We start from the raw sequence: 478,803 nt of genomic DNA on the forward strand, positions 1-478,803 counted from the left end.
TGAATCTTTTTTAAATCCCTTCTCTTATACCTCCACGTGTTCGTGGGCAGCTAACGGGCCAATTAATGTGTTTAGCTCCAGCTGTATTGAGATAGCATGACCTATTTTTGTGTTAGATCAGTGCTCTGCAACTTTACATCTTTGGTTCACTTGATATATTAAACAACAAACCTTTTGCCTGTTTCATTTTTGCTTTGGTTCATCATTTTTTTTTTTTGTGCTCCAAAAAAACCCAAAACACTTCATAAATGTGGATTAGAGGAGAATAACTTTAGCAGGTAAAAACAACAAACAGAGTAAAAGCTAATATTTATTGGTTAGAGAATAAAATCAGAAATTATGGAAATGGATTAAGTTCAGTTGGACAAAATATACAACATAGAAAGAGACTGGTCGGCTGATTTAGATGCACAGACTTTATTTAAGGCAGAGTTCACCGATTTCCCAAATAATTGAGGTTAAAACTTTGCAAAGACAATCACAGAAGCATAATAACAAGCTGAAAACCAGTTTGGTATTGTTGTCCAGGGGTTATATAGTTGTGTTAATGTTTCAACCATCCAACCCAAACTGTCCCTCTGAGATGAAAGGAAGTGAGACGTCACTTCCCGGGTCCAAAAGGGTCTTTGGAAGCTCCTCCTGCGTCTTCATCTCCTCCAGACTGAAGGTTTTCAGAAAGCCTTGCTAAAGTGCATAAGCTTAGTTGGCATCTTCGAACCGGTGATGATCTTTGGAAAGAACAACACAACAATCATTACTGTGCTCTGAAATACTGGGTAATGCAAGAATTATAGGAATAATCCGCAAATAATATCAGATGAATTATTTAAAAAAAAGTTTAGCTTTGAGTTTGAGGTTTTATCCAGCAGCCCAACAAAGCCAAACAAAGTTTTTGATTAGGAAACATGCAAATTGAAGCAGAAGAACGTGTCCCCCCTTTGGAATGGGGGTCGTTTGGCTTCTTTGTTAGCCTGCAATGCCCCATACATGTCTGGCAGTGGCGACTGGCCCATAGGGGGCGCTGGGGCACCGCCCTCCCTGATGAGAAAAGAGAAACGTAAAATATATTTTTAGAAATTAACTCATAAATGTCAGTTTTACTCTCTAGACTGTGTACCTATAAGCAAAACAAATTATATAAACTACATTTCCCTTCCTACTGTCATTAATTTGTGGATTTCCACAGACAGACTCCTACCGTCTCTGTTCTGGGGGCTGTGATCAGACTGACCCACATTTGCAGAGAATCTGTCAATCATGTACTATTGCTAGGTGAATTTAATGGCCAATCAGCGTCTCGGAACTTTATGGTCTTGGGGCGCTGAAAATACTGCGCTTTAACAGGCTTCTGAACCCAAGCGCAGGTGCAGACAATTAGAGGGAAGATGGCGAATGTAACGACCGAGATGCAGCTTCCACCAAATTCGGTGAGATCCTTATTTATCTACCCGTTTGCCAGAAGAACATCCCTGTTGTAGGATATGAACATTTCATGTCATGGTTATTGTGACTGTGACGAATCCACCTCGTCGCTTAAAACAACCTCTCTAACTTTGCGCGCCACACACACATTCCTGTTATACTGTGTTTGTGAGGACCAATACACTCGCGCTGAGCCCAGTAGCTCCATGAACTTAAAACACACAAGCTGTTCCTGGTTACCTGCTGGCGTATTGAGGGTGCACACTTAATATTTCAGTGAGGTTAGCCGTGTGTGTGTGTGTGTGTGTGTGTGTGTGTGTGTGGGTGTGTGGGTGTGTGTGTGTGTGTGTGTGTGTGTGTGTGTGTGTGTATGCCACGGGGACGTGTCATCTTCAGTAGTGATGGGCTGTCTGAAGCCCCGCTTCGAGGCCTGTGTTGTCTTGTTGAGAGAACCACGTGACTGGCAACAAACGAGGCCTCGCATTGCATTGGTCACGTGACTGCTTCATTTTGCGTGTCGGTTTTCAAAATAAAAGCGCGATGAATCCTGTTGCTTCGTGGGGTGTAGTAGGTGGTTTGGTATCAGCAGAACAGTTTTCATCAGCAGTGGTTGTAATGGAGCCGTCAAAAAAGAGAAAAACCTCTCATATGTGGGAGTATTATGAGATGACAGATCACAATCACAACCTGAAACAGTGAAAAAAGTCCTATTCCTAAATAAAAACAATTAAACCTAAAATCCAGAAATTTCTATATTTTCTTTTGTTTAATCAGGAGATGCATCAGAATCACACATCAAAACCAGACTAAAAGCCATTAGAAGAGGCAAACTCTATGTGTAACTTAATATTAAGAATCAGAACTAGAACTCCTAGGAAGAGATGATTTTAAACAAATTCTGTCTTTAAGGAAGCAAGTTTCAAGCTCAAAGTATACAGAGTCTGCAGCAACAGTCACTCAGTTCTCAATACATTAAAGTAACACATCTTCATTGTCTTATAAGTCCATGACATAAAAGAAAACCTAACACCACCACTGATGGTCAAGGATTAGATTGGCTACAAATCATTTTAATCATTAAAACATGATAATTAAATAGGATTCTCCTCTTACTAAACATGAGTTTGATGAAAACTTTGTGACAATATTGCATTTCCTAATATTTGGAAGTATGATCCAACTGAGTAACAAGGCTGTTACAGTTTCACCAGCAGATGTCACTAGTGAGTGATGAATGAAGCATCGAGTAATGAACTTTTTTCAACACTTTGCGTTGGAAAGCTTCATTGCTTCATGAGGCTTCACTTGCCCATCACTAATCTTCAGTCTGGCGGCGTCTTTGCTGAGTTCAAACCCGAGGCAACGCTCAGTAAGCGGTTAAAACACAACAGTTGTTGGAGTGCGGAAGTGACGTCACCAACACGTGACTCGCTAAATGTTTGTCGGATTATATATTTTTTTTATTTTATGTTTAAAAGTCTGGTGTGATTGAATAAGTCAACGAATCTGTGTAAAATAATTAAGTTGTAAAAATTATTTGTTTTTGTACATCAATTGTTTGTGGAGGTAATATATGGACAAAACTGATTAATGAGAAGAAATCAGAAATAAGAGAGCCTGAGGGGAGGGGCTTAAACTATTTAATGAGGGCTGTGGGAAGAAAAGCGGCCATTTCTGTTTTCTGTTTCTTTGTTCCATTGCTGGTAACTGGAGGGAGGCTGAGGCCCAGAGGATCTTGTATGTTTAGTTTCTTTTGCACCCTGTTTTGAGTTTTTGAGCTCAATAAATCACCAACACCCGTAACCCGAATGAGCCTGGATTCTTGGAGGCCAAAGAACTAAAATCATCACTGTTACTGTTATTATATAGTAAATTAAATCATTACTGTTAAATTGTATTTATTGTCCAATTGTTTATTTGAATTCTTATTCTGGATTAGTTGGAGACATACACTAGGCTATATCAGCCCCACCAAAAATATTTTCCACCAGCCGCCACTGGTGTCTATGTCTCTGAAAGGAGGGGAATTAAGGGAATTGCTGGCCTTGCTGAACAGGCAGGGTCTTCTGTTCCCTTTTAAGGGGGTGGGGGCTGCGATGATAGCAGGAAGGAATCAACTCAATCGCTAAATTGTAGGTTTTTGAAAGCAGAAATCGGAGTCCACCCCCTCTGTTTAAGGTTGGTTTTTCTTTTCTTAACATAGATGGCTTCCTTCACACTCCTCGGAAACCACCTATTTTCTTTATGCAAAACGTGATCATTCTGGTCCTCAAAAGAATGTCCTTTGTCCATAAGCCATTTACCAAGCCTTAGTTGGACTACTGCATAAAGCCCCGAACTAAACGCTATTTCTGACATTTTGAATTTAAAAAGCTTCCTGGATGGAAAGTGAAACGTCTTTAAACTTAAAAACTAAGTGCAGTGGATTGCTTTTTTTTATGTTTTACTTTTTTAGAATGACTGTGATCTGGATGGCTGAGAATCTTCATCAGCATCAGATAAATTATTGAATTCAGGAGACAGAAGATCCAGTCGATATATTATGTTATTATTCTGATCAGTAAACAAGTGCTGGCTTTGTGAACCATGAAAAACAATAACATCGTTTGCAGCAGAAACATAATCCTAATTGTGGATCCTTTAAAAAAAAAAAAAGAGCAGGAATAAACAGTCCAAAACATGTCAAGTTTCCAAATATGCATTTAAGGGGGATTGTTACAGTGTGTGTGTGTGTGTGTTCCTGTCTAGCCATCAGAATGAGGACTAGTTTTCTAATCTAACAATCAAATTAAGGACCAGTTGTTGCAAAGTGAGGACATTTTTCCAGTCCTCACATTCTATTTTGCTAATGGTTATGCTAAGGTGTCAATAGGCTCTATGCACAACTCCACCACTTCCTGAACTTCAGGAGGCTCCTTTGCTTCCTGTCTTTCATGATTGGATGCACTGATTAATCCAAGTGTGTATGACCCAAGTAACTGGCCAGACACACCTGGATTAATCAGTTCGTCCAGTAATGAAAGACAGGAAACAAAGGAGCTACCTTAAATTCAGGAAGTAGTGGAGCTGTGCATAGAGCCCATTGGGTTAGGGTGAGGTATGCATTGGTAATGGTTAGGTTTATGGTTAGGTTTAGGGTTAGTTTCAGGGTTAGTTTTAGGGTTAGGGGATTGAAAGGGTTGAAAATGACTGCAAATGAATGGAAGTCAATGGGAGTCAGTATATGGTGTGTGGGGGTGGGGGGGTCTTGACTACGTCATTAAGGAGTTTATTTAAGCTATTCTGGCCTTTAGCTGACAGTGACAGGAAGTGAGTGAAGATGGGGGATGGCTAACAGCAAAGGTCTCCGGGTCGAGTTATACTGACCCAGAAAGAGACACAAAGCTGAGAAGAATCTAATTTTTTTGCATTTAATTTATTTCCAAAGGCAGCGTTGGTAGCTTTCTCTAAAATGGGAAGATTGGAAGGGAGTTTGTTTTTGTTTAACCAGACTGCAGCCCTTCCTGTACCTGCATCTAAAATAAGCAGCAGGAAAGAGGCTGGACCAGGTTTGTAAATAAGCTTGTAGTAACAGCAAAGTGGCTCCAAGCTCAATCTATAACTTGTTGGATGTCTTCATGTGAAATTTATAAACTCATTGGAAAATTCCAGCGTTGCTGTTTTTCATTTCAAAACGGAATACCGCACGATTTTACAACAAATCAATCATCCGGTGCTTGTAAAGCGTTTCCAAAGAGTCAACCTTAAACTGAAATTTTGCAATAAATATTACTAAACCTGCCTGATTGGTTGGGCTCCTCCTTGTTTTTTTCTTTGTGTGAGACCTATGCAGCATTTTAAGATCAAACTAAAGGCCCTACATTTATTACAAATATATCAAGTCCTCAGAAACACCAAATAACAGATTGTAAACAGTAACTGTTATCAGGTAGAAGCCGTTGGCTGCCTGTTTTTTATTCTTTTTATTTTTAAGAAATCCGGAATTTTTAACTGCTATATTTTTTTCTTACTTTCTGTAAGAACGAGCTGCAGATCTAAGTTTAAGGATATTGATTTTTCTCTCAGGCGTTTTACTTTTTAAAGTCACGTTACTTTAATATCTTAAGAAGTAGAATTTGATAAAATGCATGTTGCTCCACACTGATGTTTTTCTTCTATATTTTTTTTAGCCCATTTAGATGTTTCAGTTATTTAAACACATTTCAATATAGAGGATCTCTAACAAATAAAATAAAATAAAAACTTTTAAATGATATGTCACATATAAAGGGAAAAGGCTTCCAAACTGATAATGAATGAATTATTTCACTTTTTGTAATAATACAAATGTACTAATTGGGTTAACTACAGATTTATACATTTCTATTAATTTCACTCTGATTAAAACCAGACCTGCAGAACTAAGAAATGTCTTCAATGGAACCTGTTTGACGGCATGAAGTAGGCTAAATGATGGACTGAATTAAACCTATTTATAAAAGAGTTGGTCTAATTACCAACTTGCTTTTTTCTTTTCTTCGTTTTAATATCTGTAAAAACTGCTGATCTACAGATCTATAAATAGATTTCTATGAATTTTTTCTGCATAATTCTGAGGCACTCAGAGGGAGAACCGACACGTGTTTTATTCCCCTTAAAGCACTGGTAGGAAGGTACATATTTTTGGCTGTTTTGACGTCCATACATGGCCTCATTCCAACTGTCAAGCACGGTGGTGGAGGGATTGTGGCTGTGGCACATTCTGCAGTCAGCCTGGAGAGGACTTTGTAGGTAACCGTGTATTCAGTTAACCATCTGAAGGCCAAAGGACAATGAATACCTTTGGGTCTCTTCTCATCCTTCCTTCATTCTGTCGTTAACCTGGTTGGTAAACTTCAGAACTAATATTATTAGTTCTTTTAATTTATTTTACTTATTATTATTCTTAGTTCTAAGAGTAACAGACTCAAAGCTGTTTCTTCACCTACTTACAATTCATTTCTTCCTATCAGATTATCAGACAGAGCTCGCAGCTTAAAGTGAAACGTACCCCGGATGAGTTTGTCTGAAACACACAGAGACAAACATCTGATTTTAGAAGAAACCGTGAATATCTGAATGTTTGATGTGAGAAAGAAAAGACTTACTGGGGGTTCCCCTGAGGGAGAAGCAACCTGGAAGACAAACACAGAGCAGTTTGAATGCAGATGGATGTAAAGCTGCTGGAGTTTAGGAATAAAGCAGAGTTTACTTACATGAAGGTATCTCTGCTCGATGTTATGTTCCTGTAAAACAAGGAGCTCGTTCAGCGTCTCAATCTGTTCCTTACATGAACACTTTCCCACTTACTTCTGCAGAACTCTTCTCTACATTCTATTCATAAACTCCTTTGTGCATCAGGCTGTGCGTAAATCAGCTTACCTGGTATCCTGGGTCTCATTTATGTTCTGATGAAAGTCAAACCTAAACAATGAAAGCAGAACCACAGCAGGCAATGAAACTCAGCACAGATTAGCAGTTTTAGTATATTTTAAGTGTTCATAAGGTCATACAATAATCCATTACAAAATACTATTGTAGCTGTAAACTGCAGTTATAATGATAGAAAACTGAATTTACTGTTATGGCTCCCCCCCTTGTGGACTTTTATTTATGTGATTTATAGCTGTTGGTGTTCAGGTTTGGTTTGTTTCTGGTTTATTTGGTCTGGCTGGTGGTGTTTAGTTTAGGTTGACACACTGACCTGTGTTTTGTTCTGCTACTGGTACGTTTTTAAACAGTTTAGTGACTCAGTCAGTCAGAAGCAGCTCCTGTATCGCTCACATGACTTTCATTGAAATGACAGGCGCACAGATACAGTGTTGTCCTCTATGGGCTCCACGCACCGACGCATCAGTGTTGCTGGAACCAGCGCTACTTTTTGGTATTTTCTTCTTGGATTTTGTTTCTGTTACACTTTTTATTAAATCAGCAAAACTGATCTCTGGCTCCTCCTCTCTGCGTTTGGGTCCTCAACCAACCTACACCCTTCATCAGATACTAAACTTTATAAAAAAAAAAATGATAATGTGGCAAAAAGAAGAAAATATAAAACATATAAAAGTTGTAAGAAAAAAGGAAGCTAGTCAAATCTACAATAGAATAAGATTATAAATGTATAAAAAAATAAAGATCAAAATGAAAAAAACTTAAACAAAAAAGGAACTGAAACTAGTTTAAATGCAGCAAAATATGATGAAACATATTAAAGTGCAATTTCAAGGGACATCTCTATTACTATGATTTTCTTTTTAGGAGAGGGATTAAAAACTGATAAAAGTATCTAAAGTTAAACTTTTTTATGTACATAACTATAAACCACAGGAAGCTTCAATAGGAAATCCTCCAGTTTTCAATCCTTATAATTTCCCTGACTGATTACATTTTAATAATGTAATATGTGACATTTAATTATACAGGTCTGAGTTCATAATTCATAATCATTCAGTTCATAATTAAAAGGAACGAGCTCAGAGTTCAGTTCACACAGATGGAAATGAACTACTTCACGTTCATAGTTCACTTTTTCATAAATGAACTAAGTTCACAAACCTGGAAATGAACAAATTCAAGTTCAAGTTTGTTCAATAAATGAACTTGAATGAACTTCAGTAAATGAAGCCACAGTCGTGCACAATAGAAACTCTTGTTTCTATTGTGGGGCCACCCCACACCCAATGACTCTAATTATGACATAAAAAAAAAAATAAATAAATAAATATATATATTATAATTTTATTTTAAATTAAAATGTAAAATATTTCAGAATATATCAATATATATATTTTTTTGAAGTGCAAGATAAAAATTTTAACTTTAATGACTAGTAAATCGTCTTTTTTTTCAATCCAAAACTTTATTGAAAAGTTGCAAATTACAAAACATTGACAAAAAATGTCACCAGATATAGAACAGTATCTCCAAAATAAGTGTTCAATGATGGGGTACAATTAGAATGAAGTTAAAACATACCTAAACTTAAATAGATAACGGAAGAGATTTAAATAACAAAAAAAAAAGCAACATACGTTAACAGTGTGTCTACATTTTTTATGTTGATTCTTTGGATACAATTGAAGTAATTTTTTTAATCATTTTCAAACACAGGGAAGAAAGGTGGACCTTTGGAAAATTTGGTTTAGTGTTTGTGGAATTTTGCTATTAGAATATTCAGGTTAACCAAGGGTTCCATTTTCCTATCATTATTAGTTAGGGTTAGGGTTAGGTTAGTGTAAGATAATATCTTTGGCTTATAATTTAAGTGGTGTGTTGAAGTGCGATATGATGTAAACCTCAACTTCTTTCCAGAGTATCTGTGAAAATTTACATTAAAAAAAATAGGTGCTTAATTGTTTCCTCCTCAGTATTACAGAATACACAGTTGACATCAATCAATATTGATAAATTTTGCTAAGCGTTAGTATGTTATGTATAACTTTATATTGGATTTCTTTTATTTTGTTAGAAATAGCAAATTTGTTTGGGAGGAGCCGTGTTATTTTCCAGTTAATATCAGAGAAAGGAGGACCATACAAATTTCCCTCTCTGACTAATTTCCCTTAAATAGTTCCGTTTATGTTTATTGTTACATGACTAGTAAATCGTCATTCAATTTTTTGGCCGATTGGTGATGTATTTTCAGCCCTGGGGCGCAAAAATCTTTGCCCCATTGACTCTTGTTCAAAGTTGTTCATGTGCAGTAGCTCCGCCATAAAACAAAGGTACAGGAGAACTTGGGAGGTGACAGGAAGTGTATTTGCTCACCACCAGTGATGGGATTAATGGCGCTGAAAGTAACGCCGTTACCTTGTTTTAGTAACAAGTAATCTAACTAATTACTTTGACTGTAACTATATTGCAGTTACCATTGCAGCGCCCCGTTACTGCGCGTTACTCAGGTCGCACAATGAACCTTTTTTCATGACAGGACTCGTGCGCGCCTTGTCATGAGAGAGGGGAGGATGAGAATGGCCGATGTATAGTGAGATTCCATCTGTCAGTTGGGTAGGTGGGTGTTTCCGCTGGCGGGTGTTAACGTACAGCACACACAGAGAGATGGAGAGTGAGGAGGACTCCTGCAGCAAAACAGCGTTTTCCACATGGAAATACCGGTGTTACGTCGAGCTGCGTTTCCCCATCAGATACGGTTTCCCCTCGATCTCCGCACAGCGCAGGCGGCACGATTCACCGCGCAAGCGACAGGAAACGCGCATGCTAGCTAAAGGCGCGCAACAGTCGCCCTGTTGTCGCGCCACAGGAGAACTATGGAGAGCGTGAACGATCATTAGCCTATATGGAGAAAGGGAGAAAGATGGATGGATGGATGGATGGATGGATGGATGGATACTCTGCCTTTTCAACCTACCCAGAAACGCAAAAGTAACGCAATAGTTACTTTTACTAGTAACTAGTTACTTTTATTGTGGAGTAACTCAGTTAGTAACTCAGTTACTTTTTGGGAGAAGTAACTAGTAACTATAACTAATTACTTTTTCAAAGTAACGTGCCCAACACTGCTCACCACTTCCCGCCACAGCGCAGACGTTTTGCGGGTGATTGACAGGTCGAGAGAGAAATGGTGCAAAAAAAAAAAGTTATTTTCCAGGACCTGGTTCAGCTCTGAGGCTTGGCTAACTGCATGCAGCGAGGCTAAGGCTTTATCCTGCTTCCTGCCTCCTTTTTCAAACAATAGGAACTGATCCAGCATGGATAAAGGCAGCTAGGACTGATTTAAAGCACTTTATAGAAAAGGCAAAGAAGAATGAATAATCTAAGATTCACATGGAAAATAATAAAATATAGTCTAAATAAACACATTATCAGAAAATGTATTGTTTTTTTTATATTTAAAAAAATATAAAGTTGACTAACAGCTTCTCCATTATTAAACTGATACATTTTTTTTTAGGTTTGTGAAACAATAATAGACCATGCAAAATACAGATTTACCTTCATGAAGCCTCAGAACGACAAGATTTATGTGCAAAAAGTAAACCTGGACATGAAATTATGTGTTCTTTTTACAAAGTGTTTTCATAATGTTTTTTTGTTGTCGGCATTCATATAAATATACCAGCAGAGGCGTAGCCAGAGAGTTTTTATAAGGGTGGCCAGGCAATAACCACTGTAGACTGAGTGGGGGCCGAAAGCGGATTGGCACCAGAACCTCAGGGTCGATCTACACTGTTCCAACAGGAAACACGACCGTGCAAAACATCCATATTTTCTAAATAAAGACAAACTATACTTTCCTACAGCCTTCGCTAACAAGTAGATGATATTTCTAGATAAAAGGTATAGTGAATAAATCTCAGTTTTGAGTTCTGGGGCGTAAATTAATCATCACTCTCATTACTTTGTATCAATAAACATTCAGCATAAAGTTGATATTTACAAGCACAAATATCTACATAAATTGATTGTTTGATATGTTTTTATTTAAAAAAATTCATTGAAGACTCCCAAATGACTTGCAGAGACACATATTTTTCTCTTTACCCCATAAAACACTAAATCTATTTCTGAAGAGCCTGAATTCTGTACTTATCATCTTTGATGTTAGTATATTGATGTATAGATTTAACCACAAAAAAAAAATGTTTTAAATATTCCACTTGAGAGTATTACTGCTGTATTAGAGGGAAATAAATGGTAGGGGTGGCCAATGATTGGCTAAGGGTGGCCATGGCCACCCCTGGCCCCCCATCTAGCGCCGCCCCTGTATACTAGTGTGATAACTTAGTATACGTTTGATTGGTTTTGGTTTGAATTTATAGCCCCCCCCTGGAGAAAGCTCCACCTGCCGCCACTGTTTAAATGTGTGATAATAATATATAGAAAGAAATGGAAAATACTGGATGCAGTCAATGTTTCCTGGATGTGCAGTAAAGCCTTTATTACGGCAAATTACACAGAATTTCAGAAACATATTCATGAACTCCTTTGTGGATCAGGCTGTGCTTAAAGTTTAGGTCAGCTTACCTGGTATCCTGGGTCTCATTTATGTTCTGATGAAAGTCAAACCTAAACAATGAAAGCAGAACCACAGCAGGCAATGAAACTCAGCACAGATTAGCAGTTTAATCAATCTGCATCACATATTCGTTTAATCTTTAAGTTTTCTGAGAGTTCTTTTGAAAAGATCTGGATCAAAATGATTTCTTAGGTTCCTCATTCAGCAGCAGATATTCCCACAGATAGCTGCTGAAACCTTCAACATGACCCACCTGCTAAAGTTTGTTTTATCTAAACTGCAGACATTTGTTTAAATTCAGAGATCAGTTCTTACCCCGAGCGTTGAGGTGGAAGAGGACCAGCAGAGATTAAAGTAGCCATCATCATCATCAGCAGCAGCAGCATGGTGGTTGGAAGCAAAGCAGAAACTATATTCTGATCCAGATCAGACCGACTGAAACCATTTATAGCTCCCCCGTCTGATCTGAGATCAGCCTCGTCCTGTTTGTTCTCCAGCATCACTGCCGTCCGTCCGTCCGTCCTTCGCTGAGGGTCGGGTCATGTTTGGCTGAACGTCAGCTGAAGGACAGCGGTCAGTGATAAAGCTGAGATGATGTTTTCTGTTTTTATCTGATCTTTTTCATTCATTACTCAGCAAAGGTGAGGAGGGGGTTTGGGGGCTGTTCAGCTTTACAGCAAAATGATGATCGCAGGAAAATTAGAAGAAAAGATTGAAGAGGAATTTTCAGTAAGAAGAGAAGAAGGTCTTTTCTCCCTAAAAATTAGGAAAAACCAAACCACCTCATTCCAACTGTCAGCCCACAGGGGACTCTGTAGGTAATCAAATCAAATCAAATGCTGATATAAATTTGGTAAAGAAAAAAATTACAGTAGTGGGTCTTAAAGTATCTGTACATAAAAAAATCTGCAAACTTTAACAATCTGAAGCAACGTTGGAAGAAAATGGTGTAAAATGATTATTATCCCAACTACTGCATCAAAGGGTGTTATTTTAAACAGGCCGCCTGCGTCTCAGGTTGAATGAGGTTTTATAAAGTGTGTTAGGTCATGTCTCCATCATTTGGGTTTAAGCCTTAATCAAAACAAACATGTTTGAGTAAAAGTTTGAGAATCGCCCCCCCCCCCCTCCTAACTGTGACTTATCGAATGTGAAGGGATGAAAAACACACAATCAATCCAGCTTGACAATCACAAATATCTTTTTAATTTCAACATCTGTTACAATTTTTTAATTTAACACATCTGCACAAACACTGAGGGGAAGAGAACGGCTGCTTGGATCCGAGGGGAAACCAAAAACAACAAGAGGACTCTGTCACAAGAAAAATGAGCATCCACTTCCTGGAAAGCAGCGGCTCATCTCAGAGGACACGCAGTGTAAATAACCAGCGGATCAACGCGTTATTCAGCCGTTTATCGGAAGTCCTCAGCGGAGAACATGCCCTTGGCTCGGCGCAGGATGGAGTCCTTGGACGCATCGTACGGATGCTCTTTGGACGGGATCTCCAGCACTGCTGGGATGGACTGCATGTGGGCGTCGATGGCGTGCCGGATCATCTCAGCTATGAACTGGTTGATCAGAATGATGGCGATGTCGTTCCGCGCCAAGAAGCTCCTGCAGAGGGGAGAAGAGTTCAGCTCATCTTTGAAATGTGGAGATAAATCAAGCAGGAAACACATACAGGAAGATCAGAATATATAGATTTAAATCATTTTACTGAAATGAGTGACCGTAGTTAAAATAAAGAAGTTTTTCAAAAATCATTTGATAATATAACTAAGATCATTTTATAGTTGAAAATATGTTTAATAATCTATCAAAAGTAAAATATTTGTTTAAAATGATCAAATCTGTTTCTACAAATTTTTCTTACATTTTTTATCAATTCCTTTTTATTTTATTTTACTCTTCAACAATATTTGCATGTTTTAAACGACATAAAACAGCAACATATGAACAGAACATTTAATATAACACGAGCACATTTATTAATGTAGTTTTAACTGAATATAAAGGTGCTGAAAACGACAAACAATCAATTAACCTTAAAATGGTTTGATTTTGAATGGAGTCTGGTACAGATGCAAAATGTGTTAACATTTCTGCCAGTTTTTTATTTATAGTTATAAATAATTGTTATTTTATTACACCTCCCTTTAGACATATATATACAATATAGTACAAAATTACATTCAAATTTTATTTAAAGAGGATTTTCTGTCTAAAAAAATCCAATACGCACCAGACTCCATTCAGATTTTGACTAAATTAATGTTCGGGCATATTATTTGGTCTGTTTGTTTTTTCTTTTCATCTGAGGTTTATTCTCATGTAGCAGAAATGATCAAATAATCTGTTTATTTACGGTTCCTGTTTGTGTAAATCGGTATCGGGCCTCACTTGAACGTCTCCTCGATCTCCGTGATGCTCGTGTCCTTCTCCACCACCAAGAAGTTCGGCTTCCGGTTCTTGTTCAGCTCCCCGATCCCACCGAGCAGGAAGCCCGTCACCGTGTCCTCATCCCCGATCACCGCGATCAGTTTGCCTCGGCCCGCCATAGCCTGCTGCTTCGGTCCTGTTCTGCTCGGGAGACACGGTGCGGATCAGCAGCTTTGATCATGTGAGCCGCTGCGTCATAAGTCACGTGAGGGTGACGCAGGAGCAGGAGGCGGAAGTGAAGCTTCAGGCCAAAAACAAACAGCAGCTGAGATGGTGAGGCTTTATTTGATCTATTTTACCTGCATCGTTTTATTTTTATCTTATATATTTATTGGACCATGATTCCGGAATAAAGTCTGTTTATCTGTCGATCAATAAATCTGATTGGTTGGTTTGTTTTCCAGACGACGGCGGCTCTGACTGCGGGTCTGGAGCGGATCCCGGATCAGCTCGGGTATCTGGTCATCAGTGAGGACGGGGTTCTAGCTGTAAGTTTAAAGAAAAACTACAAAAAGTTGCATTTCCTGCGAAAATGCAGTGAATGCTGTAGGCTAAACTATAAGCGTTATAGTTAAAATGGTAGAAACAAGCTGAAATTAAAGCAAAAAAAAAAAAAAAAACTGCTGAAATGGTAGAAAACAAAAACGCTTAATGACTTTGCTAAAACTAGTGGAAACCAACAGCAGAAACATGGAACACATGTTATGAATTAACAGTAAAGAGCAAAGATTCCATGTTCCAGAAAGGGCGAAGGTCTATGGAAGGCCAAATGTGCCACATTTCTCTGTTTTTCTGCTTAAATAAGGTTAAGAATCTGGCAGTTCTCTCTGAAAGGTCAATAAGTTCAAAGTTTAAATCATTTGCTTTATTCTTTAAACCTATTGATGAGTTCAAAGATTATTTTTTTCAGAAAGTAAAACCCAAAGGTTACTCATGGGCGTTTTTAGACAGGGGCCAGTGGGGCCAGTTCCCCTGTAGAACTAATACTGGCCCCGGAACCAAAGAGATAATTCTATTCAGTTTATTTCTATAGCTCCAATTCACATCATGTCATCTCAGGTCACTTTATAGATCCAGTTCAACCAGATCATCCAGTCAGATTGATTCAAAGTTTTCTATCTAAGGAAAACCAGCTGATTGCATCGACTCATTGACTCTTCAGCAATCCCTCACACTAAGCATGCTTGTAGCGACAGTGGAGAGGAAAAACTCCCTTTGAACAGGAAGAAACCTCCAGCAGAACCAGGCTCAGTGTGAGCGGCCATCTGCTGAGGCCCACTGGGGTTCAAGGAGACAGAAGCAGCAGCAGCAGCACAGCTGATATTTCTCTCCAGGATGGAGTCACAGCCAAACAGGAACAGACCAGATGAAGCTACTATGAGAAAAAGCAGAGAGAGCAGAACGTTAGAGATTGAACTAACAGATTCTGCAGAGTGGGAGAATAGAGATAGAATGATGAAACTGATTGATTGGACCCAATTTATTTCATTTCATTTCAATTCTGTTTTAATTATGATTTTAAAAATAAGATGATCCCTTCAGTGGCATTGAGACAGGAAACTCAAAAAATTCTACTTTTTACAGCAGAATTTTTTTTCAGTATAGCTTAATTTCTGATTTGATCAAAAATAAATAAATTCTGAAATTTAAATGTAAATTGACCTAATATATCAAAGATTAGCTTGATATCCTGTTTTAGTAAATGTTTATTCAGCAACTAATTATTTCAGGTGCTTTTTTTCTCTTGCATTCATTATAAATGTATTCAAATATTTACAAATTTAATTAAACCAAATTAAATGACTTTACACAAATTAGAATGTAGAGAAAATACGTTTGTTGTTTAAGGTCTGGAATCCAAGCATTATCATAGAAAGTTAGGTGGAAGGATAAAGTGTGGTGGGAAGTTCTGCACCAGCAATAAGGAGAAGCGCAGCTTTCAGAGGATGCAGCTAAATTTAATTAGATTTAAGGGAGCAGAATGAGTGAATTCAGGCTGCTGTGGTCCAACGTTATCATCTATCAGGACCTGAAGTGTTTCTGCTGACATGATTTATGAGGATACTGATTAGAAATTCTACTTTCTGAAGGTCCTAAAATAGTTCTTTAAGTTCCATATTAATAATGATTTTATAAGCATAGATTTTTAATTCGATTATGACTCCTATAGAGGAGGGGATATAAAACAGGCCCTGCTGGCAGTCAGTAAAATATAATAACTAGAAATTGTCTTAAATGAACCCCTCCTGCATTAGAAGACTGGTTTAGTATCGTTTTAGATATTTAAATCGGAAAAGTTGACGTTTTCTTTAAGAACCCCAGGGGACATTTTTTGATATTTGTGATGAATGGATCAGGTTTGTGTTCCGCTTCCAAAATGATTTTTTATTTATTGTTTCCTTATTGAGGCTCAACCTTTTGAAAAAAGACTAAAAACTTGTTTTTCCTTAAACACATAAAATTAGTTTCTGTTTCTCATTTTTCTGGCTTTGCTTTTGTTTTAATTTTCTTTTTTTGTTTTATAAATGTGAAACCAAAAGCATAATGCATTTACCGTGTAAAAATAACTGTGATTTAATGATTTTCAATAAAAAAAATGAATGGAAAAACCAAAACAAATTCTAGTTAAACCCATATATGGTAACAGTGACTAACGCTGCCAGGTACCAGAAGCAGCAAATTAAGCAGGTCTCTGTGGACCAGAACCATAGAATCTATGAAGAACCAACAATGCAAATATGAGCAGAAGGCTGCTGATGGATCAAGCTGGGCTTCCAGAACCTCTCAGCAGAACCACAGGCTAAAAGAAGCCCCGCCCACACAGCGAGGAAGTGAACATGCTTTTCAGAATCCAGACATCTCTGCTTAGAATATCATTTAATTCAGTTTGGTTTTCCATATGAATCACTACAGGAAATAGAAGCTTAATAAAAGCTTTTATTTGTTAAAATGACTCACAAAGACTTTGGAATTATTTATAATATTACATTTTTTTAGTCGTACCCGTATGACACCTTTTAAAATTATCTATATGAACTACAATTTTTCCAACCAACCTTTTGAAGTGTTCAGAAATCAGCGGATTCATAATTAGATCCCCTCTCACAGGCGACATTAAGGTCGTCGGTTTTACTTGTGGTTTATTTTTGAGACCCTGCTTTGTGTTGATCTGCCTAAAGGTGGTTTCTGACATTAAGAAGTGAAGGAATTCTTTCTGTTATTCAGTCTGCAGGAGAGCTGGAGAACGACGAGCACACTGCAGGTGCCATAATGCAGATGGTTCGGACGGCTTGTCGCTTCAGGTTGTCCGGATCAACAGAAGCTCCGTTCAAACGCATGTCGGGTAATAAAAGCAAACATTTCCTGGAGAAACCAGGCCTCATCCTTCAGGTTACTTCAGACTCCAATACTAACCTTCCAGTTGTTTGTTTCCCTGCAGTGATTCTGGAGGACTTTGTGTACGTGGTTACAATTTCAGGTCAGAAAGTGTTTGTGGTTAAACGTCAGAACAACCAGCATGAGCCCGTCAACGCGTAGCGGTGCCGGGTGGAGCCAGCGGGATGAAGATGGCGTCTTTTTGGAACTGTTTTCTATGTTTAAGATGTCTGTATAATAAACTGTTTGGACGTTTCTGCTTGTTTGAACATTTCTGCTTCCTCCAGAAAAATGATCCTGCAGGATTTAGATGCATCCCTTCAACACGTTTATGTAAATAAAATCATGTCGGAAACAGCACAGTTGTCATGTGGGGTACCTCAGGGGTCTGTCTTTGGACCCATCCTCTTCCTTTTGTAAATATTTCTACTAGGTCAGATAATCAGTCAATTCAGTGTCATATCTTACATATCTTGTATGCAGACGATTTTCAACTATATCGCGCTTTCAAGGACACTGAGTTTAATGAATTGTGTTCCTTAACTGACAATTTTCTACTTCTGAACTCTAAAACTGTAACACTAATTATCGCATCTGAAAGTAAAATCCCTCAGATAAAGCAACCTATTGCTGACTTAGGCTCGTCTGTTTAGCCAAACCTCAAGAGCTTAGCTGTAGTGTTCAATACAGCAATGTCCTTGCACAACCACTCTAAACAGTTAGGAACTGTTATTTCTATTCAGTTTATTTCTATAGCGCCAATTCCCATCATGTCATCTCAGGTCACTTTCCAGTTCACCAGATCATCCAGTCAGATTGATTCAAAGTTTTCTATCTAAGCATGCTTGTAGCGACAGTGGAGAGGAAAAACTCCCTTTGAACAGGAAGAAACCTCCAGCAGAACCAGGCTCAGTGTGAGCGGCCATCTGCTGAGGCCCACTGGGGTTCAAGGAGACAGAAGCAGACATAGAAAAAGAAGCATAGATACAAAAGGCAACTGTCAACCAGCTCCACAGGCGGCCCCGTCCAGGAAACACACAGCCAGGCAGACGAGCTCCGAGCCAGCTCCCATGTCAGAGGATGAAGAGAGCACATCCAGTTAGTCACAGTCAGAGAAACAGGACTACACTGGAAAACAGGCCAAGCTCCAACATCTAGAAACAAAGGTGTTGATGGCAGCAGCACAGCTGATATTTCTCTCCAGGATGGAGTCACAGCCAAACAGGAACACGGTTTGGCTGTGTTGCAATAGTCTTACCTCATGGTTAGACTATTGCAACAGTCTTTTTACCTGTGTGAGTGAGGAGGGGCTTTACCGTCTCCAGGTTGTCCAGAATTCTGCTGCAAAGCTTTTAACTCACATTAGAACCCAGTTCACTACTTTTAGTGTCCTGAACGATCTAGTTCCTCCCTACATCTCTGGGCTGATAGAGCTCCATACTTTGTCCCATAGTCTGAGGTCAACGGGCCAAACATTGTTAGCGGTTCCACACTCGTTTATTTGCCTCCTTTTTTATGCCGTATTAATTCTGTTAATTCCTTTAAAAAGCAACTGAAGACGCTGCTGTTCAAGCAGGCTTTTTAATTAGATGTGTGGTTTTTATGGCTTTGTTTCCTAAAATGTTGATACGCACAGATAGAAATCACAAAGATGAATAAATTACTGACTTATAAAACTGAATCATTGAACTTGTTCGCTACCAGGCCTCATCAGAGCTGAATCAATGCTGAGTGGATTCAGTGTTGAAGGGATGAAACTTAAAGTTTATGGATAAACTATCAGGGATGCAGCTCCTCATTTATATTTCCTCTCTATTTATCCACACTTTGATCAGACTAATGATTTTTACAAAGTTGGAACAGATTCTTAAAACCTGAAAAATGACCCAAATCTGCACCAATTCAATGCGCTGAAAGGGCTACAGTGTAGGATTCAGAAAAAGATGTTGAAATGTCTAAAAGGTCGGACACAGGCGAGAGCGTATCGGGAGACGGAGACCAACCAGACCTACCACATCCTTGGCCCTATCTCAGAGGATTTATAGAAATTGAGCTTTCAGTTCATATAGCGGCATCTGGCTGGTTTCGTTAAAGATTACTTTCATACTTTCAGTAGTTTCTGGAGCGCATACTTTTTCACTTTTACTGGAGTAAAGAGGTCAAGTTGATCCTTCAACTTTTACCAGAGTGTTTTTAAACTGCAGCATCTATACTTCTACTGAAGTATTTAATGTGTGAACCTTTGACGCCACTGATCAATCCACGTTACTGAATCTGATCCGGTAACTTCTACGCCATTCTGGTTATTTATTGTGCATTGAATCAAATTTATCAACATTCAGCCTTTGCAGTCAGATCATGCTGTGCACCCCTGAAATTTAGAGTGAGTCAGCAGAACCTTAACTTGTGGTTTCATCCATTATATTGCAAACTTCAGTTGAAATACTTAACTTTTTATTCTTTTTCTATTCATTAAATGCATCCAAATAAGAATTTCCACTAATTTTCATCCATGGATGTGGTAACAAACAGCTTGTACAATAACCAGGAGTCGGTACCAGTAAAGAAAATCTGATCTGTGCATCAACAGTGAAAGACTGAAAACAGACCTGAGAAGAAAAAAAAATTTATTGCATCATTGTTGCCTCTGCTTTGTTTCTTCTTCACATTGATAAGGAATGATGAGGCTGTGGGGTCCGGCTCTGTGGAATGAGTCATCACATGACCAGGCAATGTGTCACCTGTCGTAAGCCCCGCCCACTCCTCCCCTCTCCCTTACAACACCCGGTCACGTAATCTGGAGTTAAAACGAGCAGATTAAAAGAAAACAAACAGATCTAACAAACTGAAGAAGAAGAGGATGATGGGAAACCAGGTGAGCTCAGAGTTCACGACATCACTTCCTCCTGCAGATACATTTATAACTTAAAAAAGAAACAAAAACCCAGAAACAGTCCTGTGAAATGCTCCTCATCTTCCTCCTCCTCTGTTTGTACACGGTGACATCAGTCGGTGACATCAGCCTGCTGCTTCCTGTCGAGGCTCTAACGTTTCGATAGCTCATTGGACAGCCAGTCCAGGCCCTCGTAGAGACCCGTCCCCTGAGTGGCACAGGTGGCCTGGACGTGCCACTGAAACACAAACGGAAACAAAAAAGGATCAGACCAAAAACTGAAGTAATACTGAGCAATGGTCATAAAAATGACTAACAGGATAAAGGAGGCCAGTAAATGCAAATAAAGTCGTCTCTTTCTTGCAAAAATCTTGAACGCAAGTGTTTGACGTAATCCATCTGGTTAAAGGAAGTTTTCAAATCCAGCCCAGTTCTGACCCAATAGGAAGGAAAGGGTTTGAAATCTTAGTTGCATCAATGCTGCAAAGGAGGGGGGGGAGGTAGTTGCCCTTGTTTTGTTATTTTTGCACAACCATTATCTGACTCTGCCGTAGGGAATATAACCAGCTGCTACATTTTAACGTCTTTAACACCTGAGAAATCCACTGATTTAACAGCTCATTTAATCCTTGATGGGTTTTTAAAACCACCAGGTCTGTAATGCAGAATGCAACCACAAGGAGGCAGCAACTGCCAGGCAGCAGCTAAAAAAAAAGGCAGGGATAGTAAAACAAAAAAGAAAACTAAACCCATCGTAAAATACATTAAAGTTGAGATGAATGCCTTCTTCAGAAATAATTAGTTTTGAATCATATATTAGAAATGATGAGGACTTCTATTTAGTTCAAGTTAGAGTAGAAACCTGTGGGATCTATCACCCCCCCTTAAAAACAGCGTATCAGAGCTCAGCCCTTCTAAATTCCCCAAAGTTCTGCTAAACAAGCCTGATCTTTAAATGGATCCTTACGGTTCTGCTGCGCAGGCTGTGCAGGCCCAGTTTGTCGGTGAGTTCGCTGACCCCCATGGCGTTGGGAAGATCCTGTTTGTTTGCAAACACCAGAAGGACGGCGTCCTTCAGCTCGTCTTCCTGGATCTGAGGGGATACAAGAGTCAGGTTGACGTCACCGTCGACCCACCGAGACCCCGGCAGAATCCTTGATCGCTCACCATCTTGGAGAGCTCCTCTGCCGACTCTGCCACTCTCTCTCTGTCGTTGCTGTCCACCACGAAGATCAGACCCTGCAGAAGAAATGGTCACTGATCAAAGCAGTCTGCTGTCTGAGACGCTAATAAACAACATCAGCGAATATCATTGGTTGGTGAGACACAAACCAAATCAAACCATCCGTGATTCTAACTTATTAAAAGTTAATTTCTCCACTGTGAGATCAGCAAAGTCAATCAATCAATCAATAAACATACCTGTGTGTTCTGGAAGTAGTGTCTCCACAGAGGTCGGATCTTGTCCTGACCGCCGACATCCCAAACTGTGAAGCAGATGTTCTTGTACTCCACTGTCTCCACGTTAAAGCCTAAAACATGCATACGCAGCAGATGATGTTAGAGCCGAGGCGGCTACATACTGAGCGCGTGCAGTAAGATACTTTCTGTCTAAAGAATTAGTAAAATACTGAGGAAAGAACAAACTTTCCATTTACGCAGATAACATTCGTTTTATACGTTCAGATAAGGCCTCAGCTCTTCTTCTGGATATTGAATCTTTAAATGGAGCAAATGTTCCTGATTTTTCACAACAGTAAGTTTGAAAGTTGTTTGGTCCTAATAAAAAATAATAATTTACTGCAGCTAGCTCTAGTTACAGCCTCTGCAAATTCAGCAGTCGGGCTTCTGCTTTCCTGATAAATGGGCAAAAGATTCACAGTATCTTGTTAGGTTGGTAGTGCAACAAGATAAATTAAATCTGCTCTGATGGGATAAAAACAAAACCTTAAACTACAAAAACAAACCAAAAAAGCCTCCCAATAATTTAATCTCATCAACCATCATGTTGAGCTTTGATTTTTTTAGCTTCCTGAACCATGATCCGTGTGCGATAAGACGATTTTTACTGCTTTGATTCGGCTCCTGCTGGGAAACATTTCCACCCAGGTATGATTGATTACTTACCGATAGTTGGGATGGTGGTGACGATCTCTCCGAGTTTAAGTTTGTACAGGATTGTTGTTTTTCCAGCTGCATCTAAACCCACTGAGAGAACAGATAAAATAGTCTAATTAATATGTAAATTAAATATGTTTTTATTTTGATATTTCTTTTAAACTTTGAAAGATCGTTTTCTGTAAAACAATTTTGGACCAAATACTGGCCCCTAGAGGACGCTGAAAATAATGCAGTTTTCTTTTTCTTTTTTTAATCAGCTTCGCTGCATCTTATGTAACATTTCTCTTCTGAAACATTGAAGATTTTTAAGCCGTTTGCATATTTGAACAAATTATTCACTCTTATTTTCTATAAATCCAGTTTTAGGAACAACAAAGTTTGGATTTTGACAAACTCACTGCTTTTTATCAACAGATTCTCAGATAAGCCGTTTGAGAAAACATGGAACTAAGAAGGTCAGTAAGTTTTCAGTTAATCTAGAAAGTTCTTTCAACTCTTTGCAGAAATTAAGGTTGTCATTCTAAAAATAAAAAAAAAATATCCAGAATTAGATCCATATAAATGGAACTTGACCCAGACAACAGATCCAGACTAAGAGAAAATGATTCAGAGTCACGCCTCTGTATCCAAAAATATTTCCAAACAGACGAAGCATTCAGAAAACTACAACAAATCATCTGGATTCAAAACAAAAAGAATTTAAAAAAGACTGAAATCCATCTATCTTTAAAAACTGTTAATCCTGGTTGGTGGAGGAAGATGCAAACCTAATGCAATAAAAGCCCAGACCTGGATTCAGACCCAGGACCTCCTCACTGCAGAAGTTTAATAAAAAAAAAAAGGAAAAAAATATGTCAGAAAAATAAATAGAATAGAAATAAATAGAAGTGTACAGAGACATAAAGCATAGATTCTGAATACCAAACAGAAATCCGTGAAAATATCTACTCCTGTAAATGGATTACAAAGTAGACTTGGATACGAGACAAAAACTAAAATAAACCTAAACATAGATTCAATTCAGTTTTTTTTTTATATAGAGCCAATTCTCTACTTATGTAATCTCAAGGCACTTTATAGAGACAATTCAACCAGATCATACTTGCAAATTGATTCAGAAAGTTTTCTATCTATGGAAAACCAGCTAATTGCATCGACTCAATTAAGGGTACTTGTTTTTAATATTCACAATGATGCCCATTCTGCTTAAATCTGGGAATCTTGGTTAACAAGAACCACATGGATGTGGGTATAAAAGACCATGACAGTCAATTTAAATATTTAAAATTGACCAGTAGCATTTAAATAAATGGCACCTGGTATATATTGCATGAATTATATCTTTGCTATTATAAATTACATGAACAACTCTAAAATAATCCAGATTAGATTAACTAGACGCAAACCTGATCTAGAACAGAAGAGGTTCACTGATAAAATATGAAACTCAGATCCAGATAGAAAAAAATAACCATGACACCAAATCGAGACAAGGCAGATCTAGACGTGCTTAGTGACTCTATAAAAGCTCCAGAAACACAAAAAACAAAAATGTACACAGACCTTTATCTAGATTAAAGTGCTAAATAATATTTATTCAATTGGGTCTGTGGAACCTGGTTGACTAAAAAACATCTAGAAAAAACAAACAAAAAGAAAAACAATAGTGATCTTTATAACAATGATTGACAACTGGATACACAAAGACTGGATCATTAAAATATGCAAAATGGAAAAGAACCAGACCTACATTATGAATCAAAGAATAACCTCCACAGGTGTGACTCCAGATTGCACAATTAGATAAAAGGAACATTAACAAAGATCTTGACCAAGTATCAACAAATTGCTTTTAAAAAAATCAGAGGATCTAAGGAAACAGAACAGAAATCAGAATTGGTACCAGTCAAAAACAAGTGGATCCAGATTGACCCAACTGGCTCATTAAAACACCCAAACTGGATCCGAATAAAAGAGGATTGGATCCAGGCGGAACCGGATCCAGAGAATAAATAGATTTAATAAAACTAATCTGGACTCATAATGACGAAAAAGGAGAATCAGAGAGCAGGAAAAGACTATTAAAAAATTATATATATATAAAAAAAAATCGATGGCGGTAGATAGGCATCTATAAAAACAGAAAATATTAAAAAATGAAAAAAGTTTCTGTATCAGTGAAAGCTGGTTGACTCTGATTCATTCAACAGGATTGGGCATTGAATTAAAAAGAAAGAACAATCAGATTATGTCCATTTTAATACATCTAACAGTCCTTCCGTTTAGCCCTGGCTGTTAGCATCTGCTAACTCCGTTAGCTGGATTTTTCAGTAAGGCTCACAGTAATGATGTAACCAGACTAAAACTTTAACCGAATAACAATATAAAGCCCCCCTGGTCTAAAGCAGCAGTCCTGCCGCAGAACACGCTTTGAGTCAGCCCCCGGTACCGGCCCGGTCAACTCGGAGCTAGTTAGCCTAGCCACAACGCTCACCCATCAGTATCCTCATCTGCTTCTTGCCGAACAGCCTGGAGAACAGCGACGAGATGGTCAGACCCATTTTTTAATAAACAAAGTGTCCAAGAGAGGCAGCCGGTAGAGGTGACAAGACGAGGACGGGAGCTGGAAGGCGGTAAGCCCGCTGAGGCTGCTGTCAGAACCGAATAACAGGTACAGAACAACCGGATCCGAGAGAACTGTGGGCGCTGCTCCTCCTTGGTGCCACGTCCAGGCCAACGCGGAATAAATGACGTCATGACTTTGAAAAAACTTTATTAGCAGCCCCAGAGGATGGGCGCGTTTGGGTTCACAGGAAAATGAAAATCAATTGAAATCCTCTGCTTGAGAAAATGAATTGTTTGAGTACAGATACATCATTCCGTGGAATACGCGAATCTAGTAGGTTTATTTCTAACAACTTTAATATAAAATGACAGCGACGATAAAAACCGTGGCTAAAGCGAAATAGTTTTTTAGCGTTTTCTGTTTAACCTGAACGCATCCTTAAATTCCCGCCTCCTTCTCTGCTGTCAGTTCCGCCATGGCAGAACATGGCGGCTGTTGACAGCTGGAGCGACGATTTAGGAAAAAACTTGAATTATTTGTTGTTTGTTTTGTTTTATTTTGACATAAAATTATAATTTGTTTAATTTTCTTTTTATTCCAACGCTTTAAAAACAACTCTTTTGTATTGGAGAGCTTATTATCAGGTAAGAACCGGATTTAACCGGCAGGTTTGTGGACGTTAAAGTTTCGCGTTTTTTTGACGCCATAAACTCGGACAATTACGCTGAAGATATCCTCAGTTAAACACATAGGATAGGCAAACAGAGCAAGATAACGCAACAAAACAAATATTAATGTCAAACAGTCAGCACATTTTCTTCGTTTTTGCAACATTTTCTTTCTTTAATGTGGAATCTTAGAGTTCTAAACTTACAGTTTTATTAATTTAATCAAGAATTGAAACCAACATACTTTACCATTGCACTGAATTAGAGATTATAAACGAACTGTCCCTTTAACCCTGTAAAGATTTATATCTACATGTCTGCCTTGCTGCATCAGGAAGTTAAGATCCAGGCTAAAAAATAATCTAGATTGAGACTAACAGAAAGAGATCCAGAGTAACTGTATTGAATCCAGCTAAACAGAAGTGGGTTTTCGAAAACTATCCAGAATTTGATACATAATAACTTTTAAACCATGTTTATCGAAATGATCAACAAAGACTCTAAATCCACAGCTAGATTAGAGCTGAACTCATTATTTCTATAGAACTGGATCTACATGGGAATAAAATCTGGAATTGGACCCAGACTATCTTAACCTAATCTAGAATTGGAATAATCCCAGACAAACTTACCTTGATTTTTAGAAAACTCCAGATTAACAGAACAATGCAACACTGGATTAAAATCTATTAAGATAATTCTAGATCTAAATACTGGAAACAGTTTGATCCTGATGGTTGATCTGAACAGTCAAACTGCTTTTTAATCTATTTATTTATTGACCCAATAGAAGGGTGTAAGCAGATGTTTGATTAAGTATTTCTTCCTTTTAGTTTTCCGATGAGTCTCGGATGAATTCTGTCTGATCATGGGACCAGTCTGACCTGGACTGAGTTGGACAGGAAGGACATGGAGAAGTTTGGGATGAGCTTTGGTGGCGGTCCCAGCAGGAAGGAGCTGCTGGATACCGTCGAGTCTCAGAAGAAGCAGCTGGTCCAGTACCAGACCCGCTTTAAGGATGTTGTCCGGGCCTACAAGAGTCTCCTGAAGGAGAAGGAGGCTCTGGAAGCCAGTCTGAAGGTTCTGAGCGTGACTCAGGACCTGGACCTCAAGCAGCAGGAGCAGGATACCGCCAGGCGCCTGGACATGCTGGATGATGGCTGCTCTCTGCACAGCGAGGACAGTGTGGACACAGCAGCATCGGTGGATGCAGCCAGTGAAACCGCAAGGGGAGAACAAAGCGAGGAGGACCAAGGCGAACCGAGCCAGAGGCCCTGCTCTACGGTATGTGGACAACATGTGTTAGAGTCGCTGCATCACTGCTTAGTCTAACATGGTTTTTGCTTCTACAGGCTGATGCTGACAGCAGCAGCATGGAGGCGGAACAACAGCAAACACCCACCGCCCCCAATGTGGAGATGGACCGCCGCATTGCCCAGCTGAAGAGTCAACTGAGCACGCTCACTGCATCGCTGGCCACTGTGACGCAGGAGAAATCTCGGATGGAGGCAAGCTTCCAGGCTGACAAGCGTCAGCTGAAACAGGAAGTTCAGGAGCTGCAGGGGCGTCTGGCTGCCACAACGGCGGAGCAGGAGGCAGAGCTGCAAGCTCTACAGCAACAGGTCGCAGAGACCCGTGCTCGCATCATCACACAGCAGCACGAAAGGGAGCAGGAGCAGGGAGACCACGCCCAGCAGCTGAGGGAGCTGCAGAGACTCCTGCAGCAGGAGCGAGACCTGCGGCAGGACGCCGAGCTGCGTCTGCACGACGCCAACGCCGCCCTCCTCTCTACCTCACAGGCGGTGGACCGAGGGATGGAGTCAGAGGCCCACCTGAACCAGGTGAGGGAGGAGAGAGACGAGCTGCGCAGGAGGCTGCAGGCTGCGGAGGAGGAGCAGAAGAAACCAGATCCCAGAGTGGAGGAGCTGCAGAAGGAACTGCAAGAGCTGAAGAACTCCTTCCAGCAGCAGATCCAGAACGAGACAAAGAAGGTGAGATTAGGTTCGGTTTACAGAAAGCCAGCAGACACACCTGACTTAGAAAAAAAAGGTGATTCAAAGGCAGTGTATGCTGAGGAGGGAATGCAGGATTCAGATGTGATTAAGAACAGACCAGAGTCCTCCACGGGTCTGATTTTTTTTCAAAACAGTATCCACCCGCAGGCGTAGAGACCCGACCCGTTACCCGCAATTATCCCCATTTAAAACCCAGGAGTAATAAAGTGCGACCCAATCTGTGATCACCAAGTGCACAGACAGCCATTTATAATAATAAAAGCAGTAGGGGTGTGCAAAAGAATCGTCATGACGATGCATCGCGATTCTAATTTTTGTGATCTACTGCATCGATACTTGGCGTCAAGAATCGGCCAAGTATAGATTCTTAATTTAAAAAAATGAACAAATAAAACACATGAATGGTTGGTGCACATCAGCCAAATCAAGTGGAATACAACTTCCAGTCCAGCAGATGTCGCTGCAGATGTGTTGACGCCTGCTGCCCTGTGTCACAAGCGTGTCCGGCTGCAGGATGCTGTGATTAGTCATTCGTAAATAAAACATGGACACTGAGAAAAGTCGCCCCGCGGTTCCGTCATATTTCAAGTCAGATGCTTGGATGCATTTTGGCTTTAAAGCTGCAGTCTGTAACATTGAGGAGAGAGCAGACTTCGACTGAAAGTTTGAAGAACAACAGGTTTCACGCCACTCCCCCACCCTCTCTGCTTCACTCATGTCCCACCTCCAAGCTCCACCCCTCTCACAGCATCTGCGCGGCTACTGCATGCGACCAGAAGGGGGGGGGCGGGATTCAGCGTGTGTGAGCTGTGATTGACAGGCCATCAGACGCTCCTCTGGCTATGATTGGTTGTTTTGTCTCGTCCCGAATTATTCTTTCCAGATTGAAATACAGGCAGTAGGCGGGACCAATTGAAGCAGTTTTTTTCACAGGTTACATATCACATGTACTGCTGTCTGGGCATAGGGACAGTTTTAGCCAATATGACAAAAAAGTGATTTTTAAAAACTTACAGACTTCAGCTTTAAAAACAAAGAAGGTAAAAAAGAAATTGATATAAAGCACGTAATTTGCAAAAGGACCACTGAGGCCATGTAAACGGCACTGATTATCCTTATTTTGTTATTTTAAGTTTGATGAATCCTAAGATCTTTTTGTCAGTGTGTCCACTCCAGTAATAGTAATATTTCTGTCCAGTATTTGTTTCCATGGCAACACCTCCAAAAGTCATTTCAATAAATCGAGCTATGTATGAATTCAGTTGCTTTCAGTTCTGTATCAATTGAAGACACGATCCAGATCACACTCAGCCAGTCAGCCACTGGTAAGGGCTGCATCTTTTTCTTACAGTGTTCAGTGAAAATATCGCAATATTTCAAGTATCATGATGCTTCGTGATAGAATTGCACCGTGACTTCTTTGCCAGTACCCACCCCTAAAAGGCAGTAAAGAATATCGCCTCACGCTCACATCCAGCACTCTGTGCTCACATATTAACAGCTGTAAATTAGCAGAACTTAGTTGCTTTGGCTTGTTGCTTAAATAAATACTGTATGTTTAATACTGGTACCTGCCGGACCCCCGACCCGGTGCATAGATATAAATGCATTAAAATCTGGTCCAGACTTTTCTGTTGCTTTGTTGAAATAAAGCGATTGTAATCAGTCAGAGATGCAGTTCTGGATGACCTTATTACAGGTCATCCAGGACCTTATTATAAGGTGTGTCACCACTAGGTTATACTGGTTGCTTCTGAAGAAGGTCCATTAATATTTGATTGCAAGATTTGATCTTTTCTTTTTTTAAATTCCAAGCAAGTTTCTTTCTGACTAATTTTTAATTAAAAGCATTTGAGACTAAAATACCACTGAGTTTTCCAGACTGAAACTAGACTAGGAAATAAGTACTTAACAAAAGTTTCACTAAAATCATTTACATTTCTGTTTATTTATTTATTTTTCCTAAATTATCTCTGATTTAATATAACTATTTATTTGGATCCATCTCTAGAAATAATCTGTGATGAAAAACGTGATAATTTATGCATTCGGTCTTTAATCTCATTCTGCGATCCCCTTTCCCTGTTTTTGATTGACGGTATCAGTCGTTCCCTTTAATTTTTCAGCTTCCAAGAATAAAATCCCATCACACCTTCACGTTCTGCCTGTGATCGACTGCCTGCTTAGTTTAACCGGTTTTTAATTGGTTACGTTAAGAGCGAAGCGTCCTTTTGGTGAAACCCAACCAACCACAGCTCGCTAAGTTGAGTCAGAATTGAGCGTCTCATCCTGACATTTTGAGCAATCTTTTTAAGCTATATTAATTTCCACAGCTAAAAACAAACCTGGCAGACGGAGGCGCATCACAAGGGGAGCAGTATGTAGATTTTAGAGCCTCTAGAGATAAAAATCAGGACGAACAAAGAACCATCTGCCTTAAAGAACCCGTTTAATTCAGTTCAGTTTGATGCGTTTTAACTGTTTTTGTTGTTTTTTGTAGGTTTCTGAGGCAGAGGAGCGCGCTCGTGAAAGAGCGCAGGCCGCTGAGCTTCGGGTGGCGGGTTTGGAGCAGCGCGTGTCGGAGCTGTCGGAGCTGCTGGGATCCTGCGAGAAGGCGAAGCAACGAGACCAGCAGACGGCTCAGAGACTGAGAGACCGCATCCTGCAGCTGGACACCGAAAACAAGACGCTGGCCATCGCCGCCTCCAGCAGGTCGAGCACAGACCTCAGCCTGGACGAGTCGCAGCTGGACATGGCCGTTCTGAAGGACAAACTGCAGACGGTGAAGAAGCTGCTGCTGATGGCGGCTCAGAGGAACCCAGATCAGAACATCCAGGATCTGGCCAACACCGAGGAGGAGTCAGGCGTGGACAAAACCACAGCTCTGGTTTATCAGCAGGAGCTGCAGCAGCTGAGGGACGAGTTTGAACGCTACAAGCTGCGTGCCCAGGTGGTGCTAAAGAACAAGACGGCTAAAGATGGCTGCCAGGCCAAAGAGCTGGAGGAGGTCCGGGACCAACTGTCGGAGCTACGGGAGAAGTACATCACCCTGCGGATCCAGAGCGATGAGGCGGAGGCGCGGCACCGCCAGCAGCTGGAGGAGCGGCAGCAGCAGGCGGCGGGGCTGCAGCACGCCCACAAACAGGAGCTGGAGCGGCTGGAGGTGCAGCACCGTGACGAGCTGCAGCGGCTGGAGGCGGAGCTCCACAAACACCGGGAGAGGACCATGGCGCTGCTGGAAGAAAAGGATCTGGAGCTGGAGAGGCTGAGAAGCACCGTTCTCAGCAGCAGCCGAGACGCCAGCAAAATCAACAACATGGCCGACAGTGTGCAGGAGGCCGGCTCAGACTGCGAAGGCGATGCGGTCAGCCTGGCCCTGCGGCAGGCCACGCCCAATGAGTCCACCATGCTGCTTTATGCTGAGCAGCTGGCACGCAAAGACGTGGAGGTGGGCGGCCTGCGGCGACAGAAAAACCGCCTGGAGGAGGACCTGCACCAGCTGCAGGCCAGGCTCATCGCCAACGCCGAGCGGCACGAAGAGGAGACGGCCGAGCTGAGGGGCCGGCTCGACAAGCTGATCCGGGATCAGAACCGAGAGGGCGCAAACCTGGAGTACCTGAAGAACGTCATCTACAAGTTCCTGACGCTGCAGGACGCCAGCGGGCGGCTGCAGACACTAAACGCCATCCTGACCATCCTGCATTTCAGCCCGCAGGAGAAAGATGACGTCTCCAAGCTGCAGGGGCCAGCCTGGTGGGGCCCCATACGGAGGTGAACGCCTGCAGCAAAGAAAATAACAGGCCCGTTTCCCTGAGAGACTCAGACCCGCACACTCATTAATAATTCCACATGTATGACCACGACTGACTCACTGTGACGCCATTAAAGAGCTAATCCATCAGATTATCTTTATATTGAGGATTCTATCTTTAAATAAACTATTTTTTGTGTGTGTCAGATCGAGTCTTCATGCTTTCTGGGCTTTAAAAAGCAGAACTAATGAATCCTAACGAGTTAATCAGTGTTTTATATTGGCTCAAATTTAATCAACCAGACAGAAATGTATCCCTAAAATTTAGAGAATTTCTAACAAAACCTAATTGACACCGAGTTGAGTCCAGAATGGCGTTAGAGGAACTTAATCCAGATATCGATCAGATTAACAGAGCTTAAAATATTAGCAACTTTTATTTTTGCTTTTTTGTGTGTGTTGCGATAAAATATTGTTTTTTTCCAAATTTACCTTTGGAAAGATTTTAAAAACTGCTAAATGTACTGTTTTAATTGTTTTTAGAGGAAATTATAGAATTTAATCATTACTGATGATTAAGCAGGAAGTTGGACTTATTTAATTTCTCTAGTAAAGATTTTATCAGAATAAATCTCCAGGATTATGCACATTAAAAAGAAATATATATTTATTGACTAGTCAGAGAGTTTTATTCTTAAAACTAGTCCAGAACTGCTTCTAAATTTCCAGAACCAGAAAACTGCAATCCAGATAAACAGATAAAGGTTTTAGAAATCTCCATAACAGATATAATCAGATCAACAGCTTAATCCAGAGCTGTATTCAGAACCGTACCCAAAGTAAAAGAACGGAACCTGATTCTGGATCCAGAACCGATTCCAGACTAACAGAATTTAACCCAGAACTGGCTCTAATAGAAGTGATCTAATCCAGAAAAATTTACCCAGAATGGTTCCTGAACAACAGCTGGATTTCTGAAAGTAACTCAACAGAACTTAGTGGCAGAGTTTCACCCAGAACTGGACCAAGAATAGGAGAACTGCATTCTGGAAACAAAACTGAATGAAGGTTGATAAAACTTTCAGAAAAGGTATCTGGACTAAGAGAACTACATGAATTACAGGATTGTTAAAAAACAAAACAACAATATTCAGCCAGAGATAAATGCCGACACTCATTTGGGTTCCATAAAAAAACTTTAAAGAATCATATCTAAACTACCAGGTTTTAGTGTTAAATTGAGAAACAAGGAAACGTTTTTCAAGTTTTATTTTCAAGCACAAACATCAGAGAGCAGCATGTGGGTCTGTCTGTCGAGCCTCAGGTTATAAAAATAATGGCTGCATGTTCTCCTGCAGACTGGTTCTCCTGCAGACTGGTTCTCCTGCAGACTGGTTCTCCTGCAGACTGGTTCTCCTGCAGACTGGTTCTCCTGCAGACTGGTTCTCCTGCAGACTCGTTCTCCTGCAGACTCGTTCTCCTGCAGACTCCGGTTTCCTGTTTTTTCCAGATAAATTCATCAGATCTGAGCTTCGATATGAAACAGAAAAACTGGCCATAAAAAAAAAAGTAGTAGAGTCTGTAGTAGAAAGTTTTATTAACGGGTCGGTGTTTGATGGTCTCAGCGTGCGTTCAGGACGGACTGCAGGTCTTCAGGCAGTGACTCCACTATGGAGCTTAAGAAAGCCTCCAGTTTGTCTAAAACTCCATCTTTAACTTGTAGATGCTGCCGGCGAGCTCTGACCTGGAGAAACGGGCGTGGAAACCACGTTTACAGGCAGATACACCCAATTCAAAACTCCAGATCCGATTCCCTCACCAGTTTTTCTCTGAGCTTCAGGATCAAGTCCACGATCTCCACCTCGGACTTGTCTTTGGTCCAACCCAGCAGGTCCTGCTCAAGACACGGCGTGGCGGTTACAGGATGGAAACATATCAGAAGGACTCGGATAGCCAAGGGGAGGAAAGCCACTCACTGCTTCACAGATGGTCTCCAGGTGGAGGCTCTCTAGCTTCTGCGTCATCTCTCTGTGGCGTTGACGGTACCAACCGTCAAAGTTGGGGGACCTAAAAAACTTCCTGCCAGAAAAAACAAAACAAAATCATGCGATTTCCTTACTTATTCTTCCACTTTAAATTGAGCAACTAACTGAATTTTTTGTGGAGCGGCATCATGTCAGGAATGCTCCACACATGGACCAACAACTGAACCACCCACCTGCCCACCTACAGCTTGGTTCCAGTGTGACTCACCTGTACAGGCCCATCCAGTCACCGCGCAGCATGGAGGTGAGCTGAGGGCCGGTGTGATCCAGCGTGGAAAGGAACTCCTCCTGACTGAAGGGACGGACCTGCGGAGGAGTCTGAACAAAACAGCCGAGTCAAGTCGATCGTTTGACCGTTAGAGATGTGAGCTGAGAAGGAACCCACCTTCCAGGGCGTGACGGATCTCTGCAGAGGCATCAGGCTCACCATGTAACGCTCCTGTCGCACAAAACTCTGGGATTATTTACAGTTTTCCCAGCAGGATTCCTCTCCTCTGTGTCCTTTTCCTTACCAGAGGAATGATGAAGCTCTGTGTGAGTTCCAGCAGGTGTCTCCTCAGGATGGCGCTCTGAGCCTCTGATGGTCTCTTCCTCTGGATTCCCTGCAGACATGGATAAAAATAAAAAACCAACACTGAGCTGTTGGTTCTTAATCCGCCCTCAGGTCAAAGTGGACGATGCTCACCTTCAGCAGCCTCTTAATAAGAATTTTGTCTTTGTGTAGAAACGGTGTATACGCCGTGTAGATCCCTGCAGACGCAAACAGGTAGAGCAAGCTGGAGGTATTAGCAGCCGCTGCAGAAGGACCAGCTAGGTCACCTTACCTGGTTTGGTGTCGAGGGTTTTTAGTTTGGACAGCTTCTTGACCTTCACCTGCTTGGGAAGGTCGCCTGAACACGAGCAGATATGCAAATTTAACAACAGCGAAAACAGGACAGGTTGAAGCTATTACTCCATTTATACTACCGGTCCACGCCGAGACCGTTCCAAGCTCGGATCAGTTAACCAGGCCCAGCTCGGTTCTGACGACCGTTTACACATCACGCTATCTCAGTTCCTCCACTCCTCGCCTCCTAGTGACGATCTGCGGTATTACTGCCAGTATTAAAGGAGGAAATCAAGCAGTTGGTGGCGGTTATGCACCAAAAGGTGTTTGCCAACCGCCATAAAACACAAGAAGGGGAAGACGAAGAAGGAGGGAATCAAGCAAATCAAAATGGCGGCGCCCGTCACATTCAGAAAGTTATGCTTAATTATTATTGCTGTACTTTGGTGTTATTGTTTAAAATGTTGTGTGGAGAAGATTTCAATTGTTGTTTATAATTGAAGAAGTTGTTCTTCTGTTTCTGTAGGGGCATTACCGCCACCTACTGGAATGGAGCGTGAATCGCGATGTGCAGCCAGACGGAGATGACGCGTTCTGCTCATGCGCTCTTGTTATCAGAGAACCGAGCCGAGCCCACCTCTGGAACTGGTCTGCAGTTAGCTCGGTCCGGTTGTGTCTAGCTCGGTCCGGTTGTGGCTAGCTCGGTCCGGTTGTGGCTAGCTCGGTCCGGTTGTGGCTAGCTCGGTCCGGTTGTGTCTAGCTCGGTCCGGTTGTGTCTAGCTCGGTCCGGTTGCGGCTAGCTCGGTCCGGTTGCGGCTAGCTCGGCCGGTTGCGTCTAGCTCGGCCCGGTTGCGGCTAGCTCGGCCCGGTTGCGGCTAGCTCGGGTCGGTTGCGGCTAGCTCGGGTCGGTTGCGTCTAGCTCGGCCCGGTTGCGTCTAGCTCGGCCCGGTTGCGTCTAGCTCGGCCCGGTTGCGGCTAGCTCGGCCCGGTTGCGGCTAGCTCGGTCCGGTTGCGGCTAGCTCGGCCGGTTGCGTCTAGCTCGGCCCGGTTGCGGCTAGCTCGGCCCGGTTGCGGCTAGCTCGGGTCGGTTGCGGCTAGCTCGGGTCGGTTGCGGCTAGCTCGGTCCGGTTGCGTCTAGCTCGGCCCGGTTGCGTCTAGCTCGGCCCGGTTGCGTCTAGCTCGGCCCGGTTGCGGCTAGCTCGGCCCGGTTACGGCTAGCTCGGCCCGGTTGCGGCTAGCTCGGCCCGGTTGCGGCTAGCTCAGCCCGGTTGCGTCTAGCTCAGCCCGGTTGCGGCTAGCTCGGCCCGGTTGCGGCTAGCTCGGTCCGGTTGCGGCTAGCTCGGCCGGTTGCGTCTAGCTCGGCCCGGTTGCGTCTAGCTCAGCCCGGTTGCGGCTAGCTCGGCCCGGTTGCGGCTAGCTCGGCCCGGTTGCGGCTAGCTCGGTTCAGTTCAGTTTGCTTTCCATTTACACACGATAAGTTATCTCAGTTACCGAGCTCGGACCGGTCTTGGCACGGTTTTTCAAGGGTAGTGTAAATGGGGTAAATGAGAAACAGATCCAGCTGGACGTCACAGAGGAGCATAGCCTACCTGCCATCTTAATTTCGCCCAACCGGACGATGTGAGGCCAGTTCTGAAAAGCCTTGATGAAGAACGGGTTGGTGACCCCCAGAACCACGTTTGGACTGAAGAGGAAAGAGACAAAGGATACTGTAGATACAGACGATCCGAATCAGTTTCTGGGCGTTTGATTGTTTAGACTTACGGAGCCTGTGTCCTGGTGGTGTACTCTCTGAACTCGCAGTCATGGATGGTGAAATACGGTCGAAAGTCACAGCAGAACTTCAGAGGGCTTATAGCGCTGGACGTATAATAAAAAATAAATCTGTTACCATGACGATATAAACCGGCTCAGCGATTATCCTCCAGGCTGAACTACCTGATCAGAGCCAGTACGGTCTCGGAGCAGACCGTCGGAGACGGTGCCATGATGACCAGTGGCTCCCCCAGCAGCGCCAGCTCCCACAGCATCTGCAGGTGAATCAGAACCAACTGGAAACACCTGAGAAGGATACAGGGGAGGATGAGCAGCCCTTACTGCTGAGAACGACTCGTTTCTCCACAGGGAAGCAGCACTAACCTAAAGAGGTCCAGTTCGTGGAGGGTTGGCAGCAGCGTTGGAGCTGGCAGGAGGTTCTAAAAGGAAAAGCTCTATATGACTAACAGAAGCTGGGGGGAGGGATCAAAGAGAGAAACGAACTCTGACCTCCTTAGTCATCTGCCTGACCGGACTTCCTCCTGGTTTGTCACTTTTTGAAGGAATTCTTATCTAAAACACAAACAAATATCTTTTTCTGAAGGGTAGATCGCCTCCATTTTGTTAGCCACCCCCTCGTTCTGCTCACCTGCACACCAAACCCTTCCCCCACTGACCTACCTGTAAGACCGTGCCCACGATGGGCAGGTTGGGAGTCTGTCCAGGTGAGGGAGGGGGCCACTGGTCAATCTCATTGCACACTGAAGATAAATAAAAAGAAAAAACTGGGGTTTGACCTCCTGAGAACCTGAAAGTCTAACTTTACCGATCTTAGCTGCATCACCTGCTTCCAGGAACGGTTCCAGCTTTTCAAAGAACTCTGGTGCAATAATCTGCAGCATGGAGTGGAAAAGGTGCGTGAACGGCAGCCTAGACACCAACACTAAGGACTGAAAGGCAAAGACAGACGACAATCTGTAACCACATCAAATCAAAGGTGAGTTATGGCGGAGAACAGGTGAGTTACCTTCTGGAAATACCCTCTCTTAATGGAGACATCCTTCACCTGGCGGAAGTAGACATATCCGAAGAAATGTGCCGTTTCCCTCTGAGGAGACAGAACCGTTTTATTACCAGTTTACCAGCGGACTGCAGGCGTCTGGCTCAGGACTCTCACCTGCAGCGTAACGGGGGCGTCTCTGTTGTAGACGTCATCTTTGAACCCTTGGCGGCCAACTGATTGCCGTAACCTGAAGGTGAACTGAGTGTCCCCTAAGCATCCTGGGAAAAAAAAAACACAGCTGACATCATATGGCCTCTGATCTTTCATCTTTGCATACGACTGCAGGTAGGGTTGCCACCTTGCTGTCCTTTGCCCTCAGCAGCCCAACTTCCACCGGTTTTTCTCCTTAATGAAGAACAAATGGACCGATGTGCAGAACAAATGATCCACTGAATTAACTAAAGCTGAGCTCATTGTCAGCCTCAATTATGAACCGTCTTGCTCAGAGTTTTGCTCTGCAGCACTGAAAGAAAACCAACTCCTACAATACAAGAGGAAAAACTAGGCTATCGCCACAATATGTGGCATTGAGCTAATGATTTTTTTTTCTGTTTTACAACAGTAGCCTACCGTCATTGTTTTTAAGGCACAAATATGTCTGCATGTTTGCCGTTGCATCTAAAATTGGCACTATTTAATTAGTTTTATACTCATTTTTATAATTTGAAATTAAGCAGGACAGGTTTATGTTTAAGATGCTAATTTTATTAAGCAAATTTAATTTTGTATTACAGTGAATTGCAGAATAATAATTTGTTTTCCATGTGTTCATGTCGCTCACAAATATGCATCCAATTCAGTGCAGATTTGAGTCAAATAGTTTTAAAAAATCATTTCACACACAAAGGGGGGCTAAAAAATAATCACCAGGCCAGGAGGGGTGAGGGCAATCAGGTCAGCTGGGACGCACATGAGGGGTCCCTTCTTTTTTTTTTTCCCAGGGAGTTGCCATCCCTCTCTATAGCTCTGTATCTGTTTGGGGAAGTCATGTTAATTTACTTGCCCTGAACTTACCTGAGTAGGAGTCTGGGAAGGACAGGTAACAGATGCTGGTTTTCTAACAAAAAATAAAAAAAATGAAACCAGCACAATCAGTCAGTGACGTTAAAATAACAAATAACTGGGTATAACTCTGATTCACAAAAGACTATATATATATATATATATATATATATACATATATTATTTTTTTATATATATGTATATATAATTACCTCTTTCTCTGTAAGTTTCACATCCTGAGGATAAACAAGCTGAAAGCAGAGAAAACATCTTAAAAAAATAAATCTAATTTACCAACCCCTTGCCTTTTGAACTCAAATTTGAGAAAAAAATAAAATAAAATGACAAACTAACTCCAAAAAGAAATTATATTTGAACTATTACATATGCCGAATTAAGGAATAGAAGTTACACATTAGATAATTTAAACATTTATTGTCTCACAGCAGCTATTTTCTCTAAAAAAACGCTAAAATGTAAAAATGATAAATTTTCTGACTTTAGATTGGTGTTAGCGATGCTAAGCTAGCCCACCTCGATGGCTTGTCCCAGCTCCAGATCGAAGGTAACCACACACACGCACTCCAGCCAGGAGGAGAAGCGGCTCCAGGCGGACCTGCTGTCCGCCGCAGCGGCTTCCCTTCCCGGAGAACCGAACCCGTCCAGTGGGTCCATCACTGCAGGTGTTGTGCCAAATTCTGCTCCCCTATAATAAGCAGCAGGGACCAGGCACCACAGCTGGAGGGGCGGGTCCAAGCGACCACACTCCCTGCGACAATAATAACACATCTCAAATGGTGAAAAGTGCAAATTATTAGTCGCTAATTTCAGGAAGTAAAACTCCATACACATAATGGGATCATTCGAGCTTTTATTTATTGTAATTCTGATTATAGAAAACCCAAATTCAGTGTCTACAACAATAACCCTTCATAGGGCCCTCAGTGAAATACCTTGAAAATCAAATTTCAAGCCAATAGTGTAATTGGAAACCAGGACAAGACCTTATTACCTTACCTACCTTACATTAAAAATACGGACATTTTGATGGCAAAAAATTAATGTCAATGTAATAAGAAAAAATGCCAACTTACCCAAATATATCAAGAAAAATAACAAAAGTGCTTCTATAAGAAATTCATGAAAAACATTTCAGTAAAAAAAACATCTTTTTTTTTTGGTCCAACATAACCTTAGAGGCATTAATGCTGATACTGGCCCTTATATTTTTAGTTTATAAATCTAAATATAGCCGTTAACTAGGCTTTTTACCTTTTTTTCTTGACTTTTTAACTTTTTTTTTGTTACAACTTAATTTCCAGAAGGTAATATATCATTGAAGGGCTCATCTGATTGATCAAATACCAAAAAAGGTGTACAGCCATGTAACAGAATCTTTGCTGCATGGCTGGATATAGATCCTGCGGTATGCAAGTGATCAAAAACGCTAACCTGCCCTATAAAGGGTTAAGGAATAATAAAATAAGAAAGTAGGCCTAAAAATATCCATCAATAGAAACCATGTTGGAAAAGGAGAAAAAAGAGACAAAAAGTTTGGATGGATAATTAATCAAAAGTCAAAAGTATTGCAATAACCAGCCTGATAATTAATCCTACCAGCAATAACACCCTGACTTTAACCAGAGGCAGAAGTATATGTTAAAGAAAAACGAGAAAAGATATATTTTCATTTCAACTACAGCATAGATGTACATATAAACAAGAAATATAATCATACTCAGATTTTACACGTATGCAACAAAAAATGTCTCTGCAGAACTAATAGCACCTACTGTACCGGAAATTCAGATTAAACAAGGAACATTAATTACAAATGGGCTTTCAGTATACACAGCGAAAACATTAACATTAAAATTAGTTGAATGGATAGAAGAAATCAGATTTTTAAAAACAATTATTTGTCGTACTTCAGATCAGTTTTAATCAGTTTAGAATACAGCCATTCATAATGTAAACCAGATTTTTAAGTAGAGATAAAACAAGCAGATGTTGGGATTAGTTGTTATATTTATCTGGGTTCCAGCTCATATTGTCACACACACACATACACACACACACACATACATTATTACTGGGTTGGTTTGATACATGACATGGTAAATAAACTCTAAGTATTAAAGTGAAAGAAATACTTTTCCAGATATTATGACTCTTTAGTGAAGTGATATTCTGCTAGAAGGTGATACGTCTATTAGGCACCTTTCTAATATCCCGTAACAACAGACCAGTGATTCTGTCTGAAGCCGATTTCAGTTTTATAAATTCCCTTGATGGTGGTGGTGTAAGGATTATTTTGTAAATGGGCCAAGAGGATGTAAAGAATTTGGAATTGCCAAAGTTCAGAAGTTTTAATCGTCTAAAATCAAACAGTGCAAGAGTTTACTTATAATAACTCTAGTTCTTTGTTAGACTTTACCAGATACATTCTCATTTTCCGACGGTTTTGTCTGTTGTACGGTATGTTTATTGCAATTAACCAATAACGCATTTGTGGTGTTATGGCGCCCTCCAGTGGATTTCCATGGTACTACAGGCAATTTTCATCCTGCATCTTTATGTACCAGTTTTGCCTGCCTGGCTATAAACATGTATTTTTATTGTTTATTCTGTTTCAGATAACCACACATCCACATACCTAAGAAACTAAATATAAACCTTATCATCATCTGTACCATCATCTCCAATCTACCTGCTTCTATTCCTTTAATAAACCTTCTGAGCTGCACCGATGGAGTTTACATATTCCTTCTGACCGAGGAAGATTTAATTGATGACAAATCTGGAATTAGCACATATTAAACGTACACAGTCTTCTACAAATTATGTATGTCTATTCTATAAATTTTTTTTTAAAACCTTTATTTAATCAGGGGGATAATCCCATTGAGATGAAAAACCTCTTTTTCAAGGGAGTCCTGGCCAAGACGCAGCAAAGTTACATAAGAAACAGATACATTAAAATAAATTACAGGTACATAATATATATATATATATATATATATATATATATATATATATATATATATATATATATATATATATATAATATATAATATATATATATATATTATGTACCTGTAATTTATTTTAATGTATCTATGTTTCTTATAGGTACATAATAGGTTCCTATAGGTACATAATATATATATATATATATATATATATATATATATATATATATATATATATATATATATATATATATATATATATATATATATATATATATATATATATATATATATAATTTAAACATTTCTCTCTGTTGCCTTGCAATAGTTAAGTTTATATTATATGTTGTCTTCTGTTTTTTGTTTTAAGTAAAAAAGAAAAGTGGTGATTCCTACTTAAAAAAAAAAAAAAACCAATGCCACTCCCAATATGGCGGACCGCGGTCAGCTGATTGGGACTTCCGTCGCTGGGCGGTAGCACCTGTCACGTGACCGGTAAACGGGGAAGGGTTTCATGTCAGTGGAGCAGGAGGGATGTGAACTGTTAGTTTTATCCTCTGGACACATTTTCCTTCTTTTCTCAGTCGCGACTCTTTCCCTTCAGGCGACCAGCTTCGGCATTTTCCGGCTCATTTCGGAAAATGGCGTCAAACGGCTGTTTTTTTAGGAGCTTGTTGAGTTTGTTCATCTGCGTCACTCTGCGGAGCGAGCAAAGCAGCGGCTTGTTTGGAGAATCCAACCGGAGACCAAACATCGTTTTAATCCTCACCGATGACCTGGACATCGCTATGGGCGGCTTGGTCGGTGCTTTCCCGTTAATATCAAGCGATATTTGATGTTTAACATTAATATCAACCGATTTATGCCTGATCTGAACTGATCATAATGAAGCTCACATTCCTGCTTTAAGTCATCATTTAGGGTCTAATTAGGGAGCAGAGGGCAGTGTCTGTGATGAGGGGAAATTCAACATTTAGGAGAAAAATAATGACTTTTAGAACAAAATATCAGTCCTTAATGTGTTTGATGTAATTTCAAAGAATTACAAAGAACTTCATTCTGTTTAATGTTTCTCCAAATTATACACACGTTTTAATATAGAAATTATTAGTGCCAAATTATAATTTTCTACACATAACTGAAAACTTATTTCAGCCTTAACTGCAGGAAGTCAAAAAGGCTTAATCAACTGATTTATTTCACAGCGATTCCGTTTTCCAAGCAATTACAGTTGAAATTCCCCAAAAAGTAAAAAAAAAAAACAAAACAAAAAAAAAACAATCCACTGCAGGGGCGGAGATAGATGGGGGGCCAGGGGTGGCCGTGGCCACCCTTATCCAACCATTGGCCACGCCTACCATTTTTCCCCCTCTAAAGGGCTGGTTATCCTCCCACAGCAGTGTGTCGCAGGTATAATGCAGACATTTTTGATTTATGCTAAATATTGAATTATTGTTATTCCCATCCAGGAAGCTTTTTCAATTCAATATCGCCTATTCAGCCACCCAGCAATTCCCTCTAACGACCCCCTTTCAGAGACCTGGACAGGTATGGGGCATCGCAGGCTAACAAAAGAAGCCAAATGACCCCCATTCCAAAGGGGCCCCTTCGTCTGTTCCAATTAGCATGTTTTCTAAACTAAAACCAGGCTTTGTTGGGCTGCTGTATAAAACTCAACACTATTTTCTGACATTTTGAATTGAAAAAGCTTCCTGGATGGAAGAGAAACATCTTCAATGTTGGAAACAAAGTCCAGTGGATTGTTTTTAACCTGGTTTTGGAACGACTATGACCTGGATGGCTGAGAATCTTCAGCATATTACAGTTGAAAGGACGGAGTCTGTTTTTGCTGTGTTAAAGTTCTATAGTTTTTTCGTGCGTAACATGCAGGTCTGCAGTGGCCTGATGAGGAACCATTATTGCTTTCAGGTATGTTGGACGTCTGAAAGTAGGATGGTAGCTCTCAAGGACTGGACTTTAAATTAAAAGATTAAAAGGTTAACATTTATTCCCAACTATAGACTTTAATGTATAAAGAAATAGCGGAAACTTCTCAGATCAACACTGATCAGTTTTCTTTAACTAAAACCATGATGCGGTTCGTTCTTATATAAAAGAAGACGGTCCAGTTAGGTTCTTACAAAGCATTTCCACTGGATTGCTAATCCAAATGTTTACTAAATCAAGTTTAACTTTATCATTATTTGTGGTTCCCCATCCTGTGGTTCCTCTCTGGTTCCCAGATCTGTATTTTTGAAGGTAATTTAATTAAGAGGGGCCGACATCTGCTCTGTTATTTTAAACTGTTCAGTTCATTGTTGCTACATGGGGCTAATATCTGTCCCTTCATTTATCTTAAAGGGTTTATGTTTTTGATCAAAGTTCTCTGCTTCCTGTTTTTTTCGAATGTGTTTACAAAATTCTTTATTTCTTTGTAAAATTATTTTCCCTCTCTTAGAAAAATGTAAGATTTTTTTTGTCTTTTTAGAATCCACTGAGCAAGACCAAAAAACTAATTGGTGAGGCGGGGATATCCTTCACAAACGCAGTGAGTTGACTAAGTGTTGAAGTGTGCAGCTCTACTTCTCCTTCTGTCCATTTTGTTACTTTATTTTTGCCATAAACAACATGTTTTGAAAACCGAGCTTTGGAAAAAAACAAATTTTGTAAACTGAATTTAGAAAAAAAAAAAGCGATTTAGGAATGAATTTGAAAATGCAATGGTTGGAACAGCTGCTTCCCTACAACTTTAAATATTTTATATTTTTAATTTTCCTTTTCTAAATTGTTTTTCAGATTAAATTTTGTGAATTTCATTCTTTCCAAATTGTGTTGCAGATTACATTCTCTTCCCCTCTAGCCCAGTACAAACTTTCAGTCTTGACCAAAAATAAAGGTTGTTGCTAACGTTCAGCAGACCAATAGAAACGCGTTGTTGCTCCTCTCTCCAGAGGAAAGCCAGAAGTGATGGAATATGATCATTGAAAAGAACTGAATTTGTAAAACTCAATCTGAAAAATTGAATAAAAAACATACTATTTAAAAAATGAAAATATGAAAAATTTGAAAATAAACCAGCAAAGTTACTCTTAGAATCTTTTTTTATTATGATTAAAAAACGTTCCTCCTGTTTCTCAGTTTGTCGCCAGTCCGCTCTGCTGCCCGAGTCGGGCCAGCATCCTGACTGGGAAATATCCCCACAACCACCACGTCATCAACAACACGCTGGAGGGGAACTGCAGCAGCACGGCGTGGCAGAAGAGCCAGGAGCCCCACACCTTCCCTGCTCTGCTGAATACCCATGGAGGCTACCAGACCTTCTTCGCAGGGAAGTACCTCAACCAGGTAACCAGGTCTAAATGACTGACTGGTTTAAACGGTGTTCGTGAAAATGGTAAAAAGTTTGGGTTTTGTGGTTTTCAAAGGTGTTCTGCCATCATTCAGCACCGCTATTAGAGAAATGTAAAAATCCTTTATTGCAGCATCCAGACATGGGCAATGTGGAGTCAACAAGTCATCTCCATGTCACCCAGCCACTGAAGCAGGTGAGTCCAATCTGCACCGTGAATTAACCTGTGCAGATTGGACTCACCTGGTTAATTGGCTGGGTAGATTAAATACATGACATGGAGATGACTTGTTGACTCCACATTGCCCATGTCTGGCAGCATCAGAAATCTTTAAACTGTATAAAGATTTAAGCTTATATAATTTGAGCACATTCAATGGTTGAAAGACCAACATCCCCACATCACTACACATCCTCCTCCATACATAACATTAAACATGAGGAACGTTTCTACATTCAAGTCTTTGTTTTACTCAACTTGGAGCGTTTGTTGCAGAGAAACTAATTTTGTGTCTCCTGACCAAAACTGACGGCTTTTGAAGCTCCAGTAGAGTTTAGAAAATTCCTCGTTTATGTTTGTGATAGTAGAAGATTAAGTCCTCTCTTCAAACATTTGATGAGATTTCAAGTATAAAAAGGTCTTTTAAGCATTTCAAGATGTTTTTAACTCATACAAGGTTCTGACATCTGGCAAAAAAGAGGCCCTCAGTATCATAGATACTCCACTTTACCTAACAATGAGCATCAGGATCTTTCCTCCATACACAACATCAACAGTCCCACTGCTGTTCTGTATAGGTCTGAACCCCCTCAGCCAAATAATCAACAAGACTGGCTACGGGTACCGACTCAGGAACAGGGCCACCATCAGTCACCTGCTCTACATGGATGACATCAAGCTGTAGTGAGACATGGACTCACTGATCCATACATCCTACAGGGGATGTACCACCAAAACATAGCCGAAGTGGTGGATATAATATGTTAGGTAAAAGTGAAAAAAAGAACATGAGAAACTATAGAAATACCAGGAGCTCAGAGAAGAGCTGGAGGAAACTGGGAAGGTTGGGTGATACCCGTGGTCATAGAGGCACCCCTGGGGCAGTGACCCCCAAATATATCAGACATTTGGTCCAGAAGAGTTCAGTTCTACGAACAGCAAAGATACTGGCAGAACCCTTAAGCTGTTTTAGGGAAACATTAAAATAAAATGTGGAACTATATATTTAATATCAGTATTATGAACAATACTCTGACAGACTGTCTCTGTTTTTAGGTGTTGTGTCTGGCTGCAATGTTGTAAATATTTAAAGATGATATCAAAAAGACTCAATAGTAGAGCTGATTATTAATCCTAAACAATTTTTTAAAAATTGTAATATTGTAAAAAAAAAAAAAAAAAAAAGTATGTTTTTCTACATTTTTCAGAAAGTGAAACCTGAATAGCAAATGACATTCATATGAGTAAATCACCTCTCCTTCCACACTTTTTCCTTCCACTAAATGTTTTATTTTCCTTGGATCCAGCTTTCTGTGACCTTTAGTGATCTTCTAGACGTCGGTCCAGAGGGCAATAATGTTTATTAGGATTGTTCGGCCTCCTGACCCAGACTGGGAGACCAATCGGAGACTCAGGAAACCTTCAGAGGTGTTTTCAGTTAATATCTAGTTATTCTGGGACATTCCATATTTCCAATTTTGAACTTCTTCACTATTTAAACCATAATCATTTATATGGATTGATTCATTATATAAAAGAGGTAAAGACTGTAAATATTTCATTCTGTCCACATGTGCTATTTAGGCAAATTATCCTTAATTGGTTCGTAAGTCAATCCACACATTCAGCGACACAGAAGCTCTTTCAAACTGGGCACCATTTCAGTCACAAGTCACTGATATTGGTTCATTGATCATTTCAATCTGATTTAATCTACATTCCTTCAATGTCTTTTCCTTTTTTTAACGACCTGGAAGAACCCAAACACGTCTGTTTGCTTTATGTCTTCCAGTATGGACACTCTGGTGCTGGTGGAGTGGAGCATGTTCCTCCAGGCTGGAGCTACTGGGTGGCACTGGTAAGACTGGGAGTTCAGCCTCAGAGGAAGAGGTCATCCAAATATATTTAAAGGGATCTGTTTTTTTTGCAGGAGAAGAACTCTAAATATTATAACTACACTCTGTCTGTGAATGGGAAGGCTCAGAAGCATGGAGCAGACTACAGCAGAGACTACCTGACAGATGTGCTGGTGAGACGCCTCATCAGCAGCACCCTTTAAATAATGTTTCCAGTTTAACAATGTGATTAATTTACCAGTTTCTGAAGTTTCTTTCTCTCCAAGGCCAACAGATCTTTAGACTTCCTCCAGTATAGATCCAGCTACCAGCCGTTCTTCATGATGGTGTCCACGCCAGCCCCCCACTCCCCCTGGACCGCAGCTCCTCAGTACCAGAACCGCTTCAACGACACCAAGGCCCCCAGAGACCCCAGCTTTGATGTCCATGGGAAGGTGACTTTTAATGCTCAGCTGAAACCAAACGTTTTCATATACCGTAGAAAGTAGGTATGGAAAGCCAAATGTGACACATTAAATAGTGGAAATAACACAGTTAAAAATGAAAAAAGATTTCAGTGTGACCTGAAATGCATGCATCCAATTAAGTAAGCTATCTTTAATTTAATTGTAGAACAAACTTTTTTTTTTTCATCTCTGCCACACAGACTGTTTCTATTGCTACAAGAAAGTCGGTCATGATGTCTTAGACTGTAAACTGATCTGCAGCCGACGTTTTAAAAGTGCTTTAGAAGTTGAAAATTTTAAATGTATTTAAAAACATACATTTTAATCATGACTGAACAATATTTTATTGGAAATGTTGTTAGATTCCCTGTTGATTGGTTAATTAATACTTAAGTTTAGATTTATATTTCTAATTTAGGTTAAATCATGACGATGAATAAATAAATAAATAGGGTTTTTTATTTTGGTGGGGAGTCACAAAATATGAACTTATGAACAGTTTCTTAGAGAGAGGGGGAGGAGCTCAGTCATCCAGGAGGGACTCAGAGTAGAGCCGCTGCTCCTCCACGTCGAGAGGAGCCAGTTGAGGGGGCTCAGGCATCTGGTTAGGATGCCTCCTGGACGCCTCCCTGGTGAGGTGTTCCAGGCACGTCCCACCGGGAGGAGGCCCAGGGGGAGACCCAGGACAGTGGAGGGACTATGATTCTCTGCTGGCCTGGGAACGCCTTTGGATTCCCCCGGAGGAGCTGGACCAAGTGGCTGGGAGGGGGACGTCTGGGCCTCCCTACTGAAGCTGCTACCCCCACGATCCAACCCTGGATAAGAGGAAGATGATGGATGGATGGATGGATGTTGACCTAATTTTCTCTGTTCAGGACAAACACTGGTTGATCCGACAGGCTAAAACCCCCATGACCAACTCCTCTGTTCAGTTCCTGGATGATGCCTTCAGGAAACGGTTTGTAGTTTCATTTTTGGTCTTTTATATCCATCTTTGTCGCTCTGTTCAATGATCAAATGTTGCTCCAGATGGAGAACTCTCCTGTCAGTGGACGACCTGGTGGAGAAAATCGTGAAGAAGCTGGAGGAGAGAGGTGAACTAGAGAACACCTACATCTTCTTTACATCCGATAATGGCTACCACACAGGTGGGTCGGTACCTTAGACATGATCGTTTCCACTTTTCTTCTCCTGGTGACATAGATTAACCTGTTTGGCTCTGAATCAGGTCAGTTCTCTCTGCCGCTGGACAAACGGCAGCTCTATGAGTTCGACATCAGAGTTCCTCTCATGGTCAGAGGACCGAGCATCAAACCCAACCAGACCAGCCAGGTACCCATGTTCCCACCGTCTCACCTCTGTTTTTAAGTTTGGAGAAATTCTATCTGTCAAGTTCATAGTTTATCTTTATTTATTGGACAAATAATAAGAGCAAATGTTCAGTTTGTAGTTGAAATGAATTTAGTAGCGACTTTTTCATTTAAAATGAAGTTTAAAAAAAAATAATGAAGCCAATTGCAAGCAAAGATTTTTGCTTTAATCTGTTTCATCTCTGCTTCTGGAGGTCATATGTGTGTTTGTTGCAGCCTAAAGGCCTGGTTATCCTCCCCCAGCAGTTTGTCGCAGATAGCTTGTCCCAGATGGGCTCGTGCAAGAGCGTGCACGAGCCCATTTCTCCTTGTGCACGCTCATACAAGCTTAGTGTGTCCGAACCTCTCCCCTAACCCCTAAATCCTATAACCCCTAAATCACTATATAGAGCAGGGACTATGTAGCGGACTTTATAGTGATATCAGTTAACTGACCGATCGGACAGATGATCACTTCATTGTTGGTCACATAAAGGCCTGGTTATCATCCCGCAGCAGTGTTTCGCAGAGAGCTTTTCGCAGATATTTTTGATTTATGCTCAATTTTGAAGCGTTGTCTGCACTGTTATTCCACGCCACAACGCCAGAGGGCCAATCAGGAACTAGCTGTGGGTCTAGATACGGCCGAGGCGGTGAGGAAGTGGGGGCAAGTCTGTCCGACAACGGAGGGTCCCAGCGTTCTGGCGCACCTCGCTCTGCTAGCTGCTCCATCTTCACCAGTCGTTTTCCACAATGGCGGTCAGACAAACAAAACACGTCGGTAGAATACCAAACAGGAAATGTGCATAGAGTAGAGCGGATGCAGATTTGGCCAATCAGAGGCCCCCTGTCTGCAGCACTGTCTACAATCACCTACAATTTTACAGAGGTATCTGCGCCAGGGGCGGGGCATATTTGCGTTCAATGCGACACAAGCAGACGACCTGGTTTCCCAGTATTAACCAGCCTTAACTCTACATTTAACCTAATAGTTCTCCACAGAACACCTGCTACTGTTCAAAGTAAACTATTATTATTGATAACAGCTGATCGCGCCTTGATTGTTTGGCTGCCAGAAGAAAAAAAGCTGCCTGTTTATTCTTTTCACAGGGTTCTAAGATTGTCAGATAAGAATAAATGACTTTCTTTGACGTGATGATACCTCGGGGGGGGGGGAATGTCTGTTTCTACTTTGAGGAACGATGGTGGTACCATCATAATGTGGGGATGTTTTTTTTCTGGCAGGTATTTATCTGTCCCCATATGGAAAACCTAGAGGAAAAAAAGCAGATTGCTCTTTTTTTCCTGTCCATTTTGTTTGCAATTATAAAACATCCAATAATCCATCTCATCCCTTCCTGTTGTATTTTCTACCTTTTTCTAGTGGCTTGTTTTTTAGACAGAAGACTGAAAGGTAAGGGGGGGATATGAGATGGGTGGGTGGGGGCTGGGACGGCATGTGGCAAAATGATGCAGTGGGAAAAAGTATTCGCCCCAGTTAAATAAACAGAGATTGATGGATTTCACTCAGTCGGCACTTTATTTCTATATCTTTGCAAAGAGAGAACAGTTCGTCGTTCAGCTCTTTTTGCTCGGTAATCAGCCCTGATCTGATCTACACAGTTTGTCTCCTTTACTTATAATAAGGAAACAGCAGTGAAGGTTGTGTCAGAGTCTAAAGAAATCACCCACACTTTGGTTTAACAGTAGCAATTCTTGAAAACAACTTGGCTCGTTATGGAATAGGTATTCCTTGTTTGCAAAATACTTCTCACTCGGACACTTTGTGGCCTTGCAGGTGAAACAGACTGAGTAAAAACATTTTTCACTGGATAGGAGGGCTGGGTGTTTCCGCCAAAGTCCGGAATCGATTCGATTTTGATTCAATCGGTTCTAAATCGATTAATTCCGATTCGATCTGTTTTTACTATAATGAAAGTGGTTCAACTGCATTTCAAAATGCTCATGTATTTTATTTTTTTCTGTCACATTAAACACAAAGTGCAAAATTGTAAATCAGACAGTTTAAACATGAGACGTGAACAAAACTGTCTCATAAGTGCAAACTTGTTTGTGCAAAGTGAAAAAGTGAATCCTCCGTCGAGCGAGCAGACGTGACACAGCAGACATGTGTGAGCTGCAGTATCTTCACTGAACAAACCGTATTTGCAGCATTTTCTGCATCAACTTCAGGGTGATTGCTGCTCAGCCTCCATTTGTTAACATCTTTAGTCGACCTGTTGGCCATATTTGCAGCTGTCTGGCTTGAACTCATCTTTAGTGCATCTTTCCTGCTCATTTGAATGTGAACGTCACGCAGGTCACTATAAAATGAATCGATCTCATTCCCTACACATCGATTTTGCAAAAATGTTAAGGAATTGATTTTTTTACCCGGCCCTACTGGACAGATATCATAACTAAATAAATGAAACAACAGAAATCTAAATTTTCCAACCACAGTGATCAGTAACATTGATAAAAGTGAGTAAATATAGATATATAACAGATAATGAATTTAACAGCTAAAGATCTATAAAATGCTCATGGCCTCCTGAATGACAGCCAGAGTTAGAACAAACGGCAAAGCTTATAAATCTGGTTTACTAGAAGTACGATGCTCAGTCAGCTGCTCAGTTCTGCAGCTCATACGTCCCTTAATGTCTCCAGAAAACAGAATTATCTTTTTACTCGCTTCACGTCCGTCTCTCAGTATCATCGCTGCTCAATCAGTCGCCACATGTATCATTGTGACACTGAAGGCCCAGATTCTCCTATAGGTTTTTCTGATTCTAACTACCTAACTGTAAATGTGTCTGAAGTGTTTTGTCGTGCAAACAGGAGTTATATTTTATTATCTGCATATGTTTTATTTTCTATACTTGCCTCTTTTCAGTAATGTGTTTTGTTTTTCCTGTTTTCATTCTGGCGTTTAGGATCAGCTTCTTTTCTTTGCTGAATTAATCTTCTGATTTCCTGCACAATGAAATTATAATTATGTATTTTTAACGATCTGTTCTCAGATGCCAGTGGCAAACGTTGACCTCGGTCCGACCATCCTGGACATCGCCGGCTACAATGTCAACAGGACTCAAATGGACGGCATGTCCTTCCTGCCAGTAATGGTGAGACAACCTGGTGTTTTTTTCATTTCTTTATGAGAAATTCTATTTATTTTATTCTAATTAATGTTGAAACTATATATTTCCCCTATTCACCGTAAGAATGCATAAGATTATTTGTTTTTGTTAAAATCCTTATTAAACAGATTTCATCAATAGCTGTAAACATTTTTAGAAGTTGGCACCTTTTCTTGTGATTGGAAAGAATCTGAATTTCTTTATTCAAATGTTTTGTTTCTTCTGCATCTTTTGCATTTATTTCTGGGATTTAGCAAATAAAAAGTTATTCAGGAAATCCCGTTGAGTCTGTTAATTAAGTAAAAATAGCTTATTTTTATATACAGTTTGTGTAAAAATCAGATTTCTAATTTATGTGCAAAACATTTTTCTTTTCTTTGTTGATATTAGGAATTAATTTTTTCAGTAATTTTCATTGCTATTTATCACCATGATTTATTTGTCAGCATAAAATATAATATTTGTACCTTTTTACTAAATTCTATTAGTTTAAATGTCACATTTTATTTATTAAAAACTATTAAACAATAATTGGAATCCTATTATGAATTTTAATTTGTTTATAAATGGTTTAAATTTGGTCTTTTAGTTATTAACTTGAGCTGCTTTCTGAATAAACAACAATTTTTAAAACCTAAATAGGGTTAACATTTTTAAATTTAAAATGTTTAGGTTTTCCCTAATCCATTGCACTCTGGAGCTCATCCTGGTGTTGCGACTTAATGAAAGCAGCAAACGGTTCAAACTTGAAGACAAACATGTTTCTAAGTAGGTATGAGGCCGAAAATGATGGAAAAGTGCACATTTCTGCTGATAGACATTTAACTAATATAAAACCTACGATGTCACGACAAACAGCACAGCCAGCAAGGGGTGGGGGGGTGGATTGTAAGCCAAGCAGCACAGCCATCATGCAGAAACATTGCCCAGCGTGCAAAGGACTAAAAAATGGTTGGAGTAGAGTAAACAGACAAGTTTTGAGTCAAGTGGTGTGAATTCAAACGTTGCAAGTGTGCAATAGAATCTAAATGTACCCATCACCATTCTGATTAAGAGAACTGTGCAACACAGAGAAGGAATCTGACACCAAACATGCAAACTCAGTCTGTTTGAAAAGCCAGGAAAGTTTCCTAGTGTCTCCTTGGTTTTAGTCGGGGTTGGTACACACCATAGCCAGAAATGCCATGCTTCTTTTGATTTTCAGCATTGGTTCCCTTATTTTTTGTCTTCGGTTTCGGACAAAAATGTTCATTTTGGTGCATCCCAACTCTTTTCCCCCCCCCTATTTTAATCTTTTTTGAGGCGATGCTTAAAACCACCTGATCTAAAGCAACTTCTTCCAAATCTGTCAAAAAAACTGTTCTGATTCCCAGCCTGAAATGTCCTGCATCTAGGAGTGACTTCAAGATACATGTAATTAGATCTTAGCAGGGTATGTGAATCGATTTAAGCTAGCATATCATGTTCAGACCCTGACTCGTTGAGAGAAATATTATAATCCTCAGGTTTTTTTAGTGAGTTGAAAGAAAACTTAGTGGCTATAAAACGTGTTTTAAATGTGTTTGTTATTTGGCCAGCAAGGGAAGGTGAACGCCAGCAGCTGGAGAACAGACATCCTGGTGGAGTATGAGGGAGAAGGAAGGAACGTTTCGGATCCAGCCTGCCCGTTGTTGGGACCCGGAGTGTCTGTATGCAAAGCTGGGATCAAATTCACCTTCTGTCTGTTAAACTAACATATGGAGCTTAAGTTTAATTTATTTATTTATTCTTTCTGCAGGAATGTTTTCCAGACTGTGTGTGCGAGGACTCATTCAACAACACTTATGCTTGTGTGCGCACTGTTGCCCCCACTGCTAACCTGCAGTACTGCGAGTTCGATGACAACGAGGTAATAATAATAACAATGAATTTTATTTATAACGCACTTTACATTTGACTTTGACAGGTTCTGATTTCCCTTTTATCTAAAATCCCTTTTTTAGCTAAACACACAGACTGTTCTCCTTCTTCTGAGCTGGTGTTGTCTGCATTCCATTTCTGAGCAGTTAGCTTGCATATCTTTTTACAAATTAAACAAATGATAGAATATGACCTGTAAGTAGGGGTAGCTCTCTCAGAATAGCTCAGCTGCAATCAGTTTAGCCTCACTACTGTGCTACCTTAATAAACACACTGTAAGCATGAGGGCAGTGATGTTTGACAACCTTTTTGAGCGTAGCTGCAACCCCTCAGACTTTGGTGACACCTGGTGGCTGGATCTGTAACACTGAACATTTGTCTGTCCTCCAGGTGTTTGTGGAGGTTTACAATGTGACAGCAGACCCCTACCAGCTAAAAAACATCGCAAAGACCATCGAGCAGGAAGTGCTGGAAAAAATGAACCATCGGCTGATGATGCTGCAGTCCTGCTCCGGGCAGACGTGTCGAACACCCGGGGTTTACCATCCAAGGTGTGTTCAAAGTGTTAAAACGTTTTTCACACAAACTGACTCCAATTTACTGACCTCAAAAGTTGAAATGAAATGTCTGAAATGTCGCATAGAAGAGTATGACCTCAACAATGAGCTAAAACAAGTCATAGAATACTATGACCACAAAAAAAGAGCTAAAATAACACATAGCATTGTGTGACCTCAGTAATTAGTTCATAGTATGAGGTCAAAAATGGGCTAAAACTACTCATTTTAAAGTATAGCCTCGGCAATTAGGCTTAAACGAGTCATAGCATAGTTTGACCTCAAATAATGAGATAAATTCACACATAGTATTTTTATATCTTAAATAATATATTAAATTTATTCACTCTGCAAAGAGAGAACGAGACATCAGCAGCCCTTATTGCTCGGTAATCAGCCCTGTTCTGATCTGTCCCTGTTTTTTACCATAATGGAAAGTAGTTATAGTTAAAACTAATTACTTTGGTTAAACAGTAACGTCTTACGAATAAACCTCGTTATGGGAATAAGTATTTATTGTTTACTATATACCTACATAAATATATGTGAAAGGGAATTAATTAACCACAGACCTCATTAATTGGTTAAAACGACATTTATTATGTTATATTCTACTCTTTAAGCATAATATCTTCTTTTTGATATAAAACATTAAATTGTTTTATTATCCAAGCAATATGCATTATGTGTTAATGCACTTAATGTGACAAATTTTACATCAAAAAGCGTCAGTAAGAGGGATAAAATACAACTTGTTTACCATTTAACATCGCAGAATGATAAATTTGATCCATAATATCCGTCAATGACTTTTATATCTGTAGGTCAGCTTTCCTCATCTTACATGGTTTAGTTTTTGGTATTAATCTTCTGTATTGGTTGGCGTGCAGCAATGACAGTTAATGAAACAGACCTTAGACATCAAGTTGAAACTGTACAACAGACACAGGCTGAGATTTTCAGTACAGATCTTCCCTTTAAACCATTATCAGGTACAGAAATCATTACCAAACAAGTTACAATAAAAAAAACATCCATATTCAAAATTCTGACATCATTTATGTGTTTATTTTTCTCCTGTTAGGTTTGAGTTTAACCCCCGGCAGCTTTTCTCAAGCCACAGCTCCAGACTCTGAGGGGAGTGGATGAGCATCAAAGAAGGCCTTTTCCTTTGGACCCTCCTGAGCTGCCGTCTGTTAGAGCTGGAAAGAAAAGGATCAGGTGGGCTGAAGTCTCCGGGAGCCAGACTCACCTTTAGGCCTCTGGTTTGGAAGACTGAATACAAATGTCTCGTTGTCGGCGCAGCTTTGCACGTCTGTTCCTCTTTGCTGAACTGTTTGTTCCCCAACAAATCGTTTGGGTTGAAAGATAAGTGTTACTCTGACTGCATTTAAATGTTTACTATAGGAATAATTAGACTGAGATTCACTGAATTAAAACCTTTTTGTGCAACTTTATTGTTGGTTTGTTAAGGAGGTTAAAGCTTCTATATAAGCAGTACCTGGATTACATTAGATAATTCCTTTGGGGTATTTATTTGATGTTAATCCAATTAATTTGGCTGAAGTTTACAGTTTGAAAAGGATCAAACCAAAGTGGACCTTTACTGAATTCAGATTATTTAATACTTAGTTTGTGAAGTGTTTAAACTGACTCTAAATTTATGATTTACTAAATGAAGTCATGTGAAGAACTGCTAAAGAGTAACTTCTCTAAACCTTTAGGAACAAAACAAGAAAAAAACATCAGTTCCTTTTCAGGGGTTCGTTTCACGAAGCAGGTTTACTAAAAAACTATGTTTTCTAAAGCAGAAAAATGGGAAAACTGAGTTTTCTGCTTCACAAAGAGAATTTACTCAGCCTCTGTTTCAGTCGCCGTAGTAACATCCTCCCCGGAGCTAACCTGGCCGGTAGCAGGTTTTCCTCAGTAAACACGGAGTATGGTCAATCACGATGTTTTTTCTCCTGATTTAGTAAGATTTTTGTCGTAGTTTTGTGCTTAAAAAAAAAAACCTTCACTAGGTCTAAACACATTAAGAAAAAAAAAAAACCTTGTATGTCCATTGGACGAGGATCTTATTAAAGCTTGATCGACAGTTTTTCACAGAGAATTAAATATTTATAGGGAGAGGATTCTAAAACTCAGTTGAAAATATATTAGATTTATTTGTTTATGGTTTGTTTAATATAAGCGATATGCAAAGCATTTCATTTTTCTTTATTTTTAAAGTACATGAAGAACGACTGAAATTATTTTCAGATTAGACATAAATCGATTAATTAATTCTGCTGGGGAAAAGGAACTTACTTGAGGTTAGGATTTGTTCAGTGATAATAACCTTCTGATCCTCCTGATCCTCGAAAGATTGGATGCCATTAACTGGAGTGAAGGGACTCTAAAATCTGCCTTTCTCTGACAGAGACCCATTTAGAGCAGTAATTATAGCAAAACTGTAATAGAAAATATATATATAACATTTGTTAATATGCTCTCTCCGGAACTCAAGTGAAAAGAAATTAGTTTCACCTGATTTAATTTTGTAAAAAAAAAATCTTCTTTAAGAAATCTTTTGCTATCCAATTATTAATTGAAGAAACAATTGACAGATTAAGAGATATGCAAAATAATCGTTGTTTTAAATGTTGCAGCCCTAGGAAATATATTGTAGTTCAATCTAGGGATCTGATTTTGATTCTGCAGAATCTTATTTTAGTGATCTACAAATGAAACAACAGACAGGAGAGTTCTTTTAATAAGTGTAAAAACGACCTGCTAAAGCCCCTTTATATAAACCTACACATTAACTTGAGCAGCAATCTTCTCTCCATCTTCCTCTCCTTCGCAGTCGGTTCTCTGTCTTTTAAACACGGGGCTCCACTGATTTTCATACCTGTTATGCACGTGTTCAAGTCTGAGAGGACCGAAAACTCAACCTTAGGCCAGATCAATTTGAGTTATGGATTTGAATCAGTTTGTTAAACCTGCTTCTTGAAATGGACCTAAGGAGGATCTTTGATCACGTTGATATTCTTTATATCATATGTTGTCGAAACAGCAGAGGGACATTTTGAGACTAGCAGCCTTGTAGACAAGATTAGCTCCACCAACTAATCTGGACTTGTTCTAAATGAGGTGATCTTAAAGTCAGTGACTATGCTGTCGAGTTTTAATATTTTAAGAAGGATGGGGCAAGAGTGTTATGAGCGTGATGTTAATTTTTCTTTTTAAATGTTAAAGTCCTTCAAAAATGCGTCTATTAAAATTCCTGTTGTAAAAAGGGGAAAAGATGAAACCCTCTATTATATCCAGAAAAGCTTGACCAGCTGCTACTGATGTTTTTTCCAGACTGTTGTGAACATGTTAAATGTTTTTTTTTTTTTCAAGCCGAGTAAAAAATGGCACTTTTACATGTCAAGAGATTTCTGTATTTTTCTCTAGTTTTTGTTCGAATAAAGAAACCCTCACAGTAAAAAAATTGTTTTCATTTCCTTCCAAGTTATTTACAGCTGCAGATCATAAAGTCCCTTTAAGAGACGTGAAATTCATTTAAACCATAACAGCATCCAATCTTTTAGCTAAAGATGTTTATGTTCTCTCCTAATAGTCAAATTTGGGCTTTTATTTATTTATTTAAACTAAAAATGTTTATTTGAGGCAAAGCTCTACACTTCACATTATCCAAAAAGCAGCAATTTAGCTAAATTAACAGTTAATTGGCAAGTTTTGGGTTTTTAGAGAAACACTTTTCACAAATACAATCCTCTATGAAGATTTGTTGATCTGACTCCTTTTAGGACAACATTTGATTTAGAGTATTTAAAAGACTAAGTATTGGATCTAAAGGTATTTCTAGCAGCGATGCTTCATCAGTAAATAGGTTTACAGGATCCTGGTTTGAAGCACCTGATGTTAAATATGATGGTGGTGGTGGTGGTTACAGACATCCCAAGTCTCCTGGAAGTTCCAGGAGTCTCCCTGATATCGATAGTTGTTCATGGATGACCGCGAGTCGGATAAATTATCCCGGATTTTAGACTCTGGGAGGTGGTGTTTTTTAATGCCAGTGAGAGCGAGCGGCAGTACAATGATTCATGCATCATGTTCAGATTAGAACTACTGTGATTGCTGCTGAAACCTGTGCAGCGTTTCTGTCCAAAGCGATGCTCTGATCAACCAGCGTTCCAGGCGACTGGTTGATCAGAGACCTGATTGGATCAGTCAGAAAAATAAGCCAATAAGTGTCAGTTTACTTTTTTACAGTCACCTGATTTTACAGCAGAATATACTAAAGTGTCTCCATGTCTAGTGAGAGTGAAGAATGATGGACTGCATGAATGGGGCACGGTGCGGCCACGGGCGTCAGCTGACCCAGTACTATACAGGGGCACAATAGGGCACCAAATAAAATGCGAGCGCACAGAGCACGTGAGCAAAACAAATTTTGGGCAATTATTTATTTTATAAAAACATGGGCACAGATCATTAATGCAAGCACACAAGCAAATATTTTATGGCACATATTTATTATTATAAAGCATCATAAATAAATTGTACAATAAGATTGTTATTTTCTGCATTATGAAATATCTACCTAAACCAAACTGAATTGGCTCTTTTGTGAACTTCACTGTATATCTCTAATCCACTACTGATGAAGGCACAATTTATCTTCATTAAGCGTCTCCCTGAAATCAGTTTTTTGAACTTGGGATGTCTGGTTGTAGTGGAGGCGACGGCGAACCGAGCAGTGAACATGATGTCAGTGCGGCTGAGGAGAGACATGGCGAGAGAGATGAGAGCAGAGAGCAGGAGGAAATAGATTACTTTGCCCGTCCTGATCCTTGTCTTTTACAAAACTTTTTGAATCACCACCCACAACAGAGCACAAAAAATACATTTGTGCAAAAGGTATTCACCACTAAAAATGCAACCAACAGGAGGTGGCTCACATATTGTGAGAAACGTCATGCTTTATTTTGTTTTTCATGTATTGCATTTAGAAAGACTACTGACACAAGCTCATTTATTACTGGGATGCCTGATTGGAGGCATGTGCACCAGCGCACAGAAGAGCATGAGAAGAGTAGCGTAATTTGTGTGGTTGACTCTCTCTCTCTCTTCATCCCTCCCTCTCTCCCTGATCTTAGAATTGTTGCTGTGCTTTGGTGGAGTTTACATTTTACAGTGTTAATAAATTAAGTTTTTGGAAGTATTTTAAGTGTCCACTCTCACTAATTTCCATGAACCTGGCCTCAAGTTATTGCACAGTTGGTATACACATTCAGTACACCAAAGAAAATGTGGTGGGCCAGTCTAGTACAAAATGCCAGGGTCGATTTTTTGTCCCAGTCCACCCCTGGCTACCCGGTCTGCCGGCTTCCGTAGCGTTGTGAGCGCGCATGTGCGCGCTTTCAGGAAATCCTATACACTACTGTTTATGCTCTAAAAACATTCTAAATGACTTCGTTTCGAGTAAATTCTGGATGCTACCCACTCAGGACACTTGGAATACATTGGACGAGCAGTATGGAGGAATATTGACACGTTTTTTGTGGACTTCTATGGACCTTTCTGTCTCGGTCACCATAGACCTCCATTATTTGAATGTCAGCAGACAGCAAGAAGCCTCCCAGATCTCCAGATGCATTTGAGATATCAAAAAAGTACTCCAGAGTGTTGTTCAGCATGGGGGTGAGTAGAAAATGAAGGCTAATCATGTTTTGGGTGTACTATTCCTTTAACCTGTAGATTTTAATCCCTCTGCTGCCATCTAGTGGTCAAACCATGTTATGAAATAAATATTCACGTCAACATCAGAGCAGAAATATTTAGTTTCCTTTTTTCTGTTCAAATTATTTCCCTCTTTGTGATTATGCATTAGTTAGGATCTTTCTCAGTGGTTTGGATTAAAGAAACCAGTCCTTGATAAGCCAGGAGTTTTCCTTATCTGAGGCTGGATTACCTTCATTATCTTCTACAATATAGACTGAAATTAATCTCTGATAAACAGTAATAACATGTAGACAATTAATTTTGGCTTCAAAAGTCCTAAATAGACAAGTGAGCATTGACTGTTTTATACTTCTTATTGATATCTTCCATTCTTCAAGTATAAGCATTTAAATCCCATATCAAAGAGGTTTCTAGAATTTCCTTCTTTCATCTTAGGAATATTGCAAAAATTAGAAATCTCCTGTCCAGGGGTGATGCTGAGAAACTAGTCCATGCATTTGTTACTTCAAGGCTGGACTATTGTAATTCTTTACTATCAGGAAGTCCACAAACTGTAGTTAAAAGCCTTCAGCTGATCCAAAATGCTGCAGCCAGAGTTCTGATGAAAATTAAAAAGAGAGATCATATCTCTCCTATCCTGGCTTCTCTTCATTGGCTTCCTGTTAAATCCAGAATAGAATTTAAAATCCTCCTTCTCACATATAAAGCCTTAAATGGCCAAACTCCATCTGATATCAGAGATCTGATTGTTCCTTATGTTCCTAACAGAGCACTTCGCTCTCAGTCTGCAGGTTTACTAGTGGTTCCTAGAATTTATAAAAATAGAATGGGAGGCAGATCTTTTAGTTATCAGGCTCCTCTCCTGTGGAACCAACTACCAGTTTTAGACTGAGGCAGACATCCTGTCTACTTTTAAGGCTAGGCTTAAAACTTTCCTTTTTGATAAAGTTTATAGTTAGAGTGGCTCAGGTTATCCTGAGCTATCTCTATAGTTATGCTGCTATAGGCTTAGACTGCTGGAGGACATAGGGACCCCCATTTCATTATTCTGCTTCATTCTCTCTCTGTTCTCCTATTCTGCAGAATCTGTTAGTTCAATCTCTAACGTTCTGCTCTCTCTGCTTTTCCTCAGAGTAGCCTTGTCTCGTCTGTTCCTGTTTGGCTGTGACTCCATCCTGGAGAGAAATATCAGCTGTGCTGCTGCCATCAACACCTTTGTTTATAGATGCTGGAGATTGGCCTGTTTTTCAGTGTAGTCCTGTTTCTCTGACTGTGATTTGCTGGATGTGCTCTCTTCATCCTCTGACATGGGAGTTGGCTCGGAGCTCGTCTGCCTGGCTGTGTGTTTCCTGGATAGGGCCACCTTTTACAGCTGCTTTCTGCATCTCTGCTTCTGTCTCCTTGAACCCCAGTCGGCCTCAGCAGATGGCCGCTCACACTGAGCCTTGTTCTGCTGGAGGTTTCTTACTGTTAAAAGGGAGTTTTTCCTCTCCACTGTCACTACAAGCATGCTTAGTGTGAGAAACTACACTGAAAAACAAGAGATGCATATTTTAGTGGGATCATAATCCTGATTAACTGGCTGCAGAGTTGATGTTTTGAGGTAGACATTCTTGCTTAAAAATGTGATGAAAGTATTAAGACCTAAGGCTGGGGTCTTTCCGCATAGACTTTAATGTTCTCCCTGAGCATGCGTGGGTTCTCTCCGGGTACTCCACCTTCGTCCCACAGTCCAAAAACATGACTGTTAGGTTATATGGCTTCTCTCAATTCTCCTTTGTTGTGTGCACCAGCACCCCTTGCGACACCGCTTGTGACGAAAAATGGATGGATGGATGGATGGATGGATGGACGGACGGACGGACGGACGGACGGACGGACGGACGGACGGATGGATGGATGGATGTTTTGAGACCCAGCCTTGGCTTTTGAAAGTTGCTATACTACTTAACCAGTATTTTGTTTAAAGTGACCAATTTGTATTGGTTTGACCTTTAACCATAGACATGATAAAAACACTACCAAATTGGATTGTTAGTTTTAACCAAAAGATCGGTTGGACACCTAACTTCCAATCAGATGAAAACCAAACATTTTTTTATTAAAATGACTAACACAATATTTCATTCTGCTCATCAATGGTTAAACAAGTTAAACTAGATAAACAAGCACTCTCACTGTCTGCTTGAGCTTATGTCACTAAAATAAGAGAAAACAAACATACCTTAAAATATTGCAGTTCTCTAAGACAATTTACAAAACAAAACCTTACAAAGTATTTTATTATCCACATTAATACATTTCAAAGGGACTTAAATGAATAAAAAAAATGAGGAAACAGTTGCAAACATCACAGATTACAGTATTTTGTTAAATGTAGTTATGCACTCTGCCAGTAGGTGGTGACATTCTCACATGAGTTCATGAAATGAGTGATTCATTGACTATTGAGATTGATCACTCTCAGTTTTCACAAATACGCATATTTGATTCATACATGCACTGGACAAGATCCACACAGGCAGAGAACGATTCATGCAAGCACACAAGATTCACACATGCACAGAAGAAGTCTCACCAAAGTATTTCTGGTCCATAAGCAATTATAAATTATATTTCAAATAAACAGTGGTCTTTAAACTTCAATCCATTTTATTTAAATAGGGAATGGTTTGCTATAGATAACAAAGATTCCTTGTATAGGTCAATCACAAGAAAGTACTCCGCGTGGGATTACTTATCCACATATAAATCTCTTGTGTATTTGTGAAAATTGAGACCGATCTACCTCAATATTTGACACAAAGGTTCAATGCCTCATGAGGCTTCATCTCACCATCAAACGTTTTGATGGTTGTTTTCTAATTTATTTCTCTTGTATATACTTGGTTTAATTGTTGTTCCAGTTGGTGATTATTTCTATATTTTTTTGTATTTGTCTTCCATCATGTGTTTCACTGTTCATCCCATTTTAAACATTGGTCCCTCAGTCCCAGCTTTCACTGATTAGCAGATTCAGTTCCCCTATTTCCTGCATTACGTATACCTGTTCTCCTCTATTAAAGCTGCCAGTCTCAGATTTCCAGCTACCTCTTCATTGTCGACCTGCCTGCTCCATGGTCCATGCAGCTGCAGGTCATCTGCTCTCTGTGCCTTTTGGCTCTGCATATGAGGAATGCTGCCTAATGAAACCTGCTCCCACGGCTTTCCCTCCTACTTAGTGAAACTCATTTCTGCAGTTTCTTGTTTTGGAGACTTTGATACAAAATCTAACCTTTATTTGTTCATAAATACATAGATACACACATGCATATACATATATACATACATACACACACACATATATATACAGTGGTGTGAAAAAGTGTTTTGCCCCCTTCCTCATTTCCTGTTTTTTTGCGTGTTTGTCACACTTAAGTATTTCAGAACATCAAACCAATTTAAACAATAGTCAAGGACAACACAAGGTAACACAAAATGCAATTTGTAAATGAAGGTGTTTCTTATAAAAGGAGAAAAAAAATCCAAACCATCATGGCCCTGTGTGAAAAAGTGATTGCCCCCTCATTAAAATATACTATAACTGTGTTTTTTAACACCTGAGTTCAATTTCTCTAGCCACAACCAGGCCTGATTATTGCAACACCTGTTTTCAATCAAGACATCACTTAAATAGGAGCTGCCTGACACAGTAAAGTCCACCAAAAGATCCTTAAAAGCTTCCCATCATGCCGAGATCCAAAGAAATTCAGGAACAATTGAGAAAGAAAGTAATTAAGATCTATCAGTCTGGAAAGGGTTATAAAACCATTTTCAAAGCTTTGGGAATCCAGTGAACCACAGAGAGAGCCATTATCCACTAAAGGTGAAGCCATGGAACAGTTGTGCACCTTTCCAGGAGTGGCCGGCCGCCCAAAATTACCCCAAGAGCGCAGCGACGACTCATCCAAGAGGTCACAAAAGACCCCACAGCAATGTCCAAAGAACTGCAGGCCTTACTTACCTCAGTTAAGGTCAGCGTTCATGCCTCCACCATCAGAAAAAGACTGGGCAGAAATGGCCTGCATGGCAGAGTTCCAAGAAGAAAACCACTGCTGAGCAAAAAGAACATTAAAGCTCCTCACAATTTTTCCAAACCACATCTTGATGATCCCCAAGACTTTTGGGAAAACATTCTGTGGACCGATGAGACAAAAGTGGAACTCTTTGGAAGGTTACATTACATCTGGCGTAAAAGGAACACTGCATTTCAGAAAAAGAACATTATACCAACAGTGAAATATGGTGGTGGTATTGTGATGGTCTGGGACTGTTTTGCTGCGTCAGGACCTGGAAGACTTGCTGTTGGGATCTGGAGCTGTACCACCTTCCTCCAGCAGAGTGCGCCGTGGGTCTCCTGGAGCTGGAGTCTTCCAGCACACCTGAGACGCATCTACTCATCAGGAGACCTCTCCTTTATAACCAGCTGCCAGACCTTGCTTCGACGCCGCAGTGTTGACCTTAGTTTGGTTAGCAACCTGAGCCTTGAAACTGAAGAATCTTAGTTGTCTCTTGAGAGAGATCAGATTCTAACTTTCCTCTGTTTTTGCCTCACAGGAAACCTGACTCTAACCTGAAGCTCTGGATGAGCTTAACCTGCCAAATCTGCCCTGGTGAGCCAACCTGAAGATTCCTATGTGGATTTCCCTGCTGCTCTTAGGGAAGAGCTGGAAACTCTGATCAAGGTCTGCCATTCAAAGTCAGAAGCTAGACGCTGCAGCTGCTCTTGAACTCTGCTGAACAAACAGCCTCTGGACCCAACGGTTCCCTTCTCTCTCAAAGAGAAGCCCGGTCTCAGTCAAGGTATAATCCTGAATTATCAAAGACTCATTACTCATCTGCCTGCCTTACTAATCAAACTATCATCTCTGCAGACTTCATTGAACCAGCCCGGACCAGTTCCTGACCCAGTACATTATCTTGTGTTTTTGTGAAACCCTCAATAAACTCTGTTAAACTTTTACCCAGCCTCCGTTGTGTTCTGCATGTGGGCTAAGAACATTAAACCCATCATGACACTTGCTGTGATAAATGGAACTATGAATCCTGCTGTCTACCAAATGATCCTGAAAGAGAATGTCCGACCATCTGTTTGTGAACTCAAGCTGAAACGAACTTGGGTTCTGAAGCAGGACAAAGATCCTAAACACACCAGCAATTCCACCACTGAATGGCTGAAGAAAAACAAAATGAAGACTTTGGAGTGGCCTAGCCAAAGTCCTGACCTGAATCCTATTTAGATGTTGTGGTATGACCTTAAAAAGGCTGTTCATGCTCCTAACTGGATTAGAAGAATTCTGCAAAGATGAGTGGGCCAAAATTCCTCCAGATTGCTGTAAAAGACTCATTGCAAGTCATCACAACCCCTTGGTTGCAGTTGTTGCTGCTAAGGGTGGCCCAACCAGTTATTAGGTTTAGGGGGCAATCACTTTTTCACACGGGGCCATGATGGTTTGGATTTTTTTTCTCCTTTAGTAATAAACACCTTCATTTACAAATTGCATTTTGTGTTTACTTGTGTTGTACTTGAGTATTGTTTAAATTCGTTTGATGATCCGAAACACTTAAGTGTGACAAACGTGCAAAAAAACAGGAAATGAGAAAGGTGGCAAACAATTTTTCACACCACTGTAGATATATATACACACATGCATACATGTATACATCTACACAGTAGAGACACAAGTGGACACAATGGAAGACTTATTTTAGTTTGTAAAGCTGCTTCAGCAACTGCCAGATAACCTCATTCTGTCCTCTGCTTACTGCTCCAGACAAATTCATTTCCTTTACCGTTTCTTCCCAGGTGATCAGAATATTCCTATTTGGTTTTTGAACTCTTTATGTGAAAGAAGGCAATGGTCACACTGAATGCGTCAATCCTCTTATTTAAAAGCAGAGACATAGATAATGATCGGGCATGCCAGCGGTGTCCACAGGGCCAGTAGGCTCGCAGCGGATCATCAGAGGGCGATTGGACGAGGGGTTAATTTTCGGTTAAGCTTCATTTATTAGATTGGTTTGTATGTTTTATGATTAAAGTGTAAAGCAGCTGATTGGATGCAAGATCAAAATAACAAATAGGAGCAATCGTAGCTGTTCCTTCACTTCCACCCAACTAGGCCAACCAGTCGCTGTCCTGTCTGTCCTAATGCTTTTCTCTCTTCTCTTTGTCTTCATTAAAGCTGAATGGCATTCAGAGAGGAAGTTTATGAAAATACAGCAGCCAACCCACATGTCAAAAACAAAACAAAAAACAATTTAACTTCAATTGTCATTGTTGTTGGATATCAGTTGCTTATTGGACAGTGAATTTGATATGAGATATCATGTGCATCACATTCAAATCCTTATCTCAACTTTTGATTCACTGTGTATTTGGATAAATTATTATTAAAGTCGTAGGGAAGTCCTATTTAAATGTCAAATCATTCTGGCTTAAACATGTATATAAATGCACTCTGTATCAGACCATGTCGTCCCAAAATCTAGAAAATTTCTATAAAAAAAAAAAAATCCTGTCTTAAAATCTGTGGGGTTTTTTTTCGTTATCTTTTGCAGGCCGGTTAGTTATACGTCAGCTTGTACACCTAAATTCGGCCAATCATATATCAACGGTCATCTGTCAATCAAATTTTTTCAGTCATAGCATCTTGATTCATATGTCGCAGCTAATATACGTAACGGTAAAAATAAGAAATAAGATTCATTTCCTTTCCCATTGAGTTCCGTCCCAGTGTTCACAGGGATGGACGTCTGTGTCTTCAGCAGGCGTAGAGCTAACAGAACTGCCAGCGTTGCGAGGCAAGGGCTCAAACATGTACGGCTGTAAGCCTTCTACACCAAACCAACAACATCTTTATCCCCGCTTTCCTCCTCTAAATAAAAAAAATGTGTGATGGAGGAGACTCATCCACGACCTCCGACACTAAACTCTCCTCCTCTTGCATGTTTCCGCTGTCCATAGCGTTCCTTGACAGTGTCGTTTCTAAGTCACCAATTTAGTGCTACTTGGTCCCAATGGAATTTCCCATTGGGAACCTGCTAGCACTAAGTTGCTAACTGGTTAGCAAGATGCTTCTGACAAACCGGCCACAACCAAACTTGCTTGTGAACCTTCCTCCACAACAATCCCGCTCTTTTGATAATCGACCAATCACATTCACTTTATTCACTCATGTAAAGTCGTGCACCACTTGGGAGAATTCGGAAATGCAATTGTTGGAACAGCCGCTTCCCTACGACTTTAAGTAAGAAAATGATCCCAAGCAAACCCCCTTATTTTTCTTGTTGCGATCTGTTGTAAGTATTGATCAATAGGAAAAGTTGGATTGCTGCAACACTTCTTTCCATTTGACCCTGTCCCTTATAGATGGTTTGGATCTGACAAAAAAAAATTTAATCAATTGAAAAGTTTTTTTTTTTGACCTCTGAAATATCTATCCTGCTCCCTATTTCCTCTTTTTTGTTTGGTGCACCTTAGGGCTGACTTTCTGGTTCTTCCTCTTTAGCAATCAGTCATCAGACGACAGCATTCCAGTGAAAACAACCCCTCCTTCATAACGTCTTCACCCTCGCATTCTCACAGAAACACATACAGAGTGAATTATTGCTGCATGCAAAGAACGTGTTTTATAAATGGCAATTTGAACAACATGAAATTAAATTTTACAAAAATGTTTTGATTTAAAAAAGGTTTTCAGAGAAACTTTGTTGTTTTCCTCTGATTTTTTTTTCTTAAAATTTATAAAAAACATTTGCATTTTTTACGTTGAATTTGTTTTGCAGGTTATCGTTTTTTTTCCTTTTTTCTTTCAAATTGCTGTTCAATCTCAATCTCAATCTGAAAAACGTAAATTTGAAAGAACAAATTGGAAAATATTACATCTAACGTCTAACAACAGTTCCAAAGAAGACTCAACAGAGTCTTTAGTGGCTATAGACCTGTTGCCCTGACATCCCACATTATGAAGGTCCTAGAGAGACTTCTGTTGGTTCAACATGCAGCTACTTGGACCCCCTGCAGTTTTCTTATTGTTGTGGGGTTGGTATCGATGATGCCATCATACACCTGCTTCAACAAACCCACTGTCATTTAGATAAGGCAGACAGCACTGTGATGATGATGTTCTTTGATTTCAGCCTGACTGACTTTGTGAGAAATTAGAGAAGACTCAAGTGGAGGAAACAGCAATTGCCTGGATCAAAGAATACTTGACAAACAGACCACAGTTCGTTAGGCTGACAGCTGTCTAATTAAGGGGGGGGGGGGGGGGGGCAGTTTTCTCTCCATTTCTTTTTACTCTGTACGTTTGACTTCCAGTGCCAGACAGAGTCCTTTCGTCAGCAGAAATACTGAAGATTGGGTGAATCAAAGATGGACAAGAAGCTGAGTACAAAGAGCTGGTGAACTGCTTTGTTGCATGGTGCGGAAACAATCATCTGATCCTTAATTTCAACAAAACAAGGGAGATGATTGTAGAAGAAACAGGAACAAGTTGAAACCTATTAACATCATGGGAGAAGAAGTGGAGGTGGCTGAGGAGTTAAAACCTTGGTGTTCACTTGGACAACAAGCTAGAATGGAGATGCAACTGTGATCTATAAAAAGGGACAGAGCAGACTGGACTTCCTATGGAAGCTTAGGTCCGTCTGTGTTTGCAGCAAGATTCTACATATCTTCTTTAATTCTGTTTTAATGGTAGTATTATTCTATCCTCTGCTGGGGTAACAGCATCAGAGCTAATGACTTAAGCTCAGCAAGCTAATTAAGACAAACGGTGTAGGTGCCAGATCTGCTCGGGGTCCTGCCCCTTCTTATGACGTCAATATATGGCAACTCCACTCGGACAAACTGTAGTGCACCCGTTTGTTAACCCTTTATAGGGAAAGTTTCCATATTTGATCACTTGCATACCCCTTACAAATGAAGTCCCCCCCGTGTCCATCAGTGAGGTCTAGAAGCAAAAGATCTATATCTAGCCATTCAGCAAAGATACTGCTGTAAATTAAGTTGTAAAAAAAAGTCAACAAGTCAAGTATAAAGGTAAAAAGCTAGTTGAAAAGTTCAAAAGTTAAGTTAAAAAGTTAATAAGCCTAGATAACAATTATATTATCAGAATCAGAAATACTTCAATAATCCCAGAGGGAAATTGCTTTTGTTAGATTTATTAGGTTTATAAACTAAAAAAAAGTAAGTGCTGGTATCAGTATTAATGCCTCTAAGGTTATGTTGGATCAAACATTTGCTTTTTTTGAGTGTTTTTCATTAATTTCCTATAAGAAGTTATTTTTCTCAATATATCCGGGCTAGTTGGTCTTTCTTGTTATTAGATCATTTTTGCCATCAAAATATCCATATTTTTTATGTTACAAAGGTAATAAGGTCTTTTCCTGGATTCTAATAACACTATTTGCTTGAAATTTTGATTTTCAAAGTATTTCACTGAGTGCCCTATAAAGGGTTAACACTGGAAGTCCCAGAGATTTTCAGTTTTCCTGCAAGCCCCCTTCCCCTTTGCAAGTTTGTGTATTCACTCTACCTTGCTAAGTGTCCTTGTTGTAATGCAAATAACTTGTGATATGACCAACCCTTCTACATGAGACTGGATAAAGGCTGAAACAAACTGGCGTCAAGACCTTGTTCCAAGCACTTTTCAGTACCTGGCCCTGCAACATCATACCTTTTTGCAGGAATATATTTATAAGTCATATCTAGATCTTTTATTTAGGCAAACCTATTGAACAACCAGATATCATACGGGTCCTAGTTACTGAGCTGAGAACAGGTCATAAACATGCTTTTCCAACAAGGCAAGGCAGAGCCTATTTCTATTGTCCATTCACCAACAGACTCATTTATATTGCAAAGCTCACTATATGAAAGAAAGAATAATTGTATTTTGCCTTGTCTCGCCTTTTTATGTCAGTCAAAATTTTATCTTAGAGAATGACAAACAGTATGCCTTTAGTATTGGAGTAACATTTATGTCACACAAGGAACAGCCCTAGTCTCTTCATCTCACAATGCTGTCTCATGTGTTCTTCCTTTATTGCCTTTTCTTGCGTAAAAATGTTACAATGTTCATTTGCAAGTAGCAGAATTTACTTTGGTGGACTCTCTTTGGTCCCTGTGCACGGCTTGTACAACACATGCTCGTCTGTTGCAGCCAAGTTTGTAGGCCAAGCCAAGCTTGAAATCTCAATAACTCTGAGTCGATCTGTTGTGCCTATTTATTCTGGGAGCTAGACTTCCCACCCACAACCTTTACATTTCCCCCTGCCGCCAGATTGGAATTTGAGCTGGAAACCGGTTTCCAGCGCAAAACCGGCTTTCCGCTGGAAATCGCGAGCGGATGATGTTTGCTTGTTTGCCCTATAGTAAATAGGGCAGATGGTCGTTGTATAAATATTCTTGTCAGCTGATGGAGATATTTTCATTGTACAGATCAGTTATCGTCTGATCACTGCGCTGGTGGCCCCGTTGTCTGAAATCATTCCGGTGTTGGCGGTAAAACACTCCTCAACAGAGAGGCTTGAACTAAAACCAAACTGAAGGGGGTGGAATGGTTCTCCAACGACAGCGCCAATGGGGCATTTACATCTGAAAAGGGATTCATTAGTTGTGAAGTACTGTTGGGGAGACTGGAGCCGAATACCACCCCAAACAGCTCAATTTTGAAAAACAACAGACAGAAGGTATAATTTCAGAAAGTTTTTTTTTATTTCAGATAAAGAAAAGCAGTCTGCATATGGATAAAGCACTAAATATAAAGTGGAAAACAGAAAAGTCTCCAACTTTCCAGTGGGACCAAACAGTGCCATCTTTCGCCTTCTCTGTGGATCCAGGCATTGTGCCAACATCAGCAGTTTTTTGTTTTTTTGCAAGGAGGGGGGTGGCCGCGCACTGTGTCTTCCTCTTCATCTGATGTAGCCTCAGTGTTTGAACTGTCCCGCTCAATCATATAATTGACCACTCGGCCCCTGGTGCGTCTTTGGAGGGGAGGATTAGCTGGTGCAAAAGCAGTCGCATTCTCATCGGAAACATCCTCTTCTTGAAGAATCGGTTGCGCTGTTTTCATTCTGAAATGCTAAGTCTCCAACTGATCCACCATCAGATTCGTAGTCTGACATGCTCTGAAGCATGGCTAAAGCCTCCTGAGCGTTCATCCTTCTTGGTCGCCTTGGCTGTGCCATGGTGAATTCCGGGTGAATTCTGAGTCTGTGTGCTGTGCCTGCTCTATTTATCCCCACAGAAATTCTGTAAATTATTCAACTCCTTGGAAAAGCTCCTTTACAACACAAAGGGAGGCATCTCAAACAAGGAAACCCCAGCACACCAGCTGAAGTCACCAAACCACATTCTTACATTTGCATTTGATTTACAAATGGCGCACACTCCACCAGAGGAGAGCCGTTAACACCTTTGGGGGGGGGGTACTCTATACAAACTAGGTGCAGACTAAAGTCTGCCCTTTGGGACTTTGAGTGGATCGAATCTCTTTTTGATTTTCAGCATATTATTACCTATATTTGCTAGTATTTTACATTTCATTGGCGATCTAAAGCAGCCGAATCATTCTAAATCTTGAAGGAAGTACTGCCCTCTAAGACAGACTGAGCTCTGCCATTTGCCGAGGTGACACAAAAAGTCTCAGTTGATTTTTATTCTTTTTATTAAGATCTGAGAGCAGGGAAGGACAAATGGAACATCTTAAAAAACGACTTTTGTAAAGATTTTTGACAAAACTGTTATCCATCCATTATCTGACACGCTTGTCCCTATTGGGGTCGCGAGGGGTGCTGATGCCTATCTCCAGCTGTCAATGGGCGAGAGGCAGGATACACCCTGGACAGGTCACCAGTCCATCGCAGGGCAACGCAGAGACAAACAGGACAAACAACCATTTATGCACAGATTCACACCTAAGGAGAATTTAGAGAAAACAATTAACCTAACATTCCTGTTTTTGGACTGTGGGAGGAAGCCAGAGTACCCAGAGTGAACCCATGCAGGCTCAGGTAGAACATGCAAACTCTGCGCCGAATAACCCCGGGGCCAGGAATCGAACCCAGAACCTTCTTGCTGCAAGGCAGCAGTGCTACCCACTGCTCCACTGAGCAGCCCAAAACAAATTTATAAGTAGTGTAGCTTAATATGGCTAACAGATCGGGCTAAAAGAAGCTAACCTGTTAGCTACTGAGCACAGCTAGCCACAGCGCTACCCAGCTCCCTCTTTATATCATAGACTTACATTTACTTTGTTCACCAGAAACAGATTTTTTTCTGTTTTGTTATCGATCAGGTAAAACTTCATCAGTCATTAGACGCGCTAACGTTACAGATGCTCCCGACTCTGACGCACACTGACGCTGCGAGGTGTTATTATCATTGTCTGGGCAACCACAATGTTTTACATCATGTGGCAATGTTCAGCCAATCAGGCAGCGTATCGTTGCTGGCATGAAGCAGATCTGGTACCTATACCGGCTCTGTTCTAGGAACTCCTCTAGTAACTCTGGAGATTAACTAACAAAGAAGAATTCTTCCTAAAAATAAAGAAACTTATGGACAACAGTAGGCATCCTTTTCAGAAGATCTTTAAACAACAGCAGAGTGTCTTCAGTCAGAGGCTTCTCCAGATCCAGTGCAAGACAGACAGCTACAGAAGATCCATCCTGCCCACAGCTATCAACACCCGTTAAAAAAAAATAACATATGAGTTACTGGCTTTAATTTCCCTTTGAAAATGAAGTATAATTGAATTTTAATTGAATAAATTAGACTTTAAAAATCTTCATATTTGGAATGCATTTTTTATTCTAATTTACTAAATGTGATTTTTTTTCAAAGGCTGACTATATACGGTTGTCCGACCTGCAAAGCAGCAGCATTAGAAGCTCCTGTAGTTTCAGGTGATTGAACTGCAGCTTGGTTTGTTTATTTACATGCAGTTTCTATTTCCATGATAAACTCTTGATTGTTTACTTGACAGGCAGCAAACAAAAGCAGAATTCAGGGTGAGGCATCAGGAACCTCTAAATGGGGCCTTCTCTGTAAAAACTGTCTGCCAGGAAACACTGAGGGGTTTTTGCTTTGCAAATGAGCAGCGGTGCAGCTGTGCAGTCACCACCGTCAGAAGCGCCACATGATTCATATTTTCTGTTGCTCTTCCTCTTCCGCCCTCCCAGCTGGGACGCCGCCGGTGAAAGGGAGGGCAGAGATATGAAGGCAGCGTAGGAGGAAGTCACCTTTAATCTGCAGTTTCAGGCTGGCAGACACACACAGGTGAGTCCTGCAGGTAACTTTGTTCATTCTCTACACCTTATCTGGAGCTCTATGGAGACTGCAAAAATGATCTGAATGGAAACTCTGACCTGCTGAACTTGGTCTGAGTTCAGTGCATGTTAAATGTTCTGGGATTTATTAAAAGTTTAGGATTATTTACTTTTGATAACGTGGAACATTAAAAGGGATTTAGATTTGTTGCGGCAGCGTTCTGCTTTTCATCATGCCCTGCTGTGGTTTCACACCTGGAAGTACGCTGGAAACACCTTTTCCTTTCCTGCACTCTTCTGCTCTCATGTGGTTTAGTGGTTTCTTCAATAGTTTGAAGGCTTTCGTGGTGTGATCGAAGAAAGGTTTGGTTTAGTTTTTAGCAGATGGGATTAAATACCCTCTGAGATCAGACTTGATGCTATTTAGAGTCATCCCGGCTGGTTTCAGGTACATCCAACGTTCCTTGGACATGTTGCCTGGATGGTTTCTTTGGGTTTTAACATACAGAAGATGAAGCAGAAGATCAGAGTGTTTGGGGTCCAGAAACGTTTCAGATATTCTGATCAGTAGATCAGATCCAAATCTTCAAAGCAGACAATAGAGAAGTGGGAGCAGCTTTCTATTTGGTATCGTGAGGCCATGTTCTGCTTTCTATGAAGTTCTGCTCCTGTGGTTGTGGTTCCATGTGGCCCAATTTGTTTCCATCAGTATTAGTTCATGGGTTGGAACATGATGCCCACCTGACTCATTAAATCGTTATTTAGGAAGACTCCGTGGTGGTCTGCATAGGAATCTCTTTTTATTGATCCATTTGATGCCGAACTTATGCAGAGGATTTTGTTCCATTATTGCTGGAGGCAAAGAAATTGTTTTGCAAAAGGAAATGTGAGAAAAATGAAATCAAGAAATGAAATTTGAAAAACTTCCAAACCAAAAAAAGGTTTTCAGATTAACTCTGCTGTTTTGGCAAATCTTTTTTTAAATAATTGTATTATTTCTTTTTCATATTTTATTCTTTCAACTGTTAATTCATCTCATTTCTCTTTTTCAGCTTGAGTTTTACAAATTGTTTGATTCAGTTCACTTCTCAAGCTTTCCTCCAGAGTGAGGAGTAAAAACGCTTTTCTATTGGTCGACATGGACCTTAGCAACAACATTTTTACTGGTTAATGTGCGCGTCAGAAGCGTGTGCTTGTCTTGGGTTTGAATTGAAGTTAATGCAATTTGAAAAGAATGCAATTCATTAAAATCAATCTGAAAAAAATACAATTTCAAAAGTTAAAAACTGTAAAAAAAAACTTGAAAAATTTAATCTGAAAAAAGGCAAAGTTACTCCAAAAAGCTTTTTTGTTAAATATTTTCATTTTTCGACATTATTTTATAATTTACAAAACATGTTTACTTGCAACAATAATGGAACAAACTTCACTCTATATTCATTTAAAAAGCTTAATATGATGCATTATCTATTATTTATATCCTGTCTGACATTAAACCAGATGAAACCTTTCCTGTTTTGGGTCAATTGGGGATTATTTCTGAATTCCTACTAAGCAAAAGAAACAACAGAGAGGAATTTTTAGGATCTTTTTCACTTCCTCCAAATTCAGAAGTTTTCAGCTTCAGCATTCGGTGGAATTGATATTTAAGCTTTTTGAATGAGTTTAAAACATTTAAATGTTTGCTTCTGGTAGAGAAAATGAAGTTTGGGTCATTGCTCTGCAGTGTTTTTGTTGGAACTAAACATGAAACCTTCAGCATTTGAAAATATCCCTATGAAATGTTGGCTACTTCTTTTTTTTTTTCATTTTGGGAAGTAAGTTGTTTGAGGCGTTGCCTTCAAACACATCCTGGGACTTCAGAAATTGTGTAAAGGCTGTTAATATTAGAAAATATGAACTTTGGATTATAAGAAAAAATTATTAGGTATTTAAAAAAATAGAAATAATCCCTCTAATGCCACAAACCTAAAGCAGGAACACTGATATTGAATTTTAAACAGTGACAAAACAATATTTACTCTTCTGTAAAATGTACCAATCATGGTTTCAATCTGAAAAACTCACACGAAGAGAAAAGACAATTAGGAGAAATTCATTGATTCAATAACTTTGTCTTTGGCGCTCAGTCCTCGGCAGGAAACATAAACTTAATTTTGATAGATATGCATGAACAGGAGCAAAGAATAGGGCTGTTTCCCCCCCCAGGCCTGAAACTGGAGGTGGAGTGGAGATAGATGAATTTGGTCAGTCTGTAGACTGCTGGCTAGAGAGACGGTATGCTGAGCTTTATGGAGAGATCCGGTGGACTGCGTGAGCTGATATTAGAGCTTCCCCAAGGAACTTGGAAGTCCAGTTTAACACAGGTTGAGAGAACCTGTCCATGATGAGCAAGCATTAAGCGACAGTGGAAAGGAAAAACTCCCCGTTGGGGCAGAACATGCTCCACATGGTGGTCTTCTGCCGGACCGGTTGAGCTGAGACAGGGGCGTCATCTGAATGAAGTCACAGCGCATCCGCCGCCTGCGCACAGGACTAGACTAGAGTGGATTGGAGGCCTTTTAAGATGAACGTTGGATGCCAATTGGCTTTCATGGAGGCGTGGTTCAAAGCTGATTGGCTGTGTCGCAGGTGGATGAAGGAAAGGAATGAGTTTCTTCAGTTGAACTTCCGCCTAGGCTCCATACCAAAACAACGTTAACTTTAACAATAAACATAGAAGGCATGAAGGCATAAAAACAATAAAAAGTTAAACTAAATAAAACCAGTTACAATAACAAATATACTCAAAGTCTTTCTCATGTTGAAAGGATAATCAGAAAAGTAGTTTTAAAGCACAATTTAGTAATTAGTCAATAAAGCAGTTTATCTAATGAGAAGAGAAAGCTCTGCTCCCTCTGACCTTCCTCTGACCTCGGTTGAAGGGGACAGAAACAGAAACGCTTTAAACACTTAAAGACAAACCTCTGAAATTTAAAAGTAACTTCAAAATGCATGAGAATCAGGCACAGAGGTGATGTGCTCTGTTTTTAGAGTGGCTGAGCTACAGTCTTATAAACCCTCTGCAGACGAGTCGGCAAAGACACCAACATGGAGTACATAACAAAAATCTAAGATGGATGTAATAAATGCATGGGTTATGGTTTCAGTCGCCTGGACAATTTGACTGTACGATCAGGTGAACTGTAAAGTGCCTTGAGGTGACTTGTGTTTTGAATTGGCACTATAGAAATAAACTGAATTGAATTGAAATTGAATTGAAAATTGAATTGGACAGGAAAAATCCCCATTTAACTTTAAACCTATATTACTGTCATGGGCGTGCTTCGGTGGCGCAGTTGTTAGCACGCACAACCCATGTTTGGAGGCCTCAGTCCTCGATGCGCCCGACCCGGTTCGAGTCTGACCTGTGGTCCTTTGATGCATGTCTCTCCCCCTCTTTCATACCCCCTTTCCTGTCAATCTACTGTCAGGAAGACCAGTCACTAGTGCTGTTAAAAAAATATATATATATATCTTAATGGTCTCAAATCACATTGTTAACTCACAGGACCCACTTAGCTCAAACAACAATACTTCTGTTTTCACATCATTATATTCAAGAGGTTTTGAACCAACCAAGCATTCATTAAGCCGTCCTTCTTTCTAGAAAAAATATTTTCTTAGGCCCCGTCCACACGAAGTCAAAACGAACACGAAACGCTGATATTTTCCAAAACGTTTGCCGTAAAGACGGAGACGTAAAATAAATGTGAGCATCCACACGAATGCATGAAAACGCTGCAAAATGTATGCAGGGCCTGTAAGTGGCGCTGTGGTGCCAAAGCAAAAATAAGCGACAAAATGTGTGTCTCTCCTCCAACCATGTAGCTACTCTGTACGCAGTAAAATGCGACCGCAAATCTGATGTCTCAAAGCAACAGATCCGATAATGTCATCGCCTTCACGACTATAAGGCGCACTTAAACGTCTTTTTTTTCCCTCAAAATGTGCGGTGCGCCCTATGGTGCGGTGCGCCCTATGTGTGTTGTAACTGCGACTTTTGAGACCACCTCATTGAGGAGATGATGAAAGAGTGGCTGAATGTAAGGAGACCAGGTGTTTTTTTTTCCACTCATCACCATCGCTGTTAATATGTGACTCCATGCGTGCCCATCTCACAGCTGATGTGAAAAACATGATGAAACAAATTAAGGTTGTGCTCGCTGTTCAACCGCTCGACATCGGTGTGAACCGGACCCAGCAGGTGCAGCAGAAGCAGCGTGTTTACATGCAAAGTCAATGGTTGACGCGCGTATAGGTACAGCAAAAGGTCCCGCAGCGCGTTTTGAGCCGCAGGTGCAGCACGTCGCGCTGCTGCTGCTCAAGATGGAAAAATGGAAGTTTTGCTGCTGGACGCGCCGCATCAACCAATCAGAGAAGCTGATCTGGGAGCTGACAGCGAGACAGACACAGCGCTCTGATGACATATGATATTAACGCAAATGAAAAAGGCTGGATGGATGAGGAGATGATGCAGGCAGGTGTATGTGAGGAGACCAGGTGCTTTTTTCCACGCATCACCATTGCTGCGTGCCCATCTCACAGCCGATGTGAAAAAAAGGTGAATCAAATGAACGCTGTGCTCGCCGTTATCCCGGGGGGTCTGACAAAGGAACTTCAACCGCTCGACATCGGTGTTAAGCGGCCGTTCAAAGTAAGGCTGCGAGCAGCGTGGGAGCGATGGATGACAGACGGAGACCACAGTTTCAGGATAAGTGGAAGGCAGCGCCGGGCAAGTTACACCACCGTTTGCGGATGGATTGTAGATGCTCTCACAGCGAAGAAGGGGAAATTGGCATGTCTGATTTAGCGCAGCTGTTTAATTCAGAAACAGAGGATGATGACTTTGATGGGTTCGATTAATACTTTGTAATAAATACATGAATAAAGCACAATCATACTCAGTTTTGCTCCCGCTCTATTTTTCTACCTGAAAACTTAATTCAACAGCCGCCTCTGGGCGCGTCTCCTCCTCTTCACCGCGGCGGCTGGCAGGTGTTTTTTCATCTAAATAATCTAAATCTTGCAGCTATATTTGCTGTGATCAGTGGGAATAAAGTAGTTTTAATATGTTTTTTAAGTGTGAAAGTCCACCTGAAAACTTAATAATTGCAGTCAGTTCATCCAGATTATCTATTTCTGTCGGAGGCGCTCAGACCCCCACATACCAGCGTTGCACCGACAGTAAATCCCTTCAACAGCAGCCTCACCGCGGCGGCTGGCAGGTGTTTTTCATCTAAATAATTTTAACTGCAGGCACCAGGATACCGGCAATAAAAGCGAACATATTCCGTCGGCAGGTTTCAGGATTTTAAGTTAATTTAGGAGTAATCACAGCGCTGTGTCATCTGCGATGTGTCTGTCTCACGGCCAGCACCCAGGTTTGATTAATACTTTGTAATAAATACATGAATAAAGCACAGTCATACTCAGTTTTGCCCCCGCTGTATTTTTAAATACGCAGTAGAGCTATTTAAAGGTAGTAGAGGACATGTACCTGTATATAAAAAACGCGCCCTATAGTCCGGTGCGCCTTATGTGTGTGTTAAATACAGAAATGGGACACATAACTGAGAGTGCGCCTTTTAGTACGGTGCGCCTTATGGTCGTGAAAATACGGTAGTGTGAGCAGATAGATCGCATCAGTGCTTCGTGCTGCACAGTGTGAGAATACCAATCGTGCACATGAATTGCTCACAATGCGGTTTCGTCGTACAGTGTGAGCTGTAGCTGCATGCAACGATTGAAAAAATCCCACAGTGTAGGCCCTGCTTTAGTCATCCACTTTTGGCACGTACCTTTGTAAAGTTCTAGAAAGGGTGGAAAAACTTGTTCATATCCAGTCACCAAACCTAAGCCAAACTCTGTTGGGCTTTCTAAAGATCCTGCCAGCTTGTGATGGAGATGTTGATCAATGTTAGGTAGCTGGACCTGGTTCAAGGTTAGAATCCGACAGTCGTGGAGCAACATCAGTTTTAAAGTCTATCATTGACAATTTTCTTTGTCGGATCCGTTGAGAAGCCCCACTGATGGGGAAAACCCATTACAGACGTCAGTGGAGCAAAAGAACCAAAGGCGGTAGTTCTCATGCTAGCCAAAAACCTACCAGAAATCCCTCTTTATTTTTATATAGTCAAGTGTAATGGTCTACTTGTTGTTCCGGGCTGCTTATACATTCAAGCCATTTTCAGACAGAACATTTTATCTCTGCATCTCTAGTTATGACAGAGCCTCTGGTTGCAATCAAATAACCTTTTTTTGGCCTCTTTTACCTCACTCTCCTTTGACAAAACTCAACTTTCAGGAAACCTTAACTCTCATTTAAGCTAATCTTGATAGGTCTAAAGAAAAAAAGAAAAAAAAAGCAGAATTTCCTGTAAGGTTTTTCAACTGAGTAAAAATATTTGGCCCTTCTGTCTGATATTATAACATGCTATAATATATTTTTTAAAGCACTATGGCGCATATGCTGAATGATTATTTTATCTGCTGTTCTGAAGAACTAATTATGTAAAAAGTTATTGTTTGAAACCAGAACAAAAACTGAAGATTAAACTGCCAAACATGTATCCATTTTCCCACATAAAGCTTTAACCAAACCTGTTTTCATGCACAGAGACTCGCATGTAGACATTTTCTTTTGACAGTTTTAAAACCTGAGCAGAACTTTTTCCTTATGTTTGTTTGAAACTATCCCTCATATATCTGTTTTTTTTTTCTTTCTGACATGACTGCAGATGTTAGATAAAAAGATAAGCGGGTGCTCGCTCTTACAGGACAATGAAGGGTTATTGTTGTCAGCTGTGTTACCACAGTCTTTTCTCAGTGGTTTTCAATGCCATCTAAAATCTGATGACCTAATTTTACATGCTGAAATGGGTTAGTGGCAGGCTTACCATAAATGATAAATAGAAATATATTTTTTTATTGTTGATGTGGTCTGGTAAGATGAGTCAAACTAAAGTAGAGCAAACTTGGCCAACTTAAACTGAGATATGCTGAGCTACGTAAATACAAAGTTAGCTAATGCAATTGAAAAAGCTGATAAAATGTTTTTGTAGGAATAGTTGAGGCTAAACTAGGCTAAACTTTGCTTACTGGAGTCAAATTAACATGCTAAACTAAAGTCTGGTTTATACTCAGAAACCAGGTCGTCTGCATGTGTCGCTGTGAATGCAGATATGCCCCCGCCCCCTCTGCAGATACTCTGGTGCACCAGAGACCAATCAGAGACCAATCAGAGACCCCAGACAGGGGGTCTCTGATTGGTTAAATCTACATCCGCTCTACTCTAGGCATATTTCCTGTTTGGTAACCTACTGACTTGTTTCGTTTGTATGACCGCCATTGTAGAAAACGACTCGTGAAGATGGTCCAGCTAGAAGAGCTAAGTGTGCGAGAATGCTGGGACCCTTTTTCCATCTGGATCCCCGCTCTTTTTCGCTCTCATGTCCCTCTGTTGTTGCCCCCACTTCCTCACCGCCTCACCTCATTGCCTCTGCTGTATCTAGACCCACAGCTAGTTCGTGAAAGGGCACAGAAGAACCACTATGGCAAGCCATTTTAACATAAATTCGGTCGTGCTGCCTTTACATTAAAGATATCTGAAATTGTTTTATGGCTAGACGTTTTAGCGATTTAAGATATCTCTAATTATATTTTGAGTAGTCAAAATACCTATTCGGTATATCTCTAATTACATTCTGACTAGTCGAAATGACGTTAGATTTACCATTAACTTGTATGGAGACGTCAATTTAAGATATCTAGAATGAATTACTGACTATCTGAAATACACATTTCAGATATCTACGAATAAATTACAACTAGTCATAAAGTAATTTCAAGATATCTCCAGTTTAGTTTTGACTAGTCATAATTCTAATTAAAGATATCTCAACTACCACCATAATTCATGATATTTTGAATGTATTTTAGGATAGGAGATAAGATTGATATCTTAAAAGCAAATAATGACAAGACAAAACAAATTTAAAGATATCTTGAATTGTAATTTTGACTATTCGAAATTCCTTTTAGGATATCTCTAAATGAATTAAAGATATCTTGAGTTATTCAGCTTTTCCATTAAAGATATCTTAAATTGACATTCTGACTAGTCAAAATGTGTCATGATCTTTTTAATGGGCTTCCAGGAGGATCGTTCCTAAAAATTTCCTAACTGTCAGTTTAATCCAAAGGAGGAAAAGTTAAATCAGTGTGTGACGCTTTAAATGACAAACTGGTGTCGTGATTTGAGATATCTTGAAAGGAATTTTGACTAGGCAAAACGTAATTTAAGATATCTTGAATTATTATTCTTTCTAATCAGAATGTAAATACCAATATCTTAAATTACCATTCTAGATAGTTAAAATGTGGTTTTGTGTAGTAAAAATGTATTTTAAGAGATCTGTGTTAAAAAGGCTTGCCATAAACTGCTCTCCCCTCCCCTACCCGCGAACATCTGTGGAAGCGCTCAGATCTGTTGATAAACTTCCATTGCATCAAGGACATTGCCTGTGGTCAATGTTCACGGACATATTGAAAGCATTCATCATACACACACAACTAATGTGTGTAATCTGATGTGACCCTCTGCTCAAATGTCTGTCTCAAGTTTTTTTGATATCTCAAGCTGTATCCTGACAAGGATAAGATGTGAAATATGTAACCCCCCCCGCCCCTTCACCAATTTTGCTCAGCGCAGCTAGGCCTGTCACGAAAACAAATTTTGCTGAAAGATTGTCTCAAAATTTTTTGCGATAAACGATAATATTGTTTTAAGACCTTTTTACACTGATTTAATGGAAATGACATAATAATGCATGCATTTTCCTGCCAAAGTTTAACATAGGCTACTTTATTTTCAACAGAACACTGGAACTGGTTAACAAATAAAACGAGAAATAAAAATCAAATGGCCTCTCAATCTCTGTTAACTAAAAATACACTTGAATAAAAACTAAATACAAGATAAAAACAGTGGAAATAAAAACTTATATACAAAATATCACGTTTGTGATATGTATGTTTTCTGGGGAATTCATCCTGTCTATCAAATGTCTGCAACATTTTTCGAAATGCAGCCTTTTCAACAATATTAAATGGGAGCAATCTTTTTAGCAATTAAATGAACTACGCTGTCAATGAGCGCGCGCCACTTTGCGGCGTCCTTTTCATATGCTGCCTGTCGATAAATTGCTTCAGTGATGGTGGACTGTCGCAAACTTGTAGACGCAAGCGGGCCACCGCTTGTACTTTTTGTCCCCAGCTGGAGAAACTTTGCTGAGTGGTTGTGCTTTAGGTGCATGTGTAGGTTGGTTGTATTTCTGCTCTTAGTTGCTACTGTTTTATGACAAATGCGACATACTGGCTCGCATGGGTTAAGCGGTTCACCTCGTTCATTTGGTTTGAATCCGAAATACTCCCACACTGCGGCTGTTGCGCTCGACTTTGAAACCAGTTCCATTTCGAGCTCCCCCCCACCCCCCAACATAAGATGTTTTTTTTTTTTTTTTATTTCGCTAACTCCTCTAACTCCTCTCCGTATTGTCAAAGCTCCACACTGGTGTTATACTATCATCCTTGACCCAGGCAAAAGAAAAATGTGTTCCAATGGTACTGTATGATTTTACAGTGTCATATTACTGTATGAAGCCATTGTAACGTTTAGGGTTAATGAAGGTGAGGACGGTCAAAAACTCACAACAGGTACTGGGAATTCCACAGTGCTGTCTTTTAATAAACACATTCTTCAGCATTATTGCAAAGCCCGGTTGAATAGCCGCTATATCCTCAAATATGAAAAATGCAGAGTCCAAACTACCCGTAATATTACAAAGAAAATAGAAAATTAACACATCCGTCTGAGTGCATGTATCTCTCTACATCACGTCTCCTGCGCTCTTTACTGAGAAGCAGTGCCACGTAGCAATACCAGAATATCTTAAAGAGACACTACACAATTACGACTGTTACACTATGTAGCATCTTGCTATAAAGGCAGAAGCTTTCTAAGCTTCCTTAGAAAGTATAATCTGCTCTTTCACTTTTTGTAGACAGCTTCACAGTTATGTCTCCAGCTGAGTTTGTTGTCCAGGTGAAAATGAAAATATTTATACTCCTCCACTTCTCTGATGATGTTAATAGGATTCAACTTTTTCCTGTTTCTTCTGAAGTCTACAGTAATCTCCCTTGTTTTGTTGACATTCAGGGTCAGATGATCGTTTCCACACCATGCCACAAAGCGGTTCTATTGCTCTCTGTATTCAGCTTCCTTTCCATTTTTGATTCACCCAATGAGTCATCTGAGTATTTCTGTAGGTAACAGGACTCTGTCTGGTACACGTACAGAGTAAAAAGGAATGATGAGAGTATCGTCCCCTGTGGTGCTCCTGTGCTGCTGACTACTTGATTAAACAGTCGACCCTTCAGTCCAGCAAACCGTTGTCTGTTTGTCATTTAGTGTTTGATTCCGGTGATTGTTTATGCTTCCACCTGAGTCTTCTTCAGTTTCTCACATGGTAAGTCAGGCTGAATTGTGTTAAATGCACTGGAGAAATCAAAGGACACCATTCTCACAGTCCTGTCTGCCTTGTCTAAAGAGCAGTGGGTTTTTTTGAAGCAGGTGTAGGATGGCATCATCAATACCAACTCCATGACAAAAAGCAAACTGTAGGGGGTCCTGATGGCTGCATGTTTGTTTGTTGAGGTTAACCAAATGAAGTCTCTCTTGAACCTTCATGATGTGAGTTGTCAGGTCAACAGCGCTATTGTCACTGATGACTGTTGGCTGAATCGCTAAGAAGCATTTCACTGTTCTGGTAGGGATGGTGTTATCTACACAGAAGATTATATATTCAGTCACACACTTAGTGATTGAATTGATGTCATCTTCATGTGGCTGACACGGTGCTTTCCAGTCTGTAACCTCAAAGCAACTTAGCAGGGCTCCTTTAGCTTCTGGTGACCATCTTCTTACAGCTCTTTTTAATCCAGGTTGTCTCTTATAATGAGGCGCATATGTGGTAATGTGGCCTTTTTTTCCCCTTTACTTGAAGTTAACTGCATGTTTTATTTTTCTAATTTGGATTTGCTTTATTTTGAAGTTATTTACTTTCTTGTTAGATTTATTTTTTTGTTGTTGTTTTTTAATTGCACCTCTCGGGTGCCACATATACTCCAAGGAGAGAAAAACAAGATTGTGATCTGATTTACAAACAAAATGTCTTACTTGTTTGTAAATTGCTCTCTATATTCAGATTTCCCCGCATGTTTTATAAACCTAACATACAATAAACTAATATAAGCTTTTTGTATTTTAAAGGCAGCATAACTGACTTTTCTAATTGTCTGCCATAATAATAGTTTATATGTAAAAAAAAAAAGGTTCTAATTGATTAGACCCTAAAATCAGAAACAGCCTGGCATCGACATGTAGTCCAAAACAGGAAAGTATGATCCATGGGATAACTGTCAATCAAAATGTATACATAGGTGTATTAATTTGTAAATGTAAATCAGTATAAATATGTTAGCTTCAAAAAATTGTGAGTTCATATAGGACAAAAAATGAATCTGACACACCAAGGGATTTTCAAACACAACTTCCTGCAGGAGGAGAAAGTCTGCCTGCTCACATTTCAGCACCTTTCTGCCCCCCACCAGAACAGCAGAGTATTTTATTAATAAAACATGACACAATGGGTTGCGTCCTATGACCCTAGAATGACCATCTGGCTGAGAGGCAGGTCATAAAAGTGTATGACCCTGTAAAGGCCTTCTGGCTGAAGGCAAGTCATAAACTAGAATGACCCTCCTGATTGAATCACAGGACAGAATATAGCATCTTATTTCTTCAATGTTTCATATGCACACACATTAACTTTATAATCATCATTTAATAAACCTAACAACATAATTTAAATGTTATTATTTGTATTTGATCCTTACAAACAGGAATTCGTAATTGTACGATTCATATTCATTTCTTTGTTCTTATAAACTTGAGATTGGCATTGTTTGAAAGTTGAAACTGTTGTGTTTGTGATTTTCTAATTTTGTCATCTCAAAGATAAAACAAAAAAATCTGATGTCACATGTAAATAGGAGATAAAAACAAGCAGCAAACAAAAATCTTAAATTTCTCTAATTTCTGAGTTACATTACAAATGTAGACACCTACGCATCTGGTTTTATTGATGTTATCTCGCCCCATACTGGTCACCCTAGTGTAAAAGTACAGACACCTGTGTATAAAATGACTGGTAAAAGTACTTATTAAACTCCTTTTGTTAAGTAAAAAAGAAAAAAAGAAAGGTTCTACATATGTAGGCAACTTAAGTACAAAAGGAAAATGAAGCCTTCACCCCAAATAGTAAAAAATGACTTTTAAAACTGCAATTACTGAATATCAGCCTCCCAGACCACCCAGGTCTTCTAGATGCAGTCTACTCTGTACACCCAGAACTAGAACCAAACATGGAGAAGCAGCATTTAGTTCCTCTGCTCCTCTTCTCTGGAACAAACTCCCTGGGCAGGTTGTGGTTCAACAGGTTTATTTGTTTTACTATCTGCTTTTGTAATGTTTTTTTATCTCGATTTGCTTTTATTCTGCTTTTATTTTTACCTCTATTTTGATTTTTAATTCATGTAAAGCACTATGAGTTGTAGTTGTACTGAACTGTGCTTTACAAATAAACTGTTTACTTTTCCGTTGTTGATCACTTTGTTCAGAGAGAGATTATAGAATATACTGACACGGTTCAAAATTTCACACAGGATAATACAGGTTGTACTGAACAGCAGTCCTGCAAAAGCAGTTGAATTTCTAGAGCTCCACAGCATAGAGTTGTTGTAAAGTTTTACATTAACATGTACATCTAAAATGTAATAAAGGGGGTGTATTGAGACGGTTTTGTGTCTCAAAATCTGATTCCTCTGCCAATCCTCTGGTTGTGCCTATCCACCGTCACGATGCGCTGGTGTCTATCTCTGGCAGTCTATAGGCTGTGGAGTTAGGAAGCTGAGACAGAGGCATTTCTTCCAAGAAAAAAGGTTCACATTTATTTAACATCCTCAGATGGAGAGATAGGGCTCTGACTTTATACCTTAAAAAAATTCCCAACAATCACTCATCCCAGGGGAACCAACCCACCCCCTGCATAAAGAACTTTCTCACACTTGAACATTTGGAGGAAAAACAACTGGAGTTCATTACGCTCACTGTTGGGTTAATATATCTTTCAATGGCCACATGGATCTCCTCAAAACAACAGTCCTCCTCTTCATGCAATGAAGGAGGCTGTGTGACTCATTCTTATCTCTCATGACCTTCGTTTGGACCCTGTGAGACTAAGAACAGACACATTTCAGCATTTTTTACTCCGCAAGGCGAAAGGTGGGGTACACCGTGATGTGGTCACCATTCAGATAATCTGATCTGTAATCTGAAAGGATTTTCAGCCTCAATGTCATTATCAGTCTGTTTCTCTGAACAAACTTTGGTCCAAATGGACTGTTTATGTTTTAACTGCTGATTTTCCCTCTATAAATGCAGCTGTTTACCATCATACATGTATAAATGTAGAAGTAAAAAGCCAGTTTGGAGAAAGTAAGCAGTAAAATGTACAGATATTTGCTTTTAAATGTAGTGATAATATGTAAAGATAACAAAAACTCTACTTAAGTAGTGTCACAAGCATTTATACGTGGGTATCACGTCTGGTCAATTGCATTACATCAATAACTTTGAAGCAATGCTTCCTCTTGAAATAGCGTGTGGTCATTGTGGATAGCCGATTGCATCAAGTTAATAACCTTGCAGTAATTCCTCTTATTTCTCACAGACTTCGTTTTTCGAGCCACTTTGAAGGAACCAGCCCAACCTGGTCATCCACCCTGCCAGAAATGATGAACGGCACTAATTCTGCACTAATGAACAGAACTAATTCCTGTGAACCCGTAAACAATCTGGCTAACACCTTTTTTATAGTACTCTACAGTGTGATGTTTCTGGTAAGTACTTGTTAGCTTAATTTTTATGGCGTGAAAAATGTTGAACCAGTCTGACCCAGTTATTGTCCTCCTCAGGTGGGTTTAGTCCTAAACGGCTTCACATTAAGGGTTTACTTCTGTGTAGCCCAGCATCGTCCATCCAGCAGCGTCACCATCTACCTGAAGAACCTGGCAGCCTCCGACTTCCTCATCAGCCTCTGCCTCCCGCTGCGGATCATGAACTTCGCCAGTAACTCTACCCTCATCCGGCAGGTCTACTGCAACTTTGGAGCCGCTGCCTTCTATCTCAACATGTACGCCAGCATCCTGTTCATGGGCTTCATTGCTGCCAATAGGTAGGACGGAGCTGTCTTTGAAGAATATTTAAATCTAGGATCATAATTGTGATAAACAGCTGCATGGATGATATTTTAAGGTATAGTCACCTAAAAAAAAACATCTTAGAACTTTTTTTCCGTCTGGCAAAATGCATGAGATGCACATTAAGGGAGTGAAAAAAAGCCCTCGTCTGCATCTGATTTCAATGAGTACTTGTCTGTTTTCCCGGCTGCCTGTCTGTCCTTCTTACTGCCTGATACTAAAACAAAAGTCAACCCTGTGATCTACTCTGATCATTTTTCCAATTTTCTTTTTTTAAATTGCTCTGCTTGTCTCCCTTGTAGTCAAAAGAAATTATCTTTGAAACATCATCATTCATTTTACATGTTTGTTGTTGGTAAGGACCATAGGCGGATCTACTGGGGTGGCATAGGGTGGCAACTGCCACCCTAAAAGACAGCCTTGCCACCCCAGTTGGCTGTTGGGGTGGCGAGGCTTATAAATGATGGATAATTTGAGAATTGCGACCGCTAATTTCCAATGTCGGACTGCAGTGAATGCAGCACGAAATGACGCGAGAGCGACTGAGACTGATTAGTTTTGAAAACCGGGTGGAGCAAAGCGAGGGAGCCAGGGGTGATAGGGAGAGGAGACATGGGATGAAACAGGTAAAAACTGTCTATTGAGAAATTAAATCATAATGAAAGCACAATGTTGCTAGCATAGCTGCAATGCTGATTTTGAGATGATAAAAATCAGGTTGCAGAACGTTATTTCTCTAACTATAATGTTAGTTAGGCCTGACATCTCAGGCTCATAAAGACATATTTGCGGTCAACTATGACAGAAAAGAGACTATCAAGTTTGAAAACGCAAAAAGGGATTGGATCTAAATAAAGTTGTGAAGCGTTTTGCTGAGCAACATGGAAATCACTGCATTCAGCTGTTATAGTCATGTCAACTTAATGTTCTGCTCTCTGGTGAGCCTTTACAGAACTGTTACATTTTGTTTTGGCACCTGAGAAAATCTGATATTTCCTTTAATAAAATCAAAAGTGTTAAAAGTAAATTTAAAATTGTGATACTGGTCTAAATTCTGCTTAATATGAAGCAGTGTTGTTGTTTCTTTTTTTTTTGTATATATAGTATGAAAGTATCCAGAAATGACCCGTATGAACCTACTCACAAAATGTTTTGTACTTTTACAGATTGGAAGCAAAATTTATTTTTATGTTGCTTCTTTTCAGATTTGTGGAGATTTTGATGTAACATACAGTACCTGCCTTTTTGTTGATTTGTTGATCCAGCAGCTCTATCTACAGCATATTTACATGCATGAAATGTCCCTTTCATGTCGCCTTAACTGCTGTATGTCAAGTTACTGAGGAACAAATGGGGTAAATGTGTGTTCAGAGTAAACAATACATGAATGTCCGGTACCTTGTTTGGGTGCCTTGACCCATTTATTTCTACTGTGCAGTTATGCTCACTTTAGTCCAGCTCAGTCCGTAGATCTCTGATGGGAAACTTTTTCTTTCTATAGTTTCTTCTTGTGCAAATGCTGCAAAGCTGCCTCTCTGACAGTCAATCTCACACATCTGCGACTCAGCACCTGTGTCTTACCTTAATACCTTTCCTGTGATAATGCCCTCTAGAAGCAGTGTTATCATTCTTCTATCTCCTATTAAGTGAGATCTCATTGTACGATGCATTTCTAATATAAACTGCTTCACATGAAACACTTATTGTACATAATATTCTCACCAAACTGTGATAACTGCGATTAAATTCAGCGTAAACAAATGCCATATGTTGCCACCCCTCAAACATTCCTGCCCCCCTCTTGCCACCCCATAAATATTTTTCTAGATCCGCCCCTCGTAAGGACTCAGTAACATCATCAAGCCATAAATAACAAATGTTTTATTTTTAAATGCAAACCATTGATATCCTATATAATTTAAGAAAACCCATAAGTTAAATGCTTATCATGTTTTGTAGATTTTAAAAAGTTTAACTCCGAAATACTGTCACGATCAGTGACAGTATTTAGGAGTTAAACTGTTTTATATAGTAGTTAAACTTTTTTAGGATCAGTAGGATCCAGAATTTGAGGCAGACGGACAGATTTCTCAAAAAGGTAATACGATAATGAATTTGCAGTGAATAGTGTGGCCGTCCAAGGCAGGAACCTTTCGTCTTAAAGTTAAGTCCGTTTACAGAGGATGAGGCTTGTTCCAGCTGGTTAGCTGCCAATGGGCGCCTAGAGAGTCCCAGACACGGCAGTCCTGGAGAGAACAGGCAGATCAGAACCGAGCAGACGAAGGTAGGATAATCCAGAGGGCGAAGCCAAAGCCGGTGTCGAGGACGTGCTCAGGAATCAGAGCCAGGAGATCAGAGATTCAAAGGGTTACCGGAGAGAAATCCAGGATGGAGACAGGAATCAGTTCCAGGTTTGGTAAACAGGTAGAATCCAGCAGGAGTCCGAGGATAGGTCAGGCAAACAGATCAGAACGGGGACAAGCAGGCTCAGAGGTCCAAAGGCAGAACAGATCAGGATCAGGCAATCAGAAACACCCTGATGACATGTCTGAAGGCTGGTTAAATAGAGGCTGAAGCAGGTGGATGAGATGAGAAGGTAATGAGAAATGGGCAGAGATAGGCAGGTGAATGAAATGAGTAATCAGACCAGACATCAGCACCAAGATCATTGCAAATATCGTTTATTTGGAGTGTTTTAAGTATTTCTGTCTGTTAGGGAAAAATAAGGATGCATAAAACAAACTTGCTTTTCTGAAAGAACAACAAAACCGTGAATCATGAAGTAGATTTTGTCCCCTTATCTGTTAAAATCCTAAAGTATAAAAGGATTTCAATGTGATCCAGTGAAACAAAATTACAAAACAAATGGATTTGCACTTCAGATGAATTCAAAGCATTTCAAATGATTGCAGAAGGGAACAGATTGTTTTATTTTGTCGTTTTATCATCCATTTGGTTCCAAGCTGTAAAATAATACAATCCATGCATTTATACAAAGCTAAAAACATTAACATTTCAAAAACTTTGATGTGGAAGAGCTAATGAGTAAATAAATGACACCTCGTAGTAATGCAGAAACTGACAATAAAGACGAATCCACCTCTAAAACGTAAAAGCTGAAAGCGAAGTGCACTTTATCTCCGGGATTTCCACTGACAGAGAAACCCTTCTCATTTAGCAGGACACACCCTCACTCTCTGTTTTAATTTTTTCATTGATCATTTCTCTTCTGCTTTTTTTCCCTCAGAACATCTCTGTTTTATAGTTTCACTCTTACTGCAAGATGTGGGAATGTTATCACACAGTAATGATGACATTTAAACCTTTTTTCTTGCAAGAAATGCCTCCGTCTCAGCTTCCAAACTCCACATCTTATAGACTGCCAGAGATTGACACCAGCCCATCGTGACCCTGGCAGACAGGCAGAACCAGAGGATTGGCAGAGGAATCAGATTTATGTCCCAATACATCCCCTTTATTTCATTTTAGATGTACATGTTAATGTAAAACTCTACAAGAACTCTATGCTGTGAAGCTCTAGAAATTCAGCTGCTTTTGCTTGACTTCTGTTCAGTTCAACCTGTATTATCCTGTGTGAAATTTTTAACCGTGTCAGTATTATAATAATGCAGTAATGTTGCAGGATTGCAGAAAATAAGAATCCATATAAATATATATCCTTTCTGAGATGAGTAATGTCTCACAGATCCATCTTGAATTATCTAAGGTATCTGTGAAAACACATTTATGACATATAACATACGTAATGTGGAAACTACGTAATCTCCCATAATCTTCTGTATTTACACACATGCAACACATAGTTTACTCATCAGTAGGTCATCTATATAAATAGAGCTGCTATAAAAAGTATTATTTCTTCAAAATAAAATAAAAACACTGAACTAGCATTAAAATAATAACAGCATTCATTATATTCATCTTAATCACTGTTTAACACATAAGTTGACATGATGATTTGAACTCTTTTGATGAGCAAAATAATTTGAAACTGACATTACCCCCTTACCTAATTGACCTGTATTGCTGGAGGTGAAAAACATAAAAAGAAAACAGACATTTAACCAGTAAGGTAGAGAGAATAAAATAATTAATTAAATAAAACAGACAAACTAGATGTTTATTGGATATAAACAGTTGGAAAGTTTTAACTGTACAGCATAAGGAGCTGTTAAATAACTGGGAAACAGTGGGTACATATGGATATTGTACAAGCAGACATATTAAATGACAGAAAGAAGGTATAAAACAGCTAAGATCATGAACACCGATATATAATAAAATCCAGAATACTGACAAACAATGCTCATAAATGGTAAACTCATTATAGTTCAATAGAGCGTGCATTGAGTCCAAGGACAGTCTAAATCTACACACCTAAAATTAGTTGTTTACATTTTTAAATAAATGGTATATAATAAACTACCATAGTACTTTTTTTTAAACAGAACAAACTTTAAGCCTGACTGATCAGAGTCGTTCTCTCTTTACTTTTAAAAAGATTTAAAACCTGAACTCCCTTCGGGTTTTCAGGAAGCTTGGTCTACAGCTGAGGGACGCCCCCCACTTTTTTTAGCTCTCACATTACCAGTCAACCTAAAATGGTTCAGAAATGAGCAGAACTGGTTCTAGAAACCAGGAGTGACGGCTCCTCATCTGTAGTTTTAAACCAGTTTTACTGCTAGATTGCTCCAAAACAGCAGAAAACCCAAATGTGGGTTTCTGTACCTCGGTTCTGTTTCAATGAGGAACTGAGTGGACAAACACTTTGTGCAACATAAAGTGTTGTCATGAGTGTGACATCCAATGCTGTTTCATTCTGACTAGTGCATGAAGTGCTGGGCTGCTGACTGGACCAGACCTGTACTGTACAGGACGATTTTGAAATTCTCCCCGGACATTTTTTAGTTATAAAAAGTAGGACATGTCCAGGAAAAGAGGACGTCTGGTCACCCTACCATATCAACAATTTAATGTTTCAGTGAGTGAGTGCTTGTTGCTATGATGCGTCTTTGCTCAGCAGCTTTGCTTGTTGCAAACCAACCAATCAGAGCACAGCTCATGTAAATATTCATGAGCATACCACAAAAGGAAGAAAACCTGTCGTTTCATTCTAGGGCTTATAACCAGGCTTGCATTAGGGCTCATAGAACAGCAAATATGCCATTTATGGTTGCAAAATTATGGAATGGACTAAACAATGAAATAAAGATGTGTAACTCTATATTAGCTTTCAAATAGACTTTAAAATCTAAAATTATAAAAGGTTACATTGATATTTGACTGAGTTTGATTTTTCAGTTTAAGTTACTATGTGTTTTGTAATTATCTATTAGTTACAGAAGGGGATTAGGGCCAGTCGAAAAAAAAAAGGTTAACTGATTTTTAAATTTTATTTCAGTTTAGTATGGGAAAAAAAGTCAGAATTCTTAATTTTTTCTCTGAATTCTGACTTAAATCTCAGAATTCTGACTGAATTCTGACAATAGCTACGTTTACATGGACACAACTAATCGGATTGAAGGCCTGATCAGATCAAAAATGTTTCATGTAAACATGTCAGACTGAAGATTCTAATCCGATTCGGTCCGATCGGATCTAAATTTAATTCCGAATGAGAGAGGTGGTTTTTGCCGATCGCCATTCCGATTGGCGTCCATGTAAACACCCATTCGGATCTGAAGAGTAAAATAATCTTCACTGCGCATGTGTGCGACGTCAGCGTGACGTTTTTTCCGCCTTGTCAACAACAGGAAACCACCGGTTGCTCTCGCTCTCGCTGTGAACAACATGGCGGGGGGAGTCTAGGAACGCCGACTTATACACTGAAGTTCATTTAAAGCTGCAGGAAGCAGGAATTTATCCTCCTCTTCCTCTTTTCTCTCTCCCCAGCCCACTCGCTCTCCCACGCCGGTTCAATTGCTCATTCTCTACATTTTCTCTCGGACATTTCGCTGCCAAGCGCTTTTTTCCTCCTCTCTCCTTTTTTCTTTCCGCTCGCTCCGAGCGCATCGTTTGTCAGGCCTCCCAAAAACCAGACGCAGACAGAACTGCCAAGTTTGGCAGGAAGTTCTGCGCATGCTTAAAAGATTTAATCTGATCCAACGCTTGGTACATGTATACACACGTCATGATCGGATCATTTCATTTAGTGTCCATGTAAACGGAGATTTTGAATTTCCGATCAACCAAGGTTTGGATCGGATCGGGGAAATTTTGCGCATGTAAACGTAGCTAATAAAAAAAGTTGCTGTCTGATGGATTCTTTTGTAAAAAAATCCTTTTTTTTTGTTTGTTTTTAAACTGAAATAAAGTAATCATTTATTCATTAATGCATTCATTGGTTCATCAGTGGAAAGTTAATTTCACTGACACAGACTGTGTTACACCCTGAGTGGAAAGGTGGATGCATAAAGGGTTTAGTTACTGTAAGAAAAATCTAACCCGGATCTTGTTTTAGGGAAAACGTAACAGCTGGTTTATTAGTCTATTCTGGTGCCCTTTAGCTAAAAACTTTCCTGCCGCCCACCTGAGGTGCAGCGGTGCTTTAGCTAAAAATGTGTCAAAACTTACTGCAAACAGTATTAACAGTGTACAGAGGTTTATGGAGGATACAGTGCTGAGCTCAGACAGCATCTTTGTTGTGCCTGAACAAGTTAAACTGGTCAGACAGCATTATCATTTAGAAGGATCCCAACCTGACCTGGGATACGTTGTTCCACAGAGACCTTATTGATTAACTACAGTACAGGTCATTGACTTAGCCATTCAGCAGATATTAACCCTTTAACGGCCTGGTTAACTTCGAACCTCCTTTTAGAGTTTCATCCAGGCAGTTGAAGGTTTAAAGGGGAGAGATCCAGGGACATTTTTAGTTTCTGTTTTTACAAGTTGATCTGACATCTGATAGCTTCTTAGGAAACGCGATCACAGGAATTCAGAGAATAACAGGAACAAATGAAAACAGAACCTCTGACATGTCTGAACAGATTAACTTGAAAATGCAGCTTCAGAAATTGATTTACAGTTGTTTTGAGGTTTCCATTCGCTTTCTGCATGTTTGTTTTTTTCTTGTTGGATCGGTGGTGCCTTCATTCTTTGCCCCATTCTACCTTTCTATGTCAGATATGCACATTTTTGCATGTGTCTGTCTGGTCAGATTCTCACCCACTTAGATAAGAGATAAGAGGTGCGTTTGTGTGAATGTGGTGGCATTAGATTCTCACAGTAAAAGAGCACTTAAAGGTTTAAGGAAGTGGTTCAGTCAAAGAGATGAAGACTTTTGCTAACTTCCTGTAGATTGATGTCTCAGAAGTCTGTGGCGCTTGAGCTTTAGGCTTGAAACATTTTGCAAGCGGGATGTTTAGTATAAGAAATAGCTCTGTATGAATGTAACCCTTTAGACAAAATTATCGGTCAGCACTCCAACCTTTCAAGTTACAGTGTAGTTTGAAATTTGGCCTTGCACAATCCGGACAAATCACCAGGCTGACGAGTATATTTTTTATAGTGACTAGGGTTGGGAATTGAAAAGATTTTCACGATTCCGATTCCCTTTTCGATTCTATGAAACGATTCGATTCTTTATCGATTGTTTTTTCGATTCCAATTTGGGGGAAAAAGGAGAACAAACAGTTTGATTATCAGAATCAACTTTGTTTACTTAACTATTGCACAATCTTACAAACTCAACAAGATCAAGATGTCCACAGGAAATGTGAAACTGGAGTAACATCTGTGTTTAAATGAAAAATGAATACAAGAACAAACTTAATAACCAACAATGTCTAATAACAAATGATGGGATAATAACCTATTTTAAATAACAAAAAATACTAATTATAAAACAGTAGTAGGGAAAATTAACAGTTCTTTTGCAGAAAGATGAGCATATCTGCTTTTTCTGGAAGGATACAGGATCTTTCAGCGCTTAAGGTGTCTCCAGCCGTGGAGAACACCCTCTCAGGTGGGGTGGAGGAAGCCTGCACACAGAGGTAGTTTTCAGCCAGTCCAGATAGCAAGGGCAGCGTATCTTGCTTGTTCCACCACCACAGTGTGGCGCTATCCCTGCAGGGGATGGAGGGCAAGCTTTTACAGAGCTGGATTTCCTGATCTACCCTCTGGGCTAAGGAAAGACGGGGCTTTGATTCACAAAGTGACCGCAGCTCGTTGTCTTCCTCCTCGAATAGTTCTTCCAACTTGCGTAACTTGCGTAACTTGCGTAAGTTGCGTAACTTACGTAAAACACGTGACGTAAGTCGTGCTCCCCAGAGCCGGCGCTCTTGGCTCTGGTGCTGCGGGAATCGAAAAAAGAATCATTCAAAGAGCTGCCAAACGATGCCATGGAATCGGAAAATACGGAACCGGTTCTTAACAGGAACCGGTTTTCGATTCCCATCCCTAATAGTGACCAAAGACAAAATGTCTCTCATAGGGAGGTATGAAGGTACCAAGTTAGGCTATGTTCACACTGCAGCTTGAAGTGACCCAAATCCGATTTTTTGGCACATATGCGACCTGTATCTGATCTTTTCATGGCTGTCTGAACAACACAGATCCGATTTTTTCCAATGCGACCCAGGCTGCTTGGCTCTGTGGTCCTGAATCCGATACGAATCTGATTTTTTAAAATGCGACCTGTGTCTGAACAGCCAGTTCGCAATCATCCGACCTGAACGCCAATAATACCCAACAAAGATCAAAATTCTGGGTTGTGCTACGAAGAAGCGGCAACAAAACAACAAGCAGACGATGATGCGGAGAGCAGTATTAATGTTTAACCATCTTGAAAAGATTGTGTATTTATGGTTGGGAGAGATCGCTAGATGTGCTCCGGCACTACCATCTATGTTTACTTCCATAAACACAGAGCACGCTGGCCTGTGATGTCATTGCAGCCTCTACTGCGCATGCGGGACTCCTGTGTTGTATGACTGCAGTTCAAACAGGAGATCACATACAAGTCGCTTATATTTGGAAATGTGAACAGCAAAGCAAAAAAATAGGATTTCACAAGAAAATCGGAATTGAGCATCAAGGCCTGCAGTGTGAACATAGGCTTAGAGACCATGAGATCCAATTTTATTCTATGAGTGGACGGGGCCTTTTATTAGCACAGCATGTTTAAAAGACAGGAGCAGAAAAGAGTCCAGATGACATCCATACCGGACCTGATCTCAAACAACTTCTATTGATACAAAGTTAAAGTGAGTCTTGTCCGAACTTCATACTCTGTGTCTAGAATTAGCCCCGTTAGTCCAAAGAGGATCCCAGCTGTTTGTATTTTAAATTTAATAAGCTTGGTCTTTACACACTACCCATGGCTCCATCACATGATTGCAACCTATGGCTGTAGCCAATGACCGTCCTATATGGTTAAAGCCCATAGTCATTACCATGGCTACAGCTAATGGACATTACTATCGCTACAGCCTGTGGTTGCTACGCATGGCTGTAGCCAATGACCGCTCTCTATGGTTAAAGCCCATTGTCATTACCATGGCTACAGCTAATGGACATTACCATCGCTACAGCCTGTGGTTGCTACGCATGGCTGTAGCCAATGACCGCTCTCTATGGTTAAAGCCCATTGTCATTACCATGGCTACAGCTAATGGACATTACCATCGCTACAGCCTGTGGTTGCTACGCATGGCTGTAGCCAGTGACCGCTCTCTATGGTTAAAGCCCATTGTCATTACCATGGCTACAGCTAATGGACATTACCATCGCTACAGCCTGTGGTTGCTACGCATGGCTGTAGCCAATGACCGCTCTCTATGGTTAAAGCCCATTGTCATTACCATGGCTACAGCTAATGGACATTACAATAGCTACACCCTATGGTTGCTACGCATGGCTGTAGCCAGTGACCGCTCTCTATGCTTAAAGCCCATGGTCGATACCATGGCTACAGCCCATGATCAATAGCCATGGCTACAGCCAATGATCACTATCTAATCTTAAAGCCCATGGTCGATACCATGGCTACAGCCCATGACCAATAGCCATGGCTACAGCCAATGATCGCTATCTATGCTTACAGCCCAAGGTCGATACCATGGCTACAGATATTCATATGTTTATAGGAACACACCGAATTAAATCTTTCCACCAGCCTGGTATAACAGCTTACAAGAGGGTCATTTGACCTTTGGACCTCCTGCGGACACTCCTTTTGTTGTGGAAATGTAGCTGTTAGCAGCTCATAGTTGTCACAGAGTCGCTTGAGCCTGTGTGGGGAAGGGAACCCTAAGGCAAGCTTTTAGGCCCCGTCCACACGAAGTCAAAACGAACACGAAACGCTGATATTTTCCCAAACGTTTGCCGTAAAGACGGAGACGTAAAATAAATGTGAGCGTCCACACGAATGCATGAAAACGCTGCAAAATGTATGCCAGGCCTGTAAGTGGCGCTGTGGTGCCAAAGCAAAAATAAGCGACGAAATGTTGGGCATGCGCACTAATATTTATACATGGTTGCCCTGCGGGTCCATTTTCGTGGTTAAGTCAAATTCAGGTGCTGAACTATGTCGTCGATATTGCTCTGTTCTTCCTGGAGATATTCCAGAAGAAGAAGATTCTGTTGTAAGCCCGGCAGCAGGGTGAGTAGCATTAGCAGCAACGGCGCCATTGTTGTTGTGATACTGTGTCGCGCATGCATGTTTAGAGGCGACGCTATGACGCATGCGTGTAAAAAAAAAAATGCGGTTAGAGCGTAAAGATGGAAACGCGAAAACGGCGTTTCGAAATCTTCCCACTCTGAAGGCTGAATAAAAAAAAGATCGTTTACAGACCCCCGAAACACCGGTTTCGTGTGGATGAGAGGCTGGTTTGGTGAAAAATTTGTGCGTTTAGGCCAGGGTCCGTCTTCGTGTGGTCGGGGCCTTAGTATAGTTTTTAGTGGATTTTTCCGGGTCAATTGACCCCTCTCTGGTACTTCAAGGTAGGCAGAAAAATCCTGGTAGTTCTAGTGTTAGGGGAGACAGAACACTTTGTAATAAGTTGTAGAGTTGCTGACACTGGTGTTATTTGTTTTTCATTTGAAAATGGATGTGTTTGTGTCTCTGATACCATAGGTCCTTGTTTTATTTGGCTTATGAACAGTCAGAAATTAGGTTGCCAAAAGCAAGATATATGTTGCCTGTTATTTGTTCTGAAAGTCAAAAGCAAACTCTAAAATGTATGCCACTTAAACCAGAGCTAGAAACTCAGGGTTTCCGGACCTTATTAGAGCAGATGTGACTGCTAATGAAACTCTGTCTGTGGTTATCATTTTAAAACATAATGTTCAGCTCAAAACCAAAGGTTTATGTAGGAAAAAAGAATTGTGTGACTTTATTTGAGTCATTATACTTTCCCTAGCTTATACAAAAAACCTCAAACTTTTTGTAGAACTACCTTGAGTTTTTTAAGCCTTTTTTTTTCTCATGCTCAAATATTGTCATGTGTTCCTTTTAACAGTCTTAGCAGTCGTTTAATGAAGCTGCTGCATTCTAAAAGAGCCACAGAAGAGTCTGTAGAGTATTTCAGATTATTCCAGTTATTTGTGCAGGTCTTTTTTTTTACCCAACCAATATACAGGTGCTGGTCATAAAATTAGAATATCATGAAAAAGTAGATTGATTTCAGTAATTCCATTTAAAAAGTGAAACTTGTATATTATATTCATACATTACATACAAACTCATATATTTCAGATGTTTATTTTGTTTAATTTTGATGATTACAAATGACAACAAATGAAAATCTCAAATTCATCATATCAGAAAATTAGAATATTGTGAAAAGGTTCAAAATTGATGGCCCCTGGTGCCACACTCTAATCAGCTAATTAACTCAAACCACCTGCAAAAGCCTTTAAATGGTCTTTCAGTCTAGTTCTATAGGCTACACAATCATGGGGAAGACTGCTGACTTGACAGTTGTCCAAAAGACGACCATCGACACCTTGCACAAGGAGGGCAAGACACAAAAGGTCATCGCTAAAGAGGCTGGCTGTTCACAGAGCTCAGTGTCCAAGCACATTAATAGAGAAGCGAAGGGAAGGAAAAGATGTGGTCGAAAAAAGTGTACAAGCAAGAGAGATAACCGCACCCTGGAGAGGATTGTGAAACAAAACCCATTCAAAAATGTGGGGGAGATTCACAAAGAGTGGACTGCAGCTGGAGTGAGTGCTTCAAGAACCACCACACACAGACGTATGAAAGACATGGGTTTCTGCTGTCGCATTCCTTGTGTCAAGCCACTCTTGAACCACAGACAGCGTCAGAAGCATCTTGCCTGGGCTAAAGAGAAACAGGACTGGACTGCTGGTGAGTGGTCCAAAGTCATGTTCTCTGATGAAAGTAAATTTTGCATTTCCTTTGGAAATCAAGGTCCCAGAGTCTGGAGGAAAAGAAGAGAGGCACTTCATCCACGTTGCTTGAAGTCCAGTGTAAAGTTTCCACAGTCAGTGATGGTTTGGGGTGCCATGTCATCTGCTGGTGTTGGTCCATTGTGTTTTCTGAGGTCCAGGGTCAACGCAGCCACATACCAGGAAGTTTTAGAGCACTTCATGCTTCCTGCAGCTGACCAACTTTTTGGAGATGCAGATTTCATTTTCCAACAGGACTTGGCACCTGCACACAGTGCCAAAGCTACCAGTACCTGGTTGAAGGACCATGGTGTCCCTGTTCTTAATTGGCCAGCAAACTCTCCTGACCTTAACCCCATAGAAAATCTATGGGGTATTGTGAAGAAGAAGATGCAATACACCAGACCCAACAATTCAGAAGAGCTAAAAGCCACTATTAGAGCAACCTGGGCTATCATAACACCTGAGCAGTGCCACAGACTGATCGACTCCATGCCACGCCGCATTGCTGCAGTAATACAGGCCAAAGGAGGCCCAACTAAATACTGAGTGCTGTACATGCTCATACTTTTCATGTTCATACTTTTCAGTTGGCCAACATTTCTATAAATCCTTTGTTTTTATTGGTCTTCAGTAATATTCTAATTTTCTGATATGATGAATTTGAGATTTTCATTTGTTGTCATTTGTAATCATCAAAATTAAACAAAATAAACATCTGAAATATATGAGTTTGTATGTAATGTATGAATATAATATACAAGTTTCACTTTTTAAATGGAATTACTGAAATCAATCTACTTTTTCATGATATTCTAATTTTATGACCAGCACCTGTAGGTTATGTGTTTGAGTAAATCAATTTTTAAAAGAAACAGTCAGCTTTGCAGAGCTATAATACCTCTACTGCCCTCTAGTAGCGTTTAATGTATTTTAACAAGTAATTAATCGAGCATCTAATTTCTCTCGAAGTTTTGAAATGATTCCCAAGTTGAATAAACTTCATATATATATAGATCCTCTCATGGTGCATCTAATCTATTCTACTTTTAATGGCTGCATAACCTCTTTAATCCAATGAGCATAAGGAGGAGGGTAGGTCTCCTTCCATTTGAACACTATTAACCTCCTTGCTAGTAAGGTAGTGTATGCCACCACATTTGTCTGAGTAGCATGTAGATATGCACTAGCTGGGGAGAAGGTTCTAGGTGGTATTGGAGGATAGTTGCTAGAGCATCAAATAGCCTTTTCCTTTTTGTCTAAATTTGTTGCTTTCTGTTGTTTGGTCTTGAAGTTTCAGATAAAGTTACAATCCTGAATGTGATAACTTATCTTCTATGTGCTGCCTGAATGTTTTTCATCAGGCCGTTTAACCTTAACATGCTTCTTTTTCTCTGAAGGTACATGAAGATCGTCCATCCTTTGGGGAACCATTTCTTCCAGAAGGCTAGAGCTGCTTACATCATCTCTATATCAACCTGGGGTTTGCTCGTGGCAATGACGAGCTCCTATGTCATCCTTTCCCTCCTCACCAAAGGGAATAAGGAAGAGCTGCCCGGTATGGTGAGCTGTGATGTCCTGCACAGTAAGCAGCTGAGTCTGCTCTACAAAATCATCCACAGCTTCTCCGCCATCCTCTTCCTCATCGTCCTCATGGCCCTCATCTTGTTCTACCACAGCACGTCACACAGGCTGTCTCTGGCTCAGAGAACTCAAACAACTTCCAGTAACTCCAAAAAGCTTATTAAATCCCGGCGAAACATGCTGGTCCTGGTCACGGTCTTCTGCGTCTGCTTCGTCCCCTACCACCTGGTTCGCCTTCCCTACGCCTTCAAGAAAAGTTTGTTTTGCTCATGGAGTTGGTTCTTCTACGTGAAGGAACTGACCGTCCTGGTGTCGGTCCTCAACGTCTGCCTGGACCCTCTGATCTACTTCATCTTCTGCAAGGCGTTCCGTGCTCAGATGAGCATGAGGAGGGGGGTTCACACCCAACAGAGTTCAATGCAGGAAGAGCAAACAGACACGAGGAGCAGCGACGGGTGGTTGAACTCCCTCAGAAACCTGAAAAGGCTGTCGGTCATCTCAGTGACCAGGCAAACCAGCGTTCTGTAGACCTTTCTGACTTCAGAACTCATCCATTAAAGGTGAAAAAAATCCAGAACTGAATCCAGACTGGAAGATAAAGAACGTTACTAATCTCCATCTAACATGAGATGGAGAGTTTAAGGTCAGACACAGACTTGATGCATAGTCTTCTTTGGAGGAGGAGCCTGAGTCACCAACAGAAGATAAAACATCAGATGATCGTCATTCTTTATTGTTCATTTACCTTTTCCTGAATGACTCCAGAATTTGATTTCCAGGAAGAATACATGGTTCTTCTCAAACATAGTGATGCTGTCGTCATCACCTCCAGTCCATAAGCATTCATCTTTTTAGACAGTTTAAAAGCACAGATCCAGTCCCAGTTTCCTGCCATTTTCCTTTCAAACTCATCTGAGTTTTTGGTTCATGTTTTAAAGAAGGGATGACCCATGGTTTTCATGATTTTCTGGAGATCTTCCAGATCCAGTTTATTACTGGATTTTTTTTTGTTTTGTTTATAGTTCTACTCTTCCTCAAGTCTAGTATGTCATAAAAAACCATACTCATTTATTACAAAATAATTATCCAAACATTATATAAAATGAGTAATAAAGCGTCTTTGATCATATGCAATGAGCTTTAGCATTTGTTATATTTTCAGAAAAAAAGTTTTGTTTTTTTTTATCCCCTGAAAATAACAGACTTAAGTCCATTATTACTACTGGAGGATGGAAAAGTTAAAAAGCCCTTTAAAATGCCATGGCTGAAAGAAGCCAATTATACTAAAGCTTTTGTGCTTTATTTATATATATATATATATATATATATATATATATATATATATATATATATATATATATATATATATATATATATATATATATATATATATATATATATATATATATATATATATATATATATAAAACAGTGAATGCCAACCTAATATTTCACCAATGTCCTTTTAAATGCATTGTTTAATGAAAATATCTAATAATGATAATAATTGAATTTTTTTGTTCTCACAGAAATTCACCTCTGCATTTAACCCATCCCCTTGGGGAACAGTGGGCTGCCACTTTGCAGCACCCAAGGAGCAGTGTGGGATTAAGGGTCAGGGACCCAGAGTGGGGGCTGTTGAGATCAACCGGGTACTTGCAGCATTCTCAGAGCACAAGTGCGTTGCTCTAACCACTAGGCCAACAATTTAGGCCCCGTCCACACGAAGTCAAACCCTGGCCTAAATTCACTTATTTTTCACCAAACCAGCCTCTTATCCATACAAAGCCGGCGTTTCGGGGTCTGTAACCGATCTTTTTTTTACTAAGCCTTCAGAGTGGGAAGATTTTGAAACACCGTTTTCACGGTTCCATCTTTAAGCTCTGACTGCATTTTTTTTCTTACACGCATGCGTCATAGCGTCGCCTCTAAACACGCATGCGCGACACAGTATCACAACAACAATGGCGCCGTACTGTGTTGAATGGTTGCTGCTAATGCTACTCACCCTGCTGTCGGGCTTACAACAGAATCTTCTTCTTCTGGAATATCTCCAGGAAGAACAGAGCAATATCAATGGCTCTTCTTCTAGGGGTTTTCCGGTTTGGTTGTTGTATAAATATTACTGCGCATGCCCAACATTTCGTTGCCTGTTTTCGCCTATTTTTGCTTTGGCACCACAGCGCCACTTACAGGCCTGGCATACATTTTGCAGCGTTTTCATGCATTTGTGTGGTCGATCACATTTATTTTACATCTCCGTCTTTAAGACAAACGTTCTGGAAAATATTAGCGTTTCGTGTTCGTTTTGACTTCGTGTGGACGGGGCCTTAGTTTTGGGTGTTTTTCTGAAGCCCTGTGGGGCGGTTAACATTGTTATTATTTTTGAGGACATCATTTTAAACTTCTTCTTATAATATCTAAATGTCTTCCCATTACTATAACAGCAGCTCAATGGTTTAAACCACTGAGGTCTGCTGTCAAATTTCTTCTCCATGTCTAATTAGTTTACTTTCCACAGACACGTCTAATATTGGCCAGGGTATTCATTTTCAACTTGATTCAAATAATGATTTTAGCTGTTAAAGCTAATTTATTGGTATGAACCAAAAACAAAAGTGACTTGAGACCACTGTCTAAAGCTGTCCGAATATATATCATGATGTCATCAGCATACAATATATCACCACCCTGGAATGCAGCAGGAAAAGGCAGGTTACTGGTGTAAAAATAACACAGGTCCTAAACAGCAGCCCTGCGGGACTCCACACTACAATACCTTTATATACAACTCCCTTTGGAGGATATTGATTTCTCTGAGAAAGAAAAACTCCCTTCAGTGCTCTAACGTGGTTTTAAGTTAGAGCATTGAAGGGAGTTTTTAGTGTTTAAGTTTTTTTCTAAAAACAAATTATGATCTAAATTAAAGGCAGACTTAAAGTCTAACAGAACAGCTCCATTTAACTCAGTTAATTTAAACAATGATCTTTATTGCATGTGGTTGAGTGACCTTCAGGCTAAGCACATCCATAAGGTGTAAATAGATTTTTACTTGTTCCAGTATTTCACTCAATTTGTACCATTGTAATGTCTGTAAATATGTATATATGTGTGAAATCTATGAAGTTATTTTTTTTACCCTCTGTACATGTTTGTATCTCTGCAATATTTAAAGAGGACTTTACTGAGATGTTTCAGCAGAATGGAAGTAATACACATCAATAAAGGGAAGATTCCACCCAGTTGCTAGTTTGTTACACATTGCATCTTGTTTGCATCATTTTTAATGTTAATAAAATCTTAAACTGTGATGCTTATCAGATGTTTATTTATTACATTTTTTTTCTAGTATAAAACATTTAGTTTGATGCAACTTCTCAATCTGGTCAGAAGGATCTGAAATCCGTGAATCCACTGTTAGGAAAGAAGCATACACTGGAAAAAATCAAAATCTAGACGAGTCATTTTCTTAAAATAAGTCCATTTACTCTTGGATTAAGGTAGTAAAAGAGACATCTTGCCAATGGAACAAGGCAATTTACATTTAGAATAAGAAAACAGAATAGCATTGTTTAATTTCAAGTGCATTTTATCTAATTATCTTATTTATCAGAGTAAAAATACTCATTCCGTTGGCAAACTATCTCATTTACCTACTCAAATTAAGGGGAAATACACTTAATTTAAGACATTTTTACTTATTTCTAGATCGTTTTTCCAGTGTAGAAATGCACCTTCAGAAGATCTTCCAACATGTTGAGGTCTGGTATTCCTAGAAAGTTCACGCTGAGAGCAGATCACAGGAGGCTAAAGGTCTCCAAAACCCACAACTGCTCAGAGAGAGATGGAGTGAGTTTAACTCTAATGGGGGAAACCTTTATTATAGAAAAAGAAAGATTTATGTTTGTAAAAATGGCCTTATGTGAGCCTTAGAATATTCTGATTAATTCAGATGAATTTGGTTGGTTGTTATGGGTGTTTGGTGATTTAGTTTGACTAATTTCCCACCTTTTTCACAGCGTTTACATTAAATTACATAAGGAAAATATTATATGGTAAGGTTGTAATTTAGGTAATATTTGTTTCACATTATTTATATTCCAATAAACGAATCAAAACAATAAAATCCCTGGGATAAAGTAGTTAAAGATAGACTCTCTGTGTCTACACTTTGAAGCTTTCTCTCTCAGTTTTAGAGAGGAACTAATGTTAAAGTTATATTTACCGCTTTGAAAGTGAAACCTGCAATGATATGGCATCATTTAGTATACTGTAGTTTCTTTTTCAATGTGTAGGTATTCAGTGTGGTCAGTGTTGTGCCTGAACGCGTTCATTGAACGAAAGTTCATGAACTCGTTCATATTTTGGGCGAACGTGAACTGAACGTACTGTATTACTGCCTGATGAACGTTATTGTGAACTCGTTCATTCTGGTGTCTGTGAACGGCTCGCTCTCTCAGTTCAACTCCGTTCAATAGGTTGCCTGATTTCTATAGAGCCTTCCAGGCGAAACCCCGGCTAAATCACACCGTAAACAGGCCTTAATATGTAGCGGGGAAAACACCCAATCTGGCAACACCAGCTACCAGTGTCGTAGCCTACAGCCGCGTGCGTCATCAAAACAAAATGCCTTGTGAAAGCCACAGCAGCGTGGAGGCGACCATGGAGGCGAAAAAGCAGCAGTATGATCACTTAAAACAGTTTTATGACCAGGTGGTCGGTGAGGATGATGGCAACAATCTTACATTTCTCTGCAAACTTTGCCCGCCGGCTTTCAGTTAAAAAATCTGCACTTCAGTAACCTTAAATTCCTACCTCAGCCTGGTCCCTCAGTTTGTGCTAGTAAAATGTTCTTGAGGGTTTTACTATTCATGTAACTTGTTTGTTAAACCTGCCTGGTATCATTTTCCAGGATTCCAGGATTCCTTTTTAGTATGTACTGAAATGGAATTTCAAATTGAAAAAATTATTAAAATTAAAAAAACATTTGCACCTCAAAGACTACTTTCCTGTTTTTCTTTTAATAATTCCCCATAAAAAAGACCATTCAAGCAGCACATTTTTCCTGATGTTTTTGAGAATATACTGTAGGGGTGAAAGCTGCAGCTGCTACTAGTGTGAAGTGAATGGACAGCAACAAAGCATTAAAGCAACAATGGGGAAATGCTGTCCCCTCAATGCTAATGTAAACCCTGGTTGGATAAGGATTCAAAACTGGATATGAAGATGAAATCTGACGCACAGTTTCAGTGTTACAACTGATAAAATAATTGCTGTCTGTGGTTCTACAGTCGGCTATGAAGTAATTGAGAAATATATGAAAAAAAAAAAAAGAACTATGAACTAGTTATTTTTTTGGAACTATGAACTGAACTAGTTCATTTTAAAATGTGTGAACTGAACTTTGAACTAGTTCACTTAGAAAGAGAACTTTCCCAACACTGAGTGTGGTTACTTTAAAATCCACTCTAGGGTCATTTTACTTGACTTTTAAACTCTAACCACTCGAAGATCATCTGGAAGTGATGCTAAACTGCAGCTGCTCAGAGTCTACAGATATTATTTTAATTAACAGCTCAGGCTTAACCCCACAGTGGAAAAAAACACAGTTGACAGTAATGGTGGTATCAAACAAGATTAGACTACACTTGGACTTAGACAGATTTATTTTGTCTTTTTGTATACACAAGTGTATACAAAAAGACATTTAGTTTAAAACAGTTCTAGACAATTTGAAAAAAAAAATGTAATATAAACATATGACTGTATATTTACAGTTCTAAGATGATTTTTAATTTTTTAATAAATAAAATAACCCATTCTACAAAACATTCAGCAGTCTAATGGCAGACTGTTACTTGGTTTTCCAGGAGTGGACTTGAACGGATCATGTGGAGGTTTTCCCCTTGCTCAGTGAGACTCAGTAAATCCTTCCAGGGGTAGAAGGTCCAGGCTTATCCAGTAACACAGGAAGTCTTCCTGTCGAAGAACAAAGACAAAAAACAAGTTCAGACTCAGAGAAACAATGCTATGGTTAGACTCTGCTCATCTCAGTTTGGCTAGAGTACCCAATACTGGCAAACACTCTGGCGTCGAGGTGGTGACAGCCTGCTGCTCAAGTACTCCTCTGGTAATGACCCAACGAGCCGCAGGTGTGCAGGAAGGCCCAACGAGGACAGGGCACCGCCTGGTGGTGGAGAGAGGAAAACACAAAAAACAACCCACACAAACTGGACTCATAACACCATTAAAGTGAGAAGAACACATTATTCAGATAGGACTGAACCAAAACCCTTTAATACAGCAGAGTCTTTTACTCTGCAAAAGTAAAACAAAACAAAGAAATTAAAATGCTCAACATGTGTCATCTCAAGGAAAGGAATTGATGAAGAACAGAACAGGAGCAGCTGGGAAAGACACAACCAGGAAGATTATTCATCATTCATTCAAAATGGTCCTTCCCAGTCAAACTCCAGCCGAATGGCAGCCCGCTACCTCCAACTCCCAGTGAAATCCCCTCCAGCTTCCAGCCACTGCAGTGACCCCCTCTCACATATTTTCTACTGACTCCTCCCTTTCACTAGCCTGACGTAGTCCGACTCAATTCTAGTCAGAATATGAGTCTGATACTGCTCCATAGAGCTGTGATTATGGGGCGTGTTTCGAACGAACCAGGAACAAAAAATGCCTCTGCACTCAATTGGATAGACCTACAACCTATAAGAGCAACGGAGTGCGTGACGTATGTTAAGAGAGGCATAGTTGTTGTCCACAAAAATCAAAGCGTGCAGTTGCACGCCTTGAATAAGAAGATGAGCCTTGGTCGCGTTTCTCTGTTCCTCTTTTAAAATTAATTTGCTGTCGATATCTTCTAGAACAGACCTAATAGCAGAATCTACTCACCTAAACTCTCCAGCGGCAGCCATTATTGTTGTCACCCAATGCGCGCTTTGGTCACGTGGTTGATTACGTTACTGTTGATCATCTAATAATAATAATAATAAATCCAATTTTGTACCGCACTTTTCATTAAGAAAAATCTCAAAGTGCTACACAGTGCAAATAAAATCAAAGATAAAAATAAACAACATAAAAATCATGTGGTCAATAAAATCAAAGATAAAAATAAACAACATAAAAATCATGTGGAGGCAGAATAGGCTTGCTTAAATAAAAAAGTCTTCAAGCCTCTTTTAAAATCATTCAATGGTTGTGGAGCTCTCAGATGATCTGGGAGAGAGTTCCAGAGACGGGGGGCAGCGACAGCGAAGGCCCGATCTCCCATGGACCTTAATCTGGAGCGAGGAAGGTGAAGGAAGTTGCAGTCTTGTGATCGAAGAGATCTGGTGGATGAATGTGGAGTGAGAAGGTCCTTCAGATAATCCGGTGAGGATCCGTTTAAACACTGATGGGTGATGAGCGCGATTTTGTATTGAACTCTGCAGGTGATGGGAAGCCAGTGAAGGTCATGCAGAATAGGTGTAATATGGGCAAATTTGCGGGCCCTCAAGAGAATCCTGGCTGCGCTGTTTTGAATGTATTGGAGCTTCTGAAGATGTTTTTTATGGATTCCAACAAACAGAGAGTTGCAGTAGTCTAACCTGGAGGAGACAAATGCATGAACGAGAGTCTCAGCATCAGAAAAAGAAAGGAACGGACGAATTTTGGAGATATTACGAAGATGAAGGAAACAGATTTTAGACAGATGCTTAATGTGATTTTCAAAAGTAAATTGAGAATCCATTCTAACTCCAAGATTTGTAACTATGGTGGAAAATGGGATGTCTTGTCCAGAAAAGGAAACAGTCGTCATAGTTGAAGATTGAACCTGGTGAGGTGTTCCGATCAGCATGGCCTCAGTTTTGGAGCAGTTCAACTGAAGGAAATTCTGAGTCATCCACTTCCTTATCTCCTCCAGGCAGGTAGTGAAAGCATTAAGTGAAGATGGTGATGATGCTCCAGTTCTAATATAGAGTTGTATATCGTCGGCGTAGCAGTGAAAGGAGATGTTATATCGATTTATGATTTGACCCAAAGGCAGCATGTAAAGGGAAAACAGCAGGGGCCCTAATACTGACCCCTGTGGGACACCACAGGAGACAGAGACAGCCTGGGACTTGGCCTTGCCGAGGCTAACACATTCCAGCCGATTGGAGAGAAAAGATTTAAACCAGTCCAGAACGGTGTCACAGAGACCGACCTCCACATGAAGACGGTGTAGTAGGATGTTATGGTCCACAGTGTCAAAGGCTGCAGTTAGATCAAGGAGAACAAGGAGAGATGTAGACCCAGCATCAGCTGCCATGTAGATGTCATTAGTAACTCTCAGCAAAGCGGTCTCAGTGCTGTGAGCAGAACGAAACCCAGACTGAAATTTCTCGTACAGGGAGTTTTGTTCTAGATGAAGCTGCAGCTGAGCGGCAACAGCTTTTTCCAGCACTTTTGACAGAAAAGGAAGATGTGAAATTGGGCGGTAATTTATACGATGATCTGTCCATCATCGTATAAAGCCCGCCCTGACAATTTGATTGGATCGCCAGAGGGTGGGCGATCATACTCGCACTACTATGGAGCAGAGCCAGACCGAACTTCCCGACCTCAAACTTTGTGGGCGGGACTAAGTTCGGAATGGCACCCAGGCTACCCTTTCACTGCATTACAGGGTATAACCACGAGGTGAAGCTTCTGTTCTTCTTAATGTCCACAAATGACGGCAGAAAGAATATCTTATTACAAATATTGATGTTTAAAAAGGAATTGAATGGGGACCAGCCAAGGGTCCATCAAGGAAAGTGGGGAAATTTTGAGGTCTTCTATTTTAGATCAGGAGGCCTGGATAAGGAGCAGAAAATCCAGCCCACTGAGGACCTCTAGTGGCCTCAAGAGGGAAAACAACAAGGGGACAAAAAAGGGTTGAAGTAAAGAAGAGGAGGTGAAGACAACATATTTGTGCTTTTTTGGTAACAATTTCAAAACTTTTCTCTTGTTAGATGAGGAGTAGCTTTGTGTAGGGAGGTTTTCCAGTCAGCACTTTTGGTTTCTGATGAATTTGATCATATATTCGCAGACATCTGAGTAACAAATCTCCTTTTTCTCCCCAGTGACATTTAGATAACAGATTTCAGATCAGCCTGAAACTAATTTCATCATCATGGAAATACCTAAAGTAATGGTGTGTGTAAGTGTGTGTTTTTGAGTGTGTGTGAGTGTAGGGGGGGGGGTTATTGAGATAGGAGGTAGTGATTGCGGTCACAGTGACGACAGCAGCTTGCTGTGAGCAGACAGGAAAACGTCTTCCTTCTGTTTGAGGCTTCCTCAGCTCAGAGCACATGAACTACTGCAGCACACTGAATCCAGCACACCCTGCAGATCTACCAGGCCCACTGGGAACCAGGGCACGTTCCGAGGGGCCCAACGCATGGTCTGAGACCCAATGACTGTACGGTAGAGCCAGCCAAAAAGGTCAGTTTTTAACTTGGTTCTGCCTTGTTTAGAAGGTAGAATCAAGACTCCTAAATTCACTATAGAGAAAATGAAATAGAGACAGTAAACAAAAGAGATTCTGATTGTTATGTTGGGCTTTTAAATTAAAATGTTGGAGGAGGAGTTTATTTTAACAGAGTTTATTTTAGAAGTTTGGTATTTCTGTAGGTTTTTAGACCTGATAAGAAACCTGCTGGAGGATTGGAAGACTCCATTACATACAAGGTATAAAGGAAAGGAAGAAAAAATACTGAATAATCTACAAATAACAAAAAAATTCTTAAATTAAGTTATTTACCCTTAATTTGAGTATGTAAGTGAAATAGTTTGCCAATGGAACGGGTATTTTTACTCTTGAAATAAGATAATTAGATAATATTCACATAAAATAAGACAATGCAATTGTGTTTTCATATTTTAAGTGTAAATTGTCTTGTTCCATTGGCAAAATGTCTCATTTACCTCCTCAATCCAAGAACAAATGTACTTATTTTAAGAAAAAATGACTTATCGAGATTACGATTTTTCCAATGGAGGTAGAAATCAACCAATCAGAGCTGTAAAGCGGGTAATATTTAAGCGTTCCATTTGTGAGTTTACTGGTTTAATCTTGTTAGATGTGAGTCAATAGAAATAGAAAACTTTGAACCAATCTGACTGTATGATCTGGATGAATTGTCTCTGTGAAGTGCCTTGAGGGGACGTGTTGTGAATGAGCACTATATAAATAAACTGAATTGAATGTAGTTGTTTTATCTTTCTCATGAAGGCTGATGAAGATGTTGTGTGAATTTTTGTGAAGGCATTAGAAGATTTAGTCGTCCCACCTGCAGCAGCGGCCCTGTCCTCATTAAATCATCTGTTTATGTGGTGAAATCAGGAGTTTTTCGTATATTCATGGATCCATGACAGCCTCATTCTGGTTTCGGTTTGCCATAGCAAGACCTCATTCTGGTGGGTTTATTGTGTTTCTCAGTCTGCAGCCTGGATGCTCTGCACTGTGAAGCTTTTCGCTCTATTTGCTGACTCTTTGTGCCTTTTCAGCATAAACCTTTTAATCTATTTGCTGCATATTGTTGTTCCGTCACTTACCAAGAAACTTTTGTAGCTAAGCTCTACTTCTTCCAGTAAATCGCCCCACATCAGGAGGAAAAACATAAATTGAAGCCATTGCGTCAAGCTTTTTGGGGAGAGCTAAAATAAAACCTGCAGTTCTGATGATGCATCTCACTTTATTCAACTTCCTCTATCTTAAAAAGGACCTGGTAGCTGGCCATGTGATCCCACGTGTGTGAGAGGAGTTTCTGTGAATTCTCTGAGCTGAAAGAGTGGGACAGTGATGAGAAACTCCAGGCTGTGAACACAGAGCAGTGAAAACACGTCACCCTGTACTGCAGCGGGGGAAAAAAAGACGTTAAAAATATTAAAATTAGAACATGTTTATAAGTGTTACACGAACGACAACTGTTGCATATAAAAAAAAAAATGGTTCTTTGCAAACCCTGACAAGCATATTACCACATAGATTTGATTCACTTCCTGACAGACACTCAGCACACTTCAGCTTCCTCACTCAGTAAAAAGTGAGCATGTTAAAAGTAACGGTTGCACTTTTAACATACTCACCAATGTAACAGATCACTAATATTCCAACACCTCTGGACCTACAAACCTTCAATGCATTCAGTTTTCAATGTTCCTGCATCCTAAAATCAGCACTGGTGAACCCCAAGGCTGTGTACCTGGTCCCTTTCTCTTTCCTCTTAATTGCTTCATGCAGTGAAAGTTAAATTTCATCACAGCTTATATGAAATCTGCATCTAAACTAATCATCCAGTCATCCTGATCTGCCAGCAGTTGTGTTTGTCTGTGCTAAAGGCCAATTAGGATCTGGTTTTGCTAAGCTCACTGCAAAAAAAAGTAATTTTCCTTAAAATAAGTGCATTTTTTCTTGAATTGGGTGGTAAGTACATTGCAAATGGAATAAGACAATTTACATTTACAATGAGAAAGAGCTATTTGCATTGTCTTATTTCAAGTGCATATTGGCGTTTACTTATATAGCGCTTTTTCAAGTCAGGAGACTTGACCAAAGCCCTTTATGCTAGGGTTAGCATGAAGGAAGCAGCAGAGGCAGCAGAAGCAGCTAGTTTCCATGAAAAGTTAATGGCTGACATGCATCACGGCACAGCAAAAGGTCCTGCAGCTCGCTTTGAACAGCACGAGCAGCACGTCATGAGCTTCTGGCAAATGCAACGCACTTAAGAAGCATCAGCTGCTGGAGTTGGAAAAATTAAACTATTGCTGCTCGACGCATCGTATCGACCAATCAGAGAAGCTGATCTGGGAGCTGGCAGGGAGACAGACACAGATGATGCAGATCGCTGTGTTCGCGCCTCTGAAACTGTTTTTTAATGCCTAAATGAACTTAAAATGTTAAAACCTGCCGGCAAAATAAGTTAGATTTTATTATTCTGGTGCCTACAGTTTGGATTACGTGAAAACAAAAAAAGGCGACCAGGCCAGAGGCTGCTATTGAACGGGATTCCCAGTGAGCTTTCTCACTTAAAAACATTTAAAAAATTACTTTTTCCCACTTATAACAGAAAATATAGCTGCCATTATTACAGGCAAAGAAAGGAAGTAGCTCCCCCCCACCCGCATCCAGACCCACTTTCCACCGCACAGCTAGAGCAACAAAGATGCTTCAGCTGCGCGTCAGAACTAAACTTGTACATGTCAGGTTTCTGTTATGTTTTTCTTTTGAGTATTCAGTCTTACTTTACTCCTTGTTTTCTAGTGTTTAGTCTTCTTTTCTCCATGTTTTATAGTCCTAGTAATTTATAATTTTGTTATTTCCAGTCTTCCAGGTTTCTTTGTTGCTTTCTGCTGCCCTCTTATGTTCTCCTTTTTCCCTAGCTCTTTTCCACTCTTGCTCTGTGCACACCTGCTCCTAGTTTCCCCATTAGCCCCCTCTTTGTCTCAGTCTCCCTTAAAAGCCCTCTCTCTTCAGTTCCCCTTTGCTGCGTCCTCATCAAACGCCGTCAAACATGCTCCAACTCCTTCTTTCTGAGCCTTCCTCCTTATGATTGTGATTCCCCTGATGTCTCCATGGTTTCTGGTACGTTTAGACCAGTTTTTTTTTTTTAGACTTGTTTTGATTTTTGGATTTTTGGACTCCTGGTTTCATGTTTGTTTGGACTTTGTTTTCTTTTTGGACAACCTGCCTCTGTTTTCTGTTAACTCATAATTAAATCCACAAGAGATTCACCTCCGCCTCCCTGCCTCTGCTTTTGGGTCAACTAACCATAGCCAAATCGTGACAGTACAAGCATCAAAAACGAAGAAGCACACATGTTTTTGCTGACTCTCCTGCTTGCAGTCTCAACGGAACATGACACCACATTCAGTCATTCACCTATTCACACGCTGATGGTGGCAAATTACGGTTGTAGCCACACATTCCCTGGGACTCACTTACAGAAGCGAGGCTGCCGTACACTAGAAAAACAATCTAGAAATTAGTAAAAATGTCCCTAAATTAAGTGTATTTACCCATAATTATTTTTTTAAATAAGATCATTAGATAATATGCACTTGAGATAAGACAATGCATTTTTGTTTTCTTATTTTAGGTGTAAAATTGTCTTGTTCCATTGCCAAGATGTTAGTCTGACGTAGTCCTACTCGATTCTAGTCAGAATATGAGTCTGATACTGCTCCATAGAGCTGTGATTATGGGGCGTGTTTTGAACGAACCAGGAAAAAAAATGCCTCTGCACTCAATTGGATAGACCTACAACCAATAAGAGCAACGGAGTGCGTGACGTATGTTAAGCCAGGCATAGTTGTTGTCAACAAAAATCAAAGCGTGCAGTTGCACGCCTTGAATAAGAAGATGAGCCTTGATTGCGTTTCTCTGTTCCTCTTTTAAAATTAATTTGCTGTCGATATCTTCTAGAACAGACCTAATAGCAGAATCTACTCACCTCAACTCTCCAGCGGCAGCCATTTTTGTTGTCACCCAATGCACGCTTTGGTCACGTGGTTGATTACGTTACTGTTGATCATCTGTCCATCATCGTATTAAGCCCGCCCTGACAATTTGATTGGCCTGCCAGATATTGTGCTAGCATACTCGCGCTACTACTGAGCAATGCCAGACCGAACTTCCCGACCTCAAACGTTGTGGGCGGGACTAAGTTCGGAATGGCACCCAGGCTAGCAAGATGTCTCTTTTACCTTCTCAATCCATGAACAAATGCACTTATTTTAAGAAAAAAATACATATCTAGTGCTCTGGCTACCATCAATAGGCAATGCAGGGGAAGTGTCCTGCCCAAGGACACAACGACAATGAAAGCTGGAGCCGGTGCTCAAACCGATAACCCTGATTGCAGGGCAAACTCCTGCACCCGATGCCACTGTCGCCCCTTATCTAATTATCTTATTTTAAGAGTAAAAATACTAATTCCATTGGCAAACCAGCTTATTTGCCCACTGATATTAAGGGTATATACACTTAATTTAAGAAATGTAGACTTGTTTGTAGATAATTTTTGTAGCGCAGAGAACAGGATGTTCAGTAAAGGCGCAAACGCTTCAGATGCTAAATCTGTTAATTTTGCTCTGACCAATGTTTTACTCTTCAGCTTGTTATTTTGAGCCACTGTTCATGTGGTTTTGCTTGATGTTTGCAAATAAAACATACAGTAACCCTGAAAAGGTTTGCAATAAGTTCACTGAGAATAATTAGAGCTCTGAGTTCTTAATTAGAGGTGTGACCATTAATCAAAAAAAAAAACCAAGCTGAGAAAAACCAAGAACAATGTTTCAGGAAGTTACTGAGGTGAATTTAAAGGCTTCGGTTTCCTCTTTGCACAGGTGGTGTTATTAAACTATAGTAAGCCCAGGTTCACCAAAACTGAATACAGAGGCTTAAAGAATTTGGACTAAACTGAAAATTTAACCCCACAAAAACGTAAAAAAAAAAAAAAAGAAAAAAAAAAAGATTAAATTAAATCCACTCTGTGAACATATAATCAGTGCAACGTAATAATGAGCTACTGAGGAAGCCCAGCCAATGTCTTTCAGTCGGTAATTCTGCCTCACGTACTAAAACTTGCAGTTGGTTCCACTGTAGAGGAGCCTGATAAAAAGATCTGCCTCCTATTTTTCAAATTCTAAGAACCACTAGAAAACTTGCAGATTTACAGCAAAGCGCTCTGTAAGGAACATAAGGATCAATCATATCTTTGATATAAGATGGAGCTTGGCCAATTAAGGCCTTATATGTTGAAAACAGGATTTAAAATCATATTCTGGATTTAACAGGAAGCCATTAAAACGAAGTTAAAATATGATTAATGTGATTTCTCTTTTTTATTTTAAAGATTAAAGAGATGTTCTGGTCCACTCGTTACTCCAAAGTTGATTCAATGACCTCTGAAGGTTCCACTACAGCAATTGTCTCAGGTTCAGGTCTAGATTTTGAGTTAGCCATTGGATCTCAGTCCTGCTTCTGTTTTGTTAGGTTTAGGTCTCTCCTTCCTGCCCCACACCTGAGCTTTATGAGTGTAAAATTCGCAGGTTTTGCAGTACTTGTTGACTGCTGAGGACGGTCACTGGACTAGACCATACAAGAACTGTTTTGGTTTCCTTTTCCAGCCGTTCTGTTATGGAACTGCTTCTGTTTTCGGGATCATTGTCCTGTTAATGACCCCGTTTGGTCCAAACTTCAGCTCTAGGATATATAGAGTAACATTTGATGCTAAAATAAAGGTCACTGCATCCTAGTGGGTCAGAGAGGCACTGCAGGGGGATTGTGAATTTTTTAACCTCTTACCAACGGCAGAGCTTAAATCATTCAGCCCAAGATTTACTTTGTTTTATCACACACAAATAAAGCAAAGTAAAATCCGCAATGTTTAACTTAAAATAAAAAAACAGCTTTTAGGTGCCACCTTTACACACTTACAAAAAGTTAGTGATTAGAAGTGATACCTTTGGAATTTTCTGATTTATTTTAGTTGTATTTCTCTTCATATTGAAATCATTTCTAAACCCTACCTAGCTTAAGGGGTTAAACCTTCAGGCTAATAAAGATAAATTCGGGGATAAGTCGATGTGAGCCCTGATCCAAACACAATGGTAGAAATTGGGACAAAGACTAAGTCAGGGCCATGGAAGCAGGAATAAGCAACGGGCAAAGGTGGCGTTAAAGCAGTTAAACAATAAGCTCACTTTAGAAAAACCACCAACTCCAAACATTTAGTCTGTTATAATTCCAGTTTAATCTGAAACCTGATTCCTTTACAAGCAGGTTTCACAGTTTGAGTTTTGTTGCCCTTTAAATTAAGGTCAACTTCTATTTTCTAACCTTTCTATTTTTGTAATTCACTGTAATGGAGAGAAATAATTTTTATCCGATTTTGTAGTAGAGTTAATCTGAGATTATATTTTTTATATGCTTTATTGCTCAAAAATGCGTTAATGCAGATTTATTGAATTTTGACAAGCTTAGTGCCTGACCTTATCTTCTGTTGGGTGTTACTCTTTCTGGTCTGTTGCTCAGCTTCTGTCTCCCCCTTACTTTGCTCCCAGCCTCAAACCCTTGATGTCCCTGCATGACATTATGAGACTAGGGTTATAAAGAGTTTAAACAGTTTAAAAAGAGCTTAAATTTTTAAAAAGCAGCATCTGTTGAGATATTTCTTGAAAAAGTTGGGAAAATGGGCAGCAAATGCATCTGCCAATATATTACAATATTACACTATGACCTTGGATAATCTGGCAATGTTTGTAAGCTTATAAACTCAGAAAAACGGGTGGAGAAACCAAGGCATGATGAGGGCGGAAACAATGATCTAAACGTTGAAGGGCAGCTGATTTTTTTCAGAGTTATCTCTGTTCTCTTATCAGCTTTGAATTATGTCAACACAAACCTGTTAGTTTATGAGAATGATTAGTTTCTCATCTCATTAGATTAACGATTGTATAAAGTTTGGTGGAAGAAGAACTGATGGAGTTTTTGAATGTGTCGTGTGTCAGATTGTGATGAATAAGGGCTGGTATTTAGCCTTTAAATGTATAACAGATGAGATCTTTTTCAGCAGACAGCGAAGCTGAATGCGACTGAACAGAAGACCAGCCTGCAGCAGCAGCAGCCTCTGAATTTAGCTGACAGTAAGCAGCAAACACACCTGTAACACGTCTACTTTCACTTCCCCTTTGAGGTCTTTGACGCAAACAGGAACCTCTGTGTGTTCTAGATTCAGACCGAGCTGATCACGATGACTCCCTCCTTTAACATCACCTCAGGAAATGCTTCAGAGGGGAAGGAATGCATCCTCAATGACCAGATGGGCCCCTTTATTGTCCTCTACTGTCTCATCCTCAGCTTAGGTCTGCCTGGGACCCTGCTGTCAGTGTGGGGGTTCATCCTAAGCTGCAGGCCTCAGGTTTGGACTGCAGAACTCATCAGATGCTTAAAAGCTTTAAGCAACTTGTGACAAAATCTCAGGGATTGCGCCAAGAAATACTCACTCTGCAAAGATGATGTCATGAATAATCTTACCAGCAGGACCTCTAGTACCTTTTTATCTTTGTCCACTAATCAGAGCAGGAATGATCGTCCAGTTCAGCAGGTTTTATTCCTCCACAGAAACAGAGATGGTCACATTTTGACCTGCAGGTTTCCCCATACATTTATTTTTTTACATTACATTACAGTGTCACAAGTACAGAGCAACAAAATAAACTCTCTGCATTTAGCCTATCCCCTTGGGGAGCAGTACAGGGGTTAAGGTTCTTTGCTCAGGGACCCAGAGTGGCAGTCTTTAGGAGCGGGACTCAAACTCAGAACCTTAGGATTCCAAGCTCTATGCCCTAACCACTAGGCCATCGCTCTTTAGAAAGATTTACTGTACGCAAACACTATATGGAGCTAAATTGGGGCCATAAACCTTGTAAAAAAATAAATAAATAAATAAACCTGAAAAAAGTGTGTGTTTGGAAAAGAAAATACCTAAAAATAAATTGGTTCAAAAGGAAACATTTTCAACCTGACAAATAAAGGTTTCCCACAAAAGAGGTCCTCAATTACCAAGGTATAGATTGGTTCGGGAAAAAGGTTCTTATAAAACCATCATTTTTAAACATTGTTCTTTTATTAATCGTGACAATAAACCAAATATCATCCATCCATCCATTTCCCGTGACGCTTTATCCCAGATAGGGTAGCGAGGGGTGTTGGTGCCTATCTCCAGCTATTAATGGGCGAGAGGCGGGTTACACCCTGGACAGGTCGCTAGTCCATCCCAGACCAAAAATAAGAAGAAGACAATAAAAGGACAAACACTGAAAATTAGAGTTGTGTGTTTTCCAGATCCACTGCTATGAATCTTATGTTCTTCATTCTGGATGTTGATCACTGAGTGATTACTGGTTGTGTCTCAGCAGATGCGAAGCACCACCGTCTACTTGATCAACCTGCTTCTAGCCGACATCCTGCTTCTCCTCGTGCTCCCATTTAAGATTTTGAAGGACCTCCAGGCAGCACCATGGGAGCTCATGGTGTTCCAATGCCAAGCCAGTAGCGTCACCATGTACATTAGCCTGTACGCATCCATCGCCTTCCTCGCCTTCATCATCGTAGACCACTACCTCAAGGTAGAGCGCTATCTTTGACGATTAAGAGCAGAATCTAAGGATTATGTGCATCCGTGATGGTGGTACTAGGAGTGTCTTCTGTTGCAGGACCGCCACACGGCGCAGTCTCTGCGGCTGCAGGAGGCCGGCTTTGCCTGGCTGCTTTCGCTGGTGGTCTGGATGCTGCTGCTGCTCATCATGGTGCCAAACATGGCTCTTCCCACAAAGGAGGTTGAGGTACTATGATCCTGATCTGTCCAAAGAAACATTTTCTGAAGCACCACAACTAGCACTGATACTGATAAAAAGCCTCCTATAAACCTATAAATCTTAGTTGGAATTGAAAAAAATAAAAATGAAACAAAAAAAATTAGAAACTAAAAAAGCAAACATAAAATAACAAGAATTAAATCTAAATTATTCCTTTAGCTTGAAAAAACTCATAATTGAGTTTAGCATTTAAATTAAACTTTGTCTTTTCATATTTCTTTTGCTTTATTGCAGATTATAAATTTTCAGATTCAAATCTTTCAGTTTCTATTTTTATTTTTAGTTTCAAATTCCTTTTCAGTTTTAGGATTTTTTGTTTTTTTAACACTTTCAAATCAGTTTTTTTGTCACATTCTGATTTTGACCCCAATCTGACAGGAGTGGGCGGGGAAACATGATTGACAGCTTGCAGGAGCAAAGAAAAGAAATAAAAAAGAAAAAGCGTAAATAAAATATTAAACTAAATTTAGATTCAATCCTTATTATTTTATGTTGCTTTTTTAGTTTCTCACATTATAAGGTAAAAATTTTACATTTGACGCCAACTTCTATTTTTTTCATTTTCAACTAAGATTTAAAAGTATACAAACATTTTGACCCCTTTCTGACTCCATAGGTTTCAGATTGATGACTAAAGGCTGTTTCCTTTCTTCCAAACTGTGGAAGGAATTTTCTCATAACAGCCATTAACAAAAAACCACAAACTCTCTTTGCTGATTTTAGCAGTTTGATAGCAGATCTTTCGTTAGGTTTTATGATGTCGTGACCCTTAAACCGTGGATTAAATAGTACCGCCATATTTTTTTTAAGAAGGATTAAGGTTCTTGTTTCAACTCGTTGGTATGGAGGCACTGTTTATTTTTGTTTGACTTTCTATTGAAGTAATTTTGGTCGTTCTAATGTTGACAGTTGAATTCCGCTTTAGTTGAACAGCTCCCTCCCCCTTTACAGTTCCTCTTAAGGTTTCAGAGCTCTCTGTCTTATCTCCGCCATTTCTCCTGCCTGAAACTGTTTGATTTAATCACCGACTTTAAACTTGCCTTAAAACCTTCCAGGTTGTGTTTATGACCAGATTATTTCTGCTTCAACCGTTCAGGTGTCAAAGTACCTCAAATGTATATCATTGAAGACGGACCTTGGGCTCCACTGGCACAATCTGACTGTGTTCCTCAACACGACCCTGTTCCTCAACACCTCTGCAGCCGTGCTCGTCTCCAGCGGCCTTGCCCTAAAGAGATTTCTGCGCAGACGCAGCGACCCTAAACTGTCGCAGGACTCCAGGCGTGTGGTGTTGAGCGTGACCACCATGGCGCTGGCCTACATCCTCAGCTTCGTCCCTTACCACGTGTTGCGGACCCCGTATACGCTGACCCAGAATGATTTCATCAAGAACTGCAATACCAGAAGGCAGCTTTTCCTGGGGAAGGAGTCGACGCTGTTTCTGAGCCTGCTGCATGTCTGCCTCGACCCGTTGCTCTTCTTCAATCTCGATGCTCCGTTCAGAGTACGAGTCAGAAGGCTACTTTCCTGCAGCAGATACCAGGCTGCCATCACAGAGGAGCAGGTTGTGGAGGAGGAGATATCACAGAATGGCGATGGAAAGCAGGATGCAGCGTACAACAACTCTAAATATGAACAGGAATTGACTTAATCTACACAGTTTCCAGACACATGAACTGGATACAGTCGGATTTAATTAGCTACAAAATGTAAATAAGATCAGGAATGTACTGTTAATAAACATTATTTGATTTTTTGACGCCATCTCTTATGTTGATTCAGGGAACACACTCATTTAATGTCGTTTGGACTCTCTAACCATGGTGCTGCTAAAAACTCTTATTGTAAAACATAACAAATGTTTAAAGGTTTTGTCTTATTGTGATTTTTTGCATTAAATAAAATCAACATCTGGAACAGTCTTTAGGTTGTTAGAGCTGAAACCTGTTGTTTGGTGAGGCAGGCAGCAGAGGGCAGTGTTCTTTAGGATGTTTCTTAAAGCTCATTTCTTTGTGAAAGAATTATCTTTGAATTCTTGATGAATTTCAAGTTGCAGCCTTTTTTCTATTCAACAGCAGTTTTAGAGAACTTATAAAGTCTTTCTGAGATACAATTAATAATTTAAGGTGAAACAAAGTAGCATAACACTTATTTAATCATTGAAAAAGACATTAGTTCTGAAATTCACTGAAACTGTCATATACTCACTTGAAATAAACTACAGCAAGTTTTATTTAGTTTCCATCTGGTCAGATGAGGCCAAGGACGAACCCCAGCCTTTAAATAATGTGCATAAACCCAAGCTTAGCTTTTTATTTGGAAAAAAAAAAAATCTAATCTGGGCACAAAAATGACCTTAACAAGATAATCTGATTAGGTCACTTTAAAATGGTCAATTACATTACAGCGGTAAAACCAAGAACTTCAGGAAATCCACAGGAGACACGTGGAGACAATGAAGCTGCTGTGGGAGGATGGCCTCAGTGGAGACACCATGAAACCAGAGCAAAGGTTAAACTGGTGATAATATTACTTTTAATCCACATAAATTATATAAACAAAGTTTATGGTGACTGTAACACAGCTCAGCATGGCGTAATGATCCAAAACACTAGTGTCATGCTTGCTAAAAGCAGCTTAAAGACAACAAGTTAAATGAGGAACATCTAAAGATGGCTCTGAGCCCTGAGCAGATTTCAGATGAGAAACTGATCCGTAGTCAGAGTTGCTTTTATTCATCTCGTAGAAGCTTTCATTGCAAACATTAACAATAGGGAAGTTCAGCAAAAATGGTCCATGAAGTTGACGAACTAAAACAGTGAAACAGCTTAAAGGGGAATTCCGTTTTTTCACATTGGGCCCTTGATTTTACGTTATTACATCATGTTCTACTCACCCATATGAGTTTTGTGTAATTTGGAGCTGTTCTGAAGATATTCCGTTAGGTTATATGTTCCTAACAGAGCACTTCACCCTCAATCTGCAGGTTTACTAGTGGTTCCTAGAATTTCTAAAAGTAGAATGGGAGGCAGATCTTTTAGTTATCAGGCTCCTCTCCTGTGGAACCAACTACCAGTTTTAGTCTTTGAGGCAGACACCCTGTCTATTTTTAAGGCTAGGCTTTAAACTTTCCTTTTTGATAAATCTTATAGTTAGAGGGGTTCAGGTTATCCTGAGCTATCTCTATAGTTATGCTGCTATAGGCTTAGACTGCTGGAGGGCATAGGGACCCCTATTTCATCATTCTGCTTCATTCTATCTCTATTCTCCTACTCTGCAGAATCTGTTAGTTCAATCTCTAATGTTCTGTTCTCTCTGCTGTTTCTCATAGTAGCTTAGCCTCCTCTGTTTCTCTGACCGTGACTGGCTGGATGTGCTCTCTTCATCCTCTGGCATGGGAGCTGGCTCGGAGCTCCTCTGCCTGGCTGTGTGTTTCCTGGACGGGGCCGCCTTTTGCAGTTGCTTTTTGTGTCTCTGCTTCTGTTTCCTTGAACCCCAGTCGGCCTCAGCAGATGGCCGCTCACACTGAGCCTGGTTCTGCTGGAGGTTTCTTCCTGTTAAAAGGGAGTTTTTCCTCTCCACTGTCGCTACAAGCATGCTCAGTGTGAGGGATTGTATTTGATTCAATGAGTCGATGCAATCAACTTATTTTCCTTAGATAGAAAACTGAATATATTTGACTGGATGATCTGGTTGAACTGTAAAGTGCCTTCAGATGACTTGTGTTGTGAATTGGCGCTATAGAAATAAACTGAATTGAAATTGAATTATATCCAGGTAACATCTTCCTATGGTCAATGACTTGAAGGCACAAACTAAACTGTTCATAATTTATTCTTTATGGTACGCCAGCATTCATAACATGTAGGCGCATCACTGTCCCCCAGACATCAACAGTTATATTTTTTATATTTATATCTTTAAAAACAAAGAAGCGCGTGTATAACGTCACCCGTGTGCGCCGGCCACCATTCAATCATCCTGTCCGCTGAACTGCTGCTAGTTTCACTCACATGCCTGGAAGATGTCTAGTGCTAATACCACAGATGATCTCGCTCTCGAGATGGAATTGAACGATTCAGGTTAGCTAGCCGAATGAAAAGAAGGGGTAGAGCATAGCTGCCTGTGCCCCGGGCTGCCTGTCACAAATCCATTCAGAACTCAAAACGGCGTTCCCCTTTAAAGTCGTAGGGAAGAGGCTGTTCCAACTGCTGCATTTCTGAATTCTCCCGAGTGGTGCACGACTTTACACGACTGAATAAAATGAATGTGATCGTTTATCAAGATGGTGGGATTGTTGTAGCGGAAGGTTTGCAAACAAGTTTGATTCTGGTCGGTGACTTAGAAACGACAATGGCAAAGAACACTATGGACAGCGGAAACATGTAAGAGGAGGAGAGTTTGGTGTCAGAGAGGGGAGCTAGGAAGGAGCTAGGACCAGGAAGCAGTATGCTTCCTAGCCCCAATGCAGTTAGCATAAGGACATCCTGATGTCTCTATCCACTGCTAGAAAGCCTTCACATGTATTGAGGTCTATGGGGGAGGCTTCAGTTGTTTGATACATTTGTGTGACCTTGGTTTTTAGTAGCTCTTTTTCGTATGGCTGTAGATCCAATTTGAGAAGGGTCATTCATACGTGTTTTCGCTCCGTTAATCAGCACAACAGTCTGGAACTCCTTTCCTAGCCTGGATAGTGTTCGTACTGTTGACCCCATGATATGTCAAGAGATAGAAGCTCAACGATACAGTTAGAGGTATACAGCTTGAGCCATTGCAATTGAAGTTAGAAACGAGCTCAAATGCAACATGTAGCTGTCTCTTTTAAACTGGTCCACATGCAGACTAGTGAATGGTGCTGGAAATAAATGCTTATGTCTACATTGGCACCTAGACGACAGAGTGGTTACATCTCAGGAACTCTAAACAGGAGATGAAGTGGAAGGGGAGGCTGGTCATCATATGGTATCTCAATCATTACTGGATGCTCCAGAATTTGCCTGATTTATCTCCACTACTTATAAAACTTATGCCTAGTAGAGGTCTGATTGTGGATCAGACTACACCCAAATCGGACCCTTCTACATGTCTTAGATCAACGGTGTGGACACATTTACACAGAACAAGATCCATTTGAAGACTTTGGAACACACAATATCGCCCATGTTCAGAATGTCCAAAACTTCTCTAGAATTTCAAAAACCTTCCAGCTCATCCGGTAAACCTGTGTATTCCAGATTGATGACCCGTTAACCTGCTTTATTTCTCCAGGCTTTTACATCTGTCATTCTGTCCATTTGCCTATTTTCTTTTACAATGAATCTTTGTTTTGTGCATTTTTTTTCTACTCGTAAGGATCAAAGTGTTTTACAGGAATTCATTTAAATCATCTAAAAAAGGAGACGAGAAGATAATCTTGGCTTCTAAAAAAAACGTACCTCTCCTTATAGACCAATGCAGCAGCAAGGGGTTATTTCTGTACTTGACAGAATTTTCATAATGTTTTTGTTATTTTTTTAGCATCTTTTCCAGTTTATTTTGTGGTCTGACCTAAATTTTCTCTGCTGTCTAACACCCCCAAACTTAAAAACAAACAATGCTGCCGGGTATTCTGACCTCTGGTCCATAGATCAGAGCACTCAACCCAAAGTGAAACTATGCAGCCTCAGGCAGCCAACAATACCCCTGCTGTCAATCTGCACCCAGCGCTGCTAAATCTCTGACTGACACTTTCAGGATGCAGCCTTTGTGTTTGCGGTGAAGGGCTGTGAACCGTCTGACTTTCAGGTCCTCCGGAAAGATAATCTACTAATCTAGATTTGAGATTTACACTGTATAGGTAAGGACTCTAGTACTGATATTCGCTTGATGCTTAACATCTTCTGGGTCTTTGAATTTGAACAGGTGATATACAGAAGCCCTTCAGTTTACTTATATTAATACACCTGAGCATACCTGTAATGGGGTGTGATCAATAAAATAAATAAATAAACTAATCAGAAATGTATGCTTTCCTTATTAAACTACTTAGAATAACTAACTTATCATAACCAAACTTTAAAAACACACAACTTATATAACACAGTCTTAACACAGTTTAGACAGCATGCATTGCACCAGACTTGGTTAGCATTAGCATGTAGCTCCAACTAGTGATGTTATGAGATGAGCCGAGGCTTCGAGACTTGGGTCGAGTAATGGAGGGGGCGTTTCTCCGAAGCGTGTGTCGAGACGTGATTTATTTAGGGGAGGCGCCAAAATTGATGGCGTCCGAAGCCTCGCTACCATGATACCACGTGACCGCTTAGTGAAGTGGTTCAGAAAGCGCAAGAATTTCGACAGGCAGTTAAACAGCCTCACTACTCAGTCAAGATGTGGGAGTTTATAGGAGAGTTGCTGTCAGTTGAATAGAGTTTGGATAGATTCTAAGAATAGATTGGTTGGAATAACAATCTATCTAGTTGGTTAAAACTATTTTGGTTAGATAAACAATGTAATGGTCAAAATCTGAGTAAGCCACTGGACACAGTTGTGACTTTAGTGTTAATTAGTATTGCTCTCCAAGGAACAGTTAACGATGTTAGGGGCATCATCTGTAAGAAACTGATTTCCACTCTTGAGGTTTATGGTTCAAGACCCACCTTTTCTTTTAAAAAGTGCAATTATACTGAAGTATTTTGGTTAATGTGACTAATTTGTAATGGTTTGCCCTGGTAAAAATATAGATTGGGTAAAAACACTGCCAAAATAGATAGTTTGGTTTAGCCAAAAGATTGGTTGAACACATAACTTCCAACCTGAGTAAAAACAAAAACTGTGGAAAAACTATTATGTTTAGATAAGAATGACTAACAACTTTAATTTTGCTCATTGCCCAATTTTTTTACAAACACTTTGAGTTTATTTCACTAAAATGGCAGAAAAATGTTTTCTTAAATGATTGTTCTCTTCAAAGATATTTAACACTTTAACACAGATTTTATTATACAAACCAATCATTACCAATTTCAAAGGAACTCAAAATGGGGGGGTTCAATTGCAAAAAAAAAATCACATTTTATTACAAACTGTAGTTCTGCACTCCACCAGTAGGTGTCGACATGTTCACATGACGCTTCATGAACTATGGGGATTTTGCCAAACGGTTCAATGCCTCATGAGGCCTCATCTCACCATCACTAGCTCCAACCATCAAACAGCCTCAAACATTACAGAACCAACTACAAATTGTGTCAAACTTAAGTTAAAGATCATGTAGCTACAGCAGCAAAATACAAAACAATTGATCATGTAGCTGTCAGCTACGCAAAAAACTTGAGCTGCTTATGCTGTATAATATGACTGGCTCTGTCAGGCTAAATAAAGTGCTCAACAGTTCTGATCTATAAGGCACACTTACCAATGTTAGCAACCAGAGGTCTTTTACAACCTCAAATTTCAAATAAGCACTTCTCAGTGATTCTACCTACTGCATTTCTACATGCAGCATCAGGAAGGCTTGTTGTGGTATGTAGTAGAGTCTGTGCCCCTCTCCTCCCTGCACCAGAATGTAAAACACTTCATGGCTTTGGATTTGGGGGTCATACTGGGAGGGGGAGGGGGACAGCTGTTTAAAGGCTTGGCAAGGAGGTATGTGAGGATGGATAGGGATATATTCTGACAGCTGGTGGTCAGATCTCAATGGAGGCTCAGAACAGTTGAGTTTTCTTGAGAAAACATTCCGCAGTTTCACTAAGATTATAGATTTTCTTATAAAATGAACACAAAACTTTATTTATGGATTACTGAGCTTTGGTTCCTGCATGTGGCGGCTGGTTATTACTGACTACTGGTGTCTGTGGTTCAGTGCACCCATAGAACAATTTAACTTTAAATTTTTTTAACAACTATTTCAGGGCCATCTTTGTCTTGGTTTATGGATTATAAATAAAAGAACCAGAACCAACTGAATTGAGTTCTGCTGCAGGGCAACTTGGCTCTGCCAATAAGAAAAGGAGAGTCAGTCCATCATCGAGTGCAGAGCTGCTGCTCCTCCGCATCGAAAGGATGCAGCTGATCAGGATCATCCTGACTAATCAACTGGGAGGAGGCTCTGGGCCAGGAACAGTACTCCCTGGAGGGACGAGATACCTCTAGAAAATTAGTGATGATCACAAGTATTGAAACTTCATCAAATCAATGGATGAAATCATATCACAAGTAGATGATTTTGGGTCTGACCAAATCCAGGGAGATTCCAACAAATTTTGTTTTGTACAGCTTTCGTGACATCTTCATTTCTTAAAGTGCAACAGTGATCAAATGTAAACAGTGTGGGAGAAAAAACAGGGTGCAAAAAAACCATTGATATGGAAGTTCAATTTCGCTGCCCAGTGCCCAGCGGCCAGGATGAGAATCAGCTGCTACAAGTTCGAGGTCATGGTTCCCGACTGGAAAAATGTGCCGTGTACCCTTCAGGCTGGAGCAGAGTTCCTTCGGCAAGTGGAGGACTTTCAAGCATCATGGGTACTGTTCACGAATGAGGGAAAAAGGCAGCGGGAGATAAACAAATTGCGTCCACTGCTATAATATGGGCACTTTATAGGGTCTGCTGTGGTGGAGAAAGAGCTAAGAAAAAAAAGCAAACCTCTTGATTTACCAGTTGGTCTAGGTTTCTACTCTCACCTATGGTCATAAACTTTGGCTCATGACTGAAAGATCGAGATTCAAATGGTTGAAATTAACTTTCTCCGCAAGGCTTTTCACTCCACTCTCTGGGCACAGAGATAGGCTGATGTACTTGGTCATCCAGGAGAGTCTCACAGTAGAGCTGCTTATTCTCCACATCAAGAGGAGTCAGCTGTGGTTGCTCGGACATCTTTGATCGATGTCCCTCTGGACAATGTGCTCAGGAGGTTTCAGCACACCTCAGGTCAAATTGAAAAGGTTTGGCTCATTTTTCTTTTGGCTAGTAGGAGGTAGCACAACAGTGTTGAAGATCAAATGTCAATGATGTAACAGGAGTGACTTCCTCCTGACATCACATCAGTGGCACCTCCAGAAATGTTTCTTAGGGGTGGCCAGAAGTGGCCATGAAAAAACTTGGGCTGGCACACTGAAACTAAAAGCCATAATTTCAGGGTTTGAATGTACTATTGTGGTAAACCTGCCTGTAGAAATCGTAAATACTAAACTGATGGTACTACAATTTATTCTGGCGGGTGGGATGGCCAGTGGGATCCACCCCCTGGTGAATCCCTGGCCACCCCATAGTGGAGTGCTCTCCCTTAATTAGTAATTCCTCTCACCTGTCATTTTCCCTCCCTGCCTCAATTATAATTTATTCCTCTCACCTGTTTCCTCTTGGTTATATTCAGTTCAGCCTGAGCATTCAGTGCCAGATCATTACTTGTCTTTCTGTTAGTCTGTCTGTTTAGTTTTTTGTAATGGTTCATGTCCTGGATCCTGGCAGCCAGTGGAGAGAGGGTTTTTGTGTTTGTCTTGTCTCCTGATCGTCCACTGTTCCTCCCCCGCGGAGTCCTCTGGGTTTTTGGTTCTATATGTGGGGAGGTTCAGTTTTTATCCAAGTAAGCCTGGCTCCAGGGAGGAGACCAGTTTAAAGGTCCTGCATCAAGTTCTGGTTCCACATCCTGTCTCGGCTACCCTCTTCCACTGAGCATGCTCATCTGCACCTGATCCTGTCTGCTCCTGTGCGTGACCACCTGGTCATGCTTTCGGACCCTGTCAGACTCTGAACCCTCCTGGGAGCCTGTGGATGCCTGGATCCTGCCACCTGTTTCTGTTCCCGCCTGATCTGGATCATATCCCTGTCTGTTCCTGTCTGTTCTGGATCCCTGACCAGGATCAGCATGTCCTCTGGAACTGCAGCACTTGGGCACATTCTAGGACTGGACTGTTAAACCAGAGTGTCTGTGATTGGGCGGTGCCCCCGCTCCCCATCCTGCAGTGTCCTCAAGCCACAACTCCGCTTTTGTTTTGTGTGTTTATTTAATAAACGTTTTGAATTTTCCTACTGACTGTCTCTCCTTGAATACTGGGTCCATCTGTCCGCGTTTCATGACAAGCCGACTCCTATTTCCTTTTGCCTGTGGCTTCTGGGCCTTGATAAAGGACAAATACACTGACTTTCAGCTAAGGCTATGTACAAAGGCACCAAATTTCCTGCGGAGAACAGTCTGTGCTCGCTGGACTGAGCCAGACGCAAACTGCCTATGATTCAGAAACAGCTTAAAGTAGTGTCTTGTTTTCCTGTTTTTCAAACCTAGATCAACCGAGTTTTTTTTGTGTTCCCCCCTGCTGAAGCAGATGAGAAAGCTGTACAGTTTGGGTCTTCCCACGTTGCCACCTAAGGAAAAGCCTGATTGCTTTCACCGAGGAGTTGCTACAAGCCGCTGACCTGTGCCACACTGGTTCGCCGGACCGTAACTGATTGGTCCGGCTGCTGTTTGGAGCTGTGCTGCTGCCAGTCTAAGCCACTGCTACAAAGCAATGTTTATATCAGAATAATTCAAGTCTCTCCAAAAGCCTCCTGTTGTGTGAGTGGACTGTGTTCCCTGTGTCAAATCGAGCCAGACTTCCTCCCCTCCATTCAAAGTTAGACTGAAAGGCTACTACAGTTGGACAGGCTAACATTGTTAGTTCCAAGCTACATCATTGCCGGCCCTACAGTAGCAGCCATTTCATGAGTTTCCTAACCTTCTTTTGTTCTAGCTGGACAAACATGGAACCACCTGATACCTGCTGATTGAAACCATCCTTTAAAGCATCACTATATGTTAATGCATTCCTAAGACATTATTCATTTTCTACGTAGTAAAACAAAATCCCTGTTTTAATTGCATTAAATATCTCTGACTCAGGGGTTATTCACATTTATCTGCTGCTATTTTAAAGGATAATTTAAATGCATTAAGCCTTAGAACTCGAACATATCTCAGAGATTCTTGAATGGATTCTTAAACTATCTTTCCCCTTTTGTTTTCTTTTACCTCTGCTTATTTTCAGTAGTGTTTAGTGTCTGCATAGTTATTAGATACAATAATACTGTGTGATTATTAGAAAAAAAAAAGGTACCTGTGTATTTTAACTTGTGGTCATTTGTGGTTATTTTTGCAGTAAATGACTTATCACTCAGATCAGATCCACCCTCCTTTCTGTAACATCTGAATGAGCATAGACAAGTTTCTTTGGTTCGTGATAAATAACTCTACTGATAACCATAGTCGAAATTACTAAATTGGTGAAGACAATTGGATCCTAACAGCCAATCCAAGAGTCCAACCTTTGTGAAAAAGACTAAGAACCCTGGTGAATAACAAATGACAGTTATAATCATTCAACTATGAATCTTTAATTGGTTGTATCCTTGATTTCAATGACTAATTCATTCGCTATAATTTCCACTTCTAGTTATTTAATATAATTATAATCTTATGGTAAAATTGCACAACACCTAGGCACATGCCTGGTTGTAGCAGAACCTTATGATCAGTAAGATTCAGCACATGGGGTGCGGTCAGTCCATCTTTTACTGATGTGACTGTGTGAGCAATAACACATTCACTCTTACCTTGGTTAGGTGCCAAATAACCCAGAAAATGAGGAAGTTGGTTAACAAGCCAGGCAGGTGTCAGGGTCACAGGCCCCAGCATTGCGTTGAGGGTAGAAGTGTTACAGGGGAGGCAATGGAAACTTTGCAACACTCTGAAATTAACTATTTGACCCTTAAAAGTGGATCAATAGCACCCTTTAGTTCAAGGTTATGTTGGTCAAAGTCCAAAGGGGCATGATCAGCATGGGAATTGAAAACCGGTTCCTTTTCAGAACCGGTTCCATGTGTTCCTGTTGGGATCTGGAGATTTACCACCTTTCTCCAGCAGAGTGCGCTGTGGGTCTCCTGGGCTGGAGCCTCCAGCACACCTGAAGCTCATCAGCCCATCAGGAGACCTTCCTACATAAGCAGCAGCCAGACCTTCCTTCAACGCCGCAGTGTTGACCAAGTTTGGTTAGCGAACCTGAGCCTCTGTTATCTTGAAAGAATCTTAGATGCCTCCAGAGAGAAACCTGATTCTAACCTGCCTCTGTCTTTTGCTCACAGGAAACCCGTCTTAAGTCTAAAGCTCTGGATGAGCTTTGCATGTAAACCTGCCTGCCTGCCCAAGGAAGCCAAACCTGAAGATTTCAATCTGGACTCCACCTGCTGCTCTCAAGGAAGAGCTGGAAACTCAAATCAAGGTCTGCCACTCACAAGTCAGAAGCTAGACGCTGCTGCTGCTGAGCACTCTGCTGAACCAACAGTATCTGGACCCAACCGGTTCCCTCTCTCACAAAGATCAGTCTGGACCTCTTCAAGGTATATTCTGAATAATCTAAACACAACAAACCATCTGACTGCCTGGCTAATCATACTATCCGTCTCTGCAGACATCAGTGATTCCAACCCCGGACCTGTGCCTGAACCAGTTCATGTTCTCTATGTGAAAACCTTTCAATAAACTCTGTTAAACTTTTACTCTGCTTCCAGTGGTGTTCTGCATGTGGGTTAAGTCTCTTAAGCCAATCATGACAGTTCCAATTCCATGGCACTGTTTGGCAGCTCGCTTAACGATTCTCTTATCGATTTCAGGCAGCACCAGAGCCTAGCTCTGGGCACCACGACTTATGTCACGTTCTTTACGCAAGTTATGCACAGGCAGTGATGGGAGTAACAGAGTTGAAAGTTACGGCGTTACTAATGGCGTTTACTTTTTTGTTTTTATCCTGTTCAAAAACATTTTTTTTAATCATTTTGGTATTATTATATTTTAAACATTTCAATTGAAAACATATACAGTTATACATTTGACAAAATAGTAGTAAAAACAAATTTATATAAAAATATATATAAACATAAGGCTCTTTGTTCTTTCTTCTTTAAACAGTCTGAATAACAAAATGGTTTAATTTGAATTTATACAGCAATATAACACAGAAAGACTGTCGCATGTACAATTTAATAACAGTAGCAGTAATGTGCTATTATTATATTTGAACTACAGGACATTGTCGATCATATGTGATGTACTTTAATGTTTCATGTGTATGTTAAATCCAATAGATGAGGTAAAGGCTACTGCTGAGGGACTAGAGGGCCCAATTTGTTTTGTTTCTTATATAAACACAGTATCTGTAGTTGTTGCTACCTTTAACCAATGATATTCTTTGAGTAGATTTTCTGTCCACAGAAGTCTCACGTGATTCTGTTTGTCTTTAGAATTGCCTAGTCAAGGTCTAAACCTAAACCTCGTCAAAAGGACATGGTAAGACCTAAGGCCACTAAGGCAACAATGAAAAGACAAGACCTAAATTTCTCTGGAATGATTGGAGTTACTGATAAAGACTGACAGAGAAACCTCTGCTGGGAGTTATTGATATATTACGGTTTTGTTTTAAACTTCTTTCCTTTTTTGTCAATTTTCCATCTCCTCTAGTCCATTTTTCTCTCCCCCTGTCCTTTTAAAGTCTTACTGGTCACCAAAATGCCACCAGACGAACCATTTATAGGCAGAGAGAGCTGGAGCTGGAGGTCGTTTGGTGTCGTGGGAACACTGGCTAAAAAAGGTCTACAGACGTCCCCATAACATCACAAACACGCACAAACAGCGCAGCTTTCACTCACATCTCAGTCTAAACAAACTGGTTTTCTCCTCAGTGCAACTTTCTGCCTCTTTGGCTAAATTAGCTCTCTGGAGATTTAATGTTCAGGATGATCTTCTGGAAGACAGGTTCAGGCTCTTATAATCTGACCACTTTCACTGTAAAGTCAGCATTTAGATGGTCCCTTATTGGTCTGTAAACATCTTTTTCTCCACTTACTTTTTTGCAATAACTATTAAACACTCCAGTGCATTCCTGTTTCCCAAGCTTTTTGTTTTCATAATATTAGTACACTTAATATGATTTGTAAAAATAGCGGTGTTGGTCATGAATTTATTTTTAGCTGTCTGCGATGAGGCAACCAGGGCCTCCCCCTCCTGCTGAAGCCTCATCCACCTTCATATCCCAGAGCTGCTCCAGCTGTGGGAGTAAAGAGGGACTGATGATCAATGGAGAGACATCAGCAATGATGCGGGCATTATTCACCAGTGTGAACAACAGTGTGGAGCTGAAACTCTTATGATCTAATGTTCCAAACCTGACTGGCAGTTATTGACTAAGAGCAGTTTCAGATAAAAAAAAAACTCTCTGGCATGGATGGAGGGAGTCTAATGGGCAGATTGAAGATGTCAGAGCAGAGTTCCCACATAAACAACAGCTGTTTTTTGCCTGGAATTTCAGTGTATGGTGCCAGCAGGATCTCATCAAGATGGGCCTCAGAGATGTTCAACAAAAGAGATGAACCTCCATCCATCCATCCATCCGTTCATCCATCCGTCCATCCATCTGTTCATCCACCCGTCCATCCATCCGTTCATCCATCCATCCGTTCATCCATCCATCCATCCATCCATCCATCCATCCGTTCATCCATCCATCCATTCATCCATCCATCCGTTCATCCATCCATCCATCCATCCGTTCATCCATCCATCCATCCATCCGTTCATCCATCCATCCATCCGTTCATCCATCCATCCATCCATCCGTTCATCCATCCATCCATCCATCCATCCGTTCATCCATCCGTTCATCCATCCATCCATCCATCCATCCGTTCATCCATCCGTCCATCCATCCGTTCATCCATCCGTTCATCCATCCATCCATCCATCTGTTCATCCATCCATCCATCCATCCATTAATCCGTCCATCCATCCATCAATCCGTTCATCCATCCATCCATCAGTCCGTCAATCCATCCATCCATCCATCCATCCATCCATCCGTCCGTCAGTCCATCCGTCCGGCCGGCCGTCCGTCCATCCATCCATCCATCCATCCATCCATCTGTGTATCTCTCTGTACATCCATCCATCCATCCATCCGTCGGTCCGTCCATCCATCCATCAATCCGTCAATCCATCCATCCATCCATCCATCCATCCGTCCACCCATCAGTCCTTCCATCCTTCCATCTGTTCATCCATCCGTCCATCCATCTGATCATCCATCCGTCCATCCATCCGTTCATCCATCCGTCCACCCATCCATCAATCCATCCATCCATCCATCCATCTGTTCATCCATCCATCCATCCATCCGTCCACCCATCCATCAATCCATCCATCTGTTCATCCATCCATCCATCCATCCATCCATCCATCAATCCATCCATCCATCCATCCATCCATCAATCCATCCATCCATCCGTTCATCCATCCGTCCATCCATCCATCCATCCATCCATCCATCCGTCCACCCATCAGTCCTTCCATCCCTCCATCTGTTCATCCATCCGTCCATCCATCTGTTCATCCATCCGTCCATCCATCCGTTCATCCATCCGTCCACCCATCCATCAATCCATCCATCCATCCATCCATCTGTTCATCCATCCATCCATTTATCCGTCCATCCATCCGTTCATCCATCCGTCCACCCATCCATCAATCCATCCATCCATCCATCCATCTGTTCATCCATCCGTCCATCCATCCATCAATCCGTCCATCCATCCATCCATCCATCCATTAATCCGTCCATCCATCCATCAGTCCGTCAATCAATCCATCCGTCCGTCCTTCCATCCGTCCGGCCGGCCGTCCATCCATCCATCCGTGTATCTGTCTGTACATCCATCCATCCATCCATTGGTCCGTCCATCCATCCGTCCGTCAATCCATCCATCCGTCAATCCATCCATCCATCCATCCATCCATCCATCAATCCGTCCATCCATCCATCAGTCTGTCAATCCATCCATCCGTCCGTCCGTCCTTCCATCCGTCCGGCCGGCCGTCCATCCCTCCATCCGTGTATCTGTCTGTACATCCATCCATCCATCCATCCATCCGTCCATCCATCCGTCCGTCAATCCATCCGTCAATCCATCCATCCGTCAATCCATCCATCCATCCATCCATCCATCCGTCCGTTCATCCATCCATCCATCCATCCATCCATCCATCCATCCATCCATCCATCCATCAATCCAGCCAGTCATGGTTAGAAGAGGGATTTCTGGGTTTTTCTCCTGATGTTATCTTAATAACCCCATGTGGTTGCCATGGTAACTTGTCGTAATAGAAACCAATAGGGGGTTTTCAGTGACGTCACTGGCCAGCTTCCGGTCCGCCATCTTGGGTGGCATATTATCGTATATCATATATATCATGTCACGAATGGATAAGTACACCAGCATGCTAGAGCCACCAGATCATGGAACATATCTGAGGAAATGTTCCGTGATCGACCATATGGACCCCTATGCCCTCCCCGGTGCCTTGTTTAGCACTAATCCAGATGATTGGCCAAATGTAGAGCATGGCGACATAGTTCATTACCTGGTGTTCAGTGAAAACCCTCTGCACACTCCTAAGGAAATGAGAGCGTACAAGGGTCTAGAGGCTCACAACCAGTTCACATCTGGTTGGGTACGAGATGTCGAAGTAATGTACATGAAGGAAATCGCCATCATACGTGGACGGGTGAGTTTTAATAGGATGGTAAAAATGTAAACAATCCGACGCAGGGCTCGCTATGCTAGGTGGCTAACGGCCGGCGGTGCGCGAACAGTTCCAAAGCTACAAGTCCTTGGAGTCTCATGTGCAGTTTACGAATGGATGAGTTCAGGAGCTGCAGCTCATAAAGCCAGCAAACAGTGCTAACCGTTAGTGCTAACAACCACTCAGGCATGTAATGTACTTTTAACTAGCTGCTATGTGTTTCAAAGGTTTGGTTAGTAACGTTAACTGCCAAACCTCCCTAAACCCTCCGGGTTTCTCACATATTTGAGCCTTTTCCCGCTGGTTGAAATCAAGTTAAGTTGAAATTAATCAAATTAAAACACGGCTGAGAGAGGGATTCCTGTACGCGGTAGTCATAGGCAGTAGTCTGAGTAGCGGCGGCGGAGGCAGTCAACATTGCGGCCACGGAAAGTAATACGTCATGACGCCCAAGCCCTATTATTAATATATTCTTACATGTTTTAAATGCTTGACAGTTAATTACCTGTGACAAAGTGAGCACTGCAGACTCTGGCGTATTCCAGCTTAACACAGTCCAAATCGGACCTGGATATCCGTGTCAGCCATAGGTGACGGCGTTGTTCAGATAGCTGTTTTGTTTTTTCACATTGATTCACGATTACGGCTGGTACGCGATAGAAAGAGCGTTGATCTCCACCTCCACGGGCCGTGCAACCAACAATTACACACGATTTCACCATTTTTCACTGTCTATATTGCCTAAGGCTGCCACCCAATATGGCGGACGCGCTGAGTAGTCACGTGAGCGTAACGTCACCTGAAAACCCCCTATTAACTAGGAAATCATCAAGGCCACAGAGCAAAAGATGGAGCTGAATCCATCAAAGTTAACCCTGATGAGAACGTCTGCATGTGCTTAAGTGTGAGTGTCTGGCCTGAAGTGAACAGACGTACTTATAAAACGTGAGATCATGACTCCTCAGCCTCTGAATTATTCTTTTCATTTCCTGTTGACCCAAACCCATTCACTGCACAACTAAATCCCCCACTGACAGACCTTTCATCAAATCTGTGTCCTAAAACTGTTTACATCATGAGGACTAACTCCTTGTCCCGTTATCTTCAAATGGTTTACGTGTCAGTGTAATAAAAATAAAAGACATCCACGCACCTCTGTCCTGGGGGACGCCACACCGAACCGGCTGACTCAACAGAACCTGATCCATGGAGTCACTCTGTAGCAGTTAACATGCCTGGGTTATAAGAGCATTGCCAGGAAGCAGAAACTGTGCTGACATGTCTGGAAGGAATGTCGACTCTCACACACACTCAACACTTGGTTTAAACTCCAGAAATCTGTTACTGATCTGTCTGCAGAGTGATTATCGCAGATAAATGTTTGAAGACGTGTCTGATGAAAGAGGAAGTTTATCCTTTCCATATCCCAGATAAATCCCATCTTTTCCAAAAACAAAAGCATTGATTTGATCTATTCTTTCTTATTTCTAAGTCTTAATTGTTTTTTCTGATGCTCTGATTTTATCCTCCCAGATGATTTCATGCCACAGCCATCTCTTGGAATCCGTTTGTTACCTTTTCAGCCTTTCCTTTATTGGTTAATCTGTGTGTTTTGGATTTTAGACGTCTCTATCATCATCCTGTCTCCCATGAGCTTCATCTCAATGACTGCAACATTCAAATAAACATAAGACTCTTTTCTAATGCCTGAGTCAGAGTCTGTAGACTGCTTTACTGCTTTACTGTAGGTGGTGCTACAGACGCAAAGATTTAGTGGCAAGTCTAAAGAAGAGGACCACAAGAAGCACAGGTTCTACCTGAATTAATCAGATCAGGAAGGATTCCTAAGTCGAAGCGGAGATGGTCAGCCATTGCCATGTTAAGTGCTATGCTAATTGGGCTGGCTGTTAGCAACGTCCTGAGGTTCCTACTTAGCAATGAGCTATATGGACTCTCACAATCTTTTGCGTGACAGGACGTAATGGCATGGCCCACCTCACAGGCTTTAATAAAATACATTATTTCTTTACGTTTACTCTGTGTGACATGCTAATGTAGAAAATGTGTTTTAGGTTGTATAACAGAGGGTTGGGTTGTTTATTTGTTCTCAGCATTTGGGTAACTTTTATTTTTCTAGTTGTCTTTTGGAAGACTGTACTCCTGGTTTGATTAGCATGATGCCTATAAGGCTGAAGGCTTTCTACATTCGCCATGGCAGCCCAGAGATCCTTTCCCGTCAGTGATTATAATAATAATTGACCTTTATGGATCTCACACTGGAGAATTTTACCTCTGCATTTCACCCATCCCCTTGGGGAGCAGTGGGCTGCCATTCTGTGGGGCCCGGGAAACAGTGTGGGGTTAACCCCTAGATTCTACATACTCCATCCGTGCGGAGGACTTGTTTGTCGAGTTAATCAATGAGAGCTGTTCCACATCCACTGCTACTCCTCCGCACGTCATCGTCCACGTACGTCTTCTCCGTCCATCGCTGTCAAAATACGGAGCCAGGGTATTTTTTGCTCCGCTTCAGTCCGGCCAAGTCAAAATCCGCATTTGCAATCACACCAAACAAGAAACATCGAGAAGATCCGGTTTGTAAAATAAAAAAATGGTAATGACAGATTGGTAACTAAACATTAGAGCATAATTCTTATATATTCCTTAAAACTAAGAGCGTTTAATTAAATGATTGGACTCAGACTATTGGTGCTTCCTCATTCCAGGAAGCAGAATTCTCATCTATATCTATTTATTTTATACCGAGAGGCTTAAAAGTCTAATCGAATCCATTCAAAACTTCTAAGAGCGCCTCTCACAACTTCAAAAGAAACTTCTTATTGCAGGCCTGGATGAAGAGATGCTGAGTTTGGAAGCAGAGAATAAACGGTTCACACAAAACATGTATGATCCTAGTTATCCCTTTTACAAAAATCCACAACAAAGAGAAAATTTTTGGGCAGAAACTGAAGATATGCTGGATGCTGACAGGGACTTTTTTAATATGTCGTATTAAATTAAGCGTTCATTTCTGCATGTTTTGCTGCTTTCAATTTAATGATATAGCGCATGCTCTCCTCATACCGAGGGAATCAGAGTGGAGCAGGACGGGAGGAGCAGCGGAGGCTCTAGGCTTTGCTTTGCTCAGATGGTCTGGAGCTCAGCGGGGTGGAGTGGTGACGGAGGATGAGGGATTTTGGGTTAAGGGTCTTGCTCAGGGACCCAGAGTGGCAGTCCGTGGGATTGGGGCTTGAACCCAGAACGTCTGGATTCCAAGCTCTATGCCCTAACCACTAGGCTAATATAGTGTTCTTGCTGTTGACCCAGGAAAAGGTGAAAGAAGTGGATCTGGAGGTTAAAAACACTTTTATTTGGATTGAGGGCCAGAATCTGTTTAGTTTTAAAGGCTAAAGATCTACAGAGGTGCTTTATCCATGTTGGATGATTTTTGAGAATCTGGATCATTCTAGTTCTATTCTCAATACAGCATTTGTCCTCTACATATGCCACTAATACTGATGGATATTTTACATGTTTCTATTGCAAGTACTTTTGTTGTTGTTCCACATTTCTTGTTGTATATTAAATAAAAAACGTTTTTTCTGTTTGTTTTTTTTGGCCCAAGTTATAGCAAGTCACGGTTAAAGGTCAAAGGTGCACCTGTGGCCTCTTCCAGGGCTTCAGAGCTGTCTCCCAACTACCGCTGTGGTCCTTAGATTAGATTTAGATTAGATTAGATGAGATGAGCTTTATTGATCTCATAGCAGAGATATTCACTGGTCACATATTGGCATAGTAATTAAAGAAGGTGCAAACAAAGAGGAAAAGGTGCATTAGGAATAAAAAAAAAAAAAAAATAAAAATAAGAAATAAGAAAATAAAAATAAAAAATACAAGGGAGTAACAAAGAGATTTGAGGTGTCATATGTACAATCAGGATGGCTTATATACAGGTGGATTGACTTTTACATTAAAGTGTAGTAGGTAAGGAACAATGGTGAGGTAGTGGTATGACTATTATATTCACATATATTGCACAGTCAGCATATTGGACAGAATATTGCACAGTCAATAACCTCTCTTCCTGAGCTAGCTTCCACTTCTACCCTATGGTTCCTTAGCTCCAGAGGGCAGCATAGCTGGCTCGCTCACTGCAATTCTGGAGCTCTCTCAGCCGCTCTTCTCACACTGATTTCCTGCTGCTCCTGCATTAGCTCAGGAACTCTCTCCCCCTTTACCTCTATTGGCCAGGTGATTTGTCCCCCTGTTTTGGGCAATCTGAATAAGAAAATAAATAAATGAATAAAACTCATAAAAAAAACCTGCAGTTTGAAATCGCTCATAAAAACTGGCCGTTTGCCAGTCGAGGCCGTGTAAGGCTAGTTTACATAGATCATTTTATTAATAGTATTTTATTGGTCCGTGTTAAATTATATTTAGGCTTAACTTGCCACAGTCCCAATTAAGCGTAATGGCGATCTCTATAGTCTCTAGTTTGTCAGATGTGCGCTGCTGTAACGCAAAAGATGTCTATCTCCACAAATGGAAATCGAATCCTATGTAATTATACATAGTTTCTAAGGCCCAGTAAACATAAAGACTTTTGGTTCATAGGTGGTAATAAATAACATATATTATATATTATATTTACATCAGTAAATCCGTTTAATTATTACCCATCATACCATTAATTATTGCTCTTCCCGCTGTGAAGACATTTCTGCTTTCACCCAAACTGAGAGAGAGAGCTGCAGATATCATTCAATTGTCTTCACAAAATATAATTTCAATTTTGAATCCTTTAGATTTTTATTCAATAGAACCTTTATAAAAAAATTAAAGATGGTTTAAAGTATGATTCTGCTGGGATAATACCAGCTGTTCAGGCAAAATCTTCAAATTTTCCTTTTGTAAGTTTCTTTTGAAAATGATCCAAACCATGATGCTGCCACCACCATGCCTCACCCTGGAGCTGATTGATTTCATACCTCTTGGCTTTAATTAAAATGCTGACGACACATTACTTCAGTGCTACTGCAAAGTTAAAGTGAAAGCTTTGAATCAACTGGACTTCAACTGTTAGAGCAGAAGCTGTTTGTTTGAAAAGCTTCAGTTCATTCAAAAAGTCTCCACTGTTTGGAGAGAAATCTCTATTTTTGTTCCTCTCGTAGAAGCCAGAAAAAAAAAAAAGCAAAGTAGGTCCAAATCATGATGCTGCCACCACCCAACTTCATTGATAAATTATTATTGAGGAAATCTCCCCCATTATCATCTGATTTTGAGTGACTTTTCCTCATAAACCTTTGTTAGACTGAAGCAGTTGTATGGCTGGTCTATTGTCTGGTTTTATGACCTTATTTCTGATGGAGTTTTTTTCTGGTCGTGTGGAAACCTTCAAAGCTCCTGCAGTAAACTCTGCGCTGCAGCCGATGGAGGCTGAGGTCATTTCCCGTTGTCTTCCTGGTCATTGACATGTCGCAGCGAAGGTCAGAGCTGAAGGTTGGATGGCCCCCGGGACGAGAGGAGCGGATGAAGAGAAAGTAAGTGAAGAAGTTGGCTTCCTGGAGAAGATAAGGAGGTGATGGAAACAGAAGAGAGGCTTCCATCACTGGAAGAAGAGCTGAAGGGGAAAATTTAGAGAAAGAATTACGATGAAACTCCATACCCCTCATAGGTCCATAGAGACTATTTTATTGCATTTACAGTTTGTTTTTTTCTTGTGGATTAAAAACTTATATTTTATTTCCCCTCTTTTTTTAAAGGAAAAAAAATAATAATTAAATAAGTCTTCATTTTAAATTAGGCTCCACTTATGTTCTAACACAGAGTTTGCATCTGATTTATGTAGACAAATGAATAATCTAATCATGAAGATGCAATACTTAAATTCCCTGCTGTAGTTTATAACTTAGATTTAGACAAACTTATTGTCATTTTGTAAACACAGTGTGTATACAAAACTAAATTTAGTTTTACACAGCTTTCAAAGAGTGAATGCAGCTTAGCAGTGTAATTAACATGTCCATTTCAAGTGCAGCAGTGATCAAATGTAAACAGTGTGATTGAAGAACATGGTGCAGAAGGCATTGATGTGGAAGAACAGAGCTGTGCAAAGACAAACAAATATATATATGGTGCAAAAATGAAGTAGAAAATATTTTTTTAGTTGAGTTGTATTTGGTATGCAAAATGACTTGATCTAGAGTTATTTTCAAAAGTTCAGCAGTCTGATGGCAGTGGGGGGGGGAAGTGTTACAGAACCTGCTGGACCTGCATCGGATGCTGCAAAGCCTCTTCCCAAAGAGCAGCAGGGAGAACAGTCCATGGTGGGGGTAGAAAACTGTTCAGTATGCTGACTGCTCAGCATATTGATGACTGATTTAAACTTATAAACCTTGTTAACAGTTTCGCTGTAAATTATCAAAAAACAAAATGAAGGCATATTCTGTTTGTCAACATCTTTTATAATATAATTTATTGTATCTGTTATACTATATCCGTTGGCTGTGCTGTTCTTTTTAAACCTCTTTCCAGGTGATGAAGCAGACAGAAGATCATTGTCTCCCTTTTATCTCCCCTTTCTTTCATCTTTTCTCCTTTTTCTTGTTTTTCCTTTCCTGTTCTACTTTCCCATTGCAGTGTCCATATAATCTCAAATACTTCCTGCATGAATCGTAATAAAGCTATTTACATGCATAAATCAAGCGGAACTCTATGGCGATAGCCGTACTACTCCACTTGTGCAAATAAAATCTGTTGGGCTCTTTTTGGCATCAAGACAATTATTCTTATTGCCAAATTGTCACACAGGACACACAAAAAATTGTTTTCTTTATTTGTATGACTATGAAAATAGAAGATTCACACTGAAGGTATCAAAACTATGAATTAACACATGTGGAATTATATACTTAACCAAAAAGTGTGAAACAACTGCAAATATGTCTTATATTCTAAGTTCTTTGAAGTAGCCACCTAAAAATAATATAAACATATAAAAATAAATACACTATCTTCATCTAGTTAATAATTTATGCAGATTTTTCATAAATTTTGTAATATGCAATAAAAATACTGATTTTTCTGTTTGAACAGTCAAAATGATGCCATATCACTTCACAGCTAATCACTTCCAGCCTTCATTGTTTTTGGTCCTCAAAGGAGCCATTCTAAACAGCAGGGTTCTCATCCATATTTGTTATAAGCTTATGGTGTACATACTGTAGACTATTTTTGTATCAGAACACGTAATATAGACAATGGGTGTATATCGTGTGACATCTCTGGAGTTCATGTGTAGGGCTTTTTTATTGTGTGGAATTAATTATATTCTTATTCAGAAGTCATACTGTTTGTCTTTCATTTTAGGAGAAGATAAAAGAAAGTTGTTGTTTGCTTTGTCATCGTCATTATTCCTGGCCCTAATGCTGGCTTAATTGAGGATTCAATTCACCTGTCATCTCCGCCTTGTTTCCAATCAGCGTCCATCAGATTCACCAGCATACCTAACTACCAGCTCTCAGACCAGTCATAAGTGCCAGATTTTTATGAGCCATCAGTGAGTTTCATCCAGCATTCCGGTTTACATGTCAGTCCGATTCTGAATCGATTCTGCCTCCTGATTCTCTGAGCTTGCCTGACCTCTATCAGACCCGTCGTAGTGTGTTGTTGGATCTCACCTCTTTCCTCTGCCCTGACCTCACCCTGGGATTCTCACCTGGATTATCTCTGGAATCTGGATCATCTGTTTCTAACTCTGCACTGGCTCTCAGATTCCGTACTCTGGTTTGTCCCCTTGATCATTCTGCCTCTGCTCTCACGGATCTGACCCTGTGTTCCAATGATGGACAAACGATTAACTGTCAACAAAGGATTCCTCCAAACCAGCCTGGATGAATTTAGGAATCCTCTGAGTCTCACCAATGATGTCACAGACCAATCGGCATCTTCAGAAACTCCCAAAGTTTGTCCCAAAACAAATTGAAGGTCAGTGAACAATAATCCAACATTAGAAAACATTTTCTGGGGTATGCCGGTGAAGATTCTCAGTCATCCAGATCCTAATCATTCCAAAAAAAGTAAAAAACAATCCACTAGAATTTGTTTCCAAGTTTGAAGATGTTTCGCAAGATGATCATCTCAACCCCCACCTCCATGTAAGTGACAAAATCATCTCCCCTGGTCATCCAGACCAGCAATTGCCCCTAATGACCCCCCTTTCAGAGGCACAGACTAGTATGGGGTATTGCAGGCTAACAATGAACCCAAACGACTACTCATTCCTAAGGGGTGGACCCGTTCTTCTGTTTCAATTTGCATGTTTTCTAAGCCAAAACAAGTTTTGGGCTACTATGTAAAGCTTCGAACTTAATGCTAACTCTGACATTTTTAACGAAAAAGCTTCCTGGATGGGAAGCGAAATGTCTTCAAACTTGGATTGCTTTTAACTTTTATTTTATTTATTTAACTTTTTTGGAATTTTCCTGTTTTTCTGTCCGGTCTCTCATCTGGTTAATCTCCTTCAAGAAGTTTCGGTTGCTGACTCCTGACCTGCAGCAGTTCCACATTTCAATAAACTGTTAAAATATCTCTCATTGTTTCTGGTTGAAGTCTGGCTCTTCCATTTTCTGGTCATTACACTCATTTCACAGCTCATAGTTGATGTTCAGTACAGTTTTCCACAAAAATCTATTAGAAGCAACATAACAATAATAACATTTTGTCTGGCAGATAAGATTTAGCTTCTGCTTGTGTGCAGAGCCAACATGCTAACGGTAGCACCTTAAAGCATCTTAAAGTTATTTTTCTAAATACATTAATTACACATCAAACTAAATAAATGTGAACACCTGCAACGACAGATTAACCTAAACATCATAAACATATATGGGTAATGACAAGAAAACTGTATCAGTAGAGTTTGTAGCTGTCTACTGTTATGCCTAACTGGCATACTTCTTCCCATCTATTAGGGCACAGTCATCTCTTTTAGCAAAGAAATACTGCCCCCATTGGCGTAAAGTAATACACTTTTCCTGATATTGGGCTGTAGGCTATTTTAAACTTACACACTGCACTTAACTACAGCCAAACAAATCAATAAACCATCAGTTACATCTTTTTATTGGTTGAACCAAAAACCAATAGTTTGATGATTTTCTGACCAATTATTGTTTTAACGAACTAGATTATATTGCAATCAATCCATTCTTAGAGTGTAGGTACGTCACAGCATCACCCTAGTTGCTTCTGAAATAACAAGCCAAAACAACTCTTGCTTGCATCTGATAAATATGACGCAGCACTGACAGGAGAGACTCTGACAATGGAGTGAAACAATAAAGCACACATACGCCCAATCCCAAACCGGCCCTTAAACATGAACCCTGAGCATTAACTCTCCGTTTGGTCGTTCCCGCGGAGGTTCCGCCCCGTTAGGTACCACCCCAAACCACGTAGTGGGTAGGGCCAGTGGAACGTTCAGCCCTTAAATAGCGAGTCTGTAAGTTGCAGGCTCGCTGGAATTCAGCAGCAGGTGTAACAGCGACCTGGTGGTTGAGGAAACATGTTCCGCCAAATGTTAATTCTGCTGGTTTGCTGCATTTTCATCACAGTGATAGAAAAATCATAAGTAAGTATATGTTTTGAGAAAGGGGTAAATGTTTAATGTTATGCTAAGCTGCGCCACAGAGCTACAGCCACGCACAGGGGGTATCACTGTGTTGCCACAGTAACGACTGCTTTCCTTTTCCATTGGAGGGAAGAAGCCATCCCATTCTCGGTTAAACCCCCCCCACCTTCAATCAAGGCGCCTTCTACAGCTGCCAGTGAGACTTCATTGGGAGTGCCACTTGATAGTTTAGGGTTAGGGGTTCCAACTCATCTTCAGTGCCGTTAGCCTCGGAGTTCGCAGTTGCTGCGGTCCTCTTAACTTTGGATATATATTTTTTAAATTATACATTAAATCGGTAAATGGACCATATACTGACGCTTAAAAGTATAATATTCTCGCCTCAAATTATCTAAAAATTTACTTTTATTGAACAACAGCAACAGAAAAGAGAACTTTTAACTTTTAATGGAGCGCTCCATTGAAAGCGGCCTGAGGCATTGATGGAGGCTAGACCACTCGCAGGCAAAAATGATTTTGTCCGCTGGCGTGTGGGGGCTAGTTTACTAGGCTAACATACATCACTTTCATTAGGTAAGCACATGTATTTACAGGAACTAATACCATCATGAATACTGATTGCTCTTTTATAGTGCTTTAACAGTTTTTAACCATTTTAAACCATGTTAATTGTATTTTAAATTAAATCCATTTTAAAATGAATTTTTTTTAAAATATTACTAATATATCAGCTTAATGAAATCAAAAGAACATATATTAAATATATTATATATAAATGGGGTTATAAAAAAAAAAGTTGAATGTTGGATCTCTAACTAGTATATGTTGGGATCCTTAGGCTTGCCCACCTGAGGGCGCCGAGGATCCTCTTCTGTTTTATATTGTTTTCTGTTAGGACTGGGGTTACTGTTGGGATCTGGAGAGTTACCATCTGTCTCCAGCAGAGAGCGCTGTGGGTCTCCTGCGCTGGAGCCTCCAGCACACCTGAAGCTCATCAGCCCATCAGGAGACCTTCCTTCATAAGCAGCAGTCAGACCTTCCTTCGACGCCGCAGTGTTGACCAAGTTTGGTTAGCAAACCCTAGCCTCTGTTTATCTAGTGGATTTCAGTAGACTCTTGAGAGAAACTGAATTCCAACCTGCCTCTATCTTCTCTACTCACAGAAAGCCTGACCAAGGTCTGAAGCTCTGGATGAGCCTTACCTGGAAACCTGCCTACCTGCCCAAGGAAGCTAAACCTGAAGATCTCAGTCTGGATTCCTCCCTCAGCTCTCAGGGAAGAGCTAGGAACAAAACCCACGGCTAAGACTCACTAGCCAGAAGCTAGACGCTGCTGCTGCTGACCAACTCCCACAATCTCTGGACCCAACCGGTTCCCCATTCCAAGGATCTGTCTGAACCTCTTCAAGGTACTTTCAGAATTCACTCTCTCGTCAAACCATCTAACTGCCTGGCTAACTAAACTCTCATCTCTCCCGAAATAAGTGAAACCAATCCCGGACCTGCACCAGAACCAGTCCTGAGTTACTCTGTACATTTCCCTAATACACCTTGTTAACTTTTACTCTGTCTCCTGTTGGTGTTCTGCATATGGGTTTAGCTCATTAAACCGATCATGACAGTATACAGTCGTGTGTCTACATTATCACTACTGCTTACCTTTATCACGGCTGCACTTTAAAATAATGAAAATGTCTTGAGAGCTGTACTGAACAACATTTTTTTTTTTGGTATGCACTCTGTGTGTACAAAATGACAAGTCTTTAACCCAAAAATAACAATATGAGGGGTACAAATGTAACCCTCTACAATGGTTGCACTGCTTATAAAAGCACCAAGACTCAGGAGAAGAGGTTGATTAAAACCTGGTTAAAAACAGGAACCTGTAATTGTCATGGACAATTACAGCTTCCATCCCAATAAAACACCACACAAGTTAACATTTGAATTAGAGTGATGAATATCAAATACATCAATTGCAAAAGGAACAGGGAAATGAACGAAGTACAATTTACCTCTGAGATCTCAGGGAACATTAAATTAACTCAGTCCAAAGTCCAAATTGTAAACTACCCTTGAGTGCACTCAAGATGAAAATAGTCCTACTGCCCCTTAATACTCAGTGTCCGAACCAATTTGATAGGAGCCTCTGTGGTGCTGCTAGTAGAGAAGGTGGACCAAGGGGCCAGGCACCCGGGCGACCAAAAGTGCTGAGATGCAGAAACAACCTCCAAGAATCCAAATCAAAAAGGAACCTTTATGAAAAAACAGTCTACACAAAATGCACAGAAATGAACTATTAATATTATTCACTAATGTCCATGTTTTTTTTATACTATTGCCTTTTAGTCCATTCTTTTATAATTCACTTAAATATATAACATGTTGCTACAATAATAAAAAAATACAGCAGAGTACATTGACTTAGATGTGGATATAGTCTTGGAAAACAGCTATCTTCAAAATCAGGTGTATATAAAAAAACAATTGTGAAATGGTCTTCTGGTACCATCACCTTTGGAATGAACAGCATGAAACAAGCTAATAACCCACACAATTATACATAGAAAAAGCAAACACCAGCCAGTAATTTGTGGCTTATGTGCATCTTTCATAGAGTTTAGTAAAACATTTTAAACACTGTGATTAAACACTGTAATTTTTATATTCATCCCAATCGGTTTAAAGCAAACAAAAACGTATGCTCTCCAAACCCGTTTGCTGGCGAAACTCAAACTTTTAACTAATTCCTCAGATTTTAACTGTAGTCTATCAATGGAAAGTGTCTCTATACATTTAAATAAAATGGGGGGGGGGGGGGGGGGTACAATTTTAATGTGCTTATCTCTTTCCTAGTGCCACATTAACAATGCTCTCAACCCAGTTCAACTGAGCTGGATCTGTTTTAGAAAGAAGAAGCCTTCATACGTTCAAAGATCTGCAGCCAAAGGTGTAATGATCAGAACAGATGGAGCCAGAATTGAAACCAGATAACCAGTGTGAAACGAAACTGCTGTAGGTAGTCTTAGCGACTAGGGCAGGAACCTGTGGAAATGGTCAAGAAACAGTTCCAGGTGAGGCGACTGGCAGGTTGGAATAGATCTCATTAATGATCATTAAAATCATATGGCACTGATGTTTGGTTTGAAGGCTTGTTATATACTGAAACTTGGAGGAGCAGGTGGATCAGCTGAAAATGCGGTAGTAATGGAAATGCGGTAGAGCTGAGCAGGTGTGTCTTGTGAAGAACCAGACCAGCATCATTGCTGAGATGATGTCAGCGAGTCCTTCTCTGGGCTCACTGGCCCCTCATGGCAGATAATCGGTGCAGATGGCACCTTAGAATCCCTGTCCTGGATGGTGAATTCCAATGGCTGAAACCAAGGGTGTAACTTTGTGATGAAAGTTAGTGGGTACACACCCAATGTCATGGTTTTGGTTAAGTTGTGCTTTACTTTGCTCCTTGTTTTCTAGTTTTATTGGTTTAGTTCCTATTTTGTTGTAGTTTCTAGATTTATGTTAGTTCTCTGTTTTTTCTGTTTTCCTCTGTTGCCCTCTTGTGTGTGTTCCTTTCCCCTTGGCTCCCTCTTTGCCTCCTCACACCTGCTCCTTGTCAGCTCGTTAGCCCTGCCATTGTCTGTCAGCTACATCTACTCTTCCTCTGCAGTCACTCCTAGTTGATTCCTTGCTGGTCCTGTCGTCGCCGTTGTCCTCTGACCTCGTCTTTCCCTGGCTCCTTGTGCGTGTTTCCCCTTGATGTCTCCATGGTTCTGGTCTGTTACATTTTTTGTTGGATTTTTGGATTCCTGCCTTTGTTAACCATTTTCATCATTAAAAACTACAAGAATTCACCTCAGCCTCTCTGCCTCTGCATTGTGGTCCTCTAAACCACAACCAAAAAGCATTCATAACAAATAAGAGCTGATTCTGACGCCAAAATCGATATATCATGCATCCCTAGAAATACAATTTGGATAAAATATGGATATGCTGCATTTCAAATATAGCATAGCCTATTTTTTCTTGTAAACTTTCTGGCAAACTTTGAGATATATTTTATTGCATGTTGCATATCAACTCAAAACGCCCTGAACAGAGATAGCTGCACCCAACCTCTGTTACTTTTGGCTAAAGTAAATGGGAAAGGGGAAAAAAAGCAGAAACAATGGGTGAACATGTCCCCACCAGGCCAAAGTTGGTGAGGACATGTCCATGCCAGTCCTTCAGAAAGTTACGAATGTGGCTGAAACCCATACACAATGTAAAATGGAGAGAGACCATTGGTGCTGGATGTTCACATAAGATACGCAGTTTAGTCTCTACTTTCTGGTTGTCCCTTTCCATCTTTCCATCGGTCTGTGGGTGGAAACCCAACAGAGATCGCCAGCATGGCACAGAACTCCTTCTAACATTGAGCCATGAACTGGGCGAAAAACCTCTCTGGCCTGATTATGGGCAGGAACCTCTGGAAATGGAGACAGAACATTAGTGACCAGGTTAGCTTTACGATCTGCATCAATCACAAACGTAATGGTCACTATCCTTCTCTTAGTCCTCCGTCTGGGAAAAACCACAAGGTTAGGTTCAAACCAGTTGACAGTAGTGCTGATGTTGCTGTCACTTGTCAAAAGGTCCCAGAGAATAACTCCAGCAGAGTTAGATAAACCGCGGTCAGGCAGAAGGCCAGAACCGTGAAGACAACAGCAGGCAGGAGGAACAGGAGGACAAACTATATACTGATAGGTGCAGGTGGATCAGGTGAGTAGTAATGAGAATGGGGCGGAGCTTAGCAGGTGTGTCTTTTGAGGAATCAGAGCAGCATCCGTGCTGAGATAATGGCAAGTTCAGAGTTCGGACTCAGAAAAGAAATCCAGAATAATTTTGGTCTGCTCCATATTTATGCACTTTGTTTTTGTTTTTTTCTTGAACGAGACCGGATTTATAGCGCCATCTACAGTAGATCATTTCTACCTCAGCAGCTTTTCTGTTTTAGGTCCTTGCATCTTGTTTTATATTTTTCTCTATTTCATTTTTTTTTTTTTTTTGTTCCTTTGTCCCCTTTCCCCCCTTGTTTCCCTCAGAGTGGGTCGCTCGTCTGGTCGAGGTCCAGAAACCACAATGAAACCAACAATTGGGTCACAAACACACACGAGTCAAGCCCCACGCTTTTGTGAGGACGCTCACTGTGAACCAGAGTCCGAGACGAACCGTAGAACCGGTTCTGAGGCCACAAAGAGCACAGAGGACATGTGATCCCACAGCAAAGACCAGACCCAGTGTCCTCATCCTGGAGGTCCTGAAGGAGTCCTCAAAAGTCCACACACAAACACACACACACACCACATACCACAGCTGTAAGTGCTTATTGGCAGAGATGTGGAGAGATTAGGCCAGACTCGAACACACAATGGTGTAGCGTGAGTCTGTAATAAGCAACAGGGCCTGAGAGCTCGGCTCCACTCCGCTAATTAAAGACCATAAAATGATCGGAGCAGAATTCAGATTTTAATGAAGAAAGCCTGTGCTTTTCCAACACAACCGAGCCAAACGCTCCGTAAATACCGCAATTCCCAGCTGCAAACATCTAGCTGAGAGAAACAGGTGAGCTGTTTCAGATACTCCTGTTGGTCTGATTTCTGCAGCCTCACCAGCAGCTTCTAAGCTCACAGAGAAAGAACTGGTTGAACCGAACAGTGGCAGCAGATCCAGAAAAACAAAACTATGGCAAAATTCCACTTTTATCTCAAGTTTGATCTTAATTCCTTTATAAATGAGTAATATGAAACAATTTTGATTACAAAATATGACCCAGTAAATACTGAGATAAGTTGTAGGTGGCGCCGTGTGGGCCTGCAGTAGAATGATGGTGGTCCAAAATGGAGTAATTATGAAAGCAACGATGAAATCTGAAGTTAAAGTGAATGAAAATAAGGATATACTTATAATGTAGAACATGTTGGAATAAAAGAAGAAGGTTCTGGGCTATCTGCTATCTGGAGGTCAATAAAGGTTTTCTGGTGTGAGTGTTTGGACCTCAGAGATATCCATCCATGTGTCATGAGGCGGTGTTTGTATGGAGGACCCAAACGCAGAGACCGGTAGGCAGAGGTGAAATAAAGTCTGTTTATTCAGGTTAACAGATCCAGGGGCAGGAATCAGAGTCCAACAGAAAATTACAGACGTACCAGAACCAGGAGACATCAGGGATTAACCAAAACCAGAAGTCAGGGAGAGTCGAGACAAGGCAAGCAGATGACAGACGGGAAGTACTTTAAGACGAGATGTTTGACGAGGATCCAGCGAACAGGAACTGAAGAGGGAGGGCTTTTAAAGGGGACAGAGACAAAGAGAGAGCTGACGAGGAAATTGGCAACAGGTGCTGGCAGGACAGAGAAACAGAGCAAGGGAGGACACAAGAGGGCAGCAGAGAACAACAAATGGATAACCAAGGAAAACAGGAACAAACAGACCAAGACCCTGACACCATGTCCACACCACCAGGTGAAGGGGGTGGACATCATCAAACTGAGAGAAGAAGCCTTAAGGGCTTGGTTGCAGGTAGCCAAGACTTTGGTGGAAGAACAGTGGCCCCAGACCTCAACCCTGGTCCACAGAACATAAAGAGAAAAAATGGGTAATATTTCTCCATTTTAAGGGTCATAGCTATTAGTTATGGAGCTCAGGCATTTCCAGATCCTAGTAGCTCTGTGTTACATTTCTCAAATTCAAGCCAAAATAACAGAACAAAGTAACAGAAAGATGGTGAACATCGGTTAACCTCTAGAGCCTTGATGTCGACTTAAGGAGGTAAAGGGGCTCAGAAGCCATGCAGTGGTTGTTGCTTTCCTTCTGAAAAAGTTAGCATAGGCAGACCAGGCTGCTGCCTGACAAACAGCATAGGACTAGAGCAGAAAAGTGCACCACTTACTGACTGGGACGAGTTAGACTTGCAGTTATTACCTTTAATTATATTTCAATAAGCCATGAAGCAATTTATCTCTTGAGAGTTTGGAGCTGCAGAGTGCGAACCCCTGATCTAGAAGATCGAACAGTGAGTCTAGCTTCATTTCTAATCTTCAGCTACATTCACACTGCAGGCCTTAATGATCAATTCCAAATTCTTGTGAAATCCGATTTTTTTTGCGTTGCCATTCACATTTCTAAATATATGCAACTTGTATGTGATCTCTGTATGAACTGTATTCATAAAGCTTAAGTGTCCCGCATGTGTGGTAGAGGACTCAATGATGTCACAAGCAAGCGTGCGTGGTGTTTACGGAGGTAAACCTGGATGGTATTGCTGGAGCTCATCTAGCAATCTTTCCCAACCTTAAAAACTCAATCTTTTCAAGATAGTTGAAAAAAAAAGTCTGCTCTCTGCATATCGTCTGCCATGGCTGTTGTTTTTCTTCCCGCGTCTTCTTAGCAAGATGCAGAATACTGACCAGGAGTTGGGTCGGAGCTCGTCTGCCTGGCTGTGTGTTTCCTGGACGGGGCCGCCTTTAACAGTTGCTTTTTGTATCTCTGCTTCTGTCTCCTTAAACCCCAGTCAGCCTCAGCAGATGGCCGCTCACACTGAAACTGGTTCTGCTGGAGGTTTCTTCCTGTTAAAAGGGAGTTTTTCCTCACCACTGTCACTACAAGCATGCTTAATGTAAGGGATTGCCTTCGCGTCAATGAGTCAATGAGTCAATGCAATCAACTGGTTTTCCTTAGATAGAAAACTTTGAATCAATTTGACTGTATGATCTGGTTGAATTGTAAAGTGCCTTGAGATGACATGTTGCTATATAAATAAACTGAACTGAATTGTGTCTGGCCGTTCAGACACAAGTCGCATTTGAAAAGGTCAGACTCGCATCTGATTCAGGACCATATAGCCAAGTGGCCTTTGCCGCATTGGAGAAAATCTGATCTGTGTTGTTCAGACTGCCATCAAAAGATCAGCTACAGGGCAAAAAAAAATCAGATTTGGGTCACTTCAGGCTACTGTGTGAAAGTAGGCTTTGTAAAAGTACAACTGCAAAGGTAAGAAATGAAATTTGTTGAAGCAACCAGTCAATTAAGGTTGATGTGCCAGAGTGTATCATCATAAAAAATTCTATCTTCAGTGGAGGAGCCATAACAGGGTCCAGGACCAATTCTATGGGGGCACTGGCCCCTGTTGACCCCTATCTAGAGCCACGCATGCTGTGAGGTTAACAAGACAGCTCAGTGTACCACCGGCTCCCCACTCCCACACCTAGAGCAGATGCACTCAAGCCTTTTTCTTCAATCAGCCACAAAGGTTGTTAAGAACCCACTAACTTTGTATGTAACTACAACATTCAGGATGAACTTTGATACTTTTCTTCTAGACCAAGAAGTTCTCTAGGATCCATTAGGAGCCATCTGCAGCCTTTTTTCATGATGGGTCTAAAGAGGACACCATCTCACACTTTTTTCCTCACTTCTTCCCACATGAACCTAAACACATGAACGCCGAGACGCTCAGGTCCGTCGAGCCGCCGCCACTTTCTCAGATATCCTTTAATGAGACGGCTCCCGGAGCCAACATGGCCGCTGCCGTGTCATTAGCAGTGGAAATGTGGTTGCCGGCAGGAGATGGAATATCAACAGGGAACGCCGCTGATCTCATGCTGACCAGGAATCCAGGAGACGGCGGAGAGAGAAAAACCTGCTGCTCGATTCTGCAGGTCCAGGCAGAGGTTCTGAACCAGCTGAGGTCTCTTCTATCATGTTTTCATCTAGGCTGGGAGAGATTAAAGCAGTTTCACAATAGCGTGAAGATAAACCCGAGGAGATAAAAATGATGAGTCATCTCCCAAAATAACTTTAACATGATAATTACTTTATCGTGTTCTGGGGATTTATTGTCTCTGGCTGTTAGAGGGATGACGGAATAATGATCCGACATTCAGCTAAACCACAGAACTATGAGACTTTCCTTTGACTTTAACGCTCACCTCTACTGGAGTCAAGAAGAAAATACTCATCTGAACTAAAGAGAGAAACCAGGTGTCTTTAGAAAATAATAAAATTAATCAATTCTTACCACAGTTGCATCCAGAGATTCATGAATATCAAAGCCTTTATTTCAGCAAAAGTTCTCGCTATTTTAAAATAATATATTCTTTGCCTTCATTTGACCAGAATACAACGCTGGAGGACGTCTCCTCCGCAGCCAATTGACTCCAATTATGGGTGGAATAGGGAAGCAAAGAGCAACCTGAGGTTGTCATATTGCAGAATTTAAGGAGGTAGCACACACCTCCAAGTTGCACCTTAGCTTGGGTGTGCTGGTTGCTGGGAGACCAAGGGAAATTGTTTTCTATGCTACAACGAGGATATAAAATATTTATGTACTAAAAAGAAAAATGCTTGATGGAACTGGTACATGGTGTTTGGATCTATCTAGAATTTTGCTATCTTTACATCTGTAGTTATCAGAACCCCTCTGGTTCAGTTAGCTTTAGGAGGAACTGCTTCCCTGATGTAGTTAAAGCTTGGGAAGACTTTGGAAGGGTCTGAAGAATCCAGGCTGTTTGTATGCAGAATGTCAGAGTCTAAAGCTGCTATAGTTGTCCTTTTGTTTCCAGGATGACCTTTTGACCTCTGCTGAAGAGGCAACACAAACACACCCCGACAGTCTGGAGGGTGATTGTTAGGAGGAAAGAAACTTAAGGAATGTCTGAGTTTGGAATAACAAGGAGCGGATGGTGCCAGCCGGCTCTGTTGACCCGCGCTGCTTTTTACGCTGCACGCTTTCTCCATCTCTTTGTGTGTTTCCCTCAGGTTGTGTTTGTCCAGTATAAATCTCAGACTGGGTCACATGGGTAAACTGGTTTACAACAGATGTGCAGAAGAATGCAGCTATTCGGATGTTTTTTTTTTTTCCCCCTTTGCATTTCAAACTGATTTCAGACTGAAATACTTCGTGTTTTGATGCAACCTCCTCACTCATCCTCCAGACTTAGATTAACATGATCCAGCAATTAAAAAAGATAAAAATCAAGCTTGCAAATAAACCTTTAAGGTAGCCTAAATGCATGCAGCTTTTAAATCAGATCAGGCCTGCAGATATGGTAGGAAAATGAGGGGCACCCCTGCAATGGCAACCATTCAGTGCTTGGTTGCAGTGAAAGACTTCCTTCCAGAGGGACTCTAATTATTAGCAAGATGCTGGATGGATCCCATACATGACGAAAGACGTTAGAACAGGAACGCAGGTTTTTGGGGGCTTTATCCAGGGTGATATAGGCTCCTAAAATTTCTGAAAGTAAAATTGGAGATCTTTTAGTTATCAGGCTCCTCTCCGGTGGAACCAACTACCAGTTTTAGTCCGTGAGGCAGACACCCTGTCTACTTTTAAGGGTAGGCTTAAAACATTCCTTTTTGATAAAGCTTATAGTTAGAGGGGCTCAGGTTATCCTGAGCTATCTCTATGGTTATGCTGCTAAAGGCTTAGACTGCTGGAGGGCATATATACCACTATTGTGTCATTCTACTTCATTCTCTCTCTATTCTCTCACTCTGCAGAATCTGTTAGTTCAATCTCTGTTTTGCTCTCTCTGCTTTTTCTCATAGTAGCTTTGCCTCGTCTGTTCTTGTTTGGCTGTGACTCCATCCTGGAGAGAAACATCAGCTGTGCTGCTGCCATCATCACCTTTTTTTAGATGTTAGAGATCGAGCTGTTTTTCAGTGTAGTCCTGTTTCTCTGACTGTGACTGGCTGGATGTGCTCTCTTCATCCTCTGACATGGGAGCTGGTTCGGAGCTCGTCTGCCTGGCTGTGTGTTTCCTGGACTGGTTGACAGTTCTATTTTGCATCTCTGCTTCTGTCTCCTTGAACCCCAGTCGGCCTCAGCAGATGGCCGCTCACACTGAGCCTGGTTCTGATGGAGGTTTCTTCCTGTTAAAAGGGAGTTTTTCCTCTCCACTGTCGCTACAAGCATGCTTAGTGTGAGGGATTGCTTCGAGTCAATGAGTCGATGCAATCAAGTGGTTTTCCTTAGATAGAAAACTTTGAATCAATTTGACTGTATGATCTGGTTGAACTGTAAAGTGCCTTTAGATGACGTGTGTTGTGAATTGGCGCTATAGAAATAAACTGAATTGAACTAGACAGCCCCTCTCTCCCTCATCACCTGCTCTTTTGAGGCACACCTGGTTGCCGTGACAACCCATTCTGTTTACCCCCTTGTTGTGCACTGGTTAAGGTCTGATGCATCCTGCAGCCGCTGTGACTCAGAGGAAAGACTCATAGAACTGGAAGAAGCGGCCGAGAGACAGCAAAGTTTCTGATTACACGTCTCTGTCTTTTTTCTGCAGTTTGGATGACTCCTTTTGGTTTCGGTTCCGGTTCTTGTCTAATTTTCCCTCTTTATGATCGATTCCTGTCTCTTTGAGTTAAACTTTCTCTGTAGTTTCACCTTTTAAATCAGATCTGTTTAGTTTGTCTGCAGCTCCTAAAATCGAAATTAATTTCACCTGAACATGCACTGGAAAAACAATCTAGAAACAAGTTAAAAGTCTTAAATGAAGTGTATTAACCCTTAATTTGAGTAGGTAAATGAGATAGTTTACCAATGGAATGAGTATTTTTACTCTTAAGATAAGATAATTAGATAATATGCACTTGAAATAAGACAATGCAATTGTGTTTTCTCATTTTAAGTGTAAATTTGTCTTATTCCATTGACAAAATGCCTCCTCAATTCGACAACAGATGCACTTATTTCAAGAAAAACTACTGTTCTAGATTTTGATTTTTTTTCCAGTGTGTAAACTCTCTCTAACTCAGTGTTAAACTCTCTCCTCTCTTTCTATCAGGTTTTGGACCTCCCTCTCCTCCTCCTTCCCTTCCTCTCCTCCTCCTCTCCCTCTTTCCTCCCCTCCTGCTCCTAACTCTCCGAACCGCTGCAGCCTTCTGTCAGATCAAGCTCCTGCTCCGTTTTTAATATTTTTTTCCTGACTTTTGGATCCGGCGGGGCTGGAGCTGGATGGATTCCTCCTTTGCTGGGTAGAAGTTGTCCCAGTTGATCGGACGGACTGGGATCTGAGCGCTTCAGGATTGTTTTTATTGTGATGCGACAGGAGCGAACCTGTGGATCAGTGGGTGAACTGAGCCGCAGGGAGGTTCATGTCTGAGGTAAGATCACATCCATCTGCTCTGGTTCTGATGCTTCTGTTCACATGAAAAATGAAGCTGACTCCATGAAAATGAACTTTTCCAACTAATCCTTGTGTTCTCCTGATTTAAAATTCAAATTTGATATTAAAATATGTTCTTAATGATAAAACAATAGTTAAAGTCAGTCTTCAGGTGATCACTGGAACCTCACGCGAAGCTTCTTGCACATTTAAAAAGTTTGATCACCTCATATTTAATTTAATAAAATAAATCAGTCGCGCATTACCGGCGCCTGTAATGCGCATCAGCGCCTCAGGGGGGCGCGGTTATGCGCTTTCTGCTGTTTGAAACCTGACTGAGATGTAGAGGTTTACTTCAGGTGGATGGATGATACCTTTCTTTGGTTTTATGTCTGAGTTTAAGGACCAGCTTTGATAGTTTCAGACAGTTTTCACTTTTCATTTGGGAGAGAACATGAGCACTGGGAGTGAAAATTATTTACTTACTTATTTAATTTGAGTAGGTAAATTAGATATTTTTATTCTTACAATAAGATAATAAGATAAAATGCAGTTAAAATAAGACAATACAATTGTGTTTTCTTATTTTAAATGTAAATTGTCTTGTTCCAGTGGCAAAATGTCTCTTTTACCTCCTCAGTCCAAGAACAAAAGCACTTATTTTAACAAAAAAAAAGACCTTTCTAGATTTAAATTTTTTCCAGTGAGTATCATCTGACCGTCATCCTGTTTGGCATTTCAGGCTCTTCTTTTAAACATAATTAAAAAAACAAAAAGAGTTCCCACACAGAAAAAAAAGTCAGGAATGTCAGAAGGTCAGAGAGAGAGAGAGAGAGGAGGCCAGAGACAAGCATGGGACAAAGCAATGCTCTCTTCCTGCTTTAGGATGAAATAATAAAACAAAATTCTTCTTTCTTACAGTAACAGTTACAAAGATAACAAAACAACATATCAGGCTGCTTAAAAAACAACAAGGAAACCTCTCTCAGACAAACAAGGAAGTTTCAGGAACTAAATCCTCTAAGATAAAATCAAACAAGTCCAAGGTCACCAGAGTGGAACTGATTTCCAGAAGCAGTGGATAAAATAACCGCCTGTTAGTTTATAGCAAAGAATCCTGCTTCTGTTTATCCATAAAAAAAAGAATAGATCCTCAGTCTCATACTTATAGATTTACAGTTTGATGGATTGATCTTTGTATAAAATAAACTATGCTGCAATAAATACATTCAGTTTATTTATAGAGCCCCAATTCAGAACACATCATCTAAACCAACTGCAGAGAGGAGTTAAGGCTGATTTATAATCAGCAAGCAGGTGGTCTGCATGTGTCACATTGAATGCAAATGTCCCCCCGCCCCCTCTGCAGACACACCGCTGCACCTCTCCAAAATTGTAGGTGACCACAGACAGTGCTGCAGCCAGGAGGCCTCTATCTACATCTAAATCTGCTCTATACTATATGTATTTCCTGTTTGGTGCCTTACCGGCTTGTTTCGTTTGTATGACCGCCATTGTGGAAAACGACTCAGGAAGATGGACCAGCTAGCAGAGCGAGGTGTGAGAGAACGCTGGGACCATTTTTCCACCTGGATCCCTCCTCTTTTTCGCCCTCATGTCCCTCCATTGACACACAAACTTGACCCCACTTCCTCACCTCCTCCACAGTATCTAGACCCACAGCTAGTTCCTGATTGTCCCTCTTGTGTTGAGGCGTGGAATAACATAGTGCAGACCACGCTTCAAAATTGGGCATAAATCAAAAATATCTGCAACAAGCTCACTGCGACACATTGCTGCAGGAGCTGGTGCTGTGTGGTGTTGTGGAGGATTTTCTCAAAATATTTGAAAGACCCACCTTCCCCACTTAAAAATAAATAAATGGGCATATCTCCTCGTGCACGTCTTATTTAAAAGTTGCTGTTCTCATAGCTCATACAAGATTACTGCGTCCTAACATCCACGCTAACCCCTAAGTTCTTCAATCAGTATATAAAGCTGGAACTATATAGTGAACTCAGTCAACTTACCATTGCGTAGTGTCAGCTAATGGCGATAGCTGGCTGCTGTGACAGCAAATCCCAGAATGCTTTGTGAGGAGAGCGCAAAGCATTCTGGGATATATCTGCCTCATCTGAGGCCTTTCTTTTCTTCTCATACACCTCGTAGACACTTTTTCTCTTATGACCCTCTGTTAATTTCAAAGAACCGCGGTGAGAAAGGTGAGCTGAAACCGTAGCTCACCACAGATAAACGCCTGAAAGTGTGCATGCGCAGAAAAAGATAGCTAACGGGGGACGAGCATGTAGGCTGGTCGTATGTCACCACAATGATAAGAAACACCACTTATTTAGATGAAATAAAAGATCATCCTCTATAGCTTTAAGCAGACCATCCCACCTTGCTGGTAAAAAGTTTTCATCTGATTGCCTCCAGTGATTGTTCTTCCCGACTTTGATTGTGGAGATATCAGATATTCGCTCTGATTTTGTCATCAACTCTACAGCAATGCCTTAATCAAAGCTAAAATAATTGTAACTTTTCGCTTAGCCAACTATAAAGCAGTGGTTCCAAATGTGGAAGAAACACCCACCAGGGGGCGCTCTGTGGGATTGCAGGAGAGAATTTTATGAACTGAATTAATAATCAGAGATGGCAAAAGTACTCACTTTCCATACTTGAGTAAAAGTACAGATACTTGTGTTAAAAAATACTCTGGTAAAAGTGGAAGTACTGATTAAACTTCTTTACTCAAGTAAAAGTAACAAAGTACAGGCTTGTAAATTTACTTAAAGTATAAAAGTAAAAGTAGAAACCACTTTTTTCATGCCGTTGCCTACATTTTAAATGGATGTCTGCCAATAGGACTAGATCTCCGTTGTGTTCATTTTCAATCATCTCGTCGTCCATACTACTATGCTAACGCCACCGCCACCAAGCTGCAATGATTTGCTGCGAATGAATACCGTCGAATCTGTCGATTCATCTTGTAGTGGTGCGTCAAATGCAACGTAGATTCCCATCCAATTAGATTGAATTTGGTATTGATGACGTGAAAAATAATAACGGTAACTCCATTGAAATGATTCAAAACTAAAGTAACGAACCAATTTTTTTAAATGTAAGGAGTAGAAAGTACAGATATTTGTGTAAAAATGTAAGGAGTAGAAGTAAAAAGTCGCCATAAAAATAAGTAGCAAAGTAAAGTAAAAATATCAGAAAAATCTACTTGAGTACAGTAACGAAGTATTTGTACTTCGTTACTTCCCATCTCTGTTAATAATAGATTTTGAAATGGATAGTTTAAAGTCATAGGGAAATCATATTTAAATGTCAAATCATTCTGCCTTAAACATGTATATAATTGTACTCTTTATCAGGTCATATTGTCCCAAAAGTTAGAAAATGTCTATGTTTAAAAAAAATCAGGTTTTAAAATCTGTGTTTTTTTTCTCGTTATCTTATGCAGGCCAGTTAGTTATACGTCAGCTTGTGCAGCTAAATTCGGCCAATCATATATAAACGGTTATCTGTCAATCAAATTTTTTTGTACATAGCATCTTGATTCATATGTCGCAGCTAATACTAATCTAGTATCTGATCAATGCACCACAGAACCTTCTGCCTGCTTCTATGTTAAGACAGATTATAGATCTATTTTAGAACAAGGTTTGGCTGTTTTCACTCAGTTTATCATTGAATAAAGCCAGAAATGTGATTTAGTTTTTAAGTGGTTATCATGGTAGAGGATAGTGGATCAGGCAGGGATGGTCTGTCAGACATGGAGATCATTCCTCAGTTGATCAGCTCACAGCTTTTGGGGAACTGACTGCATAAATGTTGGGATTTTTCAAAAATACAACCAAAGAAACGGGAAGAGTCCTGTTTGTGTTGGCTGAAGCTGCATGTTTGTGTCCCACTGCTTCCTGGGTTCCAGCCAATGAGACGCTTGGATTAGAACCGACAGAAACCATGATGAGCCCTCGCTGATCTGCTGTGTGTCTCTGTTTTGCTCTATTAAGCAGTCTGCATACAAAAAGAAAGTGAAATATCAAACGATGATGATGCTAAGCTTTCAGTTTAATGGGATGTTTGGTTTTCTTTTCATATTTCTCCTAAAAAGGCCCGATCTTTACCAATCTCTGGGTTCCTTATCACCCTCCCTCATCTCTCAGGGCTGACTTCCCTAGAAGCAACCAAGCTTTCCCAGAACAAACATGAGAAACTTTGACCAACATTTCTTGGTTAGTGGAGTTAAAACCAAGCTGAGGTCTTAAGAGGGCAAATAATGAAGAATGTGTGGAGAACTTTTATGATGACAAACAGGAAGCAGATCTCATCAGTCCAAATAAGCTCCTCAAAGACATTATAATGTATCTGAGACACCCAGAGCTTACAGGTTTAGATTTAGTCCCAGCTGGTTAGAATCATGTTAATCTAGAACTGGAAATGGTGAAAGGCTTCATGCTCACACACTAGTTCTTCCATTTTTAGGAAAATAACCTCCCCTGCCTCATTGTTTGGAGTGCTAATTGTTGCTGGACTTGTTATTTAAGGCTTTATATGTGATACCAATTAAAAAGTTTCTGAAGGGAACCTGTTTTATAAACTTTGTACCTTGATTTTAATATGAGAGTGATTATTTTGACTTCCAATGCTTTGAAGGAAGAAGGATGATCGATGTTTGATCCCTCCAAAGTAAAGCCTTAAGTTTTATCGGACCTTAGGATCTATCTATCTATCTATCTATCTATCTATCTATCTATCTATCTATCTATCTATCTATCTATCTATCTATCTATCTATCTATCTATCTATCTATCTATCTATCTATCTATCTATCTATCTATCTATCTATCTATCTAACTATCTATCTATCTATCTATCTATCTATCTATCTATCTATCTATCTATCTATCTATCTATCTATCTATCTATCTATCTATCTATCTATCTATCTATCTATCTATCTATCTATCTATCTATCTATCTATCTATCTATCTATCTATCTATCTATCTAACTATCTATCTATCTATCTATCTATCTATCTATCTATCTATCTATCTATCTATCTATCTATCTATCTATCTATCTATCTATCTATCTATCTATCTATCTATCTATCTATCTATCTATCTATCTATCTATCTATCTAACTATCTATCTATCTATCTATCTATCTATCTATCTATCTATCTATCTATCTATCTATCTATCTATCTATCTATCTATCTATCTATCTATCTATCTATCTAACTATCTATCTATCTATCTATCTATCTATCTATCTATCTATCTATCTATCTATCTATCTATCTATCTACCTATCTATCTATCTATCTTTCTATATATATATATATATATATATATATATATATATATATATATATATATATATATATACACACTTTACAGTTCACCAGATCATGCAGTCAAATTGATTCAAAGTTTTCGATCTAAGGCAAACCAGTTGATCGCATCGACTAGTTGACTAAAAGGTAATTACTCACACTAAGCATGCTTGTGGCGACAGTGGAGAGGAAAAACACCCTTTTAACAGGAAGAAACCTCCAGCAGAACCAGGCTCAGTGTGAGCGGCCATCTGCTGAGACCGACTGGGGTTCAAGGAGACAGAAGCAGAGATACAAAGAGCAACTGTAAACTCTTGGAAACACAGCCAGGCAGACGAGCTCTGAGCCAGCTTCCATGTCAGAGGATGAAGAGAGCACATCCTGCCAGTCACAGTCAGAGAGACAGGAGCACACTGAAAAACAGGGAGATCTCCAGCATCTATAAACAAAGGGGTTGATGGCAGCAGCACAGCTGATATTTCTCTCCAGGATGCAGTCACAGCCAAACAGCCAGACTGTTATATATATCCATTAGATGTTATTTATTTTGCAGCTATTTTAACTGTTTCTTTTTCCTTGTTAGGGTTTAAGATTATCTTTCAGAAAATAGGGTTGTCAAAAATATGATTCTCTGAAAACCCTAACCCCAATATTGATACTAAGGAAAATATCTATTACCTAACATTTTAGAGAAATTGGGGATTTATAAAATCCATTAAATAAGACATAGAAAAGGGATGTTCCGATACAACCTTTTAATTTCCGATAAATACTGTTATTGCAGCTTTGAGTAGTTCCCCTTACCGAAATTGACCCAATGTGATATCAGCCCAACAATGCTGACTTTTATCACTTATTTTGTAGAGTAAAAGGTGACAAACAGCTTGATCGAGTGATATTACTCAAACAAACAATGTGTAATAAAACAACTCACCCAATGGGTTGCATAAACTTTAAAGTAAAGGGGAGTTTTCCATCAACATGCTAATATCTGAGCTCTTAGACGCAGGCTGATGTATTCTGATATTAGATTTCCGGCTGATATGGACCAATATCTGAAATTAATATTGACATAGTAAGAAAAATGTTTCAATCTCATCATGTTTTTTCAACTTGCAAATAAATGCTAAATAAATAACCCAAATACAAATGATCCAGAAGTACAAATACAATGCTAAAGGAGACATATCCTTAGTATAGATAATAAATTAGTATTGTTTCCACATGCAGCGATTAAGTATTGATGCTTTTCAGAATAGCAATATTTTTGACAGCCCTATTCAGTGTGGTGTCGATATTGGAAAAAGGTGTTTTTTTTCTGGGCCAATAATTAAACTGATGGAAATTAACATTGTTTGGTTAATATCTGCCCAGCTTTAACTAGTGGGTTGATACTATAATATGTTTAACATGACCAATATTCATGTCAATACCAATATAATAGTAATTAAAATGTATTGATCGCACATTGGAGAAATGTATCGCTGCATTTAATCCATCCCCTTGGGGAGCAGTGGGCTGCCATCGTGTGGGTTAAGGGTCTTTGCTCAGGGACCCAGAGTGGAAGCCTGTGAGAGTGGGGCTCAAACTCAGAACCTCAGGATTCCACGCTCTATGCCCTAATCACTAGGCTGCCACTCCCCAATATATTCTACCTTCCAAGATTTTACTACATTTTAGATTCATTGATTATTTGCAAGTTAAAAAAGTAATACCTCAGCCAATTAGGGCTGCAACAAACGATTATTTTGCAAATAGATTCATCTGTGGATTATTAATTATTAAGACAAAGCTGTCTTAAAGAAGACTTTGTACAAAGTGAAACGCAAACTTTTCCACTTGAGTAATTCTTGTTCTTTTTATCTTAAATGCAAAATATTTATATATTTTTTTTACAATCCTGGTATAATTACTGCTCTAAGTGGGTCGCTCTGTCAGCTAAAGGCATGTTTTAGATTCTTTATATTCCAGTTAACGATTAATCAATTACTAAATTAGTTGATGATTATTTCAATAATTGATTAATCTGATTAATTGTTTCAGCCCTACAGACAACCTTAAAATATTATCAGATTGTGTTATATTGACTGATTGATCAATTGATTGACGGATTGATTGTATTGTACAGTAGAGAAATTAACTCGTTACATCGGCTCAATAGTCAAAAAGATTCATTATATTTGGTTTATATATTTAGTCTCTGTGATTCTGTTGAAGAAACATGTTCAGTTATGTTTTCGGAAAAAGCCGATGTGTGTGTGTTTTTTGTCTTGCATCGTATTGTTTGATACGTGCATGCATTGTGCGATTTATTAGCACATTCAGCAACCCAGCCTTGAGATAATTTAAACCAGCCTCACATTTCTGCTCCATCTGTTTCTTTTTTGTTCAGATTAAGTCTCCTGTAACATTTCCTATCATTGTCATTTTTTATCATATAAATGGAGGAAGAGAAATTATTATCGACCGGAACTATCGGCCCCAAAAATCGTCAGCACATATCGGAGCTCAGTTAGATTTAGGGCAAAATAATCTGTATCGGCATTGGTCGTTTGCTCCTGGTAAGTTTTATTAAGCAGCAGCTTTTGGAAAGAGCGTCTCAGAAACATGGAGTTTAGCTTCAGATGCTTTGAATTCAGCTTCAGTATTTCAGGTTTTTTCTGAGTCTTGACCCAGACCGGAGGAGCCGAGCCGAACCCGAACACACCCCAACCATCTCAACTATTTGGAAGCTCTTTTAATATTTAGCCTGTAATTATGGGATGTGGGAGGATAGTTTCCTGGGTAACCACTGTTTGGCGTTTGTGATAATTAGTTCAACAATTTAGCATCCTCTGAGGTTAGACACAGGCTCTGCTGTGACGCACAGTGTGTTAGTGTGTGTGAGTTCGGCGACAGTTGGATACCACAGTGTTTCTGGCCCCAGAGCAAATCAGTAAACAACATAAAAAAACATACACAACACGGAGTAACATGAATGCACAGAAACATGCAGTAAACATATGTGGTTGTTACACACCAACTGAAAAAAAACTTGTTTAGAGACAAAGAAACATTTGTTTTGAACTCGTGTGTGAGTGTTTGACCTGCATGGAGGTCAGAAGGTTGACAGCTTTACTGAAACAGAAACCTGATGATTTTTAGTTTTCTCCTCATATTTCTGTTCAGAGGAATGTCTTTTATGCTCCTTTTCTGACTATTTAACTATTCAGACTAAAAAGGCTCTGAACTGAGGGGATAATGTGGTGTGTTGACATGAAACAGGTGACAACTTGATCTATGATTACATGTTAGCAGAGGTATGCTACAAAGACACTATTAATTCCCACCAGGGTCGGCCTAAGGGGGCCCAACAATAACATGACTGTGTCAGATTTTTTTATGACGATTTGGAACGACACACAATTTCATGACAAAATTACGTATTGCTTTTGACAGACAGGACATGAGTAAACAAACATCACTGAAGAACAAAAAGCATTTTGATATTTTAGTGTTTATCTCATTTGTCTTTTTTGGCACAGTTTAATGTACTATTTTATAAAAAAAACAAAAACAATTCGACTTTTTTTTCTAGTTTAATTGCTACATTTAGTAATTTATATTTTTGGTAGCAATAGAGGGCCCCAAAATCACATTTATTAGGGCCCCATACAGGTTTGGACTGGCCCTGCAGTAAGCTAAATATATGCTATATAGTGGATTAGCAAGTGAAAGTTAGTGCTCTTTTTTATTATCAAAAAGATGCAAAACGGTGATTGAAGATGATATTTGTGAGATAAGGATGAACAACTTTCAAACAAAAACCAGATACAGAATAAAAAGAACTTGTATTATTATTTTAGCTTATTAACATTTAATTAGCTTATCTCAGAATTTCTTAGCTTGTTCCCAAATGGCGGTTAGCAATTATTTTTGCTCTAGCTTAGCCCAGAAGTTCCCAAACAGGGGCACACGCCCTCTAGTGTAGGCCCAGTGTAATTGTGAGGTGGGGCAAGTGGAAATGAAATTAAAAAATAATCAATTTCAATGTGTATTTTTATAAAATGTAATTTTGTCAAACAATAAAATCATCTTTTTTCAAAGGGGAGTGGAGGGGTACTTAGAGGGGGCGTGAAAACTGTGTAGGTGAAAGAGTTCAGTCTATCTTTAGGTGTATTCTATCTGTCCTATCGTTGCTCTACCTTAGCTAACTGTACTTTGCTTTTTTATTGATCAGCCTTGTTAGCATAGCTCAGTACTTATTAGCTTGTTCTATCTTAGCTTAATTTAGCAATCGCTTTTGCCTTAGCTAAGCTTAAATTACTTCAATCAGGCTTTGTTACGGTTGCTTTACTTTACCATGGCTCAATCTACCTAGTTTTTTTGTAGTTTAGCTTATTTAGCTTAGCTTGCCTAAATGAAATAAAGTGGATAACCCTCTGTTCACTTCAAAAGAAGACAGACTCATATATTTATCTTCATTTGCCTTTGGTTAATCTACAGCCAATCCCATGTTCTGTATGGGTTCTTTTTTATTCCTGATGTACACTACTCAAAGAAATTAAAGGAACTCTTTTTAATCAGAGTATACCATCAAATAGCGTTGGGTTTAGGAGTTTGCCCTTAAATCGAAGGGTTGACGGTTCAAGCCCCGACTCCGACTTTCAGTGTTGTTGTGTCCTTGGGCAAGACACTTCACCTGCATTGTCTACTGATGGTGGTCAGAGGGCCTGGTGGCACCAGTGTAGGGCAGCCCCGCTTCTGTCAGTGAGCCCCAGGGCAGCTGTGGCTACAATGTAGCTTACCACCATCAGTGTGTGAGTGTGTGTGTGTGAATCAATACGTGCCATTGCCAGAAGGTTTGCTGTGTCTCCCAGCACAATCTCCAGAGCATGGAGGAGATTCCAGGAGAGAGGCAGTTACTCCAGGAGAGCTGGACAGGGCCGTAGAAGGTCTACAACACGTTGTGCAAGGAGGAGCAGGAGGAGCACTGCCAGAGCCCTACAAAATGACCTCCAGCAGGCCACTGGTGTGAATGTCTCTGACCAAACAATCAGGGCGTGACGTTCTCTAATGGGCCCTGTGTTCACTGCCCGGCACTGTGGAGGTCGATTGGCATTTGCCACAGAACACCAAAATTGGCAAGTCTGCGACTGGCGCCCTGTGCTTTTCACAGATGAGAGCAGGTTCACCCTGAGCACATGTGACAGACATGAAAGGGTCTGGAGAAGACGTGGAGAACGTCTTCTCTAGACGCCTGTAACATCGTTCAGTATGATCGGTTTGGTGGTGGGTCAGTGATGGTCTGGGGAGGCATATCCATCGGGATGAAATCCTTGCACCCATTGTCAGACCCTGTGCTGGTGCAGTGGGTCTTGGGTTCCTCCTGGTGCACGACAATGCCCGGCCTCATGTGGCGAGAGTATGCAGGCAGTTCCTGGAGGACGAAGGAATTGATACCATTGATTGGCTCCCACGCTCGCCCTACCTAAATCCAATAGAATACTTCTGGGACATTGTGTTTTGATCTATCCGACGCCGCCAGGCTGCACCTCAGACTGTCCAGGAGCTCAGTGATGCCATCTTGAGTTGATGCAATGAAATTTCAGCAAAATGGACTAGCCTGCCGCATCATTTTTTCTCTGTAATTTTTGGAGTGTCTTTGAATTCAGCCCTCTGTAGGTTGATAATTTTCTTTTCCATCAAATGATGTGGCATCATTTTGTTCCTAACACATCACCCAGTCCATATCAGTATAAATAAACGGCATGATTTTTTGCCCCATTGAGATCTGATGTGTTTTCAAAGTGTTCCTTTAATTTTTTTTTAGCAGTGTATATAAATGGTATGGATTAAAATTACAAACAGGAGCCATTTTGTGGGGTTTTGGCCTGCATGCCTTATTGATGCTTTCCTAGGACAGTTCTCATATACCCCTTCTCCACTAGCCGAAAAACCCGTTTAAACCCGGGAACAATCGGCTGTTATTGGAAGTGCGAACACCTTACTGACACGTGTCTAACGACTCACGTTAAAAACTCCTCGGCTCTGATCGGCATGCTGTAGGAAAACCAGACCCGCGTTGACCCGCTAATTTACATGATATAGGACAAGATGTCGTGTCTAATCTAACTAGCAGAAACAGCTCTGGTGTGAGGGATTAAGACAAAACATTACATGCGACAAAACAATAAAGCACACTTACTAGCCCTGGCCCTAATTTCTGTCGCACTGGTGACATCATCAACGCTAACCAAGCGTAATGATGTCACCAAACAAAGGCCACAGAGCTTGTCAGCAAGGGGTTAGACCCAGATTTTTTTTTTGGCCAATTGGAAGGGAGCCAAATGCGGATTGTTAGCGGGTCGATCCGTATTTGAAAAACCTTTAACCCGCTATTTTCAGTGGGAAAGAAGCTATACTGGAAGGAAGCCTGAGAGGAGACGTAGAATTTTAGATGTAAATGCTCCCAGTGAAGATGGGGGACATGACTATATCCATTTTGATTTATGGTTCTATAAATCTTAGAAACATCTGTAGGAAACTTCTGTAAAGATCAAGCAGATAACCAGAAGAACCTGAGAGAATCTGAGCTCACCCACTTGTATTAACAACCTAACAGGAGTGAAATTAGCAGCTTCAGGCTGAAACAGTCACTATGAAGATTTATGTTTCAGTCCCTGCAGCCACAGCGGTATCAATACATGTAGAAAAAACTGTATGAGGGCCTCACCCCAAAAACAGGCTCTTACTTGCTAGTGTGATCTAAAATGATGAGAGAAATCACACCGATGCTGTGATGTGTGCATCGTGCTGTGGTTGAAAAAAAAGGGAAAAAAAACAGCTGTGTATGTGTCACTCTGTGTATTACCCTCCCAGTCATGGAGATGAGGGAATTTCCTCAGTCACGCATTGAGTGTGAGCAGCTTTTCCAGCCTGCTGACACATTCATGAAGTCTCATCCTGATGTCCAACTGTCCGCTGAGACAAACTCTTGTTTCCAAGAATTCATTGCAGGACAATAGAGTCAAAGTAAACAGAACCAAAGCAGGCTGAATGCTGCTGGGTCTATTTTTATCTCTGATTGTGTTGAAGTTCTCTGTTTTTACTCCATAAATATCAAAACAATTTTTTTAACTGCTTTTGATTGGTTGGTTAAAATTTTCCATCCCATCTTGCGCTAAAGAAAGTTCTAGATGTCACAGATCTGCCTGATGACTCTGACTAAAGGGTCCAGATTCTGCTGCTAATGATCCGTTGTTTTGAACCAGATGCGTCTTCTCTGCTGCTCTCTTCTGCTCATCTCATAGGGAATATGATTTATAGAAGAAGAACCTTCCACTGGCAGGCCCAGACCCTTCAGAAGAGAAACAGGCCCACAGCATCACAGCTCTTCCACCATACTCAAAAATAGGAATGCTTTTCCACTTATTTGTTTGTCTCATGGTTGCTATGGAGACTTTGAGATGCAGCTCAGATTTGTTTCCTTCCTCTTCATCCCTCTCTGTGTTTTAAGGAACTTTTTTCTCTTTTCTCCACTCAGCTAAGGACATTACATTTCCTGTGCCTCAGTTTTGCCATTTTTAGTTATTTTTGTTCCATCCATCAGCTCCGGTGTGAATAGCTTTGTAGCTTCATGGCCAAAAGGTTTTGTCTAAGACCTGTGGGTGTTCTCTCGTTGCTCCAGAATCTTTGAAACGCCCTCCTTAATGATCAAAATAAGCATTAACAGAAAGCTCACCCCATCTGATCTGACCTTCTTCCAACTCTGGATTCCTCACTTTGGGCCGAGCTCCGACAGTTTCATGTCTCTGAGCCTCAGTGACCTTCGCTCGGTCAAAGAGTTCACAGATCAGGGTTATAAATTCAGTTTCCATCCTGTTTTTACGCGTCAAACAGAACAATCCAGAATCTTGAAAGAAGTGAAAACAAAAAAGTCCTCTGAGGAGCTGTCCAGTGTCAGCAGAGGGAGGTTGAGGTCAGGCTTTATGTTTCCCCTCAGAGGGATGTTTCACAACAGAGTTTCTGAGTCATTGTTCTCCAGGTAGAGGAGCTCAGATCTGAAGGACTTTATGCTTTTTATTTCAAACTAAAGTCTAGTTTAGGACTGTTTCAGCTGCTGAGAAGAAAGTAAAGAATTGAGGTCAGCATGAAATAATCTCTTTGCTAAAAGAAAACAGAAACAGAACCTTAAGGATTTTTTTCAGGTTTTAAAGAACTTGCCAGCTGGTTTCTTATAAGTGAATTTTATTCCTTTATTGTTGCAAGGAAAGAGCATGTTTCGAAAATGTAAGTTAATAAAAAATGGGTTAAGAATAAAAAAGAATAGAACTTGAATGATCTCACAATGGAGAATATACTTGTGACATCGGCTCTTATAGACAACAGGAGGTGCACAAAGGAGAAAATGTGCATGGAGTATATATAGAGCATCCAGACATTTTACCAGCTTTTTTATTTTTTTTATTGCCATTACACTGTCACAAGTACAGAGCAACTAAATTCACTCTCTGCAGGTGCGCAACTACATGTTTTGAAGGTGGATGCGAACACATCATCTGTGCCTTGTTCATGCCCCCGGTGGTTGTCACCTTTCTTCCACTCTGTATTCTCATTAGTGTAGTCTTTGTTCACTTTTCAATAAAAAAAATTTTTTTTTTTTTTTTAAAGAAACAGTTTTGATAATTTCGGTATTCATTCTTTTTCTGCTTTGTGCGTCAACGGATGCTCATGGTTGCTAAGCAACAGAGCATACGGCGGAGAAATCCGTTCGAAAGCCTAGACCTGTTTGAATTCACAGCAAATTTTGACAACATCAAACAATACATCCAACAACTTTCACAGACCTTCAATGTTATTGCCTTATCAGAAACTTGGTTAAATAGTGATAAGGGCATAGACTTTGAAATCAATGGTTATGAAATGGTTTGTAAGAACAGGGAAAACAAAAATGGAGGGGGAGTAGCTTTATATGTTGATAAGCAGATTAATTATAAGTTGATCGAAACAATGTCAACTGTCATGGACAACATGTTTGAATGTGTGACTATAGAAATATTAGTGGAAAAAAAGAAAAATATCTTGGTGAGTTGCATTTATAGAGCCCCTGGATCAAACATAGAAGTACTCAACAACTGGATAGAAGAAAAATTTATAACAATTAATCAAAAAATAATATTTTTTTGTGTGGATTTCAACATTGACCTTCTTAATCCAAATAAACATAGAATGACTGAAGAATTTATTAACACCATGCTCAGCCTAAGTCTGTATCCTAAAATCACCAGACCCAGTCGCATAACATCGCATTGTGCTACCTTAATTGATAATATTTTCACAAATGTGCTGGAAAATAATTTAACTAGTGGAATATTAATGAATGATATTACTGATCACTTACCAGTGTTCATAGTCTACGACTTCAAGGGCATAACAGACGATCAAAAAATAGAGATGTATTACAGACGGGTTACGTCTGAAGAGACATTAAAAGCTCTAGAAGCTGAATTGTTGGCCTACGATTGGAGATTAATATATAGAATGAATGACGTGAATTCAGCATATGAAGAATTTTTAAAAACATTTAAAATACTATATAACAAGCATTGCCCAATCAAACAATATAAAAGGAAAAGTAATCAAAAAAATGAACAGTGGATCACAAAAGGAATACAAAAGGCATGTAAAAAGAAAAACAAACTTTATAGAGAATTTCTAAAATATAGAACGTTAGAATTAGAAAACAAATATAAGAAATATAAAAATAAGTTAACTAATATTATAAAAACATGTAAAAAGGACCATTATCATAAATTACTGGAGAGTAATAAAAACAACATTAATGAAACATGGAACATTTTAAACAGAGTTATTAGGAAATCTTCTAACAATAATAACTATCCACACTATTTTATAGAGAATGAACGGAATATTACTGATTTGAAAAGTGTCGTCAATAAATTCAATAGTTATTTTGTTAATATAGGACCTCAATTAGCAGGAAAAATAACGACTATAACAACTGCAACTCAGCAATATCAAATTGAGAATAATTCCAGCTCCTTCTATCTCAACCCTGTATTAGAAGAAGAAATCATAGACATTGTGAATAAATGTAAAAATAAAACATCCACTGACTGTGAAGATCTGGACATGAAAACTATTAAAATAGTAATCAAAGGAATCGCTAAACCATTAACTTATATCTGCAATCTATCATTTCAAACGGGATCATTTCCCAACAAAATGAAAATAGCTAAGGTCAAACCAATGTATAAAACTGGCAATAAGCACCTCTTCACTAACTACAGGCCTGTCTCTCTTCTCCCACAATTTTCTAAAATCCTGGAAAAACTCTTTAAGAAAAGAGTGGAACAATTTATAGAAAAACATTCGTTACTTAACAGCAATCAATATGGATTCAGAGCAAATCGGTCAACATCGCTGGCCTTAACTGACTTAATAGAAGAAATAACCAATGCAACAGATAGTAAGAAAATGGCAATAGCGATATTTATAGATCTAAAGAAAGCCTTTGATACAATAAATCATGAAATTCTACTTAAAAAATTAGAACGCTATGGAATTAGGGGAGTAATTTTGGACTGTGTGTATTACAGATAACAACTTGGTGTAAGGGTTTGAAAAGACAATACAGCATAAAAAGGGAAATGTTTTAGGTAAATATTAGTAACTGCTGACTGCCACTTTGACTTTCACTTGACTCTGATTTTTTTCTTTTTTTTTTTTTATAACAGTAGGACTGTACGTTTTTATGTGTTTAGGGGGTAGGAGTTAATAAGTTTTCACTTCTTCCTACCCCATTTTTGAGCATGATATGTTAATGGAAACAAATATCTGTATTTTTTTTTCTTCTTCTTTATGCACTTCTTGTTACTGTGCACTATTTAATTTTTTTTTATATTTGTATCATGTTCAAAAAAAAAAAAAAAAAAAAAAAAACAGCGAAAAGTCTTCCTGTCTCCTTATTTTTCACGGACTTGAAAGGATCCAGTCCAGTTAGACGCAGCCCATAAATTGGAACACAGCCATAGTCTAAAATAATAAAAATAAAAATAAAAAATAAATGCGCCTGAGTGCGTTCCCTTAGGGACGTGTGACCAAGCCATCTATGTGGAAGGGAAAGCGATAGGAGGGGAGGTGAAGGATCAGCGGGCCGCAGTATCAGTGCCTTCACTCTGTTATTGATCATTTTATGCTGTTAAATATACAAGATGCCAACTAGAAAAACATTTTTTGTAGAGGGGGTTTTGACGCCCCCTCTAGTGGTTATACAGTGTATGCAACGCATACTATGCATACCAACTTTTTGCACAACTGACTCTCATTTAACCCATCCCCTTGGGGAGCAGTGGGCTGCCATTGCGCGGCACTCGGGGAGCAGTGTGGGGTTAAGGGTCTTGCTCAGGGACCCAGAATGGCAGTCCGTTGGAGTGGGGCTTGAACTCAGAACGGTTCCAGGCACAGTGCCCTAACCACTAGGCCGCCACTCCCCTACCGCAAGATATATACAGTGGATGGTAAAAAATAAAGGGAAGGCTGAAGGTGACTTGAATATATATACAGTCTCTTATGTTCAGTAAAGTGGTGGCAGGTAAAGTGCAGTCTCTGGTTTGTTAAATAGATACATAGTATAAGTTGTTACAGTGTTATTACACTAGGTTATGGTGCAGTGGCATTTTAAATGGATGAATGAAGAACAGAACAGAACAAGCGCTCCTTTTTACACATGGGGTGTATGAGTGTGTTACTAACCGAGCTGCTCAGCTCCTCTACAGTCTGGTGCAGAAGGTGTTCCTCACCATGGATGTGAGGTTGCAAAGCACCCTCCTTGCTGCCACTTCCTCCAACGAGTGTGCAGTGCCCCCAGGATAGAAGTGGCCCTCCTCACCAGCTCATTTCGTAGAGTTGAAAAGAATGAAATCAAACACTGAAAGTTTAAAAAAGCTTATTAGTCAGAAAGGTTTTGAGAGATTTGTTTTTTCCCAGATTTATTTCCAATATTTTTTTTTTCATATTTTTAGATTCCATTGAATAAAAAAAAAAATAGATTTTTTTTTTCCAAATTTCTCCTTTTTCAGAATGAATTTTACGAATTGCATTCCTTTCAAGCAGTGTCTTACAGAACCTCTCAAAGACGCAGTTCTATTGGTCTGCTGGACGTTTTTATTGATCAATGCCTGGAAGTGAATACTATATGATCTGCAAAACACAGTATTACAAGAACACAATCTGTAAAATTTTATCCAAAAAAGAGAAATGTAAAAATCATTTTTATCTGATCTGATAAAACAGCAAAGTTTTTGACTTCAGATTTATTTTCTGGATTACAATAAAAAAAAAAAACATTTACAAAACGTTTTCTTTGTTTTAAACAATTATGGAACAAAATTCACTCCGTAGTTTTTTTTCTGCTGCTCGTATGCAAAGATCAGACGTCATCTTTGGGAGGAAAACATGGTCTGACTGGGTGTGCTGGTGTGTTACTGTGCAGCAGGTATGGACCAGTACGAGGTTCTCACCCCTTGATAACCTTCAGTAAAAACATCAGCCCACTTCCTGCCTGCCAGACGACTCTATGAATAAAACACGCAAAGCTGGTCTGTTTGCAGACTCATCGTCAGTATGCTCATAGGTAAAGAGCAGAGAAGGTTCAAGGTTCTGGAAGCATCAGAATGCCCCAGAACATGCATATGAAGAGAAAGCAAACAGAAGAACAGCAGCGTGGGTCTGAAAGCCCGGTCCTGGTTCTGAGACCACACAAGGTGGCCCGGCCCACGTACTGTTAGGATGTGTTTAGAACAGTGGGCAGAAACCCACACAGCCGCCGTCAGGCTCAGCAAGGGTGTCAGAGAGTGCAGGCTGGTGTTTAGGTTAGATGTGAAATATGAAGGAGTCCGGCAGCGTTTTCACTCTCAGCTTGTTTCTGAGCCCAAACCGCAGACCCGACCAGCAGCTCCAGAACCTCCAAACAAGCTGCTTCCGTTTCCACAGCTTCGCCCCCGGAATTTAGATGGAAAGACAAAGGAGACGGTCTGAAAGCAAGTGGAGGCTGTTTTATTTTGACCTCTGTTTTTACCTTAACCAAACCTGTGAACGGTTTGTGGAACAAATCAAACAGGAACATTCTGCTGCTCTCTGGACCATAAATATATTTAATTGGTTCTGACTTTGAAGCAGAACGTTTAAAAAGATTTTTTGCACAGACTTATTGTTGGTACATGGCTGGCTGTAGGAAAATCCTCCCCATCATCCACCCTCCACCACCATGCCTAGCCCACTGCTCTGGTCTCATCTGTCCCAGAAGTGCAGCTTTAGGCCCCGTCCACACGAAGACGAACCCTGGCCTAAACGCACAAATGTTTCACCAAACCAGCCTCTCATCCACACGAAGCCGGCGTTTCGGGGGTCTGTAAACGATCTTTTTTTTATTCAGCCTTCAGAGTGGGAAGATTTCGAAACGCCGTTTTAGCGTTTCCATCTTTACGCTCTAACCGCATATTTTTTTTTACACGCTTGCGTCATAGCGTCGCCTCTAAACACGCATGCGCGACACATCACAACAACAATGGCGCCGTTGCTGCTAATGCTACTCACCCTGCTGTCGGGCTTACAACAGATTCTTCTTCTTTTGGAATATTTCCAGGAAGAACAGAGCAATATCGACGACATAGTTCAGCACCTGAATTTGACTTAACCACGAAAATGGACCCGCAGGGCAACCATGTATAAATATTAGTGCGCATGCCCAACATTTCGTCGCTTATTTTTACTTTGGCACCACAGCGCCACTTACAGGCCTGGCATACATTTTGCAGCGTTTTCATGCATTCGTGTGGACGCTCACATTTATTTTACGTCTCCGTCTTTACGGCAAACGTTTTGGAAAATATCAGCGTTTCGTGTTCTTTTTGACTTCGTGTGGACGGGGCCTTACTGACCTCAGTCCTGCTGCCATCTTGTTTTTAGAGAGAAGGAGCTTTCTCCTTCCACCCCTTCAGCCACAATGGTTCAAGAGTCATAACCTTTGACCTGTAACCTGCTAAGGACAGCTTGTAGAGTCTAATGTAGAGCTCTTGGGTTTCTGATAATTTCTTTGAGCTTTCTGCTCTGATCCTGGGCTGATCTTGCCCAGACTTTTTTTTCCTGGGAAGTTTAGCCGCAGTCTAAGATGGTTAAATCCCTGCAGGATGACAGACTTCAGGTGGTTTGGGGACGAACGTATGATATTTTCTGAGGTTGATGGGCAGCAGCAGTTGCTTCTATGCTGATTGCTGATTTTTATCAACATGCTTTCCTGATTGGACCCCCAAACCCGACTGGTTCGTAGATCTTTTGCCTCCTGCAGACCAAGAGAAATGCGTCTTTGCCACTCACTTCAGAAGAAAGCCAAACCCAATAATGGAGCAAAATGATCCATAAAATTAGACTCTAAAAAAATGCAGATTAGGAAACATCCCAACCTGTCAACAATGCACGTAAGATGGGAAACGTTAGCCTTTAGATGCAAAACCCCATCGTGCACCGCAACATATTTTTCGCAAAACATTCAAACATGAAATCGCCAAATATAAGAGGTACATCGTAGTTTAGTTTAAAGAAAGCATTTTAGTTTCATGCTAATTCAGTTTGTTGCAAGGAGTTTACAGTTTGAAGAAATAGAAAATTAACCATATGCCAACCGTCACAAGGATGTGCATGACAAGGACGGGCTATATGTACTGGATGCATCATTTAGGTAGTTAACATTGGATTACTTCTTCAGCTCCTTGAGTTATTTACTGTCACAGGTAGAAGCTTCGGCCGGAGAGGAAGTGTTGGGCATCTGCCCACCTGGTATCACAGATTACCAGTCCGAGCCTAAAAGAAATAGAAAGTAGAGAATCCTTTCATAGCTGTAGCTTTGCATATTGAGATCATTCGTTCAAATTTAAAATATCTGTTGCTTCCTAACGATATATAAAGAAGTGCCAAAACTCCCAAGTATGAAAACATCTTTCACCAACAGTTAAAGCTGACTATAAATACAGAGATTATGCTAAAGATTTTTCTTTATATTTTCAGTCAGAAGTTGTGCTCGGTTCTGGAGGAGCCCAGATTCTTTGCTGTCAGCAGGTTTGGGTGATGGATGTTGATCAATGAGATGAGAATAAAACCTAAACCTGAACAATTTAGCAAACATGGAACCTTTACAGCATTTGGTGTTTCCCTGGCTCTGTTTTCTGGTTCTGCTACTTCAGGCATGCAGACTCTAAAGCTCATTACAAAACAAGTTGGACTCCTGATAATCAGCTATTCAGCAGAATTACTGCGATTAATCTCTATTTTCTCCGTTTAACTTTTCCATCCTGACTGTTTGAGTTCAAAGGGAATAACGGAGGAAGAGGAGGGTCTGCTGCTGCTGCTCTCAGAGTTTAACATCTTAAGCAGAGACAAAGTTCTCCATCTAGAAGACTTTATCCAACAGGGCACAGCCCTTCCCTGTGGTGCTGATTTATTTCTGTTTGACTGTAAAATCACCAGGATTTGTAACCTAAACAAAGATTTAAAAAAAAACTTGTTCCTTGTTCTGGATTTAGGTCGGACGTGCAAACAGAGGTCTCATTCCTGATGAAGCAAAAACATACGGAGTGGATGTTGTTCCATTGTTGTTGCAAGCTAAGAACATGCTTATTAAAAGGAGATATAAGAGAATTACCTTGCTTCTTTTTCTTAGATTAGATATGCTGGTGAAGATTCTCAGTCATCCAGGTCACATTAATTCCAAAAAGGTTAAAAACAATCCACTGGACTTGGTTTCCAAGTTTGAGGATGTTTCACTTCCCATCCAGGAAGTTTTCTTAAATTAAATGTCAGGATTAGCGTTGAGTTCAAGGCTTTATAGAGTGGCTTAGAAACATGTAAATTGAATGTGACGAGTGAGCCAGCTCCTTTGGAATGGGGGTTGTTGGTTTCTTTGGTAGCCTGTAATACCCAAAACCTGCCTGTCTCTCAAAGGGGGGTCGTTAAAGGGGGTTGTTCACCTGGCTGAAGAGGCAAGGTCCTCCGTTCCCCTATAAGGGGGTGGGGGCTGCGATGATAGCAGGAAGGAATCAACTCAATTGCTGAATTGTAGGTTTTTGAAAGCTGCAATCTGAGTCCACCCCCTCGGTTTAAGGTTGGTTTCTCCCTCTTAGCATAGATGGCTTCCTTCACGCCCCCAACAAACCACCTATTTTCTTTGTCCAAAATGTGAACATTGTGGTCCCCTTCTTAGATAAACATATTTTTTTGTATACAGTATTTCTTCAAATCATATTTATTTATTTTTTTTTACAAATGTCATTAATGAAAGCAATATCTCTTTCAGATTTAAGAATTTACTTTTTTTAATCTCTACAGTTTTAACATATTCTCATTATCAGTTCGTATGAAATCGTACGAAAAGTTATGTACAGTATTTCGTACATTTTGGACGTTTTTCATCAAAAAAACAGATCAGTGCGCATGCGCAGGCAGACAGACAAAAAAATCAGATCCGCGGACGGACGTAAAAATGGGAAAAACAGTGCAATAATTACTTCTTCATGTCTCTAACTACGTTGCTTGCTGTTTTATACCTTAGGGTTAGGGTTAGAAGTTATTAAATGGTGCGTAAGATGCGCATGCGCATACGACGAAAGAAACATCCAAAACGTACGAAATTACGGTGCATAACTTTTCATATGATTTCATACGAACTCATAATGAGAATACACTGACAGTTTTTCTTTTTAAAATTTTTTTCCCCCACATTTCTTTTGAAGTGAATTATAAGAACTCCGTTCTTTTCAAATTGTGTTTTTAACTTCCTCTTCACATTGAGCCCAAAAGCAAGTGGGTGTTCTTGGTCTTTTGGCCCTTACTTACACTGTAATTTGAGAGAACAAAAAAATAAAAAATCAGGGCAAAAAAATCAGCGCATATATATATATATATATATAAAACACAAAAATAATATTTTATTTAAATTTTTTTTTTTAAAGAAAAATGGAAAAATAGCAAAGTTGTTTTATCAAAAACATTTTCAAAGTTTCATTTTCTGGCTTGCATTTTTTTTTAAACTTCCATTTATTTTCTCATTCGTGCTAAAGTCAGACCAATGTCTGCATTTTACAGATTATAGTGTCCGTGTTCCGCTGGAAAATATCACACACAGACAGACAGGCTATGATGGAGGGAAAATGTTGGTCTAGTTTCTGTTTGATGAGGTGAGGTTGTTATTGACTCTGAAACCACTTTCAACCCATATGGGTTTATTTTATGGTTTAATTTATACACCTTGGCTTTCTAAGATCTAAAACACCTTAAAGGAGATAAAAAGTTCAAATCCAGGTTTATTCACATATTTATTGTCGTTAATATTTATTGCTGCAACCTTTTCCAGAGGAGTCAGTTCTAATATTTTCGTAACCTCTCTCCACACCACCAGCTGCTTAGGTGTTCATGCTATTCTGCCATGTTGGATTCCAGGTGTTAGTCCGTGCCACACTTCTTATAAAATCATCTGGGCAAATGATCAGCATTCATGATTTCTCCTTAGATGGATAAATTATCTCTTATACTCAAGCACATTTAATACACTTAAGGTTCTGTGCAGCCTTTCTTGCAGAAATGGAAAGAGGACTCTGGAACCGATGTGGGTATGAATGCCTCATTAACCGTCCTGTTAGCACACAGGATCATACTGCCACAATAATGCCTCGTCCACCATTACAGCGGTGTTAAATGGTGTCCCAGATCCTTCCAAAGGAAAATTTTCATTTTCAGGTGGTTTTGGTGATTTTGGGACCAGGTAACAGGTTAAGGCCTCTGGTCTACAGGAGGGAGAACTTCTAACCTCTTTACAGTGGACAGATTTAAGGCAATATGTTTCAATTTAGAAGCTCGTTATTGAGCACCGACAGGGTAATGATGTGATTTTCACATTGAAGGTAAACTTATCGTATACCAACAGAGTAACGAGGGTTCACACAGGGTACCTTAAGGGCACCTATGTGGTACTATAGGGTATAAACCAGCAACCTTTAAGAGTACTTATTGGGTATATTGGTACGACCGAGTTTAGGGCCAGGTTAGAGATTTTTTTTGTAATTTTAAGAATAAAGTCGTAACATTAAGAGAATAAAGTTGTAATATTATGAAAATGAAGTCATCATACAACAACCCGTTTCAGAAATAAAGCTTTAAGCTCTGACCAGCAGATGACGGTCGACCAGCTCCACCAAACAGCAACCTGAGTCCACTTTGACCTACTGCCCAATCTGATGCTGGATCTAAGAGAATTTCTTATTGGTCAAACCAGAGCCAAAGTATAACCTCACATGATGCTGGACATTTATCATTTCAGTGAAGAAAGTGCTTATTGTAAGAGTTTTCATAAAATACAACTTGTTTCTCGTAATTTTATTATTTTATTCTCATAATGTTATGACTTTATTCTTGTAATTTTGCAACTTTATTCTCGTAATTTTATTTCTTTATTCTAATGATGTTACAGCTTTATTTTCGTAATTTTATGACTTTAGTCTCGTAATTTTACGACTCTATTCTGAAAATTTTATGAGTTTATTCTCATAATTTATCACTTTATTCTTATAATGTTACGACTTTATTCACGTAATTTTATGACTATTCTCTTTGCAACTTTATTGTCGTAATTTTCCAACTTTATTCTCATAATGTTACGACTTTATGTTACTCTCCCTAATACGCCGTCGTAATATTGGTCTGTTGCTGATGTGGCTACGTTCATACAGCAAGAAGCAGAGGCAGCAGTAGCAGCTAATTTACATGCAAAGTCAATGGTTGATGTGCGTCAAGGTGCAGCAAAAGGTCCCGCAGTGCGTTTTGAGCAGCTGAAGCAGCGCATCATGAGCTTTAGAGCATCTACTGCTTCAGAGGCATTAACTGCTGGAGTTGAAAAAAATTGAACTTTTGCTGCTCGATGCGCCACATCAAGGTGGCAGGGAGACAGACACAGCACTGCTGATGCAGATCGCTATAATCACTCTGCTGAAACAGCTTATTAATACCTAAATTAATTTAAAAGGTTGAAACCTGCTGGCAACATATGTTTCCTTATGTTATTCTGTTGCCTGCAGTTTGGATTACGTGAAAAACGTACGGGGGTCTGAGCGGCTCCAACAGCGAAATAATATTTGAACAGAGGATCGTAATCTGGATGAACTGACTGCACAGATTAAGTTTTCAGGTTGACTATTTCATCTAAAAACATATTCAAATTACTTTGTACCCACTGCTTACAGCAAATATAGCTGCTGTTGTTACAGGCAAAGAAAGGATAGAGTAGCTCCGCCCAATAAGCATCAGACCCACAGAGCAACAAAGCTGCTTCAGCCGTGCGTCAGAACTTAACTTATACAAGCATCAAAGATGAAGCAGCACAGGTGTTTTTGCTGCCTCTGCTGCTTGTGGTCTGAACGTAGCATAAGAGATGCCGTTAGTTTGGTAATTGGCCGTCTGCTGCCTTGGAGAAGGTCTCTGGAAGACTTGAGGTCTTAACGATTCTAGATGTTCTTCTGGAATCGCTTCCAGACATTTGCAAACACAGAAGAGGACATGAGCGTCATAAAGGGCACAGATAGGATCATACCAGGATACAAGCCAATAACGGGAATGAATACTAGCTACACTAGATATTGTTAGGGTTCTCATAAAGGGCATGTTTTAGATGCCTTCAAAACTAAAGATCCTGTAGTCTCTTTCTGTTGGATCTTAATGGTTTACTTTAGATGCTTTTCATTGATTTATGTTTCATCCCACCAGGTAAAAGCAGAAAATAGTTCTCTGATGGCGACCTGAGTCTTTCCTGCTGTAAATGTCCATCAGGGAACAGTTCTTCATGCCCAGGAAATGAAAGGAAAGTTGTAGGTGGGAAAGGTGACGGAAACATGACCGTGTGTTTAACCTCGCTGTAACGCGACCTTTGGTTAACCACAGCGTTGGAGCCGATCCATCACTCTGTGCTCGTTTTCTCTCTGCAGACGCATCGTCTCACAGAAGGAAGATCTGGGAACGTGATATCCAGAGTGAGACTTTATTTGGACATGTAGTGTTCAAACAAAGAAGCTGTTTCTCAGACTGATGATGCAAACTTTAATGGACACTTCCTAAAAGACCGTGGAGCGCTGACAGAGGAGTCTGGCTCTGGTTAGATCTTTGAAACCGGACCAGGACTTCAAACGTTCCCCCCACTGTTCCTCGAGTGCCAAATATGTTCAATTCTTCCACTAAGTTTCGTTCTTCGACCTCTTCTGTGTGGTTTTGTTTCCTTATTAAAGTTCAGTTTGAGTTAAACTGCTGGATGCTGGATCGGACTTCTTTCTGTGGAGCAAACCATCTGTCGGGTCAGGATTAACCCAGAGGATAGACTGATGGGAACCTTAACAGGACTTTTAATCTCACATATTTTGGCTGCTCTGCTCGGTCTTCCAGTCCTAAAATGAGTCAGAAATCTCATTAAGGCTTTATAATCCATCATTTTGAGCTTTCTTAAAAATCCTGATCCGGTCGAGGCAGACAGGTGTTCCCAAAGTTACGTAAGGATTTCACCCAACAACCAGCCGAGCAGCCGTGCATCCTGTTGGTATTCCGGACGCCTAGAGGTCTGTCTCCCCTGTCCTCCCCCTGTTTGACCCATATCCCTGGTCTCTGAGCAGACAGCTGCAGGAACACTTGTTTGTGTCCGGTGGGCTAACTGGGTCAGACTGTAACTGTATCAATGAGTTTGTAGGAGGCCGTTACACGCCGCCACTCATACTCACACACATGCTCAGGGTAATATGAAGAGAGCGAATTCTTGTTCCGCAGCCAAACATTACATTTGTGCTCAGAGTTTTCACACAAAGGGAAAGCGGGCGCTCCATGAAGGTCGTCCTTTCCTCCACTGAACCTTGTCTTGCTGTTGTTTTTTGGTAATTGTTGCTTCTTTCCTGATTTTCTGCAGGTTTCTGCTTCCTTTGATATCCTCGCACCATGCCTGAAGGGTCGCGGCGCGGCAGCCAGAGATCGCCCAGTAACTCAGGTAAACTAGACACTGGGAGCTCACCACTCAGACAGCTATAGTTGTTCACACAGGCGGGAGCTTTGCAAAGCAACAATTGGTTTAAGAGTCAAACAGCCCACAGTATGATGCTACCACTGCCATGCTTAGCTGTTCTTGGCTCTGGAAGCTTCACCTTGCCTCCCCTGTCATCCCTCTTGTTGTTTACCCATCAAACATTCCTTGTTTTAAAGGTTGTAGGTTAGATTCCCATCCCATAGTACTGAGGTACAAAAACTCACAGTTTAGGGGGATTTGAGATTCATCCATCAAATAAATTAGACATATTTTATCCTAAATATCCTAAATAAGTAAATATTTGAAACAAATATTTTTTATGTCATTGGTTATTCTTAACTGCATATTGTTTCTTTATGGCCATGTGCTAAAACATAATGATTTTTTCTTTTATTACTTCACCCAACAAACCAAATTCGTTCTTGATAAAAGCCTGTCTTAAAGGAATAGTACACCCAAAACATGATTAGCCTTCATTTTCTACTCACCCCAATGCTGAACAACACTCTGGAATACTTTTTTGATATCTCAAATGCATCTGGAGATCTGGGAGGCTTTTTGCTGTCTGCTGACATTCAAATAATGGAGGTCCATAGCGCCCGAGGCAGAAAGGTCCATAAAAGTCCACAAAAACGTGTCAATATTCCTCCATACTGCTCGTCCAATGTATTCCAAGTGTCCTGAGTGGGTAGCATCCAGAATTTACTCGAAACAAAGTCATTTAGAATGTTTTAGAGCATAAACAGTAGTGTATAGGATTTCCTAAAAGCGCGCGCATGCGAGTTCACGAGTCTACGGAAACCGCGGCAGACCAAACCAGACGAAAGTGCGCATTCAGCTCGGCAAAGAACTCATGCTCTTCCTCAACAATGAAGTCCTCAGACATTCTTCTTTCGTTGTTTCTTTCTTTGCACAGGTAAACAGCACATTTTTTCTGCTACGCTTGCATTATCGACAGAGCAGACGCTGAATGCGCACTTTCATCTGGTTTGGTCTGCCGGTTTCCGTAGCGTCGTGAACGCGCAGGTGCGCGCTTTCAGGAAATCCTATACACTACTGTTTATGCTCTAAAAACATTCTAAATGACTTTGTTTCGAGTAAATTCTGGACGCTACCCACTCAGGACACTTGGAATACATTGGACGAGCAGTATGGAGGAATATTGACACGTTTTTTGTGGACTTTTATGGACCTTTCTGCTTCGGGCACCATAGACCTCCATTATTTGAATGTCAGCAGACAGCAAGAAGCCTCCCAGATCTCCAGATGCATTTGAGATATCAAAAAAGTACTCCAGAGTGTTGTTCAGCATGGGGGTGAGTAGAAAATGAAGGCTAATCATGTTTTGGGTGTACTATTCCTTTAATAATTTAAGTTTGTAATGTGATCTTGAATTTAATTTAATGATGTCTTTACCAAGGAAATAGAAAAAAATGAATGTACTTTTTAAAGGCACAATTAATTCTAATATCTGATTAAAAAAAAGTAAGTTAAAGTTTTTAATAGAGATAGTTAAATCTGTTTCAGTATGCTTAACATCTTGTAGTTTTTATGGAAATTCAGATAGTTTAGGTTAATTTGAGACAGCTTTTAGTAACATGAAGTGCAGGCATTGGTCGTGGTCTCGGGTTTGGTGGTTTTGACTTCAACACTGTTTCCATGTTCTTGTTTCAACATTTTAAAAGTTTGCTTAGAAATTGCAAGAGCTCAGGATGGAAAAAAAAGAGCTAGAGCCGCCATTGCACCCCTTTATTCCTAACTGGGCCCCAAAGGCTGTTTCTCTTTTTTGCTATAGTCACTTCTGGGGGCGGGGCTTCCTCTACAGTGAGGAGTAACGGCACATTTCTATTGGCCGACTGGATGTTAGCATCAATAATTTTATTGATCAGTTTTATTTGATCATACAATCTGCAAACAGAAAGAATGCTATTCGTAAAACTTACTCATAAAAAACAAAAAAAATCTGGAAAAAATATTTAAATTTGGGTAAAATTTTATTTAAAAAAAAAGTGTAAAACAAAAGAAAAAAGAAAAAGAAAAATTTGAAAAAAAATGGAAAAACTAAATCTTATTAAACAGCAAAGTTAATTCCAAAACCTTTTTTATTATTTCAACAAATTTTTCAAAGTTGCAATTCTGTAATGCATTTCTTTCAAATTTCAAGCTACAAAACCTGTTTTTTGCTTGCGGAAATGAAGAAAAAAAAAAGTCATAAAAAAAACAAAGTAAATCTCATAGATTTCACATGATTCTCTTCTTCCATGTCTTACATGTTCTTTTCAAATTTTGACCACATGTGAAACTTGTGATTGGATATTTCTCAAATGTGCAAAACATGATAATATTTTCTTTTCCACGTCAATGTCTTCAGAATGTGATCTATATAATACTCATTTTAGATTTGTTAAAAAGTATTTGTGTGTATGGTTTCTTGCATGTTGTTATACATGTGAATTTGAAAAGTTTCATGTGAAAAGCACAAAAATGTAAAGTAAAAATGTTAAGCAAATGTGTGCCTTTGTAATGTAGAATAAAAGTACATGTAATTCACATTTTCATCACATGTCGTTCCAATTTAATGCAAATTTGATTCTGATTTAAAGCACATTCGAAGCAAACATGTGTATCACATGTGAAATACTGTTGTACTTCATGTTAAACAGACATGTTGTAGACGAGTTTTGCATGTGATTTTCTCGTGTGAAGATAATTGGATTTTTCTGTAAAGATTCTGTAAACCTAAACTGAAGTAAAAAGGTCAGTAAAGTAAAGTCTTGGCATGACACACTGTGGAAGAGGTTCTTGTTGGAAGGGAAATCTCTCACCATAAAATCTGAGAGGACATTAGAGGAACTCCAAATGTTATAAATATTAGTTGGAAGGATTGAGCTGATTTTGGATTCGTACTTCAGATAGAGGGATCTCTGGGCTGCCCATCCTGGATCTTTATAACCTAAATTCTATGAAACATGGAGAACAGATGGATAAGAAATTCAGGGTCCCATCAGAGAACCTGGAAGTTTTTGTCCTTCTGTTATCAGAACGACATGTTTAAAGCAAGCATCATTTTTTCCCTGAAGCTGCTGCCTGTCTGATGGATTTATTTCAATCTGGACTCAGTTTTCTCTGAGAGCTGTGACTTCCTGTCTGCAATGCAGAGCAGAGAGGCCCTGCAGGAGTGACACACACACAGGGACCCAGTAATGAGGTGTAATTACACACAGCACCATGCTGTTATATTGACTTGCATAGTTAGCATTCACACACACACACACCTTAAAAGCATCTACATTTCTGACCTTACACTGCAATTAACATGAGGGCCAAATGACATGCACACAAGCACAACCCTGACTCTGTGCTCAGAGAAAGTCACAGATGTAAAAGTGAGTGTATGTATGTGCAGGAAGCTGCATGGTTTGTGGCGATAAAGTGTAGCTTCGAACAATGTTACTGCTTCGACAAACACTCTGACCAAGTCGCCATAAAAGGCCCCAGCTGATCTTTTGATTATAACCGTAGAAAAGACGGGGGCAGAAAATATAGAGAGAACGCCCAAGATAAGAGCGAGCTGCACCGAGCTGCCCGGGGCGGGAAGAGAAAGGGAGGTTTGCCAGAGGAATGGGTGAAAGCTAAAGGAATGGTTCCTTTCTGAGTCCTGAATGGCCTCTTAGTCCTCTGAAAAGGAGGACCCCTGCCACGGGGGAACAAGGATGTGTTTTTACTTTTCAAAATCTCGTGAAGAGACGCAATCTACATCAGAATGGGAGTTGAGGTTCTGAAAAATTATACAAACCTCCCCTGCAGTACCTGCACTGACCACTGCATTTCATTTCAGTTTATTTATATAGCGACAATTCACAACACGTCATCTCACGGTGTATTCTCATTATGAGTTCGTATGAAATCGTACGAAAAGTTATGCACCGTAATTTCGTACATTTTGGATGTTTTTTTCGTCGTATGCGCATGCGCATCTTACGCACCATTCAAGAACATAGAATTAAAAATACAATTAGCCCTAACCCTGACCCTAACCCTAAGATATAAAACAGCAAGCAACGTAGTTAGAGACATGAAGAAGTGATTATTGCACTGTTTTTCCCATTTTTACGTCCGTCCGCGGATCTGCTTTTTTTGTCTGTCTGCCTGTGCATGTGCACTGATCTGGTTTTTTGAGGAAAAACGTCCAAAACGTACAAAATAGTGTGCATTTTTTTGCACTTTTCGTACGATTTCATATGAACTGATAATGAGAATATGTTGCATCCCAAGGCACTTTACAGTTCAAACACTGTAAAGTTTTCTATCTATCAAAGTTTTCTAAGGAAAACCAGTCGATTGCATCGACTCCTTGACTCGAATGCAATCCCTCACACTAAGCATGCTTGTAGCGACAGTGGAGAGGAAAAACTCCGTTTTAACAGGAAGAAACCTCCAGCAGAACCAGGCTCAGTGTGAGCAGCCATCTGCTGAGGCCGACTGGGGTTCAAGGAGACAGAAGCAGAGATAGAAAAGGCAGCTGTAAAAGGCGGCCCCGGTCCACAGGACCACTTATTACTACATCGACAGACAATAGATTAGATGAGATGAGCTTTATTGATCTCACAGCGGAGAAATTCACTCGTCACATATTGGCATAGAAGTTACAGAAGGTGCAAACAAGGAGGAAAAAGGTGCATTAAGAATAAGCAATATATATACAGTATATCCAGGTATATACAGTATATCAAGATAAATAGGATTAAGGTACACATACTTAGATAATGGTGCGTTCAGACCGGACGAGGTGTCTTTGGTGTTTTCTGTGAGCAGATAGTTCACCGCTCTGCATTTCAGATGCACAGTGTTTACACCCCAGACTGAGTCATTAAATAGGAGGAGCTTCAGCTGCGTGAAGCTGATGCCGCTTTGACGTGATAAATAGACTGAATGGGTTTTACATAATTGATGCTGGTTTGTCTATTAAAATGTAATTTGTAAAAATAAAAAAAGACCTACATTAATTAAAAAAAGATTGTGTCTTACTGTTGATTCAGTGATATTGAAGATTATTTCTTAGGTCATCCAGAGGTCAACTATCCCCCCCATTAAACTTTGATTGATTTAAAATGATCTTGCCTTCTTTTTCATGGCTTCTTCATTTCTGCAGGTAAAACCATTTTTTGTGCAGGTTTGGCTTTTAAGATAGAATAATTTAAAATTACAGCCGATGACGTCCCAATCAAAGCAGACATTAGTGCAATGTCACTTTTCTTTTCATTTCTGTGCTGGCATTGAATATAACAGTGGGCATTTTACCTTATTTAGTGGCTGGAATGATTGTTTAATAGTTAGTAAATATTTAGTAATCCCAGACCCTTTGCTTTGGACCTTACCCCGTTACCCCTCAGCTTTTCAAAGTAAAAGCACAGGTGAAACTGCTGCTAAATTGTTCTCTATGCACAACTTTTGAGTAGCCTTGGGGGACCAATTTCTTGAAAATTCCATAGTTTACTTTGGTCCATCCAGAGCTACATCTGGATGAAAGGGAGAATAATGAACAGTATTAGAGCTAAATTAAGACTCCAGTTTTAAAGTCATCAATAACTTTTACAGCAGTGATGTGAAATGGATTTCTCCAAATCGCATGAAAGAATCTCCCAAAAACGCTCTGGTCTTGTTTCTCTCTTCTGAGGCCTTTCTTTTCTTCTCATACACTTCGTAGACACTTTTTACTTTTATGACCCTCGGCCATTTTTAAAGAACATCGGTGAGTTTCAATGACTGTCTTAAACAGATATACGCCTGAAAGTGAGCATGCGAAGAAAAAGATAACTAATTGGGGGCGAGAACGTAGGAAGGCCTTACGTAAAAATATCACCAGAATTATTAACAGTTAGGAGGAACACTTATTTTGATGATCAGCCTGGAAAAGAGCATCATAATAATTTTAAGCATCACTGTGGACAATCCACCCAGCTCTGAAGAATTGTTTTAATTTAGACACATTGGAGGCTTTTCTACCAGGAACAACCTGTCTAATGTTATTTCAAAGCAACTCAACTAGATTTAAGAACAGCCTTTGACTAGGCCACTACAGAACCTTTGTTTTTGTTTTGTTTCAGAGCCATTAAGATTTCACTTGCTGCTGGTGTTCTGATCATGATTCTGCCTTAAAACACAAGTAAGCCTGATTTAACACCTGGGTCAGCAGGGGTTCTGGGTTTGGATCACTCCCCTGCAGGTCACTTCTGACTGGTCTGTTTCTTATTGTCGAATCAACAGCTCCAACCTTCACTGAGGCAGTAAGGTTTAGATCAGAGGTTGGAGATTAACGGACCACGGTCCAGAACCGGACCCACCTGCCTTCTGTTCTGGACCCAACCTGATTTAAAACATTTATAAATTACTGCAGGTTGTCTAACGACGGTGTCTAATTTCACTTGCGTCGCTTCTGCTGTTAATAGTCCTAATAGTTAAAGTCTTCCAGAGCGTCCGGCAGCAGGCTACATGTGATACAAATTAGACAATGAGCTGTCAGTCTGGGTTGCTGCTGCTGCCACTTTTAGAAACAGCAGGCAAACCTGTGGCAAGCCCAGCGATGGGAAAGAAGGAGAAGATGATGAGAAAAAGAGAGCAGAGAAAGTGTGGACTGCTGGAAGAACTGTGGTGAATTGGTGACAGAATAGTGAAATGGTGTGCTGAAAGATGACCCTGCACATTTTGAGTATGTTTGGCTCAATCTGCTGCTGTGAAGCAGGATTCTCCACCATGAACAGAATCAAAAATAAATATGGATCCAGGCTCATAATGAGCTCCGTGATATTTGCTTTAGAATGGCTTTGTCTCCATTCAAACCCAGATTTAAAGCCTTGCAGGGCAGCATAAAGCCCACTGCTCTCATTAAGCCAGAAAAAAGAAAAAAACAAACAAACAAATGGTCAGTTCAGATGTTTTATAAAATACACTACCGTTCAAAAGTTTGGGGTCACCCAAACAATTTTCCTGTGTTTTCCTGAAAAGTCACACTTCACCACCATATATTGTGAAATGAATAGAAAATAGAGTCAAGATATTGACAAGGTTAGAAATAATGATTTGTATTTACATATTTACATCAAACTTTGCTTTCGTAGCCGCCTCTTCACTGCAGATGTTGACACTGGTGTTTTGCGGGTAGTATTTAATGAAGATGCCAGTTGGGGACCTGTGAGGCATCTGTTTCTCAAACTAGTCACTCTAATGTACTTATCGTCTTGCTCAGTTGTGCAACGCAGCCTCCCACTTCTTTTTCTACTCTGGTTAGAGCCTGTTTGTGCTGTCCTCTGAAGGGAGTAGTACACACCGTTGTAGGAAATCTTCAATTTCTTTGCAATTTCTCGCATGGAATAGCCTTCATTTCCAGGAACAAGAATAGACTGTCGAGTTTCAGATGAAAGTTCTCTTTTTCTGGCCATTTTGAGCGTTTAATTGACCCCACAAATGTAATGCTCCAGAAACTCAATCTGCTCAAAGGAAGGTCAGTTTTGTAGCTAAACTGTTGTCAGATGTGTGAACATGATTGTACTAGGGTTTTTTAATCATCAATAAGCCTTCTGAGCCAATGAGCAAACACATTGTACCATTAGAACACTGGAGTGATAGTTGCTGGAAATGGGCCTCTATACACCTATGTAGATATTGCACCGAAAACCAGACATTTGCAGCTAGAATAGTCATTTACCACATTAGCAATGTATAGAGTGTATTTCTTTAAAGTTAAGACAAGTTTAAAGTTACCTTTATTGAAAAGTACAGTGCTTTTCCTTCAACAATAAGGACATTTCAATGTGACCCCAAACTTTTGAACGGTCGTGTATGTGATTCAGGAAATTGTTTATATATCAAACTGAACAATTGTTGTTCTCTACTTAAAAAAACAGTTTAGATTTTAAAGTGGAAAAATAAATAAATAAATAAATTTTATTTCAATGTTAAATTCTGTTTAAAGCAACAGATTATAATTAAAAGTGTCTCTGGACCTTTACTGGTTGATGATTTTCTTTATTCGGACCCCGCTGATCTTTTATTTGTTACCCCTGCTTTAAATATTCTGGGTTCCTCTGGGAACTGATAGGTAAGTCGTTAATGAACTCCTGGAGTAATTTTGGAAGGTCAGCCTCTCCTTTGAGGATTCTCCATTGCTGGATGTTTTCTCACTGTTGTTCTCTGGCATCTCTGGTGTTGTTCTCCTCGTAGAAAAGCTTCCAGACTGATAGATGTTGGGGACTTCATCACCTGCTATTATATTTCTTGGATCAGGCTGTTAGCTTGATCTAAGAAAAGAGGCAATGTTTCTGTAGTTGATTTGGAGAGGAAATCAGAGGCAGGAATGTAGAGGTCAGAGGTCAGCTTCACAGACTGTCGAGGGGAGTTCATTTATCACTCCAGGAATGAAGGTAAAAACAAGAAGGCCGTGCGTCTGGGTTCAAAGGTCACGAGGGCTTGCCGTGACATCAGTCTGTAGGATCATAAACGATGATGTGAGAGGGCTGAACTTCCTGTCTTTGTGTGAGCGGACATGTCACTTTCTCTGTGGTGGAGACTGAAAGCCTTTGCTTCAACACTGACACACACACATCCAGAATCCTCACACCCTTCAACTCTTTGCCTGAGGTCATGAAGGTGTGACTGGGCTTATCTTCAGTATGGCCAGAGTGTCTGGAGCCGGCCCTCGTTCTCTTAAAGGAGGAACTGAAAGGGCTTTGGTTTTTCAGAACAGCAGGAGCCTTCTGGATTAGAGCTGAAACCTCTTCCATAAACAAGAGAAGATGAACATTTGCTTCTTAAAGCTACAGTGTGTAATTTTCAGCGACATCTAGCGGTCAGACTGCAGACCGCAGCAACATGAACATCTCCCCCCCACCGCTTCTCCCCCCCAACAGTACGGCGAGCGTTACGGGACAAAATTTCTTCTACGACGTCCACATCACCTACCCTCTCAAGTGATGAGGTTTGTTTACATAGATAATTTTACAGATAGTATTTCATTAGTCTGTGTAGGGTATAGATTTCATGTAGACTTAAGATAATAAATATACCCGTTATTTTTTCTACATCGTTGTGACGTCTTGGTGAGCTGCTTTGCATGGTGATATAAACAGACGAAGTAATTGTAGTCATTAGTTTAACAGCGAGATTGTGTTCGCTGGAAGAATATATATCCCCCGTTTACAGAGTCCAAGTCATTTTGGTGGCACGGGGGTTACAACGCGAGGGAGAGGGAGAGGACGAGGGCGAAGGCAGGGAGGCCGTGCAGCTAGGGCCAGGCGAGAGAGGGGTGCCAGCGGGGTGAGAGCAGAGTAGGAAAGGCTTGAAGATCTCCAAAGGAGCCGGAGAGAAGTAACCGAGGTATATATCCAGAAAATTATTTTACAGAAAATTACTGAATCATTACCTGTGAAACGTCAGGGACGTTGCTGAATAAGTATACTGGAGAGTAACAGCATCATCACGCAGCATGTTATTGTTTTAGACAGGTCTGAGCATCCTGTACTCCAAAAACTGCAGTGATATTAGACAATTGTGTGTGTAGGATTAATTACCTGTCCAAGAGAAAACTGGCAACTTGAGCGTCACTTTGAAAACCTTTTTCCTCCATCAGTGACTTCCATCGTGTAAATGCCGTGCCAATGTTGATCCGTGTTTTTTGCCGTTTCTTGTCACGCTTGCGTTTATTCTCGTCGTGTTTCCGCTTCTTAGATGACGGGGGTTCGGTGTCCGCCGCTTTTCGTTGTGATACAGAGTAGGCATGATCCTCCATTCGTCTGATGTTTGGCCACACAGTGCCAAACAGTTTGCAAAGTCACTCACGCCTGCCGCCTTGTTCACCTTTCTTGTTACTGAGGCGCAGTATACCTGCTTCTTCTTCTTCTTTGGTTTCAGGCAGACTAAACGCTTCTCAGGCATAATACTGCCATCTACTGTTCAGTACCGTCTCAGTTCATCTCTCTCAACTTGCCGTAGTTATTTTCGAGCGTCATGGGAGATCTCGCAATCGCTAGTTTGTTGCCTCTGCGCTTGCCGTAGCGCAAAGATGTCAGCCTCCATGGCTGCGAGACCCGCTCCTATGTAATTATAAATAACGAATTCTAAGGCAACGCAAATATTATGGTTAAAAGGCTGAGCTCATAGGTGATGATAAATAACATAGTTATGTATAATATATTAAATTTCTGACTTTATATGCCTGTAATTATTACACACTGTAGCTTTAAGCAGTTTGGATCCTCAGGACCAAGTTGGGGCAGTCAGGCTTTAAAAAACCTCCAGAAAAAACCCAAAACACATAGATAAATGAATAAATGTTACATCTACTCATTTCAGGCACAATCATTTATTTTAATATAACAATGATGTGAATAATGCACAGCACAGACCAGACAAGTGAAAAACATTTCAGGTCACTACCTCTGGAAGCTCATCAAGAGAATGCCAAGAGTGTGCCAAGCATTAATCAAAGCAAAATGTGGCTACTTTGAAGAACCTAGAATATAAGACATGTTTTCAGTTGTTTCACACTTTTTGGTTAAGTATAAAATTCCATATTTGTTCGTTAATAGTTTTGATGCCTTCATTGTGAATCTTTTTCATAGTCATGAAAATAAAGAAATCTTTTTGAATGAGAAGACTTTTGGTCTGTACTGTATAAGTAAATATAATAATAATAATTGAACTTTATTGATTTAAGGACTGGTTATCCTCCTGCAGCAGAGTGTCACAGTGAGGTTGTCACATATATATCTTTGATTTATGCCCAATATAGAAGCGTATTCTGCACTCACTGGAAAAAATCCAAATCTAGATATGTTGTTTTTTCTTAAAATAAGTGCATTTGTTCTTTTATTGAGGAGGTAAAAGAGACATTTTGCCAATGGATCAAGACAGTTTACACTTAAAATAAGAAAACACAATTGAATTGTCTTATATCAAGTGCATTTTATCTAATTATCTTATTTTAAGAGTAAAAATTCTCATTCCATTGGCAAACTATCTCATTTACCTACTCAGATTACTGGTAAATAAACTTAATTTGAGAAATTTTTATTTATTTCTAGATCGTTTTTCCAGTGCTGTTATTCCACGCCACAACGCCAGAGAGACAATCAGCAACTAGCTATGATTCTAGATATGGCTGAGGCGGTAAGGAAGTGGCGGCAAGTTTATGCGACAATGGAGGGACATGAGGGCGGAAAAGAGGACGCTACGGAAGCCGGCAGACCAAACCAGATGAAAGTGCGCATTCAGCGTCTGCTCTGCCAATAATGCAAGCGTAGAAGAAGAAATGTGCTGTTTACCTGTGCAAAGAAAGAAACAACGAAAGAAAAATATCTGAGGACTTCAGTGTTGAGGAAGAGCATGAGTTCTTTGCCGAGCTGAATGCGCACTTTCGTCTGGTTTGGTCTGCCGCGGTTTCCGTAGACTCATGAACGCGCTTTTAGGAAATCCTATACACTACTGTTTATGCTCTAAAAACATTCTAAATGACTTAGTTTCGAGTAAATTCTGGATGCTACCCACTCAGGACACTTGGAATACATTGGACGAGCAGTATGGAGGAATATTGACACGTTTTTGTGGACTTTTATGGACCTTTCTGCCTCGGGCGCCATAGACCTCCATTATTTGAGTGTCAGCAGACAGCAAGAAGCCTCCCAGGTCTCCAGATGCATTTGAGATATCAAAAAAGTACTCCAGAGTGTTGTTCAGCATGGGGGTGAGTAGAAAATGAAGGCTAATCATGTTTTGGGTGTACTATTCCTTTAAGTCCTCAATTCAATAACAAATGCACTTATTTTAAGAAAAAACGTATCTATCTAGATTTTAATTTTACCTGTACACAATGGCGATCACAAAAACAAAAGAAGCCGGTAAGGTACCAAACAGGAAATAAGCATAGTGTATTACGGATGTGGATTTGACCAATCAGAGAGAGGGGGTGGCATATTTGCGTTAACTGCGACACACTCGCTGACGACCTGGTTTCTGAGCATAAATCAGCCTTTAGTTGAGCACTGGAAGACAATATAGACTGGTTTTGCTTTTTTGGACTAAAATGCATGATTAATTATTGTTTATATATTTAGGCCCTCTATATACCATTAGCGATCACATCACGGTACTTATTAAATAATTGTTAAAATGACTCATGCCATGGAGGATCACTAGGACATATGAAAGCATGAGGACCATGTTGATCAGCCTCTCAAACATTTCACTGCAGAAGCAGAAACTTGTTCACCCGTCAAACACTTGATGACAGTCAGGAGCTGCTCTCTTATTACTGTAATCACACACAGAGGAATCTTCTCCACCTCACAGTGTGTATTTAAAGGGAAATTCCACCTCCTAATGGCATCCACAGCTTGCAGCCTGAGGGCCAAATCCTGTTTTTGGGACTCAAAGACTCCATGCAGATGTATCACTCTGATGCCTAAACTACTGCTCACGTTACCAATGGCTGACTGCTTCTTCTAAAGAGATTTTAATCATTTCCCGCTGTTTGAATTCAAAATTTTTATTCTGGTTTTATTATATATTGTTTTTTTAGTTCTACAGTAAACATATAAATTGATCAGTGTTAGATATCAGTTCTCTGGGAAGCGTAAAGCAGTGAATCTTCTGGAAAGTTTTTTATTTATTATTATAAAAGAACCAGTTGTTCAAACAAGAGCCACTGATTACAAACCTCTAATTGTGCTTCTGTTCAGTGTTTGGTAATAAAGCTCAGTGGGGCTGAAACAATTTTTTATTAAATGTTGAAATATTTGTCAGCTAATTTGGTAATAGAATCTAATCATTACAGAAAATAGTTGTACACAAACTCTAAAACAGACCATTTGCTTTAAAAAAAGCTACTTACTACCCAAATATCTAACATCTTTCATTAAAGTTTAAATGTAGTTAAGAGTGATTTGTGGTCCAGCAGTTGTTCCCTGGTATTTAGCCACCCTGGGATCAGCCAGTGTTTGTGATAAACAAGTCTGTGTCTCCAAAGCTTGCCTGAAGGTAAAGGATAACCCAAGAAATTTAACATGATTCAACTGATTGGCCAATTTATCACCATTGTTCATCCATGTATAGAAAGTGATCATCAACATGAGGCAGCTGAGGCAAAAATATCATCAATGATATTTAGAGTGAATAAAAAAAACATTCAAAATAAATTTTAAGACGGCTAAACTGGTGATGTTTCAGTTAAATGTGCTATTGCCTAACCTGACTCCGCCATATCCGCATATCCATCTGGAAACCTTCTGTTGAAGTAATTTTGGGAAGGGGCGAAAATACTGGTTAGCTGATTGGCCTATGTTGGTGATAGACGGGCCAAATAAACCAATCAGATCAACGAAGCATATGACGTACTAACAGAGCGTCGACGAAAACACAACCACAAGCCAGGCACAAGCCAATTGATAGATCAAACTCTTGCCGAAACCAGTCGGGAGAAGAGCAAAAACATCTTTTCCTCTGAGAAAAGCCTGCAGAGCAGTGTTTTGCTCTTCTTTTAGTGAAGAAATACTCTGTAATTCCGATAAAAGTTGCTCGATAGCCACGCTAACGCTAGTTTCATCGGCTGAAGCCACCATGTTCTTTAGACTGAACTGTCGCGCTTCTCGTTGCGTCACACCTCAACCCGCCTCAAAGCCAACGCTGATTGGACGTTCGTTTGGTGAACGGCTCCAAATTTTCTTTAACGGAGAGTCTCCAGACTGATTTGCGAGTGAAACCTTGAAAGCTCGCGAGATCAGGATGGTCTCACGAGGCTAGCTATTGCCGCCATCAAGCTGAAAATTCATAAATGTTGAAATTAGGGTTAATATGGAATTGTTCCATATTTATAAATAAAAATACCTCTACCGTATTTAGTGTAAAAGGAATGCACTTTGTCCCGTATTACTGTGAGAGTAAAAAAATAGTCAGTAAAAAGCTAATGGAAAATGAAGAACAAGGGCACGTTAGATACAAAACTTACGGTAGAATTGTTCCCTGTCTTGCATTGTGACCAATGAGCTGACAACATATATGTAACGATCCAGAATCCCCTCATCCCATTGGTCAAGCCAAGTGTTGCTCACAGAGAAGATAGTGGGAGACAACAGAGCAGTACGCTTTTGGGGGCGGTGCCCCTTCAACAAATATGTTTACAAGTTTGCTGCTGCACCAAAAATGTGCACTATTTATTTATTGTTTGATATTTATTTTTACAGCTTGAAGTTAAACAGGACAGGCTTATGTTTAACTTCTTTTATTCAGCAAAGTTTGTTATTTTGTATTACAGTAAATTGCTGGATAAAAATTTGTTTTCCGTGTTTTCATGTCACTCACAAATATGCATCTAATTCAACGCAGATGTGAGTCAAATGGTTAAAATATAATTTAACACACAAAGGGGGGCTAAAAAAAAAATCACCATGCAAGGTAAAGGCAATCGGGTCAGCAGGCATGCACATGAGGTGTCCCTATTTTTTCAGGGAGTTGGCGACCCTAGTTGAAATAAGACATGATGATATTCAGCTTATTCAAATAACTTAACAAGGGAAGTTAGGCAATTTCAATTAAGGGCAAAATAAGAGGAAAAATCATAAACTAATAACATTAAGGCTACAAAATGAATAGGCAAGCAAGTCTAAGCCAGGGGCATCAGCTGACCCAATACTATACAGAGTCAATATAGGGCACAAAAAAATAAAGAAAGAAAGAAAAACATTTTTTGGGCAATTATTTATTTTAAAAAGCATGGGCCCAGATAATTAATGCAACGCGAGCAAATATTTTATAGCACTTATTTATTATTATAAAGCATCATAAATATATTAAATAAATAAATAAATTGTACTATCAGATTATTTTCTGCTTCATTAAATATCTACCTGAACCAAACTGAATTGAATTGGCCCACTTGTGAACTTAACTGTATATCTCTAATCCACTAATGATGAAGGCACAATTTATCTTCATTAAATGGTTTTAGTCAAATCAGTCTCCATATTATTATATTAGCTGCGTCAGGGTGATTCTGATATATTAAAATAGGAAAACTTTATCAAAAGTCTAGCTCAGTTGATAAACAAATAGATAATTATGAATGTAAGGTTGAACAGCACTGAAATTAAGATTAATCCTAAACTAATTAGAAGTTAGTTAACATGTTTTCATCTTTGTTGTTAACTGCTTATCCTAAAGGGTAGGAGGTTTCTGAGAAACGTACTCCTGTGCGATGTGCCAGTGTTTGAAACGCCGGAAGCAAAATAAGCGCACTTTAAACCACATCCTGCAGGTTTAAAACACCCAGATTTACTTTTATGACAGAAAGGCCAAACCCCAACCTTGCTAAAACTGGGTGCAGCTGAATCAACCAGCAGTCTTCTTTGGTCTTCACAAGGAAGGGCAGTAAGCACGTTAAACCACATGAGCACGCCCGTAAATCATCAACAGGAAATCAAACGTGCTGAGAGGCAGATGTGCTTGGACTAAACTGACAGATTTGACTGGGATTTTGGTCAGTAATCTGACAGCTGATGCAGAAACACACACCTTAGAAACGCGTCCAGAAACGCGACGGGGGGTGAGTAGAACTTTTCTGAGAGATTTCTGAGATTTCGTGTTCAAGATGGCTTTTCGCTTGAGATGCTCACAAGAAAAAACTGTTTTTAATAAAAAACTTTATTTTTTTGGCCTTTTGAAGAACTTCTTAGACTCTTTCAGAGCATTTGGCATTTTACAATTCATGGTGTATTTAATGTTTAAATGTTTTAAACGAATAAATAAATTCATGGTGGTGTGCACACGGTCTGTTGTAACCTGACCTCAGTGGAGATCGTCCTGTGGTTTCTCTCATCTCGTTATTTCTTAATTGGCTTTAGGGCGTAGGAGTGGGCATTTTTAAACTGTTCTGTTTGTCCTGTGATGGGCTTCCTGGCCCAGTGGACCTGGCGCCGTCTCAGCCACGCCTATCCAAGACCCTGTCAGCACTACCTGGGTAAAGGAAATGGATAGACATTCAGGTTTTCCGTATAACACAGAAAGCTTGTTTTGGTTTTGTTCTTTTGGGTTCTGCTGCTGAAGCTCAGGATCTACAGCCTCACCTTACCTTAGCTTTTAACCAAGTACCTTAGCTTTTAACCAAGTCTTTGATTATAGACATAAATCTGTTTGAAACATCCAGAACCAGCTAGACCCAAGCTTAAAACCGTCTGAGAAGCATCTGACCATGAATCTTAACTCTTCATATTCTTCTCAAAGGCCTTTAAAACCTTCAGTTTTATCAACCTTTATGTGACCAAGCAGCACAGATGAGGAAACATTTCTTGTTTACAGCTGGAGGCCGATTCAAGGTGGCATCTCTACAGAAGCAGCTCTAATAGATTTTACTAAGGTGGTTCATTCAGTCTAGATCCTCCATTTCGAGGATTTATTTGGTCTATTCCACTGCAGGAGACCCCAGACCAGACCCAGACCACTCAGGAGGGAGATATATTGCTTCTCTTCTGGAAAATCTACAGGAAAACCTGGGATAGAGATCCTTTCTTTCATCTTGAAATCGAAGAATTTAACCTAATTGTATTTAAATGTTGAAAGGGTTTAAAATTCAGTTCATAAATTATGCTTCTGATTATGAGGGATCATCTGTTTCTTTATGTCCCTTGAATTATGTGGGGGGAAAAGGCATATGTTCCCTTTGCAGTTCAATCCCAGCGTCTACATCCATATTTGTCTTCGTCTAAAACCTCCTGACACAGATCTGATGGATGATTCTGCAATTTATTACACACTTAAAAGACAAACTGAAACTCTTCTTTTGTTCTCTCTTCTATTCTCCGGTCAACCTTCATGAGTTCAGAAGAAGAAAAGCAGCAATGCGTGCTGGTTATCTGATAACTGCGAGGTGTTACTGATGGTTTCGCTTTCTGCCGATACGACGGTGATGATGTGAGACGGTCAGCACTCACCCATGTCAGCACTGTGTGTGTAACACAGAGGAGATGTAGTCATGGCTGTCTGAAAGCTTAACTGAGCCAGAACAGATAAGCAGCAGAGCAGATAAGAGACACAAAGAGGAAAGAGGAGAATCTTTGTTTGTTTTATACTCTGAACAGAAGTTTTACTTTCATTTTATCTTGTTAAACCGACTTTGGACTGTTGTTGTTGTGCAGGGGGGGAAAGTTAACCACTGGCGGATTGTATGAATGAAGCATTTACTGATAACAGCAGCTGCAGTTCCAGCCTTATTTAGCCATGGCATCCCCTCTGTCAACACTACTGCCTGAGTCAGTCACAGCTGGATGTTTGCTTTAGGCTCAAACTCATCTGGGCCGTTTGTTTCACAGCCTCTCTGACATATTTACCTAATTTGTGGTGAAACCGTTTGGGAGGCAGGTCCTCGTTTATGGCTGTTGTAATGTGATACTTTCACATCAGTTAGATGCAGCATCATCTTTTCGGTGTGCAAGCCTCACCTTTAGGTCTGCAGACTGCCTGGCTGCATGAGGGGAAAGGAAACCAAAGCGACGAGAGCTGCTGCTGCAGGTGATTCTGCTTCCTGCACAGGAAACTTACAGCAGGATGGCAGCAACAGGTTTTCATTTATAAACAAACAAACAAAAAGATAATGAAAGCAATTCCAGTCTTCATAAGCAGCTTTCGGAGCAGCTTTCACTGTAACACCATAACTACCTGCAGTAACACTTCTTTTTACACCCTGCTTGTGAAAAGGAGCGCTATTGCTGGTCATTCATCCCTGCTGCCACCAGACTCTACAATGCGTCACTACAAGGCCAATAAATTGTGCAATGTATAACGGGCAATTACTATTTAATACCCTGTGCAATAACCTGTTTATTTAAATTTCATACACAGTGCAATAGTTATACAGATAAATACCCAAGTAAATACCCTGTGCAATAATCCTATATAATAATCCTGTTTAACCCATTAGGCCCAGAGGGTCTTAGGAGCAAATTCCGCCTGAAATTATATATTTGAATGAAAGCAATTACAGCTCCCAAACTATAAATTAGAAATTTGTATGACATAAAGGCATTGAGGACTATTTTTCATGTGGAACCGCTATTGTAAATGTCACCATGTCTGATTTATAGGTGATTAAACAAAGAACAAATAAAAAATATTTAGCCTTGCCACATTTGTTTCCACAATAAACGCTGCAAAACACCATGACACCCCATTTGAAACTCTGGATGAACCCTCAGACTTTATAGATCCACATCTTGACTATAAGTCAAGCAAATTTGAATAAGTTGAAGCATGTTTGTTCCACAAAGGTTTTAGTGAGCAGTGTGCTAGGCGGAAATGTGATTTTGGCACAATGGCAAAAGTGCAAAAATGCATTTTTTCCTCTCATAATAGGGAATATGTCCAGACAAATATGCTGGTTTACATAATTGGAGACCTTCTGCATAGGAAAAAGCTTTTCTTTCTAAGATTTAGCTGTTGTTTCATTGAAGTTTACCAATAATATCTCCAAACTGAATAGAAAATAAGGTTAACAGAGCAACCTTATGTAACACATGCTGGTTACCTAAAATGGTCGCACAATTACCTCCGACCCCTCCTTGGAAAGGTCTGAGCCTCTGGTTTCCAATCATTAGGGGCTGGAGCTAAAAATGAATACCTGCTGTTGCAGTTCTCCCGTTAGGTGGACTTTTAAATCTAATTTTATTTGTTTACACAGCTATAAAACGAAAAAGATTCGTAAACATGTTTTAGAAATTCTAAAGCCCTATTTGAAAGGCGTTTGGATTAAACACCATGTGACTGTGTTTTGGGCCCTTCAGTTGGGCCCTGTACTGGGCCCGCTGGGCTTTAAAAAATAAGAAAAAGACTTTAGCTGTCATATATATGTACCGTGGTAATATGTGGATTCACTGTATATACTACATATACCCCCATGCACCTTTACTTCCTTTGGCACCTTCTTCCTCTTTTTGACTATTTGAGCAGATTTAATGAGTACGTTTCTCCACTGTGAGATCAATAAAGTAAATCAATGTTATCCTAAAGGGTAGGAACCACCTCAGCTCAATGCTTCTGATGCGGAGGAGCAGCGGTTCTAACCTCAGCCTGTCTAAGGCCAAGCTCAGAACCTCAGTGCGTGAGAAGCTCATTTGATGGACCCGTACATTAAAGAGTTTGGTTTTTCCTCATAATAACCGATGGCAGTAACATTACTGCTGTTGGGTGGCTGCAGGGATCCTCAGTCAGCCGTAGCCTCTTGCCTTTCAAAATACAGTTATTATTTCATAGGCACTGCTCATTGACACAGTTATTAACAGTTATCTTGCAGTGGTAACTGTGGCTTCAGATGGAGATACGATTATGTGTGGTGGTACAGGAAGCCGCAACCTTTGAGTTCCTCTTTAATGACCTGCTAGAAAAATGACTGATAGGTCACATATTTGAATTGCTTTACTTCTAAAAGAGAGCTTTCCATTAGTCTGACAGCAAAATAATATGTAAAATAAAGCAGAACCAATAATTTTATGAGGTTAATCCAAGGTTAGATGTTTAGACATGCATCCTCCCACTTCCTCCTGAGGGGCCAAAAAGCGTGCTTAAAATGGAGACAAGTGGGTACTTTTGCTTAGTTTTTTTAGTTGTCTCTCATTCAAGCTTGGTGAAATTGTGATTAAAAAGTAAACATGTGTAATGAAAACTGATATTAGCAGAAGTATTTAAAACACATAGACATAAACTGCTATCCATGCACGTTTTTTAGCACTTTCATGGTACTATAGATTATCCTCTACTCGCATTTAAACTTAGATAACTTGTATTGTGATTTCTTATACACGGAGCGTATACACAATGAAATTTCATTTTGTACTTCAGTTCCATTAAGTGCAGCAGTGATCAAATGTAAACAGTGCGAGAGAAAGAACATGGTGCAAAAACACGCATTGATATGGAAGTTCAGAGCATTAAATATGTATGGTGCAAACATGCAGAATTTATGATTGGTGTTATCAGTGTGATCTGGAGTCAGTGACATGATTTAGAGTTTTCATAACAGTTCAGCTGTCTGATGGCGGTGGGGAAGAAGCTGTTTCTGTGCGCTGAAGTTGAACTTTTGTCACTTTTAGGATGGAACCAACCTGAGAAAGTAATCTTCCTGTGATCGGCTATTTTTCACTAAATGCCGTTCTCTTCGTGGTTCTGGCTAGTAACGTTAGCAGAGCATCTTTAGGCTAATAGATGTTAATGATCTTGAAAAGTGTTATATGTGTGCACAAAGAATGTTTCAAAATTCATGTGGAGTTTTGTTTACGTGTGTGTTTAATAGAACACATTTTCAGTATTAGTTTTACTGAAATAAGTAGCTTAGTAGTACTTACAGTAGTGCTTCCATCTACTGAAGATGTAAGTATTTAGACTCTTCTTTGTTTCTAAAAACTTCCTCTAAGCTAAACACTGGGGCTAATATTTTATTTTAAAATGTGACTCTGGTAGGAAATTAACCCACAACTTTTAAGTCAGGCATTCTCAAAGTCACTCCTTAAGGGCCGCTGTCCTGCAGGTTTTAGAGGTTTCTCATCTCCAGCACACCTGATTTACATTGATAGTTTATCAACCGCTTTTGCTGAACTGCAATTATCAGAATCAGCTGTGCTAAAGCAGAGAAACCTCTAAACCTGCAGGACAGCGTCCCTCAAGGACCGACTTTGAGGATGCTTGCTTTAAGTCAAACCCTATGTTTCATATTGGCGGTCCAATGCTTTTTCATTGGGGCAAATAACACCATCTTCCACTAAGCCTTTGTGATGCCCTACAGAATAGTAACATGGATCCCTTTAACTAATCAATGCATTTATCCATTCATCTGTTCAAAATAAACAGAATAATAATCAGATTAATTCAGGAGTACCTGATTATTGTGTTTTTTTTAAACTGGTTATCAGATTAACCTTTTAGTTTTAAGTATATCAATTAAGTTTAATAAGTAGCAACAAGCTCTCTTCTGGCTAAGTGTTGTGGTTCCAAACTCAGTGTGGAACAAAGTGTGAAATACTTTAAACCAGTTAAATGGTTGGTTTATAGCCTCTTGGCAGCAGTGACTTATATTCCTGTAAGAACCTGTCGTTTTGTTCTGAACTGGTGCACGTTCCAGTAACAAAGAGTCTGGAAAAATGCTCTCATTAAACATTGTATGGAAATTCCTCCTGCCAGGAAGTCTGGATTAGTTTCTCCGGCTTTGTGTGCAGGAGCTGTGCCTGCAGTCAGGGCAGGTGTAACGATGTCTGAGAGTCGGTGGACCTTTGGACTGTGTTGTTTTAAAAGCACATCCTTCTAGTTTCCAGAGGTGTCATTTAAACTGTATAGTAAAGAAGCACAACATCAACAGTTCTGTTAGCCGGAGGTGATGTGGTGCTCTGCTGCACACGCTTCCTGTTTACAATGACAGATGGCAACTCTGACTTCTTCTTTTCATTGATTGGAAATAGGCTTCTGTCTAACAGGTCTTTGTTGCCTTTTTCCGCTCCCTTTCATCTTCCCCGAGGTTGCCTAGGATACTGGCAGGTAAATAGAGTTGAACCTATTAGAAACAATGTCAGTTGTTGATGAGTTGTTTAGATCCATGACCCAGAGAGTCTGGATGTTCCTCTGTGGGAGTCAGTTGAAGAGTGCTTGGGTGCTTGCAAAAACAATCTTTGCTAGCGCCATTTAGCAGATGCTGTCTGTTTTACTAGACTGTTTAAAAACATCTTAAAGGGGTGACAGAATGGTTATATAGGGTATTTTTTGCTGGTCCTTAATGTCTCTGAATAGGGTGTGTAACCAGGCATATTTGCTGTTCTATGAGCCCTAATGCAAGCCTAGTTAAATGCCCTAGAATCATGGGCGTAGGTTTGCATAGGGACCATAGGGACATGTCCCTACCAAAGTTTTGAACCGTCCTAATTGTCCCGACCAATAATTGGATGTGAGCAACATGTTTATAATTTACAGCAGTGGCTCTTTTCCTCTCGCAGCTCCTCTGCCTGGTCTCTCCTGTCCCTTTCACCTAGCAGCGCATTGAACTGTGCTGCGCTGTTTAACTCCACTCTCATTGGCTGTTCTGCCTTAGGTCCCGCCTTCTCTCTTTCTGATTGGCTGTTTTCTAGTCCGCTGTGCTTGGAGCACAACATTGAAAATTTATTCACACTAGAATGCAGCGGTTACTACAATTAATATTAGACTATGAAACTAGTCCCAATAAAAAAAATGAATATCATGTACACTAAAAAACAAAAACCTTTTTTTTTCTTTTATAAAACGAAATATTCTGAGTCAGCCAGGAGTTCTGAAGACACAAAATGGGCAAATAAAGGCTGTAAGCCATCAACATTTCTGATTCTTAGCCACAGCCACCTAAAAAAGAAAATGTGACGGTTTCCTTTTTACCAATATTTAGTTGCTGTTACTGGTTTCATTTTTTGATGACTCTGAGGAAGTTCAGGTATAATTATTAGCAGGTGTTATTTCTCTTATAGAGGAAAACAACAAGAAATGGCAGCTAAACATCTGCTGTTTATCGTTTAAAAAGCATAATTAGGGTTCCAAATAATAATAATAATTTAATTGACTATTTATACTTCTAGAAATAGGATAAAGAGAAGAACAAACAGATGAAGAATATTAACATTGATTTTATCTTACATAGATTTCCACACAGTCTATAAGTAAATTAGTACAAACATTAATGTCTGGTAAAAATGCTGGAATCTGACTGTTTATTTTGGATATTATTAAATTACAGATAAGATAGTGTTATATTGTCTTTTATAATTGTTAAAAGTGATTTTATATTTTAATACTCTTAGGCTCATTCTCAGTGTTGTGTTTGTAGATGATGCCACTAAAAAGAAAATATACATAAGGAGCTATTTATACAGTCAGACAGTAGCAATATAGGACAATGATAAAAGGTTGTGTTACATTTAATCCTTTACTATTAAAAATGCACTTATACATTATATGATTATAGGAAACACAGATATCCAGTAATAATGGTGCAGGGCAGCTTGTAGGTGAAGCAGCTGCCATTCAGTGCTTCAGGTGATGTCTAAATAAACCAGGTGAAACTAAAATATTTCCACATGAGGAGTTCTGGTTGGAGAATTTTGATTATATATATGTATTGTAGTTTTACAATTTTGGTATAATTACTGATCTAAGTGGGTTGCTCTGTTGGAAAAAGACACATTTTACATTTATATTATGTTTTAGAGTCTTTATACTCCAGTTAATGATGAATCAATTATTAAATTAGTTGACGATTATTGAAATAATCAATTAATGCTTCAAACATTGATAAACAGCATCTAATGAGTGTAGTGTTTTTTTTATTTAATTTTTATTAATGTAGCAAAATTATGCTTTTCTCTTTTAACATTGAATTCCTCTTATCAGTACGGATGCTCACATCGAGCATAAAAAAGGGCGTGCATATTGCATTGCACCAATGACACCCGACCAATCGTGTCCCTACCAAAGTTAAAATCAAACCTAAGCCCTTGCCTAGAATGAAACGACAGGTTTTTCTTCCTTTTATGGTATGCTCATGAATATTTAGATGAGCTGTGCGCTGATTGGTTGGTTTACAAGCTGCTGAGCAAAGACGCATCATAGCAACAAGCACTCACTCACTGAAACATAAAATTTTTCACATGGTAGGGTGACCAGACGTCCTCTTTTTCCCAGACACGTCCTACTTTTTATACCTAAAAAAATGTCTGGGGGGAATTTCAAATCATCCGGGATTTTGGTCGACTACAGTTCAGCATGTATTCGAAGCACACCATATACTCGTACCGAGTACCCATCAACTCAATGCTTCGTTTGGATTCACTAGTTTTATGGTGGAAGTTTAGAATTATGAAATTTGCAGAGAAAGGAGGTGTTGATGGGGTTTGAACTTCTCTGCACGTCCATTTAACCCACTAAACTATCGTCTATGACAATGTAAACTCGGTTTTGCATTCTATGACCCCTTTAAGCATTATAGTGTTAACTATAGGTGTTGAAAATAATGTCCTGGTTTCTAAAAGCTTGTTTCTCAAGGTTTGACTCCCTCACAAAACAATGTTCTTCAAGCTTTAGAAAACTGTCGAATTTCTTTTAGTTTTCAAACAAAGATCCTGTCATAATTGTTTATTGGTTATAATACAAGTTCTCTGGCTATTATTAAGCAGATAATACCATAAAGCTTAACATTTCAAACTCCCTTTTGTTGCCAAATCACTGAAGTGATCCATGAACTAGAATGTCATCAGTCAAAGGTGATGCTTTTAATATTAACTTTTAATGTTAATCCAGCTTTTTTTTTTTTTAACACTGGATTACATTCCAGTTAATGGATTTTTTAACATTGGATTTCTGTTAAATATTTATTAAACAGTCTGAGCTCTTTGGATAAAAAGTGTTCACCATGGTCTAGTATGTGGTTTTATTTCTTTTTGGTTTAGTCAATATGCAGATTTCACATGATGTAGATGATACTGTGATTTATTTTGCTTGCAGGGAGATTCATTTTAGCATCACAACTCTCTTCTTTCTTTTTATATCAAAGAGTTATTATATGGTGCAAGACCATGAGCCATCAATTGACAATTCAAAGAAAACAATTGTAGTTAGATTCAGTATTTTACAGAAAACCTCTGACTTGATTTTGAGAGCGATGAATAACTTAGTAACATTTGGAGATTTTTGGTAGAATTTTAGGTTACATACATATCATATATATCCCATATTTAATCATTTAACTTTTTACACATGGTTAAATCTACTTTTACAAAAAGGTGAAATATTGTACTATTTAAGAATAAGACGTCAGTATTCTTGATGGACTGACTGTTGTCTCTGTGTCTCCACGCAGCCACCAAGCGTCCCTCCTCAGTCTCGTCTCTGAGTGGGATTGTAGGTAGGATGATGTCAGCTGGCGAGCGAGCAGCATCTTCGTCCTCCTGCACGTCTGTCAACACCTTTTGTTCGGACAACGAGCGTCCCGTCTCCCTCTCCTCCTCCACCTCCTCGGTCTCTCTGCAGGATGCGTCCCACTCCTCTTCTTCTTCCTCCTCCTCCTCCTCACTTCCGTATGGTGCGGTTCCAGCCTACAACGCCTCATTATCATCGTCAACATCCTCCACTCCAAAACGCAACGGCTCTGACATCAGCCTGGACCTCACACCACTAGTAACTCTGCACACTGTAGCGCCTCCGACGGGTGGAGGAGGGGTTCCCAAGATGACGGCAACAAGCCCCGCCCCTAATGGACATATAACCAATCCGGTTGCAGCGATGTTGGCAGGGGCCATACCCAGGCAGCTTTCAAGGCTGGAGAGAGTTATTCTGGAGATCGTGGAGACGGAGCAGACCTACGTCAGAGATTTAAAAAGCATCGTGGAGGTAAGAGCCAAACCACTACTTCCAGTGATGAATTAAATTTGAATTTGTCCTGTAAAACATGGGGTTAGGATTATGGGACCCACTTCCTGATGGATTAATATAACAAACTAGAGGATGTTTGTTTAAAGGAAGAACCAGGGCCACAGACCCACAACATGCTAGCAAGATCCCACAGCACCACCAAGATACAGAGACTGGACTTTAAGCCTCAACTAGTAGTCGCTATTTGAATACTAAAGAAATCCTTTAAATAATCTGCTTTCCAACTGAAAACCCAGGTTTTCAAAACCGGGTTGACCCGCTAACCATAGGCTTTTAGCTCTTTTTCCATTTGACCGAAAAACTGAGTCTGACCACCTGTCATGATTTTATTAAAAGATCTGACCCACATGCACATGAAAACCAAACAGAGAGACCAGGGGAAGGTTTAACAAGTTTATTGAGAACTGGTAGAGATGGGTCCAGTGCTGCTCTGAACACTGGTGAACCAGGACTGAAAAATGAAGGGGAAGTTCATGTGGTTAGTTCAGGCTCAGTGGGAAATTTGAGCTTTGATTTGCAAAAGGGAATAAAGGCAAAAGGACTCACTTTTCCAGAAAAGGTGTCTTTCTCTAAATCCAGTCGGTGAGGGTTGTTCCAGTTATTGACTTGCTCGTTGGAGGGTGGACAGGGTTTACCCAGGTTGATGTGTTTCCTTGAGGAACGGAGGAGCTGACTGCCAATTAGATTTCCAATGGTACTTGAACGGTTTCTTGTGGAGGTGAATCCCTTGCTCAGTGAGAAGCTCAAACAATCCCTTGGGGATTCAAACTGGAGGTTTGAATCCCCAGCTCAGTTTGAAGCTCAGTTGATCCTTCCAGGGAGAGAAGGTCCAAAACATCCAGTTTGCAGGATGACTTCATGCCGAGAGGCAAAGACAAAAACAACAAGGTTAAGACTCAGGTTGACAAAAACTCAGTTTGACTCAGCTCTCTTGGCTTGGCTAGAGTACCCAAAACTGGCAAACACTCTTGCGTCGAGGTAATGGCAGTCAGCAGCTTAAGAGTCCTCAGGTAATGAGGCAACCATCCGCAGGTGTGTGTGAGGACCAACGAGAACCACTGCCTGGTGGAGGGAAGACAAACAAAAACACAACCCCCCAAAACTGGATTCTTAACACCCCCTGCTGGCGAGCTACATGGCCACTGTCCCCCTCCCCTGCTTGTCTGATGACAGCATCACGCTGGGTGGGTGTTCTCAATTCGACAGTGTGACAAAAATCAGGGAAGTAGATAATGGAGAGCAACATGGACAGAATCCATGGCTTAGTCAGTATTCTTTATTATTTTTGCTCTTTTATCCGCCTGAATCTCTTTTACTTTTTCAAATGTAAACAGAGTTGATTCAGCTTGTTAATGCAGAAGCGACTGGTGCAGTCTGTTGACGTCCGTATGTTCAATGGTGTCACATAATTTAGCGGATCAACCCGGGTCTGGTGTTCCGAAAGCATGCTGATCAGAGCCGAGGCGATATTGAAACGCGTCGCTTGCCAAGTCGTTTTACCTGGGTAGACACACGTCAGTGAGCTGTTCCCATTAGGAAGAGACATGCTACCAATTAGCACGGTAGATGGATAAGGCTTTTGTCTTTAATGAACTTCAATGAGTCAAGTTTTAACATTCTACTGAGAGCAACCAGAACAAGAACCAACATTTAAAAGCGCTGCTTACAGCATTAATATCTTCCATTGATTGTTGGGTTACGGTGTAGGTACCAGATCTGCTCAGGTGGTCAGACGTCTTATGACGTCACTATATGCCAACGCCACAGGACAAACTGTAATGAACCTATTTCTCAAGAATCAGATCTCTCCTGGAGTCTAAACATATTTGCACATATTTGCTATTATTTTCAGTTTCATCAACGATCTAAAGTAGCCGAAAGTTGAAAACAATCCTTCTCAGTCTTGAAGGAAAGTACTGCCCTCTAAGACAGACATATCTGCCATTTACCAAGGTGACACAAAACATCTCAGTGGTTCCTCTTATTCTTTTTATCAAGATCTGAGGGCAGTGCAGGAAAAATGGAGGACAGATTTAGACAAAGAAAACAACAGTTAGTTCTCTTTTGGGAAACAAACTGTTGTTGTTGACACAAGTTATAAGCAGTGTAGCTCAAGATGGCTAACAGACTGAGCTAAAAGAGGCTGGCCTGTTAGCTACTGAACACAGCTTCTCAGCTTTCATCCCTTTATATCGCCGTCTTGCAATTACACTGTTCAGCATAAACATATTTTTTTAGCTTTGTTATCAATTATCGATCACTAGACATGCTAACGCTACAGATGCTCCCATCTCGGCACACGGACACTGGATTGTTATTATCGTTGTCTGGGCGACCAAAATGTTTTAAGTCATGTGGCGACATTCAGCCAATCATATAGCGTAACATCGCTGGCATGCACAGGGCCCGAGCAGATCTGGTACCTTCAACTGTAAAAACTGAGAGCTGTAGCATAGTTAGCATCAACTTCACTGGAACCAAGTGGGAACCAGTCTGACAGTATGTCACAGCGACATACCCTTTCCTTTAATTATAGGAATACATCTCTTTCTTTCAACAGATTTTCTTTGTCTTTGTTTTTTCAGTAACGTAACATGTTTCTGTTTTCTTATATATTCTAAACAAGTTTTTAAATGTATGATAAAACCTTTATTCAGTCTCTATTTTTTTATCATTATCAATTAATTGTTAAAATATAACAATGTAGTTGTAATACAAATTTGTAAGAAAAATATTTTAAACCTCAATGTTATGGAAAGATCATCTTGATACAAGTAAAATATGGTGTTTTAGAAAATCTATTTTAGGTTAATTCATTAATTGATTATTATTATTGGATTGTTATTGTGGGAGTTTTGGCCTAGTGGTTAGAGCAGTGTAGTGCAAGTACCGGTTCGATCTCCAAAGCCTGCACTCTGGGTCTCTGAGCAAAGACCCTTAACCCCACACTGCTCCCCGGGCGCCGCACAATGGCAGCCCACTGCTCTCTAAAGGGATGGGTTAAATGCAGAGGTGAGTTTCTCCATTGTGAGACATATAAAGTTCTATTAGTGCGTTATTCAGTAAGGCTCGACTTGAGATATCCACTTTCATCCAACATTTTTCTTATTAAATGCTGCATCATCTTTTCTATTTTTAAAAGAATATTAGATATTTTCTTTACATATTTGGTTTTTAAGTCACCTGAGCTGAAATACCTTTAACCCTTTAACTGCGTGGTCAACTAAATGGTTAAACATTTTCCCAGCACAATGCAGGCTGGAGAAGGAAAATGCTGGTAAAGGGTTAAAAGCTTTACCAGCATTTCTGTTGTATAACAGCAGATGAGTTAGTGTTTCACTTTAACTGAGGAATGTTTCAGACTTCTGTAGATGACTTTGAAGTTTCTCAATTGAAAAAAAAGAGTCTGTTGATCCGGTTGCATGATTGAATGCTTGCATTTCATCCTTCGTTGGTCCAGGTGCAGCGGTAGTCGAATGTGTGTGTGTGTCTGTCAGCTGTCCTCTTGGAGTGTGAAACATCCTTTTGAAGTAAAAGAGAAAATTTACAGCTGCTTTCATCCTCTGCCATCCAATGCAGGGACTGAGAGCTTGGCTGTCGTCAGCTTCATCAGCTGTCTGTCAGCTTCTTCTCTTCTCTCCTGCTCTCCTTCTCCTCCTGGCTTTGTAGAGAAGTCCTTCTGAGGTTTTAATTTACTTATTATTACAGGAAATAAATGACGGTGTGTGTGGAATAGAGCTGTGGGATGATACAGTCGTTGCCTCAGTGGAGGGATAATGCTGGATCCCTTGTTAAGAAGCAGATAGTGGATGTATTAAGAAAAACTGTAACTAAGGAGCTGTGCTTACTTAGACATTAGCTTACATTTCTGACTCAGAGATAAAATATGTTATGATACAAAGTTAAATTAAGAAGCTTGATCAGATTTCTTAGTCATATACTTATTAATATTTAAGCAATAAAAATCAAGTGTAACAGGAGGAATGTCTGTGATATTAGTAGTAATCATTGTCTGTTGTTTTGCTTTACTCTTCCTTTCTCCCTTCTTCACATTTTTTCCTCTATCATCACTTTTTTTCTTCCCTCGCTTTAACTCTTCTTTCAGTCTTCTTGTTCTTTTCTCATCTCCCCTCCCATTAATCTCCTATTTTTCTTAAACAAAGACACAAAATACTGAAATTATCCTCAAATAACATTAGTAAGGAAGCCTAGATACTCAGCAGCTTTTTCAGGGTGGTTTTCTAGTTAATTTTCTCATTATCTGTAAAGTGCCTTGAAATGACATGTGTTGTGAATTTGCGCTATATAAATAAACTGAATTGAAATTGAATTGAATTATCTAAATATAACGAAAGCAGTTATCTCATTATAATGAGATGATTGGTGTGTGTTAAAACTGATTACATCCTTCAATGCTACAACATTGGGAGATGATTTATAAATATAGGTCATGGCAGCCTATGTGAAATAATTCTGCAAATAATCCTGTATTGAACATTTAGGTAACGAGACGACGTTGTTACTTTCATTCTTCTGATTCATAAGCCTTCGTCACTCAATTCATAACTTCCTTTTTTATTCAATGAAACTTTCATTTTTCTAAACTAAGTAAACAGACACTTCATCTTAGTCAATTGAAATTACTAATAAATTGCGCAAACTACATATAAGTAACTCTAAAAATACAAATTAAAGACCAGCAGTCAATTTTAAAACATCTATTTGGATATACTAGTGAAGACTCTCAGGCATCCAGGTCATGTTCATTTCAACAAAGTTAAAAAAGTTTTTAAAAAAAACAACCACTGGACTTTGTTTTCCAAGTTTGAAGATGTTTAGCTTCTCATTCAGGAATCTTTCAGAGGTATAGACCAGTATGGGGTTTCACAGGCCAACAAAGACCTCAACGACCTCCCATTACTAAGGGGCGGAGCTTTTCTTCCGGTTCTATTTGCAAGTCTTCTAAGCCATAACAAGGCTTTTGTTTGGGTCACCCTATAAGTCTTGAACTCAATGCTACTCCTGACGTTTTGAACTGAGAAAGCTTCCTGGATGGGAAGCAAAACGTCTTCAAACTTTTAAGACAAAGTCCAGTGGGTTTAAAAAAAAAACTTTTTTATCTTTGTTGGAATCTATTTGGATGATTTCTTGATGACACTGATGGCAGCTCTTCACATTTTTTCTTTTCTAATATCCTGTTATGTTTGTTAGGAATCATTATTGACAATGATGTGTGAGTCTGATAAACCCTGATAATACCTGCCTGTTGCGTGTCAGAACTAATGTTTTCCCAAGTAGTTTATCTAATTAGGACGGTTCCTCTGTTAGGATAACAGCTCATCTTCATTATTTGCATAACAGAGATTGGAGAATGAAATGGAGGCACAGACAGAGTGGATCGTTCTTTACATAGTTCTCTGTGTTTTTATCTGAGATGCTTTGTTACTCTTTGATTATGGCTGGAGCGAGGGATGTGTCCTAATTTATAAACATGTAACAAAGAATGTGTTATATTTCCTGCAGCTGTTTGAATGGACAGACAGGCAGGCAGACAGACAGACAGAGAGGCAGATAGACAGTCAGGCGGACAGACAGATGGACAGGCGGACAGTCAGGCGGACAGACAGATGGACAGGCGGACAGGCAGGCGGACAGACAGTCAGGCGGACAGACAGATGGACAGGCGGACAGGCAGGCGGACAGACAGTCAGGCGGACAGACAGATGGACAAGCGGACAGGCAGACAGGCAGGCGGACAGACAGTCAGCGGACAGACAGACATACAGGCGGACAGACAGACAGGTGGACAGACAGTCAGGCGAGCAGACAGGCGGGCAGGCAGACAGGCGGACAGACAGACAGGCGGAGAGACAGTCAGGCGGACAGACAGTCAGGTGGACAGACAGGCGGACAGACAGTCAGGTGGACAGACAGACGGACAGGCGGACAGACAGTGAGGCGAGCAGACAGGTGGGCAGGCAGGCGGACAGATAGTCAGGCGAACAAACAGACAGACAGGCAGGCGGACAGACAGTCAGGCGGAGAGACAGATGGACAGACATAGAGGCGAACAGACAGACAGGCGGACAGACAGTCAGGCGGAGAGACAGATGGACAGACATAGAGGCGAACAGACAGACAGGCGGACAGACAGTCAGGCGGAGAGACAGATGGACAGACATAGAGGCGAACAGACAGACAGGCGGACAGACAGTCAGGCGGAGAGACAGATGGACAGACATAGAGGCGAACAGACAGACAGGCGGACAGACAGTCAGGCGGAGAGACAGATGGACAGACATAGAGGTGAACAGACAGACAGGTGGACAGACAGTCATTTATCATTAGGATATTAAAAAGTTTTGAAAATGATGAATTTTAGTTTTCTCCTGTGAAAACCTCGTGAATTTTGCTTCTGGGTTCCTGGTCATTTATTGTCTCCTGGTGAATTCCCATGTTGGGGGAGTTCTGACAGATAATCCATGCATGTTTGCCTGTTTGTCTTGTAATGCAAGCCTTGGCTCCTGTCGCTCTCCGCAGTTTGAGGTTGAGCTGAGGTCTGGTTTTGATTGAGGCTACATGATGTCAGGCCTACTTGGAATCTGAACCAATAACCATAATAGGCCTGTGTGTGCGTTGGGCTTTCTGTTTGTGTGTGTTTAGTAACAAAGCAGACATGCAGAAAGAGGAAAAGAACGGCCGGGTGAAAACAGCTCCTCTTCGTCACCGCTGATCCCCTACAGACTCGTTTTTCTTTTGAAGAAGTTCTCATTAAAGTGCAGCTCGACTGCCAGCAAGGCTGACATCACTCCACCTGGTTCGGCTCTTCTCCTCCGCCGTCGGCCTCACGAGAAACTGCTGAACCAAGTTCTTCTGCAGCGAAAACTGACTGTGACTGCAAGGGGATCACACCGCTGACCTGCAGCCAAATGGGACAGGAAACAGAGGGGGGAGAAAAACAGCCAGACAAAGGGGGAAGGGGGCAACAGAGGGGAGAGCTGGGCTGGGATCTGAGAGAGCAAATGGAAACCAGAGGAACAAGAAAGTAGAAAAATGAACGATGAGGAAAAGATCTTTAAATGGCAGAGAAACAACAAAACAAAGAGACCAACAGTTATCCAAGCAAATCCATAAATCACGTAAAATGACCTGTCAAAACCAAGAGCCGTCTAAAAAAAACTCACCCATGAATTAAACAAAGTCTGTTGAGCACATTTCATCCTGAAATATATTAATATCCAATTCAAGATGTTGGGAAGAAATAATTCTAGAAATAAGTCAATATTTCTGGATTATTAATCTATTAGGATTAAAGAACGTAGCTTCAATCAGCTGTTATTTTCATCTAAGGGATGAATAGCAGCTGGGATCCCTGTTAATTCAGACCCTCGGCCTCGACAAGCTGCCATGCATCCTCAAAGCTCGACCTTTTTTCCACAGGAAAACAAAAAGCAGCCTTTGACCAATTCTTAGATTTGAAAAGCAGTTCTGGTGGGAAGTGAACCCACCATCAGGGAGGCTCTCTGTGGATTCTGATCCATTATCGTTGCAAACACAAAAACATGCTTTATAATTCAATTCCATCTAGTTTATTTATATAGCACCAACTCACAACACGTCATCGTGTCTCTGATTCAAAGTTTTTTATCTAAGGAAAACCAGTTGATTGCATCGACTCATTGACTCGAAGGCAATCCCTCACTTTAAGCATGCTTGTAGCGACAGTGGAGAAGAAAAACTCATTTTTAACAGGAATCAGAAAGAAAACTTTCAATGTAGGAATGAAAATAAAAAAAAACATGAAAGCAACTTTGTTCTTTTTATTTTTATAACTCCATATAAAGCTTTGAACTCAACGCTATTTCTGACATTTTTATTCAAAGAAGCTTCCTGGATGGGAAGCGAAACATCTTAAAAATTGGAAACAAAGTCAAGTGGATTTTTTTTTTTAGGTTCTATTTCTGATGAGCCGCAGCAGTGATCTCCCACCTCTAGGGGGACAAACTATGAGCCAGTTGGAGCAGTAATATAGTTTAGGTTCCTGATTTCAGCAGGTTAGAAACTTTCACTTTATTAAAACCTTTTCATCCTAGAAAATCAACGTTTCCCTTGGTTCTGAGATTCTTAGGGCTTATATGTTCCATTATTGGTTTTCTTTGCTTCTTTAGTGCTGCTGTCCAAACTTACACACCACAGCGACTTTAACCCCTGACCTTTGAACTCTGGCCTCTGCTAGTTAGAGGTTCAGGCATGTCTTATGTTCTAGTATTTTCCCTATAACTAAATGTTGTGAAGGCCAGCAGGAGGTTCTTTGGTTCTTCCAGCCTGGAGCCTCCTGACTAAGATTTGAAAGACTCACAGTCAGATTATTATCTCACCATATCTGACCCATCTCTCCTTCCTGTTTGAATCTAATCTGACGTTCTGCAGCGTTGCTAGTTTCCTGTTCACGCTTCTTCTTCAGTCTGAAGGTTTTGTAGGTGCCTGCAGCTCAGAGGTGGACGTCCAGGCAGTGATGTAGAAATGAAACTAAACGTCATCTCCTATTAACACAGGCTGAGATGGGGTTCTGGATTCGCTCTTATTGAGTTTACTGATTTTTCCTGACATTCCTGATTAGTCAAAGTCCAAGCAGCTGCTCCTCCATCATCCAACCCTCAGGGGCATGGATCAGTGTTTTCTCTCAGCTCACCCGTATGTGTGTTTGCAGGACTACCTGGGCTGCATCATCGACTGCGGCGCCCTGCCACTGAAACCAGAGCAGGTCAGCACGCTGTTCTGCAACATCGAGGACATCTACGAGTTCAACAGGTGGGTTACACTCTAAAGGCTGATTTATACTCAGTAACCAGGTCGTCTGTGTGTGGGTCGCAGTGAACGTAATTGTGCCTCCGCCCCCTTCCGCAGACACTCTGCTGCAACTCTCCAAAATTGTAGGTGACCGCAGACAGGAGGCCTCTGATTGGTCAAATTTACATCCGCTATACACTATTTCCTGTTTGGTACCTTACCGGCTTGTTTTGTTTGTATGACCATTGTTGAAAACGACTCATGAAGATGTGAGGTGCACGAGAACGCTGGGATCCTTTTTCCACCTCGATCCCTGTTGTTTTTTGTTGTTTTTTGTTTTGTTTCATGTCCCTCCGTTTTCGCACAATCTTGCGCCCACTTCATCCACGCCTCGGCTGTATCTAGACTCACAGCTAGTTCCTGATTGGCCCTCTTGCGTGGAATAACCACGATTCAATATCGGGCATAAATCACTGTTTCTCTGCTGAAGTCACAGCTTTAATTTCCCAGCAGTGATCCCCATGAATTTATGGGTTAAATGCTTCTGATGACTCACAGCTTTTAACATCTCATTGTCTTCTGTTTAGATGTGAATCAGCTGATTATTTAGCAGACAAAAAATACTGCAAAAAAAGAAGCAACACCTGTTAGTCCTTTAAATACAAACCTGTTTAGGTGCTGAAGCGCTCAGAGCAGTTTGCTGCTACAGAGCAGCATTAATCAGCAGGGCTCCCAACGGTGAAAATCTGAATATTTCCCAGAAACGGTGTCAGTAGAGCTGAAAGGATCCAAACCCAACAGATGTTTGTGCTTCTGTTGGGTTTCTGATCCTTGGGAAGCCAAGGATCAGAAAAATGAAATAAGTAAATGAGTTTTTAATTGTCATGGTGTTATTAGGCAGGCTTGAAGGTTCTCTCAGTAATGTTTAGTATCAACCCCATATGAGAGGATTCAAAAACCTTTTGTGGATGTAAAGGTTGAAACTACTGTACTGTAACCATGGAAGTTTAGTTTTCTTAATCAGGAGTAGAAATAAATGTTTTTTTCTTATGCCATTTTTCAACAAATATATCTGCACCAGTGATAAGTTTTATCACCTAAATGCCACACTGCAAATAGTGTAATATAATTCTTTTTTTTTTAAGTGCATTTTTCCTTGATTTGCATTGAGCAATGAAGAAAATTTACCAATGTAAAAAGACAGTTTACATTTTATTTTAAGTATATCTATTTAACTAAAAGGAAAAAAAAAAATTTACTTTTTCAACATTAGGACAAATACACTAATTTTAGGAAAACCTTAATTTATTTTTAGACATTTCTGTGCAGTCGAGGCTTTTCCTTCTGCCCCCGTAAAGAGCCGGAATATATTAATATTTAAAGCAAATGGAAAAGAGGGGAATGCTGGACTCATAGGAAAAGTTTTTATGATGGAGAATATCAATGATTTTTTTATTTTTAATTAATAATCAAATATTAGTCACCCCTGATTTTATTTCAGTAATATATTTTATTCTTATTCTGGAAAAAAAAAATGTAAAATATAAAAATGTAACTCAACTGTTGTGTGTAATCTTGGTTTCTGTCCAAAGTTGGAACCGTACATACATATATGTAAGCAGAGTGGGAGTAAACCGTATACATTTACATATATGATGCCAGCTCAGAGTCTATGGGTAGTCCTGTAATCAGTGGGCACCCGGTTCAATTTCCTGCTCCATCTGTCTCTATTGTTGTGTCCCTGAGCAAGGCACTTCACCTGACGTGCACTGGAAAAATTATCTATAAATAATTAACTGGAAAAAATTGAAATCTAGACAAGTCATTTTTTCTTGAAATAAGTGCATTTGTTCTTGGATTGAGGAGGTTAAAGAGACATTTTGCCAATGGAACAAGACAATTTGCACTTAAAATAAGAAAACACAATTGATTTGTCTTATTTTAAGTGCATATTATCTAAACATCTTATTTTAAGAGTAAAAATACTCATTCCATTGGCAAACCATATCATTTACCTACTCAAATTGGGAGCAAATACACTTAATTTTAGGCATTTTTACTTATTTCTAGATTGTTTTTCCAGTGTATTTGAATAGGTAAATGAGATAATTTGCCTTCTTATTTTAAATCTAAATTGTCTTGTTCCATTGGCAAAATGCCTCCTTTATCTCCTCACTTCAACAACAAATGCACTTATTTAAAAAAAAAAAAAAAAAAAAAAAAAGAGTTGTCTTGATTTAGATTTTAGCATGGTTTCTATCAGTGTGCCTCGGGGCAGCTGTACACTGCAAAAACAATCCAGAAATAAGTAAAAAATGGCTTAAATTAAGTATATTTAGCCTTAATTTGAGCAGGTAAATAAGATGATTTGCCAATGGAATGAGTATTTTTACTCTTAAAATAAGATAGTTAGATAATATTTACTTGAAATAAGACGATAAAATAGTTGTTTCTTATTTTAAAAGGAAATTGTCTTTTTCCATTGGCAAAGTGTCTTACTTACCTCCTCAAATCCAGGAAAAACCCACTTATTTTAAGAAAAAATAACTTATTGAGATTTCTATTTGTTGCAGTGTAGGTACAGTGTAGCTCATCACCATCGGTTTGTGAATGACTATACATGTAAAGGCCATGAACCAGGAGTATAAAATCACTTTCTACCCTGTATCCAGGTTGAATTAACTGTCCCCCATTTAAAGGCTGATGGTTTATAGATATCAGACTGGGACGGAGAGCTTCCCCACCAGCTGGTCTCCACAAAGATACTACACTAGAAAAATGATCTAGAAATAAGTAAAGATTTCTTAAATTAAGTGTATTTACCATTAATTTGAGTAGGTAAATGAGATATTTTGCCAATGGAATGAGTATTTTTAATCTTAAAATAAGATATTTAGATCATATGCACATGAAATAAGACAATGAAGTTGTGTTTTCTTATTTTAAGTGTAACTTGTGTTATTCCATAAGTAAGATGTCTCTTTTACCTCCTCAATCCAAGAAGAAATGCGCTTATTTTAAGAAACCCTCCTATCGTCCTCAAATATAGTAACAAATTTGGTCCTTGGGGTCAATTTGACCCCAGGGATATTTACCTCCAGAAAATGATTTACAGAATATTGTTGACCAAGTTTTTGTGACAGGCACTTTGTTTATTTGTTGAATACATAAATAACCCCTTGAAAATCAGTGAGTTGACCTTCCCTCTAGCGCCACCATCAGGCCAAACCTTTAAATGAAAATTAGTTTATTTTGATTTTTTTATACAAATCTTCTCAAATTTACAGGTTTTGAGCACATTCATGACTCTCACCAAATGAACCATATTGATTAATGTTGGTGACTCCCCCTTTCCTCTCATAAACATATTTATTTACTTATTTTTATCTATTTTGTTGTAATATATTTGTTGCTAGTTACTGTAGGATCTTACTCACCCCTCCTCTTTTGTTATGGGACCGGCAGTGGCAGAGTTATAGAGTTTTTTTGTTTGTTTTTGTTTTTTTATGATTTTTTTTGGTTGTTTTTTCTGTTTTTTTTTTTTTTATTCATTTGTGTGACAGAAAATGGATAATGAGAACATGCCACGTAGTAGTTAGAACATGGAACAGTTTTTAGAGAGAAACAACATGAAAATCCACCCATTTTGAACAGTGTGATAATGTCAGTAGCTAAAACGTGGAACAGTTCATGCCACAGTAGCCAAGCGTTTAGTCTGCACTACTGTACACAGGATGTGCAGAGTGTGTGTGCATGCTCCTTGCAGACATACTTTTTGCATTTTGAACAGGTCATGCTGGTCTTGCAGTCGTTTCGGGTGGGACAGACCTGACACCTGCCACGTTTCTTGCCTGCAGTTTGTGCCACTGGAGGAGTTGGGGTGTTTTTCTCCCTCTGTATGTCCCTCACAATAGCTGCAGCAACTGGTGATGCTCTTGGAAGGCTCTGTCTTCTCTCAATTTGAGGCCTGACCAGTGCATTGCCAAGCTCCTCCAGGAAAATCCTCCTTCGGCTGAGATTTCCCCTATTCCAGTCTTTGTTTATCTCACACCAAATCACGAACGCATTATATGCACTCACATCAATGATGTGGAAGAAGATGACAAGGGGCCAATGGGCAGTCATGCGTCGACAGCTGTATGTGGCTGTGACCTTGTCTAAATTGTCCACCCCTCCCTTTGTTTCATTGTAGTCCTGCACCATTTGTGGCTTTTTGTCTTCTCTGCTGCTCAGGGCAGCATCTTTGTGCATGGTGCTGAGCAGCAGGACATTTTTCCCTTTCTTGGGACAGTAGGAGACCAGAGTTGCTTTCTCAGTGAAGGCAAACATGGAAGATGTTACCTTCCTGCTCTTGACAGAAAGGAGTTCAGAGGGAAGCTCTGGCTTGTTCTTTCTCACCGTCCCCAACATTGTAACCTGCCTTTTGAGCAGTTCCTCACCCAGGGCGTAAGACGTGAAAAAATTATCACATGTAATATTATGCCCATGCAGTCCTTCAGCCATATCAAGCACAACCCTTGTGCCCTGATTTTTTTCTGGTGCTTCGCCACACGTGTACACCTGCATTTTCCAGGCAAAGCTGGACTGTGCATCACATGCTGCCCATATTTTGATGCCATATTTAGCAGGTTTGCTAGGCATATACTGTCTGAATGGGCAGCGCCCACGAAAAGCAACCAGGCACTCATCGACAGTCACGTGAGCTCCTGGATTATAAAGCAGTGGTAAACGCTGCACCCACTTGTCCCACACATCCCTTACTTCAGCAAGTTTGTCACGTTCTCGACGGCCCTGCCTTGTTTGTTTGTCATCAAAGCGTATGACACGAGACAAAATGTGGAATGCCTTCAGAGACATGGTGGCTGGAAATATTGCCCTTCGAGTCTCAGCATTCCAAAGACTTGCTGTTGCTTCACCTTTTGACTTATAAACTCCTGCCAAAATTAGCAAGCCAATGTAGGCTTCCAAGTCAACTACATCCAAGTCTTTCCAACTGTCCCCATAAACACGCTTTCCCTCTAAATTTGTCATGCCAATCACAATATTTTTGATTGATGGTGTTATGAAGAGCTCGAATGATGACTTGATGTCATCAACATGGCTGACTGCATATCTGGTGGGTCCTGGAACCATTTTGATTATATTACTTGCGCTATGTCTACCCTGCTGTTTCAGTGGGGAAAGGGACCATATTATTTTTCCATTTTTGGAAGAAATTGTGTCTGCTGGTGGTTGAGGGACAACAGGAGGGTCAACACTCTCATTCTCATCAGATGAGAATTCCTCAAAATCAGGGTCCTCCTCAACACAATCCTCAGTCTCAGAGACCGTCTCCTCTAAGTCACTTTCACTGTCAAAGAGCTGCTCTAAAACCTCTTTGACAGTAAACCTTTTTCCAGAAGACATTTTCAAAGAGAGAGTGTGCAGATTGCAGTATACTCAGAGCACAGTGAGGAATGATTTGGATAGAGGACTGTAGTGCAAGCTTATGTTTGCTCCTCCCTGATTTGGCATGAACTACCAATGGCGTTGTAGGAATAACCCGCCCTTCACAAGGCGGGAAAAATCAGTTCTACTTTGGCAGGTGTGAGTTCAGAAGGTCACACAGATCCCCAGACGTCTCAGTTCAAATGTATCAACTAAAATGTATCAACTCTGCACCTGCAGGTGTGGTCATGTTAGGTCACTGACAAGTTTTAGCAGCTAAAACAGCTTGGGGTCAAATTGACCCCAGAGGACAACCAATGCGTGTAATATGTGTTCAGCACATTCAAAAAATAACATCCCAAAAATTTTATGCTCTACCAGTTGTCCCAATCAAATTAGGAAAAGTCATGAAATATGAAGCAAAAAAAAAAAAAAAGTTAACTACTATTTTTTGAATGATAAACATTGAATGGGGTCAAATTGACCCCAAGGACGACAGGAGGGTTAAGAAAAAAAATGCCTTATCTAGATTTGGATTTTCCAACTTTGCAATCATTAGATCCGGGAGAGATTCTCATGTAACAATAACTGTTGGTCGTTTTTAGGAGGGAATAATGTGGTAATAATGATGAGATCATACGGGGTGATGTGTTAATACTCGACCCATTTTCTACTGATTGTGTCTTGTTTGTTTTTTTTGGTGGTGGTGGTGGTGGGTGGGGGGAGATTATGGGTGTGTGTGTGAGAGGGCCTGGGAAGGAAGCTGGTAAAATATGTCACACCACCTCCTTCTCGCGCTGCTTTCACATTTTCTTTGTGTCAACTCCAACACACACACACACACCAACAAAAACGACACCAACAATGTCACTACACACACACAGCAACACTCACAGTTTTCATTCCATTCAGCTTCCTGCCGCCGGTTCTCATGGGAAATATTGTCTGAGAAACACAGAAAGGCTCCTTATTTGACTCTGAGCTGCAGCAGTTATAAAGTTAATACGTTTATGACAACCATTCCTCTCTCTCACCCACACACTGTACCAGATGGGCAGACATTACAGAGCCAGGAAGGCTACCTCATCCAGCATTGCTCAAACATGACACCACTCAGCTCTGGGCTACGGGAAGCCAAAAGTGCCACATTCTTCTGACATAGATGTTCAGCAAGCACACAGATCAGGGACATCAGCTTGTGACTTTAATACACAGTTTTGATGCCAAAATTCTCTGGACTTCATAGGCGTGCCAGGCTTTGGACCAATTGAATTAATAATACATATATTTTTTTAAGTGTGTCACAAACAATCATCTCATGATGTTTTTGGTCCTTTAGTTCAAAGGTTGTGGCCATAGAGGGCATCTAGAACAATCGCCCTGATTTAGATGACATGGAGCAACAGGTTCTCCTGGGACTTTAGTCCCCGCCCACTTATGAAATTCAGTAATTTTAAAAAATGAATCAGATTATAATTCAATTTGATGCAAAAATACTTTATTAATCCCAAAGGGAAATTAAATAGGTAATTTAAAAAATAAGTGATCTATAAAAAAAATTAAAAAGTACTTTTACACTAAACCTGAGCTAGGATATAATAAACATTTCACAATTCTTTTAATAGAAAAGCACATCAGGGGAAAAGGGGGTAATACTCTAAAGTTCTGTTGGGTTAAGGACAGTCTAACTGACATGAACACGATGGCAGTAAGAAGTCTGAGCTTAAACACTGAGGGTAGAGTGGAGAACGACATTTGATGCAGATTAGTTCATTGGGAGATTATGTGGAGCAGCTGAGGAAGGTGGAAAGCAGACAAACTGAGGCGTCTAATCAATAAGAGTCAAAGTGAAGTAAGAAACAGAGATTATTAAACAAAGAGAACACTAACGGAGATCTGAAGAAGAATTTAGAATGTAAAATAAAAGGAAACACAAGAACACTGCAAAAACCATCTAGATTTAAGTCTTAAAAATTCTTAAATTAGGTGTATTTACCCTTAATTTTAGCTGATAAATAAAATTATTTGCCAATGGAATTAGTATTTTTACGCCTAAAAAAAAAGATAATTAGGTAATATGCACTTGAAATAAGACAAAGCTGTTTTTTTTTTCTAATTTTAAATGCAAATGGTCTTGTTCCATTGTTCCATCCAAAGTGTGTCACTTATCCCCTCAATTAAAGAGAAAATGCACTTAATTTAATCAAAAATGACTCATTTAGATTTCCATTTTCTGCAGTGCATAAACTAAGAAACTAAATACAGAGTAAAGAATTAAGAACTAAAGGTAAAAATTATACTGGAATATTTCTGTGATTTATTACAAACATTTTTGAATTGCTGCCAAACATGATATATATACAAATTTGTTAACTCTTAACCTTAAAGGTTGTCCCTCTTTCATGTTTATTTTTATTAACATTTTATAGCACTAGTGGCTTGTTTTTCTGACAGTAGGCTGACAGGAAAAGGGGTATGAGAGAGGGGGAGAGACATGTTGCAAAGGACCACAGGTCGGATTCGAAACAGGATCGGCCGTGTCATGGGTCGTGCGCACTAACCACTGCACCACATGCAGGCCCGCCCCTTGCTACTTTTAAATAAATTATGTATCGTAGGTAGAAATTATAATTCTCATAAAAGTTCAGGAGCAACCATTCAAGAAAATGGTCCTTCCCAGTCAAACGCCAGTCGAATGGCAGCCCACTTCCCTCCAACTCCCAGCGAAATTCCCTCCACTTCCAGCCATTGGAGTGACCCCCCACCTGCATATTTTTTTGCTGACTCCACCCTTTCACTGAATTACAGGGTCAGACCAGGAGATTACGCTTCTCTTTAGATCTTAATGGCTACAAATCATGACAGAAAGAATGTTTTAGTAAAAATATTCATGTTTAAAAATGATTTGTAGTGGACCAACGAAGAACCAGCGAAGGTCCAGCCAAGGGCCCCCTCAAGGAAAGTGGGGACATTCTTTCTACTGTAAGACCTCCTCTTAGGAAATCAGATTACAATCCTGCTCAGAGTAGAAGCCTCCTTGTAAGATTGAATGGGTATTAAAGGGAAAGAAAATGGTCACAGGAAGCTAAAGTAGCCCGCGAGAATGTTTTGAGGCTACAAACGGAGATACACTATGTCCGCCCCATGGAGAGGACATCACTGCAATGACTGATAGTGTGTGACTGATAATATATACCTCTATGTAGATAACACCATCTCCCCGGAAGAGTGCTACACTTCCCCAATAATCCAGGATTACCAGTAATCTGAAGAAACTACTTAACAACAAAATAGAGCCTTCAGGAATGGGAAAACTGCAATTATTGAGGATTATACAGAATCATCTGTAGGTCAATATGAAAGAACCCACGAGGCAAACAGGAAGAGGCTGGATAGCAAGCTCCAGCTGAACAATAACAACAATGTCAGAGATGTGTGGCCAGGGACGAAGAAGATAACACTTAAAGATGTCATCATAAACATGCTTAAACAACACTGTGAGGATCTTGTTTTTTAGGTCTCCATTGCATTTAACATGATTCAGCCAGACACACTTTATCAGAAACTCCAGAGGCCTCAGGCGAAGGCATCAACAATCGCCTGGATTAAAGACTACCTGACAACCAGACCACAGTTTGTTAGACTAAAAGGTCAGCTGTCTAATCAAGGAGTCAGCAAAACAGGAGCACCACAGGGGACAGTTCTCTCTCCATTACTTTTTACTCTTTACACGTCTGACATCCAGTACTAGACCGAGTCCTTTCATCTGCAGAAATACTCAGATACCTCTGCAGTCATTGGGTGAATCAAAGATGGACAAGAAGCTGAGTACAGAGAGCTGGTTTGGAAACAATCATCTCATCCTAAATGTTGAAGACCTCCGTTGTAGAGAATTGATTACTGTATTTTTTTTATTATTTTTTTTGGTTAATTATATTTAGGAAATCCACTTCATACAGTAATATCTCTGCTACCACCCTGTGGTTTAGAGGGGAACTGCGTAATTCTCAGGCGATGAGTCACATCCACACGAAAGCAACAAATAACTTTCTATTTTATTATATTTTACTTTTATTTTGTCGATTTACTTCTGTTGTCTTTATTTATTAGCTATGCTTCTTTGATGTGATTCAATGTACTTTCTCATGTACAGTACTTTGAATTGTCTAAATGGACCTCCACTGCATGGTGGGTTTGGCCAATGGTTGGCTAGGGATGGCCATGGCCACCCCTGTATGCCCCCTAGCGCCGCCCCTGAGCATATAGCACTGGTTCTGTCAGAAAGTCTGTAAGAAAAGCTGTCAGAAGAGAGAGATTCTGCTCTGACCTCAGGGTGCAGCTCTCAGATAAAACAGCCCTATAATTACACCAGAAGATCTTTAACTTTAACCACTTTTTTTCTTTTTTTTTACAGGTGTGTTTATTTTTTTCTTTAAATCTACATGGTGGTCTCCTCTGAAGGGAGATTTAATCTGTGTAATCTTGACTTTAATGACATTCTAGAGTCAGGTGTAAATTCTGTAAAGACTCATCCTCAATTAGATGATGTTGAAGTTACCATAGAGACAATAATAAAAACACGACTTTAAGTCTGGTACATTCAGAGGCAGACTTTATGAAGTGGATTTTGTTCCATTATTGCTGTAAGCCAACCAGGAGTGGAGAGACTGATATGTTAAATGCAATTAGCAAAAAAAAAAAAAGTACTTAATCTAAAAGAGGAATTTGGAAAAATAACATTTGTGATTATTAGATTTCAAAAATAAAAAGTGAAAACATTTAACTTTAACATTTAGCAGAAAGTCTGAAAAAAAAACAGCAAAGTTATTTTTAAAACCATTTTTTTAACAGTTAATTTCTGAATTGCACTTTCTTCTAATTTGCGTTTACAAATCACGTTCTTTCGTCCTTCCTGTCTCTGATGAAGAAAAGCATTCCCTCGTCATGATGCCGCCCCCACCGTGCTTCACTGTAGTGTTATTTTTACCAGTGTCTTTCTTGTGGTCTCTCCTCCATTAGAAGGCAGCTCCAGAGCTTGACCTGCTCTCCTGTCATGAGCATCAGTAATGTTGTTCCAAGGACCTTTAGCGGGGGGGCTGTTGTGAAACCACAGTATTGCTCTAATGCTGTGAAAGTAAACTCAAAAGATACGCGGACCTTTTAACTGCCTGGTACTGGAACAGTCCTGACAGAGAGCCTTCAGAATAAAAACACAGATTAAGTTCAGAAGCGGAGATGTTTACGGCCGCTGTGGGTGGAAGGTCTAAAGTTCAGGGCTTCCTGTGTGATGTTGAGTCAAGAAAAGGTGACATGTGTTTGGAACAAACACATCTTTGGTGCTGAAAGGTGTGAATAAATCTGCAAAAACATGCAGGAGGGAGCTATGAACCTGATTGGATGTCTCCGTGGTCTGGTTGGATGAAATCTGAATTGGTTAAATGAAGATGTTTGGATTTTTCTCTCTGGTTGATTAAACCGGGAGCTCAGTCAGACGTCATAAATCTTCTTCTCTATTTCTTGGTGTTCTTATCGCCGTCCTCTGCTGGGACTCTCCTCCTCTTCCTCCTCCTTCATCAGTTTAGTTAAGCAGCATATCTGAGATGCCACGCAGTCAGCTGCTGTTAATCACTCTGTTAAACAGTCCTCTCTCTCTGTGGGAGGACGAGAACCAGACCGGGCCCCGAGTGTTTGGTTTGGCCCCCAGCCTACGGAGGGGGGTGGTAGTTGGGGTTCAAGGTTTAGGGGTCACCAGGGTCACCAGTTTCTGAGGTGACTGTGTTTTTTTAGCAGCTGAAAGTCCTGAGAAAGAAAAAAAAGAGAGATGATGAAACCTAGTGTAGCAATCAAACATGTCTCGGTCCATCGGTCTGTCCCACGTCCAGCTGCCCCACAGTCCGTGGACGTTTGTTGTTCTTGTGTTTTTATATGAAACGATGTATAAGCTTTAACACGGTCAGCTTGTTACTTTGTTTTTTTATTAATTCAGTTCGTATGAGGCCGTGTCCCAGCGGGGTCTGCCTGGTCAGGATCTCACTAATGAACTTCTGGTAACACTGCTGGAGAACCCTCCAGAGAAACCGTTTGGATCGGGAAAGGAAAATACTTCTCAGGTGTTCCCTGAAAGTCATGTTCCATCTCCAACCCAGTCAGACGTATGAAGAGAGACAGGTCCGTCCTGCGGGACCTGAAGCGTCCTCACGGGACGCCGTGACGGGGAACCGACCGACCGACAGAGACAGCGACTGTCAGCTGTGATCAGGTGTGAGATGGTTTTCACCGGACCTCAGTTTGGTTCCTTCCTACTGATGAAGTCAAGAATGAGTTAAAACAGTGTTAAAAAGAGTTTGCCTTTATTTCAAAACTTTTTTTTCCTTGAAGGTTTACATCTGTCTTTAATTAGCAGCTTTTTCTTTCTGTTGCTGCGTTTGTTCTCTTAACTAATTAGCATCTCTGTTTCTCTACAAGCCTTTCTCTTTTTCCTCTGTGGTCACTATATTAAAAAGAAAACGCCAGAGCTCCCTTCAACCTCCCCACAATCCCCCCACTAATGATGTCCGCCAGCCACAAAACGAGGCCTGACGCCAGAGAAAGGAGCTTGAGGTGGTGAAGACTGAGAGGAGGAAGAGGAGCGTTTGTGTGTGACTGTGTTCAAACATGCATGTTTGTGACAATTTAAAGGGGTTATTTACTGGGAATGCAGTTAGGGAAGCAGAACCTCATACGATGAGGTCTGACCTCTAGTCTCTTCTTCTGTCGTCTTTCTGTCTCCTGTTTATAATTGTCCCATCTTTCTGAGAGTTTAGTGATCCATTGTCCCAGTTCAACATTTTCCCAACAAATGTCAGCTAAAATGATTTTAGTAAAACAAAAGTCTCCTTTAAACTAACTTTACAGTTAAAGTCGTAGGGAAGCGGCTGTTTCAACCGTTTTATTTCCGAATTCTCCACAGTGGTGCCCAACTTTACACGAGTGAATAAAGTGAATGTGGTTTGTCGTTTATCAAGATTGTTGTGGCGGAAGGTTTGCAAGCAAGTTTGGTTGTGGCCGGTTTGTCGGAAGCATTTTGCTAACCAGTTAGCAACTTAGAGCTAGTAGGTTCCCAATGGGAAATTCCATTGGGACCAAGTAGCACTAAATTGGTGACTTAGAAACGACCCTGTCAAGGAGCGCTATGGACAGCAGAAACATGTATGATTACTGCTCTAAGTGGGTCGCTACAAGCATGTTCTACAGTCTTTATACACCAATTATTGATTAATCGATTTCTAAATTAGTTGATGATTATCGGAATAGTCAATTAAGCATGATTAATCTGATTAATTGTTACAGCCCTACTACTATGCCCTACTTGCATAAATTGTTAAAATTACCTTAAAAACTCTTCCAAAAGAATGTTGCACCACCACTTTAGCTTGTTACTTCCAGCCTCTTCTTCTGGCAAAAAATGCAATAGTTTTCAATGGAGAAAAAAAAGAACCCAAAGGGAATTTTGTATGTTCTTTAAAGCAAGTGTCTGATTGAAAGTTTAAAGCCCTTTATTCATTTCTTTATGGTCTTTCTTTTCTTTAAAATCCAGTCTAGTTGGTTAGCCTAAAGCTAACAACAGATCTAACATGGAGCCTCCTTTTTAGAAACCCGTGGGAAAAATGAAACCTGCAAAGTGTTTTTCATAACTGATAAAAATGTAATGCAATCTAAGAAATACCTTAGTTGTTTAAATAAACACCTTTGTTAGGATTTGGGTAATGGCGTTCTTTTATTATCTACCCAGTCAAGGAGATTTATATAATTTACGCGAATGAATGAGTTAGGCTGGATTTGTTATGAAAATGACAACTCCTTACAGTAAAATAAACCCCTAAGCTTTAAAAATAACTCCTCTCAGTTCAAATCATCCCAGCTTTCCTGGACTGTGAGTGATCCATCATTAGCTTTGTGTAAGAAGAACTTAAGGAATAAAAATGGTTGTAATTCCTCTGGGAGTCTGAGTGGTTTTCAAACTGCAGCCTGTTAGAAATAACACCCTCCTTGAGTTGGCTGCGTTCAGAGCAGCTGAACAATAAGCTTTATCATAACTCACTTTGTTTTTTTCGTAGACCCGTTACTATCCAGAGTCTCTCAGGGTTCCAGTGAAATTACAACATTATGAAGCATGTGGTTCCACATAAATTATATGAACACTTAATGAACTGTGGAGTCCACACAGGCAGACTGAGCCAAGCTTATGTTACTTTTTTTTCCCTCCTTACTGACCTCTTTTCAGAAACATGTGTCATGGAACCATCTCAGGTGCTGCAGCCAGTGAAGGAGTCCTCATATTAAACCTCGAGTCAGAAAAGTAGATGTCGACTTAAAAAAAAAGTAGTTTAACCTGAAATTGTTTGACTTCCAATTCAGTTTGATTTTTCCTGGATTGATGAATGGCCCTAAGCTGGAATGAGGGATCATATTTAGCACATAAACCACATAATATTCATGACTGAGCATTAAAATGTCAAACACCATCTCTCTTTATATGAATATTTAATCTACAAGGGCAACAATCAAAACTAGTGTTGCGCTGATGCCATTTTTTGGCCCCGATACCGATACACGATACCTGGCTGTGCAGTATGGACCGATACCGATACCATTTGTTTGATATTGATGTGTGTGTATATGAAGAACTGCATACTACTTGGATGTAAAATAATTGTCATCATGGCTTTGTCAAGCTGCTGCCTACCTTTGTGAAGCAGGAAAAAGATTAATACAAAGGGAATCCAGTAGAACTTTTTATTGCCTACCTGGAATGGGTGACAATAGTTGAATAGACTAACAGTCAACTAAATAAATTTAACTGTATGATCTGGTGAACTGTAAAGTGCCTTGAGATGACATGTGTTGGGAATAGAGACTGACATTTTTTCAGGAATCCCATGGGTCACGGGATACCCGCGAGATTCCCGTGGGATGGGAGTCAGTATTAGTAACGATCACGTGATTGGGACAGGATTAAACATAAACGGGAGCACACGGGAGCGGGAGCTAACCAATAGTAACTAAAAAAAACTAGGATCTATGCCAAAAAATAAAATAAAATAGAAAGAAAAAAAAGTCCAGTGCTGGCGCCGCCATTTTGTAGTTTTTTTCCTTGAAGCCTACACTATAATGCGAGTCCAAAAAACTACACGACCCAAAAACCAACAGTGCTTCAGCTCTGAGTTTTTCACCCGCGCTCAAAAACAACAATGGAGGGACCAACAGTTAGTGGCGAACTCGACTTCGAAAAGTTTGATTGTTTATTCACCTAAGATAAGCATGGTCTGTTTCCTTGTTTGTTACTTTTATTATGTATTTATAATTATTATTCCTTTTACTTTAACTGACCTTTACTACAGTTAGAAACAGGAACTTAACTGACCCTTCATAGAAATTCAGATTCAATGTATTGGCAGAAATCTTATTGAAGAGACCAAGAATGACAGCGGTGCAGGAGCGGGAGTCATTCTGAATGGGAGCGGGATGGGAGTGGGAGTAATTTCACCAGGAGTGGGACGGGACAGGATTTAGATGTCTACCCTGCCCGGGATCGGGACGGGACACAATTGTTTTCTGTGGGAGTGGGACGGGACAGGAGTGAAAATCCACTCCTGTGTCAGTCTCTATTTGTGAATTGGCGCTATATAAATAAATTGAATTGAACTGAAATGAAATGAAACTTTTGGCTCTCAAAATGGTATCGGTGCCCTATTTGTTGGTACTCGCCGATACCACCATTTTAGTATTGGATCAGGGCCCTGGATGATACTGGTATCGGTGCAACACTACTCAAAACACTTTTAAAATAAAGAAGAGGAATGTTGTTATCCATGAGAACATTCCCTGAATCTGTTTTATTGTTCCTCTGCTGTTCCTTCTTTCTCTGATCCAATCAGAAGGTCTGAGCGGTTTATGATGTTGCACATTAATGGCAGTATTCCAGTTTAAACCCAAGCTGGGTGGTGTTTCATGTGTTCCTGATCTTCGGATCTAATCTCGTTCGGAAGTGATGACAGAATATATTAGGTGTCATTGTTCACAGGGCAAGTTTATCCGTTTACACAAGAAAAGCGCATAATATATTCCAGCATCATATAGACAATGAAATAAAGAATTCATGGTCTAAATGTCTGATAGGTTTTCATGTTATTGTCAGTTGATGATATTTTGAGGCTTTTATTGCGTAAACTAAAGAACAAGTTGTTGTAATCCAGATGGAAGTAAAGATTAAATATAGCAATGTTCTGCCACATGTTGAGGAAGGGATGGACAGAGTCTTGGTGTGTGTTTTGGTATTAGAAAGAAGGATTTGGTGATCGACACTCATGTTTTTGTTTGAAATGAAAGAGAGGAACTAATAACATAGTAAACACTGAAAAAATAATGCAACCGTTTTTGGCATTTACTTAATAATATTTAGTTACTTTAGCACAATTGTCTCATGTTAGTAGGGTAGGACGTAAAACACTTGTGTTAACGTAACTAAATATGATTAACTAAAAGCAAAAAGCGGTTGCATTATTTTTTTTTTTTCAGTGTACGACTGCAAACATCACAGGATTGGCAGCGTCCCTCTGCATCCAGAAGAATATCTCTGACATTTCTAAGAGAAGTTGTCAAACGTTTGATATATCCTGCAGTTTACTGATCATTGAGTAGGACTGTAGCAGATTAATAATTTAAATAATATGTTGTATATTCAAATCGATCACAAATTAAATCTGAGTCTGAATCTGTTAATCTATGAGGGAATTCTTTCATCACACATTTAAGAAGCAAAAGGTATGGAGGGGATTGAGTTCAATTCGTAAAAGGAAATTTAAATAAAAAATCCATAAATTAAACTTTGAAAAACGTTGTAATCTCAAAAAACGTTGCTGTTTTATTAGATTTTAGTTTTTTTTCTGATTATTGTTTTTTTTTTTTTTTTTTACTCGTTTGAAACATTGTATATTTTGAAATCTAATTTTACAAATGTATTTCCTTCAGGCTGAGTTTTACTAATGTCATTCTTTTCTAAATTATATTTTGCAGATCGTGTTTTTTTTTCACTTTTGGTTTGGGCTTTCCTTTCCTCTGAGTGACGACTCTTTTCTATTGTTCTGCACGGATGTTATAAAAACATATTTATTGGTTAAGAGTGATCGCTTAACTTGAACTTCAGGTGAAGAGGACGTGATTTGTTAAATTCAACTTGTAAAAAAAAGGCAATCCATAAAACTCAGTCTGAAAGAAAAAAAGAAAAATAAAGCTTGTAAAAAAAAAAAAAAGTAGGATCCAGCAGTCAATTAGCTTAAAAACCTTAAAAACATGGAGAGTGACATTAGATGCAGGGGAGATAATCTGACTGTATAGAGCAGCTGAGGGAGAATGGAAGTAGGGAAACTGAATATGGTCGACTAATTAGCTAAGAAGTTAAAGATAAACTTCAAAATAAGTGGGAAACCCGGTAACAACCAAAGTGAATAAACTACAACATGGAGAAAAATAACAAAGGAATGAACTCAGAAACTACAAACAGAAAAATTATCTAGTACGGCAACACATTAAAGATAATACAGAGATACAGAGTAACAGAATATGGAAAGAACATTTAGAACATAATAGACAAGAAGAAATGGATTAAAACACAAACACAAAGAAAATAATTATACAAACTCAAATATCATGATAAATTCTCATTATTTACATCATAATAATTATTTGTTACTGAGTTATTACTGGCCACTTCTAGTTATACTTCCTAATGATTTAACTCTGTAACAAAAAAGAAAATTAAATCAGCTTTATTTCTGACGCTATTCTAAGACAGCACTGCCATAGGAGAAAGTAAGGTAAGCCTTCAAAAAGAAGTCACTTTCTCAGCTGCTTAAAGGTCTGACTTTTAGCTGAACTTTACTTGGTCTCTCTGGAGTTTAAAGAAAGGCTGATTTGCTGATTTCTATTGGTAACTTCAGAGATAAAAAAAAAAACTTAAGTAACCACATGGAAATCCAATGAATTGAATCAGAAAGTTATTGGTAGAGAATGGAAAACAGTGCCTGCTGTGGGTTGAAGCAAAGCTGCCTACTTTCTGCTTCTGCTTCATTGTTCTACCACATCAGTCCTTCTCCTTGCTGCAGGGACTGGCTCCACCAGTGGTTCTTTCCCCAGTAAAACTAATCTACTTCTTCTGGGTTGTCCTGATGAGGCATGGGTACCAGATCTACTCGGGGTCCTGCCCCTTCTTATGACGTCAACATATGGAAACTCCACTCGGACAAACTCTAGTCCACCTGTTTCTGAAGGACTGAATCTCTTTTGGATTTTCAACATATTTACCTTTATTTGCTATTATTTTACGTTTCATTGACGATCTAAAGTAGCCGAAAGTAAAAAACAATAATCGTCAGTCTTGAAGGAAAGTACTGCCTTCTAAGACAGACAGAGCTCTGCCATTTAACAAGGTGACACCTTAAGTCTCAGTTCATTTTTTAATTCTTTTTATTAAGATCTGAGGGCAGGGAAAGACAAATAGAAAACCCCAAAAAATCACTTTCCTAGATATTTTAGACAAAGAAAAAAACTGTTATTCTACTTAAAGAAAATGAACAGCTGTTGTTGATACAAATTCAAAAGTAGTGTAGCTCAATATGGCTAACTGATTGAGCTAAAACTAAAACCATCATGACAAAAACAGGCTAACCTGTTAGCTACTGAGCACAGCTAGCCACAGCGCTACCCAGCTCCCCCCCTTTATATCAGGTTCTAACAGTTACTTTGTTCACTATAACCAGATTTTTTTCATTGTTGTTATCGATCAGGTAAAACTTCATCGATCATTAGACATGCTAACGGACGCTGTGTGATGTTATCGTTGTCTGGGCAACCACCATGTTTTACATCAAGTGGCAACGTTCAGCCAATCAGGTAGCGTAGCGTCACTGGCATCGAAGGACCCGAGCAGATCTGGAACCTAATGAGGCTTCTTACATCGGACTGAGAACCAGTTCAGCCTGTTGAAGGCAGTGGTGCCACCAGTGGCTGGCCAGGGCATTGCACAGGGTGGCCATGCCCAGTGTAAATTGTAGTACAATCAGTTTAGCATTTCATCCCATTATGCACATCCAGCGTGGTGACATTAAAATCACACAATAAACCAAGATAATAGTAGTTGATTACTTAAATCTTTACAATCTCTACAGGCAGGTTTACCACAATAGTAGATTCAAACCCTGAAATTATGACTTTTAGATTCAGTGTGCCACCCCAAGATTTTTAGTGGCCCCATCTGGCCAGAAATAAAAGAAGGAAAAGTTCTGCTTGCAGGAAAAAAAAAAAATGGGTAAAAGTAAAAAAAAAATTGAGTAATGTCAATGTCATAATTTAAATGAACTAATTCTAGATTATTTTAAAAGCAGATTTATTTTAGCTAATTTGCAATTGTTCATACATGAGATGCTTTAAATATTCTGTATGTTTTAGGTGTTTCCCTGATGGTAAGCTGTGGAGCTAACATGTTTCTATGAATCAGGTGCGCTGGAGTAGAGGGGTTGAGAGACACTGCTTCAACTCATATTAACAGACATTCCGTTCCTTGCTTCTTTTGGAAATAATACGACATAGTCATAAATGCATTAATTTACGAGGTGGCCAGCTGTTAAAAGTTAAGATGTTAAGGGGGATTTTTTCCAGTATCGCAGGTGGAGGTTAATTTGGAGTAAAAGATCAAATCTGGGTGTAGGATTTTTATAGCATCATCAGCATTAAAATGAATTTTGAGACCATTATGGGAAATAAGAGTACTGGTCCGAGTACACAGCTTTGAGGCACACCTCAATCGATCATGTCCACAGTAAGCTGTAAAAAACTGAAATCCAAGTAAGTTTATTTTCCTTAAAATTAAAGCATTTTTTCTTGAATTAAGCAGTTAAGTGATACACTTTGTCAATGGAATAAGACAATTTACATTTAAAATAAGAAAAAAACAACTGCAGTCTCTTATTCAAAGTGCATACTATCTAATTATCTTATACTCATTCCATTGGCATATTATCTTATTTACCTGCTCAAATTAAGGGTAAATACACTTAATTTAAGACATTTTAACTCATTTTTAGATTGTTTTTTGCAGTGTAGACTGGCAGAGTTTGGACTTTGGCTCATTTAAAGCAACACTTTTTTGGTTTGCTGTCATCCACCAGCAGCAGTTCTGTGTTCTCATAATCTAAGATATTATTCCCATATTTGCTAAATCTGATTCATTTAATGAAATGTATAAACTGATATCTTTTTTAATAAAAACCTAAATGAAAGCACACATATGATGAACTATTTTGTGAAATCCATACTCTGATATTTAAGAAAAGTGCCATAGAGGTTCGTATTGTCATATTTAATATATATTTAAACAGATTAAGCATTAAATACGATGTAGAAACCAAAGCCAGCTGCTCTGAAGGGTTTCAACCCAAACTTCCAGTCTCAAACAGAGCCGCTCGGCTGTTTTCCATCGGACTGTTCCTGGGATTAATGACAGTGAGTTTCAGCTCTTGCAGTGGCTCTTTCACACATCTGTGTTTCATAAAGAGAGTGTAACAGATATATGAAGGTCACAGAAGAAACAGGAGAGTTACAAGTCAGAGATAGAGGAGGGGGACTGTGTTTGGACTTGGCAGGTCGGAGCGATGACTGCGAGGACGGACTGTGGGAACAGAGTGTGGTGTTGAAGGTCTGCCAGCTGTTCCCAGGTCAGTTTAGTGTCATGTGGAAACACGGCGACCCTGCTTCGTCAGTTTTCTCCATGGCTGAAATGCACAACCACAACAATGGTCCAAACTTACTGTGGGATGTTTTCTGAGTCTCCAAATAAACCGAAGCGACCTCTCACACAAGTTTAATTTCACCTCTTGGGTTGTTTCCATCTCTAAAGCTGCATTGTTTTATCTTAAAGGGTACAGCTGGTTCACATAAATATATGTGACCCAAAATGAAAATTGGTCAAAGTTAATGGACAGACTTGGAAAACTTTTATTTTTAAGGGTAGAATTTAAAAGGTGAAGGTTGTTTAAGGTTGAATATATCATGGAGCGGGAGATTGACAGGCGGATCGGTGCGGCGTCTGCTGTGAAGCGTGTGCCGTACCGCTCTGTTGTGGTGAAGAGAGAGCTGAGCCAAAAATCAAAGCTCTCGATTTGCCGCTGGATCTACGTTCCTACCCTCATCTATGGTCATGAGCTCTGGGTCATGACCAAAAGAACGAGATCCCGGATACATGTGGCTGAAATGAGTTTTCTCCGTAGTGTGTCTGGCTCTCCCTTAGAGATAGAGTGAGGAGCTCAGTCATTCGGAGTAGAGCTGCTGCTCCTCCACATCGAGAGGAGCCAGTTGAGCTGGCTCAGCATCTGGTTAGGATGCCCCCCGGATGTCTCCCTGGTGAGGTGTTCCAGGCACGTCCCACCGTTAGGAGGACCAGGGGGAGACCAAGGACACGCTGGTGGGACTATGTTTCTCGGCTGGCCTGGGATGGATGGATGGATGGATGGATGGATGGATGGATGGATGGATGGATGGATGGATGGATGGATGGATGGATGGATGGATCATGATACTGAAATGCTTCTTAGTCAGCTTTACTCATATGGTTTTTTTTGTATATGTACATATATATATATATATATATATATATATATATATATATATATATATATATACAATTATTTTGATGTTTAATGATTAATTTGTTAATTCGCAGATTTAGAATAAACAAGGTCTCTGCAGCCAGGCTGTCAGTTTTCTTCCCCTCCATCCAGTATGTAATTCTTCAGCAGGACTTGGATCAACTGTTGAAGCTTTCTTCCTGTCTGTTTCCTCAGTGATCTGTTGGAGGATTTAGAGCGGAGTCCAGATGCGGCGGCCATTGCAGAGTGCTTTGTGGAGCGGGTGAGTGCGGCCCGGTGTCAAACGGTTAAAAAGCAGCAAAGTCCTCAAGGCAACCTGATTCAGTTTGATCTGCTGAATAAAGAGACGTGTTTGTGTTCGAAGCAGGATTTATGCTCCTTTCATGTTAGAGTAAAACTTAAACACAAACATACGGGGGTTTTTTTATCCAGAAAATTTAACTGGCTTTGGATCTGATTTATTAGTTATGATGAGTCGCTAAAACATACAGTTCAACAAAAGCAGACTTTCTATTTAGAACTAAAATATGAAGAAAATCTTTGGAATTATTTGTGTTTCACAGTTTAGAATCCTATCAGATTTTCAGCTAGTTTGTTTGGATTAAAGCTAAAGTGAACTTCCTGTTTGTAACTGGGAACATTGGATTAAAATATGGAGACTTTCAGGGTTATTTTAGGTCCACGGTGGGAATTTCCACTGGGAGACCTCCTGACTGACCGATCCAGTTACCAAACACTGTCATGCTGTTTAAAGCAGTTTTCTAAAAGGTGACATCATCCCACTGAGATGATGTTGGGGGAAAGAAAGAGCTTTTTATTTTTGCAGAGAAACTAAGCATTTGAAGAACCTACTATTTTGCAAGTGCTCCCTCTTAGAAATCGTGGAGGAGTCTGAAATTGTCATCATAGGTGCATTTCCACTGTGAGAGACATAATCCTCCCAAAAAAATCCAGAATTATTTGTGATTTTTTCAAATACTTATTTTCCTCACTTTATGTCTGAGTTTTAATTATCTGTTTTATTTGAATTTCTGCTTTATGTTATCACCTATCATAAATTACTGATTTTTGTTTTATTTGCTTTCAGTGAGCATCTGTTTTTTATGTAGGAAACCCAATATTTCTGCTTGCTTTGCATATAGGTATTATTTAAAATCATTCACAGAAAGAAAATTATTCAAAAATGAAGTAATTTGTGATCCTGAAAGCATTTGGTATTATGGATTATGTTAAAGACACAGCTCTGAGGTGCTCCTTGGTTGATCATATTACTCAGCCACCAGCAGCAGCGGTTCTGTGTTCTCATTATCTAACACATTATTTTCATATTTGCTGACTCCTACTTATTTAATCCAATTAATAAACTGATAACTGTTATATTAATAACATACACTCACCGGCCACTTTATTAGGTACACCTGTCCAACTGCTTGTTAACACTTAATTTCTAAGCAGCCAATCACATGGCGGCAACTCAGTGCATTTAGGCAAGTAGACATGGTCAAGACAATCTCCTGCAGTTCAAACCGAGCATCAGTATGGGGAAGAAAGGTGATTTGAGTGACTTTGAACGTGACATGATTGTTGGTGCCAGAAGGGCTGGTCTGAGTATTTCAGAAACTGCTGATCTACTGGGATTTTCACGCACAACCATCTCTAGGGTTTACAGAGAATGGTCCGAAAAAGAAAAAACATCCAGTGAGCGGCAGTTCTGTGGGCGGAAATGCCTTGTTGATGCCAGAGTTCAGAGGAGAATGGCCAGACTGGTTCGAGCTGATAGAAGGGCAACAGTGACTCAAATAACCACCCGTTACAACCAAGGTGGGCAGAAGAGCATCTCTAAACGCACAGTACGTCCAACTTTGAGGCAGATGGGCTACAGCAGCAGAAGACCACACCGGGTGCCACTCCTTTCAGCTAAGAACAGGAAACTGAGGCTACAATTTGCACAAGCTCATCGAAATTGGACGATAGAAGATTGGAAAAACGTTGCCTGGTCTGATGAGTCTCGATTTCTGCTGCGACATTCGGATGGTAGGGTCAGAATTTGGCATCTACAACATGAAAGCATGGATCAATCCTGCCTTGTATCAACAGTTCAGGCTGGTGGTGGTGGTGTCATGGTGTGGGGAATATTTTCTTGGCACTCTTTGGGCCCCTTGGTACCAACTGAGCATCGTTGCAACACCACAGCCTACCTGAGTATTGTTGCTGACCATGTCCATCCCTTTATGACCACAATGTACCCAACTTCTGATGGCTACTTTCAGCAGGATAATGCGCCATGTCATAAAGCTGGAATCATCTCAGACTGGTTTCTTGAACATGACAATGAGTTCACTGTACTCAAATGGCCTCCACAGTCACCAGATCTCAATCCAATAGAGCATCTTTGGGATGTGGTGGAACGGGAGATTTGCATCATGGATGTGCAGCCGACAAATCTGCGGCAACTGTGTGATGCCATCATGTCAATATGGACCAAACTCCCTGAGGAATGCTTCCAGCACCTTGTTGAATCTATGCCACAAAGAATTGAGGCAGTTCTGAAGGCAAAAGGGGGTCCAACCCGTTACTAGCATAACGGTTACTAGGTACCTAATAAAGTGGCCGGTGAGTGTATATGATGCACTATTTTATAAAATCCAAACTATCTGCAATTCAAACCCAAAAGTAAAAGTCCCTAGATCTTAAAACAGATAAGATAATTAAAGTCATAGGGAAATTATATTTAAAGGTCAAATCATTCTGGTTTAAACATGTTTATAAATGTACTCTTTATCAGACTATATTGTCTATTAAAAAATATCCTGTCTTAAAATCTGTGTTTTTTTGTTCTTTGTTATCTTGTGCAGGTCAATTATACGTCAGCCTGTACGCCTAAATTCAGCCAATCATATATCAACGTTCATCTGTCAATCAGATTTTTTCCGTCATAGCATCTTGATTCATATGTCGCAGCTAATATACGCAAAGGTTGAAATAAGAATCATTAATTCTTCATGTGTTCACGGGGATGGACGTCTGTGTCTTAGCAGGCGTAGAGCTAACAGAACTGGCAGCGTTGTGAGGCAAGGGCTCAAACATGTACGGCTGGAAGCCTTCTACACCAAACCAAGCTTCTGCCACCCTGGTGTCCTCTTCCACAACATCTTCATCCCCGCTTTCCTCCTCTAAATAAAAAACGGATGACGGAGGAGACTCATCCAGGACCTCCAACATGAAACTCTCCTCCTCTTGCACATGTCCTCTGTCCATAGCGTTCCTTGACAGTGTCGTTTCTAAGTCACCAATTTAGTGCTACTTGGTCCCAATGGAATTTCCCATTGGGAAGCTACTAGCACAAAGTTGCTAACTGGTTAGCAAGATGCTTCCAATAAACCTGCCACAACCAAACTTGCTTGCGATTGATTGATTTACTTTAAACTAAGGGTTTAAGATGGCTTCCATTAGATTAAACCCTGATGATAAAGCAGGAGCCCAGTGTTCAGCCTTGTGGTTCTCCTCTAACACATTCATCAAGTTCTTAATTTAGCTGAACAAACTAAAGGTTTTAAGGAGTTTTTGTGGTTTGAATTCATCTTTCCTCATTTCCAGAGTGAAGCCTTCGACATTTACACGCTGTACTGCATGAATTACCCAAAGTAAGTACCTTCCTTGTTTCCTCAAAATATTTCTACCTTTTTTTCTTAACGATGTTGCTTTCATTTTTTCTCTGAACCTCTTCCTCTGTTTGAAATATGATTGAGCGATTTACTAGTTTATGTATTTCCAGCAGTTTGTTTAATCTACCAGAGCTTTTGTTGATCCGTCCTTCAAGGGATGATGTTCTACAAACAGACAAACGTCAGCAGCTTTCTCTGCTTTCCTTTATGTGTTCTCTGCTTTCCTTTATGTGTTCAACACTTTTGCTTTGATTTATGCCTTTATGGGGCTGTTTCATACATCTGGTGTAAATTCATGTAAAAAAACAATTAGAACTAGATTCACTGAGGGGGAAGAAAATGAAAACTGTGCACAGCTCTTGCTTCACCTGCAGAGAGTTCAGGGTGTTTACCCTCTGGGACACCATCTGTGGCCTGGAGGGATCCTATTGAAATGGTCCACCATGGTCAATTAGTCCCATTGGAAAGATAGACTGTTAACAATCATAGACCATGATGCAGCAAGGCTGAAAGAACGAGACTATGAAGCAGGAAGGCGCAGACTGAAGCCCAGTCAGCTCTGAAACGATGGTTGTTCTTTCAGAAGAACGCGCTACGTTTGGACGTCATGGAGGGAACCTTGTTCCATTGCAGAACAGGATCAAGTTTTCTAAATGGAAATTTGAAAAAAAAACTAAAGAAAAAAGAAACGCACTCTCAAAATTAAACTAAAAAAAGTATTAATTAAAAACAAGTTTTAAGTCCAATAAGTTTTTTTCTCAGCTTTTGTTATGTAAATTTCATTTTTCAGATTTATTGTTCATATATCATGTTCATATTATTATTATTTAAAAATTTGTATTTTTTTGTATTTTTTTTTCTAATTAAATTTTTTCCCCAGTTTTTTAAAGCAGAATTCATATTTTCAAATAAATTTTTTTCTAATTTTATGATTTCAGTTTTAGTTTCTTCAGCAAATTATCTTAAAATGTATTTTTCTATTTTCATTTGTTTTCATTTTATTTCCTCCACAATCTAAAAAGTATTTTAAAGTGTATTTTTAAACCATTTTTGTTTCATATTTATCATTTATGTTAAAACCTTTTTTAGTTTATTTTTCTACACATTTTTCTAGCTTAAATTGTGTATTTTGAAATCTTATTTTTTTAATCATTATCTACCTTAATTTTTTTTCACAAAATGTATATTTTGATTTTTTTGTAATTCAATTAGTTTCATTTATCAAATTTTATTTTCCTATATTTTTTTTAGATTCCTTTTTGTTTCTGTTGTTCAGGTGGAGTTTTACGCAGAGTTTAACAGATGGTTTCATTGTTTTCTGATAGTTTTTAAATGGTCACATTCTCTTCACTTCATGCTCCATTTATAATACTAACATTCATGCAGATCAGTATAAACACGTTTTTGCTTCTTTTAAAGGATAGCCCACCCCAAGAAAGTGAAGAGAATGTGATAAGAAGTGCAAGAATGAAAAATTAAATTGGAAAAAATAAATAGAAAATATCTAATCCGTAAAAATTAAATAATAATAAAAATAGATCTGAGAAAAAACAGCAAAGCTTCTCTCAAAACCCCTTTTATCGAATAATTTATCTTTATTTAAACTTTCTTTTCTTGCAACCATAATGGAACAAAATTGACGCCGTAGAAGTTCTGCAGAAGAAGAAGCATAAAATGTGGAGACGTGCTGACTGGGTGAGCTCTGGGTTCACTGGTCTGACAACAGAAAACTTTGGTTTAATAGAGCTTTTCGAGAGCGACAGGCAGTGCGGAGCAAGGTGAAGACTTTCTCTGAAACCCTGCAGCCATGTTTAGATGACCCCCGCCTGTGCACACATGACCTGATCTTAGCTGCAGGAACATGCAGACGGAGACACATCACAGACCGGGCAGCGATCCAATCAGGCCGGCATCTGTTTGTCAGATTGTCGGAGAAAACGTTCCTTTGAGAATTCAACAGCAAACTGTCTGAGTCAAAGGAGGAGGACATGAGATGGTTGATGTGGTCGAAAAGGACGGACTGATCAAGGCCTTTCTCTGTTGGCCTCCAGGTCAGACATTTTTCCATTGTGTAGAAACAGGCCAAACAACAGAACTTCTCCTGGAATCCATATTGAACCCCCTTACACCCGGGCTGAAGGAGATGTAACCCTGAGACTTTGTTCAGCGTAATGCATCATAAAATGGCTGCTATTTAAACAGCAGCCTCCAGAGGTGGATCTATGGGGAGAGCAGACCCAGATGCTGAACTCGTTTATCCTGCTAAACTCCTCTTGGATGGAGAGGCGGAGTTGAGCTCCGAGGATTGATGAGCCGTAGCGTTTGGGAAGCAGGAGGTCGTCTCCCTGAAGCCAAGTTTGAGCAGAACAGGGAACCCTTCCAGAGAATATCCAGGAGGAGCAGAGCAGGTTACTGGGTTTGAGTCCGATCGAACATCAGCGGAGGGTTCTGGTGGAACAGCCCTTTACCTTCTGAGTGGTTTCCGGAAAGGTTCAGACTACCTTCCTCTCAGGGTTTTGCAGTTCGCTCTGCTGTTGGGAAAATCTTTAAACTAACAGATCACTCTCTGAGGAATGTTTGATTCTGCTCACTCCCTGACGAGCCCATAGTGGATCACTTCCACACCTTAAGCTGGGCATACACTTTGCGATATTTTCAATCGATGCACCCAGCTACAGTTCAAACTCTACAACGGTTTAGACGTTTATAGCTCACAATGCATGTTCTCACACTGTGCAGCAGTGAAAAATTCTCGCACGACTGGAAAATCGTCCAGAAAAGGGCAAACATCGTACAGTGTAAGCCCGGCTTTAACTGCTTTCTGTGCCAGAGAGAAAATATGAGATTTTGAAAGAAAATGGTCAAAGAGGTTAAACAGTTGCAAAGTATTCCAGAGTTTGGGACCGGCTAAGGCGAAGGGGCCTGGTTCTACTGACAGGATTAATTGATCTGCTGAGACAAGGAAAGCGGTACATAACGATGTACATCAGCAATATCTGATGGGCACGGACGTAAAAAGTCCAAAAAACAATGTTATGATTCAATACACCAACATCCATCAGGCACTAGGACCAAGCAGACAACCGCAGCTCAAGCTGAAGCCTGTTTCCCTGAGTTTAGAACACCTGCAAGTTCCTGATTGACCCACCATCTTTCTTTGTGTGATTGGCTGTCACTGCTGTCACTCCCGAGAAAGTCACTTTAAAACTACTGATGCGGCTCTGAATCTGGTCTGTGATTGGATGATCAGAGCACTGCTGAAGTCCTACTCTCTACCGTAATTAGAGCTGGATGGTCGCAATTGATCTCTGGTAGCTTTTGGATTTTTGAGATAACCTAAAAGGTCCAGTAGTTACAGCTCTTTTAAACTCAGAAATGAAGTCTTCTGTGATCCCCACCTTGGATGTATTAATTTACACGAATCTTTGAATTAGTGTCGTGTGTGTGTGTTTGGCTATTAGACTCGCAGGCAGGATATGTGAAAAAAAAAGAAAGAGAGACATAAGAGACTTCATTAAAAGTCAAAGCGTAATTTACATTCAAAGAAATGTCAACAGCCTCCTAAAACACTTTCAGTTGCTCCATAAAGCAGCAGATCCACTTTAAGATCGTCCTCCGCATTATAAAGTTCTCAATTTATGTGTAAAATATATAAATTTTATTAGAACTGCTGATAAATCAAATGTATAATTGTTTTATAAATAAAATAAGTCCATAATAATTGTAAAGCTATGTGATTTTAATGTACATTGATTGTTGATCCCAAAATTTCCAACTGTTCATGTCATGCATCTATATATTTAGTCATTAGAGGGATAGCAGAGATGCAAGAGAAAGAGGAGAAAATAAAACTCAGAAGAAAATACTTGCATCCCCCCACTTCCATAATCAATATTTTGTCCATGATGGTGGAGCAAGGCCTTTTAAAGACTTCAGACAAAATAAATCATTTTAAAGTGAATCCTAAAATAACCGGACAGCCAGTGAAGTGAACTTAAAACTGTGGAGATATGATCAAACTTAGTTTAAAGTTGTGCAGCAGCATTTTGAACTATCTGCAGACGGGCAATGAAAGATCCACTAACACCAAAATAAAGTAAATGTTTCATGTCAGGAGACTTGACCAAAGTGCTTTACATTCACACACACATTAATGCTGGCTAGCTAATTTGTAGCCACAGCTTCCCTGGGGCTCACTGACAGAACTAATGCTGCTGTACTCTGGCGCCACCGGGCCCTCTGACCACCATCAGTAAGCAATGCAGGCGAGGGGTCTTGCCCAAGGACGCAACGCCACTGAAAGCCAGAGCTTGAACCATCAACCTTTCGATTTCAGGGCAAACTCCTACACCAGACGCAACTGTCGCCCTGCATTACAGCAATCGAGTGGATAAAGGCGTGGATCTCCATGTCAAAGTGTGCTTGCTAGTGGAATAAGATGGTTATGCTTAAAATAATAATAATAAAAAACATATTTGTTTACTTATTTCCAGTACATAATACCAAATTCTCTTCTTTTATTAAAAGAAAACCCTTTCCATTGACCGAACATTTTATTTACCTGCTGAAATAAAAGTTATTTTAAGATAAGTTTTTAAAGCACAAATGAAAAGAAGGCGATTTTCATACCAGGAATACTGAAATCAATCAAAAATGAAATTGGAAACAAATCAAAATTATACTAAGGTTAAACACATCAATTTGGGATGGAGGCCCAGTCAGGATGAAACCAGGATTAGATTTCCTTTCTCCTTAGATTCTCATTAATGTCTAAAAACCACAGGTGCTACTTTATCAAACATATTTTAGAGCATCAGAGGAGCTGTTAGCTCTGAGTGGATGAGCTGGATGCAGCTGCATTCAGTCTGTCTGAAACGCCTCCTCCGGTCCTCCTCGGTTAGAAAATGTGAAACTGTATCCCAGACAGGGAACCATCATCCTGAGGTGTAGAAGAAGATAAATCAGTTTGCTTTTCATGTTCAGCTGCAGAGCCGAGCACAGAGGAGTTTTTCAGACCATCTCTGGTGAACGTTTTTCAGGAAGACATATGCTTCGCGTTCGTCTTGCAGAGATGACTGTTTATGTGCGGCTCAAGTGCGTTTCTGTCAAATGACGGATTACAGCTCCATCTCTGGGAGCCTGCGGACCATTTTCTGCTGGTTCTGCTCCAAACTTTGGTCGACTGTGAACATTTGGGCTTTTTCCTGCTCATTCCTAAACAGTGAAACCAACTTCACTGCTTCCAGAGGTTAGAGAGTTAGGATGTTAAAGCTTTGGTTGGTCCCTGATCGTCTGAGCTGTAACTGTTTCCAGAACATAAAGCTTGTCGTTCTGGTTCACTGAACCTCATCATGATGAAACTTTGGGCCCAAATGACTCTACAATCATTGCACTCAAAGAATCTGCAAACATCAACATGCAAACCAATCAATAAGGAAATAATAACTGCAAACTGAACTGAAACACTTCCCAATTCAAAACAACTTTGTACATTTATTAAACTTAAATGTAATAGTGTAATGTTTAACTAATCCAAAATCTAGAGTTTAGATGTTCCTTTAACAATCTAAATTCAAAAGAAAATAAACTGTTTTTATTTGCAGTGGTAGCTCTGTCCACTTGAGGTCTGTGCGGGTTTGCGACCGTCCGGCGCGTAGTCAGGATTTTTTTGAGGTGCACGACGGCGGTTGTAGAACCTCTGCGCGGGGGGGCGTGGTCACGCACAGAGACAGATTTGACAGCTGCAGAGGCTATGCGTCAGAAGCATAAATTGGCCTAAAGTCTACGAGTACCTCTGGTTGGACTTAGGAGTTTGCCCTTTAAGTGGAAGGTTGTTGGTTCAAACCTTGGCTGTCAAAGTTGCTCTACTACTTATCAGCATTTTGGTCAAAGTGACCAATTTGTATTGATTTACCGTTTTACCAATAAGCCTTGGTTAAAAAAAGAACCAAATTAGATTAGTTGCTTCAACCAAAGGATTGGATGGACACATAACTATCAAACAAGTTGGTAAAATTCAACCAAATTTTTTGGCTTTTTTGGCTAATCTGATTTTAAAATGGTACTTTGAAGTTGCAGTTATTAACTCGTAACTAGTAACTACAACTAATTACTTAGAGTATTTTAATTTGATTCTTTGGGTTTTGATTGAAATGAAGTTAATACAGATAAAGAATAGATCACATCTAGTAGAATGTAAAGTTGTATAAAATGATTGAACAGAGCAGATGTTAACGGTTCCAGTCCTCCTGCTTTTTCATTAAAGGCTCCTAAAGAACATGGAGAGAAAAACAGAGAGAGATAATTCCTCTGTTTGGTGTCTTGGAAGCAGGAATGTATCTGAAACACTTAGTAAACCGAGCTGTGGATCCCTGCGTTTCAACCTGGTCCGGTGGAGCAGCTCAGATTTGGTAACTGTTATAGATTTATTTCTATAAATAAGGGGGAAGCATCAGGATTCCTTTTCTCAAAGATGATTATTTCCTCTAATCCAAGGAAGTTTCTGCATTTTCTAAGTTAGTTCTTATTAAACACAGATCATTTTTCTGTTTAAAGACAAACTTTTCTATCTTGTAGGATTCAATTTTATTGTTATTTCCTCTTAATAGATTTTCTTCTCATTAGTTCATTTGATGAAACTGTGGATGAATGAAAGTTTACATTTGCTGAAGAGCTGCAGCCTCTCTGCTGATCTCCTGATGCCTGTAAAAGATATTAAAGCAGCTCAGAATCCCTCATGTTCCTTCTTTGATTAACGTCTACGTGGAGGAAAACAACCATGGCTCCCTATTCCCATCGGTACCCTGACCTCCTTCCCCACATCCTTCGCCCCTTCCCTGCCTGCTGCCTTCTTCCTGTCTCTCCACTGGTGTCCAAGGTTTCCTGTTGCCATGGATATTTTTGCAGACATCTCAGGACTCCTCTTTTTGTCGTCTTTATTGCATGTTTTCATTGATGTTGCTGTGATGAATGTTGTTGAAAAGGATCCAGAATGGTTCTACCAATGTCTGGAGTTGACTTAAATCTGCTTAGCATTTCTAACTATTGCATAATTGAGCAAATATATTTGTTAAACAGCTGTGAGCTGCCTCCATCTTCCCTTCATAGCTTCTATCTGCTGTTTTCCCTCCTTCATTCTCTTCTGCTCCATCCCAGTTTCTTACTAAACTCTCCAGCCTTCACATTGAATCTTTAAGCCTTAAACTCTCCTGTCTGATGCCCTGTTGGGTAGGCTGTAATGTCTCCATCGGTGTCCCCCTCCCCTACAGTTCAGTGGCAGTCCTGAGGGAGTGCATGAAGAACGGCAGTTTGGTGCGTTTCTTCCAGGAGAGACAGGCGACCCTGAATCACTCGTTACCCCTGGAAACGTATCTTCTCAAGCCGGTGCAGAGGATCCTCAAATACCACCTGCTGCTACAGGTAAGACGGACGATGTGCTGAAATGAGGGCTGGTAGTTAAGGTTAGGGCTGGCTACTTCATCCCGCTGGACATGTCCATACAAAGCACACAACTGAGCTCAGAGTCTATGAGGTCAGAGGTCAACCAAAAAGGCAAACGCACAATTAATGGTCATCTTAGCACTTTAATTTAAATTAAACATAAACAACTCTCTGCATGTGTTTTAAATGTTTAAGCGCCTGCCCCTTCTCTATACGCTCATGGTGTTCCTTCCCTGTACTGATTGCAATAGTCTGTTTTTAGCTATAAACCATATTTTATCTAAGCTTCTCTTTCTTAATATAAACACAGGGCTGCCAACTTTTCACCCAAACTTGGAGTGAGATTTTGAAATAGTTTGGACAGGCAACTAGTGTTGGACTGATACCAGTATCAGGCGGGGCCCCGATCCAGCACTAAAATGGTGGTACTTGTATCGGCGAGTACCAACAAATAGGGCACTGATTTTGAGAGCCAAAAGTTTATTCAGCTATTGTCACCTATTCCAGGTAGGCAAAAAAAAGTTCTTCTGGATTCACTTTGTATTAGTATTTTTCCTGCTTCACTAAGGTAGGCAGCAGCTTGACAAAGCCATGATGGCAATTATTTTACATCCAAGTAGTATGCAGCTCTTCATATATATACACACACATCAATTTCAAACAGATGGTATCGGTATTGGCTATATATATACTGCACAGCCAGGTATCGAGTATCGGGGCCAAAAAATGGCATCAGCGCAACACTACATACATCCCTTATCAGGGTTCGACTGAAATGCTGTAAGGATGGGTGCAGCTCTATGTTGGAAGTTTTCAGTTGATTTAACTGAAACAAAGTGGCAAAATGTGGAATTTTATAGCACAATAAATTTTAATGAATAACAACAAATGATCTGTAGTTATGAGGAAAAATTCTCACACTACTAAAATACTTGCATCTTAAATATACTGTAAACTAAGAATTTCACAACTGTGTTTATTAGTTATTCTATAAAGCTCAAGCAAAATAAACAATGGGGAACTAATAAGCTATTACTGGATTACTGACGCTAAAACAGGAACCAGTTCAATCAAATCTCATGCAAACTACACTGTGTATGATTATTTGGTAACTTATTATCTTGGTAGTTTTTCTTACAATTTACAAAACAGTTAAAGAACTTAGACCCATGAAGTGTCGACTGCTGTGCGGCAGACTGCAGCAGAGAGCCATGAGCCGCCAGTCCTCAGCCGGAGGAGGGAGGCTGGGGGTCGGTAATGCAGGCAGGGGGAAGAACAGGGACATTGTTTTAGGTATAAAAAGTAGGACATGTCCGGAAAAAGAGGACGTTTGGTCACCTACCATATCAACAATTTCAATGTTTCAGTGAGTGAGTGCTTGTTGCTATGGTGCGTCTTTGCTCAGCAGTTTCGCTCGTTGTAAACCAACCAATCAGCTCACAGCTCATCTAAATATTGATAAGCATACCATAAAAGGAAGAAAACCTGTCGTTTCATTCTAGGGCTTATAACCAGGCTGCATTAGGGCTCATAGAACAGCAAATATGCCATTTTCAGCCCTATTCAGAGACCTTAAGGACCAGCACCAAATACCCTATAGAATCATTCTATGACCCTTTAAATGATAACTGAGAGAAACAGGTTGACACGAGAAAATTAAAACAAATATGAGATCAAAATGGTCGCACACCCCTAAAACCTTTCTTTTTCTTAATATTTCTTGATGAATATGATAAAAGCTGATTAGAGATTTTTTTGGCAAATGCATCAGTTGACAGATACATTTATAAACACCGTTAAGAGCTTCCGTCAGCTCCTGTATCGGTCCCTCTATGAGCTTGATGAATGTGCCGATGCATCCATGTTGGTGGATCCATCACTAGTGAACAGCAGCTCAGCCGCACACCTTAAACAGCTTCTCTGCTGCAGCTTCCAATCAGCAGGAAGGCTGAACATCAGAGCTGCAGCATCAGTCAGTAAGTTGGTCCAGAGGATCGTTTGGAGGCAGACTCTCTGAGACACATTAATGTTTCTCTTTCTCTGCTTTTATCCTCCAGCATCGATGTTTCTAGATAGTTTAGGTTACGCATGCTGACATATTCAAAAATACAAAAACACTTATTTTATTATTGTTCTTTATCTTGCATAAAGTGTGGATAAATTTAAATTGTTTTATTGTATCCTCTACACATAATATTGTTTGTACATTTTCTACTTTTTCTTCTTGATCATTTCATATTTTTCCTACTTCTCATTTATCCTCCATAAATCCACGTTACTAGAGGTGAAACTTTAAACGGCCACTTTAACTCAATAATCCCCTCTAACAGGGATAATAGGTTTATTTTTGTTTTCTCTGAATAATGAAAGGATTTTTCCAGAACTTTCTCAGCTCATTTACTCCAGTTTATGCTTCAATTTCAAAAAATCTTTTTTTCCCCCCCCAAACGACGTCACTATCATCTACTTTTAGTCAGGATTTGTTGTGATGCGAGCCAAGATGCTTAGATTAATAACTCCAGGCTGAACCTTAGTGTGGGATCTCACTTCTTGGCTCTAAGGTTCAAAAAGCCGTGAATTAAACCTCACTGATGTTATCATTTAAAGCTTGTTTGTTTCGTGCCTTTTGAAGAAAGATTTTTAGATCACCTCGTAACCTACTGTGATTCCTTTAGGTAGCTGTAAGGCTCAGTGGTGCAATGGACAGCGCATTGGACTTCTAGATCAATGATGTTGAGGACATTCAAAGGTTGTGGGTTCGAGTCCCACCAGAGTTACTTTTGACATATGTGTTGAATAATTATTAATTAAATCTAATATTAAAAGTGATTATTTCAGTTAAAGAATGTCTTAAAGGTTAGTGAAGATAAAATTAATCCAGCAGTTCCAGTTAAGCATTTACATCTATTTGTCTTAAAACCCATCTGTGCAACAGCATTGAAGGCCACCTCACAGCATCCGCCTGATCTCAAACACCAGCACAGACACTCACACATGCAGCCTTTCCCAGTAAACCATCCTGACTGGTTCTGATCCAAGCCCACCTCTGAGCAGAGCGAGGGATGATGAAACAGAGAGAAATCCTGCTCTTTGTTCCTGGATGTTTGTTCTGTGTGATCCACCTCTGCTGCTGCTGCTGAGCCTCGGCAGCGCGGCGGCCAGTTTAAACATGGCTCCCACATCTGTTTGGATCTGGATCCAGTCTGGGAGAATCCCTGAACCATCAGCTGCGTCTAACACCGACGCCTGTGAGACGTTTCTATCCTGTCTTCTTCTGTTTAATCAGTACCGGCGGTCTTTATTTTAATAAATGAAGACAGGTGTTGAGCATAAACAGAGATCCTGCAACAGGTGGTTTGATACAAACGTCCTTCTGAACCGTTTATCCAAATCTGGTCATTTTAGAGGTTTGATTATTAGGTTCAAACTTTCTGGTAAATAAAATTATGTAAGAACCTGAAAGTTAATCAAAAACAGTATGCAGTCATTAAAGGAGACATTTTATTTGTTGCTATAATCCAGAGATTATCTTTTTTCCAGGGTATCCAAGGTAGAAGGTAAAATCTGTGCAGAAATCAAAACTGATTATTTCTAAAAACACAACAGCAGCCATGAAGGCACAGAGCTCCTCCTACTACAGGTTTCTCATCTCTCTGTCATGTTGTTGTTGTTACAGGAACTTTCCAAGCATGTGGATAAGAACGACCCTGGATATGAGGTGGTGGAGGACGCCATCATCACCATGACGGCGGTGGCCTGGTACATAAACGACATGAAGAGGAAGCAGGAGCACGCAGTGAGGCTGCAGGTAAACCAGTGGATGGATGGATGGATGGATGGATGGATGGATGGATGGATGGATGGATGGATGGATGGATGGATGGATGGATGGATGGATGGATGACTGATAAGTTTGAGCATTTGCAGTAAGAATCTGAAAAGTGTGGCTTGCACCTGTTTTTACTTCCTCTGAGTGAATCACATATAAATCCAGTTCCAGCCATTGTGTCTCCCAGCTTCCGTCAGAGTTACTCTTTGCTCCGTTTCTAAAGGATTCGCACCACTTGGACCTCTCCATGGTTTTGTACTGTGAAAGCTCCATGTGGTGATGTGTTTGAGGCGCCATCTCCTGTGTTTAGTTGTCAAGGCTTTGAACATCCACCAACTGAATCCTTTTCTGTCCTGCGTAAATTTGAACTTCCACAGTTTTAGGTCATCAGATTGGAACTTTCCAGGATGTTCCTTGATTTAGCCCTCCATTCTTCTTCCTATCATTTCTGAGCAGCCTCATCGTTGCTCTAGCTGAAAAACATCGATCATCACCAGCTCCTTTAGTTTTCATGGCGCTCTTCAGATTAGAGCAGATACACTGTTATGAGCTCAAATGTTAAGAGCTTTAAATGTTTGGTCCCACTTTATAATTGTCAGCAGTGCTACTAGGGATCCAATCCATGGAGGTTAGTGGTCGGACAGGGTGAGGAAATTACAAGATTCACTACATAAACCCCATAATACTTTTTTTTTTATATGTTGTGTTAAGGCGATAAAATGAAAGTGTCAGAATACAGTGATCAGGCCTGAAGCCTGTTACGGGTTGAAATTGTTAATAACGTTTTATAAATGCTGTCCAAAAGAAGATGTCTCCTGTCCAACATGTTGTTGGACAGACACCCGACTGCTTCATTTTTGCCTTTATGTTCTATTTTCATATATTTTCACTCCTTTTGTCTCCTCTGACAAACCTCAACGCTGATTCTCTGACCACAGCCTTGTTGAAACAATCTCTGGAATATGTTTTCAGGGTTGTTAGGTCTTGTTTCGATCAGAGGTCACCTGCTCTCTGGACTTTTACAAATATATCGCCATGAATCTCATCACACCTTTGATAGCGAAACATTTTAGCCTGGAAGGAATCATCTTCAACTTCAGATCTGTGACCAATGCCAGCTGATGAAATTCAAACCTTTCCAGCTCTGGAATCAGATCCCACCGCTGTTTTAGAGTTTGAGTACTGTAAGGTGCTGATAAGTCAGCTGTCAATTACATCAAAGCCTCCATTCTCTGGTTTTAGCGTTCAGTGTATTTATACTGCATGGGAGAAAACCTGGGGGCCAAGTTCACCAGCTGGGTCCGTAACAAGCTGCAGCTGTAGGAGAACTATAGCAGCAAGCAGCAAAATCTGCTGAGCGGATTCTAAGATCACCACCTAAAGAGCAGACCAACGCTTTATCAAGTCTGAGGAGTGTCCCTCTACTGGAGGTTCATCTTACTGCTACATCATTGTCTTCAGCTTGGTGTTCAGAAGAGTGTTGGCCTAAAGGTCAGAGCAGTGTGCCTGTGCTCTGAGAAACTTGCAAGTACCTGGTTCCTTCCCCACTGACCGCCACTCTGGCTCTCTGAGCAAGACCTTTAAAGCCACAAGGCTCCCTGGGTGCTGCACAATGGCAGCCCACTCCTCCCCGAGGGGATGGGTTAAATGCAGAGGTAAATTTCTCCAGTGTGAGAATAATAAGGTTCAATTCAATTCAATTCAGTTTATTTATATAGCGCCAAATTCACAACACATGTCATCTCAAGGCACTTTACAGTTCAACCAGATCATACAGTCAAATTGATACAAAGTTTTCTATCTAAGGAAAACCAGTTGATTGCATTGACTCATTGACTCAAATACAATCCCCCACACTAAGCATGCTTGTAGCGACAGTGGAGAGGAAAAACTCCCTTTTAACAGGAAGAAACCTCCAGCAGAACCAGGCTCAGTGTGAGCGGCCATCTGCCGAGGCCGACTGGGGTTCAAGGAGACAGAAGCAGAGATACAAAAAGCAGCTGTAAAAGGCGGCCCCGTCCAGGAAACACACAGCCAGGCAGACGAGCTCCAAGGCAGCTCCCATGCCAGAGGACGAAGAGAGCACATCCACTCAGTCACGGTCAGAGAAACAGGACCACACTGGAAAACAGGCCGATCTCCAACATCTATTAACAAGGGTGTTGATAGAAGCAGCACAGCTGATGTTTTTTTCCAGGATGACGTCACAGCCAAACAGGAACAGACGAGGCAAAGCTACTCTGAGGAAAAGCAGAGAGAGCAGAAGGTTAGAGATTGAACTAACAGATTCTGCAGAATAGGAGAACAGAGAGAGAATGAAGCAGAATGATGAAATGGGGGTCCCTATGTCCTCCAAAAGTCTAAGCCTATAGCAGCATAACTATAGAGATAGCTCAGGATAACCTGAGCCACCCTAACTATAAGCTTTATCAAAAATGAAAGTTTTAAGCCTAGACTTAAAAGTAGACAGGGTGTCTGCCTCACGGACTAAAACTGGTAGTTGGTTCCACAGGAGAGGAGCCTGATAACTAAAAGATCTGCCTCCCATTCTACTTTTAGAAATTCTAGGAACCACTAGTAAACCTGCAGATTGAGAGCGAAGTGCTCTGTTAGGAACATAAGGAACAATCAGATCTCTGATATAAGATGGAGCTTGGCCATTTAAGGCTTTATATGTGAGAAGGAGGATTTTAAATTCTATTCTTGATTTAACAGGAAGCCAATGAAGAGAAGCCAGGATAGGAGAGATATGATCTCTCTTTTTCATTTTCATTAGAACTCTGGCTGCAGCATTTTGGATCAGCTGAAGGCTTTTAACTACAGTTTGTGGACTTCCTGATAGTAAAGAATTACAATAGTCCAGCCTTGAAGTAACAAATGCATGGACTAGTTTCTCAGCATCACCCCTGGACAGGATATTTCTAATTTTTGCAATGTTCCTCAGATGAAAGAAGGAAATTCTAGAAACCTCTTTGATATGGGATTTAAATGACAGGTCCTGATCAAAAATAACACCAAGATTTTTTACTTTATTATCTGAAATCAGTTTAATCCCATCCAAATGAAGTGACTGGCTAATCAGTTTCTTTTTCAGAGACTCTGGTCCAAAGACTATAACTTCTGTTTTGTCTGCATTCAGAAGCAGAAAATTAAGAGTCATCCAGGTTTTTATGTCTTCAAGACATGCCTGTAATCTATGTAATGGGTTAGCTTCATCTGGATTTATAGACAGATATAGCTGGGTATCATCAGCGTAACAGTGGAAATTAATCCCATGCTGTCTAATAATTCTACCAATTGGGAGCATGTATAAAGTAAAGAGAATTGGTCCTAGCACTGATCCCTGTGGTACTCCACAGGTAACCTTTGAGCGTGTTGAAGATCTATCATTAACATGAACAAACTGAATTCGATCAGATAGATAAGATTTAAACCAGTCTAGTGCTGTTCCTTTAATTCCAACAAAATATTCAAGTCTTTCTAAAAGAATATTATGGTCAACTGTATCAAATGCAGCACTAAGATCCAACAGGACGAGCACAGATACAAGTCCATTATCTGAGGCCATGAGAATATCATTAGTGACTTTCACCAGAGCTGTTTCAGTGCTATGATGAGCTCTAAAGCCAGACTGAAACTCTTCAAAAAGTTCATTATGGTGGAAGTGATCGCAAACTTGTTTGGCAACTACTTTCTCAAGAATTTGGGATAAGAAAGGAAGATTGGATATAGGTCTATAATTGACCAAGTCATCTGGGTCAAGAGACGGTTTCTTAAGCAGAGGTTTAATTACAGCAATCTTAAAAGCTTTAGGTACATATCCCTGTAACAGAGATAGATTAATCACATCTAAAATGGAGGAGGAGATCAAAGGGAATACCTCCTTAAATAACCTGGTTGGAACTGGATCTAACATACAAGTTGAAGGCTTAGATGAAGACAATAATTTTGCTAATTCAGAGAGTTCAACTGGATCAAAGCAGTCTAAACCCGGTTCAGATTCCATGACTACCTCAGGTACAATCGCGGATAGAGGAGTGCTTATGATCTTATTTTTAATAAGATCAATCTTATTTATAAAGAATCCCATAAAATCATTGCTGCTAAGAGCAGGTGGAATGGACGGTTCAACAGAGCTATGGCTCTGGGTGAGTTTGGCAACTGTATTAAAAAGAAATCTAGGATTATTCTTATTCTCCTCTATTAATGAGGAGAAGTATGCTGCTCTTGCTTTACAAAGGGTCCTCTTATACAGCAGTAAACCATTTTTCCAGACTAGGAAGGACTCTCGCAGGCCTGTGGAGCGATATTTTCTCTCCAGTTTCCTAGCATTTTGCTTCAAAGTACGCAGCTCTGCATTAAACCAAGGAGCAAGCTTTCTATTTTTAACGGTTTAGTTATCTATTGATTTTATTTTTAATGGCCATGTCCTTATCAACAGCTGAATGTTCACATGTTAATGCCACATCCTTATCAACAGCTGGATGTTCACATGTTAATACCAAATCCTTATCAACAGCTGGGTGTTCACATGTTAATGCCATGTCCTTATCAACAGCTCGGTTTTAACATGTAAATGCCACGTCCTTATCAACAGCTGGATATTCACATGTTAACGCCACGTCCTTATCAACAGCTGGATGTTCACATGTTAATGCCACGTCCTTATCAACAGCTGGATGTTCACATGGTAATGCCACGTCCTTATCAACAGCTGGATGTTCACATGATAATGCCACGTCCTTATCAACAGCTGGATGTTCACATGTTAATGCCACATCCTTATCAACAGCTGGATGTTCACATGTTAATGCCACGTCCTTATCAACAGCTGGATGTTCACATGTTAATGCCTCATCCTTATCAACAGCTGGATGTTCACATGTTAATGCCACGTCCTTATCAACAGCTGGATGTTCACATGATAATGCCACGTCCTTATCAACAGCTAGGTGTTCACATGTTAATGCCACGTCCTTATCAACAGCTGGATGTTCACATGTTAATGCCACATCCTTATCAACAGCTGGATGTTCACATGTTAATGCCACGTCCTTATCAAAAGCTGGGTGTTCACATGTTAATGCCACGTCCTTATCAACAGCTGGATGTTCACATGTTAATGCCACGTCCTTATCAACAGCTGAATGTTCACATGTTAATGCCACGTCCTTATCAACACCTGGGTGTTCACATGTTAATGCCACATCCTTATCAACAGCTGGGTTTTAACATGTAAATGCCACGTCCTTATCAACAGCTGGATGTTCACATGTTAATGCCACGTCCTTATCAACAGCTGGATGTTCACATGTTAATGCCATGTCCTTATCAACAGCTGGGTTTTAACATGTAATGCCACATCCTTATCAACAGCTGGATGTTCACATGTTAATGCCATGTCCTTATCAACAGCTGGATGTTCACATGTTAATGCCACGTCCTTATCAACAGCTGGATGTTCACATGGTAATGCCACGTCCTTATCAACAGCTGGGTTTTAACATGTAAATGCCTCATCCTTATCAACAGCTGGATGTTCACATGTTAATGCCTCATCCTTATCAACAGCTGGATGTTCACATGTTAATGCCACGTCCTTATCAACAGCTGGATGTTCACATGGTAATGCAACGTCCTTATCAACAGCTGGGTTTTAACATGTAAATGCCACGTCCTTATCAACAGCTGGATATTCACATGTTAACGCCACGTCCTTATCAACAGCTGGATGTTCACATGTTAATGCCACGTCCTTATCAACAGCTGGATGTTCACATGGTAATGCCACGTCCTTATCAACAGCAGGGTGTTCACATGTTAACGCCACGTCCTTATCAACAGCTGGATTTTCACATGTTAATGCCACGTCCTTATCAAAAGCTGGGTGTTCACATGTTAATGCCATGTCCTTATCAACAGCTGGATGTTCACATGTTAATGCCATGTCCTTAGCAACAGCTGGATGTTCACATGTTAATGCGAAGGCCTTATCAACAGCTGGATGTTCACATGTTAACGCCACGTCCTTATCAAGAGCTGGATGTTCACATGTTAATGCCACATCCTTATCAACAGCTGGATGTTCACATGTTAACGCCACGTCCTTATTAAGAGCTGGATGTTCACATGTTAATGCCACATCCTTATCAACAGCTGGATGTTCACATGTTAATGCCACGTCCTTATCAACAGCTGGATGTTCACATGTTAATGCCACGTCCTTATCAACAGCTGGATGTTCACATGTTAATGCCACGTCCTTATCAACAGCTGGATGTTCACATGTTAATGCCACGTCCTTATCAACAGCTGGATGTTCACATGTTAATGCCGCGTCCTTAGCAACAGCTGGATGTTCACATGTTAATGCGAAGGCCTTATCAACAGCTGGATGTTCACATGTTAACGCCACGTCCTTATCAAGAGCTGGATGTTCACATGTTAACGGCACGTCCTTATCAAGAGCTGGATGTTCACATGTTAATGCCACATCCTTATCAACAGCTGGATGTTCACATGTTAATGCCATGTCCTTATCAACAGCTGGATGTTCACTAGTTAACGCCACGTCCTTATCAACAGCTGGATGTTTACATGTTAATGCCACGTCCTTATCAACAGCTGGATGTTCACATGTTAATGCCACGTCCTTATCAACACCTGGATGTTCACATGTTAATGCCACGTCCTTATCAACAGCTGGATGTTCACATGTTAATGCCACGTCCTTATCAACACCTGGATGTTCACATGTTAATGCCACGTCCTTATCAACAGCTGGATGTTCACATGTTAATGCCACGTCCTTATCAACAGCTGGATGTTCACATGTTAATGCCACGTCCTTATGAACAGCTGGATGACTACATTATTGCCGTGTTTTTATTTACAGCCATATGTTCAGTCAAATATGCTTGTGGTTCCACTGCAGACTTTGACCTTTGACTTGTCCTTGCCTTCCTTGCAGGAAATCGAATCCTTGCTGGTGAACTGGAGCGGGCCGGACCTCAGCGGCTTCGGAGAGCTGGTTCTGGAGGGTTCCTTCAAGGTCCTCAGAGTGAAAAAGGAGAGAGCGTTCTTCCTGTTCGACAAGATGCTGCTGATTGCCAAGAAAAGGCTGGAGCAGTTCATCTACAGCACTCATATCTTTGTAAGAAGGACCAGATCTAAGGTCGTAATTTGTATTGATGATGTCATACTGATCTAAGACTTTGCTCCTCTGAGTCTGATTCATAGGAAGCTTGAGAGTTCTGCATAATATCCTCAGAAAATGCTGCAGCATATTTATGGAGGCTCCAAACCTTTAGAGTATATTGTTTTTGTCCATTTGTCCTTTGCAGTGTTGTAACCTGCAGCTCGTGGAAACCCTGAAAGACCCACTCTGCTTCAAAGTGTCGGACCAGACAATTCCCAAGCAGCAGCACATCGTTCAAGTGCGTGTGCAAGTTCCCTCAGTATCTTATTCAGCTTTGAAACCAGATCTCCTTTCATGCTTGTATGCCTTTCCTGCAGACGAAGAACCAGGAGGAGAAGCGGCTGTGGGTCCACTACCTCAAGAGGCTGATTGTTGAAAACCATCCAGCTTCACTTCCACAGAAGGTAAGGAGATCTGTGAGGGAAATAAAGTCAAAAGAGGTTTGTTGGACCTGAAAGCTCAACCACTTCTCTTGATGTGGATGAAGAACATGCAAAGTTCAGTAACACATAAAGTCCTGTACTTCCTTTGGCAGGTTTCATAATGTAAAACCAGTGAAACTGTTGTGGTCTTAGCAGGCAGAGCTTAAGCTTTCCAGGATTTAATTTCTCTAAACATTTCAGGAACTCGGTACAGAACATGACTTGTTTCTCATATGTGAAGTCAAAATGTTTAGATGTTACGTTCAATTTCATAATTTTATTTAAAGTTATTTCCTAAATATTTTTTGTGTTCATTTCTATCAAAATCATTTTGAACTGGTTGTGTCATCATGGAATATGTCATTAGGGAGTGACGTGTGATTTAATTATATCTTATTACGGCATGCCCTACATGTCCAGTAGTGGCAACTTGAATGGAGGAGCTAATACACATTTTCGATTTTTTTTTTTGTTAAAGAATCCCCTTTAAAATGAGAAATACCATGAAAAAATAAAAGTATGAATGTATTTTTCTGGTGTGACTGGAGCTGATTAAAAGCAAACAATCCACTTTAAAATCAGAATGACAAATTATGTGAATGATAACAGCACTGTATGGAGAAACATAGGAATATTATCTTGATGTTTTACTGCCACCTGCTGGTCAATTACATACATTGCAGAGCTCTAAATGGATCCAAATGGGATGATTGGTGGGTATATATATATATATATATATATATATATATATATATATATATATATATATATATATATATATATATATATATATATATATATATATATATATATATATATATATATATATTTATTTGCAAAATCACGTGTAATTTCATCTTTTTACTTAAGACTTTGACGAAGTTATAAGTACTTTTTTTTGCTAATTTGTTGCTGTGTTTTTGTTGAAAAAAACAGAGTGCCCCACTTCCAATTATAGATGTCCCGCTTTAATATAGTGTCTCCAAAAATCCGACTTTGGGGCAACAGCATTTCAGGATAATATAAAATCTGTCTTTAAAATGTTTCTTTTGAGGTGATACCGACGTTTTTAAAAATAATAAAGTAATATAATAATAATAATAATAATATAATAAAAATATCAGTATCATGACTCTAACTTTAGAAATGGAATAGGCTGATATGGTGAGAAATACCTCCCCTCTCGCACACTGACTAATGAGAAAATGGAATGAAATATGAACAAAACAGAACTTTTAAGCATATGGTTAAAGTTTATTATGACCTAAAATTAAGTATTTTGGTAGACAGATAAATTTGAATGAATATGATTTTTATTTGTATGAAGACACATTTTATTTGATGTGCTACATTCAATTAATATATTCTCTGCTCAGTGGATGGCAATTCCTGCTTTTGCTATCAACACTTGTCAGGCGGAGATTTACCATTAGGCAATACTAGGCAGTTACCTAGGTCCCCAAATTCCTGGGGGCCCAATAAAACTCTGTTCCCATGTATGGTTAATATAACTATTTCTTATTTGTGCACATTAATTATGTTTTTGATAAAAATAATTTCGCTAAAATGCCTTCAGAACGCTTATACAAGTGTGTCTCACTGCAGCACTCCTTTTGCTGAACATGTTCAGAAAGCAAACCATTTCAAAACAAACAGAAGGAATAGCTGTGTTGGCAGCTTAAATAGCGACTTTTAAGGCCCCTCTAACACTTTCATTTCAAGACAGCACCTAGCGCCAAATCTAATGACTTTCTTCTGCTACTTGAGACTTTGGCGACAACATATAAAGGCACCCAACTCTGCTTTCCAGAGCAAGTAGATTGGTAACCCCGCCTCCTGCTTTCCTCTAGCTTGTCTGCTGTCATGAATCATGAATCAAAAGTTAACCGTTTTCAGCGAGCAGCAAGGGCTGCAGCTCCTCCAATGCACTGACAGGAAATCAGACTTAGCAGTAAACTGTTCCTGGAGTTGGAGAGAGAACAACAGTCCAACTGTCCAACTGATCTTTAACACAAATTTCTAATAAGCCAATCACATGTAGACATGGTGAAGACAATCTCTTTTAGTTAAAACCGAGCATCAGAATGGAGAAGAAAGGTCAGTTAAGTGACAACATGGCTGGTTGGAGTATTTCAGAAATTGCTGATCAGCTGGCATTTTTACCCAAAATCATATCTTGGGTTTACAGAGATTGGGCCGAAAAATAGAAAATATCCAGTTCTGTTGGTGCAAATGCCTTATTTATGGTCAGAGCAGAATGGCAAAACTGCTTGGAGTGGATAAATGGCAGCAGTATCTCAAATAACCACAATTTTGACTGAGGTATGCAGAAGAGCATCTCTGAATGCACAAACCATGGAAACCTTGAGGCAGATGGACCAGAGCAGCAGACGACCACTCACTGCTGTCAGCTAAGAACAGGAAACTAAGGCTTTAATTCACACAGGCTCCCCACAATTAGACATTAGAAGATTAAAAAATGATTGCCTGACCTGATGAGTCTCGATTTCTGCTGCAACACTTGGATGGTAGGGTCAGGCTTGTGGTGGTGATGCAATGGTGTGGGTCATTTAAAATGCACAATGAAGTTTTTTGTTTTTTTTTCTAAATCTTTGCTTTTAAGTATTAATAGTATTTATTTTTTCGATTCATTAATCAATCAAAAAACACAATGAACACATTAATCAATAACTGATAGATGCAGCTCTAATTTAATGAACAGCTGGAAGAAATACATAGAAATAGCCATTTACGAACAGCTGATTTTCAGGCTGAAAAATCAGGAGGTGATATTCACAGAAAAATGGGGCCCTGGCATGAAAATCATAAAAAATGGAGAAGAAGAGGGAAAAGGTTAAAAACAATAAACAGATGGAAATGTTTATTATCTGTTCTACACTAAGATATGGTATGTGGAGTGTGAGGTAGTGCACTGCAAAATTTTTTAAATCTAATTAAGTAATTTTTGCTTAAAATAAGGGTTTTTTTGCTTGAATTGAGCAGGTAAGTGAGACACTTTGCCAATAGAACAAGATCATTTATATTTAAAACAAGAAAAAAACTATTGCAGTGTCCTATTTTAAGTGCATAATGTCTAATTATCTTACTTTAGGAGTAAATATACTCATTCCATTGGCAAATGGTCTTATTTACCTACTGAAATTAAGGGTAAATACACTTAATTTTAGACATTTTTTACTAATTTCTAGATTGTTTTTGCAGTGTGGTGGAAGGCTGCAGGTGCTTGCTATACTTGTGGCTATGTACACTGGAAAAAAATAGAAATCTAGATAATTCATTTTTTCTTAAAATTAGTGTATTTGTTCTTGGATTGAGGAGGTAAAAGAGACATCTTGCCAAAGGAACAAGACAATTTACACTTAAAATAAGAAAACTCAAATTGCATTGTCTTATTTAAAGTGCATATTATCTAATTTTCTTATTTTAAGAGTAAAAATACTCATTATATTGGCAAACCATGTCAATTACCTACTCAAATGAAGGGTAAATACACTTAATTTAAGACATTTTTTTGTTATTTCTAGATCGTTTTCCAGTGTATGTGTATACACTGGAAAAAAAATCGAAATCTAGAAAAGTAATTTTTTCTTAAAATAAGGAGGTAAAAGAGACATTTTGCCAAAGGAAAAAGATAAGTTACACTTAAAATAAAAAAAACAAACAATTTCATTGTCTTATTTCAGGTACATATTATCTAATTATCTTATTTTAAGAGTAAAAATACTCATTCCATTGGCAAACTATCTCATTTACCTACTCAAATTAAGGGTAAATACACTTAATTTAAGATATTTTATTTTTTATTTTCTAGATAATTTTTCTAGTGTATACATATTATGTTAGTTTTTTGTTAGTTTTTGTAAGCTTTATTTTTCTTTTCCATTACTTCAGTGTTTGTTTTCTTAATGTAGATGTAGTTGTACCATTATTGTAACCCATGTTTGTAGGTTAGTAAGCCATTCTGTTAAAAGCACCGATAGAAGGGCGTGCAGGTGGTGCAGCGGTTAACGCGCACGACCCATGTACAGAGTCCTCCAAGAGGTCAAACCTGGCTTGAATCCGACCTTTGGTCCTTTGCCGCATGTCTCTCCCTCTCTCTCACACCCCCTTTCCTGTTGGCCTACTGTCCAAAAAAAAAAAAAAGAAAACAAGCTGCTAGTGCCTCAAAAAAAAAATATTAAAAAACAAAAAGGTAAAGTTGTGATTTACATCTAAATATTGGTGAATTGATCTCATGCAAACAGCCCTAAAGTTTTTTCAATTCAGTTTATTTACATAGCGCTAATTCACAACACGTCATGTTAGTCAGATTGATTAAAAGTTTTCTATCTAAGGAAAACCAGTTGATTGCATCGAATCATTGACTCCAAGGCAATCCCTCACATTGAGGATGCTTGTAGCGACAGTGGAGAGGAAAAACTTCCTTTTAACAGGAAGAAACCTCCAGCAGAACCAGGCTCAGTGTGAGCGGCCATCTGCTGAGGCCGACTGGGGTTCAAGGAAACAGAAGCAGAGACACAAAAGGCAACTGTTTAACAAAGTTAACATAAGAGAAAGAAAGTTGCTGCAGCCAGTTAAGCAAACATAAATCAATGATTTATTCTTAAATCAGTTTGGATCCATACAAATAAACGTGTATTTGTTTTAAAGCTGCCATCTTCTCATATAAAATAACAAAATCCATTATGGCCCAGTACAATGCATAGTATAGAAGGGCATTTTTTCCTTAAGAAATATTCCTGGTGTGAAGAACACAATTCTGTTTTTATTGCAAAGGAACAAAGAAGCTGCATTAGATAAACTAATGTGCTTGAACACTAGAGGGCGCCATAGTGCAACTAAAGTCTAGGTTGGAAAGAGATTTGCCTCCAAACTGACACCATTCCAAATAAAAGGATTGCTTCACTGACATGTTTCTTTCTATTCTTCCACATGTTGTAACTGAAAACCAGCTGCTCACCACTGTGAAGCCTTTTACTTTCATAAACAATTATATTTATTTAAAATCTCCCCCCCCCGGCAATTTAGACAATTTCTGCTGTTATAGAGATCCATCATACAGATTCCTGAGTTCATTTCCTGCAACATCTGTTTAATCTCTTAACTCCTCTCTGTATGTTTGCTTGTGAGGCACTGATGCTTTAAGGAACGCCTCAGAAACCCCCCTGAAGGCATGTATGGGTTTAGGTTTTCCATCAAGGCTTTCAGTATATCTGGCATCTAAAGAATGTGATGCATTGCACTTTGGATTCATTTTACAAAACAAAACAGAAAGAGAGGTCAGATGACATATCTCTTGTCTTATCAGTTTTTTTTATTGATAAGTTTATCTCTGCTGAACTTTGTTGCTTGTGTTCAGTGACTCACTGTGGTTCTCCTTTCTAGGCGAGGCAGGTCCTTGGAGACAACCTCCGCCAGTGTGAGTTTACACACCTGTTTCCACAAGAGTACAACCTCAACCTGATCCTGCTCTTCAGCTGAACCTTTACATGGTCAACTTAACCAACCTGGTCCCAAACTCATGATATGTTCTCAAACCAAAACAGGTTTCTAAGTATTTAAAGCCCCTTGGGGAGTGGCGGCCTACTGGTTAGGGCATAGAGCTTGGAATCCCGAGCTTCTGAGTCTGAGCCCCACTCCCACAGACTGCCACTATATGGATCTCTGAGAAAGACCCTTACCCCCACACTGCTCCCAGGGTGATAGATTAAATGCGGAGGTAAATTTTTCTAATGTGAGATCAGTAAAGTTCAGTTGAATTAAATGTCTTTTCCACTGGCTCCACTTCACCCAGTTCTACTATACTCCACCAATTTTCAAACATTTCCATAACTGCTTTTCCAGTAGCAGTGCTGGCTTTTTTCTGGCCCCACTCATCTCTGATTGTACCTACTCCTGGGCAGGGGTGCAAAGGGCCAGTACGGGTGCCAAAGAAGCAGCAGTGAAAGGATTTGAAGTCGCTGGGAGGAAGTAAAGCAGGCTAAGTGGAGCCGACAGAGTAGAATCCTGCCCAAACCTGATAAAAATTTACCAATCAAATCCAAGTGCCAAAACCGGTTCATGACCCAAATCCTAAAGCCGTATAGCCTAGTAAACTAGTCCCACCCACCAGCAGCCAAAATCATTTTTGCCTGCCTGTGGTCTAGCCTCAATCAATGCCCCAGGCCCTAGAACTGGGGGCCCAATCACAACGCAGAGTTTTGAATTTTTGGATGCAAAGCGAGCGGAGTTTTGAGGGCATGGCAATCTCGTTTGACTCAGCTTTGGAATCAGTTTTTAAAGGATTAGACTTTTCATTGAAACATGAGCAGCAAGAGGCTTTATGCTAATTCATATTTAAGAAGGACATATTCACCGTTTTACTGACAGGCTTTTTGTTTACACTCCCCCTCCAGCTTTCTGTGGCGCTTATTACGTCACAGCCGGAGCGTTGGCCAATAGGCACAGACATGGTTTGAAAAACAATTGGTTGTTCTCATCAACAATCTTCCGATGTCTCATTCATTGGGGCCAGACTAAATTACACATTTAATCTCACATTTAGTCTGGTTTATCAGGCTAAAAGCCGTACCCAATCCCTGAGCAAACCCAGTCAGATATTCTCATCTAGCCTCCAACCAAGCCCAGCTGCCAGCCTCATTTGGACCCACCACTGGTTCCTGACTCAAACCCCATATTAGATTAAAGTCCGGTCCCAAGTAGAACGTGGTCGAAAATGCAGACCCTGTCAAACTGGTTTCATAAACAAACTCAGTTCCCAACACCAACCTAGTCCAAATCCAGGCCTTGTGTCTGACCGTCTATTATTCCTCAATGAAACCCGGTAGTTGGCTAGAACATATTGTGACATCACTTCCTGTTTTGCAGCTCCTCAGTTTGATCAAGAGAACCTGAAGAAGTCGTCCGCTTCGCCACGTGTGGATGACCTTCACGGTTTCCATCGAGGACGGCGTCAATCAGGTCAGAGGAAGGTCTTCTCTTCTCACCACTTGATCCCTGCATCATGTTCAGTAACGTTTGGTTCCAAACCGTTTGGACCTTTGCTGTTCTAACATGAGGTTTTCAGCTCGTTACGAGGTCTGATCCTCTTATCTCATGTTCATAGGTCTGACCAAAGAAACGGGAAATTTTCACCATATCATTTCGTTCCTTCAGGTTGTCCTTCTTTGTCTCACCAGAACCTCCGGAGCTGCTGCTCTACACGCCAGAGAAATCCAGGAAGAGTCTGCCGCTGCTGCTGGAGGGCAGCCTGCCATACAGACGCACCAGGAGGCAGTCAGGTACCTGGAGATGCTGTGGTGATGATGAGGAAGGAGCTTTAGGAAGCAGCGGGATTGAGTGTTTTCATCTCTCTTCTTGTGTGTCTCTTCCAGCTCCTGCTAAAGACATCGAGGCAGCCTTTCATCCTGATGGTGAGTGACTCTGGATTTTACCTGAACCGACTTTCAGTTTTTCTCTTGATCTTGGGCTGAACTGCAGTTGTTGCTCCAGTACCATGTTTCTAGTCTCTGAGCAGAACATATCGTATCGGATATGATCGGAACATTCGGACAGTGTTCTCACAGGGTTTCACATTTCTCAGAGAGAACCTGAACTGGTTATCTCTGATCCTTCTGATGGTTCTAGAAAGATTAACCCTTGGTAGGGCCCTCAGTGAAATGAAAATTTCCAGCCAACAGTGTTATCAGAATCCATGACAAGACCTTATTACTGTTGTAAAATTAAAAAAATCTGGATATTTTGATGGCAAAAATTTATGTCTATGTAAAAACAAGAAAAGCGAATTCTAAAAGCAATTCATGAAAAACACTGTGAGAGGGAAAGAAACACATTTTCTTTGGTCCAACATAACCTTAGAGGCATTAATGCTGATACTGGCATTTACATTTTTTAGTTTAAAAAACCTAAATATAATTGTTAACGAGGCTTTTTGACTTTTGAACTTTACTTTTGAACTTTTCAATTTGATTTTTACCTGTTTTTCTTGACTTGTTACCTTTTTTCCTACCAGTACTTAATTTACAGGAGGTAATATATCATTCAAGGGCTCATCTAATTGGTCAATTGCCAAAATAAGATGTACAGCCATGTAGCAGGATCTTTGCTGAATAGCTGGATATAGATCTTGTGCTTCTAGACCTCACTGATGGACGGAGGGAGAGATCAAAAACACCATCTTTCCCTATAAAGTGTTAAGGCGGAGCAGGGATTCCTTTAAGAATCTGCCTGATTGAAACCTCATCCGGGGTCAGGATCCAGCTCTCTGTGCCGATTGGAGGCTCCTGATCAGATAAAATGAATATGATCCAAAGTCTGATCGCAGTTTTAGATGTTTGGAGTGTTTAAGGCAGCCTGGACCCTGCAGCATGGCAACATCAATATAGAGAACATGTAATAAAAATAAAAGACTTACTTTTCTTTTATGACGGATATAAATCTATCCAAACTATCATGACTGTGTTCAAAAGTAACCCCCCCCCCCCCCCAACCTAATAACTGGTTGCAGCAGCTGATAGGCAGTACTTAGTGTTTACCATCACTGTGGAGGAACTGTGAGCCACTTTCCTTTGCAGGATTGCTTTAATTTAGATGCTTTGTGGGGTTTTTTCCAGCAACAGCATCTGAATCCTATTCATATCCAGACTTTGACTCACTTAAAATATTCTCCACTAAACTTTAAGGCTGATGTATTTTTACTACGTTAAAAAATTCCATTTACTTTACTTGTGTCTTGGATAACTTTAACACAAAGATTTGAAATAAACCTTAAATTCATGCATATTCATTAATTTCAATTCACTTGAAATACATAGCTGGCTAGATTTATGTTTTTAGGATTGATAAAGTATACTTTGTCCAAATTAATACTAATGAGCTTACTTATAATTCAAATATATATTAAGTAGGCAAATGAGATAGTTTACCAATGGAATGGGTGTTTGTACTTTTAAAATAAGATAATTAGATAATATGCACTTCAAATAAGACAATACAAATATCTTTTCTTATTTTAAGTGTAAATTATCTTGTTCCATTGGCAAAATTATCTTTTACCTCCTCAATCCAAGAACAAATGCACTTACTTTAAGAAAAATCAACTCATAGATTTTGATTTTTTCCAGTGTGAAATGCTTTTAGAGCAGAAGTGAGAGCGGCCATGTCCTCAAACGTCCACAGAGAGAATCCTGGACATAGATGGACACCTGGAACTCATTTCAGAAAGCAGGATGAGTGAGAAAAAGGAACAAATTCTGCGATGAATCCCTGCATATCCTGGGTTTTCAGATAGCAGTTATCACTGCAAGCTACTCATGGAACCATCTCACTTCAGTAGCACTGAAAAAACAATCCAGAAATAAGTAAACATGTCTTAGATTAAGTGTATTTACCCTTAATTTGAGTAGGTAAATAAGATATTTTGCCAATGGAATGAGGATTTTTACTCTTAAAATAAGATAATTAGATACAATGGACTTGAAATCTTATTTTAAGTGTAAATTGTCTTCTTCCATTGGCAAAATGTGTCTTTTATCTCCTCAATCCATGAACAAAAGCACTTATTTTAAGAAAAAATGACTGTATCTAGATTTCAAATTTTTCCAGTGTGGAGTTGTTGAACTAATCCCACATCTGAGTTCTTTACCAGAGGAGCCTGGAGATGCAAATAATCCACATCATTAGATGTATTTTAAACTCTGCATCTGTACTTTTGAGCCTCACTGTTTTCAATGGAGTCAATAATTTATCTCACTTAATGTTTAGCCACAGATCACTTAGACGACTCAACAGGGACAAATTCTCTGTGTTGAACTTTGTTTTTATGCTGAAAGCAAACTATTGCGCATTAAGCTGTAAATTATTAATGTACAGCACAGCTGGTCATTAGGTTGATCGCAATTTATTTATGATGTCAGTGGCCTAAAATGATTTAAGGAACCACCTAATGTGGTATTGTACAACATGCTGGTCTTACACTGCAAAAACTATCTAATAATTTGTAAAAAAAAAAAAAATGTCTTAAATTAAGTGTATTTACCCTTAATTTGAGCAGGTAAATGAGATAGTTTGCCAACGGAATGACAAATTTTACTCTTAAAATTAGATATTTAGATAATATGTACTTGAAATAAGACAATGCAATTGTTTTTATTTGAAGTGTAAATTGTCTCGTTCCATTGGCAAAATGTATCCTTTACCTCCTCAATCCAAGAACACATGCACTTATTCTAAAAATGACTTATCTAGATTTGGATTTTTTCCAGTGTAGAAGCTTTAGTAGTTTTTTTTAAAATACAATATTTGATTGAATTTTCCCAGCAGAACAATGTTTGTTTTTTTGTTTTTTTACATCAAATAATATCCTATAAAAGGAAATTCCTGATTTATCTTAAAGAAATATTTCTGCTTTTTTTTCCTATTTCAGAAAGTAGAAATACAAATAAACGTCTGGCTGTTTAGAGTTGCAACTGATTTATCATTAAAAAAAAAAACATGTGTCTTCATAAAAATAATAAATAACGTTTGCGGCTCTAAACAAAGAACAAACAAATAAACATATATATATATATATATATATATATATATATATATATATGTATATATATATATATATATATATATATATATATATATATATATATATATATATATATATATATATATATATATATATGTACATACACACACCTCACAGGTCACTGGAGTTCAAATCCAGAAAAAAATTAAAGGGATAAGAAAAGATTTTTTTAAATTTAGTTAGTTAAGAAAAAAAAAATAGTTAATGGAAGGTTGAGGTTTTTTTAAGTTGATTTTCCAGCAGAAATTTGCAGACATAAAAGCTCCAAAAAACATTTTTATTTCATTATATAACACCACTTATCCAACCCCCAGACAAACAAAAAGAGATTTAGACAGATTTATTTGTCATTTTGTTTACACAAGTGTAAAACAAAAAGAAATTTTATGTGGAAACTGGACAATTTCATCTTTTTTGAAAGTGCAGCCTTGAAAAATAGAAAAAATGACGGTAAATTTCCAGTTCTTTATAAGATGTGTGGTACTTTGTAAAAAAATCCACAAGAAGAATAAAATTCAATAAAAATCCCACTAAAGTAAATGTATAAATAAAGGCAATAACTGAACCTTTATCAGATTTTGAAACTTCAGGTTTGATCTATTCTTATACCAAGTATAATTACAACTAAAGATGGAATCACACTCAGCACTTCTACACTAAATAAAAAAGATTCTGTTATATTTATTCTTTCAGGTTTCCTTTTTTATATTAGGCCTGTTTTTATTTTCCTTGTTAGCCCAAATACAGCTATTTCACAGGAAGCTTTAGAAACAGAAATATTAGTTTCAGCTGCATGTCTGCTGTTTCATAATAATACATGAACCAATATGTAGCTTCTTACATATTATTGATATTTATTAGTTCATTGAAGCATAAAATAGTGTTTAATTAAGTTGGCAAAGGTTAAAAATTAAATCTAATAACTGGACCTAACCTGATTTCACCAGATTTTATTATTTTGATTTATTGCTTCATCTTTATTTTGCACCTGCTGGATTACATTTAGATGCTTATTTAATGCAAATATACATTACTTTCTTCATATTAGATATGTTTATTGTTCTGGATATAACTTTAACTCTTTATCAGATCCCACTCAAACGTTCATGATCTGTACAAGAAAAGATTTGCTTTTTGAGATGAGTTTCAGTTTAAACATGTTTTGATAATCTCCATAATCAGTCTATATAAAAAAAACTGTTTTCTCACCCCTCGTGGGTTGGTATGTGTCATCCTCAAGCTCGAGTCCTCTACTGGTGTAAAATGCAGACTTTGAAGCTTCTTGTTTCCTCTCGTTGTCGTGGTGGATCCTTTTTTCTGAGTCCACTAATCAGGGCTTCCTATATACTTCCTGTTACTCTGAATGCTGGGCTGACTTGACTCAGATTCTAGTTAAATTGTCAATAGCGTCATGTGTTTATTCCGGATATCTGCTGTCTACTCAGACTTATTCAAGCATGTTTTCTGAAAAGTATCCCAGAAGACATGTTCGCAGGAAGGAAGTGACAAGATCAGTTCCTCCTATCCTGCTCCAGCTGATTCCCAGATGTAGCTTTTGGGTTTGCTTCTATGAAAAAATGCCTTCCACTTCTTACTTACTTCTTACTAAACAATCAGTTCAAAGTGCCTGTATATTAGAATGTAATCATGGCAGCGGTTCTGGTTTTGGCTCAGTCATGCAGAGAGTCCTCATTTTCCTCATCTCAACAATGTTAAAAATGTTAAAATGAATTGTTTTGTTTTGTTTTATTTGGATGGTTATGAAGGAATTAACTTAATGCTAACATGCCTGTTGATGTTTTTTCTTCCCTCTGCTGAACTGGAACTTTCCCACCATCTGGGCCATCTTGCAGCTCTGAAGGTAGGATTTTCCACGTCATCCCACTTTTACGTCCTCGTTTGTGTCTGGTTAACACATTTTATGTTCAGGCTGGTGAACATTCTCAGTCATCCAGGTCATAGTCACGCCTGGACTATGACCAGGAATGACTATAGACTACACTGGAAAATCGATCTAGAAATAAGTACAAATTTCTTAAATTAAGTGTATTTACCCTTAATTTGAGTTGGTAAATGAGATATTTTTACTCTCAAAATAAGATAATTTGATAAAATGGACTTGAAATAAGTTAATGCAAGTGTGTTTTCTTATTTTAAGTGTAAATTGTCTTGTTCCATTGGCAAAATGTCTCTTTTTCCTCCTCAATCCAAGAACAAATGCACTTATTTGAATAAAAAATGACTTATCTAGATTTCGATTTTTTTCCTGTGTAACCTTATTTTTCAATTGAAAAAGCTGGATGGGAACCGAAATGTCATCAAACTTGCTAACGGAGTCCAGTGCATTGGGTCTTTTTTAATTTTTTGGGAGTTTATTTACAAGCGTCCAGGTCAGTTAACAAACGGAGATTAAAAAACAGATATCAAACAACCCTTCAATAAAGGTTCAAATAACAGATTAAACACACTTGAAAATGTGTTTGGAGTCTTAATTTAAACAGCAGTAAAGTTTCTGAGAATATTAAGGATGTCTGATGGGAGAGAATTCAAAAAGTTGGGAGAACAGCGAGAGAGAGCTCTGCTACACTGCAAAAACGATCCAGAAATAAGACAACATTTCTTAAATTAAGTGTATATACCCCTAATTTAGGAAGAAAAAAAAATATCTGCCAATGGAATTAAAATATTTACTCTTAAAATAAGATAATTAGATTAAAAAGCACTTGAAATAAGACAATGCAATTGTTTTTTTTATTTTAAATGTGAATTGTTTTGTTCCATTGGCAAAGTTTCACACTTACCTCTTCAATTCAAGAACAAATGCAGTTATTTGAAGAAAAAACAACTTATCTAGATGTCAGTTTATTCTAGTGCAGCTGTGCTGCTGCCATCAACACCTTTGTTTATAGATGTAGGAGTACACTGGAAAAAATCGATATCTAGATAAGTCCTTTTTTTTCGTAAAATACGTGCATTTTTTCTCATATTGAGGAGGCAAAAGAGACATTTTGCCAATGGAATAAGACAATTTACATTTAAAATGAGAAAACAAAATTGCATTGTCTTATTTCCAGTCCATATTATGTAATTATCTTATTTTAAGAGTAAAAATATTCATTCCATTGGCAAAATACCTTATATACCTAATCAAATTAAAGGTAAATACACTTAATTTAAGAAATGTAACTTTTTTCTACATCATTTTTCCAGTGTATAGTCCTTTTCCTCTTATTCTAACTAACTGTATGTGCTCTCTTTCATCCTTTGACGTAGGAGCTGGCTCTCATTGGCCGTAATTAGAAATAATTCTATCTTAAAAACAAAATCCGCACAAAAGTCTTACCTGCACAAACCGTGTAGCACTGAAAAATTAGGTTAGATCATTTTGATCAAGCTTAATGTGGGGGATAGTGGGTGACCTAATAAATGACCTTTAATATCTCTGAAACAACAGCAGCACACATGATCTTTTTTCAATAAATGATGATTTTAAGTGCAGAAACCTCCAGTAAAGAAGCAATAATCATTCGGTGTATTTCTTTTGATGGGTTGTCAGCTTCATGCAGCTGCAGCTCCTCCAATTGGATGACGCGGTCCAGGGTGTGAACACTGTGCATCTAAAATGCAGAGCGGTGAACTCCCAGCGGTGCGGTCTGAAAGGCACCATCAGATTTTTTTGATAAGTTTAGTTTATTTTGGAGATTAATAGTGACTTGGAGATGAGACAAAAATTATTATAATTCTTGGGCTCTGATTAAGGTTTTTGTTTCAGTATAGCATTAATACCTGCAGGCTTGTCTCAGCATTGGGACAATTCCAGTATTAAGTAAGGAGTGAATGTTAGCAGTCGCGAAAGGGAGGACAGATGAGGGACATGACTGAACCAATGATGCATGATATACTTTTGGTCTGGCTTCTTTTCAATCTGCTGCCACTCGTGACTGGAACGCTTTGCTAAATATCCTTAAACTGGATATACCCATTTCAATTTCTTCCTCCAAAGCAATTATATCATCCTTGTTCACAGACACTTGCAACTGCTTCTCTTCATAGTCATTTTTGGGTTGTCTGTTGTATTTTGAATTTATTTATGTATTACAAATAAATTGTATGTATTTTAGCCTTACTTCCCTTTTCCAAAGTGGTTACTCCACTGCTCAGGCCGCCATTGTATTAAAAAAGTTATAAAAAAAAAAAAAGGAAATGTTTGGTTTGGGTTTACTAATGAGGTCTGAGATTTCTGATGGCTTCGGAAGTCAGTTGCAGGAAAATGACTCCCAGAAGGGAAAGTAAAATAATGGTGCATGAGGCAGGGGGTAGGGGGTGGGGGGGTATTAGGAAACCTTTTTTGAGCAGTGAAAACAATTCCTGAAACGCAGACTTCCAGTTCTTAGGTCACCAGGATGATTCCTGTTATAGAGACACACAGCTCATTAGAAATGCTAAAAAGAAACAAAATAATCCCTTAAAATCTTGTCAAATTCCAGAGATGTAGGAATTTGGGAATCTCTTGAACCGAATGGGTGACCTGTAGATGTTGCATTGCAGCAGGCGGGCAGCGAGGGAGAGCTATGTCCTGCAGAGAGTCTGGGTTCTGCAGGCAGCAGCAGTACTCTCGCCTCATCGGTTATCGAGGTAGAGATGGAGCGGGATGAGCCGAGGATAAAACTATGTCTGGGATCGGACCAGCAGGGGGAGGTAATGAGCGTAGACATACAGCAAGGTACAAGACTGATGGATGGCTGGTAAATAAATATAATTAATAATTGAGTTTTTAATCCAGGAGGAAGAGGAGCTGGCCACCCTGAGACCTCCTCCTACTTTGTCCATCACAGAGGAGATCCTGGAGTTCATCAACCAGAGTAGAGTACGAGAAGGACTCACCGCCATGGTTAGAACCGTCTACTTAACACATTTCTATTTGAATTTAACAGAGCAATAATCTGTTTGTGCTTTATTGGTTTTCCAGGAGCCTACCAGTGTGTTCGAGTCTCCAGCAAACCAGACCTGCTTCACCTGCCCATTGCCTCCTATCGCTGCAAGCCCGGAGCAAAGACTAATCTCTGAATATGACCAGGAAGAAGAAGGCATCAAAGAAGAAGATTCATCCAATGACAGCAAGAGGGCTACAGATGAGGTTAAGGAAATTCCAGATGTTGCTGGTGAGATGGAGGAGATGGAACGGGACAGAACAGAGAAGACAACTGAGGGAGGAAAAGAAAGTGATGAGGAAGCAGAACAGATGCTGGAAATACTTCCAGCATCAGTTCCTCAGCTCTCCCTATCTCCAGAAGAAAAAACGAACATCAGCAGTGAGCTACCAGACTTGGATGAAGAATCGGCAGCATCTCCCCAAAGTCAAGATGTCCTTCATCAACCCATCCAGAGGTTTCCCATACCTAAAAAAGGTTCCAACCTGACCAAGAAGGACAAGAAGATTATTGAAAAGATCCGCAGTTACTACGAAGCAGCTGCAGAGGCTGAGGAGGATGAAGCTGAGGAAGAGGAAGAGTCAAGAGAAGGAGCAATGTCAAGAAGAAGAGGGAGTTTCTCACAGATCCCAGCCGGCTTGGTGAAGGAGTCTGTCTCACGGTTTAGTGTGCCTGGAAAACATGGAGAGGAAGCGAGCGTGAATGAAGACGGGGAGGCAAATACAGACTCCATGCTCTGTTCCTCCTTTACTCCTGCTATGCTTCCAGTACATGGAGAGGTGAAGGAACCACTGAGCTCCAGTGTGGTGGATCCAGAGAGTCAAGCAGGGTCTACAGGCTCTGATGAGATGAAAGAACCACAGAACACAGAGTTAGATCCCAAAACCTTACCTGAAGAGGAAACCGAGCTCCTGGATAAAAGCTGGAACATCTACAAAGGATCTCTAGAGGAGACATTGGAGGAACCAAAGGAAGGAGAGAACATTGAATCTAGAACCATAGAAGAAGAAAAACCGTCTCTTTCTCAAAGTCCTGAAAGCGAAGAAGAGGAAGAGAAGAATGTTGGCGTTCCTCAGCCTGACACCAACGAACCAAAACCAACCAGCAGCCAGTCAGAACCTTCAACAGACGTCCCAGTACAGGAACAAACACAGAATAAAACCCAATCCATGTGTTCCAGAACCAAAACTGGACATCAGGCAAACACAAAGGAGAACCTGGAGAGCTTCCCCAGTCAGAGTAAAGTGGGTCGATGGTCTCGCCACTCCAGGATCGTCAGCGCCAACCGGGCGTTGTTTGAAGGGATGGGATCCAACGTCACCGGTATCAGCTTGTTTGAGGTGAACCCGGTGGCGGACCCGGTCCTTATAGAGAACTCAGAACGTATTCTAAGCAAGGTCCAAACTCTGGCTCGGATGTACAGTGCCAAAGCCGGCGCCATGAAAGTGCCTCTGCATCACAAACGGGTCAGCACCGTCAGGACCCAAGCCTGGGTCACAGCAAGGCTGTCCGAGCGTTCTACCCAGAACAGAGACAAAAGTCCGTCAGATCAAGAAAAGGAGACCCCATATGGAGCCCAGAGTGGTTCTGAGAGCAAAACAGAACACCAAGCCCTGAAACAAACCACCCAGAACCAGACCACGATTGAGGAGAAGACAAAGAATCAAGAGGAAAGGCGGGAAAATCAGATGAATGGTTGGTCCATTTTCAGTTGGCTCTCCACAGTCTAGGAATTAGCAGGTTCTGTAATGTAAACATGAGCTTAGGAAGAATCATTTCCCTGGAACATTTAGCCCACAAAAAGCCAAAACAATAGATCTGGTATACAGATAAACTGAAACTGTGCTAAAGAAGCTTCTGGTCCAGATCCAAGGTTTAGACTTCTTAGGTTCATGTGAGCCGCCAATTATTCTGGATGCTGGAATAATGATAAACATAGTCAGATAAACACAAATTAAATTAACATTTTGCCAAATAAAAGAAAAGAGCCACACATGGCTATGCCAAGTGAGAGCTGCTGCAAACGAGCTGCGGTTAGCTCTGGCTGCCGTTACCCTCGGAGGTCCGCTGGTTGCTGTCCTCTCAACTTTGGAAATGTTTTTTAAATGACTAAATCAGTAAAGGGACTACATAGTGACGCTTGAACGTACAATGTTTTCGCCTCAAATGATCTTAAAACGTACTTCTATTGAACAACGAATTAAGTTTTAACTTAACTTTGAGCTCTGTAAGCGCTCCATTGAAAGCTGCTGCTGCCGCAGTGCATGCTGGGACAGCTGTCAGTCTCAAGAACAGACAAGTCTGCTCTGATGCATGCTGGGTACGGAGGGGTGAGAACAGCATCCGGGGACTTTGTCCGTTCTCGGTCTGCTGTTCTTGTGAATTGAAACAGTACTAGGGCTGAGGTTGATGATGTTTCACAAGTACACGATCACATGAGAACGCACAAGTACACAAATAGAGAAACAGCAAAAGTTTAGCTACTCGACATGAGTTTATAAAACCTTTATTTATTTATATTTTAATTGTTGAATCAGGACAGAACCTGGGCCTGCAGCTTTATGCTTTATTTTGAGAATATTCTCTTCCAAAAAACATCGAATAGTGATGAAAAAAAAACTTATGTCGGGTACCACAAGAACACTTGCCTCAATGCCTACAGTACAGCATGGCTTGTTTTACTCAATTTGGTAGTTTTTTTATTGTTTGTAAATAGCAGCCAATTCCATCCCCAAATCGTTTGACTCTCCTCAGAGCTGAAAAAAAATTTAAATCTGACACCCGATTTCACATGAGAGGAAAGTTTAAGGCTTGGAGTCCAGGAATACATAGGAAAGAAGAACTTCCTGCTAGTTCACAGGTGGGGGTACTCTCACTCTTAGAGCCTTTTCAGGCTCCAGTGGTACAGAATCCAGACTTTGGACTCTGAAACTGAATCAATTTTTTTTCTCCTTAATGGATCTCTGAACATGTTGGAAATTTCAGAGATGATCAACATGGTCTGGTTATCTTCATCACAGGAAACTGACATTTAACTTTTGAGATTTTCCACAGACTAAAACATGTTTTTTTGTTGTTGTTTTTTTGTTTTGTAGAGTTTCAGAAGAAAGGGGCACGGCCTTGTGAGCTTCTGCTGTTGGGACATGTGACTGCCGCTTGTAATCAACAGACCAATGGAGTCCCTCTTTCTAGGCCCAGAGACTTCATCTCTGCCCTGGCCCAACCTGCAGTAACTCCAACACACAGTGCTGTGGCATCTGGATCCCCTCAGCGCCCCAGAACCCAGCCTATTATCCACAGCGCCTCCTCAGGGTCGGCTGCAGCTCTGGGTGGGAGATTTTCAGAGTTCAGAGACTGTGCTGTAGAGTCAGAGAAGGCTGTTCCTGTTTATTCTGAGACTGGAGTGCACCAGAGTGCAGACGGGTAAGTTATTTATAGAAAAATTATCTCATACTATCCTATTCTCCAGCTTTGATTTGTACAGATTTACCACTTTAATGGTGATGATTTTCTCGCTCAGCAGCTGGCTGGAGCAAGATGATGGATGCTGTGTTTGGACAACAGGAACCGTCCTTCCTAAGCCAACAGACTCTGAGTCCTGCATTCCAGGGAGAAACGCTGATGCAGCAGCTGGACAATGTAAACAACAGAGCGTAGGACACAACGAGGATGAGGACATCTTAAAGACGGACAGACTGTCAGAACCCACTGAGACCCTTGAGGATCAGAGAGAAGAAGTACCATCTGGTCCGCTCTCCTCCATTTCCAGGTCCACTCCGACTTCAGTAGAACCTCTGTCAACGTTTACGAACCCGAGACCAACGGACCTGCCTGTTGGAACCAAGCAGGCCTCATCAGCACCTTGGGCTATCAGCAGCTCATCTGAGAGGTACATATGTCTGATGATCGTATCAGAAAGAAATTAGAGAACTCATTATACACTGCTGAAAAAAATTAAAGGAACACTTTAAAAACACATCAGATTTCAATTGGGAAAAGATCATGCCATTTATTTATACTGATATGGGTTTGGTGATGTGTTAGGAAAAAAGGATGCCACATAATTTGATGGAAATGAAAATTGTCAACCTACAGAGGGCTGAATTCAAAGACACCCCAAACATTACAGTGAAAAAATGATAATGCAAGCTGGTCCATTTTGCTGAAGTTTCAATGCTGCAACTCAAAATGGTATTCAGTCATTTGTATGGCCCCCATGTGCGTGTATGCATGCCTGACAACGTCAGGGCATGCTCCTAATGAGACGACGGATGGCGTCCTGGGGTATCTCCTCCCCGATCTGAACCAGGGCATCACTGAGCTCCTGCACAGTCTGAGGTGCAACCTGGCGGCGTCGGATGGATCGAAACATAATGTCCCATAGGTGTTCTATTGGATTTAGGTCAGCGGAGCGTGGGGGCCAATCAATGGTATCAATTCCTTCATCCTCCAGGAACTGTCTGCATACTCTCACCACATGAGGCGGGCATTGTCGTGCACCAGGAGGAACCCAGAACCCCCTGCACCAGCATAGGGTCTGACAATGGGTGCAAGGATTTCATCCTGATACCTAATGGCAGTCAGGGTGCCGTTGTCTAGCCTGTATAGGTCTTTTCATCCTTTCACTGACCCACCACCAAACCGGTTATACTGAATGATGTTACAGGCAGCATAACGTTCTCCACGCCTTCTCCAGACAGAGACATTCACACCAGTGGCCTGCTGGAGGTCATTTTGTTGCACAAAAGAGCAGATACCGGTCCTGCTGATGGGTTGTAGACCTTCTACTCTCCTGGAGTAACTGCCGTCTCCTGGAATCTCCTCCATGCTCTTGAGATTGTGCTGGGAGACACAGCAAACCTTCTGGCAATGGCACGTATTGATGTGCCATCCTGGAGGAGTTGGACTGCCTGTGCAACCTCTGAAGGGTCCAGGTAGCGCCTAATGCTAACAGTAGTTCCAGTGACCCTAGCCAAATGCAAAACTGGTGAAACAGAGAAAAGATGAGGATGGGAAAAAATTTCAATGTCGTCCACCTGTAAAACCATTGCTGTTTTAATGGCCGTCTTGTTGTTGCCCCTCTAGTGCACCTGTTGTTAATTTCATTAACACCAAAGCAGCTGAAACTGATTAACAACCCTCTGCTTCTTACCTGACCAAATCAATATCCCAGAAGTGTAATTAACTTGATGCTTTACTCTGATTACAAAGTGTTCCTTTAATTTGTTTGAGTAGTGTACAATGGCATGTTTAAATACGAAACCAGCACCCAGTCACCTATTCAATTCAATTCAGTTTATTTCTATAGCGCCAATTCACGGCACATGTCATCTCAAGGCTCTTGAGACCAGCTCATACAATCAGATTGATTCAAATTTTCTATCTAAGGAAAACCAGTTGAAATGGTCCTCCAACAGTCTTGAAGGAGTTCCCAGAGATGCTTAGTACTTGTTGACCTTTTTGCCTTCACTCCGCGGTCCAGTTCACCCTAACCCATCTCGAATGGGTTCTGGTCCAGTGATTGTGGAGGCCAGGTCATCTGGTGCAGAACCCTATTACTCTCCTTCTTGGTAATATAGCCCTTGCACAGCCTGGAGGTGTATTTGGGGTCATTGTCCTGTTGAAAAATAAATGATGGTCCAACTAAACGTATCCTCCGCAGCAGAGGTGATTCTTGGTCTCCCTTTTCTCGGGTGGGCCTCATGTGAGCCAGTTTCTTCGTAGCGCTTGATGGTTTTTGTGTGTGCACTTGGGGACAGTTCAAAGTTTTGCCAATTTTTCTGACTTACTGACCTTCATTTCTTAAAGTAATGATGGCCACTCAATTTTCGTTACTTCGCTGCTTTTTTTGTGCCATAATGCAAATTCTAATACTCTATTCAGTAGGACAATCCGCTCTGTATCCACCCGACTTCTGCACAACACAACTGATTGTCCCAACCCCATTTATAAGGCAGACATGGGCAATGTGGAGTCAACAAGTCATCTCCATGTCATGTATTTGTTCTACCCAGCCACTGAAGCAGGTGAGTCCAATCTTCACCGTGAATTAACCTGTGCAGATTGGACTCACCTGGTTAATTGGCTGGGTAGATTAAATACATGACATGGGGATGACTTGTTGACTCCACATTGCCCATGTCTGTTATAAGGCAAAACATCAGTCTTTTTAAATCTGTCAGGGGACACCTGTGAAGTAAAAACAATTTCAGGCGACTACCTCTTGAAGCTCATCAAGAGAATGCATAGTGTGCAAAGCAGTAATCAAAGCAAAAGGTTTCTACTTTGAGGAACCTAAAATATAACACATATTTTCAGTTAAGTATATAATTCCACGTGTGTTAATTCATAGTTTTGATGCCTTCAGTGTGAATCTACATGAAAATAAAGAAAACACATAAGGAGGTGTGTCCAAACTTTTGGTCTGTACTGTTTAGTAAGGACTAAAATGTGACTAAAACTAATATTTAATTTTTGTCCTGAAGACTGAAAATAAGACTAAATCTAAGATGGCTGCCAAAAACAACACTGATCTATAGTTTCACTTTGGTGTCTCTCTGTGAAATTCTCTCCCTAATTACAACCATTAACCTCTATGTCTGCTGCTCATTACCTTCACTGACAGCCTACTTCTTTAGCTCCTGGGTACGAAACCAGGTCCACACAGACATGAATGAGAGAGTTTGTTGTACAAGAGCTGGACTGAACAGAGTCCTGATGTCAGCCTAAAAGAATTCCTTTTGGATCTATTAGAGCAGATAGCCAGAGCCAGAATCAATCCATGACCTCGCAGAGATAAGGCCAAACCTCCCATAAACCTGAACAAAAAACGGTGAATCAACTTCATTTTTAAGGCTATAGATCAAGGATGGTATGTTACTTAAAGTCACAGGTAATTAAATATTTTTAGTACCTGTAAATATGAAAGCTACTGCTTCTCTATCTGCAGTAAAAAAAATATATAATCAAGATTGGAGTAAAGCAGTGAAAAATCTCGAAAGGCATTTAGAGAATGTCTTTTTAGATTTAAAATATAAAATGAGTAATTCCCAAGACTTTTTTGTGTTTCAAGTTTAAATAATGACTAATGCATTCTGAGGAAATGTGATGAAGTGGAAATGTGATGGCTGACCGTCTTCCCCTCTCCATGTGAACAGTAACAATGCAGTTAGCACCGTTTTCCTTGGCAGGCTTCCATCTGCTGAGCTTGAAACAATCTTGCTTTACTTGTTGCCAGATTTGGAAGATCAGAGGTCGTTTAGTGAAAATTACCACAGATCCTGTCAGTTTTCCCACTCAGAGAGGCTGGCATGAGGTTCTGAAGAAATTAACTATTGTATAAAATAAGTGACCCAGTCGATAAAAATCTGATTGCTTTTGGTTCCGCAGTGCGGCAAGAAAAACAGTCTGAAACACTTAGATAAGATAACCGATTCAATTTCAAAACAATGCAGTTAAAGAAATGTAGATCTAAAATCCCCTGAGTCCTATTTAAGGGTGAAGATTGGGTTAAGTGAGAAATGCTGCCTCAGATTCCTGATTACTGGAATTGGAAAAGTAAACAACAATCCCCACATTAAAACAAAAGCAGCTGCAGCCTGACCTTTTTTAGAACTTTCTCCTGGGTTATACAACAACCCGGTCTAGTAAGGTCTTCAAAGTATTCCTTTGATTCAGTCCCAGTACTTAATTGGAGCCTCAGGCATGAATCACTGTGTTGCTATTCTACAAAAAGTTGGCAGTTGGGAGAAATTTCGAAACTTGTCGCAACACAGCAGCATTCAGATATTTACAACCATGCGTATTCATGTCACGCCACAATCCCTGCATCTCAATTTGAGGGTAATTTACTGCAGCCTCATGCACCATTTCGTTTATCTCTAAATACAATACTTAACATGGCTTGGAGCTGTCAGGGAAACAGAGACACCTTCTGTAAACACCTCAAATTTATTTACTAACGTCAGCAACTCACTCAAAGAACCGACTGAAGATTGTCATGGTTTTTAGGTGCTTGAACGAAATGCAGAACTAACACAGAAGGCAAGAGCAGTTTCAGATCTCTATTAAACAAACAGCAAGGAGCACGAAAACTGGAAGCTGAGGCTTGGTAGAGCAAACGGGTCATCGGCGCAGGCGGGACTTGATCGATCTGTGGTGAGAGCAAAAGTTAGACACGTCTAGGAGATCGGGAGAATGAGCAAGAGAAAACGTTAATTAAACCTACCACCGGATGATGGAACCGAGATGTTGGCTGGTGACTCAGTGACAGGTGGGGACTATATAGTAGAGACTGACACGGGAGTGGATTTTCACTCCTGTCCCGTCCCACTCCCACAGAAAAAAATTGTGTCCCGTCCCGATCCCGGGCCAGAGTAGAAATCCAAATCCTGTCCCGACCCACTCCTGGTGAAATTACTCCCACTCCCATCCCGCTCCCATTCAGAATGACTCCCGCTCCCGCACCACTCCCATGCTCTGTTCGAAAACCTAGGACGCGTCCTTAGAAGGCCAGATTCGAAGTACGATTATGTTATAGTGCGGCGCTGAGGTCTGGTCAGATTCCAAGAGTCCTCGTTATGCGGCCTTAAAATGCGTCCTTCTTTTAGCCCGATTTGAAGGACTGGTGTCGATGTATCCGCGGTATCGTTGGTTTACCCAGGATTCATTGTGAGACCAAGCAGGCCGTGATCAGAGGAAAGGTTACTTGGCGCCGAACAGTGGTGAAAATTGGAAGTTCAGTTTAATATAATACAACTCTGTGAATAGTTCCGTCTGAGATTAATGAAGATAGTTGTTTTAATGGTTATTGAGTCAGATATGTGGCGGTAATGTTTGGTTTATCTAAAGGTTTTTATCTGTTACTGTGTAAATGGGTTTGGCTGTAATTTAAGGACAGATTCTAATATATCTGCAGGGTGGGAACTATAAATCTGATAGGATTTTTATCTTTTTATTGCTGTTTTGCACAATAGGCTTAACTAAGATTTTTTTCTTGTTTAATATAAGAGATTTTGCAGATATATTTTTAATACATACATTGTTTAGATTGACTTATATATTTCTACCCCTTTTATAGAATAGAATAGAAAATCCCTTTATTGTCCCACAATGGGCAAATTTACAGCAGCAGAAAGATTATTGAAAATGGTCACACAAATGTGGACCTTAGAAAAATGTATAAGAATAACATAATAGGGAAGAGTAAAAAAAAAATATATAAAAAAAAAAAAAAATACAATTCTGTAAAGTGTTTTAACAATATAAAACTGGAGAATTAATAACCAATATGCAGCTATGGACATTTTTACAGTGATGGATATTTGAAAATAGCAGCAACATCAGAGATGTGCAGAATGACAGCAGCAGGTTATTTAACTGAGGTTTCTATCATTACATTTGATTTGATCTGTTCCTGCTCCCGGTGGTTGGAACCTTTATTCCACTCTGGTTTCTCATCAGTCTTTGTTCACTTTACAATAAAAAAGAAATAAATAAACAAACAGTTTTGGAAACTTCGGTTTTCATTCTTTTCCTGCTTTGTGTATCAACTTTCGCGGTTGCTAAGCAACAGACCTTACCGCGTTAAAACCCGCTGAAGGGTAGACCTGGTCGAATTCACAGCCAAAACTCTTCCGGTCTCCTTATTTTCACGGACTTCAAAGGATCCAGTCTAAGTAGACCGCGTCCTTGGAGGATGCAGCCCAGGATTTCGAACAGAGCCCCATTGTTGTTTTTGAGCGCGGGTGAAAAACTCAGAGTGGAATCACTGTTGGTTTTTGGGTCGTGTAGTTTTTTTTGACTCGCATTATAGTGTAGGCTTAAAGGAAAAAAACTACGAAATGGCGGCGCCGCGCCAGTACTGGATCTTTTTTCTTTCTATTTTTTTTTTATTTTTTGGCATTGATCCTAGTTTTTTTTTTTGTTATTATCGGTTTGCTCCCGCTCCCGTCTGCTCCCGTTAATGTTTAATCCTGTACCGTCCCAATCACATGATCGTTACTAATACTGACTCCCATCCCACGGGAATCCCGTGACCCATGGGATTCCCGAAAAAATGTCAGTCTCTACTATATAGTGGACTTTATAGCAAAGTCAGATAAATGACCATTCAGACAGATGATCAGTGCTATTTGCTCCGTTGGTCACATAACTCCACTGTGCAGTGCCTGCACCACCTTTGTTATTAGTCACCGTTGTTGGGTGGCGACAGCCTATGGCGACAGCTGGCCGCTGTGACAGCAAATCCCATAATGCTTTGCGAGGAGAGCTCTCCACTCAAAGCATTCTTCTGAGGCCTTTCTTTTCTTCTCATACACTTCGTAGACACTTTTTCTCTTATGACCCTCGGCCATTTTCAAAGAACCCCGGTGAGAAAGGTGAGCTTCAATGACTTTCTGAAACTGTAGCTCACTACAGATATATGCCTGAAAGTGCGCATGCACAGCAAACGATAGCTAACGGGACAAGCTCATTGGACGGCCTTAGGTAAACATGTCACCAGAATGATTGACAATTAGGCGGACCAATTATTTAGATGATTCACCGAGAATACGGGGGATAGGCACCGGCCCTGCCTCAATCCTGAGGAAATAAGTGGGAGCATTTGGATGGATTTATTGAAATGCAATTTCAAACAAATGCATTTCATTTCCAATGACATCAATATTCATTTACAGTGGTTCAAATTCAGCTCCTGGTGACACGACTTTGTGCCCATAACAATGGCTGAGTATGAGAGCAACAGAGGAAAAATTGCCTTTAACAGAAAACTTTGCACATGTATGTAATACATTCAGCACAACTTTCATTCAAAATATAGGAATTTATTATTCAACTCCATAGTAAACATATTCAGGTTAGAAGACATTCAACTAGCATTCAATCGGATGTTGGATGTTCAAGATCATCTGCCTGGCTGTGTGTTTCCTGGTCAGGAAGCTGATTTACCGTTGCCTTTTGTATCCCTCCTTCTTTTTGTATCTCTGCTTCTGTCTCCTTGAACCCCAGTCGGCCTCAGCAGATGGCCGCTCACACTGAGCCTGGTTCTGCTGGAGGTTTCTTCCTGTTAAAGGGGAGTTTTTCCTCTCCACTGTCGCTACAAGCATGCTTAGTGTGAGGGATTGCCTTTGAGTCAATAAGTCGATGCAACTGGTTTTCCTTAGATAGAAAACTTTGAATCAATTTGACTGTATGATCTGTAAAGTGCCTTGAGATGACATGTGTTGTGAATTGGGGTTATATAAATAAACTGAACTGAATCGGGAGGAGGCCCCGGGGAAGACCCAGGACAGGCTGGAGAGACTATGTTTCTCGGCTGGCTTGGGAACGCCTTGGGGTTCCTTCTGAAGAGCTGGAAGAAGTGGCTGGGGAGAGGGAAGTCTGGGCCTCCCTTCTTAAGCTGCTGCCCCCCGCGACCCGACCCCGGATAAGCGGAGGAAGATGGATGGATGAATCGAATCTGAGCTAGTGAAACTCGGGTGAACTAATAAGATGTTAGGTACAGCTAGAAGAAATTAGGAAAAAACGGGAAATGGCTGAAACCATTACCAATGAAATCATACAATGATATCACAGTTAAGTATGGCTTTAATGTTTGTGAACCAAAGTTTACCTTGAAGATTTTGAAATAAGGTTAGATTATCTTAAAAAAAGTGCAGTGTGTTCCTTTACAATGCAAATCAAAGAGGTTGATAAAACTTGTTAAAGAATGATATACCTGTTCAGAAACCTTATTCACAGTATCCCCCACCCTGCACAGATTTATAACCTTTGATGAATCAGCATTTAGAGGATGCCTATGGTCTTGTTTTTCTTAAATAAAAGATATAATTCTCCCTGATGATCAGATTATGTTACAATATTTTCAATATCACATGCCTGTCACAATAAGCTTTAATTATTACAAAAATATAAAAGATCTTAAACTTTTTCCAAAATTAGCATCGGATTTAAAAAAGAATATCAAGCATGGTAACGCTGCTTATCTACCTCTCCAGTTTACAGCCATTCTAATGTATTTTTCTGTCATTTTTTAGGTGTTATTTTATAATTTGTTATCATTTTAGGTATTTATTGTCATAGTTTAGGCTTAAATCATTAAAGCTAGTGTGTAATTTTCAGTAACATCTAATGGTCAGACTGTAGAGACATGAATTATGGAGCTCTTTCAGCCGCTGTCCTTACACTGAATTCCTTCTGCTGCTGCCTACACTCAGGAACTTTGTCTTCCCTTAACTTTTTTGTCCAGGTGATTTGTCCCCCTGTTTTTGGCACTCTGACCAAAACATACAAGGACAGAACATAGGAGAAAGATGCAAATCCACAGAAAAAAAAAAAATGCAACAACCGGTACTTGGAGTTGTCATCTTGTCATCGGTTGTCAATTGTGACTTCATACATAATTTTATGAATAGTATTTTATAGGTCTGTGTAGGTTTGTACTACTTGCCGCAGTCCCATTTGAGCAGGGGTCTTCAACCCGCCCTTGGATTATTAGAGTATTTAGATTAGTATTTAGATTCTAATTCCTTATTGATGGGACAGGTGTTGTGAATGAAACGGTGCCCAGCTTGAAAGAGCTCCTGTGTGTTGCATCAAAGACTGAAAGACACCTTTTGCCTCCGTTTATCTGTTTACTTCAGTGTGTTGAATTCATGTTAATGTGTATTTAAAGACATTTCAATCAGTGTTGCAGGGGGGCGTAGAACAATAAAAAGTCTAATTAACCAAAACTTTCTCAACCCCCATGCAGTTCCTCCGCAGACACCTGGTTGAAAACCTCCGCATTAGAGCGTAATTACGATCTTTATAGTCACTAGTTTGTCAGTTTTGCGCTGCTGTAGCGCAAATGATGTCTGCCTCCAAAAATGGGAACCGACTCCTATGTTAGCCTCGTGAGACCATCCTGATCTCGCGAGCTTTCAAGGTTTCACTCGCAGATCAGTCTGGCTACTTTCCGTTAAAGAAAATTTGGAGATGTTCACCAAACGAACATCCAATCAGCGTTGGCTTTGAGGCGGGTTGAGGTGTGACGCAACGAGAAGCGCGACAGTTCAGTCTAAAGAACATGGCGGCTTCAGCCGATGAAACTAGCATTAGCGTGGCTATCGAGCAAGTTTTATCGGAATTACAGAGTATTTCTTCAAGGAAGAGGAAAACACTCTGGAGGCTTTTCTCAGAGGAAAAGATTTTTTTGCTCTTCTCCCAACTGGTTTCGGTTTCGTTGATCTGATTGGTTTATTTGGCCCGTCTATCACCAACATAGGCCAATCAGCTAACCAGTATTTTCGCCCCTTCCCAAAATTACTTCAACGGAAGGTTTCTAGATGGATATGCGGAGCAAATCCATCTGGCGGAGTCAGGTTACTCCTATGTAATTATTAAAAGCAATTTCTAAGGCTAGGCAGGCATAAAGATTGAGACTTTCAGTCCATAGGTGGTAATAAATAACATACATATATATTATATTTATGTCAGTATATCTCTGTAGGTATTACACACTTTATGTACCTTTAAAGATCAAAACGCACGGTAAAACATCAGGTTCAATGCACAGTAAGTTTAAATAACTGAATATTTCACTTTATTTGGGCACATTTCTTTTTATTTCACCTAATAATTTTTAGTTGAAAATGTTTGCATGGGTTTCCGCACACTTTTTTCAAAGTTGGTTTTTATACATACCAAGTTGTGATTAAATTGAAATACCTTTACTGTACCATAAAAGGAAAATTCTGGCATGACGGTGGCAACAACAGGTAGAGAAAAGACACCTGGCTAGATTAAATAATATGAATACAAAGCAATCTGAAAATTAAGCTGTAAAAAAGAAGAGTATTTAACCTTTGAGTGGAGGGAAAAAAGAAAAACATTGCACCATGAGTTTTGAGCATTGGCTGGCTTAGAGGCCTCAGACTATATCCAGATTGTGATCCCAAAACATTTTCCTACCCATGTGGTGAAGCTCCATAGTTCCATAGAGCTGTTTATTTTCACAGCCTCTGATGCAGAAGCCAGGCAGCCTGAAAAACCAGCTCTAGCTCTTCTACCTCTGATGTTGAGATAACGGCTAGAATGTAGATGGACCAGAAAATCAAGAGCTGAGTCCCTGGATTTTAGATTATAGTTATTTAAATTTCGGTTAAGCTGTGATGAGCAGTGATTCACCCTGAAGAGAGGGGTGTGATTCATAGGGAGACTGAATCACGTCTCAAGAGGAAAAAAAAACAAAAACATTCTTTTGATGAATAGGGCTTTGACTGAGGCTCTGCAGCCAAAGTCTAAAGAAAAACACCTTCAGAGATCTGGAGAGCTGCAGATCAAGCCTCAATAAACATTTTCTTGACGTTTGGCAGAGTAGAATGACAAAAGAAAGCAGTTTTTTTTTGTTTGCCTTATACCCCAGTTAGCCATTGTTAGTGTCTTTAACATTTTCGTTTTTGTCCTTTTCAGGAAGCCAGATGTACCCGTCACAGGCTCATCCCTTAGGACACCAAGCCCTGTGCCCTTAGTGTCCAAAACCAGCTTCAGCCATCTCTCCCCTTCCCCTCAAAGATCTGCCACCACCTCATCAGTCCAAGCATCTCCCTGTTCCTCACCGTTCCGGGTCATCCCGGTATCATGTCCCACCCCATTATCTCCAGCAGGCTTTACCTCTGCTCTTTCCTGTTTGTCCCCTACCCCTTCCTTGGTTTCCCCAGTAAGAACCCCAACTCCATCTGTTCCTTTATCTGGAAAACCTTCATCATCAAGAGAAGCATTTTCTTCCTCTACATCTCCATCGCCCCACCATTCTCCTAACGGTTCATCCACCATCTCCTCTGCTTTTACCCGATCCTTAGCTGCTTCCCACATCAGTCAGTCTATCAGTAACAATATGGCTAAAAACAGCACAGCACGACAACTAGCACCAACCATAAAGCTTGTGCATCAAAGCCCCTCCTCCACTCCAGATATACGACAACGGACACCCTCACCCAATCCTTCTCGAACTCTACAAGGCATCAGTGCGTCTGCCTATGCCCCTCTGGGATGTAACAAAGAGGGGTACCAACATCCAAAATGTCCCCCATCCTCTCTCCGACCCACTTGTCTATCCCCACCCTCTCTTTCTCAGTGCCCCCCTTCTCCTACAGCTTCACCTCGACCCTCCTTCCTTCACACAAGAACTGTGTCGCCAAAGCTCAGCAACAAAAACAACAACAACAGTGCAGCTAACGGGTATGTAGGCGGATCTGTCAGTAAGGAAGGCTGCTGGGTGGACCACGGCATTACGGAAACCCACCATAGTCACTACCCACTGTGGTCTGGATCTCACAACCGTGTAGCAAGGCCATTTTCTGCATCTGAACCCAGTTCACGTGTTCAGTCACCAACACCTTCTCCAACTCCAGCATCATTTGTCCGCCTCTGCTCCCCTCCACCACAGCATAATTACGCCTCTCCCATGGCAAACAAACCCCCCAACCCTCGTAGTTCACGGGTAGTAGGTTCCCACAACCACTTGGACCTCCATCTGGACCTAGCTAAGGCTTCCTCTGAAGCGTCTGCTTTTGGCGATTCCTCCGCATGTGTGAGTCCTCAAATACTCTCTCCTCCTCCTATTGGTGTGCCGGTTTGGACAAAAAGTTTAGTAGCGCCTCAACCGATGAATCCTCAATATTCCACCTCCCCTTCTTTACTTTTGTCCACTTTAGGCTCTCAAACTGACAGGATATCTTCTTCCCTCTCAGAGAGGACTCCCCTTTCAGGATCTTCCCCTCTTCCCTCTCAAACCATCCGTAGGCCCCTGTCTTCCAGCTTGGCAGACAGACCTTCAAGTCCAGCCCGGAGCAATGGGAGTGGACTGCGTCGTTCTTGGGCGGACTTTAGTCAAAAATCCCGTAGCTTTACTGCTAATGTGCGAGGATCCTTTGACCAGGAGGTGTCTAGTCCGATTAGCCCAGGTAGCGTCTTGTCCTCCCAATCAAGCCTTGGCCCTCGAGCTGGTCTGCAGTCCCCACTCTCCCCCACAACATTTATCCCTGGTAAGAACACAGTTAGTGGACAACATTTCACTAGTGTTTCTTGGCCTGACGTTCAAGAGCTGTCAGGCAAATACAATGGAATTGAAAGTCCAGAAACAAGTCCGACTCCAACTGCTTTGTCTCCATTACACTTCACCTCCTCATGTTCAGCAGACAACCAGGCTGAATGGGGGGATCCAGAACTGGAGGAGGGAAGCTGCCGCACTCAGCTAATCTGTGCTTATGTGGCCCGGCCATCTAACCAACAACAGGTCCCCTCCTCCTCATGTTTGATCTATTCCCCCACAGGGTTGACCTCCCCTCCACCTGAGTCATACCAGCACTACAACCTTAAAGTCCAGGTACAACCTCAGGTCACACCCTCACCCCCTGCTCCCTCAACACCGTCCCCTTTACCCCTGAGTTCATCTTCTGTGTCAAAACAGGGGAATCAGAAGGCTAGTTACGCCACTACTGTGAACCTCCAGATTGCTGGAAGTGGGCGAATAACCTCGTTCAGCACCGCCCAAGTCAGCTTGACTCAAACCCTGCAGGGTGGAGCTGGCCCTCATGGGAGCCAGGAGCAGACAGCAAGAAGAGTGAGCATCAACGGACTCTCGCCTGTTCCTCAGAGGTGCAACAGGCAGTGAAGGGATGAACGGCAGTCGAGGATCTAGACATGCTTAAACCAAACCGAGAAGGAAATGGTTTTAGCGAAACAAACACACTTATTCAAACTGCAAAGAGACAATCTTCATTAGCTGCTCGTTCAGACATTTTGGACCTGGTCCCCCTCTGGACCTCAGAACCGCTACGGGTCCACGAACCAACCAAACAAGCATGGTGCAATTTGACTGAAATAATTTTAAACATGATGAACATCAGACATTTGATGCAGATTTTTATGATTCTGGATTTCCGCAACATTGTGGATTAAAAATTCCCTTAAAGGATTTTACTTGCACATGGATCTCGTAGCTTTTGGATTTGCAAAGATGATCCAGATTATGTAGAAAATAGAAAGACAACCTAAAGCTGGACATGAAGAATTGAGATGCTATGAACAGTTTGAAAGTTCACTTTCTGCTGACTTCCTGCAGGTGAAATGAACGATTTAATGTTGTGAAAAGCTCTTGGCTCATGTTAGAGAGAAAGAGGACCTCTGGTATGGAGACGGGAGTGGTAAACCACAGTTTAGTGTTATTTTTATTCAGGCTGTTTGAGGCCAGAGTTTATTATGTGCTTTGCAATAACCTGTATCAGTTTAAATTGTGTTTATTTCTGTTTTTTATGTTTTATTTATGAATGTATCGTCATTTTTTTAGCACTTAATCTCCTTAAGTCATGCTGTTAGTTTTGCACAGCGTCCTCGGCTGCACACGGCAGTTTTGGGAAATGTTTGGAATTAATTTTGTTTCATTATGGTTAAAAAACAAAAAAGGAACACATTATGTAAATGAATATTTGAGAAAGAACAATCTAAATAAAAACAAATGCAATACCCAAATTAAACATTGAGAAAGGTTTTAATTTAAAAAAATATCTTGAGTATAACTTTGCTGGTTTTTTTGTTTTTTTTCCGAACAAAAATATTTGTAGTTTATCTTTTTCATATTTTTCGTTTTCAAATTAAAATATTTCAGATTTTATTTATTTATTTTTTATTTTTTTTTTTATTCAGATTGAGTTTTAAGAATTGCATTCCTTTCAAATTGTGTTTTACTCGTCTTAATTCCCTTTACTTTCAGGGGCGGGCTTTCCTATGAAGTTAGGAGCAACAACGCATTTCACAATATGGCAACAGCACTCAGACAAACTCTAAAAACAAAATCTCTTCTGCAGTTTCAACTTATTATTTACTATAAATGTTATTATGTTGTGTTCCTTTCGCAACCTAAGGTAGTCGAAAGTAGAAAGCAATCATTCTCAGTCTGGAAGGTGTTGTACAACTATAATTATAATAGTCGTACTGTCATGTATTCTTTATGAACACCCGCCCTACTGGATGTGTGTTAGAACAACAAATGAAGGTAGGAATTAAGCTACAGTTATGGTGAAACAGATAATTCTGCACGTAAATGGAATAACACATCCTACATTATAAGAGTTTATTAACAACTTCATACAAACACATTTCAGTAAAAAAAAAAATCTTAGATAAAGTGGTGAAACTTGATTAAATTATGATATTACATACAAAGAATGCAAAACATGATTTGAGGTCAGGGCCTTCACTGGTGGACTAAAATTAATCAGAAACACTGAGCTACTTTCATGATCTAACCTTTAATTACCTTTAATAATTAATAATTTATTCCAAACAATCCATTTATTATTTTTTCAGCCTCTGTGTCAAACAAATCTTCCCAGGGCTTTCAGAATCAGCGGTGCTGGCTGATGTTACCTTAACGATATTAGTGAGGAATGTTCATCAATCAATCAATCAGCCAATCAGATTTCAGATTTACCCCACTTGGCCAGCAAGAAGGTACACCCTAACATCACCCTGTTCTTTCCTGTGATTGGTCAGTTAGAGCAAACTGTTTTCAGCCAAGATACTAAGGCTGATACTAAATGGAGATACTAAGACTTCCTGCACAAAGAAAGAAGGATGGATTTTGTTTTTAAATAATCAGCATCCCTGGTGAGTGTGATATATATATTTATTTTCATGCTTTATGTGCTATTATTGGATGCATATTGTATCTAAGCGGATGTTGATCTCTGCATAGACATATACATAGACACCTCATTGGACGCTGGCCAATGTGCTTAGAGGGCGCCCATCTTGGATCAGACCCCAGTTCAGACAGCTGCTGTCAGAATGAATAGCACCCAGCCCAGATCTCATTTTAATAACATGAAATATGAGTCAGATATAATATTACAATAATCTCTTACCTGTCACAACAAATTAATTCTAAAATTACTATTACATTAGACAGAGATGGCAAAAGTACTCACTTTCCATACTTGAGTAAAAGTACAGATACTTGTGTTAAAAAATACTCTGGTAAAAGTGGAAGTACTGATTAAACTTCTTTACTCAAGTAAAAGTAACAAAGTACAGGCTTGTAAATTTACTTAAAGTATAAAAGTAAAAGTAGAAACCACTTTTTTCATGCCGTTGCCTACATTTTAAATGGATGTCTGCCAATAGGACTAGATCTCCGTTGTGTTTATTTTCAATCATCTCGTCGTCCATACTACTATGCTAACGCCACCGCCACCAAGCTGCAATGATTTGCTGCGAATGAATACCGTCGAATCTGTCGATTCATCTTGTAGTGGTGCGTCAAATGCAACGTAGATTCCCATCCAATTAGATTGAATTTGGTATTGATGACGTGAAAAATAATAACGGTAACTCCATTGAAATGATTCAAAACTAAAGTAACGAACCAATTTTTTTAAATGTAAGGAGTAGAAAGTACAGATATTTGTGTAAAAATGTAAGGAGTAGAAGTAAAAAAGTCGCCATAAAAATAAGTAGTAAAGTAAAGTAAAAATATCAGAAAAATCTACTTGAGTACAGTAACGAAGTATTTGTACTTCGTTACTTCCCATCTCTGACATTAGATGAAACACATTTATTCAGATTAAAAATGATTTGAACTCTAAATTATTTAAAACTGGATGAGATACATGCAAAGTTATATATTTTGAAATTAAATATTAATATGATAAACACAAAGTTTTATATCTTTATATTTTATATACAGTGAAATCCCCTCCAACTTCCAGCCACTGGAATGACCCCCTCTTGCATATTTTTTTTACTCTGACCCCACCCTTTCACTGAATTACAGGGTCTGACAAGGAGATGATTCTTCTCTTTAAATCTTAATGTCTACAAATCAAGACAGAAAGAATATTTTAGTATAAATATTGATATTTAAAAGGAATTGTAAGGGACGCGCCACGGACCCATCAAGGAAAGGGGGGAAATTTTGAATGACTACTACGGTATCAGCTATAGAGATAGCTCAGGATAACCTGAGCCACTCTAACTATAAGCTTCGTCATAAAAGAAAATTTTAATCCTTGTCCTAAAAGTAGCAGCCCAATAAGTAAAAGATCTGCCTCCCATTCTACTTTTATGAATTCTAGGAACCACTAGTAAACCTGCACATTGAGAGAAAGTGCTCTGTTAGGAAGTTCTAATTGTCATCAGAACTCTGGCTGTAGCATTTTGGATCAGCTGAAAGCTTTTAAATACAGTTTAAAGAATTACAGTAGTCCAGCCTCGAAGTAACAAATGCATGGACTGGTTCCTCAAAATTAACCCTGGGATCTAACAATTTTGGGATATTTCAAAATTTTGCAATATTCTGCAGATGAAAGAAGGAAATTCTAGAAACCTCTTTGATATTGGATTTAAAGGTCCTTATTGTAAATAACAACAAGATCCTGTTTTATCCTGTATTATCTGAGATCAGTCTCATCCCATCCAAATGAAGTGACTGATTAATCAGCTTCTTTGTCTAAGAGTCTGATTAGAGACTATTAATTATGTTTTGTCTGCATTCAGGAGCAGAAAGTTAAGAGTCATTGAGGTTTTTATGTCTTAAAGACATGCTTGTAATCTATGTAATGGGTTAGCTTCATCTGGATTCATAGACAGATATAACTGGGTATCATCAGCGTAGCAGTGGAAATTAATCCTATGCTCTCTAATAATTCTACCAATTTGGAGTATACAGGTAACCCTGGAGCATGAGGGTCAAATAATATTTATATACATAAATAAGATTTAAACCAGCCTAGGGCTTTTCCTTGAATTCCTATGTTTAAGACTGTCCAAAAGAATATTATAATCAACTGTGTCAAATGCAGCACTGAGATCTACCAGGACAAGTAAAGATACAAGTCCATTATCTGATGCCATGAGAATATCATTAGTGACTTTTACCAGAGCTGTTTCAGTGCTATGATGAGCTCTAAAACCCGATTGGAACTTAAAAAAAAAGTTAATTATGGTGTAAGAGGTTGCACACTTGTTTGGCAACTATTTTCTCAAGAATTTCAGATAAGGAAGGAAGATTAGATATAGGCCTATAATTAGGCCCGAGCAGCAAAGCGCTGCGAAGGCCTATTGTATTTCGAAAGTTTATTTTTGTAGCACTTTGAACGCATTTTACGGAGACTTCGCATATTCAAAAACTCAGGAAAACGTGGCAGTAAATTGTCCCCCGCGTGAAGTAGCCGGTTTATAATGGAATCCAAAATGGCCGCCCCCAAATTACGCCACAGCGTCCCCTAACGCGAGTTGGGGGAAACTGTAAGTCACAGAGATTTGAACTTTGGCACACAGGTAGATCTCATCAAATCATGAAAAAAAGTCTCTTGGAGGTATGCCCTAAAACCCACAGGAAGTTGGCCATTTTGGGTCAAAGTGTGATTTTTGGCCATTTTTCATTTTCGCTCATGTCGAACTTTAAGGAACTCCTCCTAGGGATTATGAGCTATCGGCTTCAAACTCGGTCATTATGCAGTTAAGGCATTGGAGATTAAAAGTTATCAAAGGTTTTCGTTTTTGAGCATGTTTAAGGGGTCCCCAGGGGCCCCGAAGTTAGGGTACTTTTGAAGAATTTCAAAGTGGAATAACTTTAACAAAAAAAGTTCAAATCAAACCAAGTTTGGCAGTGAGGAGCCCCTTTGGGTGCTTGACCATACTCGGTGGTCAAATGATGACATCATCTAAGTCCCGCCCCTTCAGGGAAGAAAGTCACTTTTTTCACTTGGGAGGGTCCCTTTCAGTCATTTTAAACACCAGTACCTTGAAACTTTGTCAGATGATAGAAAACATGTTGATCTAACTTCGTTTAAAGCACAAAGTCTTTGAGTTAAATGGCGTTGCCATGGTGACCTGGCAAAGTCAGGCGTTTCGCCGACTTCCTGTCTAAACCCCACAGGAAGTCGGCCATTTTGGATTAAAGTTCAAATTTTCACCGTAATTTTGCACTTTATAGCCTCTATATTTGAACGAACTCCTCCTACAGCTTTTGAGTCACAGGCTTCAAACTAACTCCATCTTGACTTGAGGCATTGGGGATTAAAAGTTATCAAAGGAATTTTTCTACATCAAAGCATGTGGGCGTGGCCAAGCGTCAAACTTGGTCATTAGGCAGGGAAACAAAGGGTAAGCCCCATGCCATGTTATGACTGAAGGTTCTGAAACTTGGACCACTTATGTAACCCCTCAGGACCTACAAAAAAGCCTCTTGGAGCCATGGTCCAAACCCCACAGGAAGTCGGCCATTTTGAATCAAATAAATCCCTTTGCTTTTTTACCTTTGTGACCTATTTGAGCGAACTCCTCCTAGAGCTTTTGAGTTACAGAGTTCAAACTTACTCCAACTTGAGCTGAGGTACGGGGGATCAAAAGATATCAAAGGAATTTTTCTACATCAAAGCATGTGGGCGTGGCCAAGTGTCAAATGTGGTCCCTTTGTTATGAAACACAATGCAAGCCCCAGGCCATTTTTTTAATGAGAGTTATGAAATTTGGTACACATATGTAACCCATCAGGACCTAAAAAAAGATATATTGGAGCCATGGTCTAAACCCCACAGGAAGTCCGCCATTTTGAATCAAAGCCATCATTAGCTTTTTCATCTTTATATTGTATGTTAGCTAACTCCTCCTTGAGCGATTGGGCTGCACACTTCTAACTTGCTGAGCCTAGACTTAAGACATAAGGGATCAAAAGTTATCAAAAGATTTTTGCTGTGACAAACCATGTGGGCGTGGCCAAGCATCAAAATCAGACTTCCAGCAATAACAGTATGACATAACTGCTGCAGGCCCTGCTTTTATTGAGGATTATAAAATTTGGTACACATGTACAACACAACAGGATTCCCAAAAAAGTCTATTGGACCCATGGTCCAAACCCAACAGGAAGTCTGCCATTTTGGATCAAACATACCATTTTCTGTTTTTAAGTCATGACGTATCTCAGTGAAGGGCTATTTGTTGTTTTTTTAAGACAGAGACTTCAGATTCACTTTGCATGGACTATAATTCATAGCAGATTAAAAGTTATCAAAATTATTATTCTACATGGAAGCATGAGGGTTTGGCTAAGCATCAAACTTTTAACTCCAGTCATACAAAGCCATCATTTTATAACCTCAATATGGAAGGTCAACATAGTACCAGGAGGGGGAGGAGATGGAGGAGAAAGATGATGAGGATGAGGAGATGCAGTGAGAGCAGCTGCAGGAGGAGGAGCATGAGAAGCAGGAGGATGAGGAAGATAACACAAAGCTACAGGAGGAAGAGTATGGGAAACAGTGGCAGCAGCAGAAGGAGCAAGAGGAGGATGAGGAGAAGAAGCAGCAGGTATAGGCTGAAGAGCAGGAGCATAGGCTGGGAAGGAGCGTGGAGGTGGAGGTTGCTTGGTTCCCGCGGTCGCAACATACCAGGCGGTGCGAGCTGCGAGGGCCGCGCAATGCCACTTGTGGCTTTAATTGACCATACTTCCTTAAATAACTTGGTTGGAAGTGGATCTAGCATACAAGTTGAAGGCTTGGATGAAGGTATCGTTTTGCTAACTCTGAAAGTTCAAATGGATGAAAACAGTCTTAACCTGGTTCAGATTACATATACCCTTTTCCCACTGGCTAAAAAAACAGTTTAAACCTGAGAACAATTGGCTTTTAGTGACAGTGGGAACAGCTCCGGGCCAAACGACTCGGCAAGCGACCCATGTTAAAATCGCTACGGCTCTTATGGGCATGCTATGATGGATTGACCTGCTACATTACGTGAAACCGTTGAATGCAACATACCGAACAACAACACTGCCGGCCTGCCGACCTGAGCAAGACAGTTCATTAAGGCTGAAAATGAGTTCTGTTTTAATTAATTCAGTTGAACATTTGGTCCAAACATCAGTCCATTTGTTGAAAATCTTCTCCAAAAAGCCAGTGGAAGATGGGATGCTGAGGACAAAAGGCACAGCAGCTTGGATGTTAAAGGTCAGCTGCCTCCAGAACCTCCATCCACCTCTCTGCTGTTTCTTTGGACTGCCAGGATTCCTTTTCTTTTAAACTACTACATTTGTCCCCCTATCTGCTCTGTTGTCTCCTCATATCTTCTCCGTGAGCAACACTTGGCGCGACCAATGGGATGAGAGGATTCTGGAGCCTGACAAAGAAAATGGTCTCCAGCTTTGTCTGCGACCTTAAATACCATCCATCCATCCATCCATCCATCCATCCATTTTCCGTCACGCTTATCTCTGCTGAGGTCTAGAAGGGTGCTGGTGCTTATCTCCAGCTGTCTATGGACAGAGGTGGTGTCACAGTCTTGGTTCTTTTATGTTTTCTTTTAAGTATTCAGTTTTACTTTGCTCCATGTTTTCTAGTTTTATTGGTTTAATTCCTATTTTGTTGTGTTTTCGGGTTACATTTCAGTTGTTAGGTTTTTATTTGTTGCCCTCTGTTGCCCTCTTGTGTTGGTCTCCTTTTCCCTAGCTCCTTTCTAGACTGCTCTCTTCACACCTGCGCCCAATAAGCTTGTTAGTCCTCTCTTTGTTCCGTCTCTCATAAATACTCTCCTTGTGCAGTTCCTCAGTGTTAGTTTCCCGTCATACCTCATCTTACTTCATCTTACCTTGTCTCTCCTCATCTTACCCTGGCTCCTCATGACTGTTTTCCCCCGATGTCTCCATGGTTCTGGTTTGTTTTACATTTTTCATGTTAGATTTTTGGATTCCTGCCCCAGTTGTTTGTGAACATCTCATTAAATCTACAAAAACTCACCTCTGCCTCCCTGCCTCTGCATTTGGGTCCTCAAAACACAACCAAACCCTGACAGGCGGGGTCCACCCTGGACAGGTCGCCAGTCCATCCCAGGGCAACACGAGATAAACAGGACAAACAACCATTCACGCCCACACTCACACCTAAGGAGAATTTAGAGAAACCAATTAACCTAACAGTCATGTTTTAGGACTGTGGGAGGAAGCCAGAGTACCCAGAAAGAACCCATGCATGCTCAGGGAGAACATGCAAATTTCCTGGAGAAAGACCCCTGCCCTGGAAATCCATCTTGCTGCACGCAGCGTGCTACCCACTGCAAAGCCCTCCTTACATACTATGTAAATGCTATTTTCGGCCTGAAGAGTCTGATTGGTTTCCTTCTCTTTCAGTGTATCCAACTCCCTACTGGGGGTGTTAAGTAGACTTCATCCTGTTCTCAACAAGAGAGTCTTAAACATATGGCCAAAGGTCAGAAGATAGTCCACCACTAAGCTTATGCTTGAACATGGTCTTCATCATGGACTCACTTATTCAGGCTTTGCCCCAATGAGTCCCCAACCCAAGGTCTGTATCAGGCGATTTGGCAGGTTTGGATTTTCTCATCTTCATAAATCCCTTTTGAATTTCCCTTTGTCTTCCCTGCCACCCTGATCCGTTAGTCTTGAGAGACCCTAGCAGGGGCCTTAAAGCCCCCAGAGAACATATATTATATATATATATATATATACACTCACCGGCCACTTTATTAGGTACACACAGTTGCCGCAGATTTGTCGGCTGCACATCCATGATGCGAATCTCCCGTTCCACCACATCCCAAAGATGCTCTATTGGATTGAGATCTGGTGACTGTGGAGGCCATTTGAGTACAGTGAACTCATTGTCATGATCAAGAAACCAGTCTGAGATGATTCCAGCTTTATGACATGGTGCATTATCCTGCTGAAAGTAGCCATCAGAAGTTGGGTACATTGTGGTCATAAAGGGATGGACATGGTCAGCAACAATACTCAGGTAGGCTGTGGCGTTGCAACAATGCTCAATTGGTATCAAGGGGCCCAAAGAGTGCCAAGAAAATATTCCCCACACCATGACACCACCATCACCAGCCTGAACCGTTGATACAAGGCAGGATGGATCCATGCTTTCATGTTGTAGACGCCAAATTCTGACCCTACCATCCGAATGTCGCAGCAGAAATCTAGACTCATCAGACCAGGCAACGTTTTTCCAATCTTCTATTGTTCAATTTCGATGAGCTTTTGCAAACTGTAGCCTCAGTTTCCTGTTCTTAGCTGAAAGGAGTGGCACCCGGTGTGGTCTTCTGCTGCTGTAGCTCATCTGCCTCAAAGTTCGACGTATTGTGCATTCAGAGATGCTCTTCTGCCCACCTTGGTTGTAACGGGTGGTTATTTGAGTCACTGTTGCCCTTCTATCAGCTCGAACCAGTCTGGCCATTCTCCTCTGACCTCTGGCATCAACAAGGCATTTCCGCCCACAGAGCTGCCACTCACTGGATGTTTTTTCTTTTTCGGACCATTCTCTGTAAACCCTAGAGATGGTTGTGCGTTAAAATCCCAGTAGATCAACAGTTTCTGAAATACTCAGACCAGCCCTTCTGGCACCAACAATCATGCCACGTTCAAAGTCACTCAAATCACCTTTCTTCCCCATACTGATGCTCGGTTTGAACTGCAGGAGATTGTCTTGACCATGTCTACATGCCTAAATGCACTGAGTTGCCGCCATGTGATTGGCTGCTTAGAAATTAAGTGTTAATGAGCAGTTGGACAGGTGTACCTAATAAAGTGGCCGGTGAGTGTATATATATAATATAATGTATTATATATATTTGGACCCATAAAGTTCAACAAAAAACAAACATTAAAAAACTTTTTTTTTTTTATTAAATTTTTTTGTACAAACAAACTCTGGGACCAAAATGGGCCTCAAACATTTAAGATGAACCAAATCCATATTTAAAGGAAAAGTCGGGTCGAATTCAGAATACGAACGTCTGAAACTACTGTAAGAATGAAATTATTACATACTTTTCAATAAATGATCAATGTTTTTAATTGAGAGTAATTTCATTTGAATGTGCTTTCCTGGAGGCATCCATATTTGTCGAAAAGCAATACTGTCACCTACCAGTTTGTTACGTCACGGTGAGGTATCGGCTGTTGAGCATGTCCCAGTGCTGTATCTGGTGTCTGTCACAATGTGCTTTTATCCATGATGGCGACAACCAGTGCCCTATGCGAAGCAAAGAGTAAGGGATTAATGACGTATTTTTTCTGTGGCCAGAAGTTTGATGGCCAGGTTTGCAATCCAACGTGTTGCGCAAAATAATGTCCTGCAGATAATGAATAGATGGTTAACTAGAACTGGAGTTATAGTTAATTATTTAACCTATTCAAAATCGAAGGTAAAATCAATTTAGCGTTCTTAGTTAGACAATTGTAGCTTTTAATTATTTACTTACCGGGTTGCGGATTCACCTCTGGAAGGTTCCTGGACCGGCTGTTAAAATCCAGGTCTCCACCAATCTAGTGACCCAGGTTAGGTGGCTAGCAGAGCTATTAATTATCAATAAAGAACCTCTTATCTCTGTTTATTCGCACTATTACCAAAAGGGGTGGATCCAACCTGAGTGATAAACCCTCCGTTATATGAATGACCAGAACCACTACAAATTAACCAATGATGTCCTTATTCTAATAATTCAGGATTACAGAAAATCTAACATCTATGCAAACACTACACGCTACTAGAAAAATAAACACAAGGTAGATTAAATGACTAGTTTAATGACATCGAAAATAAGGAATAAAACGAAATAGAAAACACAGAAATAATACCATAAGAGTCTGTTTACTGGCTTCTGAGATTGTCCAAAATATGCCAGATATTAATACATTCACTAATGTCCGTTAGCAGCAGGTATGATGATAACAGTGCAATTAATCACGTAAAATTAATAGCTTAAAAATTTGTAAATGATTAAAAATGTATTAACAAATAGCAGCAGAAGTCGTGTAGCAAAACATATGAATGAAAAATGTAACTGTGTGTGAAGGGGTGTAACTAAATGAAGGACCCCCCCCTTTCTTCACGTGGTGAGAGGGACAAAGAAAAAGAAAAATGGGGGAGGGACAGTCTATTATCAAGATGGCTCCGACCGCGTAGCCCACGCGGTTGAATGTGGTAATTTGGTAATGGTCTTAAGGTCGAAACACAAGAAGATATGAATGGGAAGAAAAAGGGGAAAGAAAATTCACTTGCAGCCTCACACACACACACTTCAACCAAATGAACCAACTCTTAATCAGCACAGATTAAAAATCAGCATTAATTCAAATCCCTGAATCTACCTGTCTCTCTCGCCGAGCGCAGCACCTCATTAATACATCAAAAAGGAAAGGAAATTGATTTACTGTGAGCTGCCTTCCGTCCGTGAAGGATTGGTGTTTCCAAGGGAACTGTGGCTTGGTTTCTGCCACGCAGAGGGTTTCTCGGCACCGGGTCCGCCCTCGGGAAAGTTCAGTCAGTTTGGTGCTACAGCAGAGGGCTTGATATGCTCACAAGTCGTAGAGGATGGATTTTGCGGAAGTAATCTGCGAGGAGCGTCCTCCCGGCCGATCCGTCCAAAAGGGAGGGGGAAACGAAACTCACTCCGCCGTACGCTTCAAAGGCTTCGGTCTCCGCAGTTGGCGCAGTCGCTATGCACGATGGAACACTGCGATCCGTGACTTTTGACGCAGGAAAATGAAAGCTACTTCTAGTCAGCTTTCTTCTGGTATTTCACGTGAAATGAGCCTCTTCTGACGAGCTTTGACACCCACGGAAAAAGAGAACGAAGATGTGCGCGCGCTGCGTTTTAAGCCATGAGTGACGTGGGGGCACTTCCTGTCGGAGTATCGGCTGATTGGTCTGTGATTAAGGTGACCGCCTCCCACAGTAGGTTGGTACAGTGGTCTTCTTTGTGGAGAAGAACAGGGGGATGGTTTCAGATGGCTCACCCCACTGATTTAGCTCCATGTGGGCAATCCAACTAACGCAACTAACGCAATCCAACGACAAACCCATGTATGCTGGATCATGAATTGGAAATGTAAAATAACTAATGTTTTTTTTTTTCACTTTTACCCAATGTATTACAACATCCAACTGCCATGCATGTGAGAATTCAGTTTAACTATAGCTCTCTTAAATTTCACTGGTGAAGTCCTCTGGAAATCTTTAATAATGTCATGATTTGATCTAGAGCTCTGACCCACATGCAGAAGACCAAACAGAGAAACCAGGGAAAAGTTTAACAGGTTTTATTTAAAATATATGAGATGAATCCAGTGCTGCTCTGAACACTGTCGAACCAGAACTGGAAAGTGAAGGGGAAGAGACTGCGGTTAGTTCAGGCTCAGTGGGAAATTAGTGTCTTTGACTTGAAGAAGAGGATTTAGGTTGCAGATTCACGTTTCCAGAAAAAGGTGTCTCTTATTGAATCCAGTCGGTGTGGGTTGTTCCAGTGAATGTCTTGTTCGTTGGAGGGCGAACAAGGTCTAATCAGATTGCGTTTGTACCTTGGTGAACGGAGAAGCTGACTGCCACATAGTTTTCCTGCGGTACTTGAACGGGTTATAGTGGAGATTAGAGACTGACACGGGAGTGGATTTTCACTCCTGTCCCGTCCCACTCCCACAGAAAAAAATTGTGTCCAGTCCCGGGCCAGAGTAGAAATCTAAATCCTGTCCCGTCCCACTCCTGGTGAATTACTCCCACTCCCATCCCGCTCCCATTCAGAATGACTCCCGCACCACTCCCATGCTCTGTTCGAAAACCTAAGACGCGTCCTTAGAAGGCCAGATTCGAAGTACGATTACGTCATAGCGTGGCGCCGAGGTCTGGTCGGATTCCAACAGTCCTTGTTATGCGGCCTTAAAGTGCTTCCTTCTTTTAGCCCGATTTGAAGGACGGGTGTCGATGTATCCTCGGTATCCTTGGTTTACCCAGGATTCATTGCGAGACCAAGCAAGCCGTGATCAGACGAAAGGTTACTTGGCGCCGAACAGTGGTGAAAATTGGAAGTTCAGCTAAATATAATACAAGTCAGTGAATAGTTCCATCTGAGATGAATGAAAATAGTTGTTTTAATGGTTATAGAGTCAGATATGTGGCGGTAATGTTTGATTTATCTAAAGGTTTTTATCTGTTACTGTGTAAATGAGTTTGGCTGTAATTTAAGGACAGATTCTAATATATCTGCAGTCTGGGAACTATAAATCTGATAGGATTTTTATCTTTTTATTGCTGTTTTGCACAATAGGCTTAACTAAGATTTTTTTCTTGTTGAATATTAGAGATTTTGCAGATATTTTTTTAATACATACATTGTTTTGATTTACTTATATATTTCTAACCCTTTTATAGAATAGAAAATCCCTTTATTGTCCCACAATGGGCAAATTTACAGCAGCAGAAAGATTATTGAAAGTGGTCACACAAATGTGGACCTTAGAAAAATGTATAAGAATAACATAATAGGGAAGAGTTAAAAAAACAAACAAAAAAAACCCCCAAAAAACAATACAATTCTGTAAAGTGCTTTAACAATATAAAACTGGAGAATAAATAACCAATATGCAGCTATGGACATTTTTACAGTGATGGATATTTTAAAATAGCAGCAACATCAGAGATGTGCAGAATGACAGCAGCAGGTTATTTAACTGACTAAGGTTTCTATCATTACATTTGATTTTATTTGTTCCTGCTCCCGTTGGTTGTAAACTTTATTCCACTCTGGATTCTTGTTAATGTAGTCTTTGTTCACTTTACAATAAAAAAGAAATAAATAAACAAACAGTTTTGGAAACTTCGGTTTTCATTCTTTTCCTGCTTTGTGTGTCAACTTTCGTGGTTGCTAAGCAACAGACCTTACGGCGGTAAAACCCGCAGAAGGGTAGACCTGGTCGAATTCACAGCCAAAACTCTTCCGGTCTCTTTATTTTCATGGACTTCAAAGGATCCAGTCTAAGTAGACCGCATCCTTGGAGGATGCAGACCAGGTTTTCGAACAGAGCCCCATTCTTGTTGTTTTTAAGCGCGGGTGAAAAACTCAGAGCGAAAGCTCTGTTGGTTTTTGGATCGTGTAGTTTTTTTTGACTCGCATTATAGTGTAGGCTTAAAGGAAAAAAACTACAAAATGGCGGCACCAGTACTGGATTTTTTTTCTTTCTATTTTATTTTATTTTTTGGCGTCGATCCTAGTTTTTTTTTTTTGTTACTATTGGTTTGCTCCCGCTCCCGTCTGCTCCCGTTAATGTTTAATCCTGTACCGTCCAAATCACGTCATCGTTACCAATACTGACTCCCATCCCACGGGAATCCCACGGGAATCCCGTGACCCGTGGGATTCCCGAAAAAATGTCAGTCTCTAGTGGAGATGAATCCCCTCCTCAGAGAGAAGCACCAAACAATCCTTGGGGGGAAAGTTGATCCAAAACACAAACTTGAATCCTCAGCTCAGTTTGGTGCTCAGAGAATCCTTCCAGGGTGGAGAAGGTCCAAATCATCCAGTTTGCAGGATGACTTCCTGCCGAGAGGCAAAGACAAAAACAGCAAGGTTAAAACTCATGTACACAAAAACTTAGTTTGACTTAGCAAAACTCAGCTTGGCTAGAGTACCCAAAACTGGCAAACACCCTGGTGTAGAAGTAGTGGCAACCAGCAGCTTAAGAGTCCTGCGTTAATGAGGTAACCATCCGCAGGCGTGTGAGGAGGCCAACCAGAACCAGGCGCTGCCTGGTGGAGGAGGGAAGACAAACACAAACCACACAAACTGGATTCCTAACAAATAATTGTTGTTTATTGCAGATGTGTCTAGCAGCTCCCATTGATTTTGCTTTTAAAGCGGGGAGAATGGCGCTAGGCTTGCCACACCCTGACATCACTGCCCGAGATGTCGGGAATGAGGTGTTAGTATATTTAGGCACAAATGGCCGCACCGTGTTCGCAACGAAAAATATAGGTTTTATTTTTTACTGATTAACCCTAAATTCATTAAATCACTGCAAACGTATTAGTTTTAGGTATAAATTATGATCCATTGGTTATTCTTGCAGACCGGACTTTTCCTTTAAGTTAGACGTATTTCAGTTCTGTGTGCTCCATCTCCACACCCTTATTTTGATACCAGAGGTCAGAAACAATTATTGTTTTTTAAAGTTATTTTAAGACTTCAGTTTGGTTCAGTGATTGTCTTGGCATGAGGCCAGGCCCGACTTAGGAAGTTCCAGTTGGGAGTTATGGAGGACCTAGAGATTCACTGAAAAAGAAAACCAATTTAAAAGTCCTTTGTTATAATTCAATTTGCAGTGTGCAATTAGAAAATGCTTTTCAAATTAGATAACAAATTACCTGATTTAAATGTTACATTTCAAAAGCTGGTTTTCTTTTTCAGTGGCTCTCTAGGTCCCCCACATGGAGGAAGAATCTGTTCAGCTCTTATAAAAGAAGAAAAAAAAAACACTGAGCTGAGTTTTAAGTTTTTCAACTAGAGGAGAAGAAGGAGGAGGAAGAGGTGGAGGAGGAGGAGAAATGGGAGGAGTGAGAAAGTCAAAAGTGTTAAGTGAAAAGAAAAGTGTCAAAGTGAAATGCGTGTGAAGGCTCTTCTGTACACAGTTTCTCTGCATACCATTTGTCTAACTTGCCCTTCCTCCTCCCAGCTCTGGGACCGTGTGAAAACAGAGACCTGCACAGGAGTGAAGACATGCAGCACAAAGTGAACTTTACCTTGCTGGATCATAAATAGAAGCTGTGGTTTCCTGGAGCGGCTGTGGATCCCGTAGGAAGGAGGGATGAGGCTTAACACATCTGGAGCGTTTTGTTTTCCTACCAGTTGTAAAAAACACTGAGCCTTTTGCTCCATCAGAGGGGGACTTCTGGGACCTGCAGTTTTGGTCTCCCATTAGCTGGAACGGATCTGCCAGTTTGCTGCTGGTGAGGATGTGGAAGCGAGGGACTTCAGGGGTCTGAGGATAATGCCATGCAGTTGATGGTTTTGCTGCTTGTGCCATGCTAAGAGGCAGTTCATCTCTCGCGAGTGTGTTTTTTTGTTCTGTGTGTCTGCTGGTGGCGCTCAGCCAAAGAGCAACTACCCCCAGAAAAAAAGGCTGCATCCGAGACATTACCCATCAGGTGTCTACACTTATGAATTGCTCTTCAATGCAGGTAGGGCTCAGAACAAATGTCCTCTTGGCAGATTTATTATATGTATAATCAAAAGTTAAGTACAAATTAATCAGTAAATATCAGCATCATCTTTATAGAGCTTCATTCAGGTAAATGAATTACAGTGGAAACATTCAGCTGAGATCCTGAGAAAGGGTCAAAGATCATCAGAGGCACAAACTCCAAGTTCTCAGGGTTCTGTTTTCATTTTGAAGAAACTGGAAAAAACTAAGGTGGTTCTTTAAGGAAGACACTCAGAGTGCTTTCCTTTCTCCTGGATGTCCATCTACTTTGGAGCAGACTAAAATTGCCAATAAATGGTGTTTTTTTTTAAACTGTCAATTTGAGCAAAAATTGTTCTACCTGAAAACCAAACTGCATGTGCAGGGAGTTCATGGAGATGGGAACGAAGGTGTAGAAGCACAGAGGAAGCTGTCCCATAAGCTTTTCTCCAGGCTTATGGGTTTATCTAAGGACAGATGCACATCTCACCTGATGGATGGATCCAGTTGGAACCCAACACTTCACTGAAATAAGCATTTCCTTAATAGGAAAGGCCGAACTAATTTAAAACCCAAAATAAAGTACTTGTAAGGTTGAACACCATAGTAGATGCCTCCCGTGGTGCCCTCTAGTGGCTATTGTAGGCATTGCTGCGGCTTGTGATCCACAGGTCTGAAAAAGATCAGATTTAATCTTAGTCTAGACGTTCTGTCCGAAGGCCTCTTCTCATATGAAGCATCAGTTTCAGTTACTTGAGGCAATTTTTGGGTTCTGGGGCTCAGATTAACCTGGCATCAATCTGTAGCTGTATAATCATCAGCATCCAGACCTGAACATCTACATGTTCCTAAAAAGTAAAAGAAAAAGCAACAATCCTCTGGACAAGTTTGAAGATGTTTTGCTTTTCCATCCAGGAAGCTTTTTCAATTCAAAAAGTTAGCATTGAGTTTGAAGCTTTATAGAGTAACCTAAAAACAACAGGCAAATTGAACCAGAGGAAAGGATCTGTTCCTCAGGAATGGGGAGTTGTTTGAATTCATTGCTAGCCTGCAGTATCCGATACTGATCAATGCATCTGAAAGGGGGGTCGTCAGGGGGAATTGTTGGCCCGGTTGCTCAGGCGAGATGTTTTGGTCCACTGCATTGGGGGGGTGGGGGTTTTGAAATAGGTATGTAGGTTTTTGAGAGCTGAGACCCCCTTTGTTTAAGGTTGTTTTTTCTCTCTTAACATAAATGGCTTCCTTCATCTACAGGTCGTTATCAATTAATGACATCAGGAGTCTTTTATCGATATGTCCTCCACTTCATCCGGTCTAAAAATTTATTCTGCCCCCATCTACTGCTCATTTTTCTTTCATTGAACAGCAGCTATGCCAAGTTTAACCCATCATTTGTCTATTTCAAACGATATGAGTTATTATTGCCCTAATTGAAGGAGGATTTGTTTTAACTGTAGCGCCCGGGGGGACATGTCTCCATCCCTTTTGTTTTACTTCCTCCCCAACAGGCCGAAACAGCACAGAACATGAGCCATGTCTGCAGGCAGAAAACTCTTGATCATGTTGAAAATTTAAAAAATAATTTTTACAAGGAGAACAGGACCCCATCAGAGTCACATTATCAATACAAAATGGACACTGATCTGATTGAGGATCGCCATTAACAGCTGCATGTTTAGAGCTCAAGAAATTTCTACTGAGCCAAATCCAACAATATTTGATTCAGGTATGAAGTCATCCAGTAAACCGGCGCAGGACGGTGGCAGGATTAATTTATCCCGAGTCTGAAGCATATTTAAAAAACAAAAAAACTTGATTAATCCGAAATGCAATAAATAAATTAAAAAATAAATATTTTATTATTTTTTAATTACTTTTGATCTGAGATGTGACACAGGGAAAGCTTTCGACATTGCGTTCCCTTTACTGGAGGGACTCAGAGAGCAAACACTAAATGCTAGATGAATTTTTATGGATTTGTTAGACTGTTACTATGCAGCACAGGTTCCAATAAGGTTTATTGCTCTATAACTGTTGATACCAAATTAACTGGGGTGTCATTTCTGTTCCTATTAGCAGAATGGAGGATGTTCCCAGGGTTTAGTTCATGACTACAGGAACCCAACATCCTGCAAATCTGTTTCTCCTCAATTATTTTTACAACAGGCACTAAAAGCTTCTTTTTTTATAATTAGATCTTATAGCAGAGCTTTGGAGACAGGAAATTATTGTTGGCTCCCAATCTAACAGAACGCACAGCTGCAGATATCAGTGAAGTTAACTTTTTGTTAATTTATTAGGGATCCCATTAGCTGTTGCCATGGCAAACAATTAGTCTTCCTGGGGTCCGGATTAAAAACCCACAATACAAAGCACAGTCATAAAAAATATTACATTTCCAAAAATGTCATCTCTTAACACATGGTTTAGAAATGATCAGAGAATGAACAAAAGAACAATAAAAAAAACAAAAAGTAAATTAAAAACAATCCACTGGACTTTGTTTTCAATTTTGAAGACGTTTCGCTTCCCGTCCAGGAAGCTTTTTCAATTAAAAATGTCAGAAATAGCGTTGAGTTCCGAGTTTTATACAGCAGCCCAACAAAACCTTGTTTTTTTTTTTTGAAAACAAATTGAAACAGACGAAGGGCTCCAGCCCTTTGGAATGGTGGTCGTTCGGCTTCTTTTGTTAGACTCCAACCTGTCTATGTCTCTAAAGGGGGGGAGGGCATTAAAAGAAATTGTTGGTTGAATAGGCAAGGTCCTACGCTTTCCTATACAGAGGCTGGGGATGCGATGATAGTGGGAAGGGATCAACTCTATTGCTGCATTGCATGTTTTTGGAAGCTGTTTAATGTTGTTTTTTCTCTCTCAAACTTTCTATTTTCTTTTTCCAAAATGTGAACATTCTGGTCCTCAAAAAAATTTCCTTTGTCCATAAGGTGTAGATGTACGACAGAGTCTTGTCCCGAGGAGGCCGCTCTTCTGTGTTGGGCCATGCATCTGTGGAGAGGTTTGGTTTCTCCAGTATAAAGATCAGAGCATTTCTCACTGTATTGAACTGCATACGCCACTCCTCTCATATTTGGTCTGGGGGTTTTATTTTTAGAATGCACTAATCTCTGTTTAAGGGTTTGGCTTGAAATGGGCTGGGATTTTGTGTTTGGAGAAAATCCTCTTGAGTTTGTCAGAGACTTCAGCAACAAATGGAATGGAGATGTTTTTGCGTTTGATCTGCTGTGTGTCTTTTATATATCCTTGGTGATTTGACAAACACCCAGTTTGCATATCTGCAGGTTTGAAGAGCACCTTTGATGTGTTTCTGTTCTGTTTTTGTAGGAACATGCTCAGAGCGATGTTGTAAGGTTCTGATGACTGAAAGTTTGTGTTCCAGTGGGTCGTGTGAGTCAAGAAGAAGATATTGGTCAGGTGTGAGTGGGCTTATAGATGTTGAGGGCCAGGTTGTTACACATGATCCAGTCTTGTATGACATTCAGTTCTCTGCTCATAACCAGATTTACTTCCCTGCATGAAGATGCAGCAAGATACAAAGGAAATAGATTAGATTACATCTTGACACTTGAAGCACTATTGATTCATATATTTGTTGGGGTTTTTTTGGCATAAATGGAAGCATCAATGCAATCACATTCATTTTCCTTCCCTAAAAAGAGGAAGTAAAGTTTAATCTTTTCTTTAACTTTTCCTTTTTGGTTAAACTTCTTTCTATGTTTTCTTTAAACTACACCCTATACAGCGATAGCAGGTGTATTTACAACAACTTCAGCGGCATGTCTTCTATTTATCATATGAAGACATAAAACAAAGTTAAAATTTTTACATATTAATTAATAAAACCAACAAGTTCTTTGTAATTTAATTGGTAAAGATCAAAGATAATACAGGAAATCTGTAGCTGACACGATTTGCCTGATATTTATAAGTTGCTTTTGTGCCTGCTTGGTTACAATTAGACCCTTATTTCATGCAAACATACATTTTTTTTTTCATGTTACATAAAAGTAGGAAGAGGATACCCAGAGGTGTCAAGTAACGAAGTACAAATACTTTGTTACTGTACTTAAGTACACATTTTAGGTATCTATACTTTACTCCATTACTTCTGACTTCTACTCATGACATTTTCACACTGTATCTGTACTTTCTGTTCCTTACATATTTAAAACAGACGTTACTCATTACTCTTGGCTTTGGATCCGGACCCACCTGCTGGCTAATCTGGACCCAACTTTATTTAAAACATTTATAAATTACCACATGTTGTCTGACGGCAGTGTCTAAACGTCACTTGCGCCGCTTCTCCTGTTACCCCCAAAATCCCATATCCATCGCTCCGCCCCGCTGCCCTCCAGACCTCCTGCACAAAGCAAAGCCTACAGCCTCTGCTGTTCTTCCCGTATTGAGGATGCCACTATATTCAAATTCAACTTATGCAGTGGTGGCCTAGTGGTTAGGGCATAGAGCTTGGAATCCTGAGGTTCGGGGTTTGAGACCAGAGGCGTGCACAGACATTTTGGGGGGCAGGTGCTCAGGAGGGAGGGAGGGGGGGGCACTGTTTAGCACACATGGAACACTTAATTATAAAAGAAAAATACACACGCATGTTGAATGAAATTTGACTTTCGTTTGTAACATTCTCTAAACGTGAGTTTTCAATGGAAAAAAGTCACACCACCAACAGAACAGACTAAAGCGTACTACTTTAAAGTAGTTCTTCTATCTGGCTCGTCTCCCTGTTTTCCCTCACCCATCTGCTCTCTCTCATCCATCTGTTCTCCCTCATCCTGCTGGTCTCCCTCATCCTGGTCTTTTTCTGTCTCTGTGTCTTCCCTGATCTGTTCCTCATCTCCTGTCCTGGTAGATGTTGATGGTATAGAGCTTCCCTGCTGTGACTGGCTACAATATAATAATAATAACCATCATGACAATAATAATGATAATAATAATAATAATAGCTTTAACAAATATCCCACCTTAGTTTAAATAATGGGCTATTAGGGCAACATGACTGGAAGTCTTGTCACGTGGATATGACTTATGGTAGCCTACAAAATAATAGCTATTTTAATACCTGCTGATTTTGTACAAACCACTTAAAAATAAAATGTGAACAGCTTTTAAGATTTTTCAATACGATTAACCCAAAGGAGCAGATCAATAGCATATAACTAAGGCTCACAACTACAGTGTAAAACTTTATCTAGCCTAACTAGTTTATCAGGTGACCAGTCGGCAAAAATGCTTGTTTGGTGCTGCTGAATGAGACATTTTAATGCATAACAAAATGATTTTGCTTGATCTGTATATTACCTGGCTAATGGGGCACGGGAGAAGCAGCCTGTCAGCGACCGTTCCTGCTATCTGAAGACGCTTACTGAACTGCTATGATGCTGCGCATCTGGCATGCCCTGCGGGTATGGAGAGATATTTTTGCCATCGGTTTGAGCGCGCAGGAACCAATCCGAGCGCGCAGTGAGACAACACGCGCGCGCGCAAAACCGGTCTGGCGCGCGTTCAACTCTGAAAAACCCTCTCAACACACTGTTCTCGCGCTCAGTTTCATCTCTGCGCGTGCTCGAATCCGTCTCTGCTCGCGCTCGCTCGACCTGCTCTCTCTCCGCGCTCAACACCAGCTGTGCGCTCGGCTGTTTCTCCGCTCGCTCGACTCTCTGCGCTCGCAACTTCAGCAATGTATGTAAATGAACCATACCATCAGCCAATCACACCCAGCTTCTTTTCATCCAATGAAAGCATTCCTTCCTTCTTCTTCCTCTTTTCTATCATGGCGGATCGCAAGCAACTTTAAGGTGCATACCGCCACCTACTGTTCATGAGTGTGTAGCAACATTGTTTTACATCTATTAAATTCTATTTTTTTATTTTGCATTCTGAAGATAACTAAATAATGCTTTCCTTAATCTATAAATATCCTTTATATTTCCTGTATTTCCCAGAAATCCTTTAAGTTTCCATTCTTGGCCTGTCATTTCAACTACTCTTCTCAATTTTTCCCTTTCAGGTTCATATGTTTTACAGTTCATTAATATGTAAGCATTCGTTCCAAATACTACATCCGGTTAAATGAAAAAAAAAAATAAATAAATAAATAAAAACACAATCAGGAAAATCAAAAACTCTTACAGTTATTTTGTCAACATTCCTAAGATAGTACTATAAAATATCTTGAATTATCTCAAATAAACTTCAGTAAAACAGTTATTAGATCATTGCCTCATCCATCTCTTTTACCTGCTATTGACATGGATTTAAATTTGCTGTTTTAAAAGAAAAATAAGGAGGATATTTCAGGTTCAAGTATGGTTCAACAGTATATAGATATTGTTTTGGATCATATTGGCCTTACTCTTAGCTTTTGTGGCGGGTGTTTCTTCTTTTTGTTGTTTTTTTATGGAGGTTGGCAAACAACAATTACCGCCACCAACTGAAAAATCCTGTTTATCAAATTATTCTTTTTAATATATATAATAAAGAATAACCCTCTTATTTAGAGTCCATCTGTAAAAGGTCTTCTAAATAATAATTGTTAAATTTCAGATCAGGTCTGCTGTCTGAATAATTGCGTTTAAATTAATATAACGGTCGCTGATCTAAAATCAGAGCAAACTAAACTTCTTAATGGAACGATTTCTTCAATCCATTGTAAGGCCAATATGATCCAAAACATTTCTCCTTTGTAGGCTGAATTCCATCACTGATTCTTTTACCCGATTTAAAAATAAATTCTGAAACTAAAACAAAACACCATTCCTAATATTGGAATATTTTTGAAGCATCCATAAAAAATTTAACATATCCATAATATTTTTTATCTATATATTGTTGAACCATACTGGAACCTGAAATATCCTCCTTATTTTTCTTTTAAAACATCAAATTTAAATCCATGTCAATAGCAGGTAAAAGAGATGGATGAGGCAATGATCTAATAACTGTTTTACTGAAGTTTATTTGAGATAATTCAAGATATTTTATAGTAATATCTTCTGTCCATCAAATGGTTAGGAAACTGTAAGAGTTGTTTGATTTTCCTGATTGTGTTTTTATTTATTTTATTTTATTTTTTTCATTTAACCGGATGTAGTATTTGGAACGAATGCTTACATATTAATGAACTGTAAAACATATGAACCTGAAAGGGAAAAATTGAGAAGAGTAGTTGAAATGACAGGCCAAGAATGGAAACTTAAAGGATTTCTGGGAAATAAAGGAAATATAAAAGATATTTATAGATTAAGGAAAGCATTATTTAGTTATCTGCAGAATACAAAATTAAAAAATAGAATTTAATAGATGTAAAACAATGTTGCTACACACTCATGAACAGTAGGTGGCGGTATACACCTTAAAGTTGCTTGCGATCCGCCATGATAGAAAAGAAGAAGAAGAAGGAAGGAATGCTTTCATTGGATGAAAAGAAGCTGGGTGTGATTGGCTGATGGTATGGTTCATTTACATACATTGCTGAAGTTGTGAGCGCAGAGAGTCGAGCGCACAGTGTACAGAATCTTATAAAATATAAAAGATGTCAGGCTCTTGTAAGAAGAACTATAAAGAATGCAAAAAAGGATTGTTGGAGGAATTTTTGTAATTCGGTGGGAAGAGAAACAGAGATTAATAAAGTATGGTCAATGATAAGAAGAATGAATGGTATTAAAAGAGAATATGGTTATCCAGTCCTGAGTGATGGTGAAGTAGTAGCAGTTAAGGATGAAGAAAAGGTGGAAATGATGGCAAAGACTTTTATTAAAATAAATAGCTCAGATAATATTACTCTGGAAGGAAAAAGGGGGAGAGAAATTACAATATTAGAAAATAGATATTAGAGAAGACAGAGAATGTAAATGATTTGTTGAATGTTCCTTTCACAAAATCGGAATTAAATCGAGCACTTCAGACAGTTAAATTAACAACACCAGGGAAAGAACAAATTTGTTATTTAATGTTAAAGCATCTTAGTGAAACATCTAAAGAAATTTTATTGGAATTTTATAACAAATTTTTGGAAAACGGAAAATTACCAAAAAGTTGGAAAGAGGCTGTAATAATACCAATACGTAAACCAGGGAAGGATGATACAAAACCTGAAAATTATAGACCAATTGCATTAACCTCAAATGTTTGTAAAATAATGGAGAAAATGATTAATGAAAGAATGATTTATTATATAGAATCTAATGGATATTTATCAAAATATCAAAGTGGTTTTAGGAGGGGTAGGAATACTATGGATGCAGTTTTGAGTTTGGAATTTGAAATCAGAAAAGCTCAAATTAGTAAAGAAAGTATTGTAGCAGTGTTTTTTGATATTGAAAAGGCATATGATATGTTGTGGAAAGAAGGTTTATTAATAAAAATGTTAAAGATGGGAATTACTGGTAGGATGTATTGGTGGATCAAAGATTTTCTAACTGAAAGACAGATACAAGTTCAAATAGGTAAATATCATTCTGAGAAATATATTGCTGAAAATGGTACTCCACAGGGAAGTATAATAAGTCCTTTATTATTTTCAATAATGATAGATGATGTGTTTCAAAATATAGATAATGGAATGGGTTTTTCTCTTTTTGCTGATGATGGGGCAATGTGGAAGAGAGGGAGGAATTTGGAATTTATTACTAAAAAGATGCAGCAAGCAATTGTTAAAGTTGAAGAATGGTCATTAAAATGGGGATTTAAATTCTCAGTGGACAAGACTAAAACAATGTTCTTTTCAAGGAAGAAAATTAATGATGGTAAATTAAAATTATATAATCAAGAAATAGAAAGAGTGAAGCAATTCAAATTTTCAGGGGTTTGGTTTGACGAAAGAATAACATGGAATATACACATTCAAAAAATTGTAGACAAATGCAAGAAAGTAATAAATATTATGAGATGCTTAATTGGTAGAGAGTGGGGAGCAGATAGAGTAGCACTAAATAATATATATACAGGATTAATTCGATCAGTGATAGACTATGGAAGTATTGTGTATAATTCAGCAGCAGAGACAAATCTTCAAAAACTGGATCGGATTCAATATCAAGCATTGCGATTATGTACAGGAGCAATTAAAACTACTCCAACAGCAGCATTGTTAGTAGAAATGGGAGAAATGCCACTTGCATTTAGAAGAGAGCAATTAACATTAAATTATTGGGCTAATTTAAAAGGTCATAGAAAGGATCACCCAACTCTGCAAGTAATAAAACCCTGTTGGGAAAAAGAAGTAAAAGATATTAGAAGTTTTGGTTGGACTGTGCAGGAAAAAATAACAGAACTCAAAATAGATCAGATTAGTATAAGCCAAACAGTTCCATTATCAGTTATACAACCATGGATCATTACAGATGCTAGGGTAGATTTTACTTTGTTGGAAAGAAGAAAGGATAAGAAATTCATATTAAACTCATATATAGTACAGGATTATATTAATCAATATTATAAGTATGTAAAAATTTATACAGATGCCTCTAAAAATATAACAAATCAAATAGGAGTAGCCTTTATCGTACCAGAATTTAATGTTAAAATTAGGAAAAGAATAAGTGATGGACTTTCAGTTTATATGGGAGAAATGATTGCAATATTATTAGCTGTTCAATGGGTGGAAGAAGTTAAGCCATTAAGATCAGTCATATGTTCAGATTCTAGTTCATCTTTAATTAGTTTGCAGTATAGTCACTCAGAAAGCAGGCCAGATATTTTGATAGAAATTCAACAGACACTGTATAGAATAAATATGATGAGTTTAGTTATAAATTTTGTATGGATACCGGCACATTATGGAATTAAAGGAAATGAACAAGTAGATAAGGCAGCAAAAGAAGCTGTTAAAAATGTGTCAGTGGATTTATTTGTTAATTTTAGCAAATCTGAAGTTAAAATGTTAATTAAACAGAAAATAAAGGATAAATGGCGAAAGGAATGGGAGAAAGGAAATAAAGGACGTTGGTTTTATAAAATTCAAAAGAAAATTGGAGAAATGAGAAGAACAGAAAGAACAAGAAGAGAAGAAACAATCATTTCTAGATTGAGGTTTGGTCATACCGGATTAAATGGTTCTCTGTTTATCTTAGGAAAACATAGGAATGGGAAATGTGAATATTGTGGGGTAGATGAAACAGTTGAGCATGTGATGTTATACTGTAACAAATATGAGGAGGAGAGAAAGCAATTCATTCAAAATTTGAGTAAAGTAAAAGTTAAATTAGATTTAGTTCAATTATTCAGAAGTTATTCAGATAGTAATATTTACAGTATAGTATTTCGATATCTAAAAATAACACATTTATATAATAGAATTTAATTCCTGAGAGTCATTCTGGTCCACACTCCATTCCAGTAGATGGCGGAAATGCATCTATCTGTTGTTTGCCAACCGCCAAAAATATCAAAGAAGAAGAAGAAGAAGAGAGTCGAGCGAGCGGAGAAACAGCCGAGCTGTGCGCTCGGAGAGAGAGCAGGTCGAGCGAGCGCGAGCAGAGACGGATTCGAGCACGCGCAGAGATGAAACTGAGCTCGAGAACAGTGTGTTGAGAGGGTTTTTCATAGTTGAGCGCGCGCCAGACCGGTTTTGCGCGCGCGCGTGTTGTCTCACTGCGCGCTCGGATTGGTTCCTGCGCGCTCAAACCGATGGCACAAATATCTCTCCATATGCGGGCGACCACGCGAGTTAACGTGACAAAGGAAGAGAGATAGGCTGGTCGGGTGTGCGCAAGTAGGTGGCTCATTTTGGCGCATTGTTTCAGTCGTTTTTAATGGCTCAGGTTTTCAAAAGATCATTTCAAAACCGACCTCAGTAAAATCTTAATAATATTAATAAAAATAAATAAAAAAAACGAGTTTCAAAAGGGCATTTTCGTTGATAAAGGGCAAACTTCCTAGTGCTTTAGCACCACCTAGTGTATATGTATGCACGCCCCTGTTTGAGACCCAGTCCCACAGACTGACACTGTGGCTCTCTGAGCAAGACCCTGAACCCCCAATTGCTCCCTGGGTGCCGCACAATGGCAGCCCACTGCTCCCCAAGGGGATGGGTGAAATGCACAGTGGTGTCAAAAGTACACACATTTCTTAGTTAAGTAGAAGTATACTACAGTTTAAAAACATTTGAAGTATCAACTTCACCTCTTTACCCAAGTAAAAGTGAAAAAGTATGTGCTCCAAAAACTACTGAAAGTATAAAAGTTTAAGGCAACCTTTAAAAAAACAGCCAGAGGCCACTATATAAATTGAAAGCTCAATTTTTTGACTATTTTGAAAAATTCTTTGAGATAGGGCCAAGGATGAGGGAGGTGTTGTTGGTCTCTGTCTCCCGATACGCTCTCGCCTGTGTCCGACCTTTCAGACAATTCAACATCTTTTTCTGAATCCTACATTGCAGCATCGCATAGACAATTCACGTTTGCAGTTTGAAGAACACCTGCTTGCTTCTGATGATTTCCTTTAGCTAACCAATGAGGGTTTGCGTTATATGACTCATCCAATCACACTAGTTTTGACTAGATGTGGATGGAGCCAATGATCTGCATTGGATGGAGCACATGACGGGAAATAAATATTTATAAACATTAAACCGAAGCCAAGTGTAACGAGTAACATTTGTTTTAAAAATGTAAGGAATAGAAAGAACAGATACTTGTGTGAAAATGTAATGAGTAGAAGTCAGATGTAGGAAGGAAAATAAGTAATGGAGTAAATTATAGGTGCATAAAAAGTATACTTAAGTACAGTATCAAAGTATTTGTACTTTGTTACTTGACGCCTTTGAAAATGCAGAGGTAAATTTCTCCAATGTGAGATCAATAAAGTTCAATTATTAATTAGGTCTGTATCTTGCTAATACTTCATATTTATCTGCAGGAATATTTTTGTGTTAAATATGTGTCGTCATTAATATTCTCCATCCTACTGGAGAGAAATACTGAGCTCTTTGAAGCTGCTTATGTTCTCCCATTGACACTGTTGATCATGTTTTCTGCGTTTGATTGAGGAGGTCTTACCTTGAACTCTGGGCTGACTGGAGTCACCTTGTTGATATCCGTTCTAAAACTGCACATCATGAAGCTGAATGGGTTTTCTCAGGATATACGCTTTCTTCCGTAACGGCGTGAATTTAGTTCCATTATTGCTGATAGCAAAGAACATGTTTTGTAAAATAGAAATCAAAAGAAAAAAACTGTTTGTAAATTGAAGTTTGAAACAAAATGCAATCCAGAATTGAAAAGTTGTTAAAGCTGTAAAAAAAGATTTTCGAGTGTAGTTTTGTTTTTCAAATGATTCATTTTTTATTTTTCATCTTTCATTTCATATTTCAAGTTGTATCTTTTCAGATTTTATTTAAATGTATTTACGAATGCTTTTTTTTCATTCTTTTTACCAATCTAGGTTTACAGATTGAATTATTTAAAAAAAAATCATTTTAATATAATAATCTTAAAAGTAATATTACAATTTTATTCTCGTAATTTTACGACTTTATGCTCGTAATGTTTAGACTTTATTCTCGTAATATTACAACTTTATTCTTGTAATTTTATGACTTTCTTCTCATAATTTTATGACTTTATTCTCGAAAAACAAAAAAAATCTCTAGCCTGGCCCTGATACTCGGTCGTAATATCGGTCTCCATGGATGTTAGAAATAAGATTTTTATTGGTCAAGAACAAGATATTTTATTGGGCTTGAAGTGAAGACTGTAAAACGCAATTTGAAAATAAGTCAAAAGAGATTTGAAAAGGAGAATTGACTATTAAATCTGTAAACTAATATTTGCGGATATTTCGTTTTTTACAAAAATAAACTTGGAAAAATAAATAAAAAGAAATTTGTATTTCGGGATAATGTAGTTCTGTATTGCATTGTTTTCAAACTGAAACGTATAACATGTGGTTTTTATTTCTTCTTACAAATGTGTTCTTTACTTGCAATAAGTTAAGAATCGGGGCCCTGATGTTGACTTTAACACCATATCCAACATGTTTAAGGCCTTCATTAAAGCAGTGATAATATGCCTGACAAGACTTGATGAGTCTAACAGTCTGCAAATATTTTATCTGAAGCTGCTCGTGCTTGTCTAATCTTCCCAGCATTGTCCATCATCTCTCTCCCACTGAGACAAGTTTCCACATATTTGAATAAGCAGAAGACGACCTTAGGGGAAATGGCAGCAAATAATGATTGATCAGGACGGGGTTTTTCTTTCTTTGTCATATGCAAATTTTTCTACCAAATAAATCTTTTTTTTTTTCCGCCGACAGCTTGTCTACCCTGAAGCAGAGACACATCCAGGTTTCTCTGCTTCCAACAGGAACTGATAGTAACTAACAGCTGCTGTAAAAATTGATTTCTTGATTATAAGATAATATAAAAAGTGTGTTATCTTATCTTAATGGGAGACTGGAGTCGGAGGCCATATGAGTGTTCCAGCTATCAGAGGTCCATCTGCAAGCAAAACTGCTGTCTATGTTGTTGGGCAGAAGCGTTTCAGTGATTTTTCAATCTTGGGTATTTTTTAATGATCAGATTGGCTTGTGATTGGGTTTTGGACAAGAATTTAACCACACAGAGGTTTGGATCTGTCTGGGTTAAGTTGAGGTTTTGAGGACCCCAATGCAAAAACAGAGGCAGAGGTGAATTTTGCAGATTTAATGAAGAAACTGAGGAAAAATTCAAAAAATACATAGAACCAAAAAAAAAAACCCAAAAACGTCAGGGAAAACCCACATAGGAAGCCAGAGACAAGGGAAGCAACAAAACAGCACTCAGCAATGGCGTAACGACACAACAATAGGCCCGTAAGCAACATTATCTGGGTGGGCCCCATATGAAGTACAACACCCCACCTCTGCTCATCATCATGTTGAACTCTGCCTTGTGTTGGAATATAAATAAGGTCCGGTCTATCAACTTAGTATCAGGTGGGTATAAGAGGAATTTTTCGCACCATTACATCTGCAAAGAGACATTATAGTTCACAATTACGTAGGGGACCAACCAGGTTTCAGTGACAGGGCCCCTAAGAGGTCAGAGGCCCCTAAGCAACTGCAGTCCCTGCTTACCGATAGTTACACCATTGGCACTGAGTGACTGCAGAGGTGGGGTATATATTGGGAGACTGAACCAAGACAAGCTAATCAGCAGATATGGAGCAGGTGTGAGTGGGCTAACAAGAAGGGACCAAGGAAGAATGAAACAAACACAAGAGGGCAACATAGAGCAACACAAGAACTAAAGCATTCAGCGCTGGTAAAACTACAAAGACACAAAAAAATAGAACCAAGCGGAGGGCAGAACCATGACAGGATCAGAACACTGTAGATCATCTTGTAAAGGTTTAGGTCCTCCTCCAGCTCAGCAGGAATGCAGTGTGTCTGAGACACTTTTTAACCTGTCAGGTCCCTCTGGCATCAAATCAACAACTGTCTCCAAAGTTCAAATTACTTAAGTTTTGCTGATAAAGATTATTAGTCATCCAGGTCATAGTCATTCCATAAAAGTAAAAAAAAAAAACAATCCACTGGACTTGGTTTCAAAGGTTTGAAGGCGTTTCGTTTCCCATCCAGGAAGCTTTCTCAATTTAAATGTCTGGATCGCAGTGAGTTTGAGGCTTTATATAGACCAGGCCTTGTATTGCTTGGAAACATGCAAATTGAAAAGCTTCCTGGAGGGGAGGCGAGACGTCTTCAAACCTCGACTCCTCCTCCTAAGTCTCTCTCTGATGTTCGTAGACTTGACTTCTTGAAAAGGAGCAAGTCTGGGTCTCATGTTTTGCAGATGACTTTGTGCCTTAAAGGAATAGTACACCCAAAACATGATTAGCCTTCATTTTCTACTCACCCCCATGCTGAACAACACTCTGGAGTACTTTTTTGATATCTCAAATGCATCTGGAGATCTGGGAGGCTTCTTGCTGTCTGCTGACATTCAAATAATGGAGGTCTATGGCGCCCGAGACAGAAAGGTCCATAAAAGTCCACAAAAAACGTGTCAATATTCCTCCATACTGCTCGTCCAATGTATTCCAAGTGTCCTGAGTGGGTAGCATCCAGAATTTACTCGAAACAAAGTCATTTAGAATGTTTTTAGAGCATAAACAGTAGTGTATAGGATTTCCTGAAAGCGCGCGCCTGCACGTTCCTGGCGCTACGGAAACCGCGGCAGACCAAACCGGATGAAAGTGCGCATTCACATATATATATGGACATATATGCTGTAAATTTTCATTTTTGTCGCAAGCAAAGAACATGTTTTTCAAAATGGAAATTTGAAAAAAAAATGCATTTAAGAAATTATTGTGTTTTTTTTCTCTGACCCACATACAGATCACACACAGGAGACAGAATGATTTAGATACAAATTGACAAAATATTAATATTTTCTGCGATGAGCTCCGGCGTCCGGGTGCTGGTTTGTAACAAATCCCACTCACTTTTAAGTGAACTATTTTCATTAATTTGAGACAAAACTATTCGAATACTTCTATTATATTAAACTAAACTTACAATATTCACCAATGTTTGGAACCATTTCCGTTTTTTCCTCTGAGCATGGAGCAGCCAGCTTGCTTGGAACCGCAATGAAGCATGGGATACGTAAGGCTATGTAGGATACAACTGACCCGTCCTTCAAAACAGGCAAAAAGAGGTCTGCATTTGTCTGCCGCATAACGAGGAGTCTTTCAATCTGAATAGCCCCCTGTTATACCCCCTGTTGAAGACCTCTAAAGGATTAGTTTGTGCCAGATTTTTACAGATTTTATGTTTAGTGTTTTTTCTTTAATTTTCTACTTTTTAAAGGGAAAGTAATTTCTCCCTGGGATTATTCAAGTATTTCTGTTCTGATGGGACAGGTGTTGTGAATGAAACGGTGCCCAGCTTGAAAGAGCTCCTGTGTGTCGCTGAATGTGTGCATTGATGACTGAAATACATCTTCTGCCTCCATTTATCTGTTTACTACAGTCTGTGGAATTCCTGTTAATGTGGATTTAATGACATTTCAATTAGTGGTTCTATTAGTTACCATCGCGGTGCTCCAAGGCAGCGGCTAAGACCAGCTCCTCTCGACAATTTCACAAAATATGCTAGTTTAAAACTGTACAAACTAGACATCAAACCCGCATCTATGATCGCCAACAAACTGCTGGAGCTACGGTCACAAAATGTTTTAAATACCTACATTAATGACCATTTAAAAAGCTGTGGAGTGCTACGGACAGCAGTACCGGACAGTGCTGTTGGCCTGTGGGGATCTGATGCTATACCATGCCATTTGAAACAAAGAGCTCTGTGTGAATGGAGGCTCCTCTGAGACTGTTCCCAGGCAATATTCAGCATCTAGAAGGGAAGCGCAGCACTGTGCAGGTTAAGGAGGAGAGCACTCTAGATGCTTCCCTGCCAAATGCTGAAACATCCCCAGCCGGCTTCGACACCTTCTCCAGCACGGTCTGTCGTTGCTAAACCTGCCGAATGCACCACTGCTGCTTCAGCCACGCCAGCCTCTTCAACTCAGGGGGCTACCACCCTCACAGCATCGTCATCATCGTCCTCTTCCTCCCCTGAGCCAGGAGAAGCGAGTGCTTCAGGAGCCAGAGGCAGTAGTAACAACAACAACTGCTGCTTACCTTATCAAGGCTGCACTTTAAACAATGGAAATTTCTAGAGAGATGTTCTAAACAAAATTTCTTTTTGTTTACACTTGTGTATGCAAAAAGAACAAAATACATCTGTCTAAGTCTAAGTCTAGTGGAAAATATTGCTGGAGGGGAATATTAAAAAAATGTTTAATCAACCAAAGCTTTCATGACCCCCATGTAGTACCTCCGTGGACCCCCAAGGGGTCACGGACCCCCTGTTGAAGACCTCTAAAGGATTAGTTTGTGCCAGTTTTGTACTTTTCTCCTGCTTGATCAAGCATCAGTTTTTGAGGAGTTGGGAATGAGAATATGTTGTAAAGGCAGAGTAGGCACGAACACTAACTTTTCTCTTCGAAGTTCACTTCAAGGAGGATGATGCTATAAAGTTCCTCTGTTTTTATGGTGTATGGTATTTTGAAAACTGCTCATTTTACATATATTATATTGTGTTTTTCCCCAGAAATTGGAGGACCTTAAGCTCTACACACCAAATCGTACCAGCTATGAGGTGAGCAGCCAACTTCTTTTTCATCACTGAGAGTAATCAGTTAGACCGGATTTCAGCAGATGAGGTGGTTACCAAGTAAATTTTCTGCATGCTACAACAAGAGTTCAATCCGAGGTGAAAATTCTGTTATCTTGTTAGGCAGATTTCCATAGAACAAGCAGCTCAGCTATTTTAGTGCAAAATAAACATTACAGTACAGCTTTTCATTTCTTCATCACTGCCTGGGTGATTTTCCAGCCTTGTCAGTTCACTATTAATGGGGTTATATAGGAGTAAGCAGCTCAAAATTTCCTACAGTACTATCTAGGGAAATTACGAGGCCAAGTTTTACTGGGATTTGTTGGCTGTGGTAAACAGAAAAAGTGCAGTAGACACAAGAAGGAATTCATCAAGTCTGTCTGAGCTTTTGCTGCAGGAATACATGTAGGATGGTATAGAAAACTATGATGAGAAGGAAAACTTAGTTATCCACCAGCCATGACGGCTGCTATAATGAAAGCTAAATCTAAAGCAGCTGAGCATGATGATCATGTACACAACTTAAACTTGGGGGGCACTGTCATTCAGCTCCTACAGCAGTAACATTATCTGTTCTGCCTATTTTCACTTTTGAAAAATTTATTATCTTCGTCCCTCTTTCCCCGCACTCTGCCTCTATTCTTGTCATAGCCTCATCACCTCCTACAGTGTTTACTGTAACTCTCTTCATTTTGGTCTTCCTCAGAAGTCCCCCCCATAAGTTGTTTTGCCATTGATAGATATCCTCCTTGGTGTTTGATGTTTACTTGCATACCTTGGATGATGAACATATGCCATCATGGTGAGTCTAACTGGTTTGATTGAACCCCTTTTTATTCTGTCTCCTTGGTGATCATTCTTGGCAGCCATAGTGCATAATGCTGACAGTAAAGTCTATTTCAGATTATATCCAGGGGAGGAAATTCCATGCTTATATGGACTCCCAAAAATTCACAAGGAAGGAGCACCACTCAGGCCCATTGTCAGCAGCATTAACTCAGTAACATACAACATTGCTAAACAGCTTTCTAATATCTTAGCCCCCTTGGTGGGAAACACACCACATCACATAGAAAACTCCAAAGACTTTGCCAACAAAGTCAAACATTTAAGGATGGCACCAGGAGAAACCCTGGTATCTTTTGATGTTACTTCACTTTTCACATGCATACCTATAACGGAGGCAGTGGAAACAGTCAGGACACGTCTTGAACAAGATAGTGACTTAAACAACAGGACTAAATTCACTCCGGACCAGATCTGCACACTACTGGGCCTTTGTCTTTCCACAACCTATTTCAAATTGAGAGGTAATTTTTACAGACAGAAGCATGGTTTTGCAATGGGATCTCCAGTGTTACCAATTGTAGCCAATCTTTACATGGAAGAAATGGCAAAGAGAGCTTTGGACACTTTCAATGGAACACCACCAAGCCACTGGTTTAGATACGTGGATGATACATTCGTCAAAATCCAGCTAAAGGAAGTGGAAGCTTTCACAAGACACATCAACTCTGCTGACCATAACATCAAATTCACCAAAGAGGATGCCAAGGACAACAAACTACCCTTTCTGGACTGTCTGGTGAGCATGAAAGGAGATGGAAGCCTAAACATTATAAAAAAAAACATTGGAAACCTACTCACACAGACCAGAATCTTCTTTTTGACTCACAACACCCACTAGAACACAAACTTTCAGTCATCAGACCGGGGAGAACATGTCCCTACTAAAACAGAAGGGAAGCACAAAGAACAGAAACACATCAAAGATGCTCTCCAAAACTGTGAATATCCAAACTGGGCATTTATCAAATCAGCAAGGAAATCCAAAAGACACTTAACAGAAGATAGTGACGAGAAAATTCAACGCAAAAACATCACAATCCCTTAAACAGAGGCTAGTGCATCCTAAAGATAAAACCCCCAGACCAAATATGAGCGGAGTGGTGAATGCTGTTCAGTGCAACGAGGAATGCTCTGATCTTTGTATTGGAGAAACCAAACAACCTCTCCACAGACGCATGGCCCAACACAGAAGAGCGGCCTCCTCGGGACAATACTCCGCAGTACACCTACACCTTGTGGACAAAGGACATTCTTTTGAGGACCAGAATGTTCACATTCTGGATAAAGATATAGGTGGTTTGAGAGGGGCGTGAAGGAAGCCATCTATGTTAAGAGAGAAAAAACAACTTTAAACAGAGGTGGTGGACTCAGATTTCAGCTTCCAAAAACGTACAATTCAGTTATAGAGCCGATCCCTTCCAGATATCACCACCCCCCCCACCCCGTCACAGAGGAACAAAGCACCTACCCTCTTCACCCGGTGAACAATACCTCCTTAACGACCGACCCTTAACAATCATAGACAGGTTTCAGGTATTACAGGAGACAATCCCCCCCTTTTAACGAACCCCCCCCCTTTAATGACCGACCTTCAGAATAGGTTTCAGATATTACAGGCTAACAATGGAACCGAATAACCCATTCATCGGTTACCATTTGCATGTTTCCAGGAAATAAAAGGCTTTGTCTATATAAGACTTGAACTCACTGCGGATCCAGACATTTGAATTGAGACAGCTTCCTGGAGAGGTGGCGAAACGTCTTCAAATCTTGGAAACCAAGTCCAGTGGATATTTTTTTTACTTTTACGGAATAGTGCAAAATGTATTAGTTTTGCACCTCCACCCAGGACACAATCTTTGTCTTTTTTTTATTAACCACACCTATGGAGCATCTTTTCATACAATACAGGGCATTATTGTTAAAAGTATATACCTCTGAAGAACAAACATAAATACAATCAACATAATGTTGTATTTTTGAGTCTGTTACTCATAGTTAGTGAATATCCATCTTCTTCCACTTATTCTGTTAGGAAGGCGTGGGGCCAGAGCCGTTCTCCAGCAGTCTATTGGCATAAGATGGTGTACACCCTGGACAGGTTGGCAGTCTGTCACAGGGCAACACAGAGACATACAACCTTACACACACTCACCCCTAAGGACAATTTAGAGAAGCATGCAAACTCCATGCAGAAAAACCTCGGGCTGGGAGTTGAATCCAGAACCTTCTTGTTGCAAGGCAACTGCACTACAAACTGCACTTCCCTGCAGCCTTAGTGAACAAAAAGTCTGTAGTAAAGTCTGTAGTAGAGCCTGTAACTCAACAGCTCTGGAAGGATTTCACTTAGATATGATACGACTTCCTGTGGAGTTTGGACCATGGCTCCAAGGGACTTTTTTGTGTGTTTCGGTGGGTTATACATGTTTGCCAAATTTTAATAATCTTCAGTAAAAGCATTGCTTGGGGCTGCTTTACCCTTATCTTTTGATAAGTCCGAATTTGTAGACACACCCACATCCTGTGTCACAGCAAAATCTTTGAATACATTTGGATGAATAATGCCATAACTCTTTCTCAGTCAGTTAGTAGTAGTAGTAGAGTTCGCTGATAACGCATGAGATTTTAAAAGTTTTTCTTTGAACTTTATTGGTTCATTATCGGGTCATCAGATCATCTCTCGGCCATGCTTATCCCTGCATATAAGCCCTGGCTGATCAGGGCTAAACCGACAGTTAAAGAGATCCAAGTGTGGTCTGAGGGTGCCATGGAGACATTCCAAGACTGTTTTGAATGCTCTGACTGAAACATCTTCAAGGCTGCAGCAACATCTGACAACTTATTGAATATTGATGAGTATGCCATGACTGTGTCAGCCTACATCAACAAATGCATTGAAGATGTCAGCATAAAAAGGAACATAACCACCCGGGCCAACCAACCACCCTGGATAAATGGAGAGGTTCGGAAATCTCTAAAAGCATGGAACTCAGCTTTCAAGCCTGGTGATACACTAAGAACAGCGCATGCCAACTTAAACTGTGCCATCAGATCAGCAAAGCAGAACCACAGCCAGAAAATCCAGGATCTTTTTCACGATGACAGCAACACCAGGAGGATGTGGAAAGACATTCAGATGATCACGGACTACAACACATCCTCCCCCCTGGTAGATGCAGCAAACACTGACTTTCTAAATGAACTGAACAACTTCTTTGGAAGGTTTGAGGCACTAAACAGCCTCTAGCAGTGAAAGCTGTTCCACACCAGGGAGGGGAGGAACTAAACCTTGACGTAGCTTAAGTGAGGAAAACTCTGAGGAGAGTCAATCAGAGGAAGGCCCCCAGGGCGGGTGTATAAGGAGTGTGCAGATCAGCTGGCTGGTGTCCTCATAGACATCTTTAACACCTCGCTGGACTGACCCATAGTGCCAGCATGCTTCAAGTCTGCGACCATTATTCCGGTCCCAAAGAAGCCTCAGGTCACCTCACTCAATGAATTCCGACTGACTCCATTGACTCCGACAGAACCGCTCCACTGAGGGCGCCATCTCTGCTGCTCTCCACCTGAGCCTGGCACACCTGTAGGAGAAGAACACCCATGTCCGGATGCTGTTCCTGGACTTCAGTTCAGCTTTCAACATCATCATCCCACAGCATATGATGGGCAAACTGAAACAGCTGAGATTCAATACAACCCCTAAAAAATTGGCTGCTAGACTTCCACACAAACAGACCTCAGTCAGTCCGGGTTGGACAGAACACCTCTGATGTCATCATCCTGAGCACAGGCTCCCCTCAGGGCTGCGTCCTGAGCTCCCTGCTGTTCACCCTGATGCTTGACTGTGTCCCCAGGTTCACCACCAATCACATTGGGAAGTTTGCAGACGACTCCATGGTGATGGGCCTCATCAGAGACGACAACGACCAGAATTACAGAGAGGAGGTGGAGCAGCTGGTAGACTGGTGCAAAGATAACAGCCTGACCCTGAACGTGGAGAAGATGAAGGAGATGATCTTGGACTTCAGGAAGAACCGTCCTAACCACGCTCCACTGCTCATCAACAGCTCCGCTGTAGAGGTGGTCAACAGCACCAAATTCCTGGGGATGCACATTACAGACACCCTCACCTGGAATGTAAACACCACCTCACTGATCAAAAGGGCACAGAAGCGCATGTTCTTCCTGCAGAGGATGAGGAGAGCCCACCTGCCCCACCCATCCTGACCACCTTCTACAGAAGCAGCATAGAGAGCGTTCTGACCAGCTGTCTCACTGTGTGGTGTGGAGGCTGCAGCGCCTCAGACTGGCAGAAAATGAGGAGAGGAGTAAGAACAGCAGAGAAGAACATTGGGGCTCGTCTTCCCTCCATTAAAGTCATTTCATCCCAGCGCTGCGTGTCGATAACATCATCAATGACCCCTCACACCCCCACCATGGACTGTTCTCCCTGCTGCCCTCTGGGAAGAGGCTTCGAAGCATCCGATGCAGGACCTGCAGATTCCATAACAATTTCTTCCCCACTTCCATTAGACTACTGAATGTTGTGTAAAATGGGTTATGTTATAAAATGTTATAACTGTAAATATAAAGTCATATGTTTATATTTCTATTTTTTATGTATTTATTACTGTTTTCAAGGCTGCACTTTAAAACGAAATTTCTTTATGTTTACACTTGTGTATACAAAATGACAAAATAAATCTGTCTGAGTCTGAAACAGATAGTGATAGATTTGATTTAAAAATGGCTGATTCCTGTGGAGTGTGTGCAATGGCTCCAATAGATGTTTTTGTAGGTCTTGGTCATTTATCTGTGAGGATTCTCAGTCATCCAGGTCATGGTCAAGCTTGAAAAAGTTCAGCCTAGGGTCTGGATGTGAAGATTTTTAGGAGACGTTTCATCTCTCATCCAAGAGGCTTCTTCAGGTCTAACTGATAGTGGGAAGCACTGAAATTAATATACTGTAGGTCTAATAGTCTTAGTAGTTTGTACATCCTTAACAGATTTAATAATTCAGAGTCAAAGCATTGTATGGGGCTGATTGTTTTATTATGGAAGTTTATATCTGGGTGATTGACCACACCCACATTCTGTGATGTAGAAAACTCTTTTGATAACTTTTGATACCCAATGCATTTGAAGCCTCTAAGTTTAAAGCTGTAAGAGTAGTTCACTCAGATACAACATGAGCAAATCAGGGTAAGTGGTGCCTTTGATCCAAAATGGTTGAATCCCTGTGGGGTTTGGCCTATAGCTCCATCACACTTTCTTGTAGAACCTGGAGGCATACAGGTGGGTGCCAAGTTTCATAATCCTATAATTACGGCTTGGGCCTGGTTGTTTTGGTGTTTCTAAAGAAACACTAAAACAACTATAGTAGAGGGTTTTAGAGCAAATAAGTCACGCTCACCAAATATTGGGTTGGATTTCTGTGTGGGGTAGGACTAGTATCCGTCATATTGTTTAAGGTCTATTTAGAAATGAGAACCAAACGTATGGTCTTGGTGAAACGCCTCACTTCGTCATGCTGCCTAAGCAATGCCAGTTTACTTGTCCCTTACGTATAGTTAAACCAACATGTTTTGACCTACTGACATAGTTACAAGATGATGGGGTTAAAAATTACAGAAAGGGATCTTGCCAAGTGAAAGAAGTGACTTTCTTCCCTCAGGGGGCGGGGTTTGATGATGTCATCATTTGACCAGCCAGTATCGTCAGGCGCCCAAATGGATTAATACTACCAAACTTGGTTCAATTCAGATTTTTTTTGTAAAAGTTATTGCATTTTACATTGGTTGAAAAATAAGCTATGAGAAGCTATGGGAGGAAGTGGTGGCCTAGTGGTTAGGGCATAGAGCTTGGAATCCTGAGGTTGTGAGGTCGAGCCCCAACTCCACAGATTGCCACTGTGGCTCTCTGAGCAAAGACCCTTAACCCCAGATTTGCATCCTGGGCGCCCCACGATGGCCGCCCACTGCTCCCCAAGGGGATGAGTAAAATACTGAGGTAAATTTCTCCAATTTGAGATCAATAAAGTTCAATTAAAGCTAATTTCTGGACATGTCGCTTCATAATACTCAAACTAAAATTTTTCATAACTTTAAAACATGCTTTACTTGCATACTGACCAAGTTTAAATCTGGTAGCTTAAAATCCCTAGGTGGAAATTATTAAAGTTCAACAAGAACAAAAATGAAAAATTGACCTTTGACCTAATATGGCCGATTTCCTGTGTGTTTCAGAGCCTGTTCTTCATGATTTGGAGAGATCAAGCTATGTATGAGATTTCAAATCTCTGAGACTGACAGTTTTCACCATCTCACTTTAGGGGCCCCTGTTGATGTGTTTGGCCACGCCCATTTCTGAGTCAGTTAGAATACTTACATTTCCCTCAGGGGGACAAGATGTTAGATGATCTTAAAAGCAAACAGGAGGATTTCCAACTGGATTCCTAAGGTGACAGAAAACTGTTAAAGCTTATGTAGGACTGGTGTGATGTAATGAAATGAGAGGCTTTTAGTAATTAATTGAGCTGCTGAATTCTGGACCATTTGAAGCTTATATATATATATATATATATATATATATATATATATATATATATATATATATATATATATATATATATATATATATATATATATATATATATATATATATATATGGATATATAGATATAGATATAGATATATATCTATATATATATCTATATCCATATATAGATATATATATAGAGAGAGAGTGACGTCTGGGAAAGGCCAAACAGAAGAGAGTGGACCAAACAGGCTGAACTGAGGGTAGAATGAGTTGATCCCATCTGCGGACATCACCCACTGAAACTTTGTCTCCATTTGCAGCGATAATTGAGATTAAACCTCAGAGATTTGAAGTATCATCTGCAAATATCCTATATCAGAAGTTGACAGGTGTTTTTCTGTGAAAGCAGACTGTAGGGGAAAATTTTTTTGCTGCCAGCCGTTTGATTGCTCTGGTTTCTGTCTTATGTCATTTTTTGTCTTGTCCCTGCAGCAATGTCCTCGTGCTACCTTTACATGCTTCAGAGATGAGCTGAGCGTCATATCGAATGAGTTGGTGATCTATGGCCTGGACAATAATCGAACAAAGAGTATCCTAAAAAGGATGTCGTTCCTGCTCCTACAGCACAATAAGGTGAGCAGCAGATGTCCTGCTGGACAGAGTCCATCAATTCAACAGGTGGGAAAATATCCAGGGTCTCCAGGGAATCTACAGATTCTTCCCTTAATAATCACTTAGTCATTGTGATCTTACATCTTCTTAGCTGCGAGCTGAACTTTGGTTGAAAGTAATCTGCTGCTACTAATTCTAGATTAGCCAGTTTTAGCAGGTTAAAGATTAAAATAGTGCAGTATATTTAGGTGACTCACTGTTTCAGCACACCTGATTCAAATGATTACATAGATTTCTCCGCAGCCATTAAGTGCAGCAGATAGATGATTTAATTAACTCAGCGAGTGCAGAATATTTGCGCGAAGTATAACTATTATACTATTAAACTTAAATTGTGTATTTAGTATTATAAATAACGTACCATAGTTATAGCATACTTTTTTATTATGCTACATATTACTAAATAAAGTATGGGGTGCTCTTTGTAAAGTCAAGCAATCGAAAAAATCAGGAGCATGGTTATTATGATATTTAGAGTGTTTTAAGAGAAAAATAAAGGGGTTATTTTTTTCCCAAGTCATTTTTTTCACTATGTGTTTCATTCATTTATAAAAATCTTGCTTTGTTAAATAAATGCTTAAGTTTGTAGCTAACTATTTAGTTTGCAAAATAAATATTTAGTGTGTTAAATAAATATTTAGCTACAAACTAAATATTTTGTTTTTTAAATAAATATTTAACTAGAAGCTAAATATTTATTTTGCAAATGAAATATTTAGTTCTTAAATAAATATTTAGCTCCAAAACTAAATATTTAGTTTTTAAATAAACATTTAGCTCCTCTTTAAATCTTTATTTAACAAACTAAATATTTATCTAGCTTGGTGCCAGCTAAATATTTAGTGAAAATGCAAATTCACTTGCCAGAAAGCGGTAATTATCTACCAAAGTAAGACTCTGGGAATCTCTATACCACTCCTATGGCATCTTCGTCACACTGACAGAAAATCACAAGTTAGTATATGACAAAACATAATTAATTCTAAAATAGAAGGTCCTCTTTGAAATAGATTTATTTGGCCATATACATTTGTTTTCAGAATTAGGCAAATGTTTAATGTTATGTTAAGCCGAGCCACAGAGCTACAGCCATAAACATGGGGCATCCCTGTGTTACCATGGCAACAACAGTTTTTCTTTCAGCTTGGATGAAGGCAAGAAGCCCTCCAATTCGCATTCATTAGCTAGCACCAAGCTAGCTTAATATTTAGCTAAATATATAATTAGCTTGGTGCAAAGTACATATTTAGTTTCTTAAATAAATATTTAATTTGGAGCTAAATATTTATTTAAAAAAATTAATATTTAACAAACTAAATATTTTATTTGCATATTCAATGTTTAGTTTTGTCATGATTGGTTTAATCGATCTGACCCACATGCACAGAACCACTCAGAGACAGAGGAAAACAGTTTAACAGGTTTATTAAATGTAGATGAATAGCAGAAGTTGGATCTGGAACTCAGTGGACTGGAGAACCGGAACTGGAAAGTCTGAAGGCGAGATCACAGTGATCAGTTCAGGGGCCGTTGGAAATTTGACTGAGGCTGGAATATTACTGGAGGGGGACTCACGCTTGAGGGGGCTCTTGTTAATCCTTGAATCCAGCTTGTGGGGGTTAATCCGGAGAAGGGGAACTCGTTGGAGGGCGGACAGATAGACAAGCGTTAGACCCAGATGAGTAAAGGAGCGGACTGTCACTTGGATTTCCGAAGAGGACTTGAACACATCATGTGGAGGTTTTCCCCTGCTCAGTGAGTTTCTCAGTTAATCCTTCCAGGGGGAGAAGGTCCAGGTATCCAGTACTCAGGAAGGCTTCCTGCCGAAGAGCTAAGACAAAAAACTAGATAAGTCTCAGAGGAACAAAGCTTAGGTTAGACTCTGCTAATCTCAGCTTGACTAGAGTACCCAATACTGGCAACCACTCTGGTGTCGAGGTAGTGACAGCCCACTGCTCAAATACTCCCCCAGTAATGAACCAACAAGCCGCAGGTGTGCAGGGAGGCCCAACGAGGACAGGGCACCACCTGGTGGTGAAGAGAGAAAAACACACAAACAACCCACACAAACTGGATTCCTAACAAGTTTGGAGATATTTATTTATTTAACAAACAAAACATTTAATTTGCAAACTAAATATTTAGCTCCAAACTAAATATTTATTTAACAAAATTAGATTGTCATAAATGAATGAATGACAGTGAAAAAAATGACATGAAAAAAAATAAACCCCTCATTTTTCTTTTAAAACACCATAAATATTGCTCGCAATTTTTGACGGCTTAACTTTACAAACGGCGCCCCATAATAAAGGCAGATTTTCCTTATAAAGATGGCAGCTGTTTAGAACAAAGTGTGCCGCCATGCTCCTGAAGTGAAGTCTTAAACTTTTAATTGATGATCTTGAATTATCTCAACACATCTGCCTCTTAGTTTAAGGGATTTTCTCACCCCAAATGCGAAAGGCTTAAAAGACCACTAAGGTTTAACATTTAATTTAAAATTTGGATGCTGAAAGATAATCTGGACATTACCGTGGATTTGGGAAAGAACCACTAGAATGATGAGAGTAGTGGCGAGTAGTAAATGTGATTTCCAAGCAGAGGGTGGTGAGGCTGATTGCTTACAGTCAGAGATGTTATGAGTCCACGGGGGGAGAGCCGGATCTAGAGGGGCTATTAGGGTTGGCAAGTGCTTCATGGTTTGGTGGAGGAGGATCGGATGCTGCTGGTCATGGTGTAATTAGCCAGTCATTATGCAGGACACTTGTCTTCTCTTCTGGAGGAAACCAAAAAAACACACAAGCTTATCATTTAATGAGAAGAGAAGTGCCATAATAACTATCAGCGGGAGCCAGAAATAATAACAAGAGAATTAAAGAACACCGCGGCGGGGGGGGGGGGGGTGGGGGGTGGGGGGGGGTGGGGGGGGGGGTAGAGATGGCATTAAGGTTGGAACTTGGGAGAGGATGGACTGTGAACAATTTCTCCTAATCTCCTCATGATGAGCCTCATTAGTATCAGATGTGGACTGCAGGTCCGCTCACCCTCGCCCACCAAACAAATCCTAGATTAGAGAAGAAAACAGAAAACACAAGCCAGATACTTCAGGGCCCTGTCACACCTTACCGATTTAGCCAACATATGCCTGACATCCCAGAATCTCCTAAAAAATTGCATACGCTTAAATTTCTATGAATTTTTAAAATTTGGGGCGTATACATACATATTCATAACGAGTCCAGAACTTATATCCAACAACAGCCTAACTTATGCAATATGCATGGCAGCGTAATACCCATGAAATGTCACAAGCCAGTGTCCTGAGGGGGGCAGCAATGCGCCCAGAGGCTGTCTACCACTTGCAAAAAAAAAAAAAAATCAATAAAAATCAAAAGAACAAAGGAGGTTTGCAGTCACAGCAGATTCAGCGTCATATCTGTTCCAAAGTTTGTTGGCCGTGGGAGTGAACGCCGGGAGGATCCATCTCACCCACCTTCACGCTCACCCTATGATGGGGATGCAGTCTGAAGGAGAATTTTTTATTTTTTTTTTAAACCTTTATTTAACCAGTAAAAAAATCCCATTGAGATTAAAAACCTCTTTTTCAAGGGAGTCCTGGACAAGATGCAGTAAAGTTACACTAGAATCATAGATACATTAAAACAAATGACAAGTACATAAAAAAAATAAATAAATAAAAATCGTATCAAGCAAAACAATTGCAGATCATTGAGGCTGCTTCAAATTCTTTCACTTTTAACTTAAAAGCATTTAAAGATAAAAACTCAGTCAAATCCTGTTTCCTTGTAAAAAAAAAAAAACTCAGTGAACAGTGAGCAACAGCTGATCGTTGCATCTCAGGGCATAAGAGGCCATGCTTTTCTGTAAGGGCAGTAATCCAAGAAGGGCCTGTAAATAAAAGTGTACCAATGACACTGTCTTCTATTAGAGAGGGAAGGCCATCCCACTGAGAGTACAGGTCACAGTGATGCGTCATGTCATGGCTCTACAGTTTGTGATGAACCTTAATGAACATTTGGAGACATGAAGAAGTAGCATTCTTATAAAAAAAGGTCACTATAATCTAAGACGGATAAAAACTTGGCAGAGACATGAAGCTTTTTTAATCCAAAAGTAAAAAAGCGTCAAATTGTTATGCTGCACATATTCACACAAAAGTCTATTCCAGGTAGGCAATAAAAAGTTCTACTTTACTACTAATACTACTTGTATTAGTCTTTTTCCTGCTTCACAAAGGTAGGCAGCAGCTTGACAAAGCCATGATAGCAATTATTTTACATCCAAGTAGTATGCAGTTCTTCATATATACACACACATCAATTTTAAACAAGGTTCAATTCAATTCAATTCAGTTTATTTATATAGCGCCAAATTCACAACACATGTCATCTCAAGGCACTTTACAGTTCAACCAGATCATACAGTCAAATTGATACAAAGTTTTCTATCTAAGGAAAACCAGTTGATTGCATCGACTCAAATACAATCCCTCACACTAAGCATGCTTGTAGCGACAGTGGAGAGGAAAAACTCCCTTTTAACAGGAAGAAACCTCCAGCAGAACCAGGCTCAGTGTGAGCGGCCATCTGCCGAGGCCGACTGGGGTTCAAGGAGACAGAAGCAGAGATACAGAAAGCAGCTGTAAAAGGCGGCCCCGTCCAGGAAACACACAGCCAGGCAGACAAGCTCCAAGGCAGCTCCCATGCCAGAGGACGAAGAGAGCACATCCAGCCAGTCACGGTCAGAGAAACAGGACCACACTGGAAAACAGGCCGATCTCCAACATCTATAAACAAAGGTGTTGATGGAAGCAGCACAGCTGATGTTTCTTTCCAGGATGACGTCACAGCCAAACAGGAACAGACTAGGCAAAGCTACTCTGAGGAAAAGCAGAGAGAACAGAAGGTTAGAGATTGAACTAACAGATTCTGCAGTTAGGAGAACAGAGAGAGAATGAAGCAGAATGATGAAATGGGGGTCCCTATGTCCTCCAAAAGTCTAAGCCTATAGCAGCATAACTATAGAGATAGCTCAGGATAACCTGAGCCACCCTAACTATAAGCGTTATCAAAAAGGAAAGTTTTAAGCCTAGCCTTAAAAGTAGGCAGGGTGTCTGCCTCACGGACTAAAACTGGTAGTTGGTTCCACAGGAGAGGAGCCTGATAACTAAAAGATCTGCCTCCCATTCTACTTTTAGAAATTCTAGGAACCACTAGTAAACCTGCAGATTGAGAGCGAAGTGCTCTGTTAGGAACATAAGGAACAATCAGATCTCTGATATAAGATGGAGCTTGGCCATTTAAGGCTTTATATGTGAGCAGGAGGATTTTAAATTCTATTCTTGATTTAACAGGAAGCCAATGAAGAGAAGCCTGCAGGAGGACAAAAACAACTTTAGAAGAAATTCTGAAATTCTGACTCAGAGCTGGAGAAACAAAATAGCTCATTGAGAATGATCTCATTCTCACTAAGCTATTTTACTCTGCTGGAGTCCTGGAGCATCACACATGAACAGATGCAATTCATTTCAAAGCTTAAAGCTGTAAAAACAAGCTGTAAAATAAACCGTATTTGCTTCTATTTAGTAGTGATGATAGTTCATTAAATCTTTACAGAGCAATAAAACGTATTAACACAGATTTATTGTGTTTTTATTTTCTAAATCAAATGTTAAGGTCTGACATTAAAAACTGAATTAGAAAACAGAGCTTTTGAAGTACCTTAGTCTAGCTGTGTTGAATGGAGTTGAGATGCTGTTAAAAATGTGTCTGAATTGAAACAATTCTGCCTAAAGCCAGGCGCACACTGTGCGATTTTTACAGTCATTGCACGCCGCTTCTGCTCACACTGTACGACTAATTGCTGGGTTTAGTCGTACAGTGTGAGTTCACAGCTCACGATTTATGTTCGGCCCGACGCTCTCATGAGGAAGCCAAACAAATAGATGGGGAATATTTAGCTCACTATAGTGAAACGTGCTGCCTTGGCAATTTGTGCAATTTTTTGCTGGAAGCCCTTTCTGTCAGATTGACAGAAAGAACTGCATTTCACATTGCATCCCTGCCACGCTGCTGTGTTTACATCTGAGAGAAAGAATAAAAAGAAGCGATTTGCCGCAGACGGTCGGGAGAAAATCAAACATGTTTGGTTTCCTCCCGTGGTCGTGGGAGACCCCTTGTATACTACACGACTAACGACCCACGATCAGGCTGAAAGTGTGTCCGATGTGGTTTTTAGTGATGAGAGGGTGAGAGGGTCGGGCCGAACATAAATTGTGAGCTGTGAGCTCACACTGTACTTCGAAACCTGTAACTGCAAATTGATTTTCTTCTGAAATAATCATTTTTGGACAAAAGGAGGAGAGATCAGAGTTTAGTCACAGCTTCCACTACTACAGCTAGAAACCACTGATTATTGCTGAAATCTTGGTGTCATGATGGACTCAGAGTTGAACCTTCTGTCATGATGGGTTCACTAGTGAGATCCAGTTATGCAGAACACCACGGAGACGGAAACAGAAGTAAAAGGTTTAACAATGTTTATTGTCACAAGCGCTGTATAAATCACTGGTTCTGGTTCAGGCCTGGGGAACTGGTTTACTGGAGTCTGCGTGGGAGACAGTTCAGTTAGCGTTTGCTCAGAAGAGTTTGATTCAGACAGTTTCAGATTTGTACCTTGAGGGTTCTTGGTTAAAGCCTTGAGAGGGAAACTGCTGGGTCCGGAGATAGTTTGTTCAGCAGAGTCCGTTAACTGCTTCAGCGTCTTACTTCTTGAGAGAGAGCTGACCTTGGCTTTGAGTTTCCAGCTCTTGGTCCAGAGCTGCATGGAAATCCAAAGAGAGACTTCAGGTTTGGCTCAGAGGGCAGGCTCGGCAGGTTAAGCTCTTCCTGAGCTTCACAGGAGAAAAACAGGTTTCCTGGAAAACAGAGGCAAAAGTTAGAATCCAGTCTGGATTCAAAAGTCAACGAAGGTTCTCAGAGATACTAGGCTTAGGTGCTAACCAACTGGATTAAACACTGCGGCGTTGAGGCAAGGTCTGAAGACAGCTTAAATACTGTGGATCCTCTGATGATGGGATGAGCTTCAGCTGTGCAGGAGGCTCGGCTCAGGAGGATCCATGGCGGACTCTACTGGAGGAAGGTGGTACTTCTCCAGCTCCCAACAGTACCCCCCCTCAATGACCGCCCCTTGGCGGTCCGGAAGATGTCGATGGATAGGAACGCTCGTACTCCTCGATCAGTGATGGATCGAGGATGTAAGAGCCAGGAACCCACTGGCGATCCTCCGGGCCGTAGCCCTCCCAATCGACGAGGTACTGCCAGCCGCGACCTCGCCGACGGGAGTCCACGATCCGGCGGACGGTGAAGGCAGGATGACCATCGACTTCCAGGGCGGGTGGAGGGGAGTCGGAAGGTGGGCACAGAGGACTTGAGACTACTGGTTTCACTTGAGAGACGTGGAATGTGGGATGAATACGAAGAGACGGGGGAAGTTGAAGGCGTATGGCTGATGGGTTGATGACCTGGGAAATCTTATACGGTCCAATGAATTTTGGAGAGAGTTTACGAGACATTCCCTTGAGGGGAATATCTCGAGTGGATAGCCAAACCTCTTGGCCCACGGAGTACTCAGGGGCGGGACGTCTTCTGGAGTCGGCGAAACGCTTGGTAGTCTCGGAGGAACGATTGAGGGTTGTGATGGTCTCTCTCCATATGCGTTGGCAGCATCTGATGAGCTGGTTGACTGAGTGGACCGAAATCTCTCTCTCGTCTGCGGGAAAAAGTGGAGGTTGGTAACCAAGACTGACCTGAAACGGTGACTGGCCAGTGGAAGCAGATTTGAGAGAATTGTGTGCGTATTCTATCCAAGTTAGGTACTGGCTCCAGTCGGTGGGATTGTTAGATGTCAGACAACGGAGGGTTGATTCTAGCTGTTGGTTCATCCTCTCAGTTTGGCCGTTGGACTGTGGATGATAACCGGAAGTTAGAGAGGACTTACAGTCGAGAGCGGAACAGAATGCCTTCCAAACTTGGGAAATGAACTGGGGACCACGGTCTGAGAGGATCTCTTGGGGAATGCCATGTAGACGGAAGACGTGTTTCACCAGGAGCTGAGCGGTTTGAAAAGCCGTGGGAAGTTTCCTGAGAGGGATGAGGTGACAGGATTTCGAGAAACGATCAACGATGGTGAAGATTGTGGACATACCTCGGGAGATGGGAAGACCGGTGACGAAGTCGATAGCAATGTGGGACCATGGACGCGAGGGAACTGGAAGAGGTTGTAACAAGCCTGAGGGAGGTTGGTGTGAGGCCTTATTTCTTGCACAGGTGGAACAGGCCAACACATATTCCTTGACATCTCTGTGAAGAGTTGGCCACCAGAAACGTCTTGAAATTAAAGCGACGGTTCTGCTCACCCCCGGATGGGCGGAGAACTTGGCAGCATGCATCCACTGTATTAGGCGAGATCTGACAGAAGAAGGTACATAAGTTCGGTTAGTTGGACCGTTACCTGGGTCAGGTTCTGAAGCCAGGGCGGAATTAATTAGATCGGTGATCTCCCAGGTAACCACTCCAACTGTGCATGATGCGGGTAGGACAGGTTCAGGCGTCTCGGGTTAATCAACGGAGTATAGACGAGAGAGAGAATCGGGTTTGACATTCTTGGATCCGGGTCTGTAGGAGATAATGAGGTTGAAACGAGAGAAGAATATGGACCACCTTGATTGACGAGGATTGGCTTGTTTAGCTGACTGGATGTAAGCAAGGTTCTTATGATGTGTCCAAACGAGAACCGGGTGCTCAGCTCCCTCCAGCCAGTGTCTCCATTCCTCCAGTGCCAACTTGATGGCCAGTAGTTCTCTGTCTCCAACATCGTAGTTTTGTTCTGCGGAGGAAAGTCTTCGAGAGAAAAAGGCACAAGGATGAATCTTTTGATCAGTGTCGAGTCTTTCAGACAAGACGGCTCCAACACCAGAGTCGGAAGCGTCTACTTTGAGGATGAATTGTTTGGATGGATCAGGCTGAATTAACACGGGTGCTCTGGAAAACAAAGATTTTAGTTTCTCAAATGCGGTTTGTGCCTCAGGGGTCCATTGAAAAGTTCGTTTGACAGAGGTTAAGGAGGTTAGTGGAAGAGCTGTCTGACTATAGTTCCTGATGAATCTGCGATAAAAATTGGCGAAACCCTGGAATCTCTGCAGCTGCTTGCGGTTTTCAGGAACCGGCCACTCCAAAACTGCCTTTATTTTATCCTCAGAAGGCTTAACCTGCCCGCCCTCGAGCACAAACCCCCAAAAGGTGACTGAAGGCTGATGAAACTCACATTTCTCGGCTGTGACAAAAAGTTTGTTCTCCAGTAATCTTTGCAACACAAGGCGGACATGTTTCTTATGCTCTGAGAGGTCTTTAGAATAAATGAGTATGTCATCTATGTAGACGAACACAAACACATTTAAAAAGTCTCTGAGAACGTCATTCACTAGGGCTTGTTACCCACTCTTTACTCCATCCAGACAGTGTCTTGCCCACGACCAAAATCTAATAAATTAGCAAAGATTCCCAAAGGAGTAAATCATGATAATCTAATTAAAATCAAAATAACTCCAATTGGGGAAAAAGTTAAAACAATTAAATGCGGTCTGTTTAACATAAGATCGCTTTCCTCTAAAAGTCTACTAGTTAATGACTTGATTTGTGATAATCACATTGACTTGTTTTGCCTTACAGAAACCTGGCTGCAGCAAGAGGATTATGTGAGCATAAATGAGGCAACTCCTTCAAGCTATTTACATTTTCACATCCCCAGAAGTTCTGGGCGAGGAGGAGGAGTAGCAACAATCTTCCAGTCTGACTTACTGATTACTCCCAAAACAATTAATACCTACAACTCTTTTGAACATTTAACCCTTAATTTCCCTGATCCAAATTTCAAGGCAAGAAAACCTCTTCTTTTTGTAACTTTGTATCGTCCACCAGGTACTTACTCTGAATTTTTAGATGAGTTTTCAGAGTTCCTTTCTGATTTGGTATTAAATACTGACAGGGTCATCATAGTGGGAGATTTTAACATCCATGCTGACATTGAAGGCGATAGCTTAAGAGCAGCCTTTAATGCTATCTTAGACACTATTGGCTTTGTTCAAAATGTGAATAGTCCCACGCATTCTCATCTTCATACTTTGGATCTTGTGCTGACATACGGCATAGAATGTGAAGAAATAACAGTATTTCCTCACAACCCTGTCCTCTCTGACCACTTTCCAATAACCTTCAGGATTACTTTAACAGAGTTCTCCTCCCCCAAAAGAAGGTTAAATTTTAGTAGATCTTTATCAGATAGTGCAGTTATAAATTTTAAAGAATCTGCTTCACTTTCTCTCTCCTCTGTGTCACTGAGCAGTGCTGCAGAGTGCAAAAGCTTAGCTTATTCCCCTTCACAGGTTGATGATTTTGTTGATGGGGTTGCTAGTTCTCTGCGTATTGCCTTAGACAACGCAGCTCCTTTGAAAATGAAAACCGTTAAAAATAGAAAGCTTGCTCCTTGGTTTAATGCAGAGCTGCATACTTTGAAGCAAAATGCTAGGAAACTGGAGAGAAAATATCGCTCCACAGGCCTGCGAGAGTCCTTCCTAGTCTGGAAAAATGGTTTACTGCTGTATAAGAGGACTCTTTGTAAAGCAAGAGCAGCATACTTCTCCTCATTAATAGAGGAGAATAAGAATAATCCTAGATTTCTTTTTAATACAGTTGCCAAACTCACCCAGAGCCATAGCTCTGTTGAACCGTCCATTCCACCTGCTCTTAGCAGCAATGATTTTATGGGATTCTTTATAAATAAGATTGATCTTATTAAAAATAAGATCATAAGCACTCCTCTATCCGCGATTGTACCTGAGGTAGTCATGGAATCTGAACCGGGTTTAGACTGCTTTGATCCAGTTGAACTCTCTGAATTAGCAAAATTATTGTCTTCATCTAAGCCTTCAACTTGTATGTTAGATCCAGTTCCAACCAGGTTATTTAAGGAGGTATTCCCTTTGATCTCCTCCTCCATTTTAGATGTGATTAATCTATCTCTGTTACAGGGATATGTACCTAAAGCTTTTAAGGTTGCTGTAATTAAACCTCTGCTTAAGAAACCGTCTCTTGACCCAGATGACTTGGTCAATTATAGACCTATATCCAATCTTCCTTTCTTATCCAAAATTCTTGAGAAAATAGTTGCCAAACAAGTTTGCGATCACTTCCACCATAATGAACTTTTTGAAGAGTTTCAGTCTGGCTTTAGAGCTCATCATAGCACTGAAACAGCTCTGGTGAAAGTCACTAATGATATTCTCATGGCCTCAGATAATGGACTTGTATCTGTGCTCGTCCTGTTGGATCTTAGTGCTGCATTTGATACAGTTGACCATAATATTCTTTTAGAAAGACTTGAATATTTTGTTGGAATTAAAGGAACAGCACTAGACTGGTTTAAATCTTATCTATCTGATCGAATTCAGTTTGTTCATGTTAATGATAGATCTTCAACACGCTCAAAGGTTACCTGTGGAGTACCACAGGGATCAGTGCTAGGACCAATTCTCTTTACTTTATACATGCTCCCAATTGGTAGAATTATTAGACAGCATGGGATTAATTTCCACTGTTACGCTGATGATACCCAGCTATATCTGTCTATAAATCCAGATGAAGCTAACCCATTACATAGATTACAGGCATGTCTTGAAGACATAAAAACCTGGATGACTCTTAACTTTCTGCTCCTGAATGCAGACAAAACAGAAGTTATAGTCTTTGGACCAGAGTCTCTGAAAAAGAAACTGATTAGCCAGTCACTTCATTTGGATGGGATTAAACTGATTTCAGATAATAAAGTAAAAAATCTTGGTGTTATTTTTGATCAGGACCTGTCATTTAAATCCCACATCAAAGAGGTTTCTAGAATTTCCTTCTTTCATCTGAGGAACATTACAAAAATTAGAAATATCCTGTCCAGGGGTGATGCTGAGAAACTAGTCCATGCATTTGTTACTTCAAGGCTGGACTATTGTAATTCTTTACTATCAGGAAGTCCACAAACTGTAGTTAAAAGCCTTCAGCTGATCCAAAATGCTGCAGCCAGAGTTCTAATGAAAATTAAAAAGAGAGATCATATCTCGCCTATCCTGGCTTCTCTTCATTGGCTTCCTGTTAAATCAAGAATAGAATTTAAAATCCTCCTTCTCACATATAAAGCCTTAAATGGCCAAGCTCCATCTTATATCAGAGATCTGATTGTTCCTTATGTTCCTAACAGAGCACTTCGCTCTCAATCTGCAGGTTTACTAATGGTTCCTAGAATTTCTAAAAGTAGAATGGGAGGCAGATCTTTTAGTTATCAGGCTCCTCTCCTGTGGAACCAACTACCAGTTTTAGTCCGTGAGGCAGACACCCTGTCTACTTTTAAGGCTAGGCTTAAAACTTTCCTTTTTGATAAAGCTTATAGTTAGGGTGGCTCAGGTTATCCTGAGCTATCTCTATAGTTATGCTGCTATAGGCTTAGACTTTTGGAGGACATAGGGACCCCCATTTCATCATTCTGCTTCATTCTCTCTCTGTTCTCCTATTCTGCAGAATCTGTTAGTTCAATCTCTAACCTTCTGCTCTCTCTGCTTTTCCTCAGAGTAGCTTTGCCTCGTCTGTTCCTGTTTGGCTGTGACGTCATCCTGGAAAGAAACATCAGCTGTGCTGCTTCTATCAACACCCTTGTTTATAGATGTTGGAGATCGGCCTGTTTTCCAGTGTGGTCCTGTTTCTCTGACCGTGACTGAGTGGATGTGCTCTCTTCGTCCTCTGGCATGGGAGCTGCCTTGGAGCTCGTCTGCCTGGCTGCGTGTTTCCTGGACGGGGCCGCCTTTTACAGCGGCTTTTTGTATCTCTGCTTCTGTCTCCTTGAACCCCAGTCGGCCTCGGCAGATGGCCGCTCACACTGAGCCTGGTTCTGCTGGAGGTTTCTTCCTGTTAAAAGGGAGTTTTTCCTCTCCACTGTCGCTACAAGCATGCTTAGTGTGGGGGATTGTATTTGAGTCAATGAGTCGATGCAATCAACTGGTTTTCCTTAGATAGAAAACTTTGTATCAATTTGACTGTATGATCTGGTTGAACTGTAAAGTGGCTTTAGATGACATGTGTTGTGAATTTGGCGCTATATAAATAAACTGAATTGAATTGAATTGAATTGAAAACAGGCAGGGGCATTTGTTAGACCAAAAGGCATGACCAAATATTCGAACTGGCCCAAGGGGGTCTTAAAGGCTGTTTTCCACTCATCACCATCACGGATCCTAAGAAGATGATAAGCGTTCCTCAAATCTAGTTTGGTGAAAACAGTTGCCCCTTGTACTGGTTCAAAAGCTGAGGCGAGTAGTGGAAGAGGGTACTTGTTTTTAATAGTTATTTGGTTCAGGCCTCTGTAATCAATACATGGTCTTAAAGAACCGTCCTTCTTGCCTACGAAAAAGAACCCTGCACCCAACGGAGAAGAAGATGGGCGAATTATCCCAGCAGCTAAAGACTCGTTTATGTATTTCTCCATGGTTTCTCGTTCTGGTTTGGAAATATTGTATAGTCTGCTGCTGGGTAGAGGTGCTCCAGGTAATAGCTCGATCGCACAGTCATATGGTCTGTGTGGTGGAAGGGACGTAGCACTGACCTTACTGAAGACAGGAGCCAAATCATGGTACTCAGAAGGGACAGAAGAAAGGTCAGGAGAGTCCATCTCCCCCCCACCTCTAGGAGACCCCACCACGGGGGCTGCCGAACGGAGGCATGTTTCGTGACCCAACGTTGACCACGATTCCACATGACGATCAGTCCAGTTAATATGTGGATTATGTTTCTCCAACCATTCGAATCCAAGCACCAGGGGAGAGCATGCAGAGGGAAAAACAAAAAATTTTATGGTTTCAAGATAATTACCTGAGAGTAGTAGCTCGAGAGGTTGAGTTTGATGGGTAACCTGGTGGAGTTTTTTCCCATCAATAGCTGAGACACTAAGAGGCTGGGTCAGGGGAATGGTTTCAATTTGAAGCTGCTGGACTAGGTTTGAATCAATTAAATTTCGTTCACAGCCTGAATCGATGAAGGCAGAAAAAGAGAGGCTTTGATTTGAGCAAAACAAAGTGGCAGGGAGCATCAGTCGAGGAGATTTCTTAGAGTTATCATGGCCCACCAGACTCCTCAGAACCTCTGGCGGGCCCAGGCTTTTGATTTAACTGGACATGAAGCGATGAAGTGACCACTCTCACCACAGTAGATGCAAAGTTTGCTCAAAAAACGTCTTTGTCTTTCCTCTGGAGTGAGCCTGGTATGTCCAACCTGCATGGGTTCGGCATCCATCTCTCCGGAATGAGAGGCCTGAACAGGCAAAGGGAGAGACTGGACTTTAGATCTTGGTTTGGGCAACTGTTCTGTGGGAGCAGAAAAAACAGTCACATTATTAGAAGCAGGGGCAGAGGAAAAAGAACCCAGATTTCTAGACTTGGAGCTGTTTCTAGCTCGGATTCTGTTGTCCAATTTTATCGTCAGACGGATTAATTCTTCAAGTGTTGCAGGTTCGTCGAGGGTTGCTAGTTCATCCTTGATGCTTTCATTCAAAGCCATAAAATAAGCCCCCTTTAAAGCGCTTTGGTTCCATCCGGAAGCTGCCGCTTTAACCCGGAAGTTAATGGAGAACTCCGCCACTGAGGAATTTCCCTGTTTAATGTTGAAAAGAGCACGAGAGTCAATGGTTTGATCAGTTTCTTGATTGAATACCTGAGAAAATTCCGAAATAAACTCAGAGTATCGACAACTGAGGCTTTCGTCGGAGGCAAACCTTGCCTGAGCCCATTCCAGGGCTCTTCCTGTCAATTGGGAAAGAATGAAAGTTATCTTTTTATAGTCCGTGGGAAAACTGCCAGGAGAGTTCTGAAAGATTAAACGGCATTGAAACAAAAATCCCTTGCAGTCTTTCATATTACCAGAGAATTTTCAGGTAGACTTGGGCGGAACTCTGATGACGTCACTGCTGGTGACCTCGGAGGCGGAACTGGACCCGGAAATGGTTGCGCTGCCGACGTGGCATTAGCATTGCTCATAAAATTAGCATAACTCTGAAGCATATGATTGTGAGTATCAACCAAGCGATATAACTCACGGAGGGTTTGAGTTTGTCCCTGGATTTGGGCATCTTGCTCCTCCAATCGACGGCGGAGGTGATCTGCTGGGCCTTGTGTTTGGCCGCAGTGTTCTGTCATGATGGGTTCACTAGTGAGACCCAGTTATGCAGAACACCACAGAGACGGAAACAGAAGTAAAAGGTTTAACAATGTTTATTGTCACAAGCACTGTATAAATCACTGGTTCTGGTTCAGGCCTGGGGAACTGGTTCACTGGAGTCTGCGTGGGAGACAGTTCAGTTAGCGTTTGCTCAGAAGAGTTTGATTCAGACAGTTTCAGATTTGTACCTTGAGGGTTCTTGGTTAAAGCCTTGAGAGGGAAACTGTTGGGTCCGGAGATAGTTTGTTCAGCAGAGTCCGTTAACTGCTTCAGCGTCTTACTTCTTGAGAGAGAGCTGACCTTGGCTTTGAGTTTCCAGCTCTTGGTCCAGAGCTGCATGGAAATCCAGAGAGAGACTTCAGGTTTGGCTCAGAGGGCAGGCTCGGCAGGTTAAGCTCTTCCTGAGCTTCACAGGAGAAAAACAGGTTTCCTGGAAAACAGAGACAAAAGTTAGAATCCAGTCTGGATTCAAAAGTCAACGAAGGTTCTCAGAGATACTAGGCTTAGGTGCTAACCAACTGGATTAAACACTGCGGCGTTGAGGCAAGGTCTGAAGACAGCTTAAATACTGTGGATCCTTTGATGATGGGATGAGCTTCAGCTGTGCAGGAGGCTCGGCTCAGGAGGATCCATGGCGGACTCTACTGGAGGAAGGTGGTACTTCTCCAGCTCCCAACACCTTCAGAGGCACATGGCAAGGTAGTTATTAACTCAGCCTTTCTTAGACTGAAAATATTTACAGAAATAAGGGCCTAATGTCCAAACAGGATCTAGAAAAACTCATTCACGCATATAACTTTGATAGAATTGATCACTGCAATAGTGTCTTTATATGTTTGCCTAAAAGGTTTTTTACACAGCTGTAGCTGATCTCAAATGCTGCTGCCCGTGTTCTCACTAGAACTAAAAAAGCAGAGCACATCGGCCCAGTTCAGAAGTCCTTTCACTGGCTCCCTGTAGCTCAGAGAATAGACTCTAAAACCCTTTTTGTCACAGTAAATGTCAGCTTGTAGAGACTTCACTTTACTTTAGATGACATGGTTACATCCGTGTTGTCGGAGCTTTTAAAACAGGCCGGGTCCCGTTGCCGTAATATGTGTTTGAGGCAGTGATGACCTAGGGCAGAGTTCACAGATTAGCGGAAGTCAAGAACAAGGTAGCAGTTTCCCCAGCAAATAGATGACAAGCTAGCAGTGACTAGCCTCAGCAGGCCGCAGGGCAAAGGGGATGGAGTAGAACAATACACCAAACAACTAGGCCCATGCCGATTTTTAATCAAGGCCAGATTCGTCAGGCGATTATGTCATTGTGTTGCACCAAGGCCTGTTCGGATTGGAAGACTCCTCGTGAGGTCATCAAATGCAGCTTATTTTTTCCCATTTTGAAGGAAGGGTATGCTGTATCAGACGTAGCCTTGGTTATCCCAGGATTCATTACAAGTCCAAGCAAGTCAGCTGCTCCGTGTCCAGAGGAAAAAGGTACTTGGTGAATATTGTAAGTGCAGTTTAGTATAATACAAGTATGTGAATAGTTCCATTTTAAATTAATGAAATTTGTTTTAAATGGTTATTGAGTCAGATATGTGGCAGGTAATGTTTGGTTTATTGAAAGGTTTTATCTGTCCCTGTGCAAATGGGTATGGTTTGGTTTGTCATCCAGGTCATAGTCATTCCAACAAAGTTAAAGAAGCTATAAAAAAAAAAAAAACCTAACCACTCCCTTTTCAGAGGCATGAGCCAGTATCGGGTCCTGCAGGCCAACAACGACCTTAACAACTCCCCATTACTAAGGGGTGGACCTGTTATTTGGTTCAGTTTGCATGTTTTCTAAGACATAACAAGCTTTTGTTTGTGCCACTCTATAAGCCTGGAACTCAAACCCTACTCCAGACATTTTGAATTGAGAAAGCTTCCTGGATGGGAAGCAAAACATCTTCAAACATCGAAAACAAAGTCCAGTGGTTTGTTTTTTAACTTTTTGTAATTTAAGCACTGATTCCAATATCTCTGCAGTGTGAGGACTATAAATCTGATACCGGTAGTGAAAGCTGTCGGTGAAAGCTGGAGAAGGCTGGACCTGATACTCTTCTGGCCTCCTTATTTTCACAGAACTTGGAGGAGGAGTGACAATCCAACCAAATTAACAGAGCCAATCAGCTACCAGAAAGTCTAAGTGCCGTGTGAAAGAGAGGAGGGATGACTGGTTCCAATAAGCCAGCAAAGCAAATAAGCTAAAATTTAATCAGCCAGGAGCATTTCATTGACCGTCCAACCAGCCTCAATCACAATAAGGCAAACAGCCACTAAATCATCAATCACCCACACAATAAAATGAAACGCAATTGGCATGGACTATGGACGGGTGGGTCAGTCCATAGCTTCACCTTCATCTTGTAGGAACTGCTGACACACTCCAGCCACATCAGGTCTAGCATTAGGAGGCACCCAGGGCCAACTGCACCAGCATATGGTCACAAGGGGTCTGAGGTTCTCACCTCAGTACCTAATGGCAGTCATGCTACCTCTGGCGAGCACAAGGAGGGGTGTGGGCTCTGCAAAGAAATGCCACTCCACACAATTACTGTCCCACTGCCAAACCGGTCATGCTAAAGGATGTTGCAGGCAGCAAAATGCCATACCACAGTGTCTCCAGACTCTGTCATGTCTGTCACATGTGCTCAGTGGAAACTGGCTTTCATCTTTGAAGAATACACAGGGGGATAGTTGAAAATTTGCCAATCTTGTTATGTCCTGCATGGTGTTGAGCTGTTAGCACAACCCCCATCTTTGTCAGGCCTTCATATCATACTTATAGAGTCAGTTTCTAACCATTTGTGAAGAGAAATGCATATTTGTGGCCTACTAGAAGTCATTGTGCAGGGCTCGGGCAGTGCTCCTCCTGTTCCTCCTTGCACAAATTCAGAGGTAGTGGTCCAGCTGCTGAGTTGTTGCCCTCCTACTGCCTCCCCCATGTCTCCTGGTGTACTGCCTGTCTCCTATAGCGCCTCCAGCCTCTGGACACTACGCTAACAGACACAGCAAACCTTCTTGCCCCAGCTCACATTGATGTGCCATCCTCGATGAGCAGCACTACCTGAGCCATTTGTGTACGTTATAGAGTCTGTCTCATGCTACCATGAGCGTGAAAGCACCAACATTCAAAATGACCAAAACATCAGCCAGAAGGCATAGCTACTGAGAGGTCTGTGGTCCCCAAGTACAGAACCACTCTTTTATTGAGTGTGTTTTTCCAAAGGTCAATAATTTCCACCCGTTGTCTATTCTATTTGCACAACAGCATGTGAAAGTTATTGTCAGCCAGAGTTGCTTTCTGAGCTCGAACCAAGATGGTGCTGAGCATGCAGCAGCCTGTTATGTCAGTTCCATGCTCTCCTTTCCTATTTTCCCTATTTTATATTGTTTTTTTGGAATGGTTTTTCTATTGGTGAATACCTTATCTGAAATTCTAAACATATGTGCATGGAGGAAGTCAACCTCTGAGACTAAGGTGTTGAGCTTTCTCCTACTTTCTGCACTTTTTGATGCTGCAATGGGAGACCCCTTTGTCCACGAATCCAAACACCCTATTACCGTATTTTCACGACTATAAGGCGCACTTAAACGTCTTTTTTTTCCCTCAAAATGTGCGGTGCGCCCTTTGGTGCGGTGCGCCTTATGTGTGTTGTAACTGCGACTTTTGAGACCACCTCATTGAGGAAATGATGAAAGAGTGGCTGAATGTAAGGAGTCCAGGTGTTTTTTTTCCACTCATCACCATTGCTGTTAATATAAAGCTTATAGTTAGGGTGGCTCAGGTTATCCTGAGCTATCTCTATAGTTATGCTGCTATAGGCTTAGACTTTTGGAGGACATAGGGACCCCCATTTAATCTTTCTGCTTCATTCTCTCTCTGTTCTCCTATTCTGCAGAATCTGTTAGTTCAATCTCTAACCTTCTGCTCTCTCTGCTTTTCCTCAGAGTAGCTTTGCCTCGTCTGTTCCTGTTTGGCTGTGACGTCATCCTGGAAAAAAACATCAGCTGTGCTGCTTCTATCAACACCCTTGTTAATAGATGTTGGAGATCGGCCTGTTTTCCAGTGTGGTCCTGTTTCGATGACCGTGACTGAGTGGATGTGCTCTCTTCGTCCTCTGGCATGGGAGCTGCCTTGGAGCTCGTCTGCCTGGCTGTGTGTTTCCTGGACGGGGCCGCCTTTTACAGCTGCTTTTTGTATCTCTGCTTCTGTCTCCTTGAACCCCAGTCGGCCTCGGCAGATGGCCGCTCACACTGAGCCTGGTTCTGCTGGAGGTTTCTTCCTGTTAAAAGGGAGTTTTTCCTCTCCACTGTCGCTACAAGCATGCTTAGTGTGGGGGATTGTATTTGAGTCAATGAGTCAATGCAATCAACTGGTTTTCCTTAGATAGAAAACTTTGTATCAATTTGACTGTATGATCTGGTTGAACTGTAAAGTGCCTTGAGATGACATGTGTTGTGAATTTGGCGCTATATAAATAAACTGAATTGAAATTGAATTGAAATTGAATATGTAACTCCATGCGTGCCCGTCTCACAGCTGATGTGAAAAACATGGGGAAACAAATTAACGCTGTGCTCGCTGTTCAACCGCTCGACATCGGTGTGAACCGGACCCAGCAGGTGCAGCAGAAGCAGCGAGTTTACATGCAAAGTCAATGGTTGACGCGCGTATAGGTGCAGCAAAAGGTCCCGCAGCGCGTTTTGAGCAGCAGGCGCAGCGCCTCGGGAGCGTTTAAGTATCTGACGCACCGCCAACGTGCTGCTGCTGCTCGAGATGAAAAAATTGAAGTTTTGCTGCTGGACGCGCCGCATCAACCAATCAGAGAAGCTGATCTGGGAGCTGACAGCAAGACAGACACAACGCTCTGATGACATTAACGCAAATGAAAAAGGCTGGATGGATGAGGAGATGATGAAAGGCAGGTGTATGTGAGGAGACCAGGTGCTTTTTCCACGCATCACCATCGCTGTGTGCCCATCTCACAGCCGATGTGAAAAAAAAAGGTGAATCAAATGAACGCTGTGCTCGCCGTTATCCCAGGGGGTCTGACAAAGGAACTTCAACCGCTCGACATCGGTGTGAAGCGGCCGTTCAAAGTAAGGCTGCGAGAGGCGTGGGAGCGATGGATGACAGACGGAGACCACAGTTTCATGATAAGTGGAAGGCAGCGCCGGGCAAGTTATGCGTTTGGATTGTGGCCACTGTTTGCGGATGGATTGTAGATGCTTGGACTAACGTGTCTGCTGGCTCTGTTGTTCAAGCTTTCGCAAAAGCCGGCATTATTTCTGAGGAGCCGCGCTGCACGGAAAATGACTCTGACAGCGAAGAAGGGGAAATTGGCATGTCTGATTTAGCGCAGCTGTTTAATTCAGAAACAGAGGATGATGACTTTGATGGGTTTGATTAATACTTTGTAATAAATACATGAATAAAGCACAATCATACTCAGTTTTGCTCCCGCTCTATTTTTCTACCTGAAAACTTAATTCAACAGCAGCCTCTGGGCGCGTCTCCTCCTCTTCACCGCGGTGGCTGGCAGGTGTTTTTTCATCTAAATAATCTAAATCTTGCAGCTATATTTGCTGTGATCAGTGGGAATAAAGTAATTTTAATATGTTTTTAAGTGAGAAAGGCCACCTGAAAACTTAATTGCAGTCAGTTCATCCAGATGATCTATTTCTGTTGGAGGCGCTCAGACCCCCACATACCAGCGGTGCACCGACAGTAGAAATCCCTTCAACAGCAGCCTCACCGCGGCGGCTGGCAGGTGTTTTTCATCTAAATAATTTAAACTGCAGGCACCAGGATACCGGCAATAAAAGCGAACATATTCCGTCGGCAGGTTTCAGGAGTTTAAGTTAATTTAGGAGTAATCACAGCGCTGTGTCATCTGCGATGTGTCTGTCTCACGGCCAGCTCCCAGGTTTGATTAATACTTTGTAATAAATACATGAATAAAGCACAGTCATACTCAGTTTTGCCCCCGCTGTATTTTTAAATACGCAGTAAAGCTATTTAAAAGTAGTAGAGGACATGTACCTGTATATAAAAAACGCGCCCTCCGGTGCGCCTTATGTGTGTGTTAAATACAGAAATGGCACACATAACTGAGACTGCGCCTTTTAGTACGGTGCACCTTATGGTCGTGAAAATACGGTATCTACACACGGGACCACCTCCTCGGACTAAATGACTCTATGCGCAGCAGCCCTGCTCCCTGTCATGCTGCAAGACCAGACATCCATGCAAAAATAAGGACAAAAACTGAGAATGCAGGGGTGGCAGGACAAAGCAGAGGGAAATATATTTACCATTGGTTGTCATTGGAAATGTAAGATCTATCCACAACAAGACTGAGGAGCTTGCAGCTTTAACCCACTACCAAATGAGGTACAGCAACGCTAGTATCATGTGCTTCACTGAGACGTGGTTAGATGGATTTGTCCTGGAATCTGGTTTCCCTGGACGGCTTTAAACTCATCTGCGAAGACAGTATTTTAGCGGAGAGTGGAAAAAGGAGAGGAGGAGGGCTGGCGATGTTTGTGAATATGAGGCTCATCTTTAACTGAAGGAACAGATATGCTTCACAGAGGTGGAGGTACTCATGGTGAGCCTGAGATCATCCTATCGTCCACGAAAGTTTGGGAGCACGAACGTGCTCTGTGTTTACACATCCCCCCTCCGCAGACGTCACTACTGCATGCGAGCGAATCCACGGCGCCGTGGCCAGGCTGCAAACACAGCACCCGAACTCGCTACTGCTCATCAGTAGGAGCTTCAATCGAGTCTTCATCCATTCCACCCTCCCCACGCTCACCCAGTACGTCAACTGTAAAACAACGGACAATAAAACCCTGAAAATTTTTTATGCAAACAATAAAGACGCCTACACCTCCGCCCCCCTCCCATCACTAGGACTCTCGGATCATAATCTTGTTTACCTGCTCCCCCATTATATACCAGAGGTGAGAAGGACAATAGTGCAGAAGAGGTCAGTGAACGTTTGGTAAGATTATGGACCATGGTAAGTCCCACCCTGGACCCACTGCAGTTTGCTTACCAACCTGACATCGGAGTGAAGGATGCCATCACCTACCTGCTGCAGCGGATGTTCACCCACCTGGAGCGCAGGTAGAGTCATGTGCTTTGACTTTTCCAGCGCTTTCAACAGCATCAGACCAGAGATGCTGAGAGGGAAGCTGGAGGATGCTGGAGTGGACAGACATTTTGCTGCCTGAACCATCAACTACCGCACCAAACGCCCTCATCACATGTGGCAGTACGGCTGTCAGTCAGAGGTGGCAGTCTGCCGTACCGGGATCCCCCAGGGCACTGTTCTGTCTCTGTTCCTCTTAACATTCTATACCTCGGACTTCACCTACAACACAGACAGCTGCCATCTTCAGAAGTTCTCTGATGACTCAACCATTGTAAGCTGTTTCTGAGGGGAATGAGCTGGAGTATCAATTCAGGTCATCATGAACTTTGTGGACTGGTGTGAGAAGAACCACCTGTGTCTTAACACCAGTAAGACCAAGGAGATGGTGATCGACCTCAGGAGAAGACCCCCACCTCACTTAAAATTAGATTTGGGGTGCCCAATTATTGAATGTATTAATTTGTAACAAACACCTTATATTCCATAATTAAACCTGCAGTTCCTTTTAAAATTCCAATAGGAGGGAAATCCTTTTACTTGTGTTCGAGTAAGATTTGACCATCAGTATCAATAATTTTACTCCAGTACTATAGCTGAGTACTTCGTCCACCTCTTGTAATTATCAGTACACCCCCAACTATAACCCTTACCAGTACATACCCACCCCTGACCATTACTGGTAGATACCAAACCCTAACCATTACCAATATATACCCAAGCATAACCATTACCAGTACATAACCAACCATAATTCTTACTGGTACATACCCAACTCTAGGCGTTACTGGTGCATACCCAACCTTAACCCTTACCAGTACATACCCAATCCTAACCAATTACCATTATATACCCAACCCTAACCTTTACTGGTACATACCCAACCATAACCCTTACAAGTACATTCCCAATCCTAATCATTAGTGGTACATACCCAACTCTAACCCTTACCTGTACATACCCAACCCTAACCATTACTGGTACATACCCAACCCTAACCATTACTGGTACATACCTAACCCTAACCATTACTGGTACATACCCAACCATAACCCTTACAAGGACATTCCCAACCCTAACCATTACTGGTACATACCCAACCCTAACCATTACTGGTACATACCTAACCCTAACCATTACTGGTACATACCCAACCCTAACCATTACCAGTAAATACCCAATGTACGTGCCAACCCTCAAATCTAACCATCGCCAATATATACCTAAGCCTATCCATTGACAGCACACCCAAACACTGAGTGCTGGGGTTCCTGGGGTCTCGTTACACTTACAGATATTTCCATCAATTTGCATTCTTCCAGAAGCAGGTCACAGCCTGTCAAAGCTTTTCTTAAAGAGCAGCCAGAAAAAACAAGTATCAAGACTTCGAAAATTACTTGATGTTGATCCCTAATGAAAATGAAGACCATCTTGAGCTCATTTCCAGGTCTTGTAGCAGCAGTGCAGAAGGCAGAGGATGAATAATTAGACAGTGGTGAGGAAGATGGGGCTATCTGGAGACTGGGGGTCTCTCTGGATGGAGTCGTGCCAGATTTTAATAGTTCTAGTCAGGAAAAATGTCATGCACCAGTGCAACAGGTGCATTATGCAACAGGCTTCCAAACCTGTAAAATGTGGAACATACTACTCTGGAGAGTCGGATAAACTCAAAGACGAATAAAGACCTTCATGTTTGTTTTGAGCTTAAACAGAAGATGGAAAAAGAGGGGAAAAACATTTATCTGAAGCATTATTAAGAGCAAAAATTACTCAGCATGCTAATATAGCTAACATTGGGTGTGGTTGTATTATGACTTTTTGTTTCCAGGTGTCCTGAGTTGAACTGTCTTTTGGCCATTATTTATGTTCCTGGTTTAAAATTTGCATAATAAAAAGACTAAAACTGAACATTAATCTCTCAGTTATATAACCAAGACTTCCTTTCTTTATTCCAGTTTAGAGGGAGAGTGAGTTTGATCTGACAGACAGTTTTGATATTTACCCATTATGTAAGAGTAGGAGTTTTCTATTTAGCTACTTCTTTGTTGTGGAGGTCTGGCGTTGTGGTAATATTGTGGCTTCAATAACCATCCTCTCTTCAGGGCTTTTTTTAATGCTTCCCTATTTAACTTTTGCATCTCTGTCTGTTTTCCCTCCTCAGCCGGAATCAGGTTGCTTGCAGTGTGAACTCTTCGAGCAGAAAGATGTAAGGAAGTTCCTTGGAGCACTTTTAAATATTCTTCAAATGGTGAATAGTGAGAAATGCAAAAGGGAGAATATCCAGGTTGCCCAAAGAACAACTTTTTCGGAAGGAGACTTTTAACAAAGACAACCTGCCTGATGAACAAGTCCTTCGGTGTGTTCGATCTGGAACAAGAGGTCAAAATAGAGGTTTGGGCCATGAATGTTCTAGTTCTGTTTGTTTCCGAGGCCGTACCAACTGAGTGCTCACTGGATGTTCTGGAGGGACCAGTGACCAGCAGAAGATCGGTTGGCATGTTAAAGGTTCTCCCATGCGACTCGTTGACAGAGCAGAATTGGATGAGAAAGTTGGATAGAGATTCTCTGGAGCCAATCATGGATCAGATCTAAAGAACTACTTTATCTCCCAAATGTGAGCAACACAACTTTGTGCATTGAAAAAAAACACAGCTTGCTCAATCCTGACATGCTTCCAACATGTTGTGGTTTCCAGGGTGACCCTGACTTTCCTGTGGGAGTTAAATGAATAACAGGGTGGGTGGGAATATGGGAGAGGCTAACAGATCGCTGTCTGTACCACAGCTGGGAAATAAACGTACCGAATATCCTTTGTTTCCAAAGAAATGCTGTTTCTAATAAAAACCTCTTTAAAAGTTGTCCCCTGTTGTTCTGGGTCTGACTGGAATGTTTTTTTTATGTTTTATTTTCTTGACTTTCCTTGTTTGAATCATCCCAAAAGTATCTTGTATATTTCAGCTGGTATTAGAATCCTACAACTAAAACTACAGGAATTACTTTCCATAAGTACCTCCTAATTTAAAGTATGGCACTGTAAAAGTACCTATATAAGTAACATGTAACCCTAAAAACACCCATATACCCCAGCCTATAACCTTGCTATTAATCTCTAGTAACACATGGTCTTAATTTCCCATCAGTTATGAATGCAGGCATAGATCTCAGCTTTTTGACATGAGACAAATTCCTGTTTTAAACCTGTTTTATAGAACTGGCGGCTACGATGGAAAACCGCTGATTTAGAGCGAGCCACTGAAGGAGCTTTTAATGAAGCAACATTCTAATTTACAACCATCTTTTCAGCCTTTAAAGATTGAGCTGACATCGCGTAGGGTGTTAATAAATAAACTACCTTTGATCAGAGCTGTTAAAAGTTGCAGTTTGATCATTTATTGTGTTATAAGAGACATTAAAAACAGACATGTGAGCACATTTACACTGTCAGGCTGCCGTCTGCAGAGAGTTTATCTGGGAAGCTGCTGATCTGCCCTCCAGCTCTATAATGACAGTCTAGATATGGATTGCAGTCGCTGTTTTACATCCATGTTATCTAATTTGAAGTCATGGACTTAGAAATTAGAACTGAGGTTCATGTGAAAATGAAATGAAATGTGAAAATGAGCCAGAAAATGACCCCACAGAATAAACTATATGCACAGATTAGGATTATATCCAGAAGCTAAAGAGCAGTAGGAATTTCTGGATCCAGTACAGCTGGGTAGAGGAAATGTTTGGTGCAGCCGATGGAAATGATTTTCATAAATCATAAGGTCCATTAAATTATCTATAATTTGGATCTAAATCTAAGTTTTGTTCCTTCTGTTGTTGCTTGCAACGGCTTGAAGCTCTAAACAATTAGGGAAATTACAACCGAAATTATAAACAATAATACCGTTTTCGTGCATCTGTTTGACTGTCAGGTCTAAAGCAAAGTTAAAACCACCCAAATTTGTGTTTTTTTTTTATAAAATAAAATTAACTTAAACAAGAGTTTTAAACTAAAAGGAAAGATGATCCAGATTTTTTTCCAAAAAAATACCTCAAAATTAAAATTTATGTCATACATTTTATTTATGAAGTACAATTTCTTCACCTTTAAGAAAAAAACTGCAACAACAGAGTAAATCCTTAAGTAAATCTTCAGATAATAAAGGCTGGAAGAGTGTGAATCCTCTGGAACTGATATTTAAGATGTATGGAGATGTTTTTCCTGCCTGGTTCCTGGCAGCTCTCTGGACCTTGATTTCTCTCTACCTACCATCTGTTTCTCACCAATGCCTGCCCTATGCCATGATGTGTATAAAACGATGTGATATCTCTCTGCTTGATGTATATTCCTTAAACTTGCTGTTGAAGATTCTCAGTCATTCAGGTCATAGTCATTCCAAAAAAGTTAAAGTTAAGAAACAAACCACTGGACTTTGTTTTCAAAGTTTGAAGACGTTTCGCTTCCCATCCAGGAAATCTTTTCAATTCAAATGTCTGGATTATGGCTGCTCAGTGGAACAGTGAGTAGCACTGCTACCTTGCAGCAAGAAGGTAGTTTGAATCATCCCAAAAGTATCTTGTATATTTCAGCAGGTATTAGAATCCCACAACTAAAACTACAGGAAGTACTGCCATAAGTACCTCCAAATTTAAAGTATGGCACTGTAAAAGTACCTACATAAGTACCATGTAACCCAAAAAACACCCATATACCCCAGCCTATAACCTTGCTATTAATCTCTAGTAACACATGGTCTTAGTTTCCCATCAGTTATGATTGCAGGCATAGATCTCAGCTTTTTAACATGAGACAAATTCCTGTTTTAAACCTGTTTTATAGAACTGGCGGCTACGACGGAAAACCGCTGATTTAGAGCGAGCCACTGAAGGATGTTTTTAATGAAGCAACATTCTAATTTACAACCATCTTTTCAGCCTTTAAAGATTGAGCTGACATCGCGTAGGGTGTTAATAAATAAACTACCTTTGATCAGAGCTGTTAAAAGTTGCAGTTTGATCATTTATTGTGTTATAAGACACATTAAAAACAGACATGTGAGAACAATTACACTGTCAGGCTGCCGTCTGCAGAGAGTTTATCTGGGAAGCTGCTGATCTGCCCTCCAGCTCTATAATGACAGCCTAGATATGGATTGCAGTCGCTGTTTTACATCATGTTATCTAATTTGAAGTCATGACTTAGAAATTAGAACTGAGGTTCATGTGAAAATGAAATGAAATGTGAAAATGAGCCAGAAAATGACCCCACAGAATAAACCATATGCACAGATTAGGATTATATCCAGAAGCTAATAAGCAGTAGGAATTTCTGGATCCAGTACAGCTGGGTAGAGGAAATGTTTGGTGCAGCCGATGGAAATGATTTTCATAAATCATAAGGTCCATTAAATTATCTGTAATCTGGATCTAAATCTAAGTTTTGTTCCTTCTGTTGTTGCTTGAAACGGCTTGAAGCTCTAAACAATTAGGGAAATTTCAACCAAAATTATAAACAATAATACCGTTTTAGTGCATCTGTTTGACTGTCAGGTCTAAAGCAAAGTTAAAACCACCCAAATGTGTGTTTTTTTAATAAAATAAAATTAACTTAACCAAAAGTTTTAAACTAAAAGCAAAGATAATCCAGAATTTCTTAAAAAAATCCCTCAAAATTAAAATTTATGTCATAAATTTTATTTATGAAGTACAATTTCTTCACCTTTAAGAAAAAAACTGCAACAACAGAGTAAATCCTTAAGCAAATCTTCAGATAATAAAGGCTGGAAGATTGTGAATCCTCTGGAACTGATATTTAAGATGTATGGAGATGTTTTTCCTGCCTGGTTCCTGGCAGCTCTCTGGACCTTGATTTCTCTCTACCTACCAAATAAAAGAAGATGGGGCTGCTCAGTGGAGGGATCTTTCTGCATGGAGTTTGCATGTTCTCTCTGTGCATGCGTGGGTTCTCTCCGGGTACCCCAGCTTCCTCCCACAGTCCTAAAACATGACTGTTCGGTTAACTGGCTTCTCTAAATTTTCTTTAGGTGTGAGTGTGTGAGTGAATGGTTGTCTTGTTTGTCTCTGTGTTGCCCTGAGATGGACTGGCGACCTGTCCAGGGTGAACCCCGCCTCTCGCCGTTAGACAGCTGGAGATAGGCACCAGCACACCTCGCCTCCTCGCTTGGCATAAGTGAGACAGAAGAGGATGGATGGATGGATGGATGGATGGATGGATGGATGGATGGATGGATGGATGGATGGATGGATGGATGGATGGATGGATGGATGGATGGATGGATGGATGGATGGATGGATTAGTGTTGATTTCCAAGCTTTTTAGAATAGCCCAACAAAGCTTTGTTATGGCTTAGAAAACATGTAAATTGAACTGGAAGAACAGGTCTGTTGAAGTCGTTGTTAGCCACCCGATACTGGCCCATGCCTCTGAAAAGAGGAGTCGTTAGGGTCATTGCTGGCTCGGCTAAACAGGCGAGATGTCTTGGTCCCCTGCGTGGAGATGAGGATTGAGATGATAGCAGGAAGGAATCAACTCTATTGCTGAGTTGTGGGTTTTTGAGAGCTGGAACCTGATTCCACCCCCTGAGTCAACCAACCTTAAAGAGAGACGGTGCACTCAGGTTTCAGCTCTCAAAAATTTACAACGCAGCGTTAGAGTTGGTGCCTTTTTTTGCTATCATTTCAATCCTCATTGCTGTGCAGGTGACCAAGACATCCCGCCTGTTTAGCCAGGCTAACAAAGTACTCAACGACTCCCCATTCCTCAAGGGCAGACCTGTTCTTTTGGTTCAATTTCAATGTTTTCTAAGCCATAACAAGGCCGTGTTAGGCAACTCTGTAAGGCTTGGAACTCAACACTAATTCTGACAGTTGAATCGAAAAAGCTTCCTGGATGGGAAGCGAAACATATTCAAACTTGGAAATAAAAGTCCAGTGTTTTGTTTCTTTTACTTTTTTGGAATATGCTCTCTTCGTCCTCTGACTTGGGAATTGGCTCGAAGGTCGTCTGCCTGGCTGTGTGTTTCCTGAACGGCGCAGCCTTTTACAGTTGCCTTTCCTATCTCTGCTTCTTTCTGCATCTCTGCTTCTGTCTCCTTGAACCCCAGTCGGCCTCAGCAGATGGCCGCTCACACTGAGCCTGGTTCTGCTGGAGGTTTCTTCCTGTTAAAAGGGAGTTTTTCCTCTCCACTGACGCTACAAGCATGCTTAGAGTGAGGGATTGCATCCAAGTCAATGAGTCGATGCAATCAACTGGTTTTCCTTTGATAGAAAACTTTGAATCAATTGGACTTTATGATCTGGTGAACTGTGTTAGGATAACTATTATAACTAAAGTGCCTTGAGATGACATATGTTGTGAATTGGACGCTATATAAATAAACTGAATTGAATTGAAACTGAAATGAATTCATTAAACATAAAGATATAAGACTTATTTGAATTTGTATAATTTTCCTTTGATAAAAAAATTCCCATAACAAGGAGCAGGCTCCTGGTTGGCTTTTTAGAGGCCTTTGAGACTCACAGAAAGGAGGAGATAAATTATTAATATCACACATCCATCTCGTCCTCCAAAACAAGCACCCAGGACCACAACTCCTCCAGGTGAGGCAGAGGCTGAGCAGATGCAGATGAGGAAAGAGGAGATAAGGAGGCTTGCATTTATTTAATAAAAGCTTGAGTGAAGCACTGCTTATCCTCCTGCAGAAGTGTGTTGCAGATATTTTTGATTTATGCCGAATATTGAAGCGTGGGCTGAGCTGTTATTCCACACCACAACGCAATAGGGACAATCAGGAACTAGCTGTGGGTCTAGATACAGCCGGGGCGGTGAGGAATGCACTGGAAAAATGATTTAGAAATAAGTAAAGATTTCTTAAATTAAGTGTATTTAGCCTTCAATTTGAGTAGGTAAATGAGATAGTTTACCAATGGAATGAGTATTTTTACTCTTAAAATAAGATAATTAGATAATATCCACTTAAAATAAGAAAATACAATTGTGTTTTCTTATTTTAGGTGTAAATTCTCTTGTTCCATTGGCAAAATGTATCTTTAAAGCTCCTCAATAGAAGAACAAATGAAGTTATTTTAGGAAAAAATGACTTACCTAGATTTAGATTTTTTGAGTGTGGTGGCAAGTTTGTGCGACAACGGAGGGACACGAGGGCGAAAAAGAGCGGGGATCCAGGTGGAAAAAGGGTCGCTGCATTCTTGTGCACCTCTCTCTTCTAGCTGGTCCAACTTCACGAGTCATTTTTTACAATGGAGGTCATACAAACAAAACAAGCCGGTAAGGTACCAAACAGGAAATACGCATAGTGTAGAGCGGATGTAGATTTGACCAATCAGAGGCCTTCTGTCTGCAGCACTGTCTGCAGTCACTTAAGGGCAGTTTATACTTCTGCAATCGCACACATCAAATGTCACTTGCATCTGGCCGCGAACCAGTTTTGCTGGTATGCTTCTGCACCATCGGTCTGGAATTTCTAGGGACGCACAGCAGTTTCCCGCCAAATAGCAAGGGAAAGCCTATTGGAGGACTTGCAAGAACTGCGGCGGATGGTCACGAGAACTTTGGCGACGGGAGTTTTTATCTTCCAAAACAATGGTGCGCCTGCAAGGTATCACGATCAGGGAGATGGATGTAGAGTTGCTAGACATCTAAGAGGAACAGGTTCTGTAAATGGAGTTGGCAAAAAGACCGAATAACCTTTCGTCGTGGCTGTCCATTCTAGTTGTTCCTCGGTTTTTAAAAATTGCTCGCCCCGGCACCGAATTGAGAAGGACGACCACACAGAGAGCTGGAAAGGCATACCAAGGACCAATCACAGCTACTTTTTGTCTGTGCACTTCCGCTTAAAGCCTGTGCGGGTTTGCGACCGTCCAACACTTAGTCAGGATTTTTTTAGGTGTGTGATGACGGTTGCAGAACTTCTGCGCAGGGGGCGTGGTCGCACACGGAGACAGATTTGACGATTTGCAAAGGCTATGCGTCAGAAGCATAAATTGGCCTTTACGAGTGTGAAGATGTGCACCACAGTGTCTACGTTGGGGGCACATTTGCATTCACTGCGACACACGCAGACAACATGGTTTCTGAGCGTAAACCAGCCTGAAGTCAACAAAGTCAGCTTGAAGGAGTTTCTGACATCAGAAATCAATTAAAGCTCTTTAAAATACCAACCAGTTTCTTATTTTCATTCCAAGACCTTTATGTTTACATTTCAGTTTGGAAAACCAATCCAAGAGGACAGAACCTGTGAAGTCATGATCTGGAGGGCTTTTTTTTCTGGAAAACTTAATGCCCACTAAAGTATAAAACCATGCACAAAGAGGAAGACATTTAACCCTGTTTTTTTTTTTTTTTTTTAAATCTCATTATGAGAGTATAACTGATTTCCTTTTAATGTCACATCTGAGCAGTGAGTCAGACGATGGCTTTTGGCTGCCATCTTCAACAGAGACATTTCCCTCATAAACATGCTGAGCAGAGTGTGAATGAATGAGGGTTTAAATGCTTGGGTTGGAGCTGAAGCAATAAAAACACAAAGTGCAGCGTGACCCAGTTGAAAAATATCTCTTTTTTTCTTTAGGATTTAATTCAATCAACCAGTGATTTGGCTCAGATACATTATTTGTCAGTTTCCTGTATCTGATTCCAGGGCTAGTCGCAACAATCTGGACGAGTAATGAAAGCTGCGTCTCGTTATTTACTGTAAACAAAATGTCACAATGAGCTGCAGTTCAGAGCAGCAACAGAGTTCAGCTCCAATCTGTCTGAGCAGGCCTGCTGCAGAACCACTTCAGGGCCCGCTGTTTGACTCAGTTCAAAGCTCCCTGCGGCTGGCAGCGATCCAGGCCTCAGGGCCCGGGACCAGACCCAGAGCCGTCCATCAGCTGTCAGGTTTGTCCTTGTTGGGCCCCATGAACTCCACCCCATCGATCGGGATGTCCTTCTCCTTGATGGCCTTCTGCACGCAGCGCTGGTACTTCCGGAAGGTCTCGGTGCATGGGTCTCCGCCCCGGTCCCCTTTGAGGAAATGCTCCGCGAACCAGCGGTTGAAGCACTGGTCGTACTCCCGCTTCAGGTCCGTGCAGGCCTCCCCTACGCTGTTCATCTCCGGGGATCCGAGCAGGCAACGCCGCAGAGAGATTATCCAGACGGGATCTACTATCGCTACAGACGCAGCAATAACAACCACGCTGACTGACTGTCCTTTAACGCAGCACGGGATTGGCTGTTTCTACACAGACGCAGAGGTAGAGCAGTGTAGCACGTCACGGCTTAACAGAGATATGTGCAGACAGAGTATGCACTCTGATATAACATGCTATTACTTTGAATACTACCTATACAGCTAGAAATAACGGAACTAATTATGATAAGAATTGTGTTTGCTTTTCCAGTTTTACCCTCTGTTCTATTTTTTTCTTTGCAAAAGGCAACTTTTCTTTTTTTGTTTTCAAAAACACCATATATGCCGTTTCTGAGGGAACTTTTTTCAGTGCAGATATTTCAATACAGCTAATTAATTTCCAGGTTTAGGTCCCAAAAATAGTTTTATGGACTTTTTGTTTATAATTTAATTTATATATCAATGTTTACTGAACAAATTTATATCAAAACAGTAAAAGATGATGCTGTAAAGCTAAAAGCCAGATGCCATTTTTCAGGGAAAAATAAAATGCTGACAATATATGGTAAAACGTACGAAAGAGGATTAGGGCCACTGAAAAAATATAAAAAAGTTAACTGATTTTAAACTTTTATTTTAGTATAATATAAAGTCAGAATTCTAACTTTTTTTCTCAGAATTCTGAGATTAAAGTCACAATTTTGATTTTTTTCCCCTCATATTAAACTGAAATAATATTTACAATATCAGTTAACTTTTTTATTTTTTTAGTGGCCCTAATAGAAATGTCAGACATCAGACACGTCCTTTTTTACACAATTTCTCACACCTAAAGAAAGCAGCAGAGTGAGCCCTCTTTATTTTGTTTTATTGTCGTCAACTCAAAACCCGCGAGAGTTGATACGCAGCTTTCTGAAGTCTCGCGGCTCTCCGGGAGATCCAGACTCGTCACACAGATTCAAATAGTTGTTGTTTGGCTTTATTCGTCTTTTACTGGGATAAAACCCACAGCAAAGCTTAAAACCAGGTCAGAAGCGGGTGTCAGTTGGTTTATATGACAGCTAATTTATTATATAAGGCTGGTTATCTTCATGCTAACCAGATTAGCATGCTTTGTTAGCTTAGCTGGGGTGGTTTTTTGCAGTTATTGTGCTCGGTTCGGATGTTTAATGTCACGTTCTCTCCATGTGAGTCGTCTCTAGTCACACCAAGATGTCTGACAGCGATGACAGCGACTTCTCGGACAACCAGAGTGAACGAAGCAGCGACGGGGAGGCCGAGGAGGTGGATGAGAATGAGGTGAGCTGGTGCTGATGAGATGCTACAGGCACGTTCTTACCAGTGGATCTCAAATCCTTTCATTTTTAATTCTTCATTATTGTATAGTCATTATTCTATGCACACCCATTATCTATAAGGCCAACTACCAGTATAGATGTTCGATTCCTGTATAAACTATTTACTCAGACGCTCCTTCTATCAGCTTGTTTTTTGTAAACAAACCAAATCTAAACTCTTTGCTGTTTTAGGGGGTTTTGTGAAGCCTTATAACACAACAAACGTGTCAATATTTTTGCCTTTTTTCTCTCTGGAAGCAGAAACGTTGCTGTTGATGTAATCCTCCAATAAAAGCAGATACATTAAAAATGTTGTAGGAATAGTTTTATATTAGCTGGACGTTTCTTTTTTTTTAAAGCATGACTTAATTTTTGTTGTTGTTGATTTCCAATTTACCTGATTAGCTATTATAAGTTTTATGGTTTATAAATAAAAAAGTAACAAAGTATTTTTTGGTGGGTGGGACCACAACAAAAAACAAAAACAGGTTTGACCTAAAGTTTATTATTTGTTGAGGCATTCATGTTGAGGCGTTCATTAAAGTTGTTGGCTCCCACCGCCAGGAGGAGCCGGCCAGCCCCGTCGGCAGTGATAAAATAGCCGAGGAAGAGGGGGAGGACCTCGACGAGGATGAGGAGGAATACGATGAAGAGGAGGATGAAGAAGACGAGGACCGGCCGAGGAAGAAGCCCAAACACGGAGGGTTTATCCTGGATGAAGCTGGTGTGACGAGACGACCCTCCTTCTGTTTTAACGTGGACAGTCATCGTGTTGTTTTCTGAAGGCGGAGCTCTAACATACACCTGCTCCTCCGTGTCTTTGTACAGATGTGGATGATGAAGATGAGGATGAGGATCGCTGGTCTGAAGGAGGGGAGGATATTCTGGAGAAAGGTTAGACTTCTCAGACTTTCTGTTTGCATTAAAAAGAGCGTTACGTTCATAACAAACATGATTAGAGCAGCAAAGAAGGTCCGACGCGCCTCGAGGACATCTGTGATGCCCTTGAAGCGTGTCCAGTAAAGAGTGTCCAGATGCGTCTCACCCCCGGCTCACACCGACTCCGGTCTTACCGTTGCGGTGCGGTGGGTGCGGCGCCGCAGTGATTCCAAGTCATTAGAAAGACATAAACCTCTCTCACCGGCTGCTGAGCTGCCCGGCTGCGGTTACCGAGACACTCCGGCGCTGCAGAAAATTCAGCAAGAAAGCTATCCTTACGGCGTGCCGGAGCCCTCCGCAACAAGCTCTCGCTAATATCCTTATTTGGGCCGTGTTATCGCGTGAAGTTACGTGAACTCAAGTGAACTTCTGTTGTCGCGAGTTAAATCTCCGGACCTGTTGCCGGAGCCGCAGAGCCGCACCGCACCGTAGTCAAAAGGGCGGTGTGAGAGGTGGTGTGTGGGAGTTGCGGTCTCCGTCGGCTCGTTAACCGAACCGGAGCCAGTGTGAGCAAGGGGTTATGCTTCTGCTACTACTGTGTTCAATGGCAGAGAGGGACTTTGCTATATTTGCTGTGAAAAATCGATAAAAAGTAGTTTTAATATGTTTTAAGTGGAAAAAGTCCACCTCAAAACATCATCTGGGAAGTCAGTTGATCTAGGTTACGATTCTGCTTTAACATATTATTTCTCTGTCGGAGACGTGCAGACCCCCACATACCAGCATTGCGCTGCCACTGGGGAACAAGTCGGGCTGGGAATTGACAAGATTTTCGCGATTCTGATTCCCTTATCGATTCTCTGAAACGATTCGATTCCTTATCAATTTCACTGTACAATTTCGGGAAATAAGCTCCTCCCCCTGATTTTAAATAAATGAGCTTCATCTTTCTCTTGTTCCCTGAACTGCGGAGCAACTTCGTAGCATGTTTCGTTTCATCCATTGCAATAGCTAGAATCATGTAAGAATTCCAGCTACCTTTAGTTCTAATTAAACATGCTAGCAATGAAGGGCTGAATTAACGAGAAAGCCACACTCCCTTAATAAATCCAAAGAGAGGTAGGAAACTGGTTTATTTCCAGAAATGGCATATGATTTACTAGGGGTGGGTATTGCCAAAGACGTCACGATTCGATTTGAATCACGATTCATATGCCACGATGCGATTCTATCACGATGCATCACGATACTTGAATTATTGCGATGCATTGCAATATTTTCTCCTCCATGTTTTGTTTTTGAATGACTCGTCGCAGTATCCCACGGCCGGAAATGCTTGTGACACAAGGCAGCGTGCGTCAACGCATCCGCAGCGACATCTACTGGACTGGAAGTTGTATTACACTTGTTTTTGGCTGATGTTCGCCAACCATTCATGCAATTTTATTTATAAATTTTTTAAAATAATAATCGATACTTAGCGTCAAGAATCGATGCAGTAGATCACGAAAATTAGAATCACGATGCATCATCATGACGATTATTTTGCACACCCCTATGATTTACTAGGAACCACATTAAGCACAGCCAGTGATATAAAACTAGCTGCTTACCACCAGAGTTGCCTTCCATGCTGGTCGTTTTTAGCTTTTGTCCGGAAGCATCAAAAATACGGCATTCGTTAAAATGTATGCCATGTTGTGTGCGCAGGTGTTTCTGCATGTTATTGCCACTTTGCAAGGATTGCAAGGCGCCTTTTTTTATTGCTTTTCTAGACTTGCGCCTTGTCACGTCGTACTTGCATACTGAATGCCGTGTGTGTAACTTGTGTAAAAAACATGTCGTGCTGCCCAGCACCAGGCTCTGGTGCTGCCTGGAATCGTTAAGAGAATCGTTAAGCGAGCTGCCAAACGGTGCCATGGAATTGGAAAACACAAAACTGGTTCTGAACAGGAACCGGTTTTCGATTCCGATCCCTAGAATCAAGCAGCAGCAGCTGCCTCCAGCCCAGTCGCCTCCTGGGGGGGTTTCCCCTACAAAGTAGATGCTAGCATTTTTCAGGTGTGTGGTACAAACTGCAGGTACCAGAATAATATAAGCAAACTTATTTTGCTGGCAGGTTTCGATATTTTAAGTTAATTTAGGCGTTAATAAACAGTTTCAAGGGAGTGATCATAGCTCTCAGAGCACTGTGTCTGTCTCCCTGCCAACTCCCAGATCAGCTTCTCTGATTGGTTGATGTGGCGCGTCGAGCATCAAGTTCAGCTTTTCCAACTCCAGCATCTGCTGCTTGTGAAGTGCGTCACGCACCTCTGATGGGGGAGTGGCGGCCTAGTGGTTTGGGCATAGAGCTTGAAATCCTGAGGCTGTGAGTTCAAGCCCCTCTCCCACATTGCCACTCTGGGTCCCTGAGCAAAAAGACTCTTAACTGCTCCCCCAGGTACCACACAATTGCAGCCCACTGCTCCATAAGAGGATGGGTGAGTGAATTTCGTTGCTCTGTACTTGGAGCAATGTAATGGCATTAAAAAAAGCTGGGAAAAAAGAGAAGCTCATGAGGCGCTGCTCAGATGCACTGTCCTTTTAAAGAGCCTGGATCCACGGACATGCAGGTGCCGCAGTGGTTAGGGTGCATGACCCATGTACGGAGGCCTTAGTCCTTGACGTGGGCAACCAGGTTCGAATCCAGCCTGTGGTCCTTTGCCGCATTTCTCTCCATCTCTCTCATCTCCCCTTTCCTGTCAGCCTACTGTCAGAAAAAAGAGCCACTAGTGCCATTACAAAAAAAAAGCACCTGGATCCACATCAACTACAGAGTTTACATGTAAACCTGCTGCTTCTGCTGCTCAAATCATGTTCGCTATGAACGTAGCATAAGTCAACCAAGGGATGAGAAACAGCGTTTAATGACAGTTTGTTCAAAAGTTTGAGAAATTCTTATACTTTGATCATGATGCACAGTAACAGGTGGGGGTGGGGGTCTGTTATGCTTCCTTATGTTTAATTAAGGCCAGATTGAACCACATGTTTAGTTCTGCTCTCTGCCTTTAGGCTCCCGGTCTACCTAATACGTTGTAAATGCTCCTACCGTTCTCTAAAGTGTGTTTTTGTGTGAAGCTATTTCCTTTGATGTTTTCTGAAGACTCAGACTGATCTGGGCTCTAACTGAACTCTCTCTTTCCTGCGGCGGCCGCTCGCTGTCATTCATGCGGCCTCCAGTTAACGGTAATTCTGCTCAAGCTCTCTTGTCATTAACTCCCATTAAAAAGCAAATGGATCATCCATTTAAATGGTCATCCATTTAATAAAACCCTTCATGTCGACGTCACCTCATCTCGGCCCAGCTGCACCTGTGAGACGGCACTGAGGGGGAAACCCATTCTTGAAAACTGTGGCTTCCTGTTGGCTGAGAGGAGAGGCTTGAACGCTTTCCTCATTTTGCTGCCTGATGATGAGCTTAGATGTTTCAGTGGTCAACTAACTCCTATGGTTTTAACTTTTCATCTGAGATCATTAAAGAAATTCCCTTAATCTGGATATAGAATAAAGGCAAACTAACGGATTGTTTTTATTTCAGCCACAACATTTTGACCAGTTTAAGATTTAACTTAGTTTCAGATTTTATAGACGTGTTTAGAAGAAGTTTCTGCAGTAGAAAAAACATCCAACAGAGAAAATATCCCTCCTAAACCTTTTTCTTTTTTTTTGACATTTATTGACATCCCAACCAAACACCTCCATTTCATTTCTTTTCATTTCATTTATTGTTTATTTGAAAGGGGGCAGTGTACATTAATCAACATTAAAATAACGTAGATATACCCGAGTTAGCTAAGGAGTGCTAATTTTCATCGGTAGTCCCCCAGCCAGGTATAAAAAAAGATGTATAAAATCACAAGATAAAATTACAATACCAATTACATAAAAAAACATTATAGTTAAGAAATTCATGTAAAATAATTATAAATTATTTAAAATACACACAGAAAACCGTAGTGCCCACAAATTTGGCTCTTTACAAGCCATTTGTTTTTGCATTCTTTTTGAATGAAGAGAATGACAAAGAGTCTCTGATGGTTTCTGGCACTGTGTTCCATTGCTGAGATGCTCTTACGGAGAAGACAGCCTGACCAAAGGCTGTTTTTCTCCAGGGGATGTTCTCTTATTCTGCAAACTGCTGTTTAACCATGGAGTGGAGGAGGCATGTGTTTTCATCCTTATCTAACAAAACAATTGGTATTCATTCATATTTAGCCCCCCATACCTACCTTCCAGGGTTCTAGCCAATGTACTTCAGTATAGCAGGTCACTACTCTCTGACTTGAAGTCACTATTTTCATTTTTTATGAGCGTTTTTCCAAAACATTAGAGCACAAACCCTAAAAGTTATCAAAATCACACTGAAACTAGGCAGAAATGCTGCCTTCTGATAAGCCTAACAACCTCAGAACACTTTTACATCCTTATTTGCACACAGATTAGCAAATCACTGTTGGATAGAAACCAACCCTGCTTTCAAACCCAGCAGCCTTGAAAGCAGGGATGAAGAAAGAATGATGGAAAGGATTCCTAAACGGTGGGTCTGTCATTCCGAACCGATGGAGAGAGCATCACTGGTGCATAGCTGTCTTATCGCGGCTGAAGGAGGATCAGAGCAACGGCCTCTGGATCAGTCTGACAGTTTGCTCATTAAGGGGAGATCTGTACAAGGAGGAAAACATCATGGAGAAAAGATGGAAAGAAAAAGGAGTGGGCTCAGTTAGTGCAGGGAAACAGAAAACTGCTATGGGTGTAGCACATACAGGCTTTCTGCAGGTCATTAAAGGTCATTCAATTATTTATTTTTTTTAAATAAGGCCTTAATTGGCATTAAAATTAAATGTGATTATCGTGGCATTTAAAAAAAAAAATTTATTAAAACGATTTCGTCATGTGTAATTGTTGATCACATTAAAATTATTTCCAAGAGTATTAAAAAAGCACTAAATTAGAGTTACTCATTCCTTTATAAACCCGGATAAAAGACACCCATAAAAATCCTGCTGAACCCTGAAACCCAGGGTCAGCTCCGCCTCCAGATGTCTCCTAATCAGTCCCCAGAGTCCAGCTGTGTTTGATTTGAATCTGACTCTAACTACAGATGTTCTGGTCTCAAAACAGCCCAGCACAGCTTAGGTAGGAAGCTCTGGGTCACTATAGAGCAGAATTAAGTTCTGACTTTACAATTATATATTTGAATCATGTTTTAGATAAATGAATGAATTATATATCTATCATTTCATAATGTATTTTGGCCCTCCATATGTCTGAGCTTGCCTTACAGTTATTGTAACAATGACTAATCTTAAATAGTCAGTCCTGTGGGACGATAGTTTAGATCCAAGTAGATTCAGAATGGCCTAGTCAAAGTAAAGACTTATCCTTAGCAATTATCTGTGGCACATTTTCTCCATCCAGTCTGACTGAGCTGGAGCTGTTTTGAAACTCCATAAGGACCTGCAGTATGGCCGACATTTTAGGTCTTTATAAAACCCCATAAGTCCTCAGGTTATTTTGGGATCTTAAAGTGACCAAACATCCAGTGGCTCTGTGATTTCAATAGCATTGCCTTTATGACCCGATGTCCAGAATCCCACCAGTACCCAGGTCCTTTGGTTGGTCTCCAAATAGGTCGGTCGATCCCACTCAGGCCCTCCCTCCCTGACCATCCCTCAGTCACCTTAGTATCACAGCGTTTTGAGCTAGCTACAATTAGATCTGTGTTTCTAATGTTGTGGCTGCTAAGTTTTTGTTGTTGTTTTTTTTGTTTTTTATAAGTTAATGATGGTTAAACATCACTGTTTCCAGCTTTTGAAGCTGATCAGCTCCGCTTGTCTTAAAGTTCTCGTTGAGTTCATCTGGAACCCATCAGAGCTCCAGTTTGGAACAGGAATTTCTCTGTTCGATCAGTTTAGCAGAAGGAAGAACTTTGAAAACATTTTGAAGCTGCAGAGTTGAGCTCCGTTGTGCCTAAACACCAACATGGATGAGAGTCTTCCATCCTGGTTTAACATGCTTTGGTAGCACATAGATCCTCACTGCTGCAGCCATCTCTCACACCCTCTTATCCACGTTGTCTTCCTTTCATTGTGCTTTGTCTTGTTTCCTGCCTCCATTGCAACCCTTCCTTTTTCTGATGGTTCTAGTCTGTTGACTCTTGTTTTCTCTCTTCTTCTGTTCCTCCCTCCCTCATGGATCCTGAGCAGAAGAGGCTGAAGGTGAGCGTTCCTCTTATCTTAAACATTCACCTCATGCGCTGCTGTGCTGAGCGTCAATGATAAAATCACCTGCCTTGTTTCTCCACAGCTTCTAACCTGGACCATGTGGTTCTGGATGAAGATCACTCTGGATCCAGGCGACTCCAGAACCTCTGGAGGTAGAACATGCATCTCCATCGTTTAGTGGTTTGAATAACTGTTTGCTCTTTGTCGGGTTGTTTTCACACTTAAATGTGTCAGATCATTGGATAATAGTCTACTTCACCTGGTAGATCCTGATTAAACTGTATAAAAAAGAGACCTGAGCTCAGCCTCAGCAGCTAAACCCATCCTGGTGTTACTGGACCTGAATGTGTAATAAATATAGAAACAGAACCTCTCTGACAGCTGAAGATCTACAGCAGGGATGTCAAAGTCAAATACACCGAGGGCCAAAAAAACCATTTGCTAAAAGCCGAGGGCCGGAACTGGTTAGATGTTTATAACATATTAAAATGAACATAGCCTGTTGAACCAAGAACCAAGACCTAACACTTTGTTTGAAAAAAAACAAAATATCAATATTCTTAATAAATTTTATTATATCATTATACTTGTATATAAGATATATACATAAATGAAAGTGCATGCATGCATTATAAATAATGTTTGGATTGTTATGGTTTAACATTCCAAGCACACTAGGCTGAACTCGGTTGTCTAAGGAGGCGGAGCGCACTAACTGCGCTGCGCAACTGCTGCACGCAGGTGTCAGCAGAGGCTGATTATAGCCAAAATAGAAGGAGCCTGGATGGAGAGCAGTGCAGCGCAGTTAGTGCACTCCGCCTCGTTAGACAACATACTTTGGCCCAGCTTGGATCGTTAAAGGGGGAAAAGCAAAAACCAAAACAATCCAAACATGCAAAGAACAACAGATTTATTATTTTCCCCTAGGAATGTAGTGTTGGTGCGTGCAACACAACCGCACCCACACTAAATTCCCCACAATGCAACGGTAGCCCGCGAGGTGACAGCAGCGCACACAAACAGCCGGGGCCTGTGGGCCCATTCTAATGGTGATTAAATATCATCCAGGGGGCCACAGATTAACAATTTGCGGGCCTTGACTTTGACATAACTGATCTAGAGGAAGACGTTTGGACTTCAGAGAACCAGGATCCACAGAGAAAACCCCGAAGAGACTAGAATTACTCCAGGAGGTCTCAGAACAACATCTAATGCTGCGTTCACACCAGACGCAGCAGGAGCAGCAAAATCGCGTCTGCTGCTTCATTTTTGCTGTTTGTACCAGTTAGTTCTGACTAGGGCTGGGCGATATAGAAAAAAAGCTTATCGATAAAAAAAAATGCATATTGATCGATATCGATAATTATTGAAAAGATTTGAAACCATATTTTATGTGCAGCTCTGCCTGGACTTTTTTTATTTATTGCTAAATGATTTAATTTTAATAAAAAACACAAACAGACTTCGAATGAAATATTTATTTAACCAACTTTTTTAACCATAACAGAATTGTTTTAAAGAAAAATAACTTAAGAGACCTGAGTTATGTTATTAAATACTGACAAAGAATAAAATAAAGGGACCAGAAAAGTGACCAAAATAAATATAACAAATAAATAAATGGACCCCCACCGCCTCCGCCCCCGTTTCCTGCTTTAACCTGAGTTATTACTCTGAAGTTGCTGGCCCCTCAGCATTTTTATCTCAATTGTTAGAACTACGTGGGAAACTGCCCAGAACTGAAAATATATATATATTTTCCCGAAGATTCCTCGGAGGAGAGCCGCGTCGGGGCCTACACAGCTCGTACTCCTGCGGGTGTGAGCGGCTGAGATGATAAAAAATAAAAAGTTGGTTGTGTTATCAGACTTCGTTTTCACTGGTTCCCTACACATTTTACAGATGACTGTGGTTTGTTTTTGGTCCGACTTGCCATGACCGAAATACTGCCAAACTGCCGAACTACAAAAACCCTTCTTTGGAACAATTTCCTCCGCCTCTCCTTGTGCTCATCTTCATGTACATCTTCATGTGCTCTGTGTTGTGGTTTGAGAGGGCGGCGCTTGGTGACTGCATGCCTGGGTCCGCGATTGTGATTGGTTGGGAGGAAGCAGTGACTAGCATAAACCTAGATGCTAGGCTACAATGAGAAGGAAGGAAAACTGCGTTTTTTTATCGAACTTTTATCGACCCTCTTTTTTTCTATTGCGTCACACGTCTATCGATCGATATATGTCGTTATTGAATTATCGCCCAGCCCTAGTTCTGACGCACGGCTGAAGCAGCTTTGCTGCTCTGTCTGCGTGGTGGAAAAGTGGGTCTGACGCGCGTTGGGCGGAGCTACTCTATCCTTTCTTTGCCTTGCAGCTATATTTGCTGTGATCAGTGGGAATAAAGTAGTTTTAATATGTTTTTAAGTGGGAAAATCCACCTGAAAACTTAATCAGTGCAGTCAGTTCATCCAGATTATCATCCTGCCTTCCAATAATTTTTCTGTCAGAGCCGCTCAGACCCCCACATACCATCGGTGAGCTGTCAGTAGGAATCCCATTCAACAGCAGCCTATGGCCCGGTCTCCTCATCGCAGTTTTCTACGGCGGCTGGAAGGCGGTTTCCATGTACATAATCCAAACTGCAGGCACCAGGATAATAAAGCGAACATATTCTGCCGGCAGATTTCAGCATTTTAAGTTAATTTAGGTGTTAATAAACTTTCAGAGGAGTGATCCTAGCGCTCTGTGTCATCAGCGATGTGTCTGTCTCTCTGCCAGCTCCCAGATCAGCTTCTCTGATTGGTTGATGCGGTGCGTCGAGCAGCAAAAGTTTAATTTTTCCAACTCGAGCAGCAGCAGCGGCGGGCGCGCGTTAGATGCTTAAACGAGCTGCGCCTGCTGCTCAAAACGCGCTGCGGGTCATTTTGCTGCGCTTTGACGTGGTCAACCATTGACTTTGCATGTAAACTAGCTGCTTCTACTGTGCCTGCTGCGTCCGGTGTGAACGCAGCATAAAGCTCTGCAGACCTCAGTGTTAAGGTCAGAGGTCATGATCCAACAGTCAGGAATAGAAAGACGGCTCAGAGATCCAAGACCAGAACCGCTGCTCGTGTTTGATACTTTTATTTTAAAAATTACTTTTCAAGAACAACCACCGACTAAAATGGGAACATAAAAAGGGAAACGAGAAAAGAAAGAGGTGGAGGAATCCGATATAACCAGCCCACTAAGGTACTTAGGAGTGGAGAACCAAATTCAATACATTTCAGTTTATTTATTTGACCCCAATTCACAACACACGTCATCTCAAGGCACTTTACAGTTCACCAGATTATAGTTAAACTGATTCAAAGTTTTCTATGTAAGGAAAACCAGTTGATTGCATCGACTCATTGACTCTTCAGCAATCCCTCACACTAAGCATGTTTGTAGCAACAGTAGAGAGGGAAAAACAAAATTTTAACGGGAAGAAACCTCCAGCTGAACCAGGCTCAGTGTGAGCGGCCATCTGCCGAGGCCGACTGGGGTTCAAGGAGACAGAAGCAGAGATACAAAAAGCAATTGTAAACGGCGGCCCCGTGCAGGAAACACACAGCCAGGCAGACGAACTCAGAGCCAGCTCCCATGTCGGAGGATGAAGAGATCCCTTTAAAGCTGAAGACTTTCATTCCCCCCAGTCGTCACGCAGAGATGGAACTCAGTCTGTTAATGATGTTAACGATGAGGCGAGAGGTTGATCTGCTTTTCATTTTCTAGCTTTTCATCTTAAAAACCGGTTATTTTTCTGCAACTGTGTAAACATTGCTGCCCACTGCTGTGAGATCTAACACCCTCTGACCCTGAACCCTCTGCAGCTGGCTGTCAAGGAGATGATTGACTCATTTATGTAAAAAAAAAAAAAAAAAGTCCAGCTCCTATAAAGCATCTTCTCATATAGTCCCAGGGGTAATAGGAGAGTTTGGCTTAGATGAAGCGCAGGAAATTAATTTTTGGAATGCCTGTTTTCTCGGTGGGAGTCCAAATAATGGCAATAACAGTTCTGTTGTCAATCAGATTGGGATTTCATGGCCGATGTTTCTGTGTTTCAGAGACTCCAGGGAGGAGGCACTGGGTGAATACTACATGAGGAAATACGCCAAGTCATCAGTGGGAGAGAAGTGAGTATCACAGCCTGACCTGTAGAAGGACTCGGATAAACCGAGCGATCTCAACATTGTCATCTCAGCATCTTGTTTCTATTGTTTGAGAAAACCTAGATTGGTTTAAACAAACAAACATATTTGACCTTTTGAATAAACCTGACTTTCTGAATTGGAACAACAGAGGGATCCAGTTCCTTTTATTCCACTCAAGCTCTTTCTGATTAAATAAAACTTTTCTGAATAGAATTAAAGACCCAGGCCAGAGAATTCAAACCCCTGCTGTCCTGGTGTCACCGTCTGACTTTTCCTCCTGTCACCATAGAGACACCATTGATCATTTAACCGAAAAGATTGAAGCTAAAAAAAAACAACTCTTTAAATCCCTTTTAAAGCTGGAGAGTTATATTTATTTAATTTTTCAAAATTAATCTTATTCATACAAAGAAAGGTAGTTAACCCTTTATAGCGCCCTCAGTGAAATACTTTGAAAATCCACATTTCCAGCCAACAGTGTTATCGGAATCCAGGACAAGACCTTATTACCTTTGTAACATTCAAAAATTATGGATATTTTTAAGGGCAAAAATTAATGTCAATGTAATAACAAGAAACAACAACTCACCCAAATATATTAAGAAAAACAACTAAAGTGTCTCTGTAAGAAATTAATAAAAAACACTCCTAGAGTGAAACAAACACATTTGTTTTTCAACATAACCTTAGAGACATTAATGCTGATACTGGCACTTACTTTTTTAGTTTATAAACCTACATATATTTGTTAACTAGGCTTATTAACTTTTTTACTTTTCATTTAGCTTTTGACCTTTTCTTCTTCACTTAACTTTTTTTTTCAAATTAATTTAAAGTACACTGGAAAAAATCGGTCATTTTTTCTTATAGTGAGAGCATTTGTTCTTGAATTGAGATAAAAAGAGACATTTTGCCAATGGAACAAGACAATTTAGATTTTAAATAAGAAAACACAATTGCATTGTCTTATTTCAAGTGAATATTATCTAATTATCTTATTTTAAGAGTAAAAATACTAATAATTAAATATTAAATAATTGGCGAACTATCTTATTTACCTACTTAAGTTAAGGGTAAATACACTTAATTAAGAAATTTTTACTTGTTTCTGGATCATTTTTTCCAGTGTAGGTAATATATCATTAAAGGGCTCATCTAAGTGGTCAAACGCCACAATAAGATGTACAGCCATTGTTTGTTGTTTGTACATTTTGTGCTTCTAGACCTCACTGTGGGATGGGGGGGGACTCCATTTGTAAATGGTATGCAAGTGATCAAAAACACTAACTTGCCCTATAAAGGGTTAATGGAAGAGCTCATTTTATCCCTTGGTAGATTAAATTTTTGCAGACTTCTACCCCATTTACACTACCCTTGAAAAACCGATCCATGCCGAGACGGTCCAAGCTCGGATCAGTTAACCAGGCGGAGCTCGGTTCTGACGACCGTTTACACATCACGCTATCTCGACTCCTCGACTTCTCGCCTCCTAGTGACGATCTGCGGTATTACTGTCAGTATTGAAGGAGGAAATCAAGCGGTTGGTGGCGGTAATGCACCGAAAGTTGTTTGCCAACTGCCATAAAACACAAGAAGAAGAAGACAAAGAAGGAGGGAATCAAGCAAATCAAAATGGCGGCGCCCGTCACATTCAGAAAGTTATGCTTGATTATTATTGCTGTGCTTCGCTGTTATTATTTAAAATGCCATTATTTAAAATTTTGCATTTCGATTGTTGTTTATAGTTGTTCTTCTGTTTTGTGTTGGTTGGCAAGCAACTTCTGGAGGAGCATTACCGCCAACTACTGGAATGGAGTGTGAATCGCGATGTGCTGCCAGACGGAGATGACGCGTTCTGCTCATGCACTCTTGTTATCAGAGAACCGAGCCAGGGAAAAACCGAGCCGAGCCCACCTCTGGAACTGGTCTGCAGTTAGCTCGGTTGGGTTGTGTCTAGCTCGGTTCAGTTCAGTTTGCTTTCCATTTACACACGATAAGTTATCTCAGTTACTGAGCTCGGACCGGTCTGAGCACGGTTTTTCAAGAGTAGTGTAAATGGGGTATTCTTCACATGGCAGCTAAATAAATGGGTAGTTAACATTCATCTTCTTCTTTTGTGTGTTTTAAAGTAACAATTGGGGTACTGAGGAGCTTTCTGATGACATCACTCAGCAGCAGCTGCTTCCGGGAGTCAAGTATGTAGACACTCCTTTGACCAATCAACTTCTAGACTCTTGCTGATGTCATAAGATTTTCATCCCGTTTCCTCCCGTCTGTGCAGGGACCCAAATCTGTGGACTGTGAAGTGTAAGGTGTGGAAACAGACACACGGATGATCACACACACACCCCCACCATCACACCCACACACGCAGATCAGTACGGAAGGGAAAGAAGTCGATCAAACCTGTTTTCTGTCTGCAGATTGGGGAGGAGAGAGCGACGGCCATCGCTCTGATGCGGAAGTTCATCGCCTACCAGTTCACTGACACGGTAAGCGTCGACGTGTCACCTGACTGCAAGCTGAGCTCTGATTGGTGCTTCCTGGTCGTTAATGGAATGCGTGGGTTTTCCTGTCCGCAGCCTCTCCAGATCAAGTCTGTGGTGGCGCCCGATCACGTCAAAGGCTACATCTACGTGGAGTCGTACAAGCAGACCCACGTCAAGGCCGCCATCGAGGGCATCGGTAACCTGAGGATGGGCTTCTGGAACCAGCAGATGGTTCCCATCAAAGAGATGACGGATGTCCTGAAGGTGGTCAAGGAGGTGACCAACCTGAAGCCCAAGTCCTGGGTCCGGCTCAAGAGAGGCCTGTACAAAGATGACATCGCTCAGGTGAGAGCCCATCCTGGCGGTAGGACGCCTGACTCGCCCGCGCTGATGGAGGAAGATGTTTCTAAACGCTGACAGTAGGGTTGTAAATAATAATCGTTTTGTATCGATGCATCGATCCAAAAGCCGACGATCCGATGCATCGACACGTCCGCAAGATAATCGATTAATGTTTTTTTTTTTCCCTCCGGTCTATTTTTATCCATTTGCTCCTGGGCGTAATTCTTCCTCCCGTGCTGCGGTGGCGCTAAACCTATTTTCCCCTCCTACCGCGCTTCCTGGTTATACTCTTACAGCAGTTTGTTGCAGCAAGCTTCACACAGACATTTTTAAATTATGCTCAGTATTGAAGCGTGGTCTGGGCTACACGCTGTGGGTCTAGATACGGCCGAGGCGATGAGGAAGTGGGGGCGAGTTTAGTCCGACGACGGAGGGACAATGGGGCAAAAAGAGCGGAGATTCAGCTGGAAAAAGGCTCCCAGCGTTCTCGCGCACCTCGCTCTTCTAGCGGGTCAGACTTCACGAGTTGTTTTCCGCAATTTCGGTCATAAAAACAAAACTAGCCGGCCTCCTGTCTGGTGCACTGTTTGCGGTCAGCTACAATCTGGGAGAGGTGCAGCGGAGCGTCTCTCAAGGGGCGGTGACGTCAACACTCTGGAGCCTTCTTCTTCTTCTTCTTTTTTTTAATGGCGGTTGGCAAACAACTTATAGGTGCATTACCGCCACCTTCCAGAATGGAGTATGGACCAGACAAACTATTATATTCTCCCTAAAATACCCGTTCTTCTTAGAAAATTAAAAATACCCCCAAAAACTACATCCCCAGATGACCTTTGAAACAATTCCCTTATATGTAGTTTATTTTTATTCCTGTCTAACTCTCTACACAACATCTCTCTTTCCTGAATATATTTATTACATTCTAAAAAAATATGTTGGACAGTTTCTCTGGAGCCGAGGTATTGCATTGAACTCATTACACTGATATTGTGCAGTATTTTTGCAGTATTTTTTGATGCAACCTTTCTACTTCTGTTATTTGCTGTTGTTTCTAAAGAAAATGCATAATGATATTACAGCTTTCATTGATTTATTTCAAACTTGAAACTTTATTTAGCCTGTAAGGTGTAAAAAAAATAAAAATAAATAATAATAAAAACAAAATTAACCGATTAATCGAATCGAATCGTGGTGTATTCTTAAGTATCGAAAATAATCGAATCGTTGGGTCAGGAAATCGATACTGAATCGAATCGCCATGATGGATGTGATTTACACCCCTAGCTGACAGCGTGGTCCTCTTCTGTTTGGAAAGATGTTTCTGAAATGATCTTTAGTTTTTCTCTCATTCTGAGGAGCATGCAGAACTTCAGTGTCTGTTCTGGTTGATCATTTGGGAAAAATCTCCACATGCTCATTAGAATGATGCAAACAAAAGCCAGAGATCCATTCTTCCCTGGTCTTTTCTTTACGGTCGGCGATATTAGCCAAAAATCTAATAGCGAATTATATCGGCCGGCATCTAAAAACCCTGATATTGTCAGGTTAATAGAAACACTTTTCTAATATTCTACAGCACAAAATAAGTCATAAAAGCAGGTTTGATTAAGGCTGATATCGTATCTGGTCAATATTGGTATCAGTCAATTCTCTAAAGTATCGTATCAGAAATATAAAAGTTCTATTGGGACATCCATCCATCCATCCATCCATCCATCCATCCATCCATCCATCCATCCATCCATCCATCCATCCGCAGTGGTTGAGGAGCTCTGGACCTTTAGCTGCCGGTTCGAGCGTTGCTGTTTAAGGGATAGCCGATTGGATGAATCTATCAACCACTGATTATTATAGACTCAGTTCTTCAACAATGATTTTGTTTAATAACTTTTTTTTTTCCTTCTTCCTTTTTTTGACCAAATACAAAAACTCAACAATCAAAAATTACGTTTTTTTTAAAGGGACACACAAACTTCCAGCTGCAGCGTTTCACCCCCCGGTTCCATTGCAGCACGGTGGATCTACTGAAACTTGAGAAAGAACTGATCTGAGACCAGAGACTGTCTGCTTTTCTTTTTTTTGTTTTTTTTTAAACAGCCAAACCAGAGAGAGTCAGTTTTTTTTCTAAATGTGTTTATAGGTCGCTCCATCTGTTACAGATTTGGTTTTAACAGAACAAATTAGGGCTGAAAGAATTAAATGGATTAATTGTGATTATTCGTTTAGCATTTATATGCAGGCATTCCCAAACTCGGTCCTCAAGGCCCCCTGTCCTGAAAGTTTTAGAGGTTTCTCTGCTTCAGCACAACTGGTTATAATGATTGCAGTAGACCAAAAGCCTGTTAATCAGCTTTCAATTAAAATCAGCTGTGCTGGAGCAAGAAAACCTTTAAAACCTGCAGGACAGCGGACCTCGAGGACCGAGTTTGGGGATGCCTGATATATAGCATTATAAGCATATGGGGGAGTGTTGTCCTAGTGGTTAGAGCAGTGCGCTTGTGCTCTGAGAAGGTTGCAAGTACCTGGTTCAATCCCCACAGTCGACTGGCTGGGTCCCTGAGCAAAACCCTTAACCCACCACTGCTCCCCGGTTCATTGCTCTGTACCTGTGACAGCATAATGACAATAAAACGCTGGAAAGTGGTTAATTGATTATTTAATAATATGATTTAGTAATAGAAAAATCGTTAACGGAAGTATACAGACTCTAAAACAGTAAAACAGCAGTAACTATACATATATATAAACATTTTCATCTGCGAATATGCTTCTTTGGGGAATCTTTGTCTATCCGAATATTAATCGAAAAAAGTTTTCAGTCTGTTCAATTATGTGTATTCAGATAAGTAAATTAATAACGGTCGAAAAACTATTAATGTCTCATAACATAGAGAGGAAACTTAAACTTAATAAGAAAGAACCAGCGGTGTTCTGATGCTTGTTTTTGCCCTCATTTGTACGAATATGTCGCCCATCGCCATTTGTTGGATGATGAATATCTGTTGGAGATATTTGGCGTACCTCCCAGCCTGACGCTGTAGATCCTGTGTGTCTTCAGGTGGACTACGTGGAGCCCAGTCAGAACACCATCTCCCTGAAGATGATTCCTCGCATAGACCTGGACCGCATCAAGGCCAAGATGAGTCTGGTGGGACAAACTGACCCTCCTGTTGTGTTTTTTTTCTCCCTGTGGAGACGTGGAGCTTGTTCTGACTCAGACCTGTGTTGGTTTGTAGAGGGATTGGTTCGCTAAGCGGAAGAAGTTCAAGAGGCCTCCACAGCGACTGTTTGACGCAGAGAAGATCAGGTACGGCGTCCATTCCTGTTTTACGCTGAGCGGGTTTTAAAGTCAGAGCTCAATGTGAGGAACTCTTTCAGATCTCTGGGGGGGGAGGTCAGCCACGACGGAGACTTCATGATCTTTGAGGGGAACCGATACAGCCGCAAAGGATTCCTGTTTAAAAGCTTCGCCATGTCTGCCGTGGTGAGTCCAAGAACGCAAACCCTCCGATGCTGCTGCTCCTCAGAGCCGAACCTCAGCCCGCCGTTCTGCTTTGTTTCCGGTAGATCACAGACGGAGTGAAGCCCACCCTGTCAGAGCTGGAGAAGTTTGAGGACCAGCCTGAGGGGATCGACCTGGAGGTGGTCACCGAGTCAGGTGGGCCGACGTTTTCTCTTGGAAGGATTTCCATGACGGGTTCTGATCAAAAACGGAACAAAGCATTTAGATTTTTCCCCTCTTTGTGTGCAGGGAAGGAGCGCGAGCACAACCTGCAGGCCGGTGACAACGTGGAGGTGTGCGAGGGGGAGCTGATCAACCTTCAGGGGAAAATCCTGAGCGTGGACGGCAACAAGATCACAATCATGCCCAAACATGAAGACCTGAAGGTGCTGAACCCCCATCGGCAGCCACGGCCCGGCGCCGTTTCCCTCTCGCTAATTTCTGTCTCCGTTTCCCTGAGCAGGATCCTTTGGAGTTCCCGGCCCACGAGTTGAGGAAGTATTTCCGGATGGGCGACCATGTGAAGGTGATCGCCGGGCGCTACGAGGGCGACACCGGCCTCATCGTCCGGGTGGAGGAGAACTTCGTCATCCTATTCTCCGACCTGACCATGCATGAGGTCAGACCAGGGCAACATTCTCCGTCTGCCTCCGTCACCTCTCTTCGCCCTTCCTGACTTTCCCTCTCGCTCTGTGCCGCGCAGCTTAAGGTGTTACCCAGGGACCTGCAGCTCTGCTCCGAGACGGCGTCCGGCGTGGACGTGGGGGGGCAGCACGAGTGGGGGGAGCTGGTGCAGCTGGACCCGCAGACCGTGGGCGTCATTGTTCGGCTGGAAAGGGAAACATTCCAGGTATTATCCCGCTCCTGCCGCTTTCTAGCTTGAACAGGCGGACGGTGCGTGACTGCTCTGCTTTTTAGGTCCTCAACATGCACGGGAAGGTTCTGACGGTGCGCCACCAGGCCGTAAACCGCAGGAAGGACAACCGCTTCGCCGTGGCGCTGGACTCAGAGCAGAACAACATCCACGTAAAGGACATCGTGAAGGTGATCGACGGGCCGCACTCGGTGAGCAAGTTCTTCATGGTTCTGCATCTCAGTGACTCATTAGTCCTCTAGCTGATCTGAAAACAAGCCTTCAGTTTCTTCATTTCGGTTCTGCTGTTGTGGAGCAGTTCTGATGCCTCCATGTTGAAAGCTTCCTCTCCTTTCAGGGCCGGGAGGGCGAAATCCGACACCTTTTCCGAGGCTTCGCCTTCCTGCACTGCAAAAAACTGGTGGAGAACGGAGGAATGTTCGTCTGTAAGACCAGACACCTGGTTCTGGCTGGAGGCTCCAAGGTAGGCTGCCCTGCACTGTCTGCTGTCCTCTGAAGTCCAGAGAACCAACCGGGTGATTTTATGCAGTGACATCTCCAGGTTCCACCTCATTAGACCAGGAAGCAGGACACGGAGTAGCTCAGATATTCACATTGTGAGCTGAGGCTTCTACTGAGGAGAAAAAGGAAGCTGGGAATGTGAAAATGTAGCTCTGAGGTCATGTTTGAAAACTCACAGCTGTTTGTTTCACTGTGTAGAAAGAGACTGCAGTAATCCTTCTTCTTCTCCTCACTGCGCCGCTCAGCGAGATGCTGCCAAATAACCTTAAAAAAGCCTAAAGTTAAACTTGACTTTGCCTGAGTTTAAAAAGGATCCTGACTTTGTTTCCTCCGATGCTTCTGCTGCTTTCAGCCAAGAGATGTGACCAACTTCACGGTGGGCGGCTTCGCTCCCATGAGCCCTCGCATCAGCAGCCCCATGCACCACGGCGGAGGAGGTGGGTGGCTGAACCCGAGGCAGTGAATTGTTTGCCTCATTCTGAATCAAACATAAACTCTGGGTTTTCCTTAATCCTCCTGGGACTGAATAGGTGGACTTTAGTCCTGATGTGAAGTAAAATGATAAAACTCAACAGCTAATCTTTGAAAACCAAAGTCTAGAGTGGTGTGTTAACTCTGTAAGCCGTTCTAACATCAGTTAAGACGTGTGTGGAGGCTTTGCAGTTAAGTGCTTCTCCAGCAGGGGGTCGCTTTAGCTTCATCCACATAGTTCTCACAAGAAGTGTCTCCAGACGGTTTGTGTTACCATCTGTTTGGATGTTTCTATGGATATAAACAGGACAGAGTCTCAACATGTGGGACTTTTTAGACGCTTTTGATCAGCTTTGAAATGTTTTAGTTTTTAGTCTCCTATTAATCAGATTTGTGATTTAACGAAGGAGCGTTTCATCACTGTCTTCTTCCAGGCGCTCCGCAGAGAGGAGGTGGAGGCGGAGGAGGGTTCGGTCGGGGTCGAGGACGCAGAGACAACGAGCTGATTGGTCAAACTGTCCGCATCTCGCAGGGTCCTTACAAAGGTCAGCCTAAGGGAGACGCCCGTCGTCTGTTCTGCTCTCGGCTGTCATTTGGTCTGACGCTTCTGGCCTCCGTTTCCCAGGATACATTGGTGTGGTGAAGGATGCAACAGAGTCCACGGCCCGAGTGGAGCTGCACTCCACCTGTCAGACTATCTCTGTGGACCGGCAGAGACTGACCACCATGTACGTACCACAGCTTAGCTTTTTCACTGTCTGCAAATCACACAAGCTGTGGTTCGACTTTGGAACCACCAAATCCAGCCTTTCCTTCTGCTGCTTGACCTTCTGTTTAAGGCTGATTCTCTGTCAAAGCATATGTGTGCTGTGCAGACATGAGGAAAACAAAAATCCATTTGGCATTTTTTAAGAATGTTACACTTATTAAACACAAAAACAAACTTACAAAAAAACTGTTATAATTGAAAATATGGTTTCATATCGAGTTCTTTTTCCATATTTCCTTTGTCTCTTGGCCAAGTTTTGGACTCTGTCCCTCATAAGACTGAAATTAAATTTCATTCAACAGTAACTTTGTTGACAAATGGCACAGACATAATATATTTTAATTGCTTAAAAGATATATTTTATTAGTTTTTTCATAAAAAGAACGGCTGTCCCCTGAGTTCCCTGTAATTGCAACCACAAAATGTAACTTAACTGTTTTATAAGCTTTGCCTGCTAGCAAACACATCAGTTGTCATTTGAAAGCGAGCTAATGGCACAGAAGCCCTGATAGCTTCATGAAAAAATCAAACACCTCATATTTCCCTTCAATGTAAAAGTAGTGGAAAAAATAGCATTTTAGATTGTGCATTTTGAGTTAATTTTATGCTAACTCTAAAACAGACTAGCATGCTAAATATTGTCATTTCCACTAAAGTAATTTATGTATATGATATCAAATTTATCATTAATTACATTTTCAGTTAATGTTTTTATACCTTGTGATGAACTAGGAAAAAATCTAAATGTTTCCAAAAAAATACGTGTTGGATTTTCTGAAAAATAAGCAGATTTGATTGTAGTTGGATAACCACTCTTAAACCTTTCAGTTGTTGCTTTAGTGAGTGCTTTTTATAAGAGGTAATACAGCTGGGATGCCTAATAGTTAAAGATTATTGCTATTTGTTCTTTCACGAAACATCTGGAAGGTCAGTATTCAGCGTGCTGTGCCAAACATGCTGCATGCTGAAATTATATAAGAGTTTAATGAACTCATAAAGTGAGATAATTTACCGAACAATGAAGAAACTGTTCATAACAGTATTTAACAGGCCAATGCTACTGGCAGGCTTCCCCAATTCTCCACAGTGCTGTTTGTTGATGCTGTGTTGTGAGTAAAGTGCAGCAGTAGGGTAATTAGCAGATTATTATGGCAACATCAATCTCGTTAAAGCTTGTTTATGATGAGGTCAATTAGCAGGTGGTAGGTCTGCTTTGGGCGTCATGTTGCAGTGCAGATTTACCCTCATCTCAGTCGATGTGACCAGTATCGCAGAAACTTTCTGAATGGTACAAGTATATTGTCTGTTTATGCTCTGTGTGCCACGGCTGTGTTTAATGCAGAAGAAGTTAGGGGACCATTAGGATGACTGTTAAGATGTTCTGTTGATATGTGGGACTGTTCTGCAAACATTTAAATGTTTTGTTTTTGTGCTGTGATGTTTATTCTGCTACAGGTTTCGGCTAATGTGGTTGAGATGTTCAGCAAGCATTAAAATATCCTTTCCTGTTAGATGTTAAGCTGTTAGACATTCTGCCGTTTAGATGTTGTAAAGGTGTTTGGCTGATGAACGTCGTTTAGGTGTTTGGCTGACGGACGTCGTTAAGGTGTTTGGCTGACGGCTGAAGGACGTCGTTAAGGTGTTTGGCTGACGGACGTCGTTAAGGTGTTTGGCTGACGGACGTCGTTTAGGTGTTTGGCTGACGGACTTCGTTTAGGTGTTTGGCTGACGGACGTCGTTTAGGTGTTTGGCTGACGAACGTCGTTAAGGTGTTTGGCTGACGGACGTCGTTTAGGTGTTTGGCTGAAGGACGTCGTTAAGGTGTTTGGCTGAAGGACGTCGTTAAGGTGTTTGGCTGACGGACGTCGTTAAGGTGTTTGGCTGACGGACGTCGTTAAGGTGTTTGGCTGACGGCTGAAGGACGTCGTTAAGGTGTTTGGCTGACGGACGTCGTTAAGGTGTTTGGCTGACGGCTGAAGGACGTCGTTAAGGTGTTTGGCTGACGGACGTCGTTAAGGTGTTTGGCTGACGGACGTCGTTAAGGTGTTTGGCTGACGGCTGAAGGACGTCGTTAAGGTGTTTGGCTGACGGACGTCGTTAAGGTGTTTGGCTGACGGACGTCGTTAAGGTGTTTGGCTGACGGACGTCGTTAAGGTGTTTGGGTGACGGACGTCGTTAAGGTGTTTGGCTGACGGACGTCGTTAAGGTGTTTGGCTGACGGACGTCGTTAAGGTGTTTGGCTGACGGACGTCGTTAAGGTGTTTGGCTGACGGACGTCGTTAAGGTGTTTGGCTGACGGACGTCGTTAAGGTGTTTGGCTGACGGACGTCGTTTAGGTGTTTGGCTGACGGATATATATATATATATATATATATGTATGTGTGTGTGTGTGTGTGTGTGTGTGTGTGTGTATGTATATATATATATGCCGTTACCCTCGGAGCTCCACTGGATGCCGCGGTCCTCTCAACTTCGAAATTTTTTTTTTTTTAATTATGCATTAAATCGTTAAATGGACCATATAGTTATGTTTTAAAGTATAATATTCTTGCCTAAAATAATCTTAAAACATACTTTTATTGAACAACAGCAACAGAAAAGAGAATGGAGCGTTCCATTGAAAGCTGCTGCCGCATGCTACTGTTCCATAGTTGTTGCCATCTTCCAGCTTCCTCCCGCGTCTTGCAGCTTTGTCGTCACGCCCTCAAAACCCCGCCCGCTTTGCATCAAAAAATTCAAAACACATCTCTGCGTTGTGATTGGCCTGCCAGTTCTAGGGCTTGGGGCATTGATCGAGGCTAGCCCACTCGCAGGCAAAAATGATTTTGACGGCTGGTGGGTGGGGCTAGTTTACTAGGCTAACATAGAGCGGATCGGATTCTGGTATTTTGGATTATGAAGCTCCTGAACTCCGTTCCTCTGTAGCTCATGTTCTCTTGTCCTAAGAAAGAAATCCTATTTTGAAGACCTGCACTCAGGTTGTTCTTGATTTCTTTCAGAATTTGTTAGAACATATGATTTTTTTTCTAATAAAATAATAATAAAATAAAATAATAAAACTAATTTTAGATCCAGAATCAGAGCAAATGTTTCATCATCAATGAAGACATGATGTAGCTCATCTTACATGGAAACGTTATTAACCTTGTTTGTGTCTCCATATTAATCACTTTCTTGGATCGTTACGCCTTAATAAGCATCTATTGTTTGTGTCTGACTGTGACTTTAGGAATTATTATGTTTGTGTGGTTTCAGTGATCCGTTGTAGCTGCTTTTATTTCAACACCAATTAGTTTAAGTATTTGGTTCATAATGTTGACAGAGATTTGAATTTCGTTTTCTCTGGCTTTCTTAAAACCAGGGGAGCAAAGAGACACACGGGATCAACCTCGGCCCACGGACGCACTCCCATGTTCGGCTCCCAGACTCCGATGTACGGTGCTGGTTCCAGGACGCCCATTTACGGATCCCAGACCCCGATGCACGAAGGTAAGATGAAAACTGTCTGCTTCCACTATTTAGTCCCTACAGGATCCTGGGTCTCCATTTCACACACCCCCTCCCATCCCCGGAGTTCAGATTGGTTCTGTTTACTACAGAAAACATCTGGTTGTGATTCCCACAGAGATTTTTACTGGCAGGATTTATTAGTTGAACCAGCGGTGGGTTCAGTTACTGTTATTTATCAGAACTGAATTATATTAAAACTTTTTCCTAAGTAATAAGAAAAGAGTTTCTGCCAATTAGGGTTAAATGCGCTCAAACGTTGTGACCTCTGAGGTGAGAAGTTTTGTTCTTATTCAGCGAGCAGATCGTTTCTGATCTGAATCCAAGCAAGATTTAGAAGTCGTTCCAAATGTTTTCTGCTTTCTGACAGGAAACCGAACGCCTCACTACGGCTCTCAGACGCCGCTGCACGATGGGAGCCGTACCCCCGGCCAGAGCGGAGCCTGGGACCCCAGTAACCCCAACACACCTTCCAGGTAACCTCCAGAACCGTCATCAACAGAAGCTCTGAGCCCCTCCCTCTGTTCATGCATTGTGGTTTTTTTTGTTTTTGCTCTGATCTGCAGGAATGAAGAAGAATATGACTTCGGGTTTGATGACGAACCTTCGCCGTCTCCTCAGGGCTATGGTGGGACCCCCAACCCCCAGACCCCGGGCTACCCTGAGGTCCCCTCCCCACAGGTCAACCCCCAGTACAACCCTCAGACTCCTGGGACGCCTGCTATGTGAGTATGAGCGCCACGCTGTGGACCGTTTTGATTCGCTGCTGAGAACTGCTGCCATGTTCCGTTTCCTGCCTCCATCAGGTACAACCCGGAGCAGTATTCTCCCTATGCGGCTCCGTCTCCTCAGGGCTCCTACCAGCCCAGTCCCAGTCCACAGAGCTACCACCAGGTGGCACCGTCTCCCGTCGGCTTCCAGAACACGCACTCCCCAGCCAGCTACCACCCCACCCCATCCCCCATGGCCTACCAGGTGGGACGACCGCTCGTATCCTGCAGCAGGCCGACGTTTGCGGCCAACAGAACTCTAACCGCTCCCCGTGTGTCATGACAGGCCAGTCCCAGTCCGAGCCCGGTGGGTTACAGCCCCATGACGCCTGGAGCGCCCTCTCCTGGAGGCTACAACCCCCACACCCCCGGCTCCAACATCGAGCAAGGCGGCGGCGACTGGGTGACCACGGACATCCTGGTCCGAGTGAAGGACTCCTTCATGGACCTGATGGGACAGACCGGAGTGATCCGGAGCGTCACGGTGAGAGAATCTTCATCACAGATTTATTAGAAATAGTGTTGCGCCGATCCGTTCCGCGCTACCAGGCTGTGCAGAATCGGCCGATACCATCTGTTTGAAATTGATGTGTGTTTGTAAATAAAGAACTGCATCCTACTGGGATGAAGAATTATTACCATCATGGCTTTGTCAAGCTGCTGACTACCTTTGTGAAGCAGGAAAAAGACTAATACAAAGTGAATCCAGCAGAACTTTTTATTTCCTATCTGGAATGAGTGACAATAGTTGAATAAACTTTTGGCTATCAAAATGATATTGGTGCAACACTAATTCAAAATCATTAGTTTTTTTTATTCAATTCAGTTTATTTCTATAGCTCCAATTCACAACACATTTCACCTCAAGGCATTTTACAGTTCACCAGATCATTATCAAACTGATTGAAAGTTTTCTATCTAAGGAAAAGTTGATTGCATCGACTCATTGACTCAAATGCAATCCCTCACACACAGCATGCTTGTAGCGACAGTGGAGAGGAAAACTGGAAGAAACCTCCAGCAGAACCAGGCTCAGTGTGAGCGGCCATCTGTCGAGGCTGACTGGGGTTCAAGGAGACAGGCAGCAAGGAAACACACAGCCAGGCAGACAAGCTCCGAGCCAACTCCCATGTCAGAGGATGAAGAGAGCACATCCAGCCAATCGCAGTCAGAGAAACAGGACCACACTGTTTATAGATGTTAGAGATTGGCCTGTTTATCAATGGTGTTGATGGCAGCAGCACAGCTGATATTTCTCTCCAGGATGGAGTCACAGCCAACCAGGAACAGACCAGATGAAGCTACTATGAGAAAAAGCAGAGAGAGCAGAACGTTAGAGATTGAACTAACAGATCCTGCAGAGTGGGAGAATAGAGATAGAATGAAGATAGAATTTTTGTGTTTAAATTAAAACTGATTTGAACTCCTAAAAGTCAGAAGTTGGGATTTTTTTTTAAATCAGTGAAGTTCAGGAGTTCAGTCTGACCCATTTTTATAAAACATTCAGTTTCTAACAACAACATCTGGTTGGATGTTATCATTGAACAGCGTGAGGAGGAAAGAGGGGGGCAGGTCGGCTCATCTGAGACGCTCTGGTGGTTCTGAATCCTCCCTGCTTTGTCTAGAACTGTAATCCTCAGATTAACGTCCAGGAAATCTGAAACCTTCCCTCTTTAAACCGGTCTGAGTGTCCAGAACCAGCCCAGGATCCTCTAAGGATGTTGATTATTGTTGGGTTCTGGCCCGGATCTCTCCACTAAGTGCAAACATTATCTTCAGACGACAAGAACTATTATTGATTTTTATTTTTTTTAGATGAAACTCTGAGTTCTGTTTCTGGACCGTTCTGGTTCTGAGCCTTTGCACCTGTGTGTCTGCAGGGTGGGATGTGCTCCGTGTTCATGCAGGAGTCTGAGAAGGTGGTGAGCGTCAGCAGCGACCATCTGGAGCCCGTCACCCCGACAAAGAACAACAAGGTGAGTTCTGCCGCTTCATCTGAAAGGTTCTGGTTCTGAGGCGTAGAATCAAACCCACAGGATTTCAATGTGAATTGCTGACTACACGGGGAACATTTTCCCTCCTCAGATATTCCGTTTATTTCTGAGGCTCTCATCAGCTCCCCTGTTGTTGCCATGGTTACATAGAGACTGACTCTGAGCCTTGTGTTTCCAGGTGAAGGTGATTCTGGGCGAAGACCGGGAGGCCACAGGGATCCTGCTGAGCATCGACGGCGACGACGGTATCGTTCGCATGGAGCTGGACGACCAGCTGAAGATCCTCAACCTGAGGTTCCTGGGCCGGCTGGAGCACTGAGGGGCAAGCAGGGGCCAGCCGCTCCGTTTTAGTTTTTACGTCTTTCTTCAGTGGTCCGATTTCCGCTTTTAGTGCTTTTCCTGTTCTGTCAGATATATTTGGTTTCTGGGCTCCAGGCTAAATGGATCAATAAACTGTGAACCAGTACTGCTTCCTGTTTTCCTTACCTGCTCAGCTTCAGGCGATGGTGGAGAACAGCAGAGGACCACGGCCGCATCCATCAAGAACATTCAGAAAACTGATGCCTCTGATGTGTTGGAATTTCCTAATTCAAGGTTTTTGATAGAATTTCAAGTTAATGATTTAGGAAACATTCTAAGCCTTCAGAGAGCTCCAAAAATGATCCATCCATCCCAAAACGAAAACATCTCAGGATTTCTTTTTCTTGTTTGTTTCTTTGCAGAGATTGTTAAATTTCTCTGACCCTCTTTAGCCACTCTGGATCAGAGATCACATATTGCTTAGTCACACAGGAGTTGAGGCCTGGTTATACTCCAGCACCAGTGTGTCGCAGTGAGCTTGTCGCAGATATTTTTCCATTTTTGTTCAATTTTGAAGCTGGTCTGCGCTATGTTATTCCACAACGCAAGAGGCACATTTGCGTTTACTGCACGCACATGCAGACGATCGGGTTTCTGAGTATAAATCAGCCTTTAGAGTAAAAAAAACTTTAATCAGAAATATTCCCATTTTGATTATGAGTCTCTTGGTTTAATTTTACCAGTAACTAATGATCTTGTTATAAAATGTTTCCTGTTGGATTTAAATAAATCTTTACTAAAGGTTGTGTAGTAGAAGCCCAGTGGCTCAAGGTGGGATTACAGGAAGTGATGTTTTCTGTTTCCGTCTGCTTAACCCCAGTTGGTCTCAGCGCGTTGCCACTCACACTGAGCCTGGTTTTGCTGGAGGTTTCTTCCTGTTGAAAGATGGTTTTTCCTCTGCACTGTCGCCACATGCATGGTCAGTGTGATGGATTGCTGAAGAATCGAGACCGAAATGCAAACGAATATCTACCGTCTCTACATTCTAATCCTGGAGGACAGAATCCAGCAAAGTCAATGACTGGATGCACTCAGCTGGTTTCTAAAGAGTTTTTATATCACGTTATGAATTGTTGCCATGTAAATAATCTGGTTGAATTGTATCCAGATTATGTAATCATACTCCTACCACTAATGTGTCAAACAGGAATGCATCCACTGATTAAACAAACAAGAGGAAAAACTGTCCGAAGTGAATAAAAAAACAGATTTTCGACTGATTTTATCGGTTTGGAGGAAATATCTCTGACCCATCCTGGTCTGGTGGAGAAATGATCATTTTCCTGTAGAGCACATGAGGTTTTAGACCATATTTTAATGTCAATGTTTTGTCCAACAAAGGGGAAATTCGTTCTCTGCTTTTTAACCCATCCCCTTGGGGAGCAGTGGGCTGCCATCGTACAGCACCCAGGGAGCAATCAAGGGCTTAGGGTCTTGCTCAGGGACCGGGGATGCAGTATTTATTTTAATGGGGCCACAGAACCAAAGCATGAAGCTAAAAACAGGAATAGTTAATGGGTTTATTTACAGAGGCGCTAAGTAACAAAGTAAAAATACTACCTTAAGTAGGAATTTTGGCTATCTATACTTTACTGGAGTTTTTACTTCTAATTTTTACCTTATTTCCATACATTTCTTTGCAGTTAGCTCTACCTTCTCCTCATATTTTAAAAATAGACTATAAAAATTCTTTAGTTTACTTTCATTTAAGCTCATTTTCATTATGGCCTATTGGTATGTATACAGAAATAAATAAAAACCATCAAAATAATTAGTTTCAACCAAACAATCTGTGGTTGGACTGTTGCTGCCCCAACGTGTTGTTCACCACATACCAAAATAAATCATTTTTCAAGAGGATGTAAATTTGAATTTTACACTAATACCATCAGTTTATAAAACTAAGTAAATTAAGAACAAAGCTGTTTTCCAGAATTTTACAAAATTTTCCTTTAATAGGGCAGTGCAGTAAACAGCTGCATTACTTTTATACCTCAAGTTGTTTTAAAAATTGTGTTTTTCTACTTTACTTGATTAAAAATCGAAAATTAAGTTTATTTTTTAACTTTAACAAAAGTGTTTTTAAACAGCAGGATTTCTACTAGAGTAATAAACATGAATACTTTTCACACCTCTGTTTAGACGTTAAGGGAGACTCAGATCCAGAGGATCCAGATCCAGCAGATTAAAAGTCAGGCTGAACCGATTTAATGGTCCTGATTTTCTTCATTTTGGGAGATCGATGATCAGCTGATGCTTCTGAAAATCAATATCTACGTCTGCAAAGGTTGTATTCACTTTTTTTGAAATGCGATTAAAATGTTTCAAGTGTTTTTTATAAAACTATTATAAGATCTTTTCTCAAACAGAAAATGTCCTAAAACTATGATACTATTTCAAACGACTGAAATTTAAGAAAAAAAGTGTGAAGGTAAGAAAAAAAAAAAACTTTAAATAGATATATGGGTTCATTTATGGAATTATTTCACTTCATCTCATTACTGCCAGGCAGAGATGGCAAAAGTACTCACTTTCCGTACCTGAGTAAAAGTACAGATACTTGTGTTAAAAAATACTCTGGTAAAAGTGGAAGTACTGATTAAACTTCTTTACTCAAGTAAAAGTAACAAAGTACAGGCTTGTAAATTTACTTAAAGTATAAAAGTAAAAGTAGAAACCACTTTTTTCCTGCCGACGGAATGAAGTAGGCATAAAACTGTGGAGTGTTAGAGACCTCTGAAAGGAGGAAAAGAAGAAGAAAACCAATTGGAGTCAAATGCATTTTATCTAATCATCTTATTTTAAGAGTAAAAATAATAATTCCATTTGCAAACTATCTCATTTACCTACTGAAATTAAGTGTAAATACACTTAATTTAAGACATTTTTACTTATTTCTAGATCGTTTTTCCGGTGTGGATGCTGCAGGTCTGGGACTCTTGTTTTATTTCCTGTTTCTATTCAGAGAGAAACTCTTTCATCTAATAAACTCTCAGGGGATCACAGCTAAAATGTTTGTGTTTAAGGTTCTGTCAGATCAAACACTGGACCAGCTGACATCTTATGCTTTAATCATCTGGGTTCAGTACAGTTAGAGAAAAAAAAAAACTAAATCCACCATAATCCACTTTTCACATTGCTAAAACTTTACATTTAATCTGAGCGGTTCAGAGTCCAAACTCAAAGCGAAAGCAGCTGAAACAGAACAGAGCAGGAGAATCTGAGGATCATCTGATGGAGCCGGGTCAGCCGCACGGTTGCCACGGCGCCGTGTGGTTTATAGGGTAGTAGTAGAAAGGAACGTCTGGGGGGCAGGGGTGCCCACCAGAGGGTCTCTGTCCAAGGCCCGGCCCATCCGCAGGGTCCACATCGCCGTCTCCATGGTGATCACAGCCCACAGTCAGGTTACGGGTCAGCTGGACTTTCACCTGGAACAGAACCTGTCTGTCCTGTTGGAGGAGAAGAAGGTGGAGATTCAATTTAAAGATTCTGTTTGGATCTTTTCTGGTACCAGCTGCTTCTGGTTCTGATTAACACCTGTTGTTGAAACATATATATATATAGTATAATAATTTCTGATCAAATTAGAACCAACCTTAAATATCTAAACCAAAAATTATCTCTCTAAAAGAAAAAAATTCAGCAGCAACTATTTTTCCCATGTTGGCTTCTGGGCTGGAAAAACGGAGAGTTTATTATCAGGCCTTTGGATTGAGAAAAGGTTCCAAACATGGTCTGACACAGTAGTGGTAAAATGTGCACAGGCTTTAGTCACAAACTAAATTCTGTATTTCCACAGCAGCCACTCGGAGAGATTAGCTTCATCTCTGCATGATTTTGTGGTATGTTGCTTTGTCCCTGTGCCATGAATGTCTGAGGTTCTGACTAAGACAAAAAAAAGGTGATGGTTGTTCTGACTTATGAAAATGTAAACAAAATAGAGCCCAATAGAGGAAATGAAAATGTAAGAGAATTAGATTTTCCTTTGGGACATAAAAGGCGATTAGGAGTTTTCACCCGAGAACCCAAAAAGACCCCCCCACAGGCTTTAGGTAGAGGGGGGGGGGCCTTCAAAGTTTAACTTTGACGGCAGCAAAATGCGCCATAAGGTGTTCTGATTCTCAGGTCAGAGGTGACGAGGTCTTCAGAGAGATCTCCCTATTGTCCAAGGTTGGCTTACAGCAGAATAGTAACTTGTTCGCTGTTTATTGACTAGAGTTAAATTACCTGCGGATAAATAGACTGAAAAGCGGCCATTTGAAGTGAGAGAAAAGGGCCTGAAAGGTTTGCATGCCATAATTATATATTTTGATCATTTATATCACGGCCATTTGTTTGCTTTCTGTTTGTCTTTTTTGTTGTGTGACTTTTTGTGGATTGTGGAATTGTCTGTTGTCTATTTGTGAAATAAATGATAGTGTAGTTATTTTTGTCTTGGGAAAATAGAGGTGAACAAATAATTAAGGTTAAACTGTAAAATAAGGACAGTTTCTAGTTTCCGTACCTCATTCTTCCCCCTGACCAAAGCAGGAGTTAAAGATATTAAAAGTTAATGCACAGCTGTTTAAATTAGCAATAAAAAGGATTGATATGAGGTTCTGATATCACAACAAATAAAGTTTAATGAAACAGATTAAACAAATTAACACATCCTCTGCTGAGGAGAAGTTTGTTTGGAATTCTGCAGGTGCAGAAGTTATAAAGGGTACCCAACACTAAGGAAGTAAATTTACTGGGTAAGTTTGAAATTGCGGAATAATTCAATGATTTGTGACAAAGTTCAAATTTTAATCTAAAATTCTTTAAGCTACATCAACTTATTTTTATCTGCTATTGTTTGTGAAAGGGTAGGATAACATCTGATCTGTCCTTCTCCCAGCTCCTTAATTCAGCATGTTGGTAACTTTGACTCCCAGTTTTCCTCCACATGAGCTCATGACGGGTCGACCCTTTTCTGGACCACAGAACGGACCGGACCACTGACCTCTGGCCAGACTGGGACTGACAGGTGACACATTAAAATGACCTACAAGACCTTTTTTCCCTTAGAGACGGCTTTACAGAGGGACCAAGGTGCCTGGAGACCCTGATGGAGGACCATCTCAGCCATCCTTCAGGACGAGGAGGTGTGGCTCAAAGTCATCAAAAGAAAGTGATCAAAGCTCATCAGGAAGGAACCAGGAAAAGCTTCAACAAAACAAATCCGAATAAAGGGGCAGAATAATCCCCTCTGATTGGTTAATTAACACATCAGTAGTCCACCTGATGGGTTGAAGACCAGTTGTTCTTCAGAGAACGTTCAAAATGTCGCCTGCATAAGGGACCAAAATCAACAGAAAGATGAAGACGCCCACCTGAAGATGTCTGACATCAGCTTTGGCTTTTTGATTTTTTAATTATACAACATGAATGAGAAGGGAAATGTGGTGCAATGTGTTGTTTTTAATGACATTTTAGTATCTGAGTGTTTGATATTAGTTTCTTAATAGAAAATAAAGTCCAAGTGTTAGATGACCACCTGATGGCTGATGGTCAGTATTGGCAGAGATTTCTGGATTAGAGAATGAACTCTGATGATCGGGTCTCAGCTACCATTTAATGTGTGCTTTGACTGACCCTGATTCTGAAGAGCTGAACTGAATCTGTGTGAAACATCTTTGTGTTATGATTTTAACATTTTGCATAGAGATTTGTCCTTTTTTTTTTTTTCTTACTATGAGGTTTGTTGCATATAGAAGCTCAGGTTAATAATTTGACTTTTACTTTGTAGACATAAAGGAGTCTATTGTTTGGACTGATTTTACCTTTTTTCTTTCCAGGGAAACAAAAAGGGTAACTGCACTGGAAAAACTATCTAGAAATAAGAACAAATTTCCTAAATTAAGCATATTTACCTATAATTTGAGTAGGTAAATGAGACGATTTGCCAATGGAATGAATATTTTTACTCTTAAAATAAGATATTTAGATAAAATGCTCTTGTAATAAGACAATGCATCTGCATATTCTTATTTTAAATGTCAGAACATCTCAATCCAAGAACAAATGCACCTATTTTAAGAGAAAATAACTCATTTAGATTTTGATTCTTTATGGTGTGATAATGATAAGAATTAAAAATATACATTTTCAACAAATTCATCTTTTACCATGAAAAGTGTCATCATGGTGAAAAACACTTAAATGTTTTTGCCAACTAGGATGTGATTCCAGGGCTCTATTTATTGGCAACATATTTTAGCTATTATAATCTTTTCCATGATTTTTCCATCTATTATAATCATTTAACATTGTCCTATGGCTTGTTTGCAGGTGTGCAATTTTTTATTATTTTTTTTATTTTGGTTCCTTAGTTTTTAGATTTCTTTACATATATTTACAATTTTAGTCTCTTGGTTTTTAGTTTTTTTTATATTCATTAATTTTCCTTTTTTTAATATCGATTATACAAGGATAATATCCTTTTATAATCGAAAGGGTGGACTGTTGTCGGAAAATTTAGATTTCTCTTCTATTATATATTAATTTATCCTATTTACTCACTATGAAAGTTTTCATTCAGTCTGTTTCACCTGCAAGGCCACATAAGGCCCCAGTGTGAGGCTGTTTGTAGACAGAAGAAGCTTCTTCCAATAACATCAGATTCTTTCTCAGGGTTTATTCATAACATGTTACTGTTTAACCAAAGTGTCTGTAATTTGTTTTGACTCTGACTATTTTTCCATTGTTGTAAGTTAGGAGGAACGAACGCTCCCCAGGCAGCATGGGGCTGAATGCTGTGCCATAAGGGCTGTATGATGACCTGTTCTCTCTTTGCAAAAATATGATGATTAAAGTGCCGACTGAGTGAAATCCACCATCTCTGTTTATTTAACTGGGGTGAATAGTTGAATACTTTTTTCCCACTACACACCTCTGGGTAAGAACATCTGGAGATGCTACTGGTGATGTTTAAACCGGCCCTGATTCAGTTACAGGAAAGATTAAAGTCAAAGTTCTCTGAAATGATGAACCATGCTCTGGTTCTGGATCTGTTCATGCATTAACGCAAAGCCTGGATGTTCCTTAGCAGGAAGGTTCTGGGTTCTGATTCCAGACTCTGTTCCTTAGAAAGCAAAAGCTGAAACCATCAGAACCAAAACCTGCCAAACAGATCAGCCCCAACGTTTCATAACAGTGGAGCACGGAGGGGGAGGAATAATGATTTGGGCTTATTTTAGACCATAGTATCTAAAAAAAATCAAATGTGTCCAAACCGGGTTATCAACAGAACAACGATCCCAAACAGAAGAGCTGAGCTACAACAGGATGGCTGAGAAGATAAAGAACTAAGCCGCTGCACTGGCCTAGTCAAAGTCCAGACCTGAACAACAGGAGATTCTACTGACTGCTACAGCCAGTAGCAGCCAGTACGGGCCTCCTGACACTAAACAGAACCTAAAGCCTCGCTTCATCCTGAGGTTCCAAAGTTCAGCTGAACATTCAGACTCAGCTTCCTGGAGCAGAACAGTAGCTTCCTGTTTTGGAAGAAACCTCAGGAACAGAGACACATAACAGAAGGGACACATCTGTCAGATCCATCCATCAAAATGCACCTTTTCCTCCTTGTGTGCACCTTCTTTAATTACTATGCCAATATGTGACCAGTGAAATGCTCCACTGTGAGATCAAAAAAGCTCATCTAATCTCATCTAATCTAATCTATTTAATGTTTCATTCCAACTAAGTTCTCTTTAAGTTTTATAGCAGACTTTTTTTTAGCTTGCTTTTCTGAAAACAATCAGGAAAACCTCTTTAGATGACCTGACCTGCTCATCTTTGACACATTGGACCTCGTGTTTTTCTCCAATGTGAGGCTGCAGGACCTTTTTCACCTCTGCAACCTAAACCGAGAGAAGGAGAGAATCAGAGCCAGAAATATAGTCATAACCACAACAGCGCTCAGCTGTGACAGTAACACTGGAAACTGCCGAATCTGGATGGATCTCTGAATATCTGAAGACTTCTGTCTACAGACGTTTAACCAGTAAATGTGTTTTTCAGTGGAAGAAGTTGGAAAGTACATTTTAAAGAAAAAATGATGGAAATAAAACTTTCAACACCAAAATTTTTTTAAAGAAAAACAAAATACATCCAGGAAAATGTGTTTTCCTTTATGGGATGATATGAATGAGCTAGTCTGTGCTGAAGGGATGTGCAATCATGGTTAAAAAGGATTCAGGAATTTCTTTTACCTTATAGAGTCGTTCACAGGATGGAGTGATACCCACAGCCTCCAGCAGGCTGCAGAAAAACAGTAAAAGTTTGCTTTCTGATGCTAAAAGTGACAAAAATGTGCAGTATCTCCAGTGACCAGCAGGGGGTTGTTTTCGTAATGCTCACTTGTAGATGTCGAATTGATGACGTAGTTTCAGGCAGATCTGGAAGTATTTTAGAGGAGAGTTGAATCCTTCAACACAAGCGGCGCACGATCCGTGTTTGATCCACTCCTCTCTCCTTAGACAGAAAAAAATATTCACCGACATTTAATAAAGGAAGCAAATCTTTATTGTTTCCATATAAAAAAACTTCATCAAACTGAGTTTGTAGAAATGTGTTTCTAAATTAAAGATCGGTTTAGCAAAGAACTATTTATATGTGGATCAATTGATATATCCAATAATTTCTGTTCCCCAGAGTTGTGGACGACTTTACACAAGTGAATAAAGTGAATGTGATTGGTCGTTTATCAAGAGGGCGGGATTGTTGTGGCGGAAGGTTCGCAAGCAAGTTTGATTGTGGCCGGTTTGTCGGAAGCACCCTGCTAACCAGTTAGCAACTTAATGCTAGTAGGTTCCCAATGGGAAATTACACCTGGACCAATTAGCACTAAATTGGTGACTTAGAAACAACACTGTCAAGGAACGCTATGGACAGAGGAAACATGCAAGAGGAGGAGAGTTTAGTGTCGGAGGTCGTGGATGAGTCTCCTCCGTCATACATTTTTTATTTAGAGGAGGAAAGCGGGACGAAGATGTTGTGGAAGAGGACGCCATGGCGGCAGAAGCTTGGTTTGGTGTAGAAGGCTTCCAGCCGTACATGTTTGAGCCCTTGCCTCACAACGCTGCCAGTTCTGTTAGCTCTACGCCTGCTGAAGACACAGACGTCCATCCCCGTAAACACTGGGACGGAACTCAATGGGAAGGAAAAGGATTCTTATTTCTCATTTCAACCATTGCGTATATTAGCTGCGACATATGAATCAAGATGCTATTAAAGAAAAAAATTGATTGACAGATGACCATTAATATACGATTGGCTGAATTTAGGTGTACAAGCTGACCTATAACTAACTGGCCTGCATAAGATAATAATAAAAAAAAAAACATAGATTATAAAACCCCATAGGATTTTTTTTTTAAATAGAAATTTTCGACCTTTTGGGACAATATCTGTCTGATAAAGAGTACATTTATATACATGTCTAAACGCGAATGATTTGACATTTAAATATGATTTCCCCACGACTTTAAATCTAGTCCTGTTTATCCACCCTGTGTTTATGTTGGAGCACTGATGCAACTTTGATATCAGAAGTGGGGGAGGGGACGCAAGTATTTTTTAATATAACTAACTTCAGTGTGTTTGACCATCCAATCACAGACCCGATTCAGTAGCGCTTCAGATGTTTGTACAGTGAGCTTCTCAGAGTGACAGCAGTGATAGCCAATCACACAAGAAAAGACGGTGGGCCTTGTGGGCGTTCTAAACTCAGGGAAGTGGGCTTCAGTTTGAGCTGTGGTTTTCCGCCTGGTCCTAGTGCCTGTGTACTGTAGAAGATTTGTTGATATGTAGTTGACAAATGCAGCCATTCTTTCCAGTTGGAAGGATATGTTGAGCGTATCATAAGTCTCATTGAAAGGCCAAACAGGCCGGCTGCTCTGTGCTCAGATGAAGAAAGGAAATGGCGCAAACAGTGGTGAATATTATAAGTGCAGTTTTATATAATAAAAACATGTGAACAGGTTCATCTTAAATTAATGAAAATAGTTCATTTAAATCCTTAGTGAGTGATATGTGGCGGGTAATGTTTGGTTTATTAAAAAGCTTTTTTCTGTCTCTGTGCAAATGGCGCTAGCTGACATTTAAAGTCAGATTCCAATATCTCTGCAGTGTGAGAACTAGAAAGGGGATATCTTTGATGACGGTATTGCCGCTGAAACGCCTCAAAAAGGAAATTTGCAATAAAACTGTAGTGAGAAATTTTGAAGTTACGATTTTTTGCCTGCTTTGTGTGTTATGGTTGCTAGGCGACAGAGTTTACGCAGAGCGAGGGGCAGTAACAGCTGAAGAAAGCTCGACCTGTGTGAATCCAATAGCCTCCCTGTTTTCACAGCCTCCTTCAGAAGATGCAGCCTCCAAATCCGAACACACCGAAAGGCTTAATCTGAATTGCCTAAATAATGTGGACACTTACCATCGCCCTCTACTGGATAATACAGGAACTACGAAAAACACTGCCCTCTACTGAGTGGATCAAAAGCTACAGAAACACCACTCCCTATGGACAGAGATTTAAATTACAGAAACACCGCCCTCTACAGGCAGGATCTGGATCTGCAAAGCAGTGATCTTCACCAGAAATGAAAATATGTTTTGGTCTTCAGGAGCGATGGCCAGTAATCCAGCAGCTCCCCTTCCAGTTCCTGGAAGAAATGAAGCCGATGTTGATGTTTCTGAGGTGAACTGTGTCTCTAAATCAGGAAACCTGACTCTGGTGGAGAATCACCTGGACATCAGAGCGGAACATCGGCCAGCAGCTGCAGCACCGCTGAACATGAAGAGGCCTGGAAACCAGCAAACAGACAGATTAAGGCACAGGCTGACGATTCCTTTCTGATTTCAGTATTTATACTTAACTCAGCTTTATTCATTAAACACCTGCAGTAAAGTTGACAAATTACTCATCAGTGTTATAAACAGCGTTGCACCGATGCCATTTTTTGGACCCGATACCGATACCCGATACCTGACTGTGCAGTATTGGCCGATACTGATACCATCTGTTTGAAATTGATGTGTGTGTGTATATGAAGAACTGCATACTACCTGGATGTAAAATAATTGCCATCATGGCTTTGTCAAGCTGCTGCCTACCTTTGTGAGGCAGGAAAAAGACTAATACAAAGTGAATCCAGTAGAACTTTTTATCCCCTACCTGGAATGGGTGACAATAGTTGAATAAACTTTTGCCTCTTAAAATGGTATCAGTGCCCTATTTGTTGGTACTCGCCTATACAGACACTAAAATTTTAGTTCTGGATTGCTTCACCACCCTATACCGGTATCGGTATTGGTGCAACTCTAGTTATAAAACAATTTTAAACAGGAAATTAAATGAAAACATTGCTTTAACCAGCAGAATTGATCAGTTAGTAACTAAAGGTGAGTGTATGATGGGTACCAGAGGCCATGGATGGTCCAGCTGCTGATGTTCTGAGGAATCCTGCACAGAGTCTCTTTGGACAGAGACTGAAGGACACAGATTAAAAACAACATGTTAACACACATAACACAAGTTTCACATCTTTGTTGTTTTAAATGCATGTAAAAAGGAGGAAGTTTGGTGTAAAGAAAATGTTAACATTTCTGCCTCGTCATTAAATGGAGTTAAATGAAGCCTCCTTAACATGTCAACTGCTAACAGCCAGTCAGTTGCTCCAGACCTGCTAACTCGATTATGTTTGCACAAACTCACACCCACAACATTATGGAAATAAATCTAGTTTGTTCCTTCTTGTTCCATCCTGGTTCCACAACAGCTGCAGACCAAGGTCCAAAAAGATCTTGTGACCTTAACAGAACACCTTTAGGATGAAAACAAGTGAAGACTTCTTCTGAAGACATCTGACCTCATGCATGGGATTCCCATGAAAACTATTTAAGGAACAACTTTTTACAGGGATGTTTCTGGTTTTCCTTAGATAGAAAACTTTGTATTAATTTGACTGTATGATCTGGTTGAACTGTAAAGTGCCTTGAGATGACATGTGTTGTGAATTTGGCGCTATATAAATAAACTGAATTGAATTGAATTTCTCTCTGTTTGTAGTGAAGATGATGATGATGATGATGATGCTCACCTGGCAGAAGCCCCCCGGCCACTGCAGGGTGAACAGCATGCATTTCCAGCTGCAGTTATGCTCAGAGCTGTGGCGGCCATATTTGTAGTCCTCCCAGAGTTCTACTTCTTGGGTTTCTGAGACATTTGGGAGCAGCAGGATGATAAGCGCAGGACTCAGGGTGACCAGCAGGGGCAGCAGTGAGTGACACATCTCGGTCTGCAGGATGAAAACCATTCATTTCTGAAAACTTAATGCAGTTATTCACAACCAGAAGTATTCATACCCCTGTAGATCTGCTGGGTCTAATCTGTTTATTTGTGTAATAGACTTCACACCGGGCCCATGCTTAAAGACTTTGTGGTTTAATTAGCTTTTTTAACAAATAAGATACATCAGCGAGACCCATATAGTGGCAGTCTGTAGGAGTGGGACTCAAACTCAGAACCTCAGGAGTCCAAGCTCTATGCCCTAACCATTCGGCTGCCACTCAATTAATGTATTTGTTTCTGTCACAACATATAAACGGAATCATTTTACCAGTAGTCCTGATAAAAATTCTGATCCAACCTAATTTTCTGTCTAGAGTCAGATCTGCAGGTCTTCCGGTTTCTTTGGTTAATAAAACAGGTGGTTCAGGAGGTTTGATTCGGATTCTATCTGCAGCAACTGGAGGAAATCTATTCATGAAATTAGTTTAAAATCTGCAGTTTTGTTCATGATTGTGAAGAAAGGGTGAAGAAAACTCACCAGGCGCGTGAACAGAGCTGCCGTCTGTTTCTCTGTAGATGAAGAACTGAAACATTATTTGTCGCAGATATGTTTAGCTGTCTGTGTGCTCCACCTCTCTGGTTCAGGTCATAGCAGAACTTCTGCTTTCACCTCAGCAGCGGCGCCACTCTCGGATGCTAAAAACAAATGCTTTCTGTGACATTTTCTCAGAAAACAAAACTCATATTTCCTGTTAAACACGAACCAAAAGACCCGGGCCGACGCTGTGTGAGGTCCTATGCTGATGGGTCCCCATCGTGCTCCCACTGCCAGCAACCATAACACTGTTATTCTGTCAATACTTAGGAGTCTATTTGTAGAAAAAGAGGGATGGTGGAATTTTTTTTATTTTTGGAAGCATACATAGCCTAATTCATATATTCTATTAACCTAAAGCAATAGGGATGGTATGGTTGTTAAGGTTACAGGTATGCAGGTCATTGACCTTGACCAAAGCACCTTACAATAGAACTGGAGTCAGTCCCTGGACTGGCATGGCTATCACTGCCCCTACACAGTTAGAGACAAATTCAGAGGACACATTTCCCACTGGGATCAGCTTTTGTTATCAGCAAAAATCTTAATCTAGATAAGTCAATTTTTGCATTTGTTCTTAAAAGAGACATTTTGCCAATGGAACAAGACAATTTACATTTAAAATGAAAAAACACAATTGCATTGCCTTATTTCAAGTGCATTTTATCTAAATATCTTATATTTAGTGTAAAAAATACTCATTCCATTGGCAAAACAGCTCATTTGCCTACTCAAGGTAAGGGTAAATACACATAATTTAAGACATTTTTACTTATTTCTAGATCGCTTTTCCAGTATAGTCATGGTAAGCCACTTCTTTGATTTTATTTATTTTGCTCAGGCTACTCAGGGGATGCATTTAGGACGGGGGATGATTTTTAAGATTTTTTTAAGAAGGGGAATGCCATTCCCCCCCTCATCCACCCTAAACTCGAGTACTGCCTGTGTTGGTTTTTGTTGTTTTTGTTTGCCTTTTGGCTATTTTTACATATGTTGTTTAAAAGTTAGTTATAAACCACTTATTATTACCATCTTTATCTAACTTTGGAAAGAAGTTACCAAGAATAAAATCTCTTTTTCAAGAGGAACCTGGAAAGAGCTGGTGATCCAGCTGTATTCTAATGCACCTTCTACTTCTAGTGCATTTGGGTTTGACTATTGACTATTTTTATTTCTCACATTTATCCCTATATTTGCATCCTTTTTAAATTTATTATTTATTAAATTCATACCATTTGTTTTAATTAGATGTAGATTTTTGTTCATGCTGAGTAAAAGCAGCATGTAGCCTGATCAACAACAGACCTCTGTCAGTCCGGGTTGGACAGAACACCTCTGATGTCATCACCCTGAGCACAGGCTCCCCTCAGGGCTGCGTCCTGAGCCCCCTGCTGTTCATCCTGATGACACATGACTGTGTCTCCAGGTTCACCACCAATCACATCGTGAAGTTTGCAGACGACACCACGGTGGTGGGCCTCATCAGAGACGACAACGGCCAGAACTACAGAGAGGAGGTGGAGCAGCTGGTGGACTGGTGCAAAGACAACTGTCATGATTGGTTACAGAGTAAACCCAATATGCAGAACACACACGGAGGCTGATGAAAAGTTTAACAAGGTTTATTGAAACACAAGCACATGAATATTGCACTGGTACTGGAACTGGTCTGGGGGCAGGTTCACTGGAGTCTGCAGGGATGACAGTTCAGTTAGCAAACGGACTGATGAGTTATGAGTCTTAGATATTTCTGAGGAATACCTTGAAGGAGTCCGGGTTTCTCTTTGAGAGAGGAAACTGTTGGGTCCAGAGACTGTTTGTTCAGCAGAGTTCAATAATCGCTTCAGCGTCTTACTTCTGACTTTGAGGGCAGACCTTGATTTGAGTTTCCAGCTCTTAGCCAAGAGCTGCAGGGGAATCCACAGAAGAGTCTTCAGGTTTGGCTCACGAGGGTAGGCTCGGCAGGTTAAGCTCATCCAGAGCTTCAAGGAGGGACAGGATTCCTGTGAGGCAAAAACAAGGAAGAGTTAGAATCTTATCTCACCAAGAGATAGCTAAGATTCTCAGGTTTACTAGGCTCAGGTCGCTAACCAAACTAGATCAACACTGCGGCGTTGAAGCAAGGTCTGAAGGCAGGTTATATAGCGCTGGGTCTCTGATGATGAGATGCACCACAGGTGTGTTGGAGGCTCAGCTCAGGAGGACCCACGGCGCACTCTTCTGGAGGAAGGTGGTACAGCTCCAGATCCCAACAACAACAGCCTAATCAGGGACGTGGAGAAGACGAAGGAGATCATCTTGGACTTCAGGAAAAACCGTCCTAACCACGCTCCACTGCTCATCAACAGCTCAGCTGTAGAGGTGGTAAGCAGCACCAAATTCCTGGGGGTGAACATCACAGACTCCCTTACCTGGAATGTTAACACCACCTCACTGATTAAAAGGGCACAGAAGCGCATGTACTTCCTGTGGAGGATGAGAAGAGCCCACCTGCCCCAACCCATCCTCCCCACCTTCTATAGAAGCACCATTGAGAGCGTGCAGCTGTCTCACTGTGATCAGTGAGAAGAGAAGTAAGAACAGAAAAGATCATTAAAGACATTTCATCCCAGCACTGCGTGTCCCGAACCCATAACATCATCAATGACCCCTCACCCCCCCCACCATGGACTGTTCTCCCTGCTGCCCTCTGGGAAGAGGCTTCGAAGCATCCAATGCATTCTAGCAGATTCTACAACAGTTTCTTCCCCACTGCAATTAGACTGCTGAATGTTTTGTAAAATAGGGTTTATTGTATTGTATTTTGTTATATAACATCATTGTATATATAAATATATATATATATATATATATATTAGGGATGGGACGATTTATGAAAACCGTCTGAACCGTTCGGTTCCACTGTCTCGGTTCGGTTCGCGTGTGTTTCGTTCGGTTCATGTGCAGCTCCTTTTTCTCAAAGGGGAAGCGATTACACTCCAGAGCAGAAGGTGGCGGTACTGCGACCAAAGCCAACCACCAGTAGTAAACAAGAAGAAGAAGAAGCAAAGCAGCGTAGCCAGGTGTAGCAGAAAAAATCAGTTGTTGTGGAGAATTGTGTCGGAATGGCGAGTGGGAAAGAACAGGAGTTGGAAGACGCGCCAGCAGCACTTTATAGGTCTGCTGTATGGGACCACTTTGCATTTAGAGTGACCTACGATGACGGCGGAAAGAAAGTTGTGGATAAAAGTGCAACAGTGTGCAAGCATTGTGCAACACGTTTTGTTTATGCTAACAGCAACATGACCAACATGTCATGCTAACCCAGAAATCCCTCATACTCTTTCAGCGCTCCGCCCCGCTGCGCTCCAGACCGGCTGCTCAAAGCAAAGCCTACAGCCTCCACTGTGGCTCCCGTCCGCTCCCCTCTGAGTCCCTTGGAGATGGTAGAGAGCATGCGCGAGATGATTAAATTCAAAGCAGCAAAACATACGGAAATGATCCAGGGTTTCCGCGGAATATTTAAAATAATTTTTATAATTATATAATAAAATAAGTTTTCCCTGGTTTTCCCTGGTTTTCCCTGTATCTCTGTTCAGCTCCATTCAGGCTTATTAGTCTCCATCTCTCATCTCCCTGCTGAAGCTCAGCTTCAGCTGTTCTACATTTCCCCCTAACTACTAACTCCTGTGTTCTAAGTCATGCTTCCCCCTCCCTCAGTTTCTGAATTCCTTGTGTTCCCTGCCAGAATCGTCTGCTCATCTGCCATGTCCTCCAGTTTCCTGGCACATCTTCCGGTTTGTCTACCTGTGCTTTATGTCCTGTTCTCCATGTGCAACCATTTGGTAAGTCTCTAATTTAATCACCAAAATCCTGATGGTGGCTGATTGTATTGTGGATAACTTGGTTCTGAATGACAACCACCAGAGTTTAATTTAGACTTTGCTTTGATCATTTACAACTTTTCCTATTAATCTGTCAGATTTTCCAAGTTTTTTCTTAATCTCTGTGTTAAAAAACATGTTTTCTTCTCCAAACATTCAATCATGGCTGATAATCTGAGTTACTGTGAGTGGTTTCGTTATAAGAGGTTCCAGAAACCCATCCATCCATTATCTGACACTCTTGTCCGGAGTGGGGTCGCAAAGGGTTCTGGTGCCTATCCCCAGCAGTCAATGGGCGAGAGGCGGGGTTCACCCTGGACAGGTCGCCAGTCCATCGCAGGGCAACACAGAGACAAACAGGACAAACAACCATTCACACACAAGGAGAATTTAAAGAAGCCATTTAACCTAAAAGGCATGTTTTTGGACTGTGGGAGGAAGCCGGAGTACCCAGAAAGAACCCACGCATGAACATGCAAACTCCATGCAGAAAGACCCCAGGCCAAGAATGGAACCCAGAACCTTCTTGCTGCAAGGCAGCAGGCTACCCACTGCGTCACTGAGCAGCCCGGGTTGCAGAAACCGTTCCTCTAAAATAAGGATGGAAACTTTCCAGTTCTCCCATAATGGTGTGATGCCATGAGCCATGATATTAAGTTTTAACATTGGTGGAGCAAAATACTTCTCTCTGCTCTCCAAAATTAGCTGCAAACCCCTCTACAAAACACTCCGAGAGACACAACACAGGAACGTGTGATACCCCCTTTGCTAACACCAGCCTTATTCTCTTTGCCTGTGGACCAGAGTGGAGGGAAACCCATCTGCAGCAGCCAGCAGAGCAATTAACTGATCTGCTGGCTGTTTCAGAACCAGATTGTTGCTCAACAACTTGGGGTTTTGATGATTTCTGATCATTTCATCTGTTTTCTGTTGTGCAAAGCAGGCTAACAGAAGCTAATAGCGACCATATGGGAGCTTGCCAAATGCCGCCATGTTTTGAGCTGTTGCTAAAAATACATTTAAAAACGGGGTTCTACTAATATAATAATGCTATAATGCTATCGTGTTTCCTGCTTATTACAGTTGATATCACCAAAAAGTCATTTAAAACAAGTCTTCTTGTGTCCACTAGATACTAGCTCTGTAGTCTGGTCATTCTTGTCACGGTTACTGAGGTAACACACACACACCTGGATTAATCAGTTTATCCTCTAACGAAAGACAGGAAACAAAGGAGCTGGCCATAGTTCTGGAAGTGGTGGAGTCGGACCTTTAACCCCTTCACTAAAAGGTTATTGATTTCTGATTTAGGCAAATCATTGAATATTCACCTAATAATATTTTATTTACCTTTATCTGCATTGCAAATTGGATGGCATTTCTGTCATGATCTGCCCTGATAGCTGGCCTTAATTGTTCATGCCTTTCTCCTGCCTAACTCTGCCTGTTCTCCAATTATCAATAATCGTATCCACCTGCGTCTGTTCCTTTATATTGGGCTCAGTTCCAGCTATCGGGGCCAGATCATTGTTTGCTGTCTGTTTATTTAATCCTGTTAGTCTGTCTGTTTAGTTAGTTTAGTTTTTTCTGTGGCGGCCAGCGGATTGAGACGGTTTTTTGTGTCTGTCTTGTCTCCTGATCGTGTCCAAGTCCTTCTCAGCAAAGCCCTCGGGGTTTTGGCTCGGAACATGGAAAGGGTCAGTTTTATTCCTGTAAGCCTGGTTCCTAAGAGGAGACCAGTTTAAAGTTTCCTGCAGAAATTCTAGTACAACGTCTTGTCTCTGTTCTCTAAGCCACTGAGCCTACCTGTCTGCATCTGTGCGTGTCTCTGTGGGCACACTTCTGGACACGTCTGACTCTGGACTCCGCCCTGAATGCTCTGTGGATTCCTGGTAGTTTGGATCCTTCTGCTCCTGTTTGGGTTGGAACTCTTGATCAGTTGTAGACTCTTTGATTCCTGGACTGTTCCTGCCTGCTCTGTTCTCTCCTGACTTGGCTCGGCTTCCTGCAATATTTCCAGGGCTGCAGCATCAGGGACACCCTGGGCTATGCACGCCGCGTCTGGTTGGCAGCCCATCGGCTGGATCGCACACCTTTCCAAAGAGATGGACTGACCTGTGAAACCATTTAAGTGACTGCCTAAGATTATCCTCTTCTGTCTTCTGTCTTCCAATTGCTTCATGATAAATGTTGGCTCGATCACCTAATGCATAAATCTGTGTCACATAATTGAACTGTTTATTGATGACTTTTTTCAACCGTTTTAATTTTATCATTGTGTTTATTGTAGTTCATTAGTTCAGCTGAATTCCAGTAGTTTTAGTCAAGACTCCTAAGTGAAATATATTTGACTTGCAGCTGAATTATCTTTTGTTAATAAATTCTTATACTTTTTATGAGAGTTGTTGGGAATTCTTTCCATATATGTGCAGAGTTTACTGTCTGACCATGATTTGAGCTTGAATCACACTTTCATTTGTTTTCTAAACACACAGCCAGTTAGCATGTGTTTGAGAACATATGACAGTCCAAATGTTATTTAAATAGAGAACATACACTCGCAAACCACATTTATTGCATAACAATGGCAAAAGATCACTTCATCAACTGGTTTTTATTTGAAACTTGATTCTACCAAGCAGCAGGAAGGCCTTGGGTTAGAATCCTGGCCTGGAGTTTGTATGTTCTCTCTGTGCAGTCTGGGTTCTCTCTGGGTACTCTGGCTTCCTCCTGCCTAACAACAAGGTTTGTTTGTTGTCAGGTTGTGTGTATCCACTTGGTTATGGGTCCCTGTCAAGGATGTACCCAGCCATCACCGTGTGACACAGCAGGCATCAGCCCCACTGGAATCCTAGATGAGCAGATAGAAGCAAAATATTTTTTTCTCATTTATTTTTATTCATTGGCTACATCATGAAAGCAGGATGTGACTCCACTGCAGGTGCTTTATAAAAAAGAAAAGCACTTAGTTTACAGGAAGTGAAACCAAGCATGGTCAAGGTCAGTGCAACAACGTTCCACAAAGAGTCCTGCAGGTTCACTGAGTGTTTAAAAGCTAAAGGCCATGACCTTGTTTTAAGCTGCCCTGCTGTGCAGCATGCAGGTGCCTCGAACAGAAACAGAAAGTCTCATTCTGCTGCAGTCAGAATTTAATCCAAACCATGTCTGCAGTGAGATAATCTCAGGTTGACCTGGGCTGCAAGCAGAAACTTCCTGCAGGCGGTTTGGTCTCAGCAGCTGATCGTAGTTTGGCAGACGTTCAAAAACACTCCAACTGCCAGGAGGTGTGTGTCTGTGTTTGTGTCCTTGTGGGGGTAAAATCAGGCAGCGCAGCTCGACATGAATCGCCTTCTGGTGGGTAAAGCTCTTATTTTCTTCTCTTTTCATGTCTTGTGGGCATTTTGAGCAGAACTCAGATCAGACCGACAGCTGACCGTGTCTGACCTCTGGGGTCGTTGTTTGCGTTGTTTGTGCGTCTGGAGTGTGCAGAGATATGATCCATGTGTACAGACAGAGCTGGAGCTCTGGTTGCAGGGTTGTCTTTTTTAAATTATTTTTATGGTTCAGCCACAGAAACACACACCTGCTGCTTACCTGTCGGCCTGGGAGTGCAGCTCAGCACGTACGCAATGACAGCGGTCTCCCTGTTCCTCCCTCAACAGGTTATTTTCAGCCTGTAGATTAATCTAACACATTAGGAGTCTATTAAGGGAAAGCCCTGTGTTAAAATGTGTCACCTTTACTTAAACAGTGAGTTTTACTTTCTGTTTGTAGCGGTAAATTTGTTTTGTTCCACATTTGTTTGTCTTCACCCCCCCTGTATTTATGCTGCAGAGAAGGTCGTTTCAGGACAGTTTTCGCTCCTCAATAAATTTCCAGTTTCTTATCCTGGCATCAGAAAAACTAGCAGTTGTTCTGGGAATATGAGTCTTTGAAGAGTTCCAGTTCTCTGTGTTGGGAAAGGATCAGACCAGCAGATGCATTCTCCTCTTCCTCAGCCAGGACTATGGAAGGCAGTTCTCCATTTTCTTAATAAAAGCTGACTGAGGGGTGGAGAACTCCTCCAAATGCTACAGCTGTTTCTGACCAAAGAGCATCCTACTGTTCCTTGGAATATAATGGAAGCCTGGAAGGATTCAAAACAACTAAAACCAAAATCTTTCTAAGAAATCCATCATTTTAAAGTTGTTTCTCCTACAAGTAACCTGTTAAACTGCAGATTATTATAAAAATAAAGTGAGAAAAGGATCCTAATCTGTTTTTAAGCTTCTTTAGGGCTCTACAGTATCATTAAGAATTTTTTTTTTCTGCGGGGGGAATAAAACATTTCTAACTTCTTTCTGGTTTGTTTTTTATGGAAAGTAAATCTGTTTCTGCTGCCGGCTTGCAGCTCTGCCTGTGATCTGATCCAGGACCTGTTGGGTTAACTTCTGTTAATCATCATCTCATGTTAACAAGGCAAAGTCCACCATTCCTCTAACGTCAATAAAGGACGAACTTTTCATCTAAATATGTTAAAAATAAAGTCAACATTTTTTTATTCAAACCTCCTTTCTTATAAAATAAGAACTGAAACCTTCTTAAAATGCTTGTTTACATTTAGAACACCTCCTGCTTTAATTTTCCTGCTCATGGATGTAAAACTTAGTGTTTCTGATGATCATCTGTGTAAAAAGCTAAGTTTCTGCCTTTATAAGATATAAATGTGATTCTGTTTCCGACACTAAGCTGCAGTTTATGTTGGAAGCTTGTCCTTCACCCCTCAACTGTCCCAAGGAGAATTCTTCATTCTTCTCCCTGATTGGTTCAGGGGTCATGTGGCGAGGATGCGATTGGTTCTGGGTGTAGGCAGCCCCGCCCTCAGCTGTCCACTGTAACCTTGGGCAGAGCAGACAGAGCCCTGCAGCTCTTAAAGAGACACAGCAGCTAGAGGCAGTTTCAGCTCTCTGAAGGTCCAGCCACTGCTCTGGACTTTGACTAGGACATTCCATCGTCTTCCTTTTATTTCAGCCATTTTGTTGTAGATCTGCTGCTATGTTTTGATTCTAAAGTCCGGTTTGGACCACAGAGTCATTCTGCATCATGGATGTGGAAACAAAGAGTAAATCCTTTTAAATGATGTTCTCAAACTAACAAATTAGGATAAACACAGAGAACACTTTTGCCCACTTTGAAGACTCCTGAAAATTTTTTCCTTACCTGAAGTTTTTCTTATACTGTCATGATTCCTTAAACTATGGATGCATCTTTAATCTCTGATCTATCTTGAAATGTCCCATTACATCAGATCACCAGGAGATCAAGCTCCAGCTGAACCTTTCTTCAGGTTTCTGTCTTCTGAACGTTGAATGTTCTGTTCGGACCGATCCACTTTCCCTGAGGTGTTCTGTCGTCTATTAAGAGGATCTAATCAAGTTTCCGAAACTTGTGAAAGTCAGATGCTTCCACTCCAAGCTTCAGCCACCCTAAAACCAGACAGTGTTTTACTAATGATTTACTTCAGAAAGCCCTGAAACTTTAAACTCTAGGAATGCATAAAGGAGCTTTAGTGACAAATAAGATCAGATTTATCAGAGCAGCTGCATTTAGGGCTTAGACTCTGATGGGAATTGAACCCACAGCCCCTGAACAGCTCTCCCAGTGTATAGCTGAAGGTACTTTATTTAACACAAAGTTACAAGAAAATATTTCAAAGGAAAAACCTCGCTCTGTGGCAGAAATCTTCTGACCCATTCAGGGTTCTGATGGTGATCCGGTCAAGTGTCAGAGGCTCTAAATCCTGCAGCTGGGAGATGGCTGAGGATTCTAGGAATGAGGAAACCAGCAGGCTGAACCTGGATAGCAGGACAGGGCATTGGGTGCTTCTATAATCTAACACTGCTGGGATTTGAACCCACAGCCTCAGAATTTTCCTCAGTTGTTAAGCAATGCTGAAGAAAGGATGGATATCTCTGCTGCTCTCCTATACACATTAATGAAAGTCCTTTCAGTCCTTTAGCTTCACTGCTTTCCTCCTGCCACAGCTGTTCCATGATTGGCTCAGTCAGTCTGCCAGGTTCTGCCTGAGGCGGTACTGATGACTGATGTTTGTCATTCAGAAAGATCTCATAGAGGATGTGAGAAGTCTGTGATATGGTCCAGATCCTGTGAGACAATCGCAAATGTAAATATGAGGAACTGGGATGAAAGAGTGATGCAGGAACAATTTAAACACTTAAAAACTGAAAAATGTTGACATGATGTAAAAGATTACAACCAGGAGGAAGAAGCATCAGACGATCAGAAAGTCAAGTAAACGTTCATTTATTATATTATTGTCAACATTTTTATCTATACAGGTTAGTTTTTTTAGACTTAGGCCAGATCTCAATTCACATAAACAATTATAAACAAATTATAAATTTATTAAAAATATAAATTATAAATGTCAAAGTATCTTCCGTAAGATGATACAAAATCAATTTACTTTTTGTGACACGTTTAGGCAGAGATCAAAGAAGCTTCTTCCTATTAGCAAATAATATAATAATCGAGATATAAATCTCACATCCGGTTCACTTCCTGTTTACTCCCTGTCAGCCAGGCACGATTTGACGCGTTATTTTTCTCTGCTGTTATTGGTTAAGACCATGTGGGTGTTGGGCTTTGTAGCCAATGAAATAAGGTTTCGATCGAGCCCAAATGTGTTTAGTTTATTTAAAGGGGTACAACATTGCAGGCTTGTGTGAGAGAGAAACACAGACACCAGCAGGTGGAGCCATTGCACGCCGCTCCAAGCCGACACCAAAGTTCAAACCCCCACAGCTCTGGAACTGTTATAGCTAGATGTCTGAAATTTTCTGCATTTGTGGTTGATATGATGTAGAACAAATATAACACACGAGACCTGCCTATTCTTAAGCATGCCTTTATTACTGCTGTTCAAAAAACAACTATCTTTATTACTGCTGTTATCATTTCCGTGAATAAAAAAAACAACTTTGAGTCATGTTTGAACTGATGCAGCTTGGTCTGTGTTCTACTCACCCAATATTATTTATATATTCAGAAACTAGAAGGTGTTAGCTTTCAAATAATGTATTGCACATGTAATTTGGGCTTACTGTTCCTAAGTTATTTGCTTTTCCATTTGGGTATGCAAAATAGTTGAGAATTTCCCAAAATGAGGTGGATGTTAAGAGGTTAAGTTTATGGAGTGAATTTTGTTCCATTATTTTTCCAAGCAAAAAACACATTTTGTACATTGAAAAAAAAAATCAGAAAGGAAACTTTGAAACATGTGTTAATAAGTAAAAAAAAAAGGTTTGAGAGCAGCTTTGCTGTGTTTGCAGATTGTATTGTAATTGTATTGTAATTTTTGTATTTCTTATTTTAAATTTCTTCTTTATTTCCTTACATATTTTTCTTTTTTTTTTAAATCCCTATTTTTCAGATTCAGTTTTATGAATGTTATTCTTTTCAAGTCAGGTTTTACTGTTCACATTCTCTTTACTTCTATTGGACGACATGGATTTTATGCTGTTGTTAAGTAACCACAAACAACGTGTTTGTATTGGGCTTGAAGTGAAGAGAATGTAATCTTTGATACGTAATTTGAAAAGAATGCAATTCTTAAAAGTCAAAGAAATAAAAAAAAACTGAAAAAAAAATTTTAGAATAATAAAATCAAAAAATTGATTAAAAAAAAAGAATAGAAATCATAAAAAACTTAAGAAGACAGCACCACAAAGACGATGAAAATGTAAGGTCTTTTGAACTGTTGTTGGACTAAATTGAACTTGATCTAGACTACAATGGACTGACCAGATTTAGCCTAAAAACTAACCTCTCACAGGTGTAACTTTCTTAAGGACTGGTATAGACATATCCCACCAACTTTGGCCTGGCCTGGAAAGTCCCAATCAATAATTTCCTTGAATTGAAATTAATCCAAACTCTACATCCTAGGGATGCATGATATCAGGCACGCTGGGAGTAATTTTGAACAGAGGGTGCTGTGAACATTTTTTTTTGACAAAAGAGCTATGAGCCTATAGGCCTGTTTAAAAAACAATAAATAAAAATAAATAAATAAATAGAGTGAGATTTACTACTTTATTGTCATATACATTTCAGTGCACGCAACCAGGGTAACACGCAGACATCTATAATCACGATTAATAATGAATCAGTTCTCAGGTGAGAATATGCGCTATTAATTAAAGTTGTAGGGAAGTCAAATTTAAATGTCAAATCATTCTGGCTTAAACATGTACTGTATATAAATGTACAATTTATCAGACCATGTTGTTCCAAAAGTTAGAAAATAAAAAAAAAAAAAAAAAAATTCTGTCTTAAAATCTGTGTTTTTATTTTGTTATCTTATGCAAAGGTCATCTGTCAATAAAATTTTTCGGTCATAGCATCTTGATTCCTATGTCGCAGCTAATATACGCAATGGTTGAAACAAGAATCATTTCCTTTCCCATTGAGTTCCGTCCCAGTGTTCATGGGGATGGACGTCTGTGTCTTCAGCAGGCGTAGAGCTAACAGAAATGGCAGCGTTGCGAGGCGAGGGCTCAAACATGTACGGCTGTAAGCCTTCTACACCAAACCAAGCTTCTGCTGCCCTGCCGTCCTCTTCCACAACATCTTCATCCCCACTTTCCTCCTCTAAATAAAAAATGTATGATGGAGGAGACTCATCCACAACCTCCGACACAAAACTCCTCCTGCATGTTTCCTCTGTCCATAGTGTTCCTTGACAGTGTCATTTCTTAGTCACCAATTTAGTGCTACTTGGTCCCAATGGAATTTCCCATTTGGAACCTACTAGCACTAAGTTGCTAACTGGTTAGCAAGATGCTTCAGAGAAACTGGCCACAACCAAAATGCTTTCGATCCAATAGGACCTGCTGCACGCTGTCAGATCATCCTCAGTTGCCTCAATGTTCTATTTCGGAGTTCTTCAACATGGGGTCTGCGACCCCTATTGAGTCCTTGGAGGTTCTGCATAGGGGTCGGGAAAGTTTTGGTTGATTAGACTTTTTTTAATAATCCCCCAGCAATTTTTTTCCATTAATTGAAATGTCTTTAAATCAACATTAACATGAATTCAACACACTGTAGTAAACCGATAAATGTAGGCAGAAGATGTCTTTCAGTCATCAATGCACACATTTAGCGACACACAGGAGCCCTTTCAAGCTGGGTACCGTTTCATTCACAACACCTGTCCCATCAACCAGGAATCAGAATCAGAAATACTTTAATAATCTCAGGGAGAAATTACTTTCGTTACATTACTCCATCTGTAATAGAGTGACTATAGGACCAGTTTGATATAACACAATTTCACACAATATATATAATTAGGGGGTCCCCGCTCCATCTATCCATCAGGTAGGGCGCCTTGGCCTGGAAAATGTTGAAGATCCCAGTTTTATTTTATAAGAAAAATTAGGGCTTAAAACCACAGAGAGCTGAAATGCTCTGGTTCTGTCAGCTGCAAGCAGCCTGGAAAACTGAACTAATACCAGAGAGTCAGTTTCTCTTCCTGGATCACTTATTTAACTTGTTGTAACCTTTGAATGTTTGATTTGAGAAACAACTGAAGCTCTTCATACCGAAGCCAGGAGACTTCTAAAACCAGATCATAACTTCAGGGGTTAAGTACGGAAATGAAGACAGAGGCAGAGGTACTGTGGAAGGCTGGGGACAACCAAGATGATGTAACAGGAAGACGAAGGTGAAAAATATAACAATCCAAAAAGATGTCCTCCATGTCCACAGGAGCCTCACAGCACTTATTTAAAGGGGACAGGAAATCCAAAATAGTCAATTACATACAAATTATTCAAAAGTTTAGGTATTTTGAAAAAAAAAATCCCTGATACTTAGAAATATTAAGATATTTAAAATGAATGATATTCAACAATAAATTGACGATTAAAGGCAGTAAAACAATCCCAAAACACAAAAACTAAATAGAACTTGATCTGAGAAGCAACAACAAAGATCAACAGTTTTGATCACATAAAGGGACCTTAGATTTCTCTAAAACTGTGATTGTCTTTGATCTGTGGTTGTGCTATTTGCTGAAAACATTGAGCCAAACCAGCCACGAAGCCACGGCCAAAACTTTTCTCCCTCTGAATTCTTTAGCTCATCCATCATCACATCAGCCCTTTGTTTTCAGGATCATCCAACAGCATGCAGGTTTTGCTGCAACAACAGGGGAGTTATTTTCTATGAACTCTATTACAAACACCTGTTGCATATTTTTCTTTTATAATAAATCACAGTCGTAAAACCAGACCAGAGAAGCTCAACAAAAGAAATATTTGATGTGTTAAGAATAGTGCTGTCAATCGATTAAATTTTTTTAATCGCATCAATGCCTGAGTTAACTCGCGATTAATCGCATTTTAATCGCACATTTTTTTTCTGATTGAAAATCATTTAAATACTCTCGATGACATACAAAAAATACATACAGGCTAGGTTTGTGCCAATGTTCTTTTTTTTATATGAAAACAGGTCACAGATACTGATTTATGCCATAGAAACATATGGCAAGAAGATGGGGAGGCATGTAGCAAAAAATAACAAATATGTAGCCAAAAAAAGGCCCTGAAAACAGGCTGATGTAAAAGACAGTCTTTACAGTCAATACAGTCTTTTGAACAAAGACAAGCATTTTACCCTACTGCTATAAAATGTAGTAGAGTTAACATTAGATGTTAATTAACCAAGATAATAATGAACAATTTTCAATCAATACATCAAAATCAATAGACCGACATCACTAGATGGAGGTAGTCTATGCTCTAGAAAGTTACTTTTCAGCCTCTTAACAAAAATGAGAACACACACACACACACACACACACACACACACACACACACGCGATACTGACCTGTGGCGTACACAGACAGCAAGAGTGCCGTAGCAGATTCCATTTCACCTCAGTAATCTGTTTTCTCAGCGTATTTCAGGTTGCTACTAGGCAGCGGACACTCAACTTGTTTGTTGGTGGTGGGGCTTAAAGAAAAGGCACTAGCGTCACCCAGTGTATGAGCGTCTTTTTCCCTTGAGAGGCTCCGCTCTCGATGCCTATGAGAAATGCATAGACTGGGGGGAAATAGCCCCGCCTTCTCGCAGGCTGCAGCGGGATATACTTGGAAAATTGTACCATAAAACCACATAGCGTTAATCTCACGTTAAAAAAATTATCGCCGTTAAAATGGCCTCGCGTTAACGCGATAATAACGCGATAATTTTGACAGCACTAGTTAAGAATAAAAAAAAATCCATGTCTTGACTCCCATTGACGTTCTATGCCCTAACGTTAGCTTCACTGTTTATACAGATACCTACATTTATAATCAGTTTCCATCTACTGTTAAGCTTTTTTATTTTGTGTCAAGCTTTGTTTTATTGTTTTTGAATTGTCAGTTGATAGCAGTGATGTCTGTTGGGTATGAAGAATCCAACAGCTATTACAACAGCTGTTGGCCTGAAGTTACTTTGCTAACGTTGCTAACAACAACCAGGAAGAAAACACTGAAGGCAGGATTTCCAAAATGTACCTGGAGAGTAGTTTACGTGTGTGCCTTTTGAATAAGACTGCTCGTATGAGTATTTATTAGGTATGATAAATTATGGCAGATTTCTCACTGGACTCATTGTCAGGTTAGGCGAAGCAGGCAATGATTATATGGAAAAACGATTAAATCGCCTTTTGATAAAATTATAAATCTAATGCATCTTTTTTTAACAAACGTGTATTTTTACGTTTCTTTTTTCATGATTTAGGGGGATTTAGAAAAAAACAGCAGTAAAAATGTCTGCTTTTTTTCAGACTTTTATTGCTTTAAAATGGTAGCAAAATCATATTTAAATGTCTAATCATTCTGGCTTAAACATGTATATAAATGTACTCTTTTTCAGACGATGTTGTCTCAAAATTTAGAAAAATTTCTATTTAAAAAAAAAATCCTCTCTTATAATCTGTGGGGTTTTTTGTTATCTTATGCAGGCCATTTAGTTATATGTCAGCTTGTACACCTACATTTGGCCAATCATATATCAACGGTCATCTGTCAATCAAAAATGAAAACAAAAAAAAGATCCTTACTCCGATGCCAAAAGCGGAGAGTACATAAGCCCTGTTACACTACCCTCTGAAAACCGATCCGTGCAGAGCTTGGATAAGTCAACGGTGCCGAGCTCGGGTTCCTTACGACCATTTATACACCACGCTAGCACAGTTCCTCGCCTCCTAGTGACGAGCTACGGTACTACTGCTCTCTAGAGGTAGACAAGCAAACCAACATGGTGGAGCACGTAACATTCAGGAAGTTTGCGGAGAAAGGCAGCCTTTGGTGAATTACATGACAGTCGCCTTTTGGAAGAGAATACGACAAACGATAGTCTAATCAGGGCTTACAGACGCAGGAAAAGACGACAGGCGCAGAGGTTCATCATACTGCTAAGCAGAATCATCACTGAAAATCGTGTGGCACGGTAGGGAACCTAGTGTTTTAATGAATGTCTGAAGTTTCATGATTACGGAGGCTGACTGTAAGGAGATGACGCGGTCTGCTCATGCGCTTTGTTATCTGAGAACAAAACCAGAACTGAACCTTGCCAAGCCCTAATGATGAACTAGTACACTAGTACACTTTGGTTGTGTCTGGAGGAGTCCAGCGGTTCAGTTGTTAGTGCCATTTACACTGCAAAAAACATCTAAAAATGAGAAAAAAGGTCTTAAATTAAGTGTATTTACCATTAATTTGAGTAGGTGAATAAGATAATTTGCCAATGGAATGAGTATGTTTACTCTTAAAATAAGATAATTAGATAATATGCACTTTAAATAAGACAACGCAATTGTGTTTTCTTATTTTAAATGTAAATTGTCATGTTCCATTGGCAAAGTGTCTAGATTACCTCCTCAATTCAAGAAAAATGCACTTATTGCAAGAAAAAATTACTTATCTAGATTTCAATTTTTTGCAGTGTACACTCAACAGTTATCTCGGATATCGTGCTCAAACCAATCTATGCATGGTTTTAAAAGGGTAATGGGGCTATAGACACAACCAGAGGTCAGTCAGATGATGTATCTGCTGAGTTTGATCTGATCTGGTTCTAAATTGATGTCTGGGTTTGTCTGTTTTTCCAGAAAGTTCCCATTGTGGCCAGCCGGGCCTTCAGCAGCTCCAGCAGACACCTGAGGAACAAAGTTCCTGAGGCCCAGAAAGTCTTCCAGGTGAGACCTCCTCTGAGTCTAATCATCCACCCTGTAGCTTTTCTCCAAGCAGGTTTAACAGCCTGATGACCAGTTCAGTTCCTCAGGTACACCAGTAACTGAGCTGATCCAAGTTCAAAACTGATCTGGAAGACATCAGAAAGAGATAAAAAAGTTAAAATGCTGTACACGTGGGGGGGGAAAAAACGTACATTACAGTGGCATAGAGGCAACACGAATAATAAAAGAGAATAAACATGAATATGATGACATATTACATAATATTAAAAGATAAAATATTAATAAACGCACATAAAAATGTAGGAAAAAATTGGACAGAAGACTGCTCTAAACTCATGTGTTTTTTTTAATCTTGATCTAAAACAATTTATTTGGTTCAGGTTCAGGTTCTGCAGATAAGATTTTGATCCAGTAGAGTAGACCATAAGGAGCTAAGTCGGTAATGTATTTTGGAGCTCAGCCATTCAGTAATTTATAAACTAACAGAAGTATTTTTTAATCTATTCTCTGTGATACGAGGAGCCAATATAAGGACTTTAGAAGTGAGCTGTTGTTCTGCACTTTCTTAGATCTAGTGAGGATGCTGGCAGCAGCTTTCTGGATCAGCTGCAGCTTTCTGATCTACTTTCTAGGCAGATCTGTGAAGACACCACTGCAGGGATCAATTCTACTAACGATGAATGAGGCAGGTGGTCATCTTTCAAGGTTCTGCTGAGACATTAGTCCTTAATCCTGGAGATGTTGCTTAGTTGATAGCAGGCCGACTTTGTTACTGTCTATCTGAGACACTCAAGGTTCAGGTCTGAGTCCATCATTGCATCCAGATTTGGAGCTTCATTGGACGTTTCTAGCCAGAGTAACTGAAGTGGTGTGCTAACTTTTAAACTTTTCCAGAAATTTGTTATGGAAAGCTGTGGGTAAAAGGTACTCCGGTTAAGTAAAACTGAATTAACTGAAGCCAAATTTTGTGTTTTCTTCTTTTGGTCAACACATTATTACTTCAGTTCTCTTTTGATTCATCTGAAGAGAATTTTGACACGTCTATTAATTGATTTTTACTTGTTGCTGTAGTAGAATCATGGTCATCTGGTGACATGGTGATGTACAGCTGACTGTCATCTGCTTAGTTATGGTAATTTATTAAATTCAGTTTATTTACATAGTGTCAATTCACAGTACTTCATCTCAAGGCACTTTACAGAGACAATTCAACCAGATCATACAGTCAGATTGGTTCAGAGTTTTACATCTAAGGGAGACCAGCTGATTGCATCTCCAGTGTAGGAAGACTGGTCTTAAACTGGGGCATTGGCTTATAGGCCCTTTAGCTTTCTGAGCTTGTCAGTGATATGTTACCTTGTGGTTGCTATGGTTACAGGAGGACAACGGGCTGCCGGTCCACATCAAGGGAGGAACTACTGACGTCCTGCTCTACAGGGCCACCATGGCGCTGACCGTTGCAGGTAAGCTCCAAATGTTTCTCTCAATGACTTCAATCAATTGGTCAGAAGAGCTGCTTGAGCAAAGAACAAGCACAGGTTACAGAAAACTTAAAATAAGAAAACATCTGGCTGAGAAGGTGGCCACTTTTCCAGGTTCTTGGAGACCCAGTATCCTGGTGATTCATGATTTAAAAGTCAGCTCAGTTCTTTATGTCCGTGAGTAACTGGGTTCTCTTGGTTTCGGTGGATATTATAAACAATAAAAAGTCATTAAAGGAAAATTCCGGTTTTTAACACTTTTAGCCCCTTTTCTGTAGTGTCCAGGATGAAATCGAATGATCGACACCAAAATTTTGACGATTGGTCCTGTCTCTGCTATTTGGCTCATGCAGAATCCCCCCTGGCTGCTTCAGAATGGCTTTCATAGTGCATGTCCGATAATGTCCTTAAAACAACCTTAAACGTTCTTTTTTTTAAATATGCTACTCACCGGGTCGTCAGCGCTGTTCAATGACGTTCAAAAACAAGTTTCGTAAAGAAAAAACGTTCCTGTAGTGTTTTATTTAGCATTTTGTAAATCCCATTGAGTTCTGTTGGAATAGTCAATATCCCTTCGCCACCGGAAACGGAAAGGGGGCCTGTTTACGCTTAGTTGTAGTCTTTTCGCAAGGCCCAAGTGTTTATGCTTCACTCTGTGTACTCCGACGTCGAGGTGCTAACGTCTCTGTTAAACACTTTAAAAAACTCTGAAAATGGAATACGAAAGATGGATTCTTGAGGAGGACATATTGGACTTTGAGTTTGACGGTACAAACATTGTCGCCAACTAGTGGTCTGGAGTGTGCAACGCTTCAGATTCGAACGGGAAGCGGAAGTTTATAAGCGGTTGTGATGTATCGGAAAAAATAGTTCTGGGATTTACAAAATGCAAAATAAAACAAGACAGGAACGGTTTTTCTTCACGAAACTTTTTTTGGAACGTCATTGAACAGCGCTGACGACCCGGTGAGTAGCATATTTAAAAAAAAGAATGTTTAAGGTTGTTTTAAGGACATTATCGGACATGCACTATGAAAGCCATTCTGAAGCAGCCAGGGGGGGATTCTACATGAGCCAAAAAGCAGAGACAGGAGCAATTGTCAAAATTTTGGTGTCGATCATTCGATTTCATCCTGGACACTACAGAAAAGGGGCTAAAAGTGTTAAAAACCGGAATTTTCCTTTAAATATATTTTTTTTTTTACAAATACAGCTCTTTTCATTATATCAAGTAAGCATCTTGTTGACTTTGAGCTGCCTGTTGGTGAACGTTCATGTTGTGGACGCATATTTTTCCTTAGCCTATTTGTGAGATAAAATATTTTGAGTGTGCTTTTGTTCTGCCTAAATAGGGGTGATTATTTAGAAGTATGTATGCTGGAGTTAAGTTATGGAGTTAAGAGGGGGGGTGACAGAAAGCAGTTGCCTCCCTACTCTAGACAAAGCTGAAGGGAGGGTCATGAGAGACAAGAATGAGTTTACACAGCCTCCTTCATGAGGTGAATGGGAGACCTGTTCTGGGTGTTAATCTGGCTAAAATGTATGTCCTTGATGAATTGAAGCATCTTTTCTTGGGAATAACCAAAATGTTTAAGTGTGAGAAAGATCTTTATGCAGGGGTTGGGTTGGTTCCCCTGGGGAGAGTGTGTGTGTGATTTTGTAAGGTGTAAATGTACGGACTGAAATGCCTCAGTCAGAGAGCTCTATCTCACCATCCGAGGATGTTAAATACATTTGAACATTATTTCTTGCAAGAAATGCCTCTGCCTCAGCTTCGTAACTCCACAATGTACACAGATCAGTTGCTGTCAAAGAGCCAACAGAAGCTTTATCTGAATGGCAGCACGTTGTCAGCACTAACAACATGGCCTCCATGTTCTCTGCAGGAACCTGTTACTCTCTGTATTGGCTGCTTGTTGCCTCTATGCCACAGAAGAAGTCATAAAGATGAAGACGGACAGGATCTGCACCAAGCATTTCTCCAGCATGCACTGATGTTCATGTTCAAACTGCAGAAAATAAAACCTGTTTGAATTTATTTTGTTTCTGTTTGTTTTCTGAAGTGAGAATTAGAGAATTAGTTAGACCAGAGGAAGGCAGTGCCAGGCACAGCTAACAAACACATTAGCTTCTCTATCAGATATTCCGCTAATCGAAATATTAGCTCAGCTAATGTCAGACTACTAAACAGTTAAATAAGTTAGCAACTCAAACTGTGAACTACTAAGGATGGCTCCTTCCACTTGAAGACTTCTGAGGGGCTGAGGGCAGTACTATCAAAAGGGAAAAAAATATTGAAAAGACAGGACTTTGTGTTGCTGTTCTGATAGTTCTAGGTCTAGAAAGGCTTGTATGAGTCTTTATGATCTGATTCAACTCCAGTCTAGATGCCAATATCCAAAAAACTCTAAGACGTGTCTTTGGTCCAGCACACCTTCACAGGGCTGACAAGGTTCATGCATTGAGTGTGACGGTCAGGCAATTTGATTCCCTTTTTACACAACACATGACATTTCAAACACATACTCATAGCTGCTTGCCGTAGTTTGAGTAGCCTAAAGCCTGAGTCACATTTTACTTTCACATAATTTTTAATCTAATTGTTTTCCGTCCTCAAGCTTTTCTTGATGTTTCAGAGATGAGGAAGAAAAATGGAGTGGACTAGACTTTTCAGTTTTTAAGTGGTGGTAAATCTTTCAAAATGCAAGACCATCTGCCCATTCACATGAGGATCCACTCAGACACAACAACACTGAAAGCTGGAGCCTGAGCTTGAGCCGGCATCGGATGAGCCAACATCTGATGCCACTGTCGCCCCACAGTAATGGTCACTCAAAGAAAACGACACCTACATGTTGAACAGCATAGGCTTATCAGCACCATCTGTTGGTTAACTTGCACATTACACTGGTGAGTGGCAAAGAGTGCACCATTCTCACCAGTGGCTGCTACCTGGGACCCAAATAACCAGAGATGGGAAGTAACGAAGTACAAATACTTCATTACTGTACTCAAGTAGATTTTTCTGATATTTTTACTTTACTTTACTACTTATTTTTATGGCGACTTTTTACTTCTACTCCTTACATTTTTACATAAATATCTGTACTTTCTACTCCTTACATTTTAAAAAATTGTCTCGTTACTTTAGTTTTGAATCATTTCAATGGAGTTACCGTTATTATTTTTCACGTCATCAATACCAAATTCAATCTAATTGGATGGGAATCTACGTTGCATTTGACGCACCACTACAAGCTGAATCGACAGATTCGGCGGTATTCATTCGCGGCAAATCATTGCAGCTTGGTGGCGGTGGCGTTAGCATAGTAGTACGGACGACGAGATGATTGAAAATGAACACAACGGAGATCTAGTCCTATTGGCAGACATCCATTTAAAATGTAGGCAACGGCATGAAAAAAGTGGTTTCTACTTTTACTTTTATACTTTAAGTACATTTACAAGCCTGTACTTACTTGAGTAAAGAAGTTTAATCAGTACTTCCACTTTTACCAGAGTATTTTTTAACACAAGTATCTGTACTTTTACTCAAGTACGGAAAGTGAGTACTTTTGCCATCTCTGCAAATAACCATAGTAACCATGAAGAATGGGTTTGCTTATAAAACTAGTATAAACAGATAAGCACTGGGTCATGAGGAAGAAATAGAAATTCAAGCGTAAGCAGACAAGCGTAACATTACATTGACGTTGAAGGCATAGTAAAGGATTTTCGCGAATTTTTCAAAAGACCCGCCCTCTCCACTTTAAAATAATAATGCACATGCACAAACCTGTACCCGCTCCCGAGAGGGAACGACTATTAAAAGCGTGTGAGAGCATGCACGAGCAGCGACGTGAAATGGATTTCTCCAAATAGCATGTCAAACTTTACCTGCCAAGTAGAGGTAAGGAAACTTTGCAACTACGGCATCAGTCGTCTTCGCCATTGCATCAAAGAATTTCCAAAAAACACCCTTATTTTGTTTCTCTCTTCTGACGCCTTTCTTTTTTCTCATTTCGTAGACACATTTTCTCTTACGACCCTCCGCCATTCTCAAAGAAACGCGGTGAGAAAGGTGAGCTTCATTGACTGGCTGAAACCGTATGTTGGTTCCATTCAAGGTGCACAGTCAATATTTTTCGGGGTGTGATGTGTGATCGTATACTACTGAGAATTGCATAATTGTATCTTCTTGGACGATTTATGGAAGTGTCGCCGTATCCTGAACCTTTATCACGTGTTGTACTTTATATGGGGCCCACCCAGATAATGTTGCTTACAGGCCTATTGTTGTGTCGTTACGCCATTGGATCAGAGGCTGTGGAAAGTTGTTTGTTTGTTAGCCATGATTGGACAAATGTCCAAGCCAACAAAGGTCCTTACAGAAGAAGAAAAAGTTTGGTGGAAAATGGTGTCCTGGGGACAGGGATCAATGTGGGCTCGAGAGATACAGTTCAGCACTGTAAAAAAAAAAAAAATCAAAGTTTGTCTAACTAAAAATTTTAAAACAACATACTGTTGAGTTCAGGTCTTTAAATTTATAATTTTATATCAGTTTTACCAAACTACTATTTTACTGTAACTTGGAATAATTTTGCAAACTTATATGAACGTAATGGTGGCTTAGAAATAAGGTGAAAACCTGCAAATCTTAAACTTCTAACTTCAGTATCATGCTTTAGGCTACATTTTAGTGCTAATTGTCCCTCACTGGGGAAATTAATCAACTGCAATAACAGTCTGAGTGTTTTGAACCTCTGACCTTTGTGGTGGCTCCAAGAAACAAACGCTCTGCTCTACAACCCCTACTTAACTATAACTTGAGGTTACTTTAAGCTTAAATAAGAAACTTGATTGTCATTGTACAGAATGTATAATGCCATTTCATTTGGCAGCATTTCTTTATCGGCGGTTTGCATTGAACATTTGAATAACACCCTCTAAGTCGGAGAGTCTCCAAACTTTTCCCCTTTGTAAGCTACCTTCAAATAACAAAAACCAGCATGAGCTACTCATGTTCAGAAAAATATATTTTTTATTTTTGTCAAATTCTGTTCCCAAAACAGATTTTGAACTTAAAACATAGCAGGATATGCTATTTTTAAATGGATGGTTAATTCACAAATTATCTACATGTAATTATATGAAATTACAATAAAAAAACAAACAAGAGTATCATTAAAATGACTGGTAGCTAATTCAGTGTGATGGCTGGTACTGCATATTGTCATCTATAGAGGACAATCTCAGGAGAACTCAGGTTCACTCTGATAGGCTCATTCAAGTGTTCATCAGTCTTGTCCTGTACTTGGATTTCAACATTCATGTCAGACAAAGCTGAGTACCACAGGTAAGTAGACCCAAATAAAGCACACATTTTCAAGGCCACCTGCCTCATGAAAAAAGCAGAATTCTGCTGTTACTTAAGATGCACATTAGTTTGAATATGTCATGCTTGGGAGGCCGTTTTAGAGGACCCAAATGCAGGAGGCAGAGGTGAATCTTGTAGAAAACTGAGGCTGACATCCACAAAAACTAAAGACTAAGTACAAAAATCAGAAAGCATCAGGGAAAACTCACGTGGGAAACCAGAGACAAGGGAACAACAAAACAAGATCAAGGAACCAGCACTGAGTGATTGCAGAGGTGGAGTATATACGGGGAACAGAACACCTTTATTTATGGATGTTGGAGATTGGCCTGTTTTCCAGTGTAGTCCTGTTTCTCTGACTGTGACTGGCTGGATGTGCTCTCTTCATCCTCTGACATGGGAGCTGGCTCAGAGCTCGTCTGCCTGGCTGAGTGTTTCCTGGACGGGGCCGCCTTTTACAGCTGCTTTTTGTATCTCTGCTTCCGTCTCCTTGAACCCCAGGCTTCACCCTCAGCAGATGGCCGCTCACTCTGAGCCTGGTTCTGCTGGAGGTTTCTTCCTGTTAAAAGGAGTCTTTCCTCTCCACTGTCGCTACAATCATGCTTAGTGTGAGGAATTGACTTCGTGTCAATGAGTCGATGCAACCAACTGGTTTTCCTTAGATAGAAAACTTTGAATCTGTCATGTTGGGATTCAGGTTTCTAACCCACATGCAGAACACCAAGGACTCAGAGTAAAAGTTTAACAATTTATTGAAGATATGCACAAGGTTAGTTGACAGATACTGGAATCAGATCCGGGACTGGTGACACAAGGCTCTCTGCAGAGAGGGACAGTTAGGTTAGCCAGGCAGCTAATGATCTTGTAGCTGAGTGAATGTGCAGATCTGTACCTGTTCAGAGATTCAGGCTGAGCGGCAGAGGGAGGGAACCAGGAGGTTCTAGAGACTGATCGATGGCAGTGGGCTTGGCAGTGACAGAACTTGGCTTCAGGCTTGTGAGAGTTCAGAGCTTCTCCAAGTTGCTTCTTGAAGGATGGTAGGCAGATCTAGACAGTTTGATCTTCAGGTTTGTTACTGAGAGCAGGCAGGCAGGTTTCAGTTGAGTTGCCCTTCCAGAGCTCCAGGTCTCAGTCAGATTCTTCCTAGGAGGCAGAGAGGACAGAAAACTGATTAGGTTCAAGTCAGGTTTTCAGGAAGTCAGATAATCAGGCAGGCTGGTTGGCTCAGGCTTGCTAACCGTAACTGGCTTAACACTCTGGCGCTGAAGAGTAGTCCTGCCGCTGTTTATATGCTGATCTCCCTGATGAGCAAATTAGCCGCAGGTGTGGTAGTCGGCTTCAGCCAGACATGGGCAATATGGAGTCAACAAGTCATCTCCATGTCATGTATTTGTTCTACCCAGCCACTGAAGCAGGTGAGTCCAATCTTCACCGTGAATTAACCTGTGCAGATTGGACTCACCTGGTTAATTGGCTGGGTAGATTAAATACATGACATGGAGATGACTTGTTGACTCCACATTGCCCATGTCTGGCTTCAGCTCCAGGAGACCTAGGGCGCCCTCTGCCTGAGAAAGGTGGACAGATCTCCAGATCCCAACAGAATCAATTTGACTGTATGATCTGTGAATTGGCACTATGTAAATAAACTAAATTGAATTGAATTGAATGAACTTAAATGAATTGAATTAAATAAACTGAATTGAACAAAGGGTGGGCTAATGAACTGAATAAGGAGCGGGTATGAGTGGAACCAACTAGAAGGAAGCCAATGGGAAAGCAAACAAGCACAAGGTGGCAACAGAGAGTAATTAAAGACTGCTTGAATAAAATGGAAAATAAACCACAGATCAACAAAACAGAATAACTGATAACAGAAAACTAAAAACTCAGAGTCCCAAAAGGGGAGAACCATGATAGAATATCATCAATTTCAGTTTTATTGCAATGGAATCACTGTAAATAACCCTCCCATCTGACCTTAGACTTAGACAGATTTTATTTGTCATTTTCTACGCACAGTACAAAAGAAATTTCGTTTAGTACAGCTTTCTAGTCTTTTCCACTTTTTTAAAGGGCAGCCTTGATAAAGGTAAGGGGTAGTGATAATGTAAACATATGACTGTATAGTTACACTTCCAACAATCTTTTATTTTTTAAAACCTGAACATTCACTTATATCCAGATTGATTAAATAATTTTGCCATAAATGTCACATAAAGCTGCAGCCTGTCAAATTCACTAAATCTGTCTGACCACTCTTGCCCAAGCTTTGCCAGAAGATCATAAATATTTATTAAAATTCAAAGCACTGCACCTGGGTTCCTCTCACATGTTAAATACTGAGTGTTGCAACTTTTTGATTTTAACTTGCTCAATGTACCACATCTGTTTGGCGCTGAATGCCCTGACGGACTCATCATCTCAGGCACGTGCTTGTCCTTGCCTTGTAATGCTACATGTTCAGTTGGTTGATTTTATCCAACGCATTGGTGAGAAAGACGAGATCAAGAAGCCACTCTGCATCCGTTAGAGCAGGGGTCACCAATTTAAAATCAGCATGGTCCGAATAAAGACATTCATCAACCAGTAAAGGTCCGGAGACATTTTTAATTACAATCTGTTACTTTAAACAGAATTTAACACTGAAATAAAATGAGATTTTTTTTTTTTTTTTTGGAGCTTACTAACGAGTGAAGTTGCTGTGGTGAAATGGTGCTCCACGTCGTAAACCAAACCAGCGGAATACAAAATCAGATTCCCACTCTTTGTGGAAGTTGTATGTTTTTAAGTTCTTTGCAGAGCTCATGCTGGAGCAGGGCAGTGACAGGTCACCTATAACCAAGGTAGACTAAAGCCCCATTTAAACTACCCTTTTGAAACCGTGCTGAGCTCAGTCCGAGCACAGTAACCGAGATAACTGTTGAGTGTAAATGGCACACACAACTGAACTGGGCTAAACTGGTACTAGTTCATCAGTAGGGCTTGGCATGGTTCAATTCAATTCAATTCAGTTTATTTATATAGCGCCAAATTCACAACACATGTAATCTCAAGGCACTTTACAGTTCAACCAGATCAGACAGTCAAATTGATACAAAGTTTTCTATCTAAGGAAAGCCAGTTGATTGCATTGACTCATTGACTCAAATACAATCCCTCACACTAAGCATGCTTGTAGGGACAGTGGAGAGGAAAAACTCCCTTTTAACAGGAAGAAACCTCCAGCAGAACCAGGCTCAGTGTGAGCGGCCATCTGCCGAGGCCGACTGGGGTTCAAGGAGACAGAAGCAGAGATACAAAAAGCACCTGTAAAAAGCGACCCCATCCAGGAAACACACAGCCAGCTCCCATGCCAGAGGACGAAGAGAGCACATCCACTCAGTCACGGTCAGAGAAACAGGACCACACTGGAAAACAGGCCGATCTCCAACATCTATAAACAAAGGTGTTGATGGAAGCAGCACAGCTGAGGTTTCTTTCCAGGATGACGTCACAGCCAAACAGGAACAGACGAGACAAGGCTACTATGAGAAAAAGCAGAGAGAGCAAAACGTTAGAGATTGAACTATTAGATTCTGCAGAATAGGAGAACAGAGAGAGAATGAAGCAGGATGATGGTTCAGTTCTGTCATCTCCTTACAGTCAGCCTCCGTAATCATGAAACTTCAGACGTTCATAAAAATACTAAAATTGAACATTATTGATCTCACATTATCTCTGCATTTAACTCATCCCCTTGGGGAGCAGTGGGCTGCCATTGTGCGGTGCCTGGGGAGCAGTGTGGGGTTAAGGGTCTTGCTCAGGGACCCAGAGTGGGGGATCGAACTCCCAATCTCAGGATTCAAAGCCCTATGCCCTAACCACCAGGCCGCCACTTCCCACTAGCTTCCCTTCCTTGCCACCGAATTTCCAGTGATGATTCTGGTTAGCAGTTCGATGAACCTCAACCTCCATCGTTGTTTCCTGCATCTGTAAGCTGTGATTAGACTTTTGCCATCGTATCCACTTCCCAAAAGCCGACACTGACAAGTAAATTCACCAAAGGCTCTCCTTTTCCCCTGACTCTCTGCAAACAGGGAAATATCACAAAACATAACTTCCTGAATGTTATGGGCTCCACCAAGGAACCAATGTCTAATGTCTAAGCTGGACCTTGAAATACAATTTATTCTTTAGTAGAACCGATTACTGTAGAGGTGCCTTCACAGGCCTGAGGGTGTCCTCACAGGGTTTCCGCTGGTTATTAAAAATCAATAAAAGTCATTAGATTTTTTTTTTTTAATCAAAGCCTTAATTGGTATTAAAATTCATTAAATATGATTATTATGGCATTTTAAATGCTTTATTAATTTATTTATCAGTTATACTATATCCAATATAGTTTTGCAAAACTGCTTCCAAGTGACTGTATGTTCCAAAAAGCTAGAGAATGGGAAAACGCTCATTTCAACAAAAGTGGCTGGAAAACAAGGAATTCGGGACATTGCTGCAGCCTGTCAATGTAGCCTATGTAATATATATATATATATATATATATATATATATATATATATATATATATATATATATATATATATATATATATATATATATATATATATATATATATATATATATATATATATATATATATATATATATATATATATATATATATATATATATATATACATATATACACACAAGAGTCATGGGTACTTGTTGATGCCATTAAAGTCATTTCTGGGAGCATTAAAAAGCAAAGCATTAAATTAGAGTTCCTCATTCCTGTAAAAACCCTGCCTCACTAAAGCTAAGAAAGAAGAACACATCAGCCTGAAAACTGCTGAACCTTCTCACCATTTTCTCTTTTCTCTTCTGTGAGCATTACTGTTCTGTTCTCAATTACAATTTGGACTGGATTAAATGAAGATCAAATTTACTCTTACTTTCAACACCTTTAGATTTAACATTTACACTTAGTTCATTTCTGCTGTTTAAAAACCATGATGAACATTTTCAGGGTATCAATGTCCAAGTATTTTTTTTCACCACTAAACTATCTTTTTTCAACTTTTTTTTATATATAAAGTCTGTAAAATCAACAATTGTTATTTTTGGAAAATGTTTCAGACTTGGAAAACAAACGGATCTAATTTAGCTCTCCAGCAGCCAATGCTTGGTGTGTGTGGTTCCACTATGGAGTGACTTCAATCCCACTGGCTTAGTGGAGACCCTGGCTTCATTTAAAACAAAACTGAGCCTCCTGCAGGGTTCACATTTTGTCCAAAATTCAGCTTGTTGTATAAATGTATGATTTCTTCAACCCAAGAGAACTTGAAGAGAAGAAAGACTCTGATTAGTTCTGCCAAACCAGACCCTCTGCTTCTTGTTGGGGTCAGTAGCTCCTTAGGTAACTGTGTGAGGTCTAACACAGAGTAAGAGCTCACATTTCATTTGTTTTACAAGGAAATGTTATATTATTCATGAGATGTGTGATTTTGTTTTTATTTCTTCTGTCCTTCAACGTACTTTGAACTCATTTGTTATGCAGAAAGAAAAGCTTTGTACACAAACAATTTAATCCAATAAATTAGAGGAAAAAATACGCTGAAGACAGAAAAGTGTATTTATTGCATTAGAGCTCCACCTTGTGGTCAAAATGGGAATCATCCTGCTCTACTGCACAGCCTAGAGCTAAGAAGGATTCCCTTCTTTCATCTGTGTGTAAAATAGGTTGTATTGGTAAAGCATTGGGGTGGGCGCTTCCGGTGGATACCTGCACGTGTTGGAATTAAATAAAATTAGATTTCAGTCTAAATTAATGAGAAAAAATGTATTTATTTTGTTGAAGATAAGAGAAAGATAGTTCTTTATAACAATTAGTGTTGCACCGATACCGATACCAGTATCAGGCGGGGCCCCGATCCAGCACTAAAATGGTATCGGTATCGGCGAGTACTAACAAAAAGGGCACCGATACCATTTCGAGAGCCAAAAGTTGTAATAGCCTTTTTTTCCTGCCTCACAAAGGTAGGCAGCAGCTTGACAAAGCCATGATGGCAATTATTTTACATCCAAGTAGTATGCAAGGCAAGGCAAGGCAAATTTATTTGTATAGCACAATTCAGTACAAAGACAATGCAAAGTGCTTTACATGATTAAAATACAGGAAGATAAAACATTGAATCAAAGCAAGTAGGAAAAAATAAAAAACAAATAAAATAAAATAAAAAATGCAGAAACAAAAAACAATATTAAAAACAGTTGGATTAAAGAAAACATGTTTTTGTTGAATTGTTTAACTGGAACAGTCGAAGGCAATCCTAAACAAATGTGTTTTTAGTCTTGATTTAAAGGAACTCAGGCTTTCCGCACTTTTACAGTTTTCTGGAAGTTTGTTCCAGATAAGTGGAGCATAGGAACTAAATGCTGCTTCTCCATGTTTAGTTCTGGTTCTAGGTATGCAGAGCAGGCTGGAGCCAGAAGACCTGAGTGGTCTGGAGGGTTGATACACTGATAGCAAGTCTGTGATGTATTTAGGTGCTAAGCCATTCAGAGATTTATAGACTAACAGAAGTATTTTAAAGTCTATTCTCTGAGATACAGGGAGCCAGTGTAAGGACTTTAGAACTGGGGTGATGTGCTCTACTTTCTTAGTCTTAGTGAGGACACGGGCAGCAGCGTTCTGGATCAGCTGCAGCTGTCTGATCCACTTTTTAGGCAGGCCTGTGAAGACACCGTTGCAGTAATCAATTCGACTAAAAATAAACGCATGGATTAGTTTTTCCAGATCATGCTGAGACATTAGTCCTTTAATCCTGGAAATGTTCTTCAGGTGATAGAAAGCCGACCTTGTAATTGTCTTTAAATGGTTTTGGAGGTTCAAGTCTGAATCCAGCACTACACCTAGACTTCGGGCCTGATCAGTGGTTACTAGCTGAAGCGACTGAAGCTGTGTGCTAACTTTAGATCTCTCCTCTATTGGTCCAAAGATTATTACTTCAGTTTTGTTTTTATTCAGTTGAAGAAAATTATGGCACATCCAGGCATTGATTTCTTCTAAGCATTTCCTCAGTGCTTGAATTGGTTCATAGTCACCTGGTGACATGGTGATGTAAAGCTGTGTGTCGTCTGCATAGTTATGGTAGCTGATGTTGTTGTTTTTTATTAACTGAGCAAGAGGGAGCATGTAGATATTGAATAGGAGGGGACCCAGAATGGACCCTTGGGGAACCCCACATGTGATTTTTGTCATCTCTGATGTAAAGTTGCCTACTGACACAAAAAAGTCCCTGTCCTTTAGGTATGATTTAAACCAGTTGAGAGCTGTACCAGAGAGGCCGAACCAGTTTTCCAGGCGCTCTAACAGGATGGAGTGATCGACAGTATCGAATGCTGCACTGAGGTCCAATAGTACCAGCACTGTGGTTCTTCCGCAGTCTGTATTTATACGGATGTCATTGAACACCTTGATAAGGGCGGTCTCTGTACTGTGGTGAGCACGGAAACCTGACTGGAACACGTCAAAGCGGCTGGTCATATCTAAGAAAGTGTTTAACTGTTGAAACACTGCTTTTTCAATAATCTTACTGATAAAGGGGAGGTTTGATATGGGCCTGTAGTTCTGGAGTATGCAGTATGCAGTCCTTCATATACTGTATACACACACGTCAATTTCAAACAGATGGTATCGTATCGGCTAATACTGCACAGCCATGTATTGGGTATTGGTATCAGGGCCATGGTATATACATGGTATATGCGCAACACTAATCACAACATGTCATACTTTTGGCTAAAAATATGAAACTGTCAACACAAATTAAAAAATTATGAAAACAAAACATGATTAAGAGAGTTAATGCAGTAGTAGTAAATTATTATTCTGTTTAAGAGTTGGTCACACATCTTTAAAGATGTAGTAGGGGTTCTTGATTAAATTTACGGTGGGGGGGCAGAGTTTTCTAATTGAGGCACAGAAGAAAATAACAAACATGTAATAAACAAAGAAACAAACATGGCAAGAGCTCATCCTTAAGTATATTAAGTGAGCCGTGGTTTTGGATTCCTAATCTAACAAATGAAAACTGTGATCTTACCTTAGTACCACTGAAGCATATAACTCAATTCAATTTCAATTCAGTTTATTTCTAAAGCACCAATTCACAACACATGTCATCTCAAGGCACTTTACAGTTCACCAGATCATGCAATCAGATTGATTCAAAGTTTTCTATCTAAGGAAAACCAGTTGATTGCATCAACTCATTGACTCGGATGCAAACCCTCACACTAAGCATGCTTGTAGCGACAGTGGAGAGGAAAAAATCCCTTTTAACAGGAAGAAACCTCCAGCAGAACCAGGCTCAGTGTGAGCGGCCATCTGCTGAGGCCGACTGGGGTTCAAGGAGACAGAAGCAGAGATACAAAAAGCAGCTGTAAAAGGCGGCCCTGTCCAGAAAACACACAGCCAGGCAGACGAACTCCGACCAGCTCCCATGTCAGAGGATGAAAAGAGCACATCCAGCCAGTCACAGTCAGAAAAACAGGACTACACTGGAAAACAGGCCGATCTCCAGCATCTATAAACAAGGCGGTCGATGGCAGCAGCACAGCTGATATTTCTCTCCAGGATGGAGTCACAGCCAAACAGGAAAGATGAGTCAAATCTACTCTGAGAAAAAGCAGAGAGAGCATAATGTTAGAGATTGAACTAACAGATTCTGCAGATTGGGAGAATAGAGACAGAATGAAGCAGAATGATGAAATGGGGGTCCCTATGTCCTTCAGCAGTCTAAGCCTACAGCAGCATAACTATAGAGATAGCTCAGGATAACTTGAGCCACTCTAACTATAAGCTTTATCAAAAAGGAAAGTTTTAAAAGTAGACAGGGTGTCTGCCTCACAGACTAAAACTGGAAGTTGGTTCCACAGGAGAGGAGCCTGATAACTAAAAGATCTGCCTCCCATTCTATTTTCAACTGGTGGGAATTTCAAAATAATTGTTAAAGTAAATTATAAAGGCAAAATAATAAAATCAGTTATGGTCTCTTGTGTCCTCACACATCATTGTAATAAATTCATACGGATCTAAAACGGATCTAAAAAAGTTATACTTTTTTAAAATTAGTGTTTAATTATATCTTTTATTATGAAGACAAATAATCTTATTCCATTGGCCAATTGCCTAACTTACCTGATCAAATCTATTGAAAATACAACAATTTGAAGAGAAATGTTCCTGATTAGATTTCAATTTGTGTCTTGTATGTTTTCAGGGGACTGCCCATGTTTACAAAGCAGTACATGGTCACTAATGTAGGAGAATGAAGGGCCATGCAGAGGATCAGTGGCACAAAGTGAAATGAAATAAGCAATTAGTGATTACTAAATCCTTTTCTTTCTCTTTTTTGGCCTTAGATTATTGCCTTTCCTTATTACTAATTTTTAAATCTTTATTAAAGAACTTTTGTACTACAACAAGTTACAAGTACAATTTCTAAAGAACAATCGCCAGGGTTTGAACAAAAATAGTAATAATAACTAAAAAATAACTGAATAAACGTAAAAATAGTAAAGGGATTGAGTAAAGCTAGACATAGAAGCATATAAGGGGATTATATAAATATTTTGAATTTAGAGCATAGACATAAAGTTTTAACAGCCTTTTTTTATTAGAAGAGGATAATATAGAGAAATAAATTGTTGCCTCCTTTAAGAAAGAAGTACATGAGCGTTTATTCATAGTAATTTTACATTTATTGATATAAAATTTGGCCAAGAGAAGCAAAAGATAACATAAAAAGAAATAGTCAGAGAGTTATTTTCTGTGTTCTGTAATTCCAAGTAAAACATTCTTAAAATAAAGTTAATTGCTTTGGATTATTTTGAGTAGAGTCTGTCCTACATACCCCGGTACGCTAGGGGGCCGTAGTCACTGTGTGACGACATTCCAATCCGCCATTAAACACAAAGAAGATTGTGGAGAAGAAGATGATGGAGGAGCCTTGTCCTTCGTTTTTTCGTGGGTTTCTGACACCAGAGCAGCGGTTCGGCTTAATGAAGCTTTTGGATAGAAACAGCAGCAGTAGGGAAGCTCTGGAAAGACGAGTTACGGTTAGAAGCTGAGCTGGATCTGCTCGGTAACTGTTGGAAAAGTTCGGAGGGAGAAAAGCTACCAGAGATGTGGAGACAGCAGGACAAACAGCGACCTGAGGCTGCAGAGGAGCAGGACGCGGATTATAACCCGTTAGACCGGCTGCACAGATTGGGTCTGTATGCTTTGATTCTCCTCAATCAATCCGCGGAGGCTAGCTTAAGGTTGACACGCACAGAGGCTGCTCAGGCTTCTGGCTCTGCAAAGGTGAAACGTCAGCGCGTCCGCCATATTGCGAGTGGCAGGTCGCCTGGCAACCAACAGCAGTTGGGGAAAGGGGTCAACAGAATAAAAAGGACACTGACATTTAAACACATTAATTATAAGCTACTTTTGTACAAAGAACATGTTAAAATAAGGAATAAGAAATTGGTAATAAGGTAAATATTATTGATGTTCTCATTATAACCCTCTATTGAATCTTATTTTAATGTTATTTTATAAATGGTGTTGCTAATTCAGTTGGTGTTGGCCATGCTCTATGTTGTTTTTCTCATTTTTCATGTTGCTATAAACAGGATATTTTTTTTTTTTGTCTTTGGGATTTTCAATAAATCTTAGTATGGGATCCTTTTTGATAAACCATTTTCAAATAATCTCTATCAAAGGTGTAACTTTGTGATGAAAGTTGGCGAGGACGCTCTGAGGGTTGGGGCAGATGGATCTACAGTTACTCCACCTGAACGCTTTCATTAGGTTTTTGTATTTTCCAAAAATGAGCTCTAACATTTATTTATTGAATGCTTTCCTATTGTCGAGAACAAAAGAGAATCATAATAAACTAATATTTGTATTTATAGATAGTTAGAGAGATGCCTTTTAGTGCATTTTATATATATATATATATATATATATATATATATATATATATATATATATATATATATATATATATAAAGAATGATAGTAATAATAATACTTTGGACTTGTAATGCACTTTATATTTAACCAAATCTCAAAGTGCTACATAGTGAAACAGGTAGTAAAACACATGGGGAGCCTGAGAAATAGAAAAGTAAAAAGAAAAGTTAAAAAAATCAACGATAATAATTAGGGGTATTAATCACATCCATCATGGCGATTCGATTCTGTATCGATTTCCTGACCCAAAGATTCGATTATTTTCGACACTCAAGAATACACCACGATACAATTTGATTAAATTAATTGGTTCGTGTTTTTTTTTTTTTTTTCTACACCTTACAGGCTAGACAATGTTTCAAATTTGAAATAAATCAATGAAAGCTGTAATATCTTTATGCATTTTTTTTGAGAGACAACAGCAAATAACAGAAGTTGAAAAGTTGTTTTGTTTTTATGACCGAAATTGCGGAAAATAACTTGTGAAGTTTGACCCGCTAGAAGAGCGAGGTGCGCGAGAACGCTGGGAGCCTTTTTCCACCTGGAACTCGGCTCTTTTTGGCCTTCATGTCCCTCCGTCGTCGGACTAAACCTGCCCCCACTTCCTCACCGCCTCGGCCGCATCTAGACCCATATATCTAGACCCGTATAACCCAGACCACGCTTCAATGTTGGGCATAAATCAAAAATGTCTGTTTTAAGCTCACTGCAACACACTGCTGTAAGAGTATAACCAGGAAGCGAGGTAGGAGTGCATACTAGGTTTAGCGCCACCACAGCACGGGAGGGAGAATTACGTCCAGGAGCAAATTGATAAAAATAGACCGGAGCAGTAAAAAAAAAACATGAATCGCTACTCTTGCGGATGTATTGATGCAAAATGATTATTATTATTTAACCCCTTAATAATATATATATATATTAGGGGTGGAACGGTTCACAAAATCCACAGTTCAGTTCGGTTCACGGTTCGTGGTCACGGTTTTCGGTTCGTTGTATGTTGATTGTAGGGCTGCAACAATGAATCGATAAAATCGACTTTTAAAAGCGTTGGCAACGAATTTCATCATCGATTAGTTGTGTCGCGCGATTAATGCTTCATCCGCCGCCGTCATCACATCCACTTGACTGAAACGGGGGAAGAAAAAAAAAATACGGCAGAGAGAGTCAGCGCCGCGGGTGCAGTGTTGCCAACTCAGCGACTTTTCAGACCCCTCCAGCGACTATTTTTCAAAAAAGAGACTAGCGACAAATCTGGCGACTTTTTACGGTGTCACTGGCGACTTTTGGAGTCTCTTACGTGAAAGCATGTATCGTTCCTACTCTGCCGTGGGGCGCCTTCCCCCCTTCTCCCGCAGGAGTCCCTTTCAGCGCTGCAGTCAGAGCCGCAGGACTGCATGCGCCGGGATTGACGGCGCAAATTGATCACAATAATTAAAATAGCCTGCACTTTGTAAAGTGAAAAAAGTCGTAACATGCAACTTTTGTCAAAACAAATTAGCATGGCACGGAACCACCATGTTTGTTTGGTTTTAAAGTGGGGAAACGTAACGTTAGTTTCTCAGGTAGCTCATCTGATGCTTTCCTTACCGTGTTATTAGGTTACAGACAGTGATAAGGTTGGCTACTTATTTTACTTTTAATTTCATTTGAATTAGCTTAAGAAGCGTTTATATTTACTCTATAAATAAATTAACTTGCAAATTATGAAGGCAAGGCTTTTAAAGTTTAAATCTTCTGGCAAAGATAAAGTAAAGATCCTGCAATTTATGGAAGTAAAGCAGAATAAAATCCAGCAAGATCAGTAATATGTCAATTAATTATCTGCCTCATTCCCATGTAAATATCTGTCTTTGGAGGATGTGTTTTTTAGCACCCCTAGTTCTCTCATTTTTATTCCAAATACAATTTATAATTTGAATCACAGGGTAATTTTTATCTCTATGGTTCAGTATTTTCTCAAGTAGCAACTTTAACTGCTATACTGTCCTGTCTTAAAAGGCAGAACTCTTCTAGTCTAAAAAAAACTCATTTGTTGAAATGGGGGGCCTATTGTTTGAACCCCTTAGGGGCTTTTAAAAACAAAAATGCCTGTCTTTTTTTGCGCTTTATGAAACAAAGTAGCCTATATTGTGTGGATGTACAGCTACATTTCTCATGTAAGTTTGCGTAGTTTTAACACAAACATTTATTTTTCATATTGCACCAGTACAGTTAATGAGCAACCTGTACTTGTGTGCTTGTTTGTTCTGTCTAAAATGTTTATTTTGAAATAAAGAGGTTAATATAAAAAATATTTTTTGTCCGATTCATCGATTAATCGAAAAAATAATCGGCCGATTCATCGATTTTTAAAATAATCGTTAGTTGCAGCCCTAGTTGATTGTTAAGAAAATCTATGTGAACCTGTGAATCAGGAAATTGTCTATTTACAAAACTGAACGATTGTTGTTCTCGACTTCAAAAAACACTTTAGTTTTTAAAATCGAAAATGTTTCTATTTTTTTCTAAAAAAATTTACTGTATAACATGGATGCATAAAAAAACTGCTTTTTTATTTCAGTGTTAAATTCAGTTTAAAGTAACAGATTATAATCAAAAATGTCTCAGAACCTTTACTGGTTGATGATTTTCTTTATTTGGACCCTGCTGATTTTTAATTGGTTACCTCTGGCCTAGAGGCTAGATCCATCCACCGTAGCATCTCCTAGCTCTGCCAGCATGGCCGGCTTCTCTGATGTAGCACCGTTCTACTCCCAGGCAGCTTTAGTCTCTCTAGTCTTCAGTGTTTGTCTTGTCGGTGGACTTATTCAATCTGCAGCTGTGCCCCTCTATAGCTTTGGATCATACCAGCTAGCTCCTATAGCTAGCCTGAAGCTAGTTGTAGTCTCTTCCTGTTGGTGCCGTTTCCCCCACATGACTTTCCGCTCTTCTTCCTCTCCTCTTTAGTGCTCAGAGATCAACAACCAGCAGACTTCATGACATAGGATACTACTCGCCCGCCTGCCTTGCAAATTGCTTTGGCTGGCCAGATAAATTGCAATGATATACTCAATCAAAGTTTTGGCTAAAATTTAAAACATTTAAAAATTTTATATTAACCAGCTCAAAGCTTTTCACATACAATACTGCTGCATTATTTCTTTCGGTGTCAAACAGATCTCACCAAATGGGAAACAAACCAAAAACACACAATACTAAATAAAATGTAAAATAAAAAATGGCTCTTAAAAATACAGTATAAAAAAATTAATTGACCTCAGATTACAAAAACAAAACTGCTTTTCAAATATAAGAGCATTATCAGAGCATCTCAAAATTGTTTGCATTGATTTTTACGGGCTGGGAATTTTAAAGAAGCATAAAAAGTTTTAAAATTGAGAGCATTGCCAAATGTCTGCAAAACCTCTTATCAAGACCACATACCATCACAGGTATTAGGGCATCTAAAAAAAAATTAAATAACTTAATAATTAGGGTCTGTGATTTTTCTCTCATATGGGATCGCTTTTTCAAACAATGAAGCCAATGTCATCCCCTTCACAGCTGATTTATTAAATGTTTTAATTGGTGCGCAGGGAGACGCTGACATGCGGATTACTTTTTTAGAAGGTGGGATACATTTGTACTGCTCTTCACGACACCACAGACACAGGTTGATTCTTTGAAAAGGGCGTTTATTCATTGAAGCTCATGCAGAGACAGCTTCCTCTTACCATAACATCATGGGACATCGTGCCTTGTGACGCCGTAAGAACTTTATGTAAACACACAGTACATGAAAAACATTTTACCAAAATGTAAAGGAAAATACGAGGACTACAGGTCCAACCAGCTTTAGTTCTGATAAATAAAAGCCAAACTAAACGTTCCTCATTGGCTGCTTGTCATGAAAAAGGTCAAGTTCTTTAAGATCACTCTGGTTCAGTTTCTTAATCTTCAGCACCCTTCAGGTTCACCTTTGCAGTAATAATCCCACTGAATATTTCCTTGTTAACATTTATTTTTTACCGCCTTTTCGAGATCTTGCAAGATTAACGAAATCACGTGGGATTTCAGAGTCAGTTTTACACAAGAATTCAGCAGCAGCCGGTTAAAGGGCTTTTTAAACAAAGAAAACTTACATGATTGTGTACCTGATAATATTTCAATGCATTTTAACTTACATTAACACCATATGAAGTACAATAACTTGTATATTTATTCACAAATTGTCTTAAATCAACTATTGAACAGTAAACACGTGAACATTAACATGTACAGCTACCATTTGAAGCAAATTACAAATTAGCTCCTTTTGTTTGACGTTCTCGGTGTGACATCCAACCCACTGCCATATGTTGCCAGCTGAAACACCTGCTGTTGTCATATTTCCTTTGTCGGTTGCTGTAATGTGGGCGTGCCGCACACAAAATAATTCTGTTAGGAGGAGAGGTTTATGATGCATTCAAAAAATTTGGGAAATATATAACTCAACGAAATAGATGCAGATGGCTTAATATCATAATGCGAATTTGTACTCGATGGTTCTATTAGTCATTTGAACTATTGTGCACGGGAAACTCAAGATATATCGAGTATATTCAATATATCGTCCACCCCTAATCTGAAATGTTATAAGAGGTCACTTTGCGCTCATTTACAAAGGGGATGAACACATGATTTTCTGCAAGAGGGCTCCAAGTGAAACAGACCCTAGGTCTAGTTTAGTCAGATTAAGCTGGAATTTCATCAGTTGGACAGGAAAATATTTCCGATTTTGGGGAAAATATCAAATAAAATCTGTCAATTGAAAGAGGAAGCAGTCAGATTTACCCTTTGAAATCTCACAGCGTGTATAGACTATAGCAGGCTTTTCCAGGTGCTCTAATAATATGCAGTGATCAATAGTGTGTAAAGCGTCAGTGGACTGTGGTGAGCAAAGTAAAGAGACTAAACTCATTGTTCAGTAGATTCAGGAATAAGCTCAGCATCCTCCTTTCCTGCCCACAAAGAGACATCCATGCCTCCTTACTTACGGGTTCCGATGTTTCTAGGTAGGGCACCGTGCTTTAGATGGCATTGCCATGAAACTAAATAGTTTTCCCTAAACACTTTCAAAGCATCACCTGATCGCCCAGTGGGTCATATCAATGATTCCTTATTGAAAGGTTACCATCATTTACAGACTGGCTAACATCATGGATTCAACCTCAGATTAAACTGGTTACTGGTTTATCTTATTTTTTGATAACAAAAAATAGCCCCAGGACAGAACCCTGAGGAACAGCCACTGGAACTGGTTTGACCAGGATGAGAGACTGCAGCAAGAGATTTAGGACTGAAAGCAGCTGAAGTATTTTATTTACTGATAAGGGATCATATCAAAGGATGCTATCAGATGGAAGAATGTCCAGAATCAGATCCATAGAGCATTTCTCAGAAACCTATAGTAGCTCATCCAGGAAGGTGTTTTCATGGTGTCTGTCTTGTGTTTCAGTGTTCCCTGAAGATCTTCATCAAAGGGTGCTGGTTAAAGAAGAAGCTCCAGAAACGTGCAGTTCTGATGAGGAGCAGCTGGATCCACAGCCCGTCCACATAAAGGAGGAACAGGAGGAACTGTGGATCGATCCAGAGGGCGAGCACGTTGACGAGAGTGACGACACTGATACCAGCAGTTTTCCAGTCATTAAAGTCATAGTAAAAAGTGAGGATGAGGAAGAGGACGGAGATCTCCCAAGCAGCAGCTCAGTTGAGCACAAGAAACCAGAGACCGATAACGAAGAACGTGAAGCCAGCAAGCACCCAAACACTCTGGTTCGCGTTCTCAACTCCACAGAAGCTGAGATGAGTGATGAAGAAAAGGATGGTGCAAAGAACCCTGACTTTAAGGTGTCAGACCGTGGTCCTGAAAACTCAGACATAAGGACCAAGTGGAAGGAGAGCGGTACTCCTGAGTCAGCCGGAAGCACCGTCAGCCGAAAGTGTTTCATCTGTGACGACTGCGGTAAAACCTTTAAGAAGAAACATTATCTAAACGAACACATCAGGAGCCACACAGGAGAGAGACCATTCGGTTGTGATGTTTGTGGACAGAGGTTTAGTCTGAAGAAATGCTGGAACGTCCATGTGAGGAACCACTCCGGAGAGAAACCGTTTTGTTGCGATGTTTGTGGTCAGAGGTTCAGTCTGAAGAGAACCTTGAGCGATCATCTGAGAATCCACACAGGGGAGAAACCCTTTGGTTGTGACGTTTGTGGCCAGAGCTTTAGTCTGAAAAAGACCCTAAATGATCACCTGAGAATCCACACGGGACTGAAGCCGTTTAGCTGTGACGTCTGTGGGCAAACCTTCAGCCTTAAGACCACTTTAAACAGACACATCCAGATCCACACAGGACAGAAAGCATTCCGCTGCGACCTCTGTGGACAAAGGTTCAGACAAAAGTCCACTTTAAACCGACACATGACAATCCACACAGGACAGGAGACCTATCCCTGTGAAGTTTGCGACCAGAAATTTGAGCGAAAGACGCATCTAAACATTCATATGAGAGTCCACGCAGGTCAGCAGCCGTTCTGCTGTGACGTCTGTGGACAAAGGTTTGACCGAAAGTCCAATTTAAAAATACACCTGAGAATCCACACAGGTCAGAAACCGTATTGTTGTGGTTTCTGTGGACAAAGATTTGGCAGGAAGTCCAATTTAAACAGACACATGAGAATCCATACAGGAGAGAAATCTTTCAGTTGTGAGTTTTGTGAACAGAGGTTCAGCCTAAAGACGAGTTTGAATGATCACCTGCGAATCCACACGGGAGAGAAACCATTTTTTTGCGATGTTTGTGGTCAAAGGTTTCGCCAAAAGTCAACTTTGAATATTCATATGAAAATCCACACAAGACAAAAGTAGTTTCCTGTCTTTGAGCCAACTAATTTAGACTGATTTGATCCAGGCAGTGAAATAGCAACCACTGTTTCTGGAATGCCGCAGTACATCTGGACATGGAAAAGGCAGACACAATTCTGTAAAGTCCCTCTATGTGTGGATGTTTCCTACACAACGCAATGTCCAGATACTGACCTAGCGGTTTGATGTTTTTGTAACATTCCTCTGTATCAGAAAACAGATATAGCAGACAGATGTTTTTATAACATTGTTCTATATCCAGAAATGGACGTAACAGCCAGAAGTTTCTATAACGTCAACCTATGTCCGGACATGGATGCTGAAGCTGGACGTTTCTGTAACTTCACTCTACGTTCAGACAGTGATGTACCAGCCGTTGTGGATCTAACATCGCTCTACATTCAGATACGGACGTAGCAACTGATGTTTCTATAATGTTGCTCTAGGTCAAGACACGGACATGGCAGCCGATGTTTCTGTAAATTTGCTGGATATAGCAGCCGGCGTTTCAGTAACGTCGCTCTATGTTCAGACATTATTGTAGCAGCCGACGTTTCTGTAACATTGCTTTACGTCCCGACACGGACGTAGCAGCCATTGTTTCTGTATCATCGCTCTACGTCCAGACACCGACGTAGCAGCTGGGTATTTCTACATTGTCGAACATAACAGCCGGACATTGCTCTAACTTTGCTCTAACTGATGTTCTGGTGTTTGGTGAAGAATCTCCTGGAAAACCAATATTATTGGTTACATCTATCTACTAACATAATCATATTTGTATTCATATATTCTGATATGATGACATAGCTGTTACTGTAGTCTGCTGTGAGAACCTCCTTAGGGTTCCCACTGAATCACAGGGCTTGTTAGGATTTCAGTTCCTTCCTTAGTGATTTTTGTGCGGGAACCAGTTCCCTGACGAGCTCCAGTTTACAATGAAGCATCTCTAGTTTTCTTAGGTTGGGTTTAATTCCATATATTTCCTTCTTATCTCAACATATCTTTATTTATTTTTTTTAATTTGCATTTTGAAGCCATTTGATGTCCTTTTAATTTTTTTTCTGCAGATATGAGATTTTTAACACTAAGAACAATGAATGTGACGACGTGTCTTTGTAACTTTTTAAATCTCTACTGAAAACATCTCTTTACTCCTGTTGATGAATATTTAGTGCATGAATGGGTTTACCAAAGCCTTAGTTTAACAAATGTAGAGGGATATAGGACAAAATATGTACAGGTAATTTTCCGAGAGGAAAACTATAATATTGTATGACATGAAAGACCGATAAAAGTTGAAGAACCTGAAATTAAAGAAATTTGTTCTGTAATAATCATTTGTGTTTTTCTTTGTACCTAAACTTGTTTATTTATATTTAGCCAGGATGCTTGAGTTTATATGTTCTATAGTAGAACCATGGTTGACCTGACAGAAAGGACCCTCTGATGACCTGCCTCATGGTGTGGAGAGACTGGTAGGTTTCCCCGCAGAGCCTGAGCCCAGACCATCTCCAGGAGGTAGCTGACCTCCCTCAGTGACCTCTAACCACCCTTTTAACGTCTTTGGTGGTGGTAGAAACTGTTGGATGAGGCTTCTTTTAAGAACAGTGATTTATTTATGAATGAAAGTAAAACCATGAGGAGAACTATTTATATATTTATAGTTGGAGTGATTGAGCTGTAAAGCGCAGACATTTTCTGGAGGGTGCATACAGAGGCCTCGACATCGACCTGTGACAAAGCAAAAACATTTAATTTGAGAAAATGTGACTCCAGTGAGCTTAAAAAGGTTTTATTTATGCCTTTTTCCACATTTAATAGCAGTTGTTACAGAAGGTCATTAGGGTTAGCGTTTATAGGATTTCTATAGGTCAGACCCAGTTGCAGCCCAATCAAAACCAGTACCACTATGGTCATTGGAAAGACTCTTTGGCAGGTAGGCCAGTGCCAAGTTCTGCTAAAAAAAGGAAACCAGCCTCTCTGACGGTAGATATTCTCCTGCATTGAGCACGTATACAGGGATAGTGGGGAGGAAGAACTCTCTTTTAACAGGAACTCTTTTAACAGGCACATTTAGGCTAAGTGTGAGCAGCCTTCTCAAACAGGAGGTTCTCTAAAGCACCCTGGTAAATTAAATGAAAATGCAAATTTTCCTTTCAGTTGAGAAGATTACTTTTGGGCCATCTAACGCTTAAGCCTATGTGTAGGATGCGCAGTGGACCTCGACCTCTCTACTAAGCTCCCCCAAATCTTCTTGCTCTAATTTTTACTGACGCATATTTTCCAACTGTTTCCTTTCACTCGCACCTCTATGAATATGCTTGGATCTTTTGATGACTTTCAATCCTGTGTTAATAAGCTGATTAGGGTATGACATCAGGTTTCAATATTCAACTTTTTCTCAACCTTTTCTGAGATGCTAAATGTCGGGATTTCCTCTCTGGAAATCAGAATGATTAAAATTAAAGAGACTAAGGCTTTAACTATTTCCCTCTTCCCTATTTGATGGATCTATAATTGATTAGCTTCGTTTTCAAAGAACCATTTTCACTAGACTCTAACCTTCCTGATGACCACTAAACATATGCTTCCCCTCCCCCTGTTGTCTAAAGCCCAGCATGTGGAGCAGGTCTTGTAAATGGGTGTCTGTCCAGATCCAGCAGCAGGTGAGACCAGTCAGAGACGAGTCTTCAGATCCTCGGTTGAAGCTGCATCTTTATTCCAGGAAGCGAATACTCATCTTGTGGTCGATGTTCACTTTCTCCAGCGACTGAAAACAAAACATATTTAGAACGGGAGCTAAAGCTGAATCATCAGTTCATTCTTGTTTTTTCTATTTGTTTTAAATAAACGATAACATGTATCTTCCTGTCATTTAGAGTTGCTTATTATTTATCTTTACCATTTAATAAACTCGTATTCTATTGATTCAGAAGATTAAATCCATACTTTTGATCTCATGGTCCTTTCTGTTTTACCGGATTCTAATATTTTAGACTTGACTTTTTGACTTGACTTATTCTAATCTTGACTTAGTCATTTTCACAACTTAAAGAATTGAAAATGCTCCCACAACTATGATAAAAATCAGAAATGGTGTCAGAAACATGCAGGTTTAAGTAGCTGCTGAGGTTTGGGTAGAGGTAGAGGATTTTTGGACTGTTGGGTTGAAAATAGCTAAACCACAAGCTAAACTCAGCCTAGTGGGATTATCCAGTCTAACCAATCTAAACAATGACAGTGGTGTCAGTTTAACTAACCTGTGCTCAAAACTATGACTGCAGAAGGAAGAGTGCAATATTTCTCCATTGAGAAGCAAAAAACTAATCTTACAGAAATATGAAGATAAAAGAAAAGTCTCAATGAAAAGTCAAACATGGTTGCAGCAAAGGACTGCTGACTGTGTAAATGAGCAACATACACATCAGTGTCATTTAACACCGACTGCATTCCAGCCTGCACCGCAAATTAATCATGTGCCCTTCGGGAGTGAAGAGTAGTTGGGAGCAGATAAAAATAAAACCAAAACGTCATTTCATCTGGTTACTTAACGTTTAACATTTGGACTTCAATAAAGCTGGAAGCTGATGCCACAACAGCGTCATTTTAACACAATAAGTGATCAGTCTGAGTGAAATCATCCTGATTTCTGATCTGTTTCAGAACTCAGCAGGACAAATGGTAAAAACCTGCTCGACATTTAAAATGGAGAAAGTGGTGAAATGCAGCCCTAAATGTAAAGAAATTAGAGCTTCTGCAGAGATAAATCCAATAAAAAAGTATGTTAGTATTGATGGATAAATGTATTTTCTACTTAAATGAAACATTTCTGCTTCAGTCTAATGGAAATTCTTTGCTAATCACGATCAATGTTCCTGGCAGTTTACCATTAATCTTACCAAATTATTGTTTTAACATTTCTTTTTTCAGACTTTCTTTTTTATAGTTTCTCTTTTTAAGATTGAGTTATTTAAAATGCTTTTTCGAAGTGGCTTTTACAGAACACATTCTCTTAACGTCCAGCCCCATACAAATTCTCGCTCTTGACCAATCAAAACGTTGTTACCAACATCCATGCAGACCAATAGAAATGCAGCTTTGCAGAGGAAAGCCTCAGGAGTGAAATGACTGACGTGTTAAAATTTGAAAGTATGCAATTTGTAAAAATCTGAAAAGGACAAAAAAAAAAAAAAAAAAAGATTTATAAAAAAAACAAAACAATTATAAATAATTTAAGATAAAAAAAAATGCGGAAAAAATAGAATTTGAAAATATGTTAATATTTAAAAAAAAATATTAACTTAACTTATTAACTCATCCTCTGGTTTTTTAAGAAACCAGAGAAGTTACTCTCAAAATTTTTGTGATTAAAATGTTTTTGTTTGCTTTTTTTAGATAGAATTTTTTAATGCATTCTTAGCCACAATAATGGAACAAATGTTACTGCACAGAGTCTTACCTTCCTGTGTTTAAACCTTTAATCTGAGCAAAGATACAAGTTAGTTCTTTAGAGCGTATTGTCTGCAAAACAAACTGTTCTGGTTCTTTGGCTCTGGGTGGAGTTAACCTGACCTCCAGTAACTTAGTGATGATACCTCATCATTAAGATGTCCTACAGTCAGTAAAATGAAAGCAGAACCAAGCTCAATTGGACCCACCTTCCTGAACTCATCGAAGGAGATGGCGCCGTCCTTGTCCAGGTCCGCTTCCTGGATGGCCCTCTCTGCGATGCTCTGCAGCTGCTCCTCTGTCACCTGCATACCCAGCATTTCCCTCAGCACCTGGCAGTAGCAGAACCAGCATTTTGTCAATAACCGGGTCTCATGGCGGCTTTTATGCAGAAGTATCAGGTTTTATTCTGGGTCAAGGTTCTGATTCTTTGTTGTATTTAGATTAGATTTTGCATTTTATTTTGAATTCAACTGAAACATAAAGTTCCTCCAACTTGGTGCTGAAGAAGTGGAACCGATACATGCAGAAGGATGTCAAATTGGATGTCTTTAAACTTTAGGCTGTCATGCATCAGAACACAATACAACAGGTCAGATCTGTAGAGCTGTAAACTCTTTTAATTCCGGAACCAGTTGGTCAAAATATCTGCAGAACCAACCATCTAAACCACCAGCCTGGTCTGGTTCCTCTGCCGATTGATCATCAGTGATCAGATTCACGGCACTGTTTACAACCCGCCTCCAACATGGGTTCTGAGTTATGGTGTGTAGGCTGGTTCTGCTCTGGGCAGTCTCTTTTAGTTAGGCTGAACCAGCGGGCTTAATGCTGTGGACGTGTTCAGGAGCCGCACAACTTCCACCTTAAGTCTCCAAATGTAACCCAATCTCCTCATTAGACCAGAATAATCTAAAGTCAGATGTGATTTCTTCAGCCAACATCTGAAGTCTGCTCCATTCTGGGTGATCAATGGAACAATGGGCCTCATGCAACAATATCTTCTTATTCTTGTAAATTTCTCTCACTTTTTCTTCTACCATTTGCTCTTAACTTCAGTTAATGATCCTAAAGGATCCTGATAAACTTGATATAGTCTAAAAGTGCTTAAATGAGCACACGTTCCTGTAAAATGTAAATCTGCATAATTATTCCAGATAGTGCCATATAAGGGTACGACCTCCCCTGCTTTGTCTTATGGTGTTCATTCATAGAAAAGGCAGGAAGACAAAGAAGAATAGTTTTAATGGTACGCAGATCAAAGTTCTGCTGAAGGAGCGGAGCAGTAGAAATAAACAGCTCAGTAAAAGCCAAGCAGTGGGACATACATTACAAGGGGGGTAAAGGCCGTGGTTGCACTGGTACAGAACACAAAAAAAACTATAAAAATTTGGTCTGTTAGGATTATTTTATTTAAATTTTTTTGAGTCTGTTAAACCCTAATAACATCTGCTTGTACATGTCAGAACTAATGTTTTCCCAAGTCGTTTATTAGGACTTTTGCTCTGTCAGGATAAAAAGTCATTATGTCCTATATCCTAATTTACATATGTGTTTGAGTTAATGATGTGGCAGACTGGAGTTGAATAAAATGCTTCTGTAACTGTGAGCTCCCTTGCTAAGCAGCTGCCTTCTGTAACTCAGAGCAACTTCTGGTCTGATTAAGATTACAGTTTCTGTCAAAATCTGTTCTCATGTCTCACGGTTATTTTATTCATATATATTTCCCGAGCAGTGTTGTATAGTAACGAAGTAAAAATACTTCACTACTGTACTTAAGTATATTTTGGAGTACTTTATACTTTCCAAGAGTATAAATTTTTTTGAGAACTTTCACTTTTACTTCACTACATTTACAAACTTAATTGCGTACTTTTACTCCGATACATTTTCAATGTTTGGTTTAGTTACTAAGTAAAAAAAATAAGTAAAATGAGCGAGACAAACGTGAGTGTTTTGACCCCGCCTAATGACTACAAAGTGGGGACTACACTTGGTTGTTTATATTATTTTAAGTGAATTTAACCTTCAAAGTTTACCAAAATGGGAAAAAATGTCATTCAAACTGCACTTACTTTTTACTTATACTTTTCCCTACATTACTTGAGTAGATCTATTTTTACAGTAATTCTTATACTTAAAGGAATAGTACACCCAAAACATGATTAGCCTTCATTTTCTACTCACCTCCATGCTGAACAACACTCTGGAGTACTTTTTTGATATCTCAAATGCATCTGGAGATCTGGGAGGCTTCTTGCTGTCTGCTGACATTCAAATAATGGAGGTCCATGGCGCCCGAGACAGAAAGGTCCATAAAAGTCCACAAAAACGTGTCAATATTCCTCCATACTGCTCGTCCAATGTAATCCAAGTGTCCTGAGTGGGTAGCATCCAGAATTTACTCGAAACGAAGTCATTTAGAATGTTTTTAGAGCATAAACAGTAGTGTATAGGATTTCCTAATAGCGCCCCCATGCGCGCTCACGATTCTACGGAAGCCGGCAGACCAAACCGGAAGGAAGTGCGCATTCAGCGTCTGGTCTGCCGATAATGCAAGCGTAGAAGAAGAAATGTGCTGTTTACCTGTGCAAAGAAAGAAACAACGAAAGAAAAATGTCTGAGGACTTCAGTGTTGAGGAAGAGCATGAGTTCTTTGCCGAGCTGAATGCGCTGGTTTGGTCTGCCGGCTTCCGTAGAATCGTGAGCGCGCATGGGGGCGCTATTAGGAAATCCTATACACTACTGTTTAGGCTCTAAAACGTTCTAAATGACTTTGTTTCGAGTAAATTCTGGATGCTACCCACTCAGGACACTTGGATTACATTGGACGAGCAGTATGGAGGAATATTGACAAGTTTTTGTGGACTTTTGTGGACCTTTCTGTCTCGGGCGCCATAGACCTCCATTATTTGAATGTCAGCAGACAGCAAGAAGTCTCCCAGATCTCCAGATGCATTTGAGATATCAAAAAAGTACTCCAGAGTGTTGTTCAGCATGGAGGTGAGTAGAAAATGAAGGCTAATCATGTTTTGGGTGTACTATTCCTTTAAGTTGAAGCCATCTCAGATACTTTAAGTATAGATATCACAGATACTCAAGTAACATTTCAGTCAGCGACTTGGACTTTCCCCAAAGTCATATTTTGGAGAGGTACTTGTACTTTTACTTGACTCCGAGATTTCAGTACTTTATACAACACTGTTCCTGAGTGATCAGAACCGGGGAAATAAGCTTTAAGGTTTAAAAACAGTTTTCCTTAACAATGAAAAACAGTCAATGAAAACTACTGATGGAAGCATGAGGTGCAAAATGTGATGCAAATGCTTAATGTCAGTTTACTGCTAACCAACATGGCAACTTTTTGCAAAATCTCCTTTTAATAGGCAGACATTTTAATTAGGTGTGTGTATTTAACAAATTCAGACAGACCCAAACCCAATCAATCAAATTGAATGCAAGTCTGAGCGTTAAAGGAGTTTTTCTGAACTTCTATCCTTTTTCATCCATTTTCTGTTCCAGATGTTATTTCAATAGTAGCTTGATCTCTGACTGTTCTTTCTTTTCATGAACTGATAATAAATCAAACCAAATTACTCTTGATACTGACATGCCAGCTGAAAGTGTATTGAACGATTGCTCTGCCATCAGGGAATAAAAGTGTAAACTAAGATTTTGGAGTTGCATAATACATAACGATATACCACAATAAAATGGATATTTACTTCCGAGTAACAATAAATGTGGCCATTTAGTGAAAAACTAGGTTTGGGTAACAGCTGACTGATTGTGTAAGACTCCAACGTGAAGTCTGGAGCACTAGTGAAATTTGTTTGTACCTCAGAGAAGCTGAGAAATAGGAGAAAAATGGTGAAGTCCTCCTAAATCACTCGCACGGACGATTAAGGAAGGAATCTGTTTGTACCAACAGTTATTGCATGAGGCCCGCGAGGAACGGACCAGAACCGTAAGAGCAGTGGCGGCCGGCCCATAGGGGGCGCTGGGGCACCGCCCTCCCTGATAAGAAGAGAGAAACGTAAAATATATTTTTAGAAATTAACTCATAAATGTCAGTTTTACTCTCTAGAGTGTGTACCTATAAGCAAAACAAATTATATAAACTACATTTCCCTATCTACTGTCATTAATTTGTGGATTTCCACAGACAGACTCCTACCGTCTCTGTTCTGGGGGCGCTGATCAGACTGACCCACATTTGCAGAGAATCTGTCAATCATGTACTATTGCTAGGTGAATTTAATGGCCAATCAGCGTCTCGGAACTTTATGGTATTGGGGCGCTGAAAATACTGCGCTTTAACAGGCTTCTGAACCCAAGCGCAGGTGCAGACAGTTAGAGGGAAGATGGCGAATGTAACGAACGAGATGCAGCTTCCACCAAATTCGGTGAGATCCTTATTTATCTACCCGTTTGCCAGAAGAACATCCCTGTTGTAGGATATGAACATTTCATGTCATGGTTATTGTGACTGTGACGAATCCACCTCGTCGCTTAAAACAACCTCTCTAACTTTGCGCGCCACACACACATTCCTGTTATACTGTGTTTGTGAGGACCAATACACTCGCGCTGAGACCAGTAGCTCCATGAACTTAAAACACACAAGCTGTTCCTGGTTACCTGCTGGCGTATTGAGGGTGCACACTTAATATTTCAGTGGGGTTAGCCGTGTGTGTGTGTGTGTGTGGGGGGGGGGGGACGCAGCCAGACTGTCATCTTCAGTCTGGCTGCGTCATTGCTGGGTTCAAACCCAGTTTGGTGTAATTGAATAAGTCAATGAATCTGTGTAAAAGAATTAAGTTGTAAAAATTATTTGTTTTTGTACATCAATTGTTTGTGGAGGTAATATATGGACAAAACTGATTAATGAGAAGAAATCAGAAATAAGAGAGCCTGATGTGAGGGGCTTAAACTATTTAATGAGGGCTGTGGGAAGAAAAGCGGCAATTTTTGTTTTCTGTTTCTTTGTTACATTGCTGGTAACTGGAGGGAGGCTGAGGCCCAGAGTATCTTGTATATGTTTAGTTTCTTTTGCACCCTGTTTTGAGTTTTTGAGCTCAATAAATCACCAACACCGGTAACCCGACTGAGACTGGATTCTTGGAGGCCAAAGAACCCCGTCACAGTGACCCAAATCATCACTGTTACTGTTATTATATAGTAAATTAAATCATTACTGTTAAATTGTATGTATTGTCCAATTGTTTATTTGAATTCTTATTCCGGATTAGTTGGAGACATACACTAGGCTATATCAGCCCCACCAAAAATATTTTTCACCAGCCGCCACTGCGTAAGAGGGACAAAGGTTCTGCAGGCTGCTGGATCAGACTCTGGACCCCTTCACTGTTCTCTGCTTTGGCTTTATGGATTCTGTTCATGTTGGGGTTTAAACTGGTTCTATGGTTAATTTTCTTTGTCATAAATATGGTTTGAATTGGTAGAATTATCAGACAGCATGTGATTATTTTCCACTGTTATGTTGACGATACTGAGGTATATTGGTCCACACATCTTGAAGAAAGTCGCCCATTGCATAGACATAAAAACCTAGATGACTTGTTTTAAAACAGTTATTGTTTTAGACCAGACTTTAAAAAGAAGCTGATGAGTGAGTCATTTCATCCAGATTAAATTGGCCTCAGATAATCACATAAAAAAAAAACTTGGTGTTATTTTTGATCGGGACTTGTGATTAAAATCCTGCTTTAAACAGGTTCATGAATTTCCTTCTTTAATCTCCAGAATATTGCAAAAATCAGAATATCTTGTCCAAGGGTGACACTGAGGATATGGTTTATGCATTTGTTCAGGACTAAACTATAACTTTTCCTATCACGCAAATCACAAAATGCAGTGAAAAGCTTACAGTAGAACCAGGCTAAAAGCTCTGTTCTCTCCTTTGATTTCAACTTTAGTAGGACACTATTGATCTGATGTTATTGGTCCCATGCAAAAATATGCATGCTTGGTTTTCTATGCTTGAAGTGAAAATAAGGGTGTATTTTGTTTTAAAAGAAAAGCAGCATTTCTTGCTACATTTGTAAAATTGTTATAAGCACTACACACTAGATGCTGTGCGGCTCTGATGAATGAGGAATTATGATTTTTTTCCACTTTGAAAAGGTGTGCATTTGAAATTACCAGCGACTAAGACAGAAAGTAAATCTGTCCCTATTTAACAAAATATAGTCTAAATATGTCTGTTATATGTGGATTTATGCTGTTTTTTCTTTTAAAGATACACAATTGTGCAGAGGTAAAAAGAGGTAAAACCCACTCTTATCTTTTAAGTATTTTCTCTGTATCATGAAACAAAGCAAAATAACAGATTCAAGGGACCCCAAATAAATGTATTGTATTTACTAGGTGTGTAAATTACATCCATCATGGCGATTCGATTCAGTATCGATTTCCTGACCCAACGATTCGATTATTTTCGATACTCAAGAATACACCACGATACGATTCTGTTAATCGGTTAATTTTCTTTTTTTTTCTCTTTTTTTTTTTACACCTTACAGGCTAAACAAAGTTTCAAGTTTGAAATAGATCAATGAAAGCTGTAATATCGTTATGCATTTTTTTTTAGAAACAACAGCAAATAACAGAAGTAGAAAAGTTGCATCAAAAAATACTGCAGAAAATCAGTGCAATGCAATACCTCGGCTCCAGACGTCCCCTCCCCCTCCACAGACGCTCCGCTGCTCCTCTCCCAAATTGTAGCTGACCGCAAACAGTGCCGCAGACAGGAGGCCAGCTTGTTTTGAGGAAAACAACTCGTGAAGTTTGACCCGCTAGAAGAGCGAGGTGCGCGAGAACGCTGGGACCCTTTTTCCACCTGGATCTCCGCTCTTTTTGGCCCTCCCCCCTCCGTCGTCGGACTAAACTTGCCCCCACTTCCTCGCCGCCTCGGCCTTATCTAGACCCACAGCGTTCAGCACAGACCACGCTTCAATATTGAGCATAAATTAAAAATGTCTGTGTCAAGCTCACTGCAACACACTGCTGTAAGAGTATAACCAGGAAGCGAGGTAAGTGGGAAAAATAGGTTTAGCGGCACCGCAGCACGGGAGGGAGAGTTACGCCCAGGAGCAAATGGATAAAAATAGACCGGAGGAAAAAAAAACATGAATCGATTCTCTTTGCGGACGTGTCGAAAACGATTGTTATTTACACCCCTACTTGGCACTCTATCAGTAAACTGAATTAAACACGCATTCAGAATTGTAAGGATATGTTCTGCATCAATTTGGATCAGTTAGCTTTTTGTTGTTAAATCAAATGTTGAGCTTATTTCTTAATCAAGATTCTTGCAAAGTAAATAATTTTTATTAAAAAGAAAAAGAGTCACAAACCTGAAGAAGCTCCGCTCTGGAGATCTTTCCGTCTCTGTCCCGGTCGTACAGCCGGAAGGCAACTAAAGACAGACATTTTCTCAATTATTGGTTCTTTTTTTTCTTTTTTTTCAAAGTATGCTAGTTAAATTAGAGAGAATTTGAAACATATACTGACATTTAAGTTTCTGGGTTCTGCTGTTGGCCGGATCCGGCTGTCCTTTGTCTCTATTTCGGTTTTTCTCAGTTGGACGAAAGTGAGCCAGAACTCGGACAAAGGAAGGGAAGTCCACCGTTTCCTGGCTGCAAAAAGGAAGGAAGTCTTAACGTTTACTGATTTCCTGTTCTGACGGACAGACTGGACCCACTACTGTAAAAACATGATGGCTATAATCTAGAATTAACTGAGAAAAGCAGGTATCCAGTTGTGTACCCTGGCTTGAAAAAGGCTTCAACTATTCTGTCACCAATGGGATTCTCAGACAACTCCAGCACTGCTTCAAAGTCCTCGGGCCTGAGACACAAAAAGAATCAAAGTAAGAAGGTGAAATGTTAAGTTAAACCAAAAAAATACAACAAATGCAATTATAATCAACATCTTTATATGTTATTTGTGCAGGAATTTCTGCCCCAGAACAACCAGAACTCATGTCTACAGATTGTTTTGAAGTCTATCATCTACCCGTCTTCTAAACCCGCTGCTGGATGGGGTGTACTGGTTCTGAACTCCAGCAGTCATTTGCAAGGACTCCCTGGACAGGTCATAGAGTCACATGCAGACAGTCATACCTGAGGGCCATCTTTAAGGGACTGGTTGACCCACAGGTCTTTGTACTCTCGGATACTTGTAAAAATGGTTCAGTAAAGCAAGTTACCATCTCCAAGCTTTGAATATTTCCCAGGACTCTGCTTAGTCAATTCAACTCAAGTTTATTTACATAGAGCAAATTCACAACACATGCCATCTAAAGGTACTTTACAGAAACAGTCCAATCAGATGATAGCCAGATAGATAAAAGCTGAGGCTGCATGGTGGCACAGTTAGTGAGGTTGTTGCTGTTGGTCCTGGGTTCATTTCCTTGCATATGGTGCAGATTTCTTTGGGTACTCCCACTTCCTCCCTCAGCCCCAAAACACAACTCTTAGGTTAAATGGTGTCTCTGAATTGTCCTCAGTTGTTTGTGCAAGATTTTGTGTTTCTGTGTCGCCTTGCATTAGACTGGCAACCTATCCAGGGTGTACCCCACCTTTTGCCAATAGACTGATGGAGATGGACACCAACCTCACTGACTCTGGTGGCCAAGATGGTTGGATAGAAAACCAGCTTTCTGCATTGAATCAATAACCTTGTAGGATTTTGGATGACCAGGTTGGAACTGTAGAGATTCACTTGCATTTTGTTATTGACTCTACAGCGATTCCTCACAACAAGCATGCATGCAGCGAAAGTGGAGAGGAAAAAGTCCCTTTGAACAGGAGGACACCTCCAGCAGAACCAGGCTCAGGGTGACCGGTCACATTCCGAGGCCGGCTGGAGTTCAAGGAGACCAAAGAAACCATACAAAAGGAACATATTTGCATTGATCTATAAATACTTTCTAAGTTAGAAAGGGTAACAGTAATTGCTAAAGAAAAGCTCCAAGCCAGTTTTCATGTCAAAGGGATTACAGAAAAAGGTGAGCCCAGAGCTATGTCTAGTAGAAAATAGGGCTAAACACTGATAAACAGGTTGTCTCTATTGTCTAAAATCAATCGCAAGTTAATCGGAATCATCTGGATGGAATAATGATGGACCAGCCTTGGGCAGAATTTTTGGAATTGGTAGATTTTTATCAGACAGCATGGGATTAATATCCTCTGTTAAACTGATGAAACTCAGATATTTTTTTTTTTTAATGTCCATAAATCCAGATGAATCTAATCTGTTAGAGAGGCTACATTAGTGTCTTGAAGACATAAAAACCTGGATGACTTTAAGTTTTCTGCTTTCAAATTCAGTTAAGACAGACAGTTGCATTAGGAGAGTCTAGATGAGCTGCAGAGATCCACAGCTCAGGTGTGACAATTTATCCACAGAACAGCTGTCAAATGTGGACTCCACATATCTGCCCTTATTAGAAGAGGAGTACAGAGCGCCAAAGGAAGTCATGCAGGAATATTGCAGGAATTAGAAATATCCTGTCTAGGATTGATGCTGAGAAACTAGTCCATGCATTTGTTACTTCAAGGCTGGACTATTGTAATTCTTTACTATCAGGAAGTCCACAAACTGTAGTTAAAAGCCTTCAGCTGATCCAAAATGCTGCAGCCAGAGTTCTGATGAAAATGAAAAAGAGAGATCGTATCTCTCTTCTCTTCATTGGCCTCTTGTTAAATCCAGAATAGAATTTAAAATCCTCCTTCTCACATATAAAGCCTGAAATGGCCAAGCTCCATCTTATATTAGAGATATGATTGTTCCTTATGTTCCTAACAGAGCACTTCGCTCTCAGTCTGCAGGTTTACTAGTGGTTCCTAGAATTTCTAAAAAATAGAATGGGAGGCAGATATTTTAGTTATCAGGCTCCTCTCCTGTGGAACCAACTACCAGTTTTAGTCCGTGAGGCAGACACCCTGTCTACTTTTAAGGCTAGGCTTAAAACTTTCCTTTTTGATAACGCTTATAGTTAGAGTGACTCAGGTTATCCTGAGCTATCTCTATAGTTATGCTGCTATAGGCTTAGACTGCTGGAGGACATAGGGACCCCCATTTCATCATTCTGCTTTATTTTATCTCTATTTTCCCAATCTGCATAATCTATTAGTTCAATCTCTAACGTTCTGCTCTCTCTCCTTTTTCTCATAGTAGTTTTGCCTCGTCTGTTCCTGTTTGGCTGTGACTCCATTCTGGTAAGAAACATCAGCTGTGCTGCTTCCATCAACACCCTTGTTTATAGATGCTGGAGATCGGCTTGTTTTCCAGTGTAGTCCTGTTTCTCTGACTGTGACTGGCTGGATGTGCTCTCTTCATCCTCTGACATGGGAGCTGGCTCAGAGCTCGCTGCCTGGCTGTGTGTTTCCTGGATGGGGCCGCCTTTTACAGTTGATGTTTGTATCTCTGCTTCTGTCTCCTTGAACCCCAGTCGGCCTCTGCAGATGGTTCTCACTCTGAGCCTGGTTCTGCTGTAGGTTTCTTCCTCTTAAAATTGAGTTTTTCCTCTCTACTGTCGCTACAAGCATGCTTAGTGTGAGGGATTGTATTTGAGTCGATGAAACCTTTGAATAAATTTGACTGTGTGATCTGGTGAACTGTAAAGTGCCTTGAGATGTGTTGTGAATTGACGCTACAGGTCCTTCTCAAAATAGCATATTATGAGCAGTGCCACAGGCTGATGCCTTTATGCCACGCTGCATTGAAGCAGTCATTTCTGCACAAGGATTCCCAACCAAGTATTGAATGCATAACTGTACATAATTATTTGAAAGTTAACTTTTTTAAATTTTGGGTTTTCATGAGCTGTATCCCAAAATCATCCGTATTAAGACAATAAAAGACCTGAAATATTTCAGTTAGTGTGCAATGAATCTACAATATAGGAATGTTCAAGTTTTATCATTACATTATGGAATATAATGAACTTTATCACAATATACTTAAATTTTGAGAAGGACCTATATATAAATAAACTGAATTGAAATCTGGTCTTGGTCATTTCCTGTTTGGACATCAGATGTTTATTGGTTTGAAACAAGCAGCTCTTAATATTTGTTAAATATGAAACCTTAACGATGCTCTCTGACTGCCAGGTGCTGCTTGGTGCTAAGATCAGATCGTAACTTTCTTACAGATATTAGTTTTGTATGGCAGAGAACAGCTTAGGGTCCATATCTAGTTCATTAGTGGAGCATCTGTTTCTAGTATCGCAATGATTAAAGTTCATATCAGATCTCTAACAATTAAATAAAAACTCTTCTCCTTTGTTTTAGTTTAAAAATGCTTAACAGATTAACAGATCCAGTGTAGGTACCAGATCTGCTCGGGGCCCTGCCCCTTCTTATGGCCCCTCACATCAACATACAGTATGGAAACTCCACTCGGATAAACTGTACTGCTCCCGTTTCTTAAGGATCAAATCTCTTTTGGAATCTAAACATATTATTACCTATATTTGCTAATATTTTACATTAGGGATCTAAAGTAGCCGAAAGTAGAAAGCAATCATCCTTAGTCTTGAAGGAAAGTACTGCCTTCTAAGACTGAGCTCTGCCATTTAACAAGGTAACAATCAAGTCTAAGCTTATTTTATTGTTTTTATTTCAAGATCTGAGGGCAGGAAGAATAAATGGAAAATCTCAAAAATTTAATAGAGATTTTAGACGAAGAAAACAGTTATATTACATGTAGAAAATGAACAGTTTTTGTTCACACAAAGCTAAAAATAGTGTAGCATAATATGGCTAATGGACCCTTCTAAAAGATGCTAACCTGTTAGCTACTGAACACAGTTAGCCACAGCGCTGCCCAGCTCTCCCCCTTTATATCATGGTTTAACAGTTACTTTGTTCAACTTAAACACTTTTTTCAGTTTTGTTATCGATCAGGTAAAACTTCATTGGTCATTAGACACGCTGACGCCACAGATCCTCCTGAATCGTCACACTGACGCTGCATTATGTTATAATCGTTGCCTGGGAAACCACAATGTTTTACTTCATGACCACCTGAACAGATCTGGTCCCTACATCGGCCTTAAATGTGCCCGGTTCTGCATTTATTTGGGATAATCTGAACTAGTGTTGCACTTATACTAATACCAGTATCAGGCGGGGCCCCGATCCAGCACTTAAATGGTGGTTTCAGTATCAACAAATAGAGCACTGATACCATTTTGAGAGCCAAATAATAATAAACTATTGTCACCCATTCCAGGTAGGCAATAAAACGTTCTACTGGATTCACTTTGTTTTAGTGTTTTTTCCTGCTTCACAAAGGTAGGCAGCAGCTTGACAAAGCCATGATGGCAATTATTTTACATCCAAGTAGTATGCAGTTCTTCATATACACACACACATCAATTTCAAACAGATGGTATTGTTATCGGCCAATACTGCACAGCCAGGTATCGGGGCCAAAAACTGGCATCGGCGCAACAATAGTCTGAACCGGATTACATGGCAGCAAAGACTACCAGCAGGTAAAGATTCTTACTTCAGTTAGGATTAATGTGGTTCAGAACCATGACGCTTCATCTGTCTCTGATTAAACCGGGTTTACGCTGCAGCTGCCAGAGCCACAATGTTCTGAGCTGGACCAACCTGAGGTGTCCTCTGTTGTCTTTATCCAGAAACTGAAACCTCTCGTAGAGACGGAGGAGGTGGGCAGCAGAGACTGAAATTAGAAACAGTTAATTAGAGTCACACTGAGTTCCTCTAGGATTGATGTTCTGAGTGTGTAACAGCCAGTACCATTTAAATTAGCCCCATTTGGCTCACACTGGTTCTGAAATTTTCGATAAATATCTGTCTGAATTACACAATAAATCCAGAACCCAATAGGGTCCAACTGATCACCTGGAAATAACCCAAATAAAGGTGATTCCAACAAAAACATGCAGAAGCCTTTGTCAACTAAACCCTCCTGAATATATGAGAGTGCACAAAGCTGATCTACTAGCCAGGTGAACACAGGGTCCGGTTCTCTAAAATGAGCAGAACAGTAGGTGCATCAAATTTAGATGTTGTCCTTGATGAACCTGCAAAACATTTGTGGGTCAGAACATGCAAATTACTGTCCTTCACCTTTGAACCTTGAGTGAAGCAGCTTGAACTGATAAGGGACCGGTCCATTATACTCCACAAAGTCTCCCACAACCTCTGCTGTTACTCTGGGTTAAAAAAAAGTCCTCCACTTCTATGTGGGAGAAGTTATTTTCCCATGTATTCATCTATTCCTCCATTTATTTCTGAATATGAGCGTGTTTTATTTCCCTTATTGCACAAAAAGTATAAATTCAGGTTGCAGGACATGAACCTCATCTTACTGACGCCTGAAAAGCTGCTCTCCAGTGCAAGATGTTTTGGAAGGGAGTTAGACTCACTGAAGTTCAAGATTATTCAACATCTCTTTGGGGAAGCTATTTGTAACTTGTTTTGATTAAGATGTTTGTGAAACCCTCCCATCCTTTGGTTAATTTGAAGTAGTTGGTGAAATACTTAGCTTAAATAAAACAAACCGAACATCAGCAAAGACTTTATGTTCTCCCTCGCAAGGATTAATATATGGCGAATGAACATCACTCTTGTTGATAAAGACTATTACTTTTATTTTACTAGGTATAATATATATATATATATATATATATATATATATATATATATAACAACAGATCTGTCCAATGTCCCTCTGTTTGCTCTCCGTTTTCCTTACAGCTAAGCTATGTAAGGCTAGGTTAGCGGCTATTTTTCCTCTTCCTGGCCACACCCGCACCACTTATCCTCATACTTAACTCTGCTCCTTAGGATTTCTTTGTACCGCCTGCCTTGCTGGGGTTTTTTAGAATCCGTCTGAGGAAGGGGTGATGATTTTACATGGGGTGAGTTGCACTTTAAAGTGGAAACCATTTTTGTTAATTCTCTCCGCAACCCTCAGAGTTCGTCTTCCTGGCTGTGTGTTTCCTGGATGGGGCCGCATTTTACAGCTGCCTTTTCTATTTCTGCTTCTGTCTCCTTGAACCCCAGAAACTTTGAATCAATTTGACTGTATGATCTGGTGAACTGTAAAGTGCTGTGAGATGACATGTGTTGTGAATTGTAAACTGAACTGAATTGAACCCTAAATCTTTGCGCTTTTATTTAGAAAACATATTTTTTGTTATTTATTTCTCCTTGAGCCTCTTCTTACAGTCTCACTATGAATGCAGTTATGTTTTATTATAATAAGACTTCACTAGCGCCTCTTCTCATGTTTGTACGGTAAATGAGCCGCTGTCAGTCTGGGTTGCTGCTGCTGCTACTTTAAGACACATCAGGCAAACCCATAGCAAGCCAGGCGATGGGAAAGAAGGAGAAGAAGATGAGAAAAAGAGAGCAGAGAAAGTGTGGACTGCTGGAAGAACTGTGGTGAAATGGTGACAGAAAAGTGAAATGGTACTCAAAGATGACCCTGCACATTTAGAGGATGTTTGACTCAACCTGCTTCTGTGAAGCAGGATTCTCCACCATGAACAGAATCAAAAATAAATATGATCCAGGCTCAAAATAAACACCTTGACATGTGCTTTAGAATGGCTTTGTCTCCATTCAAACCCAGGTTTAAAGTCTTGCAGGAAAGCATAAAGCCCACTGCTCTCATTACGCCATTAAAAAGAAAGAAAAAAAATATAAATGGTCAGTTCAGGTGTTTTAATAAAATATGTGAATGTTGGAATAATTATGTATAAGATACTTAATGTTTGTTCTTATGATGTATAATGTGTGACATATTACTGTTCCAGAGAGGTGTTGCACAAGCAGTTTAGGTCAACTCAAAGGTCAGGAAGTATTGCTCAAGCTTAACGAAACCAGGAGGTTCTCTGACCATTTGACCGCAAGAGATTTAAATGCAAATTGACCTGTTCTCTGAGGCTGCAAATTGAATTGTATTTCTTGTTTCCTATTCCTTTAGTGCAACCTCAGCTTGTGTAACTAGGGACCCTCCCCTCTAACTTTAATAAATAGCAAGGAGAAAGCTGAAGACCGGCAGAGTGGGGTGAAGATGTACCTGCATGGTCTCTTCCTTCTCTCCTGGCGAGTAAAAAGAATTCTGACTCTGTGCCTTTCTTTCCTTGTTTTACAGTGTTTTAGGTGTTAGACCTGACAGTGAATCAGGAAATTGTCTGTATACCAAATTGAACGATTGTTGTTCTCTACTTCAAAAAACACTTTAGATTTAAAAATGGAAAAGTATTCTATTTTTTGTATTTTTTTTATTTTAAAAGTCAAAGTATAACATGGATGCATAAACACTTCATTTTATTTCAGTGCTAAATTCTGTTTAATGTAACAGATTATAATTAACAATGTCTCTGGACAGAGGCGTGCACAGACATTTTGGGGGGCAGGTGCTCAGGAGGGGGGAGGGCACTTTTTAGCGCACGTGGAACACTTAATAAAAAAAAAAATACACGCATGTTGAATGAAATTTGACTTTAATCTGTAACATTCTCTAAACGTGAGTTTGCAATGGAAAAAAGTCACATCACCAATAGAACAGACTAAAGCGTACTTCTTTCATCTGGCTCATCTCCCTGTTTTCCCTCACCCATCTGCTCTCCCTCATCCTGCTGTTCTCCCTCATCCATCTGTTCTCCCTCATCCATCTGTTCTCCCTCATCCTCGTCTTTTTCTGTCTCTGTCTTCCCTGAACTCTTCCTCATCTCCTGTCCTGGTAGATGTTGATGGTAGAGCTTCCCTGCTGTGACTGGCTACAATATAATAATAATAACCATCATGACAATAATAATGATAATAATAATAATAATAATAATAATAATAATAATAATAATAATAATAATAATAATAATAATAATAATAATAATAATAATAATAATAGCTTTAACAAATATTCCACATTAGTTTAAATAATGGGCTATTAGGGCTACATGACTGGAAGTCTTGTCACGTGGATATGACTTATGGTAGCCTACAAAATAATAGCTATTTTAATACCTGCTGATTTTGTACAAACCACTTAAAAATAAAATGTGAACAGCTTTTATGGTTTTTCAATACGATTAACCCTCCTTTCTTGGCATTGTACTGCAATTACTAAATCAATATACAATTAAGACAATAAAGAGACCAAAATGTGTTAATTTATGTTGCCTAACAAAAACTATACAACAGAAAACGTTTGTCTTAACACATAGATTTGTATGGAAGGATTAGGGCCACTGCAAAAAAAAAAAAAGTTGACTGATTTTTAAATTTTATTTAAAGGGTTAGGGTTAAAAAGTCAGAATTCTGACTGTTTTCTCAGAATTCAGTCAGAATTCTGAGATTAAAGTCAGAATTCTGACTTTTTTCCCATACTAAACTGAAATAAAATTTTAAAATCAGTTAACTTATTTTTTTTTTCAGAAGCCCTAATCCTCTTCCGTAGATTTGCAATTGCAAACTCTACCGAAATTATTTGTAGCCTCTGTGGTCGTCCTCACGTTATCTGTCATTGATTTGGGCCACAGTGTAAAACTTTCAGAATCAGGTTTATTGCCATTGTTAGTGAAGGAGTTCACAAACTAGGAGTTTTTTATGGTACAATCGTGCAACATGAAACATATAATATGGAATAGGTAAATAAAATTATAAAAATATCTAAAAACTGTGGGTATACGTCATGCAATAAAATAGACTAATATATACACTTAAGATAGAAATATGGATATAAAATATAAAAAGTAAAATAGCATCTTACAAGGAGACAACTAGTTTATCAGGTGACCAGTCGGCAAAATGCGTGTTTGGTGCTGCTGAATGACACATTTTAATGCACAACAAAATGATTTTGCTGGATCTGTATATTACCTGGCTAATAGGGCACAGGGGAAGCAGCCTGTCAGCGACCGTTCCTGCTATCTGAAGACGCTACTGAACTGCTATGATGCTGCGCATCTGGCATGACCTGCGGGCGACCGCGCGAGTTCACGTGACAAAGGAAGAGAGATAGGCTGGTCGGCTGGTGGCTCATTTCGGGGCATTGTTTCAGTCGTTTTTAATGGCTCAGGTTTTCAAAAGATCATTTCAAAACCGACCTCAGTAAAATCTTAATATATTATTAATAATAATAAAAAAAAACGAGTTTCAAAAGGGCATTTTCTTTGAAAAAGGGCAAACTTCCTAGTGCTTTAGCACCACCTAGTGTCTATGTAAGCACGCCACTGTCTCTGGACCTTTACTGGTTGTTGATTTTCTTTATTCGATCCCAGCGGATTTTTAATTGATTAACCCTGATTTAGATGATTCAGGCTTACGCCGTTGTGAAAAACCAAATTTTAGCTTCTCAGCACATTAATCTTTTCCTATTTCCTTAAGAATTGTTATGTTACAACCTAAAACACCATCAGCTGACCAGAGGCGCACCTTGTCAACAGGCAAACCAAGCAACTGCTTGGAGCCCCGAGCCGCTGGGGGGCCCCCGAGAGCCAGCTACTGTACACCCGGTAGATAAACAGCAACAGGCGAGCATGAAGTTGCAACGCTATAGTGACTGAGGAGATGCACAACTGCATATAAAAATTCAGATTGGATGGAATGTTGATTGACATTGGCTTTGCCCAGTCAAAATCCAGCCCAGCCCAGGTGGATGACTTCCCTTAATGAAAATGAACGTAGACTAGCGAATGGGTGACGTTGTAGGCCTATCGTTCAGTAAATTGGAAAACAATTATGTAACTAAGCTGAAGGAAAATTGTTCATTTTCCATGTCTCAAGAGAGACTTTCAGGACTGGCGCTTATTTCCATAGAGTATAGTGTGCGAAGGTCTTTGGATCTGGAGGACTTATGTCTGCATTTGCACAAGCCAAGGCCCGTAAGCAGCAATTCTGGAAGCAGTATAGGACCCCAATAATTTCACTATACTTCCTTTATATTTTGTACAAAGTTTATATTGGGTTTTTAAAGTAATTTACTGTTTTTTTTATTTTATTATATATTTATTTTAATTAATTAGTTTATTCTTTACTTTTATTCTTTTATATTTTCCAAAATAACAAGGTTGTTCATGTTTAGAACATTTAGAATAAAAAAAAGGTTTTATTTAATACATTTTTCATTGGTGTCAGATTATTTATAGCCTAACATAATGGTGATGAACACTGGTCAGTAGGGCCCCCTAGGATTTTTTGCTTGGGGCCCCCACAGACTCTAGAATCGCCTCTGCAGCTGACTCCACAGATCTCCGTTCATTTAGTTCAGCTGTTTACAGGTTGGTGGTTCTCCAGGGTTGGAGACTTACACTCTAAACTGGGATAGTATTTCTGTTGGTGTCAGAACAATTTATCATATATTCTGGAGTCTTTATTATCCTTAAACCTCCTAACGTGTTGCTTCAGAGACAAAAGTGTTTTAAACCCCTCTTGTTTTGTAAAGGAACAAGTTTAATAGTCCAGCTCTGCAGCACAATGACAAACAGAAGCATGAAAACAGTTTTATCTTCTGTCGTCAGCGTCTCTATCAGTGAGGACAGCTGAGGGAGGAGACACAGATCAACCGACCTGATGAGTTCTGAAGAACTCTATTGGAAGCGTGAAACTCAAACCACCACCAGAATATCAAACAGCACAGAGAGCAGTCTCTCCCTGGCAGCATCAAGAGCTTTAGGGTTTTGATTCTTTGAATCACACATAAAGGTCTGACCGTTTCTCTGAACACACTGAGCTGCAGATATTGTGCCAACATGTTCTTCCTTGTAGGACGAATTCTCTCACAGAACTCAATCAGAATAAAGGAGAATAGACTTTAGTAAGAAAGCTGTTTTTGGTCAACACTGCAGGTCTGTGCATTGCTTTCCTTATGCTCATATTAAATTCACAAAAGCAGTTTGAGGCTGAAGTTTCTCTGCAGCTGTTTCTAGTCACAGACAACGGTCAAACTGACATCTGAAAGCGGAACCCCAGAATGAAACCGATCTGATATCATAGTTTCTTGTGTCTTTCACCCCCTAAAATAAACAAAAGAATGGAGGAGGATCAAACTCACATCCCGTTTGCTGCTGGAGCTCCTGGCCGTTTGGGACGTTGTTCAGGCTGGAGCTCCTGGAGCCCATCTTGCTGCCTGCTGTTCTCCTTCTCCAAGGCTTTCTGCAGCTGTTTGCTCAGTTTGAAGGGAGGGGTTTCTATATTCCACACTGACCACCCCCGCCCCCCCAGATCCAGAACAACAGACATGCTGCTGAGCCAATCAGACCTCAGTCTCTGCAAACAGACCCGCCCTAACACTCTTCTAAAACCAGTAGAGTATGTGGCAGAAGATGAACTATACAACCCTACTGTAAAGAAAATAATACATAAATAAATAAAGATCGTGTTTTTGTATCTATCAAAAAGCTTGATGGATCACAGCATGGCCTGGCCCCTGAAAGAGAAAACTATTATTATATTTAAAACTTCATTTAAATAGAGCTTTTCCAAACATAAAGATCACAAAGAGCTTCAAAATCAATCCCAAAAGTTAAATAACACCTTCTGACAAAATAAAGAAGGCAAAAGATCACATGGCTGCCTGATCTAAAGAAATGTAAGACTGACAGAGATGGCAAAAGTACTCACTTACCGTACTTGAGTAAAAGTACAGATACTTGTGTTAAAAAATACTCTGGTAAAAGTGGAAGTACTGATTAAACTTCTTTACTCAAGTAAAAGTAACAAAGTACAGGCTTGTAAATTTACTTAAAGTATAAAAGTAAAAGTAGAAACCACTTTTTTCATGCCGTTGCCTACATTTTAAATGGATGTCTGCCAATCTCTAACCTTCTGCTCTCTCTGCTTTTCCTCAGAGTAGCTTTGCCTCGTCTGTTCCTGTTTGGCTGTGACGTCATCCTGGAAAAAAACATCAGCTGTGCTGCTTCTATCAACACCCTTGTTAATAGATGTTGGAGATCGGCCTGTTTTCCAGTGTGGTCCTGTTTCTCTGACCGTGAGTGAGTGGATGTGCTCTCTTCGTCCTCTGGCATGGGAGCTGCCTTGGAGCTCGTCTGCCTGGCTGTGTGTTTCCTGGACGGGGCCGCCTTTTACAGCTGCTTTTTGTATCTCTGCTTCTGTCTCCTTGAACCCCAGTCGGCCTCGGCAGATGGCCGCTCACACTGAGCCTGGTTCTGCTGGAGGTTTCTTCCTGTTAAAAGGGAGTTTTTCCTCTCCACTGTCGCTACAAGCATGCTTAGTGTGGGGGATTGTATTTGAGTCAATGAGTCAATGCAATCAACTGGTTTTCCTTAGATAGAAAACTTTGTATCAATTTGACTGTATGATCTGGTTGAACTGTAAAGTGCCTTGAGATGACATGTGTTGTGAATTTGGCGCTATATAAATAAACTGAATTGAATTGAATTGAATAGGACTAGATCTCCGCTGTGTTCATTTTCAATCATCTCGTTGTCCATACTACTATGCTAACGCCACCGCCACCAAGCTGCAATGATTTGCCGTGAATGAAAACCGCCGAATCTGTCGATTAATCTTGTAGTGGTGCGTCAAATGCAACGTAGATTCCCATCCAATTAGATTGAATTTGGTATTGATGACGTGAAAAATAATAACGGTAACTCCATTGAAATGATTCAAAACTAAAGTAACGAGCCAATTTTTAAAAAATGTAAGGAGTAGAAGGTACAGATATTTGTGTAAAAATGTAAGGAGTAGAAGTAAAAAGTCACCATAAAAATAAGTAGTAAAGTAAAGTAAAAATACCACAAAATTCTACTTGAGTACAGTAACAAAGTATTTGTACTTCTTTACTTCCCATCGTTGAAGACTGAGGAACCAAGTTTCCGACATTCATCAGAATCATGATCCATACATGTAGAAAACATGGAACAACCAACCAGAATTACTCTAAGAGATAATCAGCGACTCATCCAGGAAGTCCCAGATGAACCCAGAAGAATATCTGGTTCAGAATAGAGGTCATTATTCTATAGTAAGAAAGATGGAAATTCTTGGGGTGGTACAAAGAAACATAATTTCAGGGTTTTATTCTACTGCTGTGGTAAAACTGCCTGTGGAAAACTATCATAAAGATCTAAGTAAACACCTACTCATATCTTTTGGCTTACCTACAAGGCAAAGTTACCCATTAAGAGTAAAATCTGCTGTCCCACGATGGGCGAAAATGGACTGTGGTCTGGTTCCTTTGAACGCAGCGGTACCAGCAAAGGTTTCACTCCAGCAGGTCTCTTCTGTTCCCATCAGCCACTTGAAAAACTCAGTACCCAGCACACAGACTTTGTAGAATCTAACCTTACTGTCCCTTATGTGAGAAACAGATATTATATATAGTTAATTAATTGCATAAATGCAGTGTTTGCCGACTGATTTATAAAATCACATTTAGCTGTGTTTCACAAAAGTAATTTTTGACCCATTTCATGTGATTTATACTCTTACTAACATGTAAAACAGGAGAATAAAAGAGACAAGCGACAGGTGAAGTTTTTAAAGAAGCAGAGCCTATGGCCTCACTATGGCGTCTCATGCAGTAATGTGCCACCTTGTGGTGTGTGTGTGCAACTACAACTCAAACAAATTATTACCCAAAATCAGTCTGTCTCTTAAAATCAAACAAATAATAATGTGAATACACATCAGTGTGTCACATAAGCCACTTGAAAAAACTCAGCATCCAGCACACAGACTTTGTAGAATCTTACCATGTGAGAAACAGATATTATTTATAGTTAATTAATTGTATTAAAGCGTTTGTTGTTGACATGTGGCCAGGTTGTTCAGATGAGCTCTCAAATCAGAGTTGTAGTTTCTTTGTGGTCAAAGATTCAACATTAAACCTGGATTCAATAGTGAAAGTTTGAGAATTAAGACTCTCCTGTTTTCTTTTTGGTTTGTTTTTTAATAATAAATAATAATCAAAATAGCTGTCTTTATTTTTTGTGCCATTTTTATGCTGAAGTTGTTTACAAGTGGTGTAGAATTTGTAGCAGGAGGATCTACGCATCAATACATCAGGTGGTTTCTGCAAGTTATAAGGTTCTTTAAAATGACTCTAAAAAATTACACAGAAAAATAATGATAATAGAACATTTTGTTTGTATTCTTGAATACTAATACTTATTGAATACTCATTTGAAAATTATCTTATTCTGTTGGCAAAATATCTCACTTACCTCCTCAAATCAAGAACAAATGCACATATTTTAAGAAAAAAATGACTTATGTAGATTTAGATTTTTTCCAGTGTACATGGCTGCAAAACGGATTGGAAAAAAAAAGCAACTCTCTCATTCAGATTAAAATTTCTTTCTAAATTCAGATTTATTGTCAAATATTTCAGTAGAAAACCTTAGAAAGCGGCCAGTGAGCTTTAGAACTCGCTCCTTTGCCTTATTAAATGCAGCTTTGGCTGAACTCACCTTTAGGTCAGGATGAAACTATAATAATGCAGAAAAACAGGCTTTGCTAATTAGCTGGCGCAATTAGCCAGTGTTTCCTTATTCTTCTCACGCACGCACGCGTGCGTATGCACGCGCATCCGCTGCCATGGAAACGGAGGCCTCTGAACGTCGCCGCC

General features: G+C 40.3%; 16 protein-coding genes across 20 annotated transcripts; 10 read left to right on the forward strand and 6 right to left on the reverse strand.

The window, feature by feature from the left end:
• Nucleotides 1-12,741: 12,741 nt before the first annotated feature.
• Nucleotides 12,742-14,049, reverse strand: atp6v1f (ATPase H+ transporting V1 subunit F). Its single transcript, XM_038307954.1, has 2 exons — nt 13,817-14,049; nt 12,742-13,030 (listed from the first exon to the last, which is right to left on the reverse strand). The coding sequence occupies exons 1-2, from the start codon at nt 13,972-13,974 to the stop codon at nt 12,829-12,831; spliced, it is 360 nt and encodes a 119-aa protein (XP_038163882.1). The 5' UTR covers nt 13,975-14,049; the 3' UTR covers nt 12,742-12,828.
• On the forward strand, nt 13,969-17,485 carry lamtor4 (late endosomal/lysosomal adaptor, MAPK and MTOR activator 4). Its single transcript, XM_038307955.1, has 4 exons — nt 13,969-14,128; nt 14,260-14,343; nt 17,081-17,198; nt 17,295-17,485. Exons 1-4 carry the CDS (start codon nt 14,126-14,128, stop codon nt 17,390-17,392), a joined length of 303 nt encoding a protein of 100 aa, XP_038163883.1. The 5' UTR covers nt 13,969-14,125; the 3' UTR covers nt 17,393-17,485.
• Nucleotides 17,486-19,840: 2,355 nt separating this feature from the next.
• On the reverse strand, nt 19,841-24,995 carry LOC119798475 (ADP-ribosylation factor 4). Its single transcript, XM_038307967.1, has 6 exons — nt 24,739-24,995; nt 22,251-22,331; nt 21,546-21,655; nt 21,291-21,362; nt 21,091-21,216; nt 19,841-20,361 (listed from the first exon to the last, which is right to left on the reverse strand). The coding sequence occupies exons 1-6, from the start codon at nt 24,803-24,805 to the stop codon at nt 20,275-20,277; spliced, it is 543 nt and encodes a 180-aa protein (XP_038163895.1). The 5' UTR covers nt 24,806-24,995; the 3' UTR covers nt 19,841-20,274.
• Nucleotides 24,996-25,257: 262 nt separating this feature from the next.
• gcc1 (GRIP and coiled-coil domain containing 1) lies at nt 25,258-31,452 on the forward strand. 2 transcript variants are annotated; one of them, XM_038307965.1, is made up of 4 exons: nt 25,258-25,454; nt 26,312-26,762; nt 26,831-27,469; nt 29,994-31,452. In XM_038307965.1, exons 2-4 carry the CDS (start codon nt 26,388-26,390, stop codon nt 31,266-31,268), a joined length of 2,289 nt encoding a protein of 762 aa, XP_038163893.1. In that variant the 5' UTR covers nt 25,258-25,454; nt 26,312-26,387; the 3' UTR covers nt 31,269-31,452. The 2 variants fall into 2 exon arrangements, with proteins under 2 accessions (XP_038163893.1, XP_038163894.1); XM_038307966.1 differs by lacking the exon at nt 25,258-25,454 and adding an exon at nt 25,478-25,614.
• Nucleotides 31,453-32,824: 1,372 nt separating this feature from the next.
• dennd6b (DENN/MADD domain containing 6B) lies at nt 32,825-38,700 on the reverse strand. Its single transcript, XM_038307968.1, has 20 exons — nt 38,470-38,700; nt 38,148-38,186; nt 37,948-37,990; nt 37,048-37,151; nt 36,898-36,978; nt 36,715-36,820; nt 36,552-36,631; nt 36,381-36,443; nt 36,255-36,310; nt 36,054-36,176; nt 35,880-35,975; nt 35,705-35,799; nt 34,114-34,179; nt 33,975-34,039; nt 33,802-33,891; nt 33,675-33,728; nt 33,498-33,607; nt 33,221-33,323; nt 33,064-33,138; nt 32,825-32,988 (listed from the first exon to the last, which is right to left on the reverse strand). Exons 1-20 carry the CDS (start codon nt 38,608-38,610, stop codon nt 32,866-32,868), a joined length of 1,713 nt encoding a protein of 570 aa, XP_038163896.1. The 5' UTR covers nt 38,611-38,700; the 3' UTR covers nt 32,825-32,865.
• Nucleotides 38,701-41,376: 2,676 nt separating this feature from the next.
• Nucleotides 41,377-55,759, forward strand: gnsa (glucosamine (N-acetyl)-6-sulfatase a). The gene is made up of 14 exons (XM_038307969.1): nt 41,377-41,707; nt 43,396-43,455; nt 44,046-44,252; nt 46,269-46,334; nt 46,407-46,505; nt 46,599-46,766; nt 47,654-47,736; nt 47,808-47,926; nt 48,007-48,110; nt 51,151-51,252; nt 52,845-52,955; nt 53,045-53,155; nt 53,557-53,717; nt 54,808-55,759. Exons 1-14 carry the CDS (start codon nt 41,549-41,551, stop codon nt 54,857-54,859), a joined length of 1,602 nt encoding a protein of 533 aa, XP_038163897.1. The 5' UTR covers nt 41,377-41,548; the 3' UTR covers nt 54,860-55,759.
• A 16,925-nt stretch (nt 55,760-72,684) lies between these two features.
• Nucleotides 72,685-102,116, forward strand: LOC119798469 (P2Y purinoceptor 14-like). The gene is made up of 4 exons (XM_038307958.1): nt 72,685-72,783; nt 86,666-86,834; nt 86,910-87,169; nt 100,970-102,116. Exons 2-4 carry the CDS (start codon nt 86,727-86,729, stop codon nt 101,679-101,681), a joined length of 1,080 nt encoding a protein of 359 aa, XP_038163886.1. The 5' UTR covers nt 72,685-72,783; nt 86,666-86,726; the 3' UTR covers nt 101,682-102,116.
• Nucleotides 102,117-110,449: 8,333 nt separating this feature from the next.
• gpr171 (G protein-coupled receptor 171) lies at nt 110,450-121,314 on the forward strand. Its single transcript, XM_038307959.1, has 6 exons — nt 110,450-110,615; nt 117,752-117,821; nt 117,908-118,096; nt 119,097-119,306; nt 119,394-119,522; nt 120,652-121,314. The coding sequence occupies exons 3-6, from the start codon at nt 117,929-117,931 to the stop codon at nt 121,204-121,206; spliced, it is 1,062 nt and encodes a 353-aa protein (XP_038163887.1). The 5' UTR covers nt 110,450-110,615; nt 117,752-117,821; nt 117,908-117,928; the 3' UTR covers nt 121,207-121,314.
• A 36,342-nt stretch (nt 121,315-157,656) lies between these two features.
• plekhg2 (pleckstrin homology domain containing, family G (with RhoGef domain) member 2) lies at nt 157,657-295,102 on the forward strand. 3 transcript variants are annotated; one of them, XM_038307970.1, is made up of 22 exons: nt 157,657-157,915; nt 184,260-184,337; nt 209,269-209,798; nt 218,551-218,651; nt 239,933-239,999; nt 243,335-243,381; nt 250,671-250,821; nt 254,519-254,650; nt 261,642-261,824; nt 262,015-262,107; nt 262,187-262,273; nt 267,698-267,731; nt 269,180-269,272; nt 269,491-269,592; nt 269,686-269,724; nt 274,742-274,749; nt 277,437-277,586; nt 277,672-277,779; nt 277,858-279,514; nt 280,915-281,242; nt 281,340-281,708; nt 292,274-295,102. In XM_038307970.1, exons 2-22 carry the CDS (start codon nt 184,289-184,291, stop codon nt 294,474-294,476), a joined length of 6,531 nt encoding a protein of 2,176 aa, XP_038163898.1. In that variant the 5' UTR covers nt 157,657-157,915; nt 184,260-184,288; the 3' UTR covers nt 294,477-295,102. The 3 variants fall into 3 exon arrangements, with proteins under 3 accessions (XP_038163898.1, XP_038163899.1, XP_038163900.1); XM_038307971.1 differs by having other exon boundaries at nt 281,343-281,708; XM_038307972.1 differs by having other exon boundaries at nt 277,440-277,586.
• A 15,125-nt stretch (nt 295,103-310,227) lies between these two features.
• il15l (interleukin 15, like) lies at nt 310,228-361,457 on the forward strand. Its single transcript, XM_038307957.1, has 4 exons — nt 310,228-310,830; nt 327,954-328,001; nt 335,901-336,041; nt 360,760-361,457. Exons 1-4 carry the CDS (start codon nt 310,675-310,677, stop codon nt 360,919-360,921), a joined length of 507 nt encoding a protein of 168 aa, XP_038163885.1. The 5' UTR covers nt 310,228-310,674; the 3' UTR covers nt 360,922-361,457.
• Nucleotides 361,458-368,217: 6,760 nt separating this feature from the next.
• On the reverse strand, nt 368,218-368,844 carry triap1 (TP53 regulated inhibitor of apoptosis 1). The gene has a single exon (XM_038307973.1). The coding sequence runs from the start codon at nt 368,723-368,725 to the stop codon at nt 368,501-368,503; it is 225 nt and encodes a 74-aa protein (XP_038163901.1). The 5' UTR covers nt 368,726-368,844; the 3' UTR covers nt 368,218-368,500.
• A 767-nt stretch (nt 368,845-369,611) lies between these two features.
• supt5h (SPT5 homolog, DSIF elongation factor subunit) lies at nt 369,612-397,075 on the forward strand. The gene is made up of 31 exons (XM_038307964.1): nt 369,612-369,770; nt 369,946-370,042; nt 370,645-370,804; nt 370,909-370,974; nt 374,179-374,184; nt 377,205-377,216; nt 377,305-377,374; nt 381,304-381,372; nt 383,520-383,585; nt 383,672-383,702; nt 383,814-383,882; nt 383,973-384,224; nt 387,280-387,369; nt 387,458-387,528; nt 387,600-387,705; nt 387,789-387,879; nt 387,973-388,109; nt 388,187-388,342; nt 388,427-388,573; nt 388,642-388,788; nt 388,935-389,060; nt 389,451-389,535; nt 390,004-390,114; nt 390,195-390,297; nt 393,700-393,827; nt 394,216-394,321; nt 394,412-394,570; nt 394,652-394,820; nt 394,902-395,099; nt 396,496-396,591; nt 396,788-397,075. Exons 2-31 carry the CDS (start codon nt 369,956-369,958, stop codon nt 396,926-396,928), a joined length of 3,255 nt encoding a protein of 1,084 aa, XP_038163892.1. The 5' UTR covers nt 369,612-369,770; nt 369,946-369,955; the 3' UTR covers nt 396,929-397,075.
• A 2,948-nt stretch (nt 397,076-400,023) lies between these two features.
• Nucleotides 400,024-409,848, reverse strand: rnaset2l (ribonuclease T2, like). The gene is made up of 9 exons (XM_038307976.1): nt 409,821-409,848; nt 409,092-409,289; nt 408,413-408,480; nt 407,738-407,795; nt 407,587-407,654; nt 405,352-405,465; nt 405,204-405,252; nt 404,778-404,852; nt 400,024-400,418 (listed from the first exon to the last, which is right to left on the reverse strand). Exons 2-9 carry the CDS (start codon nt 409,281-409,283, stop codon nt 400,215-400,217), a joined length of 828 nt encoding a protein of 275 aa, XP_038163904.1. The 5' UTR covers nt 409,284-409,289; nt 409,821-409,848; the 3' UTR covers nt 400,024-400,214.
• Nucleotides 409,849-416,873: 7,025 nt separating this feature from the next.
• LOC119798481 (cytochrome c oxidase subunit 7A2, mitochondrial) lies at nt 416,874-430,463 on the forward strand. The gene is made up of 4 exons (XM_038307974.1): nt 416,874-417,094; nt 426,909-426,995; nt 428,374-428,458; nt 430,363-430,463. The coding sequence occupies exons 1-4, from the start codon at nt 417,080-417,082 to the stop codon at nt 430,419-430,421; spliced, it is 246 nt and encodes an 81-aa protein (XP_038163902.1). The 5' UTR covers nt 416,874-417,079; the 3' UTR covers nt 430,422-430,463.
• A 13,327-nt stretch (nt 430,464-443,790) lies between these two features.
• On the forward strand, nt 443,791-452,226 carry LOC119798471 (zinc finger protein OZF-like). The gene is made up of 2 exons (XM_038307960.1): nt 443,791-444,109; nt 450,335-452,226. Exons 1-2 carry the CDS (start codon nt 444,022-444,024, stop codon nt 451,744-451,746), a joined length of 1,500 nt encoding a protein of 499 aa, XP_038163888.1. The 5' UTR covers nt 443,791-444,021; the 3' UTR covers nt 451,747-452,226.
• Nucleotides 452,227-453,522: 1,296 nt separating this feature from the next.
• chp2 (calcineurin-like EF-hand protein 2) lies at nt 453,523-475,466 on the reverse strand. Of its 2 annotated transcripts, XM_038307962.1 has the most exons (7): nt 475,264-475,418; nt 468,846-468,918; nt 463,984-464,064; nt 463,729-463,853; nt 463,572-463,633; nt 456,405-456,527; nt 453,523-454,516 (listed from the first exon to the last, which is right to left on the reverse strand). In XM_038307962.1, the coding sequence occupies exons 1-7, from the start codon at nt 475,328-475,330 to the stop codon at nt 454,463-454,465; spliced, it is 585 nt and encodes a 194-aa protein (XP_038163890.1). In that variant the 5' UTR covers nt 475,331-475,418; the 3' UTR covers nt 453,523-454,462. The 2 variants fall into 2 exon arrangements, with proteins under 2 accessions (XP_038163890.1, XP_038163889.1); XM_038307961.1 differs by lacking the exon at nt 468,846-468,918 and having other exon boundaries at nt 475,264-475,466.
• Nucleotides 475,467-478,803: the final 3,337 nt, after the last annotated feature.

Source organism: Cyprinodon tularosa, unplaced genomic scaffold (assembly GCF_016077235.1).
Source record: "Cyprinodon tularosa strain WSP-4 unplaced genomic scaffold, ASM1607723v1 ctg625, whole genome shotgun sequence".
NCBI lineage: Eukaryota > Metazoa > Chordata > Actinopteri > Cyprinodontiformes > Cyprinodontidae > Cyprinodon > Cyprinodon tularosa.

Excerpts from the sequence above, each read along its gene's own strand:
- rnaset2l (XM_038307976.1), bottom strand. The coding sequence starts at position 409,283 with ATGTGTCACTCACTGCTGCCCCTGCTGGTCACCCTGAGTCCTGCGCTT. Across the intron at positions 408,481-409,091 it reads GGCCGGGGGGCTTCTGCCAG|TCTCTGTCCAAAGAGACTCT; the intron begins GTGAGCATCATC and ends TGTGTCCTTCAG. Across the intron at positions 407,655-407,737 it reads TGTTCCGCTCTGATGTCCAG|GAACTGGAAGGGGAGCTGCT; the intron begins GTGATTCTCCAC and ends CATTTCTTCCAG.
- LOC119798475 (XM_038307967.1), bottom strand. The coding sequence starts at position 24,805 with ATGGGTCTGACCATCTCGTCGCTGTTCTCCAGGCTGTTCGGCAAGAAG. Across the intron at positions 21,363-21,545 it reads ACTACTTCCAGAACACACAG|GGTCTGATCTTCGTGGTGGA; the intron begins GTATGTTTATTG and ends TTTCTTCTGCAG. Across the intron at positions 21,217-21,290 it reads CAGAGGAGCTCTCCAAGATG|ATCCAGGAAGACGAGCTGAA; the intron begins GTGAGCGATCAA and ends GTATCCCCTCAG.
- plekhg2 (XM_038307970.1), top strand. The coding sequence starts at position 184,289 with ATGCCTGAAGGGTCGCGGCGCGGCAGCCAGAGATCGCCCAGTAACTCA. Across the intron at positions 243,382-250,670 it reads TACTGCATGAATTACCCAAA|TTCAGTGGCAGTCCTGAGGG; the intron begins GTAAGTACCTTC and ends CCTCCCCTACAG. Across the intron at positions 267,732-269,179 it reads TGGAGACAACCTCCGCCAGT|CTCCTCAGTTTGATCAAGAG; the intron begins GTGAGTTTACAC and ends CCTGTTTTGCAG.
- triap1 (XM_038307973.1), bottom strand. The coding sequence starts at position 368,725 with ATGAACAGCGTAGGGGAGGCCTGCACGGACCTGAAGCGGGAGTACGAC.
- gpr171 (XM_038307959.1), top strand. The coding sequence starts at position 117,929 with ATGACTCCCTCCTTTAACATCACCTCAGGAAATGCTTCAGAGGGGAAG. Across the intron at positions 118,097-119,096 it reads TCCTAAGCTGCAGGCCTCAG|ATGCGAAGCACCACCGTCTA; the intron begins GTTTGGACTGCA and ends GTGTCTCAGCAG. Across the intron at positions 119,307-119,393 it reads TCGTAGACCACTACCTCAAG|GACCGCCACACGGCGCAGTC; the intron begins GTAGAGCGCTAT and ends CTTCTGTTGCAG.
- LOC119798471 (XM_038307960.1), top strand. The coding sequence starts at position 444,022 with ATGTGGAGACAGCAGGACAAACAGCGACCTGAGGCTGCAGAGGAGCAG. Across the intron at positions 444,110-450,334 it reads AGACCGGCTGCACAGATTGG|TGTTCCCTGAAGATCTTCAT; the intron begins GTCTGTATGCTT and ends CTTGTGTTTCAG.
- supt5h (XM_038307964.1), top strand. The coding sequence starts at position 369,956 with ATGTCTGACAGCGATGACAGCGACTTCTCGGACAACCAGAGTGAACGA. Across the intron at positions 377,375-381,303 it reads CGACTCCAGAACCTCTGGAG|AGACTCCAGGGAGGAGGCAC; the intron begins GTAGAACATGCA and ends TCTGTGTTTCAG. Across the intron at positions 394,571-394,651 it reads ACTCCTGGGACGCCTGCTAT|GTACAACCCGGAGCAGTATT; the intron begins GTGAGTATGAGC and ends TGCCTCCATCAG.
- dennd6b (XM_038307968.1), bottom strand. The coding sequence starts at position 38,610 with ATGGACCCACTGGACGGGTTCGGTTCTCCGGGAAGGGAAGCCGCTGCG. Across the intron at positions 35,800-35,879 it reads ACCACCAGGACACAGGCTCC|TCCAAACGTGGTTCTGGGGG; the intron begins GTAAGTCTAAAC and ends TTTCCTCTTCAG. Across the intron at positions 32,989-33,063 it reads TGAAGCTCAGAGAAAAACTG|GTCAGAGCTCGCCGGCAGCA; the intron begins GTGAGGGAATCG and ends CCGTTTCTCCAG.
- LOC119798481 (XM_038307974.1), top strand. Across the intron at positions 426,996-428,373 it reads AGGCCCAGAAAGTCTTCCAG|GAGGACAACGGGCTGCCGGT; the intron begins GTGAGACCTCCT and ends CTATGGTTACAG. Across the intron at positions 428,459-430,362 it reads CATGGCGCTGACCGTTGCAG|GAACCTGTTACTCTCTGTAT; the intron begins GTAAGCTCCAAA and ends TGTTCTCTGCAG.
- il15l (XM_038307957.1), top strand. The coding sequence starts at position 310,675 with ATGCTAAGAGGCAGTTCATCTCTCGCGAGTGTGTTTTTTTGTTCTGTG. Across the intron at positions 328,002-335,900 it reads CAAATCGTACCAGCTATGAG|CAATGTCCTCGTGCTACCTT; the intron begins GTGAGCAGCCAA and ends TTGTCCCTGCAG. Across the intron at positions 336,042-360,759 it reads TGCTCCTACAGCACAATAAG|CCGGAATCAGGTTGCTTGCA; the intron begins GTGAGCAGCAGA and ends TTCCCTCCTCAG.
- atp6v1f (XM_038307954.1), bottom strand. The coding sequence starts at position 13,974 with ATGGCGGGCCGAGGCAAACTGATCGCGGTGATCGGGGATGAGGACACG. Across the intron at positions 13,031-13,816 it reads GAGATCGAGGAGACGTTCAA|GAGCTTCTTGGCGCGGAACG; the intron begins GTGAGGCCCGAT and ends TCCCCTCTGCAG.
- gnsa (XM_038307969.1), top strand. The coding sequence starts at position 41,549 with ATGGCGTCAAACGGCTGTTTTTTTAGGAGCTTGTTGAGTTTGTTCATC. Across the intron at positions 44,253-46,268 it reads CAGGGAAGTACCTCAACCAG|TATGGACACTCTGGTGCTGG; the intron begins GTAACCAGGTCT and ends TATGTCTTCCAG. Across the intron at positions 52,956-53,044 it reads TGTTGGGACCCGGAGTGTCT|GAATGTTTTCCAGACTGTGT; the intron begins GTATGCAAAGCT and ends TTCTTTCTGCAG.
- gcc1 (XM_038307965.1), top strand. The coding sequence starts at position 26,388 with ATGGAGAAGTTTGGGATGAGCTTTGGTGGCGGTCCCAGCAGGAAGGAG. Across the intron at positions 26,763-26,830 it reads GCCAGAGGCCCTGCTCTACG|GCTGATGCTGACAGCAGCAG; the intron begins GTATGTGGACAA and ends TTGCTTCTACAG. Across the intron at positions 27,470-29,993 it reads TCCAGAACGAGACAAAGAAG|GTTTCTGAGGCAGAGGAGCG; the intron begins GTGAGATTAGGT and ends TGTTTTTTGTAG.
- LOC119798469 (XM_038307958.1), top strand. The coding sequence starts at position 86,727 with ATGATGAACGGCACTAATTCTGCACTAATGAACAGAACTAATTCCTGT. Across the intron at positions 86,835-86,909 it reads TCTACAGTGTGATGTTTCTG|GTGGGTTTAGTCCTAAACGG; the intron begins GTAAGTACTTGT and ends TGTCCTCCTCAG. Across the intron at positions 87,170-100,969 it reads GGCTTCATTGCTGCCAATAG|GTACATGAAGATCGTCCATC; the intron begins GTAGGACGGAGC and ends TTTTCTCTGAAG.
- lamtor4 (XM_038307955.1), top strand. Across the intron at positions 14,344-17,080 it reads GTGAGGACGGGGTTCTAGCT|TCTGCAGGAGAGCTGGAGAA; the intron begins GTAAGTTTAAAG and ends TCTGTTATTCAG. Across the intron at positions 17,199-17,294 it reads TCCGTTCAAACGCATGTCGG|TGATTCTGGAGGACTTTGTG; the intron begins GTAATAAAAGCA and ends GTTTCCCTGCAG.
- chp2 (XM_038307961.1), bottom strand. The coding sequence starts at position 475,451 with ATGTCTGTTGTTCTGGATCTGGGGGGGCGGGGGTGGTCAGTGTGGAAT. Across the intron at positions 464,065-475,263 it reads GCTCCAGCAGCAAACGGGAT|GCCCGAGGACTTTGAAGCAG; the intron begins GTGAGTTTGATC and ends TTTGTGTCTCAG. Across the intron at positions 463,634-463,728 it reads CAGAACCCAGAAACTTAAAT|TTGCCTTCCGGCTGTACGAC; the intron begins GTCAGTATATGT and ends GTCTGTCTTTAG.